The sequence below is a fragment of the Pezoporus flaviventris genome, unplaced genomic scaffold (genome assembly GCF_033815535.1).
Source record: "Pezoporus flaviventris isolate CSIRO_AGI_PZ_B2104156 unplaced genomic scaffold, CSIRO_AGI_Pfla_v1 ptg000036l, whole genome shotgun sequence".
Lineage (NCBI taxonomy): Eukaryota > Metazoa > Chordata > Aves > Psittaciformes > Psittacidae > Pezoporus > Pezoporus flaviventris.
The window spans coordinates 34,345,620-34,922,335 of record NW_026892584.1 but is presented as its reverse complement, the minus strand read 5'-3'; the positions used below and the strand labels follow the sequence as shown (position 1 = coordinate 34,922,335).

General features: G+C 41.7%; 9 protein-coding genes across 30 annotated transcripts; 4 read left to right on the top strand and 5 right to left on the bottom strand.

The window, feature by feature from the left end:
* Positions 1-20,950: 20,950 nt before the first annotated feature.
* PRIMA1 (proline rich membrane anchor 1) lies at positions 20,951-68,677 on the top strand. Of its 4 annotated transcripts, XR_009745177.1 has the most exons (6): positions 20,953-21,330; positions 21,654-21,786; positions 27,899-28,049; positions 48,688-48,817; positions 62,365-62,592; positions 64,243-68,677. XR_009745177.1 is itself a non-coding variant. In XM_061463892.1 (5 exons), exons 1-5 carry the CDS (start codon positions 21,017-21,019, stop codon positions 64,340-64,342), a joined length of 828 nt encoding a protein of 275 aa, XP_061319876.1. In that variant the 5' UTR covers positions 20,951-21,016; the 3' UTR covers positions 64,343-68,677. The 4 variants fall into 4 exon arrangements, 3 of the variants coding, with proteins under 3 accessions (XP_061319876.1, XP_061319874.1, XP_061319875.1); XM_061463892.1 differs by lacking the exon at positions 62,365-62,592 and having other exon boundaries at positions 20,951-21,330; XM_061463890.1 differs by lacking the exon at positions 64,243-68,677 and having other exon boundaries at positions 62,365-63,631.
* A 22,947-nt stretch (positions 68,678-91,624) lies between these two features.
* On the bottom strand, positions 91,625-211,450 carry UNC79 (unc-79 homolog, NALCN channel complex subunit). Of its 12 annotated transcripts, none has more exons than XM_061463853.1 (52): positions 211,366-211,450; positions 205,778-205,898; positions 193,209-193,513; positions 189,689-189,859; positions 187,659-187,751; positions 186,286-186,341; positions 185,539-185,668; positions 184,295-184,359; positions 182,441-182,529; positions 181,278-181,318; positions 179,967-179,995; positions 178,727-178,956; positions 178,225-178,396; positions 177,383-177,613; positions 175,276-175,466; positions 174,318-174,441; positions 172,943-173,083; positions 171,343-171,564; positions 170,532-170,759; positions 168,822-168,963; positions 168,329-168,408; positions 168,098-168,246; positions 166,939-167,096; positions 166,420-166,601; positions 164,471-164,672; positions 163,478-163,657; positions 162,328-162,393; positions 157,144-157,430; positions 153,305-153,487; positions 152,302-152,464; positions 149,375-149,527; positions 146,709-147,932; positions 144,798-144,905; positions 141,005-141,121; positions 138,932-139,015; positions 136,459-136,561; positions 134,680-134,820; positions 130,644-130,682; positions 129,566-129,678; positions 129,394-129,479; positions 128,214-128,387; positions 127,047-127,115; positions 126,398-126,508; positions 121,886-121,990; positions 112,176-112,253; positions 107,783-107,872; positions 103,178-103,353; positions 101,269-101,455; positions 99,750-99,947; positions 97,528-97,605; positions 93,355-93,396; positions 91,625-92,668 (listed from the first exon to the last, which is right to left on the bottom strand). In XM_061463853.1, the coding sequence occupies exons 1-52, from the start codon at positions 211,385-211,387 to the stop codon at positions 92,468-92,470; spliced, it is 8,130 nt and encodes a 2,709-aa protein (XP_061319837.1). In that variant the 5' UTR covers positions 211,388-211,450; the 3' UTR covers positions 91,625-92,467. The 12 variants fall into 12 exon arrangements, 11 of the variants coding, with proteins under 11 accessions (XP_061319837.1, XP_061319840.1, XP_061319838.1 ...); XM_061463856.1 differs by having other exon boundaries at positions 146,709-147,806; XM_061463854.1 differs by having other exon boundaries at positions 149,375-149,524.
* A 30,791-nt stretch (positions 211,451-242,241) lies between these two features.
* BTBD7 (BTB domain containing 7) lies at positions 242,242-299,121 on the top strand. Of its 5 annotated transcripts, none has more exons than XM_061463848.1 (12): positions 242,242-242,360; positions 265,331-265,516; positions 275,257-276,336; positions 284,761-284,969; positions 286,305-286,380; positions 288,462-288,622; positions 288,896-289,039; positions 289,273-289,386; positions 290,880-291,069; positions 294,928-295,106; positions 295,966-296,394; positions 298,128-299,121. In XM_061463848.1, the coding sequence occupies exons 2-12, from the start codon at positions 265,435-265,437 to the stop codon at positions 298,941-298,943; spliced, it is 3,480 nt and encodes a 1,159-aa protein (XP_061319832.1). In that variant the 5' UTR covers positions 242,242-242,360; positions 265,331-265,434; the 3' UTR covers positions 298,944-299,121. The 5 variants fall into 5 exon arrangements, with proteins under 5 accessions (XP_061319832.1, XP_061319836.1, XP_061319833.1 ...); XM_061463849.1 differs by lacking the exon at positions 242,242-242,360 and adding an exon at positions 253,436-253,458 and having other exon boundaries at positions 295,966-296,391; XM_061463847.1 differs by lacking the exon at positions 242,242-242,360 and adding an exon at positions 253,437-253,458.
* Positions 299,122-305,882: 6,761 nt separating this feature from the next.
* Positions 305,883-315,945, bottom strand: UBR7 (ubiquitin protein ligase E3 component n-recognin 7). Its single transcript, XM_061463846.1, has 11 exons — positions 315,700-315,945; positions 315,461-315,594; positions 314,674-314,734; positions 313,007-313,102; positions 311,823-311,876; positions 310,555-310,660; positions 309,185-309,369; positions 308,474-308,605; positions 307,910-308,072; positions 306,963-307,024; positions 305,883-306,161 (listed from the first exon to the last, which is right to left on the bottom strand). The coding sequence occupies exons 1-11, from the start codon at positions 315,862-315,864 to the stop codon at positions 306,069-306,071; spliced, it is 1,251 nt and encodes a 416-aa protein (XP_061319830.1). The 5' UTR covers positions 315,865-315,945; the 3' UTR covers positions 305,883-306,068.
* Positions 315,946-316,039: 94 nt separating this feature from the next.
* LOC133274787 (EKC/KEOPS complex subunit GON7-like) lies at positions 316,040-316,596 on the top strand. The gene is made up of 2 exons (XM_061464298.1): positions 316,040-316,283; positions 316,392-316,596. The coding sequence occupies exons 1-2, from the start codon at positions 316,079-316,081 to the stop codon at positions 316,520-316,522; spliced, it is 336 nt and encodes a 111-aa protein (XP_061320282.1). The 5' UTR covers positions 316,040-316,078; the 3' UTR covers positions 316,523-316,596.
* A 4,402-nt stretch (positions 316,597-320,998) lies between these two features.
* LYSET (lysosomal enzyme trafficking factor) lies at positions 320,999-324,159 on the bottom strand. The gene is made up of 2 exons (XM_061463845.1): positions 324,001-324,159; positions 320,999-321,972 (listed from the first exon to the last, which is right to left on the bottom strand). The coding sequence occupies exon 2, from the start codon at positions 321,954-321,956 to the stop codon at positions 321,561-321,563; it is 396 nt and encodes a 131-aa protein (XP_061319829.1). The 5' UTR covers positions 321,957-321,972; positions 324,001-324,159; the 3' UTR covers positions 320,999-321,560.
* Positions 324,160-342,420: 18,261 nt separating this feature from the next.
* Positions 342,421-485,122, top strand: ITPK1 (inositol-tetrakisphosphate 1-kinase). Of its 4 annotated transcripts, none has more exons than XM_061463868.1 (11): positions 342,421-342,588; positions 374,884-374,908; positions 416,091-416,216; positions 425,926-426,043; positions 470,307-470,405; positions 471,540-471,580; positions 475,751-475,916; positions 478,111-478,178; positions 478,295-478,363; positions 479,641-479,803; positions 484,630-485,122. In XM_061463868.1, exons 1-11 carry the CDS (start codon positions 342,494-342,496, stop codon positions 484,950-484,952), a joined length of 1,293 nt encoding a protein of 430 aa, XP_061319852.1. In that variant the 5' UTR covers positions 342,421-342,493; the 3' UTR covers positions 484,953-485,122. The 4 variants fall into 4 exon arrangements, with proteins under 4 accessions (XP_061319852.1, XP_061319854.1, XP_061319853.1 ...); XM_061463869.1 differs by lacking the exon at positions 342,421-342,588 and adding an exon at positions 349,064-349,188; XM_061463870.1 differs by lacking the exon at positions 478,295-478,363 and having other exon boundaries at positions 342,425-342,588.
* Positions 485,123-493,955: 8,833 nt separating this feature from the next.
* On the bottom strand, positions 493,956-505,697 carry CHGA (chromogranin A). The gene is made up of 8 exons (XM_061463883.1): positions 505,472-505,697; positions 505,030-505,076; positions 500,968-501,061; positions 500,518-500,586; positions 498,247-498,345; positions 496,176-496,673; positions 495,256-495,707; positions 493,956-494,055 (listed from the first exon to the last, which is right to left on the bottom strand). Exons 1-8 carry the CDS (start codon positions 505,680-505,682, stop codon positions 493,972-493,974), a joined length of 1,554 nt encoding a protein of 517 aa, XP_061319867.1. The 5' UTR covers positions 505,683-505,697; the 3' UTR covers positions 493,956-493,971.
* Positions 505,698-540,229: 34,532 nt separating this feature from the next.
* Positions 540,230-559,028, bottom strand: GOLGA5 (golgin A5). The gene is made up of 13 exons (XM_061463866.1): positions 558,944-559,028; positions 557,560-558,175; positions 554,797-555,018; positions 553,528-553,747; positions 552,839-552,962; positions 551,795-551,998; positions 550,482-550,652; positions 549,689-549,817; positions 547,796-547,894; positions 545,935-546,160; positions 544,584-544,689; positions 543,245-543,308; positions 540,230-541,612 (listed from the first exon to the last, which is right to left on the bottom strand). The coding sequence occupies exons 2-13, from the start codon at positions 558,122-558,124 to the stop codon at positions 541,535-541,537; spliced, it is 2,208 nt and encodes a 735-aa protein (XP_061319850.1). The 5' UTR covers positions 558,125-558,175; positions 558,944-559,028; the 3' UTR covers positions 540,230-541,534.
* Positions 559,029-576,716: the final 17,688 nt, after the last annotated feature.

Here is a 576,716-nt window from a genome sequence, read left to right as displayed (position 1 = left end):
ATCTCTGGGACCTTGTCCCAGGCAGGCCAACATGAAAAAAAGGTGGCAGAGATCTGCAGAATGTCACCAGCTTCAGCTAGTTTATCAGCACATATTGCACAAAGCAGAACTTGCCCTTGATATTCTTTTGCTGTTATCATATTAAAGGGCTAAGTTATGCCCCCTAATATCTGTAAGAGGTTTTTCAGTTATCTTTCTGATGCAAATTATATCATTTTGCATTATCCACTGATTATCTGCAGTTTGAAAAATACAGCAGATTTTGAGCAAAGACTGTATGTCAGTTGTCTCCTCTGAGAACAGCATCCAAGTAAGCAAAATTGAAACAGCTCCATGATGAATTGAAGTTTAGCTGTAGCTCAAGGATGGAATCAGTCTGGGCGATAGAAAATTTGTCAGGTATTTGATAAACTGGCATTAAAGGACTGGGTGTGCCCAGCTCAGAACCTGCCTGTATACCCAGTCATCTTAAGCACATATATCCTCTCCCCTTCCTAGATGTCTAAATTTAGTACTGAATCATTACATTTAAGGGACCATCAGGTCCATTAGATGACAGCCCAGTGTGAGATCTGCCCACAGTTCTAATTGCACAACATGGAATAAGTTGCATCTGATTGTGGCAACACGCCGACAATGCTAAGGTTAATGAATTGAAGATGTAAAACAAAGAATTCTTAATGAAGACAAATTATGAGTGATTGTTTTACAAGGCAGCATTTAGTATTAAGAATAATCATTATAAAGTAAATCCTCTGCCCACCTCTGGCTGGGCTTTTGTAGAGGTGCACAGCATTTCAAAACAAAGTTGAGAAAAAGCAAATACTCAAAAGGTCTGAAAAGCAACATCAGTCAAATGTGGTATTACTGGTTTTAAGAAGCAGTGATAGGAATGTACGGGGGCAAAGAAGGAACAATATCGTGACTCTCTGCCTTGTAAATTTTATTACCATAATGTGGATAAACCATGTTTCTCATTTTGCTTGTGTTAATCTCAACAACTGTTTCCTTTGCAAGTTCAAGCTTTTGTATTTATATATATACAGCATAGACTGGGTCTGTAGTCTACAATTATTAATTTAATAGTGGTTCTGGACCATATCTTATTATGTAGTCAGATACACTGAATTATGACAGAAGATCCCTCCAGAAATCCACTTAGGGCACTTCCTCAAAATAAAAACACTGCCAGATTGTTGAACACCCAAGACAGGAAGGAGAGGAGCCTTTTCACCCAGTCCCATCTATCTCTCTGAAAGTCTGAAATTTTGACAAACTTACACAGTCTTTAAATTATGGAAGTCAGAGAAGATGTGGCTATGCAGGGCTCTCCTTCTTCCTCCTATGCTGAACAACCTACAAGGTTATAACGGGACCTCAACATGTCTAAAACAGGCCTTGATCACACACTAAAGGGCAGAGTATGAAAGGAACCTGCCAGAGCTGGAAGAATCAATGTTGACTCTTTCTCTTTGCCAAAAAAACTACTGATTCTCTATACTTGTTCCTGTAACTTGGCTGACAGGTTCATTGGACAGCAAGAATCTCAGCTAACAGTGCTGCTTCAGCCAGTAGTTCTTAATAACCCTGCCAAGGAATGATTTATAGACAGGTGCTGAACAATGCAAGAGGATATGCAGTTTTTTAATATATCACATCTCAGGACAGTTTGCTTGCTTACCAGTTGCCTCATGTTCTTTTCCACAAAGCTGCAAGAATACAGTCTCTCTGGAGTGTTTGATGGGTAAGAGGTGATCCATGAAGCTGGAATAGGACAATATATATAAAGCTGACTGCTCTGTGCGTTCCCTCACGTAGCAGCAGCTGTACAATAACATGGGTTCTTAAAATGTGACCTTCTAGAGTGAAGAATAGACCATTCCCCCTTGAAGTTAATTAAAAATCTCTTGTTCATCTACATGGAGACTGTATGCTTACCACAGTCAAAATCTGGCCCTCAGTATGTCCTCTTTCCCTAAGGCCATCAGTTTGTTTGGCTGTTACTGCCACGCGCACACATTCTTCTTCAAAATTAATAGCCAAGTCCTTCCATGTGACCTCTCTGCTTTGACAGACATCTATACCATGACCTTCTGTTTCAGATACACCACAAAATCTGGCACAACACACTCGCAAATAAAGGCAGTACAATAAAAACGGGAACAAAGGTGACTGGTTGGATGCTTACTGCTATGGTAAAACATACATCAAAAGAAGGAATAAGCTGTGTTGAATATAGGATAGGTCTGATTTACTATACTTTCAATCCATACCTTAAATATCCTGTGGTTTTGATCATGGTCTGTAATTCTTGCCTTAATGCAGTCCCTTTTATCCCTTTTCTTTATGTACCCTATGTCATCCAGATAATATCTAGGTGGAAATACCAGCCAGCACAAAGCATCTTGCAGGCTGGCAATTTGGGCTTTACAAAGTTTTCATGGGAGTTATAAAGAAGACACTCAGCAAAAATCTGCACATGCCTGATACACGACTAATTGTAACAATCCCACAAAATGGAAATAGAGGTTTCTCAAGCTTTGCTTATTGAGGCAGGAGAGAATGAAATGAGCTTTTTTCATTATGTTTTCTTTTCTCTTTTTGTAAATCACTTTCACAATAAGTGAAAGTCATGTTTATTTTGAAAATTAAGTCTTACCTATTTGGTGAGCAACATCAGGTAGGTAATGTTTAGAGGACTTACAGCCTTTTTCTTTGGTCTTCTGCAACATATATTCAACCTGGAACAAAAGGTCAGCATCCTTGAATGCAAAACATCACAGTCTTGTAAAAAACTACCCCACTGGAGTTCCGGCAATGCACTGAATGGGGAGAGAGCTTTGAATTCAGGCTATGGAGATTTCCTGGTTAGTTTTAGTGCAAGGGTGAGGAAATCCCCTGAGACCAGATATTGAAGGAGGGGAATTCAATCACTAAGGTGTTTCAAGGCTGGATTAGGCTGAAATACATTCATAGAATATGCTGACAGGTTTTCTCTGCGCAGGAACCAATTGTAAAAGAAGGGTATTTGTTTCTGTATGTACAAATCTAATTTCTGGTTATTCTGGATATACAATACAGAAATCACCCTACTTTAATAAATAGGAACTGGTTGAAAGGAAGAAGGCAGAGAGTTGTGGTCAATGGGGCAGAATCTAGCTGGAGCTCTGTGACTAGTGCAGTCCCTCAGGGCTCGGTGCTGGGACCAGTGCTGTTTAATATTTTCATCAGTGACCTGGATGAGGGAACTGAATGTACCCTCAGCAAGTTTGCTGATGATACTAAACTGGGAGGAGTGGCTGACACACCAGAGGGCTGTGTTGCCATTCAGCGCGACCTGGACAGGTTGGAGAGTTGGGCAGAGAGGAACTTGATGAAATTCAACAAGGGCAAGTGTAGACTCTTGCATCTGGGGAAGAACAACCCCATGTACCAGTACAGGTTGGGGGCTGACCTGCTGGACAGTAGTGAAGGGGAAAGGGACCTGGGGGTCCTGGTGGATAGGAGGATGACCATGAGCCAGCAATGTGCCTTTGTGGCCAAGAAGGCCAATGGCATCCTAGGGTGCATTAGAAAGGGTGTGGTTAGTAGGTCAAGAGAGGTTCTCCTCCCCCTCTACTCTGCCTTGGTGAGGCCGCATCTGGAATATTGTGTCCAGTTCTGGGCCCCTCAGTTCAAGAAGGACAAGGAATTGCTTGAAAGAGTCCAGCGCAGAGCTACAAAGATGATTAAGGGAATGGAACATCTCTCCTATGAGGAGAGGCTGAGGGAGCTGGGACTCTTTAGCTTGGAGAAGAGGAGACTGAGGGGTGACCTCATCAATGTTTACAAATATGTAAAGGGTGAGTGTCAGGATGATGGAGCTAGGTTTTTTTCCGTGATGTCCAGTGACAGGACAAGGGGCAATGGGTATAAACTGGAGCACAGGAGGTTCCATGTGAACATCAGGAAAAATTTCTTTACTGTGAGAGTGACAGAGCACTGGAACAGGTTGCCCAGGGGGGTTGTGGAGTCTCCTACGTTGGAGATATTCAAGGCCCGCGTGGACAAGTTCCTGTGCGGTGTACTCTAAGTTACTCTGCTCTTGCAGGGGGGTTGGACTAGATGATCTTTTGAGGTCCCTTCCAACCTTTGGGATTCTGTAGTTCTGTGATTCTGTGATAGGAAAGAATCCTAAATTGTGCCTGACTCTCCCAGTACTAAGGAATTATTTCTCCCTTTTTTATACCCAGAAGCCTTAGGCCAGTATATTAAAAATAACAATACCATTCTAAAAGGTTTGACTGTCACTTTGCTGAACCATGGTTTCTGGGTAATAGGACACAGATCACATTCAACCTTAAAAGGCTTGTGGTAGAAACTATTAAATACCCCAATTAGGAATGAGATGGAGCAGTCCCCTAAGGACCTTTGCTCTCTGATGTTCTCACTGCCACTGGAAGAATAAATAAATGCAAAGCCTGTCATCCTAGCTAATAACTCCCAGAGACAGGTTACAATTACGCAATGGGAGTTAGCCCATGTTTCCATGATGTTTTGCTATTAAATCTGCCTTTCTAAAAGGCTTTTTATGACTGCAAGAAAAAAAAGAGGTGTCAGACTCAAAGCGTATGACCCAACACTCTGGGTTTTGTGACAGCCAGCACTAATCAAGCACAGAAGACATTTTTTTAAATTATTTACTATGTTCCTTTGGAGGGGAATATGAATCAGAACTGAGCAGTCTACAGGGACTACAGATGCTCCTGGAGCAGGCAATGTCCTCAACAAAGAGGAATGAGGGGAAGGATAATGATTCAGCATTGCAGTGCCCCATGGCAGCAGACCTCACATGAGGCATTTGAACCCATACTGCTTTTACTAGGATGTTCTTCATGACACAATCTTGTCCTTCTACAAATCACTGCTTTATGAACACTCAGATTAACACCTCATTGCTCATGATTAAGAAAAACAATTATTTTGCATGCCCCAAATCTCATATTTAGATAAATATGAACAAACACAGTACTCCAGAGACCTTTTTTTAAGTGAAACTAAATTTTACACATATTTAGAGAAGATTACATGTGCAGCAATTTGGCTCCAGAGGTACAGAATGTTTAAGGTAGAAATTTTGCTGATGGGATAAGGCAGGAAAGGAAATTATAGGTGGAGCCTGCAAGGCTGGGAAAGGCAACATGTTAAAAATGTTTAATGCTTTTGAGGGTTGCCTGTCTATGCACGAATCAAAGTCAACTAAGGCAGCAGCCAGCGCTGAAGTCATTAGTGTCAATTACTAGTTCAAGGAGTTTAGAAACAGCAATGGAAATTGATGATTTAGGGCTTTTATAATGCCACAACAAGAAGTAAGCTACAGTGCTGGTTAAAGCAGCCAGTACGATAGATGTACTGGGAGGCAGGTTTATGCAAGAATGGAGAAACTCTGGCTTTCTTACGAAGATTTTCTTTACCTCCATCATATGTCTTTTATTAACTTTCAAGTAAAAAAAAAATAACTAGAAGTTTCTGTACAGACAAAATTGCAGCAGAAATAAATAGTTTACAGTGTGCAAAGATTCCAATTAGCTGCCCTGTGAGGGTTGATTTACAATCTCCTTGCAACACAGGAGCAACCTAAAAAGGCCAAATCTGAGGATCTGACCCTTGCTTGAAAAAAAAAAAAAATTAAAAATAAATTAAGTTATAACACTTCTCTGGCAACTTTTCTGTTTACAACCTCAAAGTGTTTTACAAACATTTACTTAGTGCAGACCCCAGGAGAGCTTCATTACTTTTCCCCTGCTCTGTTTTACAGGTGAAAAAATGATGCAGAGGTGAAGTGTCTTTCTCAAGGTCACACACAACCTGTCTTGTAACCACCAACCTCTATGTTCCTGTTCATACCATTAGATCACACTGACAAGTTAGTGTGACAGTTCCCAGTGTGAAATGGTCTCCTGGCAATGAAATGCGTAACCCATTGGTTACAAATTTGCTTGTACACCTTGTTTACATTTGCTTACTTTTAAAATACATCTTTCAATGATACGTTTTCAGTGAACAATTCCGATAGTTCATAATTTGTAACATTAAATCATGCCAAAGTGATTTTTTTTTGAGGTAAACTCTAATGAAATGACTGTTAATTCCAAACAAGAAGTTGAGCCTGTGATTTATTGAAAGGTTTATCTCTGCCAGATTTGCAGTTACACGTATTAAAAATTGATCCAGTTATATATATACTGCTGTAGTTGAAGTTATCAAGGTTATAAATTCTGAACAGTTCCCAAGCTTGTGGTAATACCAATTTTTAGTACCGCAGTATTTAGAATAACCTTCCTTTTTGCCCTAAAATGCATTTTTCTCTGCAACTTGCACCTTTAACCTCTGATATTTTCCTCTTCACAAAACACAAAGACATCTGTTCTACTTCTGTGTTTTAGAGATCACTGAGTAGTAGTATAATTTTTTTTTGTTTTCTTCAATGATTCATTGCCTTTGAAATCACTTTAAGGGCAGTGCATAAAATACTTCTTTGTAAGTTTACTACCTCTCCCAAAAGCAGTGGAAAAGGCCAGGCCAATATGGACTGGGTTTGAGATTATTCCATTTTTACATGTCTCACTTGGTCTGAAAAAAAAAGCCTGATTCAAAGGGTGGATTTTCAGCTTGACAAGTGTTCCAAAAGATCATGTATATTTATGTATGCAGTATGTGTACCTATGCACTGAGCTCTCTGAGCGGGTGACTCTTCTTTCTACTGTGTATGTCCCCAACCCCATTGAATGAAATCCCAGATTCCAAATCCTGAATTTTGGTGGAAGGTGAGATCAGGCATCCCATCTCATCTGGCCATGGCCTTGTTGAGGAGTACTGAGCACCTCCTAGGCCACAGCTTCTTCCATCCAGAAGAAATAGCGTCATCCACTTCATTATTCTCCATGGGAGCTGATTTTTCTTTTCCTAACTGTTCATCTCAAGCCTTCAGATTTTTCTCACTCTTGCATCTATTTTTCAAACATTTTTTTTTTTTCCTATGATATATAATCAGTACTCACCTGACAGGAGAGTGTACTCAAGACTTACGAAAAAGCTGCTTTAAGACCGCATGATGATAAATTCTCCTTAATCCCAAATATATACGAAACACAGAGCAGGGCCCACAACAAGTTTTATAGAGAGTATTAGTGTCACAAGTTTAAACAGAATTAACAGGAAAAATAACATTCCATCCCTGAGGAAAAATCCAAGTAGTGCATAAGACCAAAATGAACATTCCTATGGGGAATTGATTATGAAAGAGCTTTTTAGTTCAAAATAAGGAAATAACTAGTCACTGCAGAACGATTATATTGATCAAAAGTAGTCTTCTGAAATACGAAGATCCAAAGAAGGGCCCAAGTAGAAGACAAAATGAAAGGAAAGTAAGCAAGCCCAAATTCATAAAGAGCTCCATCTTTCATTTGCAGCAAAGATTGTTTGTGGTCAGACTCCTGAGTAAGACAGATGCTACATGCAGTTGGGAACATTTGAAAACTGACTTATAGATATGATCCATAACAGTGCTAGATTTATTGGCCATGTGCTGTGAAAGCAGACCCTTTTGTTTTTCAGCAGAACTTTAGCTCACCATTTGTGAAGTATCTCCTTTGCCATTTTCACAACTTCCTACAAGATGTGATTAACCAAGATGCCAGTGCAGCTCAGTTCCTGCATGCTCACGAATCAGTGCAGTATTAATAAGATACCAGGTGAGACCAGTGAAACCTCCTGTTGAGCAATGAAAGTGAGCATGCTAAAAATATTTATAGAGAGATTTATTTGATTTCTCTACATGAAGTCCTCTATAATTTATCACATCAGCTCATACTTCTTCTGTTTTATTCTTTGTTTTACTTTAGAAATGGGCCTTTTTCTCCTGGCTTTTACTGTAAGCACATAAGAGATTTGGATCAATGATGGTTATCGGAGCCCTTCAATCCCTATGTTTAGCTATTTGTCCTATCTGACAAACCAGGAGACTTCTCCAGTTCTGCTGAGCACAGAGAGGTTGAAATTATATACATCTCAAATATATATGTATTGAGCAATAAGGTTACAGTATTCTCTTTGCAAGCACATACGGTGTCCATAAATACCTAGAGACACAAATGCACACGGTGCTGGGCAACCAGACAGTTGATTCTTCTGAGCTGCAGGAGCCTGATCTGCTTCTTTAAATCACAGTGAAACAACCCCCTCGTCTAATGGTTATTTAATTCAATCCAACAGGTCCCCTTGGAACAGGCAGGTTTTCTGTGAGAAGGAGTCAGGATAAAGGAGGTGTTTGCTTTGGTAGATGAGGATTGGGTTAGGGATCAGTTAAGTAATCTGGACATCTATAAATTGATGGGTCTGGATGGAATACACCCGCGGGTGCTGAGGGAGCTGCGGAGGTCATTGCTGAGCCACTCTCCATCATCTTTGGTAAATCGTGGGAAACAGGTGAGGTGCCTGAGGATTGGAGGATGGCAAATGTCACACCAGTCTATAAGAAGGGCAAGAAGGAGGACCCAGGTAATTATAGACCGGTCAGCCTTACCTCCATCCCTGGAAAGGTGATGGAACAACTTATTCTTGACACCATCTCTAGACATATCAAGGATGAGGGGGTCATTAAGAGCAGCCAACATGGCTTTACCAAGGGGAAGTCATGTTTGACCAACCTTATAGCCTTCTATGAGCAAGTAACTAGGTGGATGGATGATGGTAGATGTGGTTTTTCTTGATTTCAGTAAGGCATTTGATACTGTCTCCCATAGCATCCTCATAGATAAGATAAGGAAGTGTGGGCTTGATGATCAGGTAGTGAGGTGGATCAAGAACTGGTTGGAAGGAAGAAGGCAGAGAGTTGTGGTCACTGGGGCAGAATCTAGCTGGAGCTCTGTGACTAGTGCAGTCCCTCAGGGCTCGGTGCTGGGACCAGTGCTGTTTAATTATTTTCATCAGTGACCTGGATGAGGGAACTGAATGTACCCTCAGCAAGTTTGCTGATGATACTAAACCGGGAGGAGTGGCTGACACACCAGAGGGCTGTGTTGCCATTCAGCGAGACCTGGACAGGTTGGAGAGTTGGGCGGAGAGGAACTTGATGAAATTCAACAAGGGCAAGTGTAGAGTCTTGCATCTGGGGAAGAACAACCCCATGTACCAGTACAGGTTGGGGGCTGACCTGCTGGACAGTAGTGAAGGGGAAAGGGACCTGGGGGTCCTGGTGGATAGGAGGGTGACCATGAGCCAGCAATGTGCCTTTGTGGCCAAGAAGGCCAATGGCATCCTAGGGTGCATTAGAAAGGGTGTGGTTAGTAGGTCAAGAGAGGTTCTCCTCCCCCTCTACTCTGCCTTGGTGAGGCTGCATCTGGAATATTGTGTCCAGTTCTGGGCCCCTCAGTTCAAGAAGGATAGGGACCTGCTGGAGAGAGTCCAGCACAGGACTTATATAAGTAAAGATATAAATATATGGATTTATTCCATTCAGGAGAGGGCTGTCGACAGGGCTGTAAACACGTTGTATCTGTCTCCACTGAGCATACAGTAAGAGCCTAAGGGCCTGTGAAAAGAAGTAAGGGGTGAGTACTCCTGAACGAAGGAGGCAGGCACTGACTGCCCTCTGTACTGCTTACTGCTCTTTCACTGCTCAGTCTTAGTTTCACAGGACTTAACCCCAGGCAGAGATTAAATGGCAGCTTTTAAGAGTTTAGACAAACTTAGTGAGCCCATTGCGTGCAACAAGACGTTTTCTTTCACAGGTGATTTATCTCCTTTGTGTGCCTGGAGCAATAAATACCCTGCAAATGAACTTCATGTGCACTTATAAAATGAAATCCACATTAATCTCAAGTATCAGAGACAACTATAAATTGAATGAAAGTGAAACAGGGTAAAGAGGGTTTGGAAGGAATAGCTCCATCACTGGCAACGCAGCCCTGGGCAGTCATCATGGCAACGCTGGCTGAATTCAGCTGCGGAGAAGCCCCAGAGAACCGACTCTTGGGTCACCTTTGACATGGCTGAACATAAAACTTCAGGTCTCCACAACCCACATGCAAGTCCTGAAGACCACTGTGGGGAATAAGTATCTTTGCTTCAAGAAGGAGATCAGTAGGAAAGCTGAATTTTTTGTCAACAGAAGGAGAAGCAAAAATTTTGGGGTAACTATTTTTACTGGATTATGAAATGTGCTGATATGCCTATAGTTTTCCTAATTTGAATAAATGTGTTCATCAGGGCCCCTTTTCATCAAAGAATATCATATTCATGTTATCTATGAGTGCATGGCCACTACATCCTATAGATGATAAACAGATTCAGTGTTTTATATATATATATTTACAAAGCCTCTTGAACTGCCATCTAAATAAGCATCATTTGCTATCAGATTTGCAGGACACTGATATTCTGTACTCCAAATCAGTCCCGGGTGAATTCCATCCCCACATCTCACCCATTTTCTATTACAACTAATCCAATTACCTCAGACTCTTATCTTCCTACCAGTAAGCACATATGTCATCTTCCTCATGCAAGTCATCTTGTAGAAATGTGAATGACCATATTTACGTGAGAGAAGTTATGGATCAAAGTGTTTAGAGGTGCAGGGGTTTATTATGGGTAAGATGGATGAGTGTAATTTAAACAAATGAAAAGGGAGAATGAATGAGTATCTGAAAAAGGCTAAAACTCATCCCCAGTTCAGAGTCACAATAGTACAAAGAGATGTTCTTGAAAGCAGATGGCTGACACTAGAGAAAGCTTTTAGACACAAATTTTCCCCTTTCCAAAAAGAAACTGGAGAGTGCCACTACTGATGGAGTTTCACACCTGCAAGTGCCAGCAGGCTCTGACAGTGCTCACCAGAACAATAAAGCCAAATCTGCAATATCCAGTATACAACATCAGAACAGCAGAATTACATTCCTACACATCTAGGAAAAGTGTGTGGAGTTGTACTCTGGATTTCTAGTTCACTGGACAGTGCTCTACAGACATGGGCACACACAGGCTGCTGCAGGTGAGAGGTTCCTCTCTCACCACTGGGACTCTGCAGGACTGCTGCTGTCACCTGGCCAATTTATGTAGTGGAAACCAGAAACAGCAGCTAAGGAGCTGAATAGATAAACAGCATAGTGTTTCAAAGAAAAAATAAGTTGTCCTTCACAACAAAGATACTTCTAAGACAGATAACTGCTTAGCACTTTCCATTAATGCCTGCATTTTGTACCTTTCCATTGGGTATCTGTTCTGCTCCTTAACACCATAAGTGCACTGGGACATCACTGCCTATTTGTCAGCATTTGTCCAGGGCCTTATTAAGTGAAGCACCAATATTAGCTCATCCCTTGGCACTGCAGTAATAAGCACAAGGAAATAATATTCATATTAGGCAGCTACCATAGCTTTGGATACAGAGAAATCAAAATGGATGCACTTGTTCATAAACAGATAAATGTTTCCTCTGATTATGGGTTTCCTCCCTGCTCATTACAAACAACTGTCAACTATTCCTGCCTATATCAATATTACTCATCACAAAGCTAACAGAAAGGCAATCCACAGTTGCTTCTATAATTTAGGTTTAGAGTTATTACAGCAGCACATGTCAGAAGAATTAAATGAGAAGGAGGGTATGCTGAATAAAGGAAAATATTATATGCAAATTGTGATCGTTCATGACTGAGTCACAAAAAAAGAATGTATTAAAAATCTGTCATGATTTAAACTTTTAACAATACAATGCTTTGCATTTACGTAATGACTTTCATCAGAGGATCTCAAAATGATTTGGAGGCACCGAGATGAATGCAAAATAATGTCAGTCTCACAGGGGGGCTTTGGGTGCATTTCTTTTCCAATGAGCAGTTAGTGGGGCATGATGCACCTGGGATTAGAAGCAAGGGAAAACCTAAGTGTCAGCAGAGGCCTAAGAGTCAGTTAAACAAGACTGGACCTTCAAGAAGGGGGGAGTCAGCTATGTGAGAAGTACCACACATTAGTGTTACCTCCTGGGGAGGGAGCATCCCCAGCCAACACTTCTGAGACTTCATGTCTGTGTGCTTAGGAGGACACTGTGCCAACATAAGATGAAATGTGTTGTCATTAGCAAAAATTGGCTACTGTTGCCTCAGTTATCTCTTTGTAACACCTTGCACACCGGTTATCTCCCACCACTGCATCAGAGAAATGGATGGGAAGGTTCCCCTCACAACAGTGGCTCCCAGGGGTTTCCAAGACATGAGAATGCAAAAAAACAAGTTGCAAACTTAATAAAATAGAATAAAATAAAAGCACACAGACTCTTCCCCAGCTCCTGCACAGACAAGCAGGACTAACAAGCAAAAAGTGGAAAAAGTTAAAATATCAACATTCAAAACCTAGTCCATTTTGAAATTGAAACCACAGACTAAATATGGCAAAGCATTTTATTTCTCCCAGCAATAACCATGTTTGTGTTGCTAAAGCAGTTCTGTCAATGTCTAAAAAAAATCTCCTATCAATAAAATCTCAGTTCCATCTTTAGCTTTCTAAGGTGATAGTGTTGTATTTTTTGTTATTATTGGAAATATTAAAATCCTTAACCTATTCCTTTGTGTGTGTGGGCAACAAAAAGAATCACAGAATCATAGAACAGTTCAGGTTGGAAAGGACCTCAAGATCATCTAGTTCCAACCCCCCTGTCATGGTCAGGGACACCTCACACTAACCCATGTCACCCAAGGCTCTGTCCAACATGGACTTGAACACCACCAGGGATGGAGCATTCACAACTTCCTTGGGCAATCCATTCCAGTGCCTCACCACCCTTACAGTAAAGAACTTCTTCCTTATACTAAATCTAAGTTTTCCCTGTTTAAGTTTTAACCCATTACCCCTTGTCCTATCACTACAGTCCCTAATGAAGAGTCCCTCCCCAGCATCCTTATAGGCCCCCTAAAAAGCGCTAAAAAGGGCTGACAATGATGGATCTGATCCATCCTCTAGTCCCCAAACAGGTTCAACCTCTGTTGATCCTTAATGATTCACTTCTAATACCCTTTAAAATGCCCAGTGACAGAGTACCTAAAATTATATCTATTATATACGTGTGTCTTTCTTCCCTCTGACTATATCACAGCGACTACAAATAAGCAGCAAACAAATATGTTGCAAACACAATAATACCCCAAAAATGTATTCACTAGCTGAGTATTAGTAGTGCCAGTGAAAACACGATGAGCCCCATCACTCATCACAGCAAGAAATCCCTTCCCCAAAGAAAGCACAGGAATTTTGTGACATGTTCCTTTATCCTTTCTCACGTAGGCTGAGCAGGGATGGTGGAAATTTAAAGCAAGAAAGAGCACACCCCAATCAGTGTGGAATAGAGTGGGCATTGATGTTAGGAGACATGGCAAAGAAACCTTAACCACCATCTTCCTGGGACCTCCTTAGAGCTCTCTCACTGTTTGATGAGACAAAGCAAGATAAAAAGTCCTCTAAGGTGTAAGTTTTTCAAATGGAGGAACTATGGACTGCCAGGCACTATATAGAGAGCTTTCTTCTACCTAGTGCATGTATGTGCAGTATGTTAAGATAAAGAAAGAAAATGATAGATCAAGGATTTTAATGTTTCCAAAAAAGAAATTAAAAACAGAACACTATAATCTTAGAAAGCTAAATATGAGAACTGAGGTTTTATTGATAGGAGATAATATTTTTAGACACTGACAGGTAGAACTGCTTTGGCAACACAAACATGGTTGTTGCAGAGAGAAATAAAATGCTTTGCAGCATCTCACAGCCTAAATTACATTATAATGTAGATTTTTGAACTTCCATACAGCTTTCATCTATGTTCTTTAAAGTTCAAGCAAGAAATAGAGCTATAATCAGTCCTGAAAGAGCCATATGTTTGGCTGTCTCCTGTACAAGGCAGGTGACAAGGTCTGTCAGGTAGTCAGTGTGTGTACCTCTTTAATAGTCAGTCTAATCCATGATCAACCATGATCTCAACTACTGGCCTAATTTAACAAGATTTTGCCAACTGTATACTGGGCTACATCAAAAGGAGCGTGGCCAGCAGGTCCAGGGAGACAACTGTCCCTCTCTACTCTGTTCTGGTGAAACTGCACCTGCAGTCCTGTGTCCACCTCTGGAACCTCCAACATAAGAAGGATGTGGACCTGTTGGAGTGAGTCCAGAGGAGTGGAAGATACTCTGAGAACAAGCCCACCTCTCCTACAAAAACGGCTGAGAGAGCTGGGCTTGTTCAGGCTGGAGAAGAGAATGCTCTGGGGAGACCTCAGAGTACTTTTCCAGTACCTAAAGGGCACCTACAAGAAAGCTGGAGAGGGAATTTTTGCAAGAGCATGTAGTGATAGGGCAAAGGGGAATGGCTTTAAACTGACAGAGGGGAGATTTAGATTAGATGGAAGACAAAAAAATTCCACTATGAGGGTAGTAAGGCACTGGCACAGGTTGCCAGAGAAGTTGTGGTTGCTCCATCCCTAGCAGTGTTCAAGACCAGGCTGGCAGGGCTTTGGGAAACCTGATCTAGTAGAATGTGCCCCTGCCCATGGCAGGAGGGTTGGAACTAGATGATCTTTCAGGTCCCTTCCAATGCAAACCATTCTATGATTCTAAGAAGATTTTTGCAATATCTTACCAAACACAAAGATAACCTAACACCTATGGTCAGCAGGCAGATTCTAGTATATCTTTGCATACCAGAAAGCATCAGCACCAGTTTAGGTGTCTTTCTTCTCTTTCTTCAGATGGATACAGACCACACAGGATTCAAGACATTACAGCAACAGTCAACTGGATTGCTGGGCATGCCTCATGGTGACTTCAGACATAGATGATGCAAAAGACTTAAAGAACTTCAACACCCTGTAAAAGCCTAGAAACCACTGACAAACTGACAGATCTTCCTTCCCAGCTACATAGAGAACCACAGTATATTTTTTCAGGAGAGAGTACAGATAGGACAGTTTTGAATTAATACATAAAATAAGGGCCTCTGTTACATACCAAACAGACACTGACTGGGAGAACTGGGAGCTGTTACCAGTAATGCCACTAGGAATTGCCAATATTTGTCCCAGCACAATTTTTTTCAGCATCCAGACGTTGGAGAGAACCTCTGCCCATTAACCTCTGTGCTATCTGACTGCAGTGGATCTCAACAAAGAGCTTTGCTGCCAGTGATCTCTTTGCAATAGTTCACCGCTAGCAATGACTCATAACCAATCAATAGCTCTTGTTCTGAGATAGATGGGCCTATTACAATCCAACCTGCTTGCAGTCTGGCTCTTAACTCTTAACCTCAGCTGAAATAAAACATTCACCAAAATTCTGTTAGACATTGGCACAACTTCTATTTCTTTTCATGCCATTAACAAATGTCGCTCATTTGTCAGTGGCACAAATGATCACATCCATCTTACCACAATGGATGCCACATTTGTTAAACTTATTGTTACAGATAAAGTAAAATGGCTCTTTACCAAAATCCACTGTGGAGTTTATGAGTACACGAACAAAACCAAAAATAGCTTGGGAAGTGTTTCTAGCAGTATTTTCTTATAATAATTAATAACATCTTTGTGATTTACTCTCGATACCAAGGTCAGACAGAACTCATCCTGATGAAGTTTGGCAGAGCTTATTCACGTTTTTCCCCATGTCTCCTGCCCAAAGGAGTGCAGGTTTGTGTATTTGCTACAGCCTGGAGAGTCTCACAGGCACAAAGACAGGTTGGACAACCAACACCTGAGACCTGAAGACCGACATCTTTCTAGTTTCTGGTTCCTAACTTTTCAGAATGGGAATCATGTCTGTTAGAAACAGAGGTAAGAAGTAAGAGAGAGGCAGCAGAAAGAAAAAGCAATGTTCTATGAAACGGACCATCTTTCAAGCATTTTTTTATGACACACTGTCAAATATACAGACTTACAGACAATGGTGTTAGTCACCAATTCAATCATATTTTGCTGGGCATAGAAACTCTTGGACTTTCAGTTTTGGGAAAGATTCTGAAGTTTAGGATTCACTAAACTGTCAATCAAAATTAGATCAGTCAGTCCAAGCAATTAGACAAAAATATGTGCAGGTTTCTGCTTGGGGGGGGGGGGGGGGAGGGGTGTTAAAAAAAGAAGCTATAGTGATATTTTTTCTTAGAAATAGCAATTCTTCATCCTTGCCTTTCAGCTGGAGCTACTTACACTCTTGTACATTTTCTCTGCCTCGTCCTTATCATCTCTCCATTTCCATAATGGTCTGGGCAGTCATAGTTCTGGTCTTATTCTTTCTCCATCTATAGCAACCTCAAGAATAGACAAACACAACCTTATTAGTGGTATGGAATAAACAAGGTATCTTTTCAGGGCTTATTAATGTTTGATGAAGTTTTATCACCTGATCAGCCATTTTCCAGTGGAGCAACTACAGATCATAAACTATTAGGCAATTGTACTCAATTTCCACCATAAAGCAGATAAGGAATTCCTCCTAGAAATGTGTAATCAGCCCTGCTATTGGATCTGCAAGGGAGCCAAAAGGAGTTAAAGAGTAAATGTGAAGGCAGTGCTTACATACTGTCTTTTATACACTCAAATAACAAGGATTTCATCTTCTGAAAAGACAGACGAAACCTAAGCAGCAATGAATGTTGAGTGTAAAACTGATAGAGCACTTAAGTGATTCCTGCAACCTGCGGTTCTCTCAGGAGCTAAGGACGTCATTGTAATAGCCACAAGAGACTAAAAATGTAATATATGTAAGGAGAAGCAATGTGCTGTGTGAACAATTGATAAAGCTGAAAAACCCAGACATATTTGGGGCATACAAGCCCTTCCTCACATCTCTGACTTCTCTGGACACTTTAATAACTAATCCCACACATTTCATCTTTACATTGAGAAATAAAGAACAGCAAATCCATTTGCTGAAGAGAATAAATGTGAGAAACTACCAAAAATGAGCAAACAGGAGGCCCTTTTATCACTAAATGCAGCATTTCAGAGCTAGAAAACTGAAAAAGCAAGAGCAGGTTTACATGACATATTAGCCACAGCTCTTCTGGCTGTGAACACAAATATGCCATGTCCTCTTATTCAGGTGCTGGAGCACAAGCTGAAGATTATGTGACAGAACTTTTTGTGTTGGTCCTATTCTAAACTGGATCCATTGATTTTAGTTAAGGTACCAAGGGAAAAGAGACACTCTGCCTTTGTTTTCCAGATGCAGTACAATTGCCCATATTTCTCTGAGGGAAAACTTAAAGTGCACTTCTTGAAATTCGGGCACCTTTAAAACTTAAAACCCACTTCCAATATTTAACTAACTGTGAATTTAATATAATGAAAATTAAAGAATCAGTTGTTATAACAATTTATTCTAGATGTGCTCAAAGTTTGGAATCTTTTCCCACGAGATGGAATTATAGAAGAATTAAACAATCAAGTCTTCTAAAAATCAAATCTGTTACTTGTATGTGTAAATACAATTAAGGGTCCTAGTATTTTTCTACATTCTTTAAAATAATTGGGATCACCAAGAAGAACCCTCTCCCCTCCCTAGCAGCTGATGTGTTGAAGAACTGCAAATTCCTCCACTGTTTCTACTGCTGTGACCTTCATTATTTTGGGATCTCCTAAAAACTTCCCAGTAAAGTGTGGATTCCTGGGTAGAGACTTTAAATCCAAACCAAATAAATTTGTTTTCCACATGTTGAAAGCACTGCTTTAGATATAAGGAGCAATATAAGTACCTTTGATTTACGGAACAGAACTTCGTAACTCACAAAGTTATAAACCAGGTGTGTTTTTTGCAGCGTCAGGTGCTAGGGGGGTCACTCCTCCTAACTCGCATACCGAGAGCTCAACAAGCTAGATATTTATTACACACAAACATACATATTCATTAGATTTCACAAGCATAGGAGGGGATTTTTCAGAAGGGGAGGAGATTGTTACAACTAGTTCTAAGAACTCATTAATATCATTCCCCTCCCCTCTACGCCTGTGTACTGCCATCTGGTGGTCTTGGGCGGTGGTCTTCTGGATGAAGTAAGAGGTCTTCCTTGCCATGCACTTTTCACCCTTGGCACAGTTTCACCAGCTGGCAACTTCAAGTCTTATAGAGACTAGTTGAAACAGGTTCTTTTCAGACATTCATCTTCTTGAGAGAAAAGGGTCCCTGATTTTGAACAATGTGTTTCGGCTACCTATTCTATTCTGAGTTATGGTTTAACCACGACTAGCAAGAACAAGAACACACCTGTTCCCTATACTAAGTCAATCAATACATAGTTTGAAGAAAACAACCTTTTCCTTAGTCCATTACTATTCCTCGCATCATCTTCAAAAGAATAGTAACAAAAATATTTCCAGTGCAAGCCAAAGTGATGCTGTATGTTTATCAGCCCATCAATGGTATTCTAGACTCACACCCAAAAATTAATCAGAGAGAAATTGTGCTTTCAGGCTGCAGAGGGCTTTGACATCTCCACGACGAAATGTTTTCTGTTTATGCTTGGCTAGCATTTCACCAGGTCGGATACACTTCTTGTGTTCACTGACTTGCACCCAGAAATGTCATTAGCAAAAAAAGCTTAAGTGGATTCCTCCTACATCTGATTGACCACAAAGCTTGAGAAGTGGTTGCCTTTGCTTTTTCTTCTGCTGGCTCCAGCTAATAGCCTGCTCCCATGTGTCCAAAGACATAGGGACAAATTCTGCCTGAAGTCAGACTGGTGAACATCTATTGATTTTAATGAAGTTTTGACAAGTCAACCTGGAAGAGAACCTTCTGTGCCCCCTGAACACTTGAATGCATGTTGTAAACTTAATCTACACAAAATAAATAGCCTCTTAGAGACCATTATGGCTACTTAAAGGAGTAGGATTATATTTGTTTGTACAGCTAATCAGTGTTGCAGTCCCTGCTAATGTTTCCTATAGGAGTGTTAATCATGATTGTTCTGATTATAAGCAATTGTTTTAAAAAAAAGAAACAAAACCACGAAGCAAACAAGATAAATACTCTTCTCTGATATTCAAACTGAAGATGAAAGGGAAAAAGACTAATGGTCATCACTCCATTGAGTGCTAATATTCATCTTAAATTTTTGAGAGACAGCTCATATGATGCTGTTTGAACAGCCTTTTCCCTTTTTCTGAAAACAACAAAATCTTTTCAAATAGCTTATTAGTTTGAAATGTAACACTTACTTGTAAGGCACTTTTCATCTCCAGAGCAACATCATGGACCTTTGCGGATCACACCAGCAAAGGATCTGGCATTGCCCCTGATTTCTTTGATGTCCTACATGCATCTTGCAGGACAGGAACCCATTACTGCCTCCGCCACCAAATACAGTGCAGCCAAATCATTTTCACAAGGGAACTGTCAATTACCAGTGCAAAACAGAAAAGATGCTGATTACCCGGGCTAAACTCTGCTCTTGTTTGTGTCAGAGCAATATCCCTGATTACACTTGCTTCCATGGGACTGTGGGTCGAGTGTGGCTCTGTCTCCTTAGTTCCCTGGTTTCTTTTTGAACCACAGGAACAACGCTTTGAGATAGCTACTTGGACAATTGCTAATGGTAGGAAAATCCAGTTCTTCTGACATTAAGGCATTGTAAATACTGGAAGAAATCTGTGTTTTATGTTTATGGTGTACAATGCCTAAAGCCTTATCTCTCATTCTGTCAGTAACCAAGAACTATGTATACAGATAGTGCAATTTATTATGTTCTGTACTGTGACCAAGTACTGAAATACCTTCAGGAAATCACCAGAAAGCCTGAAAAGCTTTGCTGTCCCTTGTGACTCCAGCTCACTAAAACTATAATTGAATGAGCACAATATACTGAGCACTGTGTGTTACACAGTAGACTTACAAATAAGGACACCATTTTTTCAGCATCATTACAGAAAATATATTTGCTCTACAATTACTGCCTATACCCATGGTCATAATGTCTCTGCTTTTCTGTATTCTGCATTACAAAGCCACAAGAAGGGGACTTAAAAATAAATGTCAAGGCTCAGTAAGTCTACCTCAGCTCAGGTGTAACTCCATTAAATTCCACTACGCTGCTTTCATTTGTAAGACATTGTTGGGCCTGATAGTCCTGACATTTAAACCAGTGTCTGTTGGGGCTGAAATGAATGGAGATATGTTGGTGTAACAGTGATATGAAAAAGAATTTTAGCCATGTATCAGCTAAGAAGTTAATGTATTTCCATTCCTGCTTCACTGAGCAGATTCTTATGAAACTGATTATTAAAGCTGGCCCACCAAGTTCAAGAAATACAAAGAAAAACTAAAATCCATGTTCTCAAACTCATTCATGTCTGGGTATGAAATATAAAGACTGGGTCCAACATTTTATTCAAACCCATTTGATTACTGCATTCAAAACACTGAAAATAGGACCCCTGTGCCACTGATCCAACCACAGACGTTTATGGTCATTGTGATACACACCAGTACAAGCCAAACTTGCCGCAACGGCCACCATTCACACGGAGCAGGTGTTCTGTGGAAGGTGCTCTGTTGAAGCAAAACCATCTTCATCTCCGATTTTCTCCTCTTTCCGTTTTGTGGGGCCTTGATATTGGCGGATGCTTCACCCACTTTCCCCTAAGCACTGTTAAGCATTTCCACTTGCTTTGTTGTTACAAAGAAACACGAATGCCATGAAACATCTTCCTTATTACATCCCGGAGTCACCTCACAGCCTGGGGACGCAGCAGAGAAAACTCCTGCTGGTCACGGGACAAGACCTTGCGTCACTCTGGGGAAACGAAACAAATCAAACCACCACCACCACGACAACAACAAGGCCAGAAAAATACAACCTAAAAGCCACCTGGTTGCAGACTGGGATGGAGCTCCTCCAGGACGCGGGGGTGCCGGCCTATCCCTTTATCTCCCCCTGGGCCCGGGCCCCCTGCTGAGTGCGGGAGCGGCTCCTCTCTGGCCCGCCGGAGCTCTCCGGCCTGCCATGTCCGGTGCCAGCCTCGCAGGGAATGAGCGGAGGGCAGCCGCCACCGGAAGGAGCTCGGGCGGGGAGGGAGAGAGGAGGGAAGCCAAGCGCGCAAGGGACTGCACGATGGGCTTGAAAAATCACTGCACCAGCGTCGGAGGGCAAGGGGGAGATACAATCCCCGGGCTGAGCAGCCACGCCGCTCTCTCCGCCTCTGCTGCCGACTCCGGCAGCGCCCCCAGCATTGCCCGGCCCCTCTACCCCCGAGCCCGGCTCCAAACTTTTTCAACCGCCCGCTCCCCGCCGGGTCTGAGGGAAGCCAGGGCTCGGCGGTGAGCGCCGGCCGCGGAGCCCCTGCGCGGGCAGGCTGCTGGGGGAGCACCCCGGGGCGCGACACGCGGCTGGCGGGAGGCAGGCGGGGCGGGGTGGAGGCACGGCTCACAGCGGAGCCAGCCGCCACTTGCAGGGCGTTGGGTTTTCCAGACCACCCATTCCCCTCCCCACCCGCCCATCCCCCTGCTCCCACCCCCCCTCCTTCCTTCCCTCCCTCTCTCCTTCCCTCCCTCCTCTGCAGAATTAAAGTTGGGACAGTCGCGCTCCGGGGATGGGTGCGAGCCAACGCCTCTGCTGCCGTCTCGCTCTGTTCCCTCCCCAGGTCGCCCGGAGCCCGCGCCCCGCCCGCCCGCCCAGGAGGGATGCTGCTCCGGGAGCTGCTGGGGCTGCTCCGCTGCTGCTGGCCCTCCCTGCTGCTGCACTGTGCCCTCCACCCGCTCTGGGGCTCCGTACAGGTAGGGATGCCGCAGCCTGCCCGGAGCGGTGCCGGTGCCGGGCGTGGGGCAGCGGGCTGAGCGCCGGCGGCACCCCCGGAAGTGCGGGGAGCCACGGGCGGTGGTCGCCCGGGCTGCCCCCCGAGCGGGCAGAGCTGTTGCTCTTCTCGGCGTGGTCTCCCCTTCGGCCGCTGCTGCGGGACGGGGCACGCGAGGGGTGGGCGGCGGGCGCCGAGCCCCGGGAGCGCTGAACTCGATGTTGCCTCTGTGAGCAAGATGTAGTTGAGTTTCTTCGGCGTGCCGGCAGGCAGGAGCTCACAAGTGCATTTTGCTGTAGGTGGCAAGATGCGCAGAAAGAAGCAGTGCATGGAGGGAGGCTCCGACAGTCTAATTTTGGTAATGTTTTGTCGTGGGGTTTCGATGTTGGTTGCGAATTGAGAGTTCTCTGAGTAAAGGGCTGCATCAGCTTCTGCCAACTCCTGCGCTGTGATGTTGTGTGACCTTGATTGTAATGTGGGGTGACTAGCAAGATGAACTGGGGAAAATGGGTATACGGTGAGGGAGAGCACCCATTCAGTTCAGAGAATCAGAACGGCAGCAAAGCTCAACTCACATGTGTCACTTTGATATTTTAAAGTTTATTTATAATATATGCTTTCAGAGAAGTGACTGATGAGACAGCCAAGTGCTGTTCAGGAGCAGAACAATTACAGTTTCTTTCTTGGAGAAAACACAGTGGAGACTCCACGTCTTTTACTCGCTGTTCTAAACTTGGTGACTCCCAAGAGATTAAAGAGAGATGTTGTTTGGTTTGGCATCTTGTCTCTTACCATGGATTACAAAGAGGATTTGCGCTCCTTACAGACTAAAATGAACATACATACAACAAAACAACCTCGTTTAAACCAATGCCCCCATCATAAACGTCTTTGCCAGAGCTACTATTGTGCTGTCCTGCTCAGGATTCAGGTAACTAAGCTTAAGTTAAAACTGTAACTTCATTTTTAAAGGAAGGGCAGTTGTGTAAAAGGAGAGGTATTCTGCAACCTCTCTCCTGTAATCAGTCAATCAAGCAGACAAAAAAAAAGAGCATAAACATCTTTCTGCCAAACTACTCAGATGATCTAAGCCAATCTTTCAAAGATAAGTACATTTGTAATAATTTGAACTGCCAAAGTGAAATGGCAAAGCCGGGGGGCCCAGCCTTTCCTTGCAATAATTTGGAAGTTTTGTTGTGGCATTCATCAACTGTACTTGTCCTGTTGCTTGCTATTCTGTGGAAGGGCTATCAAGACATCTGCTCATACTCAAGTTTGTTTCCAACTGTCCCAAAACTACAATGTAGCTAAGGCTTCCATCAGCAGGTACCAATGAGAAGGGCAGGTGTGGGGGGCTCACCAGCATGCCGGCCCTCCTGAGACCGAAACTCCCTCAATCTTTGAATTCCTCCCTTGATTCTGTTCTCCATATGGAGTCATAATCCTTGCTCTATCTTCAGAGTCTCACAAGCTGTACTCTACTGATTTGGTAATGTCAAACCGTGTTGTGTCCCTGCTCCATTTATAGCACCCAGTGTATTTTCTCATGTCTCTTCTTGCAGTCCCTCTTCACCCATTCATCCATGCAATGACCTATGTGTGGCATAGCTTTCCCTCCCCCATCTTTGCATTCTCTCTTCAGGCCCTTTCTTGAGGCACTTAAGAGAGTTAGCCAGGTGCTAATCAGAGGGGAAATATTTATCTTATTAAAAAAAAAAAACTGAAAACAACAACAAAACCCAAACCCAGAATCTTGTCTTACTAGCATCATAGCCGGCACTGTGACAAGAAGGAAGGGATGATTCTGTCAGAGACTTTTGACATAATTAAAAAAAAGAGCAGTAAATGTCATGATAAATAACATTTTTTCTGGTTTCATAAACATGGATCTGCATTAACTCTGATGTGAATTATGCAGAGCCGTCCCGGGATTTACGCAGCAGTGTTGAGATCTCATCTCTGTAGGTTGCTTCCAAGAGACAAAGCTCTTGCCACATCAGCAGGCTTTTGGAGATCTCTGTGCCTTTTCAGTCAACTGCACTTTTCAAGCTTTCCTTCTTTTACCTGATTTAAAAAGTCACAAAAGGGCCACCCTCGGGGGACTGTTATTAATCCTCTTTTCCCATCCCACTGTGTAGAGCATGCTAGTGGACTGCTGCAGCCCTATGGGACTCTACTGAAATACTAAATAGCTCTGATGACATGCAGATTTAATCTTCCACTCTCTGCAACACAGGCCTAGGACCACCTCCTGAAGGAAATCTCTTATTAGAAAGAAAGGCATCACAAGCACAAACTTCAACAGAAAGACTGCAAAAGGAAACCACCAGTTACCACTTTGTTTTCTTTTTCCCTGGACGTTTGTGGATCACTTTCGTTTTCATGAATATTTAAAAACATTTGTCCTTTTTGCAAAGCATATTCATATTAAATGTACAAATCTATGAAGTCATCTCTTTGTATTTTCAGGGAAGGGCAAAAAAGGCATTGACTAGAAATCCAGGCGACATGTATGTCCAAACTAGCCAACTGCAGAGTGTGTTAAGAAAGCCCCATGCCAAACAAGAAACCAAATTTTAGACAGGGTGAGGAGACACATGTTTATGGCTGGAAGGTGCAGAAGTAACTAGGGAGCAAGCCCTGTGTGGTCTGTTGCCGTAGATGACCCCTTGCCAGGGCAACTTCTGTGCTACGAACAGCCAAGTGGGTGTCTGGTCAGTTGTTATCTGCAAAGTGCTCCCAAAGCCATTCTGGGGACATGGTACCATCCAGCAGAGCAAACAAGCAGTAAAGTTTGAGGCTGGACCTGAATTAGCAGACCTGATCAGAAAAAATATGAAGCTCTTTCAGCATGCCTTTTTTCTCTTGCCATCTCCTGTAAAGGCAGCTTACCTTGAATTGCAGATAGTAAGAAAGAAACATGGGTTAATTTATTTCATCATCCTCTGCCAGAGCAAGATTGTTCCCTAAAGCATAATTTCTAGTGATTTTCTCTGCTTACCTTTAGAAAACCAAGTAATAGCCTTCATTCCTTTCATAAGACTAATAGACATCAACAGTGGGATTTGTGTTTTTTTTGGTTGTTGTTGAAAAGGAGCCAGATGTCTTTTTTTTTTCTCAATTCCATCTTGCTACTGTTAATCTTCTTGCGGCAGGCCTTGACAGTTTCTCTTCTCCTCAAGGCCCTCAACCTTTATTCAAGTCTTTCCTCTTTCAGCCAACTTACAGTATCTTTGTTATTTTAAATTAACCCACTAAGACAAGCCCCTGGCAAGGTAATATCTATGTAGTATCTGTGTAAAAGGTAATACAGGTATCTTCTAACAACCAGGCATTTTACTGAATGAACAAGAGAAGGGGAAAAAAAGAGGTGATAAAGCCCATGCTTTTAGATGTCAGTTCTTTCGCAACCTTTTAAAAGTGGTGATAAAGGTTTGGACTAAGGTGCTGGGAGACAAAGCAACTTTTTTCTTTCACCCCCCACCCCCAGAAGTAGTATTTTAAAACTACAGAGGAGCAGGGAGTGGCTGGGCATGTATAGAGTTAATCTTGTCTGCAGAGTAATTGAGAAAAATATCCACTGGTTTCTGAGGCCACGCTATTACCAGCCTAAGGTAGGAGAGCCTCCAGCGATTTAAAAACAGTCAATAGTGCTAAAAAAAGACAGAGCAAGCCTTTGGTTCTGGTTGATATTAAGTTAGAGCAATAAGCCAATGTAGCTTTTCCATACCAGCACCGTCTTCAGACTTACATACACAAAGCTGATTCTGGTCTGTAAATGAAGCTGACTCCAAGTCTGCTCACTGTTGTTCCTCCCTGGCTCTATCCTCTCCCACTGCACTGGCTCCTGTAAGACTGTAGCAAGCCACAGGATTCATCAACTGGGCAATTAGGTGGGGGATGGTCACTGTAGCTAGGAATTGATAGTTGCTTCCTAATCAGATGCCAGGGCCAGTGGAAGGATGTTCCCTTGCCTCCTCTCTCAGCACCGTAAATGTGGTCATACCAGTACAATTAGGAGGTAGCCCAGGTATGCTACTGTCACCACATGGACTGGGCACTCTTCCTATAGGGCTTCTCTTGGGAGAGTCCCCAACACCCCAACCTAGCATGTGAACAGTGTTGGAACAGCTGGAGCAGTATGGAGGATATTCTGCTGTGCCTGTGATCACTTACTTTAAAAATAAATAAGCCTGTTTAGCAGACAGATTACCAGCCATGAGGGATTATGAAGCCGAGTCACTTTGATTCATTAGAGCATTCAGAGAGTTTGTGTAAATTCCTGGAGGCTGTCTGGGATGGTCCTTAGCCATCCTCTTACTGTTACCTGATGGAGAAAGGGAAAGTTGGAAAGCACTTGTACTGAATTTGTTTCTCCCTATGTTTGGTAATAGATTTTGACAAGCTGTTTAAAGAACTGAGCCTACTGACTTGTGCTGTGCTTCCAACTCAGCTGCACATAGCCTTCTCTACTCTTTCCTCCCTCTCTATAATATTTAATCAACAAAGCCCTACCTCCATTTCCCTGAGGCCACAGTAATGCGTCTTTCTGCATTTAGAAACCTCCTACGCATGTGAATATGTCCTTTGTGCGGTGATGTTGTTTTAATTAGCCATGTCTCGTTTTGCCCAGAAACGCATGAAATGACTGTGTTCAGTTTTCCTGCAGCCAAGAGGCAGCACAGCACCCTTGGTGCCCAGCGGCAGGTGGTGGGAGAGGCTGTGTTGGGATCTGGTGGCTAAGATTGAAAGGGGAGAGGAGACAAACTGTGTTCCTGGAGCTGGCAGGGGAGGGGAAGCAAAGCTTGGGCAGGAGAGAGGAGGGCAGAGAAAGTAACCCTGGGCAACCCTGGGAAAAAGCAGGGTCAGAAGAGGTCAGAAAACATGGCACAAGATATCCTCTTTGTAACAACCAACATGTTGTAGAAAAGAACTAATTAAAGAAGGTAATGTTAGGACAAAACTGCTAGGACTATAATATGCTCAAGACCAAACTGTACAAGACAATGGTTAAATGCTAGCATTACTGTCCTTAGCTTCAGATACAAGTCTGTCCCAGGTGGCCTCCTAATGCTACATTCAAAGTAATAGATAACATGCTTAGTCATCTTTTAGACTTTTTCTCCTTAAAACTGTGTACAGTATTTTCCATCTGAGTATCAGTCCATTCAAAAAGAGCTGGCTTAGAAACTGCTGAAGTTAACACCTCTCAGAAGCTCCTGTGATATTCAGCAAATATCCTTTTCATCAGGGATTTACTCCATTTGTAGTGTTAGATTAGGAATTTTACTGAATATTCCTTAAATCCCTAGTTATGTAAATAATACTGATGGCAAGAAAAATATGCTGTTAACGACTAGATCAAACTATTAAATTGTATACCAATCATGGCTAAATCATTGTCCATTGCAAAGCGATGCCTACACTTGGGTTTTGCAATGCCTCATCTTCAGTTTTATTGCTAGACAACACTGCCTGTTGAAAAGGCTACAAGTCACAGTTTGTGGCATTTTCATTTTGACCGTGTCATTGCTGTGGAGTGAACTGTGGGCTCCTCTCCTCTTGATGGGAAGTGAAACACCCTGTGAAATGCTCTCTGAACATCAAAGGAGGCTGGCAAAGCAGAAGAGAGATCTCCTCTGGCTTTCAGTTCTGCCGTAAGGAAAATGAACATAATCCTGACCCAAACTGTCATGTGATTTTTATTAGCTCTCTTTGGCTTGCAGCAATGACCCTGTGAATAATGTATGCTGCTAGATGGCTTTCCTAAGGAAAGAAGGCTTACGCAATCAATGTCTGCCGCTACCTGCCTTCTACTTACCCCATAATAACTCAGAAACCAGCTGGCCAATTTCAACCAAGTTTGAGGGAGGGAAAGTGGTCTTGAAGATAATCGTGTTAAGTAAAAAAATAAAAATAAAAAATGCGGACTGTGTAGGGAAGAGACCTCTTCGTAGTGTCTTTAGGGAGGAACGTGAGCGCAGTTCTCACACAGGTCTGAAGTGCCCCTTGGGTATTCAAGTCCAAGAAACACATTCATGGAAAATCAATTTTCACTGTTTCTGCTGCTCATGCAATGACTTGTTTCTTCACAGATCACTCAGGGTGAGCCCCAGAAGTCATGCTCCAAGCCTGGAGCAGAGAAAGTCACAGAGAGCTGCCAACAGATTTGCCAGTGCAGGTTACCACCACTGTTACCACCACCTCCTCCACCTCCACCGCCCCCAAGGTTGCTAGTGGTGCCAAGTAAGTAGCCACTGGTACAGTTGTGGTGCACTGAGGGAGGGCAAAGCAATGGGGATGTTTGGAGGGACGGAAGGAGAAAGGATGTGGGAGAGGACACAGTTAGCTCGTCTTTCATTTTCCACTTAGCAGATGAAAATGTTCTCGGTAGAGATGGAGGTTTGTTTTCTGATCAATGAATAATGCTTGGCTTTTGGAGGAAAATCAGCAAAATTCCCTTCTTTCACTGTATTGTATGTGATTCCCTAGCTTTAAATGGTTCTCTAATACCCTAGCCCAAGGAAGTACTTTGCTACAGAGATACAGCACTAATTTCCCCTTGAGGTACCTGGCCTCCTGTTTCGCCAGGTGTGCAGCTTAAATGTCTGGGTGCTCCAAAGCAAATGAATTTGTAAGCAGGAAACATTCAAACGCTCTGACTAGACGATCCTGCAGGTTTGGCTGTCTTTGAGACACTGGACCTCTACTGTTTTACTATAGCAGTGAGTCACATGCACTGATTTTACGTTGCTTGTAACTCTAACAGAAGTCAGAGGCGTGTCGGTAGTCAATGGCAAGTAAGCAGTTTTCTCACTAATGCACATACAGGCTAAGAGTCATCTATTGCTCTTCATACAAATCAGTGCTCCCAGCCTTTATCCAGCCCACCCGAGCTCCTGCTAATTTCCAGCTGTGCATTCCCATGTCCAACACACATTGTGCCTGCAGTTCCTGCTGGCTAGCTGGGCCAGTTTTCTTCCACATCAGTATTCCTGTGATCCCTGACACGCAGATCCTTTCTGGAGAGTGATAACTGTGCCAGTGGTCCCCAGAGAAACAGTCCCTCTGCAGTGCAGAGCTGGGTGCCGGGAGGTGGACTGAACCTTGCACAGACACTTTCAGGTCCCGGGTGTTTCGTATTCCAGCAAATCTCCTTAATGTCTCTGTATTTTCACAAATTGGTCTCTCCCTAAAAGGCTGCCTATTAATTCTTCACTCTGCTTAGATAAACTCCCCTGGGAACAGTGTTGCAAAATGTATCTAGCATCCTTCTCAGCGCTTCCCAAAGGGAAAATAAATCATTAGGTAGCATCATTCAGTTGTTTGTCTTTATTAGCATCATCCCCAGATGTGCAGAAGACACGAAGAAGGCTTCTGCACAGCTTTTAGGCCATTCAGAATTTGCAGTGTGTTTTCTGTCAGGAACGTGCTTCGTGTTTGTGCCATGATGCAGAAATTTAAGGCTGAGGCCAGAAAAAAATAACAGTGAAACACTTGGGAAAGGAAGTACAAAGACAGCTTGGAAAGCAGAGATAAAGGTTATTTATAGCAGGAAAAATCTCTTTCAATGTTCAGCAAAATGTCATGAAAAATAATATTGAATATTCCCTTGATCTTTGTCTCACAGTCAGAAAATGAAGTACTTTGCCAGTCTTTTTTCTTTTGCCTGGGGTACCCCGTTGCTGTGAGGGATCTGTGTGGCAGAACAACGTTGGCACAGGGACCAGCCCTGCTGCTCAGCTGTGCTGGAGGAGGGCACCACTGCAGGCTGCCTCCCTCCCTCCCTGGGCTGCCATCAGGCAGCTGCTCTGAGAGTGTGGATTTGTCCCCTGTGAAGTGGGAAGGAAATCATACCAGAGAAAAAGAATTCTGTCATGCACTGCAAAAAGAGGAAAGAGAAATCAAATGGGCCTGCCACTGGGGTAGCCTGGTGCTTACTCAGGCTGGATTGCCAGGTGCTAACCCAGTTCTAGAAATGAACTATATAAATCCAGATGACTAATATTTAAATAAGTTATTTCATTTTCAATGCAATGTAAAAAAAAAAATAGATTACACATTCCTTTCACCAGTAAGCTTTAGAGTAGCAATCATGTGCCTCATCTAGAAAGATGCTTTCATTATTATCAGTTGTCTAGGCACTGTGATTTAGCCCATATGTACAGCAATCCCCATCCTTGTGAGAATGAGCAAGCCTCATGGTTAAATATTGATGTTACAGACACCGCTTTTAAACAGCACTCAGAGGAGAGAGCAGTAAAGGGACAAGACAAGCTATTATTAAGTAGTTGATACCAGACTTGCACCTCGCACTATTTAAGTGATTGAAGTACTAGAAAGACCTCTATAAAAAGCAGTGGCCCAGGAGTTGCAATTTTTTTGCTTTTATGAGATAACAGTGTATGTGCCATGAGGCACTGCATAAAGATGCTGGCATTGCTCTTTCAGCTTTGTGAGCCACAAAAGACTGCAGCCTGCTAGGTACTGTCCTTAGAAGCTCTTTTTGCAATCAAACTGAATGTTGTTGGAGGTTTAGATCATCTGTACATCCTTCTAAAACAGCTACTCTGGTTTGGGCTTGGCGATCAAAGCCAATAGATTAAAAAATTCCTGTCTATCCAATTACTACAGACACTGACAGCTCAGTTATATGCTAAATGAAGTCATCTGGGATTCTTCAGTGTGTGTCCTGTCTGGTCTCCAGCTGCTGCTATAGAAGAGCATGAGACCCTCTTTGTGTCCTCTCTCAGTCACACGTGAATGTTTTGCAAACCCTTGTTGGATGTATGGGATGGTACTAGGTAACTATTTATGAGCAGCTGAATGACTCCCTGAAAGGATTTTATTGTGCCTGGGAACTTTCAGGAGAAATTACAGTGCATTTAGTGCGTCTTTAGACATTTTGATATTGACAGCTTGATCTGGCTACAGATCTTTAGCTCTGCTTCCTGCAGATATATAAATACAAAATCTGTCAGATGTGAACTCCAAAATTCAGGAATAATAACTGATAAATGCTGTGTGTACTTTGGAGGACAGTAAGCTAATTCTCTCCACAGAAAATGAGTAGAATCACACACAACTTAGGAGTCAGTCTAAATACATGAGTGGTGGTAGAAACGCCAACTTTCAAAACAAATGGTAAGGCATCTCAACATTACAGTCACGTATTTACAACAGGAATGTGTGGGGTGTGTTTCAGTGCACATATCCTTCATACAACAGTGTGAATATGGGAAATTAAATTAGCTTATGTGGCCCATATATTTCCAAATATCGACAACAAAATAATGGTCTGGTGAATTCAGAGACTGCCTCTGTCACCAGAACTCCAGGACCCAGGGGAGAAAGCATAGGCTGGTTTTGTCCTCCTTCAGCCATAGCTCAGGCCTCATTTTCCCATGTTTCTAACTCCTTTGCACAAACCACTGGCATTTCTGATGTCCTTCCAACCGTTGTTCTTGCCTTCACTGCATCCAATATGTAGTTGTCATGGGACTTTCCCTCATCACAGTGTATCCATGTGCATCCACCTCACTAAGCAGAGGACTCCTGGTCTGCCCCAGTGAATCCATCTGCTTTACAGTGTCTAAATGGAGGCTAGGATCTGCCACGCTGGTCCCTGTGGATTGCTAGTTCAGCCTTGCCTTTTTCTGTGAAGTGGGACACACGGAGCATTTCAGTTTTGAGTTTCCCAAGATTCTTTTGAGATGCAGCTTGTTAGCATCCTGCTGAGATACTGCTGTCTTGTTTGGTATAGATGTGTACCTTTATTGAGGGTCTTCAATGAGAGGTGCTCCAGCCTGTGGTAGAAGTAACTAGAGTGGTGGGGACTGTCAGGAGACATGGTCACTGACCCAGTTGCGGTTTCTCCACTGTGTGGCATATTGATGTTTTTGCAGTAACTCTTCTTATGCAAGCAGCAGCCTGCTCTTCAACCTGTGCCTAGAAAACTGCTCGTTGATGTAGTGAAGGGAAAACTCATGAAGGTTTGAAGGGCTAAGGCCAAATAAGCTTATATTCTGACAGCAAAGAAAGAAAGAACTTTAAATGAAATTGAGTCTGTTCCCTATATGTGGCTGTAATGACCTGAATGGAGATAAAGAACTTGGCCTTTAATTAACTGTGTCTTTCCCCTCCTCCATTTGCTTTCCTCTTTGTCTCTGGATTTCAGCCAGGACTAGAGCAAGGTAGATAAAAGTACTTGTTTAGGCAGCATTTCAAACCCAGCTTCACCGACCCATGAGATTAAGCTAGTTCAAACAATGTTGACCCTTCAAAATGTAAAGTACTGCTGTTGTCAGCCATTAAATAGTTTGTGAGCACACAGGTTTCTCCAGGGGCATTACAAAGAAGAAAGGAATTTGTTTGGAAGCAGAAGCAAGGCTTTCAAAACAGGAAAGGGTTAAAGATACATAACACTGCAGTAACTGTCAGTTTTAACCTGTGGAAGGTTTGGGGAAAAACACTTCAGAAGTGACTTCAAAATTGTACAAGGAAGAGAAAGGATGTTTAGCATGAAATCCTCGTTTGCTGGGTATCAGCATTTGCTGTCTCTGTTCTACCCATCTCCCACATTAGGTGAAGAATCTGTGGTACTGCCATCAGTTATCTGGGTGATGGAGGTGCCCAATCAAACATTGCTCTAGTCAAAATTTAGAGGAGGAAACTTAAATAAAAGTTTTAATCTAAGATCATTACAAGCTGTGCTAGTATTGCTGAGTCTGGATACATGCACCAACCTCTGGCTTGTTGGATGCTTGCACATAGATACACAGCGAAGTCTTTACAGCTCGTGACCTCAGTGCAAGTTTGCCCTGAGCTATGAGTTGAGATAAAGCACAATTGAGTCAGTTCAAAGCCAAAGTGAATGACATCACTGCAGAGGATCTTATTTCCAGGCTGTAATTGTATAATTTTGTTTTCCAAGGTGAAATCTTTATCTTTAGAGAGAGTCCATCTAATTAATTAATTATTTGGGCTGGTGAAGATTCCAAAGTAAAAATGGCCAACTGTAGGAAGGGTGCAACTTTTTGGCAGCTACATAAGCACAGACATACAGCTTAATTTCAGAAAATGGGCAGTGTCCCATCAGTGCAAGTGGGAAAGCTAAGGATATTTGGATCTTTCAGGACAGATGATCACAGTATGTGTATATATATGTAGGCAGGAATCTGAAGTATGGGAACAGTCTGGAGCTTGTTAAACTTGGAGTAGGTTTTAAAGCAACTAAAATGTGCAGATTTGGCTTGCTGACTGTTAACAACATAGCATTTCACAACAAGAACTTGTTACAGAAATAAAAACTGTCTGGCTCTGGAACATAAAAGAATAAGAAATGTTTTTTCCTTAGGCTTTTCTGAGACCTAAATCCTGGTGGTAGAACAGACAGGGTGACCTGGTGTGGGTCCAGAGAATGAGTTTAAGCCTCATGTTGAGCACTGTCTCCACATGGCCGTTCAAGCAGGAGAGCTGAGCATGTTCCTGATGCTCGCTGTGTTGCTTCTTCTACTACCTGGTAGAGATGTTGATGTGCTTTGCCTACGCAATGCCAGAAGGACTTCTGTCTTTGGCAGAAGTCTATGATTGTCCCTCAGGAGCTGATGGGAGGTTGTGATTGAAAACTGAATTGAACCACCACATGTTTTAAAAAGTGAGGTGCCAAAAAATTTGATGTGGACAGATTGGTGTAGTTGCTGCAACATGGGCTGAGCATCTTGGAGAGCTCAGACTTTCAGTTTCCTGTTGGGTGGGCCTTTTGTCTTGTGAGTGCTTTGCACCTTTCCAAACAGCCATCGCAAATGCAGTTCTAACCCTAAAGGCTCAGCTGGAAGGACCAGCTTTTACCTATTGCTCTTCTGCCAAAAAGACCAGTTCTGAATAGTTTTGAGATGTTTGAGCACACTTGAGGAGTCTTAGATTAACTTCTCCCAGTTGCTGATGCCCAAAGGAATTGTTAGCAAACAGATGGGGGTGGTTTTGTCTTACAGTATAGGGAAGATATTTTCCTACTTCATACAAACTAGCGACTTCATACTTCATACAACATAGAGACTACCAAAACTGAACAGTAGTGGGAAAAGAACTACAGTAGCACCAAATGGCAGGGGGTACATTGTCTCCTGTACCAAGACGTTTATAGTAATAAGAGCTACTGTGAGAGAATATTGTTTTACTACAAGTCTAGTCTAGACAGTGACTTTTTTTGAATGCAAGCAGAATGCTGAAACAGGGAAGCCCTTTCAGTTTTGATAACACAGCTGTCATACTGTGAATTACAGTCTTGTGTGAGAGTATTGTTTATAATTCACAAAGCAAAACCAAAATTTGATTCTTGTCTTCTCCCACATACACTTTTATTTTACTGAAGGGCTGTGACTCTAAGAACTGACAGCAGGATTTTGAGGCTTTCAAATCCAAATTGAAATCCAGCCCTGCAGCCTGGAGTCATGGATAAAGGCACATGCAGAGTCTAATCCAGGTCCCCATGGTGTTATTTTCACATCGCAGACACTACTTTCTCTGTTAGCAGAGTGAACCAAATCATTAAACATCCAAGATGGGATTTAGGCAGAACTTGCCCACCTAAATCAGAAATGCAATAACTAGATTGCCTGCCTCAAACTGCAGGTGCCTCTGATTTTATCAGACATAAAGACTTCAAAATCCTCGGGTGTTTTTTTATTTTTTATTTTGTTTTTACCTTTAGCATAGTTATTTCTGGAATAAAAGTTACAAGTCCTCACCTCCCAGTCAAAATAAGAAAGTTAGCGTGAGAAGATAGCTTACGCAGCAAACAAATATGAAGTTTGAAATAGTTTGGATTATCTGGGATGTTAAATTAAATCTGAAGAGTTGGATTAGTGACTAGAACGCCAGTAAGACTGGAAAGGTTCATACTAATACCTTAATGATAGAATTCTGCCTTCACTTGTGCACCTAATATGCCCTCAATTTAGGCTTTTGTAAACTCACTATTTTTGTAAAACTCTGGTTAGATCAGACTGTCATTCCCAGCTTCCACTGCTTTTCCAGTTCAATGTTTTTCATCACCGTAAATTCTGAGATGTTTTATCAAGTCTAATTTTTATTTAGGCAAGTGATGAATCTTTCCCCTGCTCTGGGACCTTGCAGATTTATTTTGAAATTTCCATGCAGGAATAAATCCATATTATGGAAAAATCCACTCCCTTGAAAATGCGCTCGTTCATACATTTTAAAGTATTTAAAAGTAAGAGCCTCAGGCCAGATTCTGCAGTGCAGGAATCACTGTGAGTTCTGTTAGCTACGATTAAAAGCATTGTCTAATTTTGAAAAAGGAATCATCAGATATTAAACTGCTGCTGCAGTAGAACAGTCCTTTCTGCTCCGAGATGCATGCTCCAAGAGCTGGGTTTCTTAAAATTTTTGTTGTTTTCAGCAAAAGGAATTGGCTAAGCTGAAAACATTTCCTGTGTGGATGGTGGTCCATTTGTACATCCCAACCATTTCACTGATGAATAAGAGAACAGATCTTCAAGGAAGTTACTGATGAGTCAGAGGCTGCTGATTTACAAGTAACTGTGGGGTCCCCTGCCTGTTGCAGGAGGAGTTGTGCCTCAATTGAACAAGTCAGAAGTAAACACTTTATTGGCACAAACTGTTCTAGCAGGGAGGGCCAAGCAGCTGACATTGGTGAAGCAGACCCACAGAAATGTATGTTCTGGTAATGGTTTTGTGTGTTGTCTTTGTTGTAAACATGACACAAAGGTGTTGCACTGCCTGTATAATTGCAATTTACATGTAATTTTTAAGTGAACATAGCAGATCAAAGAAGCAGCAGTCTGGATATTTGGGATGTTATCCCAAAACTAGTACATAGTGTCCATTATTATAGTACAAAGATAGGTTAATAAATGATGCCACTGCAAAAATAGTCATTAATAATTATGCAAGTTAACACTTACACTGGTAAATCATACCACATTATATAGTAGCAAGATGTGAATTCCCAATTGTTATTAAAATTAATTGTTTTATAAGTTTGAAGTGTCTTTTAAATGGAGCTGATATTTCACCAGTTCATTGATTAGAAATATTTTACACAAAAATCTGTTCCTTGACAAATGCTACTATTAAACTGGACTTTTACCAGCAGCACTGCTACTATTAAACTGGACATTTACCAGTGGATCAGATTCTGTTGGATCATTCCTGGACATCTTCCTTTCCTTTTGGAAGCAGTGCATAATCTTATTTCTATTATAATCTATAATCTGCTAATCTATTTTGTAGCCACTGTCAAAGGAAATGACTATCAGTGGAGCAAAGGGGGGATTTGGTTTAACCCTCTGCAAGCTGCAGATACTGTACCTCAGCGGAGTATCATTCGGCAGCATTGGCTGCCTACTTCTGTAGGCTTCAGAAGGGAGCGATGGTGACAGACTTGTCTGTAAAGCCTGAAGAAAGTTCAGATAGAAACCAGTAACCAATTTGCTTGCCTTTAGAACTGTAAGGTAGCCTCGTGCATTGTCTTCTAGCTTTCAGAGAGTTACACATGTACTGAGTGGTGACTGAGGACTTCACATTGGGCATTTGGCATGGTGAAACTGCTTGAGCTGTTAATATTCTATATTTTATGGACACTGCATAAAAAAATATCAGTTGACAAATGTAATTTTCTTTCTATTAGTATTAAATATACTCCTGGTTTGGAAGGCATTTGGCACTTCAGTTCCATTTTACTCTTGGAGGATCCTTAATTTTATTTCTCTTAAATTGAACCTGAATACAATTTGAAAAAGGAACTTGAGTGCACTAGGGCAGGGGAGTTACTAATTGGACTTTTCAGGGACATTTTTAAGTGATATCTGTAGCCCTTATTTCCACCAATAACTGAGCCACTGAAGTGATACAATGATACATGTACATACAATTCACGTGTACAATAATACAGTGAATATCAAACAAGAGGATTATTTTTATATAGATGCCCTACACTATCAGAAGTATCTGCTACATAGTCAACCAGCTGTTCCCTAAAACTCGGACACACAACTTGCAGTATGGTTTTCTTTGTAAAGTGAACTCTTTAAAGCCATTGAACTTACAAATCTGAAGTATACCTATTAAAGTCACACTCTTCATATAGTGCCTGAATGCCCAATAGGCATACCACTAATTTTTCAGAGATGAACACAAACCAGTGTCTTAGAAACTGCTGTTACTAACACATTAGGAAAATAATCAAAGTATTCCCAAGTCTTCCACAATCTGTGTTAGGAAATTCAGTCTGCAGTTGGCTGAAGCTAGTTTTGTAGCTGCCTTCCCTGAAGGTACTAATTTCAAGAAAGTATCAGCTCTAAGATGTGAGGCTTGTCCAATCTTTTCTATTATCTGGAAGTTCCTGAGCTCTTTAGAAAGCCGCTAAAGATCTAAGAGGTAGTATCTTAATCATTCTGGTAGCACTGAATTTTACTCACATTTCATAGCCTACGCCTTTGATGGCACCACCCATTTGATTACCATTCATCCTGAAGAAGTACAGATCTGAACCTTAATTCAATCTGTATGTAGAACATTATACCAAGAAAATCTCATCTTTCTGTGGGATTAAATCTGCCATCTTATTAATCATTTGCTGATGAGAAACTGATCATCAGTGTAGGAGCTTAGACTTCTGAAATCAATTTCAGCTGTTTGAATTTCAGCCTCTATCATCCCTCCTTTGAAGGCCTATTTGCTGCAAGAGCTGAAAGATGGACAAGCTTTCAGAAGGCTTGTTGGTGATGTGCTGTGACTCCTGCAAAGGAGACAACATGACCACCTTGTGGAAAATGGCAAAAAGAGTCCAGGGTGCTGCTTTCCCCTCTGACACTGACCTGCTGGGAGATCCAAAGAGAGTCAGCTACCCTATCAACTACTTGGAGTTATCATATCTGAAACTGAGATACTTTTTCTCTTCTGTAAACTTTGGATTTGGGATTAGTGGATGTCAAGGACTGAAGATTACTGTTATTATTAGGCTCAAATGTGAACAGTAATTGCTATAGACTTGATCAGCTATGTCCTGTCCTACCACTCATTGAAGAGGAGGCTGCACTACCACACAGCAAGAAGGATAAAGCACCTACTGTGCCAGGACCAAGAGGCAGAGCCTATGGCCATGCAGTCACTGCATGATAATGAAAGAAAGGAGGAAGCCTGAGGGGCTGGACAGGAACCCATTGTGCAAAACAGCACTATATCATGTCTTATTTCTTCTCTGTCAATGACAATACAGCTTCAGCAAAATCCTTACAAAACAGGATGTATCAGCAGATAAGGGATTTAACAGCCTGGAAGAGCAATCACTCTGTGTACTTACAGTGTCCATATAAGTGCCACTGCCACAGTACCTTAACATGCTCAACTCTACATGACTTCACAGCACCTCTTGGGGCATAGGTTTCATCCCAGGGTGCCTGAGGCTCAGTAAAGCAAGGACTAGTTTTTTAAGGGCTTTTATCATTTACAGATGTTAACTGAGCTCTCCAAACCATTTAACTACCTGCAAGCATTGTAAGCCATGGCCCTCTCCACCGTATTTTGGAGAGGACACATGCTTTCTATGTGCTTATTTACTAAGCACTTCCTTGATGTTGATATGAGGTAAGCAGTGAGTGGCAGTGAGGGAGGACGCAGGGAGGATGAGGCCAGTTTTCTATTCATGTATTTGCTCCTTGGCAGTCACTTCTTCATGAGATGCCCTCTGCAGCTGCACTGCCCCATGCAGAGGCCTGTCTCCCTGAAATATCTTGCAGCTGGTGATGAGCCCATCTTCTGCCCTGAAACAGCCTGAAAGTAAGCCATCTTGACTGGGAGAGATAACTGTCTAGAAGGCTTATTTCATATTGTGGTCGATCTGGGAGGTGATACTGGTTATGTGATTGAGAAGGAAAGCAATGTGGGAAAATGCATCTCCTGTCCCCAGTGAGTTCCAGTTTGGAAGTGACCCTTTACTTCTTTCACTGGTCCCTAGTTTGTCTGATGTCAAATGCCTCAGGCCCAACACTGTTAGTCTGCAAGCAAAGGTGGCCCTTTTGCCAAGAAACTTGAAGAAGTCTCCACGTATTTGATTCATGGCATCAAACCTCCTCCTGCCTGTGTTGAAGTTCCTCATGCCTGCCCTGAGCTGTGTGGGGCTCAGCAGGCAAGGTGCCCACCTCAGCAGATGCCAAAGCAGAAGCTTCTGATTTTTAACAGAAGGAAGCTAGGGCCTCACACAGCGGGGCAGCCAACTGGCTCTTCACAGGAGCAGCCACAGGACAAGCATACCTGGGGTATGCTGGCAGGGGATGGGCTGCAGTATTCGCAAGTACTTGCAGTCTGCAGGACTAACTGAAGCCTATTACAGGTGTTAAGTTCATCCTTAAAATGTGTTGAGAGTTCACTCACCTCTGTGTATCATACTCATTTTTAGATCCTCTCTAGGAAATCTGTGGCAGCCAAAGCAGGTTGAGGGAGGGATGTGTATAGATATCTGTATGTCTGTGTATGTGCATTGTGTTTGTGCTTGCTGAATACTGATAGAAACATGCTAATATGCTTTCAGGTTCAGAGTGTTGAAATGGCAAAAGCAGACTTAGCGTGAAGGTTCAGGATGCTCTTTCAATGCCATAATGTGATGAGGTCCCGTGGCTTGCTGGGGCAATCAGGTGATCCTCATCACTGATCTTTCCCTGCTGAAGAATAGCAACTGCTCTGTGAGCACGTCACTTGCCACCAGAGAGCCAGACTGTGTGTTTGTGCAATGAAGTGGATGGTACTATGCTGGCACATCTCTGAGCCTCTCAGTAGTGCTTCTGTTCAAAAGAACTGAGAATTGCTGTCCTCACGTCAGTGCTGTGCTGCTGTTGTTCTAGGATTGGAGGACTGAGACTTCTGTCCCTGTCCATGGGAAGGAGAAAGGCAGGCTGGGGGTGAAGATCTTTCTAGAAACACCCAACAAGCAATGGGGAGAGCTGAGGTTGGAGCCCATGTCCTGAGAGGAATTTCTCTCTTCTATTCATGGTGACATTCGGCCTAAATAGAGAGGTTAAAGTCTGTATTCTAAAACTCAGAAGATTAAACTTAAGGTTGTATATCTACATACCCAACTTGAAGCATTTGGCTTTCTGAGTGCTCAGAACCTCTGGAAATCAGGCCACCTTCTAAAACGAATTCAAGCATACTAATTTAACAGCAAATTTTCAGACCAGAGGCACCAGACACCCACTGATCTGATCCATGACTCCCTTGTTTTGGAAAGCATGCTGCAGGTACGGCAGGGTTCGCCCGAGTGATGGCTGTCACATGGCGGGAGTGCATAGGACTATCTGGGGTTGTTCCTAGGACTATCTCGGTACTGCCCAGCCTGGCTCTGATCCAGGTTGCAGAGAGCAAGGAAATCTGAGGGTGCCCACGAGGCTCTCCAGAGTGACGGTGTTGCTGCAGGGAAGAGGCTGCCTTGCAAGGCACAGGCTTCAGTTCTCATTGTCTCGGGACAGAAACTGACAGGGTGTGATTTAATTGGACTAAAACCAATTCAGTCCTTTTTGCTGAGGGAGAATCAGATGGTGAGGGAGAACCAGTGTCTCAACGGGAGACTGCTGTTTAGAAAAACGTGACAAAGTCAGATCAGCGGGCCGTGGCTGACGTGAGTGTCCATTGTAAAGATAAATGCCAGAGCCCTGTGTTAACACAGAAGCTAGCTATGATGTAATCTCCTTAAAAGCCTTTTTTCCACAAGGTCTTTAAATGATCATGCTTTAGAAAACAAACTCTCCCTCTGTGTTTGCTAACCCTACTCTCCTCCAAAAGACCTTGGCAGCTGAATCCATATTTCACTCCTATTTACAGGGTCATACCTCAGTTCTGGCAGATCCGATCAGCTTCACCAACAACCTAACTGCATTAAGGCTGGCAGATCTGGCCATCAGCTTGTCAATCTTTTGGAGCAGACTTTCCCTTCCTACCATTTTTTATAGTCTTTTGACTGCTCTCCTGTATGCATCATTTTCCTTCCATAACCATGTAGGACTCTGAAATGTCAGTTTCATCTGCAGCCTTGAAAAACTGATACAAGTTACCCACAAGCTTAGCATCAGCCCTTCCTGGGCACCTTATGGTATCCCACCTCATTTCTGTCCATAGGTCTTGACCCCACATAGCTCCTGGGCCCTGCATCAGTGTGCCAGCTTGGGACAGAGATCTGGCACCTGCCTAGGAAGTCAACAGGGGAGTTTGCTGCTGATACCCCTGTAATGTAGTTAATGACCACATCCAGTGTTTACATCTACTCCCAAGGAGGAGGCAACATGATACAGAGGGTAGGACTGGCCAGGAGTCAAAAGACATTTTGTTTCCTGGCTTTTTCACTGAGCTTTGCACCAGCTGCTTCCTTGCAGTGTGCTTCACTGATGCCTGTGCGACCAGTACTTTCATCTGCTATTATTTTTATTTTGGTCCTAATGATATATTCAGTTTCTAAGGGACTCCCAAATCTGCCAGGGAAAAGCAGCTGCATGAGACCTACAGACAGCACAGCAACATGTATAATCCACTGCAAAACCCAAACCTGAATGCATGTGGGTTCAGTTAACCTCTAATGCTAAGATCATAAGCACCACACTTAAAAATCCCCACCCAGCTCCTCTCTTTTTCACTGGCTGTATCCAGGCTCAGTTTTTTTCAGTGGCAGTTCCAGTGTAGTTTCTTGCTGTGAGCCATGCACTCCTGTATCGCCAATGACCTTCAGAAAACTCCTGCAGAGCTGCCCCTTTCCTCCACCTCCTGCAAACTCCAGTCTCCAAAACTAAGCACAAAACTGAGCATGTTTCTTGTTTCAGAAGGGAAGTATTTCTAGAAAGGGGGAGAAAACTCAGGAGATCAGAGAACCAAGAGCGTAGAATAACAGCATCTATAGTGTAAAAGCTGTGGGGGAGGGAATTTCTCCAGCATCATCCCACACGTTTTTATTATAGCAGAAGTTCCTGCTATCTAGTGATTGCAGTATCGTCCTTAAAAGTGTCGTAGGAACATATGCACAGAGCAGCTGCATGATACAAACTTGTCTGCAACATACTGCGATAAACAGAAGTATCATCTGCTGCAGGAATAGCTGATTTCCACCAGTATTATTTAACCTAGCTACTCCAGAGAGGCAGTAACAGGGCAGGCTTTATGCTGAGCACAGCACTATTGCCTGGTAGTAGTTGTTTACCCAATTAACTCATGGCACTATGGAAGTGACCCTATATTTACAAGCAACAGAAAGGACACAGATCTATAAGGAAGTAAAAACAAATGAAAGAAAATCCAACATAGGTGGTTTGTTTTTTTTTCTGAATGACAATTTGCCCCCAGATTAGGTGTTTTTTATTTTCTTTAAGCCAGTCTGTTGCACATTGTGTGCAGTTACAGCCCAGGGTGGTGGAATAGGATATTGCTGCTTTAAAAGCATTTCTTTGGTCTTTCATCACTGGGTAGCATCTTCCTCCTGTGCCTGTTCTCTGTGTAGGATCACAAGGAACAGGTCCAGCAGAGGAGCTTTCTGGGTCACTACTCTTTGGAGACTGTGAAAAACCAAATTCTTTCCATTGTGTTCGAATTTAGTGGAGATGAACGTGCCCAAGTGCACTTCAGCTGTTATTTAAGCTGTCATTCATTGCTGCTTTATATTCCTGCTGCATTGACCCAGCCCCTTGATTTAATGATGGCTGTTAATAGATCTGACTTTCTGTAGTGCCCATCATGCACCTTTTCCCCGTGCTGACTCTCTAAGTAGCAGCATCTCTATCACTTTGGGCAGAACAGCCCTGGGAAGCCACAGTGCAGTAGGAATCTCATATTTTATTGTCTTTGCTGGATTTAATTCACACAACACTGTTTTAGTGTTTGGAGTTCCCCTTTAAAGTTTGCTCCGTTTCTGCTTCTCAGGGGGAAGCAAGGGCAAAGCAGCACCAGGGCTGGGCCACATCCCAACCATTGTGCTCAGAAACTGCCAGAGCACTGGACATTTAAACATCATAAAATCATAGGGGACCATTATTGCAGCTGCCACTGGGAGAGAGGAAGTCTGCCCAAAGCCCTCTGGCCAGCAGTTAGATGGGTTTGGGTTATGACCGTGGCTTATTGTGGGGCAAAGAAGTTTTCCCATTGCAGTTGTGGCCAAATCCAGTTTATCTTCCTTTAGGATTTAACTTACAGTGTGTAAATGCAGCTGGCAGTGGAACCTGTGCCACCACCAGCTCATGTGATTGAGGCTAGATCTGCTCAGACTCCTGCTGTCTTGGATTTACCATAGCTGAAATCTGAGAATGCCTCTACCTTGCCCTCCTTGAGTCTGCTCATAGTCTTTGTTCTGCATTTGCCATGCAGTCTGGAGATGGTGCAGAGGAGGATTATGGCCTCTTGCAGGCTGTTTTCAAGGCTGTGGCCAGCCAGCTGGGGAGGGGGTTGACCCAGCTCCCAAGGCTCCTGTTGATACCAGCATAGCCTTTGGCACTTGATGTGATGTGCTCCTGCATCTCCCCTTCAGCAATTCAGGTGTGGCCTGGTGTGTTGTCTGCAGGCAAAAACTGTGAAGGGAGGCTGATGAGATGATTTTTGGACCTGCCAGAGAGACAGCCAAGTGCGTCCATTCATATTTTATAGCTCCTATATCTTCAAAATGAATCATTTCAGACACATACAGAGGTGTTCCAAATGTGAATATTTGCTCTTATGTGTTCATCTGGTGCAAGGAATCTCAAGTGCAGGGAAGAAGGAGAAGGAAAAAATTAGCTGGTAGAGTTTCTCGCATTCTCTCACCAGCACTTACTAATTAATCCTGTGGAGCCACTCAGAATGCAAGCACGTTTAAAAAGCTGTTGGCAGCAGTTTCACTTATATGGATACATGTGTACACCCCTTTGTGTACACCCTATATATGCATATGTTAAATATATATCTATCATATACATATCACTTCTACATATATATGTCTGTTTATACACATACATATGTTCAACACCTTGCTGTGTTCAAGGCCAGGTTGGACAGAGCCTTGGGTTGCATGGTTTAGTGGGAGGTGTCCCTGCCCATGGCAGGGGGGTTGGAAGTGGATGATCTTAAGGTCCTTTCCAGCCCTAATTATTCCAGATTCTATGTATGTGTATGTATATATGTATGCATACATATGGTGTTTATATATATACATATATATACACACAAACACCAGGGAGTTCCTCTGACAGCATGCAGAAACCTGATGTGGTTAGACAAGTCTCTTCATCTGTCAGTGGAAAGTGGCAGTCCTTCCTTCTGTAAGCCAGAGTCCTTCCGATCACCAGCCTGAGCATTGCCTTCTGTGGGTAGCTGTGGATGCAATGTGAACATGAACTCAGGTTTCCTCTGGCCAACACAACATCCCAGGGCCTGTGTGTTGGGGCAAGTGTGAGGCTGGGGAGAGTGGAGGAGATGCTGCATGGCATACATGTATGCATGGCTTTCTGCTCTGGGAGGGGCACCAAGGCCCGCCATCTCCTGATCAGCCTCTTGTCCCCCATCCTCACAGGAAATTTTGCCCTCAGATCCAATGAATGGATATGGTTCAAGGGGAAGTCATACTTTGCCTATTCTTGAAATGTCTTTTAGAGTAACAGCTGAAGATCTATATTTGTATCAGGGTCTACCAGTACCACAAACTCCATTAGAAAGTTCTTTTGAAGGATTTGTTTTCCCCATGCTGGCTACCTCTCACTGTTAGCTGCCTTGGGTACACAACTGTTAGCTGCCTTGAGTACACACAGCACGTTCCTACCACATAGATCATACAAACACATCTGTAGTGGTTCCTACGTGGCAGGGTACTGCAGAGGACACACTTGAGCTGACACTAACTTGCAGATCTCTCCACATCACTCTGGGTTAGATAACAAAACCTGCATCCAGAGAGCCCACAGCCTCCAGGGCTCTGGGGATTGAGCTCCTGACCTTCATCAAAATTTGGAGCAGTGCTTATGAGCATCATCGTGCAGATGCTGGGACAAGGTTCTCAGTTGGTTCTGGTCTCACAGCTGGGTGCACTTCTACTAGTTTACATCACTTGAGCTCTTGGTCCTTTTTTATTAGCTGCCTAGAGCTTCACTCTGACGTACAATTAAGTTAGTCAGCATTAAGTTAATCAGCACTCACTTTGGGGTGAATGTGCGCTGCTGGAAGGAGTGAAGGTCCCTAGCATTAAAGTAGACAAGAGACCTCAGGCTCAGCACTGAAATCAGCTTTCTCAAAAAAGATGTGGGCACGTAAGGGAGGCTCTCCTTGTTTCTCGTCTTTTACACAACACAATGCTTATAAAAGTGTCCAAGCCTTGGTCTTTGTGTGTGGGTGTAACTGTTCTTCTGTAGGGTTTCCCCTCCCAGAACCCAAGTTATTTCAGATTAATCGGGGCATTCACTGGACTCCTCTATTCCACAGGGGTCTGGACACCTTGCTGTGAAGAGACCCAAATTGCAACAGATTGAATGTTCCTCTCCATGTTTAACTGGAGTGTCCTGGAAGTCTTTCCATATACCTTGACATCTGAAATCACATCTAAACCTCTTCACATTTTCTGTACTTGTTCCTGCATCCCAGTGCCATAATGGCTATAGGAACTAGTGGATTCTCTCTGTCTTTCAAATAGAGATGCCTACGTGCAAATTATGCAAATGTATCAAAATAATAAAGCAAATAAGAGGAGACTAGAACCCTGCCTTAGCCAGCAGATCAACAGGTCTCTGTGACGTACATAGAGGTTGGTAGAAACCTGCATCTCCAGTTCTTTTTAAGTTCCAACCAAGACTGATAAAACACTTGAGGCCCTTGGAGTATGAGCCTGCCTTTAAATAAAATCCAGTCTTGCTTCCTAGCATGATAATTAAAAGTGCATGGCTGATTCAGACAGCCGTGCAATAGCAAGAGGAGTGCTGCAGGCATAGACATGGCAGGGTTTAGCCTGTTGTTGAGTATACAGTATTAAAAAAAGGCAGATGTCTTATAAAGATGATTACGCCAGCACCGTTGACCTTTCTGCAAGAACAGGAATAAAAGCAGGAGGGGAAACAATAATCAGTTTTGATTTATCTCAAAAGTGCTCTTCCTTTTTTAGGCATGAAGCTACTGCTGCTGTAGAAAGGTGAGGGAGGTCGCTGTCACTCTTCTATGTCACGTCAGTGCACACTCACCAGCTGCTTGGAGCTGAGCCTGTGAGTGGATTGACACACTCAGACCTCAACCAGAGACACCTCCCCTGGGACTGCACATGGGAGCATGGGTCACTGCCTCCCTTAGATATTTTCTGGCTCAGCCCTGTGTTTGGTTTGTGTTTTGTTTTGCTTTGCTTTGTTGGGCTGGTGGATGAGTGAAAGCTGGTGGGAAGGCATGCCCTGATGCAGACTCCCTGGCTCAGCACCGCTGCTGAGGACTACACAGAGGCACCAACTGATCCCAGAGTAGCCCCCATGATGGAGCACTTACTTTCTCCTGACAGACTTGGTGTTACTTTCTAATGGCCCAGCATTCCCATGCAGAGCAATTAGCCTACAACCCATACCACAATGGAAAGTAATAACCCTGACCAAATTAATGTTAGGAGTACTAGATTTCCAAAATCTGAGCTTTAGAAAGTACAGCCATGACTACTAAATATAACCTGAGGGAATATCCAAGGATTCCAGTTCCTGTTTCTATATTCTGTTGCAGGCAGTACAAGTATGTGTGCTTTTATAACATACACAAAGTAATTTAGTGCTTAATCCAGAAAATTAAAATGGCTTTGTGGTTGGTTTTTGGTTTGGGAAGCTCAGGACAATTTTGAGTGTGACCCACTCTGAGATTTGCTAAAAAGAAATCAGAGGTTTCTTTGTAATTTTATGTAATTTTATGAGAACCTCCTTTCTGCTCTATTATTGTGCCAGGGCATTGAGGGAAACCCTCTGTAGCTGAGCTAATCTTTCCTGGTATGCACATTTCTGGCTGGAGCCATGTGTGTACAGATACCTGCTAACATTAGAACTGGAGCTGTGTCTTTATGCTGAGCCTTCAAAACAAATCTAATCAAAGAAAGCAACCATGTAAGATTTTTGTGGTGCTGAAATAGCCTGCAGGATGCCTTTGCTCTAAAAGTACGTTTTCATTAATTTTTTTTTTATTAACTTGGATCCAGCCACCTGCTGTAGGTCTGAAATGGGTCTGTTTATTCATTGTATTTATTTAGGCCTGGTGCTTTTGGGAATAGCAGAAGGTGCTGGCCCTCTAAGAGTAAACCTAACCAACTGTCGTACTTCATACATTTTAAGGCCAGGAGAAAGAAGGCATGGTGCTCGTGCAGACCTTCCAAAGACAGAGAATTTTCTGACTTACATAATTCTTACTCTGTGTCCAATCTCTTTAGCTGAATTTAGACTTACTTATTTTAGGAAAAATGAACAGTCTACCTTAAACTATTTTTTTTTCAGTTAAATACCAGAGCTGATACACTACTATAATGGATAGTTACCCTTAATGATAATAATTACCTGTTTCTAATCTATTCACCTTTCCTGAGTCATTTACAAACTCTACTAGTACCCAACACCCTATTCTGGGGGGAGGAAGTCACTCTTAAAAAAAACACATTGTCTCAGCAATGACTTCCCATTTATAGGAGTTTGAGACATACCAGTTGTCAGACTTTAACTCAGTTTACGTGTGCTACACTGCATAGCTCTATAGTTTCATAAATCCAACATCACGGGGAATTAAGTTGAATATCATACCAAAGACTAAAGTTATCACACCAGCACCAGTACATCTATTTAGCAAACCAGTAATCTCCTCAGAAAATATCTACTTAGTTTGACAAGATGTTTTTTCCTAAACCTATGCTGCTTAGCATCAACTATTTATTACAATATTTTATTAATTGAGACATATTTTAACTTGTGCAGCTGTTTGTGATGTGTATAACTAGAAGTTCAGAATATAGGATATATTTTGCTCTATTTAATTCTCTGCTTAACTGAACATGTAGATTTAGACATTTCCATTGAATGATTCATTATGCAACTTCATTTAAGGTGACCCAAATTCTCCTAGAGTTTATGTGATTGCACACACTGCAGTAGGGGTCTCTTCTGCCTCTGCAACACACTGATACTGCTCATGGCATTGTCTGTTGCTCACCATCCTTTAGGAAATGTGTCCCCCTCAAAGCACAGGAGAAGGAATACAGCCCTGAAGGAAAATATTTTAACCAAGTGCCGCCAGTATTCCTTCCAATGCAAAATATCGTTTGTATGAGTGGTACTTACATAGACATTTCCTACATATTAGACATACAATTCAAAGACAATGTAATGAGCAAGAAGCTTGTCAACTATAGTCCTCTAAAAGCAATTAATAAATGTAATAAAATTCCTGTTCTTTTAAAATAGATTCCCCCTTCCTCGCTCCAAGGTTACAATGATCGCAGCTGCAATACTGATGGGTAGGCACTGCTGTGGCTCCCAGTAAAGCTCCCCTAATGGGGTTTGAAAGCCTGCCCTTATCAGCATAACACGCTTCTCTAAAACTAAATCCGATGCAGCAAGAGATAGCTAATGCAGAGGGAGAAGATATTTTCTATGTGTAGCAGAGCTGAGCACCAGGTTGTGGACAACACTGACACAGAGAATTTGGTCATCTGAGGGCCATGACAACTAGAACCAACCAGAGGAGTTGATTGCTTAGGAAAAAATTTGCATCTTAAAGGTGAAATATTTGCATGTCTGTATCTGTCTGTGGCCCTGACTTAGTGCTATTGCATGAGTGACTGAAGCGTATCTGATTATACACTATTCATTTGGGAGAACTCATGTATTTTTCCACACTCTTTTTACAGCTCCCAAATCTACCTTTTGTCCCACTGAAGAAACATGGTGGCCAGGCCTGGTTATTATCATTGCAGTATGCTGCGCCACGCTAGTGTTCCTCTTTGTAGTTGTCATCATTTGCTACAAAGCCATAAAAAGGTAAGACTCCAGATGCTTTTACTGCACTTAGGGCAGTGCAACCCCACAAAGCTTGATCCAAGGCTTGGCTGACACCTTGTTTTGTTTAAAGACATCCTAAAGGCAAAATGCGTCCTGTAGTCAATGTGTGTTTTCATTGTAAAGTCACTTTATGTACCATATCCTGCCTGTTTAAATGGTGAAGTTCAATGCACAGTCATGTCTATGAGGAGGAGAAAAACTAGAAATGCGATACAGCCACAATGTTCAGATTAATAATAATTTCCCCAAAGCCAAATTGCTGAAGGTTGCTGCAGAATGTCAATAGCTTTGGCTTGGCCAAGTGTAGAGGTAGAAAACACTGTCTTACCACTTCTGGAAGTATTCAGAATTTACATGTGAGGTTTTTGGCTCAGGCCCATCACAGATTGTAGTATTTCAAATTGATGCAAGTTCTTTTAACTCAAACTCTAGGGTAATTTATATTGGTTTTCATTTGGAGGCTCTACTTCCAGTTTCTTCTTGCTTCTGAATTCTCATCTAGAGAATCAAATGTAAAAGCTGTCTCTTTTAGTGTAAAAGCCAATGTAAAGCCTATGTACAGCATGTTGCTGTAGTAAGCATTTCAGCTCACTGTCGTTGTAATAGATGAGCTTGCATAGGCCTCCAGCAGTTAGAAAGTATTGTCTTCAGTTACATAGAAAAATGGGAGTGGGAATAATTTTTTCATCTAATAATATTTCGTATTTCTGGTGGAAGAAGTCAAAACTTTTAACATTTCTGTATGAATACTCCAACTGCAAGTCCAAAGTGTCAGTTTAGAGAAGAAAGTAACTTGGGAATTGTATCCTGGATGGAGGGAGTTTCTTTCCTCCTCTATTGGTTTCAGTGTGGCTCTGACAACACCCTACAGTCATGGCTTCATGGTGTCACTGTTTCATACAGTAGGTGTCTTGCACAGGAGCTGCTAGTACAGCCGGGTGACCCAGCTGCAGTAGAGAATGCAGCATGCAATCCATAACTCTCCTGAGATACTGCAGTGACAAATGAATTGCAGCTTGGACTAAAGTTTTTTTTCAACTTTGTGATTTTTGAGTGATACTAAAAAAAAAAAAAAAGGAAAAGAAATGAAAAAATGAAAATATCTTTCATGGAAAATGTTATCTGCATGAAAAAAACTGCAAGATTTTTGGTGAGCCTCAGTGGGGATATCACAGTGATGGAGCATTGCACATGCTTTGTAGTTGTCTGAAAAATTTATGCAGGATTTGGAGGATAATGTATCCAAGAGCATAAAAAAGGAAAACTTCAAATGAGAAGACAGAAGTCTGTATTTGATTTCTTGTTAAATTTACATAAGTATCTTTGCTGTTCTAGTTTAGCTAAAATGAATGCTTATTAGTTTTAAGGATTTGGAAAGCTTTCAATCTACTGACAGCACTTGTAAAAAATCATTTATGGAGGACTGCAGTTGGAGTCCAATTAGATTGGTATCACACTGCAAAGTCTCTTACTTGTAGTTCCTACATTGTACAGCCTACCATTGGCTGCTCATAAGGGATTGGTCCAGTTCCATGTGTAATTCTATTAGTTTCTATTAGTTTCAAAACCAGTTATTGCGCTTACCTTCCTACTGCCAAATTGTGAATGATTTCTGCCAAGGCTGCAAAATATACCTATGGGAGCAGAAATTCTTCAGGGCAGTTTGTGCCTAGTGAAGAATTGCTTGTCAAATCTGGTGCTGGTATATGGGAGGAATTGAAAAGAAATGTAAACAGCAAGTTTAGAGCTGCCTTGAAAAGGCTTTGGGAGTTCACATAACAGTCTTATGCTTTGTGTTGGTGAAGAATAATACTGATACTTGATGAAGATACCCATTGTTTGTCAACAGTCTGAATATCAGCATACAAATCAGCTGCTTAAACAGGCATTAGGTATACAGAAGAGTGAAAATTCCTCAGATATACTTATTGTTGACATTCACACTGCTGACAAATGCTAAGCTAAAAGCTGCTCAGACATGGGATGGACAGCTATAAAAGAAAATCTTATTAATTATATTTTTACAGGGCAACTAGAGCATTCCTTTTCATCAATGAGTCCTTCCTGAAACAGCTCTGCTAAAAGGATGCCCTGAAGTTCCTAGCAGCATTCCCCAGTAGTTCAGGGTCCTTGATCTACTGTAAAAGATATCTTTTGATAAATGCTAGGAAATAAGGTAAGATGCTTCACAAGAGAAGCATCTCTGCCTTCAACGCAGAGTATTGTTACATATTGTTGAGCTAGTGTGAGAAGTCCTTCACTCTGCTTATTTACTGGGAGGCAGTGGCGGCTAGAGAAAGAGTAAGGGGGTTAATTTGGGTGATGCTGAAGCCAAGGGTCCCTCCAGTGTATTCCCAGCCTCTGGTTCCATGCTCTGCCCTGTCCTTTTCCACACCCGTATTCCCACCAGCTGGCCTCTTCAGTCATCCTCTCAGCCCTTGTTCCTGTGCATCTCCTGGAAGTGGCACCTCTGTCATTGCAGCATCTCTGACGGATCTGTCTTCTCCCCCCACTGAAGAGATGCTGAAGACTGAAGTAACCGCAGTCACCTGGTTGTAGGGTGTAGCAAGAGTTAAACGTTTTAGTAGGAAAATACAGGCAGAGATTTATTTGCACAGAGCTTGGATCTGTTGTATTAATCCCTCACTTTCATAAGAATCAAATTTCAAGTAGAAAGAAAAAGAAAAATCCTATTGTGCTCAAGTTAAAATCTCATTTACTGGTTTCAAAGGGCAAGACCCAATCAAACTCTCTCATGTCTGCTTTTCTGTAGCTGGAAGAGAGGGAGTGACTGGCCTTGAAGTATCGTAACTCCACTGTATTTTTATTCAGTCTGTATAAAAAATGTTTCTTGTGGGTTGTTTGTTTTCTCTCGTAAAAACTAAAACTTCAGCAGATCTCTGATTTTAGGCAGATCAGTGCTTCTTTGTATAAAATGACTACCAGAGCCAAGCAAGCACACTGCTACCTCTATCTCTGCATCTCCCCTGGAAATACTGATGTTCTCCCAATAGTAAGTGGTCGTAAGAAATGCTGAATTCCATTCCAGTGGATGGACTTGACCTCTCTGATCCCTGAGGGAACTAATACCATAATGTGCCAATCATCTTTAATCCTCAGGGAACTACTAGACAGGTTAAACTATTGGGAAGATACATATGGGGTGATTCTTCAAAGGCTTTTAAAGCAGTCTCTAAATTTCCTGTGTGTGATGCTAGCATCTGCAGTGCTGGACACTGTATGACTGGCATACCAGGTACAGGTGTGCTGCTGCATAGATCAAGCACCAGAAGAGATAGGATGTGATGCTGTGTTGTGCTGCAGCATGGTTACACACATCATGATAGCATCCTCAGTCTGGCAGTGGAGAAACAGCTATTTTCTCTGGTCTTGGTGACAGAGAAGTATTTCCTTTTTTAAAAAATGTAAATTTTCTCCTAAGAAACTTTTCCATGGCACATTAGAGAAAAAAATTAAGGGTTGGCACTTAGCATAGGCAGTAATTGCAGTCTGACATCTGTAGATTTCTAGAACAGCCTTAATCACTGGCTAAGGCTGAGGTCCGCTGTAAGCAGAGGAACTTTTGTGCTCATTTCATGGTTAAGGAAAGTGATCTCACAACCAGTGATTTCAGTAATACATAGGAGGAGCAGATGAAAAACAGCTTCAAAATCTGGAATACCTCCAGGTAGTTCTCTTCCATGTCTCTCTGTGTAAAATCCTGCCATTCTTTCTCTTTCCCTGGAAGACTGTCACCAAAAAGTAAAAGCAGGATGTCCAAGGACAGTTCATAAACTAACACAGAAGAAAGCTGGATCATTTCAGTATTACATGGTTTGTGGACTTGGGCAAGTGCACCGTGAATGCCAGCAGCTTTAACAAATACTCATCTGGTATAAATCAGTGTGGACTCACAAACAGTCAGTGGAGATCAGTTTCTTTAATCAGCTCTGGGATGGCTGTTTTTTAAGGGATTTTTTTAACATCTCCAAGTACCTGAAGAATAATAATAGTAATAGTAATGAGTAAGACAGTAAGGCTGGAGGGGAGTGGGAAGTAAACACAGTAAAGAGGATTAACAAGAGTTGTTTGGTAAATAAGCAACTGACATTGGGGGTAGAGGGACCTGAAGTGTATAATCCTATTTCTGCAGTTCATGGTTTGTTAGTGTCTATGTGAAGAATAAGATAGTTACATAAAAGAGAAAAATAAATCCCTGGCTCCCTGTATAAATTAAGATACTAGAGCCATCTCTGAAACCTCTAAGGGGAAAGCAAAACTGACCCTCCTGGTCTCCATGCCAGCTGATGCTCCAGCTATGCAACATGGCAAGACGTGTTTCTGATGGTTTTCCAGCATGTGGAAAACATGTATTTAATATTTTCAGAACATCCACACAGTCTGAGATGATTCATGAGCAGCCCATTGTGCCTAAGGATGTGACTCCTTGGCTCTGATGGAATTTAGGTAGGATGTATTCCTCCGCTCTCAGATGTACCACAGGGTTTGCTGACAGTCCTCTTGCTAAGTCAGCAGAAAAACCAGGCTGTGGGAGTGAGGCTGTGGTGAGCGGACACACTCATGGTGCTCAAAAGAAAGAAGAAGGTGGTATGTGGGGGCAGATCTTTGCATCTTTAGTGCAATTTGTTGACCTCAAACTAGTTCAGCTCTGCAAAAGGGGTCGACCCCTGAGAAGTGCCATTTAAAAGGGCATACAGTCTTCATCAGGAAGACATAAGAATGTCACTGAAGGCAGTTGAAATACGAACTTCAAAATAGTGGAAAATCTAAGGAAAAGACCGCCATACTGTATACTGGTTATTTTTTCCACAACTGGAAAAAATATACTGGTAAAAATATACTGGAAAAAATATACTGGTTATTTTTATCAGCAACAGGATCAGCATCTACCACTGAGCATCACTATCCAGGTCTTCAGTCACCTCTAACCAAAGCCCAACATCCCCTTGGGTTGCTTAACCTCTATGCTTAGTCATCTCCCAGTGGTGAATCCTTGGACTACAGATGATCTACTAATGACAATTTAAATACTCTGAGCGATCTTTCTGCAAAAGATCCCATTTTTTAATCAAGAAATGAGTTCATGGAAGCACTGAATGGTTGAGGTTGGAAGGGACAACTTGAGATCCTCTAGCCCAAACCTGTACTTTAACAGTCAGCTACAGCAGGTTGCCCAGGTCAGTGTCCACCTGGGTTTTGAATATCTCCACAGATGGAGAGTCCACAACCTCTCTGAGTTCTTGTTAGTTTTATTGTGTTCTTTCAAACTATCACTATTTATTAAACTAAATGTAGCCTTGCTTGATGGAAACTGTCTGCTAGTACAAGGAAAATCAGTTGTTCTTCCAAACAGTATTGAAGTCTGGGTGTTGGTTATGCAACAGTTTCCAGGGTAGTATACATGAGACAAACCTCAATTTTAAGTAAAATAGCAGAAATATTGCTGCTGCTAACTAGCATGCTCACTTCGCAGATCAATGGCTGAGGAGTAAAGTGGATAAAACAGCCTTTCATTTGGAGAGATAGCTGAGCCAACTCACATGGGTGGTGCTGTGCAGCAGTTTGCTTTCCTGTTGCCTGTGCAGTACATGTTGGTCAGATAAGCAAGAGGATCTGCTCTTCAGTGCTGTCAGTCTGGGATTTTTATAATTAATACATGTTTGCATAACTATTATAGTGAGGGATTTCTCTCTCTCTTTTAAGTTATACCAAGATGTTTCTCATAACTGGGAATACGGGAAGCCTTCGGAAGGCTGTAGTCTTTAGCATAAAACAAGTGGTCCAAGTGTTTCACAGAGTCCTCTCCTGTGGGTCATTTTGCACTTGTTCACTCCTGATTTGTGGTATATTGACAAAGATGCCAACGGAACTCTGCAGAGCATTATGGTCTATCCTGCGATCAATTAACTTTTCACTGTGACCAGAAACAAACTTCCCACTTTTCTCTTCTGTGCTGCAGATGAGGGTACCAGATTGAATGGGCAGAAGTCTTGCAGTAGATTCAAGTATTATACAGTCACTGCCTCCATGCAACTCTAATAGCTATGGGTGGGTTTTACAGGCTCATGCCAGAATATAATGCTCAGGCTGGTCTAATTGTATTGGTTGAAATATTCCTGTTTTACTCCAGCACAAATTGAAGATACAAGTGGATACTGGAGCTTTGAAACGTACCAAAGAGTTGCCAGGTGTACCATGAGTTTATTATTACAGTTTTTCTTGAAGCCATAACTTCTGAAGAAATCTGAATAAATCTGAGATCAGGGTTCTCTTCACCAACTAGCCTAAAAACTGACTTCACACTCAAGGCTCTTACATACCCAAGGTCCTACAAGGCAAAAAAAAATAGAAAAGGTTTCTTAGAAATCCGTTGAATTCTTAACCTAATCATAGTTTTTACAAGCTGACACAAGAGCATTTGTGGCTGACCCTGCTGGTGAAAAGCCACAGCTGTGGCTGAGATGTACCCAGCACAATGTGTAGGGAAATTTAAAGAAAGTTATTGGCTTGTATCTGGGATATTTGAGCTTAGGACCGTGTTTGTTACAGCCTGCAAGAGCCCAGCAGCACCCTGGGATGCCTGGGGCAATCCTTTTTATGACTCAGAGGAAAGTGTACCCATGGTAGTAGGGTGGCGGATCCATTACTCCATTACTCTGTATCACTCAGAAATTCCCTCTATACAACGAGAATCCCATGGGAACCTGCTGGGTGCTTTTATTGCATCCTTTTGCTTTCCACAAAAGATTTGCAGTGCATCTGGAGTCAAAGCAGTAAAGCCTGATTTCTCCAGTGGCTGAACAACTGCATCTTCCAGTGGGGTTAGTGGACACAGTGGATTTGCAGGAGGTCTAAAACCCTAAAAGGTAGAACAAGAAAGCCAGGAAAGTATGGGAAAGCCCCAGAAGTTCCTATGTGCCCCACACTGCCCCAGGCAGGCTCTGCCCAATCTCATTTTGATCTTCCTCAGGGTTACAAGAAACCAAACCCGCCTGTGGAGCAGCTAAGCACCAGTCAGTCCCCTATCCATCACACGCATTCAGCCACCTTCAAGATGACTGGGACTGTTCAGCGCACCTCTCAGCCCTGTGTCCATGCCCCATTGCTCCCCAGTCTCTGTCCTTTCTTCTTTTCTGCAGAGGTTTATTTCCTGCATCACCCCCACGTTGCCCTGAATTTGACCGTGCAGAAGATACCCCTCCCCACTGGACCTTTCAGCATGCTTCTGGCCAGCAGCCCTGGGTTGGCCCTGCCCTTGGCTCTTCTAATTCATGGCTTCTACCAATTTTGACTTTGATGCCTGGCTCTAACGCAAAGTGCAGTGTGCAGAGACCCAAGGGAAAGGCAGAGCTCAGGGAACAGCAGGAGCTGCGCTCAGACATGCTTCCTTCTGTCAGCCAGAGGTAATGAGGCATCTGCCCATGGCAGTGTTATTTCCCACTGTAATCTGTGTGCATAGTTTCACACCTTTGTATAATTAGTCACAACAAGGTGTGCAAACAAGATCTCGGCATTTCCATGCCCTCAGGTGTTGATAAAGAAAGGCTCAGGGAAGCTTGTCCTCACAAGCTGGTTTCATGGGTCTCCACTGCTGTGAAGGGAGGTCAAATCATACACACCGCTGCCTTGCTGTGCTGTTTGCTGCCATGCAGCCACACTGCCTGGGGAGTGAAAGGATGCGGACAGGGTCCCTCTTTGCAGTGCTTTGATGCTCCTCTAGTGCACATAGATCACTTGCAGCCACTCTCCAGCCCATTGCAGCTGTGCTGCCACCACTTGTGAGGCTGCGTGGTCTGATTTCTGCTCCTTCTGTCCTTCCTTCTCTGCACCCCCCATACTTATTGCTGACTATTCATCATGCTTTGGGGTTGCTAAGCAGCACACAGCTCCCTGCTCAGGAGAGCCTTATGTGGAAGGCGAGACATGTAGTAGGTCCACATGGTCCTGCTCTGCCACATGCTTAGCTCACTCTGACTCTTGTGTCCCGTCTGTCAGCAGGCTCGTGGCCACTCCCTACAGTATGGCTGGGCTGGAGAATGATGCTCTGGTTTGTCTGTCTTGGAGAGTTGTTGGCAAAATGTCCATGTCAGTGCTTGTGGAGACAGGCATCATGACATCCATTCCTTAAACTAGTGCCAGGTAATGGAGTGAAGCACTAATAGGGTCTGATGTGTAGGATCTGATCCTAGCTGTGTGCAGGGAACTGTGTGAAAACAGGGTCATTCCTTATTCTGGCCTTTAAAAAGAGGCTATACAAGGAGGCAGAGAAATGGTGCCACCTTTGGTGTCTGCTTCTAGAGGCAGTAGCATGAAACCTTATGAAAGACGTTAACACACCCAAGCAGGGGGAACTGCAGGCTAACCTGGTTCTTCCCTTCAGTTGCTCTGAGCCCTGAGAAGCAAGCTGAACTGAAGTCCCTCCTCAGAAATTGTGCAGTCACAATTGTCTAAAGCCAATTGCTCCCAAAATCACTCCCCAAAAGCCAATTGGTCTCTAAAGCCAAACAGCCCTAAACTGCACAAAACCAAGTCTTTGTGTAGACATCAAGGTATTTGACGGACTTGCTGAGTGCTCTGCCTCTGCATGGATTTGCCCCATTTGCACACCTAGAGCACGGGAAATCTGTGACCACCCTATGCTGTCCACTTAAAGTGAGTTTGCATTTATCTTGTAAAGAGCAGGGTCTGGCTCTGCAGACTCTTCTTTGTGAGTGAAGTCAGAAGCTTGGAAATTAGTGGTCTTGCTGTAGTAGGTGGCAGAGACAGATTGCCTCAAATGCAAAGTGAGCTAGATTGTTGCAAAGGACAGTTCATTTTACAGGTTTTTATTTTCTTCTCAGCTCTTTACATTTGTTTGTGTTGCAGACACTTCTATTAAAGACGTTTCTATGCCAGAATATCTGCAGAAATGTTGGTTCATCTGCACAGAAGTTAATCATAACTATGTAAATAATTTTGTGAAATTCTGTTTAAATGATTCTGTGAAACAGCAGTAGCCTTGTTCTGCAGGGATCAAGTCTGTCATTCAGGTTGTTGCCTATGTTAGCGAGGGAAGAAATAGCAAGGTAGTTATCTACATTCAGCAAAAATCTGGGCACCAAGTAGCACAGATCAGCTTTGTTTGGGGGATGGAAAAGTCCATTGCCTAAAATGGCAATATCTACAGTCACTTGGCTGGTGAGAGGCATACTGTCCGAGACAGCAAGAGAGCAATGAAGAGCAGCCCTTGCTCATCTCCTCTCCCTGCCCCTTATTATTCCAACCCCACATTTTCCAGCACTATTGCTCATCCTGACCTTGAGCACAGGACATCAACAGCCAGCCAATTTATAGGGATGGTATTCCTGCGCCTTTTCCCACCTCTACTTTCCCATGCAATATTAATACATTTTTCGCAAGGACAACTTCTAATTGGGAACCCAGGTAAATAGTCTTTTACTGGCCTCACTGTAGCTGAGCAGAAGCAGGTAGGTAGTTATCATGTCTTGTTCAATGTATATGTTTAGATGTGTTGTCTATATAAAAAAAGCAAGGTATTGATCAGGATTGATACAGATGGGCCCTTGAAAGCCGTGTTTCTCCAGATTTCCTAATACATGTTTGTCAAGCACTTTGAGTAGTGATAGGTGTTGCTCAGTCTGTTTCAGAAGGACTAGAGAATTTTAAGAGAAAGGTCTCTGGGCTTCCACTGGTAGTTTTGTATTTCTGAGTGGGACATAAGCAGAGGAGTGTTTGTTGCCTTCATGCCAGCACCTGTGAGAATGTACATGTCTCACTTTTGCGTGTGTCACACGTGTGCAGAAACGAAATCTCAGACTTGCATAGTCATTCAGCTTGTGGCACAAAAGCCCAGGGATTGTGCACAGTCCAGTTTGGGGGCAGCCTTAAATTGCTGTCCAGCATTACACAGTCTCCATGACTTTGATTTAGTCAGATGCATAATGCCAGTAATACATCCAGTCTGCTCTTGTGTGGAAGATGTTCACAGAGGGGCTCCAGGAAATGGTATTTTCTTCCCACTTCTGATCTGCACAAAATGGCGGGGGGGGGGGGAAGCAGGAGAGTGTACTGCTTTCATTATCAGCAGTTACCCATTCCCAGCCACCATCCAGACCCAGTTGCCATAGAAGAGCAACGCACCCTGTGTCCAGCTCTGACCATAGGTATTTCCTTGATCGCTGAGAATCAATCCCAGGGAAACTGAGGCTGCACCTGAAAAGATTTCTCCTGTTACACTGGTTGTTTAAGTTCCCTGAAGCAGTTGATATTCCATCTTTGATATTTCAGGATGGCAGCCGAGACATCTGAGTAACATGGAGCTGGAGCAAGGCTCTTGAGTTACCCTGTCTATCCCCGGTATTGTGGGCGCTGTGGCATTTGGTCCTTTCCGTAAACATATCAGTGTCCTTCTTGAAGCTGTATAGTTTTCCCGCTCTCCTTTTCCCTCTTCCAGCAGTCTCTGTTCAAACTGTTATTCTTCTGAGAGTAAAAGAAACTTTTCTGCATCTCCAGCCTAAATTTAGCTATGGGTTCTTCCTATTTCTTCCTTTCAAATGCCCTTTCTGGAGTTCCTGAGATCAATCCCATCCCCTCTTTCTTTTCATTATACTGGGTTTTTCAAGTTTGCTTATTGTCTTCTACAAGAAATAAGGACAGAAATTTGAGCTGTCTACTATTTGTAAATTATAGATGTGCAACAGAGTTACATATAATCTCTGTTATCTGGGTGCTACACATATACTGAGAAACCCAGGCTGTTTCTGCATTGCTCACTTAGCATGAGCTGAGCTCCGTGAGCACACCTTAGCTGCCTACACTGCTCTGTGGCAGGACAGGCCTTTGAGGAGCAGGAGTGTGCCCGGCTCACCCCCAAAGGGCACTGCCAGTGCACAGGCATGGCCACCCTCCAGACATGTTTTGGCTTTGTTCAAAGCAGGGTGCCTTCATTCCATGAATGTAATGTCTTTTTTTTTTCCATTTAGAGGCTTTTTGCCAGGCTGGAAGGCTGGTAACATAAGCTTATTTTTTACATTTGGCCCATTCATTTTTTTCCTTTTGTCATAAAAACATATTGACAGTGTATTCCGTGCTGAGAACGCCCAACAGATAATGGCAGCTGTAATATCCCTTCAGTCAATAAAACCTTTTAAAGCTCATTATAGGGAATGCAAAGAATCAGTTGTAATGTGAGGGGTCACTAAAAGTACTTTTATCAATTATGAGAGTTAATAGACCAGTATCCTAATAATAAAGCTACTTCTCTTCCTTAAGGTTGTTTCTGTGTAGGGGCGTAATTCTGAAGTCAGGTTAATTGAAGACTTAATAGGAAATGTAATTGTATCACCTTAGTCTCTCAGGACAGGTCTTCCTCTGTAATATCAAAACAAATCCTCCAGCAAAGTCTGTGGAATTACTCTGACTTTGCACTGCTGACAATAAATGAAGACTAAACCCCACTTCTTAAATTTCTCAGCAACCTACTGCAGTCTGAACAGGCCAGATCCTCCCTTCAGATAGACATCATTCAAAGGGGGAAGTTAGAATGTGACTCTCTTTCCATGACACCGAAAAGTCTCTCCAGAGAAATGTCCTTCTTTAACATGGGTCCCATATGTGTGGGCCATAGCACCAGACTGTCCAGCCCAGGTTAGTCATTAGGCAAGGCTTGTTGTGGGCAGCTGCATAAAATCTTATGGCTGTGTCCCAGAAGGCAATTGTTGTTAGTGCACTGAGCTCCTCTAGCAGGGGTCCTGTTCACAAACCAGTCTTAGAAAGTAAGTTTGCTTCTCCCATCAGATGCTGTCACAGGAACTGATTCAACTCTGAAGGCTGGTGGCCGGCATGAATCAAAGAGATGTTTGATGAACGTCCCCAGTACTGAGATGCAAACAGCCTCCATTCACATTCTCTATGTTCTTATAAACATTCAGGTTATTCAGAGAGATGGTCTAGTTATGGAATAACATTACAAAATTCATTCTTCCATTCCTTCCCTGTATCTGCTAACTCAGGATGTTTTTGAAGTGTTGACTGTAGCCCACATATCATCTCTTCTGGTCTACCAGCAGTGAAGTCTAGCCAAGAACTCTAAACATAGCTCCCATAGGTACTGCTAGCATCAAAGCTTAGGGGACGAAGCTGAGTGAAAATAGACTTACAGATACTTATCCTGTTTCTTGGGCAACTTTTGTAACCCATGAAGATGCTGCTGCAGCTGGATCTCTACTGGTATGTAACTAGCTTAGATATTTCTGCTGTGTGCTGGAGGCACATCAAGACAGACCAATCCAATGAAGCTAAGCAGCGTGTTGCATGAGACCCACATTTATAGAAAATAAACATGTCCAGTGAAGACAGGCTGAGAGAGTTGGGGTTGTTCAGCCTGGAGAAGAGAAGGCTCCAGGAGACCTTATACTAGCCTTTCACTACCCAAAAGGTAGTACCCAAAGGGGTCTACAAGAAAGCTGTAGAGAGACTTTTTACAAGGACATGTAGAGATAGGCTAATGGGTAATGGCTTTAAACTGGAAGAGGGTAGATTTAGATTAGATGTAAGGAAAATATGCTTCACTATGAGGGTGATGAGGCACTGGAAGAGTTCGCCCCAAAATGTTGTGGCCGCCCCATCCCTGGAAATGTGCAAGGCCAGGTTGGATGGGGCTTTGAGCAACCTGGTTTAGTGGAAAGTATCCCTGCCTGTGGCAGTGGGGATGGAACTAGATGATCTTTAAGGTCCCTTCCAACCCAAACTGTGCTATGATTCTATGAAAATTATTAATTTTTATGTGTTAATAGCTAATGAAATATTCATGATATGGAGAAGAGCTTTGAAGTCATTGCACATACAAGCAATACATCTTCAGCTCTCTGATTTTCTGATTTGCTTCTTCCCTTCTGCCACTTTGCCCCAGGGGTCAGCAGACACACATGTGACCTAGCCCATGCCACCACTGATGCAGGGGGGGCAGGCAAGCTGCAATGATGCTCGATGGTCTTATTCTCCTCAAAGCTTCAATAAGCCTATAAGTAACAAGGCATAATAAAGTCCTGTTTAAATGAAAAGTCTGGTCATCTTTTGTTTGAATATATATAGAGATTTGAAATATAGAGAGATTTTCTGAAGTGAGTGCAAGTGAGACATGAGGTGAAACCCTCCCCTAGTACTCTTATCAGACCTTACAGACAGGTCTACACCAAATTTACACCAGTAGCCAAAGCTGGCAGGGAGAGTTTCGTGAAATATACAGAGTTTTGTTACTAGACATGATAAAGGGTCAAAACCTCTGTTTCCTCTTGGAAGTTTTCTAAAGACAGTACATATAAATTATATTTGAAAGTGCATCGTTACATTCACCTTTACACAGGACTCTGCAGAGAACCGGTACAAGCCAATATGAATTTCTTTTATATATAAGATTTATAATGTGATCAGAACCTCATTTGAAATTTAAGTTTGACATGTGAAATACGCTATTAAATGGTGGTTTAATGCTTTCTTGATTTTAGGACTCATGCAAATTAATGCATGCATGGTGGAGAGGTCATTATGGACTCTGACGCATGATTTCAAGCATGTACTAAGCTGTACAGAGTTGCATGTTCCTTTCATTAACAGATGTTTGGCATGAAGAGAGCACCAATTTGTTTGCTAAACATCAAAGCACAGTGTGTAGCAAATCATACTGTAAAGCAATGCAAAGCACTTGTTAGCAAACAAGTTTCACCTGCCACCAAGTAAGTATGTCAGATATGAATAGTTCCCTACTCATTCCTTCATTAATTTGAAACATCCCTTTTACGAGTGAGGAGCAAACCTGGAATGGAAATGCATAAATACATGGCTATAGCACTTCATCTGAAAGGGGGCTTGGCGTATTGCATATAGGAAGGTGATGCATAATCTAACTCATCAGGCAGAAAATGGGATAAAAGCTTTCCCCTTGGTGTGTAAGAAGAAAACTTACATGTTTGGATATCAACAGTCAATGAAATTTGAGGTAAAAAAGAGTTAGTGACACACAGAGCTAATGGTACAAAAAAGAGCTACTGCCCTAATGTAAAAGGGCAGTTGAAAAATCACAGCAGGCCAAAATGATTTTGCATTTTTAAATACATAAGTCAATTTTAATCACTGTGACACGTGCATACAAGTCTCCCAAGCCATGCTTCCAAAGTGTGTTAGTGCCCCTGGTGTAGTAGCACCAGCAATCTCTGCCAATGTCTGCAGATAGGTCTTACCATCTTAGGAGAGTCTACAGACTGCCTGTGTCTGTGCTGGAAGACCAGCCTGGGGAAGGGAAAGAGCAAATGGCAGGTCTTGGGGAAGAGAAGCTGAAACAAAAAAGGGGGAGGAAAGGAAAAAAGATTTTCAGGAGAAAAGAAAGTTGATCTTGGAATCAGTTCTAGAAAAAAGGAAAAAGATAAAAATGAGAGGAAGACATTTTTAACATGAAGAAAGAAGAGGAAAGCTAGACAGGGAAAGAAAATGGAACTGAAAAGAGTAAGAGAAGTATTGCCATCAGATTCTCCATGCCTCTTGTCAGAGTTGCGGCAGGGTGGATGAGTGCTTTACAATGTCACGAAAGACAGGCACAGGACCTTGTGACAGATACAGACTGGCACAGCATGTTAATGGCTGAAAAACGGTTCAACAAACCCTTAGTCTCAACAACTCTTAGTCCCCCTTCCTTTCATCTCCATTCTCTAACAGCTGGAATCGTGGCTAATATTAACAAACCTTAACTCTTACTAGCTGAAAAGACACATATGTATCACAATCCTGTAACTCTCCATAAATCTTTCATTAATACTTTGCTGAAATTAAATACCATTAACCATTTTTTATTAATTGTTGTTTTCTTAAACTGTCAAGAAGAATAGCACAGACTGACTGTTGTATTACATTTATCTATAATTTTTGCTCTCAGAAGTTCCTTAAACTCAAGGCACTAATGTCTGCAATATCTGTGTGGAAAGCATAAAGCTTTTTCCTCCTTCTATGTTTAAAGCTTCAGCTTTAAATAAAGGTCTTTTGAGAAGTCATGGAGAAACACCTACATGATGTAACATGGTCTTTCAGGAAAATTTTGCTCAGGTCTCCCTTGTCAGAGTCACGTTAAAATCACAAATAAGACAATTTTGCTCCATGATGCGCAGATGCATGTTAGTTTTCTGTACTTGCTGGCCATTCCCTGAACTGTCTCACAATTAGCGTCAGTGGTTACCAAATGATTACCAGTGGCCACCAAACAAAATTAAAAAGGTGGTTGGTACTGGGGGCTGGTAACTTGCTTTCAATCTGTATTGACAAAGAAGATGTTTATCTCTGTCCTTTCTTCTCCCCACAACCCTGCCTATACATCACCGAACCTGGGATCACCCAAGGAAACCAATGAGAAAAGAAGAGAACGGGACCAGTCAGGCCGAATATGCAATGACCTCATCTCAAAACAACAAAACAGTTGATAACAATGCAGTTGTATAATCCCCAAAACCCCACAGGAGGTGGTAAACTTTCAAAGCACACACTCGGGAGTACGCAAGGTGGGTGAAATAAGGCAAAGAATGGAGTTCTGTGGCCAAGGTCTTCATTTCAGAAATAGCGCACGCATCAGTGATTCAGAAGAGTAAAGCAGGCTGCTCTACAGGCTTGCTGCTTCTCCAAAAGGAGGATAAACTTACCCACCCAGGCTGCCTGGAGAAAAGGCCTCACAAAGGCATAAGCATTGCATGCTGCATCTCGTGAAAGCTATGTCATGATGCCTCACGCTTCTTCTTCTCTTCCCCCCACTTTTAAGTGTGAATTCAGTGTCCAAAAAAAGCTGCTGAGGTAGGATCTTTTGAAGAGAACATGGTCTGCCAGAGTGACAGCAGCTTATTATAAATGGGTCTGAGGGCCAAGGGTGTGAGGTGTCACCTACATGCTTCTCCAGCCTGTGCAGTTCTGTATGCTTATAATTCATTCTTATCATTCTTATTATTTCATTATTAAAAGAGAACAAAGGTTACTGTAAAGCCACTGAGCAACCAAAAATTGCATGAACTTGTGACTTACCCCAGGAAATTGATCCGCGGTGTGCTGACTATGCAATTTCCATGGCTGAAGACTTTGCAGGCAAAAGAAATCAAAATGTAAGATTTTAGCAGTTAGCATTGCTGTGGAAAGAGAGATGTTATTAAGTGGTGCTTTGAATGTTATTACTTCATAATCATCCTCTATTTTTGCATCACATATTTTAATCTTTAAAAAAGTTTTCCTTTGTGAAGTTCTACATGTTTCTCTGTGTTTGCATCATGCTGATTCCCCAGGGGAACACCTACAGGAAAGTTGTTTACATCTTGACATGAGCATTTGGGCAGGATTATGTTGAAAGGACTAGCAGTGCTTTCAAGTCCTCTTCATCCACTGATTAGTGTTGTTTCCTGAAAGTGTTGAGTCTCCTGAACTGACCCACTGAGGACATTGTAGTTCTGCCTTGGAGGACCACTTCTGAGGGTCTGATAAGCTGTTTGTGCCCATTTTAACTCAGTCTCTGAGTCCCCTGGGCAGAGACTGCTGTTGTGCCAAATTCAGTTTAACAGCTTAGTGTTCTACTTTCCATGATGTGGATTGCAGACTACTTAAAGAAAGCTGAATCCACCCAAATTCATTTCACATAAGATCTCAGGTTAGACTCAGTAAATAACCCTTAAGATAAAGGCAGTGAGACTAGCCAAGATGCTGGTCTTTCCACGCCTCCTGAAAACTTTCCTTTTTTTCCACCTCTGTGTCTATGTCTCCATTTACCTCTGTGCTGAAAGTAGTGATGCAGTGAAAGACAGATTTCCACCCTGGCTTCTTGTCTGGATATTAAGCTTTGATACCACTCAGTCTCCATGTCTGTGAGTAACTCCCAGGCAGGCACCCAACCAGTCTCACTGCAGGATGTGGCTGTGCCCTGGCTGCCACATCCCTCAATACTGAAACACACCGATACTTTCAGTTTTATATAAGGATGTGCCTGAACTGCAGAAACCAGACCTTGATTTTGAACGCATTCCTGTCTGTGGTTGGTCTGTTGCCGGGAGTAGGGCTTGACCTGATGGTAGAGGAAGATGATGTTCTGCAGACCTTCCCCAGTATAGCTCTAGGATGTTCAAATCAGCAGTTTCAGCTCAGGCCCATCTGTAGTTTTCTATTACCTTTTGAACAATAGGGTGTATGTAAATATAAGTATCATTTCAATGATAAAATGAAATGCTGCTATATACTGCTGTTGAGGAATATATGGAGTTATTAAGTTAGCTTTTTAGTCTGTCATCACTATGTAAAAGTTTAGCTATATAAAATTATTTTTTAAAGATTAGACTTTCTTGAGAAGTGAATGAAATTACAAAAGTGAAAGGGAATAAGTAACCCTTTGCCCAAGAGTATGATCATTCCCTGCCATACTCACGTTGTGTGCTTGCACAAGACACAGTGATATGTTCTTAGATCCCAAGTGGGATTAAAATGACAGAATTTACACTAGTAAAGTGTATCCCAAATGTTAATTGCCTAAAGCACTAAGTCCCTAAATACTATAACAAAAATATCACAAGTATATTTCAGGAATATATTTTAATCTATAACATTTATTTTGGTGTAGTTACTTACATTTGCCTTTCTGTTTTTTACTGCAGTTGTTTCTGCCTAAACATGGCATAGTTTGAGACTGGTTGCATGTTTAGCTGAGAGTATAAAGTATGAGTGCAGTTGAGTTCAGCATGATACGCTCAGGATTAGCACTTTCTCCTAAAGGTTGTTGATTTTAATTATTTCCTAATACAGCTTTAAAGGCATGTTCTGTAAGGCCAAAATCACAAAAGGGATTTGTAGGTCATTATGTCTATCAAAATGTGTCTGTTTTTGCAAGAGACAGTCTAAAGAGATGATCACGGACACTGTCTGATTTTGAGTTTTGTCAATGGCAAAATGTTCTCTCTAGAGAAAACCCTGGAGCATGACATAACACAAAAAAACCCACCCCAGGTCCCATGAGGTTTTCCTCAGGAGAACATAAACAGTAAAAACTCCACGGAGAGCAGGGAGGCAGAGCATTTCAAGGAGCAGCACATGAGGACTAGGATTTATTTTCAGCTCTGCCACTGATCAGCTGTTTACTAGCAAGTAGTTTTGCCTCCCTGTGCCTCAATTTACCCATCCGTATAATCAAGATAAGATAAAAATACCAGCTCTGTGGCAGTATTTTGAGAAATAAAGATGTAGCTTATTTGCATAGGCAGATACACACTATCCTTATATCCAACCTGCTATTAAATAAATGTATTTGGGTACATAATCACCATAATATTTCTTAAACAAACGTTGTCCAGTGTGCTTTTATAATCCATTGGCCACAGAAGAGCAGCAGTAGACAGGCTGAAAGCTGCTACTCTGCTTGTCCAGAGCTTTTGCTTTCAACACTGACACAGCTGCATGGCAAATCTTGCACAGGGTAGTGGGGTTTTTTTTGCCTTTAGATTCCTGCCCAAGTACAGTTGACTACATTGCACCAAAATGTACGGTGATCTACAGAAAGTCACTTGGAAAAGCATACTGGAAGCAAATGCAAGTCCTCAGAAAAGAGGGGCTAGAACAGCAGTGTCACTGAGGAATGATTTCTAAAGTTTGCTGGTATGGTTTCAGGTCATGTTTGACTCTCTACAGACTACTTGCAAAGGTCTTCTAAAAGAGGCTTCTGTGCTTCTTTACTGAGCTATAATTAAATGCAAAGGGAAAGGAACAGGCTTGATGGATAAGGGCTTCACTAAGCAGTGACCCTGCATGTGGGGAACTGGCAATCGAAGATGCAGCTTTACAAGTATTTTGAGTTTCTTTTTAGCCACCAGAATATCAGGGGTGGAAAGGTCCTGCATAGCTCCATTCACAGAATAGCCAGATCCCCAGCAGATGCAAAGGTGGCCAGTTTCTATGCAGAAGCTAACTGATCTGCTCTGACCACTTCCAGACAGACTCAACACACTGCTGTGTTCAGTCTGAGGGTGAGCATCAACTCAATTTCTTCTCAAGGATCACCACTAACAGACACACACAGGGAATGCACTTTAAGGGCCTAAGCTGCAAAGTGTTGAGTTTTTTCAGCCCTTAGCAACGCCGAGAAGGTAGAGCTGAAGCTCCAGCCCTGCCACCCTACCTAGCTCAGACCCGATACAGCGGTGTGCCCAGGAAAGTATCTGTACCTTGGATAGATGATGCGAAAACAGACAAGGAAAGAGGAAAGATCTATTAAGTATAAGATATAAATATATTGATATGTATCTATACAGAGACCTAATTGTCCAGTCTTGCATGCCATATGGTCACAGCATGTGAAGCGAGTGTGGGCCTCCTGCTTCAACCAGGTCATGACCATAGATGCTGCCAAACAATGGAGAATCAGGCCTATGGTAGATATGTATTTACAATACTCCCTGCACCTGTACAAACAGAAATATGTAATTCTAAACTGCAAAATATTGTGTTTAAATCAGTGCATGAATGTAAATATTCTAAGATCTGCCTTCTTAACTGTGTACCACATGTACAGATGAAAATGAATATTGTTTATAGGAAATCTGTATCAGTGGTTAAATGACTAAAGAGAAAAAAAATATCAGAATTAATGTTGTCATGTTTCTCAAACAAGCCATTAATGTATATTTAGTATTTAAGGATATTGCTCAATAAGTATGTTCCGTACCAAAAACTGTGTTGCATATACAGATTGTGCAGTACCCTATTTTAAAAAGGCACCACAATTAATTTTTATTTTAAATAAAAATGTACTTGTAAAAAGTTTCTTGTGTCCTGTTGGTTATGATGTTGAGATCAGTCTGCACATTGAAGAGAAATGTTGAAGGGAAGAATGGCTTCAGGGTCTTTTACTGCCCAAATTAATTCTGCTTCCTGAAATACTTTCTGTTCTGGTTTTGGAGAAGCTTGTAGCTCCTGCTCAAAACTGTGTCTGGCTGGGGTTTGGTTCTGTCTGGCCTAATCCTGCAGTTTTAGTCCCAGATATGTGCACTGCTGGTGCTTCATAAGTGAAGGAAGTGCACTCGTATATTCCTGCAGCTCCCCAGAGCTCAAGAAACCCCTTATTTTTATGCCAAAAGTGCTGTAAGTTTCCCTAACAACATACTCTGCTTTTAGACTGATTGATCTTTTACATTATACTCTGTACCATGCTTTATTTTGGTACAAGAGATAATGTGCACCATTTCTAACTCCCTGTGTGGACTTCACCCTCACCTTTCCACACAGTAAGAAAAGCAAATTATAGACCAGTCTTTAAGGAGATCAACACTGACTTGCAGTGATTAAACCTGGATCCTTTGGTGGTTCTTCTCCTCTTCACCACTCGCAGTTTTATGCCTTTACCAGAGAGAGGTGAAAAGCACAGTCTGTGTGAGGTCCTCTGAAGCCAAGGAGCCATCACAACATGAATCCTCCTTCCCAGCAGAACTCTTCCTTCCCCATCCATAGAAGAAGCCTAAAGTAACTCCCCAGGGTGCACCAGGTGCCTAAGTGAGGTCAGCTCAGCTGGAGAGGGAGGGTATTGTTTTAAACGGGGAGGCAGCTTGGTTTTCTTTAATTCTTGTGACCACTGAGAAAGAAAATGCCTCTGGAAGGCACTGCCCCCTGCTTTAGGCATCAAAGTTGCCAGGTCAACATCTGTACCTCCAGACAGCATTACTTTGAAGAAGACTGCTATAACTGGGAAGAGACCGCTGGGAAACCAGTCTGCAGGAAAAGGTAGGGCACAGCCCCAGTGAAATTCAGGTGAGGTTCCACAAGTCCTACTGACGGTGAAGATATCAGCCCAGAATTCAGTGCCATTTGTCTGAGATCTCATCATGCTTTTGTCATTGTCACAGGAATCAATAATGCATGTTAAAATACGACCCAAGTGCTGGTGCTCTTCAGCAGGCAATGGGAGTATTATGTGCAAACCTGATTAGTCCAGAGCACAGCAGAAGAGCTCCAAACCTAAAACCAGGGTTGTGTCTTGAGCATAGCTGAAAACACTGCTAAATAATATGAGTCACAGCATCTTGCCATGCTGAAGAGCCTGGTGTTGCTTGGTGTGCTCTTCCTCCATTGCACAATCACTGGGAACCAACATTATGATACGAAGACAGAAATTCGATTACTGATGTTTAGTATTATTTGGAGAGGGAGCAAGAGATTTGTAATGAGAGATGCAGTGTATTCTGTGTTTTTGGTAATACACAATCATTATCGAGTTAATTTCACTGATTTCATCTGGACACATGTATTGCGAAGCTCTACATCATTTTAATAGATGTCCAGTAAAATTAATTTCAAATTACAGCTTTCTCCATTTCTGAAAGATGCTCCAATTTGGGTATGCTTGCTTCATGCAGATGTAATCTTTGCCCCCAGAGCAAACAGATGGTTGAAAAAATCCGCAACTGATGTTTTAGTAGGTATTAATCTTCCCTTGCTAAAGTGTTAATAGATACTTCTTTTCTATCAAAAATATCCCTTCAGAGCTGATCTTCCATTTAACAAGGATTTTATTTAAGCCATTTCCTTAATGTTCTTTTGTAACTCTTAAACCATTTTGTAACTGTTATGTCTTAAACCACAGAAACAATTGTCTAATTGCAAACTAACAGAGAAGTTGCCCTTGAAAGTCGCCTGAATATAATTCATTTTTTGAGTATTCAGGAAAACGTACTGTGAATAATAATACCAAGATTCCTGGCAAGTTCTGAACTTGTTTTGTTTTGGTTCTCATTAAAACAAAAGTACTCACTGCCACATTTAAACACTTGTCCTCCTGCACCTGTCTTGCACCGTGGCACAGTTTGGTATATCCAGAGGGGTTAACAATTCCCTGATTTGACTGAGCATTTGAACAGTGCCTGTGCCTTGCCACTGTCCTCCCAGTCCAGCCCGTCCCAGTGTGAGCAACCATGCAGTGCTGCAAGCCCTGACAAGGGCTCTTTACCTGTGGCTAACATGGAGTATATGGGATGTCCTGGCAGCCACAGAGGGAGGCAGCAATTCCTGCATGAAGCATGCAGCCCCTGAAGGGGAATTTTCTGGGGAGAGGGAGGGATGTGGCAGCTGCTGGGCACAGGATGCAGCACGAACACCCACTTTGTGATGCTGCTCCAGTCAGTCACTGAATAAGTTCAGGGATAGCAGCAAAACGGCTGAGGATGGGGGTAAGTGGTCAAACCCCCTTTATCACATATTATGAAATTCCATAAAATATTATGCCCATGAAAGAGCCATTATTGCAGTGAGCAGAGTTTCTGACCAGCTTCCAGTGCTGCAGGGGAGGGGGCTGGATGTGCAAATGTTACACACGCAGACCAAGCTTTGCCTCCCTTAACAACTTGAAAACAAAATCCTACGGGCTTTAATTTCTACCTCACTGTATAAATGGCAAGGCTTCAAGAAGCTGATTTTATCATAACTGCTGGCTAGATACATCAAATCTTTCTGGCTTGTTGGTTTCCTTAATCTGTGAGCTGTCATGAAAAACCCCAGTTAAATAGTATTTATATATATCTGCCTGAAAGTGTTTTATATTATATATCACTGTGCCTGAAAAAGAAAGACGGTCTCTTTGTAAATAGCAGCTGGCTGTTTTGCTTCCCTATGAGTTGATATAAATTTCATGAACTTGTTTTCTTGCAGCACAAAAAGAACTTGGAGTCAGAACATGAATAAATTTCCCTTTAAGCTCAGCATTGCTTCCCCCTGCACATACAAACAGAAATGCTTTCAGTATTTAAGGTTTCATTTAACACAGCCATAGTCGGAAGCAGAAAATATAAAGAAAAGCAGCAGTATGGCAGACACATCCCAGTGAGCAAGCCTGTGAGCCAGAGACAGCCTTTCCTATTTTGATTTGTAATTTGAGGATAATTCAGTTAGACATTTCAAGCAATTTAAACCTTTGTGCATTGTCCAGCACAAAAGCATGAGCTATTCAGCAGCAAACTAGACCTGACAGCCTTAGCAGGCCAAGTAGAAATCCCGATGTTTCAAATGAAAAGCTCTCACCTAATTGATGCCTACTGAAAAATTAAAAAAAAAAAACCAAAACACAAAAAAGGGGTGCAAGGGGGGACAAAGGGGTGAGAGAAGTGCAAACACCAAAACCAGGCATAGATCGTGGCCGGGGGTTTCACACCTCATTTGCTTAACAGAATATTTTCAAGACCTATATGGCCCTTTTAGAGAGATTAAAACACAAATGCACCTGACCACCCATCTGCTCACCTTTCCACCTGAAAGGCAGGCAGTGTTTAGGAGCAAAATGGAAGCAGAATGCACTGGATGATCTGAAGGTCCTTTCCAACCCTAACCATTCTATGATTCTATGACCTGCAGCTGCTTATCGCAGCCGGATGTCTCCTGCCTGAACTCAATAGCACTGGGGCATTGGAAGGCCTCGCCTTGATGCCAAGGTCCTGGCAATGTACTCATGCAGCAGAAGGAAGTCCTGCCTGAACCTGTGGCCAGCTCAGGGATGTCAGGGAGAAGTCGGGGAGCAGGCAGACCTATCAGGGTGCTCATTTCACACAAGGCAATGCCCCTTGCCCAGCATAACATGTGGAGCTGGGTGCCTGCTGCTCTGATCTCCCCAGCTGGCCACCAACAGCCAAGCCCTTGCAGGGGTGACCATGGAGTGCATGGCTCTGTGCCCCCAACACCAGGATATTGGCTGCTTGGGTGATAGCTCAGCAATGTTAAAACACTGTGTATAATGATAAGAATGCAAGAATTTCAGGGGGAATTTCAAACAAGGATGTTTCAGAGCCTTGTTTGCTTTACACGTACTGTCCCTCTTAACCTCTGAATCCAGGAGGAGGAAAGCTATTTGTCTTTCCACAAACAAGCTGCCCTAGAAGCAGAAGGTCACGCTAACCTATCGACCGGCTGGCTGGCAGGCAACACAGCTTTGATGAACACATATTTGGGCTGCTCAAAGTCATCCTTTTGGTAACAACTTTTAGAGGCAGGTGAGAAAAGTATCATGAATCATCAAGTAAAAAGTTTTCTGGCAGGCTGCATGCCTTTGGTGTCCCTTCAATGGCTCCTCACTGAATTTCTAGAGCAGAAAACTCACCTCCAAAACTTCTCAGGAGTGTAACACCTATCCCCTCTTCATTTTAAGCATTATGTGGGACCAAGTTTGTACGGTAAAATCCCTAAAAATGCATGTAGTACACGTGGATACCAGAGTCAGTGGTAATTTTTCCTATTTGAAGATGTGGTGTCCAGTGTGCTTATAACCTATTCAAGTGGAAACAGTTTGTGCAGAAATCTTCCCTGCTGACTGTCTGCTGTAAGCTAACCTTTGCATTTGTCTAGGAGTTGCAGAAGAACAATCCTGTTGCTTCCAAGAATGATATTTGGGAAAAAGATATTAAAACACAACAGCAACTTCTGACTGTTTTATTGAGACTCTCCAGTTCCTCAGCTCTTCGGGGAAGGCATAAAATTTGACAAGCAGATCAATGCCTTTATTGCAAATTACAAGTCTCTGGAAACTCAGTTTCCCTTCTTTACAGGCAACTTGAACGGAACAGGTAAATCCTCTGAAAAGTCTGCCTGTGGTGAAATTTCTTCATCTCTCACATTGCTACTAAAATTAAGACACTGAGTTTCAGTCAATTCTTGTTCAAGAATTAATCAGTTCTATGTTTGTGAAGAAAGTCAAGTGTGGAGCTGAAAAAAAGCAACTCAACTGCTTTGTATTCAAAACCATAGTTTTGAGGGTCAATACTATTTACAAGTTCAGTTCAAAATTAGCAGTAAGTTTTGTTCAAAAAATTTGCAATAACAAAAGCTGGATGCTCTTATCTTCGTATATCTTGGTAGAAACAGACATTAGTAGAACACAAAAACCACTTAGCAAAAATAAACAGTCTCAAGAAAGGATAATCTTCCTACTCACTGTGCTAGTAGGAGTTAAGGATATTTTCAACATTGCAACAAAACAGGTGATGCTGATCAGACAGGCAGGTAGAGACCCTCAGCAAGAAAAATCCTTCAGAGGAACGACCACATCAATCTGCTCCACCCTCCTCTTTCCTGGTATCTTCCTCTTTGCAATGGGCAGTGCATAGACAAATCTACAGTTCAACAGCTATTCAAACATGCCTCCTCCATGTAAGCACAACAACATAGACACACAGATATATACATAGAACCAGTGCCTGTCTAGAAGTGAGTAACAGCTATTTGCAGTTTTCCATTATATGTGGGGCGAACTCATTCACGGCATCTTTCAAAGCAAGCTTTTCTCCCTGCCTTAGTCAACGAGGCCAAATTGGTATTATATGGTTCTCCTTTGAAAAATGACAGGAGAAAAGGAATGAGATATGTCTGGGTTTATCCTTTTTCCTAATGTTTTTAAGTACTGATGGTGCACATCTGAAATTACTGAGGCTTTACAGGGATGGAGGAATCTACCCAAATGAACAAATTACAGATCCAGCCTTCAGGGCTGAATAGCCCTAGCCTGTTTGGTGTAACATGGGACATGGCTCCTGGGGTCTGAATTCAGTGATAGTGAGAGGGCAGATGTTGCTCACAAAGACATTTCAAAAGGGAGGTTATCATTCAGTGATGCCAGACACCCATCCTAGGGGGAAACAATGCAAATGAAGGTAGCAATAATAATAATCATCATAATCATAGTAGTAACAGTCTATCCGAAATGGGACATATGCATACAGTCTTGTACAGAAAATCCCACCTCATTCTTCAAAACACGGTGGGTTAATTAATAGGAAACAAGACTTCAGAAAAATTGAAGAAAAACACCGTGTGTTTGTTCGTGTATGTCTGCATGTGTGTGTAGGCATACACGTGTATGCAGTTTAGTCCGGCTTAAGTAGAAAAAATGTTATTCTGAAAATAGCAATTCTCAGGCAGACGATACCCTTGAGGTCCCTTGCATAATCTGGTCAGGCATTCGCTGAACAGGACAACTGAAAAGCCTATGGTGCATCCTCCTCACTCCTGGTTAGCAGCAGCGCACACAGCACCAGCTTCCACAGCAGCTCTGGGGTTACAGCTGCTTGGAGTCTCAGCTTCCCTCTCTGGAGACAGAAATCCAAACTGGGACCTCACAGGGATCTAGAGAGCACATGGAAGAGAAGCCCAGGGTCCCAGCCCAGCTTTCTAGCAAGGTCTTCTCTCCATTGTTGAAGTGAACATGGAAATGCAGGTAACAACCATATTAAAACATGAAGTCCTCCTCCCCATAACCCTTTTTTTTTAATTTTATTTTTTAGGTTAAAATAATCTGCAGCAGCCATAAGAAATCTTAAAATCTGTTTTTCCTCCTGTTTTTGAGCAGTTTCTCATGTCAGGGCAAACTACTCAGGCACACAGTGGGGAAGCAAACACCCTTTGAACTGCCTCGCCTCTAGGGCGAGGGGCTGCATCGTCTGTCCAGACTGGCTGGTCACATGCCATTGACAAGAATGATCAGGGACACCTGAAAAGCCAGTTCATCCCTTCTGATGGCTGCAGTCTGTCACCGCCACCTGAATTCAGCACACATTGCACAGACGTGCCCTTTCTCCAAGGGAACCGAGCAGCTGAAAGCAACATGACACTCTATCAGCTTAGGAAAGCTTAAAAACAACCAGCAGTGAGTTTGTCTATGGGTTTTCAGGGATTTTTCTGCCTTGATTTACATTTAATCAGCACAAATTAAAAAAAATCTAAAAAAAAAAGAATCTAAAATGTAGCAGGTACCAACCCACCTTTCCCAAACATTTCAAGCTCTCAAGGCTCATTTACTCCAGGAAAATATGCCTTTATTCCAGCAATGGTGATGTTATTTGTACCATAAACAGAATATTTTAAAATAGGTGTTTCACAGTTATTTTTCAAACCCGGAAACTACTCTTCTGTTCACACAAACAACTTGTATATACAGAGTGAGATCTGCTTTGTAATTGGTCAGATTATGCATCAGCACCTGTAGAGTTTGCCTGGAAAACAATCATAATAAAAAAAACTTGCTTTGACCTGTATTTATTTTCAACTGTAGCTGTGTTGAGACAATGACCTGTAAATGATGTGTAAGAACAAGACAAATCAGCTGAGGCTGCAAACTCTTGGTGCTAGATTGGAGAAAGGGATTCTAACTGTCAAAGGCATTGCAAGAAGTACGATGCCCATCGAATCATCCTGGCTGCCAACTATTAAGAATCTGCTGATACTGCCAGATCTGAATAACTGAGGAGGGGAAGCAGATTTGTGTGGTTAATGTATTTTATGGGGTGGTGCAGTACATGTACTGATTTCAGTGTCTGGGCCCCCATGGACTTGGGTGGCGTGGGATCTGGCTGGTGGTGGGTTCATGTTCAGGCTTTTAGGACCAAAGAAGAGTGCTGTCACATTTCATGCAGAGTTCTGGGGCTTGAAGTAGATAAGAAGATATTTGTTAAAGCCAAAATAAAAAGGATTTGTCTGAAATATCCTTTTGCATAAAGGATCACATTTTAAAATGACACTGGAGATAAAAAGTTATACCGTGTTACATTCTGCACATTTGCCATGGTTTAAACCCAGTCAGACAGCTCGTTCACTCACTTCCCCCCCCCCCCCTCCCTTCTTGCCCTCCCCCTACTCCTGGAGGGACGGAGAGGAGAGTCAAAAAGGAATGCAACTCCCACGGGCTGAGATAAGAACAGTTTAGTAACTAAGGTATAACACAAATCACTACTGCTACCACCAATAATAACAATGATAAAGGAAATAACAAGGGAAGAGAATACAACATCTCACCACCAGCCGACCGATAACTTGCATGCCCCCCAGCCTGACCAAGCACCGACCGATACCTCCTCCAACCCCTCAGTCTCCCAGCCCTTCCAGGTAACTCTCCGTTACCTCCTGGGCATGACGTGCTGTGGTATGGAATACCTCTTTGGTCAGTTTGGGTCAGGTGTCCTGTCTCTGCTTCCTCCCGGCTTCCCCTCCTCCCTGGCAGAGCATGAGGTTCACAAAGTCCTTGGCCAAACCAAAACATCATTGTTATCAGCTCTGTTCCCAGCCCAAAAGTCAAAACACAGCGCTGCACTGACTACCAAGAAGGAGAAAAATGACTGCTACTGCTGAACCCAGGACAACATTTTATACCTAACATAATGTGCCAGGAAACAGACTAAGGGGATGCACAAGTGATGAGATTCTTATTCACAGAAGAAGGGAAAAAAACCCTTCAGTAATGAAGACAGAATTCACGCACATATCATATGATAGTTATAACTAAACTAACATAAATTAGACATCAAATTTGGACGCTGGAGAATAACCTGTATTCCACATTTGTTATGATGATTCAGAACAATGAACTTGACCCAAAAAATGCTACTTATGTGCTCTGTGTTAATAATTACTATTCAGAGAATTCCCTGATGGATTAATTCAACTTCCTTTCTGCAACAGCTCCAGTCTCCTTTTATTCAGCATGTTCATTTTATTCCCTTTTAATTAAATGTGATTTTCTCAGCAGATGCCTTTATTTTTCAGTTTGAATGTTTGACTCAGCAGAGCTGAGCGATGGGCATCCCATCCCGCTCTCTGACTTACCACTCAAGCTCTGCCTCGCAGCGCCATGCACCAGATGCAGCCATCCTCAGAGAAAGTCACAGCTCCAGAAGTGCACTGAAGGGAAAAGCTGTCATGTTTTGACGAGGCTCATGGTGCAGATCATGTCCTTCTCTCTGGATTGATGTCAAATGATAAACACAAGGCCAGCCTGTGCATTCTTGATACAGCTTTTAGGGAATCAATCTTACCAGTACGATAAATGAAACAGGCTACTGGGTCCTTGAAAATACAATCTGAAATTATTCTGCAAAAGGAAGGTGTTGGGTTTTTCCTGGTTCTTAATCTTCATGATTGAAAACAACAAAAAGATTTTTAGCTAAAAGAGCCACATTTTCAGGCCAAATTTAAAACTGCCCTGTCTGCTGTTACGGATGTAACTAAACCCCCATGTGTCCCACCTGCATTCATAAACCAGCTGTGGAGACCACCCAGTGGCTCAGGAAGCATCACCAGCTGCATGGAAACTGAATTTACAGAGTTAGGGACTGTGGCAGCAGCTTTCTCCCATGACCCCTGGCAGGGTGGGGGTGGGGGACCTATGTGAGCCTGTAGAGACACGCTCTTCCGTACCTCCCTCATGGCACAAGAGCCTGTGGATGATGCCAGGCTCTGATGGCGTGCAGGTATGCAGACACTCATTACCAGATACAGCACTGCAGTTCATACTAGCATTTGCTGCTTCTCATCTCATATAGAACTGCATTTTGGGGGTTGTTTTGTTTTTAAGGAAAAAATATTGCTGTATTTATCAGTTTGATAGTAGAGAAGGGTCAAAATGTGAATTTATTCAGCAAAATCAGCAAAACCTTTTAGGCTTCTACTGTCCCAGCTGGCATAAAACTAAAACTTCCTCTTATGGTTTAAAATTGGAGGGCATTGGGTTTTTATTGTAGATGAAAATGTTCTATAGAAGACTTGGGGCATTCAGTCAAAACAGGATCAGAGAAATCAGATTTAAATTAGCAGTCCACAAATGTGGAATTAAAACACCAAAGCAAAATGAAACAAACAAGCAAAAAACCAACAAAAACCAAACACACACACAAAAAATTCTGCAGACCCACTTCTACTCTAGAGAGAGCCAAATCCATTAAGCTAATTAATTAAGCAGCGGGTGTTCTGACCTCACTTTTTTCCTTCCTCTAGGATCTTTTAATCTTCATGCAAGAAGATCTCTCATTATTGCTTCTCTAAACAAAACCCAATATATAGGTATTCTTCTGCAAACAGTTTGCTGATAAAATTTCCTCCAAACAATCACAATATGAAATCTGAACAGTGTGATTTATGTAACCTATTTCATAAATTCTATTTTCTCTAGTGAACCAATGACCCAGACTTTACAAACACCTTCCTTTTTTACCCCTCCAGCAGCAATTAGTTTCACTCCAAACTCAGTTTTCTTCTAAGAATTTTATTTTTAAAAACCAACAGGACACTTTATTGTAATTCCCCATTCTGTCAGGTACTTTGCATCTGCCACAGACACAACAAACAAAACCAGATCCCCAGAAGACATCTGACAGAGCAATCCTAAAGGCAGGGCTTTCCAGTACCACTTAAGCTGCTGCCTGGCTTGAAGCTGCTGAAATTCACAAGCTGCTGAGATATCCCCCGTAAAGCAGCTGTGTTCGGGACTCACACTCCACCCATACAAGAAGCACCCAGTGCTGAAACTTAATAGGAATCACAAACTAGTTGTTTCTTCTGCCCCAGTCCAACTGGGACGTGCAGGGACAGTTTGAATTTACAGCCTGGGGTTAGTGGGAGGGGGTTTTAATCAGTGCCTTGGTCCAGTAAATATTGTGCAAAGTAGGGAGAGAGGAAAGAAATCTCTATTCAGCAATGCTGGGAAAAGCCATAGACTGGAGATAAGAGCCATATTCAAACCTCAGTATAAATGAGATTGGCAAAGCAGCTGCTTTATCAACAAGAGAAGTGGGAAATATTACATTTCCCCATGCCCCACTGTGATGGTTGTACTGAGTACAAGTAGAACTGAAATGAGTTAGGTGTAAAATGAGCTGAGTGCTTAAATATGGTTTTGACAAATGTGAACTCTGCACTGAAGAAGGCATATACCTCCAGGAATCATTTAGGCAGTAAATTTCTGCTCCTTCCCTCCCCCAGGGAAGTTTCTGAGATTGAAAGCTTAGAAATTCTTTCAGTCACGGCAGGAAAAGTGGGTGCATTCCATAGGGTCCCTTTAGCCTCAAGTTTCCCCTAGGTGAAATGCATAGCATCACCAGCAATGCTTCTGGGATGGGTAATTAAATTGTTCTAGCACAGGCTTTCACACCTTCTGGGGTTGGCACAGAGAGGATTTAGCAGGAACCAAGAGAGTGGTGGGGGGAGCAGGTCTTCCAAATCCAGAGAGCTTGTTTTCTTGTGCTTTTCTTACTCCATCATGCTCTCTTGGAAATGAATTACCAAGCTTGACTTTTAACAATTTAATTTTCTGAGTGTGTTTTGGCATTGATCAAGAACTTGCCTGTTTTGGACTTTAAGTGATTGTCTCTGAATTTGTTACTCTGTACACAAGCCTGCAAGTAAGGCACCCTTTGACATTTTTGCCAAGCTAATCAGTTCCTGCTGTTGAAGCTTAATAAATGTTATTCCTCTGCTGTGCAAGGCCTGAGGTTGTTCTGCTGAAGAAAAGAAGGGTGGAAATTAAATTTGAGGAGAAAACATTTTCTACAGGAGCAGAATTTGATATAAGGTTTAACCCTTGAATATTTCTTACTAAAACACCTTATCAAAACTGAGAAAATGAAAACATCTTCTACTTTTGTAAGTAGAAATTATCTTTTTTTTCCCTCAAAAAAAAAATTTACTTACATGTCTGGAGAAAAAAATGCATACTGGGTTGCCTTTATGGGCCAGATTCTGCCATCCCTCCTACTTGAGAACCTATTCTATTGCCAATCCGAAGTTGAATTATCATTGTTGATAATTGCAAAAGGATAGCACTGGATTTTGGTCTGGTATTTGGCATTGTTCCCTCTTTTCAGTCTTTTGGGGTGTTTGATGACTACATTTCAAACCTTTGAAGGAGTAAAGAAGTTTGGATTTTTAGCAGAAGTTTCCCCTAACAGCAAATTCTGCCCCACTACTGGGACTGCTCCTCAGAGGGAAGATGGGCAACAGCTCCCTTGCGCAGAAACAATTTAACCTACTTCTTTTACATCACAGGCAGATGTCCTACATGTACTCAGTGATACTATTTCCTCAAAGAGAGCAAATCTGTACTGTGTCATTTATGACCATTGGCATTGGGGTCCACAACTTGAGTGATGCAAAACCTTGATGGGATCAGACATTCAGAAAATTGTCATCTCTCTAGAGCAAATACAGACTGTTCCAAGAGCCTGTCATAATGTTGCTCACCTCTTCCTCCTTCTGCCTTTTTATTGCTAAGATCTTTCTTTCCCAATTTTCTCCTTTGTTTAGATTTAAGAACATCTCTTTGCTTCTTAACAGGAAGAAATATTTCTTTCCAGAAATGGCTATGGGTCACTGACAATGATGCACAATTTGGGGGTTGCTTATTAAGGATTTCACAGCCAAACTTCTGCTTTTCCATTTCTATTGCTTTAATTAATTTTCCTTTTGGCATTTGGCTGCCTATTAATGCTAACAAAATATTGTTATGAAAACAAGTCAAGTTGCCCTTCTTGAGCTATAATCAGTCTTTCTGGCATAAAGTACAGTCAGGTTTGATCTGGACTTTAGGTTCACTTCTAAGTTCCAAAACATGATGCAATTCATAAAAGTTCAATACTTTAACCTCTTTGTGCTCCATCTGATACATGACCCAATCTACTTTTTCACTTAATTTTGATATGCCTTCAAAGCCACGTATCACATCCAGAAAAAAATTACATCTGAAATGTTTGTTGAGGGTGTAATTTCTCTTGTATGAGTACTGTAATCTACTAAGAATTGTCAAATAAACTTTTATTTTGGCTTTATTTGTTTTGCTTACAGGTCTATGTGGAATTTCCTCCACTGGCCCATTGAGACCCTGTAGCTACCTCAGTTCTCCGTCTCTTGGGCCCTTTTGAATCTCATTATCTTCTATGCACAGATTTGGAGACGGAGACACCAGGGGTGGGCAAGTGCCTTTTACATTTCTCAGGAGGCTCCACAAATATAAACCTCATTTTCATAAAACTGCCCTGGGGGGGAGGTCAGTCTTACTTCCCTCACAACATGATGAAGGAACTGAGACACAAATGCTCTGTCTGAGTCTGGACCCACTCTGGAACTGAGAGGATGGAAGCCAGACCTCTCTTTTTCACATTCAGTCCCAGGGCATTCCCATGCAAGTCATTTGGTTGCTGACAATTACTCGAGTCAATGTAATCACTGTATCTCACTTACTGAATACCACAGATTAAACAAAGTTGTTTGCTATATGTATAATTATGCAGTAGATCTATACAAGCCCTAGATTTAGTTTGCCTCACAAAAGTGTAAAACAGTTGTTTCAGTGTTTCAGGGACAACTTAAACCTGTATGCTGGAATTGAATTTAGTATCAAAGTATATATATTTGAAGATATAACTCTCCATGATGGCAAAGGAGATCAGATAATTTGAAGACAAAGAAATTTAATTATGTAAATATTATTTCTTTTGTTCCAAATGTTTTGTACCTAGGCATTAATTTAGAGGCAATTTTAGCTTATTGGCTAACCCAGTAAAGAGCAATGACTTGGATTAAAACCAGCAACAATTACTCCAAGTTCTCTGCTTTCTCTTGTAGCAAGCAGCCTATCCCACCACTGGCTTTTAAGCTTTCAGACGCATCTTTTCCATCTCACCCACTGCTGACATTTCCTGAATGAACTGCGCCCGTGGACAGCAGTGTTTCAGCAAACAGTCATTCTCTGCTGCCCCTGGATATCCTACAGCTGTCTTACCCAGTGAACCTAATCAACCTGCTGGGGAGAGGTGAATTATTACCAGCGTGAAACTGATTGAAATGAGTGATTTCCACCTCTTAATCCCAGTGTGCGAAAACAAGATTTTGCACATAGAAATACCACGTTACCTCAGGCAAGTATGGAGCAATAATGACCTGAAATACCTGGTTGTTCTGTCAGTACTGGATGAATTACTGGAATATTTGATAAACCAGTTGAATGCTGATTCCAAGTTTGTTTCAGATTGTCATCCTGAGTATAGCTTTGTACACAAATGAGTCATAATAATTACAACTTATTAAATCTCTTAGGGAAGATCTAAAGGCTCTAGCCCAACCATCTGCATCTCATAGGAAGAAGTCTTAAATAAGACTTTGTGGGTCTGGCCAAGAGCCTTTTTGCCTATCTTTGTGACCACAGTTAGAGCTGAAAGAAGAGCCTACAGGGACAAAGGCATCACAGATTCCCAGGCTTGGACATGGCACCCTGGATCAGGAATGGTATGGACTAAGATAGAATAATATGGCAGTTTAAAGAGACCAGCAGCGATCACCTAGTCTAACTGCCCAACCACTTCAGAGCTGATCGCAAGTTAAAGCATATATTTGCCATGGCAAAAGCAAAAGTGCTGTGGAAGTCAAGAAAGACTGCTAAACTTCAGAACAAGTCTGATATCACCATATCCGTCAGGGAAGGAAACTGCCCAGCCCATCCAAATAATCAACTCAGATACCTGGGAGAGATAAGACTCTACCAAAAGTACCAGTTAGTCTAAAATTGTTCTGCTGGAGCAGTACCTACTGCTGACTACAAGTGCTTTGATACATACGTGCTATCAGTAAACCTTACTTCTCTTCCCACATAGGATGAACAACCTGCTGCAAATGAGTCCCCACCTCCATGCTCACTGTTGCAGACAGGCAGCCTGCAGATGTTCCCAGATGGGAGATCATGGTCGCAGAAGTGTTCTGATAGTTACAGGGTTGCTGCTGTTTACCAGATCCAAGTCCTCTGGAAGTACTATGTATGTTCAGCAGGTGCATTTGTTTTTTAAATCATAAAACCTTGCTTTTTCACCATGGGTTCGTTCTCAGAGAATACTCCTCCTTATGGTTTCTAGCCCCTGCAGATCAGATGGTAAAACTCTGCTCCTGAGAGTGTTTCCTGAACCATGAAACCAGTGGTGGACCATACCCCAATCACCCCATTTGCTCCAAGCAGTGCCTTACATCACGAGACACTGTAATGAAGTCATTGCCTACTGGAGGAGAAAAGAACTATTTAAAGTAGATCTAGCACCAGAACTGGACTGAAATGGAATTTTTCATTTTATACATATGAAAGATTAGGCTGCAACTGCGCCTCCCTGCTGCAGAATAAGCCATGAATCCAATTATGGCTCTTCAGCTTCCTTTCTGAATTCACAGTCAGCAAGAAAGCAGTCAATATTTACCTAAATGCTATAATGCTTCCTTCTCCCTTGTGCTCCTTGTCAGTTTTTCTTTAAATTGCAAGAAAATCTGTTGTTTATCTGCCCTAGAAGCATTTTCCAGCTGTCTGGGGAAGACCTTCACACATTCCGGGTGCCACTTTTAATGACTAAGGGTTTTAACCTTTGTAACTATGGTGTGACTAGAAGCAGTGCTGCAGGCTGTCATTTAAGAGTAAAAAATATCACAATAATAAAAAACACTAACAAGAGTGTTGGCTCAGCACACAGCCTGTCCCTTCCCTGGGCTATCGCAGAGCATAAGTCCTCTGAAGGTTACTTCTCTGACAATTTCAAATATTGACCTTGATGTCCTGTCCCTTACAATATTCTTTAAAATCCATCATCTGCAAACTAAATTTAAGTCAGAAAACCTAATTAGTAACAGAGACAATGAATAACAAGCTTAAGAGGAGGGAGAAGAGAACCTCTTGCAGGTGGCCAGCTCTTAGCTGAATAATTCTCTGTGCAATGGTCATGCTTCACAAATTTAATTCTCAGTAATTTCATTTGGGATGAGGAAAACAAAACAAAATGAGCAAAGTGAAATAGGATTTCATTTATATTCTAACAGGTACATTCATCCAAAGTTTACCTATAATAGCTGCAGTTACTGTACCTTTCTACCAAAGCATTTAATGGTGTGAAACAAGTGGCAATAAAAACAAACAAAAAATAAATTCCAAAACACAGGACCTACTTGGCTTTGCTATTTGCTATTTTTATACCAAAAAAAGAAGCCTCCCCACTGTCAGGCTGATTGTATTAATCTGAGATTCCTACGGTCCTTCAGACTTGATTGCTTTTCGATTCTTGCTTAGTAGAAGTGGTGATAAAGACAATGAAATCATAATTCCTATTTAGAAGGCAATGGGGAGGCCACTTCAGTTCTGTGGTGAGTGGCATATTTTGCTGCTTCAATTAAAAAGTTGCTCTGAGAAGTTTCTGCACTATTCACGCCACAAAAAGGATGGTATTTATGAGACACTTTGTGGATCACCCTTGCAATTTTTCTGAGTTATGCTGATGTTGTTGCTTAAGCATATAAAGGCACAGAAGCAGTTATCAAATTTGAAATATTCTTTTTATCTTGAAAAAATAAATCAGTTCTCCCAATGATGGAAATATATTTACCTTTATGTAGTTCTTAAAGTGCTGTCCATATCTATTAAGGCTCCTAAAAGGATGTTTTCAGCAAAAGAACACCATCTAAAACTACAAAACACCAAACCCATAAGTATCAAGCAGTAATTGATGGCATTTAGTCCAGGACTGCAAGGATTTTCAAGTGCCTGCTCCCTTTGAGATGAATGCCCAGAAATCTCTAAGGGCCAAGGTCTTTATTCCCCAAGAGCTACTGTTCTTTCCTGAAGACAGCAACAGCTGAGGGATTCATCAGCATAGCATGCAGTCCTCTGAGCTAGCCAGACTCCCTTAGGGTTCAATTTTCACTTTAAAAACTCAATACACTTCACTGCTTCTTTTAGATTTTCATATGGCAAAAGCATTGAGAAGTAATATTTGACTGAGATTAATAACAGTGGACCAAAGAGCACATATAAGATTTGGGACCACTTCAGAATGCTGTGAGAGCACAGGTAAGATACTGTTGGCTTAATGCGATCACTTTTAGGAATTTTATGTAATAATGCCAGGATACTTCATGTTGACTGGGACTACAAAATCAACTATTCCTTTTGCACTGGAATCATGACAAAGACTCCTGCTAGCTTTAGATCTAAACTCAATCCAAACTACACAGATGTATTTGAGGTGCTGCTGTTTCCCTCTATGTACCAGCAGAAATATCTTCCTCATATCAAACAGTAAAATTAGCTGCAGGGGATGTAAATGTCCCAGCATCCAAGGTTTGTTTCCCAATCTTTGAAACTATCCCTTGATAGAAAACTATGTTAAACTTGTTCTCACCAAATCTTTTCCAACAGGTTGGAGCTGCTCCAACCTACAGTTTTCACCTGCTGAGACACTGAACAGGAAAGGAATAAGCTCAGTCCCACTCAGCTCTTCCCATGGGACCCTCAAGTCCATCTCCTTAAGCAAAAAGGGAAGTAGAAGCTCAGAATCAGTCCTCCTGTCTGCAGATGGCATCTGAGAAGAGGTTAGATCTGGAGTGACTTCATTTACTCGAATTACCTAACAAGAGAGGTAATTGCCTTGTAAAAGTTATGCCCCTAGGGGTTGGAAAAATCAACACACAGCATATGCAGGCCTTCTTTGAACAAAGCAGCTGATACCTTCCAAAGGAGGACTTCAAATATGAAAGCTTGCTGTGTCCTTGCTACTGAACAAGGGCACAGCTCTCAAACAATCCTCCCAGCACCTTCAGGAGGAACACAGATCTCCATGTTCTGTCAGGTGTGTTCACTCCCCAGTACCCAGCAATGCTTCCATCTGTCTCCTCTGCCTTTTAAGGGATACTGGTGGTAACTAATGCTAGGTAAATGGGACAGCCTGGGATCCTTCCATGAGGGGTCTGACCAACTGCAGCTAGAGGTAGCAAGGATTTGATTCAAGCTGCCTAGAAGCACAGTAAAGGCTTTGCCCAAGACGTAGCTTGGTCGCGGGCCCTATAGTCAGCATAGGCACAGCTCAGATATGTGCTACCACTCTGTCCTGCTCATGGTAGGCTACCTCCAAGGCCATGCCCTTTGGCCATGCCCTTTGGCCATGATAAGCACACTGGGTGAATGCCTGTGATGCGAGGCAATGCCCTTCTAGATACGAACTGAGATCTAGCTTGAAGGGTTTCCCAGCATCTTCAGATGCTAGTTGACCTAGGAGAAGCTGACCCAGTGCTGATTATATTATCTATGTTGCTTATGTCTAACTTTTGCTTTGGAACTCTCTTGTAAAACCTCAACTGAACCCTAGTATATGTGTGCTTTTAAATATCCCCAGCAGCTATCACTTCCCTGAAAACTAACCTTGGCTGAAATTTAGGATCCAGGCTCCTCAGTAAAACACCAGCTGGGAAAGTTGGCCAGGGAAACCTCAGACTGGCACAGGTATACCTGCACATCCTAAAGCGTGGTGTGCGGCTGCTCCCGACATACCTGGAACAGGACAGGAACAGTTCCTCCTTAGGTCTTCAGGTCTCTATAGGGCATGCTCTGTACATTCATGAAGAGGTAAGGGAGACCAAATCGCCTCTTGCTTTGCTGAGCAGAGAGGGAGTAGTATGATGTCATACTTGGGCTGGTCCATCAGTGGAGGCCATAAAGGGGAGGTGGTTATTTGCTCCCCTCTCCTTTACACATCCTCACTAGCACATCCTATGAAGACCAGGATTGATGCCACAGTAAGCAGGAAAATACACTCCAGCTGGGACCAAGCAGAGCCTTGAAATGCTGCTGTGGATTTCACTTCCAAGCCACGTCATTCTGCTCCACTCTGTGACACTTGAGACAACATTATTGAATTCCCCATTCTGATACCCTCATTTGAAGCAAAGCATCTTCAGCAGCCCTAATGTTTGATCTCAGCCTCACAGCTGGGGAAAACTAACAGCTGTTTTGTGATTCAAAAGGAACAGAACAATAACCCACTGAAGCTACTTCTCCTGTATATGTGGATGGGTGAGTCAGATGAATAATTGGACAATGCAGATCAGTTAAGCCTAACTCACTTAATAGCATTAATTTGCAAATTAGTACACATTAGGTGAATCATCTGCAATTCATTTTGACAGCTATGTTAAAAAATATTAAAGTAGTTACAATGAAACAGATAAATATTGCTGCTGAAGAGGTTCTGAAGCAGGTAGTTGCTATGTTGATGTTTTTGTCTGTAAAGGTTTGAGATGCATAAGTCTGAGTTTTATAAAATCAGTAGAAAGCATATTTTCTTCCAGGCTTGTACAGCTTTTATCACCCTGACAAATCTCAATGGAGCTTAAATAATCATCAGAGACAGGCTGAAAAAGTTCTGACTGGGATCTAGGCATCGATGTTGCTGGGACTGACGTAGGGGTCTGGTGCAAGGAAAAGAAACCATTTTCAATCTGAAATCTGGTCTAAGAAAATCAGCTGGTAAAATAATCCGGCCTGCTCACACTCTTCCTAGGAAGGCTTGGAAACACATCTGGGCTATTGTTATTAAGTGGCACACAGGGCAGATGAGCATCTGATATTTGAGCCAGCTTGGTGATGAACACTGGGAGGAAAATGCCAGTATTATTATTATGATGTTATTAAAAGGCTGAAAAATTCTTTAGTCAGGTACAGTTAATAGGATCTCCTGAGATCTTACTGCAAAAGTAGTAGTAGCTGCAGCTACTGGAGCACTAACATGGTTTAGGAAGATGCTGAGCTCCGAGTTGTATGTGATGACAGCAAACTGAAGAGGCACAGTGAACACAGGAGAACAAATGTGCTACCCCCTCTTTGCCAAAGAAGAAACCCTCCATCACTGCCTTGATTGTGCAATGATGGCAAAACCTGGTGTTGAATATACGTTTCTGGAGAAAGATTGAATCACAGCAGCAGCAGTTTAGCAGTTTAATCTCACACCTCCCTGAAACCAGATAGCACCAGAAACACATACTGCTACAGTGCTCAGTTGCTTCACATTATCAGTCGTTTTTCTTTTTGAGCTATAAATACAGGGTTTGCTCCTTAACAGGTATAAATCATGCTCTCTGGAGATTTCAGTACATATCTAGCAGCTTGTACTTGCTCTGGATCTCACTAATCAACACCATGTACGCAGGATTTCCTCAGTAGTGCAAAATGGGTAACAGTTTTAATCAATTATTTATTTCTTTTAGTGATGGTCCTTTACACTCTGTTTTACTGACACTTTCCTCCATGGCAAGCATTCATAGGTTTAGAGAAGAACTTTGCTGCAATCAATTTGCCTTCACATGAAAGCCATGGAGCTGCCAGAAAAGCTAACCTGCCTAAAGAAACTATTACAGATAAAATCTTTATTCTGTGTGTAAAACTTCAGAGGTATGCTATCATACATTTTTGGAAGGATTTAAAATAGTAGAACAGCCATAACAGTTACATTGCCCATACATTGAGAAAATTGACCTAGCATTACGTCGTGTCTATCAAAGTTAGAGCCTCCCCACTCACAGTCATGGCTTGTCAGGTTTGATGGGAAGCTGGTTAAACGCCATGTCAGAGGAGGCTACCTGGAGCAGTGCACAGAAGGCTGCTTGCCAGTCAGCTGGCAGCCCTGTGGTATCTATCAGAGCCAGAAGAATACTGGGATGTAGCTAATGATGTAGACTTCCAGTGAGTGAATCACAGGTTCTGCTTTTCTATGTTAATGCTTTATAACCACGAACGAGAAACCAGCCACCCTTACCAAGTTCTGCAAGCTCTTCACAACCCCTGTTCCTTGGACACAAGCTACAATACACAAACTGCACACAGTCATAGCTGAAAGCCCCCCAGGTCCAGGCCTCAGACACCACAGAAGCTCACCAAGCTGGCCAGCCCTCACCATCACTGCTTCTATTACCTGACCCACACCATTGGCAAAATGGCTCTCATGCAATCAAGGTTTGTACCTCACAGAAATCATACAGACTGCAGCCCTGCTGAAGAGTCACAGCAAGATGGAGCAAGAAAAGCAGTGGATGAAAGTCTCCCAGAGCTGCGTGCCACTGTGGGAACAGCACAGGAACCCCTTTTGCAGAGCTCTGTTCCAGGACATGCTTAGCAAAGACTAAACAGCCTTGGGCTCTGGTAAGCTTCATCCGGCTGGAAAGGAGGCCCTGCAGGCCAGAGTTCAGAGGGATCTTTGGGCCCAGAACATTCATCAGTCCTAGAGCACATTGTTATCATAGCATGTAAAACAGCCAGAAAAATAACTGTGTGTTTTTAGGGCCTTTAATCTGCCACAGCTCTAATGAGATGTTAGAGAAATGTTATGTATAAGATAAGGCATGTATGTGGATAGTAACCAATGTGCTGCAAAAGCCTTTTGTTTGTGTGATCCTATGTGGAGCTCAGACAGTGGCTTTCTCAATAGGCAGCAGGAAAGCACTGCGAGGCTCCCAGCGCAGAGGTTACCCTCGCTTCCAGGACACCAGTTACACAATCCAACAGTACAGCACACCATAGCCACTGTGGGATTTTAACCATCTCTTCATCCCACGTGCCCTATGCTGTTGAAAATGTCATAGTTCAACGCACAGTGAATTAATTCTTTTACTAGGTCGGGCTCGGTAACAAGCACTGATTTAAGCAGCTTATTGCAACAGATGCCTAAACGTTGCTCTTAAACAGCAGCTTTCAATGATCAGACAGGGAATGGTTTCTGCTCCTGGTGACACATCTCAAGACATGCAGCATGGCTGGGTGCACGGCAGAGCAGGAAAACTGGCCTCTGCTATTTGGTAGCTTTTTCAGGGAACACCAAATGTTGTTTACTTCCTAATTTTCCTACAGAATATAAATTGTTGCTCTGGGCTATTTCAGAGAGATAATACAAGTGACTCATTTGAGTTGTATATTGACCTCAGGCACTGTGAAGATGTATCTTACAGTGCTTTTAAAAACAATTAATGCAGATTTCTGTACTTCTGCAGATGCCTGGAGTACACTCGAGACTTTCATGAGGTGTTAAACTACACATACGTGGACAAGCCCCATGTTATATGTTATTAGTAGTCAAAATATCCCTAATCATTGCTCATACAATCTTCCAGGCTGCATTCTCTACATCATTTTTGTTCTTTCTTCCCCTTAGCCAGTCAAAAGCTGGAGAAAGAAAATGTTACCCTCATTACCACCATGACGATCTCGGAAGAAGCTGTCCTTTATCAATTCATGCAGGTCTCTGCAATCTCAATTCAGCATGGCAAAAATGAGTGCGTGAAACACTGAGAAATTACAATCTGGTGGATCTCCTAATACTCTTCACATGAAGATATAAATGTTTTCCAGAAACTAAAAAACCTTGCTACTCACTTCAAGCAAATACAAGCAAAATTACTTACAATTAAATAGCTTATAATGTATCTTAGATTTTCTTTTGGGTATACTGGTCCATATTAAGCTTAGACTATTAATGCGTTAATCTGAGAAGGAAGGAAAGCAAAATCAGTTTGTCTCTACTGAAAACACAGTTTGCTTTTAAGCAGACTAGCACGCTTTACTGTCATCTGGTTGGTTGGTTAGTTTTGGGGGGTTTTGGGTGTTTCGGTTTGGTTTTAAGACATAATGGTACTTTAATGGCCTATCTGCAAACATACGCATTTTTTCTTTAGTAAATGCACTGAGGAAATACTGACCCTTCAAAACAACTAAGAATACTTTACAGATACGCCTTTTCACTTCCATGCAATCAGGGAGGAAAAACATTGATTCTGAGAGTGGTAAGAAAGACTAGGAATTTAATAGCATTCTAGTACACAACTTAAATATGGGTTTGTTATTCTTCTAAACAGTGTATTACAGGAATAAATACAGAAAATGCAACTGTAATAGCACAGATTTAAGTATTAATTTCAAGAGGTGGTAAATCATGGTCTCTCACAATTTTATGTAAAAGCCACTGACTTGAGTCTCCTTAGATTCTAATCAGCTTTGGCTGAGTCCCTTAATGATATTAAAATCCATCTGTTATTAAACATCTTGTTTAATACAACAGTTTGCAAATGCTTTGATTCATAAGTATCATTATGAAAAAGTTTAGGTTCAGTTTGCAACATAAATGCTGTAGACATCAAGAATAGGTGTGGGATATCCATTTTTAATTGCACTGTTCACAAGTATTGACAGAAGAATACAATACATTAGTCACAAAATTAGAGGCTTCTATGAAACCTACGAAGAAGAGCAGCACAGAATCCATGGAGTAAGTAAAAGCAGTATTTCAAAAAACAAATCAGACTTGGCAGTTTTGGAAAACAGTACTGAAGAAAAGACAAACAAATCAGCACAGTTTAACAACCTTATTTCTAAGTGCACTTTATAATAACTCTCCTCACAAGCTGCTGTTTTCCCAGAAGATGATGACAAAAAGCCTCATTAGAAGATCATGGTTTTATAGTGACAGGTTTTATTGCATTGCCAGCTGTGAATCTACAAAAAAAAGACCCTGCCCCCCACCAAAAAAAAACACCCTCCTATAAAGATTCCTAAAACCCGTTTTCTTTTATCATCAAAAAATAGCAACAGAGCACTTCCATATCTTTGTGAATACCCACAATTCTATTTAAAAAAAAGTTAAAGAAAAGTGATTTTTGTCTTAGCTTCAAAAATAATATAAAGAAACATCTCAAAACAAGATATCTCAATGATCAGATATGTTCAATGTGATAGACTTAAGTCCAATCCTGCAAATACATGTTCATGAATGCAGACTTAAGAACCTATTGATCCTGAGTAAAATCAAAGATTGGCAGGATCAGGCTCTTAGCTTCACGCATTATAAGCTTTTCCACAGTATGTCCTAGGCTAAAAAGTATAGATACAGTATATACTCTGTATACTGATTTATACAAATGGTCTCTTACAGCTCTATCCCTGTTATTGCTTGGCTAAAAGTGAACATTTGGAACAAATTACATGAATCATAAAGGATAAAACTGAGATGCAGCTTCTGACGACTGAATTTCTACTTGAGCCATTTTAAATTGGGTACACTGTAGCCACTTGCGGAGCACAGATGAGCTATTGTTCATTTGTCCTGACCCCTGTAACATCCTTAGGCTGTGATGGTTGACATTGCTCTGGATGGCTTGGAGCCGAAGCTGGAGTCCAGCAGATAAATGCTGTTAAAATAATGCAAAACATTCAGTTTCTTTCCTTTACTGCATGAATACAGCAGCCTGAAAGGTACCGGTTGATGGCCAGAGAAAGTTCCTCCACTGCTCCAGTGTCACATTTCTTTCTTCAACATCCTGCACTGCAGCATTGCCATGAAAGGCAAATGTACTTACAGAAACAATTCCATACTGAGACCAATCCCAATGCTTTTATTCTCATCACCAAAATCCTCTTGACTGGCAAACCACACTCATCCACCTTGCTCACTCTTACAAATAGGGCCAGCTGGCAAAGTTTTACCCAAGCAAACAGGTCCAAAATATCTATCTGCTGTAGAAGCCAAATCCACCTCCTAAGTCAAGAGTCCCAATCCTGACTTGACAGGGGACTCTCAAGCCTAATACAGCAAGAAAACCAAAGCTCAGGGAACAACCAATCTCAATGAACAGGGAGGAAAGGCCCTGCCACAGAACTAGGGTAAGAAAAAGTGTTTCAGAAAGGAAAGCAGTACTGATCTCAGGATAAGTATCTTAGCTGATGATGTTCTGTATATGCTCACATTTCAGACTTTCATCTGGATACACTAATATGATCTGTTTTCAGAGAGTCAGGAGAATCTGGATCTTATTTCCACAAATTAGAAAAACGTGTAATACTAAGAATAAAAAGATAAGTACTAGAAACAACTTACCTTTAGATTTGACTGGATCATTGGCAGCCACATTGGTATGAGCTATAAGAAGAGAGGTAGTTTATTATACAAGCGACTGTAAATATACCCCAGTTACTGTGAGACAGGAAGGGTATATCTAACACATTTAGCTGTCCAAATGGACAAAGCCTGAACCACAAACCTCGAAATGTGGTTATTTTAAAATGTTACCCCCTGATGGGGCAGATGAGTCTGAGGTAAAGAAGCCAGCTTCCCTTGTGTGTATCTTGATGAATCACCTGTAGCAATTACTGATATCTTTTTTAAAGCAATAATGAGGGTTACAACATAAAAACTTATTAAAGAAATAACTTCTTATTTTCCTTGTGAGGGTGTTTCTGTATGTGCAGGTAACAATACTGGAATAAATACAGTGAACATTTTGCATGTTAAGGTATACATCAAGAACTGAAAAAACATCCAGTAGAAGCTGCTAAAAATAGAAATAGCCCAGATACTTAAATGGTAACCAGCATTTATAAGCCACTAATCACATCAGTGCTTCACTGCAGGCCTGTAGGCCTGGGAGAACAGGTGAAAACTATCTAGAATGACAAGGTGAGGAGGTTTGTGAATCTGTCACCTATGATTGGATTGATACGTATTTCAGTCCTTCAGAGAACCTTTATTTCTGAGTAAGTACAACATGACAAGCTCAGGCCTCACAGATAAGTATTCATGTTCTCCAGTACTAATTTAACCACTGAGATTATTGTTCTAAAATGTTCCTCCAAATGGCATTAAAATTTGCAATTTGCCAATTATGCTACCAGGAGCTGCAAGTTAAACCTAATCACTATTGACAACATTAGATAAAGCGCTGTTCCCCTTGCCCAAGGAATGATAGTTATTTCAATTTCAGTGCTCTTTTGCTGGAGAAGCATATGCAGCCCTGTCAGGACTGATTACTTAGTCTACCACATGAAGAACCATATTCAAACCTCAGCATTTACAGATAGATGAATGCTAAAACAGCTGGAATGCAGCCAGATGCAGCAGATGTGCAAGTTCTTGTATATCCTTCCGTAAGCTCTCACACTAAGTGCTTAATAAGACCAGTGACCACAAGTCCTCATGTTTTTTTTTGGAGGAGGGAACAGGTAAGCATACTGAGAAGCCATGTTCCAAGCACCATTGTTATCAACAAAACATCACTGAAAATTTCATCCGGAAATAATGAAGCTCCTTTGGAGCTAGGCAGTGATGACAGGACTGACATCAGAAGTACGTTAAGCAAGGAAGGAAGCTCGGCAGAAAATTCAGGGTACCCCTCTGCACCTGAATCAATTCAGTGGACATCTTTTACAGTCAGCTGAGAGAATTAAGCACTTCTCACAGCCAGTTCATCTTGTCCCATAGCAGGTACCTAAAATAGATCAAGATGAATCATGTCCAAAAATACCTGTTTCTTTCCACTGATTATAAAGGGCACGCATGGAAACTAGGTCATATTGATATTTATGTTGCAGAGGTCTAAGGTCAGATAACAGATCATTGTCCTCCAGCACCACTTCTGTCTTCCAGGGTGTGGACACAGGGAAATGAAACCTTCTGCTGCAGGAACAAGCAAGCAAACCCTCCACTCTGACATCTGCCAGTTATAAATGAGACAAGAAATTTTTATTGAAGCATTTGAGTTTTATTACCTAATCTCCAGATAGCCTTTTCTTCACAAAGGAAGAATACATAAAGCTAGTTAGAAAGAAGAGCTGGAAGAACAGAGTGCCATCACACACTGTCAACAGTTTATATTGTCAACAGAATTATGTTGATTCCAGTGGAAGTTTTGATGGAAACCAGGTGGAGAACAGGTTGAGCACAGCGTTCTTCTGGCTTCCCAACTCTGCTGCCTGCCCAGTTCCCTAGAGATCTACCCTGCAGCTGCTGGAGCTGCCTAATCCCTTGCTTCTCTGGAAAAAACACTGTGGTTGCTGAGCTGCTTCTAGGCTTCCAAATTCCCCAGACATACATCTGATGGTCAGATGGAGAGCTGTAATCACCAAGGCGCTGGTCTCCATCATCAATGGCTGTCCCGGGATGGCTAGTTTCCCAGTTCCTTTGATATAGAAATGCCCAAGGAAAACTGAACACTTTCATTTCAGCCCTCTTAAAGCAGAATGCTTTCCCTCAGAGGAAGATACAATGAATCAAATATATATGTGGGTTTGTGTGCATCTGTGAATGCATATGCAACTTACTCCAAATTAGAAAAAAAAAACCAAAACATAACAGTTGAAATAAATTTTGTTTTCATCACCAAACTGGTAAAGATAGTCTAACACAAGATACAAAACATATCCTCTGAGAAAACAGACTATAGGAAGCAATCAAGACATGTTTCAATGCTATCAGCATGAGTTTAATATAATAGCAAAGGCAAACACAATAACAGGAGGAGGAAAACTCACAGCACCAACACAAGGAGGAGATGAAGGAGTACTCAGGCATAAAGAAAGCTCTTCTTTCAGTGAAGGACAGCTGAATTGTTTACATCTCTTGTTTTAGGACCTATTTTCCCCACAGCTGTCATACAGAAAATGGCCATCTGATATAGCTATCCCATAGTCCACTTAGCATCATGTCACATGCAGCACCTTCACATTGTGGTCCATTAAAAATATGTGTGTCCTCAGACATCCTACTTCATCAACAAATGAAGTTTTTACAACACCTGATTCCTTAGGTGGAATAAAAGGCACTACAGTAAGTACAATGTCAAATGATCAGGCTTTATCAAGGCTACTGTGCTCAGTTCCAAGAGGGAGTCATTGGGAATAATTCTGCCAAATGAATTTCTGATAGAGTATTGAGAACGTTCTGCTAAAAAAAAAATCTCTCTCACTACACTGTCAATGAAAACTAAACTTTGTTTGAAAGGCTTATATCTAAAATAAAATTTAGAAAAAAAAGTTAATGCACAAGATAAAATTGTTTCATTATGAAGCGCAGGGCAATAAGAGATTGTCTAGAACAGAACAAGCTACCCCAAAAACTGCCCAGTCAACTAAATATTCAAAGAATTGTCATCCTTGCAGACTTCTGAATCGGGAGTAAGAAAGTCCAGATCATCTTCACAGCTACTGAAGAAGATAGTCTCAAACTTGATCTTTTTTGAATCACAGAAATGCCACCCACTTCCTGGTTCTTTCTGCCTCTTTGAAGGACTTTAAACATACAGCAAGTCTTTCCCCAAACCAAGACACTTTTCAGGTCTACAGTTAGTTTTGAAAAAAAAAAATCATAACCTGGGACTAGAAATCCTACAATGCTATCATGTAAGTATATTGTTCTTGCAGGATTTCACATTAAGGCTAAGTAAAGGAGATTTTGCTACTCAGATTCTTCTCTTCCATGTCCCAGACACTGCACATGAAAGAAAGCTTAACACCTTAATTTTGAATTTCACAGGTTTATGAGCTTGATTTTGTACTAACAACTATGTTCTTTGATTTAGCATATTATTGATATATACTAACAAATATAACTCCCTGAAAGTATTCATTTGAATTGTGACAGGAATATGGCACTAAAGGCCTCTCTTTTCACAGCTTTAAAAACATTCTCTATCCTTGTCAAATTCTGGGCATTCTGGACTGGCTGAAAGAGAAGCCTGTCTTCCAGGGACAGGCATCACTTTAATATCCCTTAGTGCCCAAGTTTCTGTAGTGAATCAAGTCATTACTGACTCTAAATCTGTATTTTCACAATGAGCGTGAATACTTTCATGCTAGTTGACACCAAGACCTTCAGTTTTAGCTACTTTATTTTCAATTCCTGCTTGAGCATAAAAGACTGGAGTAAAACAACACTCAGAATTTTCCTTCATAACAGCAGCGCAAATAAAACCCAACATATTCCTGTTAGATTCACAGTGTGTTTAACTACTTGATTTGTTGATATTTTATGTGAAAACTCCCTTCAGAATAATGCAATGGGAAAACATGTAAAAAAGTCATTGATTGGTCTTTTCACTAGAGAGTTTATTTTTTGTATGCTCTACCAGGTTTTATTTCTGCAACAGCATTTGACCTCAGCTTCCTCCACTTTCTTTTTTTTCTTTTGAGTGTGAGGGGAAGCAAAGGACAATATGCCTGGAAATCACAATAGACAGGCAACATCATTAACTAAATACTTATGGTGTGGTATGCCTACCTTTACAAAGATAGTAGAGTTGCATTCCTGTAAAGCCTCCATTAAACTGATCACATGCAGGCACACCATTTCCACCATCTGGGAGGGGAGAGGGAAAATCAAGCATAAAACCAAATTAGCGTCCAGCATAATAGTGTTGCAAGCTAAGCCAACAGTGTCTAAAAAGAATCTTCCTGTATTTGCTTAGCACTTATACTGAATCACTAGATGCGCATTTCTTAGCCACTGGCATATAAAGTTAAATATTACATGAGTACAAAAGGGACATTTTTCTTTACTTATTTTCTCCTTGATGCAACACCTATCTGTTAAAAATTTCAAAGTGCTTGAGGTATCTCAATTCAGATCACACATCAAAACAAGTTGCCTTCAGCTTTGTTCTTTTCAGACATTATAAGTCCTTTGAAATGTCTGTGTAGTTCTCATCAATCAGTGTCAGAAATTGATATTTTTATTTGCTGAATCTTTGAAAATTAACATATCCACAAAACCCATCTTTTTCCCCCCATCAAAAGACAATTTATTGTTCTGAACTGGCAGCAAATCCATAATTCTTCCATTTTGTACCATGAATTATGACAGATGCAAATATCAGTTATTTGGTAGTAGACAGCATTTTATGTTTTATACTGTGTTAATTCATAGGTGCAATGAATTCTTGGCCAGCAGTGAGTATTTACAGTGTCTGTCTGAACTATGTCTAAATTCCCCTTGATAATAATAAACTTAGCTTTTATGTAGTGCATTTCATCTTCAAAGCGCTTTACAAACACCAGCTAATTAACCTGACAATGCCCATGTGAGACAGGCAAGTATTATTATCTACATTACACAGAGTAATAGCTGCGGCAGAGAGTTTAATAACTTGCACTAAAGCCACATAATGAGATACTTTCAGAAAAAAAAGACTGGAACTTTGGACTTCCAGGTCATATTCTTGTCCTAAGGCTTGACAAGAAGCCTTTGTGTCTAACTAAACTACTGGTTAGTTAGAAACATGCATATTTCCTGTTCATTCAAATGGAGCTTCCATGAACTACTGTTCCCAACAGTGGTTTGTCAATCACAGAGACATCACTAGATGTCAGAGGCTAAAATACCATTTAAATACAACTTAGGTGGTCCTTGCCTGATAAGGACAAGACACAAGGGAACAGTAACCGGTTCAAAGACTTCCAAGTACAGCATGCAATTAGAATTCAAAGGGCAAAGGTCCCTACCTGCCTGGGGTGAGAGATGTTTCACATGGGGAAAGGGGAATTACAGAAAATAAGTTCCATGTAGGTAGCAAGTCTCCATTTGAAAAAGTAAAACAAAGAATGAAAATCCCAAACCTTAACAGCACTCAGAGGATTGGGCCACATAAAGAATCTTTCTCCCTCAAACTAGTATCAGGTTCTCCAGAGTCAGAGCTACTAATTACCATCTCAGTTAAACAGTTTTGACAAGTCATGACAGAAGTGCGATGGCTTTCTGGAAACTGGGAATCACAATATGTGTTGCCTATCAGAAACAAGCTCTCAACTTGGGAATCATTTGTCAATGGAAAGCAAAGGTAGCACCTATAAGAAGGGTGCTGGAACTCCTCTGGGTTCTTATGTTACTATGCTGCTCCAACAATAGTGAGTAGTTGAGATAACGTGTAAGCATTTGTTTATTTCCAGAAAATGGTCTGGACAATTTCTGAACAGAGTAAACACTTCCCTTTCAAACCTTCCCTCTAGAAATACCTCCTTCAAGTCATTCATTACCCAAAAATCTTTCCAGAGATATAGATTATTTTTCATGAGTAACCAATGGGTTATGAATAGTCAAGTGTCAGCATTTGCATATTTTTTCACCATTACATGGTTACAAAAATATTTAAATGGATGTTCACAGAATTATCCTACACCACTTAGTTGCTCCTGTTAGGCAGAGTCAGATGAAAGAATAGGACCACTGTGAAGGGTAGGAAGATATATAAAATGAGACCTTATGCAGGGAGCCTTTAATACAACAAGCAAAGACCCTAGCTTTTGATTCTGTTTCAGGCACATTCTGGCTAGTTCCTGTTTCAGAACATGGCAAGGTTAACCACTATTAATTAGCTTTCCTTGTAATTTCTCAAAAGCATCGAAGTTACTTTATGATGTTATTCATAGTCTGATGTATTCCACTGAAACACTTCCAAGCCATCTGAGTTTAATCTATACTAAATCTGTACACAGCGCCTAACTCACCACTTTGTTATGTGCCATTAGCTGTAGGATGCTAGGTGTCACTCGGCTCCAGAACTCCAGGGCTGTAAGGATTGCTGTAAAGCTAAATTCGTTCTGATTCTGGACTGTTGGCGCTACTGCTGTCTGTTCACAATACACTGTCCAGAGCTGAGCAAATATAAATGCATGGAAGAGGGAACACATGTGCAGAACAGATGTCTGTAGAAATAGAAAATAGAGGAAAACGTTTATTTAAATAAGCGTATTGAGATACAGTGCAGAGGCTTCCATCAAAGCACTGTGCAGCCTTGCCTCTCACTTTCCCACATATTTCCTTCTCGTTAGGAATGGGTAAGTCAAATGCACTTGATAATATCTTCTCTATGTTTAAAAACTGTTTTTATATTTCCAGACTAAAAACTGCATTTGCAAACACACACCCCCAGGCAATCTTAGTGTATGGCATTAAGGTCAGCTGCTTTAAAGGGAAGGTTAGTTTTGCAAAACAGCTACTCAAGACTAGTTCTGAGATTTTATCGATGAAAAACTCCACCACAGCCTGCGGAAAGCCTGGAGGCTCTGGCATGTATGACTCCCTGTCAAAAATATCGCTGGGGCAAGTCATTCAGATCACCTGAAAGAAAGGACATTATACACAAAACATCATCTTACATATCTTCTGTTAATCTGCCACCCATTTCTACCTTGCTGGGACAGAACTGTTCACAGTCAAGGGAAGCAAGTCTTTTGTGTACTCAAGCATGGCTCTTTGCTAACAAGTATTATATATGACAGTGTCTGAGCTTCCAGGAGTGCTGGATGTTAACTAATTCATTACAAGAAAGATGTTCCTGGTCCGAGATGTTTTCTCAGTTTACAAGTGAAACAGTGATTCATGCTCTGTGGCAGTATGACTGCACCAAACATTGCAAGGGTCGCTTGGTAACTGGGAAGAGGTATTTGAAGGAAGGCCAAATAAATGAATGGGAAGCACCAGTGTCTTGGCTGGGTGGGGGGAAAGAAAGGGGGATTTTATGTACACGATAAATGAGTGATCATTCTGCTTCTGTTGCTAATAAAAACCTGGTTATTGTCAAAGAGTGCTGCTGTATCTGTGTTAAACTACTGTCACAGATGGCTTATAATGTGCAGTAACTCTTGAACCATCACTGCTTGTAATTAACTTTTGATTATAACATTATTTATAGGTTATCCAATTCTACTATACAACTAGAATAAATTCTGAGAGATTTCATCCAGAGATGTCCATTGCTAAAGCTTCAATTTGGAATTCATTTTTTTCTTCCTTATTCCTGAGATATTTTGAAATTGTTGAATCTCAAATTTAATTGTAGTTAATTTTATCAACAGTTTTCTATGCATAAAGAGGCAGCTATGCAAGAAAAAACAGAGATTTCTTTCCCTAAATCCCAGGTTTTAATGAGGTTTTACCCCTTCTTTTTCCTTACAAAGACATAAATGTTTGCAAAAATAAGGCCAATATATAACACATCTCTGCTTAAAACACAGAATCCCTTACCTTTGATTGCTCTGGAAACCCAATCAGAATGACAATAAGGTGGTCAGCAATTTGTGAACCCGCATCCAGTGGAATAGGCATGCAAGATGATGGAGAATTTGGACAGACAACATTGTGTGTCAGAGACCCCAGAAGTAACCAGGACAGCAAACGAATGTGTGATACACATTCTATGAACTCTTTGGGCCTGTCAAGAAAGAGTGGATTTTACAACGATGCTAAGGTTTCTGGTTTTCCACAAAATATGGAGAATCCTTGTGCACACTAGGCAGTCTCAGTGTGCTGGAGGCACAGATCATTGGTACAGCTTATGGGGAGACTAGAATCACACAGACCTTAGGGCACTTGACATACCACTAGCAAGTCCAACAGAACATATTTGGGGGGTCTAAAACACAGTCTCTATGCAAGCCTAAAACATTCAGATTCACTGGTTCACTACACAGTGATTTTTAAGACAAAAATCATCAGATGGGAAGTGTTTTGAAGTGGAATGCTCCTCTCTGCTTCCCTGGACAGCACATGGCTGAAGCATAAGGGCAGAGAATTCATTCCACAGGAAGCTCCAAGGCAGGCACCATACCTTACTTCCACTGTGTTCCACTTCTTCATCAGCAGAGTTAATTTCTCTTTTTCTTAACCTCTCCTTGGAGAGTCAGACTGCATCTTTTTGAGGGCAGGGGCTATGTTCTTTTGTGACACTTATGTATTCATTCACTATCTAGTATAATCTCAAATTGTAAAGCAATGCAGTTATATAATCTAAAAAGGAGTAACACTTCTCTAGTGTCATCTTGACTGTCCCCTTGCTACTACCAAGTTCAGATTGCACACTCTTTTGAATTCATAAGCAGAGGAAAAAAAAAAAGGGTTTCAGTCAATAAGTCATTACTTCCTAGGCAACTCTCACTACTGTTTTTAATTTCTAATTTGATGTCATTGTCAAGGACTCATAGAAGCAAAGAGGCATACAATTAATTTATTTTTTTTTTAATAGACTCTGACACGATGCTTTTCCTCAAGTACCTTTAGGGTCTTAAAGAAATTCACTACCTTCAACTCAGAAAACATAGTTGGTTTTTTTGCATGTAAGAAACTAAAGCACAAGGAGGTAACAATTCCGTATTTCCAAAGCCAGGTATGTTCTACATGAAAGTACGTGTAGATGTATTTTGGTCTTGATAAACTTAAAAGTCTTTTCCAACCTAGTTGATTCTATGTATCTACAGCCTAAGCAACTTAGTCCCCAGAATCCTGGTCTGGGCAGGTAGTCTGGAACAAAACCTGAACAAGAATACAGGCTTGTTGAAACACAGTCCCAATGGTCTACACTCAGAACATCTACTTTGTTGTCATTGCAAGACAAGGAAAAGTATCTCCCCCTTTTTTTTTTTTGAAGATAAAACACTGCAAATTGGGGCTTCTCATAGTGAAAAGGGACAAAAAAAACTTGTCTTGAAGAACTGGATTTCTCTCATCTAACTTCAACAAGATGAAGTTAGTAATTTTATCATCATACCAATAGGCTGACACAGTTCCCTCTCATCTGTACTCCATAATTTCAAAGGACTTTTCCCATTGTATTCTCGATAATTCCCAACATATTTTCTATAATTCTAGGACTGATCTAGCACCTGTGTGCTTTTCACTGTCTTTAACTAGATCGAGAATCAAGTTAATTTCCAGGGTAACTTCAGTCAAGCCAATGAAGTTACCATCACCGTTCCTTTAGCATCTACTTTAAGTAGTGCATTGATGGATCAAGGAGCTGCTGAACAGCTGTTACAACATTCCACAGCCACCATTCCCTACTGCAGGACGTATCTATGGAATCTGGCAATAAATGCAGAATTTTGTGATGTTTTCTAACTAATTTAGTATTCCTTTTTTGTGGAAAAACCATTCTCACCCTTGTTGCATTGCAGAAGGAGGATGGTAAAGCCAAGGCAAATATCGGATCACAGCTTTGTTGTCTCTGTGGTTTCCCCGGGTGATTTCCATAGCAGCAATCTGAGCTAAACCAACTTTCAGATGTCCACCAAATGTGTCTTCATGCAGTGGCTGTGAACAAGTCTTCATGTGGCTCTGCAAGACAAAGATCTGATTTCCTACCCAAAAAGACTATTTCACTTGAACTAAGTTCTTCCAGGTAACAAGGTGTTCTATTCCATTTCCCTTCAATTACTTTCTCAGGGTCTCTGAGTCTACAAAACTACAGAATAAAGGTCAGAAATAGATTTTTTAAAAAATTCTCCAGTCCCTACATAGTGGCAGCAGCTTTATGATGCAAATCTTTCCACAGAGGAACATATTTTCAAGAGCCCACACAAAATATGAATTGTGCAAAATGTATAGGCATTTTCCACATCAGCAAACTCAACAGCTGACAAATGTAAACTAAAGGTTTCATATCCAGACAGCTTAAGATAAAAGGATCTAACCAGATTTAGCTAGATAGCATCTGGGCAGGAAATGCCTTCCCTGTGCAATATTCCATTTACATGTACAGAAATTAGAAAATTCACCAGCAGTATGACTTTGTTGCATTATTCAGCTACAAATGCCTTTAAGCCCTGGAAATGAAAAGGTTAAACCTTTTACCAAGAAACATGCAGATATTTATGCCTGGAAAGATACTTTATTTTCCTGCTTTGTCAGTTCTAAAGAATGTGTCATTAGTGCTTCTTGTGATACTTGTATATTTCTAATCAAGCTAATTTTACATTACCTTCTTTTACTAGACTAACAGAACACATACTGAGTGTATTTGCTTGGTTAAAGGAGAGCCATATGGTTTGCACAAGAAAATCCAGGTCATCAGCTATTAAATTACAATGTGATAGAAAACAGTGGACCAATAATATCTTATAACCGGTAAGTATCTGACCCCAGAAACTTAAAACTCTGAAAAATCACCTACTTGAAGTTTCTTTTAAGAGAAAAGGTTATGTACCAGCTTGAATATCTAATTGACTTTCTCATAGAGCCAGGTAAAAAGGATAGACAGGTATGTAGGCAGATACATTATACATCTTCCAAAATTGGAGAATTTTCTAAGTAAAACCTTTCTGAGCTTTACCAATTAAAATGCTATCCCAAAGGGAAAAGAAATAATAAACTGAACAGAAACAATAAACTGGAATGTGATTATCTTGCAAATTAACATTTATACCTTTTTTATAATGCAGTTGCTAATACGCAGGGCTGAAAATACTTAACCTCTTTCAAAGAAGCTATTTTCAGACATGAAAATAAGACACTGGAAATGAAAAAACAACTTAAACTATTTCTGTTCACTGCATTTCTACAGAGAAGGCATTTCAAAATTTGAAAACCAAGGATAACTTTCACTGTTGGGATTGTAATTGGTCATATAAATCATACAGTAGTCTTTGTGTTGATTTAGTAGGCCAGATGCTGTTGATAATACACACTTGTAATAAGAAACTGTACAACTGGATAATCTTAAGACTCACTTCCTAGGACACCTCAGTTAAAAAAACCCAAGCAACATGAGTAAATATATTAAACGAACTTAAAGGATTTGAATTTAGATGTTGCAAATTTGCTTAAAGTTCAGACTATTTGTAAACTGAGAAACACTTGCAAACACTTTAAACTGTGTTAGAACCATAGAATACGTTTATCTGGTCTGATTAAACAAGAACTGCCTTTTAATTTTCCCAAGGCAGCCAAAGCTTTTTCTTTACAATGCATAAAATTAGGGTTATATTTGACTCTCTTATTACATTAATCTTACATGTTCTCAGATTCCTCAGTATTACATGGTTAAATCAAAACAGTATAACATGCTAAACCACGTGGTTCTGACTTAATTTTAAATGGCCAGACTACACATTTGGGAAGCTTCTTGTCTAATTTCAAACATAAAAGTGAAGAACTGGATAAAATTTTAGCTCATGTCCCACCTCTATCTGCGTATAAAAATTTTAAAAAATAGTCCTACTGAGCATAACGAATTACCACCCTATCAGACTTAAGCATTTTAAGAGCATTTCTAAAGATCAAACTACACTTCAAGGGAGAAGAGGCAGAATAAAAAAGTGGAAATGGCAGAGAACTCTACATAGACGCATTTTACACAGAACAGCGCATACCTGCAAGTATTTATCAATAAATTTTCCCCATTCCTGGTTTCAGATAAGTTCATGTGTTATTGTGGAACTGGCAAACCACATGTATCTCCCTCATTTATGGTTCATTTGCCTACCTATTCCAAAAGCAGTTCTGAGCTGTAAGAGAAATGGGTGAATAACTTTAAAGGATAGAGTGGGAAGGCAATCCAATTCAGCTGAAAATGATTAATTAAGTTTGTGCTTTGAAGTCAATTTCTACTCTGGTACAACAGGCTGCTTCCCTTATTAAAGTATTTTTTTAAACTCATTGGGATTCAAGGCATATGGCCAACAGGGAAAGAACAGAAGGTATATTTTGTCCAGTAAAACAAGGTCACTGTGAGTTTCAAAAGACATGAGTTTCAGTTTAGTTGGGATTCTTCTTCCTTTGTGGTATTATTAACTTTCAACAAGGTGTCCCTTCCTGGGGCTGAGGTAGGGTGGAGGGAACAGAGGAACAGTGCACAAGAGAGTGTGTGAGAAAATAGTAGGGTAAAAGTTCTTTCATTGCTTCGTAAGTGAACTCCAGTACCAAAATCCATTACAGGTTATCATTTTTTCTGTCTTGACTGCCACAGAATGCTTGCATGAACTTGTGGCATGAAACACCCCAGTGCATTTCCAGTAACTTTCAGCAGAGGACTGGTGCAGCAGCAGAGAAGCCCTTTCAAGGAAACACTATACTGACTTATCAGCAAAACAGACCAGCAACACCCTTTATTAGCAGATGTACTCTGTTACAGAAGCACAGCAGTTCTTGATGTTAGAAACAAACACAAGACCTTATTCAAAGACCTTCCCTAGAAGTTCACGTGTACCAAAGCCCAGGCATGTAAGCAATGGCAATGTGATTCACACTGGTCAGAATAGGACAGCTGTCTCTCTGTATCCAGCAACTGAGCTTTAGAGCACATAAAAGCAGCTTAGAGGCTATATGACTATGTCCAGTGACAAAATGACCTCTTCCAGTTGACAAACTTCCCCTCAAATCATCGAACTGCTGGTGCACAAGAACTAAAACTCTACTGCTAGACTGTAGAATTGTCTGCATCCTTGAAACCAAAGACTCTCCTCTGTAACAGTCCCTCTGCTGCACTCCCACACCATTCACCTGTCTTGCCAGCTTTGCAGAAGTTATGAGGCATCAAGGGCAGTCACACCACTTCCTCCGTTTTATGTACTGAAGGAAATTCACCCTTGCGCAGGGTACCAGTATCTAGCTAAAAAGACTACACTCTAACTTTGCCTGACATTGAGAAGTGACAGATGGCTGTGCTATAAGACAGGTGTCTTGCCTCTACAAAACCAAGGATTTTAACCAAAGTTTCACCTCCAGCTCTCTGCTCACTTCGTATTCAGCTTCAGACGGTACAACAGAACTATCTCATGGGTAGGTGTTATGCTACATAGAATAAATATTGCCTCTCCACAGCATTATGACTACTGGCATATTAGCTGAAACATTACGTTCTTCATTTAAGCTATTAACAGTAGATGCTACTTTGCTAGCAATTGAAACAGCAACACTTTTATTATTTCCTATTATCCAACAGCAATATCACTTAGTCTATAGTTCTTTTCTGAAACACATTAAAGAATTTCCATTTTGTAGGAAATTTAATAGATACAGACTTCCCCTATGAAACAGAAATTCCAGGTTTTGACCAGCTAGGAATGTTTTCATGAAATTCATTCCTAAATAAATTATATTATATTGACAGAATTTATTGTCCTATCTCACCTCTTACAATTTGGCATCGAAATAATGTACAGAAACCAAAAAGCAGTTCGGACCACAGAGGTAAGAACTACTCAGTTTCCCCAACATCGACAGACTATAACCTGACAATGAAAACAACAGTGTCCATAAGAAAAAGGACACCATCCCCACCAGCTTTTTTTTTTTTTTTTTTAATTATGGTGAATTACTGCATTTTGATAATTTCTGAATTTTCAATTCACTGAAGTATCTGCTTGTGTATATAAGAGGCACGCAAATTCCCCCAGAGGAGTGTAATTAGTTGTACAGGCAAAGGGGTTTATGTTTCCATGGGTTATATTCAACACGACTACTTCTTACAGTGATTTCAGTATGACATTAGCATACCCTTAACATTTCAGAAAAACCAAGCATGCATTTTTACTGTATGTTCACGACGTTTGAATCAGCCTGCATTTCAACACTGCATAAGGTACTTTTTACTGATCCCCCAGAAGTGTCTAATCTGTAACAATACTAACTTTTTTTTTTTGAAAGAAAAAAACCTGTCAGTCATTCTCAAAGACTTCCTACATTTCTCCCAGGCAGATTCATTTCAGAAAGCATATTTTTTATAAAAAGCACATATACTTTAGATTAATGTATGCACAGAACCAACCTTTAATTTGGTTAAGGTATGCATATCTGCAATGAAATCCAGCACTTCCCCAATATATTGCCTCATGCATTCCATTGCCGCTGTTCCACACTAGAACATAAAAGAAATAAGTTTAAGTAGCAGGTTTTGAATATGTTCATGTCTTTGTCTTAATTTCTTGTTCATCAGAACACAGTTTATATGTATCAAGTTCTTTATTTCACTTTTTACTTAGATTACTTCAGCTGGGAATATGTATTCTTTGATGTTTTCCTTCTCGCTGTAATATGCCCTTCTTATCTGATGATAATATAAAAAGAGCCCAGTCACTGCATCTTCTTCAGGCATCATAAAATATTCTGTGATGGCAAAATAAGTGACTGATGAAACTCTCACCAGTTGACAAGTCATCCCAGAAAACAAAATTCAGTCATAGGCATAGATGCCCTTATGTTCACATTAATTCTGATGTAAAAAGAGATTAAATGACTGGCTTCATGCATTTTATGTGTAAAGCATCAATTAACTAAACATCAATGAAATTCAAGTGTTACTTTTTTTTTTTTCCTGGGATATTTCTGAAGCAAAATCTTTCAAAATACAGCATTCTAAAAGCATTTAAGCTAGTTACAATTTTCAAAATGGAAAACAAGGACTATAAGGGATAAAGTAATTCCTTCATGAACTGCTCCAGTTTGATCAGAAAGGTGTAAGCATTGAGAACCAACCTGTGCCAGAGCAAGAACAGCCTCAATGGGAAAATAAAAAGAAATCTGGTACTTCCTGTATTCCCACAGCACTAGTTTTCATAATCTTTTTCCTAGCAGGAAATACAAATCTGGCCTTCAGCTAGTATGGTGTGCAAAGCAGTCAACAGAACAAAGCTGTCAGATTAAATAAAGGCTTCAAACAGACCAGAGAAGCTTTCAGAAGGTGACATGACTGACGCACTAGGTATCATATAAACTTCTGTTGATATATTGATGACCTGAAGATAATGCTAGATAAATTCAAGGAGAACTATAAATGCCTCATTCTGAGGGGCCAAGTAAAAGCAATGCTTAACTTCTGAGGCTAAATACTAAAATTATCTAATTAGGTATCTTTCTGAAGTCACCAAAAGCTACTCTACCTGAAGTTACAGGTTCAGGGGAAAATACTGCAGTAAAGTTTACAGGGGAAAACCACTCTTCTTTGACCTCTATTTAATTACCTGCACTTTGAAGCACAGAGACTGATTACCCTATCTGACTATACAAAAGAACCAGATTTAGTTTTGATCACAAAATTATTAAGCCATAATTGAGCTTTAGTAGCTGAAATCTGAGAAACTGCTAGCATTCTATTTTGAAGCAACTGACCTGGGCACTTCTCATTATGTATGTTAATATCAATCTACATGGTGCTGAACTATGCCACCTCCTGGCTTTTCAAATCCTATACCTGTCAGTTTCCTTGACAGAATAACAAACAGTAAAAGAAGGTCATTGGCAGCATATCCTCCATCCACTTTATGTGGGCTAAGGGACCTAAAATACTGAATAACAATTATAAAAGATACTATACTCAAACCTCTGAAAATAATGCTCAGTTGCAAAAGAATTTTCACCAACCAAGATTTCCCCCCATCTATTCTGTTTCACTCAAGCAGTAGGCAGCCTGATTCTCTTTTTCTTCCAAAATCACAGAATCACAGAATAGTTAGGGTTGGAAAGGACCTTAAGATCACCTAGTTCAAACCCCCCTGCCATGGGCAGGGGCACCTCACACTAAACCATGTCACCCAAGGCTTCGTCCAACCTCGCCTTGAACACTGCCAGGGATGGAGCATTCACAACCTCCCTGGGCAACCTATTCCAGTGCCTCACCACCCTAACAGGAAAGAATTTCCTTCTTATATCCAATCTAAACTTCCTCTGTTTATGTTTTAACCCATTACCCCTTGTCCTGTCACTACAGTCTCTAATGAAGAGTCCTTCCCCAGCATCCCTATAGGCCCCCTTCAGATACTGGAAGGCTCCACGTGGCCTTCTTTTCTCCAGGCTGAACAGCCCCAACTTCCTCAGCCTGTCTTCACACGGGAGGTGCTCCAGTCCCCTGATCATCCTCGTGGCCCTCCTCTGGACTTGTTCCAACAGTTCCATGTCCTTTTTATGTTGAGGACACCAGAACTGCACACAACACTCCAGGTGAGTTCTCATGAGAGCAGAGTAGAGGGGCAGGATCACCTCCTTCGACCTGCTGGTCATGCTCCTTTTGATGCAGCCCAGGATACGGTTGGCTTTCTGGGCTGCAAGCACACACTGCAGCCGGCTCATGTTCATTTTCTCATCAAGCAGCACCCCCAAGTCCTTCTCTGCAGGGCTCCTCTGAATCTCTTCTCTGCCCAACCTGTAGCTGTGCCTGCGATTGCTCCCACCCAGGTGTAGGACCTTGCACTTGGCGTGGTTAAACCTCATGAGGTTGGCATCAGCCCCCCTCACAAGCGTGTCAAGGTCCCTCTGGATGACATTCCTTCCCTCCAGGTATCAACCAAACCACACAGCTTGGTGTCATCGGCAAACTTGCTGAGGGTGCACTCAATCCCACTGTCCATGTCAGCCATGAAGATGTTAAACAAGACCGGTCCCAACACCAATCCCTGAGGGACACCACTCGTTACTGGTCTGCAGCTGGACATTGAGCCATTTTAGCTCCTTTTAATGATCTATTTTATATGGATCTCTCGCATAGCAGTATTTCAATCACCTGGTTATTTTTATCACAGTTGAAAATGTCACAGTTCATCTGTTTATACAGCTGGATGACTACACAATTTGTGGCTGAATCAAGCACAGTGTTCTCTCAGATCTGAGGTATCTATGAGCAAATGTAATTTCCAATGTTCTTCTAATCAAAGATACAACTACACAAAAATAGTATTAATTCCAGTTCAAAAACCAGATCTCACATAAAAGTGTTTCCAAAGAATAACAATCATTCATAACTGTACAAAAGCCGACCTACAAATATACTGCGTAATGCGGTTGCTGTAACTATGAAAACACTTCTGAAAACTGAGAAAAATTGCTAGATTCAGTTATCAGTCAGAGAAACTACAAATCTCTTTATGGAAATTGAATCAAGAGTTCCTGGACATCTGCTCGCCATAGCAAAAAAAATTCCAACAGTATAAACCCCTAAATGATTAAAGTATGACCCACCTTGGCATTCATGATTTTCCAGCAGCTAAATACAAAATAGCTTCTGGCCAAATTAGAAGCCTCTGCATTTAGCAGAATCTGCAGGGAGCTATTTTTCAAAGAAAGTATTTCTATGCCAGAATGGAAAAAAAATGCCAAAGGAAACTAGACTTAAGACGCACTAGAAAAATTATGTAAGAGGCACTAGAAAAATTATTATATTAGAAGTACCTGGAATAAGTATTGCATCCTTGAAAGTAAGCCACAGAACATTGTATTTTTCTAAGACCAAATTAAAACCCCTCCATTGTCCTGCTGCTCACTTACCGCCCATGTTTTAGTCAGCCTGAAGATTGGAGCACTCTGTAGGCCTGACACAACTGCCATAAGAGCATGCAGATTATTCAGCTCATACAGTTTCTTCGCAGTTTTAATATACATACCTTCTAACACCAAGGTTAGTCCATCTATTTAAAGCAAGTATAAATCAAAATATTCTCTCAGGAAAAAAGGTATTATTAAAATTTGCACTAAGAAAATCACACACTTCAGAAGATATATGGGAAAGATCCTATTAGGTCACTCCTAAAGCTAACAGACATACATATAGGGAAATGAGTGTTCCTCAACTCGTGAAGCAGATCCGGGCTAACCCTCATCCATCTGTTTGGGTACTCAGTCATGTGTGTCATGGAACAAGACCTCCTATTGTGTTACTTCCTAACACATTCATCAGGTGCATATTCTGTGCCTATGTAATTATGAGTACTGGTAATTTAGCTACACTCATCAGCAGGATACAGATGAATGCCTTATACATTACCAGAAAAATATCACTGAACACCCTTCTTTAACCAGATAGTCTTTTGTGAGATTGAAGGCAATAGCTTGCGGCTTTCCTCCCTCCTACCATTTTTTGAGGCTTCAGCTGGTCTGTTCCCTACATAGAACCACAGATCTCAGTTGCTATCTTGAGCACAGACACTTGGCACTCCATCTAAGTCAGTTACATGGATAAAGATTATCAGTGAAAGTAAAGGAGGCAAAATGAAGTTCAGAACTTTTCCAACATTAACAAAAAGGAAGAAGCACCTTAACCTCTGCCTGCAATACAACTTGCCAAGCAGAAAAGAAATTAAAAGGAACGAACATTAAAATGAAGCAAACAGAGCTGAATAAGATATATTGTTTAAAAAAAAGAACCAAGAGGTGGAGTTTGATTTAGTACTTACTCCAGGCATAGAAGCAATCATCTGTTTATGCAAGATTGTCGACTCAGCTAGCTTTGTTCCGGCATCTGCACAAACAAACTAAGAAGAAATTAAAGATAAGTTATTTTTGAATTATTTTTGGAAGAAACTGAAGACACTAATAAGTTATTAATTACCTTATTAAAATCAGATCTCTTCTTGCTTTTATTCATGGTAATTTGCCTTTGGAGCTCTCTTTCTTTATAAACAACCTAGTTAACTCATCATTATAAATGAACTTATTTTAATGAAAAAAAAATCTGACTTTAATGTGCTTACTTAACACATACAGGCTGTGCAGAAGCAATCTGAAGGATATTATGTAATAAATCAGACTTTCTTTATGAGCAGAAATATGTATCTTTGCTATTCCTTGCATATATCAAATGTTCTTCATAGAGTAAACCATGACAGAGGATGATGAAGGCAGCATGCCATGTCCTTCACTGTGATATTACAACATTTTCACTGAAGTTCTATACAAACAATTTCAAAGTATTGGTATTTGAAATACTTGTATTGTGTAGTATAACTTCTGCATAATACAGGTCACAATACTACAGAAATACAAGCTTTTCCTGACAGAAGGTCCGCATCATTCTTTCCTAGTAAAATATGTTTATTTGTTTTTCTTATTTTCCTTGCCTTTTTCTTCTTTCCTTATTTTCAGATCCCTTGACCTAAAATCTCTGATGTCCACATCATGCATATGTTAGACCTACTAATACTGTTACTAAATCATTATAAGTGTCAACAGTGCATCGGACATGCTGCAGATGATTTGCTTGTTCCTGAAACTTGTTGTCCTAATACTCTTATCTTTACTTGGGCAATTTCTGCCCATAGTGATGCAATGTAACTTTCTGAGAAAGAGCAGACAAGAAAGAACTGTAAAACTAAGGTCTAAGTCTTCATTAATAAATGAAAATTAATACAATGGTACCTTCACTGAGACAGATACTGACTACGCAGTTTGTTTTACAGTTGTGTAATGCATGTGTGTTAGCAGTCCTCTCACTGACTGACTAGTGCTCTTGAAAATATTTCCAAATATCCTTTAGAGATCTAAAATTTACCTTCAAACTTCCACAAGCTTTACTGTTCAATGACAGATTCAATCTCAGACTGCCTACCAAGACTTGAGAACTACTCAACCTATGCCTTGATGAAGTGTCTGCTCTTTGAGATAAATATCAGAAAGACAAACATGAGTTTAGATTAATAATCTAATTTGGTATCCTCAAATATAGGCCTGGCTCCAATTGACTCTTCTTCTGGTTAGAATTTATTTTACACCAGAATAAGCCGAATGGAAACAAAACAGGAATCTAACCCATTTCAGTTGAGAGATGGCCTGGTTCTCTTTTCTACTGCAGCTCTAATTACATGGGAAGTAGAAGAAAGCCATAGAGTTATGTGCTCTATCAATCCAGTGGACAGCTGAGTCTTAATTCAAAAACCAACCATGACTCTCTACTTCTTTAAAAAGAAGGACCCTCAATGGACTTAAGTAAATAGATGACACATTTTTCTCCTAATGCACTCTAGCTCAGAAGGAACACTTATGATACTGGGTCTACTGGACAACAGACGTTGTCTTCCTGTGTGACAGATCTCTCAGTCAAACATTTTTGTGTCAGTTACAGTTCTCTTGTACTACATCAGCTGCAAAAAAGGACTATAATTTTCTGAAGAATCTGGCCAAGTATATTCAGTATCCGCAAGCGAGTTCAGTGCACTGCTACAGACATTGTACAGCACTCGCTATGTAAGTCAACAAAAAACCCTTGCCAAAGAGAAATGTCATTTATTTCAGACAACACTTTCTTTGAAGGCAGTAATATGAAGCAGCAGCAAAGCAATTTTTACTGGTCTCCTATATGCTTTCTACATCTTTTTCACAAGGGAGTTTGGGTTAAATAACAGATATTAATTTATATGTGAAAAACAGCTGACAAACCCTATTCCATTTCTAACTAACAATTACGCCTTGTTTAGCTTATCTTTCTCATCATCGAACTGCCAGTTCCAAGTATCCTTCCTAAAGTTGCGATGCAGTCAAAAGAGAATGGGGAAACCAAACTCAAAATGAAAAATTTCCTACATTTCCAGTCTAATTCACTGTCATTCATGTTGTCTCCCTCTGCAAATACTGCAGTACATGAAGATGTCACTGGCAAGAGATTTATTCTAGCCATGCGTAAAAAACAAAAGGAAAAATACCTAAACCATACACTAAACCATGCCACACAAGGCTCTGTCCAACCTCACCTTGAACACCGCCAGGGATGGAGCATTCACAACCTCCCTGGGCAACCTATTCCAGTGCCTCACCACCCTAACAGGAAAGAATTTCCTTCTTATATCCAATCTAAACTTCCCCTGTTTAAGTTTTAACCCATTACCCCTGGTCCTGTCACTACAGTCTCTAATGAAGAGGCCCTCCCCAGCATCCCTATAAGCCCCGCTTCAGATACTGGAAGGCTGCTATGAGGTCTCCACGCAGCCTTCTCTTCCCCAGGCTGAACAGCTCCAACTTCCTCAGCCTGTCTTCATACGGGAGGTGCTCCAGTCCCCTGATCATCCTCGTGGCCCTCCTCTGGACTTGTTCCAACAGTTCCATGTCCTTTTCATGTTGAGGACACTAGAAATGCACACAATACTCCAGGTGAGTTCTTATGAGAGCAGAGTAGAGGGGCAGGATCACCTCCTTCGACCTGCTGGTCATGCTCCTTTTGATGCAGCCCAGGATACGGTTGGCTTTCTGGGCTGCAAGCACACACTGCAGCCGGCTCATGTTCATTTTCTCATTAACCAACACCCCCAAGTCCTTCTCTACAGGGCTGCTCTGAATCTCTTCTCTGCCCAACCTGTAGCTGTGCCTGGGATTGCTCCAACCCAGGTGTAGGACCTTGCACTTGTCATGGTTAAACCTCATGAGGTTGGCATCAGCCCACCTCACAAGCGTGTCAAGGTCTCTCTGGATGGCATTCCTTCCCTCCAGGGTATCAACCAAACCACACAGCTTGGCGTCATCGGCAAACCTGCTGAGGGTGCACTCAATCCCACTGTCCATGTCAGCCATGAAGATGTTAAACAAGACCGGTCCCAACACCGATCCCTGAGGGACACCACTCGTTACTGGTCTCCAGCCGGACATTGAGCCATTGACCACAAGTCTTTGCATGCAGCCATCCAGCCAGTTCTTCATCCACCGAGTGGTCCATCCATCAAATTGATGTCACTCCAATTTAGAGACATGGATGTCATGTGGGACAGTGTCGAATGCTTTGCACAAGTCCAGGTAGATGAAATCAACTGCTCTACCCCTGTCCATCAGTTCTGTAGCCCCATCATAGAAGGCCACCAAATTGGTCACGCAGGATTTCCCCTCAGTGAAGCCATGCTGTCTGTCACCAACCACCTTTTTGTTTTTCATGTGCCTTAGCATGCCTTCCAGGAGAATCTGCTCCAAGATTTTGCCAGGCACAGAGGGGAGACTGACTGGTCTGTAATTCCCCGGGTCATCCATTTTCCCCTTCTTGAAAGTGGGGGTTATATTTCCCTTTCTCCAGTCATCGGGAACTTCATCTGACTGCCACGTTTTCTCAAATATGATGGCCAGCGGCTTCGCAACTTCATTTGCCAGCTCCTTCAGGACCCGCGGATGGATCTCATCAGGACCCATGGACTTGTGTGCATTCAGGTTTTTAAGATGGTCTCGAACCAGCTCCTCTCCTACAGTGGGCGCAAGGTCTTCATTCTCACAGTCCCTGCATCTGCCTTCCAAGACTTGGGTGGTTTGGTCAGAGCCTTTGGCAGTGAAGACCGAAGCAAAGAAGTCATTGAGAACCTCAGGCTTCTCCAAATCCAGGGTAGCCAGTTCTCCCGAGAGCTTCCTGAGGGGGCCTACATTCTCCCTAGTCTGTTTTTTGTTTGCTATGTACTTGTAGAATCCCTTCCTGTTATCTTTAATACCTCTAGCTAAGTTTAATTCTAACTGAGCCTTAGCTTTCCTAACCTGGTCCCTAGCTTCCCGGAGAACATCCCTGTACTCTTCCCATGCCACCTGTCCTTGCTTCCACTTATTATAAGCCTCTTTTTTCATTTGAATTTTCCTCAGGAGCTCCTTATCCATCCAAGGAGGTCTCCTGGCCCTCCTGCTGCACTTCCTTCTGGTTGGGATGCAACACTCCTGAGCTTGCAGCAGGTGATCCTTGAATATCAACCAACAGTCTTGGGCCCCTCTGCCCTCTAGGGCTATATCACATGGAACCTTCCGAAGCAGGTTCCTGAAGAGGCCAAAGTTTCCTCTGTTGAAGTCCAGGGCAGTGAGCTTGCTGCACACTCTTCTCACTGTCCTGAGGATCTCAAATTCAACCATCTCATGATCACTGCATCCAAGGCTGCCCTGGAGAGTCATATTTCCAACGAGCCCTTCCCTGTTGGTGAGCACGAGGTCAAGCATGGCACCTCTCCTTGTCGGCTCCTCTATTACTTGCAGAAGGAAGTTGTCTTCTACACAATTGAGGAACCTCCTGGATTGCTTGTGCCGGGCCGTACGATCCTTCCAACAGATGTCAGGGTGGTTGAAGTCACCCATGAGAACAAGGGCTTGCGAGCGTGAGGCTTTTCCTATCTGTCTATAGAGTGCTTCATCCGCCGGTTCTCCTTGATCAGGCGGTCTGTAACAGATGCCCATAGGAATGTCTCCCATAGCTATATTCCCTTTAACCCTGACCCACAAACTCTCTGTGGACTGCTCACCTGTCCCCAGACAGAGTTCCATACTCTCCAGCCTATCCCTAACATAAAGGGCAACTCCCCCTCCCCACCTGCCAGACCTGTCTTTTCTAAAGAGCCTGTAACCTTCCATTCCAACACTCCAGTCATAGGAGCCATCACACCATGGTTCTGTGATGCCTATTATATCATACCCCCATAGACGTGCACACATCTCTAACTCCTCTTGTTTGTTCCCCATGCTATGGGCATTTGTATAGAGGCATCTGAGCTGAGCTCCACCTGAAGCCAGTTCATTGGCTGGAGTGGCTGGGATATCTCTACATTGCTCCAGGCATTTATTATAGGTGCTGGCAACTGACTGGGTGTGTTGGAATGGAATGATGCTCCCCTCCCCCAACACATCTAGTTTAAAGCCTCCTTGACCAGTCTGGAAAGCCTCCTACCAAAACTGCTCTTTCCCTTCTTGAGCAGCAGCTCCACCAGCCCCCACTAGACCTGGCCTACAAGCTTGGGTCCCATGTTCAAGACACCCAAATCCCTGACTATGACACCACCCTTTTAACCATTTATTAACCTGGCTAATCCTCCTAGCTTTTTTTAGGTCCTCCCCTGTACCCTGGAGAATTGATGAAAAGACCACCTGAGCACCAGAGATCCTAACCACCTCCCCCAGGGCTCTGTAGTCCTTCTTTATGTTCCCCAGGCTACTACTATCTATATCCCTAGCACCCACATGTATCACCAGGAGTGGGTAATAATCCGTGGGACTTACTAGAGCAGGCAGCCTCTCTACCACATCCCTGATCCGTGCCCCAAATAACATCTAAATGGGAATGTCTGCTAACTAGTGAATCATCTAGATACCATAATCTGTAATTACACCTCCATTCATAAACAGAGTTTTTAAAACATCACCTTATAAAATCTTATCCTAACAAATATGTTATTTTAATTCCTCCTATTCAGTAATTTATGAATCTGATCTTCACAGAAACATAAAGTGGAACCACTAGATATATCACTGCTTTACATTGGCTGAAGGTCCAGCCCAGAATAGGAGTCACCTAAACAAAACAGATGAGATACACTGAACCTTAGAGCCTGAAGGAATAAGCAAATCCTAATGAGACACTCATATAATCTGAAGTCAATGGAAATCCTGAAGATGTGTGCTGGTGAAAAATGAGTGGGAGAAAAGTACTGGGAAACAAAATGTTGGGTGAAGAAGCAGTTCCTATGGAAACCCATGGAACAGTAGCATGCATATCATGACTTTCATTTGCCAGGACAAATCAAGGAGACAGACTTTCTGTGCCCTTTATCATCCAAATCACCTATGCAATGATTGGGGTGATCTATTTAAAATTCCCATTCTTCATAAAGTGGTTAAAATTTGCTCTCATCTTAGCACTGATGTCAACAGTGACACTGATCGCAGCACATAACCTGGATGAACGTGGGTGTCAAATAAATGTGCATTCCTAGGAACTCCTTTGTTAATCAGCCCACGACTAATCTATCATTAAAGTGCTCCTACCTCCTTTGTTATCCTGAACATTTTTACTGTATCTCTGGTCTCTGTGTGCTGTCTATATAGAATCTTGTTCGCAGGCTAACATGTCCAGGGGGATGTGATTGTCTTGCAAGTCAAAACCACTTTTCTTTGGTGCTATGTTAACTCTGCTATAGCTTTATGGATTCCTGTTAAATTAACAGGCAGTGTACACACACTGTCTTTGATGCATACCTCTAAGAGTTGCTTTGCAGACCTGTAAGAGGAACTGTCACTTTTAAACTTCAAGGCAACCTGAAAAGTGAAGACTTGCTTCTGAAATGGTTCACTGTGGGTGCAGAGGCAGAACATAGTGGGGTGAACAGGATGAAGGCTTTGTATGGAAGATAGGTTCAATGGAAGGACAGGCACCACCTTTAACTTTCCAGTCTTCCTTTGCTTGCTCCATCACTAGTGTCCCCTGACATGCTGTTGCTCTGTATTGATGAGGTGTGTAAAATGCAATAGGGCAGCTATGTGCACAAGAAGTAATAACATAATTCTCTTTTCTTAAGGAGAAAAATTAATAAGAAAGAACTTGGGGACTATTTTTCAAACACAAAAATGATGCTGAAAAACTGTTGGCTGAAAGGGAGAGACAAAACAAGGCCAGGTTGGGTAGAGCTTTGAGCAGCCTGGTCTAATGGAAGGTGTCTCTGCCCATGGCAGGGGGGTTGGAACTAGATGATCTTTAAGGTCCCTTCCAACCCAAAATATTCTGCAATTCCGTGATTCAAAACCATACAATTTGATTAACATTGTAGCAGCTTTGTGTGGTAGAGGTAAACCATTCCCTTCATTCTATTCATGATACCAGAAAAAAATAAAATAATCAGATACATACATACTTGGTTTTTACTACTAGGTTTCTTATATTACAACAGTGCTTAAAATGGGCTTAGTGGTTACTATGGTATTTAAATTCAAGAGGCTGTTGAATGATTCAGACCACATACTACTGAGGGCTGCCAATTCGCACAGTCAATGGGAGATGTACTCATCATGCCTCCAGCAGGTATCCATGGCAGATGGTCTGACTACGACCCCTATTCTTTACCACTGACTGTGTAAAACCAGAAGCTGGCTGCTTTGGATAGCAGGAAATATGAATCACTTCATCAGCCTCTGAAAAGAGACATCATAAAAGGCATTCAATCCACATTAGATACTGTTGTGTAAGGTACAAATATATCCCAAAGTGAATATAGCATATGGGAACAGTGCTAGGAGGAAAACCCAGGCAATTATCGTTTCATCTTTATCCTATGAAGATAATGTAAGAAAGAGTTTTGCTTACTGTGTCTATCAGGCAATTGACTCAATGTGAAGGACAAGTGTTTACCACTTAAATCCCACTGCCAAAACTGACATGGTGTGCTTGTACTCTCAAATGAGGAATTCGGGATTGATTAGACTATGGGGTTGTCACCCTTTAGGGTAGCCATAGGACTGAGAAATACAGTGGAGCAATGCAGAAAAATTGCTTTATTCTGTAATACAGGAGTCAGTTCAAGTCAGCTAACACTGATGCACATAGTATCAAGCTGCATCACTGCACCAGTAAGATAGAAAGAGGTTGGAGGTTGGTGGTTAAGTTATTTGACGGTCTTGGATGGGACTGAAAAAAGAAGTCTGGGCTTTAAAAGGAAAAAAAAACCAAAACAGGCAAATTTCTGCTTTTTAGATTAAAATGGATTTAACAAAATAACAATTTACCGCCAGAAGAATATAACCCAAGTGTTATTCTTCCCTGTCCCCACTTCTTCCCCTAGTACTGATGGCATAATAAATATTTTCAGAGTTATCCTAACTGCTATATTTCACTTGTCAGTATTATTTCTCTGTCAAGAGGCAACCACTCACTTACTATGAGTAAAGCATGAGTACTTAAAAGAAAACGAGCCCATAGGAAGCTATATGAAGCTTTGACCCCTTAATGGGAGGGGAAAGAGTAAATGAAGCTGTGGTGCTGGGAGCATTATGAATGTTCTACATAACTAACATATTCCTTGAACTTTATGGAGCTCTTTTATGCTGGTCCCCCATCATATAAAGTTACTAAACACATATAATGGTTAGCTCATTATAAACAATGAGAGCAGACTACCTATGAACAAAATTGACGGACTTCAGTAAATTGTTTTTATGGAACAGGCTTGTGGTGCCAAACAGTGCCACTCTTGGCATTTTGGAGGCAGAAAGGTTTTTCACAGGTGTGTATCTTACTTCCTTAGATTCTCCTATGAAAAAGCTAGCTTAACGCCTACCTTCATTCCACAGAATCAAAGGAATAGAAATATTGTCTACGTATCCTTCAATGGAAAAATCCATTCTAAAAGAGAATGGCCTTCAGGGACTGAAGACAGCTTATTGCCTGCCTGAACAGACAGAAATTGAGTTTTGTCCCATGATCAACAGGCACCCATTACCACACAGACTGCTTACTTGTTCTGGGGTAATGATATGAAGACAAGGAAGCAGCTGCCTCACTGGGATAGCTGCTGCCTTATGTGAAGCTAAATGGACTTAATAATCCTTATGGGTCCCAACTCAAGATACATTCTATGATCCTCAAAACATCAGCAATCATGCACAGACAGGTCAGTATTGCCCTGGGAAATGTAGATTCCAAATTTACTTATTGTCCTGGTTTTAGCTAGGATTAAGTTAATTTTCTTCCCAGTAGCTGGTACAGAGCTGTGTTTTGGCTTTGGTCTGAGAACTAGTCTAAGAATAATGCTGACAACACACTGATGTTTTAGTTGTTGCTAAGTAGCACCCTCATCAAGGACTTTTCAGTCTCTCATTGGCTGCAGTAAGAAGGGGCACAAGAAGCCAAGAGGGAGCACAGCCAGGGTAGCTGACCTGGACGAGGCAAATGGATGTTCCATATCACAGAGCATCATACTCGGTATATAAACTGGGGGGAGTTAGCCAGAAGGACTGTGGGGAGAGGGCAGAGTTTATTCCTTCCTCCTTTTCTGTCTTTATTCCTATTATTATTATAATTATTGTTGCTGCATTCTTATATCTTACTTTTATTTCAATTATTAAATTGTTCTTAACCCATGGGTTTTTACGTTTTTTCCCAACTTTCCTCCCCATTCCACTGGGGAGTGGAGGGGAGCGAGCAAGCAACTATGTAGTACTTAGTTGCTGGCTGGGCTTAAACCAGGACAATTCTTAAATTCTAGTGTTTCCATGTCTAAATGTATGCACCTATGGTTAAAAATGTAACTGGATTTTGATTCAAAACATCCTTGCTTCCCTGACATTGCTGGTATTTCCTGCAACCATGTTGGACTTGCTCCTCAACACCCACCCCACTGCCCCTTCCCCCTGTATTTGGGCCGAGACAGGATCACTATGAGAATTACATGTGAATCTTCTGTACCTGCACCAACAGCAGCAGATTCATGTCTGGTAATGGTGACTTTAACTTGAGTGCCTGCAATAGCTCCAGTATGACACTGCGTGTCAAGTAGAATTTATCCCTTTCCTACAAGAGAAAAACACAGAATTATGAATGTCCTGAAATTCACTGACACCCAACAGTAAACTATAATGATAGTTTTTATCTAAGTTTGAGAACAAAAAAGTTACAAAAGTGTACTGGTTTCTCCTACCTTACAAAAAAGCACACATCATTCATCATTTATGTAATTCTACAGACTTGACTGAACAGACATCAATCAGGGTGATTTTCCTTTGATGTACCAGGCACTATATCCAAGATTTTAATATTTCACATGTGAAAAATAGATACATTTTTATAAAGCGGTTATAAAGCCTAGGCATGCAGCATAGCTTTCACTACGTAAAAAGCAAAAGAGGAAAGCAGTAAGGATTGACACAGGAGAACAAAACTGGCAGTAGTATTTAGCATTACTCTTTCATGAAACCTGCCAGAAATGGTTTATATTTTACTGTACTTTTTTTCTGTTGTCATTCCCCTTAAAATAAGAGTGCATGCACTAAGGCAGCTTGGCCATCTATTTTCATTTATTAGACTAGTAGCACTTTGCCACTTACACAAAAAAAATCCCTCTTGGCTACAGCTGCTACAATAGAAACATTTTAAAACAGGGGAAAAATCATTCAGTGGAGATTAGAACTTATATGGACACTTATGTGTCCACTGACCTCTTGGACCCATGTCAACTTTTAGCACCCACAGTACTTGGCAAGAAGTCACACACTGTTGAAGAACCACTTCCCTTCATTTGTTTTGACACTGGTTCCTACAAACTTGATACATCCTTGTTCTTGTATTGGAAAGGTATGAAGTTATCCCTCCCTCTCTGAGTCACTTGTGACCTTACAGACCCCTCACACTCTTATAAGTGTTTGTTTTTTTTCAGATTGAAGAGCCCTGAATTGGTTGCTCTGTATATGGAACTTATCCCACTGTTTGATCATTCTTGTTACCATTATCTGAACTTTCTCCAATTCTACTATATTCAGATTGGGAATGGGGAACCAGAATGGTGCACAATACTCAGGGTGCAAACAGAACTGGTTACTTGCTAGAATTCATCAGCAAGAGCGATCCTTACCACCATCAGACACCTTCACCGTCCTCAGACATGTACATAATGCAGTGCCATGCTCAAACATCTGACTATTACGTCCCCCAAACAATGCACAGAAGTTCTATCAGTAACCCAGTGCAGTTACCTACACATACTGGAAAAAAAGAGAGGCAAAATACTTTCAAGAGCATGCAGCTGTTTTACAGACTAACACCTGTGCTACACCAGGTACGAAGAACAGCCTTCAGGAACCCCAGCTTTCCCTGGCTCTAAGAATAATATGACCTTGAACTAACTCTTTCTCAAAGAAGTCTCCTAGTCTAAACTCTTAAGTTTGTTAAGCACATGCAGTGCAGAGATATGAAGCAAATTCAAGCAAAATGTTTGACATCTGACCTCTTCCTTCCTGCATTGTGAATCAAGAGTGATGACACTGAAGTCAATAGCCCAGAGTACCCTTCCGACTGAAGTCTACTTATTCCTATCATTCTGCTGGAGATACGTATGTATAAACACAGTTTAAACACAAATATGTATAAACATACTTTAAGAACTTCATACTCTGCCACAGAGCTGTCCATAAGTATTACACCCAGGGGAGCCATGTGTGTAAACCTGGTATCAAAGAGTCAGGAATACAACCCCTTTAGCCTCTGTTCAGCCAAATTAATCCTCTCAAACGTCTATGCATTCCTAAGAAAAAATGCCTTGCAACTTTCAAACTGTGACTTGCCAGAGGACTATGTGTAGAATATGAAACTACTCAAGTTTTTTTTCTGGCAGTATCTCAGGGCCCAAACTCAGTAATACGAATAATAAATCTAGTTCTTTAATGGAGTGGTATGCTATGCTCCAAGGACGCCAGTGTAAAGCAAAATTCTTCATTTATCTCTGTTGCTACTACAGTAATTACAAATATCAAAGATCACCCGTTTCAAAAAATACAATAGCAAAATCATGTCATGTCCAATTCAGTGATGTTCTGCATTTACTTACTAAGAATAGCAGAATGCTAGCAAACGGCTAAGTTTAGGTTCAAGCTTCTACAGCTGCAAGAGATCAGAAAGCCAAATCTTGCCCATTTAGGAACCTAAGATGCTTGAAAAGAAAACTAAAGATAAGATTACAATCCACAGAAGAGATGCCTCAACTTCCACAGGCATTGAAAAATCAAACTGCTGACCTGGAACAGAAACTCAGACAGGGAATTATCAGATTGACTTGAGTCTTCTGGCTCCAAGACAAGAGAAACTGAGATATTCCTGCCACAGGGTATTAGGAGAATGTTGGATATAAAAAAAGATTTGTAACGGCTGTACAGCACTGACCTCTACAGAGTGCATGTCAGAGTAACTTGCCTTCAAAAACATAAGAAACCTCCACATCTTAGATGAAAGTTGTTCTTTTGTTCCAGCCAGAACATTCAAAGTTGCAAAACAAGTAATTAAATTTTAATAGTTTCAATGTTCATAAATGATGTTCCTTCTGGAATTCATTTTTAGGTGGTACTTTATCATAAACAACGCTCTTACTTGGCTACAGTGATTTCCACTGTAGAGAAACAGACATCACAACTGATTTGGGTTTTTTCTAACAGCAGTCATTCATTTAATCATTCTAATGTGAAACCATGGTTAGCTTTCAGAAATAAGATAACATAGTATGGAATCCAACTAAATTAGAGCATTTTGTGGCTGTAAATTGCAGGAGACCATTCACTTATGATTCCACTTCTGGGTCACCAGGTTGCACTAAACTAAATCAAGAAAGAAATTTTACCAAGCGCTATAACCCAAGCTTCCTGCATACAATTAAGTACTCAATATATCAATAGAACATTAAACCAGGAGGCATGCAAGAAACACATGGGGATTTTTGATACCATCATTTTAATAAAATTCTCATGAAATAACCAAAACTGCAGAGTATGAGAGGAGTGAAACACTTCCTGTATTTTACAATTTGCTTTAGCAGGCATATAGGAAACAGTCTTATCAGACCACAAATGCAAGAGGAATGTCTTTGCTTCAGTTCTTCAGTTTTAAATGGGGCTTTTTTGGTTTCAATGAAAAAAAAAAAAAAAAAAGAAAAAAACCAAAACAAACACTATTGGCCTTCAAGTTAACATTTTTCTCAGTTTACCTTGCCCAAACCCTTAACCATAGATCTGAGTCAAATTACTTCCAAAAGCCAGTCTCTTCTGTATTCATGACTTTTTTCTTTCATAAACTCTTCTCTTTCAAATGAGACAAAAAAAGCTAGTTTTCTTAATGTAATTAAACAAACTGTTAGTTTCTATATAATGCTTCAAACCATCACAACTAGTAGAAGTTTTTCTTACTTTCTTGTGAGAGTGTCACTGCTTTTAGAATTTCTTCTTTATGGTTTGTCCGGTGATATTTTAAGCCTTATTAAGACTGAAGCAACACATGCTCAGTTGCACATTATCAATACAGAAATTCTTGTAGCTATTTTTGAGAGAATGATTCCTGAGGATTAATTGCTGTTTTGACAAACATATCAAAGATGGAAAACTGTGCAGTTAGTAGCTGAAGCAACGTTATTGCTTAGTACCTCAACAATGCACATAATGGAGTATATAGAGCCTTACTAAAAGATTTGATTAGTTTTTATGGATTTGGTTGTTGCTTCTCACTGATAGATGCAAAACTAAACTTGAATAATAGCTATTATTATTTGTAAAACATACAAATAGCTTTCATCCAGGAATCCTAAATACTTTTTTAAAGGTGCACACATACTGTTCTATTTTCTACACATCTTAGAGCCATGCATGCCAAAGTTAGATACTTAATACAGAATGTAATAGGATCTAAGCTGAGAAGTTTCCAACTTTGAGTCTCCCATTTTACTTAGCTATGTTTTGCCTCCCCTCACAGCTGTGCTCTCAAATGGCACTACCAGGAATATTTGAGTTAAGTTTTACTGCACAAGGTATGTGGCTAAACTTGTGGACTAGGAATGATATAACTGTAAAGACATGTTAAGTCATGCATGAATACCAGTTATCATCTCTATAAGAGAAAAAAATCTCCAAGTTATGAAATCACACCAAGATGTTTTTCTGAGCAATGTTTTAAACAGGTTCCCTTTACCTGTGTCTATACTGAGTGTGAAACTCAGTATTGTTAAAAGGCACTGAATCATGATCACTACTTGATTAGCTAAACTACAATAAAACTGTTGATATGTCTGAAACTTGATACTGATTTAATCTTCACAAAACTGTTGATATGTCTAAAACTTGATATTGATTTAATCTTCACTTACAAATATGCTACTTGAGGGAAGTAGGTATTTATCTATCCTATTTTCAGTTGTCCCTAAAGGAAGATAAAGAGTCTCACTGTTACCTTAGTGAAGGCCCGGTAGCACAGCCCACACAGTTCCACCAGGTAGGCCAGAGTGAAGACAGCATTCTGAATTACAAAGCTTAGTAATTTTGAAAAAGGCTCCAGAAGACTCTGCAATGACATGACTTAGAAAAATCAATAACTGGTTGCTCAGGAAAGAAAAAGCATTCCAACTCTGAAATGCCTGAATGGAACAGCATTATGTTTAGCTCAGAGGCTATCTTGCTGGGATTTACACTGTTTTGGTCAAATGACTGTTCTACCTAGCATTTGCCTTCATGCTTGTGTGAGAAATTAGAAGTAAAAAAGCAGAAAATACTTTCACCTCTGACAGAGTCTTATGAGATATAAGACATTCTGTAGTTTTTATGCATGAAAGCCTCGCTGACCTCAGTGGAATTGTACTGCAGAACTTCTAACGAACATCAAATCTTTAAGAAGATACACATTCACACCCACAGGAATGTTATGTGACCCGCACTTTACTGTATCCTAGATTCTAAAGCTCTAATCACTCTCCAAGGAGTATCAGACTGCACAATTTTATGCTTATATATAACATTTTCCTAGCTAGGGGATAAGAACACATCCATAGAACAACACAGGCTGGATACATCTGAGGCAACAGTTTTGTCTTCTTAGAACTTACCCTGGTGGCACTAGTGGTAGGTATCTTTACCAAGCAAATCATGATTCTTAAACTAGAATCTAAAGAACACTGTAAACATATTTAAAGGTAGGAAAGAAGGGAAAAAAAAAAAAGAAAAGAAAAAAAAAACCAGTTAGTACATTTTTAAGCACATCTCACTTTTAGTGGTAGCAACTATAAATAAGTTATCAGTGAAGCCTGAAAAAAATGATCCCTGATGATTTATCATGACTTCCTTTGACTAAACTGGTCTATTCCTGAACACAGTCATACTCCTTCATTGGTAAACTACCATGGAATGGGCCCTGAGGTGAGAAAATTGCACTAAGGGGCTATTGTAGAAAAGTTAACTTCACCCCCCTTATGACAAAAAATTCCAAGAAATCTATTTTCACTCTAATAGAAATGAATTTGCAAAAGAGACAGATTTTGGATCCCTCAGCTCATACTGAGCAACACTGCTTTGCACAGAAGAAATTACCCATCAGTTCATTTGCACAGACTAAAGTCAGAATAAGGGCATAAAAATCCCATGTTTACTGGAAAGACTCAGAAAAATTCTTACTGTGTTTACTGAAAAGACATCTGGAAATACATACACTAGGAGATAAGATCCCTCTGTATGTCCTCTGAGCACTCAGAAATCAGAGCACAAAGGTTCTAGATTTAGTTTTTGCAGCTACATTCTGATTAAAGCCAGAACTACAGCCCAGTCAGCCAAACAGGCTAGGCTCAATTCCCAGTAGTCTCAGTTCTCTCTGCCTGTCTTGACCATCATGTACTTTTAGCAACTTAATTAGGTGGTGCTGGTCTTCTTGAGACTTCTGGCTTAACAGTTAAAACCAGATGGATTTTTATTGCCGGAATGGCAATTCTCTCAAATGCAGTATTCTAATCTGACAAGCACAGGGTATGGAAATTATACAGAAAAAAGCCAACTAAGAGGTGAAAAGTACTCTTGTCAGAGTTGCTATTGTTACCCACAGAAAATATAATTAAAGTCATAGATCAAATATACAATATATCCAGTCCTTTGGAGACATCAGTTGAATCATAAGAAAATATTCACAACATCCTGCTCCAATTTCTCACCCACAGCTTTCCCACTCTTTTGGTACATCCTGACCAATGGTAGTATAGCTCATTTCAGATGTCCATACATCATACCTTAAGTGGCAAAACACAGGGGAGTTTAGTAAGGAAGGTCTGAAACTGATTACTAATTGTGGTCCAGAGGTTGCTGGGTGAATCCATTGGCAAGGCTTCCATGAAGGTAGCGATATTTTCTAAACAGCGTAGCATTGCACCCCCTGCTGGTAAATTCTTTTTGTTGTTTAAACCCTGGGAAGAAAACACTCTTTAAACAAGCGTACACATGCAGAAATGGTCCCTTAAGCAGTATTTGGAAATGCCAAGGTGAATTTGTCCAGACCAAATACTACATATCTCTTCTATAGTGCTAATGACAATATGTTGTGCAGGGATTTTGAACTGTGCATATGACAGTTAAGTCTAGTTTAGTTCCTAAAGTATTGACCAAGCAATTTTGAGCCAAAATGTTATAAGCAGGGTTCTTACTTATAACTTGCTTAGACTGGCATGGCAGTAAAAAAAGAGCAGAACTCCTAAAATATTCACCAGCTGACTGTCCATTTTCCTTTGGACAATTTTAAAAGAGATATGTTCATTAATGTTCAGTAGACCATGTATGCTTTTTTGGCTTATGTCAGGCCTGGAAAGACATAAGCAGTTTTAAAGTGATGTCAAAAATATCTGTATAGAGCAACTGCCATATTTTTGGAAGAGCAGGATACATAGAAGTGACTAGTGCTAGTGGGAGGATAAAAGTTACAGTAGAAACAAGCCAAGTGCACAGGATATAATCAGTGAAAGGCAGGAAACAAATCTTTGGTCTTCTTGGAGAAGCTGCCACCAGATACAGGGGAGAGGGAGAACTGAGATGTATGAACAGACATGTTCCTAAAAAAACACAAACCGCTGAGGGAAGGGATAGCCCACACTACCAGTGTGTGGTTTCATGTTTCATTTTCTCCAGCTCCAGGAGCTGAAGAAAATGAATTTTCTGAGAAAATGAAAACAAAACAAAAAAAATGAAACCAAAAAAAAAAAAAGAAAAAAAAAATCAAACAAACAATACCTACCATCAGTGACAGCAGAACCCAGAAGGAAAATGCTAAGGGCAGCCTAATCCTGCTTCCAGGGACAAAAATTCACATTGCTTTTGGTGATGCAAGTTTGAATTCTTACTGAATGTGGATAAGTGATTCAATATACCTGATAATGCTAATAAAACTATCACCATTAACAGAGCCAATTGCCAACATACCTCTAACAGCTGGCTCAGAGCAGCAATGGAACTCAGCTCACTGAAGTCCATAAGAGACATGGCCAAGGTCCGTAAAAAACTTCCATCTGAAATTCAGATTACATTTTTGCACTGGCTGTCCATACAGACAGAACTGAAATGGTCAGAAGTGCACTCAGGTACTGCACATTACCTTTAATATTGCTCTGGAAGAGCTGGGGGAAGATACCATTGGGAGCCAGCTGATGGAACACACAACGGAGGAACTGCTTGGCCACACCTGCAGCATTTCCAGGGATCATCATACTGAAATGAAGGGAAGGAAATGGAGGGGGAAAGAAATTGACTGCAGATGAAACACGTCTCAAAGCTGACTACAAGGAAAAAATAAAGATGATCCTATTCAATTATGGAAGCGTTCAGCTATGAGTGAGACAGTCAAAAGCAGAACTGTCCTGATCCCAACACACAGTTCAGCATGTTGATTTTATGACTTCAGCTCAACTATGTAGAGCTGCAAAAGCTATGTACGCATGCCTAAAGTATTTACATCTCAATAAATAGTTAGTTGCATTTTCTCTGATCTTCCAGACAGTTTTATTTGTGAGTCATCTGAGTTTGAAATATAAACCTGCTCTCATCCTGTGTATTTCAATGATGTAGGATAAGGTTCTTGGCTTTACCATAAAACACATGAAAACCAGGTAAACACATGCATTATATTTTTTGCCTCTTGCAGCTTCCTTCAAGAGATGATGTAATTCCTAATCACTTGTAAAATTAATGGTTTCATTTAAAAAGCTAAAGTATTATCTATTTACTCATAAACTGCAGATCTTAACAAGTTTTACAGCTTCTCAAAATGAATTTATCCTATTCAGCATCTCATTTACATAATGAGACATGACTACCAGGAGTTCTCCATGGCCAAGTATGATTCACTTGCTTGAATGCATGGAGATCATTTATCAAGACAAATACTGAACAAAGAACCAGCTAGAAAAACCTGCACTAAAATAGTGGAATCCAGAAGGCATCTTTAAATTTTGCCTGAATCTTTTTTCAAGTTCAACACATATGAATATGGGTTCCTGTTCATCATCAGAACACAAAAGATACTTGAAACAAGTGGAAAAGACAGGTTTTTTTCCTCTTACTCACAAACCTTTATAAAGTTTTAAGAAGTTAAATTTAGGCAATTTCAGTGCCAGAGAGGAGGATACTTTAGATTAATTGTTTCATTTTGGGCAAGGTATCTTTTACTACCATACCTTTCTGCTTGATTAGAAAAACTGGTACTTGATGCCAACCTGGAATAAAAAAACATAAAAAAGTGAAGCTCACATGTGAGGTTTTTTGGTATTTAATTTCTAAGTAAGCCAATAAAGTTGTTCGGGATTTTTTTTAATAATAAACAAGAACTTTAGAGAACATTCAAAATGTCATCAGAAAGGTCTTCTGAAGAGGTCTTCTAAATTCAGTCAAATCATATTTGCACAACATATACACTCTATTCAGTCTTGCAGTCTCACAGATATTTAACAGCTTTAAACACAAATCTACTTGCCTAGCTAGCAGGAAGATAATGAAGTAAAGCTATTGCCTTACATACACATCATGTATAATTACTAACCTGGAGGGATTTGGAGAAAAAAACACATTTGCTAGAAGCTGCCTACTGACTGAATTGTTTCTGATTAACACAGCAACACTTAATTACTTAGAGATTAAGCCAAAATTCTCTACTTGGCAGTCTGAAGTAAGGTTTCTAGTTCCAGATATTGGCACCTAAATAACTGGCCTAATTCCAGAAACACGAAGTACCTATGAGCTCTTACAAGGTCAGATGAGAAATACTGGTTTCTCAAAAATCAGGTCATTTATTTTAGTACCTAAATACAGACTTTAAAGCCAAATATGGGCATTCAGTGATGAAGATACTGAACACAGTCTTAAAGAAAAACCATGCATTTCAATATCCAGGACATGTAAAGGAACAGAATCAGGGCTTATATCAAAGCAACACAACTTTAATACTAAAAGTCATTAAAAGCAATCATAAAGGCATACACTGGTAGCATTTGTTACATACAAAAGACCATGCAATTCTTGCTTTCACCTGCAGCGCATCTGTATTTCAGCTGGTATCAGTTGATATGTCTAAATGGAAAGTCCATAGAGCTACACTAATTCAAATCTGCCGATGATCTGCCTTCAATGTTTATCTTTGATTCATGATCCTTTTAGGCTGGATTTAGCTGTTGCTCAATTCTCTGTCAGCCTGTCTGAAGTCAGTTTCTTCTGTAGTCACCACTGCAAAACCTGATAAGGGCCCTAAGGCAGCTCAGCTGAATGCATCCATATAAACCAAAATGCATGGTGATTTTCATTATGATGCATGACAAGCTGGGGTCACAGTGCAATAATCTCAGGGTGGATTGTGCAGGGGACTGAAAACTACATTATCCTCAGCTGTCCCAGCAAAAATTAGAAAAAAACATTAGAGTCCCTGACTCCACTGTTTTTAAGAGGAGTCCAAACTAAAATACAGCATAGACATTCTGGTATGCAAACCTAATTCTGGGTGAAAACAGGTCTGAAGCTGCCTTCAGAAAATACAAACCTTGATTCTGGAATAACTATAGCAATATATATACACTAAAGTACATGAAAATTTCTGCAGAATGCAATGAGACTAATCACTTATTTTCAAAAAATTAACTAAAGCATGCATAAAATATTTCTTCTAAAAGAAATCAAAGTCCTAAGCAATGTTTTTAATCCTTGTGAACACAATAATGCAAGTGGGGATTTTATGATAAACAAAACATTTGATTTCTAACCAGAAAAACTTCATGAGATAAGAACATTAAATACCTGGAACATCTGAAACTTGTTGAAATGTATAGCTTGTATGTATTTATCATTACTACTCTAAATATTTTGTTGCACAAAGGCCATGAACCCCCATCAGTACCTCCACCTTGCCGACCACAAAGCAGAACAGTAAATGGACAGTAGACAATAAATGGATGTGTTCAAATTTGTACATGTTAAGAACAGAAGTTAAGCTTTTCAAAGATCCTTACTAACTAAAGAATCTAAATGCCTAAATGGCTTTGAAGCTCTGAAACCTAAATCTCTTTGTAAATCAATGAAACAGGAACGAATGAGTCAAAAAACTATATTCAGGAACTAGAACATAAAGTTAAGTGCATGCCAGAGTCTTCTAAAACTGTCAAGCTGTCAGGAACTGGAATCAAGAACTTTTTCTGTTCTGAAAATAGATGCCTATCTGTACCTGCGGGTACCCAAATAACTTTTAAAAATCTTTCTATGTCTTGTTTAGGTATTCTTAAACACTCTTCATTTCCTAACCCCTTGTTTCCTCTTCTAAGCATGAAAGTAGTATTTCTTTTACTAAGAATAGAACTGCGAGTCTAATTCATTTTCACCTCTGCTGTCATATTGGTATTTAGACGTAATGATATGGCACTGCTGAATGAAAGACAATTACTTTAGTTACACAGATGAAGTTCCTGAATGCCTCTCTGTTTGTATATGCTATTTATTTTGCATACATTCAAAATAATTCCTTTGTGAGGAGCTTCTTGTTGGACTTAGAAGTAGGAAAACCACAGGACATTTACCAGGAATACCCCATGTTGCATGCCATCTGCTGCTGTAAAACAATCAGGTGTCTCACTCCAAAGACACAGTACTTCTTCCTCAAAGCACAGGAAAAGATAGCCCACTTGACCCTCATCCCTTGATAATTTATCTTCCAAATTATTTCCTCTCTGTAGCTGTAGCACTGTTGTACTTAAAAGAATCACGCAGAATGGACAGTATCTGTCTAGATTAGAAACTTTGCTTCCATCAGAGTTCATTAGCAGTGACAGCAGGGAACTGCAGCCTTGCAGCTAATGGAAGCTTGCATAATTGCAGCTAACCCTACCTGCTGTGTTTAAATGGAAGTGGGAGGTAGTGAAGAGGCAGAGCTGTGAAGAGCTGCACCCCTGCAAAAGATAGTCAAGAAATTTTACCTTCAGTCATTGAAAAGAACATGAAAAAGGAGAGCAGTATGTCATTTCTGCACTATTAGTGCTGTTCAGAAGTTTATTCGGAAATACCCAAAGCATCCATCCCACCTCATATACACAGAATCACACACATCATTAGGATTGGAAGGGACCTCTGGAGATCATCTGCCTTGCAGGCAGGAGGTTGTGCAAGTGGCCAAGGCAGTAGTGACAAGTTAATACAGTAGTAATGGTGCACTTCTATTATCCCATGCACGCTGAGGAAAGGTCACAAGAGAAAAAGAATAGACACTAAATGTTTAAGACCTTATCAGAGACTATCTTGTGCAGCACCTGGTTAGGAAGCCCTCATAAGGAGATGCAACTCTTTACTTAGTCTTAATTAGCATACAAAATATGGTTGAAAAGTCTGAAAAGCTTTGGGTATGCTAATGAATGATCATGCCCAGGAGTCAACAGTCCTCCAGGAACAACAGAACTCAGAAAAGCTGGCCACATTTCTGCATAACTTTTAAAGCAGGAACTACATAAAAGAGAAAAATTCTGTCAAAGCAGCAAAAAGGGGTAGCTGAGAGAATTCAGTCTTTACAAGAAGCACAGAGACTGTTTAAGAACACTACACTGGAAGCACAGGGCCAAGGTACCCCACTTGTAAGAAAAGACTTTAAGAGAGCAGAAGAAAGGAAAGGTGAGGGAGATTATTAGGAAAAAGGAAGACTTCTTCCAAGAAACTTAAGTCACGTCTCAAATGAAAGCTGAAAAGAGCATGAATTCTGAGAGATCCAATGTAAAAACCACAAGGCGGCAAGCCAAAAAATGGTTCAAGGAGCAACTAGAAGGAGGAATAAAAACTAAGGGTAAATTTTTCTTCAAATAAAACAGGATTAGAAAGCACACCAATTGCTGCATCAGCTGCTGTTCAGGTAATACACAGGTCACCCAAGTAATATAAGGATATTGCAGAAGACTGAATTAATTCTTTACATCACTGCTTACAGTGGGACAAGCCGGAGAGAATCCCAAGGTGGAACCTCCCTTTGGAGGGTAAAAAGGGAGGACATCAAATGAGCTGGCCAAAACTGAAGTGACAGTGGAATAAGTTACATAACAAAGTAAAAAAATGGTGAGTAACAAAGCAAGAGACATAACCGTATGTTATTCACTTAAGGGTTCTAAAATATATAACTTCATACAGTGATGTAAATCCAACTCAAGGCACAAAATTCTTTCAATCATATGGGAGAGAGGAAAGTCCTGGATTTACCTTCCTACAGACTGCATGATGTCCAGCAGCAGAGGAGCAGCCAAGTCTGGACTAAGGTGAATGAAGGTTGAGAGCACAACTATGGCCAGGCCTAGCGTTTCTTCATCATATTCTTCAAGAATAGCCCCACAGTCATGACACCTGCAAATAACAGTTTTGAAAACTGACATTAACAAATTTTAAACGAAGTATTACTGTACATACATATATGTATAATTATGTCTTTTTAAAGCACTATTATTTAGTACACTGTATTCAAAACGTGTTTAGAAAAATAATGTAACTGTGATCTTTCTATAATTAATGACAGTCCATGGCTTTCAGACATTAATAAAGCATCTCAGCAGCTGCACTGGCTGTTTCTTCACTGTCAAATGAAGCAGGGCTACATGGCAGGCCTTCTTTTGCATCTAACTGTTAGCCAGTTCCCTCACAGTATTGCACTGCTTCAGTTTGCACCATCAAAGAGAAATCTGTAGCAGTGAGGATTAGCCCTCAGCAATGTGAACACCAGCCAATTCATGTGACTTGTGGGGGGCGAGGGCTTAAGTCCCCGGTACTCTTCTGTTTAGCACCACAGACATAATGATAATCATAGATGATCTTAGAGATGGAACAATTTCACATTGTCCTTCATCTCAGTCATGAATTATGAATAACAAATTATACAATCGGGAAACAATGATCTGACTGGTTCCCACAGCAGTTACAGCTATTAAGAAAGAATTTAAAGGACCTCTCAGGGTCACAGAACCTAAGGTTTCAGAGAAGTTTCCTTTCCCAGGGCAGATTTGCTGCCGAGTCACTTGTCCTTCCTGAAATGTTCACAGACAACTGACTAAGCTCTGAAAGGACTCCATAATGTCTATTTATAAAGGGGATGTCAGATATAAGAGATGAGACAGCCTTTCACAACTTATGAAAATGGCAAACCAATGTGGGAAACTTTGTCCAGTAGGAAGGCTTTCTTAATTTGATCAACTGGTTGCTAATGACTCCAACAGATTGTGGTATTTTAACTCAATGGAATTGTACAGGCAATTTTCTTGCCTTTGTCACTGAACAGAAAGAAAATATGACAACAAAGTCACGAAAGACAAGCTCAGCTGGTCTGTGTGTTAGGTGGTGTCAGAGCTTTGGTGATCAGCCTGGTGTGTCTGTCTACTAGACTGAGTGCAGAACCACAAACAAGAACTTCTGGTTTCTCTTCACAATTTTTTACCAAATCAGCGCATGGCTCCCTGCTGACTGCTCTACTCCTCTACTAAATGAGTACACTTACTTACACTTCCTTTAGGCTTTTTAACCAATCAATTAAGGTTTGCAAACGTTTGGTGTAAGCAAGTATCAGCATTAAAAATGCTGTGTTAATTACACATCAATGGTTACCTATTTCAACAGAAATCCAAAAGAATTTTTTAAAAGGTTTTGGGTTTGTTGTTTTTTTTTTTTTTCCCTAAGGTGAAAGCAGTTTCTGATGGATCACAAGGAACCCTTGATTTAAAATACAAATAGAAAGTGCTCCCCATGCCTTCTGTGCACAGAAGTGCCTGAGTCATAATTTTGCCTGTGCAAATTCACATCGGTCCTATTGAATTACAAGCACATCTTGTGCGCAGTGTTTAGAAAATGTTTACCTTGGTGTAAAAAGAAAAAAATATCTGAAAACTTAGCACAGAGATAAATGATAGAACGGACTTCATTTCCATGAGGTATATCTATACTTTAACCTGTTTGAAGTTCAACTACTTCTTCAGAAGGAACAGAAAAAAAACTTACTTGTCAGTCATCATAATGGGCTGGTCATCAGCAAATTCTTCTGGTGCAGGTACAAACATACTGACTATACTGGGTGCTGACAGCAAGCTAGATTTTGTGGCACCTTAAGGCAATTAGGGATAAAAAAAAAAAGAAAGAAAGAAAATCACTGAAGAGAAATTCAAACTGTTTGAAAAGCAGACTTCTAAAGAAGAGCCATAATGGTTCTACTGTGCATAGGAGTAAGAAATAAAGCATATCTACAAAAGGATATAGAGCACATTCTTTGCTTCTGCTAGATCATTCCAACTACCTAGAACTATCAATTAAAAAAAGAAAAGTCCATGCAGAAAAAGGTAAGAAAGAACAAAATTTCCAGGAAGGCAGATGGAATTGTATCTATTCATTTTTTAGGGAGAGAGAATGATTCTACAGTTGCTATGAGACTGGACACCTGAGGATTTTCAGTCTTCCCCTGTACTTCTGGGGAATTAGCTTCCCACAGTTCTCACTGACACAGAGAAGCAAACAAGTTCATATGTCTCAAGACCAGGCCATCAATCAATTCGTGCCATCCTTATCAGAGGCATAGGAGAGAAATCGGGAAAGGACAGCTAGAAGTAATTCATATGGAGCTGAGAAACATTAAGAACATTGGACGGTTGATGATTAGAAATGCTTTCCACTGAATATCTTCACAAGTGTCTTTATTCGCCAAACCTGAGTTTTTCAGTTGATGGCATGCTCACTGTGATCATGCCAACAAATGGGGCTCCCTTTGCTTTTGGCATATTTGTGCACCTAATTTCTGACAGAGGCTTGTTTTAAGATGCAAAGATATGTATCATGGAAGAGGCAAACTCTTGGCTTCTCTGAGTGCCGCTTTCCGGAATTACAGCAATATAGTGTAGTCTGACAGTCTAACATCTCTTTAGTATGGTGATTGTCCTCCCTTCGTCTCTTTGTTTTCATTAAGCAGACCAACAGTAACAAAAAAGAAACAACCAAAAAAAACCAAAACAAACCAAAACCAAAAACAAAACAAGAAGAAGATAAAAAAAGAACCAAAAGAAGCAACTCTCCAGCTAGTCTAGGTGCTAAGAAAACCTCAAGAAGAATAATCAGACTCTCTCATGAGCCATCAGAAACTTGGATCAAAGCTATTGTGATGTATGAGTGATGTCATTCATCTGAGATGCCTTGTGATGATCATTTAAATATTGCTAGCAGTTTTATTCTCCAGGTCATTAAAACAGAGAGATTCAACTCTTAAAGTATCTCAGTTTTTGTTGCCACATGTAGCCGACATGATAGAGACAGCATTACTCCTGTTTCCATACAGTTCAGCTTCAATACTGAATCCAGGGAGCTCAGCTGGTAGACACTGTCACCGTGTAAGCTGTCCCCAAGGGCATCTCATTCCAACGACCCATCTATGAAAAGCTCCTTTTGGTTTTAGGAGAGCATCAAAGCCCTTTTGACGCCAATTCAACTTCAGATTAAGTAATCCTTTATCCGCTGTCTTGCTGGTTGCTTCATTTTACAGATTCTCTGTTATCATTTGTTTGATAATAATTGGCTATGCAAACAAGAGGAAGCTTCTCCACCTAAGCTAGATGGAATTTCTGATAATACCAGTTACTGCAGAAAAATCAAATCTAGTATCAGATCTCAGGCAAAAGAATCCAACATGCTCCACATATTTTATGTGGAGAGATGATGGGCTTGCTTCACAAGAATGAGACAGGTCTTGAACCACCACTTCGTACTAAGTATGAAAGGAAATATTTTTTACATACAGAGTTCAGTACTTCATAATTGTCTGCTGACATTTTGCTGGATATAAGCAGACACTCCAGGAAATCCAGGATATTCTTCAGTAATGTAGGAATCCATACAGAACGAAAATCTACAGGAGTAGATTTCTAGCCATTTCTCCTCCACACACAAATGAATAACAATCCTTCTGCAATATCTTCGGAAGTTTAACTGTCATGTTCTCTAGATACAAGACCCGCTGCAGCACACAAATGCTAAAACAGTCATAATGCAGGTTACATTGTTGGAATAAGACTTCACTACTCAAAATAAAAATGTCCTCTCTCCTGCACTGAACAGCAGGAAAAAAGCCATGATTTATGCAAAGAAGGTAGGTCACTGGCCCACTACAAGGCGGTAAGAAAGTCTGGATGTACTTTGGCCATGAGGGAAAAGAATTCATAAAAAAATGAGATTCAACCACAGTCTGTATACAGAATCTTTTCTTTCCAGGTTGACAGCCAAAACAAACAGTAGCAAAGCCAGCACTCCTTATCAGTTGCCTCTGTCTTAAATTAAATGTCTTGTCTAATAATTTTTCAACAACCTACAATCTGCAGGACAGTTGAGGGTTTTAATACAGCTGAATGGAGCATAAAATTCAGCACCGTTCAGCACCCAAAAACTTCCTGGCACTCTTAGTGGAGAGATCAGGTCAAATGGGCACTGAACTAACCTCTGAGTCTTAGTGGCGGTCCCTCCAAGTCGGGGTTTAGGCAAACAGGGACATTGCACAGCCGCTTTCCATGCTGTATCTGCTCTGTGAATAAATACAGTACTTCAGTCTCCAGAATTATGAATCCAGCATCTGTCACAAGCACCACAAGTCTTACACAGTTAAAACAAGAGAAAGACAACAGGTATTAGATAAAAAACTGAAGAGTTAAGTTTTTTTAAGTATTGAGAAGGAGGGGAGGAGGGCAAGGGAAAAAATGAAGTTAAGTCCACAAAGGAAAAAGGACATAGACAGCCTATCACCAAAGATGGCATTTTAGAAAAGTGTCATTAAACAAGAAAGAAAGTTGTAGCAGTTGAGATTCAACAAGATACAGAATATAAGCCAGAAAAAGACACTGTTTATAAATACCAGCAGACTAGAAGTCAGGTATAGTTTGTGCTGACATAAGCTAGACACAAAATGGTTTTATTTGACAGTTAGCAAGCTTGGGAAGAAATGCTTTGAAATAACAAATGAAAGAGACACATGCTGCCTACCAATGTTTAAGGAAAAAAAAAAAAGCATGCATGAACTAAGCACACATCATATTTATGGGGGATAATGGGGGATAAGACTATTTGCTAGCTGTTATACCTGAGTCTAATGACTCTTAAATTCTGGTGTGACACTGAAATGACAAATTAGTCACACTAACCATTTGCCTTAAAAAAACACTTTTTTCTGTCCAAATATTTTAACTTTGAAGCTAGTAGTTGAAAAGGAGACCTGGAGATGCAAAGTTTTCCAGAAAAGTACATTTTACTTTGTATCCCCAAGCTTGGAGGCCTTTAGCAGGAATGAATGCTGAAGGGAAAAGTCACAGATGTGAGGAAAGCTAATGGACTTGGAACAAGATTAACAAGACACAGTTCCTAAGTGGTTTTGAGTACTGACTTGTTCCTCTTGAATAGAAGCTAACTACTTCTTGCAGAATGAAAGCAGTAACATTTTCATATCTCAACCCCTGCCTGAGAAACTAAGTTCAATAAACAAACTTACCTGCTGACAGGACAAAAAAACCCTCACTGTTATTATTGACAAATTCTGACCTTTATGATTTAAGCATCTCATGCTGAGCACGTTACTCAGCAGACTGGAATAGACAGGATAATCCTAAACTATATACCATACCTTTAGCCATTCTTTCGCTATAAGATTTAGTCAGATGGAACTCAATGCTGAAGACTGAATTAAGCAAACATTCTAACAGCTGTCCAGAACTGGTGGCGACAGATTCATTGAGCATGCTAAGTTTCATATAACTTTTTAAGCATTTCTTTCCCTGGATGCATCTAGATCTGCTGCCAAATTCCTAAGAAGAATGATTCTGTATTGTCACTAACATCAAGATGGCCAATAAAATATCTAGCATTTATGATAAACCAGAATGTATTCATTGTTTAATCACGTCTGCAATAAATTTGGTCAAAAATGAAAATATTTTATAGAGGAAAAAATACAAATAAAACACTTGAGTAATGAGGAAATTATGTGCTTAATTCAGTTTTCATTGCTTTGCATTCATCTTAAAGGGAGAAAAAAAAACATGTCAATGTGCGAACAGAAACTTCAGGTGCTCAGTGTGAGCTGGCAGAAACTTTTCTAAAGAGAAACAAAACTGTCTGATATAAGGCACAAGTCCTTGGTGTACCAACACCATTATAAATATACATGCAGATAAATGACTCCATGCACAGGGATGAAACTCTATACCTAATGAAATCAACAGTGATACTTCCATTTAATTCAATGAGGCCAGGAAATAATCCAAGTGATATGCAGTACTGTAGGTGCATCCCTGTACCAGAGTGACTGCATCCCTGTACCAGAGTGACTACCTCCCAGATAAACGTAAATTATTCCAATTCATACTAGGTGACAATCTGGTACTCACTATAAAATTTTACTTTAGACTTCAGATTGATTACTCATCTGCAATGGTAAAATAGAAATACTCATTTTTTTTAATTAACTGGTACAGAAAATAATTGATTTAGGAAACAGAAATAAAGAGCAATAAATGCAGCTCACCAGTATCCCAAGTGCTGATATTGTGGGGAGCACTAGACTGGTGTTCCAGCTGCCTCTTCATTAGCTGGTTCATTGTCAGAGCTCCCAAAGAGCCTCTTTTCATTTGTCTGAATTGAGCTGCAAGTCAGAAATGCAAAAGGATTTCAGGGGCTCAGACAACACTTAAAACTACTCTTATTTCCTGATCCTATACACCAGCATGAGATAAATACTGAAAGGACAATGAAGGCTTGCTCTAAGGATCTTGCTCAAGCCAATATGCATTTTTCACACAGCTACACTGGGAGCAATTCTGGCCACACTGCTATCAGTTATAAGTGACTTGGATTCAGGATCTAATCCTCTGTATCAACTGTCAATGTCTTTTTGTCTCCGAATACCGTGAAAGCTCCTTAAAACATCTGGTATCTGTGAAGTGTAAAGTACTACCGAAAATTCCCATGCTGACAGATGACAAATGCATACTTGAATCTCACTTATGTACAATGTGTGAAGAAGGAAACTCAGTCTCCTCCCAGCAAAATATGAAGGACTTCTCTGTCGATGTTCACTGTAGAAATGCACTGTGTTCCACCAGCTCCCTTCATGGGTGACAACGAAAACAGACCTCCTAAATACCAGCCACTCAGGCACAGCACCTGCACATTCTTCCCAAGTGTGAAGCCAGCATGTCTTTGAAGATGGGTCCCTTTTGTAACTTGACTGCCATCCTTCTTACACAAAAGCTATCAAGCTGCAAGCATTCACTTTTTCTTCATCTGACTATTTACAATACTTTAAATGCATATTACCGTTTGCTTTAAGAGATATGTCTTACTGAATAATACACACACACACAAAAAAAAAAAAAGAATTGTGAATTTCAATTTTAAGTCTTTTTGGTAATGTATTTTATAAGTGCTTAAATGGAGGAAGAAAGAGATCATATACAGCTCCTGACTTTCTTACTTTTTTCTCCATTCATAACAAAATTCAAATTAAATGAGCAAAATACATTCACTTTGACAGTGGAATCTGAGCAAAAAACATGAAAAATCTCTGAAACCAAAAAACAGTATGAAGGCAGAGTTTTAATTTTAAAACTGCCTGCGCAAGGCATGTGAAACTGCTGACACGCATCTCCATGAAGGAAAGCTTCTAAAAGGTTGCCTTACGCGTGTGTTTAAGTACTTTCTTCAACAGGGCCTTAAAATGAGGGTGACAAAGCAGTGTCTTCTCCTAATGATTATTTTCACCTGCAACTACATTCAACATCTTAAAAAGAGTATTAATATAGTATCAGGTAGTTTTATTCTAAAATTTCAAACAGTACCCACCTAAACTCTGAAAATAAACCTAAAATTTCACATTATTAACTGTGATGAAGAAGTACAGACAAACTGTAAGTTTCAGAAAGCTCTCTGGGGCTGAGTGCCTTCTCCTAAACTTGCTCTACTCAGTTGCTGAGAGTTTTAAATTCAGAGAAAGCAGAGTAACACCTAACAAAACAAATACAGGCCCCGACTAATACTAAACACAATGATAACTTCAGTGGGAATATGCACACTGAAATTATTTTATTAGGTGAAGTAATTTAAGTTTTCCTTCATTATATCCTCTCAATGTACCAGAGTGAACATAAACTCTATTTTGGTCCAAGTACAAACTTCTCCAGCATTGCTACAAAGCAGCCATTGTGTAACTGAACTTCTGGAACTGAACCAGACCAAGAGACTATTCCATGTTTCACTTTCAAAAGTTGTATTGCAGCTGCCTTTCACAGCAAATTAGGAGAAAAATAGAATTTCCATCGTTCCCAGGGCAAGGATTTTAAACAGATACTTTATCACTTTATCAAGCATAGAATTTCTTGATGAAAGAGCAGCAATTAACATTAGAACTGATAAGACTGCTTGGAGTGCAGATGACTGTCAAAATATAGAAAATTATCTCTTTGAATTTTCTTAATGGCTTTTGCAATTGTAATTTAAAAAATCCATGCATATTTCACCTAATTGGGCTATTACTGAGCATGTTTGGATTTCCAGGGTTATTTACCTGGTTTCACAAGGACAGCCATGATTTTAAATATTGGTAAGTGAAGAATAAAATCTAAAAACCAAAAAACTGAGAGAACTATCAGCCTTTGAACAGTGCCGGAGCCAGGCTATTTGCTGTGGACCAGCATATGACTTTTCATGCCTATGACTGTCTAGTGGGATAGGGAGGGAAGTTTTACTTGATTGGGTGTTCTACAACAAACCTAACAATCATGAGATCAGTAACCTTCATGTAATAGCTGGTGCACTTTTCATAGGTTAGCTTGTGATCTAGTCAATCATCCCTCCACTGCTTTGGAATGCTCTACTCAAGAAAAGAAGTCCAAAGGCAGTATCTGCCTATCACAGTTAATGATGCATGCTTTCTATGGCCAGGCACTGGCTGTACAAGTAATGTTATCTACATTATCTATTTGTGTTACAGAAATGCCTTATGCTCACATTCCTGATAAATACTCACTATGCAAAGCACTTGTAAAGACACATAAGTAGAAGGTCAAAAGTATTTCAGTCTAAATGGATGAAAGACACAATGGAATCATTCATGTCCCTTTTTGCAGTTGGAAGCTGAGGCTCACAGAAAGAGGAAAGAAATATTTACAAAGGGGAAAAGAATATTTACAAAGGAATGTAGGCTCAATATCACACAGACACTATTCCCAATTTCATATACTGGAATCTACAGGGACAACCAGCACTCAGTGAAACCACAGACAGACCTTAAGTAGCAGCTTTTTAGCTGCTTTAGTAAGTGACATCTGTATCATTAGGTGGTCAACAAATGTACACTGACTACACAATGCACATGACACAAGATGCTTGTGGTAAAACTGCAGAGGAAACCTGCCACTTAGAGTACTCATCTAGCATGTCTAAAATAATAGAATCATAGAATAGTTAGGGTTGGAAAGGACCTTAAGATCATCTAGTTCCAGCCCCCCCTGCCATGGGCAGGGACACCTCACACTAAACCATGCCACACAAGGCTCTGTCCAACCTCACCTTGAACACCGCCAGGGATGGAGCATTCACAACCTCCCTGGAATAAAAGCAGGTCATCATTTCCCCTTGCTTTTCTACCAATCAGAATCCTGCCCCATTAGCTTTTGGCTGTGTTGTGTGTTACTTAACATTACCTAGAAGGACACACTAGTCCGGATTTTGTTAGTGTTCTAAGATGTCTCTACCTTCCAGTGTTATCTACATCTGCTCCGCTGAGCCATGTGCCACTATCTACTTAAACCAACCCAGTTCACTTTCCACTGAAATGAGTATGGGAGTCTCAGATGTATAGTTACCACATTTCAGCAAGCAGCTGAGTAAGTGGCATTTCAAGGCATTTTATAAAAATTGCAAGAGATTTTTTTTTTCCTAAAGTACAGCAAGAAATGTACTGAAGACCACAGTAAAAGCCCTGTGAGCTTTCTTCTGCTTCTGTGCACTGACAGTTGACAACGCTTTCTCTCAGTGGAAAATGAACATCTCACTTTAGAGAAATACTGCTTTTAGCTGATGCCTACAGTAATTCAAGAGAACCACATTTGTCAAATTTGCCATGTCACAACAGAAGATCTTGCAGCCACTAACTGCTAAAATCCTGCTGATCAACAGAGATCTAACAGATATGATATTCAACACAGCTGTACTTCCAAAAATCAACGAAACTCAGGGGAAGGCATTTACTATACATAATATGCATCTGACGCACAAATACAGCAACCTAGATTTAATGCTCAAACCAAAGGTAAACTTACTTGATATGGAGGAGTGACTACTTGTCTCCGGGACTCCTGCTTCAAGGGTTGGTGCAGATGATGACTCTCTTGGCATTTCCAGTGTTGAAAGAGTCTTGGCAGCAGGATCTGCACGTGAAAATTGTGCTTAAACTCTCAGCGTATAGAATCAATAAATATTTTCCATCCACATTCTCCCTGGATGCATTTTTCACATCTTTTTCAGACATCCATTCACCATCTGGCATTCCCAGCAGTTTTAAAAAGATTCAGTGTGTGTGTTGTAAGAATGCTTATAGATGCACACAGATCTACTGCTTCAAATCACTTTTTAAAGGAGATTTCTGCCTATGATCTCTAGAGCTCAGACCTAACAAACACACATACAGTTGATTTTGATCCCACTCAAGAGTGATTATCAGAAGCACCAAAAATAAGAGGTACCACTGATGTAAAGCTATGTTAAGTGACCACTTAGCATCTTTCAAAAGCCTTATCTCCAATGTTACCAGTATTCATTCAAAAGACTGCTAATCTAACAGATGATCCAAAAGATTCACAGAGTTTAAGATTCTATCTTTAAAAAGAAAATTAAGCTATTAAAACTACTTTTTTGAATAACAACTGACACTGTCAATATGGGAGAATAAAGCAAAGAAAGTTTCAAGTGTTGATGGCTGGTTTCAGTGTATCCTATAAAAATGAATATGTATCTGTGTTGTAGAAAGTCTCAGGCAGGAAACTGTAGCCCATCATCATGCACTTGAAGAAACACTCATTTGGATATTTAATTTAGAGATCAGTTATATCAAAAACCTTTCGAAAACATATGGAAGTATAACAAGCTGAAAAACCTTGAGTAAGACTTTGAAATTATAATCAGCCCATTGTGATGGCAGTATTAAGCCTACTAAATTGAATTATAACACATATGTTCTCAAGTAAACAAATTAATAAAGCTAAACAAAGCAAAATATAACAAGATGTATTAAACTATCAGAGTCACTAAATTCCCTAGGTAACTGAATAGCCAGTATCAACCCATAATGTAAATAAGTACTGCATAAGTCACTGTGAATGTTTTATGCTCCCCATGGATGACATACCTAGAGGTATTCAGCCAAATGACCACCATATATGCTATAATCCTAGGCTCCACATGGTGTTTCAGAACTGGAACAGCCCTTCCAAGCAGTTTCAAGGATGACAGTGTTAAGATACTGAATGAAAACTGCCCCTTTCTAATGGTTAACAAAGCATTTCAGTCTAATTATGCAATTCTTTCACTGGCAACAAAGAAGATTCCTGATGCTTTAACTTAGAACCTTTAACATATACAAGCCATGTAGATTTTGTGGATACCCAACACAAAGAAGGCTACAAAATGTTTTAGTGTATAAAAAAAAATACCTGCATCTGATCCTAAATTCAAACTGTGGTTAATTCCAATTGCTCTTATTTCTGAAGTCTACAGTCTGCTCAGTTTTACCCTTTGTGACTCAGTCTGTCTGCCACCGCCTTACACTTGCAGAAGAAACAAAAGGCCAAAAATCACTACACATAAAAGATCATCAGTGTAGCATGGACTAGACTAGCAGGATAGAAGGCATAGAAGTCTGACAATCTTTCTGACTTCCCACATAAAGAGGCCATGGAGTTTCACTCCCTAACCTGGATATCAGATCCAGCATTTTTGTTACTGAGCTCCACCTCCTTTTCAAATGGGCCCTTGCACATACTAACCTGTATGGTTAGCGCATTCATTGCAAGAAACACACACCTGAAAGCATTCAGCTAGCTCAGATCACATCAGATGTTATATATACACATCTCTCCCTATACATATATTTACACATCTCTCTTTACACTGGTCTGTTACTTAAATCTTCACACAGTAATAAGCCTTTTAAATGGGTCAGTAATTGAGCTCACCTGCCTCCTTCTGCTCTCCCAGCTTGTCAAGGATGTTGAAAGAAATGTCCAGGTATTCTCTCTGAATTGCACTCACAGCAATCTTCCTCTGTTTCCTCTGGCGAGGGACAATCTGAATCTTGAATTCTGACTCTTCTGTCTCCTCTTCTTGTTTCTGCTCCATGTTTTGTTCAGTGTCAGACTCTGCGTTGGCATCAAGTTTACCACTTTCTGTTTGGTTTTCAGAATCTTCGGGGACTTTAATAAGGACTGTCTTTACATTTGGGCTTGAAATTGCTCCACTAGATCTAATTTCCTCCATGCTGAGCTCAGAGCTATCATCAAGGGACATTTCTGGAAGGGCAAATGACTTCTGCAGCAGGTCTCTTTTCTGTTTCAGTGTTAGTGGGCTCCCACAGGACATCTCCTGAAGTTCTTCTGGCTTAACTAACTCTGATGAGTCCTTTTGATCTTTGGGAGAAATGGAAAGGATGTCCTCTATTCCTGCTGAAGCACTGTTGCTTGTATCCTTAGAACTAAAGTCTTTGGAGCAATCTTCAATGCTGAACTGGACTAGTGGTGTTGTGCTGAGGCTGAATGCAGAGACATTGATAGGAGTTGAGGGAAATGATGCAGTAGTTTTCCCAGAGACCTCATCATTCAGCTGGTTTGTTGTTTCTTCTTCTTCATCACTCTCCACTATTCTAAGGGGAGGAAGTGGTTCAAAGACTAAAGAGTCACTGTCTGAAGTGGAGAGTACTGAATGCTTTTCAGGACCCGATGCTGAGTCAGAGGACAAATCTATCAGATCTAAATCTTCCTTAGGACTACCAGATTTAACCGGAGAGTCCACTTTCACTTCGTAGGTTTCCATACAGTTTAGCCTAACTTCTGGTATGACAGGTCGTCTTGTTTCCTGGAAACTCTCCGTGCGAGGAAGATTTTCTTGTGTTTCTATATTTTCAGGTTTAGTAGAAGAATTCTGTCCAGATCGTCCATAATCACTCTGCCGGTGTATGGCGTAAGCAGCAGGGACAGGAGGTTTTTCTAAGTCACACCGGTCTATGCAGGACTTCCTGCGATGTTCATCTAATGAAAACAACAGGGAGTCTGCATTCCCTATATCAAGAGATTTTTGTTTTAGAGAGCGCAGTTTTTTTTTCTGAATGCTTTCTTCTCTCACACAGCGTAGAATACTGTCTTGTAAGGCCCCCGTCTCTCTATATTCAGCCAGCTCTATTTCACCTGATTAAAACAGAAAGAGCTAATACTACCTCAGTTGTAGACTTCTGGCATATATCTTCATCTTTATCTCACAATTCAATATGATAACTTCAGAAACACTTTACATAGAGTTTTACAATGAACAAGAACAAAAGCTACTATTTGGGTAATAGGGTTTATCTAAATTCTATCCAAATTCTACTTATCCCGGACAGATGCACCCTGAAGATAGACTGTTTAATGTTATGCATTGAAAAGAAAATGTCACAGACAAATAGTTTCTATAGACACTTGGGACAGCTGCATTAGGCATGAGAAATGAAAGGAGAAATGAACTACACAGACCACTCTGAAAAGGTTTCAAAATAATTTTGGACTAAAGCACGTAACTTTTACATCAGCGTATATCAGAGTACACCTATGTGTTATTTTCTTCAGCAAACTGGGCTATTTTAAACCATTTTAGGGTTTTGGCATTTTAGGGTGCTTCTAATTCAAGAAGCAAAAGTAGCAATAGCAGTGAGGATGTGGCAGCACAAGCCTGAGATCAGACAGATGTTCACAGAATTTTTCCCCCAGTGATCCTAGACCCCAGCAGAGTTTAGAAACTATCACACCGCAAAGTCATGCCTCCCAGTCCTAAGGAGGAGTAAAGTGCACACAGTTATACTTGCTGCCACTGCCACTGCATTGGCATTTTGCCCTGTTAACACATTCATTGAGAACATTTCAAAAGGTTATCACTGTTGTTATTATGAACGATGCATATTCACATAAACCAGAATATTCCTGGTCATTATTATTGCCATATTTCAAAATGCTCCACATGTGAATCACCATGCAAAAAAAGCAGTGAGAAAAGTTAAAGGAGACATTTGCCCTAGTCAGAACCATTGTTCCCTCACGCTCCCACCCGCCGACCTGGTGCATATACCTGAAACAAAAAAAGGTAGGTGGGTGGTGGTGGAAATCTCTTTAATTTTTTTAGGCTATTAATTTCAAAAACAAAATCCTTCCTATTTTTTGAACCACAAAAATTGACCCTTTTTACCAATGGAAAATCATAGTATTTGCAGCAGCAACAACAAATTCGCTTACCCTAGAGTCCCACCTCATCCAAAGAAAAAAATCAATTTCCGGGAAAAAATAAATTTGAGTAAAAATCTTCAGCCCAATGGTGGAAGAAAATGGCAAGAAACCCTCTTAAAAATGTTTATATTCAAAGGAGCTTAAAGTTTCAGAAAACAACTGCTTGTTTTAGATATTTTTTAATATGGAGTGCCTACTTTCCTGTAAGAGACTTCATTCAGGGAAACAAGGAGTACCAGCTCTCAAAAGCCAGACAGAGCATTTGGATTCAAATTGGGCAATTCAATAAACTCTACAAAGAAAGGTGGTAGCTTGAAACCAAGAGTGGGAAATTGTGTTTCTGCATGAGTTTATACCGACAAAACAATTCATACTTCTCTGAGCATTCATCTCAACTGGTTGATATTTCACCATTTTGCTGCCACCAATTCTTTTCAGTCTTGCAAAGAAAGTTTGAGATTCTTTATTGCAAGGTCCAGTTGGTGTATCATGAATATCAGATTCATCAAAAACACTGTCTTCCTCTGCTGGAGAAAGAAAAAACTTTATTACTCTTTAGAGAGTGCAATTCCTTGAATGAAAAGCTGTCTATGTAACAAAACCTCAGCTAGTTTCAATTAAACTTGAATTGGAAAATGAAAAATCATCTGAAGTTTGCAAGAAAATTTATATCCCAAGTATAACTTTGCCATTCTTGCTAAATCTTGAATTAAGGTCAAAAAGGAAAGAGAGAAATGAAAAATTGGTTACAATGCAACAAAAGTATACCAAAGCTTTTATCATTCTAAGCTCATCTTTTCTTCTGGTAATAATACAGATTTTTTAGATGGAAGAAATAAAACAGATTTGAACACTAACTTGAGTAAATAACTTCTATAGTGAGAAACGGTAAATTGAAGAATATTGAAATTAGTACAAGAAATGCACAGTCAGTAATAAACCAGCAAAACAGGAAGGTGAAAAAGGAAGAAACTGAACATCTTGGGAAGCTGGTAATAGTAACAGAATAAGAACTAAGAGTATGAATCATGAAAATATTGATTGAAGTAGAAATAGTAAAACTTCATGCTCTAATTTGAGCCCTTCTGGATGAAAGTGTCAGAGAGAAAGATCCAAATCTATTTATCCATCAAAAAATAACATCACTTGTATGAAAATGATATAAAAAAAATTAAAAAAGGAAAAATCCATATCTATCATGTCTAGTGATTCATCTCCAATGAAACCAGAAACATGACTGAGACAATAAAGAAAATGGAGCACTCGAGAAAAAAAAAGAAGTTTGCTTTGTTTATTCTAGTAAGCAAACATGGAGAGGAAATGCATTTGAAGTCTAGGAGGCAACTAAGCCAAAGAGTTAGAATGGCCAAAATTGAAGACTTAAACTGGATGTTAGTATCTTTGGCTTTGAACTTGCTGGAAACACTCTGGGCAAGAAGTTATGGAACTGCAACCTAAAAGCATCAGGGATAAGATACTTTACTGATACAATGAATCCAGAAAAATCAAAGTTGATAGCACAAATTTCTACAGGGACTGGGTTTAATAAATTAGAAGATCACTTTCAACGTCATGTCCTACGTGTCTAACTTCTTCCCTTTGGCAAAAAATGCTTTTTCACACAAGATTTATCAGCTCTACAACAGTCTGTGCACTTGCCATGATTGCCATAGAAGTCTGGCAGCAAAATAAGGAAGAAGTTTCCATAATGGGAAAATCCATCTTTAGCATGGGGATTTTTGTTGCTTGACAATGAAATCCTCATATGTTCATCATCTGAACACCACCTTTGATGATGACAGCAGCATGCACACTACCTGATCAGAGACTAAACAAACCTCCTTAGTAAAGGTGGGAAAGGCTTCAACTTTCCAGGTCCCTCCGGAATTACAATGACTGTTTCTTGCAAGTGGAACAAAACTTTTCTACATCTTCTTTTTTCTGTAGCACTTCAGCAAAAAAGGACAACTACCCTACAATTAAGTCAGCATCTACAGAGTAAAATTAGACCATTTATGGTCCTTTGCCTTTGAGCAGTCACAAGCACCTCGTAACAGCTTTGGAAAGCAAGTAAATATTATTCTCCCTAGTTTAAACATAGGGAAACGATGATGTGAAACACAAGGCCACCCAGGGAATCAACGTTACACATTGGATTCGAGCACCAAATCTTCTAAACCTAACTTTGCACTTACTGTGAAGAGCAGGCTGGGTATTTAGGCACCCCACTTTGTCTTAGAAACATCTCAGCATCAATCCAGAAACTGAATTCATTTCATAAATGTATCATTACTACCCTCAGCATTACTAAGTCATGAGTTAAGTCATTAACTCATCCCAAAACACAGAAATTCACATTAAGTTCAGTTATCTAAACCCTCTAAGCCCTCCTCTAGTATTACAAAACTTCCAAATGAGTGAGAATATGCAATACATCATTTATATCCATTTTAAGCCTGTTTTAATTTGCTGAAGCTGAGTAATAGGGTGTTCAAGTAAACAAAGTTTTGTGTCCTTGTTCTGCTGGACTTCTTTCAATGAGCAACAAGCAGCAAAAGAGGAAAAGGTAAACATGCATAAAAAGTGCTTCTTGCATTCTTCTTCAGAAGTTTGTTGCACACTAGGAAGACTGTTTTGAGGAAGATGTAAATAGGGAATGAGCAGCTAAAAGACAAAATAGCTGAAAGGCACTACAGATTAATATCAAAAGAACCTGTTAAACTTTGGCCATAAATACTTATCACATAATAAACTTCACAATTGTAAGGAACTACACTCCTCAACATGATGTTATTTCATACCCCAACCTTAAACTAGTTCACACCATCACAGTACCTCTGATATAGCTAGCGGCACATACAGAGTTAAGAATTGGACACAGACTGTAAAGGTAAAACCTTTCTCTTCCAGCTTTAGACATCTACATCATTGCTATTATGCCATGTTATTATAAAGTATAATCAGAATGTGGTGGCAGGCTTGTTGCATGCCTTGTCTGTGGGCATGGCTGGATAATATTGTCATAGAAGAGGCCAAGGACTATCCAGGCATGATAACAGAACTACTCGGTCTATAGTACATTCCCTTGAGATGTTGGACTGCTGTGATATACTTCACCTACAGAAATTGCGTATTTCTTTTACTATAGACAGCTATACCCAGTCAGATAAGTCACACCTTGGACTTAATTTTGAGTATTACGTTCTAAAATTCAGACCATTATTTACCAGTTTCTACAACATCTGCAAGACCTAATGAATTAAATCAATGACAATGACAAAAATGAGAGGATTAAAAGTACCTTTCTCCTTTTCACTGTATCGGCTTATGTTACTGTTGTCACTATACAAAGGACCACCAGTTGCATGGGGCTTGCAGCTGTGATATTGAGCATTGAGGGTATTGACTGTGATGTGGATTAGGTGAAGTACAATCTTGCTGATTTCACAGTCTCTGTAGGGGTACTGTTCGGTGAAAGAGAAGAACTTCAGCTTAAAAACTAACTTTTCTCCTCGGATAAACATTTAGGCAGTAGAACAGAAAAATGACAAGAATACTGTCAGCTGGATGCCCTTTTCCTTCCTTTGATCATACACTTCTAAATATATCACAAGAAGGAGAACTTTTTTCAGTTTTGTATATTTTTTACATGGAATTGTTTAAAGATATTTAAAAAAAATCCTATTACTAACATTTAATATATTGTTCTCTTGACTTTCATATGATAAAACCAACTCTTAATAATAATGCAAAAGATCTTTCATAAGAACTGTTCTCCAAATACTCTATTTTAATCAGCATATTATCATTCATTTTAGTATCTCCACTTTCTTGTGTGCCCTACAGAGCTGCTAGAAATCTGTTAAGCATAAAGGTATTCACAGCTCCATTTTAGTGCCTAAACACATTACATTTTAACACTACTCCCTAAAAAGCATCACTCAAGAGAATACAAGTGTTAAACTGACACCCCCTCTTATTTAAAGTCTTTTTTTTAAAACTAATTCCAAGTTACTTGAAATACTCTTCTTTGGAACTTTACATAGCGTTTTCCCATTTTCAAAACCATGTTTTTCTTTCTCAGGTAACTATGTAAAAGACAATGTAGATAACAGAAGCAAAGGGTCAGCAGCACAGATGAAAGTTTAACTATTTCAGATGTTGACATTAAATGCAGTAAGCCAACCAGAGAAAAGTGTCCTTTACAGTTCCTCTCACTTGCATTGCAGCTAGGTTTTCCATATTATAAATTTCAAATTGAAGTGTAAATTTTCACTATTCACAAAAAAGGTGAGGACACTCACCTTGTAGAGAATGACAAGCAGAGCCTTTAACCACATCTGCCGAATGTGAGGTTTGAGGGACCAGAGGGAGCAGCGAGGAGGCTGCTGAAAGTAATGCCTTAGCTGAGGGCAAGTGCAATATTTCAACACCTGCACCACCAAGGGAAGAAGGTGTTTTCCCAGGTTGATGTTATAGTCCATCACCTGAAAAGAATATTAACACAGGAGTTAACAAAATCCAGTGATGCTGAAAAGCAGAATAACTAATATAGTTAAGGTATTAGTTAAGTGAAAAGAAATACATGTTTTTAAGGAAGCCTCACTAACAGTTAGAAACTTTCTGCCAGCTTGCCATGTTCTCATTTTAGCTGGATAGGTAAAATGAAATTAAGTAAGATGGGTTCTGAAAGCCTTTCATCCTACACAGTCTAAATTTTAACATACATAGGCAGGTTCATAAAATAAGTTGGGATAGCCTTATATTGCAGCACAAGTTGATCATGCTTCAACAGACAAAACCATACTAGGTATATCCCATGTTTAACAGATAGGATGTGATTGAGGGAGGGAGGTGTATTTTGGTTATTTGGGGGGAAGGGGGTGTATTAACACTGCATTACCAATTTTCATTATTTTCTCATCAGGCTTGCAGCAGTAGCTGTTGGGGTTTTTAAGCCAAATGTCTGAAATCTGGTAATGAGACATGAATCCCACTCTTCATTATAGTAAAGGTAAGAGTGGGTCTGCCATGTTACACAGAAAGTCTAAGCATGCAAACCTTAAAGGATCTCAAAATAAAGGTAATGAATAATACCTTGATAAAAATAAAATGCTTCTCAATTTTTAGTGGTGGTGTTGCTGTTACTACTGCTAGTCATAAGCCTTGCCTCCACCATGACCTTTAAAAAACAACATGCTATTTGGTGCCTATCCTAGAGGCTTAAATCCTGATGGTTAGGTTCAGTGTGGCCATATATTCCCAATACCCTGACACAACCATGTTTTCAATTGAAACTATGCTGATATTTTTGATTATCTTCCCATCAGCCTTGCAACATTAGCTATTTTTATTTAAATCCGTATGTCCTGAAATCAGCAGCTAAACTAGATCATAACAAGGATCCACAAAGTCTTTGCCTCTGATGCTAACATATACTGGTTGACACCTAGGAAAGTAAAATAGCAGGCCAAACAAAATCCAGCACAGCCCTCAAGATCTAACATGTCCCTGCAGTTCTAGTGTACTTAGTGCACTTTATCAGGAGCCTTGTGCATTTAAACAGAAACGAACATCCGTTTCACCCATATCATCAATTTTCTTCAGACCTGTATTTCTTTTCAGTTTTGTTTTAATTAGAACGAGGGGATGAGCTTAACTTACAAACACAAAACTCATCTCTCAAGTTCCCTCCATGAACAAACTGACTAGAAGTTTTTCCCTGTAAAACCCTCTGGTTTGATATTCAGCTGTCTCAAACTTTTGTGTACCATGCATAGAGCTAAATAGATGAACCCCATGTCTATCCATGCAGGGTTAGCCTGTTGAAAAGATGATATATAATCACCAAATGCAGTTCTACTGTGCAGTGCCTTGTCTTCTCAGGTTGTGATACAGTTATATAGCACGGTTAGGAAAAATTCATCCATACAAGAAAGACCTGTTAAGCCCTGCCTTAACACAGCACATGCTGCAATGGAGACATGTCTTAAGCTGAGCAGACCCGTTTTTTAAGTTGGCACAGGAAGGTCTGGAATAAATGATTGTCCTGGTTGGGTTAAACTTCCTGGCTAGGGTTTAAACTACAACAAGGATGTTAACGCTGAGCAGAGCTCAGCCTGGGACGCTGAGCAGAGGCAGGCACTGGTGGCTTCCCCATTCAGACAAGCTTGTACAACACTGCCACCGTGCGGGGCAATACAACAGTAACTGCAAACACCGAAACGGCCTCTTCTGCTGCTAAGGAGAGAAAAAGACATTTTATGTTTTCAAGAATTCCAAACACTCAGATTTTACAATGCAAAATACAAAGAGGTATTTGATTTGTTTTTAATTTGAACTGGCCATTCCAATCAAGCTCGACATCAAAATCGACCAATCAGCAAGTCCAATCCCAACCTTTGTGGAGCTGATGGGGAAAAGTATTTATGACTGGAGAAGTCAGAGATCTGAAACAGATCTCTTAAGAGCTTCATACTAAGTTTTCACTCTGTAAATGCATCTTTGGATTTCAAATAGCATTTATCTTGCAGCAAAGCCAATTGCCAACACAAAGCAACCCTACAGCTACCCAGAAAAATACCCACAAATATGGGGACATCTGCTACATGGAGAAAAATCCTGGCCTAGTGAAGTTCTCAGAAGTTACTTCACATCAGGGGAGCCAGGATTCAGCTACAAAGCTTTTTAAACAGAAATGGTGAATTCAGCCATCATGAGACATTTTAAAGGCAGAATAAAGGCAGGGCTGTTACTTAGAATTGCTGTAAGTGGTACTTCTGAAAATCAGGTCTATTCTGATCACTTAAGATTGGGAATTCAAACTTGGAAAACATCAAGAAAAACATGGAAGATGCTGCCCTGTGATCTAAACCGCCACTTCCACACTTTCAATACAATAGTAACAGGCCTGAATCTCCTATACAAATGAAAGATGATTAAAAACACACAGCAATGGTGCTTTGAGACCATGGATCATGATGCATTTGCAACTACCCAGTTTGCATTAACCTTTCTGAAAGGTGAAACATGGATACCTGACTTCTCCATGACTGTGAAAGATTATTCAAGTATCTGCATTACAATTGACTTAAAAAACAAAAAACAAAAACCACCAAAACAAACCCAAACCCAACATAATCACTGAATCCAGTGTATGAACCAGACAATCTTGATGAGAATTCAGATACAGAAGAGGCCAAGATAGCTTTGAGCAATGCCTGAAGGTTATGGTGGGCATTTTAAGAGCTGGGGCAGGTGGAGTTCTGAAATAACAACATTCTCTCCCATCAAAGGTAATTCTTTATGAGAAACTGTAATAAGAAGGAAGTGTGGAAGTAATGATGATGCTTCATGGCAAATAAGACCACCCTGCAAGTGTGAAATGTTTTTCAGCCTAGCACCACCAACTGTTCTATCACTAAGAATTACCTACACCTTTAGAAGAGCCTTTTCAGGCAGGAAATTATGGCTCTCCTTACAAGATGGAGAAAGAAGGCACAAGACAAGGATGTGTTCAGTCATTTATCATAGCAATAGAGGTAGAAGTTCATCATGGCGGTATCAGTCCCTAGGAAAGGGAAATCAGAAAATCCTGGTGCCTTCTAAGGAAGAAGAGTAAGTCTCCTGCAAAGTGAAGAATGCCAAAGCATTTAAGGACTATTCATTCAGGGAAACAAGCAAGAGCACGTGGATCCCAGTTCTTCTGAAATGGGAAAGGTGGGAAGTAATGCATTTAAAGACTAGAGGAAGAGAGGGCAAAGAGGTTTGGAGCAGTCTCTAATTTTTCATATAGTGGTAATATTTGTGTGCCTCCACGCACACAAAACCATTATTTCTATTCTAGTTTAGAGTACTTGTAAAAAATTATAAATTAGCTTACTTTTATTTAACTATTTACTTTTTAACTGAAAAGGAAAAAACCTACAGAAAGCAATTGATTAGGCTACACTTAGCCTTCTAAGAGTAAACAAGGAGCCATTCTTGTTTCCACTTCTTTCATCAACTGAAGAGGTGTTAAGAAGTTTTAAATAGCATTACCACACTCAGCCATTGTTTTGATACAAAGGCAGCTCTGCTACCACCATTTTAATAACAAGCAATGAGAAACAGCTGCAAGAAGCAGTTAAGTGTCTTCACCTACTTGTGCTATTCCTGCAATAAAGGCATTAAAGCATGTTGAAACACGCATTTTTTGTGGTGCAATCATGAAGCATCCTTCCTGCTGATCATAACCAAGCAGCACGTACAGATGGCGCTTGACTGTGTTGAAAGCTTTAGCACTGCTGATGTCCGACTCAGCACTGCTCTCATCCTTTGCCATGAACTTCATTAGCACAGTAATGAGCTGGTGTACTGTTTGGTGATCAATCCCAGCATCCTCTGGCAGCAGGTCTTTTATTGTGTTATCATTTTCTGGGGAGGGCTGTCCTATTGGTACAAGAGACATTGGTTATCAGGGTACAGAATACACCAGAATCTTTCTCCAAAGTTCATTGAACAATTTCTGCCCAAATACACATGGTGGTCACAGGAGATAAACCTGCATTTCTGAAGGCATTGGTCCTGTTGCCTCAGGCTCAACAGCACAGTAACACCCCATGTACACTAAACGCCATTTCTTAGCTTTGCTATGTTTAATGGAGCTGCTTATCTTCCCATCCTAGTGCATTTCTGCCAAATTGAGTGTCATTATTCCTTCTCATCTACGCGTTAAAGGAGAATCAAATCCCACTGCCACCAAATTCTCATCTGGCTTAGTTTTCAGTCTTTCTTCAGCAAACATTAGTGGACAACAAAGGTAGGAGATAGAGAAAATTCTAACAAGTAACAATGAAAGAATGAATGAAGACTTCCCTTTTAGCATTGAATCCATATTTCTCTCAAATAACTTGGGCCAAAATGTAGGCACTATTTTTTGGACACTATGTATTATGTTAAAATTTTGATGACTTTTTCCCAGAAAAGAAACCTAAGACTTGGTTGATAAACACTGAATGGGAACAATTAGTCACTAAAATTTTGCATGAGAGTATGACCATGTGAAAGACGAAAGGCTACTTACAAAGCACAAGGAAGCCTGGGTGCTGGCTATCACTATCCAAGCAAAACAAACACACTGCACTGGGCAAGTATTTTAATCTTCATACCAGACTGGGTTTTTTTAATACAGTATTTCCAGTTACTTTTAAGACTATTTATCATTTCTAGAATTCTCTGGTAATTGCCTTTAGAGTTAGCCTCTTTCATTGCACCCTACATGTAAGGCCTTTTTTAGTGCTTAGCAGCTCCTAAAGTTCTACGTTAGGCTAAGAGTAGAAACTGAATTAATGAAAAGCAGAAGCTACTTCACTCATCAGTGTATCAGATTCTTTTTATTAAATAATTCTGAATAAATGCGTAGGTAAAGCACAGTAAGTATATTATTCCAACATGTTCTATTTGAAAACAATAGTTTGTTAGATGCTTCTGTAAAAATAAAATGCATTATATATGCATTATATGCAAACTAAATTAAAAAAAAGTCAAAAAATGGAACAGAAAATATTCTGACAGCATCAAAAGAGAGAGATGCTTGAAAATTTTTTATTACACCACACTACAACTGTTAACAATTAAATATTACTAGAATGTATTCGGATGTATTTTCTGATCTATGGTTAAAAATCTGTTTAACAGGGAATAACTGAGATAAAGCAAGCTGGTATGAAGCTGAATTACAGAACTATCTAGTTGTTTTCATTTCAAGGATAAATCCTTCCAACTATTGGACACAGTCCTTACTTTTGCAAGAACACCTGAAGTTGAAGTTTATGGGACAGACCCTACAAGCAATATCAGCTCAAAGTATAATTGCAAAATTGTTCTGGCATGTCTGTGTAAGGGTAACTAGCCAGCAACCAATATCCACTTAGTCTGTTAGTTACTTACATACCCCACGGTCTATGTAAATTCATAGTTACGTATTTATAGCAAATGTTAAAAATTATTTTAATATTATAATTTACCCATATTCTCAATGTAAGATGCTATTCTGACAAGAAACTTCTTTGCTGGTACAACTGCATCTGTCTTAGGTTCTTCACCAGCAAAACTACAGCATTTGTAATCTTTAAAAAATTATTTTTAAATATTTCAGGTTTTATTGGTGGGTGAGCAAAGGGTTTTGTTTGCATGGTTGCTTTGATGAGCACAGGAGAGAGTTGGGTTCTACGACAGGTGAAAATGAAAACTAGAGGCGGAAATTTTCAGAATCACCTCTGTTAAGAATAACTTTAAGTAATAGTAATTCTTTTAAGAATGACTGGCCTCATGTTGGTAAAAAGAGATAATGGATTTCATATTACATAGTATTTTTTATTTCCAACAGTTTTCACTGGGATTTTTTATTTACAGAAACCTTCCATCAAAATGAAATTTTTGCTGGACCAAGATTTGCAGATGCACAAAAGAAACAATGCATTCTGAAATAATAAGAATCAGAAATACTGCAAATACCATTTTCAGAAGCACATAAAAAAAAGTATATAGAAAATAAACTTAAGCTTTCTGGGCATCAGCTGAGAAATCATCCTTACACATGTTATACACGCTTAAAACTTTCCATGAAATTGTATCAAGAAGACACCATTTTCATAAAGATGACATTAAACTATCTACCTCAGCCTACTTATTTTCATCTCCATTATATGTTGTGAGATTTTCAGTAAAACAAAAAAAGACATAAGATAAAATGACTCAAAGCAGCAAGGTGATCTAAAATTCAGGTTCTTCAAATAGATTTCCATGAGTAATTAAACTGAAAAGATTAATTTAATTTACTTTACTTGCTGATCAATATAATTTAGAAGCTCAATGACAAAATACTCAATTTTGCCCATATTTCATAACACTAACACTAGTTAACAGACACTTCACAGGACTTTTCCAAGACAGCTCTGTCTTTACAGTGGCTTTGGTAGCTTTTAACCCTCAAAATGTGTGTGCAGACATATATAATTCATGCGTGTGCATGCCTACATAAAAGGTAGGTACATACGCACATTCATATCGCTGCCCAGAAAAACCTTCTCACATCACCAGACACACAGCCTGCTAGTTAATATACAGCCACCATTCCTGAATTCAATCTAGCCTTATGCCCACAGATTCATCTATTTATACATGTGTCACTTCTATCAGAGCCATTTAATTTCAAATTACTTTAAGGTACATCACAATATAACATAAAACATCAGATCACAATTTTATCAAGCATCATCCCAATTATGATCCCTGTGCCTATCAATTAAACTCTCTAAGTGACTGTCCAGGGTACTGCAGAGGATACAGGAACAAATCATGATCCTGGTGTTAAATCCATACAGAATGCACATCGGATTCAGCTTGTATTTGTACTGTGCAAGAACTATGGTTTTAGATCTAGAAAGAATGAATGAGCACCAAGACTGGCGCATTTGAGTGGTGTGTTTAAAGCAAATGTTTCTCTACAACAGATGTACAGCCTATGTCTAGGCGTCAGTTAGTTCCTTATATGCATTAGATATGCTCAGTACTGCCAATGCAAAGTGTTAAATACTATGAGTCAAACTTTAAAAAAAACAAAACTATTTTACAAAAATTAGTATTTTAGAAAGAAATAATCAAAACTGGGCAGGAAGAGAGGGACAGATATTTGTCTACTAGTTTCCAAAGCATTTGTGATTATTTTGAATCATATTATTGGACTTTATATCAGTGGCTACTAGCTACATGCCATTTTTTACATATACATTTTTAGTGGAAACTTAATTTGAAGCTTAGATTAATTACCTGAGCCTGGAAACTGAAGCCTTGAAATACCAAAATACATCTAATAAAATCACAATGGCTAGCAATTCCTACTGTGAGACTGACTCAGTCTAGTATAGGTGAGTGGTGTCATTAAATGAAGACCAATCACAAAATGACTGAGGTTGGAAGGGACCACTGGAGATCATGTAGCCCAACCTCCCTGCTCAAGCAGGGTCACCTAGAGCACATTGCTCAGGGTTGTGTCCAAACAGTTCTTGAGTATCTCCAGGGAAGGAGACTCCACAGCCTCTCTGGGCAACCTATTCCAGTGCTCAGTCACCCTCACAGTAAAGTTCTTCCTCATGTTCAAGTAGAACTTTCTGTGGTTTAGTTTATGCCCATTGCCTTTGGTTGTGTCACCACTGAGAACAGTCTGGACCCACCCCCTTGACACCCTCCCTTCAGATACCTACACCCTCTAATCAGTCCTGTGATTCCCCATACCCCCATTCATCAGTCTCCTTCTTCCCCACCCCAAGTCTTCTCCAGGCTGAACAGGCCCAGCATCCTCAGCCTTTCCTCACATAAGGGATGCTCCAGACCCTTAATCACTCCAGCCCTTCAATGGACTTGCTTCAGAAGCTCCATCATTTAGTGATATGTCTGTTCACTGAACACTTACTTCACTTGTTCCCTCTATGACCCTGTGACAGCCGACACATACGTTCTGTACGAAACTTGCTGATCTGCAGCTCTCACTGGAGTAATATGTCAGGGCTATATACTGCTTATTCAGAAGCTCTCCTGGTTCATTTCACAGCTTACTCATCATTCACACTGGCAAGGTATTTTCCTTTCTGCTGATCACCCAGTAAGTTGATCGGCTCTAATTCTTAATTGTGTCTGATGGTAATATTCTAAGTCATAGAGAAGGAATGTGAAAAAATCTGAATCTGAGATTTTTCACTTTCAAATGGTCAGTCTACACAGGATTCAGCACAAGCACTGTCAGTAGTGACAATTACTTAGAAATTACTTGGACCCTCAGCTGGCTATTCTAAAAATGCCTGACAAAAGAGTGACGTCTTCACAAAACTTCAGTAAATACAAAATAAGGGACTTAAGACATCTATAAGCATACAGAGGAGACAAGCATAATTTACAGTTCTGACAATCAAAAGCATTCTGTCTCCTGTCTCTAAAACTGAAGGTCAAAGATCAGGCTGAACAGAGGTGACCCATAGAGCCAGCCTACTGAAAAAGTTTCCTTGTTCCTGTGGGCAATGAAACACAGGAGGCTGAGGCACCACTAGCATAACTGAATGCCTCTGAATAACCTCCTCCCAGCCCTGAAGCAGTATTTAGAACTGGGGGCAGGTTTCAGTACAGATCGAGAGCAAATCTTCAAATTAGACCTTTTGGAACCACACTAAGATGTGGCTCACCATGCCTTTTAGATAACTTCTGTCTTGTGCAAGTTCCTTTCTTGAATCAACAAGAAAGCCAGCACCTGCCTTCTCCGGTTTATCAAAACACTCCCCCTTGTCAAACCTACCTGGTGTTTGCTCTGGTGTTCCTCCAAGTGCTGGAGCAGACTGCTCATGTCTGGTCAAGCTCAAAGCTTAAAAAATAAACCAAAACAAACAAACAAACAAAAAACAAACAAAAAAACCACCCAACCAAACAAACACAAACACCACAGAAACAAGAGCAACTCTGTTTAATAAGGCAGTACTGACATCTTATACTTCAGCATATATTCAGTGCTAGCATATTTATGTTCATTTATTCATACAGTGCTGTCAGGCAGCCAGTCTGACATTTGAAACAGGTCACTTGTGTGCCCTACAGATTTTGTGCACCATGCTCTATAATTCTAGTTTTCTCCATTGGTTAGTTTTGCTGGTACTAATGTTACCACACAGGACCTCCTACGCAGGATCAGAAAATGGTTAAGAAGGATTAAGAGTCCCCAGATATGGTGATGTTTGTCTTGGAGAAATTACCTTTTAACTAAACAGTTCACCAGCACCCAGGTTTGCACATTTTATCAGTTCTTATTATATGGGTAGGAGCAATGTGTGAGGTCCAATTTGAATATAAAGACTAATCTGCGTTTCTGAAACTCTCTAAATGAAGATGGGGATTTCTGCTGTTTCTGCTTGGAAACTTATCTGTTTTGCTCTCCATACAAGCCTACAGTTTTCCAGCACCTTTGTCCTCCTATACAAGCTAGCAGGAAGGATGTGTTGCATGAACATTATTTTCCTAAAAAAGGAATTTTGAAGCTATTCTAAAGCTCATTCGAGGCATTAACAGTTGTTTTTAATACACCTAACATATGCTGCATACACTGCTTAATAATTACAATTAATAAATTAGTAACAGGAATTTTTCTGTAAATACTGTATCTGTTTTAGACTAAACCACTATGTATTAGCCACAAATTAAAATCTATCCACAAACTTGTCTTGGAGCATTTTGTTCTGGCATTTTAAACAAACACAGCAAAGGCATAATGTTTGTTTATGTTCTCTGTCAAACTCACGAACTTGTCATTATCTAAATAATTCCCAAATCAGACAGAAACCTAGTGCTATCCCGACTGGATAAATACTGACATTTCTGATGTGTACCCAACAATACGATATGATCCTAAGGGAGAAGATACAGGCGTGTCACGAAAACATAAACAGATACTCAACGAATTTTGGTGGTTAAGGTTTCTGGAAGGGAAAGCGCTCTCTTTGACTCCACTGGTCCCTTCACACTGTCCCTCAGGGAACGCACACTCTTCTGACGATTACGTGCGAAACGAGCCCTCTTGATCTTCCACATTGCTGCATCACTGAGGTTGGCGACATTTGTCCGGACAGCAGTGATAGCTTTGCAAATGCAATTGACCAAGTTAGGATTCATTCCACAGCATGGTGAGGCCCTAATGTTGTTAAGTGCCAAATGCAACTGGGCCCCAGGTCCCACTCAAGTCAAGAAAGCTTCACATGGGCTCAAGGGTCCATCTGCAAGGTACTCATCTGCATGCTCTCATTCTGAAATCCATAAAATCCCAAATGGCATAGCTGTTTAAAAACTTATGCTATTATTCATTTCTTCAGAGACAGGACAAAAAGAGGTTCTTGAAACCAAAACCTGAATTTCAGCTTAAGGGAATATGAGGTGCCCTCTATTTAAAATGGCAGAAGTCTCACAAGTATGGATCACGTTCAGTGCACTCATACCCAAATGTGGGCTCTAGTTTTGCCTCACTGACCTCCTGTCCTGCCTATACCTACCACCCTGAATTTGAACAGTGCCTCCAAAATCTGTGAGTGTGATTATGCTTTTAGAGGGGTGTGATGAGCAGTATCACTGCACAGCTTAACAAGGTCACCAATACTTTCCTATATTCATGTCTATAGTGCATTCAAACCCTTTCAGTTTAATTATGTAAGTGACTAATGCTGGTGAGCCCATCCCTTTGCATCCCTTTGAAAAGACAAAGAGAAAGGTTAAAAACAAACCTGGAAAATACCTTTTGCATCTTTTAAATTTTAAATCACTCCCAAATACTCAAATGCAGGGTCATATCTTTAAATAAGAATATTTGGGAGTGACCTACATCTTTCTCAGACCCTTGCAGGCAGCTGAAATTCCAGAAGCTGATAAAAGGAAATCAGATTGATTTAGACTCTGCTTACTTGTTGGGAAAGGGAATTCTTTGTTGCAGTCCAGATGAAGCTGTGCTTCCAGAGACAAGGTCTCAAAGCGATTCACAAAGAACTCCCAGCTCAAAGCTGGAATATCTGCTTTTAGAAAATGAAGTAGCAAAAGCTTACTAAGAATCGTGGGCCTGTCTTTGACAACTGTGTCAAACTGGAAATCAAGGCAGAGGCAAAGACCCTAGATGAGAAAAAAAAAAAAAAAAGGATGTGAAAACTTAAAGCATTTTTTTAAAGCAAGGGGAGCTCAAACCTCCCTTTGTTAATTCTGTTAATTAGTACAGGATAAAGGTTTAGGATAAAGATTTAGGATTTAGCATAAAGGTTTAGGTTTAGGATAAAGGTTTAGCTCATTTTTCTTGCCAAGGCCTTTAAATCAGAACTAATGCTACTGAAAGGCCTAGAGCACAAGTGTTATGAGAAATGGCCAAGGGAACTGAGGTTGTTAGTGTGAGGAAGTGAAGGCTCAGGGGAGATCTTATCGCTTTCTACAACTGCCCGAAAGGAGGTTGTAGCGAGGTGAGGGTCGGTCTCTTCTCCCAGGTAACAACTGATAGGATGAGAGGCAATGGCTGCAAGCTACCCTAGGGGAGGTTTAGACTGGATATTAGGAAAAATTCCTTCACAGAAAGAGTTGTCAGGCATTGGAACAGGCTGCCCAGGGAAGTGGTGGAATCACTGTCCCTGGAAGTGTTCGAAAACACATGCAGACAATGCCCTCAGTGACATGGTTTAGTGGTGGACTTGGTAGTCCTGCAGTAATGGTTGGAGTTGTTGATCTTAAAGGTCTTCTCCAACCTAGTTAATCCTATTATATCAATGAAGAAGTAAGGTAATTAAGGAGATAAACGAACATCATATTTAGAATGTAAAATGTGCTAAGATTTTGAGGAACACAAAGGTATACATGCAAAGTTCTGTCCTACTGCACATTTGGTACACAATATCAAAGTATTCTCTTCACACAACCCTGCCTGAGAAAAAGTTTATATTTAGGCAACTGAATCAAACTCTTTATTACAAAATGTATGAATCACCAAGCCCAAACAGAGGAAGAAAGATTATGTGGTGAAGTGTATCAGAAGTGCTTTGCCTCAAAATGGTTCTGTATTTAATTTACACTAGAATTTTGGGTGTACTTTCAAGACCTATATTTAAGAAAACCCACACATTAAATACACAAATGCCATATACTGGTAACAGCCTCAGTTAATTCAAGTTCTTGGGAAACTATTTTGAAAAGGCACTACATGGAATAAAGCTATCAGGTATTAACAGCTTTTTACAGGCAGTAACACTGAACTTTTTAAAATATATATTCATGCTATTCTCCAGAAAACAAGAACTGGAGTTGTGTACTATCAGAATATTTTTTCTTCAGTCTTGCTTGTATGCATAGGCTCTGATCACTTTCATATCTGCTTAGTTTTAGTCATGCGAATCCTGATTGGCAGGGTCTCTGGCATGCTTAAAATTACATGCCTAAGTAAATCTTTAAAAGATAAAGACCATGTTTGAAATACATCTTCTCACTGTCAGCTCAGCAGGGCATCATAAGACTTTTTTTCTTTTTTTTTTTGATTGAAAAATGTCAACAAATTTTAACATCATAAAAAACATTTACAGCTTTCTATGATAGCAGTTCAAGCGCAACAGTAATTTTTTGCAGCCATCAAAATTTTTACAGTTGGACTCAATGATCTTAAAGGTCTTTTCCAACCTAAATAATTTTATGACGCTAAGTTGGGGCTAGGACAGTACCATTTCCCGTGGCTATTCTGCACATACGTCAATTACCAAGAACCATATGGCTTGCCTAAAGAAATGTCAACAGTAGCCATGATGCTGTACAGCTGAATGGCTTTGAACTTTAGGTGAAAACCCAGATTCCTGTTTGAATATATTTTTTCCCCACATAAAGAACTTACCTGTAAAGCTGGCCTCTTTATAGTGTCAAGTAACAGCCCAGCTCTTGTAGCTACTGCTGGGTTGACATCTTCTACAGCAGTCAGGAAACAGCAGAATGCATGAGCCAAAGAGTACTTCAGTAGGTGGTTTTTTGTCACGGAGTGAATATCCAAAAATCTGCACAACACAGCCACCTTCTCCACTGTAGCAGCCATGTCCCCAGACAAAGTAAATATGCATATTAATTTAGGCAGTGGCTTCTTTATGTCCTGATAAATATACATTGTTTCAAAATATGCACATCTGAGAAAGCACCAACAAAAAAGTTGGCAAGTGCTGTAACTTTGATTTTGACTATCCAAAACGTCTCATGTTCTCTATTTTACTGTACTGTTGTGCCATTGTTTTGTAGCAGACTATACTCCCTAAAGCAGCAAAAAGATAATAATTTATTATAGGTCTCCTCAGTTACAGGAGAGAAGGCTCTACCTCTCTAGCGAAGCAACAAAGAGCAAACAGTATACATTTCTCAGGCCTACCTGCTTCAAATCTCATCTTCCAATCTTTGCTGTTGAAATTGCTGTTTATGATTGTCCAGAAAATGTCAGCTCCATGGGGAAGTGAAAGTGCATGGAGAAGAAGGGGGACTGCCAAGGAAGAAAGCTGAGAGAACTCAGACTTCACAACTCCCCATAAGCTGGAAAGACCAAAAGAGCAAGGCTGCTTATAAAAACACCTGACATCCTTTCTTCTAAATATCTACACTGTGTTGTTGGTGGGAATGCACTTTTCATGAAAATCTGCATGAGCCATCTCAAGCATTTATGGGAATATCACCAGGTTGCAGTTTTTCTTGAAAATCCAGGTTGAAATATTCCAGATTTTACAAGAGTTGCCCTAATTCAAGGCACAACTGTCATGGAACATAATCTGTGCTGTGATTTAACAATTTCAGTACAACAAGCTTCAGTACATAAGCTACATGAACTGTCTTGGCACCATGAATCACGTGCAGCCACAAATGACTAAGATGTCGGCTGTTCACAATTTGCTGGTATTTAGCTTCAGGACAGATTCTCCAGTCTACTAAAACCCTACAGTCTCAGGAGATATTCAGTGAAATTGATACAGAGCAGATGTAAGCACTGATGAACACCATAGGCTGATATTAATTCAGTGAGTTTTCTGCAAAAGTCGCTTTCTCCAAAGAGAATCTGAAAACGAAAATTTCAATCCAATTCACTCTGATTCTAAATAAAAAACTTCTTTTACCTCCTAAAAATAAGGTTCAACACTGTTCTCTCAGCTGTAATGCTAAAGCCCTATAAATAGTGTGCCTTTCTCTACGTCACCCTTTGTTATATTTTGTAGAGTCAGGGAAGATACTTCAGTCTCAGCCAATGCTATTACTCAATATGAGAAACTCTGACTCACTGCAAAGAGTGGTGTATGACAGAGTAGCTATGATGGACAATGCAAGGTACCCTGGGTTCACAAGCAACTTCTTAATTAGCCTGTGCAATGTGCCCTTATACAGTTATTTAACCTTTACACACTTCCCTAGCACCCTTTGTTAATTTGCAAATTCTTTGATGCCAACAATGAATGTATAAACCTGCAAATTCTTTGGTGCCAACAATGAAGGTATAGCTGCAGAACCAAAAAAGCATGAAGACAACATGTGTGGTAAAAACCTACCTTGCAATCAGCATGCGATCTTGAATATATGCAAGAAATTGTGGATGGTCCTTTCTTGCTATATACAGGCATTCCCCATGAAGACACAGGATCTTCAGACAGTTCAGCATATTAAAAAGAATGTCTGGTTCTTCAAACCTTGACATTTCCTGTGTAAGTAGATGTACTATTCTCAACACAATGACACCACAACAAAAAATTCAAGCTAAACAAACAAGAAATCGACGTTACCTGTAATATTGTATATATGAGCTTCAAGGTAACTGGAAGTTGCTGATAACAAAATTTTCTTTCTGTGTCATTTTTTATCGCTGTTAAAAATGTAAGTGACATAAAATGTTGTTAAAAGTCTCTCATTTGTGGATTCAGAAGAAAAAAAAGAATGTTACAGTGATGAGAAAGAAATTAATTCTAGCCACAGTAACCCTGCAGTCAGTAAAGTTACAACAGTACACAATTTGGCATGTAATGGTTTTGTTACTTTATATGTTAAAAATGCCAAGATAGCCAACGCTTTTTTTGAGAGAGAGTCACAGTTGCATTCAACAAAAATACAGCCTTCCTATTTAATTAATATGTCGAAAGAATTAAACGCATGAGAAAAAAGTGACCATGCACTGTTGGACTTGAAAGACTGATCAGAACCTTGTATTCTATATTGAGTAGAATAAAAAATTCATTTAAAGCCTTCCTGAAACACCCAACCTCCTCACCCTCCACCTACCAGCATTTTCTGCTGTCTCTGTGTGATTTCCTGGGTTTTCTCCATGTTTTGGTGCTGATTTATCCTCCTCTTCTCCTTCAGTTCCTATAATAAACTCAGGTCTAGTATACAGAAGACTATCCTCGAGGTTATCTGTGGGCTCCTTTAAGAATATAATAAGTTAAATTTGTTTCTTGATGTTATCTAAATACATAAGGCCACATCCTGCAGTATAAGTTACATCTGGTGTAGTAATCCTAGCTCAAATGAGGTAGAAACTGTCTAGTTCCATGTACACTTGTACATTCAAACCAGATGCATATCTAAAATTCTGTATCAGCAAATGTATACTGACAAGACTATGTTTCAAACGTGGATCATTTAACAGAAACCATATTGGAGCTGAGGTGGACCCAATCACAGGGCCACGGTTTCATGAAACTCAGCATCCTTGCCTCAGAGGAGTAAACAGACAGGAGCAGAGCATGTTTCGTACATTACTGTGGAGTTACAGGCTTAGATGGAGGAACTACCTCAATCACTTTTACACTGAAAAAGGGACCAGGCTGGTGTTACTTCTGCCTGTGGCCAGAAGCTCAAGCTTGCAGGCTGGCATTGTGACCTTCATGTTATAAATCACAAGGTGGATCTTAGAAATGGTACCACACCCCAGTACCCAAAAGACAGCACCACTTGCACCTCATCTGGCACCACCAAGGCAATAAGATGAGTGGCAATGGGCATACTCAACCATGGGAAGTTTCACCTGAACATGAGGAAGAACTTCACTGTGAGGGTGACTGAGCATTGGAATAGTTGCCCAAAGAGGCTGTGGAGTCTCTTGCCCTGGAGATATTCAAGAGCCATCTGGACACAGTCCTGAGCAATGTGCTCTCCAGTGACCCAACTAGAACAGGGAGGATGGACTAGATGACCTCCAGTAGTCCCTTCCAACCTCAACCTTTCTGTGATACCTACTATTAGTACATGCATTCAAATGGAATTCTGAAACCGTTACACATCAATGACATCACTATGCCCACCAGCGAAAAGAAAATTACTAATAAATCCTGCTACTACCATGCACCAGCAAATGAGCACTCAGAATAAGGGTAACAATGCTGTCTTCTGAACCATCAGATAGCACAGTTATGTAAAACAGACATGCAGCTTAAAATAAATTCTTCACACCACAGGTAATGTTTCAATTCCTCTGCAAAGCTACAGAGGACTTCGATGATAACTACTGATTGGAAAGTACATACCTGTGTCTAATAAAGTTGGATTCTCAACCTGAAGTATATTGTTTGTCAGCAATGCTCAGCATTTTCAACCATTAAACACCAATTACGGCTTACTCATTTGACAACTGACTCACTCAAAATCATTAATCATTTCAAAATATCCACACTTAGCTTTTAAAAGAAGAGGAAAAGCACTAAGTATTACTGTTTCCCATTTTGTCTAAGACACAGAGTCATAGCAGTGTCCTTTCAAAGTGAAACAGCACTTCAGTGTTGATGGGGGAAGAGATCATGCTGAATGAATGCTGTGTCCTTTGTATCAATTCAAACTTACAAAATTTTACAATTCAACTGCATTTTGCTTTACCTTCCCAAATCCTCCACACCAAAAGATTAGCACAGCTTTGCCCCCTTGTGCACAATGTAACAAGAACAATGAAGAAGAGTTTCAGCGCACGTAATATAGGCCCTTTCCTACTCTACTTACCACAAGCCTGATTTCTTCTTTTGGAGCAAGTTGTTCCAGCAGCTCAAAACCCAGCTGGTAACAGAGAACACTGGACTGACACAGACCACATTCAACTGCTTTTTCATCTTTCTGACAGGTGTGAGAACCACCCCAGGGTGCCTGGAACACATTGTTTATGATGGATATTATATCTTTTGAAATGCTGCTCTCTAAGCCCAAAGTGACACCATCATCCTGGAGTTCCATCTGAAACAGAGTGAAAAGAATATGGATCTACTATTTATTTAAGAGCCAGAGCACTAAGTATTTTGGCCCTGCTAGTGTTAGATTACAGTACTGGAAAGAATTTGAGAAAAACTGGAACTCATAATTTTTAATTGCCACTGGTGTTGAGGCACTAGCTTGAACAGCTAAAGTAGACAAAAAATTTCAAGTACAGGATCCACGAATTTTACCAGGAGACAGTCATCCAAAATACTTGACCTTAGATTCAGAATGTACAATGTAGCTACCCAAATATTATTAATCTAATCTAAGCCTATCAACAAGCCTCTGTTTCTAGTCTGCTGTAATAAACATATCTCCAAGGATAAGTTCCTTTCACTCATATGAGCTATCTAGCATGAAGGTATCTAACCTCTCTTCATTGAACATGAGCCTGTAACTCCTATACAGGTAAAGGCAGATGACAGTTGTATTGGGATTTAAATGTCTTATACTTCATGACAATCCCTTAACAGAAAGGGACTCAATACAGGATTAAAGAAAAAAAAGTGACTACAGAACTTCAGTGCCCATCTTAATGTGGGTGCTATTCTTCTGCAAGTACCTGCTTCAAGATGAGGTCAAACATCAGAATGAAGCAATTAAGATTCATTTCATCATCTTCACAGTCAAAATCAATTGTCTTTCCACTGGGGTGTCCAAAGTTCTTGAAAGGGCTGTGAAAAGGACTATGTACTGGACTCCGAAATGGGCTCTGGAAAGGGCTTGGGAAAGGACTCAGCATGGTGTGCTGAACTCTGCGCCCAGGGTCAGAAGCAATGCTTACCTGAAGACATAAAGAATTAAAATGCCAAAAATTACTGTTACGCATTTAAGTAATCTCATTCTATGCAAAACTGCAGAAAATGCAAGAACTTTGACAGCCTATTTACTTCTGTGGCTTTTTTGCCAAATCTACATGTATCCCTTAATGCCATTAAATGATAAAACATGATAGAAGCACAGGAATCATATTCTGCGCAGTTGTACACATCCTCTTAAGCTAAGTGGCTGACATCAGTCATCTTACTCCTACTAAGGAGGAATTTTAACATCATAAATTAAACATATAATTGGTGCAGGCAGTAAAGCAGCCATGAGGTTACAATGACCCACTCCATGATCCAGGGACACAAACTTCAATAGTAGGAGGCTAATAAAGGAGGCTACCTCAAGAGAACGGTGTAACTAAGGCTATACCAAAGATTCAAGTATCTGGAAATGAACTAAACACAATGGTAACGAGATGTGCATGTCTGCATTGATTTATGTCCACACCATAGCAGGCCCCCTAAAACGCCTTGAGAACTTCTCAGTATTGCAGGGAGATACACAGATAGATGACACATGAGGTCTACTTTCAGGACAGCTATGATCTGCAAGACCAGAGAGTAAATTTGTCCATTTTTTTTCCTGCTTATTTTAGAAGTAGCCATGGGCTAGGTGTGGGAGTGCTCTCTGGAGAACTACATCATAAACCAAGCAGACCACACATAAAGAAGCATCAACTGCTTAGACAGTAGTTTCTTACATCTAATCTGACCTTTCAAGCACTCTTGTTCCTGCTGTCCTTGAACCAGTTCATCCAAGACTACTGGGAAGTTAGTCACATCAGCCCAAGTATGTGTAGTGCCTACAGATTTGTACACATTTTCTCCCAGACCATAAGCCTTTGACAGACAACTTCAGATCAGTTTTTGCATCTCTTGGATGGGAAAAAATTAGGCAAGGAAAAAGAAATAAATTCTGCTTTGTCACCTTTCCAAAACATACCTCGGCCCACCAAATAGAATACAAAAGCTCAGAGTGACCAGTTATCCATACAACTTTTTGTTTACGGTTATTAATAGAAGGTGAAGAGAATGAAAATGGTTGGAAAAGATACCAAGAACTCTCCAAACGTATCCCAAACAAACCAGTTCACTAAGGAATTGCAGTTCCTATCTGAATTATCTTTACACTAACCATGTGGTAGAGAGGTACAAATTGAAGAAGTCATGGAAATTTTCTTCCATTTTTAAAGTGTAGGGTGTTTCCAGCCAAATGCCAATGTCATATTGAAAGATGACTTTTTAATGCTTCACATGCATTCTATTAGGAATTCTGTTCTAAGCAAAACAAAAATCAAAACCAAAACCAAACCAACCAGTATAAATAATAGTTACCCTCCGAGCTGCAATGCTTCCCACCAGTTCACTAACTCTGGATTTTCTTTGATTTGCTAACTCTTTTACAGAATTAACTCCATCAGAAAACATGCTGATTAGTAACTGAAGAGGAACAACAATGTCTAGTTCAGATAACACCTGAGGAAAAACAATAAATAAAAAAGCATGAATTTCAAGTTTAATCAAAAATGGCCATCTACTTTATAAGCATCTTTATCATCTGATCCTCAATTTCATCAAATTCAATGCATTTAATTTTGGGACTCAATAAGATCAGCTACAAGTTTTGATTTCTGTTAGAATCAGGGCAAAAGAGAACTGGCAAAAAAAAGGTATTTTCAAGGTACTTCTTGGCATGGGCTTGGTGCGCCTTGAGATCAATTTTATGCACAAACACACAGGGATGTGAGGTTGTTGCACAGAAGTATTTCTGTAAACTAAAACTACCAACACTTGGGTGAGTATCTATTTACTGTATTTATTATTAGTTAAAAACGAATTCCTGTATTTGTTCTAAGAATCCAGTCAGAATCACCGGTGCTAACATAGTAACAGGATGGTTATCTGCAAATCACTGAGGGAGTGTTCATCATCTATTTTGTCACCAACACTCGGGCAAACATGAGCTCATTGATATTTGTCTTTAACTGTTAGTAGGTCAAGAAAAACCTAAAAAACTCAGACTTTACTTGAAAACTCTGCAAACCTGAAAATTGCTACAGTCATCACGTAAATTGGTCTTTGCAGAGGCTCAGCCAAAATAATCCTCAGCAGAAGTGATACTGAAGAACACTTCAGTGGTGAAGAAGGTATTATTCTGAGGTGCTATGGAAAATTTCAAACCCTTTTGAATTCACTGCCCCCAGCCGACGTGATTGTTCCTGTAGCTTTTGAATACAAACACTGGGTCAATGCCAGCTCTGTGAGCAAATACAGCACAAAAGGACCAGAGCAGCAAACCTTGGTGTGTACAGAGCTAGTCTAAATCCAGTTATTTGCATGTGGGAACAACTACAGCTGCTTCTGGAGTCTGGAATTAATTTTGGAATCTACAGACCAAACTCTGTGGAGACTAAAAACTACTGCTGGCAAAAAGTCAGACAGCTGAACGGTCCTAAAGACACAACTCACATTCAAAGGCAAAAGGAACTTCCAGGCTTCCATTACATTGCCATGATGGGCTAAGAACATAAAACTTCCTGGGATTTGTCTACCAACCATCCTTATGCTGAAGCTAAGTAAAGAGCAGAAAGGTCCCATGATGCTTGGAAAAATGGCTTCCCCACTCTTCTGAAACCGGGACACACACACCCTTTCATTTTTCCAAAATCATAAGCTGCTTCAGCATGACTTGTGAAGAAAGGACACTTACATGCAGCCAAAGCAATGCTTGCTCTTGCACAGAGGATGGATACCCTGTGAATCGACAGCTAATGAAGCCGAACATCTCCTCCATGGAGAATGGGAGAGGGCAAAGTTCAGTGTCAAACATTTTGCTGAAAAGCAGAACAGAAATACATCACTGAGTTACCATGGCATGCACTGGGGGAGATACCACACAAAACTGGCAGCAATCTCTCTACCAGAACTGATGATGCTTCTGCGATCTTACTTGCATCCTCACTCTCCACAGGAGTTGAGCTAGGCTGCTGATACCACCTGTCCTAACTGCACAAGGTCATCTCTGAATTTGGCGATGCACCTGAAGAATTTACCTCACATATTATGCTCAGTTTCATTTGATAGCAGTATCTTTTTCAACATCCAATGTAAAAATTGGAAAATTTTTCATCTCACCACTCTTCCACTATTCTGTGTTTACACTAAAACAGTTTACATCAATACTTCCAAATATAAATTTATAAGACAGTGTGAAGTTTTATTGTCAAAGGCCTACAGTAGAAATGAAATTATGACTCAGACAGCTACCAGCTTATTCTGGTGTTTTCTTTGCTCAGTGGGGGGAAGATATTAACTAAATCAATACAAATAATCACTCTTTCAGTGCCAGCTCTATTAAAACTCAAAATTTCTCATCAACAGCTGGCCAGGAGAAGAAAGATGCTTCTTCTACCATGTTGCAGAAAACCACTGAAAATATGCCTTGCTCACAGCAAAGAAGCCTGCATGTAGTTGGCTCTTGAGAATATCAGGAGCAATAAAAGGAAGCTTCCCCAAAGCTTCAGTGCTTTAGTCTAAACATGTTATAAAAAACTCAGAAGCATTCACTCATTGCTGTCTACATTTTTGTTGTCACAATCTTATCAGGCTAAAACTCTCAACAACCAACATAAGCAATGACAGAATGGTTCCTACATATGTTTACATACCTCAACACTTCCCGGAACTCTTTCAGTTGATTATCAGGCACTTCCATCCTTATAGCTTCCAACCACTCTGGCATGATACATTCCCACACCGGCTGGTTTATCACATTGTATGGAATCAAGCAAAGGATTCGATTTAGTCCTTCTTTTAATTGGGTCACAGCACTACACGATTTGTCCCAGTATCCACCAACCTGTGGGCATTTCCAGGAATCATACTGATGAATGATACTTCTAGTCCCTATAACTTGCCCAACACCATAAATTGATTCAGCATGTTGTACCCAGGAAATTAGGGGGAATTTAGAATTCAGCCATGGGGATTGTATTGGTGTCTTCCTCTCTTAACTGACCCACAATACACAAAAGCACTGTCCAAGATTTAGATGAAGTTTGCTCACTTTCAGGCCGTAATGCAGTGTAATCTCTCATTACTTACAGTTCTCAACACAGGACAGATTTCTCTGGTCAAACTTGCATCTTCAGTTATCTGCTCTGGGCAACTTGTTACAGTGCTGGGTCTTTATTTTTTATTTTATACCTTGGTTTGCACCAGCTATTCTTTTGTGCTTGCTTGTTTGGGTTTTTTTTTGAAGGAAGGTTTCAAGGGATGGAAGCCAAAAGATATATTTTTTAAGTAAATAAGTAACTGGCCTACGGAGATTAATTATTCTAACTGACCTCAGCTCATCTCTGCTGTTCCTGACTAATGGCTGTAGAGATGCCTGCTGTTTTGGCAACAACAACTGGCAATCTCAGCCAACAAACTGTTTTTTCTCCATTCATCACAGGTAATTTCATGGTTGTTTGTCTTCATGTTCTAGTGAACCCTTGCACATCTAGCAAGTTGCCAGTCTAGTCTTAAGTATTGCAGTGGGGATAATAAAACTCAAAAAAGGGGCTGGACCCAAGACAAGATAAAGATCTATAACAGTTTACAGCATGAGGTTCCATTCTTCCTTCTCCCTATAGCCTCAAAGCCCTGGTCTCTATTCTTCAGTTCTAATATTCAATGCACCCATCCACCTATCAAATTCCTTCAGTTGCCCTCCAGTCTTCCGAGAGCCAGGTGCATCTTCAGAGCAATGATGTGATGACACATACACATACTGGTCTGCACACAAACAGCAAATCCCATATATTAGGTCATGAAAGACCAATGGATTCACACTTCATACCTGATGATGTAATGTAACACATTAAGTCTTTACTGCCTTTCCTTGTCTAGTCACTTAATTTTTAAAAACAAAACTAACATGTCCTCTGGACATCTGACATAAGAGGGTCACAAAATCGAAGTCTTAGAAAAGCACATGTGGTATACTTGGCAGTGATAAATGAGGAAGAAGTCTTAAATCCCTCACAACAATAAAGTTCCTATTTTCATGATGATGTTTCATTTTCTATAGGGGAACAATCACATGCCTGACTTTACTACCCAGGTTAAGTGACGAGTTCTACTTCACAATTAATGGACAGAAAGAAGGACTCTTTCTAGAACTGACTGCAGCAATAGTCCCACCTAGGCACCCTGAATGACCTTCCAGATAAAACTTTTTCTCTCCATCAGCAATAAGGCAAACCATAGCAGACTAGTCTCTTCACTGAGACATTTAAATTAGGTATCTGAAGGTACCTACAGGTAAGTATAGGGCATCAGTATGCCCAGAGTTTCTTTCAATTAAAACTGTGTAATGTCATAAACCTTAATTCACAGATGCAGAGATAAAAGTATGCAAAGAACAGAGAAACATTAGTAACGCAGACTAGTAAAGGACAGGTTTATATCTGGGAGCAGACAAATGATACCTTTTACTAAAGAAAAGCTTGGGCGCTTCAATGGTGTACTGGAAATGTGTAGTTAGCAAAGATGTATAGCATCTTTCAAGACCTATAACATTCTTCCAACCTGTCTTCACATTACCATAAATAATTCCCAAGCTCTTAAGACAGTAAAACTAGAAAAGCTATGAAGAGGAAAAATTCCTGAACTGTACTGCTCCCTCAACCACTGAGATTCCTTTTGCCTTGACACAGCTGAGGGAGAAAGTCTTTACACTTGAGACTTTAATCGCTGTGTCAAAGGAACATTCAGATAAATTATTCTTACCCTGGCAAACTCCATTGGTTTAGGAAGGAGGCACATAACCATGACATCAAACCGGACATCACAAACAGTCTTCAACCACTTAGTAACAAACTGGGGTTTGAGCTTTTCAACCAGGCTACCAACTTCATCATCCATCATGTAAGCTGTAGAGTGAAACCACTGGAACACCATGCTAACCAGCCTTGCTAAACTCTCTGTGGGTGTATTCTCACTGGGAGTGCAAAGGCTCACCTGGAAGACAGAAATACAAATCCAGTTTCATTTCTAGAACTAAAGGTCCCAAATTGTTTCTGTACTATATTTTGCATATTCTCAAAAGATACAAGGATGCAGATTAGACAGAAGACAAATGAGCTGAGCAGTTTTAAGTAGGGTTTGGCACAGGACAATTGACAAAATACTTCCAAACCAGAAAACAGCAATAGAGGAAAAAGGCAAGCACTGAACTCTTTCTTAGTTTCAACACTGAACGTATCAACACAGAATGTTTTGACAAACTGAAACATTTTGGTTTGAACTTTAGAATTCCTTTTCATTTGAAAAGTTAATATAAAGGCTGGTAAAATATATGATACATATATACGTATATAGAGAGGCACCTGTAGGCAGAAGATGGTGGCACAGAGAAAGTCAATTAAAAAAAACCTCAGAGTGAATAATTCTGTTATACACTCTAAAAGGACTCGAGGGCAGTCAGAAACTCCACCCAAACTAGTTCTGAAATATTGAAGTCTGACAGCTTCACAGAACTCCTTGCGGGGGGTGTGGGGCAGGGAGGAGAGAAAAAATTGAGGCTTCAAAAAGAAAAGGGAAGGGAAGCAAGAGGAGCAAGAATTTCTCACCAAGAACCAGATTCCAAACTGGCTCAGGAGGCGTTGATCATGCTTGTCATCATCTTTATTATCAAAGTCTGTGTTGTCCAGGGAATGATGGGAAGAGGAGAGGCCCATCTGTCTCCTGCGGTTGAGTTCATGCTCCCTCTGCTCAGCATGAAACTCTGCTTCCTTCAGCAAGCTATAAAACAAGCCTGTGGTCAGTGAATGCAGCTTTCCTGCCCTGGATAGTTATCTGATCAAGAATAACCAGAGGTTAAGGCATCAGACGTCATCATTTTCCTGACAACAGTAATAATATAACATCAAATTCTAGGAATCGAGGCTGACTTCTTCCATGAGAACAACACTCACTCTTGCTAAAGCAGCACGAGTTCAGCATCCCTGCTCTGAATTCATCCTGGTGAAACTAGAATTAACTAGAATTAACTTGCACAAGATCTGCAGGCTACATTTACATGAAAGCCTGATCCTGCTTTACATGTTGATGCCTCACAAGCTGCCATATTACCTGATCACGGCTTCCACAGTACACACAAGCTCCTCTGCCCCACACTCCCGGGTATTGATAGGGGGTGGTGAGGTCTGATAAAGATGGGTTTCTGCAGCTGCCCCAACTTCACTGCTATGATGATTCGAATGGCATCTTTTGCAATAGCGCACTGGCCTGTTGCCATGGCGGCCACAGCAGCCCGCTGAGAAGCATGTGACAACAGCTCTTCTGACATGTGAACTACAGTTCTGGAAAACACAAAAGATTTTATCAGGACACAGGTATCAGGAACTGAAAACAGGGATGAGTCAGCACTGGGACACTGGCTCAAATGTGGGTCAATTCCAAAATCGCTATAAAGAAGCACACTGCATTCAAACTCCTGATGCTAAGTGTCACTGAACTTCCAGAAAGATGAGCTCAGCCCCAAATACTGGCCTGGATTTCGGTGTCATGACTGCTCTTCTTTTAGAGCAGACCAAACCAACATTTAAGTCATCAACTTCAGCTTTCTGGCTTGGAACAATCTTTAAAATTTAAAGTATTCTCTTACCCCCTTCTTACACCTCAGAATGCCTTCTTACATTACGTTAACAGGCAGATCCTTAGGAATGCAGTTAATGGTGCCACATCCATTTACACTACGTAAGGATCTACCTTATCATCCAAGGATGATAATCCAAGCCTCCAAAATATGCACTACCCTTATTTTTGACACGTGATAATCCAGCCCAACATAAAAGCTTTCTTTATCACATGAGATCTAGAATATGTTATTAAAACATACTAGCTGGTATGTATGGCAAGCAGATTCTTTTTGTCAGCAATCTTTTTAGACCCAAGCACCAAAGACTTTGAGTCCGTATTTTATAAAAAGCATAGTTTACAGTAGGATTTTTGTTCAATTTAGGAGCAATCCAAGACTTCAAGGAGATGAGAAAATATAAACAACACTTAGATTTTAAGTTAATCTCTTGCTCTATCCTCTTTATAACTGGAGTTACAGAATAAAAACCAAGCTGAACTGCATAATTGAATTGCATTACCAACTGCCACTTCAACAAAAGCCTACAACTTAAACAGCAGTTTTAACAAAAAGAAACCTTGCTGCTGAATTATTCCCATCCACCAACAAATGCATTCATGGATCAATTGTGAAAATCTGGAATGGCACAAAAAAGAATGCACCACATAGTAATGGAATGACACTACACACAACATCAAATCATGCCCCATTACACAAATGACTGAATCTTACCTTCTTCTGACATATAGCAGAAATTTCAGCTGTAAGAGGAAGGCATACAAAGCATCAATACAGAATGACGATCCTTCCATTTTACTATGGCAGCCATAGGATAATGGACTTGCTGCAAGGAAGTCTCTGAGGCTCAAGTTGTGCTTCCAAATATTATTGAAACCTCTGAGCTTGCTGGACTGCATGAGGTAGGACACTGTATACTTAGGCCTACTTGCTATTTCTACACTGAAATTTAAAAACAGCCTTCATGCATTAAGCATGGTGTGCTCTGCACCACAACCACCTTCTGCCTATGATTCTGCCTCACAACCAGGCACAACACTGTGGCACACTTGTAGGAGACATGGCTCGGATGTGCCTACACTTCCTGTGAAGGCTCTCAGGAGGAAAGATTAGTGAATATGGATGAACAATGTAGAAGCAGCCACTCTGCTGCCCATAACTCCACAGTAAAATGTTTGTGTGGCCCATGACTCCACAGTAAAATGTTTGCAGATTCAACCTTTAAGCAGTAGTTATTCAGTCTGTTGCCCTGGCAACACCTGATTCAATAAATGTAAGTGGCTGAAGAAGCACTTCCTTTAAGTAAATAAAACATTCTCAATATGGGTAAGATTTCAACTAAAAGGAGACAGCAAAAAAAAAAAAATCTCCACTGTTTAAGAACGTTCAGATTGCAGAACAAAGAGAAGAGTATCTTTGTTCTGTCCTTGAAAGAGTTATCTTAGAGAATATGTGACTGTCCTTGTAAACCCAGGAAACTTTGATTTGTGTGTCAACAGGCTCTGTCTGCATTCTGTAGATAATAAAATACCACACTCTCTCACTGGCCAAAGGACAACAACCGAATCAATGACTGGATCATTGAAAAATATCTTGTGTCCTTTTCTGGTATCCTTTACAGCCTTCTGCTCATAGAATACATTTTCAGAAGCTTTAAGAGTTTTTGAATCACTCAGGTTACTGGAAGAACTTGCCCCTTTCTTTGAACATCAGTGTGGACAAATACTTTTTAAAAATTTGGTCCCAAATGTGGATGCTTCAAAATTTGAAAATCTGTTCAACTGCTTTTAACATAAAGACTTGCATGCTACTTTAGATAGAAAATTATTCAGTTTTTCACGGTACTTAAGGACATAGGCAGTATTAAGTACAAACTAGTTTAAAGCACAAGTACTTTAAAGATAAAAAAAAAAATCCCTTAGAATAGAACATAGCATTTCAAGTAATACAGTATGCAGGAATATCAGTAAGCATAGGGTTGTGCAATTATGATTAGATTGTACCTACCCTTACAACACCTCTTACCTTGTGGTAGAAGAACGTCAATCAACCATTCACTGTGATCCCTACAAAAATCATATATCTAATTAGCTTTCAATTTTTTATTTATATATGCTTTTATTTCTGCACAAAGGAAATTTATCTAAACTAATGTGGTAGGACTGACATTATTTTGAAGCTGCTTTTTTACAAACATAGTTTCATAAACTGCAGACTGTTTTACACTACCTCTCTTTATTGTGCCTATCTTATTACAAAGGCCCATTTCACTGATGTTGATCCACCAAGTTCAAGGCTTTAAAAAATTACTTTTAAGGCATAAATTTATCAAACTAAAACAGCATGTGCTCATAAAGTCTGATGGCTAAGAAATGACAGTGAAGAACAACAGATGAAAATGGAAAATAAAATGTACCAGTATCATTTTCTGTGAGTCCCCTTAGAAGCTATGCTTCTACCAAATTAAATTACTTTTTTTCTGCAGCTTCAAATCAATGCTGACTTAAAAATCTAAGGTGAGATGTAATTGTTTTTTCTACAGTTGGTGTGATATAGAGGCGTCAAACTGGGGACAAAAAAATCCCACGTAGTTTCTGAACTATCTGTAATCTTGTCCATTTGAACTCATGACTGGAACTTCCCATAAGTATTAGTGTCTCTAATGTAATGCAAATCAAATTAGCATTTTTTAAATAAAAAAAGGAATGTGAGTTTAATTCATCTCAGGCTGGACAAGCCCGGACCAATTTCAATTCTTTACTCTATTGCTTCACAACACACCCTAGAGAATAATCTGAAATACAGGTAACAGAAAAGTTATGAAGTTTCTGTGAAAGAATGTTCATTGTAATATCCTGCTTTTAATGACAACTAAACGATGAGGACACAAAATGTTTCACAAGCAAAAGCTTGTATATTAATGAGGTTCCCATATCATAGTCAATGTATCCCACAGTATCCATTCCTTAACTTTAAAACTCATTGCAGCTAACTAGATGCAAATGCTGATCACGAAGGGTAAATTTCCGCAGTCCTTATTCATATTGAGTGGCAGTGTGCTCCATGTATTTCAACAGGATTATCTACATAAATTATATGCTAATCATACTGAAATAACGCCTAATTCCAAAGTTCTCAATTCTGAAGTCCAACTTACTTGATTATTTTCCAGCTCTTAATTTACCTACCCTGCAATTCTCTGGCTGCATTCTTCACAAAGATATAGGGGAGGTGGCTTATCCCCCAAAGCCACAGACAAGGATGGATCAATGCACATCTGAAACATACAAAAAAGAAAGAATTATAACATCTTGTTATTGAAGCTTGCTGAAAACATTCAACACATGCTAGGACAAACAATGCAACACAGTTTTGATGTATTAAGAACATTTAGTATTCTCAAAGATGGCACTCATGACCTGGCAGTACAGGATGTCAAATCATTTCTAACAAAGAGAGGGATGTAACAAATTGAGAGCCTAGAGGAAGAGAATAGCACATATTTCAATATCAGTATTATCACTCTGAAAGACAATTATGTTTTGTTATACATTTACATTGCATAGTCATGACAAACTTTCACTTTTTTTCTCTTTTTCCAAAGAGATAGTCACTTACAGGATCTGTTGCTTACGACAAGGTAATGTAAGTCTATATTTTTCTCTCTCAGTAACACCTCCTTCAGCAAAATCTAATTTTCAGTCACCATAGTTGTTAACTACACAGCTTAATTCCATTGACAGAATGAAGACTATGGACCTACAGTTCCCTTGGCTACGTAGGCCCAAACTTTGTCTTTCATTAGCTTTTATCCTTCCACATTAGCCAGTTACAGAAAAGTTACAGTTAGCAGCCACCAGTTTAAGTGTTTTGTACTATTTAAGGAAAAGCCAAGTAGTTTGCATAGACAATATCTTAAACACTTAAAGTATTTCTCCATTCAAGTGCAAAATCTTACTTATAGAGACAAATGCCTCTTCAAATGTTTCTCATTTTTGTAACCAAATTTACATTCATCTATCCAAGAAACAAGAGGCGGCACCTGCCAAAGTTAAGCTAAGAGATCATTGAAAAATATTCAGGTATTTCATCTGCAAAGCTTGGAACTGTAAATTTCATTGATATTTTGCTCTACTCAGTGATTAGTCTGAATCTAGTGATCACTACAGCATGAAGGAACACCTTCCAGCTCTTTTTTCCTATGAGAAGGGATCGTGGAGAATGACTGGAGTGGGCAGGAAAGTGTCCCTTGCAGGGCTTCTGAGATAGGTGTCACCATTATGCCCTATTAGTGGCTTGTAGAAAAGGCTTACTGAAGAACTGTTCAACTAACCTAATTATGTTAGCATATGAATTGATGCCAGGAGATCTGGTTTTCTCTACATATTTAACTCAAAACAAATCTAACTAATCTGTACACCTAACTGTAGTATGCTCTGGACTTGACATGTTGTTCTTGCCTCTGCCATCAAATTGCACTATGATCCCAGCCAAGCCATTTTACTGTTACCCTGTGTATAAACAGGAAAGATACCATTTACCTCCCTCAAAGAAGGGTGAAGAAGAGGTAAACCAAGATTTCCTATTTACTTTAGGACACATTCCAAGCAAAGGGTCAGTCAGAGTGGGTGCATCATTGTATGACCTTGCTCAAGATACTAAGGTGACCATGTACCCATGTAACTGACACGTTTCCTGTATATAGTAATATTTGTGCACATAATTACACACATAGGTGCTCAGGATAACATTTACGCGGATTAGCCAGAAGCTGGCTTACAATTTTTTAAAGTATTCTGCAACCATGCTCAAGTTTAATAACAAGAATTGGCTCACAATAGTTGGAGGAAACATCCCACTTTGCTTTAGGCAGCCAAAGAACATATTCATTAAGTTCTGGCCCCCTAGGTCTCAACAGGCTTTACTATTCCCTTAGCTCCTGCTCTTGGTCACCTGTACACAACCAGAGCATATGGCTGGGGTCAAAGCGCAACCTCCTATCCCCAAGATAGTGGGTTTGACCCCTGAAGAGACAGCAGTACCTTCACAGCTGGTTTGTTAATTGCATTATGGCACTCAATGTGCTGGCAATGAATAGGATTCCAGGCTGCAAAACCAAAACACAGCTGATTAATATATGGAGAATATATATTTATATTCTTTGTGTCTAGTAACATCAACTCAGAACAAAGATCCTCAGTACTAAGTACTATACAAATACAAGAGAAGATACAGCCATTCCTCAGAAAGATGCTATATGGGATGTCCCCAGGTCAAAATGCCAAGCAACTGCAGATAGTACTCATGCCATTCTGGGATAAATTAACAGAAAATTTATATATAGGAAAACCATTCCAGTCTACCCAGTGCTAGGCTAGTAACAATTCAGGTGGAATACCATGCTTAGTTTACAGGCCTGCTTGCGTGAAAGAAGTGATGCAGTCCAGTACAAGAAAAATGATTTAAAAAAAAAAAAAATCAAGAAAATGTATCAACCCTTCAAGGGAAAGCTTTAGAACAGATCAGACAAACATGTACCAGGAACATTCAGATATACTTGGGTTAGTCTTGGGGATCTTGTAAAGTCTATTCCAATCCTTCATTTTTATTATTTAAAATGACACATTCTGGTCCAGAAATTTTAAAAGAGAACAAAACATATCCCATATGACAGAGATTATTTGAAACAGGCTGAGACCGGCAAAGAGGAAAAGCAAGTTATCACAGAAGCCCAATCCCCTCAATATCACTGGGGAGTCTAGTAGACAGAGGACTCTACCACTCGCCTATTCAGCTCCAGCTGCACTGATGCCTTTGTCTCTTATTTTCACCCTATAATCAATCTTGAAAACTCATCCATTATACTGACTGCACCTGATCTTTTCTGACAGTAACACCCAGATAAGGAGCCTTAGCAACAGCAGCAGTGATAGCTGCTGACACAACAAAGGCAACCAAAGCAATAATTGAAAGGAACACAAGCCAGAACCCTTGTGAGACCAAGGCGGCAGTTTCACAGCTCATTTGGAACACTGTATTTATTTATTCTCCTGTTCTGGTTTAGCTACTATCAGGAGTAACATAACAGGTTTACTAGCCACGATCGCAGTTTTTATTTGTCATAACATCTTTTGAAATTACAGAGAAATAGATATTGTCTATACTTATGAAAGTACTAACTAAAAAAGTACCAAATACATCGTAGAACTGTAAACATGTGAAATTGACACATTTCTCATCACTTCCTTTATATTTATTTTGGCCTACACAAAACAGTTGCACTGACCTGTGTACTGCAGTCCTCTGTACTCACTGATTGCCCCAGGAGGTTTTAAATTGGGCCAATAGTGAAATAACATTTGTACTGCTGGAGGTTTAACTTGAGACGGTCCATAAGCTATAACATATAACAAATCCTAAGGAAAGACACATACAACTTGTTTATTTTGCAAGGTAACAAAACATAGCTCAATACATATTGTGTCCAAAGATATCCAAACACACAAAACATATACATTTCATACCCTACCAAACATCCTTCATATGCTCTTACAAGTAGACCAGATGACTAACTTCAACAATATGTTCACAATTGGCTTCAGTGTTGGCTACCACCCACACTGCATAGTGTACTAATACACAGCAAATGAAGCCCCTGTGTAGCCATAGAGCAAAGAGGTGTGATAGAGATAAATAACTGGATCCAGATCAGATTCAGGCTAAGACAACACTTGCAAACAATCCTTGTAAAAGTTCAGTCCCACATGAACTGAGTGGTCATTATTAATATTTCTGCTAAGTAGAGTCACAACTAAATGGTATTCAGGAAACAGCTCTGTTCTACAAAACATGGCGCTGCTTCTGTAAACTAAAAATCAGAGGGACCTTCCCCTCCATCATCTAGAAGGAGGATGGGGTAAAAAGATAATTTATAACTTCTTGGAACACAGTCAGTTCAATTTTCAAGCCATCTGGTTTTCATAACTATCCAAATACAGTTATTTCCACAAAGTATATATGATCATAAACTTACTTTCCACACTTCTTGCTTATATTTCATGAGGCATTCCAATAACTGGCAGTGATACACTGAGAGAGAAAAGACAGTATAGACTGAAATGGAAAATGAAGTTACAGAAGTGATGTAATTTGCTGATTGGCTTTGTTTTGTCCGTCCAAGACTCTATACCTCATTTAATTATTTTTTTAATTTTTAAAGGGTTCTGTGAAGAATCATTGCCTTGAGAGTCATCACAAAATATCAGAAATTAAATATTCATAACTTGTTTCTGTCAAGGAATGCAGTAAGATACTGAGCATTATCAGCACACAGCTTTTTTGCACAGCACTAGAGATCTTTTTTTCCAACACATCTAGTTTAAGAATACCTGCTAAATCATTTAAACTTTGTCCCTCTGGCACAATGTAAAAGTAAAAGCAAAACAGAATGATACATGACAATGTATCTTGTCTTGTATAACAAAGGCTTGTATACCAAATTCCTTATAGTTTTGTTGAGCCTGTAGCCAGCATTACCAGTCTTCTTTAAAAAAACAGTATCAGTTGTGAACTGGGTGGGAAATTAATCATAGTATAAGACAATCTGAATTTCTGTAGTCACAGTTAGTGGAGATTTCTCTCCAACACTGACGTTATATATCATAGAATGTTTTGGGTTGGAAGGGACCTTAAAGATCAGCTAGCTCCAATCCTCCTGCCACGGGTAGGGACACATTCCACCAGACCAGTGGAACTTTCCAACCAACTTTCCCAGCTTTGCTCAAAGCCCCGTCAAATCTGGCCTTGAACACTGGCCAGGGATGGGGCAGCCACAGCTTATCTGGACAACCTGTGTCAGCACCTTAACACCCTCACAGGGAAGAACTTTTTTCCCAATGTCTAATCTGAATCTACACTCTTTCAGTTTAAAGCTATTCCTCCTTGTCATCACTACACAAAAAGTCCCTCTCCAGCTTTCTTGTAGATCCCTTTTAGGCACTGGAAGGCTGCTCTAAGGTCCTGTGGAGCCTTTTCTTCTCCAGGCTGAACAAGCCCAGTTCTCTCAGCCTGTCTTCACAGGAGAGGTGCTCCAGCCCTCTGAGCATCTTTATGGCCTCCTCTGGACTTGCTCCAACCTATTTATCCAACCTAAACATCAACCCTATTTTCTGATAGGGTTCAAGCAAGAGTAAACCAGAATCTCCAGTCCTGGACCAAATCCTGTTTCTTCATCACAATGAGATCTCTTATCTATATAATGATGCTCTGAAATTCCAGTTTTGACTAAAATCACTTATTTTTCATTCTATGTTGCATGGTGAGGCAGATTTTTCCCACGAGCTGAACTTTTCTGATTGCATTTCATGACTCATGGTTTTAGAGAGAATGATGCACATTTACACATACCCGGGTTTGATGTGTACTGCATTGCAATCATTAGCATTGATGATGCAGACAGATTGACATGTGCTGGAACACCTTCTCTTTTTGAGGATCCCACTTAAAAGAAAGGAAGAAAAAAAAAATGTATAACAAGGAAAATAAAGCAAGAATAACATACAACTGATTCCAGCTGATGCAAGTAAAATTCCTAAGGTACCGTGTCTTTAAAATAAAAAACAAACACAATCCTAGATTGCAGGGGTGAAACCTTTTTTCTACTGGAAGAGAAAGATAACGAGGAATACAGTGTTGTTTCACAGGACATACACCTGGTGATCTTCTCAGGCCCTCTCCTCCAGAACCCACAGAGTCAAAATAAAGCCACTTGTATAGTTAAGTAGACCTAGGGCTTCAATTGTAGGAAAGGTGAGGAGGAGGCGGAAGCTAAAGTAACAAGATAAATGGAAAGCCTGCTGTTGAGGCATAAAGGGTTCTGAAGACAGACAGAACAGGGTAAGTCACCTACATCTGCTGGTTTTTAAAAGGTGACAGTGATGGAAGAAAAAGGAGTTAAATGCAATATTCTATTCTTAACCCAAAGAGAACCTAATGCACAGAGGTATGAAAATATTTCTTAGTAATTTTAATTTGCATACTGTTATTAGACCTGCCAAAGGTAACAAACAAAACATCACTGCAATGTCTTACAAGGGACTATTTACATGGGGAAACTGATGTACACAAAAGTAAAGGAATTTCTCCAAGATCACTGACTGGTAGAGCCAGAAAACACAGGTGATAAATTTCCATAAAATCTTAATCTCAGGACACTGGACCATGCTTCTTTCCATGTTCTAAGCATCCTATACATGCTTAAATGACATCAGTGTCAATCTCTGTACAAAAGTTATTCATGTTTTTCCATGAAGGTCTGGAACACAGATAAGGAGAAAACATTCTCACAGAATCATGGGATGGTTGATGTTAGAAAGAAACTCTGGAGATCGTATCCTTCCAACCCCTCTGCTCAAAGAAAGTCAACTAGAGCAGGTAGTCAGGACCATTTGTGTTCTGAGCAACTGCTACAATGGAGAATCTGCAACCTCTCTGCCAAACTCTTCCAGTGTTTCATCATCCACAGAGTAAAAGGCTTGTTGGTTAATAGTGACTTTTAATATTGATCCTAATGCTTACATCTGCTGAACATGGCTAAGTGTCTTGCTTCCACTGAAATCTTATCAAGCTTTTTTATCTTATTTTTATCTGTACACAGAAGCATTCAGAACACACCTCAGAATTCACATTGTGCAGGGATTATGAAATTACAGAACCATGTGACACCCTCAAGAGGGGAGAAGGAAAAAAAAAAGGAAAAAAAGGCAGGCACTGTCAGATTCAGTCTTAACACTTATGGATAGGGGACATTACAGGCACAGCTATTTAGTACAGAACTCAAAATAAAAATGCCAAGGAGAGAGGGAGAAAGAAGAATTAGAAATTCATCACAGCACCACTACATTGAGAAGAGTCATTATTTTACATCCAGATATAGTCCAGATCATAGAATCATAGAACGGTTTGGGTCAGAAGGGACCTTAAAATCAGCTAATTTCCAGCCCCCCTGCCACGGGGCAGGGAAAACTTTCAGTAGGCCAGGTTGCTAAAAGCCCCACCTTACCTGGCTGTGAATGCAGATGCAAAAATTATGTATGTTTCTATTACAGCTATCATTTCAGGAGCAGTTTGCCCACTGATTCTGTATTAAAAACTCCTACTGATGGCACTGAAAGTTCTATGAGTCTGAAAACAGCATATTTCTTAATTAAGCTAAACTTTAACCTTTAAGTCAAGCAAGAATTCACACAGTAACACAGCATAATAAATCAATATTATAGAATTATTTCCCACATGGAATTATTTTATATATATGCATACATACAGTAGATTGATGTCCCATTATAATTCTATGACAGATCAAACATTTACTCCTACAGTCTGATAGCAATGCACCATGTTTTCTCAGACATAACAATACTAGAATGAGTTCTACTTACATATAGCCATAGGCAGAAAAGATGTGCTGAGATACTCTATAATATCCTTGTGCAGAAATGGAGGAAAGGTAGCTAGTGTTGAAATCATTGTATAGGGTAAAGTACTCAAAATATCATCATTGAGAAAAGGAAGTAAGCACGTAGTAGTGTAAAAAATTGACTGCCCAAGATCTGTTGAATAAAATGACATAAATACAGAATCATTACAGTAGAAAAATAATTATGGCTGTGTACTTTTTAGCTTTCAAAACTATTGAAAAATTTAATTTTAATTCAAGTTTTCCTTCAAAGTAATTAGAGAAGCTAATCACTATAGACAAGAGACTTCACCCACCATTTTTAAGACCTTCCTAGAATGGAGAAAAACAGCTGTTCAGTACTGAGAGGAGTAAATGGAATATTAATACTACATCTAGTAAAATAATTGATTAAAATCAATGTTGACTTTAATCACATACTGACATACTGATTAACATACAATGGTCTGCATTTAAGCAGAGGTATTAGAGTCAGAATTTGATGTGTACTTTGGCACTGAAAGGCCTGCTTTTGCAAAAAAAAAAAAAAACATTCTAGTGTTTATCAGTTATAGACAAATACGATTTTTATCTTAATTACCCTCAGGAGAGCTGCAAAGTACCCTCCACAGAGAAACTACAGGAAGCGTCCCTCTATGTTTCAAACAGCATGTAATTAAACTATGGATCTTGTTTTCCTGGCAAGTCATGGAGGCCAAAAATTGCCAAAGCTTAAAAGGAAAGAAATATTTACCAAGAATTTACATAATTATTCTAACTAATTATACCATAACTCTTTGGAAGGAATACTTAAGAATAGTGGTGACATTTCAAGATCCAAAGGGAAGGGATAGGTTCTTGTGTATCTGAGCACTGTGGAATCTATATCCTCTTCCAAATGAGGAGTTGATCTGGGGCCAACAGCCCACTGAGAAAGGTTACAGAACTTACTGAACCCCAAGTCTGAACCCGTAGGATGATCCCAGCACATCAGAAGGCCTTTCCCTTGCATGAGAGGAATTCCTTTTGCAACTTTGTGTTGTGGTTTAACCTTAAGTATGTCACACAGGCCTTCAGCCTCATCTGTGCAACTAGTATGATTCAAAACTGGCCCTGTAGTGCTCAGAGATCTGTAGCTGTAAATATCATGAGTCACAGTAAGAATTAAAATTAGCACTCCATTCCAGTGGTTCTAGTAAGTCTAGGCAAGGCCCTGTCCAGACCCTTAATGCTAAGAAGTGCTACTCTCTTGCAATACGTATTTACCAGTTAAGCACTGAGAGCATTGCATGAAAGCTCAGGACCACCTGGCACACCATTTGTACTTACCCAAACAACACTGTTTGTTCAGATTAAAAAATATATATACTCCTTTAGTCAAATGCTAAGCTGAGGGAAAAATAAATGACAAGTTGTATTGCAAAATTCTCCATACACAGAACCATAAAAAATAGCAAGTGACTTCCCCATACCCCAGGCATGAGTCAACCAAATTATTCCTGGCAGATATTTATCTAAACTGTTCTTAGAATTCTGCAGGACTGTTCACTCCTCCTGGTAACTCATCCTGGTGCTTAACCATATTTATAATAAAAAGGCCTTTTTTTTTTTTTTCCATTGCTGCAATTTAAGCTTATAATATCTTATCCTGATCACTTGTAACCACAAATAGTTTTGGTTACTTTATTTCTCATTGCCATATTTGTATATGATAATCACGTCTCACTTTCATTTTTCTCTAAGCTAGACAAACCATGTTCTTTCCATTTTTCCTCACTGTTCACACCTTCTAGACCTCAAATCATGCTTGTTTATTTTTCCTGGACTCCTCACAAATGGTCCATGTCTTTCTCTAAGACAGTTGGACAAATATGAGAATTTTACTCCAGCTGAGGCCTTGCTTGGGCTGTTACACAAAGCACCTGTTTATATATTGCTAGAAGAATATTAATATATGTTAGTGACTTATGGTCTGCCTCTGATCTACTGTAACACTCAGATCCTTCTGCAGTATGGCTTTCAAGCTAGTATTTCCCCCATTTCATTTCTGCTTTTGATTTCTCCTGCTTAAACATAGTATTTTACATTTCTACTTTGAAGATGCTTCAAAACAGAACACTATTTGCCAAGACTGTTTTGAATCACATATCCTTCACACAAAGGATGTGATATTCGTCATCTTGATAAGCCCTGCAAATCAAAGTGCTGTCTCATTTCTATCAGCCAAGTAAAAAACATAAAGTATTTGGTAACACTAGACCCAGCACAGACACCTGTAAGATGCCCACCTGGCATACCCTTCCAGCTGACAAGAGCTGCTGGCAATTACTCCAGGCGTGTTTTCCTCCCTCAAATGGGGAAACATATGTCCCATATTGCCTATTAGGATGTTAAGTGACACAGCAACAAAAGCCTGACCAAGGACAGGAAAACCCCACCAGAAGAGCCATTGCACTGCCATAAAAAGAAATTATGTGTGCTCACTGTTACTTGCTCTTTACAAGTCTGCATTGATTGCTAATTATCATCATGTTATCTATTTAGAAAAATATTCATTTGATAATTAAATTCCCCATTTCTAGAAATTGAAGTCCACAAGTCTGTAATTTGCCAGAAGCCTTCTTGGCAAGATAATACCATTTCCTAGTGCAGTAGTCTTTGATTCAAAACATGCTGTTGCCAACTCAAAAGGAATTCAGCATTTAACAAAAAACAACTTTCCTCTTAAAGAATTTCAGTAGTGTACCAGATTGACAACCTTTCTATACTGAACAATGTAAGTAATAAATTTTCACTGATAACATAGTGAAAATTAATATTTGGCTAATGTAACACAGGGAGAATACTGGGTTCCTGAATCCCACTATACAAAGCCACAGACTAACACAAGCCAGTCACAAAAAAAACCTTGCAATTAACTAATTCAAAACATAAGGAAATACAGCTTTTCTGTAAATCAGACAGAGATAATCCTATCTTTTTACCCAATAATATTTTAAAACTGTCTCAAATCACCATTACCATTTCTTCCTCAAACAAATGTATACTATGTTCTATTTAGAGATGGACCTTCACCAAAACACTCAATCTGCATATTTATTACAGGCCAGATACACATCTGCAAGCAATTTGTGCCTATTTGAGAGAGACACCCCCAAAAAAACAGTCTGAAGATATCACAACAGATTAAAATTCAAAATCAATTTTTTTTTAGATACATCTGTATTTTTTTTTGTTACATACCGCTGTATTTTAGTTACATACCACCAACATATCACTAAAAATCAGACAACCTAAGAATTCAAAGCCAAATCCACAGTTAGCAAAAAAACATCTTTTATTTAAGAATGTCAAACCAAACATTTGGACATAACGTATCCCAGAAGATTTGAATTCCAGATCCAGGTCAGTTTAGGCCCATCTCTTCTACTGCATTTATGTATCATTCATGGATTCACAGCACTGAAGTTAAGTGTACTGGAAGGGTTCAAGGGCCTGCTTACCATGTTGACCATGTTGTAGCAAGGGAACTAGATCCAGCAGTGTCACCAGTGTCACGTAAAGTCCTTGATAGTCCAAAGATGGGTAGTCTGATAACTGAGCATCACGACTTTGCTGGCCACGTTCAGATGGAGCATCTCGCAGGACGCTGTAAAGGAGGGAGCGAGTAACAGTAGGGTTGATGGAACTGACCTGTGGTCTTAGAGATGGGGTGAGTGGGAATGGCACAGGAAAAAGACACATGGTCATGGGCACTGTCAAATTGGAGGCATCTTGATTCTCCTTCTTCCCTGTGCGGGACAAAATGCTGTTGGGGGGACAAAGAAAAAAAAGAGACAACAAAGACACAAAGAACAGCACATTACATTGAAATGACACTATAAAACAAATAATAAAAGACCAGATACATCCCACATAAGATGCAATCATTACCAAAACCAATGTGTCTACAAATCTAGCAACTATTCACTTTCATGCTTCAAGGTAAGAGAATTAAAAATTAACATCTAAGAAAATTTCATTGCATCTCATGTGTTACCTGGTTCATAAGGAGCAAAAATATAAAAATGCATGTTTCAGTGCCCTACCCATGTTTCACAGTTAAGAAAAAATCCGAGCATTTTAAGTGTTTGCTATGGAAAAATAGCTGTGTCAAAATAGGCTGGTATTTTGCTCCAAGATTGAGAGATTTATTTCCTCCTCCTTCCCCAACCCCCTAATCTTTTGAACCGGCTGACTGAAAACATGCAAAATATAGGTGTGGCACTTGCAGAAACATGTTTTAGCAAAGAATAAACATGTGTGTTTATTAAGATAGTCTTAAAAATCACATGTTTATTGCATTAAAATAATGTCTGTATGTATTTTATGATACTGTTTCATGACCACTCACTCAGTATCATTTGAGATAATGAAGTTTAAACAGGCACATGGATTTAGAAATAATATAATATTTCTAAAATGTTAACTAAACTACATTTGTAAAAGTTACAAAATAATATATAGTAGATGGTCTTTAGCATATGTTTGTGAGCTAATGATAATGGTTGTTTATGTGTGGTTTTAATTTTTCCCATGTTTAGGGAGGAAACATTTTACTTTATGAATACAAACACTCCTTGGGTAAATAGTTACCTTCGTAAAATCTAAGGGCTAAGCAAGCAAGACCAATTATGTAACTGCAGATCAGACAGTATGTTACCATACATTCCTGCTGTTACTTACGTTATTATTCAACAAAACTCACTATAAACTAAAGGAGAGATAATTTCAAAAAAATACAAAGGATTTAGTGGGAATCAAAATAGAACCTATACGACAACCAGCTTGTTTATGTTGCTTTAAGAATGTTGTAAACATGGTTGTAAACACTGTTGATTTATGTTTAAAAAAAAACCAAAACACTATTTTAAATAGAAATGAATTGCAGTGTTATATTTTAGTTATCAGGTAATTATAGGGTGAGTTCATAATCTTGTGCCTATAAAGCATAATAGACCTTCTAAATATATTAAACCACACACAGTGCTGCTCTTTTTTTGGTTTTTTGCACCTCTCAGTGGTTGTGATTTCCAAAAGCAGCTGCTGTTGGTTTAACTCTGTCCCCAAAGTCAGTTAGAACTTATAAAAGACAAGTCAGTGGCATGAAGATTTTGACAGAGTAATGAAGAGCAGAGTTATGTCAAGAGGGAGCACTTCTGGAAACCTCTGTCCTCTTTAACAGTACAGAAATCCCTGTCGCATCCTCACCTTAGCAAAGATAGCTCTTACCTCACAAGTCAATTCAACAATTTACACAAGCAAGTTAAATACTTGCTAAGGTGCTTGTAAGAACAGCTTATAAGAAGTGTCATTCATTCGCCATATAAATAAAACACTTTCACAAGAACAGTTCTAGGCCAAGTGCCTACTATCACATCACACTTGCAGTCAGAGATGACAGACATAGTCTGTTTTAAGAAACTACATACTTATTCTTTTTTCCTTTTTTATTGTGCCTTACATATTTGGTAGATTATTTTGGTTTCTGTTACCCAATGTCCAGTACAAGAAATGTGGTGACTGTCATGACAGTATTTATGGAACTGTATCAGAAAATCACCTAAGATCTAGTATGACTTTAAAAACAGATGATCAGAGTGCTGATTCTTTTTAATTTGCTTGACGTTCATTTGCTGTACTTTGCAGCTCATGGTTAGAGATATGAAGACACTAAATTGTATTCCTTCCCTGTCTAGCAACAGATTATACCAATTACCCATTCCTTCACTTCCCAACACATGACTTCAAGTGAACCTATTTCCAGAAAGGATATTACTCTATTAATTAATCCTTGATTTGGAAAGCTTAAGGCAGTGATGGAGAGCTTACTCTATAGGCTTCCCTTCCTTTTAACATGGAGCTATGGCCCATCTATGGATTAGAGGCCACACCATCTTGTATCTTGATCCAGGCATCCTTCCTTCACCAAAAAGGTGATCAGGCATTGGAAGAGGCTGCCCAGGGCAGCAGTGGAATCACTGACCCTGGAAGTGCTCAAAATGATGTAGATCAGGCTCTCAGTGACATGGTTTAGTGGTGGTCTTGGCAGTCCAGGAGTAATGGGTGGAACTGATGATCTAAAGAGGTGTTTTCCAACCTGGTTGAGTCTATGATTCCGTTCACTTCAGCAACAGCAATAAGTCTGTATTTAAATCCCAGCTACAACCACACCAAATTCAGGAGGAAAAAACCTCACAACCAACCACCAAAAACTTTCAGACCCAGGCTTTTGCTTGACCCATATGTTTTACAAGTAACAAACAGAATTCTGAGTCAATACTGAAAATCTAGGAAGTTCCCCAAGAACAAGATACAATGATTGCAGTCTGTTTCTGCTTCTGTTCAAGCCAAGTACTGAGAAATTTGAGTGTCTGCAGATCAAACCTCCATACTGAACTTGCTCCATGACAAGTGATAAAGCTACCAGGGCTTCTTTCAAAATTTGTATATCTTTGCTGCAAATCTATCACCAAATTATTGCCTTCCAGGAAAGGTTTCCCAAAAAGGAAACAAGCAAATTGCATCTCACCAAGGCAGCAAAACAAGCTTGAGCATTAATTAGCCACTGGACATTTATAACTATTCCTCATGTAAAATATTTTACTTAGAAATACATATGGAGAATTTTCTCTAAGAAGATGTGAAAGAATGAGCTGTTCTGCAAGATGTTTATTAAGTCTTAGATCATTCCTCAAATGAGGGAGAAAACACTGAAAATGAGCAGGGCATGAAACAAATTCATGCTGTAATGTAAAGAAATGCTTTTCCCAAAGAGAAAATTAACAAAGAACTAAATGGATCAATGTACTATGCATTGTGTATGGTGATTTCATGTGATGCTTGCTCACAGAAATAAGAATTTAATTTTTTTTCAACCATTCCGCATCTGTTCCCCCCACCCCTAAGCTTGTGATTTATCGAGGCTGTGTAGAGAACAAAGGAGCAAGTTAACCCTTTGTGCATTCCAACTATAGCTAGCAGAATGACACCAGATATGAATGTGATGCAAAACAGTGGGAATGTCCCACTGAAAAGAACACACTCAATGTGTCCATAACACGAAAAGGTAAAAAGTATAATGAACAGTAAAAGCTACACCTGCATAACTCAATCATCATATGAAATTTCTCTGACTAATCTCTACTCCTATGACTACCTAAGTTCACCAAAAAATGTTTGTCTTAAAAATTTCAGCTGCAAGGAGAGTACACATTGACCTGGGAAATATTTTTAAAAGTTGTTTTAAAATAGTGGCTGATCACAAGCAACTTATTCTGAAAGCCAGACCCAAAATCTCCAGAAATCAATGGGAATTTTTGCTACTGTTTGATCAGTATTCTCTTAGCAGCCCAAATTCATTGCATGTGCTCTGTCTCAAGCCAGAAAGATTATTCTCCACCATGTACTTCTACGTTAAACCTTGCACAATGGAGTCTCAGTGTAGGAGGCAGAAAGAAGACTCAGCATGCAGAATATTCAAAGAAATTCCTGAACATGCTCTTCAGAAAAGTTCTTAACCAGTCTGCTTCGTTTTAGGGTAAATCTTGCAGAGATCTGCACACAGTGGGTGGGAAGTTTCCTTCTTTCCATCTGCCACACTAAATACATGGGGTGTTTTGTTTTGCTTTTTTATCCAGCTTTTTTCTTAATATCAGCAAGTGTTTAAACTCACAGTGGTTCAACCACAGCACTCAGGCTTTGACCCACAGTTCAAATTCCCCAGTTAGGGGGATTCAGAATGTGGATTTGACCTTGCTGAGTATGAGAACTCAGTCCACTTAAACCTACATCCAAGTCCTGGCTTCTGTTTCTGGTACCCTTCTAGCTCTGAGGCTGACCAGATCCCAGATCTTGAAGGACAAAGTCTTTTGTGTATACCTGCATCTTAAATATGATTATCACTTCTGCTGAAGGAGGTTCAACATTATCAGCAAGAGGATTTTGGTTCAGTCCCATTCTGAACATGAAATAAAGAAACTGAGTTGCTCAGTTGTGCAGTTGGTACCCTGATTTCTGATCTGCTCTCACAGTCACTATAAAGCTTTTTCAGTAAGCCCAGGAACATCACTGCTCATGGATTGTGAAGAATTTGTCACATCAGATATGTCAGCTGTATGGCTTAGAAAGATGAAGACAACAGAGTGGTGTCCTGGGTTCAGTAGTAGCAGTCATGTTTTTCCTTTGTGTTAACTGGTGCAGTGCTGTGTTTTGACTTCTAGCTTGAGAACAGTGTTGGTGAAGCCGATGTTTTCGGTTGTTGCTAAGTGATGTTTACCCTGACCAAGGACTCTGTGAGGCTCATGCTCTGCCAGGGAGGAGGGGAAGCTGTGAGGAAGCAGAGACGGGGCGCCTAACCCGGGCTAGCCGGGGAGGTATTCCATACCACAGCACGTCATCACGTCATGCCCGGGGTGGGGGGGTAACTGGGAGTTACCCGGAAGGACAGGGGCTTCCGGGTGGAACTCGTTTTCTTGGCCGGTGGTATCGTATTCTCTTCCCTTGTTATTTTCCCTTATCATTGTTTTAGCTGATAGTAGCGGTGGTGATTTGTTGCTGGACTGTTCTTGTCTCAACCCGTAGGAGTTGCACTCTCTCGATCCTCCTCCCCGTTCCTCCAGGAGCGGGGAAGGGGAGAGCCCCGGTGCGGGGGGGGGGGGGGGGGGGGGGAGAGACGGACACGGACTGTTGTCAGCTCGGCACCACTCACTGGGAGTGAGTGAACAAGTTACCTGACTGGGTTTAAACCACGACAGTTCTTTTTGGCGCCCAACGTGGGGCACGAGGGGTTGAGATAAGAACAGATCTGACTGGATTGATAGTCACTCGTCACAATGCTGATTTATTGGCTCTCAAGGTTTTTCCTCTTGATCTCACAGTTTCAGTATATCATATCTTAGGTCCATCCGGTATTTGCTGTATTAGTGTTTTTCAAGTGTGGGGCTTGGGCTAAGGTTTTTATCCCATTGTACTTTATGGTAATGACTTGTAATACAATAGAATCATTGATCATGAAACTGATCTGGCTTATGTTCCCAGTGTGGTCACCACCTTTATACTTTGGGAGGTATATGATGGAGGTGCTTAGCAATTACACATCTTTTTTCTCCTTCTCAGGTGCTCAACCTGTGAAGGAGACATCCTTTTACCCTCCTAGTCGTCCCCCCAGACCATTTACATTTGAGAGTTTTGAATTTTTTGAATGGCCTTTTAATGCTGTTGAGACTTGTTTGCTGATGGTGATGGGAATCACCATGCTAACACGCATACAGAGTGTGTTTTGCCCACTACTGATTTCAAGAGTTAAGCAGAGTCAGGTTTGGGTCTTGTCTGGGGTCAAACGACGATGTAGGAGGACCGAGAGATTTTCCCTGAGGCTGGACAGCCATGAGTGGCAGGGTGTGTGGGATAGTATGGGCAAGTATCTAGGTCAGTGGGCCCCTCCAGTACTTTGGAATTTCACTACCGAACAACTGCAAAATCCAGAAGAATTAGTAAAACACTTAAATGAGGTGTGTGGTCATTCTGGCCATACCAGAGATGGACAAATCACGGCAACGTGCTGGGGCTTGGCCTATGCTTACAGGGCCTTGTTCAACACTATCCAGCACCTTCAAAAGGAAAAGAATGTCGGCGGATTTGAGGGCAAAGTGACAATCGCTACTCAAACTTTGGCTGCAATGAACTGCGCAGCTACCCCAGTGGCAAGTACAGCAGCTGCTCGAACTTCAACTGCAACAGACAGCGCGGTTACCCCAGCTCCAAGCACGGTAGCTACACCACCCCCAGCAACAAGTACAGTCGCTACTCAAGCCACAGTGATAATCACTGCAGCCAAACCAGAGGACCAATTCGTACCAATATCAGTTGCCCCTGTAGGCAAGAGAACAAGCAAAAAGGAGGCAAAAAGGGTGAAGCGAGATGAAGAACCAATGAATTCACCACCCGGCCCAGAATCTGATCAGGAGTCATCATCACATGACGAAGAAGAAGAAGAAGAGGTAACTTCTTGACCTCGGACCTCAACCGAGCTGCGGAATATGCGAAAAGATTTTACCCGTCAACCAGGGGAGCACATCATCACCTGGTTACTCCGATGCTGGGACAATGGGGCCGATGGTCACGAACTAGAAGGTACAGAAGCCAAGCAGCTGGGATCACTTGCTAGAGAAGGGGGAATTGACAAAGCAATTGCAAGAGAGAAAAAGTCCCTCAGCCTTTGGAGGAGGCTCTTGGCAGCTGTGAAAGAAAGGTTTCCATACAAGGACGATGTTACGAGTCGTTCGGCCAAGTGGACTACTATAGACAAAGGCATCCAGTCTCTGAGGGAATCGGCCATCGTAGAGATGTTCTATCACATCAAGCCGAATAACGGGGATACACCTATAGATCCAGATGAAGTTGAATGTACACGACCCATGTGGCGAAAACTTACACGGAATGCATTGTCATCATATGCCCATTCATTGGCAACAGTGACCTGGAATGACATAGTACCACTAACAGTGGATGAAATGGTTCATAAACTCCGAGAGTTCGAAGACAATCTCACTCCTTCCATCATCTCAGCTGTGAAAAAACTGTCCCAGGACCTCGACAAATTGAGGGACGATGTATCTGATTTATCCAGCTCCTCACATGTACCAACACACGTCTCAGCTATTAACAAAATTCGTCCTATTGTTCAAGAGAGGAGATACAGAAGGTATACGCCACGGGGTACCCTATGGTTTTACCTGCTGGATCACGGAGAAGACATGACAAAGTGGGATGGAAAACCTACTTCAGCTTTGGAGGAACAGGTGAGTGAACTGAAGAGGGGAGCAAGGGCCAAGACTGATCGTCCCATGAGAGCTACGGCTTCAGTCTCTGGTGAGCAGTTTCCCAGATGGAGTGGAAGAGCTGATTTTACTCCAGCTCCTGTGATAATGAAGAATAATCCCTTTCAACACGACTTAAGTGTCCAATGCTGTGACGACCATTAGAGGGGCCCTGCCTCCAGCCAGGTGGACGTAGGGGACAATCGGATTTACTGGACTCTGGATCAGATGGCCTGGCACATCAGTCCCACAGAAGTATAAGGCTCTAGTAGATACCGGTGCACAGTGTACCCTGATGCCATCAAGCTGTCAAGGGGTGGAACCCATCTATATTTCTGGAGTAACAGGAGGATCCCAAGAGTTGACTGTGCTGGAGGCTGAAATCAGCCTGACTGGGAGGGAATGGCAAAAGCACCCTATTGTGACTGGTCCAGAGGCTCCATGCATTCTCGGCATAGACTACCTCAAGAGAGGGTACTTCAAAGACCCAAAAGGGTACCGGTGGGCTTTTGGTATTGCTGCTTTGGAGACTGAGGAAATTGAGCAGCTGTCCACCTTGCCTGGTCTCTCAGAAGATCCCTCTGCTGTGGGGTTGCTGAAAGTTGAAGAACAACAAGTGCCAATTGCGACCACAACAGTGCACCGGCGGCAATATCGCACCAACCGAGATTCCCTGATTCCCATCCATCAGCTGATCCGTAGACTGGAGAGTCAGGGGGTGATCAGCAGGACCCGCTCACCCTTCAATAGCCCCATATGGCCAGTGCGAAAGTCTAATGGAGAATGGAGACTAACAGTAGACTATCGTGGCCTGAATGAAGTCACACCACCATTGAGTGCTGCCGTACCGGACATGCTAGAACTTCAGTATGAACTAGAGTCAAAGGCAGCCAAGTGGTATGCCACGATTGATATTGCCAATGCATTTTTCTCCATTCCTTTGGCAGCAGAGTGCAGGCCACAGTTTGCTTTTACTTGGAGGGGTGTCCAGTTCACTTGGAACCGACTGCCCCAGGGGTGGAAACACAGCCCTACCATTTGCCATGGACTGATCCAGACTGCACTGGAACACGGGCAAGCTCCAGAACACCTGCAATACATTGATGACATTATTGTGTGGGGCGATACAGCGGAAAAAGTCTTTGAGAAAGGGAGGAAAATAATCCAAATCCTGCTGAAAGCCGGTTTTGCCATAAAACGGAGTAAGGTCAAGGGACCTGCACAGGAGATTCAATTTTTGGGAATAAAATGGCAAGATGGACGTAGACAGATCCCCACAGATGTGATCAACAAGATAACAGCAATGTCTCCACCAACTAATAAGAAAGAAACGCAAGCTTTCTTGGGTGCAGTGGGGTTCTGGAGAATGCACATCCCAAATTACAGTTCGATTGTAAGCCCTCTCTATCATGTGACCCGGAAGAAGAATGATTTTAAATGGGGCCCTGAGCAGCAACAAGCCTTTGAGCAAATTAAACGTACTGATGGCTCTTGCCGTATTGTGGGAAAGCATCGGAGATGGAAGGCAGCTGTATGGAGTCCTGGACGACAAGTTGCAGAAACTGCTGAAGGAGAGGGTGAATCGAGTCAATTTGCCGAGGTGAAAGCCATCCAGCTGGCCCTGGACATTGCTGAACGAGAAAAGTGGCCAGTACTTTATCTCTATACTGACTCATGGATGGTGGCAAATGCCCTGTGGGGGTGGTTGAAGCAATGGAAGCAGAGCAACTGGCAACGCAGAGGTAAACCCATCTGGGCTGCTGCACTGTGGAAAGATATTGCTGCCAGGGTGCAGAACCTGGTGGTGAAGGTACGTCATGTAGATGCCCATGTACCCAAGAGTCGGGCCACTGAGGAACACCAGAACAACCAACAAGTGGATAAAGCGGCTAAGATTGAAGTGGCTCAGATGGACTTAGATTGGCAACATAAAGGTGAATTATTTTTGGCCCGGTGGGCCCATGACACTTTAGGCCATCAGGGCAGAGATGCAACATACAGATGGGCCCGTGACCGAGGGGTGGACTTAACAATGGACACTATTGCCCAGGTTATTCATGAGTGTGAAACATGTGCTGCAATTAAACAAGCCAAGCGGTTAAAGCCTCTTTGGTATGGAGGACGATGGTTGAAGTATAAATATGGGGAGGCCTGGCAGATTGACTATATCACACTGCCACCAACCCGCCAAGCAAGCGCCATGTGCTTACCATGGTGGAAGCAACCACCGGGTGGCTGGAAACATACGCTGTGCCCCATGCCACTGCCCGGGCCTTGAGAAACAGATTTTGTGGTGGCACGGCACCCCAGAGAGAAGTGAGTCAGACAATGGGACTCATTTCCGGAATAACCTTATAGATATTTGGGCCAAAGAGCATGGCATTGAGTGGGTATATCACATCCCATACCATGCACCAGCCTCTGGGAAAATCGAACGCTACAATGGGCTGTTAAAAACTACACTGAGAGCAATGGGTGGGGGAGCTTTCAAGCATTGGGATACACATTTACCAAAGGCCACCTGGTTGGTCAACACCAGAGGATCTGCCAACAGGGCCGGCCCAGCCCAGTCAGAACTTTTACATATTGTAGAGGGGGACAAAGTTCCCGTGGTGCATATGAAGAATTTGCTGGGGAAGACAGTCTGGGTTATTCCTGCTTCAGGTAAAGGCAAACCCACTCGTGGGATTGCTTTTGCTCAGGGACCTGGATATACTTGGTGGGTAATGCGGGAAGATGGGGAAGTCCGATGTATACCTCAAGGGGATTTGATTTTAGGGGAAAACAGCCAGTGAACTCAATTGTATGCTGTTGCCTGCTGTGTAATGCTTTTATAGCCCATCAACTAGATGTCTCCAGGTCACCAGCGACTGGCCCTGACTTCCCTCCAGCCATCATCCCAACAGAGAATGAACTTTGAACATCATGGACCGAATGGACTCGGCAGCATTATAGGGATTGGTCCATGCACTAAGAAAATGATCTTTTCCTCTTGGTCTGTATGTATATGGATGTATATATGTGGGAGAGCGATGGTGTATTGAAAATGTGGGATCTGAGCACGACGTGAATGGTATGGAATAAGGGGTGGATAATGTCCTGGGTTCAGCAGTAGCAGTCATGTTTTTCCTTTGTGTTAACTGGTGCAGTGCTGTGTTTTGACTTCTAGCTTGAGAACAGTGTTGGTGAAGCCGATGTTTTCGGTTGTTGCTAAGTGATGTTTACCCTGACCAAGGACTTTGTGAGGCTCATGCTCTGCCAGGGAGGAGGGGAAGCTGGGAGGAAGCAGAGATGGGTCGCCTGACTCAGGCTAGCCAGGGAGGTATTCCATACCACAGCACGTCATGCCCGGGGTGGGGGGTGACTGGGAGTTACCCGGAAGGACAGGGGCTTCCGGGTGGAACTCGTCTTCTTGGCCGGTGGTATCGTATTCTCTTCCCTTGTTATTTTCCCTTATCATTGTTTTAGCTGATAGTAGCGGTGGTGCTTTGTTGCTGGACTGTTCTTGTCTCAACCCGTAGGAGTTGCACTCTCTCGATCCTCCTCCCCGTTCCTCCGGGAGCGGGGAAGGGGAGAGCCCCGGTGCGGGGGGGGGGGGACGGGGGACGAGACGGACACGGACCTCGATTGTTGTCAGCTCAGCACCACTCACTGGGAGTGAGTGAACAAGTTACCTGACTGGGTTTAAACCACGACAGTGGTATAAAAACACTTTCTTTAAGCAGCAGACTCTAAATCCATGCTGTCAACATACTTCTGCCCAAGAAGAAAAAGATCTCATTATGGCACTTGGTAGTTACAGCTAAGGGAGAAAATGTCAAGTTCAACTTTCTTGCTTAAAGGCCCACAGCATTTAAGCAGATGGTATTTTGTTATATAGAACCTTACCTAATGCTTATGTTGTGCAAATAACGCATCAAAACAGCCTGATGTGGGAACAGAGCCACATTTTAGAGGTAACTTCAGTGACTCTTAGAACAATTTTTTCCCACTGCTGCAATATAATGAGACAAAATTTAATTTATTCATCTTAAAAAAATAAAAGCCCTACTGGTTGACGGAAACCAATTTCACAGTGCTTAAACACTTCTGCACTTGGAATTTTCAAAAGTAAACAGGAAACTACCTGTTTGCAGTGAACAGGCGTTCCATTAATAATGAGTATTTTTGTCCATGTATCTTACATTCATATAAAGAGGGTCAAGAATTTTTATATACCCCATGTGCTTTCAAATGAATGTTAGAATGAGCAATGGTTATTCTTGCAAGTTTAAATTCTTGCTTCTCAACTTGCATGCATTATAGGGTGTACAAATACATGGGTTAATTGTTGTATTTCCAAACTAGCTTCTGACAAAAGGGGCAAACTTTCCAGTATAAATCAGGAAGCAATGCACAGGAATGCATCTTTAACTGCTTTTTTCTGGATGTGAAAACCAGCCAAAACCTGCACAGACAAAAATCACCTCCTCGCTGTCAAAAGCTATTTTAAAAACAATTTGAAAGTATGACTCCACTAGGTAGCACCATGGAATGTATGTCATTCCTAATTAAGTCTCTCAATTTTTCACATCCTTTTAGCAAGACAAGAGGTAGTATTTCCTATTCAAAATATGTTCTGTAATCGTATGGTACTTAGTACTAGATACTATTATGAAATATTGGACTAAATCAAAACCCCAGGTCAGAACAATCCTGACCTGGTTTTGCCATGCAACTCCAGACCTGTATAAAAGCTTTGTGTCTCTTTGTACTGTTATGAGGGACTGAACCAGAACCCAAGCCTGACAGCCAGCTGAATTACAGCACAGTAAGAAGCTAGTTTTGCTCATCTGGCATTGCTCTAGGATCCTGAGGTACCAGGACTGTTAAGGAAATCATGAGTATAACACATCTAAAACTTTTTAAGTCACAAATTCCTTTCTTCACAAGTTCAGCACTTCCGTGCATTCAGCTAAGTCTTAGAAGGGCCAAGCAAATGTGTAATCAACCAAGTTTATTTTAGAATCAGCCACTCAGTAAGCAGCTCAACTGGGCAAATTGGGCAACAGCCATTGAAGAAATTAATTCATAGCATTCTTTTCTTAAATTATGCTCTGACTCTCTTTTGCTGAGCATTGACCTATTAAATCTTGCAACAAATTAAAAGTCAATCAATACACCCCTACAATTCTTTAGCTCTTTATTCTTCAAGAGCATTAGTTAAAACTTACCTCAATAACGTCTGAGAAAAGTATTTCAGAGTATTTGCAATGTCAGTTCCAGAGGGCACAGGGTAAATGTTGTGGAGGACCCGGTTGTGGTATTCCTGAAGGTATCGAATTTTGGAAGCAACTACATAAAAGACAAAAAACAAACACAGAAACTTTCATTTAGTCTTTTTGCTGACTGACAGAATCTCATCTGTTCCTACTACAGTTGATTTTCCTTTTTTTTTTTTTTTAATTTAAGGATTAAACTGTGAAAACCAGAAAAGTCTCCCCCTGGTCCTTCTGTTTTGACTGAATAAATTGAACACGCTAATGCAAGTGTGCCAAGGGGAAAGCATGGAAGTGAATGCCTGCATCTGTATTAGTGATAGAAATTTTAAATAAAAAATAAAAAATAAAAAAAGGTAAACAACAAAAAAATGCACTTCTTCCATCTCAAGATTCATTTACAATGAATGAGTCATTGGATCACAGAAGGTTCATGTGAGACAGATAAATATTTCTACAGCCAAAGCAGGGACATATGCTGAGACAGAGAGAGCTTATGTGATTTACTTCAGGCCATGCATTTACTTTTTGCGATTAACTAAGGTTATTAAAAGATCTGTGCTGTTTATTTTAGTTTCTTAGGAAGTCTGATCAAGCAGGTGAGGGGATTCCAAAGAGCAGTAGGAGCTCTACACCTTTACTAAAACTATTTTGTGCTGTTTTAAAAATAATAGTGGGCTTACTTTCTAATAGAGATCATTGTTCACTACAAGACAAAAGGGACTACCCACCATAGCTGCAATGCCTTAGATTGTCTACATGGCTCAACACAGTCTTACACAGAGACATCTTAGCACAGTCACCTCTTTTTTTTGCTCTACTCAGACTAATCTGTTGAGAAACAGAGTGTACTGGCTGTGGCAGAGACTGCACCAGCTCAGCAGCTGCTCATAGCATCACCCTGTTCAGACACAGCCCCAGTGAAAGCAGAGAACCTAATTATACTAAAAGTACACCAAGACTGTTTAATAGGCAGTTAAAAGGCGACATATTTCCAAATTACTCTGGTCCTTGAGCATATGGATTATGAGTCCTTCCCTACACCAAGATATATCCTTCTTCCCCTACAGGGCTCCTTCAGTGTGATAGATAAATTGTGCTTCCTAAATGAGCCATTAGTCAATACTTTGTTTTATTCTCATTGCCAAATAGCATTCATTAAAGAAGGAATATCATTAAGCCCTCTGCTGAACAGAAGGGCACTAACTTCCTGAGAGACACGGCTATGCCCCTCCTGCTGCTGTACCTCAACATCTCATGAGCATTCCGATTCATTTCTGCACCACTGACAGTTAAATGAGAAGGGGTGACATTATATGCATATCACAGAAAAAGACTGAAGGACAGACACCAAGAGTGAAGTGTCTGCTACTGCTGTTGGAGGCTCAACTCAAGACACTGAGGGCCATTTTCCCAGTATAGATAGCAGCATGTACTGAACTTTCACATCCAGGAAACAAAAGCATCTGCGAGTGCTCACTCACAAAACAAACAAGGTTTGACAATTTCAAGTCAGTAACCCATACAGTGAGGAAGATTTAAATAATCACCAAATGAAGAATAAAGTCTGCTTGAACTGCTTGACAACAAACTGTCTTCCAGCACCCAACTGCCCTCATCATGATCATCCTTTCTCCTGTTTCCAAGTGTACCTCCTGTCCCCCCCCCAGTTTCTGTCACAAGTGAAGCTTCTACAGACAAAAGTCTCCCTCACAGTATCATCCTGCTTCATGACAGAGACAAAGCACACTGTGCGACTGTATAGATAGGCTGGGATCTATGGGAAAACAGCAAGTAAAAATGCAATTAGAGAGATTGTCATAATGCATATGCAAAAGGAATAAACGATGCATAAGCAACTTGTATTTCCTCACTTTTAAGTGTTTCACTTTACAAATCTATTTTAAGGTGACCTTAATGGATAATTAAAATCAATCACTATTCCCCACCCCCCCAAACAACTGAAAATAGAAGTTTTTTCACAGGGACTCAGATCACCTCAGTATAGCTAGGAGCAGGATCAGAGCCTTTCAGGACACCACATGAGCCTGTGGTGCATAAACAGCACTGTGGCAGGAGGTTATCCCTGTCTCTGTGAGACCAGCTACAGCTAGCGTAGACACCCCCAGAACCAGTGGGGTAGTAACACTGGCTCATGATGTGTTTCACTCCACATTACGAAAGTTTATTTGAGTAGTCCAAGACCTGCTTTCCCCTCCTTATCCCACGTCTCATTCATTCTGCCCCGTTTCTCAGTTTTAGATCCTGATTTGCAGGTCAATTTACCAGATTGATAGACACTTCTTTTAATTGTCATGAAGACCCCTAAAAAAACTGATCTAGATTAGGTTAGATTAAGAAAGGATTTACTTCATAAATGTATTTTGTGCTATTTTCTCTTGCTAGGGAAAAAAAGATGTATGAACCCAGGCATATTTGCAAAGAAAACAGACCACAATGTCACAGTCCCTGACAAAGAACAACTCATAGCAAAATGCATAGTTTACTGTGGCTACCATGGGTTGCTGTCAGATATCCATAAATGAACTGGATTAACAAAATGCAAGAAATGATTTCAGAATTCAGTTCTAGATGTATTTCAGAGAACTATCTGCCTTTCTACAGGTACTTAGTTTCAAGAATGTATATACAGTATCTAGAATCTTTTTTTTTTAATAAAGAGGCAAATGTATTTATTTCTATTAATCAGCATTAACAGGCAATTGTATCAGACAAAATACCAAAATCCAAGAAAATTTATTTATAATGCCTACATATTAACATTAGCTTTAGGCTAAAGGTTTTAACCTCACCTCTCAGTTCTGTTTCCCAGAACACTTAGAATTTCAGCACAGCCTCCCAAAACCTTCTGAAGAAAAGCCCCAGAGCAAAACTTTGCCAACTTTCAAGATACATAAATGTGTGAATGATCCAATATTCTGAGCACCCAGAGGTACACTTCAAAAACACATGTCCCTCCATGGAAGTACTTAGCCATTGTCATAGGGTCATCATATTAAAAAAATAATATAGTAGAAGATGAGAAAAAAGTTATTCCAGGATACTTTGCTGGGTTATCTCTCTAGGATCTACACGAATCTAACTAAACTCACTAGCCCCTTGTAAAAATCTAGAGTTGAAACCATTAGGAGTCTTTAAAGATGGTCTTGGCTGTCCCACCATCCTGAAGAACAGAGTGGGCACTAGGCATTCCCAGGACATTACTTACCACAACTAAACATCACTTACTGCTATTTAAGGTGAAAAAGAACTAGTTTTCTTTGACTACAATAGAACACCGCAGGCACGACATGATGAGTTAAATGATGTCACCATCAATACTGCTGGTATGGGATACAAGATGCATGGGGTCACAAAAAAGGGAGGCTTCGAGACAACTTCCCAGACTGCCACAATTTTACCTGTTGTTCATACAACCTGCCAAAGAGCTGTGGGGTGGCCAAAGATTCACGTTTAGACCAGCACCTCTTCTGTCCTGATCAGTCTGTTTCCTCATTCGTAGTGTTTTGCTGCTGCTCTTGGTAAACTGAGATTCATTATGACTTGTGACTTGTCTTCTTCCCAAAACATTCTGGTTCTTGCCTGTCAGTCAATGAGGGCAGAAGCAACAACAGCAACAGCTGGGATTTGAAGGTTTGCCTGGTAGTGATGTATGCATATCAACATAATCTGTGTAGGAATCCATCACCATTTGTAAAGAATTGCAGGTAAGGCAATCTTGAAGTTATGTAGAGACAAAGACATTTGGCAATGATGTAAGAATCAGACAGGGGAACAGCCTTGGTAAACAAAATGCATTCAGTAAGTTATAACACACAGGATATGTCCATTAACCAAATACTCTACCTGGAGCATCATGAAAAGGAACATTAGGAGTTTGAAAGATCTGGAACCCAGACCCCAAATAAGTCTTAAAATAGAGAGCAGCGGGGACACAGTAGGCCAAGCTGCACTGTCTTGAACAGTACAAGGGGATGAAAAGAAAAAACAGCCAAAGATAAAATATGAAAGAGAAGCTCCAACGGAGCAGACCAAAAACATTGGGAATGGAGGAAAAGAGAAGGCAGAATAGAAAAGAAAGAAAATACCAAAAGCAGTGTTGGGACAAAAGGTGTCAGAAATTCTTCCACATGCTAGTGTCAAAGAGGCATAATTAATGTATAAATATCACAAGAAGGAAGAAATAATTACAGAACTCAGGAGGGGGGTGAGGAAGGCAGAAAGAACAGAACAGTACATATCCGAACACCACGTACTTCAGAGCTGCTGCACAGTCAGAACATTGTGTCTCTATTTATGAGGCCAGAAATGTATCCCTACAGCAATAAATTAGCATCCACATAATATTTTAATAGCAACATCATTCATCCTGTAAATAAGCAGTAAACCCTAAAGGAAAAAAAAGGAAAGTATCCTTTTCCTTAGATCAGTTCAGCACAGGCATATATAAATACAAGGATCCTTCCCAGTGACCTGGAGGAAGGAGACAGCAAGTCACAGCATGCAAGGTGTCAGATCGTATTATGTCACTGTGACAAAGATCAATCCAACCTACTGGTCACAGACTGCCTGGCTAACAACCATGACGCTGTATCGGGAGAGAAAGTGTCTGATAGAGGTGACAAGCTTGACCACCCTAGTATTTTTCTTTAAGCCTCCCACCAGGCGTCTTGCAGACACACCAGTTGTAGACAGCAGCAGCCACAGTGGGGAGCACTTGCATGGCCCAGCTGGTGACATTCCAACCACCATGTCATCTGCTTTCGCTGGGATCAGATCTAGCCATCATAGTGGTGAAACATCCGTGGCTGTGAGGCGGCCTGCTAGGCCCCGGGGAGGGCCTGTCAGCACCAGGGGCGGGCTCCTGCTGCGAGGCTCTGGGGGCTATGGCAGGCAGTGTGCCAGTGAGACAGTAACACCCTGCCTACACTCACCCAAAAGGTGAACAGCGCAGCAAGAATGACAACACACCTGACAGCACATCTCCCTTCTCCCTATCTCACAGCAAGACCGCCTGCAAGATGACAATGGATAGGTCATCTCCAGTCTCTCGCGGGACTACATCCTTTGGGACATGGCACAGCACCAGCTGAGAAGGCAGGCTGGAGGGTTGCCGCCGTGGGGTGGAGGGCCAAGCCGGCAGCCTCACCCCCCGATCCCTCATTTCTACCCTCAGGTCCCCGGAGCTGCTCCTGCACCAACACGAGGTCCGCCCTGAAGGGCCGCACGGGCAGCGGCCGGAGGGCGAGATGCTCCACGGGCGGGTGGCTCCACGGGCCGGCGCCACCAAGCCCTCAGCGGCGGCAGAGGCAGAAAGAGCCAGAACGGAGGCAGCCCACCCTACCCTTGCACTCGCTGCTCCGCTGCCGCCACATCAGGCGGGATGAGACCGGGCAGCGCTGCACCGCCGGGGTGACCGACAGCCAGTCAGCGCCATCGGCGGGAGGCAACCACGGCCGGCCGACCCCCTCTCCCCTCGGACAGGCCCCTGCCCTTGCCGCGCTCCCGGCCCCATCACTCACACTGCTCCGCCTTAGTGGACATGCTGCCGCCCCGCTCTGCCCCTCTGGCGCCGAGGAGCGCCTGCCCACGGCCGCGGTGATGATAGCGGCGGTGATGAGACAGCGGCGGTGATGATAGCGGCGGCGAGCGCGCCGACTCCTCCGCGCTGCCGCTACCGCAGGGCTGCGGGCCGGGAGCGCCAGGCGGGCGCGGCTGGGAGGGAGCGTGCTCTTAAAGGGAAAGCGCGTCTGGAGGTTGGGGCTGGCTGCTGCTGGGGATGCTCGGCGGGGGATGGGGCGGCCTGACCGCGCCGGAGCGCCGAACTCGCCGCAGCGCGGAGCAGGGAGCTGCAGGCCGGGAGATCCTGAGGAGCCTCTCAGAGCCCCGCTAGTGCCCCCGGGGCTTTGCGGGTGGTCTGGGCTGCTGAGGGGACTGTGGAGCGCAGGTCCCGGCCCGACGCCCAGCTCTGCATAGAGCCGCAAGAGGTGGAGCGCTGGGCTGGTCCGGGATGGGGGGGGATAATTGACAGGGGAATTCCGTGGGACCGTGGGTCTGTGTACTCCGTTTATTCTTTGTTTGAAATAGGAATGCATTCCATTGGGTACTCCTGCCCTCGATCCCCTGGGCTCCAGCTGTGTACCTCTGGAGAGCCTGAAATCAGGAGCCCCTGCTTGGGTTTGCCCACTTGTTTCCACAGTATCCCAAGAAGCTATTTTGGGACTGTTCTGCCTTCTCCGAGGAGGCAGGGCTGAGATCAGCCCCAACTGTGCCTCCTGTCCATCACTAAATCCCAGCTATTGTAACTGCCACAGGTACCATCAGTGTGGGACAAAGGTGGGGTGTAAAGACCCGTTGTGGTGGTGTACTGGGTTCAGCAGTAGCAGTCATGTTTCTCCTTCTTGGTAGCTGGTGTAGTGCAGTGTTTTGACTTTCAGCTCGGGAACAGAGCTGATAACGATGTTTTGGTTTGGCCAAGGACTTTGTGAGCCTCATGCTCTGCCAGGGAGGAGGGGAAGCCAGGAGGAAGCAGAGACAGGACACCTGACCCAAACTGACCAAAGAGGTATTCCATACCACAGCACGTCATGCCCAGGAGGTAACTGGGAGTTAGCCGGGAGGGCTGGCAGACTGCCGGGCTGGAGGAGGTATCGGTCGGAGCTTGGTCGGGCTTGGGGGGGCGAGTTATCGGTCAGCTGGTGCTGAGGTGTTGTATTCTCTCCCTTGTTATTTCCTTTATCATTATTATCACTGGTGGTAGCAGTAGTGATTTGTGTTATACCTTAGTTACTAAACTGTTCTTATCTCAACCCGTGGGAGTTGCATTCTTTTCGATTCTCCTCTCCGTCCCTCCGAGAGCAGGGGGAGGGCAAGAAAGGGGGGGGGAAGTGAGCAAACGAGTTACCTGACTGGGTTTAAACCACGACAGGTGGGAATACAGTAATAGCAACATAATTCATTTGCTCCAAGAGAAATGATTTCACCAGTGTGCGTCTTGTCAGCTTCCACAGTATCTGGACTTGACGTTGCCAGATCTCAGAAATGAACAGCTAGCTATGAGTTTCTTCTCTGAAAAACAGTTTTTCACATCCTCACACCTCTGAGAAATAGCAATATTTCACCAGCCAGGGCATATGAGCCAGATGTTTATAGATAAAAAGTCAGTTGCAACAGACTTTCCTCAAAACACTGGGCTACTACATAAGATGAGCAGGCCTGTGGCAGCCAGAGAACTGTGTTGCAAAGGTGGAGGAAAATAGATACATTTTATTACTCAACATGCAAGGCAAAGCCTCCAAATTACTGCTGCCCTGATCTGGGGATGATGCACGTTCTGTGCCAGGAACAAAAAAAAAAAAAAAAAAAGAGGCTGTTGCTGTTTGCTGGCATTTAGCAGGCTGGGTTTTTTCTCATAAAAGATTGCTTGGTGCATTGCCTGTGCAATGTTTTTTCAACACCACTTAATTAGGTCAAAAATTGAACTCTTTTTGCATTTTCTTGAGGCCATAGTTCTTTCCACACTCCCGGCTGCTTGTGAGCCCAAAAGAGAAAGTGGAGCCAACTTAAACCACCACCACTGGCTTGTGTGAACAAGCTGCAACAGCTATAGTGAGACTAATCCACAACTAAAGGCATGAGTTAAATGTGAAAAGAGTCACCTCCATTTTCCTGAGCAGTACTTCACGAAAGCAAATACACTGGCCCATTCCCATATGTCGTTTGGTCCTTCTTCCTGTTGAGCTTGCTGCAAGATCACGTAGGTTGCTACCTAAACATTTTTTCTCTTTCACTGATACAGAGGGTTGACCATTGTACAGGGAGGTAGTACAGGGGGGTTGTACAAGGGGGTTGTACAGGGGGTTGTACAGGGGGGTTAGAGGAATTTGTTTAAACAAAAGGACTATCTGTTGTAAATGCCTGCTAAGCAGAACAGAGACCTCCGGTCCTGTTAATAAGCAGACGCCTGAATCTACTGATAAAGGGGAGAAGCAGAGGATTTACGGCTGGGACACTGATCAAACTCTACTGATAAAGGGGAGAAGTAGAGGATTTACGGCCGGGACACTGACCAAACTCTAAGGCCACACGTAAAGACTAAAAAAAGGTGAAAAGTGCAAGAAGAGGAAGACTCATTTACTTCATCTTGAAGACCCTTACCCAGAGGAGGAAGACTCATTTACTTCATCTTGAGACCCCTGCCCATGACCAGAGGGGGCACTGCGCAGGCGCAGAGAACCTTCTGGCTCATTATAATACGAAGCGGGGATAGGACATGAATATGTATAGGCGTGTTATGCAACCTTATGAATATATATAACTTTAGAGAATAAATGTAGAGGGAAACAACACTGAGGTACGCATGACTTTGAGGAATTATCCCCGTGCATCTCAGCGCTGAATAAAAAGCATACCTACTTTACAACTTTTAACGAGTTGTGGAGTCAATCCGCGCATCATCACATTTAAACCTGTAAGAGTAAACATTTATATTTGTCCTTTTGTTAGAAACTGACACATTAGATCAGATTCTGCTGAAGGGAATGAGAAGTTTTCTATTTATTTTTATTTAATGATATGTCCAGGGAGGTCATGTGGTGCTATAAGCCCTGCTTATGCAACCCTAGCTCTCATACCATAGAATGTAAGTGCTAAAAATACAGACAAATGGCTTTCAGACTTTATTGAAATAGGCTCTTGAAGGCAGGTTTCAACTTCAGCTTCAGTTTCTGTTGATGCCTGTTGATGCAATAGATCAGTTGTCTGAACTGCTTTGTTGCTCATTACAAACCAATAGGGAACTCTCTGCACTGACAGGAACTGAGCTCCCATGGGTATCCCTTAAAATGCACCAAGTGTTCACATACCAGTGGTGAGCCTACTGAAAATACTCAGGTTGATGAAGCAGGAACACACTGAGAAAATATGAATTCCATTTCTCACGTAAAATTTCTTCTTTGGTTTAAGTGCCTGAAAATTGTAGCTATGCCTGCATTTACTGAACAAAGTCCTACACAGTTCAGCATGTAATTCAGGTATATGGAACACAGTTTATTGCTCACAAGTCCCCCACATGCCTAAAAAATGCCTAAGCCCCAAATAAATCCTGATACAAGTAATCTGTTATTTGGTCAAACAATATGATAATTTTTAATACAAGCATAGGGTCTCATGCTTTAAATTATGAACAAATGTCATAAAAGAGCAAATGCAGGAACATGGCACTCTGGGAATTACTTTCTCAAGTCTCTGTGCTGAATAGAGCCACCATTTCTCACCAAGATCCTAACAAAATGGTACAGTGCTCCACTGGAAACATTTTTTGAGCAGCTAAGATTTATGCCCATATGTTTTTTACCTCTTCATGCACTCAGTTAAGAGAACACATAAAAGCTGCAGGCATTTGAAAGCTCACTAGTCATTATGCAAGAACATTTTACCTATAAATGAATAGGGAATGGATACATACCAACTGATGAAAAATAAATAGAAGAAATGGTACTTTTCTGCATTCATGAGTGGAAATTTCACAAAATCATAGAATCACTGAGGCTGGAAGGAACTTCTAGAGCTTGTTTACTCCAACTTCTCTGCTCAAAGCAAGGTCAACTAGAGCAGATTGCTCAGGTCTATGTCTAGTCAGGTTTTGCGCATCTGCAAGGATGGAGACCCCGCAGTCTCTAAGCAAGCTGTTTCAATGTTTGGCCATCCTCACAGTAGGAAAGCTTTTTCTTATGTTTGAGTGGAATTTCCTGTATTTCAGTTTGTGCCTATTGCCTCTGGCCCTGTTGCTTAGTGCCACTGAAAAAACTCTGTCTCTGTCTTCTTACTCCCTTCTCTCAGGTGTTTATATACATTGACAAGAACACCCGCTCCAAACACCACCATCCCCCCAACCCTACCCCCAAGATTTTTCTCACTGAAGCTAAACAATCCCAGCTGTTGAGAAGAGACATGAGGATGAACATGGGTCCTCCTCTGTCAGGAGGTTATCACTGGGATAGGGATATTAAACCTGCAGTAGAGATGGGGAAATGTTTGGGATGTCTCAGATTCTTGCTTTAATCACTACAGGCCTATCTGCCATGAAACGAAGGAGGCAAGCGAGAGCAGAGTCTGCATGATGCACCAGTGGTAATCCCAGTAACAAAAGCCAAACATAATAAGTACACTGAAGCAGGAGAGGGTGAGTTCTCTGGCATATTCGGGACTTTTCAACCCTCACAGTGCTGTCTGAGTATTTACCAGGCTAACCTAAAGCAGCTGCAAGGTGCTTGGCATGGGACTGGAGCCCCTGAACAGCTCCTGTGTAGGGATCAACCTCCCTGTCAGATTCAAACAGCAGATGGAGTCCCTCAGGCTCAGACGTGTGTTTGACAGCAAAGTTAGTTAGACACCATTAAATTTAATTTGTCCTTAAATCTTTGCTCTCTGTAATCATTAATCCTCATGAATGATGTTAGCATAGATAACTGCTTGAGGAAAAAGTCTGTCTGTCATTAAACTGAACCATTAGGATCCACTCAGATAGGCTGCAGCATGTGTCCTGGTATCCTGGAGCTGCTCCTCAGAGCTCAGACACCTGAGTTAACTGACATCAGACAAAAGGCAGTGAACAGAAAAGGCACCTCTTCTTGCACACAAAAAATCATCTCTATGCACAAAAATAATGTAGCATTACCAACAGCTTGTATAGTCTTGTACAGGAAAATTGTCTCTGAGGAGGAGATAACTAGCATGCGCTTCTGTGCTGAGACTTAGAGGAAGGTATAGAGGAAGGCAGGATAGGAATTAGAATAGAGAATAGAATAGAACAGAACAACAGAAGATGCAGGCATATCAGAAGTGATTGTGATGTGATCAGAACCTTGGCTGAAGGTTCACCTGCCACATGACAACTGCATTTCAGTCATCACTGGCTTGGGAATTGAGCATTACAGAACTGTGGGTCTCATTGCTAGTACTGTGATCCCAACAGCGTAGCCAGGCTGTGACATTAATATTTGCTCTTTCTCACTGCAATTTAGAGCAATTAAGACTTCAAGGAAAAAAAATATATATATATATCATTAGGAAATATGGTGTTTATTTGGTTGCACTTACAAATCTGTAATTTTGTTCTTATCCTGACAATCACTTCAACTAACCCCATGGATGTTAGCTTGATTATTGTATTTGTCAGTATCTGTCACTGTAAAAAAAAAAAAGTCTTTGATAAATGCCCTCACTTTCTCTTCTAGATTAATGTCATTAGCCTCTCAGTGAACAAAACATTTAATTTGTCACCATAGTAGTGGATTTCTCAGAAATAAATGGTGTTCTGCATAGACAAGTAGCACAAAACTGAGGAGCATGTATTAGGACCATTATAAAATAAGAGACTGGCTTTACTAGCTCTAAGAAGCAAGGTATTTCTGACAGCTACTGTGCTGTATTTGTGAAAATTAGCATCATGCTGGATGAATTAGATCTCACCCCAGTAACTTGTATTATTTTCTTACTTTTAACCTCAGATTCCTGCAGAATTGACTATGCCACCTACCTATGGCTAAAGTAAAAGCACATTGTAGTGTCTGAAATGCTTTAGGAATTAGAATGACAAGTGTCCAAAAAATGCTTTCTTAAAACCTATCACAGCATCATGGCCCAAGGGCTAAGACATGCACATGGAAAACAAGAAACCCAGAGCTTAATTTATTTTGCTTTAGAATTTCTACACTGAAGTACAAACATTTGGAAAATGCCTCTCTTGGGCAAAAAAAACTGTGTCAGAGAGCAAAAGAAGGCAGGAGGTTTTCTGTGAAGGTTGTGAGGAGAAAGCATGCAACATTCGACACTGATAAGGCCCTCAGCATTTAACTGCATGTGTACCATGTACCATGTTGTGACCCATGCCTAGGTGCAGGCCTTGGCTCAGTAACAATTAAACTTGACTGACCTTGCTTGTGTGTTTAAAGGCTACCTTCATAGCACCCATTAAGCTAGCTAGTCTCTCCACCAAATTGGTTTGCTCCTCACAGGAGTCCAGGAGTTACGCAAGATGAACTGAAGGGTGGACTATCAGAGACTAGAGCCTTGGAGTAAAAACAAGTGAACTAAATTTACAGAACTGGAGCACCCTTAGCTTACGCAGAGTCAAGGCCTTTCCTGCCTCTCACCCCACCCCACCATCAAGGGATGAAGAGTTTGGAAAGGACAAACCTGGGACAGCTGACCCCAACTGACCCAAGGGATATTCCATACCATATGGTGTCATGCTCAGCACATAAACCTGGGGAAAGAAGAAGGAAGAGTGCGATGTTCAGAGTGATGGCATTTGTCTTCCCAAGTGACAGTTACACATGATGGAGCCCTGCTTTCCCAGAGATGGCTGAACACCTGCCTGCCCATAGGAAGTAGCGAATGAATTCCTTGTTTTGCTTTGCTTGCACATGCAGCTCTTGCTTTACCTATTAAACTGTCTTTATCTCAACCCAGGAGTTTTCTCACTTTCACTCTTCTGATTCACTTCCCATCCTGACTTGGGGAGTGAATGAGTAGCTGTGTGGGGCTTGGTTGCCAGCTGGGCTTAAACCACAATACAAGTACAGCGACTGAAATGTCATACCTTACTGATTTATTTAGTTATTACCAGGTGAGAGAAGGATGACAAAATCAGACGCGGGAGAAGCAGGCACACTGAAATGTTCAAAACCATATGTTTCAAAAGGTTTGGCAAAATAGCCTTACTGAGTTTGGTGGGTGCTCTCACGGTGTACAGGAGCAGAGTTTCAGAGTACTTGCTCAACTACACTTCAGTTACTGGCATGCATTTTTCTCTGGATACCAGCAATGTAGGCACCTATCCAAAACTCATCAAAATCTGTGGGAAACTTTCCACACACGTAACTAGGCTTCCAGATCAGGCTGTTCAATCCAGTAACAAAGCTAGTTCTTTTGCAAGAAATAAACCACTACTACTTTCTTTAAACAGTCATGATGCCTCCATTGTCATTCTGAAAACTTCAGTTGTGATCAAAACACTGAACAGAACACAGTTTATTTGAAAATCATACTTTAGAAATACAGGAGGAAAGTACACTTTCACACATTCACAGCCCTACTTTCAGAATCTGTTTTGATGCCCGACATTACAAATACGTATGATTATAAATCATATTCTGCTAATATTTCAGCATTACAACTAATAATTAAGCATCACAAAAGGTTTATTATTATGAAAATTTTTTTGCAAGACAGACATGAAATCATTAGAAGAACCTTTATAACACATGTAACATGGCATAACAAGTATCATTTATTTATTTCAGATACAGTCTAGACTTCAAAGTATTTATCATAGCATTCATTATAAATAACAACCGTGGGAAAACATCTCGAATGTCACAAATTTTTAATTAAAAATTGAAAATAAATTGAAGTATATGACAATCATAACCTGCAGAAGACATTTGTTCTGATGGAAAAGAAGACTGGGTGCAGGAACATCCCAAAAGAACACACGTAAAGTTTAATGATAAACTTCAAGATTTTGCCTGAGATTACAATAAATGAAAGGACTATGAAAATGTTTTTTCTGTTTTTTTCCATTTATTTGATTTAAAGTTTCGGTGGTACCTGTGTGAGCCAGCACAGGCAGAGTACAGGAACCACCACAGAACCATGGATGAAATGCAGAGAATAAGTTTATTTTCATTACCCCCCCAACCAGGGGATCCCTGAAGCAGCCCCCAGGCAGAGGCATACAAGCAGGGACGCAGGCACCATGGAGCTCAGTCCATGCTGCAGGATCATCAACCTGCTGTTCTCACCTTTATTTCAGGGATTCACTCACACAGACACAGTTTACCACTGTCCTTTGATCTCCCACAGCAGGGCAGGAATCTCAGGCATGTTCAGTAGGGCTCCTCTAAGTGTGTCACAGGCCAATGTTATCTAAACACAGATGTTCCACTTGTCCAACACACAAGGCCAAACAGCAATTAGTATGATATATGTGTTTTTCAACACCCCAGCTGCAAGTCAGTGGAGAATGTTTACAGTCCTCCTGCCCAATCTTCTGTTATTTTCCCACAGTACCTGATGACAGGTTCAAACTGGTCCATGCAGCCTGGTCCCACTACAGCAGATGGTGGAAGAGTAGACTTACCATTATGTTGCAACCACTACACCATTTTATATCTGGGTCCAGTTCTACAATATCTGCACAAGGTTTATGATTTAGGACCTCTCCCACAGAACTGATGGTTGTGAGCTAGGACTTTAGTTAGCCATATGAGAATATGAGTTTTGTTTTGTGTTGTTCTGTTGTTTTTTTCATATGGAAGCAATGTGACTTACATAAAACCTGAATTCATTGCTCAATCATTTTATTTTAAACTGGCCTGCACGTCACTGTGTTCTCCTTTTCAAGAGAGTCCAAGTTAGGAGTATTACAGTTTATTGCAGCCTTCAGATCTTAATTTTGAAGGGATGTTTTCTGTTTCTTTCTATAGCTTGGAAGGTGGCACATGAACCATCCAGCCGGACCAAGGACTGCCAGTGAAAATGCTGAGAATTCAATTACTGTCTCCTAAATTAAAGGAAATATTGTTAAATAAAGCTAAACCAACTGGAATTCTCCCAGGATAAGCAGTCCATTGCCAACCAAATTATGTGATATTATTGAATGTCTGCAGCTATAAACCCAGAGACGTGACAGATTCTAAAGGAAAAATAATCCACAGAAGATTATTTTGCATGTTTGGACTAGAAGCACTAGTAACACATGGCAGGTGGAAAATAATTATCTTAGTCCACACCATGCACAAACATGCTTATACAAGACACATTTAAAAGCATAAATACACATTAAAAAGATGGCAAATTTCTTATTTTCCTACTGATTCTGTACATTTTATGCCTATTTCTTGAGCTTTTTGTGAATAAAGTCTTTATAGAAACAGTATTATTTACTTAATAGTTGCAGTAATGCAGCTTACCACTAATCATATAGAAGAGCTTTGGGTATCTACTAACTGGGACTTGATATAATAGGGGAGTCTTCTATAATCACATATTAGAGTACTTTTGCTGGGGACTATAATTAAAGCTCATGAAAGGGCACCCACAGAAATGGGATTTTGTGACCCCTGTCTCTGTAGGATGCTGTGACAGCATTCCCCTCCTCTCAGGAACAAATTTGCTATTTAGGAGGTAGGAGGAGAGGAACTTCCACAAGTAGAGGGGAGCTCCTTGTGCAAACTGGCTTCCAGCCGGGATGAATGAAACCTATATTGTCTATGCAGAAGAAAACAGCAAGAGGAAGCCAAGAGATAGGTGAGGAAAGGAGAAGTGAGGGTACAAAGACAGAACTCACCACCAGTCCCACTTTTTCCTCAGGTGGGAAGCTGTGGATGCAGCATCTGATCCAGCTGGTAGACCTGAAGCGAAACAGTCGGGATCTGTGGTGCATTATAGGGCCCATCATTAGAGGAAAGCATGGCTGGGGTATCCTGACCAGCCAGTAACTGCTGCTGCCAGGGGCTTTCCAGTCCTTTGCTATTTCCTATTGCTCAAAATCTGTAGGATGGTGAATTCTTTCCAGTGAAGGCAAGGAATCCTTCTGCCTGACAGCCAAGTCCCTTCTCTTTTAAGTTGGGTGCAAGAAACACCAACACAAACCAAAATATGCTGTGTAGCTGCTGTCCTTGGGTCAGCACCAGCAGGAGTGTGTGGTGTGTGTATGTGCCTGCTCTGTGGAAAAGGAGCACCTTGGGACAATGCAGCCACCTCCCACAGGCTCACTAACTTATGCTACCAAGCCCAGCAGATGGGAGGAGTCTGTCTCTGATGATGATGCTGAGAGGCAAAATGTCTGTCCTCCCATCTCCTAAAGGCTTAACCATCTTTTTCCCCTATATTCATATGCATATGCCTCTCTACACAAGTTAATTGCACCCCAGTTACACACTCTCTGATATTCCCATAGCCCACACTTGCAGTTAACTTATCACCTTCATCCAAAAAAGATCTGACCCAACCGGTACCTCAAATAAAATACTTCCCTGACCCCACTGCAGAGAATATTTCCTTCCTCCACACCCTACCCAAACCATCACTAATCCAGGTGTACAAAGAAGCTGTGAAGCAGCCTGCTGGAACAGCAGCCATCCACAGCAGGGAAATGTCAAGCCGCCTGCCTGGGTCCAGCATCAAAGCAGAATGTGTGACAGGACAACAGGCAAAGGCAGAAAAATGTTCAGCCTTACTGGTAAGAGATTATTTAAGAACAGAAGTGGATGGGCAGGCAGAGAGAGCTCTGCATGCAGAGTGCACACATCCCTCTCTGGGGATCTGGAGAGTTACAGTGCCGTGGCACTGAGACCAAATTTAGGAGCTATTAGACCAGGACCAGCACCATACTAATTAAGAAACTCAACTTGCAAACTGGGGCTGGTTCATAGCTAGTCAGCTTTTACCAATAGCAATCAGACATCCAACAGTCTACACACATCTGTATAAAATGTGTTACTTCTGCACTCAGAGGTTAAGAGGCAAGGAAGTAAATAATCCTCCCCTCAGGTACAGACTCTGCCATTTCCAATATGAACATTTTTGATAGATTGTTTGTTACATGCAGACATGAAAATTTTCACTCAGCTGCAGTAAACATGCAGCTGATTGGATTCTCTACTCATTTCTAAATACATTTTATTAATTTAATCTGTTTCCTCCTGCGTTTAATTACCAAAGCCTGAAGCAAACAACTATAGCATCCTTCTCTAGGCTCCTCGAGAGTACATCCACACAGCTCACTTCCAAGACAGCCTGCAATGTGGTGGTGGTGATGAGAGCCTCAGCTTGAGGTTTTTTGACAATGTGGAGAATATATTAGCACTGTGTGAAGAGCAAAAAATTAGCAGTCTACACAAATGAACAGTAGTGGGTTAGTGATTAAACAGTCACGTCTGGCATGTAATTTACCAGTACTGTGGTTTTGTTCTCTCAGTAAATTTACTAAGGAGGAAGAGACAGGTTTTCCTCCTGTAAATCCTCCAACAATAAATATCCTGCCTGTCTCTAACAAATACTGAATCTGTCCAGAAATAAGCATGTCTGAGAGGTGTAAAGTAACTAAAGAGCAAAAGACTGATTTGCATTTATCAGCCATGGCAATAGCAGCTAAGCACACAGTAGATAACCCTAAGCAACCAAACTTCCTGAAAGAAATCCTTTAACACCAAGAGATTGTACTAGATACATGTTATTTTAAAACAACAGTTTTCAAGTACTAATACTTCTTTTCAGGTATTTAGCTTTTGGGTTTCATACTTTCTACATTGACTTTATTCTTCTCTACAACTGTGAGGACTGGAAACTTAATAATGTTATACTGATATTCTCCTTCCATTTTCCAGCTATCTCCTGCAGAGATCTCACTAGCATTAACTCCTGAATGAAATCCATCAAATTAAATAAAACACTCTCCTCCAATAGCAACAGTGGGTCTAATTTATCTTACCATGCTTGGCAATTACTTTCCTGCTTTCTGTTTATTCACTAGAAAATGAAATGTAACCTTATTTTTCTAGCAAACCTTCCAGCTACTCAGCTGTAAAGTCCAAACCACTCTTCCCCATTTTTACCATAGCCCTATGGTCACAAGAGTGCTGCACCCTGCCGTTTACAACCAGACAATGTATTTTCACATAGCAGTTAATAATATTTGTCAAAGTCCCCCCCCAATAAGGCTCAACACTGCCCCTTTTGCTCCTCACTCAGTCCCATTTAGTGTCCAGCCTGCTCCAGCCTCATCTATGCTTGCATTGCCAGCACTCCAGACACTACTTATAAACCATTTGTGAACACTAGGATTTTTCTCACATTAAATTTAGATTTGAAAAGCCTTCTGCTGTTCCTAGGTTTGTTACTGGTCCCTTCAGGGTGGCAGGAGGACTTCAAAGCTCTCCTGACACAGTTTATCCAGCAACTTTCTTCTCTGCTACCTGAAAATTACATTCTGTATTTTTCCCAACATACCTGATCCTGCAGGATAGTTCCTTGCTCCTTCTTTCTTTCAGAGCACTGTTTTTAAGAGTAATTTGCTCTTTAGACTGCTACCACTGGAATAATTTTGAGTTGCTAAGGACTCTTCTTGTATGTTCATCAGCTAGTACCATTTCCTCACAGCTTAGCTGAGAGGGCAGATACTTTAGCTACTGCTACAGTGGTACAGGTTATATCTCCACCAGTGCCAGAGCAAAGCACTTTCAATTAATGTACACAGAGACAGCACTGAACATCTGAAGTTGTAGTACATTTCCTCCCTCATCTTCTCCTGGGGGAAGATTGTAGTAACAGTGGAAGGCTGTTTCAAAAGTTTTATTTCAGCATGAGGCCACTCGTTAGTTTTATTTAGAAAGTTGAAGCAAGTGTGCAGGAATTTAATGCTGGGCCGTATCTTCCAGGGTAATTGGTTTCAGAATATCACCTGAGGAAACCTGCTGCACAGAGAATTGTTAAACCTTCCTGGGCACAGACATTGTAATACTTATTTTAGAGAGATTGGAACATACAGAAGTATGACAACGATTGAAATTTCCCTGAAAATTATCATTCATCAATACTAATCTACAGATCGTAATTTTATTCAGTCCTGATAAAAATTCTGCAATGACACCATTGGAGAAAGAATTTTTGACTACTCTTTTTTTATCACCCTTGATACTGTCTTTGAAAGACTATTTCTGATTGTCTTTGCTTTTTCACAGAGGAGAACATTTCAGTTGGCATGAACTACTTTCTGAGCTATCACCGTCATAAAAGATTAAAGATGCATCAAGATACAGAGCAATTCAAAACAGAAGCCTTGCAGCAATGTAAATTTAGGACAGTTGTACCGGTGATGGTAGTAGAACTATCTGCTTTTAAAACAAAGTAACCACCATTACCTTGTGGTTTTGGAAGACTGTTGTTTTTTTTCTATTACTGAGAAAATTAGAGCAGGATGTTGTCACTTTCTCACCATAGCTTTTATATTTGGAAGAAAATCAACTCTGTTTCTAATGCTTGGACACATTAAAAAAAATGCTTTCAATAACATTAAATGCACTTGATATTTATAAATGCGCCTGATATCAACAATATTCTGTTTTTCCATAAATTTCAGATCAATAATAAGTATAGTAGAATATAGAGGATTTGGTGGATTATCCTCTCAGCTGCTTCTTCAGATACAGAACAACACACTTTCCAATCTGCAAATAGAAACTATTCTAATGTCTGTTTCTAGGATAGACACAATCTAGATCCATTTTAATGTAAATTCATGACCTTTCCATGCTGAACCTTACTGTAATGATTGTTTAAGCTGCACAGACTTTTAGCAGCACTTTTGGGAAGAAAGGTTGGAGTATGTTTTCTGCAAGCAGCAAAGAGGCTAGGCCAAACTGTCTCCCAGCATAACCCTACATACTGGGTAACCTGCCTCTTTTCGAGACATGACCTGGGATTTTTGTCTTTCCAGTGCAAACACTGCCACCTGGGGGACTGCTGAGCCTCGCCTCGCTCCGATCTTAAAAGCGGGAAAGCTCCTTAGCTGCAATGAACTTGTTCCTGATTTACAAGATCTTATCAGAGAAAAGAACCAAACGCTGGAATCAGATGTTGCATGTTTATAATCCAGAATACATGTTGCTCAAGACCAATGCAAAGCAGGCTTAATGACACTGAAGTCTTCATTGCACTTTGAATAAATAAACCATTTACAAGCTAATTATTGGTATCATTTTGCCTTAAGCATTTACTCAGTATTTGATATTCTACAGGTTGTTTCTGTGCATAAGAAAATTTCAAAGCAAATACTTCTTTAACATAATCCTTCTTTTAAGAAAAGGAGCTGAATAATCCTTGTGTCCGTGAACACAGACACAGCAGATTTCTTTTTCATAATTCTGCAGCTGGTTTTACTCTGAAAAAAGAAAAACCAAAAAAAACCCTTAGTGTCCTTTCTCTCAACTCCAGCCTCCAGTGAATTCATCCCTCATATTTTATTAAGGTATCTAAGTTAGAAGCATAGGTTCCTTCTATTGTTGTTTTTTTATGTATTCAATTGTATAGATCTTCCTGTCTTATCAATGTACACTGAAGATCCGAACTGAAGATCCGAATCTACCATGCAGATGCCTTTCTTCCTCTACTGATTTTAAGAGTGACTGTGTTTCTAACAAGAACACCTTGGTTAAATACTGGTGTTTGATGGGATGAATTGATGCCTGACTGCTGCCAGGCTCAGAAAACCAACCAGGCTTTCACAATTGGAACGGGCCCTCTGCATGGACCTAGCAATGTCCCTACTAACATGTGAAAACCCGTATTTCAAATTATTTAAGAATTTACCAGAAAGAAAGTATGGTTTGTTGTATTACTGCAAGTACTGCTTCAACATTTCATAAGCTTGCTCCACATAGTGCGAATACCCAAGGAGGAAATACGTTCTTGATTTTGTCAGTGCGTTACCTTAAGAACAGTAGATATAATATCACTTACATAAGAAAGTTATGGATCTAATTGTGAAGACTTTTAACTACTGAAGAAGAATACAAACAAAGAGGAGGGAAGAGAGGAGAGCAGTAAGGAAGGTTGTTAGGGATCTTGAGATCAGAGCCTGCTGTTTCAGTTCCTATTCTCAAATCCATTTAATTTAGAAATAACATTAATGGCAAATGGAGAATTCATTCTCAATCAGAGTCTCTCAGGGACCATGGTTAAGAGGTTCCTCTTGGGCACTCAGATACTGCAGGAACTAGGAAGCTGCTTTTGCAATGATTCAGGGCCCGGCGGCCAATTTGTGTAAGAGTTTAGGATGAGTCCACACCCAATTGTCAGAAACTCACTCTCCATCCCAAATTGTATTTATGACATATGAAGGCTGAAGAGCAGCCAGGCTCAGCTCTCTCACTGTGATACTATACAAGGGGAGAAAGAAGTGAATTATTTAGCTTATTGTCATATGGGGGAAAAACAAACAAACAAACAAAAAAAAATCAAACCAAGCAAACCCCCCCAACTTCTTATTTACTCCTTAACAGAGCACTGAAGAGAAGAGATAAGGGAGAGAACTTCCTAGATAGACAAGTTAAGGGTAATAAATGTTCTCATGCTTTGATCAAGACCACAGCACTTCAAAAAGGGTGACAAGCTCCTAGGTTTTGAATGACTGCTCTAACAAAGAAAACTCAAAAAATGGAATTTACTAACAGAGGTTTGATTCTCTTCTCATACCAATGACACCAGAGGACCCAAAGAAGGTTTCATATGCTGTTGCATAAACCTTATTTAGGATGAGCACCAGATGACTTTTTGTCATTTACTTCAAAGTCAGTTTCATCAATAACTGCAAATATAAATGAGCTGAAAAAAAATCACATCATTATGAATGCATTGATCTATGTTGGAACCAAGCATATTCAAAAGCACAAATTTTATTAAGCAACAGTCTCTTCTGTTGCTATTTTAATACATACAAAGTTGTTAATAAAATTTCTTCTGGCGTTTTATCACATCTTCATTTATTTTAAAACTGTAAGGTAATTTATTTTTTTTTGCATGCTGTTTTGCTTTGCATGTGATTTAAATATCTGTCAGCTTTTGATCTTCCAGACCCATTTCACACAGTAGATGGCACTAAATCATTGCGCAGCACAAAGCAGACTCATAGTTGCCTACATCTGATTAGGTATACAGTCACTTTGCTCTGGGTTTGTTCTCCTGAAGGATAAGATTTTTATCCACCTATGTAAGCAGATGAAAAACAACTTAAAACCTTTTTTGCAACCTGGGACAAAAGATGTTCTCTGCTATGCTTTTGACTGATGTATACTGTATACAGCATTTTTATTCTGTAAGTTCAAACAATGCAGCCAAGTGGTGCAAGAGCTGGAATACAGAGATTGTTTGATATGACTCTAGGCTAGGATTCCTCCAGCTGTCCAGGCACAGCTAAATACCAGCAAAGACCCAGTTAAAAGTCCGAGCCTCTGAATGGTACAGTGCTATAAGACTTCTCTTGGATGTGGTGAGGACCTCCAGGCAGTCTAACTAACCAAAGATTGAATATGGCTTCCTGAGCAGTGCTGGGGCAATAGCAGAGAACACTGCTTTCTGATTCTGGCCACAGCTGTTCAGTACAAAGCAACTGCTTTTGAGAAAGGCCGAGCATTTTGCAAGTTCTTTTAACAGATATTTCTGTAAATGGCAAGGACCCAAACCGGCTGCTGCCTTTATTTACAATCACAAAAATAAACAATATATTGCTAACACTGGTAGAAGCAATGAAATGCTGAATTACTCTGAAAATTATTCCACTTTCATAAAGGGCCTTTATTTTAATTTGAGGATTCATTCTACATCCACCATTCAGTGATAATTTTCCTATCAATTTTAGTGGGATAGCATCAGTTTTTTGCCTTTTTACCTGAGACACCAAAATTTCAATACTTTAACAATATTGGACTTTTCCCTCCTGTTTAAATGAAGATGAGACTCCTTAGTTTTTCTACAGGGAGCAATAAGAGAGCTAAGTACTATTTATATTTTCCCTTGGAATCTGACGAATAAGCAAATGATAGTCTAGAGACCCAGCTGTTTGAGCTAGCACTGTACAACTGAAGACAGCAGCACTGGGACAACCCAGAAAGAGGGAAGAGGTGGCCCATGGTATGATTGTTAAACACATTGTATTTTGGACAAGACATAAAACTGATCCAAATGGCTGGTAATCGTTACCTAGAGGCATTCTTGCAAAAGCAAGCAAGTCATATTACCCTGATTCAGCCAATCTGGATAAATGCACTGTGCCTACTTTTAAAATCACTGCACTTACTGCTTCTTTTTTCATCACATCACAAGAACGCATAAACTTTCAGCTTTTTCTTGAGTTGTGGGTGTGCATCAAAAAGTAATTGCCACGGGCAGTTCTGAAGGATGATGTAACCCTGGGAACCATTCCAGAGCCAGGTCATTCATTTCAGTGAATGATCCCTGACATCTTTGTCTTGCAATGCTCACTTTATGTCCAAAGTTTGCTCAGAGAGAATTACAGACAGAAAGTGAATTCTGCCTATAGAAGCCTAAAGACATGTCTCTGGTATGCAGCAAAGAAAGCCCAATACCTTGCGAAATACCTGTACTACTCTTGGAGTCAGGTTAATATCCCCAAGCACTGATGTGTAGATGTTAACAGCTCAGCTGCACTAGCTCCATTGCTCTGAGGAAAGACTTCTGCCCTCAGTGCCTAATCCTGGATTGGTCTCTCCAGAGCAGAGGTTTAATTCAGAAGGTTACGGACTGCCAGTACATGTTATGCCACAAGACTATATGCTATCCATATATCTACATACAAACAACTGCATAGCTACACTGTAGTCTAAATGGGCCACATAAAACAGCTCTTTAGAAAGTGAAGTACAGAGAGAAAATTATCAGGATCTCACATAAATTTGTTCCTGTTGTCCAACATCATAAAATTAATTGGTGGAGTCATTGTCCCAACAAAGCCTCAGAGGCCTCTTTTTACCCTGAGACACCACCTTCACAAGCAGCTTCTGCTTTGACATCCCCAGACAGCTGCAATGATCTACAGAAGCAAAGCTGGCCTTACCAAAGTAATGCCTTCTGGCACATAAGGCTCCTTTAGTTTTAAAGGGCAGAGATTGCGCCAAAAATAAATGTACATGTGGTGGGAAAAGCAAGGAATAACAAGACAAATGCCATATGCAGCACAGCAAGAGGTAGCAGCATAAAACTACATGCAAGATTTACAGCAAAAGTTAATTTTAACGAGGGATTTGAAAAAAGCTTTTTGCACAGATCTCCTCCCATGTACATGGGATAGCCTGAGGCGGAGGATGAAAGTGCTTGGGGGAAAACGAAGATCAGTGTACAATGAATATTAACTTCTGAGGCAAAAAGGAAGGCAGAGTCAAAAGCTTGAAACATAAATAAAACCAGACTTTTAACAAATTATGCATTTAAACCAGTGATATTCTATCCATTTCAGTTTACTGCATTCAGGGTTGACTTTATCTGTTCAGATCTGCACCTATAATCTGCATCCAAAGATCCTTGTCATTAGTCAACATAGAACTACACCTGACACAGCTTCAACCTACTTCTAAAAGGGGCTTCCAAGGCAATCCTCTCATTTAGGTAATTGTTGTAAATCCTTCTGTTAGCTTGAACATTTTGCACGGGATATATGCATACTGCATATTCTATCTATATGGCAGACCAGTGCAGCAAACTCTAATAATTTGTGATGACCTGGAGATACAGTCACTCATCCACAGCAATTATCCTGGGAAAATAATACGACTCCACTAGCAGAGTATAAAAGTTCATACATGACCTCCTCAGATCTTACCTTAGTATTTAAAAATATCACCAGACACTCACCAGAACCTGAGTGTCAATATATTTGTGATTTTCCATCCACTTTTCTTCCTTTTTCTCTCCTTTGGCTGACACTCAATGTCATCTCGGATCTCACAGGAGGAGTCATAGGTTTTCATTAACTGTTACTTAATAACCAAAATCTGCCAATAACGTTTCATTTATCCCTGAAATGCTATGTGGCTCAGTGTGGAACTGCAGATCTCCCTGGCATGATCAGCACCACTACTATCAGGAAGCAAAACATAGATCTGACCCAGCTGTGGTACAGCCCATGCTGGTCTCTCATGCATCTCACAGAGAAAAAAACCTCAGTCAATGTTTCCTCCTTTCCAGGACTTGAAATATCATGCATAGTCTGAAAGGACTATGTCTCAGGACAGTAGTTTCTAATTAACTTACTTTGCTTCTCAAACCCTTTGTTAAGGTCAACATGCAGAGAAGGAAAGCTGTCCAGCTGGAGTAGTCCAGAAGCATCAGCAGCTGGGGAGAATAAGCTGCTCTTACAGGAAGTCAAATGCTTTTGAAGTCAAAGAGCCAGGGTCCAGGCAGCAAGCAAGGATTTGGCACTGAGGGTGAGGAAGAAAAGACATATTCCCAAAAAGACCTAAGGCACACAATGTCCATGGAGGAAACAGAAAGTGTTTTCTGAACTCTCCTGAACTGGTCAGACCCATGCAATACTCTGTTCTGCTGTTCCAAGAAAAGTGTATTCAAACTCCTGGAAAGAGATGAGGAAGTCCTGTCAGTTCAGTGATTATTTCCTCATGCTCTTCATCCATGGGAGTGCCAAGGATCCTGCTAGGAGAGAGCCTGAAGGGATCAGAAGTAACTGCAAGGTGCAAAGAGGAAGGGTAAGGCTCCAGGGGATTCAGCTTGTACTCTTTATATGCTTCTTCCAGTTATAAATTAAAGGCAGGAAAGTGAGATACATCTTAGAAATGATCGTTTGGCTGCGTAAATGGTAGTAGCAGCAGGACCTGGGTTCTCTGAAATACTGTTCTACAAATTACTGGGTAGATGTTCAGTCCACCTTGCCAAGAAGGGGAAGGCAGTACCTTTGCTTTGTGTTCATAAAGATCATGATGTCATGAAGGACCATGAATCAATTCCATGAACAACTCAGTATTTGGATATTAATGCAAGAAACACAGGAAATAAGAAATGCTAGAAATCTTAAATATAATAACCCAGTTACAGCTGAATTTGCACAACCAAGAGTGGGATAATCCATGTTACCATAATGTTAACATATAGATAATGATAAAGAGGGATATCCACAAAGGTGGTGACACAGGGACACTAAACAGGGCAGATCACACAGACAAGGCGTTTTGAGAGCAGCGAGCAGAATCACCCAAAGCTCCAAATTTTGAAATAATGAAGACTACCATCTGCACATATAGTAGTCAAAAAAAGGATATAGAACATATTGTCCAGCAAACTTTTGGAAGTCGGTGGTGGTGTATTCGCTCACAATACAGGTAGAAGGGAGCTCATTCCCATTTGATTGCAAGCAGTAGGGAGGAGTTTATTGAGAATGTAGAGCAGAAAGGTAGCTTAGGCTATGAAATACTAGTATTCCCTGTTTTCATGAAGGATGTGAGGAAGAACAGTAAGACAATATAATGAATTCTGCTTTCTATGAAATTCAGTAAACTCACAGATCCTAAGGAAAATAAGCCCATGGGAAAAAGGAGTCTCAGAAAATTGGTATTTCCTTAGAAAAATATGAATGGCACAGCTATAAGCTAACCCTTAGTGAAGAACCAGAGTTCTTCACGTAACAAGTAGCCAGCTTGACTCAGTCACACACAATTCAGTAGAAACAAGGATAAATTTAGACAAATAACAAAGGACAGAATATTCTGCAGGATAACCAATAGCACAAAACACAAGGAGCTAAAAAAATGGCTTACTCAACCATTTCACAATGTGAGAGATGCACTAAATGACAAAATATGGGTCAGCATTACACTGTGGGAAAAAAACGTTCTTGTATTTGGAAATACATACAAAAGCATCATCTGTGAAGTATTTGAAGGAGTCCCCTACAGCACATGCTACTGGTAAAACCTGTGCTGCAATCTGGCTTCCAGTTTGGGACCTGTACTTCAAGAAAGATGTGAACTAATCACAAAGCCAACAAAGAAGTGTGAGAAAAAATTATCAAGAACTACAAAACACATCTACAGGGAAACACTGAAGAAATTGGAATTGTTTAGTCTAAAAATTTTAGAGAAGTGACTGCCTTCCAGACTTGTCCTATAAAAGTATTGGCAGAGACTAAGAGAATACTCTGTTCCCTGGGTCTGCTGTTAACAGAACAAAAAGTAGTGAGCCTATATTGCAATAAAGGAGATTTAGATTTGACACTAGGAAAATTTTGTTGATTATAAGAAATCCTTTACAGTGCTTAACAACCTTTAGGGAGATTAGGAGACCTCTATCATGTTACTGCTTCTTTCCAAGCTGCTCTCCTGATCACTTGCTACTCTGCCTGCTGCTCTCACTTTGCACTCCAAAACCTTCCAGCATCTGAAGGTGGTGTTAGCATTGATCTTTCACTGACAATGATCGATTGTTTCAATTTGTTTCTAACCTCAACTTTTTCAGAAACCAGACTCACTCAGACATGTCCAGACACTATTCAGCTTGATAACAGCTTCATCACCCAGGTTTCTTTATTAAGGCAGTAGAACAAGTATCAGTAATAACTTTGCAAGGTTTGTCCACCATTGATCAATCTCAGGATTGCCAGTTCAGCAACTTGAATGCAAAGAACAGGCTTTATATGCATGTCATCAGTTCTTGTATCATGTATTCTCCCACTGATCATCTACTATCATCTTTCTAGCATGAACTTCCTAACCAGTAAATTAGTTTATCCATACATTAAGCACATAGAATAATTCATGTCAGTGCTACAAATTCAGCTGATGCTATGTAACTTCAAAAGCTGCATCTAATCAATAACTATTTTTAACATCAGTAACTGCACTTTACAACATCCAGATCCAACTGGGTCTTAGCAGGGTCTAAACAGATAACATGGGATGGACCTGTTCTGGGTATAAATCAGGGATGTACATTAAAAATATGTTGTCCACATGTTGACCTTTGCCCAGCATGCTGCAGAACTTGGAAGGTGCAGATGGCATGAGGCAAGAAATTCGAGGAAGAGAAACGACTGTCTCATAGCTAAGTGCTCTCCTGGGACTTCGACCTTGTCTCTGACAAAGAATTACAGTGTAATAATCAGCTACCACTTAAACTTTAAATAAATTGTGGTTAGCTGTTTGTTCTTCATGTTCTGACTGTTTGACTTGAAATCTTGATGCCAATTTTACAAAAGGGCAGGTTCACAGCTGCAACAGAGCAGAATGGGAAACACACACTGAACACAGCAAGTGCTACAGTACTGGGGAGCACCCAGAGAGCCCCTGTGCTTTAACTGAGTCCCACAACAAGCATTACTTCACCTGAATAATTCTGTGCCTCACATTGTCATCTACAGGGTGGACATTAACAACTGCTTTTTGAGAATTCATTAGTGTTTGTGAAGCATTCAAATGCCACAGGGCACTAGGAAGCTAATAACTCTGCATTTAAAGTGAAGATTGAAGTGTGCAGCAAAGTAGGCATAGTGCCATACTGAACTGTGAGGAGAAATCAATATATTGAGTAACTGCTCATTCAGCGACCATCTTATATTCTGCACATTTCTCACAGAATTGGATCCTGTAGGGGGAAAAAAAGGATCATTTGAGAAAGTAATAAGTGGGAGAAAAAGACCAGCAGTGAAGGTATCTGCAGCCAAGGCAAGTATTGGTGGTAGTTTGGTTTTGGCATCTTTCTCTACACTGACAAATTAGAAAGAGCATTTACCAAGGAAAGCAGCCATATGGTGGGTGATTATACTCTCACCAAAAGCATCAGTAACACAGTACCATCAGTAACAACAAACGAACTGTACACATAACAAAACCCTTTAAGGACCCAGCTAAAGGTTAATCATTTGGTTTACATTTGGTTTACAATGAGGTAATATCCCTTTCAGGATCTGCTTGGTGATCAGAGTGAGAGATTTTCTCTGTGCATGGCCAGAAGACACCTTCATAAAGGTCACACAGGCAAAACAACTAATTCTGTGTACTTCAATTTGAGATCTTAATTGTGTCTCCCAATGTAAGTTTGTCTAAATGTAATGGCCATCAGCTGCCCAGCTTTGTCAGCCCATGGACTTCACAGGCCATTAGTTTCATAAGGTTTAACCTCCTGGCATAGAACACCACCAACCTTGTCTCCATTTCTTGAGTGATGGGCTGTCCCACAAACAGATGTCTGTCCCCAGACCTCCCACCTTAACATGAGAGTCTGATGTCACTTCTTTTCCTCATGCTTCTTCGAAGGCCCCTAATGCCCATGTTTTTCCGCCACCTGCCCCAGGCAGGGCCTGTTTAACACCACCTCCTTCAAGGTAATACTTTGTTTCTGCGGGGTGCAACTATTTCACCTCACCAAACTTGCCAGGTTTCCTGGAAGCGCGTGGTGGCTGTGTGTCACTTGGCTTTTCTCTGCCTGCTGATGGGGAATTTGCTTCATCACAGAACAGGAAGAGATCCCATGGCAGCTAGTGACATAGCAGTCCCCATTCCAGCTGCCCCAGGGCAGCCTCCTTCTCTCCTGCTAGCAGCAAACAAATACCCCTACCCTCACCAACCTTCCTGTGCTCTCCTGCCAGAAAACAGGGGTTTCCTCACCTCTGTGTAAAGGTCTGGTGACTCAAGAAATGAGCAAAATCATGGTATAAAGAGCATTACCAGCATTGCTGTGCTTCCACGCCACTTATTTCACAAAGGGAAACCCATTTCTTGCTCTGCCATCACTGATTATAGAAATACAAGTGTTGTCTTGTATTCACACAATTATGAAGTTGCTTTCATAGCAACTTCAGTCTATCCTTTTAGGGGCTGATGTATTTTGTCGGATGACGTATAACAGGTATTGTGTATATGAGTAAGCCAAAACCCCTTCTTCTACAAAATTTTAAGGGAGGTTTATGTAGTGAGAAAGGCTCAGATAGAAAGATAACACACAAAGAATAAAATTAAAGAACCAGTAATAGTCCAAATCTTTGTATTTGCAGACTCTCATCATTATCATTGTTAAAAATGAAGCCTGTTTAGCATAATAAGCATCCATAATCATACAATATTTAGGGTTGGAAAGAACCATAAGATCATATAGTTTCAACTCCCAGTAGAGACAAGGAGGAACAAAAGCACAAAATGTAATCAGTTCTAAGTAACCTGAAGTTTGATGGCTTTGTAATGGAAAATAACAGAGGTGCTTGAAGGTAGTTGACATAGTTTTAGGTCCTTACCACCTTAGTACAAAAAGTGTAAGAAAAACAATAGAAAAACAGGACCTGGCAATGGGGAATATCTGGGACTAGCAGATGTCCAGGCTGGGAGCAGTTAAACTAACTGGCAAACCAAAGGACAGGATGATTGCTATGTCTGTAATGTTAATTAAGCTGGTGCTTCAAAGGCTGCAAGAAGTTATGAAGATTGTTGGAAGAAGTAAACAACCCTCAGAGACCGCCACCACATTTCTGTATACATGCCGGAAACTTTCTGGAAAATGATGTAATTCATGCATAGTCTCACGAATATGTATGTATGCCCAGTGACTATATAAGGACGGCTTGTGTAGCAATACAGTGATACACATTAGGAGGAGCTATCACCTGTGTCTCCCAGCACCGCAATAAAGAACACCTGCTTGTCAACTTGAAAACTTTGTTGGCGAGTTTGCTCCTGGAGTTTTCTCCGAATCACATGTTGAAATAATATGGATTAGTTACCAATAAAGAGGTAATTGTCCTGGGTTCAGCAGTAGCAGTCATTTTTCTCCTTAGTAGCTGGTGCCATGCTGTGTTTTTGACTTTCAGCCTGGGAACAGCGCTGATAACATTGATGTTTTTAGTTACTGCTCAGTGATGTTTAGTTTAGACAAGACACCTGACCCAAATTAATCAAAGAGATATTCCATACCACAGCACATCATGCCCACTATATAAACTGGGGGTGGTTACCTGGAAGGGCTAGATCACTGCTCAGTCGGGCTGGGTATCAGTCGATGGGTGGTGAGCAGTTGTATTCTCCTCCCTTGTCATTCCCCTTATCATTATTACTGGTGGTAACAGTAGTGGTTTGTGTTATACCTTAGTTACTGGGCTGTTCTTACCTCTACCCGTGGGAGTTACATTCTTTCAATTCTCCTCCCCATCTCTCCAGGAGCGGAAGGAAGAAGGTGGGGGGAGTGAGCGAACGGCTGCGTGGTACTGAATTACCAGCTGTGCTTAAACCATGACAGTCCTTTTTGGTGCCCAACGTGGGGCATGAAGGTTTGAGACAACGACAGATCTGACCGAGTGTGTCTAATCGTATTTGTGATAAGCATTTATTGTTTTGGATTAAAAGTCACTCGTTACAATGCTGATTTATGGCTCTCAAAGTTATTGCTCTTGATCTCACAGTTTCAGCGTGTCGTACTTTACTTACAGCTGGTATTTGCTGTGTTAGCGTTTATCGGCTGGGGGCCTTGGACTAAGGTTCTTGTTTCATTGTGCTTTATGGTAATGACTTGTAATACAATAGAATCATTGATCATGAAACTGATCTGGCTTGCATTTCCAGTGTGGTCACCACCTCTATACCTTTGAAAGTATATAATAGAAGTGTTTAACAATTATACATCTTTTTTTCCCTCCTTGGGTAGTCAACCCCTGAGGGAGACATTCTGTTATGCTCCCAGCCTCCCCGCCAGACCATTTACAGCATCATTTGAGAGTTCTGAAGGTTTTGAATGGCCTTTGGATACCCTTGAGACCTGCCTGCTGATTGTGATGAGCATCACGATGTTGGCACACATACAGAGTGTGTTTTACCCATGACCATTTCATCTGATCTCAAGAGTTAAGCAGAGTCTGGTCTGGGACTTGTTTGGGGTTAAACGACCACATAAGAGGACCAGGAGATTTTCCCTGAGGCTGGACAGCCATGAATGGCAGGGTGTATGGGATAGTATGGGCAAGTATCTAGGCCAGTGGCCTGGAACTTCACCACTGAACAAGTGCAAAATCCAGAAAAATTAGTAAAACACTTAAATGAGGTGTGTTGTCATGGTCATACCAGAGAGGGACAAATCATGGCCACGTGCTGGGGCTTGGCCTATGCTTACAGGGCCTTGTTCAAGACTTTCCAGAACCTTCAAAAGGAAAAAAATGTCCCTGGATCAGACAGTGCAGCTACTCCAGCTCCAAGCACAGCAGCTACACCAGCCCAGTAAAAGAACTGTTGAGGGTTAAGCCCAGCTGGTAATTCAGTACCATGAAGCCGTTCACTCACTCCCCCCCCTTTCTTCCCCCACTCCCGGAGGGATGGGGAGGAGAATCGAAAGAATGTAACTCCCACATGTTGAGATAAGAACAGCCCAGTAACTAAGGTATGACACAAACCACTGCAGCTACCACCAATAATAATAATGATAAGGGAAATAACAAGGGAAGAGAATACAACCACTCACCACCCGCCAATTGATACCCAGCCCAACCGAGCAGTGCTCTAAACCTTCCAGGTAACTGCCCCCAGTTCTACATGCTGGCCATGACATGCTGTGGTATGGAATACCTCTTTGGTCAGTTTGGGTCAGGTGTCCTGTTTCTGCTTCCTCCCAGGTTCCCCTCCTCCCTGGCAGAGCATGAGACTCAGAAAGTCCTTGGTCAGACTAAACATTACTGAGCAGTAACTAAAACCATCAGTGTTATCAGCGCTGTTCCCAGGCTGAAAGTCAAAAACACAGCACTGCACCAGCTACTAAGAAGGAGAAAAAATGAATGCTACTGCTGAACCCAGGACAATAATAAAGCATTCTAAGCTTTTCTTTAGCCATGATTTACTGCCCTGCGTGCCATAAAATTGAACTGAAATATACGTACTAAAAAACAGTTGGGGTAAATTGGACTTTAAGGATTTGATCTGTAATGCTACAAAGTCACGCTTCAGATGGTCATAAATAAAGGTGCTGCTTACATTCAAAACAGAATCCCATTCTCTAACCAATACAGCTTTCATTATTTCTGTAGCAGGCAGTCAGGGGTGCAAGCACTTTCTGCATCATGTGGCGTGACCCTATCACTGTAAATGATGCACATCCAGTTTTCTCACTGGTTTGCAAAAGGCTTTCTGCATCTTGCATAATCACACCCTCCAGTTAATCTGTAAATTCTCTAGAGCATGTACTGTAATCTGAGTTTGGCACACCATCCAGCACAGCAGGACAGTTTTGATTAGGGCCTCCACACAACACATCAACACAGAAACATCATTAATAATAATAAACAGTTCACATTTGGAATGAAAAGCAAATGAAGCATCCAAAAGTCTAAGGAATGAATCGTGGACAAAAAATGAATCAAGGGAAGTGAACTGTTGGGGCTTTTCTTCCAAGTGTATTTTCTTTTCAATATACCCTGAGAAATACCCAGAGGGCACTTCAAAGCTTGAGCTTCCTAGTGCAAATAAGGGTAAATGAACAATAACAGACATTTGGGTTGTTTTTATTTTTAGTAAGTGGTGGCACATAATTCATTTTTTCTACTAACACTCTTGAATTTGGAGATAAAATGCAATGTGCATGTACAGTGATTACCATCAATAAGTCCCTGCAAAAACATGAATAAAGCATTACGTCATTCCATACGAGCAGAGGCACTGATAACTGTTGTGTGGCTCAGTATTTCATTCTGCACTTTGTTCTAAAGAGGAGATGATATTTTACAATATTTAAGGCATATGCAAGATTTTGCTCATTAGGACATCAAAAGATTATTTTAAATAGACCAAACCAAATGTATCTCAATCCTGCTAAAAATGGAAGAACAATTTATTTCTGAGAGCATGGTGTGAAGATTATAATTAGGTGATCAGGGAAGTGATGTGTATGCACATGCTCCGGGGGTGTTTGTCAGATGGCGTGAATCTCCTATCCTCTCATCTCAGAAAGCACATTCACCTGCATGTAAATGCAATTAGCTTCCATTTCCCACTCCTCCACAGCAAGGTCTGTAACTCAATGTTTTATAACCCGTCTTCTGCACTGTGTGGCAGGAGGAGCTGGTCAGCTTACTTTTGGTGGACTTCCCAGCTGTCTAGCCCATGAGACCACGCAGTCGTTGAAGATAATGACATTGTGCTGCAGTCAAGGGAGGTGACCTCTATGCTTTAAAAAGTCTAAAGCAAAAGCACATGGTAGCCTTCCTCATTTCCAACTGGCCAGATATCTCCCAGAGTTATTTGTCTGAGTCATAAGAAACAAGGTTTATTTTAGCTACTAAAAGGGCGATTATTGAAAAGCAAGATCTTGGCACTACGATCTCATCAACCATTTTGACTACAGTCTGGTTTATATTAGAATATAAAAATCACCAACAAAGCAAACATTCAGCCTGCAAGACTTCTTTGCTTTCCCTTTTCATTTTCACTACCTGTAAGACATGAGGCAGGCTTGCTGGAGGGAGGAATGGATTTTTTCAACTACCTACAGAACTTTGGCAACAAATATGTAACTAGCTCCCGTCACCTGAAAACCAAGCAGGCATACTATTTCCCCTCAGTCTAAAAGTTTTGTAACATGAATCTTATTTAACTTTAACTGGTTCTTATTTCTATGCTGGTCTCAGCAAGCCACTGCTAAAATTGTAACAATGGTATTATAAATCACGAATGACATACAGAGGCAGGGGTTGTCTCACACTGTTGATATTTAAGCCCCTCGGCTGCAACCATTTCTCCTAATAGATATATTTAAATTAACAATTCAATGCACATTACAACTACTGCAGTTTAGTTTCCTATAGTTTTGTATCTGTTGGTTGCTTACCTTTGATGGCCAAGACAAATGAAGCCTTTTCTGTAGTTACAACATCTAAAAGGACCCAAAGGAGAAACAGATCAATGAGTCAAAAAAAAAAGAATTAACACAGAAATCCCAGACCTAAACCCATATATGTATAAGCAGGCAATATGATCATATATATCACATTTATACAGAAAACCAGGGTAAAATAAAACTAAGCTGAACACTGTATATTCTGTCATATTCCACAATCTTGGTTCCTAATAGCAGGGAATGGAAACTGGGCACAAGAAAAGAGACAGAAACAGGAGATGGGGAGGCTCTAGTGGGCAGCAGCTCAAAGAGGCTAAGCTCTGCCTGCCAGTTTTATTAGCTGTCCTGACGGCAGCAACAACAGCTTGCAAAGACGTATTATTTACAGAGCATAGCCTCCCTTGAATAGATACAAGCATAACCCCGACAGTGCAAACTTCATCTATTAAATTGCAATTACAAAAATTCCCTCATCTCACTGTGGGTGTGGAAGTCAAAGGTTGTGGTTCTCTCAGATTCTATAATAATGGAGAGTATACAAATAACTAAACTGGTTAAAACCCCCAAGGTGTACAAAATACTGTCCATCAGCTCAACTCACAGTGTTTCTCTTCCATTCATAGGCTGAAACCAGTACGAAAACAGTCTACAGCACAGGCAAATATACTGAAAGCTGTTTTTTCCTAGCTTCTTGGTAAGCTGCTCAGCATTATGGGATGTTATGCCAAGTAGTACTTAGGGAAGTCTGCTGCATTCAGGCAAGTTAATTAGAAAGATGCTTGGAGCACAGTGCAGTGCCAAGTGGGAGGAAGGCTTCCCTCCAGAAATGGACTGTCAGCAAGTCAGGAGGGGATATAATCAGTTGTAGCTCACCTTTACCAACCAAGATCACAGATGTGGCTTTCAGCTGAGTATTTTCTGCCATGTGAATTCATTAGACTTTTGGCCTGTGCATGAAACCCTTTTCTCAGACCTTCTCACACGTAGACACATGGTGCTTAGTTCTGTCACACAGCACAAGTAGGTTTATATAAGTAGTTTTATTTTTCTAATGAAATGTTGACATGCATTTTTAGCCACTTTCTCCGATTTAGAAAACAGCAAGCTTATAGACTGAATGGCTGTTATATTCTGATCCTAACTGTATCCACAGGCACCTTTCTTTGGAGAAAATATAGCAGGAATGGTACCAGCAATGGTGGGAAAAGCTACAAGCATTTTTACTGCTGGCACCTCTGTCCATCTAGATGTATGAAACAGTAATTTCTGATACTGAGAGAGGTTGTTGGACATGGGGAAGGCAGTGGAGTTTATTTCCAGGTGAACAGTATATATTCCCAGCATGAACACTTAATGCTGGACCCTGACTGTCTGTTAACAAGCTCACAGCAGTTTGGAAAAGCAAGCAGCTGAATAAATGCTTAACGTAAGCAGCTTAGGGAAGTCTCAGAGACAAAGAACCCGTGCTGACAAACAGCTTGCCTTGCAGACACCTCAGTACCTGGGTGTAACAAGCTTGTGAGACACATCACACAAAGCAACCAGAATACACGCGTGTGGCACGGGGGCCGGCGGCAGGGTACACCTGGTCCGGCCTCAGCTCTCCCTGAGGCCAGGCCTGCGGGTGGGCGCCTCGCCAAGCTCGCCTAGGCCATCGGCACTGGCCCACCATCCATCTTGCAGGTTGCAGGGCGAGCCCCCCCACGACACGGGATGACTGGAAACCGTGAATGCTCCCAGAGTAACGCCTGCTGGTGGCTTGGCCGAGCCTCCTCAGCCCTCGGCGTGTGCTCCGTTGCGGCACGGGTGCCCTCGCACGCCTTAGCCGCGACAAGCGAGGGCACCTATCTCCTTCAGAGCCACCTCCCTCCGCTAACCGAGGCCCTGCGCATCCCCACATGGGGGGTAGCGCCCCTCAGGCGCAGCCCGCCCCCGCCCCGCCCCGCCCCGCCCCCACACACCACGTGTCCCGGCAGCAGCAGCAGTCCTGCGCAAGCGCGGTGCCCGCTACTCCTGCCAGACCGAGGTTGGGGCTCGCGATCAAAATGGCGGCGGCCGAAGAGGGACTAAGATTGGAAAGGAGCGAGTGGTGCTGAGCCGGCGGTATGGCGGCGGCGAGTGGCTGCCGGAGGTGAGGCGCTGCGGGGAGCTGCGCGGTCAGCGTGGGCTGGTAGGGCGGGCCGGGCTCCTTGTCATGATGGCAGAGAGGAGCGGGCGAGACCGTCAGTGGCGGGGTGCCCTGGGCAGGGGCTGGGTGCGCGCCCGCCGGGCTGGCAGTGCTCCGTGCCGGCTGCGGCTGACTCCTCCTGCCCCAGCCCCATAGCTCGTACCCGGTAGCTGAGTCGCTGCAGCAGGACTAAGGTGCAGGCCCCCACCGCCCCGCAAGGCCTCCCGCCGAGGGGAGCGGCCCTTCCCCTCCTGCTGCTCCCGGGGGCTCGGGCCCGGCTTTCAAGGTTCTCGCGGGCCTTGAGCACTGACAGTGGTTTTCGCCTCGGCCGCTTCTAGCTGTCGGGTCCTGCCTGGACGCACCTTCCACTGTGGCCTCGGCGCCGCTCCCCGCGGAGCCCTCGGGGTTTTGTTGGGGTCGCCTCACGCAGGATCTGGTGCAGGATTTGTGTTGCCAGTGCTGCGGTGCTCCTCCCATATTCGGCTGTGCGAGAGCGGCCGCGGTCGCTCACCGTGGGCTGTGGGGTCCCGCTTGTGTGCCCGGCCGTTCAGCCCGTCCCTCGGAGGTGCTGCGGCTTTGCGATTGCTGCCTCCCTGGAATGTGTGAGGTTGCGTCCTGCTCATCTTCGTACAGGTGTTACTGTGGTGTTCCTGGAGGAAAACTTGGAGAGCTTTGTAAGTGATGAGTATGTTTGTGCCTCTATAATATTCCTGCTGCCGGTGGGATGGTGCTTTGCTCTTGGTTCGTGTTTCTACTTGCTCTGCCCTGCCATCCCATTTAAGGCCGTTGGATGAAAGATGATACACATTTCAAGTGCTAACATAAAATATGATAGTAAGGTAATAAAACACCTGTTGATACAATGATACTTTATTTGTGTGAGAATTTAGCTTAGGGAATATAGCTTTGCTTGAGACTTTGCTCCAAACCAGTGTAATGTAACACGCAAATTTAAAGTGTTTGGCAGATATACTGTCGGCATGTGGTCACCTCAGGTTTTACCACATACTGCATGCTCTGTTTTCATTTAGAAATGGAGAAAATAAAATCAGAAACTCGGATAAAAAATTTTTATTTTCATATCTTTTTTGAGGCATTTGAAGCTTGATGAGTTAAAGCTTTACCCTTTTTGTCTTAAGGATATTGGGGAAAAAGGAGCAGTATTCTAATAGTCTCCTTTATCATTTCAAATATATATATCGTGGACAGCTTTCATCCTAGTTCTGTATTAACATGCTGCTTTAAATGGGGAGGTGAAGGGAGAGTAATTCCTTTTCAGATCCAGTGAGGTTAGATTCTTCTTTATTTAAACCTTTTTCTGAAGAAATCAACAGAAATATTTCTTCTTCCTTTCTCCCTTCCTCACTTTGTTGACTAACAGTCTGCTGCCACCAGAACAGAATTAATTCTATAGAGATTATTTTTTGAGCAAGTGTCTTTTAGTAATGAACAGATGCTGTGGACCATGTTTGAAAGGCAAGGTCTGAGTACTTAATTTGCAGAACATCTGAATGAAGGTAATGTATTGGTAAGTCATGGCTTGTGATGTTTTCTTCCTTGGTGGAATAATTTAATTCTAGTCCTAGTTGATGGACCAAAGCATAATTTTGCCATTAAAGAACTTGCTACTTTGCTGTATCAAATAATGTGTAAACATTACTATCTGTTCATGCTTACATGTAAACGTGCAATGACTGTCTTGGGGACTAAAGCTTGTATCTTTAGTTACAACATGAAGCTGCAGTTCGCTTTCTTTTTTATTCAGATTTAGCTGGCTGACATAGTTAGACTGCATACAAGTAATCTTGCAAACAGAGTTCAGTATTTTGTGTAGAATGTACAGCCAGTGTTTGTTTTTGTTCATTGGAGATGGAAAAAAAAGCTATTGAATCCTTTGTATTCTGGCGCAGCTGTGCTAAGCATTGTTTTAGTTGCTTTCAAACTCTAGCCAGTATATAAATGGGTTTGACATTCTAATCTAATTTTGTATGTTTAAACATACAAGGAACACAGACACAAGTCATCTTGGATCGCTTTCTGTGGCATTGTTGTAATTGCTGGCTTTTTAACAATCTTTGCCACTTACTTTAGTACCTGAATTTTCTTTGTGTGTCCAGATTCTCTTGCTGAGTCATAGAGTAGTGGTGTAATGCTTATAGCTGGCATTGAGTGATTTGCAAAGAGTCATACATGAAATAATAGAATTATATTTATAAGCTCCATTGGAAGACTTGCATGGGCTTGTCGTGGTGACTTAATTTTTTTTTTTCCCTTTGTTTGCAGGCTTTTCTGAGAAGCTCAGAACTTTGTGTTGTGAATGTCACATATTGTTAAATTATAGTAGAATATGTTGTCTTTGTAGCCAGCTCTTTGAATTTAATTCAGTGGGGCTGTCAGAGCTTGATGAATAGACTAACAAAATATCAGGTCTTCATTTTGAAAGTGGCCTTTCAAGTTGCTGCGCATATGATGTCAGGTTTACAGCTCTCACTGATGACAGTTGACCTAGAGGCTTATAGGGTGTGAATGCTAGGCTTGGACAATGTGTCCTGCTTTGCAGGCTGCGTTAGTGTTATGGTGTCTTGTGGTCCTGCCTGTGTCCATAGGAGGCGGTGTAACATTAGGCCTGCCCCTCATGCTACCTGATGGTAGTTTGGTGTTGATATAGTAGACCACATGCAAGAAAAGGGGAGTGTATTTTGATGTCTGGCTGTGCAGTGACAACCAAGATAATCGTGGCTGGCTGCCTTCCAAAGAGGAAAAAGTAAGAGGAAACAAAACATCCTATGGACATCTGTTATGGACTGCAAGTAGTTCCCATTAATCAAACAAAAGATCTATAAATAAAATGTGAGATTGCTTTTAAGAAGAAATAACTATATTCTTAATAATACTGATGAGAATCTGACCATTCTTGTAGCACATCTTGATATAAACACCTGAATTTCAGACTCTACATTTTCTTTTGTTGTTTTCTGAACATATTTACATGAATTTTGATTCCTGTTACTGGATCAATGGCTTGTACCATTTCTTTTTCACACAAGTCTGGAAACCTGGTGCACAAACTATTGTGCATGCAGTGAAGACTGGGAATCCTAGTTCAGATGTGAGTGTTAGGTGATGAGTCATGTAGTTATTGATCTGTTTTGTTACCCAGGTTCTTTTAAAGATATATTGACAAGCCATATTCTTCTGTCTTTGGACAGAAGCTATTATGGATTTTTAGAATGGTCTTTGTTATGTTGGCTTACCAGTATGCCTGAGCTATAACAAGAAGGGAATGCAGATGAAAATTTGATGCTAGTCTTGCATTTTGTGCCTATCCAGTCTGTTTTGCATGTCTCCCAAAAGTATGCCTGTTATAATGATGCCTTCTATATAATGAGTGGATGCTAGGAGATCTCAAATCCTTGTGTGATTTATGTAGAAACAATGAAAATTGTGTGTTAGGGAGAGTAGAAATGAGCAAGAGGAAAAATGAATAGGAAGGAGTTGAATGTCAATGATGGCATATGCAACATGTACCATACCTCACTGTCTGAAGTTCTGTGAAGTTTTAGCATTTTGCTTTCATCTTAGTCTCTTGACTGTGGTGTTTTGATTTCCAGTGTTCAAGCAAAGAGATCAGATCATGTCAGAGGTTCATCTAAAACTGGAGGGGATCTGAAGTATCTAATTTCTTTGTCCTTGGCACTATGGCAAATCACTTCTTTCCTTTATAAGGGTGCCCATGAGGTTCTTCGTATATGCTTAGTGTCAAAATTGGCTTAAATAATTGTATTCCGTAGCTGCTCTTTCCTTCACGGTCCCCTCAGCTGTGTTGGTAGAGCCATTTACATGGCTTCAGTCTGAAGTATTGCAGAAAATTGTCTGAAAAGTAAACAACTACAACACAAAATAACTTCATATCAGGTCCCTGATCTTGGTTGTCACACTGCTGTGGAAAGTTTGTTTGCTGGCACAGTGTAGAAGCAGGGTCAGATCGGTAAAGGGGATCTGGGGGTTGGGACTGTGTTGCCTGAAGTGTATTAGATTGAAATACATCTGCAACTATATACTTAGTTAAATTTAAATCCAATTTAATTGCTCCATTGGGTATGTTGTGCAAGGTTACACCTAACATTACCGAATGTATACTTTAACAACTGGTGGGCTTCAGTGTGTGTTCAGCCTTTTGGGAATTTTCAGTCATCAGTGGGTTTAAAACATTTCTCTAGGTGAAAAATATCAATTACCAGAGTAATACAGCATGCAAAATAAATTTAACAGCAGTCCATACTGGTTAAGAACGAGCAACATTCAGTAAGGTGTGGGGGTACAACACGTGAGGGTAGCACCTTCCTAGGTCAGTTTCTAAGTTTCAAAAGTGTCTTCCAGAGATCTTGCTTTATTTTTCAAAATTGAAATTCTGTTGCTAGCTGTTAGCTGTGTAAATGTCTGATCATTCTGTAAATACTATTGGATCTTTGTTCTCAAATCTTGTCTGAATTCAATGGTTATGTATGTTCTGTATGACACTGAAACTCCATTTTATGTTCAATTCTTCCTGTATTAGAAAGATTAGATTTTTTTTTCTGTCCCTCTGGTGTTCTTACTTGTCATATCCTGTTTCCTGTTCACCATAGTAAACTGTAAAGAGTAGAATGTAATTTTTTAAATCTCTCTTAAAGAATATCTTTCTATTGCTATTGTTACTGCTATTCCCATCTTCTTAAAGAGCCTTTTTATTTCTAATCTGTCCTTTTTATTTCTAATCTGTCCTCTTTGATACAGGATTATGTCAGTATGCTAACTTGCAGCTTTTAAGAAGAATCTTTTCTGGCATTCTTAACAACTTCAAATCTTCAGTGTTATCTAGTGGGAAGTGCTTTAAAGGTAGACTAAGCTAGTTAATGGTATGCAAGATTCCTCTAATTTGGAAGCTGTGTCCAAGATCTGTTAACTCTGTTTCAGGACAACTATTAAGCTGTTGCTGTTTGACACTTCTGCTGATGGTAACAATGGCTAAACTCAAACCAGTTGGTTGAAACAGCAGTGTAATAAACTACTGTTGCTTGGTTTTTTAGTTATGCATGTTATTTTGTCACCTAGTACTTGCAGAAGCTCTGTGTGATAATTAGAGGTGCAAAATGCATCTGGGTGTTTGCATGTGTGTTTTAGACTGTAGTTCAGGTCAGAGAACACTGTTCTTTCTTACAGTCCAGAATTGAGATTTAAATCAAGGTGTGGAATACAAAAAGCAAGAATACCAAGGTCTTGTGAAGGCATCAAAATTCAGTAAAATTATGCCTATTTATATGCAAATTAAAGTTTTCTTTTTTTTTTTTTTTTTAGTGACCAAGTAGGTAACATTGCATTAGTGAGAAATTGGACTGCTGCTTTGCTTATCATTGTCTGCTACCCCAAATCTCTGTACTTACAATGAAGTCTGTAAACCACTTCTGTGATGGGCAGCTTATTCTCATTGCTTTAAAAATAATCAGTGTGAGTGGCGAAAGTTCCTTTTCATGTTCTTTCTCCTCACCCCAATATTTGAAATGCTGCTTGAGAGCTGACTGAAAAACTCTGAAATAAAAAATCCAGTCAGAATGCAATGAGGCATTATTTTCTGGACCTGTGCTCCCTTACTCTTCAAGCTCTTTTGATCTGCTTTAGCTTTGTTCTCATGATGATGCTTGATGTAAAGGTGTGTGTGTGGGGGGAATGGTTCCTTGACCATTAGAACTGAGGAATGAGGGTTGCTGTGGATTTGGTGATCTTTGACTTCATCTAGGAAGATGCAAGTCCTGTTTGAAGCTTTTCTGTTGCTGTGGTTGTGATGGTGCTCATACATGAAAGTTCTGTAGTGTTTAAGATGAGGTTGTGCTTAAGTACTTTGTGTAAGTGGAGGCATTTAGAGGTTTTCTTTCATATACTTGGATGTCTATTTCTTAAAATACATGAAGGTTAACAACCTCTGAAGCTGCTTGTGGTATTTGACTGAGTGACCAGAAGAGTTCGTCTTGGAGAAGGAAGGAATGTATGCATAAACACAGTGGAATTTTGTATTACCTATTAAAAAAAAAACAACCCACAGACTAATCAAACATGGGAGTATATTAAAGACTGATGTCCTCTGCTGTGGCTCATCCTGTAATGGGCATCTGGATTTTAAATGTCTTAAGAGGTGAAATGAAATACTAGAATGTGGTCAGAGAAGATAACATTAAAGGAATCCATGAACTTATGATCCTATTAAAGTCATTCTAGTAGTGACTATAGCTCACTGTAATGCAGTGGAATTGCTTATACTGACATTTTTAAATTGAGGATACCTTTGACAGTCTGTAGTGAGGTACTTCAAGGAAGTTTTTGAAGTAGGTTGTTTATTGTACTTCAGACACTAGCATGGTGGAAGAATGCTGAGTTAAAATACACATTTGAGGCAGGAAATTTTGTATTATGCAGTGTAGTGATGGCCTCAGTACTGAATGAGGAAGAATCTAAGATGTGTCAATACTCTTCAGCTCCTGAGAGACAACAGTTGTTACTGGTGAGCTGGATGTAAGCACTGTAATTCTTACAAAGCAGTGTCTGTAACAGCATGAGGAGTTGCCAGTGTCATTGTGAGTCCCCCCTTTCTCCCAATGTACTAAATTATCTCCATCTCCTCTGCAGTTTATCTTCATGGCTGATATGGGGATTTAGCTTATCTAAATTTTGGATAAGAATGTGTTTACTGCCTTAGATTCTCAAATCCTAACTCAGCTGATTTTTTTTTTTTTTTTTGTATAGCCAAAGATAGTATTTAAGAGAAACATTTTCTGTCTTTTTTAAAATTGTATTATTTGGGTCAGAATGTATCTCCCGCTTCTTAATTGGCCCTTAAAATCTCTGTAAGATTTAATCCTTTATTAAACACTTCTGGAAATGTGCATTTGGACTTGAAATACCAAAATATCCTTCTAGCATAGTAAGGTGTCATAGTGTTAAGATTATTCCCTCTCTGATAGTGCTTTGTAGTTCTAGACACAAGCCTGAAGACTTAATAACCCCTGGTAAACTGATTTTTATATATTTCTGCACTGAATCAAAGCTGCTTGTCTGTAGCTGCATTTAACCAAGATCTTTGGTGCTGTAATCTGGACACTTACTATCTGAAGACTCAGAAGTACAGTCCTAAAGCAAACTTTCCAAAAGATCTGCCCTTGCTACTTAGGGCTTTTCCATTTTAAGGAAAATCATCTGAGTTTCTCTGCAGAGAATATCTAAAGTAATTTTGTTACTGAATAGTTTCTTAGTTAATTATTGGCTTAAAATTTGCTAGTTTGGATTAACAGATTTGTACTAATCTGGGTATTTCCCCACCACCATTTTAGGGATATGCACACATTTCTCTTTCCCTTCTCCACTTATTCTGCTTTTAGCTACCAACTTAACTATTCTGGAGCATTAAATTAGAAAACATCTCATTTCGTGACTGTGTTTTACCTGCATCAAGGCTGAATTGTGTTAAGGACTAGTGATTTTCAGTAATGAGAGTGCTTATTTAAACATTTAGTGAACCAGTTTTATCCTTGGTTTAAATTTGGAAGGAAATGGAACTTGCCATTTTTTATTTTTTTCCCACATGTACAAGATCAATGTGTTTCCTTGAAGTTAAAATGAGCCTTTTGCGTTTATTAATCTGAAAATTAATCCAGTTAAAACTGTTCCTGTTATTTGAATATGAATGTGCAAGTAGAGAACACAGAATTGAATGGAAATTATCATCTGGGTGGAAAGGGAATTGAGATTGCCTTTTTGGTGGCAGTGTCAACTTTTTTTACCCCATTAGAATTGTGTGCAAGTCTACGGGGGTATGATGTAATAGGCATCACAGAAACATGGTGGGATGGCTCCTGTGACTGGAGTGTTGGAATGGAAGGTTATAGGCTCTTTAGAAAAGACAGGCCTGGCAGGCGGGGAGGGGGAGTTGCCCTTTATGTTAGGAATAGGCTGGAGAGTATGGAACTCTGTCTGGGGACGGGTGAGCAGTCAACAGAGAGTTTGTGGGTCAGGGTTAAAGGGAGAACAGCTATAAGGGACATTATTGTGGGGATCTATTACAGACTGCCTGACCAAGAGAAATCTGTGGATGAGAAGCACTCTACAGAGAGATAGGAACAGCCTCCCACTCACAGGCCCTTGTTCTCATGGGAGACTTCAACCACCCTGATACATGTTGCAGGGTCAGTATGACCCGGCACAAGCAATCCAGGGCGTTTCTCGATTGTGTGGAAGACAGCTTCCTTGTGCAAGTAATAGAGGAGCGGCCCAGGAGAGGTGCCATGCTTGACCTTGTGCTCACCAACAGGGGAGAGCTGTTTGGAAATGTGACGCTTCAGGGCAGCCTTGGATGCAGCAACCATGAGTTGGTCAAATTCGAGATCCTCAGGACAGTGAGAAGAGCATGCAGCAAGCTCACTGCCCTGGACTTCAAGAGAGCAGACTTTGGCCTCTTCAGGAACCTGCTTCAGAAGGTTCCATGGGATACAGCCCTAGAGGGCAGGGGGGCCCAAGACTGTTGGATGATACTCAAGGATCACCTACTACAAGCTCAGGAGTGTTGCATCCCAACTAGAAGGAAGTGCAGCAGGAGGGCCAGGAGACCTCCTTGGATGGATAAGGATCTGCTGAGGAAAGTTCAAAGGAAAACAGAGACTTATAAAAGGTGGAAGAAAGACCAGGCAGCCTGGGAAGAATATGGGGATGTTGTTTGGGAAGCTAGGGACCCGGTTAGGAAAGCTAAGGCCCAGTTAGAATTAAACTGGGCTAGGGATGTTAATGATAACAGGAAGGGATTCTATAGGTACATAGCAAATAAAAAACAGACTAGGGACAACATGGGCCCTCTCCGGAAGCTATCAGAAGAACTGGCTACCCTTAATTTGGAGAAGGCTGAAGTACTTAACGACTTCTTTGCCTTGGCCTTCACTGGCAAATGCTCTGACCAAACCACCCAAGTCTTGGAAGGTAGAGACAGGGACTGTGAGAATGAAGACCTTGTGCCCACTGTAGGAGAGGAACTGGTTCGAGACCATCTTAAAAACCTGAATGCACACAAGTCCATGGGTCCTGATGAGATCCATCCGCGGGTCCTGAAGGAGCTGGCAAATGAAGTTGCTAAGCCACTGTCCATCATATTTGAAAAATTGTAGCAGTCAGGTGAAGTTCCCGATGACTGGAAAAAGGGAAAAATAACCCCCATTTTCAAGAAGGGGAAAATGGATGACCCAGGAAATTACAGACCAGTCAGTCTCCCCTCTGTGCCTGGCAAAATCTTGGAGCAGATTCTCCTGGAAGGCATGCTAAGGCATATGAAAAACAACAAGGTGGTTTGTGACGGCCAGCATGGCTTCACTAAGGGAAAATCCTGCCTGACCAATTTGGTGGCCTTCTATGATGGGGCTATGGAACTGATGGACAGGGGTAGAGCAGTTGATGTCATCTACCTGGACTTGTGCAAAGCATTCGACACTGTCCCACACGACATCCTTGTCTCTAAATTGGAGAGACGTCAATTTGATAGGTGGACCACTTGGTGGATAAAGAGCTGCCTGGATGGCCGTATGGAAAGAGTTGTGGTCAGTGGTTCAGTGTCTGTCTGGAGACCATTGATGAGTGGTGTCCCTCAGGGATTGGTGTTGGGACGAGTCTTGTTTAACATCTTCGTTGCTGACATGCACAGTGGGATTGAGTGCGCACTCAGCAAGTTTGCTGATGACACCAAGCTGTGTGGTTCGGTTGATACCCTGGAGGGAAGGAATGCTATCCAGAGGGACCTTGACACACTTGTGAGGTGGGCTGATGCCAACCTTACGAAGTTTAACCATGCCAAATGCAAGGTCCTACACCTGGGTCAGAGGAATCCCAGGCACAGCTACAGGCTGGGCAGAGAAGAGATTCAGAGCAGCCCTGTGGAGAAGGACTTGGGGGTGCTGCTTGATGAGAAAACAAACGTGAGCTGGCAGTGTGCGCTTCCAGCCCAGAAAGCCAACTGTATCCTGGGCCGCATCAAAAGGAGCGTGACCAGCAGGTTGAATGAGGTGATCCTGCCCCTCTACTCTACTCTACTCTTTTGAGACCTCATTTGGAGTATTGTGTGCAGTTCTGGTGTCCTCAACATAAAAAGGACATGAAACTGTTGGAACAAGTCCAGAGGAGGGTCACGAGGATGATCATGGGACTGGAGCACCTCCTGTATGAAGACGGGCTGAGGAAGTTGGGGCTGTTCAGCCTGGGGAAGAGAAGGCTGCGTGGAGACCTCATAGTATCTGAAGGGGGCCTGCAAGGGTGCCAGGGATGGACTCTTCGCTAGAGGCTGTAGTGATAGGACAAGGGGTAATGGGTTAGAACTTCAACAGAGGAAGTTTAGATTGGATGTAAGGAAGAAGTTCTTTACTGTAAGGATGGTGAGGCAGTGGAATGGGTTGCCCATGGAAGTTGTGAATGCTTCATCTCTTGGCGGTGTTCAAAGTGAGGTTGGACAGAGCCTTGAGTGACATGGTTTAGTGTGAGGTGTCCCTGCCCATGGCAGGGGGGTTGGTACTGGATGATCTTGAGGTCCTTTCTAACCCTAACTATTCTACGATTCTATGATTTATTGGTGAACGTCTTAAATAATGGAAGAATAAAAGAAAGTTTAAGTATAGCACACACTGACAAAGGCTTCCCTTTTTTCATTTCACCCTTGCTTTGAAGAGTGGTGATATCAAGGACAGTGGGAGACGAGAGAAAGACAACCAAAACTTGGTCTAAAATGAGATAAAGATCAGTGGGTTTGTTTTAATGGAGTATCTTATCTGATTAGTACAATCCAAGGGATGTTTGCTTTCCTTGTAATACTTCTTTGGAAAATTGTGTTTGGTTGGATTAATTTATGTTCTGGGGCAGCTGAAAAGCTTCATTATCTTGTGGAAGGAGAGGAAGAGTTAAGGGATTTAATCAGTCTTCTCAAAGAGCAGATTGCTTTAGCAAATAGTTAAATAAAAAAACACCTCACAAGCTCTCATAACTGTCCAGTCTCTGTGTACATGAGGTATATGTAGGTATTCTGAATTAAATACGTAAATGATTGGTACCTCTAGTTTTTAGGAACAACATGTCATGTTGACATGTGTGATGCTGCTTTGACTGTTCTGTAAAACTTGCGTGTTCATGTAACAGGATGAAAAATAAATGCTTTAGAAATATGGAGAGAGCTTGTTGCAGGGAATCTGGAAGACATAACTTCCTTTGCTTGCCAAGGGGAGAATGTAAACAAAGCTTCAACTTAATTGTACCCTAACTACTAGAGCGGTTTTCTGACTAAGCCTTTCCTTCCTTAACTGATTGCTGTTATCATTGAGAAATTATATTTTCTGTTTCATTTGAAATGGATTTCCATATCTTTATTGAGGACATGTCTCAAAGTTTGTGAGTATTTAGTTCTTGCTGCACTTACATAGAATCTAAATGTAGATATTACTGAAAGTAACTACTGAAGCTAAAGCTACTTGTGTAGCTAGTTTTGGGGCTTCTGATGGTTTCTGAAAGTATCAGAAGTTTGCTTGTGAGAACGTTGTGATATTAGTATATTTTTCTGCTGTATGTGCTCTTGTGCAGCCACTAAAATATCCATCTTTAAAATGGCTAAAATATTTGAACTGTATAACATAAAAAGATTTCTTGGCATCAGGTGTTATATAAATGCTACCTGTGGAAGTCAGTGTGGCTCTTAAAATTTTCTGAAGTTAATAGATACAGAGGATAGTATAGAAGAACTCATCCAAAGGAGAAATCTTTTAAACGTGCAAGCTTTCAAATAACTGTTAAAGTCTTGGTATATACAGAGATAGCTGATTTATGCAAAGAGGTGTAAGATCACCGTGTTTGTTAAAAGCCTCTGAATAAACGGAAAACAGCCTGTAGATTTGACCAGGAATTTCACACTTGCAGTTCATAACCATTTTACAAGCTCTTGAATGGGTCAGTTGTATAAATACCGTACAGTTTGATTTTTGTACTGCTGCCTGCTTCAGTGAGCAGAGTAGACCTGTGAGTGACCCTGAATGTTGGGAAACAAAGGGAAGAGGTGTAGAGTGTCAGTGCTGAAACTGGAGCTGCAGAAATGGAGACTGCAAAGGAGGACTCTACCTGAGTGTCGAAGGCCAGGTGAGAGTAACTTGTTGAGGCTGGGTCTGAGCTCATAGGGAATGACAAAGGTGACTACAAGGGTGTAGTTTTTTCGAGTTGTGAGGCAGTTTTAATAGTGATAGTCTGGTCTCTTCAGATTAACAGCTGTGGGTTCCTGTTCCAGGTGTAGATGGCTATCAAATCCACCTGCAGAAATTCCCTTTTTCCTGTTTCCTGTCATCAGCCCTCTGAAATGACTTGTTCTGTGATCACGTAATCTCTGTATGTAGTGTGAGGGGAAACGGGAAAATCCCATGGCTGGAGCAGAGTGAGGGGAGTGTGCAGCTCCCTGTTAGTTTGACTTCAGTGGTAGTGCCAGATTACCCTGATGTACCTGTGAAGAGCTGACAGGCAGGGAGTCCTGCATGGACAGCTAGCTTCTTGCCATTGGTGGAGGAATCTGCTAAATTGAGGGGAATATATTAAAATGTGCATTGGCTTGGCCTTGTATTTTTCCCCAGATGACTAATACCTAGATGCGTATATTCTGTCATTTCAATTTAAAATTATTCCAAGCCTTCAAAAATGCAACACCCCCCCATGGAGCTCTTTACTAGTAGTTGCTGCTGTCTGAAGGGCTGTTAACCAAGGCCTGGTTGAAGAGAGAAATGAACTGGACAAATGCAGAACAAAGATAAAACAGGCCAAAAAAAGGAACAGTAGTTTGGCTAGCTAGCAAGGGTGAGCATGACCATGGTCAATCCTAGTGATAGCTACTGCTGTATAGATTACCTGTTTCTGCTAGGACTGCCCCTGCTTTGTAGTCCCTGACAGGACTTAAATGTGGCTTCCCACATGTGTGCTAGAATGGAAGGGGACAGCTCTTCTGTAGAAATGAGTGCGTGGGACTGGGAATGTTTATTTCTTGAGGGCTGTGCCAGTTGAATATTGGTCAAACTGCATGTTGTGTTTGTGGGGAGCAAGCAGCCTTTTCTTGCTGTTCTTTACTCTTCTGGCAGCATTCCTTGGGAGTTGATTGCAGCCAGAAGATGGTGATAGAGGTGATCAAGTATATTGATCTGTGGACAGAGTTCAACCATTTGGGATGTCTGATCATTACACAGGTCCAAGATTTTGTGTCTGCTTCAACACTGGGATCCTGGAGCAATTGTTGAGAAAACCCCAGGTATTATCATCACCAGAGACTACTACTGCTCCTCTTAAGGTTATGGAAGTTAAGGGAACTAAAACTGTGTGATCAAAAGGATGCTTTTTGAAGGTGAATTGGAAAAAGCAAGTGGCGAGAGAGGACAGGTGCTGCTTACTTAGTGTGGATACAGAGCATAGTGCCTGGGATTGCTTTAGTAGCAACTTCAGTATACTCTCAGAGGAAACATGTTCTGAGAGGAAGTGTGGTGAATGTAACTGTGCAGTGAATTTAGAAGCACTCTTGTATGCAGGAAGCTCCCAGATCCTCATTCAGAGCAGACGGCTTTCTGTGAAATAATTGAGCCTGGAGGAAAGGGAAAATGCAGTACAAGGAGACTGTAGGATATATCCCACTGAGGTAGTACTTGATGTGAGAAGGCGACAGCATTAAACTCCAGAGATGCATCTTCCATATGGTTGAGGTTTCAGCCAAGACTTCCCTATCTTAGTAGACTTGCTAATTGAAAACAGCATCTTGTGTTGTGTTTGGGTCACAGCTTGAGAAAGAGGAGGAATTCCCTTTCTTAATGAAATGGGGATCTTTGGGGGGCACTCTCAAAGAAAAAGGGATAAAATCCTGTGAATTGTGAAAACTGCGTGGGAAGGAGCAAGCCTGTTGACAGAGGAGTGCTTGAATAGGAAGCCCATGAAATACACTGTGTAAAGGTGGGACAGCTTAATGTGGAGAATTCTTCCTTTTGCTGAGCTCCTGCTTTTTCTGTGGAGGAAGAAAGAAGCAGATGGCTGAGGAGACTGCTGTAATAAAGGACAGGCAGTATCTGGAGACAGGTGAACTGGTTGTTGATCCCAGTATCTGAAGCTGAATTTAGCTGAAATTTGGCTGAGTTAAATTGCTGCCTGACGACACAATTAAGTGTTGACCAAAACTTCAGTAGAGAGAAAAAAGCAGGCTACTTTTTCTTAAAATCTGATCCTTCATGGAGGTGCTATTCTTGCAATTTGTCTTAACCAAATATAGTGTCCCCGTATGTATTATACCATAGAGGATTTTCTTTGCCTTTCTTTAAAAACAAAAACACATCTTGTTTGCTCAGAAGTAGCCTTTTGAAAAGCATTTAGACTCCTCTAAATGTATCACAATATGTCAGAATATTTTGCAATTACTTTAGATTGGCTAAAATGAATTATCCTCATTTTCCCTGAAAATGGGCATGTTCATGCCTAATTTACTCTGTTCAATGATATTGATAAAGATTTGGTGATAGGATTTCTCTCACTTTTCTTACAAAGCATATTTAATAACATTTTATGTCTGTCTCTGTCTGATAATGTTCCTGTCAAGTAAACTTCCGAAAAATGGAAAGTCATTGAAGAATGCATACTGTCATTTCACTTCAGGAGAGTTGTAGAGGGCAGTAAATGGGCTCTTGCTGATTTTGCTGAAAGTGTTTTGAATTCCACTTCAGGAACATTAGTAAGTCTTTCGTGTGAGTATTGTCAATCAGAATAGACTTCTGGTATGTTAGTGGGTGCTTGCAACCAGCTGGAAAGATCAGTGATGTACAGAGATGGTGTTTCATTAGCCAGTATATGAAAACATGGAAGTTGCTTGGGAGGAACTTTTTATTCTTTGCAGGATTATACTCAGCGTGTGCTGTGTGCTTGGTTTTTTTAGGTGCTGGAACTTCTTCTATTTAAGGGAATATAAATATGTTGATATCTTGTGATTTGAACTGTTGCTCTCTCCTGACAATGTTACTTAATTGCTTCTAGGATCAGTACGTTTACATCATACTCTAAATTACTTTGGTAATGATAAAAAAAATCAAAAAACCTATTCTGAACACTATTTGCAAAGACAGCATTGAAAAGAGAGTTTTTTCGTTTATCTTTTTTCTGTACTTTTTCAACTGCCAGAATGCTTCTCAACGTTTTCAGTTTCTGAAGTGTACATATCTTCAAGACTGCATGCCTTTATACTTTTATTTTAATGTAGTTTTTTTAACTTCCACTCTGATTCCTCAGAGGACATGTTGAAAATTGATAGTTGTTTCACTGTTTGTTTGGGGCGGGGGGAGTTGTGTGTGTATGGATTTTATTTTTTTTTGTCTTCTTTCCACTTCCTCTCCCTAAAACTCAATCCTAAGTTTCTTAACCAATCTATAAATAAAAAGCCAGGACTACCGTGGGGTTTTTGCTCCCTCTATTTTAAAAGAACTTCTGGATAGAGAAGTGTACTACTTCACGAAAAAGCAAGTGTTTTAAAATTCATGCTTAACTTGTAAGAAAGGTTCTTTGTGATAGCTGGAACACATGATTCTCAGCAAAACACTAAGTAATGCAGTCACTTTTGTTATCTAGTTATGTCTGCTTTTTCTTGCCCTATTTGCTCATAACTGCTGATGTGGCTTAAGTTTTGATGTTCTGCCATTAGATTGATTTTTGTTTCCAATTCAGTAAGTCATGAAATAATACAGATTCATTAACCCAATTCCTGAAGGACATTGTTTGTTACTCATTTCTGTACAGTACTAATCCAAATCAGAACCTTCCAGCTGTATCAGCTATATGTTGCTGTTGTATCATCCAGATAATTTTGAATAATGATAAAGGTTGGTTGCTTGGCTGGATAATAAAAAAATGATGGGGCTACAGAACTGATGGATGGGGTAGAGCAGTTGACGTCATCTACCTGGACTTGTGCAAAGCGTTTGATGCTGTCCCAAACGACATCTTTGTCTCTGAATTGGAGAGACATCAGTTTGATAGGTGGACCACTCGGTGGATAAAGAGCTGCCTGGATGGCCGCATGCAAAGAGTTGTGGTCAAAGACTCAATGTCCGGCTGGAGACCAGTGACGAGTGGTGTCCCTCAGGGATCGGTGTTGGGACCGGTCTTGTTCAGCATCTTTGTCGGTGAGATGCACAGTGGGATTGAGTGTGCCCTCAGCAAGTTTGCCGATGACGCCAAGCTGTGTGGTTCGGTTGATACCCTGGAGGGAAGGAATGCTATCCAGAGGGACCTTGACACACTTGTGAGGTGGGCTGATGCCAACCTTACGAAGTTTAACCATGCCAAATGCAAGGTCCTACACCTGGGTCAGAGGAATCCCAGGCACAGCTACAGGTTGGGCAGAGAAGAGATTCAGAGCAGCCCTGTGGAGAAGGACTTGGGGGTGCTGCTTGATGAGAAAATGAACATGAGCTGGCAGTGTGCGCTTCCAGCCCAGAAAGCCAACTGTATCCTGGGCCGCATCAAAAGGAGCGTGACCAGCAGGTTGAATGAGGTGATCCTGCCCCTCTACTCTGCTCTTTTGAGACCTCATTTGGAGTATTGTGTGCAGTTCTGGTGTTCTCAACATAAAAAGGACATGGAACTGTTGGAACAAGTCCAGAGAAGGGTCACGAGGATGATCATGGGACTGGAGCACCTCCTGTATGAAGACAGGCTGAGGAAGTTGGGGCTGTTCAGCCTGGAGAAGAGAAGGCTGTGTGGAGACCTCATAGCAGCCTTCCAGTGTCTGAAAGGGGGCCTATAGGGATGCTGGGGATGAATTCTTCATTAGAGACTGTAGTGATAGGACAAGGGGTAATGGGTTAGAACTTCAACAGAGGAAGTTTAGATTGGATGTAAGGAAGAAGTTCTTTACTCTAAGGGTGGTGAGCCAGTAGAAGGGGTTGCACAAGGGAGTTGGGAATGCTCCATCCCTGGCAGTGTTCAAGGCGAGTTTGGACAGAGCCTTGGATGCCATGGTTTAGTGTGAGGTATCCCTGCCCATGGCAGTGATGGCTGGAACTGGATGATCTTAAGGTCCTTTCCAACCCTAACTATTCTATGATTCTATAAAGGTCAAAATAGGCTCTATGTGGATTTGTGTGTGTGTCAGGCTTTAGAATTAGCTGGTCCTTCAAAATTTCAGTCATTTCCTTTGAACAGAGAATTGCTTGCCAATTACACAGTTTCTGCAAAGTGTGCTGTCATGTATGCATTCAGTCCTTTAGTATGTATGCTCTTGCGATTGGAAACTTCTAGCTTTGGCAAAGTGTGTATGCTAGTACTTCTCTTTAATACCTCATCTGTGGAATTAGTTAAGGGTCAGGGCATGTAATGATCAGTTCTTGTCAGCTGTTCTTCCTTGGAGAACCCCCCCTCCCCCCCCCAGGTAGGACAGTAAGAAAATTAAGTAAATAGTAAGTGCAGATCGGAACAAACACTTGGAACTCCAACCACAAGCAGCTTTCTCTTCATATGTCAGTGTTTGTTCCTTTCGACTGTTGCTGGCTGCTAATCCCTGTAGTGATACTACATGTAACAACCAGCATGCCTAGGGCTGGCTTTGGAGATGCCCCAGAGGACAGGATCTATAGAACTGTTTTGCATAATGTTCATTTGTGTCTGAATTTCTTTGTGGTGGCCCTGGTATCTGTACTGGTCACCGGACTACTGCTCTGCTGGAGGGAGGTTCAGGTTGTGAAGGCAAGCTGGTGGCATGTACCTTGGGGCCAGTGGCAAGGGTCCATTCTCACAAGTTCTTTTTTAGTTCTCTTTTAGTTTCTGTTTGGTTTTAGTTTAGTTTATTTTCTAATTGAAATTTCTATGGAAATAAGTTTGTCCTTCCTAAATTTAGTTGAAGTATTTCCTTACTGGGGTTATAACTTTAAAAGGTGATTGTTTCATTTTTTTAACAAACCTTCCCTCTCCCCTCCACCCCCCTGCCGGTGTATCAGTTACTCTGGATGTTATCATCTCATCTTGCATTACAGTTCCACCTTCATGTTACTTGAAAGGAACTGTTGGGGCAAAGTAGCATTTCTGGTCTAGATAAAAATCTAAGCAAATACAAGTAAGGTACACTTGTGATACTTGTGTTGTCATTTAATCAATGTAGATTTTAAATGTGTTAAATAAAATGAAAAACCTGCGAAGTCATGTTTGTGTGAGTCTGTGCATATACTTGCTATGATTTCCTACTTTCATCTTAGTAGCGTACTGTTTCATAACCCTGTGGTAACAACTCCAGAAGAAATACAAAATGTCTTTAAATTTTAGAGGGGGCAAAGTCAAATGTTTTAGGTCATAAAATGTGCTGTAAGACTCCCCACCTTGCCCTTTATATTAGTTGGACCCAGTGGAACTACAGAAAATTTTATGAAACCTTTGTATTGAGTGATGACTATAAATAGTTACTGTTGTCCAAAGTCCATCCTGTACACAGCCTTTTTATTAAATAAAAATTCCCAACCCAGGAATTCCTGGCTTTCAGCCCAGGCACCTCAGATGCAAGTTGTCTTAGGTTTAGTGTGACAAGTATTCAGAAGACTGAGAAACTTACTTCAGGTACTGAAACTTCTAACTAGATTTGTGTTTATTTAAAATTTCATTCTGCTCTGAGTATCAGTATTACCTGAAAGTAACTTCTGTGCTTTTTGTAGCATTTGGGATGGTAATTTTGGCTTCTAAAGCTTCCTGGTTTTGTATAACTTTTCATATACTATTTCTGCAGTGCAGGCTTTTTTTTTAAACAAGCTTTGGCATAGTTTAACTTTTTTCCTATGTACATGTGTACATACATAGCACATACCTGTGTGTAGGTCACTGCTTTTAATGAGATCCTGTTTCAGTAGGTCAGCAGATGTTGCATTTAGTTTGCTTTTGACGATGCTTATGTGGGTGCATTATCAACTTATACCAGAAAGGCAAGAAAAGGTTCACCTCATGGTATGGTGAGAGTTTTAAAACTAACAAAAAAAAATTGTGACTATTATGAGGCGAAAATTAGATCAAGAAACTTCTTCAGATAGGCTGAGATAGGGAAATTTTTGGTATGCAGGATAACTTCTGAAAGGAAGATAAAATCTCCCCTTTTGCAGCTAAAGATTGGGTTGTTTGTGGCTCGAAATTATTTATGTTCTTCTACAGCTGACTTTCACCCATGCAGAGAGCACCCTTTGGCATTTTATGCAGTAACTGAGCTGTATTTACATATGTACTAGGCTCAGTAGGTTATGTGCAAATACTGACTTCTGTGGAGGTAGGTTAGGCTTAGTGTAGAGGCTGAAGTGGACCCTAGCAAAACAAAAGAAACCATCCAAAACTAGGCACCTACATCTATGAGTGGTTCAAGTACACCTTGCTGTCAAAAGGTGCGGTCCTGGCTCTAGCAGCTTGTTCTCATATTCCTCTTTCTTGCACCTGTGCTGGCACAAGTGTTCCTGCACTGCCGTAACAAACCAATTGGGTAACTGACTCTGTGTAAAATTTTTGTCTTGTCTGGTTTTAACATGGATATGAGAGTGAAGAGGGGAAGGCAGAGCTTCCTCCAGGACACAGTTTATCATTTAAAATGTTTGGGAAATGCAGTATGGGTTATACAGTGTTACCTTATAAACTTCAGTGATGTAATAAAAAATACAGAAGTTGTTCTTTCAGTTGATACATGAGGTTAACAACAGTAGTGGGTCTAAAACTGTGATCATTTTGTGATCAGTTCTGAGCTGTGGGGCACAATACACTTTATGACCTACTGTGTGTTTGAATTCAAGATGCAGAATACTCAAGGTCAGCCAGCATACACGTGAGGAAGCAGTGCATGGTTAAATTTGAAAGGAGGCACAGGAAGCTTTCGCATCTGTAAAATGAGTGACCATGGTGCATATTTTGTTTGAATTCCTCCTTCACTGAAGCCTGGCGTATTTAGTTTTACTTATATAAATGTATATATAATATGCATATATAATTTATATTTAAGAATATCTTTATGTGTACAATTTTAATGTGTTTTTACACTGTCATATATTATTTAAGCTACATAAATTAAGGGAGTGAATTCATTCTGCACGATACTCACTTGGGCTTAATGTGTAACAGTTCATGTGGTAAGCCTCTGAATAAAATTATATATCAGAAATCATAGGAACTTTTTATAGGGTTTTTTTTTTCAGTTAATTTAAATAATGTTGTTTTGTAAATTCAGGCATTGAATTCTAATGTTATTGAACAGTTGCATATATTCCTTTTTCACATTCCTTCAATCTTCTAGGTCGTGTTTATTGCCAAGTTGAAGGAGGTGGGAGGTGTTAACTTTAAACCTGAGACTTGGTTATGTATAGTGCTTGCTAGCCCCCCCCCCCCCCAAAAAAAAACGGAATAAAACAAACAAAAGAACCCCTCATATCCTCCCCAGAACATACCACCCCCCCCGCCCCCACAAACCAAAAAACAACCACTCTTCAAAACACAACCAGCCAAACAAAAACCAAACACAAAAACCAACAACTTCCTCCCTTCCTCTTTTTGCATAGCTCCTGGGCTGTTTCCTGTTTCTGCTAATAGTTCTCAGTTGTTCCTGATCTCTAATAGACAAGTTATCATGCTGCAGCCGAATGCAGAAGAGGAAAGTGAAATAGCAATGGAGTTATTCCAGGCCTTTTGTCCAAATGAACCAAATCCAATTTTAGCTGCGAAAGGGGAAGTTGTTGGGATACCTACTCTAGGATGCTGGCCTTTATGAGGGAGTTGGCCTTGAAACTGAAAGGTGACTCTTACCTCCACAGAGCTTGTACTGGAAATAGCTAATTCCATCTGGAAATGAACAGCACATTTAAGCAACATATTCTGTGGGTACACAATTTATTTGGAGTCTCACTGTTTTAACAAAATTATTTTTACCTTGAATCTGTGGAGCTCTTCATATATGAAGAGGTCTGCATCCATATGGATTTGGTTATCTTGAATTAGCTAGCTTATTTCTGCACAAGGGAGAAAATGATAACATGCACCGATCCAACAGTTTGTGTTTGCTGAGAACATGTACTGGTGTTTGCTGGTGTGATGTTGCCCATTGTGTGTATGCACTTATTGTAACTTCATCCTGAGTCGGCTTGCTATTCATATAGGAAGGTGCTTTAATTTTCTGTTTCCTGAAGTATTGTAAGCTCAATCTGCACAGGGAAGAGTTTGACAAAGCATCGGGTTCTGTGCATTTGAGGAGGCATTGCCAACTAGCTAGGGAGGGCAGGTGTGGGAGCTCCCCCTTGCTGCAGGTGCAAGCCTGTAGGTTGGCTTGCGTAACACCAGGAAATCTGCTATAGTGCTACTGTTGTGTCTCCTGCCTCAGCAGCATTCAGATAATGATCAGCAAGCTGCAGCTCTGCAGGGCAGTCCTGGGCTATATGCTCTCTAGAGCTGATTCTGCCTGCGCATAATGTCTAGTGTGAGGTAGTATGGTTTCTTTTTGACAGCATATGATGTTGCAGACCACAAATGCTGAGAGGCCTGATTTTAGGAGCCTTATTCAGAGGCATCAGATGAGGAAATCATGCACTCAGTCGTGCTTCCACAATGCTCCAGTCCCATGTCTCTCATCTTTTCACATGCCCACATCTATAAGCCAGGTTTCCAAAACTTTCTCTACTCTTCCTCCTCATGTGCCCAGTGCTTGAACCCTGGATCACTTGTTTGGCCTCCACCGCTGTGCCTGTAGCAATTTGCAGCCGCCTTCTTCCTGGCCTGTCTCCTGCTTTCTGCTCCCCAGGATCTGCTTTGCATACTGTGTCTGTGACTTAGAGGCCAGGTGTGCCTCTCCACTTAGAGTCATATCTCACCACCCCAGCATCACAGTAACTCCTTCTGAACTTTTCATGCCAGAAATAGCAGGGAAAAAAGATTGGAACAGTGTGACAGCTTCCTTCAGACACACACATTCTTGCATGGCACGCACTTGTCCGATTTAACCTTTCCTGAGAAAGGAGATAGAGTTGGGAGCATATAGCAAATACAGGTATACCGGTAGAACCTAGTTATATATTCACAGTATTGAGTAGAGTCTTAAGTATTTCTTGGTGTAGACATTACCTTAGTATAACTCTGATGTCTGTGTGTTTTGAATGTGTGTTCAGTTGATAGCAGGCAGTTCTTTCACTGTGTTAACTTTGCAGTATTCATAATTTAGCATTGCTAATATAAAACAAATTAGAATGTGCTTCTTGTATGTTTAACAGTTCTTCTTCATATTTCTACAGGATTTACTTCCTAGGACATTTTCGAATGCCTAATGAAACCGTAGATGAATGCTTAAGTGCCCTATTTTTACTGTTATAAGCCTACTTGTAGGTACTAGTCTAAACTTGAAAAGTAACACTGAATGAGAGCCATGTAAATGATATGAAATCAAAATGCAGCTGAAAGCAGTAATGATGGTATAGCTTCTAGTGGGCTTAGTTTATTGTGCTTTCTCAGCCAGTATAATTCAATCTGTGGGTTTTATAACAGTACGTAAACATATCAGCATCTATAAAAAAAATCTTTCTTGGTATAGTTAAGGGATCATATCTAATCTAGACCAACTCCTACTTGAAGATTCCTTAGCTAAAATTTTGATAGCCTTCCTGTTTCTTGTTGCAGCTTTTCTTGTTGAATTGTGAATGGTTTGAAAAATTATGAATTATATATTTGAGGGAAAAAAAGTGTTTATCTGTTTAATCCTTCAAGGAAAAATCTGTATTGGAAATGTTTGTGCTTTTAACTTACGAAAATACTATGTTCTGGGGACTTGAGTTTATCTAAATCACGTAATACCTACTAAAAACATAAATGTGAATAGACTTATTAGTGTGTTTGTTTTTCAGAAATAGAGGAACAGAATGCTGGACCTGGGATTGAAGATTTATAAAGGATTATGGGATTATACATTGAAGAGCCAGCAGGCGGAATGCCTGAGTGACTGAAGAAAATGGGTGCTAATGCATCTAACTACCCTCACTCGTGTTCCCCAAGGGTAGGGGGAAGTTCACAGGCACAACAGACATTCATAGGTAACTTTTCAGTTATCTTGTCACTTACATAAATGACTTGATTGTGTACACACTTGATTTGATTTGCTAGCAGTTATGCTCTGCAGAGCTTTTATTTTCTAGGTCACCAGTTTGAATCCATTCAAGCTCAATCGTGCATGAAATTCAGTACTGTCCATCTGTTTTGCCTATGTATGCAATAAGTTGATTGCCACTTGCTAGTAAACAGGTGCCAGGTTATTTAAATAAAGTAGATCTTTTTAATAACTAACCCATGCATGCTAGTTTTCCCAGATCAAGAGCAGTAGCTATCTGTTAATACTGTCTGCTATTTTCTACTCTACCTCAAATTTTCTGTGAAACTGTTGGAGCATAGAAAACGCTTGATCATCAGTATTCATCATAGTATTGGCATTGTGTCTCATATGAGTGAATTACTTCCTTATTGCTAGAAGGATCTCTGGCAATGAACCTGTTACAGTAACAGTCTTGAAGACACCTTTTTCTGATGCCCTTTTCCTGTTCCTGTAAATGGGGAATGGAGGTACTTATTGTCCTAACAGTATTATTTATAAGTAAGGATCTTGCTTAACTGGAAATGAGTCCAAGTGCCCTTAAAGTATTTTCTTACCCCAGTTGTAACTGGGGCAGATATTGCCTTTATGTGCTTTTTAGTCTAGTGCAAAAAAAATCAGTGTAGATCTAAGTACTGTCACGCTATAAATAATACAGAGTTATGTGATGAATCTAAAAGAAGGCAGTTTTTGAGAAGATAAATCTTGCTTAAAGAAACCTCCAACCCTGACAGCCTGAAGAATGATCTTAGCAGTGAATAGCATAAATACTTCATAAACACTTTTATGCCTTGGCTTGCAACTGAAAAAGTAATTTATTGATATTCAGTGTTACTTCTTTTCTTAATCACCACTGAAAGCACAGTGGTGTCCTTGGCACAGAAGAAAAATTACTTACTTTGTGACTTTTCTCTTGTCTCAGCTTTTCTGACACTTCTAACTTTTGGAGGTCTGAGTAAGACAGCCCGCAAACTGTTACATGTAAAGACCTGTGCTCTGGGCTGAAAATTCTGTGCGTGCTGTCATAGCATATCAAGGAAGAACTTTAATGCTAACATCTTTGATATCCAGGCTGTGAAGTCCCCCTTAAGGCTTTGTGTATTTTCAGTGTATATTATAATTAACAGCAGTAAAAGGTTTGCCCCAGTTCATATACACACACATATATATACACACTTTGTAAAAAATGACAGCCACAGCATTTGTATTACATGTCTTCATGTTTTATCTGCCTCTGTATTGAATGAAGTTAAACCCTTAGACCTGAAAACAGGCAGATCTGCATGCTGAAACACTGAGTAGGATTGATAGAGGGGGAAGTTCCAAAGCTTCACTGAATTCCCACCAAAACTTTCTCTTTGGTATGTGGAAGGTTTTGTTGATGCTCTTCATCATTAAGTTCAAAATAAAAAGCCATTATCTAGTATGTCATTATACATTTACTGATCATAGAACACTTGTTGTGGTTTAAGCCCAGCTGGTAACTCAGAACCATGCAACCGCTCACTTGCCCCCTTTTTACCCCTGCTCCTGGAGGGATGGGGAGGAGAATCGAAAGAATGTAACTTCCACGTGTTGAGATAAGAACAGCCCAGTAACTAAGGTATAACACAAACCACTACTGCTACCACCAATAATAATAATGATAAGGGAAATAACAAGGGAAGAGAATACAACTGCTCACCACCTGCTGACCAGATACCCAGCCGAACCGAGCAGTGATCTCGCCCTTCTGGGTTACTGCCCCCAGTTTATATACTGGGCATGATGTGCTGTGGTATGGAATACTACCCCTTTGGCTAGTTTGTGTCAGGTGTCCTGTTTCTGCTTCCTCCCAGCTTCCCCTCCTTGCTGGCAGAGCATGAGACTCAAAAAGTCCTTGGTCAGAATAAACATTACTTAGCAACAACTAAAACCGTTGGTGTTATCAGCGTTGTTCCCAGGCTGAAAGTCCAAACCACAGCACTGCACAAGCTATTAGGTAGGAGAAAAATGACTGCTACTGCTGAACCCAGGACAGGACCTTAAAGGTCATCTTGTTCCAAACCCCTCCCATGGGCAGGGATGCCTCACCTTAGACTATGTCACCAAGGCTCTGTCCAGCCTGTCCTTGAACACTGCCAGGGGTGGGGCAGCCATAGCTTCTGTGGGAAACCTGTTCTAGTGTCTTCCACCCTCAGAGTGAAGGATCAATTCCTAATGTCTGATCTCATCTGCCCTCATTCAGTTTAAAGCTATTTCCCCTTGTCCTACATTCTCTTGTAAAAATTCCCTCTCCAAATTTCTTCTAGGCCGCCTTTAGGTATTGGAAGGCTGCTCTAAGGTCTCCCCAGAGTCTGCTCTTCTCCAGGCTGAATAAGCCCAGTTCTTTCAGCCCATCTTAATAGCAGAGGTGCTCCAGCCTTATGAGCATCTTCTCTGGCATCCTTTGGACTCATTCTGAAAGGTCCATGTCACTTTTATGTTGGAGCCTCCAGAGCTGAATGCAGTACTGGAGGTGCAGTCTCTAGAGAGCAGAGCAGAGGGGGAGAATTGCCTCCTTTGACCTGCTGGTCTTGTTCCTTTTGGTGCAGTCCAACGTATGGTTGGCTTTCTGAGCTGCAGGTGCATGCTGCCAGGTCATGTTGAGCCTGTCGTCAGCCAACACCCCCAAGTCCTCTTAATCCATTCTCCATGTTATATCACAGAATCATAGAATAGTTAGGGTTGGAAAGCACCTTAAGATCAACTTTTACAGATTTTTCTTTTTTTATTTTTTAACTGTAGAAGGCATTAAGATCTATTTACTACCCCAAAGTAGAATGGAAATGTGGGGACTAGAGTTATAACAGCTACATAGTATGTATTGGTTGCCTTATTCCTGGAAACTTGCTCCAGGATTTGTTTTAGACATGCTGCTTTACCATGCTGCTATGCTGTAAATGTAGGCTGAATATTAAATGCTGAGAACCGATTTGGCAAAGTACAGTAGCTTCGTAGGCCGAGCTGCTGTTGTTAATTGACTCATGCTGAATTTGCTTGCAGTTTATGAAGAGAAGATAAATCTGTAAAAATAATGCAGTGTTCTTAATGTAAAAAAAAACCAAAAAACAAAAAACAAAACCACTTCTGTTTTAGCAGAGGCTTCAGTAGTCATCTCCTTGCTGTTTTGTCTACAGCATTCAGGAGGAGGATTTCACACCATTTTCTAGGGTGGTACATCTGTTCAGGATGTTTATTAAATAGAGCTCTGTAATTAGATTTTAAAATGTGTAGGCATGCAGAGAACTAGACAGATCCCATTATACATTGTCAAGTGCCCAAGTAGTTTCTCTTGGCAGTCATATGTTTCTTGTAAATATTTATGTGTTCAGAGCTAGATATGGTCTAGGGGCATGGAGTAGCTGTTGCTTTTTAACAGCATTTAATAGATCAGTGCCTTTTAGTGTAGAAATGGGGAATAAATTTAATTTTCCTACTTCTAATGCTACTGCCTTGTGAAGGAATTACAGGCAGGTCAAAAAGAGGCTCTTCCAAATTCTTTCTTTGAGGGGCAGGGAGCCACTATCTGTTTTGAACCCAGAGAGGCTATGCTGATGCCTCTCTACTTCTGCCTCTAGCAAAAAGCAGTGGTGGCACTTCTGTAGCGGTGTTTTATCTACTTGTAAGGGTTATTAGCAATGTGTGCAGTATTTCTGAAGTTAAAGCTTGTAAGCAGCACAGGGTACACAAAGGTTTGAATGGTGTTTTAGTATCTTGCGGCAATTCACATGCAAGTAATACCTCACAGCAGCCTTCAGGGAAGAAAGAAAATGAGACTTGTGGTGTCCTAGTTTTTCTTTAGTGGAATCTAAGAGAATATGCTGCATACTCAAAATTACCATTAGAGTCTGAAATACTTCATGAAATGAGCTGGCATGCTCTCTTGGAGTAGAATCTATCATTATAGCTTGACCAAAGCATAGTTATGCTTTTATTGTGAAATGTAATCAATACTTTCAAATGGAGCAGAAATTCTAGGCTTGTCTCTATCAGCAGGAGACTGAATCTGTTTTCCTATTATAATACCTAGTATATCATGTGGAAGGAATTTTTATGGTGGATTTTGCAGCATACCCCTTTATTGAAATTGCCTTGAGTTACTGCTGTTCTCTTCATTTAAAATGATTTTTTTTTTATGTCTTGAAATTACAGTATGATTGATAACATGTTGCCTGATCAAGCAAAATTTGATGTAGCATGACTAAAATAGTTAGAGGTCTTTCTTCAAAGAATGTGAAGTTACTTCCCAAAGTTCCCACTAACAGATGAATCATAAAACGATTGTGTTGCAAGGTTGGGGGAGGGGTGGGGTGGGGTTAATTAGCTTGGCAGAAAAGCCAGTGTATAAAGTTACTTAGAATTATTGAGGCTTAAATAATAAAACAATTTACAGAAATCTTCAATAGCTACAGTTGCTGTGTTCTCAAATACAACTTTGACTTGCTCCTGTGTCTTTTGAAGTTCAAGAAATACTCACCTGAAATAAGGTAACTAAAAGCACTGTATTATAACAGACTGACCTGTAACATTGCTCTCAAAACAGCATCCCATCAAATCTACCTGAAACAAATGGAATTGAGCAGTGATAGATCGAGTTACAAAAGGCCCCTGAAGCTCTTGTAGTTGGATGTGTCTTGAACTTAGAAGATCTGAAAAGGCAACAAATAATGAAGCTACACAAGTATAATGATGGAAGCAAGTTAACTATTCCCAACAGAAAGTGGACAAATACTACTTCAGATGAAGCTGCCATTGTTATCAATCTATATACCATCTGCAAAAGTTTTCCTCTGGCTTCTCTTTTGTCTGGAAGTAGTAGCGAGGTTCGTGTACTTGTTTTTCCTTTTTCTGTCATGTCTGAGGTTTTTTGCCATCTGGCTTAGAGAGAAAATTCCCACTTAGAGAAGAAATAGTCCCACTGACTATTACCCGCTTCTAGTGATCCATGTGGGTGCTAGTGATATAGATAGCAGTAACCTTGGAGAACATAAAGAAGGGCTACAGAGCCCTGGGAGAGGTGGTTAGGGGCTCGAGCTCAGATTGTCTTTTTGTCAGTTCTGCAGGATATAGGGAAGAGCCCTAAAAAGGCTAGGAGGATTAGCTAGGTTAATAAATGGTTAGAACAGTGGTACCATAGTCAGGGGTTTGGGTGTCTTGAACACAGGACCCAGGTTTGTAGGCCAGGTCTAGTGGGGGCTGGTGCAGCTGGTCTCTGGTGCGGCTTTGCTAGGAGGCTTGCCAGACTGGTCAAGGGTGCTTAAACTAGATGTGTTGGGGGAGGGGGGGCATCATTCCATTCCAACACACCCAGTCAGTTGCCAGCACCTATAATAAATGCTTGGAGCAATGTAGAGATATCCCAGCCACTCCAGCCAATGAGCTGGCTTCATTTGGAGCTCGGCTCAGATGCCTCTATACAAATGCCATTAGCATGGGGACCAAACAAAAGGAATTAGAGGTGTGTGCACGTCTATGGGGGTATGATATAATAGGCATCGCAGAACCATGGTGGGATGGCTCCTATGACTGGAGTGTTGGAATGGAAGGTTACAGGCTCTTTAGAAAAGACAGGCCCAGCAGGCAGGGAGGGGGAGTTGCCCTTTATGTTAGGGATAGGCTGGAGAGTATGGAACTCTGTCTGGGGACAGGTGATCAGTCCACAGAGAGTGTGGGTCAGGGTTAACCTGTCAGCCTGTAACCTTCCATTCCAACACTCCAGTCATAGGAGCCATCCCACCATGGTTCTGTGATGCCTACTATATCATACCCCCATAGACGTGCACACACCTCTAATTCCTTTTGTTTGGTCCCCATGCTAATGGCATTTGTATAGAGGCATCTGAGCTGAGCTCCAAATGAAGCCAGCTCATTGGCTGGAGTGGCTGGGATATCTCTACATTGCTCCAAGCATTTATTATAGGTGCTGGCAACTGACTGGGTGTGTTGGAATGGAATGATGCTCCCCTCCCCCAACACATCTAGTCTAAAGCCTCCTTGACCAGTCTGGAAAGCCTCCTACCAAAACTGCTCTTTCCCTTCTTTATCAGAGCAGCTCCACCAGCCCCCACTAGACCTGGCCTACAAACTTGGGTCCCATGTTCAAGACACCCAAACCCCTGACTATGACACCACCCTTTTAACCATTTATTAACCTGGCTAATCCTCCTAGCTTTTTTTAGGTCCTCCCCTGTACCCTGGAGAATTGATGAAAAGACCACCTGAGCACCAGAGCTCCTAACTACCTCTCCCAGGCCTCTGTAGTCCTTCTTTATGTTCCCCAGGCTGCTACTATCTATATCCCTAGCACCCACATGTATCACCAGGAGTGGGTAATAGTCCGTGGGACTTACTAGAGCAGGCAGCCTCTCTGCCACATCCCTGATCCAGGCCCCCGGTTGGCAACACACCTCCCTTGAGGTGGGGTCTGGCCGTCAGACAAGTGCTTCTGTCCCTTTTAGTGTAGAGTCCCCCACTTACTATGACCCACCGCTTTTTTCTAGCAGCACCAGTAGAGATCTTTACCAGGGCATCAGCCGGCTGTTTCTGGCTTGAGTACGTTTCCTCATTAGCCCCCTGCAGGACAGCAAAGCTGTTCTGCGTGGAGACATGGGATTTAGGGGGAGGCCCCTCGCTTTTGGTTGTCCTTTTCATTCTTTTTTTTGTTGTTTTTTTTTTTTTTTTGTCACTAATTCCCAGCTTCCCAGCTTAATGGCCTCCTTCTTTCCTTCATGAGCTAGAGGTGAAGCTCGAGGCCCCTGCACAGTTTGGGCGCATTCCTGCTTCCTTTCAGCTTCCCTGACATCTCGCACTCTATTAACAGCATCCCGCAGCTCAGCCACCTGCTGCAGGAGGACCTCCACCAGGGAGCACCGAGTGCAGCCCTGCCCATTGTGCATCCTCCTCTCACCAGACCAGTGCAGGCACTCTCTACACCCAGAGCTCTGCACTGCAGCCTCCCCTCTCATCGGCTCTGTCTGGGTGCCTACGCTGGCCACCGCCGGGGCAGCCAGAGCAGAGCTGTCGGACCGGGCCCTGGTCATACAACGAGTGCTTACCATCCTGCTCGCCTGCCCGCGCAAACTGCTGCACAAACTGCCTCGACCCGCTCTGTTTGCCTGCTCTGTTCGCCACGCTCCTGGTCGCTCGTGCTCCCTGGGGCAGGTTTTTAACTGGTCAGGGCTGGTGCCCCTGCTTCGGGCTCTGCCCCCTGTGAGTCTGCTGCTCGTGTCAGCTCAGCTGCCGGAGGTTCCAGTCAGTCTCACCTCTGTGCCTGGCAAAATCTTGGAGCAGATTCTCCTGGGGCATGCTAAGGCACATGAAAAACAACAAGGTGGTTGGTGACAGCCAGCATGGCTTCACTGAGGGGAAATCCTGCATGACCAATTTGTTGGCTTTCTACGATGCGGCTATGGAACTGATGGACGGGGTAGAGCAGTTGACGTCATCTACCTGGACTTGTGCAAAGCGTTCGACACTATCCCACATGACATCCTTGTCTCTAAATTGGAGAGACATCAATTTGATAGGTGGACCACTTGGTGGATAAAGAGCTGCCTGGATGGCTGCATGCAAAGAGTTGTGGTCAATGGCTGAATATCCGGGTGGAGGCCATTGACGAGTGGCGTCCCTCAGGGATCGGTGTTGGGACCGGTCTTGCTCAACATCTTGGTGACATGGATAGTGGGATTGAGTGCACCCTCAGCAAGTTTGCTGGTGACACCAAGCTGTGTGGTTCAGTTGATACCCTGGAGGGAAGGAATGCCATCCAGAGGGACCTTGACACGCTTGTGAGGTGGACTGATGCCAACCTTATGAAGTTTAACCATAACAAGTGCAAGGTCCTACACCTGGGTTGGAGCAATCCCAGGCAGAGCTACAGGCTGAGCAGAGAAGAGATTCAGAGCAGCCCTGTGGAGAAGGACTTGAGGGTGTTGGTTGATGAGAAAATGAACACGAGCCGGCAGTGTGCACTCACAGCCCAGAAAGCCAACTGTATCCTGGGCCGCATCAAAAGGAGCGTGACCAGCAGGTTGAATGAGGTGATCCTGCCCCTCTACTCTGCTCTTGTGAGACCTCACCTGGAGTATTGTGTGCAGTTCTGGTGTCCTCAACATAAAAAGGACATGGAACTGTTGGAACAAGTCCAGAGGAGGGTCACGAGGATGATCATGGGACTGGAGCACCTCCCGTACGAAGACAGGCTGAGGAAGTTGGGGCTGTTCAGCCTGGAGAAGGGAAGGCTGTGTGGAGACCTCATAGCAGCCTTCCAGTATCTGAGGGGGGGCTATAGGGATGCTGGGGAGGGACTCTTCATTAGAGACTGTAGTGACAGGACAAGTGTAACAGGTTCAAACTTAAACAGGGAAAGTTTAGACTGGATATAAGGAACATGTTCTTCACTGTAAGGGTGGTGAGGCAGTGGAATGGGTTGCCCAAGGAAGTTGTGAATGCTCCATCCCTGGCGATGTTCAGGGCGAGGTTGGACAGAGCCTTGGATGCCATGGTTTAGTGTGAGGTGTCCCTGCCCATGGCAGGGGGTTTGGAACTGGATGATCTTAAGGTCCTTTCCAATCCTAACTATTCTATGATTCTAAATAAAGTTAGAGAAATAACCATTTAATGTGAGAGTTGTGCTTCTGTTGAAACTACTTTTTTTTACAAAAATGTTACTTCAGCTTTCCATTACCTCTAAAAATTCAGTTTCTAACTCCTCTTTTTGTTAATAATTTGTTATCAGTGCTATAGTATAGTGTCTAGGTTCAAACTGGCAATCAGCAGAGGTTCATTTGGCAGAACAGGGCGGGTCTGTGACGCAGGTATTTGACGAGGAATCTGCTTTTCATTTTATGACACATTTGGCTCATAACTTCCCTATAAATGATTTTTGGGAGGTAAAATAATTGCGTACTTTGATTGTATAATGCTCTGTTCAAAGAATGTCTTTAACAATACAACCGAACTTCCATTCTCCACATTCTTTTGAATGAGGTTTAGACACAAAATTGGTATCTATAGTTCTGTGGAAAGGAGCCCATTTTATGTGTTTGACTTATGGAATTACCTGATTATCATATGATAGAATTTTAACTTTCTTATTAAATTTGTGTTAAAAATGTATTTATTGTCCTCATTTTCCCTGAATGTTTTCATACTGTGTTTTTGGTTTTTGTTTGGTTTTTTTATTGTGATTTATCCTAACTGTCACCAGGAATGTTTTTATTGTTGAAATAACTCTTAATGCTAGAAGAACAGAATTTGAAAAAGCACTTTGAAGGAGGAGATGCTACTATTTAACTGAGATCATTCAAGTTTTTAAAAAGGCTGTTTTTCTCTTCCTATAGGTAGCGAGCGCAGTGACATTTGTAACATTCTAACCACGGTGTTCTCTTCCTGCTTGGATAAGCCTACCATGTGCTACAAAGTTACATCAGCTGCTTGGTTCTTAAAATTGAGTGCATTAAAAAAAAAAAAAAGCTTATAGATGAAGAAAAAAATAATAATTAATGGGTAGAAAGGGTTTCAGTCAGGTTTCCAACTTGCTGAATTATTTCATCTCAGAAGGAAAAACTGTGTAACTCTCAGAGACATTGATGGACTGGTTATGTCTTATGGTCCCTCCTTTAAATGTAAAGAATAAATGTGTTCAATTTTCCTTTTTGCCTTCAGGGACATCATCCTACTCTCATCAAGGTTATGGCTGTGAATCAAAGCTCTATAGCCTTGACCATGGCCATGAGAAACCTCAAGACAAGAAAAAGAAAACCTCTGGCCTTGCCACCCTCAAGAAGAAATTCATTAAGCGTCGGAAGTCTAGCCGGTCTGCTGACCATGCTAAGCAGATGCGCGAGCTCCTCTCAGGCTGGGATGTCAGAGATGTTAATGCATTAGTAGAAGAATATGAGGGGACGTCAGCCTTAAAGGAACTTTATCTACAAGCTAATTTGGCAAGACCAGAAGCCAGAACGCTACAAAAAGACATGGCTGAACTTTATCAGTACAAATATTGCACTGATGTAGACTTAATATTTCAAGAAACTTGTTTTCCTGTGCATCGTGCGATACTGGCAGCAAGATGTCCATTTTTTAAAACGCTGCTTTCTTCCTCACCAGAGTATGGGGCAGAAATAATAATGGATATTAACACAGCTGGCATAGATATGCCCATGTTTTCTGCTTTGTTACACTACCTTTATACAGGCGAGTTTGGAATGGAGGATTCAAGATTCCAAAACGTTGATATCCTTATGCAGCTTAGTGAAGAATTTGGAACACCAAATTCATTAGATGTTGACATGCGTGCACTCTTTGATTACATGTGCTACTACGATGTGGTTCTTAGCTTTTCATCCAATTCTGACATGGTTGAAACTTTTGGTGGAAGTCACAACTGTCTAGATGAAGAGCTCAGAGCTCACAAAGCTGTTATTTCATCACGATCTCCGTTTTTTCGTCACCTGCTGCAGAGGAGGATACGAACTGGTGAAGAAATCACAGACCGAACTCTACGAACTCCGACTAGAATTATATTGGATGAATCTATCATACCAAAAAAATATGCTAAGGTGATTTTGAACTGTATGTATACAGATGTGGTGGACCTCTCAGTTTTGCACTCCAGTCCTTCAGTGGGCAGTTTAAGTGAAGTTCAAGCTCTTGTAGCAGGAAAATTAAACATGACTAGGGCTGAAGAAGCTATGGAACTTTATCACATAGCACTGTTCTTGGAGTTTAACATGCTTGCACAAGGTACGTCATACTGTCCTTGCTATAAAATATATGACCTTACAGAACAATTTCTTAGCTATTTTGCAGTGTAAGTATGTCTATTGAGTATTGCTGTCAAGGGCTGACAATTCCTAGAAAGGCTTATTTTTCATTTGTAGAGAATTGTGTTATAGATAATCCATCTGTGTTTTCTAGGGACAGAAGAAATGCCATGTGAGAACTTTTAATTGTATTGCACAGTATTATTAAAGCATGCTACTTAAGTCAGATATTTATAGCTGGTATTGATATTTCTTTTTTTATGTACTTTATAATCCATTTTTTTGGGTATAAATGATGGGAGGATACAAGACATCCTTGTTGAGAGGAAGAAATATTTAGACTTATTATGAAGTGCCCCTATGTGATGTAAACTTGAATGATTATTTCTGTTGTTTATGTTAAAGAGGGTACACCAAACTTGCAGTCTTGTGTTTAGAAAGTAAATTTAAACAGCTTAATTACACTAGTCCTGTGTTTTTAGTATCTTCTACTTGATTTACAGAATTGAAGGCAGGGGTAGTTGGTATTTTAAGACTTAAAGCTTAGAAATTTTCACTTCTGTCCGTTATTCTTGAGGGTCACTCAAATCTTGATAACATACTTTCTGTACATGGAGTCTGGCCAGAGTTATTACAGCCTCAGGTGAGGTGGTGCAACTCTGACTAGGGAACTAAAAATACCTCTTGTGGTGGCAGGAGCTTTATTTGCTGTTTCATCTGTTGGGGTTTCAACTATTTAGTGGCCATATTCTACATAATGGGATATGACACTTGCTTCAGGCCTTGCTAGTGGGGGATAAGAATTTTGCTTTTGAGCCGAATGGCTTGCCAACACCTCAGCAGCACGCTTGGGTGGCTGGAACCGGTGAGTCCAACAGTGTGGGCTCAGTCTTAGTGGCCCTGTAGTTGAACCGGAGATGTAGCATTTTGGGGGTGGTCACTGGGAGGAGGTAGGGGCATGCAGTGGCCTTCAGAAGTCTGGTCTTCTTTCCCTGTGTCTGACCACAGAAGTGGTGAGCTGTGGGGAGCCTGTTTATACGTAGGGGAGAAATGCAGTGAAATCAGGCCAAGATTGAAATTTATTGTATTATCCAATAAAGCAAATGGAAATTTGGTACCCCTTTAGATAATGAAATTCTAGACTTTAACTGGAACTAATGATGATTTTACAAATCACTGCTGCATTCCCTAGCTACAGGAGAAAGCAGTAAACAATCTGTAGAAAATCTGTATGCCAGTGAAGTGAGTATCTAATAATCTAAAACTCAATTTGCTGAGTTCATGTTAGGTCATTGGTACTCTGCTGGCAATGAAGGATTGTTCTGGTATAATCTTATAATGAAAATTAAAAGAAGTCTTATTTGATCAGGGAAAAGTACATCTCATAATCGCAGAATACAAGTTTGGAAAGGACCTTAGGAATCATATGGTCCACCGTTTCTAAGCAGAGCATGACATAGACTAGATGGTCCAGCATCCTGTCAGGTCTAATCTAAGAAGTGTCCAACGTTGGGGAATCCACCGCTTCCCTGGGGAGATTATTCCAATGGATGATTTTTTTCATTATGAGAAATTTTCCTCTTGTGTCCAATCAGAATCTCCCCATCAGTAACTTTTGCTCATCACCCCTTGTCTTTTCCGTGTGACTGCTTCTGAAAGGGGAGGCTATTTTGTTGCAGCCACCCTTTAAATACTGGAACATGGTAAGAAGGTCTTCCCTGAGCCTTCTTGTCTCTAGGCTGAATAAACCCAGCTTTCTCAGCCTTCTCTCATGTGGCAGGCTTCCCAGTCCTGTGATCATATCTGTGACTGGAAGCTGTCCCTCAAACACCTGACTTCTAGATGTTATGCAGAGCAATGCTAGAAAAGAGAGTATTGTGTTGGTGTAGGAGATCACTGAGCAGGCAGTTCTCATGAAATCTTATCCTTGTCCTCTGACAGCACTTTTCTACTCTATTGTGCTGCAGGTGTGCAGCTTTGCCTAAGCTATGACTTTTGCAGCAGCTAATGTCTTGTGTTTCTTCTCTTGATTTCCATACCCCCAGGCTGCTCAAGTTTTTGATTCACTTCACTCATCCTAGCCAATTGTGAACTTGCTAAAGCTTGTCTCCCTGGTTTCCTGGAAAATATTTTTGTGTCATTATATGTAAGCCTAGATACGCTTTCCAAGTTGTTTTGTTCAGTTTTGGCTGGGTATTTGTAACTGAGTGTCAAGTGAAGTTGATGTATTTTAAAGCTTCTGATCAACTGTTTGTATTTTGAACAGATTTTTAGTATGATTTGTCTTCAGGGACTTTTCTAAGTATCCAGATGTTGTAATTTTTCTTAAATTTCAGCAGATGATTCAGCTTTGACTTTTTTCCATGGAAATCTTCCTGTTTATAACACAGTGATACTCCTTTTCTGACGTATTTTAATAGATAGTTTCCCCATGTTGAAGTCACTGTCCAAGCAAAGCAAGACTATTTAGAATTTGCTCTTCCTTCAGCTTGTTTCAGCTGATAGTTGTCACTTTTCTTCCAAGATAAAATTAATTGGATATTTGAATGAACTAATTTGAATAAATGAACTAATCAGCAAGCTTATCTCATCTGTACAGCTGGTAGTAGTGAAAGCCATTTGTACCTGTGAAGTGAAGCTCTTCACTGCTTTTACAGAGGCTGTGAGGATTAGAGCCCTCCCCAGGAGGTTCAGGCGCATCTTAGTGGAATATTTCTTTGCCCTGCCTTCTTGTTTCTGCACTCTGCTCCTGCTTTTATGTCTTCATACTAACTTGCTTCCCTCTGTCAGCTGTACTGTGATTGTTTTAACACATTGACTCACCAAGATCAGGTTTAAAAATCACTTAGCCCTTCCTCTTCTGTAGCAGTTGTTAAACCAGATCAGTTTCTGGCCCTGTTTGTCATGTGCTGTTAAAGTAATCCCTCCTTCGAGTCTTGGCGGTGGATGTGGCACTATTGGAGAGAATTTTGACTTCAGGTATCTTAATTTTATTAGATAGCTATTATAAGTATGTGAATCCTCTTCAGCATCTTGGCTCTGTCGTTTACTGTTATGAGTAGTCTCCCTGTGTTTTTCTGTTTCTCCCAGTGTGGTTTTTTTCTGTTACAGGTTTTTGGATACTAGGACTGAAATAGTTTTGCTTGGGAATCTTTTCTGCCGGATGAGAAGTTTTCTAAAGTAAAATTGACAACAAAAAAACCTTAATTTCAAACTTCCTGATTTCCTTTTATTTTTAGATGTTGACTTGACTTGTGACAAGACTAAGAACTAAAACTTTATTTTGAAGCCGTATTCAGTAGTGCTGCCTTTGATCTAGAGGTAGATAGCGCCTGACATCAAAAGTACCCTTGATCTCAGCAGGACTGAAATACTGAAATGCCAGAAAGCCCACAGTAGCAGTATTAAATACACACAAATTTATTGTGGGACAATTAGAGCAAATATGTCAGTCATTTATCAGTGTAGTAGGGGAAGGCTCAAAGGAATTAGTCTGGCACTTACAACTTTAAAGTAAATTGGGTATGATTAAGTAAATATTAACATAAATCTGACCTATTATCTCCTTACAATGATTCACTTGTACCCAATCCTGATATTATTGCTTAGGGTTTATATGGTGAAGTTTATGACTAGAGAAACTAGGAAGTGGAAAGGATCTTCCTTAGAGCAATTGCATTCCAAGGCTATATACAAGGACAAAGAATTTGACCAAGTTGTACAACTGGGCATATAAAATCAGTTTGTAATATCACAGTTTGCAGAGAAACAGATCTGGTCACCATTTCCAGATTTTTCCTTCAGTCACCTGTGTTCTAGGAACTTAAATCTGAACAAGTTTAATGTACAGATTAAATCTGAACAGTGATGGCTGGCCTGTTCCCTCCAAATATCAGTTCTTCTTCCCTCAGCCCTTCATTGTTCCCATGTTAAGTTCTTCCCTCTGGTTTATTATGGTTAAGTTGGCAGCTTTTTGTTTCTGACCCACGACTGTTTTCTGTTTAAGCTGGATCAGCTTACTGCCTGCTGCTGAAAGTGCTGCTTCAGGAATGCTGTTATCAGCTGATGGCTGCAAGAAGCCAAAGATGTAGGAGCGGATTTCAGGCTTCCTAAACTTATGCATTTTGCACGTGGCAGGAGCAGAAAAGTAAATTAATTTTTGTTGTTTTGTTGCATCTTCATGTAGCCAAAACTTATGTGCTTCAGAGTTCTAAAATGTGGTCAATAATGCACAAATTTGCAAAATTACAGGCTTGACATACTTAACTACTGATGTAATCTCCTTTCAAAGATGTTCTTGTATATATACAATTTGGTGAGGGTATGGAAAAGAAAAGCATTAAGGCTTCAAAAAGCTAAAATGCTTAAAAAAAAACCTGCAAAAACTCTGTAGCAGGGTTCCTTTAAGACACAGAATATGGTGCTGCCAGGAGGCAATAATGTTAAACTGGGAAAGTCAGCCTGCATGCAAAAGATGGATGTTGAATTTCAAGACCCCTTGTTCACAATACAGTTACAGGAAAGTAGAGGTTGTTGCAGTTGCAGCTTAAATGATAACCAGTTAAAAAGATATGCTTAACTACATGAGTCTTCTGACTAGCTCTTGCTAGTTTTGTGACTTTTGCCTATTGCTGTGGAGAACCTGAATTCCTTTTGCCATGTCTCAAGTTGTATTTCAGTTGAACCTTATAGGTTGTTCGGCTGTCAAAAGCGGTACTTCTGCCCTGCCTCCTACATTAGTCCACTTGTTCCTGTTCTCTGTGCTGGCACCAGGGTTTGTGCTATTTGGAAGATAACATTGCTGGAAGCAGGATTGACAGAAATTAGTTCAGCACCAATGTGACAGAAGAGCAGGAGATGTGGAGTGCAAGAATATGACAATCTGGTTTAATACTGCTGTTAATCAAGGGGGTTAACTTCCATGCATGCTCCCATAGCCAGTGAGTGTGGGCTTCCTTCTAAAGTACAGGACACATTGCAACTTTGGGTCGGTAAGATGTGGGAAAGAGGCTAAACAAATGTCTTCGTTTTTTACTTCCTCTTTCAGTCAGAAGTTTGGTTAGAGCAGCAAGGGTGCTCATGCATGGGTGAGATGGGTGTTAACTGCCTCCAACAGTTAACTTTTGCTAACTGTTGGAGGCACTTAATTTGTCTTTAGTGGGTCTGTCAGCTGTCTTGATAAGATCCCAAGCTACTCACTAGCATACTAAATATGAGCCCAAGTTATTTCTGTTTAGAAGGGCTTTTGAGAGAGAACTGGGGAAGCAGAAAGGACTTGCTTGTTTGTAGACAGGACAGATCTATTGGTATCCCACAGTAGGAGAACATGGAACAGCCTAATGTCCAAAATGCAATAGTCATCTTTAATGTCTTTAGACTGAGTTGAATATGTGAAGGATACTAACTAGTGGTCACAGAAGCTTGTGGTGGAGCACTTTGGGACACTACAAATGGATCTTGGAAAGGCTGCTATTCCCTGAATATTCTAAAATAGTACTCAGAAGAGAAAAATGAGCCATATCACTGTGAAGAACAATATTGTGGCTATTGGATGACTGTTTGTTGGGGGGCGGGATGCCAAGTGGGTGATTGTTAAAGGAAAAAAAAAATCTGCCAAAGAGAAAAAGAAACTAGATTTCTCTGACAGCTGGACTTGGCTTGCCCCAGTTTATTTAGACGTTCAGAAAACACTTTAATTACTACCTCATGCTTACATTGAAAGAAATACTTTTAACAATTGTGCAGTTCTGACCCATTGTCTAAATTACTTGGGAAAAGGATTGTTTAGTTGCTAGGCATCTTGAATGAGCTTTTCACCTGATGACAGCATATTTTTTTGGTAGTTGTGCAGTAACTGGACTTGATAGAAGAATTGGGAGCTGATGCTCTGTTCCTGTACATCAGTTTGCTTACATCTTTGGAACTGTATTTCTCACAGAAATGTAGTTTTCTGTCTTCGCAGGGGATAAATACTGTTTCAAGAGTAAATGTCAGATGAAATACCAGGAATGGCATTCACTTTGAGATAAATCTCTTTGCTCTCACAGTTTGAGCTTCCTTGTGACTGATTTCAGTGAGTGGTTTTACGTACTGCCTTTGAAATAGAGCAGTCCTTATGTGTGATCTTCAGTCTTCCGGGGATGTAATCGTCTGCTGAAGTCAGCTTGCATGCAAGCAGTAAAAGCGCATGCAAAAAAAACTTGTGTTAGGATTTAGCAGGGGAAGACTTAATGCAACACAACATGTGATCCTAAAGAATTGTTTCAAACAACTCTGCTTCTTATTCATGGATGCAGGCTCCTCTTCTAAGCGTACTGGTTAGAAGTCATGGTTAGCTTTCATTTGCCATGCCAGGCTTGCTGCTAACTTAACTTTTTCCCTTTTTGAGTCCCAAAAGGAAGATAAGGGGTGATTGCACAACAAAGCTAAATACAGTGTCAGCCATTAACTGTGTAAGGAAAACTGTAAGTAAAAATTGATCTTGAAGTGGAAGGGTTTAGATTTTACTTATTCGTATTTCTGACATATGCTGAGGTATTTTCTTTTTAAAGGTAGGTTTATTTGGGGGTTTATTTCAGAGCAGTTCTCTTCCTCTGTACCTCTGCTCTTGTCTGTACCAGTGGTAATGAGGGTGATGTTCCAGGTGCCTCTAACCAATCTTTGCTTCAGTCCTTGCTTTAGACTAGTCCTCACTGTGCAGGTTAGAGGTCAATAGCTATAGTAAGGCATCTGTTCTTCCTTATAGTAGTAATAATATGAAGTAACCTAATGGTAATAGGTAGCTTTGAGAAGTGCCATATCACTTCAGTAATGGTAAAGAACAAAGTAGTTAGTGCACTGAAGCACGACCCAATGCTTACCCCTTTGTCAAAAGCAAAGGGAGGGTCTAACTTGGGATTAATAGTATAATATTGCTGCATTTTTTGGAAATGTGTTTGCTTTTGCTAGCCCTTCTTTCAGTGGCTATGTTGACATATGGTCTTCCTTTTCTCAGGTGAGTCAGGCTACTAACTGCTGCTGGTGTCTGACATGTATGCAACCATGCAGTTCAGAAATCTGTAGCATCAGGAGAGCATGTTTGATCTTTGTCTTGACGACCGTTAAAATTACTGTGCTAACTGCTTTCTTCCTCAGTTCAGTCCAAGAGCTCAGTAATGAGATACAGTTCTCTAAACAACTGTCAAAGCTTAGTTTTTAAATATTCTTGAAACTGAGAGGAAAATAATGATGTATAAGAAGTAAAATAACTGCAGTGCAAGCATACTGCTCTGAGCATGCCACTCTGAACTGTCCAGGGACCTCTCATGGGCATAAGCACAGCTGTAATTTTGTGGCTGTAGTGGACTGAGACTGGAATGTATAATTCTAGAATAGGACTTCTTTCTTATAAATTGCTGTCTTTATAATGCAAATAGAAGTAGTGTTCTGTGTATATGTAACCCAGATGTACAAATGAAATCAGCAGAGTGCTATTGGAGAGTTCAAGCTACCAGCATTGCGGTACTGACTGTCTTTACTCAGTACCCTCAATTACCCATGTTCTCAGCCCTCCCACAGTATGTCTCCCCTCATTTCTTCCAAATCTGTTCCATCTGACTTCAAGAGACTTAAATATCCCCTCTCTTCTTCGGAAAGCATGTGTTTTGGAAAGAGTAAATCCTAATGCAGCAGTGGGTACAAAGGAGCTGTAGCAGACTGGCCACCAGTCAGAATATGTTCCTCTTGGATGCTTCACTTTCTGCTTCCCTGTCAGAGGAAGGGCTCCCTGTCCTGGCACTTTCTGTGCTTTGCTTGATATGGAGGCCAAGGTGGTGGCCTAGGGCAACCAACTGCTGCTTCCTGCTTCTCAGGGAGTCAGAAAATGTTTTTTTCCCCTCATCCTGTGCTGAGTAGCTGAGTACCAACAGTGTGTCACAGCTTTTGTTTCTGCTCCTCTGAATGCTCTGTCCCAGGAGGGTCCATGTGCAAAACGATACAGATGAAAATCCCACCTCTGTTACAGTTTATGGGCTTTGGTGAATATGCTGCAAACAGCAGTGACTCAAATTCAAATCTGCAACTTTAAAATGTATAAAACAGTAAGATAATATGTATTAAACAAAGGAAGTTCTAGTAGGGCTGAACTAGCTTTCCAGTTCATCCAAGCACACCAGCAGACATGATGTTTCATGTGCCTTTAAGAGGTAAATGACTGTATAGTTGGAGTCCTAAACCATAATAAAATTATTATACTTTTAGTCAGAATATAACTCTGTTTGCAACCTTGCTCTGTGGAGCACTTCTGTTTTTACTCTCACTGGGAGTCTTGTAAGCCTTTCTATTGCCGATTTAGCCATTTGTATTATTCCTTTGGGATCAAAGTGCTTCTGTATCAACACCATTGATTTTTCCTTCTGTTCCCTAGGCTGTGAAGATATTATTGCAGAGAGCATCTCACTAGACACCTTAATTGCCATTCTGAAGTGGAGCTCTCAGCCGTACGGTTCCAAGTGGGTACATCGCCAAGCGCTACATTTCCTCTGTGAGGAGTTTACCCAGGTCATGACTTCAGATGTCTTCTATGAACTAAGCAAGGACCACCTGCTCACAGCTATCCAGTCTGACTATTTACAGGTAACCTGCAGAGCAGAATAAAGGTGGTCCTGCTTGAAGCAGGTTATATTATACCATTACTAGAAGCACTTGGGAGTAGCTCATTTTAAATAGTAGGCAAGAGTGGGTTTGCCTTCACACTAAGCATTGCTTTTGTCATATGTAGAAAATGAAATTGAAGTAGTGATGAAGGAGAGTTTTGTTCTTGTGGTACAAAACTGGTACATACCACTGGTTGTGGTATGTGCTGTTGCTTAGAAGCCTAATAATAGCTTAGAAATGGCTGCAAATTATTTTAAAGCATTTCTGAACCTAACATTTGCTTTGCATGTTGAAGTGTTTTACAGAATTGTGGTGGTAATTTTGGTTTAACAACATCCATCCTAGTTGGAAGCAGTGGGAGCTAATAAACTAATAATCATTCAAAAGACTTTATTTATTTTTGGGGGGAGACATAAAAATACGTTTCCTGATGAATATTGTAGAATTTCTTTCCTTTTGTTATAACTTTCCTTCTGTGGTTGTGTGGTTTTAGGGAGAGGAAGGTTTCTCTTCAGGGGAGATCTTTATAATGATGACCAATCTTTTACAGCTTAAAGATGACTGGATTTTTTTTTTTTAATTGTATCTGTCCCAGTCTTGCCTTTTTTTTTTTTTAATTATTTACGTTTCAAATGTTAGAGCTTACTGAAAGTGTTGGGGTGTTTTAAGTTAAACACTTCAGGAATTACAGGAACAGTACTGGAAACAGTACTGTTGATCTTCCATAAGCATGTGTACTATGATTAAATTTCCTACCCATGAGCATGTGTACTATGATTCAATTTCCTACCCTAGTCATTAAGAAATTACATAGATAAATCTAAATTTTTTGGTACATGATTTTTTCCTCTAAAACTGTTGAGTGGGTAACACGTGTATAGGTGTGTACAAAGCAAGGTTGTTTTCTCTGTATTACTGAAAGTCTTTCTCTTCACCTAGCTATAATTTATTTGGCTTGATTATTTTTGTTGCTTCCCAGGCTGTACAGACACTGAACTTGTAATATTACACAAGAGATCCAAACACCAGTTTTAGAACTGCCCCTTTTAATTAACTTAAATTGTTGAAGTTTAATACCTGTAAGTTTTCATGCTAGACAACTTTTTTTTTTACTTCTGTAGAAACCTCCTCATCCCCCATTCCTAGGGATTCAGTGACATGAATCTAGAAATCATGGTGGTGTTATGCCAGTAGTGTTACCTTAAAATATGTGAAGGAAGTGGTATAGCAGATCGTAAAGTACAAATACTTTTTGTGTGTGCATGTGACATTAAACTAAGCATGCATAGATTGCTGACTTTCTCTTTCTACTAGGCAAGTGAACAAGATATTCTTAAATATCTGATTAAATGGGGAGAGCACCAGTTGATGAAGAGAATAGCAGATCGAGGTAAGGATCCTTTAAACCACAGTACTAAACTACATAAACCAAAATATATGGAAGTTCTTTTAGTGGGTAATCTGTAACTTAAGGACATTTCCTTCATGTACTTGGTTCATAATACAGTCCAAACTAAACAAATGTACTTATTTTTTTAAAAGCTTTTGTTCTCTAAATAATGAGAAGGCAGGCATTCTGAGGGAGCTGGGATTGTTTACCTTCAAGAAGAAAAGGACTGGGGGCATCTCTGCAAAGTCTACAAATATCTAATGACAGAAAGCAAAGAAAATAGAACCACACTCTTCTCTTGTTAGCCAGGACAGGATGAGAGGCAGTGAGGCATTGACTGAAGTACAGGAAATTCTGTTTAAGCACAAGAAACTGAAGATGGTCAGACACCCGAACAGGCTTCCCAGAGTAGTTATGGGATCTCCATCCTTGGAGGTGTTCAAAAATCCAACTGGATGCAGTCATGGCCAACTTCTTCTACCCGGTATGGGGACAGGGTGGTGACTGTGGCCAGACCAGACTTCTAGAGGTCCTTTCAAGCTCAGACTTTTAAGTCTGGTTGGTTTCTGTTATCTCAGAATTATTTTTCTTGTCATTAATTCATCAACTAAAAAAAAACCCTACCTGCAGTATCTTTTACTTTTCTGTGCTCCTGCAGGCTTCTCACAGTAGTCTTACTCTTTGTTTACTGTGTCACCCTTTCACTTCAGTTTTAGTACATTTCTCCCACAGAAATCTGTGATCGTGAGAAACAAGTCAGTAAGTGGCATCACTGTTTTTCCTGAAGTAGACATAAATGTATTTTTGTTCCCTCAGATGCGTATTATCGCTGCAGTGGTAACTTCAAGGGCAGTCTCACATGTTGGATGTGGGAAGTAGGTTAAATATGTATTTCCCAAAATATATATTCCCAAATTACAAATGCAAGTAGTTTGTAGTTCATCCTCACCCCAGAGTCTCAATCAGATACTGTTAACTGCTTGCAATACAACTTGTCATGGATGACATGTTAAAATGTGTGCTTTTAGTGACCTAAGTATTAACCTTTAAAAAAAGGTTTTCCAAGTGTTTGTCTTCAGGCATATTGAGATGGAGCCAGTTAAACAGTAATGGACCTGGGCCTGAGGAGAAGCTGCTCATTTGGAGTAATTGCGCTTCTTCTTGGCCTGTGCTGTTCAGTAAGCAGCTCATTTCTCTTTTTTGGGGTCATCAGATAACATGATAAGCAAAGGCAGAAATAAGAACTACATCAAGTTCTGTCAGATTGGGGCCAAATACAGTCTAGTAATTTGATGTAAATTCCTCTGCAACAGTCCTGATTTTGCAGCTCTGAATACGTGGCGGTGTCAGTCAAATACCAGAAAGCATTAGAAATTGTAATGGGCTGTGGCCAACACCTGAGCTGTGTGTACTGAAGGGAGGATGGGTATGTTTGACAGGTTTCCTCAAAGAGTGAAGCTAGTTGAATTCAGGTTGGGCACAATACCTAAAATAGAGATGAAGGTACTTAGCTGGGGAGGGAGAATGACCTGAATGTGTCGTCAGCTGTCATCTTCCAAGAGAAAGATACCCCTTCTTGTTACAAATAGGTGTCCTGTGACAGTGAGAGCAATTTGAATGGGCTTGCCACAGTTATTGCTAAGGTGGGTTACACAAGGAGGCTAGAATAATTTATCCCAGTGGACACTTCAGGCCTTAATTTGTAGAAAATAAGTCTCTGAAAACTGCCGGGGAAAGGGAGAGGAGCTGCAGGAGAGGGTCCCTTGGGGGAAGTGCACATGTTTTCATAGCATAGCTCTTGGTAGAGCTTTAGAAACATTTACCTCAAAACACTAGTTTTGTTTTTTCTTCCTGGTTTACACTTTGAAACTGACAGCTGTGCAAATGACCCATGCTTCTGTAAGCTGAACCTATCTCTGGGTACTTCATAACAGATTTTAAGACATGAAATAGTTTTGTAGAACATCTCTGATAAGCACTGTTGATTTAAAATTAGAATTAACTTCTTGTAAGCCACATAACTCCTGCCATCCTATCTAAACTTTTGATGCAAACGTAGCATGTCTTGTTCCTTCCCACAGAACCGAATTTACTCAGTGGTACTGCTCACAGTGTGAACAAAAGAGGTGTGAAGAGGCGAGATCTTGACATTGAGGAGCTGAGAGAGATCCTGTCTCCGCTTTTACCTTTTGTCCGCATTGAGCACATCTTACCCATGAATAGTGAAGTACTGAGTGATGCAGTAAGTCAGTAGTCTCATACAAATACTGTCTCTGGGTTCTTTGTAGTTCAGATTCTACAATGTTCAGGGGTTCTTTCAGGGATTAGCTCATAAAATGTTATCTCTGAGTAATACATGTATAACTCTTCTGGTTAAATTTTCTGTTCTTTAAATCTGTCAGAAGGCTGAAGAAAATTAAAGTGTAAGAAGTCAGCGTAAGAAATGCATTTCTTGCAAGTTTTAACCCTTTTATATTAAAAAAAAAACCATAAAACTCTTTCTTGATTCTTAAAGATGAAGAGAGGCCTGATTAGTACTCCTCCTTCAGACATGCTACCAACATCAGAAGGTGGAAAATCAAATGCCTGGCTGCGGCAAAAAAATGCTGGAATATATGTGCGGCCAAGACTGTTCTCACCATATGTGGAGGAGGCGAAGGTAATAATCATTAAGAGCACTTGACTATTGTTAAATCAGAGTTGTTGGGGTTCTGTAAGCAGGGAAGGATTTTGGTATGTTTTGTCTCTCTTTGCATGTACTGCCATAAAATACTAACGTTTTCAATTTAACAAGACTTACAAGATTGATCATCAGGCTCAAGTCTCTAGAACTGGTCAGAAAAAATTTCAACAAAAGTTTTTTTTGTCAAAAATGAAATGTTTGTGAGACAGATCTTGATGAAATTCCACCGGAAACAAAGCAGCGTTCTGAGGGAAACCTCCCTGGTTTCCAGCCAGTTTGCCGGCCCAGCTCCTCGGCAGCCCTCCTGGCAGGCGGATGGCAAGGTGAGAGCCTGAGAGTCCCAGTTTGCAGCTAGTCAGCAGCCTTGGTGCCAAGTCTTTCAGGCTCCCCAGCTCCCACCAGAGCTGGGTGGAGAACTTGTATTCCACTTGGCAGAGGACTGATGTTTCATCATCTTGTTTGAATCAGAACACATCCAAAATTCTTTAGATCCTCCACAAAATGGAATAAGTATCTTGTGTCCAATTTGACTGAAGTCCTTTTTGTCCTGCTCAGGCAGTAGTTTCCCTATTTAATATCTTGCATGAGGACTGTCAAACTGAAGATCTCATAGCATCACTGATGGTGACGTTTGATGACAGGGTGCAGATGCCTCTGTGTGGGGCAGAAACATGCTGTATTCTGTTTGACATTGAATGGGAGCCTTGTAAGTCACTCATACCACCACTTTGGGCAGCTCTGACTTAAGTCAAGTGCATGTAACTGCCGAGCAGGAGGATTAGGTGGAGCTGTGCACATCCACATCGCCTACAGACTCTGACCATTACTCTGGTGAATACAGAGCTTTTGGCCTGTGCCCAAGAAAGAAAATGTTTATAAGGGCTTGAGTTGTTGTCAATATCGTTTTTGAGGGGAGGGGAGAAGAGAAATCAAACTACTTTGCATTTTGGACAGAGAGGTTACTGGGCACCAGGTGGCAGTAAAGCAGCAGAGGAAGACTAGCCAGTTCAAACTTGATCTTCATATTTTGGATTGTTAAAACTAATAAAAATGTGTTAAAGGACATGTGATAAAAGGTTTGACTCTTTCAGCTTTCAGGTATATGGTATGGGAGTGCTTTAGTAGTTATTTTCAAGTAAAAAGTGCATTCTAAATTCCCCTCCCCCCCATCAGGAATCCTGTTTGTTTCTATTAGTTTTGTGTTTATGCTTGTTTTAATTTTTTTAAAAGCATCATTAGCTGTTTAACTTTAGAGGGAGAACTCTTATTACCTGGTAGCCATATTCCTAGTCATAGTTTCATTACTGTGAAATGCAGGAATTGCAGATAAGTGATTTCTGATTTGTTTTCTTCCTCTGTTAGCCTCCCATATTTTGTAATAAATCCGTTTAACATTAAATGAGACTATCAAAAGGGTATGGTAAATACCTTTCTGTTCTTTAAGATGTCTCAGGGAAACACATCTCATTCTCAGACTCATGCCTCTACTCAGTGGCACAGAGGGTTGAGACCCGTAGGCAGTAATTGAGAGAATCCAGAGGGTCTGGCCTCAAGAAGGTTACCTCTAATCAGACAGGTTCAAAATAACCTTCCCAAGCTTCATTCACCTGCCTGCTCTTAGTTCTGGAAATCAACTCTGATCATGACTGGAAAATGGAATAGAAATACTTTGGAGAAGCCAAATACTGTTTGGGACCTGGAAAAGTTACAGCTTAGCCATTGCTAGACTTGTGGCGTCGCAACTGCGTTTGCAGCAGGTCCTGGTGGGTCCATGTGGGCTGCGCCTTCATGAGGGCTCTGATGGCTGTCGTTGCAGTCGGTTCTGGATGAGATGATGGTGGAACAAACAGATCTTGTTCGTTTGCGGATGGTCCGAATGTCCAATGTGCCCGACACCCTTTACATGGTGAACAACGCAGTGCCGCAGTGCTGTCATATGATTACCCACCAGCAAGTTAGCACTAACCAGTCCAGTCCTCCTTCAGTGATAGCTAACGAGATCCCAGGTAAGGCTGCTAGATCACTTGCAATGCTGATTGCTGTGAGTGGATGGGTCTTGGGACCAGGGAGAGTGAATGTGAATTATTGAATGTTATGATCTCCTCAGAGAGTATTACTGTACCACTGGGGCTGTTTCCCACCCAGTAATAATGCCTTTTGCTTTGGTCTGCTTTGAAGTCATGAACTGTTTTCGGATGGCATAATAAGTGGTTAGAAAACAAGCTACTGGAGGGGGTAGTATCTTAACCTGCTCCATCTGAGCAATCTGAAAAACCTTGCACTGGTTAAACTTTGTGTAGAACACTTGATGGAGCCTGGCACTCTGTTCTCAGGGTGTTTCTCAGTTTTCTACAATTGGTCATCCAAAATGGGTAGGATCCAAAAGGCTGGAAAATGGTAAAAAGACTGATTTTTCTTTTTTTTAATAAAAAACAGGGGAGCATAACTTGTAGGGCAGTCACCTTAACTCAGTTTGGCAGAAAAATACTGGAAGTAGGCACTCAAAACAGATTTTTTCTTTTTGAGTTTACCAAATACATTTTAGCTTTGAAGTCAAACTAGCTTCGTTCCCTGTGCAACAAGAGTTTTTATAGCTGGAAGTAAACACAGCCTCTCTTGACTTCAGAATACTTGGTGTGACATTCCCCATAGACAAGCCAGGGAAATAAAGTCATAAAACTACTGTAATATATTTTATCATTTGTGCATTTGGTCTTTTGGTGGCAGACTGGAATAATGTACTGGGTGGGATTCCCAAAGCATCTAGCTCTTCTCCTCTTTCCCCCATTCCATTAATACTCAGTGTGCATAGAGAATACACTGGCAAAACTTGCAGCTGATGGCAAGTTGAGAGGGTCAGTGGATGTTTGGGAGGGAAGTCAACATTATACAGTTCCTTAAAGAACAACTGTTACACTAAAATACAAAACCGAGTGTGCCACAAGGCATGTGAAGTAATTTGGTCTTGGATGGAGTATTGTTTAGCCCTTTAAATGGCCACTCTGGATCAGATTAAGGTATTGTTCTTGTATCCTTATTCCAGCAGTTGCCAGAAGTGAGTGCATAAGGAAAGTGTAGCAGAAAAAGCATACAAAATAATTCTCTGTAAAATTCTGTGTGCTCTTCAACCACTTGCAGCTCAGAAATGTCCTGTGATGGGCGGTGTTTCTGTAGTTACAGTTTTAAATGCGTTTTTAATCCATGAGTTTATACGGCCTTTTGTTAAACTTGCAGAAACCACTTTTAGATCAAAGCATCACATTTCAGTAGATACTATGATTCTATGATACAGATCAGTTTGTGGGTCTGTAGAAAAGCAATAAAGATGATTTGGCACCAAGATGAGTCATTGTCCTCCCTCCACCTTGCCCCAGTCCTCATTTTATATCTCTGTATAGCTCTTTGTATATCTATTATGTTTCCCTTCAGTCAACTGCATGAAAAGTGTTTTTACAGATGCTAGAGCCAGGGTAAAAATAATAGGTTTAAATTGGTGCAAAAGAATGTAATTTGAGGTATTAAGGAGATTTGAAACCCTGTTAAATACTGCAGTGAGTTTTCTATGAAGGTTCATAGAAATGTTTTGATCTACTTGTGAATTGTGATTTGGGAGGGACTTCATAAAGCCTGAATCGAGCTTCTGGAAACTTCTGTATTTGATAAAAGTACCAATTGTTTAGAAACTTAGAGCTGTAGCATCTCAACAGTATGTTACAGTGCTCAGACTTTCTCCCCTCTACAGAAAAGCATGAATATACTCACCATTAATTGAGTGTGAAGTGTTTCATCCTAGGATGTGACTTTGATAACACTTCGTGTGATCTTAGCTTCCAAAGAAGTTGAGAAAGGCAAGAGGTTCTCAAAGGTCTCCCATGTTTTGCAGAAGTTCTTGTTTTGAAAAAATCTGGTTTTGTTCGCAAATACGAGGCATCTTGACCAATCCAAAACTTGCCTACAGCTGGATTCTGAACAACTTAACATGTAGGAATTACTGCCACCCCTTGGGTTTGAGCATGGGTGTGAGCTCTGAGCCTGGCCGGTACTTGTAGTGCAGGTATTGTGTCTTGGTAGCTGCCTCTTTGCTTAATTCTGTGATTAAGCAAAAGATTTGCTAGTGTCTTCTGCAAGAAGCATAGATGGAGCCAGATAATCTGAGGAGATTCAGGCATGTGCCAGACCTGTAACTTGCACAAGAATCTATCCCAAAACATAGATGGGGCACAGGAACTGCTGGAGGGAGAGCTAGGGAACACCATCTCCTTGCCCCTTAGGCTGGGCTCTTAGGGCAGGGGGGGTCTTTGCATCTTGGGTATTCTCCATCTGTCACATCTTCCTGGTACCCACTGCCCAGGGACTGTATTGGCATAAATGCTGATGGCAGCATACCTTAGTGCTGCTCTTGCAAAACTACTGTAACGAGAGTTCAGTGTCTGCTAAATTCTCCTCTGCTCTGAGGCTGTGTTCTGCAGGGAACTGGGTTTCTTCAGGTATGTTCCAGTTCCATTTGGAATTAGAAATCCTGCAACTGACTTGGCAGAATCGTATTTTCCATATATATCATCTCTCTTCTGTGTGTTTCAAGTGAATAATAGTAAAAACAATCGGAAACTAACTTGTGTTTGAGAAGACAGCACTTTTTAATTAAAAGCTTGGCTGATTTTTATGCCTGCTATTTTGGAGAACTGCTTTAAACTTCTCTGAAATCATCTTTTCTCAATGTTAGCAAAATGCTGATTGTAGCTAAACATCTGACTGTTCTAAAAAATGCTGGTGTAGCAATGGAAGTGTGTGGAGGGTGGTGTGCAGCACTGACTTCCAAGCCTTGAAAACTGCATAGAATTGATTTCTGCCCACCCCTTGCCCCGATACAGGAACTCAGTTGGGAGGGCAGGGGGGATATTTTGCAGTACTTACAGTTATCTTTCATGTACCAATGTAAACTTTGTGAAATTGGGAGCAGGAGTAGTTGCATGGTGTTGGGGTTTTTTCTTCTCTATATTGCAGATGCCTTTTCACACTGATGTTACTGTTTGATCCATTTGATTTTTATGAGTTTTCATTATGGACATCTGGCCATGGTAATATATAACGCTTGTAAAGCTGATAGAGGATCAAATACCAGCACTGCTGTTTTCAGAGGTCTGGATTCATCTTCTATTACGATATACACATTTGCCTGAGGACAGAAAGACCACAGAGAAGTATCATTCATCATCAACCAGCAGCAAGGAGTGGCATGAGAAAGTTTTGTAGCAGGATAAATACCCCAAATTATACATAATTTCCTTTTGGAAAGGTTTTTTAAGATTATTTCAGTATGGCTGCATTAAACAGCATAATTTTAACAGGTTTATGTTGGCTTACAGTTTGTATAACTTTTTTCGAATGCTCTATCTGTAGTTGCATACTGGTATTATGGTCTCATGATTACAGAATTCCATGAGAAGTATGAAGTGTATGCCAAAAAAAAATTAGTGAGTTCTTGGCCTGTAGAATTCATGAGGGAACATTCAGTTGTTATTTCAGATATCCTGCCCCCATCTCAAACCATGACATTCCTCCATCGTGAGGGGTTTGCACAGAAGGCTGTATTTGTGGCTCATTCTAGCAGAAGCTGGGAAAATGGTTTATATCTTTACCATTTGTGTGATATGTGTGTTATCCTGTGTGGCTTAGTGATGCTCCAGGGAAAATGTGTCAGTCAAACTGTTCTTGACAGAATGCTGCTTAAGAAACAAACAGGGCTAAGTCAACATGGTAGGTTTTTCCTTCAGAATTAAATCTGACCCTTGCCATCAAACTTCCTGTGTCTCAGTTCAAAAAATAACCTCTCTTACCCCATTCTGTTCTCTGTCCTCCTGCAGTTCCCAGTCTTCTTACTGTGAAGGAGATGATCAGACGGCTACAGGAGCTGCGCCACACAGAGCAGGTGCAGCGGGCATATGCTCTGAACTGCGGCGAAGGCGCCACAGTCAGCTACGAGATTCAGATCCGTGTGCTGCGGGAGTTTGGGCTCTCTGATGCTGCTGCTGAGCTTCTGCAGGTATGAGCATGGCTGTGTAAGACCATGCAGAATTATAGCATCACCCAGGTTGGAAAAGATCTTTAAGATTATCAAGTCCAACCTTTACCTCAGGACTGCCAAGTCCACCACTAAACCATGTCACCTCTACACGTTTTTTGAACACTTCCAACGACAGTGATTCCACCACTTCCCTGGGCAGCCAGTTCCAAACCACAAATGCTCTGATCCTGTTTTGCTTAGGAATTGACTTGAATGTGTAATCTGTAATAAAAGAGCTATTTTGTGTGTGCACATGCAGGTGCGGGAATGCCTTGAAATGCCTGCATAACTGTAGAACTGTCCAGGTGCAAATTACAGCGAGACCATTGCATTTGATGTGTGTGATTTTATAAATGTGTAAGTGCAACATACACATTTGCAAGAGCTGTTGCCATTCAGAGTGCTGTTACTGTCACAGACTTTGGGGACAAAAATCTGCTGAGGAGGCAGATATCTAGATAACTGTAACTAGAAGTCTAGGTTATGATTTACTCTTGAAGAGAAAAAGTCTTAACTAATACAGTAGATCTGCATAGTACGTGTCAGGACTGGGAGATTGAAATCCCACTTCTGTTTGTATGCTGCTGTTAAAGCAAATGCATTTGTTGGTCATCTTATTCACAAGGTGAATCTGATGCTGCTTGTCTTGTTTTTTAAGAACAAATAATACCTATATTCTATGATAGCTGTAACCACCTCAAGTGCTGGTGAGGTTTTGGGTGGCATAACTAGCCTGCTCCAGTACTAGCAGGTTCCTAGTTCTAATGCATGTTAGTTTAAGAGATTTTTTAGGTGAATTCCTACCTTTTGTTACATGCTGGGTTGTTTTCCATTGCAGAATCCTCACAAATTCTTTCCTGATGAGCGATTTGGGGACGAAAGCCCGCTCCTGACGATGAGACAGTCTGGACGGTGCCGGGTTAACAGCACTCCTACTGCAGAAACCATGTTTACAGAATTGGACTCTTTTGTGGCCTTCCATCCACCATTGCCCCCTCCTCCACCTCCATACCACCCACCAGCAACTCCTATTCATAACCAGTTCAAAGTGGGCTGGAAACAAAGGGTGCCAAGTCAACATCCCTCCCGTTCCTTTTCCTACCCGTGTAACCACTCACTGTTCCACTCCCGAGCTGCCCCCAAGGCTGTGCCACCCGTCTACTTGCCCAGCGTGAAAGCTGCGCCTCCGGATTGCACAAACAGTACAGGTCTGGGGAGGCAGACAGTGGCTGCAGCCGCGGCAGTGATGGCAGCTGAGAAGCAAGTAGTAAGTATTATGACTTCTCCCTATCTCTGGCCAGTCAAAGCAGTATACAGAGAGGAGCTGGAGAGGATTCTTATGATAAGGTAACTAGGCTTTGTGAAATAAAAGAGCATCTTCATTGGTTAGGAAAAGAATTTTCTACCCAACTGGTTGCCAGCATTCTGTATCCCAAAGCATGCCCTGATCCCTGGGAGAGTGAATGTTCCAGGGGCAGGAGCATTTTGGAGGGCCAAGTGAGATGTGTGGATAATCTGAAATAGTATGGGTTGCTTTATGTTTAAACCAAGTGTAAGTCTGCTTCAGTAGTGCACTGGGTGCTCTGGTTCACAAGTGGAAATAGTGATGAAGCTTTGTCTGTTCAAGGTGGGTAGTCTTGAAGCAAACAGATGTGTGGAAAGGGAACCTGTGGAGGATGTGAAGGCCTTGGCTGAGAAAGGTTTTAAAATGCATAGGCAAGCAGAAGCTGATAATTGCAAATACAAAGGGCTTTGTTACAGCATTTAAAGACAGTCATCATAGCTGCTGCGATGTAATGAAAATGAGCTACAACATACTGGACAAAGACGTAGCTTTGGGAAGTACCTGAAAGCTAAATAAAGCATTGTTAAATTTATTTCTGCAGTGAAAACACAGTTTCAGTGCATAGTTGTGTCAATTGTGTTCTTCTTAGGTGCAGATTTGAGCTGGAGTAATTAATGAGAACAGTGATCTTCTAATTAATTTTTTTTTCTCTTTAGCAATTGTCCTAAACATATTGCACACCTTTTATATTTTAGGATAAAAATATTTAACTTCAAATGAGAATTGTTTGATGTTGTTTGTTCAAGGGTGGGGTTTGTAGTGTGTGTGTCTCTTGATACTGATTTCACTAAGGAAACCTGTGTAGCGATCTCTTTCACGATGGAAATGTTTCTGATAGAACGTTTCTATAAAAATGCAAAGAGAAGCATAGTCTTAACATGGGTGATACTTTGTTTTGTGTTCTGAGGTACTGGTAATCAATGATTCCTAAACTTACTGTCATCAGAAATGATAAATGCAAGTGGGAACTTTAACTCTTCTGTTAAGTTAACTGGGAAGACTGCAGTATGCTTGTCTTGCTGCAGGGCTGCTTCCAGGTGTAGGTGAGCAGAATGCCCTGCCACAGCTTCCAGGGGCTGTGTGGATCTAGTCAGCACTGAACTGATGCCCTGAGCAGCCCCATGCCCCGAGGCTGTCATACACACACACACACACACACACACACACACACACACACACACACACATATGTACCTGCAGTTAACTTATCTTAAAATAGGAAATGCAGGCAGGAGGGTTGCATCTATACTGATGACGTGTTTCATGGCTTTCCTGCACTAGAACTCTACTGTAACAAACCATGTGTGAAGTTCTACACAGAGTACCTTGTTTAGGTTGATAATGGCAAGTGGGTTAAAGCAGGGTTTACCTCTTGAGAGTTTGACGGTATGATGTCGTTTCCTGCATATTTGCCACACAAACTGCTATTGTGGCGCAACAGCTTCAGGAAGGAAAGAAGGTGCCTTAAGCTAGCAGGAAGGTGAAGGCTAGAGGATACATCTGTTCTTTAAACAGTGCAGGAAGCTTGCTGGCTGAGGTTGGGCTAGGCAAAGGTAGATTAGGAAAATGCCATTCTGAATTGCGGAAACAGTCCTAAATACAGTTTATGTTTAGCTTTTGCTATTTTTCCATGAACCAATTTCTTCTCTTTTCCAGTGTACTCAGCCCTTGCTAAATGAACTGATGCCAGATATTGCAATGGGTGTGTCAGCAATGTCTCTAAAAGACAGAAGATTACCAGAGCTCACAGTTGACACGGAGATAAGCCAGACGGTTACAGAGGTGGGGCCCGGTCCACCCCAGCACATTTCATGTATTCAGAACAGACACATGCCCACCGCTCGGAAGAAACATGCAATAGAGCAAAAAATAGATGCCCGAGAAAATCAGCAGGAATATCCTGACTTCTATGACTTCTCTAATGCTGCATGCAGACCATCTACTCCAGCACCCAACAGGCACAGTCCTTCGCCTTCACAAGGCATATATTTTGGCCCAGATTTGTACAGCCACAATAAGGCATCACCAAGTGGCTTAAAATCAGCCTACCTACCCTCCCAGATATCTCCTAAAAAGCAAGAGGATTCTCGGAGGGAATACGTGGTCTCCCAGGATGGGCATCAGCATAGACAAAAGAATGAGCCAATACACCTCGATGTCTTAGAGCAGCCTCCCCAGCGACTGGACTTGGCGTTGGCTACCCAGGAAAGTGCTGGTAACGGCCCAGTTCACATCAGGGGAAGAACAAAGATGGAAACCGACCTAACCTATGGGCTAACCTCCAGCAGACCTCCGCTCTCCACATATGCCTCCGAAGGGCAAGAAGAGAGACACAGCAGGAGACTGGCAGACGATGAGCCATTGGAACATGGAGCACAGAGGAACACAGATCTGGAGAGGGAAGATGCAGTAAGCCGAGGAAGGAGGTCTCCAAGCAAACCAGACTTCCTGTATAAAAAGTCTGCCCTGTGAAAGCAACCTCCATTATTTCTCTGTGCCTAAGAGTTGTAAACATCCCATTCTTTGCAACTTCTGGCCTGACTTCTGTCAGACAAGTTCATTCACGCCAGCAGATAAATTCAGCTTCACTCACTTCTTTTGTACATACCGTTGATTTATTAGAGACGGCATGTTATCTGTTTGGGTTTAATGCTGCTTCTGGTTTCATTTTGTGGGAATCTCTTTTTTTTTGAGCAAATTTAAGCCTTTTAGGGAAGAAAAAAAAAAGAGCTGGTACCTTTTTTGTACAACCTGGTAGCCTTTTGCACCTGTACATCTATTTTAGTGTATTGGTTTTGTACTAATATGTTAAACTTTATTGTCACATTTAAAGGACTGTATTTTCATACTTTTACATTTTCCTTCTCACCTGCCAATTCCCAATGTGCATTGGGTTGCACATGATAAAATGTATTTTCTTATGAGATAGTAACAACGTGTTTATTTTTTAATTATAGGAATTCCAAAGAACAGCACATCAGAATACTCCGTTTTCAGTTAGAATCCTTCATTTGTTTGTTCTTCTTGATTTTTACCACTATGGCAAGAGCCTAGTCTAAGGTTTTATTTGAAAAGTTCTGAGTCTTACCCTTATTCCCCTTACCCTCATACAGCAAGCCCATTTCAAGAGTTACTTTTGGGTTTTTAAGAGTCTAGGGATTATTTAGGAGTCCAAATTCCAGTGAAATTAACTGGGTTCTGACAGCCTGATTCCATTTGATTTCTGGTTCAGTTGTGACCATGGGGAACTCCATGATCACCCAGAAGCACTTATTAGACCTGAATTGTTCATTTGCCCATGCAGAAATGAATCCAGAAGTACTGTAAAAAGCGATAGTAATAACTTGTTCTTCCAGCTACTCATACATGGGGGTAAGTGAAGACCGGAGCGGAGGATTCATGCTAACTCGAGTGTCAGGAAGATGAGGCACAGCGCCTTTGCTGTTGCCTAAGCAGTGACCCTCCAAGTGAGAGGGTTCCCTTTCCCACAGAGGTACCAAGGTAGCTGCTTGTTGCCTTGCTTCCTCCTGCCTGTGATTAACAAAGGGCTTCACTCTTAGCGATGTGGTTCAGTGTTCTTACCTGATCTGAAGTGTTGCTGACTTCTTAATTATAGCTGTTCTGTGAACAAAATCAAAGTGAAGAGCAAGTGCTGTAGCATAATGAAACATGCAAAGCTTTAGCGCTCTTAAATTACACTCCCATTTCCTGACTTTGATTTTTTGAAGCACAGAAATGAGGTTCATCTCTTAACATGGTATGAAGAGGGAATGAGAGTGATCTGGGCTGGCTCCCTGCCATAGGTTGGGGTTGAGCAATGCTCTGGGTGTAACGGTTGTAATTAAGTGCATCCTTGATACTTACTGTGCAGTTTTACCACAGGTTCATTGCATGTAGGATAGGGATCTGGTGCCACTGCAGTGTAGCGATTAGTGGTAATGGCCTGTTAGGGTTTTCTTTTAAATGCAGTTTCTATAATGAAAATCTTCCCTGTAGTAGAAAACTTTAACCTAGGTTTGACCTACAGACTACTTCAAGGTTAGGTTGTTTCCTGCAGTTAAACAGAAGTCTCATTGCAGCTGTGGTTTTGGTTGTAGTTGATGGTGGATTCTTAACCTAACCCGTTTTGTTCAAGTGCAGGGCCTGGTAACAACATCACAGTGTTATTGAAATAGATTGGATACTGCATTTTCACACTAGCAAATAGCTTCTAGAAAAATTAGAATAGGGGTTTGACCCAATAGATCCTAATGTCTCTGGTGATGCACCTGCAGGCCTTCTCTGAGAGCTTTGCAGAGGTGTCTTTTGAGATGAGCCACAGAGGTGTGCGTGGTTTGAGGAGGACATAGCTGAACTACACAGGTGCTGTGTCTGGCGGGTGAGGGGAGATGAGCTTTTTCTGTTCTGGTTGGGTTGGATTTTTCCCCCTTTCTCAGCCTTTTCAATCTGTTTGGTTTGCCCAAAGTCAGGATGCCTGGTGGTCCTGGCCTCATTGCCAGCATGTGGTATATCCATGGGACTGCAGTGTGGTTAATTGCAGGAGGCGTCTGTGGGGGGACACTGCTGCTGCAGGTGAGGGGATGAGGTTCGCTGGGTTTCTTCTGCAGATTTGAGCCCAGTGCTGTCCAGCTGCATAGCTCTGACTGGCGCTTGGGTCTCATCCTTGCCAGCACTAGAAGCATTAACTTCCATCACACACAAACCCTGTAGTCGCCGCAGTTGTGCCAGATGTATGTTGGTATCTTAATTACTAAAATGTCATAGCTGTCCTCAGCAAACTTCCTATTCCGAGTAGTTTATTTTTACCTAAACTGGTAGGTGTACTTGGAGAAAACTATTGTAGCTGCTGTAGTTGGATGTGGCACTGTGTATCTGGGCAGAGGTGGGGCTGAAATCTACAGAGGTAACTTCTCAGCTTGAAATCTGTGGGGATGTGGCTGATGAAGACTGAGTTTTGAGGTTGTGGCTTGAGAGAAATCATGAAATGCTTTGGCTTTGGAATGAGCTGGTAAGAATTGCCTCTGGGGGGGACATGTCTGCATTTTAGAATACCAGTGGCTTCTGATGTGTCAGAAGCTGATAGTATTAAAAGGAGAATAAGGTGCTTAAAAGTAGTTGTGAAATAAAAGACAAGTCCTTCTGAGGCCACAGTCAGGCCATGTAGACAATCTGTGTTTTCACTTGTGTATTTTGAGTTTGGGAAGAAGATGGCAGCTGATTCAAAGTGGAAAAGAAGGATTTGTGCAATTACTGGAAGTGTATTCTTGTATTCCAGCATAGGATTCCCTGCTTAGTTTGACATGCAGAGGGAGGGGAGGGAGCCCATCTTCATTCTTCATGGAAGCATTATTTAGAAGCTAGTGTTTGTACTGCATCTCGCTTGCAGAACACATGTACCTGTACTACCTGCTGTTACTTGTTCTCTGTGTACTGAAACTTTGGTGCAGAAGCTCCTTGTTTACATGAAGCACTTTCTGGTTAGGCTGGAAGTTAACATCTTTTCCTCCTGTAAATTTGATGGAATAACAGATTACTGACTAATTTGGCTTGAGGATAGAGGTATGAACATTTAATTTTTCTTGCATGAGGAAGACTCGTGCTTCTTGTTCTATTAAAGAGCAAGCTCAGACTTTCATTTAGTGAGCAACACGCAAAAACTTCTTATTCCCCTTTCCCTTACCCCCTCCTCATTTCCTTAATTCGTGAAACAGATTCTTCCTTTTAAATGTTTTGTTGTTCCATGGAGTTACTGTAGCTGTGTATTAATAACTGCTATGTTGACTGGCAGTTTCTTCTTGTATTTTTCCTGTTCTTAGGAGTTTCATCTCTGAAAGTTAAGGCTGTGGCCACCTGTACCTGTAAGCCTTGGGTTTTGGTCCTGGAATGTCCCAAATGTTTGTCTTGGGGGTTTCTTTGGTTTGGGTCTGGGGGAGGAGGGCTGGGGTTTGGGTGTTTTTTATTTGGAAAGAATACTCGTGCTGTTTGAGGCACCATTCTTCCTTCTAACATTTACTTGTTTCTAGTAGAGGGGGTGCTGAGCTCTGCAGAGTGCAGGGAGCAGCAGCAGAGGAAATTGTAAAGCTGTGTTGGGTCTCTGTAGTTGCCTGTACTGCCAGAAGGCAGCCCAGCCTTCAGCAGCGTTCCGGTTTTGTTTCTTGTCCTTGTGTTGTTACTGGTATAAAGTCAAGTGCCTTCAATGCTAAAGGCTCAGAAAACTTTCTTAAACTGACTTCATGTCCTATGCAAGTGTTTTTTCTACAACCTGCATAACCAGTACTTTGTAAAACTTGTTTACGCTTCAATTGTACATAGTGTTTTTTAAAAAATATAGTATTTTTATTTAGGTACCTCCAAACTTGAATTCGAGTCTTGTGTGATGCATTGTAAAACAATACATTTCTCTTTTGAGTACCATTACAGTTGTAAAAAGGTTTTCACTGGTTCTATTTTTCTACTGTTGCTGAGAAGCATGCAACACTGACTTTATCCTACATATAGTCGGCGTTTCAAATAAATGGCTTGTATAGAACGTGCCTGTGCGACTTCTTCCTGTGGTCTGTTAGCACCGGCTGCCTCCGGGCTGGCTGCCGGGCTGACCCGAATGTGCCGTGCTGTGACTGATGCTGAAGCAAGAGGAGTGGTTCAGTACAGATGAGCTGTAGGTGTTCTCCAGCAGGCAGGGACCTTAAAACTGGCAAGGTCTGTTGTTCTTTCTGGGGCAGAAACTGCACAACAGTGCTCTGAGCATCAAGGATCTATGCTACACACCACTTCAAGCAGCTTATTAAGCTGGTTAGTGACATAGTTCAGTGTGTCTTGGCTAGAGCTTTGTTGGCTGAGACTGTTTGCTATTAAAGACAAAGGGTTCCATGCAGTCAGGGCTGTGGGGCTTAGCCCTTGATCCAGGAAGTGTTTATTTTCTCAGCAGAGCAGCCAGACACTCATTAGGTACCTGGTGTTCTCCCCTTGAGCAGCACTTGCCCTGCATCGGCTGAACACTCATTACACCATTAACAGAAACAAGTGCTTTGCTACTTCGGGAACATGGTAAGTTCAGAAGTGTGTCGTCCAGCCACAGAAAGCCTTGACTGGTCTCACTGTGATGTACAACAGTAAAACACCTGCCTTCTGTCCTGATGGGAAGTGGGGTGGGGAGAGAGACTACTTGTATGGTCTTACATGGTAATTACTGACACCTCTGTTCCCACATCCAGGAAGGTAACATTTAGGAGCAACTTCTAAAGTGGTCAAATGTAACATTAATTGTTACAGACTCCCTATTCATTTTCCAGGAGTGTTCTTTTGGGCCTGCTACCTGTACAGAAGAGGGGTCACCTCTTCACCATGGGGCAGAGGGCGCAGGGCGGGAGGGAGCTGTTGTGAAGAAAGCACAGTGGTGTTAAGGAAGCTGGGTAATGCAAGGTGTGAGGAAGTAGGTGCACTTTAGGCACACCCAGCTCAGTGACTGTAGCTGCCCACCACGGGTGCTGCCCTGGGTGTGCCACTGCAGCCACTCTAACTCCACTTTGTGCAAATTACATGCTTGGGTTAAAAACCTTCCTGCCACTGAACTCCCCCCTCTGTGCACCATTCCTATGGCTGCTCAAGTACAGTGTGTGCTGAGACTGGGCCTCCCTCTCCTGCTGACGTGCACCCTGGTAGCTGCTGTGACTTGGTATATGCTGGGGGAGGACAGCACTGCTTGGAGAGCTGAGGGCCTCACATGGCCTGCAAGACAGCACTTGCCTCAAAGCATTTTCTTCCCCCAACCCTTTAATCAAGGACATGCTGAGAACCAGCCATACAGAGGAAAACTCATCCTGTTCTGCTTTTAATCTTACTCAAAGCTTTACCTCGTGTCACACCTGCCTGAACCAGTCCAGGCAAAGGTCTAGGAACACTGGGCTTGACTCTGCCCCTGAGGTGCATCTTGGCCACACAGCTAACAGCTCGTTGCTGCGCTGCCCTGGGCTTGGGTGGGAACAACACTACAGCGGCTCTTCAGCAAAACAAGACAGTAGAGATCAAACAGTTATTTAATTTTGAGATACTGTAGTTAAATATGAAGTTATAATTCCCTAAGAGCTGCTACAAAAAAAAAGCACATACAATACCCAGAGTTAAACTGAAAAGCAATTAGTCATTTTGCATGAAACAAACCCATGAACTGCAGCCCTAGGCTAGAACTAACTTTTGTAAATAAAGTGGTCAGAAACAATTAGTAGGGGAAATGATAGATAAAGGTCTGGCTTTTCCTCTCAAAAGTCATTAACATGGAAGCAGAATAGTACCCCATGGTAAGGAAATCCTCCAACTACATAAAGCAGTTAAAAAGTGGAGCTTTCTTAATGTATGGTTTGGGGTTTGTGGGTAAAGGAAACTAAAAACTACATTAGGCTCCAAACTTATGAAAAGTCACTATTTAATTGTAGCTAAGTAGATTCTTAAAAGTCAGTGAAACATCTGTTCCAGGAGTATCACAGTGATTATAAAAAGATCACACAATTTATACTGTAGCAAAATGTCAGGATCCTGCAGTGTCTTTACGGCCATTTATGAGGTGGCATAATTGGCAATAGGCGAGTTTTTAAAATGAAAGCACATTTTAAGTCCTAAAACAACCCCCTCCCAATGTGTAATTTGGTACCTCTTCCTAGAGATTGTTTACAGTCTATTGTGTCAATAACGTTCATGTGCCAATCCTTTTTCCATGGAAAACATCACTGTACAATATTAGAAACAAATTTTCTGTATTTTGTTGCATCAAGCCTAACCTGTGATTTCTCATCTTTCACCTGCCTTGGGAGCACCTCTGCAGCAGAGAGCAAGCCTGCAGCAGCACAGTGGTGGGTAGGTCCCCTTCCCCATCCCTGGCAGTGTTCAGTGCCAGGTTGGACGGGGCTTTGAGCACCCTGGTTTAGTGGAAGGTGTTGCTGCCTGTGGCAGGGGGTTAGAACTAAATGACCTTTAAGGTCCCTTCCAACCCAAACCATTCTATGTGACCCCTGTGTTAGAATGCAATTTCACCCCACAGCTGTAATAGGGTGTAACAGGGTTCCCTTCTCTGCTCTTCAGGAAACTGCACAGTGAACAGACACTTCCTTTGCGCAGGGACACTTGGATAGAATTACTACATCTGGAGAGATGATACAGAGCCATTTAAAGCATGTTAGAAAAGCACTCCAGTCTTGCAAAGCACAGTGAAAGCGTCCACCCTGCACTGCACAGGAGGGCAGGCAGACCCCACAAGGGTTTAGTACTATGCACAGCAATAGGCACTAACAGTAAAACAAGTGAAAGGCAGAAGGGAATAAACAGTGGGATGTTGTTCCTGGAACAAGCCACCCACCCTGGAAGGACACAGTCAGCTTTCACAGGAATGCAAAGTCCATCAGGACTCTGAAATCCCTATAAATGCAATAATGTACCTGTTAGGATCACGCTTTAGTTGCTACAAATAAAGGAAGTATGAGACAAAATGAAGACATTTCCTGGACAGTAGGATTTTGATGAGAAGTCAAATATTGGAGATGTCGCTGCTGCTTGCCAATTAATATTGTTTGCTCAGTTGTCCTTTCAGACCCAAACCCTCTCAGTCTAACTACAGTAGTACTGCATCCTGTTAGTCCGTTGTCTTTTCCGTGACTGAAACTCTTCAAAGAAGTGCTGAATGTCTTCTCTTTTAACCACCTACAGGAAGCAGCATGAAACCCAAGTTGTGCTACACGGATTTAATTAAATGATCCATTTCCCTCCCTACTCCCACATGCACAAAAGCCGGTATCCCAAACCCCTCTGTTACAGCTCGCAAAGCAGCTTTCCTGCTCTACCCAAAGAAGGCTAGTAATGTCCAAATTCCACGGTAAGGGAATACAGAGAAACAAGCTCCCCAAAGGCAGAGCAAGCACATGGAGCAAAGCTCCTGATGGTACTTTTTAATGGCTTTGACCACTTGCTTTTATTGCCAGAAAAATTAACACAAAGCAAGCTTTTTAGGAGCTCACTTTCAGACTCAGAACAATGTAACTAAAAATGGCAATTCAGCAAATAAGCCAACAAAATGCATGTGCTGGTTAGTAACAGCATGCAAACTCCTCCAGGAAAACAACTGAGAAGGCTGTTTGCCAGTATTTAGTCAGTCCTTAGTCTTCTAAGGGTTTAAATTCAACCTAGGAAAAAACATAAAGGTTAAGAGCTTTTTTCCTGAATGCTTTTCGTAGAGCAACGCAAGTTTCATTTAAATTAAGAAGTGCTCTCGGTACTTCTTAGACAGATTTCTGTGAGGTCCCTGTTACAATGTCTTTAAGGAAATGCAACTTGTAAATTCGCATGGAATCAGGGATTTCTTGTTTCTATTGCAGTGCCAGCAATTTTTTCCTGTGTTTCAACAAACAGGAAAAAATTCTTATAGTAGCCTAGTATCCAGCACACACCCCACAACAGTACTACAGCACAGGTTCTGGCAAACAAATTCTGCAAGCTGTGTCTTACCGTTCCCTCATTGGCGAATCTCCTGAGATAGTCTGTCAGTTCTGTCTTCAAATCATTGTATTCTGGATGGAGGAGCGAAGGCAAGGGAAATTAAAAACAAGAAGATGCCCAGCTTTAGTTTAACACTGGCTCAAAAAGACCTTGTTCTACTTATTCTTGTCATTTATTACATTTACTTGAGACAACTCAAGTTTGACCTGGATTATAAACAATAAGAAAGGCAAGTCCAGACAAATATAAGAAGCCTAATGATTTATCAGGCCAGCCCATGCATTCCGAGTTCCTGTTCAGGTTGATCTTCAGAGAAACGTGCACAAGTTCACTGAGTGAATCAGTCCAATCAATCAAGACTGCCCCTGCTCCCAGCTTCCCACAGCGAAAGCACATACGGGTTGTGGTGAGATGTCCTCGCCTGTAACTCAGAACTGAACAGCTACCCTTGCCAGAGTGCAAACTCCTCACTCAGAAGAGAGAAACTGCTCTAGTTATAAAGGACCTCAGCACTGCCTTGTCAATATACTCTGGGCAGAGCTGCCAGGGAGCATACTGCGCCCCAGTGGCACACTGCCTGGCACTCCCCCAGACAACAGGAGATTGCCAAACAAGAGAACAGGGTAAATTAAATAAGCCAGAGAGCAGAAATGTGAATTAATGTTTAAATATTCATGTTACAAGAAATTACTATTGACACAATATCAAAAAATGTTAAATAGGGGAAAAGTTCTCATACCAACTAGATCCTCAATGTAAGTTAAAGTTGTAACAACAGGCCAGAGAGAACAAATGTCTCTAGAGGAATCCTGACTGAAGTGCCATCTGTCATACAGTCTTCTACACGTTGCTTCAAAATCAGCTTGACACTACACTGCAAGACCCAATACTAATCCTTAGGGGAACCTGTTCAGTTAAAGTTTCAAGGCAGATTCTAAAAATGAAGTTGTATTTACCACAGATGAGTTCTACTTGCTGAACTCTGTTCATGCTGTTAAGGGTGTCCATTAAAGGATCTCTCCTCTCTGTTTCTTGGTCACTGGTACCTTTATTTTCGTAAGCCAAGACAGTGTCACATTCATCTGTCAGGAACTGCACTTCAAGCTCTGAATACATTTTCTGGAGAATAAAGTAAAATTTACTTATATGTTACAAAAAATCTGAGATGGAGACGCTCTCCCTAATCCTTTTTGTGTTTAGTATCACAAATAATAACAATAAAAATATTGTAAATTTTGTATCCAGCATTTCAGGCATCTCTCCATCACAATTTCCAAAGCAATACTGGATTTAAGCAGCAAATAACATAGAAACAGTTAGAAGCTCATTCATGCTGTATTAATTCTGACAGATTCAGTGTGTTTCTTTACGTGGGATGGAGGGGAGGGTAGGTATCTATATGCAGAGTAAGAATACTTACACAGATTTTTTCTACAAGCTTCTCTTGTAGATAAAGATCCTCTTGGAGGTCCTCTCTGCCTCCCCCCTGCCAGTGACCATAATGAAGAGAGGATACATACCGAGCAGTCTTCACAGGTGCACAGTTTGCTTCTCCAGTTCAGTGGCCAAAAGGTGGCACTGTCTTTTTTTAAAAATGGCTTGCTCTGGAGTTCCTTCAACTTGCAGACTGGCTCCTCGCTCTTAGTAACCACCTGAATTAAAATGGGTGTTTAGTGCTCTGTACCATCACTTCCAATACACTCCATTCTTTCCAACATGTGGTTTTCCTTATGCAAGATTCTTCTTTTGTCTCAGACATTTATTTTTCTAAATAACTTACATTACCATTCCATCCACATCAGGATTCTGATGTGGTTTTAGCAGTTTCCACTAGAAATTTCTGCAAAAATTTACTGCAATAGCCATACATGTTTAAAAAAAATCAGAACCGGACTATCATGCAAATGCAGCTACAAAGCATAATATCCCTGTATTAGAACAAACTCAGCAAGTGCCCCAGTGTAAAGGCCAGGTGACTGACAGGAAGGGATGGATCTGTCCTATTGGCAAACAGACACTATGCCCCTGTCAGCCATTTCTACAATGGTGTTCCACAGCCTACACTGTGCTCCACAGAGACCACACATTTAAAGTATCAGTGACTGGAGAGGAACATGGAGACAGATTGAAAGCTTTTAGCTGTTCACTGAACCTATACAGAAGGAAGTGGGCTTTGCCTCAGCTACCATCAGCATGAAAATGAACAGGACAGAAAAAAAGGTACATTTTACCTCTGGACAGGCAGACCCAAAGCTAGTGGAAGGCTCGTTAAACTGTTCTGTTTGCTTTTCTTCTTTCATTTCCTGGTGTTTCACTCCACTTTCTTTTTTTATTTCTTTTTTCTGCTCTTCACTTTCCTTAACCTTCAGGAAAAGCCCTTCACCTTCAAGGGAGTTCACTTTGGTCAAAGTCGGAACTGGAAGATACGTACCCATGTAAGTGAGAATACTGTGCCAGACAACATACTGGCTATCACAGACATACTTTCTGCTTTACACTGCAGTGTCAAAGAGCGCCTAGATCAGCTCATGCACTGCAGGGTCCTGGACGTACTCTACAGCTGCCCAAAGACACGGTGACCTAGGCAGACAAAGAAACCGCTCCCTCTTTCACCAGTTATCTTCACCTCTTGGACTCCTATTCTAAAACACTCCGCTTCACAAAATCTGTATTGTAGGAGAGGGACAATTTGAGATAGTTCTGTACTAAGATGCTTGTCTGCCTTGATGCCCCTTGATAGCTATTGCCGATTCAGTAGCTGTCACATATATTTTGCTGACTTTGTGTCAGAGTCCTTCATTTCCTCCAGACACACGCCTCAAAAACTTCATGACAGATTAACTACACCAATTCCTTCCTTATTTAAAACAAGTTTTTCTTTTGGGGGAATTCAAATGTGTGCCCTGTGATATAGCTGGTTAGAAACAGAAAAACTAAAAAAACCAAAATCCCCATTCTGTACTATATTTACATTAGAGGGAACAGAACTCCAGGTAGGCCATCTTGGAATCCTTAAAATTGACATCGAAATTTCTGGCACATAAGAGATCAGTTATCAGCTAATATAAGCAACGTTTAGCAGACCCTGTGAAAACAGCTCTTTGCACAGAAATCAAGTCATCTACCCTTCTGATCCTGCAGAGACCACATAGCAGACAGAGGCCTGCAGGGAACGTGTCCTGAGCACAGCCCCAGCTCTACCCAGCTTAAGGTTTTACACATTCATTCCAGGTCACTTGTCAGTCATTCTTTGCTGCTCAGAGCCTCTTATGCTCAGCTGTTTGTCTCACTGCTCCCCTTAGGATGACTCTTCAATTCTCTGATCCAGTTTAGAAATTAAGTTCACTAAAACAAGTACTAAATCTTCAGCTATCTATGTGCTAGCACATCTTTGATTAGATAAATGAGTGAGCACCACAGAACTAAGATTTAAGAACGAGAAATACAGAACAGTCTGTGGAGTCCTGCATGTTCCACTGCTGAAGGTGACCAATATATCGAGTAGAATTTCTCCAACCACTTAAACAGTATTAAGTTATTAATCACATACAACAAATACATGCTAACCAAATATTGGCTCGGATATCTCAATTTTCTTTACCTGCTAACTGTGACGCATAAACCCAGAGGAAATGGCAGTGATTCATGCAGGCTTGGCATACCATTTCATGGAAGTCTCCACTTTCAGGGGGAACCACACCAAGATGCTGTCAAAATGAAACAAGGATGTAGCAGTGAAACATTTGCTGCAAATTAACACTCAATTCTAGACTTAGAGGAAGTACAACATCAACTGCTGTCACAGTTTCAACACAGTCATACACTCCTGCTAACTCTACAATTACCAGTATAATTTAAAGACTGAAAAGAGCTGATAAAAATTCCAAGGAAAACCTGAAATAATTATGTCTTTGTCTACACTCTTTTATGCCTTCTACACATTCAGAAATCTCAGTCTTATCTCATTTCTAAACAATATTCTTCTACACTGTCCTAAAAACAGGATAGGTGAAGATACCTCTTGCATACTGGCACATGTGAACTCTTAAATAACTTTTTATGATTGCTTCCTTATGTGCAAGAGATTTTAAGTCTTCATATTGGTCACGTAATGCCCTTGGGAAGAATTAGGTCCCAAAGCTCTCCATAAATTGGTGAGAAATATTTAGGCAATTAAAAGTGTTTAGTGACTTTCTTTTGAAAAGCATTCTTCAAGGCTCACAGTGAACAGCATAACATTCATCATACACACATTTACACAAAAGAATCCTACAGTTTAACTACAGAACCCATAATTGAAGCCAATCATCTTTTCTTTAATTCTTTGATCCTGCAACTTCAAACACAGAACTTCACTCGCGCCCTTCAAGGCATAAGGCTGAATCCTTAATGCTCACACATTAAGTAGGGCATTCACTGAAGTGCTGAGCTGCTTTTAAAAGATTTCTCCAAAGTTTGTAATCATGAACCAACAGCACAGTTTTTCCTTGCTACTTAAAGGAATTACAATTTAAAAAGCATTCTTTTGCATGAATAACTGTTTGGGTATTTGATAATAATGTGCCTCAGTAAGAATCTTTTGCTCACCAATTGCACTGATTAGAATTTTCTAGTTAAAGAGACAGTTACAAAGTTGTTACTCTATTCTGCAGCAGTAACCTTCAAAGAGGTAGAACTAGAGAGGACAGCAGCACAAGATTAAACTTTCAATATTCCTTTGCATAAGATGAAAAGAAATACCCCAGAACTCCTGTAATAATCTTTTGAGAACTAAAGCAAACCTTTTAAAATAAGAATAACCATACAAACTTAAATGACACTAACTTATTTCTATGCAACTGGCAATTCTGATACTTATAGTTTCCTTACCCTTCCATGGAACCAGTCTTCACAGACTATGCACTGGATCATCTCATCTGGAATCTAGATGAACGGTCATATTATTAGCATTAACAGCAACTTCTAGAGTCTTTCACAGGCCCCAAATGAGAGTATTATGCAAAGCCTGCTCAAGTGAATTGCACTTCCCTCTTCACCTATCCACAGGGAGCTGCCATTAATAAGTAGTTAACTGCTTCATTAGTCAGTTTGCTTCCCTGAACTTCAACAGCATATGTAATTTGTTGTTTATCAAGACTGTGGAAATTCCCATTTATTATTACAAAACTTGTTTTCCTTTTAGAACACAACATTCTCACAAAAGAGCTGATAAAATTTAATACACTGTTGGCATCTTTCTTCCAGTAAAGAGAAATGCATTAACAGGCAGGTTAGCAAAAGAAAGATACTGATACCCATCATGTTATCAGGTTTACAGAGGAACACCAGAGTCCTAACTTAACTAGCCACAACACAGTACAACACAAACTGCTCGGTCAGGAAACAATTATTAATGATTTCTTTAGAAATGTTTAGTTATCATCTCTGAACTTCAGAGAGGTGAGTTTGTAAAATACTTTTTGTATTTACAGGACTTGCTCCTTCCTTATTCTTTAAAACACCTGATTTCTATGACTGCACACAAAAGTGTGCGTGTGCAAACCAAGTGGTATATTTTAATACTTCAGATGGACAAAAAGTATTGTGACTACCATAAAGGAAAGCTAAAGCCAGTGCTACAGGACAGACTCTCCCTATCACAGCAGCCTTGTCAGAGCACTGTTGCAGACACAAGGAAGCAGATTATGGTTTCTCCTAACATGTGTAATGTGTTTACTGGTCTCCTGCCACATTTCTTAAGATGATGAGAACCCTCCCCCTAAGGGAACTCCATATAGAGGAGTCTCTACTTTATAGAGAGGAAAGCAGAGAGAACTGCAGCATTTTCTCCAAATGATGGTTTGTCCTCTTCATCTGTCCTTAAGGCATAAACATATTTTACCATTAAAAAAAACCTCATAATTACTGTATATATGACAACCAAGAGTAATACGGAACATAAGATTTCTTGAAATGGGTTCTTTGCTGTAAAGCAGCTCAGAGACAACCCTTTGAACAATACTTTGCATAAATACCATCTATATATGATTACTATCGGCTTTTGTATTTCTTACCTCATCTTCAGGATCAGGATAAGGTCTTTTACATGTACAGTATAATCCATAGAAATTGTCATTATACTTATTTCCTGCATTCACCTTGCCCTTTTCCTAGAAGGAAAAAAAAATCTCAGTAAACAATGCAGTGAAAAACAAGACTGAAAATATACATAATCTAGAAATAAAACCCCAAACAAACATTCCTGTTGCACTTTAATTCCTAAAAGCAATAATTATACTCATCAGCTTGAAGATCCAAAAAGAAAGGTACTATCCAGACACCCTATGCTATACAGTGAGCAGCAGACAGGGCATGCAGGGAATACTGAAGTTCAAAAGGAAAACCAGTCTCTTCACCTTTATAATAAATGGCAACTATGGTGTTTGTTAAACTACTGCTACTCCAGAACGATGTAAGAGTTCTGATCACCAGCTATGCCTACCTGCTGCATTATAGCAACAACTGTAGATTTATTGTTCACCTTCCCCTCCATTTTTTTTTAACATCCAGATTGTGATCCAAACCTGACTCTGCTTAATCTTACCACTGAGCTTCCACTAAATTTGTGTCATACAAACCTCATTCTACAGGACAGAATTATCTAAATTACAAAACATGCTGAATGAAACTCAATTACAGGTAATTCCATTAAAAAAACAAACAAATGAACAAACAACCCCCCCAGCTAATACAGCTGCAGCCAGAGGGCTTCAGAACCACATGCAGTTGCAGCCTGAAGCCACCACTAGCCCCTCCAGAAGAGCTGTGACCATTTATGACGTCACTACAAACCACTTTCTACCACTATTGTGACAAAGACAGGACAGGGGATATGAGCACTTGGCACCCGTAAAGTCAGACAGGTAAATAGGTGGATGCTGAAGGTCACTTAACCAGTACAATTGATTTTGCACTGAACTGAAGGAGGAGGACCAACCACATGATCCATTTCACTGACTTGAATTAGAAACAGTAACATCTTAAAATCGTCACAGGTGTCTCTGTAGGGATCACTGGACTATAGCCCTGTGCTGACTAGCTCTGGATCCATCCCAGTTCTGCCAGAACAAAATGGGCATACACAAAACCACTGGCCTGTTTGAACTGTTACTATCCAGGGAGCAAGACAAGTTGTTGCTGTTTTTCAGAGTATTATCAACTACTTGACAAGTCCAAAATGCTCAATGAAATGAAAGCACAGAAGGATTAATGCAGTAAAAAACCATCCCATCAGTGGGCTCTGGTGACAACCAACCAAAAAAGATTACAGCATTAATGCCACCATAAATAAGGGGAGTGAACCGTACCTTTGGCAACAGAAGAAGCTTGAATTTCTTTAATGCAACAGCAGAATTACACCTAAAAGCTTTCCCTGAAGCCAGCTTAAAGCCAATGAGATGTATTAGTGCAGGCACCACAACACGTTTCTGGTATTACACTAACCATAGATGCAAAACTGCTGCATTCATGGATGACAATTATCAAATGTTTTCTTTTCTCTCTCCTCACATTTCCCTTTGATCTCTCAACAGGTTTATCTTATGCTGTAATACTCCCACCTTGTTTAACTGGCTGGGAAAAACAGAGGCACTGTGTGTGTCAGTAGTGGCTGAGGCAAGTCACCAGAGTCCCAATACCATCATTTCAATTCTGCATGTACAAAACCCCTATCTGCACTTACTGGCAGTAACTTGCACTGCAGATTTTTGAACTTGCTGTTTCCACAGTCACAGCGGAAGTTCCTGGAAAGAAAAGCACAGTGTTTCAGGTGGGTTTATTAACAGAAAACACATCAGGTTTTGCATTCATAAAGATTCCCAGAAGTTTATTAGAAGACATAAAAACATTCTTGCCGTGCTTAAACAACAGCATCAGTCGGAAGTGGCCTTACCCTCTCACAAGGTGTTCTCAACAGATCTCTCAGCTAAGACCATCACTGACAGCAGCACTAGGCTGGGCGGCCACAACGGTACAGAGCTAACCCTGGATGCTACAACTGCCCCACTTAAAATCACAGTCACGAGTGCTGGTGGAACAGGAGCCTAAACTGCTTCATTTCCAAAAACTGGATCCATGACGGTGATTAAGCTCTTGTCTCCTACCCAGACACCCTAAGCTCTCACTTAAACAGGGCTGGTGTGCCAAGAGAAGGGGAAGGTGGGTACCTCGGTGACCTGACCTCAGTTGCCAGTGCAGCTTTGCTGGGAGTGGTGCGCTTTGTGCGAGTTGCCCTCTCTCACCGAAGCGTACCAGAGAGCGGAGGTGACCCTGGTGAGATCCCCCAGCCAGCTCAGCTCACCCCGGGTCCAGAGGGGCAGGACACCGGCGGCGGTGGGCGCACACCGCCTCGTCTTCCTAGCCCTGAGGAGCCGGTTCGGTAGGAGGCTGCCCAGGGCCGCGCGGGTGAGGGGGCTCGAGCCGCAGCGCGCTTCCCGCCGCCCGTCCAGTCCCGCAGCGCCCCGCGGTACCTCTTGGTGTAGAGCTCGAAGAGGCGGTGGGTGCCGTGGCACTCGTAGCTGCAGGCCAGACAGATCCCCGCCGGCTCCCCGCCGGGCGGCGTGCAGGTGCTGCAGGCGTACAACGCCTGCCTCTTCACCGCTCCCTATGGGATGACACCGACGCGAGATACAGAGGCCACCGGGGGGTCCCTGTCCCAGACCCCGGGCGGCCCCGCCCCCGGCCCCGCCCCGCGCGACCCCGCCCCCACCTGAGAGTAGCTGCAGCGCTCGTGGTCGCTGCCCCCCAGCACGGCCCGCGCCTCCTTCTCGAGCTCCTCGTTCTCGGCCAGCACCTCCGCCAGGGAGACCACGGGCTCCTCCGCGCCGCCGCAGCCGCTCCCCGGCTCCGCGCCCTCCGGCGCCGCCGCTTCCATCGCCGGGACGCGAGGCCGAGGGCGAGATGAGGCGGGAAACAGGCGGCCGAGGCACCAGGGGGCGCCACAGCGGAAGCGGAACCGCGGGCCTCACGTGACCGTGGCTGCGCGTGATCAGAGAGAGCGGTGAGCAGCGGTCGCGCTGCCGCGCGCACGTGATCAGTGGGCGGGGCGGGGCCGGCCGCGCGGGCTGCCCGCGCTTCCGGGCGGTGCGATGGAGCTGGTGGCGGAACTGAGGGGCTGCGACGGCGAGACGCGGTCGGTGCGAGTACCGCTGCCTCACCTGACGGAGCGGGGCGAGGCCGGGCAGCTGCGCGGGCTGCGGCAGAGCCTGGCCGAGCTGCGGGAGCGGGTGGTGGAGCTGTTGGCGCCCTTGGTGCAGGCCGAGAGAGAGGCGGCGGGTGGCGGCGGGCCGCGCGGTGAGTGGCGGTGGGGAGGGGACGGAAGCGCGGCCTGGAGGCTCCGCTGCCCTTGGGTCGCCGCCTGCGCCGCGCGCCGCTCATCCGCTCCTGGTTGAACCCCGTCAGGTGACGCCGAGGATGATGACGACGATGAGCAGGAGGAAGATGAGGATGATGAAGGCGAAAATAGTATCGGCACGAAAGCAAACGCCGACGACCCACCTCGAAAGCGGACGAGGGTTCAGCAGCCGTGGTGACGGCACTGGGTACTTGGGTCAGGCCTCTCTAGGAGACATTCTAGCTGCACCGGGTGTGAGGGTGTCCGGGCAGGGCCCGGCGAAGCCTGCGGCACTTCTGTTCGGAAAGCGAAATGTCGGTCCCGACGTTGTTTGCACACAGAGGCCGTAAGAAAAAGATGCACCTTGGTGTCAGCAGCGTGATGCTTGCAGGGAGCCAGTGTTACATTGAGAAGAATTTTTGGTAGACCAGTTGACAAATACAAAACTGTTCTCACAAGTCTTCTGACTGCTACGTTTTTAACAACATTTTCTAAGTCATTGTATTTATTCATGCAACTTAAATTCTTATATAGTAAAATCAGGAGTGAGTTATTTTGTCAGACATGATCTTAAAATGGTACAGCAGAACTTTTAATTTGTATGGAAAGAAAGCAGTAGAAGACCACTATAGTATTCAGAATTAAAGAACACCTGTAAGACCGTGTCCATTCCTGAGCAGCCCTACAGTGGAAGATTATTTTTATCACCAAAAAAGTTTATTCTAGTCACCCATCAATGAAGTATTTTCCTGGTAAAGGTCATATATAAAATGGATTGAAAGAGTTGGGAATCTTGGTCTCAAAAAATCTTCAGTTTTTGTGACAGCTAGGCAAGTCAGTGTGACTTTGAAAGTTTCTAACATTCCACAATTCAAACCCAGCTGTCTGTCCTAAGCCTATTTTCTCAAAATATTGGGGTTTATTTTTCTTTTTATGCAGCAGTTATGTTTATGTATTTTCTTTCATCATTTATCCAAGCTGATTTTTAGGCTCGGTTCCTAAGTCAAATAAACTGAACAACAGTTCAATGTTCTGCCCATGCAGAACTCTCATAATTATCTATGCTGTTTGCTGTAGTTTATTTTAGAGAGGGAGAAAGTATCAATATTCAAGTAACACCTATGAGTACATTATGTATAACTGCTCTTGCCTGTGTAAATCAGCATCTCCCAATCCCTCTGCTAAGGTAACTCATGATGATAATGCAGCATGTGGAATATCACAGAATCATTAGGCTCATGGAGTAGCTCCTGCTCATCGATGCAAGTCTCCTTGATTTTTTCATCATGCGAGTACACTGGAATTGGGCCTGGAGGAAGTGGTGCTTAAATACTGATGAGATCTCTTTGACTCCCTTCTCTTCTAGGCCCATAGCATTCTACTGACTAGGTCTTGAAGAGCCTGTTAGCTCTCCAGAAATTTATGGTTGTAGTCCTGCTTGCCATTTTGCTTCCCCCACACAGGATCCTGAGTTCCACTATCTCATGATCACTACAGCCAAGGCTGCCCCAACCTTTACACATTCAGCCCATCCTTCCTGGTTTGTAAGCACAAGGTCTAGCAACACACCCTTCCTTGTTGGCTCCTCCACCACTTAAACAAAATGTTATCTTCAGTGATCTGTAGGAATTTCCTTGTCTCTGTGCACTAGGCTGTGTTATCCCTCCAACAAATATCTGGGGGGTTGAAGCCCCCCCTATAACACATGCTTCTTGCAAGGGGAAAGTTGTCAATGCTTCACATATGTTACTTTAATTCCCAGTTTGTTCAGTGCATGCTTCTGTGAACAGGCATAAAACATTCTAAATAGACACTCCGTAGAGCTTACTGGAGCCCAAGAAACTTCTCTAGCAGAAATATACTGACTGGTTTAATAGTATGAAAAGCTTTCTTCATGTTTATATGTTCTCCTGGCAGTTTGTTTATATATTATAGAAACTGAGCAAGTCTTATGGATGGAGGACAAAGTATCGGAATAAATAATGACTTTTTATGAACACAAAATTGCCTGGGTTTCTTTGGAAGGGGCAGGGGTGTGCTGGAACTGAAGCATAGCAAACATACGCTTTACATCTTTACATATTCTTAAGTTCACACACCCATTATTCTGTCGGTAGATATGACAAAGGCATAAATTAGGAGAAAAGACCAACTCTGAGGACTGTGGAGGTTTAGTTGCTGAGGACCTGGGATGAGAGAAAATTACATAAATTAATCCTCATCACTTGTCAGGCTGCAAAATCTTAAAGTGATAAAATGCTTAAAGTGTTTTAGGGTAGATAATTTATCAAAGGAAGTAACATTGAAGGAAGTGGCTTATCAAAATGGAAAGGCAACACAGTACAAAAAAAAAAAAGCCCGATAAATGTATCAAAAGAGCTCCTTCATGCATCCTGTACTTAAAGTGCAGACATCTTCTATGAGCTCTGTTCTGAAGCTTTGGAAACTGCTTGTAGAGCTACATCTGGGAACAGTGTCTCATCCCCCTCCCAGCCACACTCCTGAACACTTCAACAGTAGTGTGAACTGTGGGAGGCTACAAAGCAACATGTAACATTAAGCATGAATTTGCAGTCTTTATATAGAAACTTTGTGTAAAAAGTCCACTGGCACATCAGGGACTGAAAACCTCTGGTCTAAAGCAACAAACCCTAACTAATCAAGCTTAAAGTTATTTCACTACTTCTTTTAAAAGAAAACTACAGTGGAAAAACATTCAATAATTAGATCTTAGTCTTTCCTTTACTTTGTGGGCGAGACTCCACCTGCTCATATTCTGCTGGTGCCAAAAATGCTGGAAGCACCATCAGAGCTAGCTTTCCTCTTCTATTTTCCAGTATTCCTATGCACCAGGTTGACAGGTTATACTAAGTCTCTCCATTACTGCTTTACACCTCAAACTCAAATCCTTACAGACACAGCATTTGCTTGAATTAGACTGTCTTTCTGTAATTAGTTGTAAAGCTCATGCTCGTCAGCAGCTTTAATCCAAAAACAGCCTTCTAGTGGGAAAGTCTACAAACACAAGCCTCCATTCTGTAAGCCACCCCTGCAGCCAGCACATGCTCCACATCCAGCCAGCTTGGCTCATCACATGAGGCACACTGATGAATTTACTAAAGGCCATGTGCTTGCACAACAGAAACTTACGCACTTCTTCCTATCATCTTCTATTTCTGATGCTTCCTCTTACATTGTTCTTAAGACAACTGCTGAGTTTAAAACTTACAGCATCGAGTTAAAAACATAGTCCAGCCAGTGGTACCTCCTTGTCACACAAAGGTAGAAAAAAGACAAAAGGATTCAGTTTCATCCAGCCACCCCCACGCTAAAGACAAGTAATTAGGGCACAGAGCATAAAAAGGCAATGAAAAAAGATCAACTGAACATACACACTGAGGGAAGAACAGAAGAGTAAGCTACAGCAGCTGACTGCCAGCACTGCTATCTTGCAACAAACATAAACAACAACAAAAAATAAAGCCACTGGTATCTATGGGCATTAACAGACTTCTGTTTATAAACATTGAAAAGTTTTTATTTTATAGATAAATAGGATGTTGATTTTTAAAGTTAGGAAACAACACAACTTAAAAGCTCTGACTCCCAAAGATACTGCAAGTCAGAGTTTATTCTTACTTCATCATATTAAGATGGCAGCTTCCTCCTTTTCATATTGCACTTAGAACTTAAAACCTTCTTGTAAAGGCTACATTGTTTTCAGGTCCTAGCACCAATGCTGGGGTTTGAAACCAGTGTCTCAAAATACCTCCAAATGCAAACAAAGTTTAAGGTGGTGTAACTGCCATGCTTAAACACAGCAACACTGAAAACAGTGTTCTCTTTCCAAAGTAAGAGAAGGCTGGTATTATCCTCCAGGGTTCCCTTAGTCAGAAATGGATTAGCACTTGTCATGATTAGGTACAGACAATCACACAGAATTGAAATTATAGTTGAGGAGTTTAGTTCATAATCGTTCTGCGCCTACTGCTTTTGAAGAGCATGTTTTCACTGTTTTCACATTTGGAAGCTTACTTCTATCACGGCTGGCTCAAAACTTTAGTTATTCTAAGAAGCAGCAAATAAGGACAGGAAGAACAGGTTCAAGACTGTTTAAAATACACAATCCAGTAGTTAGAATCAAATGCTATGCCGAAATAGCACTGAAAAATAGAGTTTAAAACTATGGTAAGAAATCTCAGTGAAACTTCAGTATGACTGAAGCAATCTGCATTCACTGCAAGAATGAGAAGGTCTCATTTCTTCAAATTTCTGAAAGAAATATAATTGCCTGTCCTACAACCTGTTTGTAGCATCCTCACAAACTAAAACCAGCTAACCTTCCCAAATTCAGAGTTTTTCCTAGTACATCAGTGCTCCCAGAACAGTTTTCCACCATGTCTGGAGTGGAATTAGTATGGCAGTAAATTCCAATCACTTGCAATTTTATCAAAGGAGATTTCTATAGATAGGAGAAAGAAATACAAATGAAGCTTTGTGCAGACTATAGCAAGTATCAGCATAAGCTGCTTTTGACATCATAGGAAAAGAGATTAAAGCACCAAGCTTCAGGCCTATGCCAATACTCACTGCCTACCTACTAAAACATGGCACTGTTGTGGTGACTGAAAAAAGTCTGCTACCACAGGAAAAACAAAAAAAGCACCTTTTTCCCTTCAAAGGTTTGCACAAACTTTATTCTTTGCTTCCTGTATTTATAGCTAAACTTATTAAAAAAAAATCATTAAAAACCAGCACTGATGTAGGTATTACTTAAAAAAAAAAAAAATCAAAGAATTGTGATTGCGTTAAGTGCAGCTTTTATAATCATATTCTGATTTTGTTTCTTTTACATTTACCACAAAAGAAGTATCTTTTCATTGATTTTACTCCAAGGGAAAAATGACTTTTTTTGCTAAGAGGAGTAAAGTCATAGACCAGAAACTTATTTCCCCACAGGATGTTTCAGATGGAGTGCTGCAATTTTGCATCATTAAGGCAAAACGAGGAATACTTCCATCAAGTGTCACATAGGGTGTCCCACTCTGGCCATCCCAATAGACCCATATTTAAAAACCTTTAAAGTTAATTTTTTTAAATAGAAAACAGTCACTCTCTTCATTGCTTAACAGTACGAAAGAAAAGGATCTTTCCAGCCTTCACTCAGAACTTCAGTCTTGCGATTAGATCAGGCATATACAATTGCTTCAAAACAGCTACAGAAACTAGAAATTGAGCTAAGTGTCAATCAGTTGTAATCTACTGATTTGATTAGAGGCCTTCACAAATGTTTGATGGCGATTGCAAATAACAGCCAAGCAGATAGGAATGATGCAATACCCAACAGTTTTGGGGTCAGCTCTTGTACAGGAATAGAGGAACAGGAACATCTGTAAATATGGTATTAAAAATATTATAGTCCACAGCCAAAAAGGCAAGGATAGCAGTCGTACTTTTAAGGAGTGCATCCATGTGGTTCCTTCCTGTGGTTCCTTAGGGTGTTGCTGAATGTGCTCCAGTGCTAGTTTGTTGTAAGTCTCATTGATTTCAAAGACGTAATAAAAAGCTGCAGCACTTGCTAACAAGTACAACCCCACACCAATCCATCCCATCCTCTGGCGGAAGTTCATCATTCTCCATGCTCTGCACCTGGAACAAAAGGTGACAAACATTCAGTATAGGTTGGAGAAAGAGGGGATGCAGATGAGGCTTGGTTTTCATAAGTTAACATTTTACAACTTTTCATTATGTATTAATGAAACAGCACACGCATCCATTTCTGAAGACCCGAGTTCCTTCTACGTCAGAGAAAGTCATAGTGCTATGTGAGCAACAGACTAATAGTAATTACATATAATGCTCCATCTACGGCTCTGGCCACCTTAGGGCCTGCCAGCTACAAATACACCAGGCTAAAGTCAAGCACTGAGTGAAAAAAACAGAAGCCATGAATTGGGTAAGTTACTTACCCCATCTGACCTCAGTGCTTCTAGCTGCAGAGTGGTAATAATAAGACTTTCTATAAATACAGAAAGTTTGTAAAGTTCTTTGACATCTGCTAGACAAACATGCTGCTAGCCAGCCAGCAACAGGAGCATCACTGCTTGTTTGCAGTGTAGCAACATCCAGTTTTATTAAGCTCTAGCAGAGTGCCCACCTATGAACCACATAAAAGGATATTTTCAATTTGAATGTGTACTAAAGGTCTGTATTTGTACTCATCTGCACATATAAAGATACTGTAAGCATATTACTTGCACCTAACTGTACTTCTGCTCTGTGTGATCAGTTGCAGTAAGTATTCTGGAAGAAAGACGCTGAACACCTGTACTTGTAACTGACACCATGCAGAACAAACCAGACATGAGTCAAGAAGAAGCATAAATTATCAAAGCACCAGGGACACTACTGGGCTCTGTTTTAGCTGCTTTAAGATCTCTGGCTGGCTGTATGGGTCTAAGTGACTTGAAACAATCTTCAAAGCAGTTACAAACACATTAACTGAAGTGCCTCCACTCATATCAAGAAGTCATCACCACTTTCCCTAAAAATAGCCTTGGGCAGGGCAGGGCGAACAATTGCTTCACTGCAGCTGATGAGAGTTCTCCTAAGAAACATGCATTCAGACTGCTGGGGTTTTATTATTTTTTACAAGAGTTAAAATCAATTTATGCAGTACTATTTTAAGAAAATATATTAGGCTTTAAAAATACTAGGCAGAAATACTGATTCAATAATGTATTATGCATACAGAATAACAATTATGAATAGAAGTATGAAAGAGTTTACCATAATTAATTAAATAAAAATCACTGCACTTTTCTAAACCCCCTTTCCTAAGGCTAGACTGATCCATTTGGTTAGCAATCTTGAAAAGGCCTCCTGGTTTTCCACATCTGAAGGATATCCTCAACACTGACCTGGCAGAATCTGATTGGGGTAGCTCTGGAGCAGCTGTTCTGGGCCTCACACTGCTGTGTCTATAGTGGCCAAGAGAATCAAACATACAGTGACACTAAATAAACAAAATACATTACTGGCATCTGGGGCAGGTGTTACTTAGCTTTTCCTTCTATATAACAGAATACTCCTGTTTTATATCCTGAGTTAATATTTTAGTAGGACAACCGAAAAATTTGTGTAAGAAGCTGTTAACCCACTGGGTAAAAACTTTAGAGTCCATGTTTATCCAACGGCTAAATCACTGCCTGTTCTTTCCAGTAGCTGTGCATTTCGGAGACGGCTAACACGCAGCTGCCTTCAGAGAAAATAAGTCTTCAAAAGGAATGTAAGCATTGAAAGCACACTGTTAAAACTGCAGTAGATTTAACAAGGCAAACATTAGCTGTTTTTTTGTCCTGCCCTTGCTAGGAGCCAGAAGAGGAGCCTTAGCTCTACGTTACAGCGAAACAGTCAGAGACAACACTTAAAGAGTTTTCTTATTTATCGTTTCGAGACCCTGTTTTCACTCGCAGCTCCCAGAGACACCCGCAGTGGTTAGCGCAGCCGTCCGCCCACATTCCGCATCTGCTCCCGGGCTCTTCTCCCTCAACAGGCGGCGCAAACCGGCAGCTGGCAACGCCCGCGGCTCTCAGCGCGCCGCCAGCGCTGGACCAGCGCCCCGTCGAGCTGCGCTCCGCCGCAGCGGCTCCTTCCCCGACACCAGCAGCCCCCTACCTTCCTCCAGCGGAGAAGAAGGGAGCGGGAGGGCGGCGGCAGGCGGCCCGCTCCCCTCAGCCCGTGCCGCCACACCGGGAGACGGAGGGCCCAGACGGCCCACCGCACCACTGCCGTCCCACTGCCATCGCCGCCCGGCCACCGCGCCGGAAGAGTCGCCCTTCCGGCATGGGGAGAAACACTTCCGGTGCGCGCCCGTCTGCATCCGAGCCGGGGAGGGGCGGGGCAGGCTGGCCAGCAGCCATCTTGGCTGATGTCCGCGCCCGTCTGTGGCGTGTTGGCTTCGCCCAAAATGGTGGCCAGCAGTGGCTGAACGGTGCTATGTTGCTGTTCGCCTTCGTTAATGACCCTTCAGTTATTGTCGTCGTGGCTGTCTGTCCAGAGCTGTTGTCGTTTCAGCGTTAGTGCTGTTTCATGTGGTGGTGGGGGAGAGACTGGGGTCAGGCAGCTCAGCCACGGTGCAGAACACCAGCCTCCAGTGTGCTGTGGTGGACAAGGCCATGCCACAGTGACTTGGTGTATCACTCACCCTTTGCCACTTTGCCCGTTCGAGAGTGTTTTGATTGTGTGACAGTCGATGAGAGGAGAAACTCAAAACAGTTGTTCTAAGTTGGCTGCATTAGCCAGGTATGATGCATTGAGGAAAATACCAATGGAAACTTAACAGTCTCCCAACAGCTGACGTATATGTACCTAAAACCGGGTGTGTGTTTACACATAAGTGCACCTTACTGGCTTATTGAAGTAAATTATTTTCAAATAATGGTACTGGGAAAAGGCTTCAAGGAAGCCAAGAGATTGTCTAAATTGACAAAAACAACCTGGTTTTGTCACGTGCAGTTCAGTGACATGCACCACAGTGATGTTTGGTAAATTTGCTTGTGAAGAGGGTGTTAAACATTTCTCTAACATGTACCTCCTGTTCTAGTTAAAAGAATTTAGTAACTGTAGAGCAATGTATGTAAAATTAAACATTTTACGAAACTTGTATCTCAGGGTCATGAGAAAACTACTGTGACGCAAGAGTTAACCAGTGTACAGGGGGGTTAGGATTAAGCCGCTTGCTTAACAATGTTATTGGTTGCGCATACTCAACAAACATTTATCATGCTCATTATGCTGTGCTAGACCAGGATGGGAGGACAAGGCTACTGGTAAGAGGAAAAAACAGTACCTGGCTTCTGCTTTCTGGGCCCTGAAACCGGCTAAAACCAGCTTTCTGGTTTGGACAATGACCAAGTCACCAGGGAGCATGCACAACTATTAAAGGTAAAAAGATTAAGCTGAAGAAGACTCATTTACTTCATCTTGAAACCGTCACCCATGACCACCAGGGGTTGCTATGCAAGCGCAGAGGACCTTTTAGCTCATTATAATACAAAGCAGGGATAGGCCATGAATATGTATAGGCATGTTATGTAACCTAATGAATATGTATAATTTTAGAGAATAAATGAGGGGAGAGACAAAGTTGGTGTGTGCAGGCCTTTGGAGGAGCTATCCTCCATGTGCCTCAGCTGAGTAAAGCATACCTACTTTACAACTGTTTCCTCATACTGCTGCTGGGAGCTGCTGTAACATCTTTCTGAACTGCTCCACGAATTGAATCAAATACAAGTGAAATGAATGTCAAATCCATTTGGTTTGTCAAAACATGTTTTACTCTCCATTACTGTAGGGAATGACTGACTCGTTGGCAGCCAGGCCTGAATTCTGTCCTCTAAAGGTACAGAGAAGCAGTGGCAGCCACAGTTTACACATACACCTGTACTGAAAAGAAGGCTGACCATTTAAAGAGATACCAAATAAGAAATGAAAGATGCTATAGAAATGACATTTGGGGGGGTGGGGTAAGTATATACACATCATTGTGTATCGCATATATACACATCTCCCATTTTTCTTGGGTGATGTAGTTAGTGCTCTTAAGGCACTATAGAAAAGCTGCTGCAAAATTAGATTGATGATGGCTTATCCTACTATGTTTGGTGTTTCAATGAAAAATGTAGGAAACTAGTGTTTTGGGTTATGTTCAGGACAGATAATGACTTACATGCACAGTGCTGCGTCATGGGGAAAAAAAACAAAACCCAACTCAAAACTGTTGAGAGCTCACATTCGGAAATAAGTTCCCTGGCACAGAGGAACTTCTCTTTAAGCGATACTGCTTTATTTTGTTTGTTTGGGGTTGGTTTGGTTTCACGCTCGTTCGACTAGAGGCTCAAAGAATTGTATCTCCTTTGCCACTGTGAGGACACTAGATGGTGCTCAACACCACAGGCAAAGCGAACCTTTCACAGGCCCGATTCCCAGTCCAGTTTTGCTCTTAAGTGAGGATTTCATCATCTTTTATGGAGTTTACATAAACTGTTAGTACAGTTCTGATGAAGGATGTAGGTGTGAATAACTACTTACAGCTAATTTCTTAAGGTCCGTTCCAACCCTAATTATTTATGATTCTATGAATTATCCCTGGTACACTGCTTCATTCTTCTCTTCTTACAGGTGATGAGATGCAGATGATCTAAAAGTGAATATAGCTCCTGTATAGTTGGCAAACCTTCTACTCAAGTATGGTTTTATTGCATTTTCTTATACTGGGGTTAGAGATAATGATGGGAAATGGAATAGCTACTGTAAAAAGTCTATTTAATTTAGAATACCAACCTTTGTGTCAAAGAGAAGGGTTTCAGTCAGAATTAATATGTGGCTGTGTGAATAGTAGATGCACATACTAAATGTAAAGCTCACAGTTAAGATTCTGAAGAAAAAGGAGTGAAAAGTGGGGCTTCTTCCTACTTAACAAGTCTGTTCCCTGGAGAGCTGTAAAGGGATGATAGTTCAGGGTTTAACCTGCTTGGTTTGTGAGCCTTTTCTTCTGTGTTAACCATAGGCCTGAAATGACGGTTATGAAGAGAAAGAGAGAAAATATTTGTGGAGTTACTATAGCAAACGCAAACTGCCTTTGAAAGCTAAGGCATAAGACCAGAAAGGTTGATGTGTAATATTTTTGGGCTAGATCTCAGTTTGCATAAATTCAGTGTTATGTTTAACCTTTGGCACAGAATAAGAAGGGACACTGCAGATATCCCAGTTGAGGGATCCTGATAAAGTGCATAGGACAAATGGGGTCTGATAATTGGAAACAGAAGGCTAGTTGTAATCTCTGCATCAAGCAAAGTTCTCATAACTTAGTATTAAAGGAGGGTCTTCTCTAGGCTTAGATTTTGGCCAGAATAGAAAGCAAAGGTAGAAAACCTGAGATAAGTACCCTCCCCACCCCACCCCCCCCCCCCCCCCCCAATTAGTTTGGCTTACAAATGGAAGACAGGAGCCAAAGGACAAAATGCACCATGCATTCTTTAGGTAGATAAAGATTTAACGTAGTCATAGGTAGGTTCTCGGTATTGATAAGTAACCCAGAATCTAATTACAGAAACATTTCTCTCAAGATGGGATCAGCCTTCCACTTTGTAGGACACTGATTTTTGATTCATCAAGAACAACACATTCCTGGAATTTTTCCTTCTTAATTCTACCTCTAAGACAAACTCTTGGCTGGAGATCTGGGATCCCTACACAGTCCATATGTGTTGGGATTCCAAGGAGAAAACTGCCATAAAGGAGGAGAAGGGGCATAAGCTCATGTGCTGGTCCTATAAGGTTCATACCTAACCTTAAGCCAAGAGGTTAGACTAGTTTCAGGGCAGGGCTAAGCTGCTGAGGAGTAAGGGATGAAGCACAGAGCTCGTTGAAAATGCTCACATGCTGGCTTATGGAGGGAGAGGACAACTGACAGAAAGGAAGACTTTCTTCAGACCCTAGTAGGCTCCAATCTTTTCCTTCTACTCAAAAGGTAGAGCACAGAAGAGCAAACTGAAGTACCACTGCTTTAATGGGAAGAAAAGAACACATGAAAACCCAAGCCTAACATGACATCTGCCCTTAGCTCCAGATGGGCAAACTCCCCTGTGCGTTACAAGAAGAGTTAGTACTGTGTTTATAAAGAAATACAGAAGGGCAGAGTTCTGCGAATCGTAAGTAACACACCTGAAAAACTGTGGAGGCATATTGGGAAAAGGGAATGCCTTTAGGTGTTTTTTTCTTAGAATATTGTTTATAGTGCTCATGTGAATTTTTATCAGTGAGTGAATGAATACCCAGTGTTTTTGCAGCTTGTAGTGATTTTGTTTATTAGATGTAGTTGCAGTGAGTTTAGCAGTATCCTGTTGTGGTTGCTTTGATCGGTTTATTATATTATCCTTTGTTGTGAGTCAGAAACATTAGTTTACCTCAGCTTCAATTTCATATACTTTATTTCATGCTTTATGAATCCTTACTTTGTGTTTTATATGTTTTGTTTCTTCTCAAAGTAAGGCAATACTCTTCTGATTTTTTTATTTTTTTTTTTTTATTTCTTCTAATTTTGCATTGAAATAGTTGAGTGAGCTGTGTATCATCCATGGTGATCTTTTCTTCCTTCGACTTGCTTCTTATACATTGAAATGTTGGGACCTTAAATTACCTTGATCTTTAATACTTTGTTCCTGAAATTCTACTTTAGCCATTGTTTCTTAGCAGCAGCCACATCTGAGTGAAGCTTCAGGCAGTCTTATTACCCAGGTTTTCTGAGTACTTTGATACTTTGTTCTTAGTTCTAGAAATATTTACCATCTTTCCAACAAGCTTTTTGATATTTACAAATGGAATAGCTAGCTAAGTCTCCCAAACATCCACAGTAGACATCTGCCAAAGCTAGAATTACACACTATTATCCTTTGTCAGAGTGCTTCTAAAGAACTGGGTGTTTAATGAAGAAGGGATTTTAGACTGAACTTTTAGATTTCATTACAGTGGTACTCCTTGTTCATTTGCTACCACTGAATATAAGCTTCATGTCTACATTGTCTGCAGTCAAAATAATTCTGGGAGGAAAGAAATAAAATCCTCGGGTTTATCTTCTGTTTTCAGTCAATTACAAAGTGGCTTCAAAGTTTAGCAAGAACTGGGAAAAGATACTAAAAAAATACCAGCAGAGGTGATCGGTGACTGAATAATACTCTCCTTGGCATTTATTTAAAGAGAAGACAAATACAATTTATGCAAAAACAATGCAGTATTGATCTCACAGGTCTGGCAATGTGACCCAGGATTGACTGATCTAGAAGGAAAGAGAACTATCCTGCAGAATTTTGGTCAAAGCAGTTTTCAGTTATAAACCGCATTTCAGCTAAAGTGTTATTCATTAGAGTTTATGGATTTAAACTACATCTCCACAAATAGTATATAACAAAAAATCACTTCCAAAGCTGCCATTTAACTTCTGAGAAACCTGCTTTTCCATGATTTCAGCTAAAGGCTACTCTTACTGCCAGAAGGGAACAGTTAGTGAATTCCATGCTGAGTTCACTGCTGCCGACACATTTGTTCATGTAAACAAGTTAACTGAAAAATCACCCATGTTAAAAAGATTCATATTTGTTCTGCAGGCCAAAAATGCTGTCTTTGCTCAGCTGGCCTGAAAGGGTTGCTTTTCAAAAACCATCAACAGAAAAATACATTGAAAAAAAACCTCACTGACGGTCACTTGCTAGAGTTAATTTCTATTAATCTATCTTTCCTACTGTGGTGCCTTTGTGAAACAAGTCAGTATTACCGTAGAATGACTTTAAAGAGATTTAGTTATAGTCTCTTCTGAGATGCCCAGTTCCCAGGCTGTGCCTGTCTTGTTTAGACTGTGAACTGTGTGCAGCAGGGAATATCTATATTTAGACTTTCCTGAAGCATAACTTTCTTTTACTAAGCAAACACAGAAAGAACACACTTCAGATTCGGCCTTTTCCCACATTCAAAAGGATCCCAGCTTTTCTGCACAGATCGTGATGGAAGTTTGGGGTTGGTAGAATATTGTCTGAGATTTGCTGACTCTAAGCTTTCATTAAAAAAAAACAAAAAACAAAAAAACAGTGCTTGTGTATGTGTGTGTCTTGACTTCTTTTAGGAACCTCTTCTCTGTGTCCTGTTAGAGAGTAGGAATTAGCACACAGTTACTAACTTCTAAAATGTACTGCAAGAGGCATACATGTAAGACATCCATCCAACCAATGTGAGGTTCTTAGTCACAGAAATGTTCCTGTACGTTCTAACTTGTACTTTCCTACAGAAACTCCCACATTGCTGCAGAAGCATCAATAATTTCCTTTACTATTATGTAAATTCATTCTGTTCTTAAAACCTTTATTGTTTCTCATTCCATAGAATACTTCAATCACCTTATATTTAGCCACTTCAGAATATTTTATTGCTTGAACATTTTGCACACCAGTTTGTCTTATCATCTTACGTGGTTTTATTTTCAGAACTGTTCTACATACTCTTTGTTTATTCTTAGACCCCATAATTTGGCTTTTGCATGGAAATAATGGAAATGATTGTGTTGGGCACTTGAGAGTGACTGGGGCCTCAAAATGTCACAGTCAGGCTTACTTATTGATGGTATTTATTTAGTCTAACCAAAACTGGTAGGTTATGCACTTCTAGTAATAAACTCCATGGTTTTAGTTGCCTGTTGAGCTGCATGTCTGATACAGCAGGTATCCCTTACAGTTCTCTTGGTTTATGGTTTATGGGCACTTTAGTAATCCTTCATAATTCCTACAGAAAGAAAATCTAAGCCTGGATGAATAACAGATTTGTCTGAGGCAATGGAAAATCATTGTCAGAGGTAGCCTGAATGACAGAAGTACCTGATGGTTAATCCTAGTGTCGGACCTGAAGAGCACCTCGTTACTCACTCAAGTGCACTCTCAGAGCTGTCTGCTCAACTGGAAAGCCAGCATCTGGGGAGGGGGGGCCTTTCATATAAAGTCCATCAACAGGAAGTAAATTATCCTCTTCTGTATGGAGGGCTGCTGTTGCTACAAGCTTTAGTGGAAGATAAAATCCGGTTCATTGTGGTTGTGAAGCTTTTGAGTACTCACCTAGACCTTTAACTGAATTTGACTTTTTCTGAAGCCCAAGCTGGAGGTCTGTACCAGAAATCATCATAGAGACCCAGAATGACTCAGGCATGTGAATGGAAATGTTAACAGCACTTGATGGTTACTCTCAAATTGAGAATTTAATTAAGTTATTGCAGAGTACTTGCATTTCTTTGAACAAAAGCACATTAAGCAGCATTTGCAAATCTTTAAACCAAAAGGTATTACATGTTAGTTCCTTACTGTGCAGTTCATAAGCTTCTGCTCTTATGACACCTGTATGAAGTGAAATTTCAGGCAGTAATGCCTACATCATTCTCTATCATAAAGCACCAGGTGAATATTTAAATATCTCTATCATAGCACATTTACTACCCCATTTGTTGGCATTCTTACACACAGTATGTCTGCTTTTCCACACAAATGTATGTTCTCTTTGCCTTTCACCAACAGAATGTAAATATACACATGGTAATATTATGATCATGGCAATACTTAGAAGGTAAAGAAATATGCTGGTGTGAGACTATAACAAGTTTAAGTGCACCCAAACCAACACCTTCTCCACATAAAAAGTATCTAGCCTCAATTAGCATCTCGTTGAATGTGTCTCATTTCACTAAACAGTGTAATTCTCAGGTTGTTGCACATCTGTGGAGTGATTAGTGCTCTGGCAAAACAGCCTCCTGAGCAGTGGAAAATCTTTACCTTGATATGTTTGATAAACACCATAGAGGTGGAGGATGAAAGTAAAATCAGGCAGGCTGATACTTGTCTGGAGTGGCTTCACACAGTGAAAATGCTTAGAGTCTTGGTCAGTAGCATTGGGCTGGTGGGTGAGAACAGCCACACTGACCTGGGGAGATCAGAAAGGACAGAAGAACATAAGGTGTAAATGCCATTTGTCTGGAAATCTGCACAAATGTGACCCCCAAAGCACCAGTAGCCAGCAACATAAGAGTTTTGTCACTGTAGGGAAGTCTCTGAGTCCTGAAAGATCTCCTTTCCCTAGCTGTGTGGAGAACATAAGAGTGATGGTACACCAGTGTCATTTGGGACTATTGTCGTTGGTGGCAAGTGAAGATTATATTATTTTACTCCATTTTGCCAGTTAGAGGGGAGGGTGCAGCCAGAAGTAGGCATAGACTGCAAATCTACAACTGGTGAGCGGTGGACATAGTCTACCTGGATTTCTCCAGGGCACTCAATACGATTTTCCACAGCCTCCTCCTAAACTGGTGTGTTGCAGTCTAGACAAGTGGTCTGTGCCATGGGTAGGAAACTGCCTGACAGGCCATACCCAGAGGGTGGCGGTAAATAGCCCATTTTTCAAACTGGCAACCTGTCACTAGTGGGGTCCCCCAGGGATGAATTTTGGGTCCAACACTGTTTAATATCTTCAGAAACAATCTGGAAGATGGGATCAAGTGTATCCTGACCAAGTTTGCTGATGATTCCAATCTGAGTGGGGAATTGGGCACTTTTGGAGAGAGAACCACCCTGCAAGGTGACCTGGATAGGCTGGATGAGTGGGCTAACAAGAATATTATGAAGTTCAACGAGGAGAAATGTAAGGTCTTGCACCTGGGTAAACACAATCCAAGAGTGCAGAAAAGGCTGGGAAAAGAACCTGGGGGCCCTGGTGGACAACAAGGTCAATATGAGTGAACAGTGTGCTGCCATGCTGAAGAAAGCCAATAGGATGCTGGGCTACATGAGTAAGGGCATCATCATCAGAGATAAAGAAGTCGTCATTCTACTCACTGCTTGTCAGGTCACACCTGGAGTACTGTGTTCAGTTTTGGTCTCCACTATACAAAAAAGATGTGGACAGGCTGGAGAGGGTCCAGAGAAGGGCCACAGAGGTGGTCAGAGGACTTAGAAGCCTGTCATACGAGGAAAGGCTAAGAGAGCTGGGCTTGTTCAGCCTTGAAAAAAGAAGGTTCAGGGGAGACCTTATCACAGTGTTCCTGTATTTAAAGGGTGGCTGCAAAGAAGATGGAAACTCCCTTTTTATGAGGAGTCACATGGAAAAGTTGAGGGGTGATGGGCACAAGTTACTGATGGGGAGACACCAGTTGGACACAAGAAGAAAATTTTTCACAATGAGAACAATCAGCCATTGGAATAATCTCCCAGGGAAGTGGTGGATTGCCCAACATCGGATACTTTTAGGATCCAGATGGACAGGGTGCTGGGACATCTTGTCTAAGTTGTGATTTTGCTATGAAAGGCTGGACCATATGACCCTTAAGGTCCATCCAAACTTGTATTCTGTGATTCAGTGATTCTGTGAACAAAGATTTATTCAGCTTTGAATTCTCTTAAAATTGAGTAGGTGAAATCCTTTGACAGGACCCACATTCTCATTCTCCCTCATCCTGATCCAGGCCTCATCATCTTCAGAAGAGGTCCTACAATTTGTGTTCAGTCCCTCTGGCAGCTTCTTGCTTTATTGCAGAGTAGCCAAAATTTCACCTGAAACCACTATCAATTTTACCAAGACATCTGGGCTAACTTCTCTGGTTTATGAAACCACTTCCTGGAGAGAACTGTAGTCCAAGTAGCTGTAAAATGACTCCAGCAAATGCCTGAGATTTAAAAAATGATGGAGGTTTGATAACAAGGATGGAGGAAGATTTACTGTGCGTTAGAAATGCTGCTATGCTTTGCACTTTGTATGTGAAAATAAGAGAGAGCATCTTAGTGAAGACTCGTTCCAGTCAGGAAAGCCTTTCAAGTTATTTTGGCTTTTTTGACAGATAAGTTGCCTGTCTGTAGTAAAATTTTCTGTTCACCAGGGATCCAGGGTTGCAGAGCAGGATTGTGGGGCAGGAATCTACATTACCCAATGAACAACAATAATTTAAATAAACCCCATGATGTAAAAGGCATATGCATTTATGAATTTATATTATTAGGATTACTGTGCTGTTAGGGAGGATTGTCACACTGAATTTCTTTTCAAGAGTGCAGCTTCAAGTAATACAAACCCATTATTGATCTGACAATATCAAAAGACAGTACAAGGCAGGCATTAGCTAGCACATTAAATGTGAACACAAAGCAGCTGTGTTCTTTGGGGAGCTTGTCTGCCTCGGCACTATGTCTGGTACCCTTTGCCACAAAGCCTCTTCTTTGCCTAGTGGTTGAAATACTTTTATGACAGCTCCTTGGCATGTCCTGAGGCCTCCTCTGTCTAAATGCTGGCATGAGTTCTTTCATCTATTCTAGAGTGTTTCTCTCCCTCTGTTTTCTCCTGTCAGGCCTCCATGTTGAACAAGAATCCTGCTCCATAGGCTTGGTACAAATGGTGCAGAAATAACCACTACACAGAGTGCTGAGGGTTAAAGAAGGGCATTCTTTTAACCTGCTTCCCATCTGATTTGTTTAGGTTGTTTTCCCAAATAGATAAATAAAAGAGGGAGTATGTATGTATCTGGATTTATTGTACAATTTGAGAATATTACATAGAAGGATAGACCTCTTTAAGACATTGAACTCCTATGTGTGTTGTGACAGTTGGAAGTCAGCTGATGGAATAGTGTCCTGATGGACAGAGGAAGTGCAATGTAAACTCACCACTTACTAAACAGTGACAATCTTCATAGGCATGGGTTATCACAGACTTCTATCCATGCAAAAAGCTTTCTTCTGAGATCACGCCAGAAAACTGAGGCATGAGGCAAGCAGGCTTCATCAGTTCAGACACTAGAAGTCCTTTTTTTTAACTTTTTCCCCCCTCTGAAAGAAGGGAAAATCCAAAAGAGCAGCATAGGAATTGCATGTTCAACTCTAAAGGCTGCTCTTGTATGAGCAGTATATTAACATGATGCACAGAAGCAGGCTCTTCAGAGATGCACAGAAACACAAGCAGTATGTGCAGTGATCCTGTCTAGGGAAGCATCCCTTGAGCTGTTACAAAAATGGTTGGGAAGCACTTCCTGTCCAGGCAGCTCCATAATGACACTATGGCATTATAACATGTTCCACATTCTGATGTTCTCATTACCTAGGTTTTACTTACAGACTGCCAGGCACTGAGTATGTGAGATAATAGTTTAATAGCACAGTGGTGCAACAAACAAGTGTTAATGGAATTTATCATCCATGCAACTGCAGGTGTCTTCCAGGGTCTAGGCAATTTAAAATGTCTGAAAGTTTGTGATCTTAAATGAGCTATATATCTCACTTAACTAGGATGATCGTCTAGTAATTGCTTGGAGCTGTAACCAAATTGGGGGCTCAGCTTTTGGTTTTTTTTGCATGCTACAGCTGATTATCTCTTGTTTTCTGTAACTTTGCCTCCTGAATTTCCAGTTCTGCTCTATATGACCTTCTTCTTTCTTAGAAGTGCTGTGTGTAATAGGAGGTAGAAACGGGATGTTACAGGACAGAGAATGTTTGCAGTGCGGAGGAGATGTTTGTGCATTGTTTCATCTCTGGATATGAGGTTGGTATTTTAACAAGAAGAAAAAAAGCCTCTTGGTCATTGAGTACTGATAATGTTTCAAAATGCATTCTGAGTGGGAAAAAGACAAGAGTGAGAGTGACTGGTGGAGCAAGAGAGGTCCAGTTCCTGCTTCTAGTGCAATAGGAAGTAGGAGTCAAGTCAATGCACCACTGATTCCTAAGTATGAGAGCTTTGTAAGCACAAAAGGAACAGGACCTAACTCCTAGCAGGGCTTTCCCAAACTGTGCCTCTAGATTATTTCTCAGTAGCATCTTCAGTTAACTACAGGATAGCTGTGCCATGAAGTAAAGAACTCTTGGCTGTCCAGAGGAAGCTCTTTTCCATTAGGATTAGGGTTGTTTGAAAAAACATTTCTAAACCTTGCTGATGAAGCATGAATTCACGCAGTATGTGAATTGCGGGCAAAAGTGCAGTCTGTCCTACAACATGCTCACGTGCTGGAAATACTATCAAATGGATTGGTTTGTTTTGTGTGTTTTTTTTGTTTGTTTGTTTGTTTCTTTAATATGCTATAGTTAGTTGGCTTTGGATTAGTGCTGGTGTGGGCTTTGGAAATCCTTTTCTATGTCTCTGCTTTTTGCACTTACAACTACATACTGTAGTAGCTTCTGAAAAGATTAAAATTGCTGCCCTTCCCAGAGAGCGAAAAAGCCAACGTCTCCCTGATGTGACCATGCAGAATCAGAAAGCACAGTGGCCAGTGAACTTCTACTGAACTCTAAGGAAGCATTAAACAAAACAGGAAAAGGGTCCTCAATCTTTAGAGGCATAAGCATGAGAAGAAAGTGCAAGTGATGGTGTGGCACTGTAAGTCACATCGGACCTTTATCTTTCCTGTTTTCTCAGTTTCAGCAGTTTAAAGGGTTCAACTGTAGCCACAAACAACTTGTGGAAGTGGAGGACCACTGGAATGAGCATGTGTGCTTTAGGTTATCTGGAATAATGTGTTTTTAACGCAAGAGGCAAAGACACATGTAAGCCAGCAAAATATGCGATAATAGCGGTAGTAGTATTGTGACCAGTGGATGTATAAAGTGTCCAGGTCATTTTATACATAACAGTTATACATCCATGTCAGTCTAATTTACATTCATCATGTTAAAGCTAGTTATATAATTAAAAAAACATTCTAGCTGTACAACATATATATGATATGATAAAATATATATAATATATTTTTTTTAAAGATGGCTGATTTTGCTGGAAGCATGCTCCCAGAATTGTCATAGGTTCTTAAAACTGAGTACCACCCCGCCCCACCCCACCCCACACCTATAACCTGAGTAACTCTGTTAGCATCAAACTGTAGGTAGAGCAAACCTCAGTCCAGCCTAATCCTCATCCAAATCTCCAATCCAAACATACTGTCCGGTCACCCAAGTTCTTCAGAGAACAGTTTTTCAGGACTTGTTTGCGTGAATAGTTTGAATCATTTTAACTATGCTGAAGCAACCAGGTAAGTGAATCTCTCCACGTGTCTGTAATGAAAAAGTTTGCATGAGCATTATTTCTGTGTAGCTTATTCCCATAGTACAAGGCCAGAGAGCTACAGCGATGTAGAGCAGCACAGTCTGTACCCACACTTGGGATCTGACTAACAATTCAGTTTGAAAAATCTACTCCTGCTGAGATTATTGTATTGGCACAGAACTCCATCTTTTGCATCTTGGCCATGTTTTTTGTGATTTTAAATTCTTTGTTCACTGATGATATGCTTTCCTTGTCTTATAAACTCATACAGAGCCTGTACCCAAAGTGCTGCAAGCCAAGCAAGCAGACTTGGCAGCCAAACCATTTCTTACTTTCCTGCAGCATGTACATTCATCAGAGCTCAGAATAGCCAAACTTTGGAGCCATACATAGGGTACAACCTACCTTCTCCTAATGGTGGTTTCCTTCAAGTTTAAAAAAACCACCATAGTTACCCTGTTTTTATGATTGGAACTTTCTGTGCTACTGGTATAATAGGTAGCAATCTAAGCAGCTCTCCACTGGGGCTAGTGAGAGTTAGCTCAGGAATCCCTGAACAGCACTGCATTGGCCCACACAGAGCTGGTCATCTGCCAGGCATAGAATCATAGAATCATAGAATCCCTTCTAGCTGAATTCCTTCTTCTGCTCTACATGGTCTCAAATACTGATGAGTCTCAGGCAGTCCTCACTAATCCTTATTTTCTTTCTAAAATCAAAATACTGCAGTATAAACTGTGTAGGTTGCTAGGTAAGGGAGCAGTCACACAGGTGAACACCATGGTTTCACCATCCTCTGTGGCTGCTCTAAAATGGGATTGCCACCGAAAAAGGCAGCTTGGTGCTTTCTTTACCTGGCCTTCTTCCAGCCTCTGCCTTGTGCCACTATAAACAGGTAGGAAGAAGGATGCTGATCCAGGCTGGGGAATTGGCTTGGATTAAGACTAAATACTGTTGTCAGTTTTATGAGTTTGTTTTAGTCCAGCTCAGTTTCTAGCTCCCTGATCCTGTTGATGCACAGCCATGTGAGCACTTGACCTGTTGTAAAAGAGGGGATGGCAGAAGGTGAGAACAAGTGGCAGTTTTTGGAGAGACTGCATCAGTAAACAGCAGTGTCTGATTTAGTTGACTGTAAAATAACACTTGGATTTCCAGCTGGTGAGGCCAATCCTCCTGTGCAGTCTCTATGGGCAACGGGTCATTAAAAGAAGTTAAGTTGGGTTGATTCAGCCACTAGAGGGGCCTCCCTCCCATGAGCCTTTGCACAAACCCTTTAGTGGCTGGCTGAAGTTTGTCCCTTGGCCTTTGTGATTTTGAATGCAAAAATCAAAACTGAGATTTCATCCCCAAGGCCTAACTTTCACTACTTTATCATTTAAAAGCTGCTGGTCCAGAGTACATTTGGAGAAGTTCCCAGACAATAGCTGAGATTATAATGTGTTTTGCCAGTACTTACATTAAAAAAAAAATAAACTGGAAAAGCTCAGCTTCAGTCACATGCATCCTCTATTGAACCACTGTGAAAATAAGTCATATCTGGGCTTTTTATGAATCTCACAGTAATAAATAAGATGTAGATATAGCAGAGACCCGAGGAAATGGTAGCCCACCATGGTACTCATGCATTTCTCTTCAGGTGCCTCACTGGTGATGACAGATGCTTGTGCAGCACCAGGGCTCTTTGTTGAGTCCCTCAAAGCCAAGAAGAAGCTGCAGTGCAGCACATGCAAGGGTTTTTCATGCTCCCTCCTGCCTACAGCCTCATTCCAGCAGTGTTGTGTTAGCACATGATCCAACTTGGCAGTTTGACTGCAGAAAGGAAAGACCTGTCCTGATGTGGAAGACTCGGCCTTCTGCTGCCTATCTGCAGCATAGTAACATCTGTTCTGTAAGAATAAAAACTAAAGCTAAATTGTAAAAACCTTAAACTACATGCAGTGAAAAATATTCACCTATCCAACCATTGCATAAGCTCCTGTCATGGCTTCTGCCAGGTGCTAAGAAAACTGCTTTTAATCATTCATTGAGAAAATATACTTCGGTAACTAATGAAGTTAGTTAGGAGATGCCTCATCTTATCCTAAAATGAACTCCCATGGAATTTCACTAGCTTGGTGCCACACTGAAAGTGTCCAGCCTCCTCAGAGCCCCAGTATTTGTTGAAGGGGTTAGAAGACAAGGTGTGAGAGGTTCCAGCTAAACAAGTGAAACCTGCTTTGACCTGTAGCTGAAGCTCAGATGAAGATAGTTCTGCTTGCCGGAGGGCTCAAGATCTTAATCAACCCTCACCCCTTTAATTAGCATGAAACAGCTCAGTAGTTGCAGCTTACAGCATTGGGCCACAGAAAGCTACAGGAATAGTCAGCCTGCTCCTGATCAGGAATTGGGTAAACGTTACCCTGGGGCTTCATGTGGTCACAGGTTTGGCATTGCCTGAACTGGCTTTGCAATGTAAACAGAGGATTGTAATTTATGTAGAAATATTGTGCAGTAAAATGCAGTACAGTGGCGCACAAGATGAAATACAGTCCCCACACCTGAACTTGTTCAAGGGTTAAAAAATAAGAAAACAACAAAAACCCAGTCTAAAATGAAGGTACTTACCAGCATTCTCCATCCTAAGATTGAATGTGGTCTCTGATAGGCATCATTCATGTTTGCCTATATTTGAACAAAGCAAATTCCTCCTTTGTAGCTCCTATGCTTCATTTCTGCAGGAGCCAAGAATGCTCAACACCTCTGAAAACCTGCTGTCCCCTATCTGGAGAACAGTTCATAAATCAGTCTGTCTCTGCAGACTGTATTTTAGATTGGTCTGAAACTGTGACAGTTCTTAAAGAAAAATAATTTAGAAAAATAATGTAGGAAGATGGCTTCAATCATGTCGTGTTTCAATACATCCATGCTCTGTTCTGATACAAATACAAATGTTGAGCTTAACATACTGATGCAAATTTTAATAAAGTCTAAAATAAGTCCATAAGTTCAGTAGCTGAAATAAAGCATCAATGCTGGCAAAATGAAACACTTCAAACACGAAAACCAAATCAGTTTGTTGCAGATTCTTTCTTAATTTTGATAATGTTTGATAAAGTTTTCTATTTGGACATTTTTGAGTTACAAATTTTCCTGAAGTTACCCTGCTTCCCTGAAGGGTTTAAACATCAGGGACATGTGCAGCAGGAATCACGCTATCAAAATACATTTACCAATTCTAATGACATTAATTAATGAACTATGCAATATGTAGGAACATGATTAAGATAAAAAGTGGTCTGAAAAATAAAGGTTGTAACATAACCTATAACATTTTGCCATATCAATGGCAAATGATTTAATAGTAATTTAATAAACATGTATAGTTCTCAAAGCAACCACTAATGGAGAAAAAGTACAATTATATAAATTTTCAAAAAACACTGGTGAGAGCTGTTTGCAGGTGATTCCACTCTTGCATGCTTCTAACACTCTTGGTTTGGGATGACTTCACTGTTTACGTAAGTAATGACTGGAATGTAAAATGGTCTCTGCCTGCTCCCCAGGTCAGTGACCCCTTTCGTGTTTAAGGTTTTCCTGGATTTCCCCCTGCATTCCTTTGAATGGATCCTTCTACCACTTTTCTGATAACTATGGTAAAGTTATTAAACCACATTTGTTGTGGCACTGTGAGTCAGCAGAACTTGCTGAGCAGTTTCAGCTGTATGGGGTTCTGAGCCTGATGTACAGAAAGCATCGTTGTAGGAGCATCATCTGAATCTTGGTTCAGGGTTGTCTTCCACAGAGAAAGACAATGATTATAAAAGCTACGCTTGACATTCCCAAAGAGACAGAGAAAAACCTTCCAGCTGGATGATACTAATTTCAGATGAAAGGGAGGAAAAAAGATGGGGAGATTATACTTGTGCTGTGAGATACCACATTCTTCCTCTGAAGCACAGAACAGCTGCCTCTGTGTTTAGGAATGCACAACAGAAAAATCAGAATGCCAGCTCATGGGGGCATTGCCTGCCTTCTCCTGCCTCATAAAATAAAAGAAAAAGCTAAAGAAATAAATAGCTGTTACTGAAACTTCTGGTAAATCTTTACAGATACTTGCCAGATACTGGAAGAAGGAAGATACTGGTTTGCAGTGAAACCCTGTATTTACTGGAACCTTTTTTTTTTTTTTTTTTTTTTTTTTGCGAAACATGTACACCTGTATACTGAATAACTGGTTTTATTTACCGGTTAGGAAATCTAAGTAGCTGTATAAACTGTTCTTCCTTTGGAAAACCAAGTCACGGCGGGGTCAAGTACCGGCATCCCTCCAGCTCCCGGCCGGGCCCGGCAGTGCGGCGACCCGGCGCTGTGACGCGGCGCGGGGAGCCCTTTCAGGAGGGATTTGCCCAGGGGAAGCACGGCCGGGCGCAGGCCCGCTGCCTTTCCCGCGGACCCCCGGGGTTGCCCGGGAGTTGTCCCCACTCTGTCGCCTGGAACTGCTTTTTGGGCAAGGCGGCGCGGCACGACTCCCCTTGCCAGGGCACGGTACAGCTCAGCTCCCCTCGGCCGGCAGACCCTGGGCACTCCGCCCGGCAGTAGCTCCGGGAGAGGGGGGCAGGATACCCGCGGGACGATACCCACGGCAGCAGCCTGCGGTCAGCAGAGCCGCTGGAGAAAGCGGCGAGAGCGACGAAGGCGGCGCAAACCGCAGCCCGAGACCCAGCCCGGGCCAGGCGAGGTGCTGGGCGGTGGGGCAGGGGCCGCGCTGGCACGAATCTGCCGGACGGGCTAGCCCAAAACCAGGGCACTGTCTCTTTAACGCGCAGCGCTGCCCCAGGCGCCCCCTGCTGGCCGTCGGACGGCAGGCGGGCACCGTGCCCGCCGGGCTGGCGGCGGGCGAGTTCCCTCGGTACCAGCGGGGCCGCGGCGCGGCGGGTGTGCCCTGCCGGCGCTCGCCCACCCCCTCGCCCGCCTCTCTGCTGTGGGTGGGATCGGGAGAGGAGGGGACGAGCCAGGGGAGGAGGAAGTGGAGGCGGCTGCGAGTAGCGGGCAAATGGGGAGCTGAGAGGCTGCAGCAGCAGAACCGCGGTCGCGCAGCAGTAGCAGCCGCGGCGGCGGGCAGGCACGGAGGCGAGTTCGGCGGCAGGGTCCGTCCGGGCGCGGGCGGACGCGGCCCTGGAGAAGGGTGGCGGGGTACCGCGGCGGGTGCCCCTCGGCGGGCAGCGGCGGCATGTCTGGTCGGCTGGCTGCTCAGGGGCTAGTAGCTCAGTGGGCCGGCAGGGGTAGCGGCTTCCATGCCAGCACAGGCACCTTCTCTGCCTGCCTCCGTGAGGTGCCTGCCAGTGCGGGGCAAGGCCTGCCAGGGGCTGCACATCGGTTGCTGCCGGCGGCGGAGGCTGCGCCTCGCTCGGTTCAGCGGCGCAGAGCGGGCGGGCGGGGGGTAGCGCCTGCGTCCTCCGCGGGAACCGACTGATTTTCCTTTCTCAACGCCGTTGCTTCGCAGGCGCCGAGTGAGAGCGGTAACCAGGCTGCCTCCGCCACGCTGGGCTGATTCCTCGAGGGGCTGCCGCTGTCTCTCCGGGCCGGCACCATGCAGACCTTTCTGAAGGGGAAGCGGGTGGGTTACTGGCTGAGTGAGAAGAAGATCAGGAAGCTGAATTTCCAGGCCTTCGCCGAGCTGTGCCGGTAAGGAGGCGGCCTTCGCCACGCCGCGGGGAGCGCCAGGGCGGCCGTGAGGCAGTTGGGGCGGGCGGCGGCCTCGGGGCGCGGCAGCCTCGGGATGGGACCGGGGCCGCGTTGTTCCGGGCTCGGCCGTGGCCTGCGCCGGCTCTCGGGCGTTTTGTGCTCGGTGCGCGATTGCCTTCAGCAGTCTGTGTCCGCCGGGACCTGGGGGGAACAGGACGGGTCGGTGCCCGCGGGGCCGCGGCTGAGGTCTCCTCCTTCCTGCTCACCTGGGCGCTGCTGCACGCTCCCAGGAAACTCGCTCTGGGGCGGTGCGCAGCGTCCCTGTGTGTCTCTGTGTGTGAGGGCCCGGCACAGCCTTGGTTTACTGCCTGGGAGCATTTCTGTTCACCGCTTCCCAAAAGGTCTCTAGTACTCCCGGTGAAATAGTCTCATTTGCAGTCTCTGAGGAGCTTGCTAAGATTTGGAGCTGAAGCAGAGTTATTAGGAAGAGTCTGGGAGTAGCTTACCTTCATGTCCTGCAAAAAACACATGAAAATAGGGTAATGCAAATCCCTGAGTGAGCTTGTATTCACCCGAGATGTAAATTACATGTCTGAAGGTGGTGTACCTGCGCCTATTTTCTGCAGTCCCGGAGGTAAAGGTTAATTCGATAAGCTGTAATTAGACTTTATCTGAATAGCTTAGAGGATAATATATGCATTATATTACAGAGTTTTATTATGTAATTGAAAGTGTAAACTCCATGTGGGTCCAAGGTCTTGTGACACATGCATTACAGCTTCTTATACCGAATAAAAGCTTTTTCTTGTTAATTTCATTCTAATAGTAAGTTTGTAACAAGTATAGGGAATCAATTTTGATGATTGAAAATATTCTAAATAAACCATATTCTGGTTTGTGTGGAATGTGTTCAGACTTTGCAGAATATATTTTACGTGACTTGAGTACGCTTCATTAGTGCATATCATGCTAAAACCACCAATCCCTGTCAAATTTCTGTTGGCAGCACTTGCTCCTTTCTATAGAGATGAAGGAGGCAGAAGAAACAGAAAACTATTTTGAGAGAGTGACTGAAGCTTTTACATCAGCTTGTGTTCTTGGCATTCTGTATCCTCTCTGTCAAACTTCAGAAAAACTTAACAGAATTTTTTAAAGTATGGAAAAGGACACAGGTTATGGTTTAATGTCTTCATAAATTTCATGTGTTTCTTCAAACATAATATTTCTGGATGAATAATGCTAAGCTTTGACTTTGCCTAAGATTTTTGGTTATTTTTTGTAATGCTTTGTGCCCAAAAGCTAAGGGGAATCTCAGAAAATACGTAAAAAGCTATTTGTAGTAGTTTGTCTTTCATTTTTGGTATTATGTGCTTTACATTTTTATGTTTAGGAATCTCCAAAATGACTTTCTGCCCTCTGCTGTCCTTGTTTCTCTTTTTGACTAGGTTCTTTGCTTTGTTTTGCTCTACTTCAGAAATTCCTTACACTTGTGTTGCATAGCATGGGTATACAATTTCTTTGGGTGCTCTACAAATTTAGTAATAGTTTTTAGGTCTGCAGCACTGTGAAAACTGACCCAAAGTGTCTCTCTTGCTACAGTTTTCTAATTTATTGATGAAAATCAGGCTGTCTCATTTGGTACAGGCTAATCTCTCTTTGAATAGTGTTTACATCATTGGACAGACAGGTCTGTTCAGTCATGCTTTGATATTTTTAAAAGCATTTAATATTAACCTTTCTGTAGAAGTGAAGTGTTTGGTTTAAAGCTCAGTGCAGTTGCTGGAGCAGGTTGTACTGGTATCTTGGATGCTCTCTTTCTTTCCTTCCCAGTAACGTCCACTGACACTGGTGGGAAGCTGCATTTAATTGGGCATAGATTTCAAGTATTGTATGCATAATATCTACTTGATTACATGTGTGTTTGTAAACTTTTGTTGCTGTAAAAAAAGCAGTGCTGAGCTCAACATACATCTTACCAGAAATGTTGTGTATGGTAGGAAATAAGGCAAGCGTAGTCATTCGTGTACAGTGATTCATGCATTAGAGTGGACTGTGTGTCTGTCTCTCCATTCTGTGTACTTTATGGTGATTGTTACTTGGAATGTATTTGCTTGTTGCCTAGGGATATACTTTCTGGATGACTACAAAGTTCAGTTTTGTTTGTGCGGGTTTGCAATGAAGCAGTTATATAATCGAGGAAAGTTAGAGAAGCCTCTTAATGAATTCCTGAAGCTGGGTTTAATTTGGGAGTGTTGTTAGGATGAGAAGAATCTTCATTTCTCTGCAGTCTGCCAGCACAGCCACTTCTAGTGCAAAGCACTGGTGTCCTAAAGGGATCTGGTACAAACGTTTCAAAATCTGTTTGAACCATCCTCTGAGAGGTAGTCGAAGTGCTGAGCTGCTTTCTTAACAGTGGTTTCAGGCTTCCACTCCAGCAGTGCACCTAAGCTGAAATGTTGTTACCTTGTCCTAGTTGAAATGAGGTATGAGTGTGAGTGGACCTACAGTTAAGGTGTTGCTTTGGAGAACAGGCAGGCCTGCCTTCAGGTTTCTACTCCGCAAAGACTATGCAGGAGCTTTAAATACTTTTCTTGTGTTTGTATCCGTCTTTAAAGTGCAGCTTAGTCTGCTGGCTTTCAGTAGGTTTCCCTGTTAAATGTTGGCATCTGAATTCTTCCAGGTTTGTTACTGGAGAATTTACAGACATCTGCCTTATTTTCTTAAAATTTTCACGTGGTATGTAAATTTCTTGTAACGTGTGACAGGGTAGCAGTCCTGCCTGGACATGGTGTCTTGGGGCTTTTGCCTAAGCTTTATATCCACAAGGTAATCTTCCTTGTATCATAGGTCTTTGAGCTCACCTGCGCTTCTGTTCCTCACTCTGGCACACTAGATACGTCTTACCTGAGCTGTATTCTTTATAGACATAACAGCCTTGGTGGTGCCTTCCTTGTGTAGCCCAAGGAGATGAAAGCAATGCCCGTGGTGGTATTTACCTCCACATTTATAGTCCAGACCAGTGGTTTCCTAATAGTTGTGTTACAGCTCACTGCAGCCCTTAATGCTTCTACATCTCTTTTGGGCTTCTGAGTGGGTGGTGTGCAGAGAGACGGTGTGTTTTTACAGGCCTGTTGCAGAGGATCAGTGGTCCCTGGATAGCACCTTGAGAACTGTCAGTCTGGAGGACAGAGCACTTGGACTGACAGGTGGGAAGCCCAGTTTTGAGCCTGCAGCTGATGTCTCCCAAAGGAAATAATCTGAAAATGGGCCAGGCTCACTCTGGTCAGCTGGCTGAACCTGCCACTGTGTATAGAGGGGAACGTGAGCTCCTTCCCTGGTGCTGGGATAGCCATCCTATATGCTCTTTCTGTAGCACCATGGCAGGAGTGTCTCTACAGGAGGAGGTGTGTTCTCAGTTCTGGTCTCTGCTTCCCACAGGGTTTTTTGATTCTGTCCAGCACCTCCTTTCTACGTAAGCTGTTGGCGGAGTAAGGCTTTTATGTTCCTTTCTGTGCATCGTTGCAGTTTCAGTGGGGACAAGAGAGTCTCTGTCTCAGCCTTGCTGCTATCAGATCATTCCTGTTTGAGTTGTGGTGTGGGATTGAGCTCTTCTGTGTGGAACAGGGAATTCAGTGCAGACTTCCCATCTCCTCAGTGAACTTACTAGTTAGAAGGCAATTTAAGAAGCTACTACTACCAAGTTGTCCCATGCTTCTGAATGAAGCTGCTAGGGTGCCATGCTTTGTGTTGAACTCGCTGTTGTCTATATGCTAGCCTATATGGTGTGGCTGCAGTTCCCTGAGTAGAGCCCCTTATGGGGCTGCAGTGTGCAAATGTCTGGTTTGTGCATCTCAGGTAGGCTTTCCTATCAGCCTTTATGTTCAGCTTCACCAAGGTGATGTCACAGTCTCAGAGCTTTGCGTAGCTGGCTACTGGCAAAATACGGAGCATCTATGGCCTGCTAAAAAATAAGACAAGTTTTTTAGGGACTCCTGACAATTTCAGAGCCTGTAATATAAGCATTTAGTTCTCTCATTGCCATGTGTCTCTCCCAGTGCTTAAAGAAGTTCCTCCTTCTTCTGGCTGCTTGATCTTGTCCTTTATCTCAAGCTGGGTTTAGTTGTTCTGCAGTTGGCAAAGACTTTCAATCCAGTCAGTTCCCTGCTCATTACATTGACCTTGGCATGGCTGTCACCATTCAGGTGCACTAGCACTAATAAAAGCTGAAGAAGATAGAGGTGCCCCACTCCGTTACACAGATGACAGAGCTGTGGTGTGAATTTCAGGTGGTGGTAAAGACTCTTGGATACCCGTATTATCCTTTTGTAAAATACTCATAGATGTTCTGCCAGGTTTCTCTGCACGTTGTGAATAAAAAGATGACTGTTTGTATTATAGGAGGAGTGGTGGTGGAAGAACAGAAAAATGCATGTATTTGTTCAGAAGATGAGTTGCGTGTGTTGTTGGCACCAGTTCAGATTAGTGAGGTGCAGCCATTTACAAATGGCCATTTGCTCTATAAAAGCCTCTTGCTCCTCGGTAGTTGCTCTGAATGTCAGCTGTTAATATAGTCTCTTCTGGGAGCCATGGAGACGCAAGGCAGTAAGTTTATGGTAACGTGAATAAGTTACAGTGATATGAGGTGAAATACGTATGCTTCATCCAAGAGGAGATAATTTAGTCACCCCATTATGAATGTTAAGCTACTTCTTGGTTATTTTGGGCAAAAGCATTCACATGTGAAACTTGTAAGATTGCATGGTAATGTGGCAGCTTTTCTGTGTAGCTGTATGCATGAGTCAGAATTTCTTCTTTATACATGTAGAAAATGAATAGCAGAGGAGTTGAAGAGTTGCCTGAAGATGTAACCCATGTCAAATCGACAGACAGAAGAACTGTGCCTGTACATCCTCATGTCCAGATTATTTATGGTCAGATTTTATTGTGTTGTGTTTTTTTTTTTTTTTTGTGTGGGGTTTTTTTTTTTTTTTTTTTTCATTAAAAGCAGGGTGAACATGTGGAGGAAAAAGTTCTCGGGAAATTATGGAAAATCAAACTCTGCCCACAAAAGAAAATGGAAGTGAAGTGATTGAGAATACGTTCTAATAAAGCCCAGTTGTCTGGGAATTCTTCAACTTCTTTCCATTTCATTTCTCTGATAGGTAGTTAAGCATTCTTCTAAAACATATGAGAAGCTACTTAGTTAATCTACCATAAAATAAACGGTGTCATTAGTGCTGTAGATATGTATGGCTCTCTTTCTCTTCTAAATGTTGTGTTCTTTTATGTGCCATGGCCTGTGCATGAGAACCTAGCCATGATTTTTAAGTCAGATTTAAGAATAATGCTGGTCTCAGGGTATTAAATTGAGCTGCTGCTTTATATCGCAGGCTGTGAAGTGTACTGCATATTTTTTCCAGGAAGAACTCAGGGAATTTTCTTTGACACCAATTCCCCACAAAAACCCTCCCTAAATACTACTTTTGTTAAATGCCTGGCTTGTGTCAGTTAGCTTTTACAGCCTTAAAAGCCATAAAAATAAAATGTACATGTGTTGATCAATAGCTCCCATTGTTGCTTGTGTTAGTCTGAAATACTATATCATGAGAAGTAACCAGGGCCCGGATGGGTGGGTAAGTTTCTTTGACATGAGCTCTAACAAAGACTTACAATTAACCTAATGGTAGAAATTGTACTAAGCCATGAAAAGGTGCTGAAGGTAGTAAGAAAAAGTAAGTGTATTTCTTGGAGCAAAAGTTCACTGTATTTCTGGGTTCCTGCTCCTTTTTCTAATAGTCTGTAGAGAAGATTTTACGTCCCAGAACTGGATATATGTGTGTTCTTAATCTTTGAGAGCCGTTATTGGTAGGCATCCTTCTCGCAAAGTGCTTACTGCATTATGGTTGCAGAGCCATTTCATGGGGAATACATGGCACAACAACTCCTCAACAGAAGGAACTGTAACAGTCACCCTTTCACAGTGACTCTGTTTTGTGATCTAGCAGTCATTTACCTCAAGTTCGGGAAGTTTGAATGCTTATGTCATCCCTTTACCACAACCTGCTAGAACTGATATGCAGCAAGGAACAAAAATAAGCTTGGTCAGGTGGCAGCTCTTCAGAGAAAGATCTGCATTCTTTTGAAGATCACAAGGTGAATACAAATCGGCAGTGTTGCCAGAAAAAAAAAAAAGAGCATATGTCATCTTGGGGAACATAAGGTGGAACAGAGCCTGCAAGGCACATGAAGTAATGCCTCCATTCTGCACAGCGCTGATAAGGCTGCTGCTGCAGTAACCTTACCTACTGCCTTTGGGGTTTGGTTACTTTGGTTTGGAGCATGTAATTTCAAGGAAAAAAACAGATCATCTGATAAGTGCCCAAAAGACAGCAGTGAGAAGGATCATGGTTTTTGAAAATACAGTGCATTATACTGTTATTAAACATAAAGCTGGAGATGGATCTTTGGACACCTTCGGAAGCTGTTGTAGGAAAAATCCACAAGCAGACAAACACACACATGCATGTTTATTCCCCAGTTCCATTGCAGGGAGGACAAAAGGTGGTGGGCTTCAGTTGTGCCAAGAAGAAGGGATGATGGGTAAGTGGAAAAGATACTGTGGTTGTCTAGGAGGCACTGGAATTCATTGCTTGAGACTTTCAAGACTGCCTTGGACAAACATGCTGAGAATGACATGGGCCTGTGGTCCTGTTTCAAGGCAAAGATGTTGACTTCTGAGGACGTTTCTGTGTCTGGTTTGTAACAGCACAGAAGGTGCCTGAGAAATAGTTCTTGGTGTACATTAAGTAGTTTGAAGTCCCTTTACTAATTCAGGAGTTGTGACTTGGGAACTCCAGGCACACAGTCTAAATGAGTGCAGCTTTTTTGAATAAATAGGCTTAACCTGAGAGCCATGTCAGAAAGTGGTTGCTCTGCCTTAATATACTGCACTGCACCTGGGAAGCATTGATTGACAGTGTATCTCCTGATATTGGATAGAAAATGTACTATTCATCTCAATAGTTGACACATTTTAGTGAGGTGATGTTCTTGAGCACGTTCCAAGGGACCAAGGAAGCAGAGCATGTGAAACACTAAAATAAGCATGATAGCAAATAAAATAAGCACCTGTGCTACACAAATCTGTGCCATAGTGCTGTGCAACAAACCCTCTTCTGTCTGGCTATCTTCTCATTTTTTTAGTTCAGTGTTCAGTCCTCAAAACAATGGTTTGTTTTGTACTGATGGAATTTAACTCTCCTCAGAAGGAGTTATGCCCTTTATATGGTCAAGGAGGAAATTGCTGATACTTCCATACTGCCAAAATGCCACGCAAGTACTAGTTAGTATTCTCTTTCCCCACAGAGAGAAATCCTATTTGGAAGACAAGCATGTACTTTAAGAGTGGCTTTCAGAATGACTGAGTTTCATTGAGGAGGATATGCTTTAATTCAAGTGGAAAAAAACCTTAGTTGCAGTTCTCTTTCCTCCCAGGTGCAATGCTCTGGGCTAGTTTGACTGGGGTGAAATGGCCACTCTCATAAATTCTGTCAAATAATTCCTGTGATTTGGGAACCAAAGCAGAAGTCTGTTCTTTCCCACAATCAGGCTACTACCTGTGTGGGCAGGAGGGTGTGCGCTCACTGAGGTGGCTTGGAGGGCTCCCAGGAGTCTAATCTGTAGAGTGGAGAAAGTTGAGTTTCTGGATCTAATGACCCTTTTGGGAAGGTAATTGGCAGAGCCAGGCCTGGAACTTGGAAGCAGGTTCAGTTCACATTGAGCTGTTAAATCTTTTCAGATGCCAGTTAATGAAGACTTATGAAGTGTCTTGTGTTGTCTTGTCACATACTGCTGAGTCATGATTGCTTGCTTGGAGGAATTGGGATTTGGTGCTTCCCCCTGAAAATGATGAGCTTATTTTTGCTCTTCATCACATGCCTCACAGGCTTTTCTTCTTTCTTGTCAACAAGCCATCTTGGTCATTTCCCTCTGTAACACATTGGTTCTCCTTGTTCCTTGGATGAAACATGTCTGTAGCAAAAACACTTGAATGAGATGTGTCTGTAGCAAAATACAGAATGCTAAATCTTGAGCTGTGAAGGTGGGATGCTCTTGGCCATCATTCTGAAGCCCTATGTTTGTCCAGCCAGGCCACACCACAAAGGTGTTTGCATGTTGAGGGACTCTCCCCTTGAAGAGTGCTAACAGGCTGAAAATAGGCACTTTAAGAGACCTGGTTTAAGTTGTATGTTTGGGCTATAAGCAACATAGTTGTCCTTTTTATGAAATTGTGTGTTTTAAAGTGCTGGTGATGTTTTTTTACTTTCTGTCATTTTCCCCATCGTGTTGGGTATGGATAAGTACATGTTTAGTGTAACTTGTTTTCTTGCAGCAGAAGGAAATGGTTTGGAGGATTCTTTAGAAACAAGGCCTTCAGCACTGCATGTTGTAATGCTTAGTAATGACTCTCACCACAGAACCTAGATAAAGTTATCTGCGTGTTGGGGCAGCTGGTTAATAGCTGATAGAACAAGTGATGTCTGGAGTGATTAATGGTGCTGGAAGGAAATGATAACATAAAGGTCCACTTGTGACATGCCACACCCGCCCCATGCTACAGCCACAGTGCTATAGTCGTTTTCTCCAAGCCACTCTGAAATGACTTCTGTGGTTAAAATAATTGGTGTAATGACTAAGCTTATTCCTTATCTTGTCAGCCTGGTTTCACTATAATGACAGAGAACGTCATCATTTGTGTAGGTGGGCTACAAAACACTGCCTGTTTCAGCAATATGCTAGGGCTTAGTGAGTCCAGCAGTGACCACTTTAACCTGATTGGGTGCGTTATTTCTTAAATATGTGTGTTTCAATGAGAATCTTGGTTATTTCCTTTTAACTAAAAAACAAACCGCAGAGATGAATGTAAATACTGATAACTGTTGCTCTTTAGTTCCATCTGCATGTCATACAGCTGCCTGTAGATGCTGCTTTATTTAGGAACATGCTGTTCCTTTGTGTTACAAAAACTCAGTTCAGATTTTACATGCTGAGGATCCAGCCCTCTTTGCGTGCTGTCACTGAGACTGATACTGGTGCTGCCAGCATGGGCTCTCCTCACTGCCATTTGAAGGGTGAGAGGGTAGCGGGGGGAATGGGGAGGTTACTCCTGCACAAGTCCATCTGTATGTTTTGTTTGGTACCTGAGGCCCTAACTGCTTGCAGGTGTTTTAGCTGACATGCCAGCTGAATAGTGTGAGGTCAGCCAAGCAGACCTGAACCTGGCCAGTCAGGACCTGAATGATGTTTGTAACAGATGCTTAGGGAAGGGGTGAGGCACAGAGCAAATATGTTCCCCTTCCCCATGGCAGACACTGGTTTAGTGTTGAGCGGCAGCAGTTGTGTCCATAGTGCCATATTTAATAGCCACAGATGGATCTACTCCACATAAACCTTTTAATATGTTTTTGAAGGAGGTTATTGTCCCATGTTGGTTGTTCTCTAGTTTTGTTGTAAAACATGAGCACATACAAAGTTGCTGTGTTGTGGGTAGTGGTTGGTTGGTTTTGTTTTGTTGGGTTTTTTTTGGTTTTGTTTTTGTTTTCTTATTTTTAAGTGTACATATAAATGTTCATTTTAATAGAACACCCTGGATCTTGACCAATTTAAAAAGAAATACATAATTTCAGTCAAGATGTGGTAAGAAGTTCAAAAGTCAAATCTTCCCCAAAACAGATTTTCCTGCTAAAAATAAGAAAGGTTGCAAAAGAGGGAGGAGGGGCAACTAAAAGCTGGGTACATCTTAGGAGTCATCTTCTAACTTCATCTGGTGCATGCTAATCTGTAACTGACAACCAAGAGCAGAGCATTTTGTGGAACCTGAAAACCCCTTGTAATTGAACAGAGCATCGGATCTGCATTTGCTGCCTCAGCAGGTTAACTGGTAACATAGCAGAGGAGCAGTCTCCAAAACTAAAGTACAATATTAGTACTGCAGTAGTAACAGAGGCACTCTCTCTGTACCATTTATGTACATTTTCAAATAAAATCTGCCCCAGTCTTTTGTCTGATATTGAAAACAGTGAATTTCTCTGGTCTTTCTGTTGGTTTTTAGTTAACATTGCCTTTGTGTAGTTTCAGGTATGGCTTTAGGAGTTGCTCCAGCTCAGTGTTCTTTCACACTGTTGTCTAAAATAGATTTTCTTTGCCAGTCAGTCTTTTAGCAGAGACTTACATATGTTTAGACCAGCCTCATGGTTTCAGAGTTACTGTGCTGTCTGGTACAGGTGCATGCCGATAATGCATTGGCTCTGACGTTTCCATCGTGTGTGGCTTTACCGTTAGTGTCCTGTGAGATAGTCTGGGTAAACCACATTATCAGAGACTCTTTACAAGGCTCCCTGGCATGATAAAGCTGTGTGCAAAGCTCACCATTCAGATATGCTTGCTAGTTGGAGGGGTTGGAAGAAGAGGATAGAAGGAGCTTGTTCTGAGGTTGCCTGTGGTGCTGCTCTTGTTTTGCCAACGAAGAGGGAGCTTAATTCACTGGAGCTGTCAATCTGGGAGTTTTCAAGCGCTGAAAGAAAACTCCAGTAAAAGTGTGTATAAGTGTATGTGAAGGAGGAAAAGGAAAAAGAAACTAAGCAAATCTACTGTTTTAATGAAAGGCTGATGGTGAGAAAAAAGTAGTACTTGTAGTTGCTGACCTGCACGCTAAATTTGGCAGCAAACAGGAAAGTGTGAAAGGGGAGAAGTACTGTTGCCAGCATGTTAGTTTGGAGCACCATGTGCTGTGCAAAGAGTAAGTGATGATGAAATTGAGCAGCATCCTTTGTCACTCAGTAGAAGTTTTCTTTTTCAAAGCTACCACCTTTTAAAGCTGGTTTAATCGATGAAGAGACAATGGTTTGTGCTACACCTTTAGCTGTTCCTGACTGCATGGACTGCAAGTGGGAGGTGGGGCTATAGGAGGAAAAGAGATCTATTTGCAGGTGGACAAGTGCTGGATGGGTTATAGTTTGATTTTGGGGCTAGACATTTTGGTGCAACCTTTCCTTCTGTATCAAGGAATAGATCAAAGTCCAGGAACTCTATGCAGGCTGGAGTGAATTTTGAAGAGACCTTTTTGACCTTTTCCCTGGCCTTTATAGAACCAAAACTTTAGCATGCTTTGAGGAATAGAAAGTACATGCTTGCTGCTGGTAGAGGGTTGAAGCTCCATTTCCTTTCTCTTTCTGATGCTATTTTAGGCCCTCAGTTCTCAGCATCTGGGAGAATTTGTGCTTTGAATTTTGCTTTACTCACAAATCAGTAGAGTGAAAAATCTTTGGTCAGAGACACCCCCAAGTTTAAACTGCTTTTGTTTGAGGCTAACTTTGTTTCAAGAACTCTCTAGCTAGTTCCCCTTCTGATACCTTTGTTTGTGCAATGTGATTGTAGTTTTACTCTTTATGTGTGCCATAGGACATTGATCTTCATCACTTTTGTTGCTTACTGGTGATGGATTGCCTATTTGCATGTAGCATTGCAGCTCAAGGTAGAGCTATTTTGTGGATCAGAACTTGCCTTCTTTGCAGTAAGAACAGTGGGTCTTACCATTATCTGGTCTAAATATAACGTAAAGCCTCTCTTGGCTATCTTTTCCTTAAGGTATATAACAGGTTATCGCTGGTTCTGGTTATTGTATTTAAACCAGATGGATCTTTAGCATATACAAGCTCATGTCTCCCTGAGAAGACTCTGGAGAGTAGAGAAGACTACTTGGTTGAGTCTGACATTTTTGGAGCCCAGAATGGTACTAGAAGGAGCCAGAAATGATGGAATGAGAAAGGCATAGGGTCATTGGGGAGTTTTGTTCTTTTTCTCCAAGTAAGATAAACTCAGGTGTATAGTACAGAATTATGGTTGCAGCCAACTATCACTTCCATGTGTGCGGTGCCAGGCACCAGCTTTTCTAGTAAAAGTTTGTTCTCATTTTATGCTACTGTGTTAAGCAGTTTCCTGATCAGTGTAGTGCTGTATCTTGGCTTATAATAGGTATTGTTTAGGTGGGGATTGGCACAGTATTTTTGTGCTATGATTTGATCTCTCATTTGTCTTGAATAACCTATTATAATGTAATGCTTAAGTCCATTCATTTTTGTCAGGTTTTCCTCTAGCGTTGTTGCAGCGGTAATGAAACAGTGTTGTTCTGATTACAAGAGATCACTGAAGAAAAACACTATCTTAGAATGTTTCTTTGGCTAAGAGAGAGAACATCCATACTAGAGGCAGAGTAGGACCTTCATTCTGGTGTGCCGTGGCTCTTCGTTATGTCATCAGATAATTTTCCTGATTTTTCCTTATTCCTAGTTTCTCCTGTTTGCCACTGTGAAACAGGTCTGTAGAACCAGGCAGGAGAACTTTCTTCAAACAGGAAAATGTTTTTCTGAAGCCACAGAACATGGGTAGCTAACATGTATATGTAAAGTTACTTTTCTTTTTGTGTGTCAGTTTTGGTACCAGTGGACTGTGGAAAGGTGTGTTTCTTCCTTGCCCCCTACCCCAAATTACTACAAGTGCAATTAGGGGACCTTAAGTAAAATGCTTGGTTTGTAGCTTGGTCAGAAAATTTGGAAACAAAAGAATTTATTCAAAGACGTCTTTACCACAAATTTCTTCTGGGACCAAGCTGTTCCCTGATGTTTAAGATCAAGATCTCTAAATCTGTAGACAAATTAGATGGAGGTCAAGTTCTTTGTGCTTATTCCTAAAACTATAATCCTTGCATATGAATTAGGCTGAGATGCTCAGAAGCTCCTACTTGTTAAGGTGCTGAGTTTTCTTGACCTTGGTGAGAGCTGAGCTCATTTGCAGAACTTGGTCTTATCTAACTCCCTCTGAAGCTGGTGGAAGTCTCTGCAGTTGGATTCCTTGGGAACTGGATATACCTGGTGTTCAGATTTTCTTTGTTGTTAATGAAAACCCGAGGGTGGGATGGAAATTGAATTTGTTCACAGTTGCACAAGTTTGGTGGCAAACCTGGGATGAACACACAGACTTCTCTTGCTGGTTTGTTCTTGCTTTTTTGCACCATAGCTACTGAAAGCAGACATTTAGATGTAATGGCTTGATAACAATGATTGATGGCCAAGAATCAAAAGTGTGGTAGGTAGTAATTAAAACATGTAACCAATGATGCCATTGAAAGTACTCTGGATGCCTTCTTGGCCCAGGGAAGTATCCGGTAGTGTAATTTGAAATGTTTTTGTAGGACTAAGTATAGTATTTGAGTTTCCTGTTACTTGTTAGTGTTGCTGCTGCCTTTTTGTTATATTGACTGATACGTGGGTGTGAAAGCTCCCTGTAAGAATAGATTTTTTTAGCATGCTTGCTGCTGGTGCTAGTGAAACCTGAAACACAAGATACGTGTTTCAGGAAAATGCATAGGGTACATGTAAAATCTCCCTATTTCATCTCTCATTAAATCAAAGTAGATTGTCACTTGTTTGTCCATGCAGAATGGAGTAGCCTTGCAGTGCTGCTAATATTACAGTAAAGGAAAGCTTGTGCTGCAAAATGTTTTTGGTTAAATATTTTTTGGTCTTTAAAACAGTAATGTGTGTGTGTGTGTTTTCAGTAGCTACTTTGGCTTTAAGGGGATAATTATTAGAGCCTTCTATAAGAATAGAGATGAAGGTTCTCCTTCAGTGAATCTTTTATATCCTTTTGATGAAACAAAAGCAATTAAAGAGATAAATCTTGTCCCCTCCCCATTCTCTATATGTCTTTGAATGTGAAAATTCTTTCCCTATTTTTTTCTCTCCGTGCAACACTTAAGGAAATTAAATTGTTTATCCAGAAATGTCTGATGTCAGTGTTGGATGCCTACAGTAGACCAGGAACTAGGAGGCATTCCTGCAAAGCCAATTCCAAAAAACTTGAGAGGTGGCTCTTTCCTGCTGTACTGTAAATGTATAGTTTGACTACAAGGGGGTTTTGAAGCACACTGCCCAGACAGCTTTGACATGTGAGTAAAGTCTTAGGTGTATGCAGATGAGCTGCAAAGAATTGCCAAGTTTAAATCTTGATGTCTTTTGTGTATTTACTGGGGGTGGGGCTTGTACAGGGAGTTTCCAAATCAAGGTATACTAGGCAATCCAAGAGAGAAAATAGAGAAGTCTCTTGAATCAGGCACAGGCCTGGCAGCCAAAATAGGGTTGGCTCTTGGCTCTGTAATAGGCTTTATTGTAACTTAAGCATCAGTGAATTTCCCAATATAATACTTTATTTACCTGTCAAATGCAGGTAGAGATAATGCAAACCTGTCAGAATGCTGTCATGTGGTTGAACTGACTGCTAATGGCTCATAGATCATTTGATCTCAAAGGACAGGCAAAGTGTTTATTACTTTATCTTGCTATTTGTGAGCAGCTCTTAATTTGTATCTATCGATTCTAAGGCATGGTTCAAAATTAAAAACTCAAGCTGTTCCTTATTGGTGATTTCTGTAAAAGAAGTGTCATTGAACCTAATTATTGAGGATCCCAATATGTTTTAACAATTTCACCTCTTACCTGCTGTTCTCTCTCAGATCTAATTACCTAGTAAATGTTTTTAGTTGATCATATACAGAGTGAATGCTCAGCTTTTGCCAAGCTAAGACTTCATCTTCTTGCATTGGCTTTCCTAACTTGGTCATTTTAATTTGTGGTGAAAATGAAACTAAAGTTTGTAAAGCAAAGGGGAGAGAATGGCAGGCTTCATCCACAGCTTCTGCTGTGCATATTCTAGCATGTTCATCAGTGGAGGTGTTGGTACTCGACTGCAATAAGCATGCTATGTCTACTTACACTACTAGAAAGGTGCAAATGCGGTGATGTTTGGCTTGGTGCCATTATATTACAGCGCAAGAACTGTATGGCTGTAGATGGACAGAGACATTGGATAATGCATCTGGAGCAATCCTTAGCGCCAAGGCAGTGAAAGAAATGGAAATAAACTTGATCCTTGATATTATGTTCTTGATATTTGATAATACGTTCTCTCTGTAGTTCTCTCCCTTGTGTATGGGCAGAAGAAGTTAATGGCAAGTTTAACATGCAGGTTATCTTGAGAAGTATCTGCAAACAAGACTTCTTGGGCACCTTGTGGATCGTGATGCTAGAATTCGGGGGGGGGGGTGGGGGGGAGTACGTGTTCAAATTAGTCTTAAAAGAAAATACATCCTGCCAATTTTTTTACTTTTATCTGGAAAATAATTAGAGAAAATAGGGATGATTTAGTGTGCCATTGAGATGTAAGAGAGTAGTCCAAATAAGATAATGACCATTTATGGCCTCTTAAGAGTGCAACTTTTACAGAGTTTTGATTGTCTTTTTATAGATCACAACTTTATTCTTCTGGAGGGCTGGGGTGATTTTGAAGAGTAATGTTTTTTTTTTCTAAATTGGAATAGCTTCAGCTCCTAAGGTGATGCCTGTGTATTTTGCAGCTTAGTGTGGCACCTTGGACTGTGTGCTGACCCAGCATGAAACCCTGCAAGGCCAGGTAGGCAGATAATACCCACCCAGTGCCAGAGTGAAGTCAGTGAGGCTGAGCTATTGCATGCAAGGGGGTTACGTAAAGCTGGGTGTGGAGCATCCACCTCCTTTATGAAACAGGGAGTGCAAGGATCTGATGTGAAAACATGCTGCCTGGGAAGAAGACTTATGGGGATAAGAAATCTTGCTTTTGCACATTGATGTGCTAGTGGGATGTAAAAGCAGACATGTGGGCAAGGATTTTCTTTTGCCTTCACAAACAAGAATTCTTGGAAATACTCTGAGCAAATGTTATTTTTATTTACTAAGGTAAATGTGTGCATTTCTCTGTGTTTAAAATTCTGATAGTATTACATGGTTCAGTCATGTTCATTATTACTTGATAACTCTTAAGTGACAGCAGATGGGATGCGCAAAACCCATTTCCCACAGCAGATGAACTGTATCTAGGATCTATGTAAGGCATATGGAATTTTCAGAGTCATCTGCAACTGTTGTGTAACGTGGATTTTTTTTTTTTCCCCCATGTATAATGATTCTTCAAGTCTTGTACATATTTCAGAATTACAACAGTTTAAATGCTGTAACCTTTCTACAAGTCCCTTTTATGGTGATTGTCTCTCCAATTTACCTGTTAAGTAATTTTGGCAGTATCTTTGAGCTGATCCTGGGTATGGCACCCTACAGCCATAGTAAAAGCCCTAAAGAGAGAACATGGGGAATTACCTGAAATGGCAAAGGAATCATCAACTTCTCTGCCTTGTGTTGTGGAGTCTCCTATAGGCTTGAAATCCCTGTGTGTGGTATAGCATCATCTCTACAGTTCTTATCTTGGATGTCTATAAACAAAAGAAGTGAGCAAGACAAAATGAGTATGCTTATCCAAGGGAGATTTGTTCTGTGATCATGTTTAATCAAACATGTAATCAACATTTAATCAAATGTTTAATAAACTACTTGCATTTTTCCTTCTAATTAGTAGCTGCCAATTATTGGGATTGAAGAGTGAGTTTCAGGGCGGAGCCAGACAAGTATAATGCAAAAGAAAACAACTTGCTGCCTTCATGTCTGCCTTTCCAGCTCCTACTCAAAAGCTGGTTCAGCTGTTTATACATCCGCATCATTAGCAATGATAAGGACAATGGTAATTTGGTAGATTAGAATAGAAATTTAGCTTTTTATTTTTCCCTTTAAGAGGGATTTAGGTTATCTTATAAACTCATTAGCGTGTTGTAATCACACCACTGTTATAGTGGGGGGAGGCAGAGTATCTAGATGAGTCCATGAAGGTAAACAAATGTACAAGATGCAGCTGAACTGTTGGCCTTAGGGTTGGTTTTGTGTTTTTTTTTTTTTTGTTTGTTTTTGTTTTTGGTTTTTTTCTTTTTCTGAGAGGGAGAACAAGGGTATGAGTAACAGAGCTCCAGTGTGATCGTATGATTGGCTTATAAAGGCAGCTTCTAGAAAATCTGAGGAGGCCCAAGAAATTGTCTAGTTCTTCCAGTTATGCAGTGTAGCAGACCTCTCAGCAGATCTGAATCTGGGCTCCAATGGAGTCTGGTTAGGAAATATAATAGCAGTTTGGGGTTGTATATCAGCTCCTGCATGCCCTGGCCAAATTTGGAAAAGCTGTGGTCTTAGAACACATGTGCTCAATCATGGATGGAAGCGATGGGTGTAACAGCTGCTGTTTAGGATAAGTTACGACAAAAACGGGGCAGGATTAATTAGAGCGCCCTGTGTGTGTACCCCAGTGTTCCTGTGCAGGAGAGGTTAGTAGCAAGATGTACTGTGAAGGTGAGGGGTGTGGGAGACAGCAAGGCACCGTGCTGTGTGTGTTGTCCCAAGGCAGGCCTCTGAGGGTGACCTTTTGCGCAGAGGGGTGTATGCAGAAGGGCTGAATCTGATCAGTAAAAACTGTTTGGTTCAGAGAAGTGGGATGTTCTAAACTTCCTGTGAGCAAACAGGACTTATGCTGAAGAACTTCTGTCTTTGTCATTGACTGGACCTTACGGGGGGATGTGCATTTTGTATTACAGTTTGGGTAAAAAGTCAGTAGATATGTTGTAGATATGTTTTATGAATGATAAAAGTTTGGGTTTTTTTTTCCTCTTACTGTGCTGTAAACAATGCACTGAAGCAAACAAGAAAATGGGTGTTCTGGCAGACATGTACATATGCTAGTGGTTAAAGCAAGAAGCCAGTGGACTGGAAAAAAATAAGTAGGATTTTCATCTTTCTTGTAAGGTACATGTAGATGTGCTTCTTTGAAGTGGACTGAGCCACCAGGACAGGGAATTTTCACCAGCTAGGGTGGAGATTTCTGAAAGATACTTTTTGCCCTATTTTCAAACAGTACAGTCATTACTTGTTGCAAGCCAAGCTTTCATTTTATTGCAAGCCTTTCTAATGAGGCTTCCAAATAAAGTAGAATCATTTTTCTTTGATCTATGTTGATGTAAACTCAAGCAGAAGAGCCAGTTGCAGGGGAAGAAAATTCCCATTATTGGTATTGGCATCTGAATCTGGTCAAATGGAGAAACACGTTCAAGTTCACGTTTCTTTAATTTGTACCATGTATTCTCTTCTTTTTCTTCTCACATAGGGTGCTAGGCTGCAGACTGGCACTTTTAAGATTCCAAGTGCTTTTTGTTTTCTATTAGTGTGGCCCATGTTGTGTTTGGAGAAAGCTACATAGCGAAATAAAGGTGAGACCTAGTTTCAGGTGGTACTGGAACTGCTTTTAGCTAGCTTTGTACTTGGGGCTTAACCCACCAGTCTTCTTTAAAATAACAGCTGCATTCATAAGTGTCCCAGGCTAAAAGCTGAAACTTGAAATGCATCTCAAAAGGAGCAAGCAAAACAGAGGAACTGACTGGATGAGTTATATGAACCTAAACTGATGCAGAGTTTGAGGAGAAAAGATTTCTATGAATGTCTCTTTCTTATTTCATGCTAAACCTTCCCATTAATGTCCTTTTAACCTGATGAAACACTGGATTGGTATCTGTGACAGTGTGTATAGCTGGCCACAGTAACCTTTGGGTATAGGCTCTTGTTGTCAGTTATGCCAATGAATCACTCTGGTTCCATAAACAGAGGAAAATTTCTTCCTTGCATATGCAAACAGTGGTCACTTGGTGAGTGTAGGAGACAAGGAATCGCAAGTGCTCTCAAAGCTAATGAAACTTGAGGAAGATTTGTTGTTTGACTTGGACAGTGTCCCTTATGGAGGAGGGGAAAGAAAGTGTCAGTCAGGTTTCTTCACTGAGCAAACATGTCAACATTCTTGCATTAACTTTCTCGTTTGTATAATGAAGTTTTGCATGAAGGAAAAAGCCCCAGACACCATATATCTTACTTGAAGCCTAGCTGGAGATGAATAAACTCATTTTTGCATGTGGAGTTTCTGAATTTAAATATGTCTCTAATTTCTGCCAAAGAAATGCCCAGTCTTTTAGAGATCCAAGAAATGAAAAAAAATGGTGCATTGCACATTTCTCACATATGTCTCAGTGGGTGTCTGGCCTCTATAAAAGCTCACCAAAGGTTTATTCAAAGCTGTTTCCCAAAGTCTTGGAAAGTTGCAGTGGATGTATGGCATTTGGTTTCAGGGTTAGTGCATTAAAAGCTGTTTCTAGACGAGAGCTGGTTTGGCAGATGTGCGCCTCTCTCTGTACCCCTTGGTTTTGGCAGAGTGGAGGTGTGCGTTTGTTCTACCTCATGATGTGCAAGAGACCTGCAGAACTTGCAGTGCCAGCCCGGGCCCAGCAGAGCCTGGTTGCACTGTCCATGCTGGACTAACAGTCTTTGTGCAGCATGCTTATGTTGAAGATGATAGCAGCTGAAGCTTCTTTAAATGACAAGGCAAGCCACTAGGGTGCTTTTGTTTGGGTAGAAGGCAGGATTCTAGGTAAGATTTAGGAAAGTAAATAGAGCACCTGCAGCATGCTGGAAAGAAGTGATGGGGAGCAGGCGGAGGAGGGGTGTGGAAGGGGCAGCTTCTAGCCTTTGTGCAAGTCTGTTCCAACTACCTTTAAAAAAGGTACTTAATTTGCTCAAGAAACAATTCTGATCTGCAATTAGTGTGTGAGAACCTAGCACAAACGGAAGGCTTTTCAGGTTGGCTTGCCATACCTATGCCCTTTGTAGAGAGGCATTTGTAGGGAGGCATAGCCTCCCAGATATTCCTAATTAATTCATTCTTGGAATTCCAAGTATTATGACAGAATTTTTTCTTCTAGGCCTCTACACTGTTACAACAAATGCCACAAAGTGGTCTTAACGTGCTGAACATCAGTTTGGTAGGAGACCCAAGAGTTCTCTGCAAACCTTCCAGAGGCTTGAAGAAGACACACTGTTTTTTGAATCATTTTTGCTATCAGAGTTGATTTGATAGAACCTCCCTCAGTGTTGTAGTAGTTCTCCAGGTTGGTAGTCTGGGATGCTTTACAAATGCACAGTGTAGAGGGATTGTGGTCTAGTTAAGACAGACTGTAAATAATGGTTCTGGTAAACGATTGCTTCTAATATGATTTCTTTTGCTGTATGCTCTTGTCAGGCAGCTGTGTGCCAGCTCTGGTGAGATTGTTCAAAGTGACTATGGCAGATACCTGAAGCTAAGAGAAGTCTTGAGGAGCTTAGATTCTTAGAGGGCAATTGCCAGGCACTTCCAGAAAGGCTGCTTACTGCACGCTAATACAGGTTGGGCACTCAAAATTCTTACGTGAACTTGAGAGACCAAACCAGTTCACCTTTTGTCATTTTTTCTCTTCTGTTCTTTTGCTTTCCTATTCCAAAGAAAAGACTGTTGCTGTCAACAGTTACACACGTTGTAGGTTAGCTTACCAGATGTGTTCAGCTTCTTCAATCTGAATTCTCCCTGTCCATATAGACCAGGGAGGTATTGGGAAGGCTTATATGTAGGGCATGACATAAATATATTTAATCTGAAGATCCCTCTCTCTTTCTACGTAGGTAGATGCAGTGAGGTATATAGATAGGTGCATATAGGATGTAAGCCATCAGTCCAAATCTCTGTGTTGTTTCTTTAACCTTGATTGGTAGCTGATAACAGTATGTCACTTGCATTAATACTGGTAAACTAGTATTAGTGATTTGGACAGCTTATCTGCAATAATAGGGAAGAATCATTTGATGCCTAAATCTGATTGATAGTGCTTAAGTCTAAAACTATTAGTGAAATAACTTTCTGTGTATAATAATATACGCATATGATAATATACGTTGTGATTGTATGTTGTTCAGACGAAGGGAAAAATGTATGCAGTCCCTATGCAAACCTCATCTTGCTTTATAAAAGCCCCAGAAACTTTGAATATGTTTGATTAACCAAAATATGGAACATAGCTGGTTTACTAAGGGGAAATTGGTACTTGTTACAATTCTGAGAGAAAGCTCTTAGAATATATATGTATGCAAAATATGTGTGCAGGTATTACTAGCCTTTGGTTTAAAGCTAAAATACATTGAATAATAAGTAACTATGTTGGGTCATAATGAACACTTAGGCAGGAACCTGAAGGAAGCCCTAGAATAAACCAAGGCTTGCTTGCATCTGGCTTAGATCCTTTATTTCTGAGAGCTGCTCTCCTAGATGGATATCTGTAAGAGCAAACTGATTCTGTTGTCCTTCTCATACAGTGGGGTGGACCAGTTGTTTTCTCCACTTCCCTTGACAGTCTTGCCTATGCTGGAACAAAAAGATCTGTTCTCTTCTTATCCTGTTCTGCCCTTCTCATCCTGTTTTCCAGTCAGAATGGGCCTATGGTTCGGTCCAGTTTTTCCTGTATGAGAAGATATCAGTGAGATTGTTTTAAACAAACCAGTTCAGGGATTTTGAAAATGAAAAAGTCTGTCAGCAAAACCCAGTAGCTGACTACATCCTTAGGTGAGCACTAAAGTCCTACCCTAAGTTGTGCTGGTACAATAAAATAACTCTTAGTACCTGAGCTGAGGAGTTTAAAGCTAGATGAGCCTCCAGTTTCTAGATAGATTTTTTATAGGTAGGTAGGCAGAAGCAGCATAGATACATATGTACATTGATTTGACTCTGCATTGCTTCGGCACTCGTTAATTCTTAGCTCCGGCTGCAAAAGATGTGGTCTTTGAAAGGAGGCAGACAGGCAGGAAGCTTGATTATCTTGTCTGATGCAGTTCAGGGATTTACTGGTAAACCTCTGTTCAAGAGTAGATACAGCTCAGAAGCAATGCAGAGGCAAATGTAATTGTAGCTAGAGTTAAGAGTACTCTGCCTACACTGTGCTGCAACAGACTTTAGATGTGATGGCATCTCACTGTAGAGAATAGGCATTTGACCAGTAGTGTTAACTAGTTTGGTTTGAGAGCTGTCAAAGCATAAAATTAGAAAGACCTGTGCAAAGGTAGAAGGACTTTAGTGTGTTGCTGGACAAAGCTTCCTGAAAGACACCAAAATGCAGCTGGCATGCAGTATAAGCTTAAAGCTGTATTAGTCTGTCATTGCATGAGTTACATGCCGCTAGTTCTCCCTGCCATGACAAAATGGTGAAGCTTTGTAGGGGAGAAACTTTCAGCCTGAACTGAACCTGCAGCCTTGCACTTTCACCTTGCAGCACTTCTGTAGTTGAGTGTGCTCTTATTTGCAAGTCCTTTTCGGAGCTTTGGCATAAGAAATCTATTAGCTGTAGCCACAGGAGCTTCAGGATATTTCCTGATAGTAAATATCTCCAGTTAACTGCCAGTCGTGTTGTTCACTGTTTCTTTGCAGTTACTGCTCTTTGTTTCATGTGACTATTTGTGACTGACCGTTCTAATTTGTTGCTTACTTTCTTAAAGTGACATTAATCTGGCAGCTAGTTCTAATGCCGTTTTGCACAATTGCTTACCATTACACTGTGCTTTTGGGGCACACAGGGTGTTATCTTTTTTGAAGTGAAAAAGGTTATGACTTAAGGCATGTGGAAAACTGAAAAATACTTATTGGATTCACCACTGGCACAGGCAAGAATGGATTTCCCATTAGCTTTCAGACTGGAGCAGTTCTAGCAGCGTTACCCAGAAATGACACTGGTGAAATCTTCATGCACTGAGTCTGTGTGAGTTGTTCTTTCAGCTTTGGTATAGGCGGCTCTTCATGGCAAGTCTCAGTTTTTGTCTTATGTTCCAGTTTGGTACTGGAGGAGTTGATGAGATGTTAATAGCTGCATTCCTACTTTGGTGTAAGAGATGTTGAGAAGTGGGATGTTTTTTCCTGCAATTTGGTAATATCTGGAAAGTCAGAAGTAAGCAAAATAACAGTCTGCAAACTAATGTACTTCTTGGTGAACAGGGGATTGTCTACACATTCCAGGAACCTCCTGCATTGCTTATGCCCTGCTCTGTTGTCCCTCCAACAGATACTGGGATGGTTGAAATCCCCCATGAGGACCAACGCCTGTGAATGTGTAGCTGCTCCTATCTGTCTATAGAGGGCCTCATCTGCTTGGTTTTCCTGGTTGGACAGCCTGTAGCAGACCCCACTATAATGTCCTCTGTCCCTGACCTCCCTTTAATCCTGACCCATAAGCTCATGGTTGGTTCCTCATCCATTGCCAGGCACAGCTCCATTCACTCCAGCTGGTCAGTGACACAGAGGGTGACAACCTCTCCTTGTCTCCCCTTTCTGTCCTTCCTGAAGAGCCTGTATCCTTCCAACAGTCCAGACACAGGAAGCATCCCATCATATTTTACATTCCTGGAATCCTCTAATAATCTCTGCAATGAGAATTTATTTATGTATCTATCTATATATGCATATAAAGATAAATACTGTATCTGTCCCCAGAAGAGATACTGACTCTGCTGCCTCTTCCCAGGTCTCTTTCAGTCTTCACTGGTGCTTCATGACCTTAGAAGGACTTTTGAAAGGGATGGGTTGTTAGTTTTCTTTTTGCAGAGGGCCGTATTAACACTGTGGTGGCTGGGGTCATGGGGAGACAAAGGGAGCTGGGAGCAGAGAGAACATACATATTTTTTTGCTGTGCTTAAGGAGGCAAGCAGTTTATTGAAGCCAAAGGATGACAGTGGAACAATTTAGCCTGCAAATTTGAAGCACTCTGACCTTTGGGAAATTAGTGTCTTGTAATGGAAGATACATTGCCAAACCAGCTTGGTTTAAAGATGGTTTTTAATAAGGTTATAAAGAGCTCACATGCCATGGCTGCCTGCCATAGCTGGAAACTGGATCTTGTAATGTCTGGTGGTGTCAGCCTATGGCTGAAGGCTAAACCCTGCTCAATTGCTTATAATTGTCATCAGGTACTATATATGCCTCTGAATGTCTGGTAGGCAATAATTCATTGCCTTTAATAATTTTTCTCTGCAGCTCTTAGTCATTCCCTCTTCCCACTGATGTCCCTTCAGTTTTGTTTTTTTTTCTTAAAAGGCTGTGGTTAAAGGTTTTGTGTCACCACTGGGAAAGCAGCAAGTATGGGCTCCCAGAACCTGGGATCACTATTTCCAAGAAAAGAGTCTGTCAGAGCTCAGCAGCACTGATCCATTTTAAATGGCTACTTTAAAAAGAAAACAGAGCCTTTTTGAGCTTGTATTTACTGTACTTTATGGCTTTTATAGATTTTATTTCCATAATACCTGTTTTATAAAGCTAAAATCAGTAGCTTGCAATGTTTCATTAAGCCATTACTGAAACTTTGTCTTAATATTGAGTGACTAAAGGCAGTTTATTTCCTCTAGTTACTGCTTACAGTGTCTAGTTTCTTTCTTTCATGGCTTTTTTCTCCTTGCTCCTTGGAACCTCTGAAGTCGTGGTGTTGGATACTTCACATTGTTGTTACTCTTGCAGGATAAGGGGTTAGTGGGTTTCTAGCTGGATTTTTGCTGTGAGATGCCGGTGAATGTTTGTGTTGTAGTAGTAATTTGTGGCATGTGGAAGCATTGGGATGCTGCAGTGAATACCAGAGTGATGCTGCTGCTGCCCTACCAAGATTTTCTCTTATTTTCTAGTCCTGCCTCTTTGTTCTGATACAGCATTCTTAGAAGCACTTTCATAGCTGTAAATAGGATGATATAATGCTTTGAAGATGTGGAGAAGGTCAGATGGGTTTACCGAATGTCACGTGTGAATGGGGTAGTGGTGTGAAAATCACTTATGGTGGTGTGGTGTCTGGTAATGAGTATGGCTATTGCTTCAACCATTCTGTTTATAAAAACAAGGAAGAAATGCACAAATGTGGCCACCCTCAGATTTTCTTTTCTACTTAAAAGGTCCTCTGTGACAACCCAAAGTCTCATTTTTTTCAGCCCATCTAGAGAGCACTTAGTTCTAAGTGAGACCTTTTCTGCCCCATGTTATATTATCTGTTCTTACTGGATTATGAAGGTGCACTTTTTTGCCTTCTCCTTTGGATCTGTGATGCTTTGTATCTCAGAAAATTGAGGACTCCCTCCCCCAAATACCAACTTTAGATTCATTTAAGCCATAAATCTTTCCAAAATTGTAGTTACTGAAGGGGAAAAGCTTGCTGAAAGGTAAGACTTGTGGGATATATATTGGTAAAATTAACTGATCAATTGCCTGCTTGATATTCTGTGTGCAAAAAAACAAATCACAAAAAATCCTCATGTTACAGCGGAGTCTTCGCACATTTCATAGAATCATAGAATAGTTAGGGTTGGAAAGGACCTGAAGATCATCTAGTTCCAACCCCGCTGGCATGGGCAGGGACACCTCACACTAAACCATCTCACCCAAGGCTTTGTCCAGCCTCGCCTTGAAAACCACGAGGGATGGAGCATTCACAGCTTCCTTGGGTAACCCATTCCAGTGCCTCACCACCCTTACAGTAAAGAACTTCTTCCTTATATCCAGCCTAAACTTCCTCTGTTAAAGTTTTAACCCATTACCCCTTGTCCTATCACTACAGTCCCTAATGAAGAGTCCCTCCCCAGCATCCCTATAGGCCCCCTTCAGATACTTGGAAGGCTGCTATGAGGTATCCACGCAGCCTTCTCTTCTCCAGGCTGAACAGCCCCAACTTCCTCAGCCTGTCTTCATATGGGAGGTGCTCCAGTCCCCTGATCATCCTCGTGGCCCTCCTCTGGACTTGTTCCAACAGTTCCATGTCCTTTTTATGTTGAGGACACCAGAACTGCACGCAATACTCCAGGTGAGGTCTCACGAGAGCAGAGTAGAGGGGCAAGGTCACCTCCTTTGACCTGCTGGTCACGCTCCTTTTGATGCAGCCCAGGATACGGTTGGCTTGCTGGGCTGCGAGTGCACACTGAAGCCAGTTCATGTTCATTTTCTCTTCAACCGACACCCCCAAGTCCTTCTCTGCAGGGCTGCTCTGAATCTCTTCTCTGCCCAACCTGTAGCTGTGCCTGGGATTGCTCCAACCCAGGTGTAGGACCTTGCACTTGTCATGGTTAAACTTCATGAGGTTGGCATCAGCCCACCTCACAAGCATGTCAAGGTTCCTCTGGATAGCATTCCTTCCCTCCAGGGTATCAACCGAACCACACAGCTTGGTGTCATCGGCAAACTTGCTGAGCGTGAACTCAATCCCACTGTCCATGTCACCAAGATGTTGAACAAGACTGGTCCCAACACCGATCCCTGAGGGACACCACTCGTTACTGGTCTCCAGCCGGACATTGAGCCATTGACCACAACTCTGTGTGCGGCCATCCAGCCAGTTCTTTATCCACCAAGTGGTCCACCTATCAAATTGATGTCTCTCCAATTTAGAGACAAGGATGTCATGTGGGACAGTGTCGAACGCTTTGCACAAGTCCAGGTAGATGATGTCAACTGCTCTACCCTTGGCCATCGGTTCCATAGCTCCATCATAGAGGGCCACTAGATTGTGGATTTCCCCTCAGTGAAGCCATGCTGGCTGTCACCAAGCACCTTGTTGTTTTTCATGTGCCTTAGCATGCCATCCAGGAGAATCTGCTCCAAGATTTTGGCAGGCAGAGGCGAGATTGACTGGTCTGTAGTTCCCCGGGTCATCCATTTTCCCCTCCTTGAAAATGAGGGTTATATTTCCTTTTTTCCAGTTGTTGGGAACTTTACCTGACTGCCACAGTTTTTCAAATATGATGGCCAGTGGCTCAGCAACTTCATTTGCCAGCTCCTTCAGGACTCGTGGATGGATTTAATCCTTCCAGATGCCCTCGGTTAACTTCCATGTGTACTGATGGCTGTGGCTGGGAGCCGGGGCCCCCAGACACCGAGCACTCCTGTGCTGGGGTTGCTTCTTAATTTCTTCCCTCATAGACAATAAGGTGGAGTCCATCAGTGGTGAATATGAGTAAAAGCAAGGATCCTCACTCATATTTAATAACAGAAATGAAGGGTATTCTGCTGATGGAAAAACTAAGGCAAATGAGCTTATCTTGCCTTCGTGCTAGGAGGAGGAACAACAGGCTGCCTGCAAGTCTGCAGATGGCCAGTACTGGCTGGTTCTCATGCCTTGCTTTGGTATTGCTTGCCTGGTGCCTTTCTCGGTGTCTGGTGATTTCAGTGTGGTGCAGAGTCTTAGCAGCTGCAGGTTTTTGCTCTGATTCATTAATATTTATACAACTCCCTTTACCAACGTATTGCTTTTCTGGGAAAACGTTTTTATATTTTATATCAGAGCAACACATTGTTATTATTTGCCACTTTTTTTACGTGGGAAATTTTGAAGGTGAAACAACCTCCTATCTGAGAAAATGAACTTCACTGTGTGTACTAATAACTTTGTAGGCTATTAAAACAGGTACAAAGATTGCTTTTTAGTTTTGGAATTGTAAATTGGGCTTGGTATTTTTCAATCTGTCACTCAAACCAGACAGCAAAAATGTTAATTTAACCATGGCTATGATATATGACCTGATAGTTGTTTTCTCTTTTAACTGCCATTCACTATAATGTCTTAGATGCTGTGGGGAATTAATCCAGGCTATTTACTTTAGATGATAAAAACCAACCCAACAAACCCGACCCCAAAAGCCAATTAGTCTACATAGTTTGAGGCAGTGGAAAAACATCAATTTCAAAACACTGATTAATGTATTTTTGACAATTTGGTATTGAATTCTTCTCTAAATCCATACATCAGTCTAACTTAAACATGAAGTCAGCTTGCATGTAATTATTTTAATTGCTGCTGTATATGGTGAGGCTTGTATTATCCAGTAGAGTTGTTCACTGGTTTCAGGTATAGAACTAGTAAGTCACAACAGGTTTCTGGGTTTTAATTGGTATTGCAGGCTAATGCAGTAGTTACTTAAATGCTTCCGGTTTTCTTTTAAATGTTGCAGTGTGTGATTCAGCAGAGCTGTATGCTGAAGGAAGGGAACACGCAAAGCACGCGTCAGTAATTTGTGCTGCACCTGTATGGGTTTCCATAGCTTTAGGCATACTAAGCTAGTTGAAGAGATTGAAACTAGTTAGGTGTTTAGTTTTATCACATTCAGACACTATTTCCCCTTTTCTCCCAGAGGTTTTCTAACATTTGCTGATATTCTTTTGGTTTTCCTGCCCTGGGCTGATGATTGGAGTACCAGATCCCTGTCTAGATGATCTTTGGAATGAAATGTATTTTAAAAATAGGGACCTCTGTGAATATAGTTTAAAAGTGACCATTTTTCAAACATCTGTTCAATGAAAGTGGACAGATGCAGTCTCTTTGACCCAGTTGTGTTGCTCCTTTGGAGGGAGAAGGGAAAAACAGCTCATAATGATGTTTCTTTTCCTTTCAGAAACAGAGACTTCCTGTGGGTTTTGTACAGTCTTTTGCCAATATCAGGAGGCAGGCAGGACAGCTGGCAATGGGAGCCCTTCTTCTGATACGCTGTGGCTCAGTTTCAAGCTACATGGGAAGAAAAGTCATGGGCAACACCATGAAAGATACAAGAGTAGTGGTCAGTGCTCCAGGTGAAATAGCCCTCCCTCTCCCCACCCCTCCCCAGGGAGACAGCACCTTTTACTTAGGCATGAGTAACTCAGGAAGCATTCCGTCTCTCCTGGACATACTTTTTTATCCCTCACTTAATTGTTCTTAGCTGGCTTGTCTTCAGAATGTGCAGTTTGTTGCTTGTGTCTGAGCTACAGTCCTGTACCCATGCAAGCATCTGTGTTTTGCATTGGTGAGAGGACTTTGTTGTCTTGTGTATGTTAAGTGTCTCTGTGGTGCATGTATCAGCGTAGCTATCAGAAACCCTGTCCTCTGCTAAAGAAATAGCCCAAAAGGATGTACACCAAGGTTGTAGGATGTATTAAGCACCATAGGAATAAGCAGTGGCTGGTCCATGGCTCTGTGAGATTCTCAGAGCAGTTAATTCAACAAATACCTCGTCTCTATTGAATGTTCTGCACAGACAGCCCCTTGCTGGGGAATTGCTTGTGGCCCACAGCATGCTTCATTCTCTGTTTGCTTATTTTTTGAGGGCCCTATACTTTTTTTGTGTGTAGGATCAGCTTTCTTTCCCTGCCTGTCCCTAAACCCTTCCATGTGTGACGTGAGGCAGTTAGTGTGGTTAGATGGTGTTGCATGCTTGGTTGCATAAGGGATGTCTTGTTGCCCTGAGCCTGCAGCTGTGACCTGCCTGGCTGAAAAGCCTGGAGTAAACTGGCTTGGGAAATCTTTGAGACAGAGAGTTAGCTAATGCTAGAAGTGAGGTGTGTGGTTGCTTGCCATCCAGCTTGTTTGGATACCTTTTGCTTTTAAAATATGTTGCTTTTTTTTTTTTTTTTTAAATGCTTTTTTTTTGGCAGAGTTTTTTTCCCAAATCAGCTAACCCTCAAAATACATATGCTTCTATGCTTTCTCATCCCCTGAGCTTAAGTATAAAAAGATCTCATGCTTCAGGTAACCAAAGGGGAGCACCCCCCTTTCTGTTCTGAAAAAGGGGAAGACCCACTGCAACAAGCCAACCTTAGTAATTGCTTCCTCCTTCCCGTGAAGTGTGTGTTATATCCTACCAGCAGCAGGCACCCCTTCTCTTCCTGTTTGTGTGCTGCTGTGGCTTCTTCCTTGTCCTGTGGCACTGCAACTGGTTTCCGTAAGTTTCAGTAAATTTGCAAAGTTCATTTTGGGGAAATTATAGAAGACCTTTGGACTGACTCTTTCTCAACCAGCTTGCCAGAATTTTTCTTCTTCAAAGTAGAACGAAACTTATTTAGTGTGTATGCAGGCACAGCAAGAAATGCAGCTTTTGCCATCAGCTTATATTCTTCCAGTGGCTCTGGAGCAGTCATGTCTGAATCCTGGTGTATTTCAATGGCAGTTTTGAGTTTTTCAGTTTACTCCAGGGCAAACACAGCAAAAATGTAGCTGGTTTGGTTATTTTAAGTTTTAGCTCACAGTACTTGGAATGCTTCTGAGCAGGCTGATGCCCTAATCTACAAAAAAATAAGCTTTCCTCACCTAATACTTATTTGTCTTGCATAGCTGTATCAAAATCATGGTTTTGAAATTTTGGCTATTAACTCTTTCTCTATGAGATTCATAGTTTCTTCTCAAAACACAGTTGGAATGCCTCTTGCTGGCCTCAGCTGAATCAATGCTTGCCACACTGTAATGGCAGTATATTAATCACCCACCACTTTACAGGCTACTGTTATCTCCAAGAGGGTTTTGAAATTCTCTGCAAGAGGTGCTTGGTTTCATTAGCTTTTTAATTTTCTTGCTAAACAACGACAAGCTCTCTGTTGTGGCTGTGTGTTGCATGCTGCTTCTAGGCCAGAGAAACTCCAGGGTGGTGAAGTGGAAGAAGGGAGCAATTTGTGTCATAGATGCTGATTGATTGCGGGTCCCTTTGGGCATCTTTGTAATGGGCTCTCAAAAGAAAGACTTGCTGTATTGGGTGGAAAACTGGAGGAGCCATTGTGTATTCAGCAGTGAGCAGCAGTTGCAACTATGGACAACACCACAGGCACTCTTAGATAGAAAAGCATTGAGGGCAGTTAGGCAGTCCTGATCCATGACCTTGCCCCAAAAGGGTCTTTGATTTTCATATATGGGTTTAGTGGGGACAAAGAAGAGAGATTCCTGTCTTGTGCTTGCTGAGGCTTTTGATTTTTATGTTAAATTTCCTGTGTCCTCAAAGTGAGGAGAAGGTTCTAACATATTTAAATAGCCTGCATATACCGGGAGGGTGGCACAGAGCAGAGATAGCCGGGCTTTGTGCCAGGGATTCTGTCCTCCTCTCAAGACTAGAGCAGAAATAGTTTGTTTTGCTTGATAACTTGTCAAGTTCAGTGACTGGGCGTTGTCTGGCTGCATGTACCTGAATCTCAGTTCTCATACCAGTAGACACCCATCTCTACAGATCTACCTAAATCAGCTCTAGCAATTGCAATTCTCAGCATTTTGGTCTGTAATTAGTAGGCCTCTCCAGTCTCTTATTCCTATTGTTTCAGGATCACTAGAACTGTTCCTTGTTGGCCACAGCAGTATTCAGAGGCTTGGGCTTTTCTGACAAATCCCAAGTATTTGAACAGAGCTCTAGCAGGAGCCAGCCTGATTACAAGTCTTTGAAGTCCAAGGTTGTGTCTAAACCATTGGGCATTGCACATTCTGGTGTCCCCACATCTACACTGCCCACCATCTGGAACAGGATATCACTCTACGCTGTGTCTGTCTCCCTGGTCACATACCTGTGTGTGTGTCCATTTCTGCCCAAAGCAAACCCTGGTACTGGGGGCTGATGCACATAGAGTCCTGTCCTAGCCAGTAGGTTGATGCTTGCTCAGGCTGGGACAATGGAACATACTACCTTTATGAGGTTGAAGCTGTTTGTGTTTGCTTGCATGGCTGCTTCTGTAATTTATTAGCTTTTTTTTGGGGCACAGCTACATGCTGTAAGGGTTGTTGCCTCTGCTGAGGCCAGCATAGTTAGGTCTATCTTACACAGTGCAGTACCAATCGCCAGCTGAAGTTTTAAATAAAGTAGTTCTGAGGCACTGCTTCCAGAATGGATCATCTGTCTTGAGCAGTGGATCTGTGGGGGTATATCTGCAGGTATATCATGGAGTTGCAGCAGGATGACACATCTGGGCAGGGTGCTCCAGCTGCAGGGCAGTCTGTCTGTTCTGGGTCTGGCCTTTGTCCCTTTCCCTGCTTAGTTTGCAGAGCTTGTTCCTGGAGCCAGCCTGGATATCTTTGTGCTTGTGATGAAGATAAGTCATGGGACAGCTTGGAAGTTCCTTGGGAAGGGTTTCAAACAGAGAACAACTGATCCAAGTCACTCTGTGTGTGTAGCTCTGGGAAGTGTTCTGCATATCAAGATGTCAGGGGTAGAACAAGACTGTAAATAAGATGATAAATGGCTTTAAGGTGCTGTGTTCGTTCTCTCTGATGTTTATACGTGTATCTTTGCATCAAAATCAAATAATCTATCAAGCATGCGGAATGTGCTGTGATGCAATTCACACACTCTGAGGTCAGATGAGAAATGAAGAGCAGAGTAGAAGTGACTAAAATTGAGATGCTCCCTCCATAACATCACCTCCTGCTAACTCTGCTCACGTGGCAGGTGTATCAGTCCCAGTGGTGCAGCTGCTTAGTATGCATTTTGGGTCACTTCTGAGGCTGTGATTCAGAAGCTGCCGAAGTGCTTCCTAGGCAGGGAATGGAATTGAACAGGTGCTTTCCTGAATTTGAATCAGGTTCATTAGTGCAAATTTTATTGTTTGCATTCTAGTATGAAGCGACCCTTTTCCATTAGTGTTTTACATTTTCCCTACGTTTCCAGTATTAACCATCCCTTTCTTTTTCTTCTTTTCCAGGAAAAGAGGAGTAGAAGTAGTACAGGTGAGTAAAAAAATGTATTTTATCCCCTCCCCCACTCCTCCCATTTTCTTGTAAAGAATGTTTACTAATTAAAAATGCAGTCAATTAGATGTCAGCATGACCAGGGCTTAATTATTTTTTCTTTCTTTTCCATTGAGTTCACTGTTTCGGATACTGTTTTTGGGAAAAGACGATCCCCCTTTTGTGAAGCGTCTGTTGAGCCCATCTAGTTTCAGCAAGTGCCCTGGTTAAAGTGGTTAAAGTTAGGCTTTTCTTGTGTCTGTTGTTTAATAAGATCTGATAGTTGATTAGGTGATGTTACTTAGTGTTTACTGCATGCATGGACAGTCAGGCTTAACAGAAACAGGAGCTGGCCTTTGAATAAAACTAAGGCAGAAGGAGTGTTCTTGTAACACAGTGAGAAAGGAAATGATACTAAAGTGCCTTTGAGTTGTAGCCTATCTGCAGATAAGTTCAGGTGTTGGCTACATTTGTTCCTTCCCAGGTCTGAATGGTCGTATTTCAGGCAAGATGTTAATTAAAGGATGATGGCAACTTTGAAAAGGATTACAAGGACAGCTGTAACAGAGCACTCTAGCCCTAAAAGATCAAAGGGGAATCATGCTCTTTCCTTCTGGCTTATTCTGTGTACTTAGAAAAGCTGTGTGTCATAGGTTTCACTCTTGTTTATGCTTATCTAGTGATTGTTTCAACTCTAAAGCAGTCAGTGTATTCTTCACACTTGTTTTCTCATGTCTCAGTAGCAGAGATGAAACTGCCTCAATAGAGAGGACAGAGGAGAGAGGAGGAAAATGGGGTGTTACCCACTAATAGTTGAGGCTGCCCATAAGTCTGTGTGAAAGGTGCTTCTCAACACCAGCAGGGAGCAGGGGAAAAGCACTTAAAAAATTAAATGGAAAAATCAGGTCGTGTTATTTTAAAGAATCCACAATCAGAAGACTTTAAAAAAAATCCCATCACTAGTTAAACTGGATAATATGTCTTTCAGGTATTTGTGGTTGTCTCAGAGCTGCATGGTATTACAAGGAAAAAGGGCATGTCCTTTCCTGGCTGCATTTAGCCTTTCACCACTACAACATCATCTTCCTTACTTGTACCTCCTATTGCTCAGACCTGTGCAGCAGCTTCTTTCATGAATTGTGATTGCATCTCCATATTAATAAATACAAACCAGCATTTGTGAAGGACAGCTTCAGAAGCAGCACAGGAAGAAAGCTAGTCTGTATTTGTGTCGCTGTTTAGGGGACACTATTGTTTTAATAGTACCCTAGTGTATTACAGTCCAATGTTTGCATTTATTATGTGCATCATGCCTGCAGGCTTAAGCAGCAAGGTGCTTGTATGAGATGAATTCAATGATGCACTGATCAGCTGAGCAGAGGGCAAATTCCATTTTACCTTGCAGATTAAAATTTCTGTCCTTCTATGGGTTACCTGTTAGTCTTCGGATGTTTGTGTAGCTTAATGGCTAGTCATCAGATGGACAGAAACTGATTGGAAGAGATTTCTTTATTGGAGGAGCATTTTGGGAAACATTTGAACAGAATTAGATAGGACTTGGTGTAAAAGTAGTTCCTGGTCTCAAATTTTACAGCATAGTTGAGATGTTAGACTACCTATACTGGGAATTTGTGCCCCAGAGGCACACCTCAGAAGCACTGATGCCTGCTGCAGGATGGCTGGCTGTGTGTGATCATCCCTCACCTATCATTTGCTTCATGTGTCCTGATGCATGTTGTACTAGTAACTATTAGGGGATGTGTCAGAAATGGGCCCTTTCTTCATCCAGCATTACTAAAAAGCTTTGCTTGAGTCACCTCACATGATCCATCCCACTAGCCCTTCTCCTATATGGAGGATGTCTTGGTGTCGATCTGCTGGATGAAGTTTATTTGACAGGGAATATTATTTTCCTGTGTTAAGCAGCAGCATTTCTTTGATTTGTTTCTCCTCCTCCTCCTTTAAAGAAATCATCCTGTTCAAGAGAAACCAGCTCTTACAGCTGGCAATAGACAAGTAACTCAAACCACAAAAATACACAGGCTGTTAATCTGTTTTCTTCTTTCCATAAATGTAAAGTTTTTCTGAATGTAATTGTGCTTTCAGTAGCGAGTCAAAAGCTAAAGTTCAGTTACTGGCTTCCAGATAACAAAGCAAGATGGACTGGCATGTGCCGATTTCTGTGAACAGACTCCAGATTATTCTTTTCCAAAGATGTTTCATAGGAGCAGGAAAGGATTTCCTCCTACTAGAAGGAAGTCTTCAAATAAGCACTTGTGTGACTTCTGTTTCCTTCCTGCAGGGAGGAATTATTTCTCTTTACCTAGACTGATTAAATCCTCTTATTTTGCTTTCTTAAGGCTAATTGTGCTGTACAGATTATCAGTGTGCTGCTGCTAGACAGCAATTAGTATTCTGTGACTTGTGTTCAAGTTCTGTGTTTTGCCTTGTCTCAGGCTTTCTTTCTGTTCCAGCAGCAAAAGTGGTTCCAGCTTTCTATTTTTCTTGAGTGGGGCAACATACACATTCTCCAAAGAGAAATAATGGAAGAATAGGACCGGCAGTGGGATGCTAAGCAGGCATGCTCCTTTATCCAACAGTAAGACATTATTCAAACGTCACATTGAAAACAAAGAACCTCTCAACTTGTGTGGTCATAAATAATTAGTTTTGATTGCTTTGGTTTTTTTTTTTTGTACAAATAGTGATTGAATTCTAACATAATGAGAATTCACTGTGAACTCAATGCACAGGAGCTGAAATGTGTGATATTATATAGTACAATTGCATAACATCCATCAAGCTATCTGGCTTAAAAGACAGTACAGTAGGTGAACTAAATAAAAAGCTTTCAAGGTTATGAACTTTCCAAAGGCAGTATGAGTCTGCACACAAACATTCGGGAGCATGAATGGATTAGATCATTTCTGTTTTTCCAGTGGGCAGCGTCAGAACTCTTGAGTAGCAGCATCTTTAAGATGTGGCAGTGTTTTGGATCTAGATTTGCTTTCTGCAGCTTAAATCCAAGTCAGTGGGGCAGCTAGAAAACAGTCTTACATTGCAAGGAAAAAAAAACCCAAATGTCTTCCTGGCTTTTAAATACAGGTTCTTAACAGAATAGTGTGCTACATCTCTTACCTTGTGGCAGTTCATTTGCTTCATTTTTTTTAAGTAGGCAACACCCCAGTGTCAGGGTGCTTTTTGTTTGTGCCCCATGAGGTAAGGAAGCACTCTTGTTCCAGTTTTGCAAGAGGGCAGACTGAGGGATGAGCCCTGGCTCCTGTAGGGAACCTGCAGCAGTACCAGCCCCAGCACTGTCGGGAGCTGTGCTGGCAAACCTGGGTGGCAGGAGCACAAGCTGCAGCTGTCTCAGAAGGGGTCAGGACTTCCCTGTGCTATTGTGTGGGACACAAAAGAAAGGGAAGAACAATTGAAGGTGTTCAGCAGACCTGGTGTTGCTGGTTTTCTTCCAGCAAAAAGATAGCACCAGTTCAGCTGCATTTAATCTTAAGGCTGCATTTAATATATTCTTGTATTCTTAAATCCTTAAAGTATTCTGCTCTTGCCATTCCTGTGGCAGTTACATACCTCCCCTTTCTTGCCAGCTCTTCCCACCCCTCACAGCTACCTGTTCAGCTGGAGCAACTTCATCTGGTGGCCAGAGGAGGACTGGAGATTCTCTGAACAGGTGACAAACATGACCAAAGCCCATCTGCCATGGTCTGTGGACGGTTACTGGGTAGATGGAGGCTGAGGCAGAGCAGCTCTTGCACTGGCATTGGGGTGACTTGCCAGTAAATGCTTAAGATGAAGTATTCCTTAATAATTTCTTTCATCACTGTTTCAAGGGAAAGGCTGCCTCTGAAGTTATGCAGTATAGTCGTCTGATGAGGCATTTGCTATTAAAAAAAAACCTATTTCCTATCATGGAATTTAGCAAAGAGGGGCTTTGGGTAGTTTCTAAAAGGTAAAGCTGTTTCTGATCTTTCCTATTAACAGCTTGGTTTTGTTCAGTTTTACCTGTCCATTCCCCAGATCAGTGTAGGGCCAAATTTAGAAGTGAAAATTTTCAATTTTTCTTTACCCAGTAACATTTCTTATGACTTTGTATGCTGGCAAGGGAAAGGGAGAACATCTCCATCTACCTTGTTTTTCAGGAAAAATTAATTTGGCTTAGTTTGAAGAATGTAAGATTGAAAATATGTGCAGTGAAGTGGAAATCACCACAAGTACCTCTGATGGGGACATGCATTTATTTTTGTTTCACAAGCTATGCAAATCCAGAATAATTAACTGCAGCCCTTTGGCTTCTGACAGAGTGCCAGTTTGGTCTTTGTGTGACATAGTTTGGAGCCTACGTATTTCTCGTGACTTCAAAGCCATTTCCAGCACCTCCACACCCAAGCTTTCCTAGAGCTCTTTCTCCCATTTTTTTCTAGCTTTAAAATTCCCCATTTTTGGTGGGTATTTTTGGTTTGAATTAACACTAATGCTCTTTTATATTAGAAAGATGTTCTAGTCAGTTGGCTATAAAAGTGGGATTAGTCATCGTATTTCAAGCTGCACATTTTTTAATAGCAGTGGGATATGAAGGACAACATGTTTTCCGATGTGAAACAGCTGATTGTAGTAGTTACAATGGTGTCAGCTGCTGTTCTGTTTTTCCTTCCCCCCCCCCCGCCCCCCCGCCCCAGTTCTCTGGGTATTGAGATAGTGAAATATTTTACTTCGGAGTAGAAAACTGTCCTTTCAGCTGTGGGGTTTAGTGAAGCCTGTGAAGGAGAATCAAGGGTCCCCTCCTCCCTTTTTTAATTCTTCAATCAAAGTAAAATACTGGTGACAGCAGTTTCCAGTAATCATTGCCAGGGAAATGTTGTTTTCTTGAAATGTGGAGAGGTTTATTTTCACATGAAGTATTAATGGAATAAGCTTGGGACAGCAGTGTTCTAGCCGAGAAATGGAGCTTATAAAATATATATCTGGTAGCATATACAGAAAGATGTGACTGGAAAGCCTCCAAAGCAAGCATGGTTGTTGATATGTTGGAGAGTTGGCTCTTTAGTACAAGGAGAAGAAAGTTTATTTTTACATGCATGCCAGGTCATCAGCAAAGTGCATGATTTTCTAAGAATGGCAGTCTGCTTTGACTTCAGTGCATTTTTGGAAATGATGCTACAGCAGCACTCCAACCCTCCCCAGCCTGGATTGTGTTGGTACTTAGCGCATTCTTGAAGGTGAGGGGCTGATGGTTAAAATCTTTCAAAGATCCTAGTACTTTTTAGTGTCAGTGCTGCATAGACTTGCTAAGGACACAAAGTGGGGTCTTCCCAAAAAGTGTAATAATCTCAGCTTTAAACCCAGAAATAGCAGGACCATGGAAGAGGTAATCCTAGTCAGTGTCCTGTCTCTTGCTCTTCTCAGTAGGGAGGATTCCTCTATGTGAGACCTTCTTGTTGCTTAAGAGGCAGCATTACCCAGCAGGAATAAAGCACAGTTCCAGTGCGGGGAGAGATGGTTTTGGCATGCTTCTATACACTGCATCAGCAGACTGGTCAGTTGGGTACAGTGTGGCCCTTTCTGGTCCAGTGGGGAAGAATAATACACACACATCTGTTGGGACAGGGAAGGAAGAGAAGACTACAGAACATTTCCACCATGTGGATTAAGCAGATTAAATAAATAAACACTATTCTTAAAAATTAGAGTAAGCCAAACAAATCAAAATGCATTTAGATTTGATCAGTTTTCACTCTTGGTGCATGAATGAGAGAACCATGAGGAAATTTTTGTGGCTCAGAGAGTGTCTCTTACTGACTGATTTGACTGCTTTCTTTTGACACTGAATCCCAGCGGCCTAGGAGAGGTGTAGGCTCCACAGTCACTTGCAAGAGTCAGCTGGGTGAGTGAAAATATTACTAAGATTTAGAAATCTGTAAATAATGTGTAATGAATGGCTGTCAGGCTTGAGCTTGTACTGCTTTGGCCCATGGAGCCAGCTCTGCCCAGCCCCTTTGTCTTCTTCTGACTCCTTGGTATGTAGTGATGAGGCAGTGATTCCTAACAGTGCTAAAGGCTGGGAGCTGGGATGTCCTGGGTGGAAATCCAGTTCCTGTGGGACCTCTGCCAAAGATTTTGGTGACTGTAATGGGGCTGAGATGGCAGCGGGGAGTTGCCTTCTTTGTCAGTTAGTCAAGGTTCTTTGGGCAACTTTCTTACAAAATTCTGCCTCTGTTTCCTAATGAAGGTAATATTCCATCTGGTGGAATGCCATTTAAGTTGCTTTGAGATACCTGAATGGAGGAGATGTAGAGTAAGATGAGTGTGTGAAGGAAAACAGGACTATTAATGGGAGCTGGTAATTTCTGAAGATTGCTGTTGTACAATATTGTTTTAGTCATCAGTGTGCAAGTGTTGTCCCAGATAGTTCCGTGAACTGCAAAGATTCATAAATCCCTCCTCAAGAAACAGTATGGATAAAAATAAGACCCCAACAGAAATGTTGGGGATTAAAACTGTATTTGCCTCCTTTTGGCTAGGAATATTTTGCAACATAGAGTCCCAGTCTTTACACAAAATTGCAATTAGACATTGATTTCATTAATGATGATTGTTGCAGTGGTGCCTATGGAACAACAAAGACTAGGCTTTAGTTTTGGGCTGCATGAAACAATAGATTATTTGTCTCAATGAATGCAGGTGTTTTGACATGGTATCAAAGCAGGGCAAATGGAGTGTGTTTGGAGACATGTGTCTCAGGAAATGCTTTATTTTTAAACCAACCTGTCTCACTTACGGTTTGCTGAAACAGCAAAGTCTGTGTTGAAGTACAGATATGCATGTAGTTCTTTTGACCTTTCCTGAGGTTTTTTTCTTGAAGTAGGAAGGATGGAGAGTTACTGTAATGCCATGCCCCATGTGGCTGTACATCTGACCCTAGTACTGAAGTGTCCTTTCCCAGATGAATTGCCTCATCCTTTTGGGAGGTGAAATCATGCAATTCTCTGCTTAGGCAGAGCTGCAAGCTCATTCTTGTGGCAGCAGTTGTAGCCTTGTCTTCAGTCCTGGAGTTTTGTTCCACAGGGACAGTGGTGTTCCTTTGGGAGCAATGACGCTGATGTCCATCATAGTTCAGACTTGCTTGCTTCAAACCAAACCTTTATAGAGATGATATCATCAGAACAGTAAAAGAAACCATTTATATGCTTGTCTTCCTCAGTGAGGGTGCTGGTAGGTCTGAACTTCAGGAGGACTCTGCAGACGATCGGTGGAGTCTGGGGAAGTCTTTTTAGTATGTGTTGCTGACTTCCTTTCTCCAGCTTCTGCAAAAGTTACTTAATTCCTTTGATCTGAGCTGTGACTTGAGATAATTGTATCTGGAGATCATTGTATGCTTGTTTGCTTTTCTGGCAGTTCACGATTAAAGGAGATAAATGTATTCATGTCACGAGATTGAATGGGGTTCCAATAAAACCTGGTGGTTAAAGACATTAGGTACTAGAGTTTATTAAGTTTTCCTGTATTTGATCTTTAGCATTAAGTTAGAAAAAGTCTTAGCACATGTACTTTGTCTGCCAGGCACATTCAAACACAGCAAAACCTGGAAATATTTTCCTGAACCTGATTACCTTCACAAAATTATAGCAGAAGAAAGCAGAGTGGCTTCAACTTAATGGGGGCAGCTGAACATCATTTCCTCCCTTCTTCCCCCCCCCCCCTTTTTTTTTTTCTTCAAGGGACACTGTTTTAAAAATGATGGCTTTTGCTAGAAAGAATATTACTCACTTTAACTCTGCATTTCTGGTGAAAGCAATACATCTGTTTTTTCTCTGGCAACGGTGTGGACGTCTTTGCTGTATGTCTAAAGGTAGGCAGGTCAGGTAGAACAGGTTTCTGCACGTGCTGTAGGTGTTTTCTATGCCTTTGGTTGTTACTTTGCAGTATCTCTCATACTAACTTAGCATATAGATGGAAAACACCCGTGGCCTTTTTGACTTCATTTTTAATTGCCATCTTTAGTTTTTGAGAACATTTACTGCTTAATGTAATTTTGCACTGGTATCAAAAGCAGTGCAATTAATAGCTTAGGGTGGGAATTGTTGAATGTAGGATTTCAGTCCAAGGAAGAAAGGAGAGAGACAGGAGACACTTAGGTGGTTACAAGCATAGTTTCTGCTAAGGGAGGTAAAAGTGGCTTATGTAAAATGTGTGTTGCTTTAACATAAGGTCAAGTTTATGGAAAATTTGAGACCTGTGGTATGTTAATTTTATTTATTTTTTTTCATCCCTCTTCACATGACTTGTCAAAAATCAGACTGTTACTGCAGCCTCCTAGATGAGATTAGTGTGGTTCTTTACTGGCTGTACCAGGAGCAAGGGTGGGCCAACCGCAGTTAATAAACGGATTGAAATAGTAATTGGTATGATCTGCCCTAAGCAGTCCCTTAGCAAGTGGTGGAAATAGTTTCTCTTTTGGCAAACTTCTTTCGAAGAGAAGAAGATTGAGAGCTGGAGTTAGCTTTCTTCCCGTAGACAGGGGCAGAGCCTGAGGACAGCCCTCCTCTGGCAGGTTCATGTGAATGCATCTGTGTTGCTCAGATTCATACTGGGGATAATACTCTTAGCACACTGTCTTTTTAAATATACTATGTCAGTAATGAATCTATATAAATTCCAGAGCCAGAGGAACCACAGAAGCTGCTGAGCTTTTTCCATGTCAAGCTGTGAGGCAGTTTCAGTCATGGTAGTCACAGCCTGTGCTCTGCTGCTTCCCCTCCTTCTCACCCATCCGTACAGTGCTGTGGTTTTGTTCCTAGGAGGCTCCAAATGTAGATGCACTCTCTGTGACGCAACTGCACAGTAAAAACAAAGCAAACCTAAGGCTACCTTCAGTATACAGCACAGGTTTGTCACTGAAATGGTGTTGCCATAGTGCATTTTACTTCAATTGTACTTATGTTTAGGTTATTTTTGTAAAGGATTTGAAAGAATTGGTTCTTGCTTATGTTATAGATGAGTAAAAGCATGTCAAGAGAACTTGTCCTTTGTAGTTTTGCTTGAAGTTTGCTTGTTGACCTGTAAGACCCTAAGGCAGTGCTGTCAACCATCATTAAGATATCTGACAGTCATGATGAAAAAGCCTAAATCAAACTGTGGGTGGTGCTCCTTTGTCTTTGAAAAATAGGATGACAGAGGCTGTGAGTAGGAGATCAGAAACTACACCTATAATACAAACCATAGACCACTTCTGTCATACCTATGCAGTGGACTGACCTTATAGTATTCTTTGTGTGTTATTTTAGGATCCAGGGTGTCTTACTTGAGTTCACTAATAATTTTTTCAATCTGAGGTTCTTCAGTGAATTACAGTTGGGTCATTTAATTTCACATCTGACGTGCTTCCCTGAATAAAAGGGGTTTTGTGTCTACAGTTGCTATACATGTTAACTTACACATAGATTGTGTCCTCATGTGAGTGTTATCTGTATGTCCAGTAGTTAGTGAAAACCTTTTTTCATTATAAAAAAATTATATTCCTCCTGGTATGTTGCCAGAGTGCAAACAAGTTATTTACAGTGTTCTGACAGAATCATCTGACAATGGGATGGAAAAGATGCCATTGGGTCTGAGCTAATACTATAAAGAGACTGAAATGTAAGGGAAACAACTGTTGCGGAGGAATTTTGGCTGACTTTGCAAACTGAAGAAAGCTTTTTAGCTTTGTTTTTGTAGTAAATTGTTGATTGGACCCAAGAACTTCCTTTACTCAAAGGTCTAAGTGCATCTGAAATTGTTTTCTTGTACAAGAAGCTTTGTTGCACAACTCTACTGCTCTGTAACCTCAGCAGCATAGTTACTGTTAAAATTGTTTCTTGGCTTACTGATGGCAAAGATTAAAGGAATAGCTAACTGCAGTCTATAGAGAATTTATGTTGATTGCGGAGAGATCATTTGTACATTATGTTAGCTTGGAAAATGTTCTTTCCTGTGACCTAGATGAGCTTATCTTGTAATACACTTTCCTTTACGATAACATCCTTAAGTGGTTTTAAAGGGGGAAACAGAACTTTTTAAGTACAAAGCAGTTTTAAATGGAATCAAAGCAGGTTACATGTTCATGAGCCTTCTGCAATGACTTGCATAACATTCAAGGCCTTAATGGCTGGTTATCAGTGAACTAAGTGACTAAAAAGCAGGTATAGATAGCATTTGCTCCCTGCTGATGTCAGATCCTCCCACCAGTCCCTGCTTCTTTTCCCCCTCTGAGCCAATAAAGGCAGGTTAGAGTTGCTGGTGAGTTTCTAATAGTGATGCTCCTGCATTGACCAGAGGATCTGTTTCCTGCCAGTAAAGTGCACCACCCTTACTGTGTTCAGTCCCTGCTGGATGAGGAAACAGTCATCTGTCTTGCCTAACAGATGTGTTGAATGTTCAAATTCTCTGCTTTCTTTTGTTAAATGCTGTGATTGCTTGTCTTAGATGTTACTGCCTGCTGGGTCTCGTCTGAGCCTCTTCAGCTGGCTTCTGTGAGTAATCGATGCATCACTATTTTTCTTTTCTTCTTTTTTTTTTTTTTTTCCCTCCCCCTATTCTTCCTGAAATCTGGACCTTTTCAGCTGAGCCTGTAGAAGCAGATGTGCACAAAAGCTGCACTGGCCCTGTGAGCACTGAGTGCTGCCTAGATAAGATAGTTCTGTGCCAGAGCTGGTGTTTGGTTTGCATGCAGTTGTTAGGGACAGTGTGGTCAGTGTATCCTGTATGGTCCAGGTCTTGCAGTGGCTTTGAAGGGTCAGTCGGTGTAATGTCTTTTTACTAATATAGGAGAATCAGCATTTTGTACAGCAACTCAGAGGCTTTATCTTTGCCACTGTATTAGCACAGAGTAGGTCCCACTTCAGTATGGCGCAAGGAAGGGAAGAGGATAGCAGCACTCCCTAATGGTCAGTGGGTAGTTAGTTTGCTCAGTGGAAAGTTAGGTAGCAAATGGAAATGCATTTTCCCAGCCATCTTTATAATTTCTGCATTGTTGAGTTCTTTTTTTTAAATGGTCAAGTGCTGACTTAGACACTGAGGTTTAAATGATGCTTTCAGCAGGTCTGCATTGTCACACTCCTGGCTTTGGTTACCAAGTCCCTACCCTGCCAACCACTCTACGCTCTTAGTGCAGGGAGAGCATCTCCAAACAGTAATGGAGGACGGGAGCGCCTGACTCGGTAGCTGCCCCAGCAAAACCCCAGGCAACCGGCTGGAAGCACTGTAGTTGCAGCGTTACAGTGGGAGAGCAGTTGGAGGGACTGAGCTCAAATCAAAGACACTTCTAAGAAAGCCGGTGTGACCAGCCCACTGTCCTTGAGCACCTGGGAATTGAAAGTTGTTCTCATGCAGCTGCTAAGCCATGGTCATGTCCCAGGAGTTGTAGTCTGAGTAAGCTGAGGTCATTGTGAGGCATCCTGTGCTTTCTTATCAGCCAGAAGGGGGTCTGCTGTGTGTTTTTCCAGCTCTCAGCTCTGTAACTTTTGTTGTGCCCTTCTCAAATCAACAAATCTGTCTCCTTTTACCTAGTTTTTAGGATCATTTTCTGTAGCTTTTGTCCAAGACAATCCTGGAGTTGGTACAGCTCAACTCTCCATACAGCATAAGTGATTTTATGCTGTTGTCTTTGCTTTGTGTAAGGAATTGCAATGTAAATGCTGTATAATCATGCATGAAAAATAATCTGTTCATGGAAATGCTGTCTTGAAAGTTATCTTTGTTACTGTCCAGATAGGTCTGTCTGTAGCCAAGTCTTGATGTAGTAATACCATCAAGTTAATGTTTAAAAGAAGAGCTAACAGTTTACTTCAGTAGATAGGAGTACCAAGCATAGTTGCTGATGATTGGGAATTTTAATTTCTCATAACTTTTCTTAAGATTGATGTGCTACAACTGTATTTATTGAATCTATCAGGATTGTTTATGATTTATCTCAAGATCTTTGTATGTTTGCAGAGGATCACTTAGCAACAGCCTATTGCACAGTGAGGCTGCCTACAACATTCTCATGCTAGTATGATGAACCATAAACCAGTGAGGAAACACCCAGAAACAGCAATTAAATAGAAATTTAAAGCAAAAGAAAGCAACTCATTTCCATGTTTCTGTGTGTGACTTAACTTCTTAGCTTTTCAGTCTTTGCTTACATGGTTGTCATCCTGATAGAATGATGCTCTCTGCTTCTGTAGATGTTCATGGGATGTTTACAGCTGTTTTAATGGAGCATCTCTTGAGTATTTAAAATAGAAGGAACTATTTGATATTAAAGCAACTCACACTTTAATCTGTTAAATCTTCTTAATTAGTGCCTCATCAAGTAATAGCTAAGGAGGAAAAGTTCCCTTGAGGGGTCTGGCGTCTGGACTGGTATTCCAACTCTACAGCTCTGTGCTAATGCTGTAAGACTGCTGTTTCTAATAATCAAATTTTCTTTTCTTGAGAGTGGTGGGATTTTTAATCTTGTTTAGGTTGCTCTGGGTTTTTTAAGATCAAGAGGGATTGTAAGTTGAAGTCTGAATGTCTGCATATTTCAGGGCATTTATTTTTGTATACTGATTCTAATAACTTGCTTGACTTAAATGACTTAGCTTGCACTTGTGGAGGTGAAAGCCAAATGCAGGCAGAAAACATTTTATCTTTTAAATGTTGTTCTCAGGATCTGAGGTATGGACAGTAAAAGAATGGGAAATGCCCCAAATCTGCATGTGTTAGGCAACAGTAACTTGACAGGAACAAAGCTGATGCTATGTTTATGGATCTTACTGATTTGAGAGGAACTTAGTAGGTGGGAGAAACGTTGAGTGTTGAAAGGTAATGCTTTAACATTTTTTTTTCTGATTCTGGGATGTGGGCTGAAGAAATTCTACCATTTCTTGAGCTTTTCAAGAAGAAACCAAACTGCAGTATTTGGATTTAGCTATACTGTTACCTGAGTTTTCAAAGAGTTTGGGTGTGAATCTGAGTTTAATGAAACCGTGAGTTCAGTCTGTTGCTGGTATTCCTGCAGTCACTTCAAATTCTCAGTCCCGTGACCTTGGAATCTGGGCAGTGTTCAAGATCAGGTTGGACGAAGCCTTGGGTGATACGGTTTAGTGTGAGGTGCCCCTGCCCATGGCAGGGGGTTTGGAACCTTATGATCTTAAGGTCCTTTCCAACCCTAACTATTCTATGATTCTATAAGACAAATAAGGGAGCTTTATAATTTTTCTCAGAAAATATCCCATGTGAAATACAGTTCTGTAGTAAGCAGAGTATAAACATACAGTGCCGAACATGAGCAATGCTATTTTGTACTAAAATGGGAGACTGACTTGGTGAAGGACCTCAAGTCTTTCCTCAATTTCTAACCTACCCTGCCATACAACAAACCTGTAAGTTGGAACAGTTCAACAAGAGAACAGTCTTAAATTATCTCTCTCTGTTTGCAAAATCAAAACTGTCTGTAATGTATTTTAACACCAAGGGGCAGAGATTTTTTGGTGTAGCATGCTTCACTGACATGAAGGTTGTCATGCTGCACACTTTGTAACACTACAGATGCTGACAATCATACTTAACTGAGTTGTCAAGGTCATGGGTGTCGTGGTTTAAACCCAGTCAGGTAACTTGTTCACTCACTCCCAGTGAGTGGTGCCGAGCTGACAACAATCGAGGTCCGTGTCCGTCTCCCCCCTTCCCCGCTCCCGGAGGAACGGGGAGGAGGATCGAGAGAGTGCAACTCCTACGGGTTGAGACAAGAACAGTCCAGCAACAAATCACCACCGCTACTATCAGCTAAAACAATGATAAGGGAAAATAACAAGGGAAGAGAATACGATACCACCGGCCAAGAAAACGAGTTCCACCCGGAAGCCCCTGTCCTTCCGGGTAACTCCCAGTTACCCCCCACCCCGGGCATGACGTGCTGTGGTATGGAATACCTCCCTGGCTAGCCCGGGTCAGGCACCCCGTCTCTGCTTCCTCACAGCTTCCCCTCCTCCCTGGCAGAGCATGAGCCTCACAGAGTCCTTGGTCAGGGTAAACATCACTTAGCAACAACCGAAAACATCGGCTTCACCAACACTGTTCTCAAGCTAGAAGTCAAAACACAGCACTGCACCAGTTAACACAAAGGAAAAACATGACTGCTACTGCTGAACCCAGGACAATGGGTTATCTGAGATGAACAAGCTATAAAGAGGCAGGGCAAGGTTATGCCTTTACACGTATAGTCTGTTTTGAGCAGGGTTATCGCACTGTTTGTTTAACCTGATGGGGTGGGTCAAACCAAACCTGTCTTAATTGTCTTGTTCTGTGCATGGCATAGAGAGATTATCCTAGGTGGTGCTGTCTTTTCTGCAGATGCTGGCAGCAGTTAGAGGTTTGAAAAACATACATTTGATGGGAATGAGAAACCGTTAGTTGTGGCTAGAGATTTCAGTCAGGTGCCCTCATTGCACTTGCTTGCATTTAAAAGCACATACAATGTTTCCTGTTATTTGAGTCTTGTTTGGGAATCATATGGCAGACTTTTCTGTCTGATTTCTGTGCAAAGCAATGGATACCAAGCTAATATCTTTTGCCTCTTGTGTTTGTCATTTCACTTATTTCAAAAGCTGTGCACTTGACCAAGAATAAATGTGTTAAACTCCATACAAGTTAATTCTAAAACTGAAGACCATTAAAATAGTATTTGTGTATGTGTTTCATTAAGGCCAACACTAAAAACATTATCTAATGCTTTCTGTGTGTTGTAGTTTTCAGATAAGATGATCAAAACAGAGTAATGGCATGTCTTCCAAAAGTTCAAGTCACTTAATCTCCATTCCAAAAGCATGTATTTATGTCAAAGATACATATAACTTGCTGGTCATTGGTTTGTATTTTGTCTCTTACTTTATAGTTCTACTGGTTCATTTGTTTAAGCTCTACATACGGGACTTCCTTTCGAGCTGAGTGTTTCTGCTGTTAGCCTAAGCAGGTTAAGCCTAAAGGACAGAGCTTTTGTACAGCAAGTTTCAAACTTAAACCCACTCTTCACACTGGCTCTGTGCCGTTTGTTCCCCTTCACAAATGTCTGGGCTGTGGTGTTCAGAACAGGCTGTGCTGCAGATCATATGTTTGGGGTCTGTCCTGTACTTGAAGTTGGCCAAAGGCGAGCCAGCTCTTCATTTTGAGGTTGCAAAATTATGCTAGTGTGGCAGAGGACTGGCTTTGTTTCTCCATGGGACTTTCTAGCCTCCCAAGTGTCATGCCACATCAGTGAGGCCAGGCAGCATCCCGGCAAAGCTAGGTTAGGTCTGCACTGCCTGTGCAAAGGGGAGGCAGATCATGCATGTCTCTGCCTATATGTGATCACAGACCTGCCCTGCATGGGGTTAACCCATGCGAGTATAGCATGTGGGTGACTTATGTATAGGGAGCACTGATGATGGGACAGTCCCCTGTAAACTGCTGGGCTCCCTTCTGCTTTTTGCAGCTGTGTACCAGCTTATGCTGCTTGTCACACCTTGTTTCCTGCAGAGTCAGGCAGCAGAGAGCTTTGCAGCTCCTGTGTTGCCTGCAGCACATCCTGGGTTGTAAGCAGTGGTGCTGCTAGCTGAAGGTGGAACCTGAATATTTGAACATGTGCAGTAGTGTCCCCTAACCAGCCTCACTTAGAGTCCTGCCTGCTGGCCTGCTCCTGAATGCTGAACTGCAGCATGAGACAGGCTCTAATGTTCTGAAAATAAAAATGCAGCAGAACTAATGCTTCCAGCACTAAATTTTCATGTGTTTCTCCAGATTTTGGAAGCTGATTTTTATTATTGTGGCATAGAAAGTGTAGTTGGAAGATTAAATTTGCAAGCATTGCAATGGAAATTAAGTGCTCTAGTTGAGGGGAAGTAATCATTAAAAGATACTACTAGGTATCAGATTAGCTTCACAGTTCACACTGTTTAAAATAGTGATTTTATTATTTTTAGGAGTATAAATATTTGATAGGTTGTCAGTTACAATGGTCATGGTGAGGGGAAGTTCTGGGGCTTGGGTGGTAGGACAAGTCAGATGACCATATTGGTCCTTGTATGTGAAACCTGAGGGTAAGTTGTTAAGTAATGAGCCTGCTTTTCAGAGGTGCTGAGCAGCTGCTATTAATATTTGTGGAAAATGCCAGCTGCCGTAGTTTCCTCTGGGAGCAAAGATGAATGCAGCAGCCCTCTCTGCAGAGGCTTTTGTGTGTGTGAGTCCCGTTCTGTCTGTTGTTTCCCCCCACCCCCTAAAGGCATAGCTGAAAAAGTTTTCTGAATGAATTCCATTTTCTGATGCCAGCAGGTTTTCTGACCATCTTTACTGTTGCACTGTTGTGTTTGGGTTGTTCTGAGAACTCTTTTATTACTTAATGATGTAAATGTGCATGGGTGACTTCTAGTTATGGGCACAGGAAGGCAGAACCTCTCAGGTCCCTGTGCTGTAGCCAGTCTGTTTTGGTGTCCTTCCCTCAGTGAACGTTTATAGAAATGGCAGTTTTGGGGTTTTTTTGGTCACTTTGGAGAGACTTCTCTTTTTCTAACTTCAAAGTAAAATATACAAAATTCCACATGCCAACAGCCTGTGTGTCATCAGGAGAATTCCAGTCTCCACGAGATTATCATAATTATACAAAATAGCACAATTCTGGTATTTGTGTTTCTTGTGGCTCTATTAAAAAAAAATTTACATTTGTAAATATACTACATACTGGCAATGCAGTAGAAGCAAGCTAAACCTACAGGCTTTTAACATTTTATTTCCTAGTAGCTTCACAGAATAAGAAATTTCTGTTAATGTTTTAGCAATTACACTTTTCCTTTGCAGTTAACGAGATACCATGATATGCAAAAAGAACATGCATACTTCATATGTGTGGTAGTTATGTGGGGGGTAGGAGTCAAGTAAGACAAATTTAATCCAAATTTCAGGATGAAACTTTTTTTCCCCTTTTTTTAACTAAAGGGTTTTCCCCACAAGATGAGATACTTTTGGTATTCTGTGGAGGACTTTGGTTCTGTGGGAACTGGTCAAATTTAGTAGGCATAAATATAGAGGCCAAGCAAGTAGTGTGGTGAATTGCAGAACCTCTGCCCCTGTAAAGAAAGAAAGAAAAAAAAAAAAAAAGCAGCAGCATATTGCTGCATTTTTAATATGGTTTTTTGAAGGGGTGAGGGGGTGAGAAACTGCTTTTTCTAATAGCACAGGAAGACTTCTCGCCTTGGCATCTGTTTGCAAGCAGGGTTTCAGCATGATGTTTGGCAAGTCTATACCAGGGTGTAAGAAAATTAATAGGAAGGACCTGAAGGCTGTTCTCATTCCATGGTTGAGTTTAACATCTCAACCTATCTGTGGCTGATACGGGGTTTTGCTTAGTTTTGTTTTGCCAGAGGGGACTGGGCCAGTTGTGTAAACAAGACTAGCTTTACAGTGCCAAGATGCATGCAGGTTAAAAACCTTTTCTGCAGTCTGGCATGTCTTGTGGTTGGAGGTGGTGCCTCTGGGCAGGAGCTGTGGGACCGCTTCTGTGGTGTAGCTGGGAAGGTGGGGTGCAGGATTAGCCATTACAGGTGGCAGTAGTGGCATTTTTCCATGTGGACTGCTCAATCTGTTGAAGGGACATAGTTATACATAGTTATGTTGTTATTCCAGACCAAAGTAGATACCACTGTGTCTTCCTTTGCTCATTTTTGTAGAAAGAATCAGGCTAACAAGAGTGTGAATGTGCCACAGCTTTGTCTCCCATTGCATTTTCAAATACCATATAGACAGAGCAGTCCCAGACATGTTTTTGAGGATACTTCTGATTTTCTTCAAAAGTCTGGGCAACTTTCTGGTTCTGAAATAGCAGACTAATGTCATGAGTTTGGTATGTCTGACATAAAGACTGGGAAAGTAAAGTTTTATTACAAGAAAACAAAGGTCATCCCTCCTACAGGCACAGGATGAAAAGGAGAAACTTCATATTCCCTGGTAAAAATAATTCCCTTGCTGTTGGTTCCTAAAGTGAAATCCAACCAAATTGGAGAGCCCAGAATAAGTCCAATAAGTTGTTACTTTGCCGCTGTGGTGTTTGTGTAGTAAGTTGTTAGCTTACATCTAACTGTTTCGTGTCAATCTGAGATAAAAACAATAAAATGCAATTTTTTGGGGTGGGCTGCAAATTAATTGCTGCTACGTCTTAGTTATTTCTTACCATTCTTGCTGGGAACTTCTCTATAGAAGGAGAGAGCTTGAAAGACACCCATTTTTCATAAACTATTTTTAATACTTAAAAGTTACTTGAAGCATTTGAGACATTTATTTTTGGCAGAGAAGAAAACAGCTGAATTCTCCATATATATTCTTAGTCTCTGCTGCAGGGTGAATCTCCATTTTTTTTTTTTTCTTGTTGACATGCTCTGTCTGCATTTCCGTATCTTGAAGAGTAAGAATTGAGAAGCTTTGACAGCAGGAGGAGGTAAAATGTGCTGTAACCTCTTATTCTACCCTTCTTGCCTATTGATCCCAAACATACTGCTGTAATCATGGTTCAAGTTAACCAGGTAGACATTAGGTCAAGCATTTGACAAGTTGCCTTTTGTAAGATTTAGTTCCTTAGCCTGCAAGCTCCAGTTTTAGAGTGGAAGTGTCTCTTCCAGTGACTTGTATCCTGCTGGATCAGAAGTGAATGACTGATGGGGGAAGTGTATGGCTGGGAAAGCTAGTCCCTCTGCACAGTGCGGAAAGGCAGGAGGTTTCTGGAGGGGTCAGGCTGGCTGGCTCCTCTGAGGATTTTATTGTTCCCTGGGGAGACAGCTGGCTAAAGGAAGCAAAAACAAAATCGTAGCCACACATGTTTTAAGCCAGTTTGTGGTGGGTGTTCCAAGCATTAAAATACCTGTTTTCATTCCCACATTGGAGACTTTGAATAATTTTTCTGGGCCTTAATTTGGCCCATTAGCAGTATTGGTCTGAATCTCATCAGGGACTTAAGAGCCTTTAAGTGATTGAAGAGGTTTTAAGAGCCTCTGAGAGGCAGTGAACAGTTTTCCCAACAGAATTATTTACATAGTTCGAATTTGACCTTCTGTTGCTTGGCACACACCTTTGTACAATGAGAATTTGTTTTCCCTAGTCAGTTTACCAGATCACCACTTGTTGACCAGTTGCTTTGATAAAGACAGAGATTTCCTGCATCATGGGCACTGGTATGTTAGTGACAATGGGACAAAGAGGTGACTAGAATGGGTACAAAAACAGGAGGGAGGCTACAAAAAGAGGAGGATCTAGTAGGGAGGAAAGCTATGGATGTGTGGAGCTAATGGTCACCTGGGGTTTTTTTGTTTAAAAATCCTTGTTGTAGAATTGCTCTCCTTCATTTTGCAGGTGCAGCCTGTACCATTGGTGCTCTGTGCAGTGTGGCCTGGCAAGTGCTGGGCAACAGAGAGAGGAGCCACTTTCTTCTCTCCTTGCCCCTGCCTTCAAGCACCACTCGTTACCTTTAGGTAGCCAGTGACAAAGCCCACCACTGTGGTGGTGACATAACTGGATTGCGATGCCCCAGCTTCACTAGTGCTGCTCTTCCTGAAGGAGAGCCCCTGGTTTTCCATCATACCAGCATTGATGGTTCCAGCTGGTTTTCTCCTTTACTTCCCTTGAGTTCTGTTGGGTTTCTGGCCCCAGCTCTTGTGAGATTTCATGCCAAGTCAGTATGTTTTAAGAATGTGCTCTTGCAATTGTAGCTACCTGGGGGTCTTCTCACATGCTGCACCCTACTGTGGGTGCTACAGGCCGTGGTTAACTTTTCCTCTGGGGTAGCTCTGCCTTTCTGTTTTCTTGCTATGCCAGTAACTGTGGCAAGTGTAAATAAGGTGAATGCAAAATAAGTGTTAGTAACTTCTTGAAAATCTCTGGATAATCCTCTCCTATTTTCTTGTATATTATAGGATCAGCTATATTGAAAAAAAAAAATTGCAGCATCTTACATGTGTGCATATGTTTTACTGGTTTTAATCACAGAAACAATTTCTGCTGCGTATTAGCTTGATAAATATAATGATACGTAAGCATGTGTCAGCTTTTCTTCCATTTTGCTTATGTCTACAGGCAATAAAATCTTTAAAATTGAAATTGCCACTGTTAGCAGGAAAGCCAAAGTTGAGCCTGCCCATGGCATAGTGCTCATTGCCAGTGCAGCCTGCACATGAATTGCCTAGTGCCTGTGCTTTCTGGGGTCACCCTGGGTTGTAAAGGCAGGAAAGAGAATAAATAGATTTCAGTGGGAAAGGATGATGAGCCATGAAGTCTTATTGTCAGTTACTCATGGCAGTAATAAATATGACAGGGCATCCTTTGCATGAACCACCTTCATCTCTTACAGCATCTTTGTCAGATGTAGATGCCCACAGTGTTGGTACATCTGACTCAGGAGGTGCTGTGGAAGTATGTGACCTGTAATCTTTGCTGCCTAGCTACTGGTGAGCCAAGGGTCCTTCTGAAAACTTATCAGACAGTAAATAAAATCAGTTATGCTTGCACAGGGCGTTTCCTAACTGCACTGGTAGCCTGTTCAGTGTCAAAGTGCACATTCTGTAGAGATTATGAACTTGCTAGATATTAAAAACAGTCACTTCTTTAAGTTTTTCTGTGAAGAGAGAAGTTTTTGTCCATTCAGGAAATGAACCTGTTTTTAAGAAGTCCTAGTTGTTGGTAGTTGATACAAAGAATTGCCTGGAACCACAGAGCATATTACAGCACATAGCAGTTACCAAAATACATTTACATTGGTATGTCTCTTTGTAAGCATTATAGGTCACAGCTAGTAAACCAGTGGTTACTCAGCCCTGTATTGCTGCAGGACAGTTAATGGCTGCACTCTAACTACGATAAGTCTCTTTGTATAATTAATGTATTCAGATGTCCCACTGTCTATTGCATAGTGAATGCCACAGAGCTGAGCTGTGTAAGGGCTTGTTAAACCTCAGAGCAGACTTACTAGGAAAGCTCCAGTTAAAGCTTGAAAGACACGTCTGTAGTAAGCAATATATTAATATCCCAGAACACTAACCCTGCAAGCCTGCCTCAGTTAAAGACATAGCAAATGTCTGCCATCTTTACAGGGTGGATTAAGTCAGTAATTTTCAAATGCAGTAGGTAATTTTTCTTGGTTTTAGTTTCACATCTTGCAGACTGGCATGACCCAGAGCTGACAACAGGCAGTGCAGAGATTGAAGTGGTCACAGAACTGCTGCTGCCTTACAGGAAGGGACAGACCCAATTCCCTGCATGGTGGTGATGTCATGCTTTGCTGGGAGCAAAGCTGCTGCAGCAAAGCAAGGACCCAGTTATAAACAGACCTGCATAAAGCTTTTCTGGTTGGTTAAATTGGGGAGGGGGCCTCTGTAGATACGGAAATACCTACGCTCTGTTTCCCTGAAGTGCAGGATTGTTTCCTATGTTTTGTCTATTGTTTGGAGTAAATTTTTCTTTGAAAAGGTCCAACCAGCTGGGCTTTCACCAGTTCCTGTGGGAGATCACTCTGTGGTCTAACACATTTGTCTGCCAGGAAGGCTTTCTCCAAATCAGCCCATTCATTTCCTTCTTTTCCTCCCATCAGTCCTAGTTAACACATTTTGTATGCTGCTCATCTGAAGCATTATCTCTCTTCTAGCATAGAACCTTTCCGATGCTTATACTATTTTACTCTATGGCCCGTTCTCCTTTGCTGAAAGTAGGGTTGCTCCACAGCTACCTACTTTTAGTACTGTTGATGAGCTGTAAATCCACAGACTTTATCTTATGGTAACTTATTTGTTTTGTTGTAAATTAAGAGTTTCAAACTAACAGCCTGGGAAATTTAGGTGCCTAAATAAATTTAGGTATCTAACTAAATTTAGCTGTGACCTGGGAACCTGAATCTTTATGTTGCCTTGGATATCTTAGCTGTGTTTAGCATTCTTGTTGGAAATCGAGCCCTTTTCCCTGTTTTTTGTTGCTGGTCACCACGTTCCTTCCAGTGTTTTAGTACTTTTTTTTTCCTGGCAGCCTTGAAAAGTGCAGAAAAGAAATTGTTTCCATTCCATGTCAGTACCAAGGATATCATATATTGACCTAATGGTGTTTTAGAAAGGGCTATAATTTACTTTATGTAAAGCTCAATGCCATACAGTAGAAGTTTGTTCTCCTTTTTCTCCCTTCCTTCCCAAGTTTGCACTTGAGAAGACATTCCTGGTTTAGCTCTGACACCTCTCAGGAGAAAAACTTCCTGTATTGCTGGTCTGATCCTTTTTGCATGTTTCATCGTATTACCACAAGGGTCTATTTCTGAGACACCTACACTTCTGTTGTCATTTAGTATATTCCATACTGAAGCAGCCACATGGGGAGTGAACTCGGGTAGGAAATGCAAGGACGTGTGTTATGTTACAGAAAACATAGCATTGTGAAGGATTTTTTCATTTTGACTCCAATCTTATACCTGTCCCCAAAAGGTCGATTTTCTGTGGGGTAGTTTTACAGGTAGTATTACAACATTAATGTTAAAGCAGGCATTACTATAGAATAAATAAATACCAGCCACTTGCTGGCTTTCTGCTTGCTTTCTTCTGTTATGAAATGCCTGAGATGTCTTCTGCCACTCAGAAGTTCACTTTGCAGTATGTATGATCATCCTGCAAGCTTTGGGGAGTGTTTCAAAGGGTTCCCATTCACTCTTAAGAAAATGCTCTATACTCCCTTTTTGGGGGATCTGCTCAGCAGGGTTTCCTTGCAGGATTTCAGGCTGATTCAGATTCCTTTTGCATGTTGATTCATTTTCACTCTCAAGTGAATTTGGCAAAACTATGTTGGCAGTTTTTTGCATCCTTAATTTTCCTGCTTCTCCTAAAGAACACTTAGTCCTTTCTGAAAAGGTTCTCAAAGGGCATTCATCTAACTTGTCATCTTTTATTCTTATGTATTGCACTGCTCCTGGGAGTAATCCTCCAGCTGTAGCATGGCGCTATTTTATCCTCCCCCCCCCCAAAGTGGCATCCCCAGCTGCTGCTTGCCTCTGGCAAAAAAGACAAATGGTTATTGTGTTCTGGAGCCACGCCAGGTCTTCTCTGTCTCCTTGGTCAGTATTGTTGTGTTTTATTTAGGATCTAGCAGTGTTTCAATAACACTGCCTTATTTTGAGCCTTTCCATTTCTCCCCTCCCCCTGTTGAGTTTTTGTTTAGACTCCAGGACTTACTAAAGAGAGAAGCCCACCCCAATGAGCTCTTTAGTAACCTGAGAATAATACACATTGGGCTATTTTTCCTTCCATATGTTTGAGGTTTTATAATAATTGTGAGGACAATGTCTAGTCTTACATACAAATTTCTGAGATTATTTTTATCTTTACTTAAGCTGCCTGGTGCAGAAGGGAAATTTTACTGGTTTTGTGTAAATTGTTGCACTCAAATTTCAGTTAGGAGAATATGATGAAGCAGCTCGGCCAGGCTTTTATATACAGCTTTTAATAGTTGTTTCAGGGCAAACACATCCTCATCAAAATCAAACTGCTTCCCTGTTTTTCTGTCCACCTGTAACCCATGTCTGCAACACTCATTTCCTTCAATCATGAAACAAGGCTTCAGCCATGGCCCCTCTCTTACTGCTCTGCACAGCAGTGCACTTTACAGGACTCTTGTGGAAGGCTGTTACCCCACACACGTGCTTGTGTAACTCCTGTACGTGAAGAGCCCATGTACTGGAGTAGTGACATGAACTGTGTGGGCAGAGTTTGCACAAGTGACTGTCAGTTAATGTGAGCATGCTCCCATCTTCACTTTAGCCAGGCCACATTTAGCAGTCATAGTCATAAGTAATGAGGTAGCCTAGATGAGGGTGATTAGCAGATAGTTACCCATTTTCTAAGGAAATTGGGAATGTGGAAAATGGCTGTCTTCTTAGCCATTAAGTAGGGAAATTGTTTCAATGCCAGTGTTGGGAAGGGCATATTCAGTCAGTGTATTTTAAATATTTCTTGAAGGATGTGAAAAGCTTTGAGCAGCTGAATTAACTGGAGGAGGAAAATGGAATAGGCGAAAAAATTGAATGTCAAAACTCAAGATCTATCAATAGTGAAATGACTTTCCTTCTTTTAAATTGCACAACTGAAAATGTCTCAATGCCATAAATATGCTAAATATAGTTAAAAGTTTTCTGTCTCCATGTCTTTCCATCTTGGTAGGATGTCTGCTTAAGGCTGTGCAGAGATGGGAAGGGGACTTTCAAAAAGAGCATTAACAGAGCATTAACGTTTACCCAAACAGCAGAAATACCTGGCCTGTGCCAGCCAAATGCCTTAGAATGTAAAATGGGCTAATGATAAAAATGCATGGTGGAGGAAGGGCTTAAATTACCTTCTGGATGGTGAACTTCTAGATGTAAGAATACAGCAGGCACTGCAGCTTGAAGGAATCCAGTCTACTGAGCCGAGGTAGTGCTGGTAATAATGAGACAGAAACCAAGCCTTCTCAAGTTGACTATGATGCCTTGAAGCATAGTTTGTTTTACTTCAAATATTGCAACCTGACCGTTTCTGATCTTAGTACTTTTTCTTGGAAATGCTGCTGTGTTGAATAAAAAACCCTTGAAGGCTGGTGACAAAGGGCATTCTCAGGGCCAAGCTGTCCCCACAGTGGGTCCTGCTGTAGGTCAGTAGGAAGCTGGTATGGAGAACACCTCTGTTATTTTTCAGTCTGTGTGTTTTTCTGAGGACTTGGCTTAGAGTTCAGCACTTCAGGACATGCATGTGAATCCTGCAGCGCTTCCTGTTTGCTAGCAGTTGTATTTTCACTGCAGTGTAGGTCTTGTACATGTTAGACACTGTATGGCTGCAGTTGTGTTCAAGGCACCAGAAAGGTTTACCTCTGGTTTTGTGTTTAGGTCTCTGCCTTTCCCCATACTGCCTCCCCAACACCCTGCCTTTTCCTTCTGTGTGAATAGGAAGAAATAGGGTGAAATAATGGGAAGTTGCTGTTTATTAGCACAGTTACAGAAAAAAATCCTTTATTAATGCAACATATGGCTGAAGTTTCCTGATACAAGCAGCTTTCTGATTCATGGTTCTCTTGACATCCCCTGTTCTGCTCGGATATGTCGATTATTTCCTCCCACTAGCAGATGTAGACAGGAACAATTGGAGCTGCGATAACATTATCTTTAATAGGGGTTGTCTGGGTCACACACCTTGGTCTTTCCTGTCTGTAAACAGCAGTGAGGGATGGCTCTGCGGGTTGCCAGCAAGGAGTCACGGCCATGTGAACTGGCTGAAGGGGGAGATGCCAGTTCAGCAGTAATCCTCAGCTACCAGTGAGGGATGAAGGGAAGGGGACCTGTAGAGAGTTGTGAAACAGCAGGGAGGGAAAAGTTGAAATGCTCTTTTTTAATCCCTCCAGTAAGGTGAGAATCAGGGATTGGACAGCTCTGGATGGAGTGCCTCGCGAAAGGAGGCCAGGCTCACACTGCAACACAGCCTTTGGAAACTGCTTTACCAGCTCCTGCTGGGAAGCAGTTAACTTTTTTATACTGCTGTGATATGCAGGGTAAACTCCATTGGCAGGAACTCCTTTTGCCAGTTGTCTGAGGTTTTTAAGTCAGCTTTTCAGTGCTAGTGAATTGAGCAGTGCAGTGCGTCAGGGGGTGCAAAGAGGGCGAATTCTGCCCCTTTTTTCAGCACAGCCCGTTAAAATCCTCATTAAACAGAAGTTTTCCATGAAGCTTTATGAAGCTGATTCTTACGTGATTGTTGCCATAAATTGAGATCAGAAGTTTGTTCACATCTGCTGCTTTCAGTAATGAAAACATTTTTTAATTTGGGAATGGAGATTTGTCCTGAAAGTTTCAAATGTGCTTGCGCCCAAATGGTTTCAAGATACTTTGTGTAGACTGATAGTGAAGACCAGTCAGTCAGTAATAGAGCATGTAAAAGGGGTTTTGTCATCAAACAGGTCACTTTTTTCAATTGTATGTGAAAACTTCTGGGTGTGAATTTTGTCTCATCATGTCAGCAATGATATGTGGTTTCAGTTTTTCCCACTCGGATGTCTAGCTCAGAGGTGACTGCTTATGGTTAGGGGCTTGGCTCCAGAGTGTGGGACAAGCAAGGAAAAGAGTGTTCAAAGGGCTTGTGTTGGAGAGTACTTCTAATTATGGATTGACACCAGTTAACTGCACTGTACTAGTTTCAAGCCCTCTTTCCTCCCCAGAATGTAGGCCTTTAAATACTACAGTGGTAAAAAGTGACTGTTGGGAAATCTTGGGAGGCTGAACATAAGTTTTCAGCTTCAGAAGATGGCTCGGAGTGGCAACATGTGGTGATTTCTTTGTGCCATATCCTAAGCAAAAGTTAACTAGCTCAGAAGGGGAGGAAGGAAATGCATGTGTACATCCTCTCCAGCAAGGGCTTTTGGGAAGGTAGGAATATGTGTATGTAAAAAAGAAAAAAATAATAGTTTGTGTATACTTGTTTCATGAACACCTTTCTTACTGACCAAGGCTCTGACTTCAGCTGAGATGCCTCTCAGGTGCTCTCTGTGAATGTTACTCTCTTCTTAGTGTGTCTTCACTGACCATCTAAAAGCTGTGTAGCTGCGTTAATTTAGGTGCAGTGTCACACCAATACTCCTGTTTCTCTCTATGTGTGGTCAAGCTGGTAGATGAAGTCAAATGGCCCTTTGGAGAAAATGCAGGAGAGTTTTGGGGGTTTGGCTGTTTTAGAAGTGACCCTATGTCCCTCAGTAAAGCAGGAACTGGAAAAGGGGCTGTGAAGTCTAATAGTGACAGAGCCTTGTAAATGTGTATGGCAAGCTTCTGTGAGGTTGAAGCAGCAGGATCGAAGAAAATACCAAAGGCTCTGGTGGGATTTTTGAAGTGAGTAGTGGAAGCTGGCTTTGTAGATGGATGAGACGTGTGAGAGAATAAGCTTCAGAATTCTGAAGGTGAACGGGGGAGAGCTTCACTCTGACTGAAAAGGAGGGCAGCATGGTGAGGTATACAAAGAATCTGAAAGGTCTGGATTGCAAGAGGGGGAGATCTTGGACAGAATTGATCATGTTTTCTAAACAGCAGGCCTGGCAGCTTGATCATGGTAGTGTTCAGAGAGACTGATGCAAAGAGGGGAGCTCAGAGAGCTAACTGGGACAGGAGCAAGAGCAGAGGTTGAGGAAAGAGCCAGAGGCAGAAAAGCAGAAACTAGGATTATGATCTTGATGTTAAATTACAATGAAAAGCATAGCCAAGGGGAGAAAGAGCAATGTGTCAAAAGAGAGGCTGCTGGGGATGTCTGGTAGAGCAGGGACCTGGGAGCTGCCTCAGCTCTTCATTTCAGTTGGCTGGATGGGTGTTGCCTGGGTGAAAGCAATGCAGAAGAGATGCTGAGGTGAAATTGGGAAGGAGTTTGGAGCTACCCCTGTGCAAAAGAGTTCATAAGAAAGTGAGAGCAAGTGCAGCATCATCTGTGCTGATGGATGAGAAACAGCAGAGGGAGGTAGCAAGTTGTTAGGGCACCTTAACAGACAACTGAGTGACAGTCAAGACAAATGCCTTGATATCAGAGTTCAGGGATAGAGTGCATGCAAACATGCTTTGAAAACTAGGTTATCACATGGGACCTTCTAGCTTATGTGGTTTTCTCTATCATGAGGTTATAAGCTACACAAACAGGTTTTTCACACGCCAGCTGTGTTTTTCTTTTAACTATTTTCTCCAATTCCCATCTTTTGCCTGTTAAAATTAGTATGAATGTATGAATGCTACCGATGGAATTTGGTGTCTCTGGAAGGCAGACTCAGTTGTTCTGAGGACGTTTTACCTATTGCTATATCACTTGAGATTCCTGTAAACTGAGTTGAGTGAGGAAAAACAACTGGAATTTTAGCTGTTCTTTTTCTAGCGCTTTTAATTACTGCTACATTCACCATTTTCCCTGGATAGGAGGTCATTTTTCTGTTCACTTGAGTCTTTTGAGCAGTGAAAGGGAAAATTAATAGTGGGGGTGGGTAATGTAATTTGAAAGCCCCAATAGTCAGATGGTAGGCCTGGGAGACAGCACCTGAAAACTATTGTTAACCATTAGTTCTGACCTAATTTTGTGTGATTGATACTCCTTTAAGCCAGTGCAGCCATCTTAGCGAGACAAGGTATCTGCAGGATCCTTGCGAAAGTCCAGTGAGGCCTGGGTGCCTTGCCAAGGGAGGAGCTACAGCTTCCCTCTCCATCTGGTGAGGAAGGCTTGTCAGTCGAGGTGGGTGAGGAAAGAACCCAGAATTAGGGAGTGTGACAGACATGATTTACATCTTGATGACAAAGTGCTGCTTTGCCTGCTTCTTCCTAAGTGATGTTTCTGATGGTCTTTTTTTTTTTTAATCTTGCCTGTGTGCTGCTCACTTAGCGCTCTCTTCATGGTGGAAGTGAAATGTGAGTTCAGATAATTTGAAACCTGAGATTTTTCTGTTTAATCTACATTGCTGCTCCTAGTTTTTGTTCCCAGAAGAGTATTTAGGGAAATGCATGTTCCTGGGTAGCAGATTCTTGTTTGTACTGCACCCATTTAGAGCATCAAGTAAAGTAGTACTCAAGTGCAGCAGCAGTGTTTATGGTTATGGTAAGTTTTTTCTTGCTAGAAACTGGATAACAGTCTAAGAATCTGCATTAGCCTAAGTGCTCCTATTTGTAGTTCTTAAGGACCCATGACCATGGGATGTAAGTGTGGAAGGGATTTTCTAGGCTCTTAAGCCTATAACTTTGAAAGTTTGGTTGAATTCCTAAGCATTTATTTTCATTTCAGGTTTATATTTCTAGGTACAGATACCCTAAACTGGGTGCAGCTGTTCCACGGGGGTGGACTCGGTAGTCCCTTCTGTACTAGCTTTACATCTACAAACCTCACCCAGAATACCATGATCTTGGTGAAACCAAGATTATCTTTGTCACATTCACAGTTCAGCTACTATACTAGCATCCTTCTCTGAGCATAGGGTAGATTTTTTTGCATCGTGAGTTGTGAAAAGCTACATGTAGCCTTTCATTTTGTATTTAGTCTTATTTCTGATTCTCTCTTCCGCATGATACTTCTGTCTGAATGGTCATGTCAGTTAGACTTCTGTGTAATTGTTAAGGTCTACCAGTAACCTACGTACTGTGCTAAGACCACTAATGAAGATATTAAATAAAATGTTCACAAGGCTAGTACCTGAGGAATGCCCTCTCTGGTTCACCACTGCTGCTACTGGCATGCAAGCCATTGTTATCTTCTCTTTCATTTAGCTCTCCATTCACCTTCCTGTTCTGCTGGTCTTTGTCTTTCTCCAGTTTACCTGACTGCATGCTTTACTGAAGTCTGAGAAGATAGTTTTACTCTATTTTCTGGTCATACAGCCAGTTAGATGGGCTTGGCCCATCTTCTGTACATTCATCTCGTGTTGTACTACATTTTCTTAATTTACCTCTAGAGATCTGATTATTTTTCAGTATCTTCAAATGTGCTGAAATGCTTGACTGGTGCTAGGTCAGATGAACAGTCAGTAGCTGACATTTTTTCCTCCTCCTGCTCTTTCCCTAATATAGTTGCACTTTTTTGATCCTTGGGAAGCACTCCATAATGGATTCAGTTATTCAGAACCCTTGTATCACCATACTGTGATTTCCTATGCCGTGTTTGTGCTAATTGGATTTTATTTTCTAGGTGAGAGTGGTTTAGTTCTAGTTTTAGTTTTTTAGGTATCCAGTTATGGGAGAGAGGCAGCTTCCTCTCACCTCAGCCATTAAACGCTTCAGAATCACCTGGCATCTGTGCCACTCCGCTAGGCTCCCTCTGATCAGGTGGATCTCAGGTACAGTTCCTCATACCCTAGAATGTGACTGTAAAACAGGCTATGTGAATTTAAAACATCAAAGTATTTATTCATTTCTCTCTGATTGCAAAGAGAGGCCTGAAATGACAATGTATTTATCAACTCCTTAAAATGAGATTAAGTGAATCTCATTGCATGAGTTCTGGCTTTGACTGCTGGTACCCACTGATATATCTGTACCCATCTTTGTTTACCAACTTGCCTTGCTTCTGTGGTCAGCATCTTTATTCTTGGTGAAAACTGAAGCCAAATGTGTGTGTAAAGTTTGGGGCCTTTCTCATCTTATCTTTAATATAAAACCTTTAGTTGCTGCTCAGAGATCTTAATTATTCTTATTTTTTATGTATTCCCAAAATACATTTCACTATTTGGCATGACTTCAAGAAATGCCAAGCATCCATTATGATCAAATCCTTGAGCTTTTCACAGCTCAGCAGTCTTTACTAATTACTTCCTTTATCAGTTTGTCATCCTGAGATCATGAAAAAAATGCTTAAGCTGTGCACCATTTTATCCTGTAATATAAGATAACCCAGTTTGATGTAACATTCTTTGTATTACTAAATTATGTGTTAGTTTTCCTGCTTTGGAATAGCTGGGCTGTAACTTCAGTCCTAGTGTTTGTTCTCCTGAGTTTAAGAAGCTACTCTCCCCTAATAGTACTGTTCCTCTTGTTTCATTCTCATTAATATCTGACTATGTCCAAATAAAACTGTGGGGTTGTCAGACCTCTTCAGCACAGCAAGAGCAAGAGTTTTTATCGCTCTTGTTTAAAGAGAATTTTACCTAAAATGTTCTTTTGCCAGTCCTGAATGTCTGTACAACAAAGTCTGTATGTGTTGGACAAGTGCAGTGTTAGAATCCAGCTCACCTGGGTGAAAAAAGATGTCTGAAGCATGGACCACTTGCAAGGATTTTGTCAGACGTAGGAAGTAAAAAGCAAAGATACTTGAGAAACAAACTGTTGGCCGTTAACTGTTGGGATCAGCTTCTCTAAGCCATAGTGTTTGCTGAAGCAATGATTAGGACCTGTTGCACTCCTTCATATTAGAACTTTGCCTGTTTCTCCTGGCTTCACTTTCTGTCCTCTGTCTAATATGGAGATGGTTGTGATCTCCACCCATGCCCCTCTTTCTAAGTTTGCAAAATTATGAGCTAAAGGTTTTACCTTTGCAGCTATGTTCCTTTCAGACCCTTACAAATGCCTTTAAGTTAATCCTTGGATTAAACAGTTTCATCATTTTGCCTCAATGGGAGCAGTTGTTTCAAGTTGAAGTAATGCTTTGTAAATGAAAAGCAACTTCATTCACCCCTAAATAATACTTGCTGGGACAAGATGGAAGGGATCGCCACAATCTTTTCCATCTTTTCATGGTCTCTCTTCTGATTTCTGCTCATGCAGCATAGCGATATGATACAAGTCATCCTAAGCATGGCCTCCTCTTTGTTTAAAAGCAATGTTACTCATTTATATTCCTTCCCCTTCCACTCCCCTGGCTGACTAAATCTTGCAGTGTTTTGACAGCTTTTGTGTTTCTTCCCTGTCACGTTCCAGTGTACTTCTCCCTCCTCCTCTATTCTCCACAGTTACACAAATATTACCTGCTCCCCAACGTCCAGGAGCAACACTGTAAGGATATGTTTGGATGAAGGAGAATCTTTTGTTAAGCGAAATGTGTTTCAATTTTGTTTTGTTTTTCAGAAAGGATCCTAATTAGTTTAGGCGGGGGGGCAAATAAAGAGCATGAAAAATTCCTACCCTAACAGCTATTGCTCTCTCCACATGTATTTAGACTCCCTAGTGCATAATAAAGACCACAAATTCAGCAAAGTTATGAGCAGACTGCATTAGATGTACTTCAGATGCTACCTGTGTTTGCTTACAACTCAGCATCATCCAGAGTCTCTTGAGAAAGGGAAATGCACCTAGAAACACGACTCTCCAAGGGCTGGTAGCTAAGAGAAATGAAGGGGTGCCAGGAGCCTGGCTGTGCCTCTCTGCTCACTAGCTGGAAGCTTTGTTGAAGTGAGAATTATAGGAGAGACACTGGTAATCTCTTGGGATGTGCAGCTGCACACACAGGAGCACTGACTGCTCTTGGTGTTTGACAGGTGCTGCGGAAGAATTATCCTTAAGCTGAGCCTGAGCTGTGTGGTGTAAGTCCAGAGCTGAGCTTCCTCAACCTTTAGGATGCAGGGTGGTAGCCAGGCTTTCTGGGGGATGTTACTCATATATCATCTTTTCTACTTATCTAATCCCACGGCCAAAGGGAAGGAGGTTGTGCAGCGCATGTTTACATACCTCCAAGAGAGACTTTCAGAAGAACATGTTTCTCTCATCTTAACTTCTGCTGTACCCAGTAGTTACTTTTTTTTTTTTTTTAGTATTTGTAGTATTGTCAGATCTTGATATTTGGAATGTTTATATGATGTTATAATTAAGCACTGAAAGCTTCCAAGAAGTTAAGTGCACCCTTCTCGCCTCCCTCCCTTTGCTGACCTGGGTTGTACTGGCTATAGTGCTGCAGTATTTCTGTATTCTGGATTAGCTGGAGTGTTCTCCATAGACGGCTTTTCCATTCCACTCCTCCTTTAATGTCTGCCCTCCTACAGGATTGATTGAGCTGTCAGTTCAGTGACTGGGCTAGAGCTGACCCAGTTCACTCAAAGAAACAAAAAATATTCCTTGTAAAGTCTTAGGCTTTCTGGATCTGATTTGCCCATTCCAAAGCTTTAAGAAGTGAGCCAGAAATTTTCTGAACCACTTGGCAATTTCTCCATACATTCCACTACTGGGATTCCCTATATAGCCTTTTAATTTGGTGTACAGGCACACTGTCTTTTTGACAGTTACAGAAAGTAAAGTACAGCAGTCTCAGCAGCAGGTTACACCAACTGCTCATTCTCCTCTGTTCTTGTTTTTCTGTAACTTGCTTTCCTTCTTTGGAGTGCTAATCCTCCCATGTCACATTTTCTGTTCAACTTTTCTCCTCTGCTAATCTCAGGATTTGTTTTGCTGCCCTTCCTAATCCATAGGAGCCTCAATGACCTCAGGAGACTCCCTTGGCAAGAGGCTTTTTTGGATTTGAGTAACATCGATTATTCCTCTTGCAGTGCTGAAAATCAGCAATTGCCTTTCAGACTATCCCCAAACAAGACTGAACTGCTTAACCACTTGCATACCAAAACCTGCTTGCTGCAGTCCAGCCCTAATGAGACACGAGCTCTCACTTTAGCATTGTGCTCAGAAACAGCCGTTCCTGTGCCATCACAAGTTCTGGAAAGAACTTTCTGCAGCTGTCAAAGTGTTGTACAGGAGATAAGGAGATAAACCGAAATGAGTTATAGTTCAATTTCTAGAAATAATGTTTTGTATTGTATTTGTAAGTCAAAACCAATACAGTAATGAAGCTTCAGTCCTGGGTAAAAAAAACTTCTACTGAAAACAAAATAATTTCTCTGAAGAGCTTCAGCCATAGCCCAAAGATGGTTTTTCTTGTTTCACTTTTAAAAAAGTGAAGAGGCAAAATTTGGTGCTAATATGAGGGTGATGCTCAATGGAGTCTGATATATCATGGTCAGAGGTGAGAGGAGAGGGGGCCAGTAAGAGAGGTTTGGGTAACTGAGATGCTGTAACTTACTCCAGTGTTGTTCTGCACACTGAGTAGGAGTAGCGATTCACTGTCTGTCACTGTTACTGCACAGGCGACAGTGATACTGGCTTGCTGTGTGCTTCTGTGGGAGGGTGCAGGGGAGACTGTGGGGAGGTGATGCTCCTGAGGGATTCACATAATCCTGGGGTGTTGCGTTGACTGTAGGAGAAGCTTTGAATGTACAAAATCTAGTTTATGTAGCAGTTGGGGAAGTGATCCATAAATGGTGTCTGTGTATGTTAGTACATGTAGTGCAAGCTATGAGATTCCTTTTCCATCATTTTATCTTGAATACAGCTAAAAGTGAGAACTTCCCAGACATTTCAGAGACCATACCTTGCTTCCAGGAGAGCAGCAGCATGTGACTCCTGAAAATGTGCATAGTGTTCACACATACTCTGGCAACTTGTGCCAAGCAGAATGCAAAATAATATGCTCTGGCATGAGTGCAAGAAAACGCAAAGAAACCATCTGTTAACCTGAGATCTTCTCCTCTGGTGTTCAAGTTCCAGTATCTGAGAAAATGGGAACTCAACAGGGCTTCATATCTTATGTTTTGCTGCTCCTCACCTTTAGGCATGTCTTTTCCTTGGGATGTTGCTGGCATCCAAAATTGTGAACGTGTCCCAGTGCGGGACTCACTTTCCTCCTCCTTTGAACTAAGCTGCACAGAGCAGCAAAAGATAACCTGTAGAGTTAGCGTCCTACAGCAGTAGAAAGGTAAGTTTATCTGTCAGTCTTTAATTTCCCCAATTCTGAGAAGTGAAAACATAGGGTATCTTCAAGCTGCATTTCCTTCCTGCCTGGGAAAGAGTTCCCATCTGACATGGTAGCTGCTGCTGATGCTGTAATGCCCTCTCCTCTTGTGTGAGGGGAGAGCCGGAGACCTGAGGGTGGGAAGTCTCCATAATGCAGCAGATTTCCTTTCTCAGATTGCTGCTGCCATTGCTGCAACAGGACGTGCAAGTTAATTTGGCACCGTGGGAGGATGGCTGGGGAAGGGGGGATGTGGAGAGAGAAAATAGTCTCTTGGTGAATTCTTTGCTGTTTCTTCAAAGTCTTTGATGGTTAGGTCCATGTTGCCCTTTGCAGCAGAACAGAGCTGTTGTTTCTGTGAGGGGTTTATGTTCTCCCTCAGTATCCTTTGGCCTCATTAGCAGCAGCAGCAGCAGCAAGCGCTACTTGCATTAGCTATGTATGACAACAGCCCAGATCACTTTCTTCCTTGGCCAGAGAGATGAGGAGAAACTCTCTTAAATATGTAAGTATCTATTTAGTTTGAGTCTGTGAATGTTTTAGGAGAGCTTATGTATCAGTGAAAATACAAATTAAGATAATGTCTTTCCTCGTGAGGAAATGTAGGCAGATACATACTTTGTCACCTTCCATGGGCTTTGGCAGGGAGTTGACTGTCAGTTTTGTGCTTGCATAGACCTGATAGCAAGTGTTGTGGGTCCTCATGGAGGGACAAAACTGGACTGCTCCTCCAGGATTTAATTTGGGAAAGGAAGACGTGCTGGTCTTGCTTGGTTCAGTGGACTTCCCTTTGGCTTGTCAGAACAAGAAGACTTTTGTGCCATTCTGTTGCTGTTGCTCTGCACAAGTAAGTCTTATGGATGGGTGGACATGCACAAATGTTTTCCTGATCTCTTTCAGAAAATTTCCCAACTTCCTTTCAGATACAAGCACCTTCTCTCCTGTAATTAGGCTATCCTGTGTGTATTTGTTTGTACAATAAGGTAAAACAGTGGACTTGGCAGTATTGATTTCTGCTGCTCCCCTTCCCTCTTCAGGGTGCTTGAGATATTTTTAGAGGCTTTCATCTCTGGACTTTTTAGAGAGAGAAGAATATCCACCAGCATGAGCTGATAGGGTTTGGCTTCTTGAAGACTTGGCTTTTCAACCTAGAGCTCATGACTTCTTTTCATTATGATTTGCTCAGCATTAATGTGCAGTGAAGGGAAACCCTTGGGCAAGAAGGAGAAGTTTTAAAAGGCTTTGTTTTACAAGCCTGTTGATATAAATGCATGCAGTGAAGATACAGGATAGAAAATAGCCCTGGGAGAGGAAGATGATGACTAAAAACCTGAAGGTTTATATTCAGTGGAGTTTAAGAAGCTGTACTAAGTGTGAAATAAACCCCACAGTGCAGCCTTAACTGAGTATCTGAATAACAGGATACAATAGATTTGTGTATAAATTTCATATACAGCCTCAGTAGTCAGGGAGCAGAGAGGTCAGGTCAGGCTGGTGCTGTATGTCCAGTTCACAGGGAGGAAAATGGTTAAATTACCACCAAGGGACTGGATATGCATTGGAGCATTGACAGGTCTCTACTAGAAAATTAAATGGGTTTTCCAAAGAACTCAGTGCAGGTCCTGATGAGTGGAGTTTGTTAGCCACTTGGAGACTGGGAGCAAAATGCTTAAAAATAGAAAAGTGAGGATAAATAGAAATGGAGAGATGTGTTGTAAATTCCTCAGTGATACAGCAGCGGACAGATCTCTCTTCAGAGAATGGAGCAGGTTGCTATTAAGACTTCATTTCATCTGAGTGATAATACAAATACTCTTTCTGAAAAAGAGCTTTCTAAAAAACAAGAACACAAATCCTGCTCAGCCAGATTCTGAAATACAGTTATAGCATGGACTAGAAACACTGAATTAAAAAACAAACAAACAAAACAAACCTATTTTTAATCATTTAGATAAATGGTATTTCTCTTTGCTAAATCCAACATTTGCAGTTGTTTGAGGTTTTTTTCCTGAGTGAACAAATCCAGATTTTTTTTCACTTGGACACAGTTTTATTTTTAAACATGGCTTCCAGAAACGCATGTGTGGGATTGCAGTTGGGACCAGAGGAGAGCCATGGCACTCTGCCAGGCACTCACCCTGTCCCTGCGATACAGATGGATTGCTAGTGTTCGGGAGAAAAACAACCCCAAAACTTTAAACAAATTATACTTAATGGAAATAAACTTTTTTTGCCCTCCTGTGTAATGATTTGGATAATGCTGTGGCTGTGTGTTTCTGGAGGACAGAGGGAGGGGAAGGGGAGAGGACAGCAGAGATGGAGCTCTGTATGCCTGTAACTTGCTCTCCAGTGGATGCTCTGAGAAGCTTAATAGTGGGGACTGTGACGTTTCTAAGCCTGGAGTGTTTTTTAAGTCCCAGACAGTCTTTCTATTAGGTGAGCAGGCTATCTATAGCGGCTATGATAAAAGCATTTATCTAGTGGTTGTTTTCTTCCATATATGGGTTTGTAAGATGTGGAAAGGCATATAGAATCATAGAATCATTTATATTGGGAAAGACCTTTAAGATCATTGAGTCCAAATGTAAATTAACAGTGTCTTTAAGCACCACATCTACACATCATCTAAATAACTCCAGGGATGGTGACTCAGCCACTTCCCTGGGCAGCCTGTTCCAGTGCTTGGTAATCCCTGCAGTGAAGAAATTTTTCCCAATATCCAATCTAAATTTCCCCTGGCACAGCTTGAGGCCGTTACCTCCTGCCCTATCACTTGTTACTTTGGAGGAGAGATGAACACCCACCTTGCTACAACCTCCTCTCAGGTAGTTGTAGAGGTGCCCCCTGAGCCTTTTCTTCTCCAGGCTGAACAACCCCAGTTCTCTCAGCTGCTCCTCATAAGGCCTGTGCTCCAGACTCTTCACCAGCTTTGTTACTGTTCTTTAGATATGCCTCAGCACTTCCGTGTCCCTCTTGTAGTGAGGGACCAAAAACTGAACAGAGTTTTTGAGGTGCAGCCTTACCAGTGCCAAGTACAAGGGGGACACCACTTGTAACCAGCAGCAAACTAGCTTTAACTCCGTTAACTACAACTCTTCACACCTGGCCATCCAGCCAATTTTTTACCCAGCAAAGAGCACATCTGTCCGAGCCATGTGTTTGCCATATATCTGACATTTTCTGCGTACAGCCTTGTTACTGTCTTCCGTGTCGTTTACCTGAGTTTTGCTGGAGTTTGGTGGTAAGTGACAATGCCATGAAACCAATGCCTGATTGGACTTTTTTACTAAAAAAAAAAAAGGGGGGGGGGGGGGAGGGAGCAAGCAGAATAGGCTATAGCCTGCCTCACAGAAGAGCCATAGCCATATCTCTCTTCTTTCAAGCTGGTGCTGATAAGTTTTTTCTCTCACTTCTGTTGCTATGGTGTTAGTTCTGTGCAAAAACAAACCTTTGGGTGATCATGTCAACTGCAGAGATCATTTGGAGAGAGATGCTGAAAGAGAAGGGAAGTAGGAGGGCTCAAATTCCAGCTGATGACAAACAATGAATCAGTGTTTGTCTCAGCAGAGGGCTCTCAGAAATTTTGCACTCTGCTTTCACTGACTTTTGCTTGGATCTGATACTTCACTTGAAAAGGCTTCTTTTTCCCCCTCAAATCTTTTTATTTCTTCCTTTTCTTCTCCTTTTAGTTTTTTTTTTTTCCTTAGTATTTAAAATGGAGATGGATCTCTTCCAAATTCCACACAGCTCAGGAATATTTGCTTTCCACAGCGTGGCCCAGAACACAGAGAGCTTATTCTTGCAAATGGTTTGATCCTCCAATCCACAGAATACTGGATCAGATTTTGAAGGTCTGGGTGGTTGAAATGTACTTGCTGTCCTTTTTGAAGTGGTCATTAAACTTCCTACTGGAGTAGCTGCCTTAGTGTGCTGTCATTTCTAGTACTGCTTTCCTGGTGAAGGGGAAGCAGAACACTGTTACAGAGGGGCAAAGAAAGTGCGTTTAGTTTCATTCTCAAAATATGCCTGTTGCTTTTAGCTGGCACGACTGTTGTGAAGTTACCTTGCCCAGATGTCTTATGCTTCTGGAAAACATTGTGGTGAAAATGCCTGGATATGCCTTGAAGGCTTATTTCTATTCTTGGGTCAAGGCTGAAAAGAAGGACTGTTTTCTTGTTTTCTGAATGTTTCTGTGCAGATTGAGCTGTAAGTGCAGAAAGAATGTAAAAGGGTAGCCAATCTCAAATGCTTATTTGCTTCTTGCTGTTTTTCAAACTGGAAGTCCTGAAAATTGATTAATTCACATTTTTGTACCTTGGCAACTGGGAACTTTCTGACCTAGTTAAATGGACCCTTTGTTTTGTTGTTTCCTTCCAGATGTGATAGGCAGATGAAGAAACCTCAGGAAAAGCAGTGTGGTCATCTGAGATTTCTTTTAAGGATATTAACTGATATTTCTGGAACTTGGTTGTAGAAGTAGATCATCTCCTTCCATATCCTTAGCCAAGCTGCAATTCACTTCACTTTGCCTTAATTTTGCAGACACTTACACTTGCCTTTAGCCTTTGTGCTGCACTAGTAATGGAAGTAAATCCAAATGCCAGGACAGCCAGACCTTCTGTGCCTGTCTCCCCCAGGCACAGCTGACCAATCACCATGCATCCACATGACGTCTGTTGTCTTTGTCTTTATCATTGCGTAATCTTTGCATCTAGAGAGTCTGCTGCATACCTATGGACAGTGCATCTCATAGTCTCCTCAGAAGACATGCACAATATGTTTTCCAGTTGTATTAGAATCTACATAAGTACTTCAAAGATAGTGCTAAAGCCTCAATCTGTAACTTGTTAGTAGGAGCATCTAGTAATGAGTAAGCAGAGGTGGTCTCTGTTGGGAAGAATTGGCGGTCTTTCAGTTTGCTTTTGTGCCATAGGAAGCTTCAGTTACTCTGCTCAAGTAAGCCTAGCCCAGGTAGGAGTGCCTACAAAGAAGAGCAGTTCAGCTACATGGATCAGTTATATTAGCAACTACCAAATTATTACAAGGCTGCTAGATCTCTGCTGTTTTAGTTTTATTGGTGCTTGAGTTCCAGCCATCCTGTCTTATCATTACCTTCCTTAAGGCACTCCTTAATTCAAAGCAGGTCCATTTCTGCAGGATGGGAAATATTATTAGAACAAAACTGTACAAATGTTCAAAACTGGTAAGTAGCTTCATGGGATCTTTAATCATAGAATAGTTAGGGTTGGAAAGGACCTTAAGATCATCTGGTTCCAACCCCCCTGCCATGAGTAGGGACACCTCACACTAAACCGTGTCACCCAAGGCTCTGTCCAACCTGGACTTGAACACCGCCAGGGATGGAGCATTTACAGCTTCTCCGGGCAAGCCATTCCAGTGCCTCACCACCCTTACAGTAAAGAACTTCTTCCTTATATCCAGTCTAAACTTCCCCTGTTTAATCCTTTTTTGGTGCAAACCCATCACAGAGGAAAAGCACGACCGGTTCTCCAGCTAAACTGCAGGTTTGCTTGTGAGTTATGAAGTGCCCAGTTTGCCTTTTCGGAGTGAAACACCCCCTGGATGGTTTAAATACAATTGTTAAAGGGTCTATGAAACAGGGGTTTTATGCAGGGAAGGGTTTTGTACCATGCTGGTAGATGTTAAAGGTCACTTTCTGGTAATATTTACACAGACTAAACGAAGCAATTATAATAAACCAGTCTGCTGCTATTGCCTCTCACAGGAGCCTGTCCCAGCAGTGGAAATGATTTATTCAGTGGGAAAGACTCATAGAATAGTTAGGGTTGGAAAGGACCTTAAGATCATCTAGTTAAAGGTCATCTAGTTAAGATCATCTAATTTTAGTAAGGATTTTAGGGGTTTGTAATGCATCATCTTGATCAGAGGAAATTCAACATTAAATTCAGACTAAGTTGCTTAGGGCTTTGTCCAGTCCAGTCTTGAAAACCTTAAAGGATGGAGATCCTACAGCTTCTGTGGGACTCTGTGCAACAAACCAGACAGTTCTTGTGGTGGATTTTTTTTTCCCCTCGTTTAGTTGCAGTCTTCACAGTTTTGACTTATGTCCTGATAAATCTAAGCCCCCACAATGACATTGACCAGTTCTCTTAGTACCCTTGCATGAATCCCATCAGGTCCAGTAGCCTTCTTTGCATCAAGATTTTCTCAAGAGATCCCTAACTCAGTCTATTTCCAGTACAGGTAGTTCCTCTGCTCACAGAACCCTGTCTGAGTTACTGGGGACTCAGCACACTGCTATCACTTCTTTGTCTTTCCATGCTGTTGAGAGCAGAGTTTCTGCACACCTCACCCCAGTCTTTGTCCCCTATCCAGCTAAGTGCCAAGGTCTGCTAGTGGGAGTGCGCTCCTCCTTACCAGCTATATATCTGTTACTGCAGCAGATGAATTTGCGGAGATCCTGAGTCATTTGCTTTTGTGTTACCTGGGTGCTGTTTTGTGCAATCCCAAAGGGCAAAGGGCACAGTAGGTGTTCTTTTTATTAGTGGTGATCATCTTTGTTGGCACATTCCTTCTGCATGTGTGTTTAAGTACTGAGAAAGAGAGCTGAAGAGGGAAATGGCAGCTCAGGGTGGTAAAGCACAGGAAGGTGTTTGGATGAAGTGTGCTTGCCGATGACTTAACTCCTTTTTCATGGAATTAGACCTACATTGCTGAGAAATAAATGTCTGAGTAAAGTTTTCTGACATTCAGTGAAATATAAATTCTCATGAATTTGGGTAACATACCAAAGTAAAGGCAGTGTGTAAAGTAAATGCCTTCTGTGTGGCAACACCACCTTGGATGGTGGTAGGAATAAGAACCTCAGATTTTCCATATATTAATGCAAGTTTTCTCTCTGGTTTCTTCAGCTTGACCTCACCAAACCCATTGAAGATCAGGGCCCTTTGGATGTGATCATACACAAACTGACAGATGTCATCCTTGAAGCAGACCAGAATGACAGCCAGTCACTGGAGCTGGTTCAAAGGTTCCAGGTAAGTGGTTCTTTAATAGTCTTTATGCATTTCAAGCAGGAGGATGATCTTGGTGCAGCAAATTCAGTATTTCCTATGCAGTTGATAGGGTTTGATGAAAAGAGCTCTCTGGCATACTGCTGCCCTACTACTGATGGCTCAGCAAAAATAAGTTTTTTTCAGTCTAAATGGACTTGCACCTTTCGGTAGGTTTTGCATTGTATTGGTAAGGTTAGTAAGAACTGGTTTCCCACCAAATGTTGTCCTGATTTCATTCCGAGAGAATGAGTGCTGTTCACAAAAAGGAACAGGTATTGGCAGAGTCCTTTACATGCATCCCTCTACAACAGAAGCCACTAAATTAATTTGGCCCCATTCTGTCTGGCTTTCCCAATTTCTGGAATGCTAATTTCTGTAATAGAAAGGTTACTGTGAGTGATTGTCCTCTAGTACTGAGAGTCCTGTTAAATTTTTCTTTCCTCAAGTTTACACTGAAGGTCAGAAATATGCAGGGCATAGTGGTACAGAGAACTGTTTTCCCAAAGAATTCCTGCCAGTATACTATGTGAATGCTGATGAAAATGATAAAGGAGCACCTTCATCATTTTAAAAGGTGGCCTCTGAACGAAACCAGTAAGAAACCTTCTCTTAAGATCTGGGGCAAACAAATCTTACTGTTCTTTGTGTTTCCTGACCCAGTTCTTCTCTCCCATACTGCCAAGTTCATCTCTGTTAATATCACCTCTACTGTCTCCTATGCCTGATTTTTTTGTTGGCAGCTTGGGCTTAATCTCATACAGCATGTACGGTAAATGGGTGAGTTACTGGGTCATTGCTTTGGACTGGGGTATGCTTCTTTGTGACACACTGACTAATGTGGACAGATGAGAACATTCGTTGATGCAGGACATCATGGTGTGTGCTGGCAGAGGTATTCGATACAGCGTGTCAGATCCTTCCTGTAGGATTTGCATAGTGATAAATTCATCTAAGTATCTCCACAGCACAGGAGCATGCTGCTTTCTAAGAATAACACAGAACAAAAGGGGAAACAAGTTGAGCTGGAACAGATCTGGGTTGCAGCAGGGTGAAACAGAAATTACTGTCATCCAGAGACGAGATAATAGGGTTGGAATTCAGTCATCTGTCACTATTGCTGCTGTTTTGTTGCTATAGAGTGCTTACGTCTGTGCTTCAGCTTAATACCACCCTTTCCTAAATTGGTCTCTTTCTTAATAATGGTCATAATTTTCCTGTGAATATTGGTACTTGAGCAAAAATAATGCTGTGGTTCTGGTGAAGGTAATTTGCAGGAGGCTGATGGGAAACCGAACCTTTGTTTATTTTGATAATATTAGAAATTTGGATTGTGTCAAGTGTTGTAGAAAGCAAAGGTTGTTCGCACACCTGGGGCATATGCTGCATGTAAATCAGCACCCTTTAATTGTTGGTGTGTCTGTTAATAAGCGAATGTGTCAGTAGAATACCTCTCTCTACAGTAACACATGCTCCATATATATTTTTCCAGAGCTGACTTAGTAGAGATTAAATGGAAGTGAGGATAAGTCTCTGAGCAAGTCAGATGGAAAAGAAATAGTTCTCTGTTTCCTGACTTGATTGGTAAATACAGTTCAACTAATAGTATCAACTGTTTAAGACAGGAATAAATGGAGTGAAAAGCACCTTGTGGGTACAGAACATTGTCTTATACCAGTGTCTTCTGTACAAAGGATGGTGGCGAATTCTGCTCATGCTTTGAGGGCTTCTCTACATTTTCATTTCATGTCCCTGTTGATGGTGGTTTTAGCCTTTTTGAATGCTTTCCTTAATTCCAGTTTAGCATTGCTCTGTTTTCAATGGCGAACTTCAGCCTAACATACTCTAGAAGGGCTGTTGCAGGGTTATGCTAAAAAACTTGCTTAATCGGTATTGTGAAATGTTTGCACCCAGCTGTCTGGGGACTTCATTTTTAGGAATATTATATTTAAGCACTTGGTGTTCGTTCTTCTCTCCCTGTCATTAGTTCTTGTTTGTATAGTAAGCAGTGTATTATCTAATACATGTTTTGTTTTTTTTTTTTTGATGATGCCATCTTCCTGCAAAGTAGTGCAAGGTAATGTCTAAAGAATTAGAAGGTGGTCCTGAAATGTGGGTTCACTCACATGCTTTTCCACAGTTCATTAGTGTGATCTAGACCATCCCATTGGCATTCCTAGGCTTTGTTTTGCAAGCTGTAAATTAAAGGAAATTATATTAACTCCCTTTTGAGATTAATATGAGAAGCCCTTGAGGTCAGCTCAGAATGGCTGTCATAAGGAATTAAGGTTGTTTTGTTTCTGTTGGGAGCTCTGGTATGACTTTTCAGTAGCTATGACAACACATGATGTACAGACTGAACTGTACCCTTGTGAGTAGGCTTCTGAATGATATACTCTTCCCCATACACCGAGGCCTTGGGCCTCTGGTTCTGAGTTGTGCTACATCACTGGCATGCAGGAAACTTTCGTTGTAGTAAAACACGTACCCAGGAACCAGTGAAGGAGAGGAGAGAGTCTGCCAGTGTTGAATTACATACCAGAGTGTGCCTAAAGGGTATTCTTGTGTAATTTTGTATACAGGGCAGAAACTGACAGGAAACTTCTGTCTGTCTCCATCTGCCCTGTATTATTTTTAAGATATTGAAAACTGATTAGAAATGAAGATAAATATGTTCCATAGAAAAAAAAAATAATTGTAATAAGTGATTTGTATGAAGTGTGTGAGGTAGGATAGGTGTTTTGGTTTTGTTAAACTAAAACCAATAAGCAACTTAAAAAACATGAAGTGACCACCTGGCAAGAGAGCTAGTTATGTGTGTGTGATGTTGCCTAAGCACTGGGGTATTTCTGCACCTGCTCAAGTGTGTTTCTCTTATTTTCATTAGATAGACTGACAAGGTTCTGATCACCTTAACCAAATAGGGCAGTTTTTCCTGCTGCCGACTGTAAGTGTAACAGCAAGATGATACTTGTTGGCTCCATAAAGCAGTCTTCCAGGATGTAGAAAGCAAGGGATTCTTGACCACAGGAGGAGAAATGGTCTGCTGAGCTTAATTTATGACCTTTGTAAGAATAACTTTTTTCCAGTGCTGTATTGTAGAGGCCTTGACCCATCTCATCTGCAGGAGCTGAGGAGGAAACACATTTACATGATTCTGTGTGCCTGCTTTCTGGAGTCTGTGGTGAACCCCTGTACAGTCTGGTGGAAAGGGCTGATAGACTATGAGGCCTCTTAGCATCCTGTTTTTGACTTGCTGTTTAATGACTGTTCTTAATTGCCTTGTAAAAAGTAATCATAACAATTGTCATAGTCCTTGGTAGCTCCTTCTTGACCAGAAGAACATGGAGAGAAATCTGGTGCAAAGAAGCATAGTCTCCAGGTGTCCTTTCACTTGCTTGTGCTCCAGTTCTAGTGTTCTTGGTAAGAAAGAGAGCTAAACTACCCCAGTTCCTGCTTTATGGAAAAAGAAAATGTTTTGGCTGAGAAACCTTTGTTATGCTTTGATTAGAGCAAAATACTCTCTGAGCAGCTGCTTGTCATAGCTGTGCAGGGGCTTGAGTAGCTTCATTCGTTGCAGCTTTGTGCTAGTCTGTTCCACTCAAAATGATGTTTCTAATGATGGAAAATCAATAGGGTTATTAATTTGTCTTTCAGAGCTTTTTCTGAATGATTTTTCTTTGCATTAGCCTTCTTAAAAAGATACATCAGAAGCAGGTTTTATGCCTAGGCATCTGCTGTCAGGTTGATCAAAGTTTTAAGTGTTTCCTCCCACCCCTGCCCTCAGACTGTTGGCTCTCCCACTCTGAAGATGTCCAGGAAGGGCTCTTTTATTCTTGATTTAAAAGCTTCCTTAGATGGGTTTGGGACTGGGAGGAAGGAGAGTTAGGGAGATACTTTGGAAGGGAAGGAGTTAGAGTCTTGATCTTGCTTGGAAGGGGAGAAGTGTGTTATTCTTGCTGCACTGATTGCTTTCTTCAGAATTCTCAGCCGCGGGGATATGATTTGAGTACTTACTCCTGGAGATTATGTCAGTGGATTTTTAATGCCCCTCTAACCCCCCCAAATTCCTAACCCATGGATTTCACATTTCTTTTCATGTGCTCTGCTGAGAAAAGGCAACTGAAAAATCAAAGGAAATTATAAAATTTTAGTAATTTTTTTTCTCATTGGGCAGACAAGATGAGACAGTTGAAATGGTCTTTTTGCACCTGAATTCAAAGGCCAATACCCGTAGTTTTCCCATTTGAAAAATTCCTTATAAGCAGGCAAAATTAACTAAAAATTTTTCATTTGAGTGCTAAGTGGTAGATAGCTTCTTATGGGTAGGTATTTGCAACCTGAAGAAGTGTTGGACTTTTGAAGGTGAGCCAGAGAAGCTAAGTACTCAGAAAGTTGCTTTGAGATGTGCAGTGAATAGAAATGTAATAGGAAAGACCTTTCCTCAGTTCCCCTTGCTGCCTCCTTCATCCATCCCAGCCACTGCAGGAATCTCTTTTAGATTCAGAGACAGACAGACAGTTTTGAGGTAAGTGTTCAAGGTCCAACTTGCCTACACCTTTACCTTTGGTGTCTGTGAAAAGAGGCTATCACAGCCTAAGACAAGAAAAAGGAACTTGTAAGTCTGAATCTGATGCAAACTCTTTAGACAAGCTGGTGTCTGTCTTTACATCTGTTTCCCCACTGGAAAGTGTTGATCTGTTGTTACAAGCAGTCATCTTCATGTTCCTGTACACAGGAAAACACAAATCCAAATGCTGTTACTGTGTCATTTGCTAACTTTTTTTTTTCCTTTTATATGTAACTTTTGTTTAATGTTAAGCAAAAGATCATCAAACTTTTATTACCTAGCAATAAAATCAAGTCAGTGAGTCTCTCTTATTATCTAATGACCTAATATTTGCAGAAGATATTGTATCAACTTTCTGTTAAAATATGAATAGATATATCTTAAAATAGCTACCTTTTTGGGTAAAATGATAGGCAACTCTATTCTCATCTATACATAGGCTTGTCAAGAGAAGTTTGTTGTGAGTTGTGGCTATTTTGGTTTGACTTTGGGTTTTTTTGTTTTTTTGTTTTTTGGGGGTTTTTTTTGTTTTTTGTTTTGGGTTTGTGCTTTGGTTTTGTGGGTTTTTTTTTGTGTGTGGTGGTGGTTTTGTTTGTTCGTTTTGGTTTTTTTTTGTTGTTCTTGTTTTTGTTGTTGTTGTTTTTGTCTTTTATTATCTGGGTTATATCCAGAGGTATTTAATAGGGAACATAAAATACTTGATCTCTCTTTGATTTCAGGTTTCATTGCTGGTATTCTGCCAATAACAGGGCTGGTACAGAGCATGACTGAATGCCAAGCCTGGAATACAAACAAAGGAGGATCTGCTAAAAGTCCTTGTTCCTTCTTGTTTGCTTTTATTATGTCAAAGATTAGGAAGCGGAAAACATTGATGTTGTCTAGGTCAAGCTGAACTGCAACCCAAGGACAGAGCCTTTTTAAAATATTGTTGGGAAGCCTAAATATCTTGAGATTGTTGCCTGGGTTGCTGGAGTCTGCTGTTGGATACAAGTCTTAGGTAAATCTACCAAAGGAGGGTGCAGAGTTGTTTTGTTGGAATGAACAGAGAAGATCTGAATATTCAAAGTTGAAAGGTGCTGTACTGAAAGATCCAGTGTTTCCCTTTACCTTCTGCAACTGCTCCAATTTCATGATCATTTCTACAGTAACTCATCTGCTATCAAAGTTCTTGGACACAAACCCATGATGTTTATCCAGATCTGGGTTTCTGGTAGTGGAGCAATTCTGTGCCATGGTGTCCTGGGTTCAGCAGCAGCAGTCATGTTTCTCCTTCTTGGTAGCTGGTGCAGTGCAGTGTTTTGATTTTCGGCCTGGGAACAGAACTGATAGCGATGTTTTGGTTTGGCCAAGGACTTTGTGAGCCTCATGCTCTGCCAGGGAAGAGGGGAAGCCGGGAGGAAACAGAGACAGGACACCTGACCCAAACTGACCAAAGAGGTATTCCATACCACAGCACGTCATGCCCAGGATGTAACTGGGAGTTAGCCGGAAGGGCTGAGGGACGGCAGGGTTGGAGGAGGTATCGGTCGGTGCTTGGTCGGGCTTGGGGGGCGAGTTATCGGTCAGCTGGTGCTGAGGTGTTGTATTCTCTTCCCTTGTTATTTCCTTTATCATTATTATCATTGGTGGTAGCAGTAGTGGTTTGTGTTATACCTTAGTTACTAAACTGTTCTTATCTCAACCCGTGGGAGTTGCATTCTTTTCGATTCTCCTCTCCGTCCCTCCGGGAGTAGGGGGAGGGAAGAAGGGGGGGAAGTGAGCGAACGAATTACCTGACTGGGTTTAAACCATGACACATGGGAAGAGTGCTGCTACTCAGGCTATGTCAAGAGGTTTCCAATCTGTTAAGTAATCTTCACAGTTGTATATTCAGTGATGGCTTAGTGTGCTTTGTGATGGAAATCCAAGCAATACAGTATACTGAGGAAAGCAGAGTTGTGAAGATTGGAGTGCTGTTTTGATGTTTCTGTTCCCTGAACAACTTCAGCAGTTACCCACCAGTGTTCAAATAGAGATGACCTGTGCAAATACATTGACCTTGTTCTTCATTGACAGATGCCTTTGCTTCAAAGGGGAGACCATTTCTGGATTCATTTTAAATGGGAAGATCTGTAGCCTGTCCCCAGAGTAGCTCTAGGAGACATGTACTTCAGGTCCTAGTCCCTTCCTTTACCCAGGTGATGCAGATCTTCACTGCCCTGCTGACATCTCTGAATTTTACCATTCCTGTGCCCTCTACCTGCCCAAGTACCTAGGCCTGTATATGGAGGAGAGATGGAGACTAGTACTTGACAGAGGTTTGATGCTGAGAAACTTCCTTGTTTTATAAAGAAATCTAATGTTCCCTGTGTGTGTGGAGGTCTGTCACCTTACACTCAGTGCAGTTCTTCTCGACATTATAGTAGTCTGTTAAAGTCCTCCAGACTCTAAATGGCTTTTGGAAAACATCCTTCATCTCCTCCTTCATTTACAGAGTTTTTTGGAAGCTCCTCAAGGCAATAAGATGAGAAATAGGTCACTGGAAAGTCAGCTAAGATGCTCCCTTCTGTTGCCATGTTGCCTAGTGTACAGTGGCCTTGGGATCATGCCTTCATTCCTGTTAAACTGTGTTATGCTGTGTCAAACTTACTGCTTGGATGATCTTTTAATGCAGCTTAGAGCTATTATCATTATAAATAAAGCACAGTGAAGTTCCTTATAGAAAGTGTGAAAAAGCAAGGCTCTCTCTGGAAATCCTTAGAGTAACATAAGCCAAAATAACAAATGGAATGCCCCTAACCCAGGGAGGTGAGATTAGTCCTCAATGCTGATGTGAGCATCAGAAAGATTTGGGCAGGTGCACAAGGAGGAAGAGACAACCATTCCCTCCTTGGAGGGGAGTAAAGGGGGGTGAAGGCCACAGGCAGGACAAATGTACATGTGAGGGGAAGGATTAGTATGAGCTGGGCCAGGATGGAAGTATGAGGAGCTTGAATTCAAGGTGGAACCAGAGACTGGTCAAGACAAAGGAGTAATCAGCACAGTGTGAAAGGAAGAGCTAGTACGTGCATCAGAAACACTGCAGGATGCTTGCTGTCAGACCTCTGCTGAGGTCATGTTTTAGAGCTGTGGCTTGCTCAGCCTGGTTACTGTGTATACTTACCGGCTGCTCAACTTTTCAATGTGCTCAGGAAGATGCGTACAGTGATAGCTCTCTGTCTTTTAAGCTGAGGCTTAGAGGTGCTAACATGGTGTCTTGTTATGTTTTTCATATGTTGAAATGCTCAAGTACAGTTTTGTGATCACCGAGTTTAAACTAATGGCCTCATCACTGGATCATCCTAGCTCCACAAGGTCTTTTAGCTGCTGTGTGTAAGGGCACATATGCATAGGTGTTTAAGATGCATTAGGTAACAAGTTACTTCATGTCTTAAAAAATCCCCAGCTGTTCCATATTTGAAAACTGACTGCTCTGCTTGAGACTCTTAAGTCCTGGGGCAGGAGACTCATAAAAACATTTATATGTATGTTCTGGGTATGAATGACGTGAAATGAGACCAGCTTCTGCTCCAGTGAGTTGAAGCAGCTTTTCATGCAGGTTACACTGCAAGGGTGAGACAACCTCTGGATTTGACAGTCTTGACTGGTTGTGCAAAAGGCTCTGTCCCTTACTTTTCACAGGTAGTAGCAAGGTTGAGCATATCTTTGAGGAATTCACTGTTTGTGTTCTGCAGGGATTATTAAATACGTCAGATGTGTCTTGCCACTGAAAGGCGCCTCATGTCCTGTGAAGGAAAGCTACTTGTTTGCTGTGGGTGATGCAGTGGGTTCGTTAAACCCCAATGCTGGATCCTCTTAGCCTCAAAAGAATAATCTCCTTTAGAAAGCCGTCAGTTCAGGCTACATAATCAGCAGAAAGCAACAGTTTGCCAGGCTAGGAGGAGTGGAGGGAGAAACCCCGCTTCTTCAGTCAGTGTCTGGCACAGAATCTCTTGCTGGGAATAGATGATGCTGTTCCTTTCTCTCTAGCTTAGTGTCTAGCAAAGTGCATCTCCTGAGGCCACCTCACAGTATGGCCAAGTATCTTGTAGAGTATGTTTTGTTTTCTGAAGTAATCAACTGAAGGGCAGTAAGACTTCATGGAAGTCCATTACTTGTAGGAGCATTTGCTATGCATCTGCATGAATGGATTTAAATAAATGAGTGTAAATGTAAAGATGCTTTCTGAAGTTTGGTACAACAGATGTTAAATTTGGAAATGTTTGTCTGATTTTTGGATAGGGTATGATGGATTCTTCTTCGTCCCATTGACTTTGTGATTCCACATTGGGGCAATGATGAAGGAACTAAGCTTTTGTTCCGAGAAGGAAGTTTTGTTCGGTTTGCAAGGGCAATACCTGGCAGCTGTGTCTGTGTTGATGGCCACAACACAACGGTGCAGTCATGTCACATTGAATTCCCAAGATGAAGATTCATTGACAGCATTAACTTTACTTTGTTCTTGTAGTTGAGATAGGAGAGTATGATCTTAGAGAAGCAGCAAGATAGATGCTTTCAAAGCTCAATGAATACACAGTGAAGCAGCAATCTCTTCAGCTCTGCCAAAAAAATTTCCAGCCTTTATAGTTCAGCTCATAACACTGTCTTCAGCTCATATAAAGGACAGCAGTAATAACAATATTAAAGCACCCAGATGTAGTTCTGAGCTTAGTTCAGATAGTTGTGGTGTTCAGGTGTAGTAATTGTAATTTGATGCAAGGCTGACCTCAGTATAGCAGTGTGTCATCTTTCTTCTCCTAATTGCTTTTCTTAGCCCTGCTCAGAGCTGTTACTGTGGCACTTTGCTACTGGCTCCCTTCTGAGTTGACGTGACTGCAGAACAGGTTTCGCTGCTCATAGCAAGTCCACAGGAGAAATTTGACATCCTAAAACAGTTACCTGTCATGCTTGTGTTTGTTTCAAATATCAGTGTCCAGACTACCTAATGATTTCGTGTGTTGCTCATGTCTGTTTGCCTCCCTTTAAAGAGAAACCTTGAAGATTTTAACTTGGCCTCTTCTTTTCCCCACCTCATTATTTTTCTACACTCTTCAGCCAACCTAATGACTTTTTTTTTCTCTATTTTTTTTTTTTTTTTTCCCCCAGGAGTATATTGATGCTCATCCAGAAACCATTATCCTGGACCCTCTTCCAGCTATTCGCACACTTCTGGACCGATCCAAGTCTTACGAGCTAATTCGACAAATAGAGGCATACATGCAAGGTAGGCAGATACCTGCTCTCCCTGAAGGTTTTTGTTTTGACTAGAGAAGGAAGTAGCTGGCTTCTGGAGGCTGGAGGTGATGTCTGAAGTAGTGGGTTTTGGGATCCTTGCATTCTGTCTCTCCATGTGAGCACAAGCACTGAAGCATTACTGTGTCACAGGATTGCTCTCTGGAACCTCATGTTCTCTTTCCATGTACACAAAGGAGGTTTGCATCTGGTTAAAAATACGATGTGGATTTAATGGGGAGCATATTTTGTGCAGTGAGCATTCCCAGAAATCTTCTGGAAACAGTGTCTTTTTGTGCATGCTGGTAAATTGAGATGACTGTAGAAACTCAGCAGCTTGCCATAAGAATCCTGAGGCCTGAACTTGGGGGAGATTTATGGAAGAAGAAAAACTGGTTTTGGAAAGGATTGAAAGAATTTAAATTGCAAATAGAGCTATGATCTTTTAGAAGCACTGAAAGCCTATTGCACATGTTAATTACTAGGAGTAACAAATGCATTTCTGTTGTTGGCTAGTTACCTGACATAGACTGTTGTCTTTACTTGGCAGTATTCTCATGTTTAGAAGATGTGCCTTTTCAACCTGAATTATTCTGATACCTTATTATTATTTTAACCATTGGAACTGTTGGGTTTTTAGCCTTTCATTTTAACCCTTTCTATTGCTGTAACTATCTTATTCTTGAAGAATTTATTGGCTTTTGAGTTTAAATCTAGACTAGCTCGTGAAGTAACTGTTTCATATACATGACTGTACTTGGGGAAATCCCATTGCTGAACTGTGTACTAGTTGGGTGTTACTGGAATTGCCATTGTGACTGCATTACCACTATCCTGATTGGCAGATAAGAAGCTTATCAATTTGTATTTTTATAATTGTGAATTTATAGACATGCTGTTTGCATCTGACCTGCCTGGCCCCATCAGCAGTGTCTTTATGTAAAAATAAGACTAATAATTCACAGCACTCTCCCTTGTCTTTTGAAATCTCTTTAGGAGAGAATGCTTAGTTAGTTTAAAAGGATTTTGGTATGGAGTGGTTATTGCTAGTTGTGAATGGGAGAGAGGTGCTGAGGGAAACCTGTGCTCTGAGAAAGTAGTTAGGATTTTGTTCTAGCAGTGGAGATACTCAGTAGGGTGGGTTGTGGAATTTTTTTTTGGGGGGGGGGGTGTGATTTGTTTTTGGGGGGTTGTTTGTTTATTTTTCCTAAATTGCTATCAGTATTGTTACTGTTTACAATTACTATTATTTATTACAGTATGTTTTGGAGAGCATTCCATCTATGTGAGTAGTCTGTCTTGTGCATATTTATTTTGACCTCCTCTGGTCAAACTGATGTGAAAAAGGAATAAATGCTTAAGGAGGAAAAAGAAAAAAGTAGGCTTGTATTCAGTTGAAACTGACACTTTAAAGAGAAGCTATTAATGAAGTAGAGGAATGGGGTAAGGAAAAGCTTCAGCTGTTCTCACTGGCTGATGCAGTGTTAGGTGACCATATTTCCCCTGTCCCTGTGTCATCATCGTCCTCTACACCCTCTTTTCATCTCATCTTATTTCTGTCTCTTCATCAGAAATATCATGATGGACACCTTGAACCAACTTTGTATTCTGCAGGGGAAATCTCAGGAGAGCTGAGTAATTGTCTGTCTTCTCATTCTGGCCTAAGTAGATCAGCCTCTCTATTCCTGCATATAATGATCTGCAGTGAGAATAAAGTTGCATCCCTCTAGACAGTGTCATGGGTTTTTTCCTTTCTCCTTGTTTTCACCTGCTAAATTGTGTTTTCTACTTGCAGCTGTCATGTCATACCCCAAGGCCATGAGCACTTAGGAAACTCAAACAAGAAGTAATACATCTGTGAATAGCATGAGGTCATAGGAGCCACATCTTTTTTTGTTCTAGAATTTCAAAATGGATGTCAATGCCAAGAAAATAGTGCTAGTGCTAGTCTTTAGCTGTAACTGGAGAGCCAAGTTTATCAAAGAAGGATACAGTATTGATGTTATGGGTTAAGTTCAGTGTAAGGGAGTATCTCTTCCAAAGGAATGCCAGAAACTCTGGAGAGTTGTGAATGTGTGTAAGGAGAAATCTTCTGCTGTTGAAAGTCTTTCAAAAGAAAATTCAGTGTTTGTTTATAGACCAGTTTTGGATTCAGGGTGATCGTCACATCTATTTGAATTATGTTTTAAAGTAACTATAAATGAAGTATAGTCTTTACCTATGAGCTTCAGTTTATGCTTCTTTTTGTCCTTGTAGACCTTAGAAGAACTGTATAACTAAAGACTTGCATCAGTTGAGTTAAAGGGAGGATGACCACATACTCTGCCGACTCTAGTCTGCACGCTGCTTCTTCCCTCTGTGTTGCCTGCACCTTTGAAAATGGCAGCTGTTGCTAAGGTGACAGTGTTCTGCAGCAATAGGGACCCATGTTCTATAAACAGCTTGATTTTAAATGTAATTATCCTTCAGATGTCCAAGTTAATGCCTTGCCTGCCCTTTTGACAGTGAATTCTCCATGCTTCCTGAAAAAGAGAAATCTGTATTTAATGTGTTTAAAACTGGGCATCTAGACATTGCTAGGCTTTCTGAAAGTCCTGTAGCTCCCTCTTCATGGATTCAGGTGTATGAGTGATGAGTACTTTGATCCAGCTTCCTGAGAATGGGTTGGAAAAGCACTTTGTGGCACAGTCCTTGTCTCTGCCACCGCAGAGTTTCTGCAGCCACTAAAGGAATGGAGGTGGAGGAGAACTGAGTACTAGGCAAGAACTGTACATGTAGTCCGAAGGAAAGCAAGAGAACTTTCCGTGTCCTAAACTGACACTGTAATCACTCAGTCCTTGTGGAAATAAAAAGTTCACAGATTTGCAGAATCCTTGATGTTGGAAGAGACCTCTTGAGATCATATAGTCCAACTCGCTGCTCAAAGAAGTATATTACAGAGCAGGTTCCCCAAGTTTATCCATTTCGGTTTTGTGTCTCTCTGCAGGTGGAGACTGGAGGACCTCTCTGGGTGACCTGCTCCAGGATTCACCTTGAACCTGGTGTGCTAGCATGCAGCTGTAGCAGTTGCTAGGTGACTTTGCAGACATTATTTTCTTCAGTATACATAGTGATATCTCCCTTGGAAGGAAGTAGGAGGGGGGGAAAAGTCTGTAAGATATATTTTAGCATTGATTTTAATGAATTCTTTTTTTTAAGCAATGGTCTTTTTCCTGTTCTCTGTTGAGTGCAAGCTCTAAAAGAGGTAGTGCTTCTGAAACCTTCACTCCTGAGTCTTTTTTACTAAGGTTTGAGAAAATAAAGGTTGCATTTCCAGTGTGTGTCCTACATAGCTGGCAGGTCTATGTTGAAGTAAGTCACTGAATAGATTTTTTGCGTAGCTGTTGAGTTGTCTTAGCAGCTGTATTGCTTTGTTTACTTATCTGTAAAGAAATGCTTCTGATATAGTGCTCTAGATGAGGTCCTGTAATGTTTGGTGAAAGATTAAGAGCATTATTTAACAGAAATTTTGTTTTAGCAGGGTATTGTATGGCTGGAGCTGTGTCTGTTTTAAGCTTTAACCTCATGATAAACAACTAAATTCTCTGATCTTGTGTTGAAAAGCTGGGATCCTGCAGCCTTGGAATTCAAGATCTGACTTTTTAGCTTATGCCTAGGGTGATAACAGATAATCACTGTGACTAGGCACTAGCTAACCTTTTTGCATTACATATTTAGTTTTAAAGATTAAAAGCTTTTAAAATTCCCCACGTATCTTACAAGTAAGAATCTAAACTGGAAGATTTCAAACGAAAAATAATGTAAACATGCTACTCGCTCAGTGGTCTACCTAGTCAGTGTTCCCATTGGCTACTCGGCTTCCTTTGCTGTCTCAAGTGACTTGGAGGTTTCTTCAGTAATATTTGACCTTCAGATATTGCAGACCCTGGAGTTCATTTCTTTAACCACTTCCACCTGGCTTTTATCATGATTTTAAAATCTTCTGATCTTAGATTCTTAAATTTAACTCCAAATCTAAAATTCATACAAAAACTAGTCTTTGTAGGATTCTGCTAGATGAGAGAACTCCTGATGGGCCAAACTGACTTCTGAATTTGTCTCTTCTAACATCTTTTTTGAAGTATGGGATCTATTCCCTTGGGACACTAAACTAAAGCTCTTTAACTGTGATATTCTAATCCCAGCATGTAATAATTTGTTTGATTATTTACTATTATATGAGATGCAGTTGCTGCTGTGTGCACCCCTTTCTGATTTGGGGGTATATTGCAGAACAGATTATGGCATCCTTTTTCCCTACACTTATTACTAGATTCTGTCTGTCTGACTTAGAAATAACTCCTTGAACAGCTGCAAGTATCTTTTGTGACTAGGAGCAAGGCTCAGCATGATGTAATGGGTAAGGCACTTGATAAGGGGCTCAGGGTTTTCTGCTTGGTGCAGGTTCTGACTTGCTGCATGACCTTGGGCACAGCATCTCATCCTTGTGTATCTCTCTTCTAGTGACACTTGACCTGTCTTTTCCTTTAGATGCCACAGGGCAGAAACCTCTTTTCCAGACATACATACTCTGATATAGAGAGTCTCTGATGCCAAGCAGTCTGTGTGGGTATCCTTTTAACAGAAATTGTAGATCTGTTCTCGATTAGAAAACTGGGTATTTCCCGTTCAATGCCAAAGTAGGTAGTTAGGTTTTATTTTTTTTTTGTAAGTTACGGAGCATGTACATTGCTGGAGTGGTACATACTCAGAACTTCTCAAAATCAGGCCACCAAGTTAAAAGTGCCTGAAAATAGCTGTATATACATAGCTCTAGGCATTCCCCTTTTGAAACTGTGCCCTCTACTCTCTGTGGCCTACTTTTCATACCAGTTTTGGTCAGAGGGGAGGTAGAAGAATAGTCACACAGGTCAACTTCAGGCACCTCTGTCTGTATTTGAAGCTGCTATTAAAATGAAATGAAAAATCTGGTTTTAATTTGAAGGCTCTAAATCACCCACCTGAGGCTGACTTGTTTCTGTAGGGACATCTAAGTTAGAGAGCTGATGTTAGCTACTGCCAATAACCGCACCAGTTTTTCAATGCAGAAGTCTCCCTTGTTGATTGTATGCTTGCTTTCCACCAAGAACAGATGTCTCATTACCTCTATCCAAGTGTGGTGCATGTTCACTCACTGCATTTTAATTTTGGTCTGAAAACTTGTGTGCATGCATGAAGAGGAGTAACGAATGGAATTAATATTCACTGTAACTGGAAGGAGCTTGTCCAAACGCATCAGCACACAGCAGTACTGCACGTGGCAGTGCTGTGCGCCCCAGCTGTCAGCACTTGGTAGCTCTCAGCCCTGCTCTGTCAAACTGGAATGACTCTGGGACTTTTGACCCAGGGAGGTGTCACCTGATGCCTTTCTCATAAAGGCACGTTCACCCATCTAGGAGGGGGTTGACAAAGGGACACAGACATGTTGGTGTTACAATAGACAAGCTCTGGCTTTGAAATCTAAAGAAGGCAGCTGCTTCCAAAGGACTAATCCTATCCTGAGAGAAATAGCAGGCAAAGAACATGGAAAGCCCTATAGGGGAGCTGAAATCTCCTCTCTTGTACCATTGTTTGTTCTTGTTAAGGTAGTTTACGGAAGGATTTTCTAAGGTAAGAATGCTGAAAGTCAGGCATTTATAAACAGAAAACATGAACAGACTCTCCCTTTCCTTCTTGCCCCTCCTTTCCTAGGTTTTCATTATTTTGAGCTGTCAGTTTTATCCTGGTGTAGGTAGTAGGGACCAGAAAGCTGGAGGCCGCTGTGGAAATGATAGGCACAGTCCCTGTTCTTTTAATAAGGAATGGCAGTCTGCTCTCAGGCTGTTTCTGGCCTGCTAAGACACATCAGTGTGGGATTGTTCAAGCTGACTCTGCTGTCCAAAAGACACAATGCCCAGAGAATAATACAGAAAACATTTTTATCCTTTTGTCTCACGATGTGCCAGCCAGAACTTCTTGAACCAGCAAACAATCTTCATCTTTGATCCTAGTAGTCTTGATGGTCCCTGAGCTTTCAAAATAAGCAAGAGCTTCTATTAATTTTGTGTGTGGGGCTTTGGTAGATCTGAAGAATGACCAAATCTGCTTTAATGGGGTAAAGATACAAGCCATGACTGCACTCCATTGTCATGAGGCATTCTTAAAGCATCAGTTTGGGTATAAGAACAGAACATGGATTAAGTTTTGATGGTAATTGTCTCTCTGGATTTAGAAAAGGAGGAGCAGGGATTCTTCTTGTCATGAGGAAGTCTTCACTGAATAAACCAGATGTTTTAAATTCCAGCACAGTTGTGTTTCAAGTTATTCTGATCTTCCTGAGCAGAAATTTTCTTGGCTGGCATCCAACAACAGAAGATACTTTTCTCAAGTATCTGAGTGCTAGAAAAATTAAGGATGGAGCAATGAAAGATAAATTGCTCACAATATCAGTGTGAAACTTAACTGGGAATACTTTTTGCAGTAAGTGGCTGATGCTTCTACTCATACTTGTTGTATGAGTAGAAGATCAGAGTTTGAGAAATAAGTCTTGAAAAACAGAATCTTTCATCTGAATTAGAAACCAGGACTCAGATAGTAGAACATGATTCTGTATGTCACTTTTGCTGCTGAAGAAGCAGTTTATTTTAAGATGTTACATTGCAGGGGGGTTGGACTAGATAAACTTAGAATAGTTTGGGTTGGAAAGGACCTTCAATGTTTGTATGTGTTACAGTAGTCTAGTATGGACAAGAAAAGTAGCACCCCTCACATTTCCTCAGATAAGTATCTAGCCGACATGTGAGACACCTGGTTAGATTCTAATCTATCCTCATGAAGAGCCCAGCAATACCTTAAGGCTTTCTGAGTATTGCATGGGGTCAGTTAATAACAGTACCTGAGAGATCCATGAAGAGGCTGCTTTCCTTTGCCAAGGCCACTAACATCCACTCTAAAAGGACTCAGCTTCTGTTTCACTAATCTACTGGCTTTGTGTAACTGCTACAACATCTGAGTGTATCAGCAAATAAAATAATGAAAGTTTGAGTACCTTTGTGTTCCTTGATGTCAGTAATTGGTTCTATCTCATGAATTTTCCAAATGGCTTTCGAAAGCTAGAGCAGGAGAGGCTGTGGGTGTAAAGGTTGATGAGAGGGACTTGAGATGATCCAAGATTCTTTTTGTCCTGGTTAGTTTATGATTGAGTGGATCCAAACCTCAATGGTCATTTGCTTCATAGACTTTCTAGGTAAGGTCATTTATTTGTTACTGTCATTTGGTACACTACACCACTAACATCTTGCTCTTCTTCATGTTTGGGGTATCCTTCTTTTGGTAGTGGTTAGTAAAGACTGCATATGGGGTGGAAACAGATCCAAATGCATCTCTAGGCTGGTATGGCTGTATGAAGACAGCTCTTCTGGAGTGTCAGTAATCATGGTTCAGGTCACTATACTACATTTCTATAAAGGAAACAAAACTGGTTCTGCAGAATACAGCCTAGCTCATTGAAAACTGAAAGATGCTACACTGAAAAGAAGGATAGGGTTACAGACATACATTGCATCCTTTCATACTCTGTTTTGTGGGTAAGCTATATGCGGACCATGTTTTAGAACTTGTGGCATTTGTAGGGAAACATGCAACTTGTTTAGTTCTGCACTGAGAGTGAACCACTGCTTGTTAAATGGGGTTAAAATAGTCTGAATAGTAGAAATTGGGTGTCCCTAAATGGCACAGCGTGGCCATGTTGCTCTGGTTGCCTTCAGGACTTCTGGCCTATTATAGTTCTTTGAAGCTGTCAGCTACAGATTGAATAGCTGGACACAAGTCAGCACATTGAAATAACTTTCAAAAATAAATTAAAAATCACTCTTCGGAGGGTGGATTTTAAGTAAACTTAAGCGTCAGAAAGTGTGAGACAGAGATGAAAGACAGATAAATAAACTGCTTTCAATGTGGCAAGTCAAGCTCCCATACTAGAGGCATTCCAGGACATTTATTAATAATTCTGGAAAAGGCAGATGTACACAGGATGGCAGACTTTTCAGATAAGTCCAGTGTGTTTAGTTTTTTTCTAGGCAGTGGGAGACAGCAATATCAGATGGGTCTACCAAAAGTTGGTGAAGAAGTCAGAATGATGATAGATACAGTTTATTGCAGTCCCTTGGGCCCATAAAGAAATAATATGGACGGCTCATGCATTGTTAACTCTACATTGACTAACTGCTCAGGAAAGACCTTGGCGTCACAGTGGGTAGCTCACTGGAAACTTCTGCCCCCTCTGCCTCAGTAGTCAAATGAGAACATGCCAACAGAACCAAACAAAAAGATTAGGGAGGCCAAAAATAGCATTGAAGATACTCAGCATACAGTTATGGAAATAAAGCACTTTCTTTCCCTGAAGACTGTTTTCAGTTCTGCTTTCCTGAATTTAAAAACATGCATTAGAAATGAAAGGAATCCTGGAGAAAAGGGACATGGTTGGTGCCAAGAGACAGCCACACAAGGCGGGAGAGAGAGGTCAACCCAGGGCTAGCAGAGGTGGAACAAAACCTGAGTAAACAAAATACGAATAAATGGAAAAATGTTCTCTTTTTCTCTTTCTCACCCTGTCAGAGAACAGTTCCACTGATTATGTGTGCATTTGCCATAAGCTGTAAACTAAGATTACAGCTGGACTGAAAAAGGTAGAAAACATGCACAGGTAGGTTTAAAGGCTTTACAAACTATTATGGTTAGGAGTATATGGTACTGACTGCTGGGTGTTAGAAAGAGACTCCATTTATTAACTCTGAACTCGGTAACTTGGACTATGTATGTGGGCAATAAATACTCTCTTTCCTCTTTTTTGAAATCCACTGCCCAGTTTCAGAAATGGGGCTGACATGGCATCAGCTGAATTGTGGTCTCATTTGGTTTGATAATTCCTGTGTTCATTTCTTGTCTCCCAGGAAGCAGGAATGGCTAAAGCTGTAGTGATGGTTTAAAGAATTTTCTAGTTCTACATAACATTTGAACATGGCACAAGTAGCACCATTTTGGCACTTTTAACATTTTTTGAATAAAGTTTTAGGATTTTATATGAATTATTATGAAAAATGGGAACTTCAGTTATACATTAAAGCTGTTACTCTTCCAGAAGTAAGGCTGGATGATGTGGTTATGACTCCTTTTCTCTTCAGTGCTCTCTTCTGCTATATTAAAGCCCACACAAGACCCTGTGGGCAAGGGGGTGTGCATGAGGGGACTGAGCCGTGGCATCACAGAGCAGGCACTCATAATACAGGGCAGGGACTTAATGGTCCTGAACACCCTTGAAGAAGTTTTTCTATTAGGATCAAGGAGGTCATCCTCTGGGTCACACTGGTGTGTTGTCTAGGGCAAGGTGTTTCTTAGCACACTGGGACTTGTCAACTTTTAAAACCTTTTGTTTCATTTCCTCCCTTGCTGCCTGGCAAAATCATGAGGAAAACTGACCAGTTGCAAAATTTTATCTCCCATGTAAATAGGAAAATGATTGAACAATGAGTGTTTCACAGGTCTCACCCACCTGCCTGCCCTAACAAGCCTGCTCCATGATCAGAATAGCTGCAGCATTACCCATGTGCTGCAGTTCAGCTGCCAGCTGCTTTAGTGTCTGCTGGGCCAAGGAGAGAAGGGAGCACTGGGCTGTTACTGAGCATGTTGACTTCAGATACAGCATTGGAATTCCTGCACAAGGGGAGTGTTCATAGTCCAGGTCCTTCTTAATGAGCTTGTGGATGCCATGGGGGTGCTTACTCTGTCTCTGATTGAGTGCCAGACAGCAGTGAAATATTTGCTGCAGAGATGCTAAGTGTCAGTCTTGCAGATCTCTATGCACCATGGGTCTATGGACAAAGAGTATATACATATTCTGAATGAGGTCCTTCTTTTGACCAAGGGATGCTGAACATACCAGGAAGGCAAGGGAAGATGTTAATGTTCAAGAAGAGCTTTGTGCTTTCTGCTTTGTATTTTATTAATTTTGGAAGGTCCAGTGCAGTCTTGGTTGTGTGTGGGGAAAATCAAACTCCATTGAAACAATTTCTTCACTTAAAACTGAGAGCTTATTCTATCGCACCAGCTTACTTAGTTGCTGGTGTATTGACAAGATGCCCACCTAGGTAAGTAGTAGGGAGACTGAATATGAGCCCCAACCTGTGATAAGTTCTGGTTCATATATAATACAATTAATCTACCTACAGCGTTGTGGGCAAGGCATAGAATCAGCTGGGTTGGAAAAGACCTTTAAGATCATCAAGTCCAACCATTACCCCAGGACTGCCAAGTCTACCACTAAACTATGTCACTGAGGGCATCTACATGGTTTTTGAACACTTCCAGGGATGGTGACTCCACCACTTCCCTTGGAAGCCTGTTCCAATGCCTGATCAACCTCTCTGTAGAGAAATTTTTACCGATATCCAGTTTAAAGCTTCCCTGACACAGCTTGAGGCTTGTTACCTCTTGCCCTGTTGCTTGTTACTCTTAGATGACTAAGAAGACTTAATATCTTAAGATGGTTAAGAAGACTGAATGTCTTCGATCAACATCCATTCTTTTGGGATGGAAAGACAAACTCTGGGATTCTTTATACAAGAATATGCAAACATTCAACGAATATTACCTCAATTAACCTTCCACATTTAAATCTAAAGGCAAAGAGCTAGAAAGATGAGTGAATAAATATGGAGCAAGAATCAGTTATGATGTGCTTATTGTCTTTCATTGATTGCACTGTTTACATAATCAAGCTGACACAAACCTTTTATGTATTTCCTGAGGAAACATTTCATTTGTATAATTTACTATGGAGCACAGTCTGCACTTAATTGACATGAAACTTACTCCTTTTACTTTGCTTGCTTTCCACAACCCGTAAAAGCACTGTATCAGCTACCAGCAAGGCTGTATCTGTTGTTGCACCCAAAAACCTAGACATGAGCTCAAGATCCACCAGTCTCAGGCATACATGGATTCCTCTCTGATATTTTTTTCCATCTACATGACTCTGACATTTTAGGATCTGTATTGCTAGTGCAGTTGCATTTAAGCCGAATTTGAGGGGATACTTACATTTTTCTGTTAGTTCAGTTTGACTTGCATTACCTGATGTTTCCGAAAAAATGTAGCACATAGAGCCTCAGGGCCAGGAACCAGGTGGTTTTGATCTCTCTTGTCAAGATTCAGGGCTTTGATGACACCCTTGCTTACTCTCTTGATCTGTGAAATGTAAGCTGAACTTTCCTGCTTCACCAGGGGAAACTTTTCAGGGTTAGTCAGCAGTTGGGAAGCCTGTGAGTATGCTGTTTGAACACCCTGAGGAGGGGGTAAGTATGATAAGATTTTTGGTCACAAGGCTACTGTAGTACTGGGACAAACTAACAATAGTTTCAAACCTCATGTACTGGAGATTTTAGGAGCAGGTTAGATAGACAAGCATCTGCCACTGTTGGTGTTAGGAGCATTTATTCTTGCAGGAATGCAGTGGGACAGGGGTAGGTAACCTGGTAACCTTTTCAGACCAATATTTTCTGATGTTGATTGTCCTTCAGAATAAAAAAAAGACAGCTTCTGACAACTTGAGCCAGGGAGCTTAATGAAGTCAGGCTGAAGTGTTAATAGATATCTGTCCTATGTGAGGCCAACACAGAGGGAGTCCTGTAGGATATATGCTTACATGTGCTGGCATAAGAGGTAAGCAGTCTGAGTAGTCTTGGTCTCCCACTGAGCGAAGTCTCCATGGGTCAGCACAGCCAGACCTGAACATGTTTGGCTGTGCTCCCAGCATGTTTTAGCTGGACACAGTCCTATTACTCTGGCTGGCTGACTTTGGGCTGAAGCTGACCTCCTTCTGATTTTTTGGGTGCCGAGAGAGGAGCTGTGGGCTGGTTGCACCTGTTCATGTGTATGTCCTGCTGCAGGAACAAGTGGTGGAGAAATCTATGGAATGAGTTTGTCACTTGCTTCATGAGGGTGAGGCAGTCAAGCAATGCATTCCTGAATCAGCAGACTCCTCTTGCCTTGCGGCGTCAGGCAAGTGCACATTACATCTAAAGCTATAAATTGTATAATTTGCATAAGATATTAGGCAGAGAAGCACAATGGGACAGAAGCTAATTGCTGATTTGAGAATCCTCATAAGCATTTGCTAGGAGATAAACTGCAGTTACTTCAGTATTGGGCAATTAGTGTTGGTTTTCTGGAAGGAGAAAAGTGTATCACACCAACTAATTTCTTGTACTGTGTAATTTGCTGATGCTATTTGCTCTTGGGGACAGTGTTTTAGTTCCTACTTAAGAAAATATATATATATTAAAAAAAAAAAACCCCTGCTAGTTTTGGCAGGAAGGCAGATGCAGTTGCAAGGGAAAGTGGGGGCCAAGAAAGCTAGCCAGTTCAAATGCACTTCCGTTGTATTTTGCTGCAGGGAAAGGAATTCTACCATATGAATTCTTTGGCATTCCATAGATCTGTTCTAGGTCATCATGCAGGTATGCATATTGCTGATGAGATTTTGTTTGTTTGACTTTTGCTGCCTTTGCCACCCAGAGTCTGGTATGAGTTTTGGGGGGTAAAACCTATGTTGACATATTATTGCAGCTATCATGAGTTTTGTCACGGAGCCTTCTAATCAGCTATTAGGCTGCCAGTTATTTAAACTGTTAGATCTCAAAATGTGTTTACCTGGATAACGGAAGTGCTTAGAGGAGTGCAGAGCTCTGCGTTTGCTAGGTTTTGTAGTCATTCTGAGTGTTGTGTCTTCCAACACCGCCCCACAATGTTTGTATGCCATCCCATTTTAAGAGCTGTTTATGAAATACAGGCAATTCTGTGAGTGCATTGCTTCCTCTCAAGATCCTGGGCTGTGGGAAAGTAAATATCCTAGACACCAGAGCTCATTGTAATTGCTTTTGTTTTCTAGTATTTTGCAAGAAAACTTAGAAGGGGTCAGAAAATACCCATTTTATTTTCACTGAAGAAGTTTGCGTTTGTAATGAACCTAAAAGTAGAAGTGGAGAGAGTCAGCATTTTTGAGATTTCATAATTTGGAGAAGAAGGGAGAGGACAGTATCTCCTAGTTTCCTCCCCTTTCTCTCCCACTCTTACTCCACAGCCTTCTCGCCCAGGAGTCTCTGGGAGAAAGATGACTTGCTCTTTTGGACACATACATGAGATGAGAATAAAGGAGCTTTGTTTATGTTTCACTCAAAAGCGTCTTGCTTCACAACTGTAGTGAAAGTGCAAGCCCTATGGCTTGCCCATTTGTTTTGAACTTTAGTGCTAAGTACTTATTATAGCTGTAAACCAGTTATGTGAAAAAGTAAAACACAAACTGTCCTTGCAGTGGTGGGGGGGCGGAGTTACAGGGGAGTCCCATCTAGGAACATCTGGGAGCTCATCTGCATTAGGTGTGTTGCTTTTCATTCCTTCCAGTGAGTGACAGCTCTAATGTGAATGCTCTTGCACAACTTCCAGCATGGGAGGAGGGATGAACTACACCAGAAGAAAGCACCTTTATAGTCGGTATAACTCTATCCGTGCAGGTGTTGGGGCAGGGTTACCGTTCCAGGTTGTAATTGCACCTCTGGCAGGAACTGTTCCATGGATGCAGCTCTTTGCAAGTGTGCGCCTGTCCTGAGCTAGTATCATGCAATGTTTTGCCTCTTCCCTCTTGCCTTCCTCCTCAGACTGATTATTCTAAAAGACACTATTGTGAATTAGGACAAATCCTCTGTGAAACAGGCTGAAGATGATGTAACCAATGCCATCATTTCAGTGGTTAGAGCTTTTAAATTGTTTATGTAATGAATAGCTGAAACAATAGTGGTTTCTGTGCCAAATATAGGCATACTGCCTCTCTGGAGGCAGGTATGGGTGGAGGACCTTATATGGTTGATTTGTTAAGGTTTGTCTGCCTGGAACTTGCTTCATGCACCAGATGCAGCAGTAATAACCACCTAAGCTATTACTGAGATGAAAGATGGGGAGTAGCTGAAACATCTTCAAGTGGTACATATGTGCCTGTGAGGCTGCTACCCTCCAGCAGAACACAGAAAAGAAAGAGCAGGACAGGCAAACTCGTTATGCACACCAAACCCTCCTTTTTTGTTCTTCTTACAAGGAAATTGGACTTTCTGTATTAGTTCAGTTGCAGTGAAGAAATTTTTCTTAATATCTAATCTAAACCTCCCTTGGTGCTACTTGAGGCCATTTCCTCTTGTCCTACCACTTGTTACTTAGGATTAGAGACCAACACCCACCTCACTACTAATTCCTTTCAGGTAGTTGTAGATAATGATAAGGTCTTCCCTGGACCTCTTTTTCTCCAGGCTAAACAACCCCAGTTCCCTTAGCTGCTCCAGACCCTTCACCAGCTTCATTGTCCTTCTCTGGACCCACTCCAGCACCTCAATGTCTTTCTTGTAGTGAAGAGCCCAGAACTGAACACAGTATCTGAGGTGCAGGTTCACCAGTGCTGAGTACAGAGGGATGATCCCTGCCCTGGCCCTGCTGGCCACAGTGTTTCTCACACAGGCCAGGATGCTGTTGGCCTTCTTGGCTGCCTTGGGAACAAGCTGCTCATGTTCAGCTGGTCCTTTTCCACTGAGCAGCTTTCCAGCAACTCTTCTCCCAGCCTGTAGCGTTGCATGGGGTTGTTGTGACTCAAGTGCCCATTGATCCAGCCTATCCTGATCCCTCTGTAAAGCCTTCCCATCCTGAAGCAGATCAGCATTCCCACCCAACTTGGTGCTGTCTGCAGACTGACTGAGGGTGCACTCAATCCCCTTATCCAGATCATTGATAAAGATATTAAAGAAAGCTGGCCCCAACACTGAGCACAGGGGAACACCCTTTGTGACCAGCCACCAATTGGATTTAACTCCATTTACCACCATACTTTGTGCCTGGCCATCCAGCCAGTTGTTTACCCAGTGAACAGTACACCTCTCCAAGCCATGAGCAGCCAGTTTCTCCAAGAGAATGTTGTGCGAAATGGTGTCAAAGGCTTTACTGAAGTCTAGGTAGACAACTTATACAGCTTTTCCCTCATCCACTAAGCGGGTCACCTTGTCATAGGAGGAGATCAGGTTAGTCAAGCAGGATCTGCCTTTCATAAACCCATGCTGACTGGGCCTGATCATCTGCTTGTCCTTTACGTGCCATGTGGTGGCATTCAAGATGATCTGCTCCATAACCTTTACAGCACCAAGGTCAGACTGACAGGTCTGTACAATCACGAACCTTCCTTCCAGCCCATCTTGTAGATGGGCATTACATTTGGTAACCTCCAGTGAGCTGAGATCTCCCCAGTTAGCCAGGGCTGCTAATAAATGATGGAAAGTGGCTTGAGGAGCACTTTTGCCAGCTCCCTCAGACCCTTGTGTGGATCCCGTCGGGCCCATAGACCTTTGTGTGTCTTAAGTGGTATAGCAGGTTGCTGACCATTCCCTCTTGGATTACGGGGGCTTCATTCTCCCTGTCTTCCAGCTGGCAGGTGGGTCAAGAGCCTGAATACTTGAACAGTTGAGAATCCATTCTAATGTCAAGTACAAAAACCAAATAGTCATGTTTACCCACTAAAAGTACCACCATTTTCTTTTAACAACACAGATTTCTGTCTGCACTGGCCATTTCACATTTTCTGAATGTTGGCATAAACAAAACCAGCTCATATTGAGACTGAGGTGGGATTCAAAGCATAATAGGCATTTACTGGATGAGAATCACACCTAGATATGTACACACTTCTCTGAAGCAGGCAGTATTTGTCTTCTCTATTCATATCTCTGATTTACCACAACAATTTTATCTTTAGGAAAAAAGAACAGTCATAATTCTCTATCACAACTACATTATTTTCTTCTGTTTTAGGAATAGAAAAGAATCCTTAAACAATATTTATCTCCCAAATAGAAACATACCAAATTTTAGGTATATTTTTAACCGTATAAGTTAGCACATTGCATTAGATCATTAGTGTTTGTTTAGTTGCAGTGAATGTAAAAGCCTGCCTGGAACTGAAGAGTGAAACAAATGCATTTCATACTGAATTAAATGTGTCTTGTCATATGCAGCTGGTTTTGATCCATTTTCCTTTTGTGCGCTCATGCAGTCTTTGTTTTTCATGTTATTTCATCCAAGAGAATTTATTTTAATTACTTTCCATACTTAGTTAGCCTTTATAGGAAAATTAATTCTTCTTTTCTTAAAAGTAGACCCACATGCACTGATTGTTTGTTCAGGCTTATAGGGAAGTTTGTTTTCTTTTAAACCCAAATGTAAGCAGGCTTCCATTTCTCCTCTTTTTTGACTTAAAAAAATCCTGATTTTTTTCAAAACATTTTCTGGTTTGGTGGTGTGTTTTTTTTTTTTTTCCCTGCTGTATACACCATGTACTGCAACTTCTAAAGACTAAGCTGTTGATGTGTAGTTTTAGTGGCTGTAGGGCACATAGTATTAATCTAGGACCTTCACTACCATTATCTCCATTAGAGCAAGGGTATTGTGTTAACCAGTGAGGTATAGAGACAGAGATGTAAAGCTGCTAAAGACAAACCTGTAGAAGAATTCCTGTGTTGTTGCTTGAAAGGCTTCATCCTATTCCAAGCTTTTCTAATGGTGCCTGGGTAGGTATTAATCTCTCCATCCCCTTGTTTCTTCATTTCACAACTTCATCAGTCCTATTTGTTTGGTTTGAAACTTCTCCAGGGGAGATGCTACCTTCTACCATGTGTTTTGGACAGTGCTCAAAATATCCACCTTCCAATGCCACTGTAATACAAATGGGCCAACAGTGTTAGGGGAAAATAGTTAGGCTTCCATGGTGTCCACATAGCTTTTAATTGTAACAAAGCATACAGAGGAAATGCTTTGAAACAGCATTTAGTGAAAGATGAATTCTGAGCTATGACCTGGTTTCTTTGAACATTCAATTTCATTATTATTTTGAAGCCTGCAGTATCTGATGCTAAAAATGCACTGTGCTGAGCTTCCCATGTCTAGGTAGTTATATAAATCTTGCCATAAATAATACTTGTTCACTCGATCATTATAGAAATATCTTGACATGTAGTTCATAAGGGATTTGCTCAGAGCAAGCCAAAATTGAGTAGAAAAGTACAGATTAGAATGAGAGTTACTGGACCTATTTAGATCCTGATTTTACGACATCATTTCAGTCATCTCACAGCTTAGTTTGTCATTTCTCCAATATCTAGACAAATCTAAAGAGGGCTAAAAATCCTTAATTCTTCAGTCAACAATGAAATGCAAAGGGTTGGTACTGTGCCTTTACAGTTGCATGCCTTAGAAATGTTTAGGTTAAATATTGTAACAGTCTGTAATTGTACTATGAGCATAAGCATAGAGTTGAATTCTTCAGCCCTTTACAGTTTGGATTTCACAGCCATTTTGTAGAAATGCTTAAGACTAAAACTGATGCACCAAGTAGTATGAAAGAACTGGTTGTTGTGTAGTTATTGGGAGAAGGTGTATTTTCTAGCTGGGAGGAAAAAAATCATAGAAGAACTGTTAGTATGTGAAGCAGAGTTCTTCAGGCTGGTAAGACCTGTGCCGTAGTCAGTCTCCTGAATCCAGGTATCTTAAACAAACAAACAAAAAAAACAACCCCAAAGAACCCACAGTTCTCGCTCCACACTGAAATATTCTGCTCACAGAGAAGTCCAAGTGCATTTGAGCTTTAAAAAACACCAGACAACAAAACAGATCTGTGTAGAAGGGGGGGGGGGGGGGGGGGGTATGTGGACAGTGTAAAGTTATGAAAAATAACTTCCAGGGTAGCTGTCACATGTAACTTGTAGGTATTAGTATAGCAAAACAGATGCAAAAATTAGCATAGGTGCAAGCTTGTGCTAGGCAAATTCATCCATCAGTGAGATGGGAGTGAGTGGTGGAGCTGAGCTCTGAAAGAGCATAATAAGCAGCAAGTATCTGCCAGAAAGTCTTACTGGGATCTCAGGACTGATTTAATTAGAAAGAGGATGTTTTGGCATAATTCTCAGAAATGAATTACTTGTACAAATCCCAGTTTTGCCTTAGGTGGTTCTGTCAAATGATGAACGTCATCGTTGCCCAGCCTACCAGACCCTCAGCCTGATTGATCATCTTCATGTCTCCGAGTTTATTCCTGCACGCTCTGCTTCAAGTTGAAAAATAAGATTGTAAAATCACTGTAGCGGGAACTGCTGTGAATTTTGTTTCTGCAGAGACAAAACTGCAGCTTGTTAGACCTATTACAGTCAGAGACATCTGTAGAACCTAATTCAGACCTTATAATAAACCTCCAGAGTGAAGAAAATTACAGGGCACAGAACAGCAAGGCAGGAAGCTCAGAAAGCTCTGGAGAAGTGAGGCCTATCTCCCACAAAAGATGGTGGGATTTTTGGTACCCAGCTCCTTCTGTCCCCAGAAAGGGCAGCCTGCCTGCTCCCTGGGGCCCCTGCATTATGCTAGGGCACCGGCGTGAGAAGGAACGTGTATTGATTTTAAGAAGCAGAAGGATTGCAGAGTTCATTTTAGAGGTATATTCTTTTCTTTGCAGGTCCAAGATCTCATTTCTGTGCTACCCATGAGGTGAGAATTGTGGTGCGTAGCTCTGCTTTGAGTTAACATCTGGTGTGGGTGAAGTAGGGGTAGTTTGCTTGGTTTTTTTTACAAAAGGTGAATGGAATTACTCATGCCATCCTGGTTTACCTCCAGCACTTCTCATCCAGCTGATTTGATTCTAACCAACATTTGTGGGTCAGATCTGCGAGTTCGTTGCCTTCTGATGTGGAATGATGTTGCGGAAAAATTTCAGTGTTCTGACCTTTTGTTGTTCTTCTGTCTTTTCTCTCCCTTCCCTTTATTCATTGTGGCTACATCATCTGTGAATGTAAGATGGAGCAGGGATCCTTTCTGAGAGGATACTCATGTGTTTCCCTTAAAAAGGATGCAGGGAACATGAGTGAGAGAAGGCAGATTTAGAGGAATAGGAAATTGAGACTGTGTAATGGGCTTACATTAATAATAATAATAATGAGAATGAATTGCTAGTCGTCACATTGGTTTTTGAAAGGGATATTGCAAAAGAAGTCAGTAATTAACATTTAAACAGGGGTTGGTTTGGGGTTTTTTATGAAGCTATTTAAAACCTAATTATTCAACATATTATTTGATAGAACATAATACTTGTTACTACAGGTGAGAGAACAGATATTCAAATGTCAGAATTTTCCTGTCAGGGCATGACTGTAGCAGTTAGACTTTTAGGAGGACAGACAGGGAGAAAAATTAAAAAAAAACCCAAACACACAAACAAAACCATCATGTTTTCTCTGTCCATACCAAATAAAATGCTAAAAGAGGATTTTAAACAGCAAATTAAGCAGTTTTGATTGCTCATCCTCAGTTCCAGGTGTTACCAGTGCTGGAAACAGCTCTTCTTACACTGCAGCTCACTTCTCACCCTAATCAGAAGAAAAACTCGATTAGAGAACATCTGCTCTAGTTCAGTGGATGCAAGCATCAAACAAGGTTATTTGTAAGAGAACCTGAGGCCACCTAATTCTAGGTTGAACAGATGTACAAAACTAAAGCGCTCTCCAGTGGAATTCATGCTTATTCTGTGGAAAAAGAACAGACAAAATGTTCCAGTATGTGAATGCAGATGCCCTACCTACCTGTTAAATCTGGGTGTAGAGCTTGACAGGCACTGTTTTTCTTCCAAGTGTCTGCAGGTGTGTGCACATTTCTCCCTTCCCATTTTATTAACTCTTAGTTGTGCCAGGGCCCCCACTGGGGAGGATTTCTGACTTGCTCTGCATTTGCCAGTTTAAAGTACTAGAAGTTCATTCCACAATGAGCTTGAACTGCTGGCAATAGCACTTTTCCCACCAAGCTTGAGAAGGAGAAGCGCAGTTTACGTTCTCTTTATGAAAGCTTTCTCTATGAAGACAGGTATACTGGTGACAGCAGAATTGCTTTTCTAGGCACTTGAGAGTGCTGGCCACTTGAGCCAGGTCCACACTACACACTGTGGCCACACACGTGAGGTTTTCAACCGAACACTCCCTGTGCCCCATCCCAATGTGCTCCATTGCTGCAGTCGCCTGTCTGCATAGGATATAGCGCAAGGCTGTGCAGTACCAGGGCACCATATAGCTTTTTCAGTCACTCTTGTCAATAAGGAAATACGTTTCTACAAGGATTGGGAGGATTGTAGTACAAACCTTGATGGACTGACAATGTTTAATACAATTTTGGGGTTAGTTTTAAACTTAGTTGCATCTTAACATGAAATAGCTGGAGCAAAAGTGAAGTCCCAGATCTAGCCCATGCTTGAATTAAAGTACCTTCAAACCTAACCACTCATTTTCATGTTCAGGTCGTCTGGGTTAAGGCTATAATCTGAGTTAATTACACAGTAGGTGTGTGTCCTTCCATGCCAGCAGTAGATCTGTACCTACTTGTAGCGGTGTGTTATACACTGGGTCTGAATGCCTTGTCTTTTTATTTCCAGTGATTCAGACAGTGATGCTTGTCTCACCATTGCAGAATACTTCTGGCAAGCACGAACAGCGAGGGAGAGATACTATTCAGCCTTCAGATACCAATGTTGCCAAAAGTCTTGGTCTTTATCATTTCAGTAGTGTGATTTAGCTTTCTCCTTTATACTAGTTGTCATTAGGTTTAGATAAATGTCATGGCTTTTGGAAACAGTCCAGAAGAGAGACTCTTCTTTATAGTTTGAAACAAAATATATCTTTAGGGCTGGGCAACATATCCAGAGTTGAGATAGCGTGGTAATTAAAATTAATGATAATTTAATGAAATTATCCTGTAGGAAGATGTGTTTGCACAAAATGAAGTATTGCATATGCTAAAGTCTGAGCTTGGTGTAGGGAGGAAGAGTCTGTGGGCTGGCGATATGTCAGCAAATGTAGTTCAAATAAACCAGACTGTATATTTGTTTTTTAATTAAGCTTAATGTATGTGTCTGTGAAGAGTTGTAGCTAAACTTTGGGAGACTGTTGGCCAGAGAGCTACTCTTCCTAAACCAGAATTTGTTGTTTTTCTATTGTATTTACTATTTGAGATATCTCTGGCTGATGGCTGGATAAGGTAATATTGGGGCAGGTCTGCCATTTGTCACAAGACTTCCTGAAGTGTCTTTTCCTCGTGCTGACCTTTATGGTACAGGACAACAGTGCCCTTACGAAAGGGTTTTCCATAATGGGAAAATGCCTATCAACCAAATTCTCACTATCATCCTGCAAATGACTCTCCTGAGAACCAACATCTCTGATGTAATTACTGATTCAGGTGATATTACTGAGATGGAGACATCTATCTGCTTTGATTTTCAGTCTTATAACATCCTGAAATACTCTACTTGGCTGTAGCAGGCAAAGCATAGAGCAGCAGTGGTCCTCTGCGTTCACTGTGCAGAGCGTGCTGTGTGTCACATTGCAGAGGGCAGGTTATTTCTGTGTCATGGTTACATCTAGCCACAAGCGTTGCGTGATGCAGGAGAAACATACTTTTCTTCAGGCTTTTTTGCAGTAATGTGGTAGCTCTCATTGCTGGGCATGTGTTAGCTCAGAAGCGTAGCAGCCTCTGAATTTACAGCTCCTTTTCAAGGTAAAAGGAAGAAGATGGGCTGTGGAAGGGAGTTACGCAGATCTGGTTCCTTTCATGCTGTAGTGGACTGGGATGCCTGAGCACAGCCCTTCTGGGAAGAGGGAGAGTGAGAGCCTTGTATATGAAGTCTCTCTAAGATTCAGAGCTAGCATCTGAGCATCTTTCTGAACTCCTCAAGCTGAGCCCCAGATCAGACACAGCTACTGCTACAAAGCAAATAAAAAAAAATCCATCTGACAAAATATGATTCATGATTTAAAATTAACCTAAAGTTAAAGCTTATTTCCAGCTGTATGTTATTGCCTGTGTTTTTAACTGGACTTGATGAGCAGAACATTAGAACAATCAAAAGCAAAACAAGTGAGCAAGAATCATAGAATAGTTAGGGTTGGAAAGGACCTTAAGATCATCTAGTTCCAGCCCCCCTGCCATGGGCAGGGGCACCTCACACTAAACCATATCACCCAAGGCCTCGTCCAGCCTGGTCTTGAACACTGCCAGGGATGGAGCATTCACAACCTCCCTGGGCAACCTATTCCAGTGCCTCACCACCCTAACAGGAAAGAATTTCCTCCTTATATCCAATCTAAACTTCCCCTGTTTAAGTTTTAACCCATTACCCCTTGTCCTGTCACTACAGTCCCTAATGAAGAGTCCCTCTCCAGCATCCCTATAGGCCCCCTTCAGATACTGGAAGGCTGCTATGAGGTCTCCACGCAGCCTTCTCTTCTCCAGGCTGAACAACCTCAACTTCCTGACTATCTCCCTGCAAAGACCAAGGATTAAAGGAAATGGGGAACCTAAAGGAAAAATAAAATATGGAGAAACAAAGTGAAAATTGGGGAACAGTTTCCACAGGAGAGTGCAAAAACGCACCCAGTCACTACAAATACACATCTGAGTTTCCATACTTTGAAAACATCACAGGGCTTCACAAACCTGGAAAGCAAAGGATATCTCTCATCCTGGGGAACAAAAACACTTTCCTGATCCCGGCTAGATTAATGGTTTTGGTCTCTTAGAGAGACCACTTTTCTCTAGTGGACTAGGATAAGCCTAGGATATAAGGAGAACTGGAAGCCCACTAGCTAGTTCACATGGTGTATTTAAGTCCTGTCCCCCCTCATCCCTCCTATTGGTCTTACTGTAGTCAGATGGGTATTGAAATAAAAAGTCAGTTGACATATTTCTAGGCTTCTTTGATGAGTATCTGGAATGAAATGCATGGGAAATTATTTTAAGGATGTTGGTGGTGCCTGCAGGTTGTACCTGCTGTCTGAGGTGGGATGCTGCCTGTGAAGACCCCGCCTTGTGTTGAGAAATGGCTTTTGAACCTCTCCTCAGCTGTGTCCTCCTGAAGAAGCAGTCTGAAATTTGGCTGACTGCAGTTTAACCCTGGATTTTGTCAGCTTTATGTAGGCAGAACACAGTGACTAGGCTCATGCTGCAGAATATAAGCGCTTTTGCAATGCGATGCAAAGGTTAAAAATTAAATTATAATCATTAGTTGTTTTTAGAGGGAAGCTGAAGGAAAATGGGCTGAGCGAGGGTGATCATGACCTGTAATAGGTGACAAACCTTTAAAAAGGTTTAAAAAAATACATTATTAAATGTGGGCTCTGAGCCTTCTCTGGGATTTCCTACTCAGTAGGATAAACAGAAAGGGGAGAAAACAGGGTGGTAACTTCATTCATACCTAGCCCTCAGACTCTTGCAAGTGAAGATACGATAATTGCCCAGTTGGCAATGATGTGTTGGTAATGCTTTGTCACTGTGCTACAGGAACATCTATCCTGCTATTTGCCTTTTATACAGAAAATGAACTTCATCTTGTCTGATATAGACGTGCAAAGTATTTATAGGGGAAGAGCTATAAAGGTGCACCAATATTATGCAAAATAACACAAGAGTATTGGCTAGCTGACAGGGATGTATTTATAGAATATTCTCTTACTCAGGAAGACTTAAGAAACTGACATTGAGGACAGGTTTTCATTTTAATAACAGACCAATAACCATTGCCAAAATGAACATAATTACTCTTTCATGGTATACAGAGAAGAGGTCATCCAGCAGATTTAAAAGCAAATTCAAATCTAGCCTCATGTGGGAAGAATATGAACTGAATAAAGCACATAGTATTGAAGAGTTACAGTTTCAAAAGGTGCTGAGGTATATATGTACTCTGGCTTAGGCATGTCTTCTGCTTTGTCTTAGCCAGCAGAAGCTGTGGCAGTGCCCTTCTCCTCAGGATCTCACTTTGTTTGCCTTGTGTGGCCATGAGGTTGCATCCATCTAGGAAGCAGCCTACCTCTACTTTCCTTTGCAGTAGGAGAGCTTTAGTCCTCCAGCAAGCTCTTCCAGCAGGGTGTTTGCATTGGTTTCCTCCTGGTTGTTCCAGTGGCATATTTGCGTGTTAATTGCTCTGCTGTCATGGGTAGATTATGGTTGGAGTAAGCGTGAATGTCCTGTCCTGTGCTCTCCTGAACAGTGAGTGAGCGCTTGCCTCCTTTCCTAGCCTCACACCGGAAGAATGCAAGTGAATGACAAGGGCTTGTTGGGAAGGAAGGGGCCTTTCTGGTTTTGTATTTTCCCTATTGATCAGTCTTGGAGCTAAAACTTACCTTCTTTGAGTCTGCTGCAGTGGAAAACCTTTGTCCATGAGGCCCAAACAGGGCCAAGAGAAGGAAATGAAAGAGTTTAGTTTTGCATTTAGTCGGTGTTTCCCCAGAACTCCAGAAATGACTGTGTTAAGTGCTCTGAATCAAGATCATGTGAAGGAGCTGCAGGGTATGAGTCCTCTTAAACTTTGTCTCCTCTGCGTTCATAACTGCCTGTTCCTATCTGAAAGCCTAAGCTGTTGATGTTGGAGGAATGAAGTGCACAGGATGCCTTCCCCCTCTGTGTGTTGGTATGAATGTGGCCTGCAGAATCAAGTAGCAACGACAGATTTTTGTGTAAGTGAGATAGGTGTATTGCTTTGTGCTCTTTGCTGCTATCATGTTCTCTTGGTTGTGGCTTCTTGGCACTTTTGAAAAGCTGTGGGAGCCTAACCACCATCAGGATCACAGCTATATCCTTGGTAGCATTACCCAAGGTGTAATCATCTTTTCTTCACAAGAAACTTGGCAAGTTCTCTGCTTCCCCTTTTAGTAAAATCCAAATCGCCCGACGGTTTCCTGCCTTTGTACTCTGCTATACACTGCGCAGACTATTCCTAAGGAACCTAAAGAGACTATTATTAAACACTTGATGGGGAAGCTTGAAATGTCGATGTTACATGCCTGAAGACTGGAAAATACTGGCACTTGCTGTGATTCTCTAGTTCTGAACACGGCTAATTTTTTTCCCCACTTCCTCAGTTCAGCAGTACAGTCAATTCTTCTTCCTGTGGAGATGTTACAAGGAGTGCTCAGGGCATTTCCTCCTCCTGTTCTGCTGAAACTAGGGGTTTCCCAAAGACAAGTGTGATGTCAGACAGAGCCTGGCATATTCTTCCTCTTCTCAGGTCCTGTGTTGCCTCTGACTGGTATATTTCTGGAAACAAAATATCACCTACTCTTGGAGTGAGAATCCCCCTCTCTAACTGGCAGCACATTGTGTTTTGGCACAGGATGAATGAATGAGTTTCTGGAGTTGCCTCTACAAGTCTCGTATATTAACTACAGCATTTGACTGCTGGATTTGGTGCATAAATGTGACTAATAGACTTACTGGAACAAAACAAACGTTGGTACTGCTTAGGTTGGTGTCCTGGTACGGTGCTAACACATCCTTATTTGGCATACACAGCATTCCTTCCCAAGTGTTTTCCCCTTCTTGCTGAGTTGAATTCAGCAGCATGAAGAAGCAGCAGCATCCTCCTCCACATTACAACTCAAAGAGAAGCTGCTGAGGTCAGGTTTTGAGGACTATTTCCCATGAGACAGAAGGTGCATCACTCCTGGTTTTGCACTTTTCTCTGGTAACATTAAGAAGTTACCCAGAAAATCTGTACATACTCTGCTTTGCTTAACATGTGGTGCTCTGGCTTCTGCTAATAAGTGGCGCCAGTGCTGCCCTTGGAGAAGAGGAAGGAAAGTTAAAGTGTTCTTGTCAGGGCAAATCCATGGTCTCAAAACTCCTGTGTTTGCATAATCTCATCTTCTGTAAATATATGTTAAAGTCAGAAAGAGCAGCATCCCTGCCCCAGAGAACTGGTGTTTGTACAGCACGTGTCCTGCTTGTTTCTGAAGTGCTTTAAGTGCTGACGTGCAGATCCTTGTGTTCAAGAGGCTCTACAGAGCTGAGTGTGTTTGGATACCTGTGTGGTGCTGGTGGCACAGTTACATGAAATCATCCATGGGCACAAAGGCCATAAAAGCAATCTCTAGTAATCATAATACAATGCAAGAACAGAAAGCTAAAACCAAGTAAATAGGCAAGGGTTTGAGCTTCCAGACACATGAGGAAATCTCATATAAAGCCTGAGCTATGTGTCTGTGTTATGTATCTTTGCAAATCCTACCATTATTTAGCACCATATTCTGCCTTCTTAGAATAAATTATAATGCTCATACTCTATATGATGGTCACAGTTTTATAAACTTTTCCACTGCACTTTTTTATTTCAATATATGTTCCTTTATGTGTATTTAAATGCCTCAACATGTATTGTTCATCTGTTGCGTTATGAGTAGCTGGTGACTCAGGACAGATGGAGGAACTGGTTAAGTTCTTTGTCCAGAGGGGGTCAGGCACAAAAGATGAGGTTTTCCACCCGTGTTTGCAGCCTGTCTCTTGGAGAATCCTTCTATGGTTTTGTCTTGTTTTCACTGTAAGTAAAATGGAGTGGTGACAAGCGCTGCCTTTGTAAAAGGGAAAGATCTCCAAATAAGGAGTGCTGCTATGGGAGCTTGGGAAAACGGGGGGGTACATCCTGAGCCAGATCCTGCTGCTGAAACTCATTGTTGCATTGGTCAGTTCACTGAATGTTTGTTTCAGCTTCCTGGGCAGTAAAATGAAACCCCCATTGGATAGCCCAGGGATGCTGAGAGAATCTTTGAGGCGTGTGAAAATTTGTGTATTAGAAAACATGTGTGTAAATGAAATGTACATCAGTGACAGAAGCTTGGATTTTCTGTGGGCATTCTTTAGTCTGCATATTAGCTAGTTGGAAAGTTTAATCTTAGGATTTACTCTGTGCTTGTTTTTTTAATCATCGCAAATACAAGCTAATTTTTTTCGTCTACTAGGAAGCAGATTAGTAAAGTTTTGACTGAAAGATGTAACTGCATGGCTCAGAAATCTACTAATTGCACTTTCTACTAATTTAGCTTTCCCAGACCTGTGGATACATTCCTTGTTTTGGAAATGCTTTGTTTCTGAATGTCTTCTGTTACCCTGACTTTGCTACAGAATTTTCAGTCTGTCAAAAGTACCCAGATTCCCAAAGCCTGGAAAAAGTTCATTAACTAGGTCAGGCGGAAAGGCAATGACATGTCTACTAAATTGAAGATATTATACAAACCATGATGGGTCATGCTGAGAGGTGTCTAGCTGTTGAGCTTAGCAATGTTTCTCTCCTTGAAAATTAGCCAAGAATTTAGCTCTTTCCGTAACTTTCTAATCCACCCAGAGTTCAGATCCTACAACTGGTATGGTATGAACCCAGCATTCTTCTGCTGGGTAGTCTTTAATGCTGCTTTGATTACAACATAACTAAGGATACAGTTTAGCCTGTGATTTTACTTATCCTGTTATTAACTTCTAAATTTTTTTGTGCAGGATATATCATATATAGAGCATAGGGTTTGACATACATTTGCAGCATTGTCACCCATAAAAAATGGGTTGGTAGATAGTCAGCAGGTGCAAATGAAGTACTCCAAGTCTTTTCAGCTGTTTACTTCTTAAAGAACAGCATTTCCTGAAGACACGGGATGTTCTTTTTCTTTTGGGAAAGGATCTGGTGAAAACTGGGAATTGACACTGAACAGAAGAGGAACTTTTGTCTGCACTGCTCGGATACTCTGAGCTTCAAAGAATGATCTGAGCTTCAAAGAATGATGTTGTTTTCAGAATGGATGTGTCTGTGTGGCTCAAGGCATCTTCCAGAAGGTCCATCTGTCAGTCACTGTCATGCGTCCTGTTACTGGCTGTTGTGAAAGGGGAAACCTTTGTAATTTCATTGCAACCTCATAAGGGGTGAATGATATAGTCTGGCTTTCTAGAAGTCTGCATCTCCTGTATTTCTTGGCATAGGTACAGTATGTTTGGGGAATTGTGGACAGTTGATCAGGAGTTCAAAGGGCTTCCTACACAGCTCCTGCATCCACTCAGTGCTCATTGTCTTAATAATCCAGTCTGCAGCTATGCTGTAGCTCAGTTTTCTTCAATTCACTCATGGTATTTGAGGGTTCTTCCTCTAGCGGTATTACTTGGCTTTTTCATATATACTTCATTAAGAAGAGTAGTAAATGTAAGACATGCCTTTGCAACTTTAAAGTTGTTAGATGGGTTAGCAAGGAGAGACGCAAAAAGGATCCACCCAAGCAAGGAAGAATGTTATTGTATCAGCTTGAGTTGTGGCAGAGGGGGCTTAAGGAAGGATTCCATGGTTTTGGGAATGTTACAGAAGGAGTTTATCCTTGAGAAAGCTTTTGACAAGACTGAAGTGTAGGTGGGAAGGGGAAGGTCAGGAATGCTGACAGGGTGAGTCATCAGATAGAAGAACAAGGGGGACTCTGAGTGGACAAAAAGGGCAACCAGCAGTGTGTGAGAAGACCTGGAAGCAGTCCTCTAACCCAAGGACCTCCAGGATGAGAAGACCTAGACAGTGCATGTTTTGCTGCATTCTTAAAAGGAAGGGGATAAAGAAGAGATGAATGAAAAGGCGGCCGTTATATGTAGAAAGCATTGCAATTTTTAGAATGTTTTAAGTTTTAGGGAAAGCACTTCCCATACATCTTATATCCTGAGTAGTTTTTTTCTAGGTATCACAGAGATAACTGTTATATCATGTCTTAAATGGATAAACCAATGGAGAAGGAGGGGAAAAAGTATATCTCAGTACATCTGGTCCTTATATCAGCAGATGGAAACCACTTGCAGAGACCTATAACTCCTCCTGCCCAGTGCATTACAAAGAGATACACAGAAAAAAAATTTCCTTCACTGTGTAAGTCTGTGCTAATCAGTTAAGCAGGAGGTGTAATCCAGGGTTAGTACACTGTCGCAAGGACAAGATTTAGTAAGCAGCAGCAATCCTGTGCTGAGGAGCCCAAGACAAAACCAAGAGACACCCCTACTGTCAGGGAAGCCAGGGTAATTCTTGCACTCCCTTTTAAAGTAAAATTATACTAGTAAGTTTATTTGGGAGCTAATCTTTGCCAAAGTGGAGAATATGATTCAGGAGACAGTTTGTCCTGGCCGGTGTTGCTGAATATAAACTGAGGAAATCAGGCAGCAGCTCTGTCCTTCTGGGCTTTCCTCAGGGCATTTTTCTGCATGTGGACATCACCTTCGCCTTGCTGTCATGTTTCTTTGACAGGAGATGGTATCAGGTTCATGAATTAGGAGTCAGTGTAGCAACTGAAGCCAGAATGATATGCATTTCTTTGTGTATTCATACTATATAGGTTAGCATTGCTCTCTGCAGAACAGGAATGCACATTTCAGGAAAACAGAAGATTACTTTGCAGCAACAGTTCTTGTGAAGGTGAATTGTCTGGCAGCAAAGGGCAGTTCATTGCACCTGACGCTATCTAGCTGAAAGCTGCATGTGTATTCAGTGCTAGGAGTCTACGTTTCTCTGCAGTCAGTGGTCAGAGGTAAGGTATGTCTAGAATATAGAAGTGATTAATCTGAAATTATTGTATTGCATAAGGTAGATCACCATCCAGATGTGCCTGTTCCCACTAACTAAGCAGGTACAAAGGGAACTTGCATAGAGAAGTTTGCTGGAGTTAGGTCAGATGAATTCCCCCTTCTGTCGTAGTTATCCATTGGCACACGGCTTTTGGGAGCTCAGAGCCACGCTCAGGAGGCTGCCGTCACAGGTTGCCTGGCTGCTGGTGCTGCCATGTGTGCTACTGGCAGGTCAGTGAGGGACTCTGCTCTGGTGGAGGTCCTTCCTCCTGCTGCTTTTTTATTGCCATCTGCCTCCTGCCCAAGTATTATTGGAGGAGATCAAATGCTGGACTTGCTGCTTTGAAGCATTGAGGTTTTCAGGGAATAAGAGACTTTGGCTACTGCTAGCGCCTCAACGTGTTCAGCATCAAGCCAGAGACTCAGGCATCAATTGCCTCAAAGATAGGACCAAAGACCTAGCCTCACAGCGCAAGAGAAAATAGAAACAGGAACCGCTTTGTACTGTATGCTGCTAGAGGGCTGGCATCTTAGCAGATGACATCCACAGAAATACAAAGTCTGGGCACATGCTCCTTCCAATTCAGTGGCCCGTACCTTTTCTTCATGGTGCTGCCCAGAATCCTGGTGCACAGGATTTCCTCCTTGCAGCCTGTCAACAGTTCGGAAATAGTGTCAGCTCTATAAAACAGCACAGCTTTGGGATAGGGGGTAAGGACGGCTGGTTCTTGCCTCCCAGTAGGTGTTGCACAGTGTTTTGATCATCTGGGATCTGGTGTGGGAATGCTGTTCCCTGCAATATCTACCCAGAGTGTTTTGCAGAGTTGTTTAGGAAAAGAAATGTACAGGGCTGTCTGAAAACTTTGTAACGGTTGAAACTAATCCAATGTAAACAAAGTGGTATGTGTGCATTCCTTTGTTATAGTTATACCAACAGAATTATAACAGAAAAGCATACACCGACAAAGCTTTCCCGTGTAGCTGTTTGAAATACACCTGGCTTTTTTGTCTCAGAAGTTATTTCTTCTCCTTGACTTGGGGTGAGCCCGATCAACCCCACCTCGGAGAAATCATCAAATCGCACCAGTCCCTGTAGTGGGCAGCAATAGCATTTAAGCCATCACAGACAAAGGCAGAGCAGAATCCTGGAAGGCCAGAACCAGTGTTTCACAGTTTACGTTTTCCTAAGTGTTTCAGGATTGCCTACAAGTCCTGTTCATTTAGTGTTGTTTCTTCCACACCACAAAGTGCAAGCTCTGAACCATGAGTGTGGAAGGTAAAAGCCCTCCATATGTTGAAGAAGTTTGCTAATCTGTGCAAAGACATTGTTAGGGCAGGGCATTACCTTCTTGTTTCCCATGTTATATGTAAACTTGGGACCGACTGTCATTTGCATATGTTGTTAAGCTGATATTCAAGTCTCTGCTTTGGTTTCTCTGTTCTTGTTTAAACATCTATTTGTTTCAGACTAAACAGTTCTTTCCACTGTTATTGAAATACTACATTCTTCTGTTTCATCCATGACACAGTTAGAAATGCATTGCCATTGTATAGCTGTGCTCTGGGAAGCTGCTTTACATAATGAAGCTCAAATGAAATCAGTGTTTACCAAGTCTCTGGAAAATCCTTTTGACCTCACATCACAGAGGTGGACTCACAAGATACCTGGCTGGAGGTGCTCTGCCACAGTGCTTGCTGTCAGCCCTGCATCAGCGGTATGCCTCTCCTATTACTCGGTGTTACCTCAAGGTCTTGCTGTGTTTTATAGATCTGCATATAATCACTTCCACTTTGCTTTGTGTTCACATGCATGTGAGCTGGTAATAAAAGCAGGTAGCATGGTCTTTCAGCTCCTGCTCCTTCCCAGCTTGAGCTGGGGCACAGCTGCTGCAAGAGTCTTGCTGTACTACAGAGTCTTGATCTTCAAGTGTGTGTCCCTGAGATTTCTCTTTACCTAGGAAAGAGTTTTGTTACTATTTCACACTCCATGTGGACTTCTGCTTTGCCTCTGACTCAGCATGTATAGATTGGAAGTGGTATTTACTGAAAGCATGGGGCATGCATTGTGTAGTCTCTCCCAGGATTTAGCTTCCAAAAGCTCATTAAACTGATCTGGTTAAGGGCCATCAACCCTCTTAGATTAGGGCTATAAAGAGCTTCAGTGGACTCAACTCTTCTGGGTACTCTGATGTCTGCAGATGAACTCTGTCGTAGATGAGAAAAAACTACCTGTGACGTGTCTTCACCATGCCCCCTACCATGAATATACTCACTGCTGGTTTTCTTCTTTGTTAGACAGTGTGCTCTGTATAAGAAACATAGAGACTGATTCTTAACCGAAAGAAAGTAATGAACTTATGTAAGTAGAGTTACATGCATACATGCATATAAAATCAGTAGGGAGTTCAGCATTGGACCATCAAGGCTCACCTTAGATTCCTGAATATGGTTAGCATCTTGATGCACAGAGCACACTGGTGCTTTCTCTGCTGTGAATTTATCCTGTGCATCAGTTGGTTATACGAGAAACCTTGGTGCTATGTTAATTGTTCAAGCACATGACAGCCCTGGTGCTGCCTGGCCATTTTCAAACAGAGTGTGTTTATGCAGGGAAGTGCACACAACTATCCATTGGTCTCATCCACCATCTAGGCTGGGGGATGTAAACCAGTATCTCAGCAGATCCTGTCCTGGAGATGTTTAGTTTGCAAATGGGAATTTAGCTTAGAAATTGTTTTGTGCAAGTCTAAGGAGTTTCTTCTCAGTATTTCAGGGAGGAAGCATGAAATCAGCTGCCTTAGGACCATTAGAAACCTTTTGTATTTCACAGGAAGGAGTCACATTTGGATACTGGTTCTTGGCTTTGAGGCTCATTTATCATTCTGTGTACTATGGTAGTCCATGTTGGTAAGAGTACTAAAATCAAAAACTTCTGTTGCTTGAGAATAGAAATGCTGTCGTTCCTCTATTTAACATATATGGGTAAGCATATGAAACAGTGGTAAAAATTACTGTTTAGAGATAGTTGAGTTGGCTTTAATTGGGGTTCATGTATTCAAACTGACACTTGCATTTTAATTTAAAGCATACAAGCAGAGCAGATTCTGCATTGTCTCTCTTCTGCAAATGCTTTTGGGATGTCACAGATACCAGTACTTTCAATGCCAGGGTTCTGAGTAGAACATTACTGAGGTAAAAATGCAGATAAAGTCATCTTTGAGCTTGCCAGACAATCCCTTTAATTTTTTTCCTTGATGAGGAAAATTGCTTTCATTCATCCTGTAACATTGGAAACATTGCTGACTGTAAAATGATTCTCCAAGTTTTGATACAGCTTCAGTTTCAGCAAAAGCTGTTCTAGCAGGTTTTCTCCACCTTTTGTCATTACTTATCAGAGTTTCGCCTAACATTCTTCTTTGTGCAGGCTCTGAAAAGCAACAGGAGGTTCTCCTGGGAAATGCTCCATTTGGTTCCTTTTTGTGTGGTCAGGTGTGCCAGAGTGCCTCCTTAAGAGCCTTTGCATGGGGTACTACTGAGAAGCATGAAAAACAGTGGAGGGGGGTGAATTAAAGTTGGTAGATAGTCCAGTCTCTTGGGTAATCCTGTCAAACTACAGGAAACAAGCTTTAGTGTTTGTGTACCGTAAGTATATAAACATTGACAAAATGCTGTATTTTTCAAACACCTAAAGACGTGTTTTAGTAATTGGAGTTGTGCTTGGATTTTTTAAATTCGACTGTAAAGCTTCCTGTCCTTGCATTTTCAAGTTGGTGGGTAGCTGCACTTACCTACTGAAAACCAAGGCTATTTGATGGTGAACACACATCTCCCAGACTGTATCCTGTCTCCTGAGTGAGATAATCTTTCATCTCTAAATCTGTTACATTGCCAGGAGCTTGCTTTATCAGGTTGTGTCAGTGAATGTGTTTCACTACAGGTCCATCTTAACTGAAGGTATGTCAGTAGCTGTACTCTTCTACTGCCAGGTACTCCTGAGGCTTCATCACCACAAGTAAGCTGAATGCTTGTTAGCAAAACCTGCCTCTTTCAGCCTGAGCACCCAAAAGAGGAGGTGAATTCCTTTCTTTCGAATCCGAGTGGAGTATTCTGCTGGGGAAAGTGGGTGTAAGATGAAAGTCTGGATCTAGAAGGTAGGGGAGGATCCTGTACAGTTGATAGCTTTGTGAAATGGTTGTCTCTGAAGAAGAGTTCAGCTGGGACGGGGGGGGAACTCAATCAGTTTGGTTTTGCTTGGACTTTCGCCTTTATTTCTTCTGTATTTTTTATAATTTCTCTTCAATCTAAGCTGAATTCATCGTGTTCAAGACCCATAATTAGCATTCCTAAATTGCATGGAAATAAATAGCAAGTTATTGGGAATTTTTTTCTTTTTTTTTTTTTGGTCAGTTTGTGAGATTTCCTCACTCACTGTCCAGATGCTTCAAAATCACTACTTTATTAGAAACGAAGGCTGTTGCTCTGCAGATGTTTCATTTAACATAGTTATTCAGTGCACAATTCCTTGTATGTCAAGCTGGGGTAAGGTTAAAATCGTGCCCTCAAAGCTGAGTCTGCTCTGCCCTCTTGTGTCTTTGGAATGTGCTGCCAAATGTTCCCCAAATAGAGCTGCTTCATTATGAGAACTGAAATTTTCCCCCACAGACATAAGAGTAAGATGCAAACACATGGATATTCAGATATGGGTTGATTTTTCAGTGATAGGTACAGATTGACATATGTTTGAAATCTGTTCTGCCCAGTGTTCCTCATGTACTATGGGGAAGGACAAACAACTTGAGAACATTTTTAATAGAGCCCAGAAGTGCTGAAATAAACCCTCTTGATCGTGCTATAAAGTTGTGGGGTTTGTGAATATGTGGTGTTTAAAAAGCTTCAACTGAAAAATTGCCTACTTGAGGAAGATGTTCATTCCAGGTGATCAAGACTGGACTGCTCTGAAGTTGTGGGTTGGCCTAGCTTGGCTGACTGCTTGATGTACCAGCTTTTGACCTTAGCAGAAGTGACAGTCCAGAGCTGTGAAAAGTTTACAGTGGTTAAAGGGATTCTGAAGGGCAAAAAACCCAAGTCATGTAGTGGTTTGAATTAAGATACCTTCAAGATAAGGTCCAGCTGTATGCTAAAAAAAGAACCTGCCAGCTTCTCTGTGTGGTTGGTCGATTTTTTGGTTAAAAATGGACTTAGGAGGCAGGGGTGAGCTGGAAGTTCAGATTTCCTCCCCTTATTAAGAGAAAAAAGACGTTGCCCTGGCTGTGCATCCTCTCTATCCCCCCAGGAGCAGAGTGCAGCAGTGCAAGCTGGTGGAAAGTACATTGAAGCAGTTTACTGAAAATACATTTATTTTTAAAGAGGCTTAAGCATTTTCAAATCACAGAGCCAACTATTCTATTAGAGAGTAGCTTTTCTTAACAAAGTAGGAAGTTTAGAGTTTGATACCATCTGCTGTAAATCTTTCAGATAGTTTAAGGCTTAACATTTGCTCTGAGTGTTGGGTGATGACTGACCTGAGCCAGTCCTGATTTTGACATGGATGTTTTTCTCCTTAAGGGTGTTTCACAGCAGAGAACAGCACTTCTGAAAAGCAGTTTTGCCCTTTCTCTGCATAGAGTATTGTGTGGTATGGAGGTTGGATGAAGTTCTGAAGTTTGGCATGTTTGCCTTCTTTATTTTCATTAAATTACTCTCCCTTTTCTTCAGAAATAATCCTGGCAGCCTTTCAAGCCAGAGAGCAACTCAGGCACAAGCTGTGCTCCCTTTATAATTGGTAAGCAGAATTAGGGGATCGTATACTCATGTGCTTTGAGCCAAGTCTGTTGGACACCTGGCCTCCTTTAGTGCTCCTTTGACAAATGGCATCCTCCCTCCACCTGTTTCAGAAGTTCACTGTACCACGTTCTTTTACCTTTTCCTTCTCCTCAGCATGCCCCTCATTTGGTGCTCCTGTTAGCTTCTGTGTGTAAACAGAGAAGATGCTGCTAAGGAGACAGAACTGAGCCTGGTCAGAAGATAGGATATTCTTTAGTAAACACCTTTAGTTTTTTTTTTTCCAGTAACACTCTCAGGGTTTTAGTTGCCGATGCGTAGATTGAAGTTTCGAACTGGTAGTTTTTTCAGCTGTTGTAATGATCCCAAAGTATCAAGGTCTTTTTCCTGGAACTCCTTAATCCAATTCCATAAAGCCCTCTCTCACCAAGGACAGGCAAAGCCTTCTGCCCACTTTGCAAATGGGAACTCGGGATGCATTTGGTGATGGGGTCATGGTCTCATTGCAAGAGACTTATGGTGCTGGGAGCAGCCTGTTTGCTCTGCTTGCTAATCCCTAGATTAGGTAGTGAAGGACGATGAATTACAAGGAAGGAAGACATTTTGAGGCTGTAAATCTGAAGTTTAGTAGGCAGTGACCTCCTCATGTTTGTGGGGGTTTTTCCCTAGCCAGAGGTTTTGTGCTATCCTTTTAGATGACCAGGACTCTCTTTTTAAACTCCTTTTTTAAAAACAAGGAAATGCACTTCTTTGATCTATGAATGCAGCGTATTGGATCTGCAATTTGATATTTGCTGCCTTACCTCTCCAAATTAATAAGGACCAAAGTAATCTGAATAGAAAACTATTTTACGGTTCTTCTGTTCTTATGGCCTTTTTTTTCCCCCACAGTGATCTACAGCTGTCCTCTGTATCAGTACTTCTCAAACTTCTATAGTGCAAGAGCCATCTACGCTCTTCAAAAACCACCCAGGGACTATATTGTAGAGCCCTGTCATAGTGGATTCCATTTACAAACATGTAAGGTTTGGTTCAGCTTGGAACAGTCATGTATTACTCTGATTTTTCTCTATTTGCCTACCTGCTGAATGGGAGTGTGTGTTCAGTGTTAGGTTTCGCATATCTTCTTCCTTTTGGGGGTTTGGGTATCCTATAACTGTTTGGCAGTTTGTCTGCAGGCCACCGGTGGTGCAGGAGCAGAGGAGCACTGCTCATATTTTACCAAAGCAAGTCCCAATCATAAAGATTTCCATGCATTCTCACTGCCAAAAATATTTTTTCCCCAGCCAGTGTTTAGTCTGCGTCTTCCCCATCTGCACATAGAATTATAGAATGGTTAGGGCTGGAGAGGACCTTAAGATCATCTAGTTCCAACTCCCCTACCATGGGCAGGAACACCTCACCTATGTTGCTCAAGGCTCTGTCCAGCCTGGCCTTGGACACTGCCAGGGTTGAAGCATTCACAACTTCTTTGGGCAACCTGCTGCAGTGCCTCACCACCCTCACAGTGTAGACCTTCTTCCCTATATCTAACCTGAACTTCCCCTGTTTAAGTTTTAACCCATTACCCCTTGTCCTATAGCTACAGTCCCTGATGAAGAGTCCCTCTCCAGCATCCTTATAGGCCCCCTTCAGATACTGGAAGGCTGCTACATCCCATTACTCCTGTCACTATTGCTGAACTTCATCTGGAATAATCCCCTCCTTGGCATCAACACCCAGGTTTGAGTACTCTCTCACCTCTCTTGTGTTGGTTAGCTGTGTTATTCTGTAAGCTGGCCTTCATTAGTCATGTTTTCCATCTTCATAATAATGTTGTTGCTCTATAAGAATGGAGCAGTCCTTTGACAAAGCTCACCCAGAGTAGGATGTGCCAGAGGTCCCATTGCAAATACTCCCCTGCTTTAGCAATGAATACGATCCCAGCTGGGATCTCCATTCAAAGTTGATGGAGGGATAAAGTGTAGGTAACAGTGGAAGAACAGAAATAACAGCTGAAAAAAAGACAGTATAAAGAAGAAATGGGGATGGGTGTGAGGAAAAAAATGCAGAAAGTAAAAATGAGGGGAGGGGTATGTCCCTATGAGGTCAGTTAATCTTGAAGAAAAGGGAGGAAAATATAGAAAGCATACACTGCCAAGGTTTACAATAAAAATGAGGACAAGGATGGAGGAGGAACATAGTGACAGCATATTGACTTTGAAATTTAATTATGATCTGTTGTTTCTAACAACAAAAAATGCTACGGATACTTCTGGTACTTGCCTGAAGTGAGAGCTGAACCCTCTCCTGATCTGAAGAGTTGTTGCTGTTCAGTGGGCAGTTCTGGACCTGGCATGGTATTGTGTAGTTCCATGCTGATGTAAAACAGTATTGAGATTGACACTCAGCCATTGAATTAGGTCTGTCCTGGACATCAGTGCAGAGGATGTATGCTGAGACTTCTGTCACTCTGAGAACAGGAGCTTGGTGATGAGAGGAAGCTTTGGCATGTGTCATCACATGGAGGAGGGGGTCATCACTGGCAGCTGAAGGACTTTTTTTTTAACCTACAGCTACCTTCAGAATTGCAGTATGTAAAACTAAGAGCAGCGGCGTTCTAGCTGTACGCCACAGTGAAATCTTGTGTTGAGCCAGGGGTTATTTATCCTTGGGTCTGGCTGGGAATTAGTGGTCTTGTTCAGAGGCTTCAGTAGGCGGGAACTGCTGTCTTGGTGGAGAAAGTGCCAGTGCTGTGCAAAGTCAGCGGGAGCACTTTGAGATGCTAAGAGTCTTCTCTGCTAATTTTTGTTGATCCAGGTGGCTTTTTCTAAGTGTAAAGTCAAACAAATTACTATTTGCCCCTTCCTTCATCTCCCCATGCAAGTGTCATGTAATCAGCAGGAATGCTGAATCCTCCCTGTCATGGCAGAGAAACGGAGGAAAGTGAGAAGGAACCATACATCCCTCTGCATCTGCACCCTGAAGGCAAAATTATTTGTGAGCCTTAAGCATATGGGTGGTAGAGCTGCCAAGCCAAAGTTGTTCCCAAGTATCTGTAAACTAAATCTGATTCCTTAAATTCATCCAAGTAAGGAACTTTCACTCTGGCAAAGGCTTGTAAATATTAACAGTACCTGTCACTTTTGGATGCCACTTTCTGTTTTCATAGAAGTGAACTGAAAGCTTTGAAGTCTGGGATGTTTTAGAATCATAGAATCATAGAATCGTTAGGGTTGGAAAGGACCTTAAGATCATCTAGTTCCAACCCCCCTGCCGTGGGCAGGGACACCTTACGCTAAATCGTATCACCCAAGGCCTCGTCCAACCTGGCCTTGAACACTGCCAGGGATGGAGCATTCACAGCCTCCCTGGGCAACCTATTCCAGTGCCTCACCACCCTAACAGGAAAGAATTTCCTTCTTATATCCAACCTAAATTTCCCCTGTTTAAGTTTTAACCCATTACCCCTTGTCCTGTCACTACAGTCCCTAATGAAGAGTCCCTCTCCAGCATCCCTATAGGCCCCCTTCAGATACTGGAAGGCTGCTATGAGGTCTCCACGCAGCCTTCTCTTCTCCAGGCTGAACAGCTCCAACTTCCTCAGCCTGTCTTCATATGGGAGGTGCTCCAGTCCCCTGATCATCCTTGTGGCCCTTCTCTGGACTGGTTCCAACAGTTCCATGTCCTTTTTATGCTGAGGACACCAGAACTGCACACGATACTCCAGGTGAGGTCTCACAAGAGCAGAGTAGAGGGGCAGGATCACCTCCTTCAACCTGCTGGTCACGCTCCTTTTGATGCAGCCCAGGATACGGTTGGCTTTCTGGGCTGCAAGTGCACACTGCCGGCTCATGTTCATTTTCTCATCAAGCAGCACCCCCAAGTCCTTCTCCACAGGGCTGCTCTGAATCTCTTCTCTGCCCAACCTGTAGCCGTGCCCGGGATTGCTCCGACCCAGGTGTAGGACCTTGCACTTGTCATGGTTAAACCTCATGAGGTTGGCATCAGCCCACCTCACAAGTGTGTCAAGGTCCCTCTGGATGACATTCCTTCCCTCCAGGGTATCAACCGAACCACACAGCTTGGTGTCATCGGCAAACTTGCTGAGGGTGCACTCAATCCCACTGTCCATGTCAGCGACGAAGATGTTAAACAAGACTGGTCCCAACACCGATCCCTGAGGGACACCACTCGTTACTGGTCTCCAGCCGGACATTGAGCCATTGACCACAACTCTTTGTGTGTGGCCATCCAGCCAGTTCTTTATCCACCGAGTGGTCCATCCATCAAATTGATGTCTCTCCAATTTAGAGACAAGGATGTTGTGTGGGACAATGTCAAACACTTTGCACAAGTCCAGGTAGATGACATCAACTGCTCTACCCCTGTCCATCAGTTCTGTAACCCCATCATAGAAGGCCACCAAATTTGTCAGGCAGGATTTCCCCTCAGTGAAGCCATGCTGGCTGTCACAAACCACCTTGTTGTTTTTCATGTGCCTTAGCATGCCTTCCAGGAGAATCTGCTCCAAGATTTTGCCAGGCACAGAGGTGAGACTGACTGGTCTGTAATTCCCCGGGTCATCCATTTTCCCATTCTTGAAAATGGGGGTTATATTTCCCTTTTTCCAGTCATCGGGAACTTCACCTGACTGCCACGATTTCTCAAATATGATGGCCAGCGGCTTCGCAACTTCATTTGCCAGCTCCTTCAGGACCCGCGGATGGATCTCATCAGGTCCCATGGACTTGTGCACATTCAGATTATTAAGATGGTCTCAAACCAGCTCCTCCCCTACAGTGGGTGCAAGGTCTTCATTCTCACAGTCCCTGTGTCTGCCTTCCAAGACTTGGGTGGTTTGGTCAGAGCATTTGGCAGTGAAGACCGAAGCAAAGAAGTCATTGAGAACCTCAGCCTTCTCCAAATCCTGTGTAGCCAGTTCTCCTGAGAGCTTCCTGAGGGGGCCTACATTCTCCCTAGTCTGTTTTTTATTTCCTATGTACTTGTAGAATCCCTTCCTGTTATCTTTAATACCTCTAGCTAAGTTTAATTCTAACTGGGCCTTAGCTTTCCTAACCTGGTCCCTAGCTTCCCGGACAACATCCCTGTACTCTTCCCATGCCACCTGTCCTTGCTTCCACTTATTATAAGCCTCTTTTTTCAATTGAATTTTCCTCAGGAGCTCCTTATCCATCCAAGGAGGTCTCCTGGCCCTCCTGCTGCACTTCCTTCTGGTTGGGATGCAACACTCCTGAGCTTGCAGCAGGTGATCCTTGAATATCAACCAACAGTCTTGGGCCCCTCTGCCCTCTAGGGCTGTATCCCATGGAACCTTACTAAGCAGATTCCTGAAGAGGCCAAAGTCTGCTCTCTTGAAGTCCAGGGCAGTGAGCTTGCTGCACGCTCTTCTCACTGTCCTGAGGATCTCGAATTCGAGCATCTCATGATCGCTGCATCCAAGGCTGCCCTGGAACATCACATTTCCAATGAGCCCTTCCCTGTTGGTGAGCACAAGGTCAAGCATGGCACCTCTCCTTGCCAGCTCTTCTGTTACTTGCAGAAGGAAGTTGTCTTCTACACAATTGAGGAACCTCCTGGATTGCTTGTGCCGGGCCGTACCGTCCTTCTAACAGATGTCAGGGTGGTTGAAGTCACCCATGAGAACAAGGGCCTGCGAGCGTGAGGCTTTTCCTATCTGTCTATAGAGTGCTTCATCCGCCGGTTCTCCTTGATCAGGCGGTCTGTAACAGATCCCCACAGTAATGTCTCCCATCACTGTTTTCCCTTTAACCCTGACCCACAAACTCTCTGTGGACTGCTCACCTGTCCCCAGACAGAGTTCCATACTCTCCAGCCTATCCCTAACATAAAGGGCAACTCCCCCTCCCCACCTGCCAGACCTGTCTTTTCTAAAGAGCTTGTAACCTTCCATTCCAACACTCCAGTCATAGGAGCCATCACACCATGGTTCTGTGATGCCTATTATATCATACCCCCATAGACGTGCACACATCTCTAATTCCTTTTGTTTGTTCCCCATGCTATGGGCATTTGTATAGAGGCATCTGAGCTGAGCTCCACCTGAATCCGGTTCATTGGCTGGAGCAGCTGGGATATCTCTACATTGCTCCAGGCATTTATTATAGGTGCTGGCAACTGGCTGGGTGTGTTGGAATGGAATGATGCCCCCCTCCCCCAACACATCTTGACCAGTCTGGAAAGCCTCCTACCAAAACTGCTCTTTCCCTTTAGCAGCAGCTCCACCAGCCCCCACTAGACCTGGCCTACAAACTTGGGTCCCATGTTCAAGACACCCAAATCCCTGACTATGACACCACCCTTTTAACCATTTATTAACCTGGCTAATCCTCCTAGCTTTCTTTAGGTCCTCCCCTGTACCCTGGAGAATTGATGAAAAGACCACCTGAGCTCCAGAGCCCCTAACCACCTCCCCCAGGGCTCTGTAGTCCTCCTTTATGTTCCCCAGGCTACTACTATCTATGTCCCTAGCACCCACATGTATCACCAGGAGTGGGTAATAATCCGTGGGACTTACTAGAGCAGGCAGCCTCTCTGCCACATCCCTGATCCGTGCCCCCGGGAGGCAACACACCTCCCTTGAGGCGGGGTCTGGCCGGCAGACGAGTGCTTCTGCCCCTTTCAGTGTAGAGTCCCCTACTACTACGACCCGCCGCTTTTTCCTAGCAGCACCAGTAGAGATCTTCTTTACCAGGGCATCAGCCGGCTGTTTCTGTCTCGAGTGCGCTTCCTCATTAGCCCCCTGCAGGACAGCAAAGCTGTTCTGCGTGGAGACAGGGGATTTAGGGGGAAGCCCCTCGCTTTTGGTTGTCCTTTTCCTTCTTTTTTTTGTTGTTTTTTTTTTTTTTGTCACTAATTCCCAGGTTCCCAGGTTAACGGCCTCCTTCTTCATGAGCTAGAGGTGAAGCTCGAGGCCCCTGCACAGTTTGGGCCGGGAGCAAGCACTCCTGCTTACTCTCAGCTTCCCTGACATCTCGCAGCCTATTAACAGCATCCCGCAGCTCAGCCACCTGCTGCAGGAGGACCTCCACCAGGGAGCACCGAGTGCAGCCCTGCCCATTGTGCATCCTCCTCTCACCAGACCAGTGCAGGCACTCGCTACACCCCGAGCTCTGTACTGCAGCCTCCCCTCTCATCGGCTCTGTCTGGGTGCCTACGCTGGCCACTGCCGGGGCAGCCAGAGCAGAGCTGTCGGACCGGACCCTGGTCATACGACGAGCTCCCTGGGGCAGGTTTTTATCCACTCATGGCTGGTGCCGCTGCTTCAGGCTCCATCCCCTGTGAGTCAGCTGCTCGCTTCAGCTGAGCTGCCGGCTCCCGGGCAGGTCCTGTCGAGGACTTGAGGCTCCCTCGGTGGCTCTTGCCGCTCTGAGTTGAGGCTCCTGGATGCTGACCTCCCCCCACTCTGGTGTTGAAGGCATCCTCTCTCGAGCTAATCACCTCAGCAATTCAGCTACTCACCTCAGCAATTTTGTTTAGCTTTGTAGAGGTTGACCTCAAAGCATCTATCTTTTCTGTTCCTTTTAGGATGTATGAAAACAGTCTTCTCACATAAAACTTCTTGTAGCAACAGTATTGCCAGTGGCTGGAGTTCTGAGATAACTCACAGAGTTTTGAAGCATGTATTGAGATATGTATACCAAAATAGAGTTTTGCCTCTCTCGTATTTTCAGTGATTTAGTTTTCGAAGAGGAAACATGCATAAACATACACTTAGAATGAAGTGAAAAATACTAATCTAAACAATGCTCATAAAGTGGTTTCTGGATGCATGGTGCTCTCAATACATAGTTAGTTTTGCTGGAGTTTTAGTTTGCATGTACTTTTCAGTTTCTGCACCATCTCAATAGCATAGCCTCCACCCGTTTGGGTTCTCTGTTCACTGGCATAGATGTGGGTGGCTGGTAATAACAGTCACATTCTCCTTATTTTCAAGACAAGTTGCTGATTGACATAAACCTGTGATTTAGTTTGCGGGTACAGTCGTGCCAATCATTTGTGCTGGTCTCTTGTTGCTTCTTGCAGGAAGGTGTTGTGCTGTTTCTCTTGAAATAAGTCTTAGAAATGAGTTTTGGCAGGCCAGTTCTGAACTGCGGTTCAGTACTGCGCAGCTTACTTGAGTTACAATTCATTTGTATCTCTAAAGTTAACCCAGCCACAGCTGAAACTCCATGGAGGCAGTACTTTTAAGACTGCTCATTGAGCTGGATTGTTGCTCTTAACTGGGGGATGTTCTTGCTTTGACTTAGTCAGTGTGGGAACACCTTTCATCTGAAAGTCTTTGGGCCTGCTGACCTGTCCCAGAGCTGTGGCTGAAGCTAAGGTTCTCTTTGCACTTGAAATTGCAACCCAGCCCTCTTGAGAGATGTAGATTTATGCTCAAGTACTTTGATTCCTACAGTGCTTCCTCCCTCTTCTGCTGCATTCCTAGGGGAATCAAAGTTCTCCTACAGTGAACAGGATGTGAATTCTAGAGCAGTTCAACCTACTGAGTCACTAAGAGGGATGGGGTCTGGGTCCCTCAACCCCATGTGAACAAGCACGATGTTCACATCACAGAAACGGTCTGGAGCAGACCAGAAAGCATAATGTTAAGAGCTATAACCCCAATGGCTTTTCACCTCACTGGCTAAGTCTTTTACAGCTACATATTCCTAAACGGCTGATGGTTTTTGCTGCCTAACTGAAAATATGGGCTTTATATTTCCATTTAGATTATCTGAAAGTTGGGCCTTTCATCTTCTGAAATGTTTCCAGAAACCCAAGTTCAGGCCTGGCTGATAATCTTTCAGGTGCTTTAATATCAACTATTAAAGTAAAGCTGACTATCAAGAAGCAGTTAGTATGGAGAGAACTGGTAATGATGCAGCTGAGAAGCTAAACCCCTCATCACCACTGAGTCTTCCTTTTTTGTCTTGCAGATGAGAGGATTTGTTCACCACCCTTTATGGAGCTGACAAGTGCCTGTGGAGAAGATACCTTGCAGCTTATAGAGAAGAATGGACTGGCATTCCCATTCAGTATGTACACAGACTCTTCCTTGTCGCTTTTAGTAGGTTCTGAATATTGCACATACACCCCTCAAGGCATAGCCAACACTGTAGGAGTGTGAGTTTCATTGCCAACATGTCAGGGACGTTAAAACCTTGCTGAAACAAACACTCTGAAGAGGTCTGCTTGGAATATGGAACAAAACCCCTCCCTATCAGCTTTTACTTTGCCTTTTATTGATGTTCCTTTCTTTAAACATGTCACTACTGTAAACATGTGTTCCTGGGAAATGCTAATAGTTCTAACAAAGTTAGCCTCTTGCCCTGAATTTGTGCAAGAATTTTATCTTGCCAGCTGCATTCCTTTTTTTTTTTTTTTTTTGAGAAAATCACTGCCTTACTGACTTAACTGCTTTTTTCACCCACCCCTCCTTTTTCCTGGTCAAGGGTACAAATGTAAGAAGGTAGAGGAAAGAGTGTAAAAACTTAATCTACATAGCAGGCTCCAAGGGCCCACAGCCTCAAACAGCTGCTATGAACTGTTTGTGCTTTGTATCAAGTTTTATTATGGGGCTTTAATTCATACCTTTATTTGATTCCTTACAGTATAAAGTGAGCAGAATCAGTTGGTGTTTGTTCCCTTGATGCCCCCCCTCTATGGCTGCCTGGAAAAACTATGTTGTATCTTGGTTTGGTTCAATCCATTCTGTTTCCTGCTCTTCCCCCAAAAGAGGGAGGTAGGAAAATAAGTTTTTTGCTGTGTCCCAGTTCCTTTGTTTTCAGGACAGTGGTAGGTGTAAAGTAGCTCCAGCCTCAGGCAAAATTACATACTTCTGAAGATGCCCTCTGAGTATCAGGATGACAATACAAGTAGTGATACTAATTTCTTAGGTGATCCTTTGCACCTCTCTCCAGTCCCAGTAATTACCTGTGCTTGCCCGTTGGTTACAGGGAGGAGCTGGGAGAATAGGGTTTGGAGCAAGCTTTGCAGTGACTGGGGACACTGTTCAAGCAGAGACATTCACTGGTATCTCATAAAGTCAATACTTTGATCTGGTGAACTCCAGTGTTTGCACATGTGGGTAGGAACAGATTTATTAAGGGCTTTGTGTGTCCTGTTTCAGTGGTGCATTGTGTTTTTTTTCTCTTTTTTTATTTACCCAGTTTGTAAAACCAGAGTGGCCCATGGAACCAACTCTCATGAGGTGAGTTAAAAAAATTCTGCAGTGTTATCACCTGCTTTCAGTCCCCCAGGCTTGGTGATTGCTTTCTGATCCTGTGGTAGGCAGAATGAGGGCTATGCCCAAATGACTTCCCTTACCCCACCTCTCCCTCATGTTTAATTACACCATGGAAGTTCTTTTTAGCGGTTTCTAGCTTCTGTGATCTAGTTCCTTCTTATCTAGCAGTTTGTAGTCTCCAGTCAGCTCTGTCTGCAAAGAATCTTCTTCAGCCTCTCCTTTGGTGGGAGGTCACACTAAGTGATGTTTCCACTCCACCATGTGTTTCCTCCGACATGTATGTGGTACAGGTGAGAAGTGGGTTTGTGCTGCAGATGAAGCATCTGGGTCCTCTTATTGAGGGGAAGGTAATAGAAAACACAGACAGTTTCCAAACATGTTGAGTTGTAATAGCACAGTTGGCACAGTGGGGAGAACACGGCTGGTAGAACTATCTGCCTTCACTCCTTCCCGTAAGGCAATTGCAGTTAAAATGGTTGTGTATTCCTGGAAGGAGCGCATTCCCAATGAGCCTAGCTTCCTCTAAATTTAGGTGAGTTGGGTCCTGTTTTAATTCTTTTCCGTTTGTGCTTCCTGCCTTCCTGCTTACCACAGCTCAGTTTTGAGAATCCAGCCCTTGCTGTTGGCCCTCCTAATGCCTGGCTTCCTTTGTTAACGCGTGGTTGTTGGTCCAGGTTTTCCATCTGCTTCTGAAACGTGCAGTACGTTGCTGCAGTGTCTTTCAGGGCTGAAGGCCATGAAGTAAAATGTAAATCTTAGATGAGCAGAATGGCTGTGTCTGAAATCTCGAGTAACCAGCACTTCCTTTTAAAAATGCAGTGAGATTTTTCATGCAGGCCTTAGCTTGGATCATTTCACAAGCTGACAGACAGTCCTGTTAGTTTGCTGAAGCTGCTGCTATAAATTTTTGCTACCATTCCCAAGAATGCTTGGGGACTGAATTGTTAATGAATGTAAGACTTCAGCTTCCCTGATGATTTTTGTCAAAAGTTTCACTGCAACCTGAAATGCATGAATCTTTCAGTGCTTGTCCAGTCAGGCTTAGAGTTCATGTCCCTGGTGAATCTTTCTTTGCTCTCCTTTCATACAGTGCAGACCTACCTCAGCTTCCTGCCAGGATTCCATTTTCTGAGCAAAAATTAGACTACAGTACAGCTGTAGGCTGCACTTTATCACAGGAACTTAGGACTGGAGCCTAGGAGGACCCCTGGAAAAAATCCTGAAGTCTTGCATGGTACTTTACATAGTTAGTAGTAGTAGTCACTTTTGGAGTTACTGAGTTTTCAAGAGTAGTCCAAAAGTGTGTTTATCATCAGAGAGGAACTGTAATGGTAATTGCTATTTTATGGTAAATAATGGCAAGGGAAGTGTAGAATAAATACTCTGCTTACAGTATAGTCTGTCTAAAAGATGGAGCATAGGCCTAGAACCCTATGCTGCCTAGAAGAATTTGTTGCCTGTTTTATTACTGACTCCTCTGGCTTTTGGTGTATCACTTCATCTTCTGTAGAGATATTCCCACTGCAGAGCTGACACTGGAACTAGAGCACAGCCTGACTAGAAGCCTGTTTTTTTTCCTAAGATGACTATTCAGAAAATTCAAGTACTGGCTAACAGGGACAGCTGAAGGTGCAGGCTGGAGTTTGGGTTTGGTGCCAGCCAGAGCTGGCAGACTGCACAATTTGCAGTGAAAACACAAGTTAGTTAAGCCAAGGTGCTGTTAGTGAGTTGTCTTGTGATGTCCCACAGTTCTATATGGCCTCTACACTAGAAGTCACATTGGCCAGCTCAGGACTTGAATCCCAGTGTATCAGCACTATTTGTTAGAGTTGAACAGAGATGATGCCTGAAGGTTGTCCTTCCTGACTGCCATCAGAACATAACTGACATTTGGTAAAGCTGCCACGAGATATCACTGAGACCCATAACCTGAAGAAATGTGTCCAGGATGACATATTTCTAAGTCTTAAGCAGACAGGAATGAAAAGGCAGAGAATCACTGTGGGTTTTGAGACTGAGTTCCTTAAGGATATTGTCAGTAAAAATTGTTGGTGCCAAATGTTTTGTTTTGCCTTCAAAAGAGCTCTGCATTTGTAATGAGGAATACTATTTGGATATTATATTGTTCCCATGTTACTGCCAGACACAGCAGGTCTGTGCTAGATGACAAAGAGCAAGTGCACCCTGCAAGCAAATTCTTGGAGCTGTATTCATGCATGCGAAAATCCGTGAGACATCACAGTGAACCAGCATAACACAACACTATGGGAGTTGTGTGGGTTGTGTGCTAGTCCACGGGGCCATTGGCACAGAGCTTTGCAGAAGAGAGTTTTCACATGGGTTCCAGTAGCCTAGGTCAGTTCTGTGACAAGAAGATAAACTCTCTGGGTTTCCATACTTACAAAATAGGATAAATAGGATAAATACAAAACTAATATTTGAAGAGAACACTGTAGGAACAGCACAGGTTTTGGCAGTGTGATGTTGTAGATACTATAATGCCAACAGTCTACACAGAAGGAAGAAGACAGCAGTGTTTCTTGCCACAACTGAGAGACAAATGAGGTACAGTGTTGCTGTGAATCATCTTGATAGATGGTTCTGCTGGTTAGAGTAGGTTTCTTGCACAGGTTCTTACCACTCACAAGTTTACACTGCACTGTCAGATAGATAGCATCTGCTATAATAGAGACAGAGTAAGAATATCAGCTGCAAGTACATATTGAATGCATGCATTGACTTGAACTCAGAAAATGTTAGTCTACTGAGTCATTACACATGCATGCAGACAATGTGATCTCATGTGGTCTACCAGACGAGGAGGAGCAAGAACAAAAATGTGGTCAGACTTTTAACTTTGAATATGTACAACCTCCCCTCTCAAAATGAGACCAAGACTATCTACCCTTCATGGGCACAGCTGCTGTGCTTGTTGAAGAGCCCACTGTCCCTGAGGTCTCATCAGCTTTTTCTTGATGTGATGTGCACACCCTGGGCTGGACTTTGCTCCAGAATGAAAGGAGCCAAACTCCCAAGCAGAGGGGAGCTCACTGCTGTCTCCTGAGTGAAATCTCATCAGGGTTTTCCTTCCACCCTGAATACAGGCACTGGCTCTCACTGACATGAAGGACCATGATGATGCGTTACTCTGTACCTGCAGGGCTCAACCCTTTCTAGGGAAAGAAATGCCAAAGAAACAAGAGCTTTGGCAAATATCTGGGCTTCTGAGTTTCATCATGATACTCTGCGCATCTCTTAAAGTAATTTCGTTGCCTGTGCCAGAATGGTGCTTGCTGCTGGTTCTGCACTGGAGCCATGGCAGCATCCATACTCCAACAACAAACCTGCAAAATGGAGCACTGTGGTTATGGTAATTATATATATGCCTTTAAGCATGGTAATGGAGGAATTGATGGAAAGAACAGTGTAAGAACATATGCTGGAGATATGCTGGTTAGTCAAAGTACTTCTGTGCACCTACCAGCATTGCTTCTATGCTGTTTGAGGCAGCTATTCATCATTCAGGCCCTATAAATGCCTTCCTTTTTGGCATATTTGTTCCAGTGCCTTCAAGAGGACTAACCATTTGGAGTAATGGGGTGAAACCAAACCAGGAATGTTGTTAGACCAGCATTTGTTTCCAGCAAGAAATACTAGAGTCTGAAAAATGTTCTCTGAAGATGTGGGTGAAACCGTGGTGCTTAGGCCATCGCAACTGGACTGAACCAGACCCCAGGAAATAGAGCTGTGGGGAAGATCTTGTAGTTAGTACACAGAGCTGTTCCTTCTGTTGTTCTCATGATGCACTCTTGTATTCAATTCAAACTTTGTTGTTTGTGTTGATCAGATGTTTCACCCTTTTGTTGCACCTGCAGTTGCAGTAGCTTCCCAACTAGAAGTAGCAAATGAAATTGCAAAGAGCTGAGAAGAAAATGTTTATTGAAAATGAAAGCTTATGGAGAGTTGTGTATCAGTGAAATGAAATGCAATGAAATAGGACTAGCTGCTGAGAAGGAATTGATGCATGGTCAGTATATATGCACCTGTAGATGTTCCCCCTCAGTGCTGGTCATATAGTGAGTAAGCATGAAATTATTGAAAAACTTGTGCACAACTGCATATGCTTGTTTCCAGATGGCAATCATCTTCAACCAGGAGGGCCTGAAAGCTGTTCACCCCCCTTGTGTCATTCAGAGCTTCATCAATCACAATGCCGTGCTGTATAAAGTCTTCGTGGTTGGGGAATCCTACACAGTGGTGAAAAGACCATCTTTAAAGAACTTCTCTGCAGGAATCTCAGGTATGCTGTACCCATTTAAAAGGAGATGTCAGTTCTTGGAGCCTTGGCAGCAAACAGCTCAAAAGTATCTTTGAAAAGGCTGCTGACATGAAGGCAGCTGGTCCTTGCATACCATGTTTCCTCTTCTGTATTATTTCAATAGGAAGGGAGGGAGAGAACTCATCTGCTCTGGAATACATAGGAATGACATTCGTATAGTAAATATTTATGCAATGGTAACCTGAGTCTTACCTGTTAGAAATAGTAGTTTATGTCATGTGGAAAGGGGGAGAAGGAGAGAAATTGTTGTTTTACAGTAAGTTTATGTGTCATTTGTTCCAGAGTTTGTTTATAAATGTGCTTTGAAGAGAATTTCCTGGATTCCATCATTTCAGAACTTCCTCTCCCTATTTTTACCTTGATTATGCATGTGTGTTTAAATTAAAGATCACTTGTGCTCTACCCTGAATGAGCCTCTCGATACGTGTGAGGCCCACTATTGTAAACCATATCATTTGGTTTGTAGATACCAGCTGTGCTAGGAAGGATGAATGGACTTGTCAGTGAGGACAGTGATCCTCCTAAATGTCACTAGAAAGCAACACTTGAAGGGTTTTCATTAAAGATCGCTTAAATTTCCTTTATGGGAAAAAGCTCCCTTCCGGAGAACTGCATTCTGTGGTCCAGCAGAAGCGAGAAGGAATTAGTAGTGCATGAATGGGAGCATGATCTGCTTGCAACTAGACAAATGCAGGAGATAGGAATGGGAGAGGAGAAGGTATTGAACTAAAGGAGATAAATGAACAAATGCCAGTTTCTTGTCACTTTTATTAGTTTTCTGCTGATACTAGTATGTCCACATGTGTTCACCATTGCGATCTGCACACAGATATGTGTTTTGTTAGTATATGTACAGTAGGATCCTGGTAAGTCTTTGTCTGTAGGCATGTGTACCTGTGTTTATGTTTAGGTCTGCTCTATGTCCTGACCAAATGAAGTAGGCCAGAATCTGTGTAAACTATTGTGACAGTTGGTCTGTACTTTTTCTGGAAGGGAACATTTTAAGGCATCTTTCTAAAAATTCCTTGTCTAATGTCTCATCTGTTAATGTAAGACTTGAAAGTTGTCTAGAAGCCCACATAAAAATGAGGGTTTTGGGCAGATTAGGGTAAGTGTCTGACTTTTTTTATCCTCATCAGGAGAATTTAAGGGGGCTGTGCTACAGGCATCTGACAAGGCAGATCTGACAATTAAGCAGATTTGGCAGGTGTGAGATACTTCAAGAGCTGACAGTACGGGGCCTTTCTAAATGGGAGGAAAGGCAAGAATGTTATATGCTGCTGTCAGACTGCAGAGTAGATTTGGGTTTGCTTTTCACAGCTTCCCCATCTTTATCAAATGTGGACCTACAGCTGCTCTTAAGTATCCACTCAGAGAGACCAGCATGGCAGAAGTACTGTATTGCTGCTGACACCTGGGTGCTGAGACTTTAACTCGGGCATTCCCATGTGGGTTGTCTGTACAATGCCATCAGTCTGCTGTGGTGACAATTCCAAGGGGAGACCTGCGGTGGATTTCTCCCCAGCAGTAAAACCTCCAGCACAGAGCAAGTGGGTTGGGAGGTGCTGGTATGTTTCTCCCAGTATGTTCGTGGCTTCTGTCACCTCAGGATACATCCTGCATTCCTGTGGTGCCTCCAAAAGGAAGGCAGGTCCTGACCGTGAAATTTACTGCTTTCCTCCATGGTGGCCGTGCCCTCTGCAGGTTCACAGGGATCTCAGTGTACCCTACGCGTTATCAATCTACTGCCTGCAGTGAATGCAGCTTCTCCTTTCTATCACACTTTCCCACTGGAACTGTCACTTTGAGTATAACGAATTAGTAGAAATGAACTTAATTATCTTACTTAACTTAGTGAATTTGCTCAGGTGAAGGAAAGGAAACCGGTTCCTGCTTAACCCCGTGCAGTTCTGTTTATCTGTGGTCCAAGGTCCAAAACCCGTGGGTGACCACTGCCTGCGCAGGCAGCTAAGTGCCAGCAGGCAGCTAAGTGCCAGCAGGCAGGAGGGGCCCTGCGGGTGGGGTGGGTGATGGGCACTGCACAGTAGGGGTCAAAACTGGATTCCCGAGTCTGCAGTGACACCTACTGTTCCTTACACTAATCCTGTGGAAAGTAAAATTTGGTGTATTATTTACAACCTGCTTTTAATTCCAGACAGAGAATCAATATTTTTCAACAGCCACAATGTTTCAAAACCGGAATCCTCATCTGTCTTAACAGCAGTAAGTACACTTGATCTTTTTTCCTCTAGAGTGGCTCTAAAACTTACCTAGTCTTCTTATCGAAGCATTAGCAGCTAGTGACTCTCCTTCACAAGTTGTCTGCTTCTGTGTTACAGGCTGAGGTTTGTTTGGTACCACGAGCCAGCATGACTGTGTCCCCCTCTGGTTTTCCTTACCGAGCTCCGGTGAGGAAGCACTGATGCAGGAGGGCTGTGCTGCTTGCCAGACCTAAACTCCCTAAAGCTAATCTAGGCAAGGGGAATGAGGAAGTTTTGAATGCAAACACCTGGTCTTTTCCTGTCCAAAGAGCTTAATAAGCATGAATCATCCTTCCAGGACTCAGTTCTGTGAGGAAAGACAAATGGTGAAAATTCAAGCAGAGAAATTACATTGGGCAGGGACACAAAGCGCCATTAGCTGTCTGTGGTGGGAGCATGGCCAAGCTGTGACCACAGGACCATTTCTGGGTGTCTTCCGAGTCCATCAGTGCCAGCACGCTGCACAGTTTCACAGTTGCATTGCCAGTCTTTTCAATAGGCTTTGCACGTATGAATCCTAACAAGTTCTTGGGCACTCAACTGCTGAGAAAGTCACTTTACAGAACTGGGTCCTTTCCGGATCTGAATCTCTAGATTCTTTTCTGTTTCACAAGCTCTACTGGGGCATAGTTCCATAGTTGGCAATGATTAAATTTTGTATACAACACCGATAGGCATGCAAAATATTAAAACTGTAATTGTGCTAGTCATAAATCCCTTTATGGCTAAATTTACTTTGAAACTTAGAGTATATGCTCTGTGATTTACCTGCCATCTCTCTCATACACATACATGCTTCTGTATACCTAATAGTGTACTTTGGCTGCTTAACATGTTTAAAAAGTGAAGAAAGGTACATCTATCAGGCAGAATTAACCTGAGTTACTCATTGTAATAAATCTTTATGGAATATTTTATACATGAAACCCATATAAAAGATATGCTCTTTGAATTAGCCTTTGCCCTGAAGATATCAGCTGAGTTGAATTGTATGTCTCAGATTAAACTAATAGCAGGAGTCTGTTTTATCAGCACTTTAACATAGGTCTTATTCTACATTGAAATAACGGAATGATACGCAGAATATTTGCAGCACGGGGTTAAACACACCAGATGTATTTGGTTTTTAAGGTGTAGATCTAGTACTTAAAATATTTTGAGTCTTCATTTATTCCTACACTGCTCTATCGCTCAAGAACTGCACCAGAATGAAGAGGAAGAACTAGGTACTTTAGAGGAAGTGAACTTCCAATGTAGGAAGGATTCTGAGTTATGAAAGCAGTTTCTCTTTGGTGTCTTTCTGGTCACTGGTTCTCTGCAATTAGATTTGTTGGATATGCACCTGGAAACCTCTGAAAATCAATCTTTCAAAAAAAGCCTGTTTCAGAGTCCCTCAGTAATGTGCCTTTTCCCACTCACTATAGCTGGATAAAATCGAAGGAGTATTTGAGCGGCCAAATGATGACGTCATCCGGGAAATCTCGAAGGCTCTGCGACAAGCTCTGGGCGTTTCCCTCTTTGGAATTGATATCATCATTAACAATCAGACTGGGCAGCATGCCGTCATTGATATAAATGCATTCCCAGGTGAGAAAGGCTTATCCACTCATGCTCTGTGGAAACTGTGCCATGTGTACTTAGCATGGAGTTTTGGTGCTGGTGTCTCACATTGTTGCTCCCCAGGTGGGGGACAGGAAAGCAGCAGCCAAATTGGTCTCAGGTAAGATGCTGTTTGATTTGAGAAGGGTAGAGTCCTAATCTAGAAATGGAATGTGCTACTGAAATATCATCTTTTAAGAGATATGGTCAAATTTTAGTGGCCAGCTGTAACATGGCTGTCATGCCCTTCCTTGCAAAGGGATGGTCAGGAACTGGAGCGTGAGACTGTGTGCTGGCGCCTGTCCTTTCTGGACCTGTCCCTCATTCTATAGAGAAAAGAAGAAATTCTGTTTTAGGAGAGCCTTTTACGATTTCTTTTTTTCCAGACTCTGTGCCATTAAAAGTGTTGTGGGGGTGGAAGTAGCAAACTGTTCCCATGAAAATCTCTTCCTGTGCAAATTGAGTCCCCACAAAAAGACGTTTATGCACAAAGCAATAGCACCAGAAATGTGATGATAATGATAAAACTGCAGGTGCAGAGAAGTTGCTGTAAAAAGTTGAATATTCTCACAGGTTCTCAAAAGTGCATCCTGGAGTAAAACAATAAAATGGAGCATTTGAAAACAGGTAAATTTGTCCTCCCTTTTTTTAGTGCAACATATGTCTTGGAAACAGCTAAACAAGTTCCTTGACCACTGGAATTGTTAAAAGGAGTTGTAAGTGTGTATAAGGGGAGACAGTAATGCTCTGTCACTTGTGCTAAATATTCGTAGCCTAACATGGTAAAAGAATACATCATCTCATTTGATGCTGTTTTGTATGGGGTTTTTCAATTTGAGAATCTCCTCTCATTACCTGAATAGTGATTCTTGTCACCAGAGATGTATATAGGCCACTGCGTAGTTTATTTAACCTGTCATTGAAGACCTTGAGTTTTCAATATGGCTGTAGTATTTTTACATCTAGAGATCTTGCCCTGAGCTCCAGTTATCTAAATCTTTCAGTTCAGTTCTTCATCCCCACTGCTGCCCCTTAGTACCTTGGCTGTCTTATCTCCACAGTGACTGGCTTCCTTTTAAAACTCTGATTCTGCTATTCGCGGGTCACTTTGCAGCTTGGTTCTACCGTACGGTGTTGATGCAATCTGCATACCTATGAAAACAGTCTTCTGGCAAAGACAGTGAAACAACCTAAATTGGATGTCAGATGGTACCATGTCAGCTTTATGAATAGGTTTATATTTCAGACACTGGGTCTTGGAAGTCAGAGATACAGGACATTCTTTTGAAATCCTGCATCCTGCTTTTTGATTTGGTGTTTGGAGGGTTTGATTTTGGTTTTGGGGTTAGGTGGTTTGGTTTTGTTTGTTTGCTTGTCTTGGTTTTGTTTGTTAGGGTTTTTTTCGAGTATTGTTTTGGATTTGGTACTTTGCACAGACTGCTGAAATTCCCCTTTTCTTGAAATGCTGAAATGGGGAACAATTAGTGGCAAACTAACTAGTTAAACAGGAGTAATGTCTTCATGATGTGGCAAAAGTTTGCTGAACTGCCTTCAGCTTCATGCTCTGTTGTACCCTAAGGCAATAGTTTTTGACACTCAGCCCAAATCCTGTGTTTTAATCTGTGCAGTAGTTTGTCTTTGAAGAGGCATTAAATTAATAGAGTGTGTTAGTCCTTGCAGGAGGCTTGAGAGCATGGGGAAGCTTCTTATGCACAGGTCTACATTGTACTTGTTTGCAGATGCATTGCTAGGTGGACATCCTTCCTATCCATGCTCAGCCAGAAGATTCTGGAGACTGTTTTCAGCATAGCAAAATTCAGGCCTCTTACAGGCAGGCATTTCCAAAATAGTTTCAGTGGGCAGTGCTAGGATAGTACCTGCTGGAGCACGATTCATGCAACTTGTGCTTTGAGGCATGCAGAACTTATATCCTCCCACTGATGCCTTGTGTGACATGAATCCAGAGTTCATTGCCAGTAGTTTCTGAAGGTGTAATTTAATCTCCCCTTCTTGATTTCGTTATCGCCACAGCACAGTGATGGCCCACAGTTGCCTTTTTTGAGAGGCCTGCAGCAGCACCCAGTTAACAGAGTAAGGTAACATACACAGACTTTGCAGCCTTCCCCAGCATCCTGTGGCTTGGGAGCTGAGATACCATGGTTCTCTTCCTCCCTTCTTTGTATTTGTTTTTTACAAGTGTGTTAAGTTTCTTCTGAGTGACCAGGCAGAATTACTTGGCCCTTTACACTCAGTGTGCAGAGGGCTTGCACAGAGGAAGCCTGCCTGATACATACAGCTTCCTTGCACCGTAACATCTGCTGATTTCAGAACTAAATAACTGGCCATCTTATTCCCATTAAATATTTAAAGTAACTTATTTTTAAGTTTACCAGGTGCCCTCAAACAAGGCTGGTTTGTTTTCAGTGAGTAGACACGAAACACTCCAGGGTACTAGGGATCTCCTCGCTGAATATTAAAGCTGTTACTATGGAGATGGCTTATTCCCCGGGGTGTTTGAAGCACTCTGAGTAGATTTGAAGCCTAATCCCTTGGATTTTACATAAGCAAAAAAGCATAACAAGCACCTCTGTCAAAGAGGTGGAGACCTTGTTCTGGCTCCCTTGACTGGCTGTAAGAGTCCTAGTTGCCCCCTGCAGACCAATGGATTATCGTGTGGGGAAGTGGGAAAGTTGATGTTTTGAAATGGCCAATTGTTTGTTGAACCTGTTTAAGGGCCTTTTGAGAAAGGAAAACTGGGAGCAGTTGTCTCACATTGCTGGTGTTTTGTGTGACCTGTTAAGCGTCTAGAACTGTGACCAAGTGCATTAAAATCCAAAGCAATGTAGCAGCCTAAATAAGAGTTAATTGCTTAATGTAATGGTTATAAATGCACCATAAAATCACCACATTTATCTTAAGGTGAAATTATCCTCTTCCTTAATTTTTTCAGGAATTTGGGTTTTTATAGCCTAAGAAAGTTGGTCTTTACAAGAGAATGGAGATTAAAATTGTAGTATTTATGGATCTGAGGGACTCTTCTGCCCTGCGATCACTCACTAAAAGTGTTCTAAAATGTGCATGTACTTTATGGTCTCTGGTTATGCTCATGTACTGCTGTGTGAATGTGTGCTATTCACATGGGACTTCTAAACTGTTATTTATTGCTTCAGTCTCCTATGTTAATGCCAGGTCACCTTCAGAATACTTTTGTAGACATTTTCAAACAATCAGCTTATCCCATTAAATACACTGAATGTCATATGTCACCTTGTCGTGGTTTAAGCCTAGCCGTAATTCAGTACCACGTAGCAGTTCGCTCACTGCCCCCCCCCCCCTTTCCTCCCCCCATTCCCGGAGGGATGGGGAGGAGAATCGAAAGAGTGTAACTCCCACGGGTTGAGATAAGAGCAGTTCAGTAACTAAGGTATAACACAAACCACTGCTGCTACCACCAATAATAATAATGATAAGGGAAATAACAAGGGAAGAGAATACAACCACTCACCACCCGCCAACTGATACCCAGCCCAACCAAGCAGTGCTCTAAACCTTCCAGGTAACTGCCCCCAGTTCTACATGCTGGCCATGACATGCTGTGGTATGGAATACCTCTTTGGTCAGTTTGGGTCAGGTATCCTGTTTCTGCTTCCTCCCGGCTTCCCCTCCTCCCTGGCAGAGCATGACACTCACAAAGTCCTTGGTCAGACTAAACATCTGAGCAGTAACTAAAAAACATTGGTGTTATCAGCGCTGTTCCCAGGCCAAAACTCAAAAACACAGCACTGCACCAGCTACGAAGAAGGAGAAAAAATGACTGCTACTGCTGAACCCAGGACACACCTCTACATACTCAATCAAATTTATAACAATTTTAGGTAATGCAGTATCCATTTCAAGACATTGTGCCAATACATTGCATGTCTGTTTCAGTTATAAAATGAATGCAATGATAAAGCTGTGGCTGTATCAGAGTGTTTAAAATAGAGCCAGAAGCTCTGTATGTCTACTGCCACCCTTTGTGTCACTAAAAAATGTCACATCTCCTAGTATTTGAGCAACTTTTTAACCAGGAAACTTGTTGTTAAATTCTGCATTGCAGATTGTTTGGAGTCACTTAACAGAACACGTGGAAAGGTGGTTTCAGTACTGAAATACAAGATTGATGTTTCAATCCAATACTATATCACTGATACATGCTTGCTGTCCCTTGAGCACTTTTTCAGACGTTGCTCATAGCAGGAACATGTTTTAGGTGCCAAGTTAGGTTAGATTAGACATGCATCACATGCTTGCGCCGTGGGAAGGTCCCTTTTCTGCAGTGTATAAAGCCAGCCACGCTGGAGTCTGAGGTTTCCTAACTGAGGGCATTACTGGGGAAATTCTAGAGAGAGTTCAGACCCTCAAGGAGACTCTGAATTAGAGCTACTTTCCATTGTAAACCTGGAATCAGAATAAAAAAGATCAATGTTACACCACAAAGTTTGTAATTCAGGGAAAAACCTGGACTTGGCAACAAGTGATAGAATATACCTAAGATTATGTGTACACATACATACTTGGGAGGAAAAAGAAACGGAAAATCTGAAAGGTGACGGGTTTTTTTGATTGAACAAAAGTGTTTTTGTAGCAAAGGTCTCTGTTCCTCTTTAACCTGCTCAGGCAGTCACTCAAAATGATGTTGTGGAAAAGAAGCCTTGTCCTTGGAGGACAAGGACAGCCCAGGAAATAAAGTGGTAGAAAAAGCCTTCCAAGGAACTTGGCAAAATGACTTAATTGCTTTTTTTTTTTCTCTCCTTCATTTTTCCTCTTTTCAGGTTATGAGGGCGTTTCTGAATTTTTCACAGATCTCCTGAACCACATAGCTGCTGTCCTGCAGGGTCAGGCACCTGAGGTGACACAGCTAAACCGTAGCAAGCTCCTGGCAGAGCAGACCAGCGGGATCATGGACGAGCGGATATGCTGCACTAGCACAGGCTGTCTCAGCGTCATGGGAAAAGACTCCTCCTGGATTGTGGAAAGTGAGACCAACAGCTCAGTAAAACTGCAACACCAGAGACTAGGCTGCAACTCGGCAGTGTCCCCCAGCTTCCAGCAGCACTGTGTCGCTACGTTGGCAACAAAAGCTTCTTCTCAATAACTTGCTGATGCCATGGACTGAAAAAAAGCCACAGGGATACAAATTGTGGTCCCACAACCAGATCAGGCTGTAACAGTACATGTGAAATTGAAAACAAAATAAAGCCAACAAACCACAACACAAAACACAATGTAGAAAAACAAAATGAAAATCCCTTCCATTTGATTTAACCTAATGGGCTGATGAAATGGACTGAAAGGGGGAGGGCAAGAAGTGATTCAGATCCATTTCATCAGATTCCAATTGCAAGTCTATAGTGAGTTTACACACACGTGGGTTTTAACACTAGTCCTTTCATTGTGGGAGGGTTGCTCTTTCATTTCTATTGCTCTTTTTAATCACTGGTGACCAGCATTTTAAAATCGGACCTCATGATTTCACAAAGATAATAATGTTGAATGCAGTGTCTGAATGCAACAAAGGAGAGATTTTTGCCTAAAATATTCCCTGTTCCTTTTTCCAGGTAGTCCATTGCAAAAGAAAACTAAGACAACTTCAGTGTCACTAAACCAAATCTCTGGAAACATTGACCAGTCAAGATATCGACAGGTAGCTTGCTGTAAAGCTGTGGCACTTTGGGTGGGACAGAGCAGGGTGCAGAACGGAGGTGATCACTCCGGTTGCAGCTTGCAGTTTTTCCCCCAGGCCTCCTTGCTTCAATCAAAAGCAGCTCCTAACCATGTTTGCCAATAGCGGCACATGTTCGATCCGGACAGGACGCTGATAGTTAGGTTGAGTGATTCAGTAAATTAAATGTAATCCTTTTAATTAAATTATCTGCTAGTGGTGAAGTCCTAGAAGAGTTAATAGAAGCAGCTCATCTCTTAGATTGATTCTCCATCCGTTGCACTTCTGAGGACACTGGGACAGCTCTGTGAAAAGGCTGCAGAGCCACGCATTTCGTTGGAGCAGTGCACCTGATCTGCAGATCCTAAGGGGTATCACAGTTGCTGCCTTCCACAGATCCATACTGCTGTGCATTTTCTTTTCTTTTGCAAATTAAATAAGCAGAATTGTGTACCTTTGTATGAGGTTGAAGTGCACAACAGCTCTAGCTTAGAGACCACATTATTTTGTTGCAAGCTGCCAGATGAGGCTGTGTGGTAATTTACAATAGCAGTTCATATTATTTGTAAACTACACCACAGCCTATTTGTATCTCTTGAGATATGCAGTAAACTTACAGTGTTCACCCTCTATTGCATCTTCTAGCATGGCAGCATCTTCTGTCAAGAATTCCTGCAACTTTTGCCAATTCTGAACACTAAACTGGAAGTATGTATGCCTGTCAGCACTGAGAACAGAGACACTATTTTGGTAGACAGTGGCCTTCCCCATATAAGCCCTTCAGGGCTTATATAAGCCTTTTAGGGCTTATAACATATTTTATGTGTTTAAGAGGGGTAGCGTTAAGAAAATTTCTTTAGTTAAGCTTCTAGATTGCAGATACAGGAATTTCTGCCTTTCTGTAGCAGGTATTTGTAAAGCATCCATCACTGCAGCATTTAATACCTGTTTGGTTAGTATCATGTGTTAGATATCTACTCAAAAGGAAAGGATCTAGAGCTTAAAGCCCAGGTAGACCATGGAGAGAAGATGAAACTGTGTAAAAGATGTTGCTACCCTACCAGTTTGTATCAGTCCTTGAGGGGAAAAAGTTTTGAGGAGTGTTGTGTAGCAGTTCTTTTGTGTAAACAGTGTTTCTGTCATTGGAGAGATTTGGTTTATTCCCAAAATGCCATTTTTAGGAACTTATTGTAGCCAGGATTGGATTTGCAAGGCTGATATACACAAGAAAAGTTATTCCACCTTTAGAGGGGTTACTAACTTTAAGATGTTTCTGTAGAGACTGGAAGGACCTTATGAGTGTGATATCTGCCAAATTCCAGGATGCATGTAAATGCAGCCGACTTCCTCAGCTGTTGCAGATGAGTTCTGAGCTGGGTGCACTTCACAATCCTTATATGCTTTGAAGCTGCTGGATCCCACATTGTCTGCAGCTTGCAGATCTTGAGTGGTTGTGGTGTGAGTCAGATGTACATAGGTAAGGGTTTATAAAGGTATTCCTGACAGACCAAACTTTTCGTAAAGCCATGACCGAAATAAATTTGACATCTACAGTTTGGGGGTTGTTTTTGTTTATTTAAAATAAAGAAATGTTTTTATGTTACACGTGTAACAAAAGATACCCTCAGGAAGGAACTTGCCAGTGCATATTTTTGTATGGTACTTTCTTGTAGCCAGCTGGTGGAGTGTTTGTAGATTTGCCTTTTTCTCCCTTTATAACAATGGCTTGGCTTGGGTTTTTTGTTTTGTTTATTTTTTGTTTGTTTGTTTGGGTTTTGGTTGGGGGTTTTTGTGTTGTTTTTTTTTTTTCCGTGGTTGGTGTTTGTTTTTAATTGGGTGGTGGGGAAGAAGCAATGATGTGAGAACTGGGTTAGTAACGCAAGATCTTTCAAACCAAGTATGTTTACATGATTCTGAGTGTTGGATCCAATGGAAAAGTCTGTATGCTGTTTCCTAGTTAGAACATCAAATAAGAATTTTATTTTCCTGGCTGCCTTCTGAATTTTGGTTGGCCTATTTTGCACTGCTTTATTTCTCCAGAATAAACTACTGAAATATAATTGTGCATTTTAAACTTGTTTACAAGTGATTGTTAGAAGTTTATTTTGTAATTCTCTGAAGGGTGGAGAAATACTATATTTAACTATGACTCCAGACCTCGGCAGTAACTAGAGAACAAGTTTAGGTCATTGGTGTGATCAGTGATATTTTTCCCATAGTCTGTAATTTATTTTTTATTTATCAAATGTATTGGTATCACTTTAATTTACCAGGTGCAGATATGCAGGTGCCTATTATGATACGGCATTACAATAAGAGTTTTCACATAAATTACCATGCAATTGCTGTACTAGTATATTTCCTTGCAGAAATTATTGTTATGGCTCATTATGGCTAGAATGTTGCTAAATCACAGGGGCAAATTGGGAGACCAACTTTTAAAAGCCAAACCTGTAAATTACCAAGTGTCCAGACATGCAATTACATTATTGCAAAACATTCAAACATGCATGTATTATTAAGCCTGTGCTAAAGTGCTTTTCCGAATTGCTGCCTCCTTTGGTAAGTTCAGGATAGTTTTGATTTAAGATAAGTTTCACAGTAAGTTAGTTAATATTCTGTAGTCTTTTTTTTGTAAAAGTAGAGGAGTTTAGTCGTATTAGACCATACCAGAATGCCCTTGCTCTTAAAATTGCGGACAATCTGAGGGAGATTTTCCATAATGTCTGTTTGAATTCTTTTAGTTTGGGTTAGAAAAGGTTCTGCTGTGTTGATGGGAGCAATTTTATTAAAATTACATGGTCACCATTTACCCTCTTAGGGGTCTATTTCTGTTCTGCTTCACTGTTAGAAATCCACAAGAACATCATTACCTTGATTGGAATTTCTCCATTTTTTCTGTCAGTGTGATAGAGGAGATGGACTCCTGTTTGCACTGTAATTATATAATCAGCTTCAGCAGGGGAAGATTATTTCCCCATTGAAGAAAATTTGAGTGGTATCATTACTGCCTGCAATGGCAAAGCCATCACCATCCTCCTCCTCATCTAGTGACTTTGCTGCATTATGCTTGGGTTTGTAATGATTGCACCAGAACATCCTGGTCAGTACGTGAAAACCAACTGCAGAAATGCAGCCCAGCTAGGAGCATTGGTGCTGACCCTTGTGTTTTGTGTAGTGCAGACCAACCACTGGGTCAATGCTGATTTGCGTTTGGTTAACCATGTGTCAGGCTATTCAACCTTCAAGCTGTAGGAGCCGAGTGACTGAGCTGGTCAGTAGATAGGATGCACTATTTTTATTAATACTATTCAGACAGTCGGAATGATAAAGCTTTAAAAGATCTCCATCCTTAAGGTGTGAGTGTTTGTGCAGAGGAGGTCTGCAGCAGGTTGCTCAGCTGGAAAACTACCAGTTTAATTTGCTTTCATTACAGATGGGTACAAATGAAAAACCTGACCCTGAGGCTTCACAAGGTAAGAAGGATTGCTCAGGGTAAAGCCTCGGGTTTTCCAGATTAACTGTGGGCTGTATCCAGACAGGGAACAAGCAGGTGCAGTACTGGATAGATAACAGAGGCAGGATACAGTCCAAAGGCAACAGAATAAATGGGGCCAGAGGTGTTTGGATTGGCCACCTAAAAAGAGTGAAAAAAGCTAAAAAATGCATCCAGGCTTCTCAGTTCTTGGACTAACACTGGTTTCCCAAAGTCTTTGCATGGCAGCAGTGACAAGTGAGTCAGGCTTTTTCACACTAGCTTGCAGCCTTGCCTTCCACAGCTGTGCAGAAGATCTTGAATTTTGGTTTTTTAGTGAATAGAGTCTATTTTGAGTTTGTAGCATTTTCCCCATATGCACACTTGCAGGAGTTCACTTGCATTAGCCTGCTAATTTTCTTTTCCTCTCTCCATTTTAGTAAGAGATGTATTGATTTCTGTATTGAGTATACAATTACTTTATTGTGTTGCAACTGTGTGTTTTGTAATTAGGAGAATGTGAAAGTGCTTTGTGTAGATTAAAAAATTTCCTTTAATATAATCTCCTCTCACTTTCGTAGACAAATGGACACGCCGTTGCAGATCACATTGCTGATTTTGTTTGTAATATTGCTTTAATATCTATTTGAGAGGAATGTAACCTCCAGAAAAGTACTTTCTACATCTTCACTACCTTTCCTTTCCCTGTTCACTCTGTGTGGATCCAGGCCATCAACACTTGAGCTTTTGACCTGATGTATTTCAGATCCAACATGGATTCTGTCATGTTTACATGGCCACAAAAATTATTAAAGATGGTTGAAGTTTGAGAGGATCCAGGTATAAATGGAGATGTTAGAGTGATTCCTGAGCAACATGAGCACAATAGCATCTGTACAAACAAAGGGGATCGTTCTTGAGGTGTGTGTGTGCAGGTGGCTCTTGGGATCTGGTCCGCCTCTGATTCTGGGGCAGTTTTCTTGTGGAAATAGAAAATCCACTGTAAGAAAACGTCCTGTGTCTGTGATGCAGAAGGAAGGTGAGGAGAGGCAGAGCTTGGGAGTAAAATCCTGATACCAGTGGTCCAGAATTTAACTCATTTTTAACAGCAATCTGGGGAGATATTTTCTTTCTCTCCCTTTCTTACCCTGAATCCACTGGGGCTGATGCTTGCCAATGCCTGTGGGCCACAGGAGCTCCTTTGCAGGTGACCTTGCCCAGCATGCCATGAGTTTGCAGAGAGTGCCCACCATGTTGGAAAGCTTTTGTTGATGGCCTGGAAATCTCCTGAAACTCCAGAAATAGCTGAAACAGCAAATGGAGTTCATGAAAATCAGCTCTTCCTCTTCCATCCTTTTTAAGGAAACCCACATTTTATTTCCTCCTTTGTTCTTTACACAGTAGTTTTTAGATATAAATTATTTTAACATTTTTTGGTGTGAAAAGACATATATACATATATAAAGTTATTAAAAGATTGAGTATATGTTGAATATAAAATAGTGACTTCTTTGTTTCAGATGTTAGCAGCCCCTAAAAGTAAGTTGTTTATCCTCTTGTAAAGTCAGTGCTGTAAAAAAAAATTAAAAATAAAAGATGTATTAGATGTATCTTTTATTATTTATTTCTCATTCAGTATTTGATACAGCTTGTGTATACCCTTGTGAGAATCACATGCTAAAATGCAGTCATTCTTAAAATGGAGTAACAATTCCTTGGGATCCCAATTTTGAGAAAACTGGCCCTCTGGATGTCCGTAGTGTTGGATATTCTCCTTCACTCTCCAGCATTGCTCCCCACCTAAGCATGCCTGAATCTTGGGGACCATTCTGTGTGTGTGCTAGGTTTTACAAGTTCATCTGCCTGTGTTCAGATCCAGCTGTACAGTGTTAACAAGTGTGTCTTGTGATTCGCTTCAGCCCAGTTCACTATGATTTCTGAAACATGATTCCCATTTTGTACTTAAATTTGTATAGAATTATATAAACCCTTAAAAGATCATGGCTTACTATACAAAAATACTTGCTATTTGGCGGCTTCGGTTGCATGACTGATCAGATCTGACAGTGGCGACGGTGCTTTCATCTAACAGCATTGATTTCAATGGTAATATATTAATTTTCATTTGCAAGCACCTGTTTTGGACAATGTTTTGGTTTCAACAGTAAAGCAATATGCGGTAGGTTTTGTGGCATTATCTCTGTAATTGTTTTGAAGACAAAATTGTCCCTTGCCAACACATAATGAAAATAAATGCCTTATAACAACTTCTACTTTGCTTTCTCTTTATGAGTGGATAGGGTAGTGAGGTGAGGAGCTCACTGGGGGATGTTCATTTTCATGAGAATTTGGTTTTCACATCTTTCCCCGGTGCAGTTGTTTGCAGTTACTTTGGACCTCCTTGTACCAGCAAGATAAGATTTGCTTTCTAACACTAGTGGGAAGTGTTTGTCTTACTATGTAACACAGCTAAACACCACTGGGATTTAGGCTACTGCTATACTTAAGCATTTATTTCCAGTGTAGGCTTCTGAGTTGATACTTCCTTTATCATCCTGGATAGGGAATTCTTGATTAATCAGTTAATTCTTAATTAAAAAACATAGCAGGGGTTTTAATCAGGACTCTATGTGGGCTGCAGCAGGAAAGAGATATCTTACCCAGCGGCATTAAATTTTGCTAAGCAACAAGCATTCAGCAAGGACACTCATGTAAACACCACCTGGGGATTAGTGCTTGGTGTCAGCCCCAAGGCTAAGCCCTGCAGTAGTGAGCTGGGAGACACCATCAAGCGGAGATACAGCCCACTGGAGTCTAGCACTTCCCAGCTGGTGGGGAATCCTCCCAGGCCCTGTGCTCAGGCCTTGAACCTCCATCTTTCCCTTTGAAGAAAGTCCTTGGGTACCAAATGTTTGTGATTGCTTGAATATTCAGTTAAAAAACTGTTTATAATAGCTCCATCAAGTAACATTATTTTTGCTCTTGATTTTGCAGCAAGTTCTGTCTGCTGCAACTATCCTTTGTGGAAAAAACTGTCATAACTCCTTTGGAGGTGGCTGTGTTGTTTGGTTTCTTGGGTTTGGGATTGGTGTTTTGCTTTGGTTTTTTTTCAGTTTGGCAGGGTTAGGGCTGAGGGGCTGAGGGTTTCTGGGAATTTATTTTGACATGTAGACCTGAGTTTGCAAGGGTTTGTATGGGTGATGCTATTGGCAGAGGCTCTACCACAAAAAAAAAGAGGATAAACTAAACACAGTATTCAAATTAAAATTTAAATTAAAATCACTATGTAAAATGTGACTTTTACAGCTGTATTAACTCCCTAATAATTGACATTTTAGTGTCATTTCTGTGGAACAGTGTTGGTTTCATTCTGTTCCTACATGCATTTTTCTGAGGTGAGAGTGCGATCTCAGGAGGGGGTTGGGAGACTTGCACCTCAACGCCAGTGCACTCCTCGCAGCCAGGCTCTCACCCTTTGCCTTATCCTGGCTTGTCCCACTCCAGCTTTTTGAGCCTTGCTGCCTCCTCTTGCTGCATGGCTGGCCAGGGATGGGGCAAGAGGCACTGCCCATGTAGCTGCTCCTTCAGCCCTCCTTGGGGACAAGGAGGACAGCTCTGGACACCCAGTGCCTCCTGCGCTGTGGGGACCCCACATGCCCACCTCCAGAGCAATTAACTCTGCAGGCCAACAGCGCTAATGTTTTTGGCAAACTAAAGGAACATGCCAAGATCAAAGCCTGTCAGCCATTCCTGGAGCATCTCAGCTGTTCTGTGGGTTGCGGATGATGAGATAGAACTGAGCTTCATACTGGGGGTGGGTGGGTGGGATGCAGCCCTGGCAGAGAATGCCTTTTCTTCTTCTGCTGATACACATAATGTCTTATGATCAGAGACTTCTGGGGCAAGCTTCTCCAGCGCCGGCAGCACCCATCCTGCAGCTGGTGTGTGGCCTGCAGCCCTAAGGATGGGGAAGGTTCACTGCCCACCAGCAAGGTGTCAGGTCACCACGGCTCCTGTGAGGAGTGGCATCCCCTCAGGACTGGCCTTCATGCCTGGGGAACACAGACCAGCAGTTTTCCTTATGAGTAGCCTATTTGTTACTTGTGGGTTTTTTTTAACCCACTCATGCATTGTCCAGATAGTTTGACTTGGTCAAGCATTGCCCAGTGTTTAAACTGCTCAAATGCGTTCTCTCTCGTCAACCCCATGTTCTTCAGTGGACTATGGCCATGATCCATGTCTCACTGAAGTGCCTGGGACACCCAGCACCATGTCTGGGCTGTATGGCGCTGCCAGACCTTGGGCAGGCAGGGAGAGCCCTTCAGTGCCCACGACCTCAGGGAGGTGTCCTCAATGCTGGGCCTCAGGGGGCAGTGGTGGTGGAGGCTGGGGAAGGAGGGAAATGCCATTACAATGTGTCCATGCTGCGGGAAAGGCGCCATTCCCCCTCTTCTCCCCCAGGACCATACAAGCCCTGCAGCATGCTGACGACTGAGACTAAAGCTGCCAGAACAAGGGAAGGAACCCACAGCAGTTTTATTTTTCCTTAGATAAATTTTTTATATAGAATATATTACAGTCAGATTTCTCAGCTTTTAATCAAAAGATAACAAGTTATTGCAAGTTTTTTTACCCAGTGAAACTACCAGTGGAAGGAAAACTCTCTAGAAAGCTGTCTTGTCTTATAAAACAGAGGGAAAAACCCCACTCTGACAGAAAATACGTATGTAGGTTGCTCTTCGCACCCACCAGCGCCTGGCTGGGCTGGTGAGCATGAGTGGACAGGGGAGCATGAGGTGAAGAAGCAGCGATGGGCACAACACCATGGTGAGGGAGGCAGGCCTGGGCACTAGCGAGGTCGGTTTCCTGGGCACGATGCTTCTGCTCCGCTTGCTTGCTCTTGCATCAGGAAGTGGAGATGCGGTGGGTGGGAGGGCAGTACCAGCGGCCTCTGCCTGCGCGGGCAGGGCCGGGCCCTCAGCCTCGCCGCAGCTCGTGCAGCTTGTGGGCAACACGCTCCAGCTCAGCCTCAATGGCGGCCAGGCTCTCCAGCTCCTGGTCCTGCAAGGAAAGCCCCGCACACACATCAGCATCCACAGGTGGGCAGCCCTCTCCCCCAGAACTATGGAAAGCTTTGTGCAGGGCTACCTGCCAGTGCTGGTATGAGCACAGCAATGTCTTGCCCCATCTCCCCATCCGCTCCTCTGGACAGGTACTTGTGTGCAACACTGATTAGTCCTGTCCTGGTGTTAAATGGCTGCAACTGGTGATGGAGACAAGATGTAGTTATTGTCCCTCTCAAGCCCCTCTGCTGAGCAGGGCAGCCCCCAACAGGTTTCCTTCTCCAGAGTCTGAGGCTGAAGGGAGATGGCTGGCTGGGAGCCAGGGCTGAGGCAGCTCCTACCAAACAGCACCGAGTGTCTGCGCTGAGGCTGTCATGTCAAATTGAGACCTGTGGCAAGTGCAGCATGTACCCTGCTCGTGGAGGGGATGGTAGTGTCCCCTCTCCCCATACTGCACTGAGTGTCCACATGGAAAATGCTTTTCTATTTGAGAAAATAGTGACTGTGGAAGCCATTGGTTAAAAGGTTCAAGCTGCCCATCGCTTGGTGCCTTTTCTGCAGTGGCTCTTGTGTCTTTATGCCATCACCTGGAGCTATTTTATTTGGCACAGGTACTCAGATTCTAACTGCATGGATTTGCCTGAACTCTGGTCATGCACAACTGGCCCTGTCTCACTGCCAGCCCCAGCCCTGCCTGTCCCTCACCCCTGTCATCAACTGCGGCTTGCAGTAGGCTCTGCAGGAGCTGAGGTGACGGCCCCAGCTATCTCACCACAGATGCACCCCTGGTTTACCTCTGTAGGAGGTCTGACACTACTAACTCCATTCCCGGGCCAGGGAAAGTATTCCCTTTGACTTGGTGGAGCTCTGGGACACAAAACCCACCCCAAGCTCCAGATATAGCTCTGGCGGCCATGCTCAGCACAGGCTAGTGCAAAAGTCACATTTTTAAGACTTTCTTGGGCAGGGCATGGTTTTCCATTAGTCACTAAAGCAACAATAAAAACCAAAAGCACAGTGTGGCGCAAATCTCAACAATCCCTAGGGCTGAATGGCTAAAAGGCAACCAATCCTCTCCTTAATGTTACAGAGAACCAATGCCAGCTGCATAACACCAGGGTACCATCCACACCTCTAAGCATAATTTGGATTCCCCAGTAATAACCGGCAGGAATTTATTGAGGCTACGTACACCAACCTCTGTTCTCCTGTTAGCGCTGCCTTCTTCATCCTTCTTCTCTTCGGGCATGGGAACAAGTGGGAAGCCTCCTTCACTGCTATCCTCTTTAGAGTGGTGCTTCCATGACCTTCTCACATGTTCCTCTGGACTATTGAAGTCATACTTGTGGGATCTAAATGCCATTTTCATGGACCTGTCTGGGTCTTCCCCACTATCATTTTCCTCCATGCGCTTCTTTGATGTCAGCTGCTTGGCCAGCTCATCCATTTTGTTCCACCTCTTGGAGTCTTCCCACTCCTCTTCCATCTCCTCACTTTTGGTGTCCCTGGGCTGGAAGGTATCCTCCTCACCCTGCATCCCCTCATCCTCCAGGTGATGCCTTCCTCCTCTCAGTACCCGGGGCTGCTCTTCCTCTTCCTCCTCCTCCTCAGAGCTCCGCTCATCTTTGCCAAATCCCAGAGCATCGTTATCTGAAAGAGCATTAAGCACATCACAGATCACAAGTGTTAACCTGGTTACCTCCACCTTTGAACCAAGCCTGTAGGGGCGATGCAAGATGGGTTTCCTGACTAAGGCCTGTTTTCCCAGCATTCCGAAAATACCCACTCTCATGTCACCGTGTCAGTAACAGGGCTGGGAGGCAGCAGACAAAAACCATGTAGGAAGTTCAAGAAAAAGGAATCAGTTGTCCTGAGATGCTGTGGAAGCTGAGCAGCAAGCAGCAAGGCAGCTGCTGGGCCTGCGTCACCTGCTGTGCATGGGCCCATGTGGTCAGGCACTTGTGTGGGGGTCTGGGTGGCTGTTGACAGGGGTATTTCTGTAAACCCAATATGCACCTGCCTGAACTTTTAGGCTTTAAAGCCTCTTATCTGTCTGTCTCAGTGCCCTCAGCTCACCCCAGGTAGCACACGACCAGTGCAGTCGTCTGGTATACATACTGTCGTCTCCCTGCATCTCCTCGTCCTCCTCAGCCAAATCAAGTGACCTCTCTGCTTCGGTAGGGTCCTCCTCTGTAGCATCATCTCCTCTGTCATCCTCCCGCTCCCCGTGCTCCCCTGCTGCCTCCCTGCTCTGTTCCTGGTCCTTCCTGGATGGCTGCTCTTCCTCATCCTCAAGCTCCAGGCTGTCCCTGGGGTCCCTGGGCTGCTCCTCTTCATCCTCCTGCTGCTGCTGCTCATCCTCACTGAAGTCTTTACTGGTGTGGTTGTCCAAAGCTTCATCTCGCTGAGCATCCTCTGTGTCCCTGATCTCGTTGCTCTCTGCTTGCTCCTGATACTCCTTCTCACCAGGGTTCGCATCCTGTGGCCTGGGCTCCCTCTCCTCCAGGCTGTTCTTCCCCTTCTCTCGTGAATCTTCATTTTGCTGGTGTTTCTGTGCTGCCAGCTCAGTCAGGGACCCTGTGGGCTGCTCCTCTTTAGGGTGCTCCCCTGCTGCATCTGCAAAGGGAGGAGCAAGAAGCAACACCTCTCCTGAGAGCTCATTTTGTAACCAGTGAAGCCTGTGCATTTCTTAAGGAGCCTCAGCCCCGCTCAGCAATCTGCTTAACCAGCCCATGGATCCTTTCTTAAGTCACTTTAACATATGCTAGCATTCAAGCAAGCTGGTGCTCTCACCGATGCCTCCTCTCCTGGAGAGAGTTGCAAGGCTGAAGTTAAACATATGCTGAAGTGCTTTGCTGCAGCACGGTCCTCATCACCATCTCTCGAGATGCCAGCAACAAACTTGCCCCTCATGAAACGAGATAGCACTTGAAATTAAATGATTTAGGAGTGCAATATGGCACTTGCACAGCTCTCCCTGCTCAGAGTGCTGCACTAATATCACATCCTTATTCTTCCTACCAGGTTGAAGAGACAGCAAGCCCTGATTGCAGGTTAGCTGGAGGAAGGGTGGCCACGCAACAGGAGCTTAATGGGGGCTGGGTATATGCTCTTGCTCATGTCAGAGTCTGGCCTTTTATCATGATTAGCCATAAAAATCACTTTGCACAAGAAAAGATGGGGGGCTAAAGAACAGTGGGAAAAGCCAGATGGGCATGGAAAGGTGCGCACATCCCCAGGCAGGGCTGAGGAGTGTTCTGGGGTGAGGGCATGAAGAGAGCCAGTCATACAGGGCTGCTGACCACCACTGACACTGCACTGGTGTCACCAGGATCCCTTGTGGGCCTGGCTGGCCCAACATGCCATGCTTCATCCTCATGCAGTCTCCACACTGCTGGAGCAAGAGGTTCAGGTCTGCCCTTTCAGGAGGGAGACCCAGTGCCACCCATGCTCCCCAATGACTTTTAGCTCTGCTGAATGCAGCAGCAGCCCCCAAGGTTATCACTCCTCATAGTTTCGGGCTGATGTCGCAGCATTGTTGTGCTGCCGTGGCTCAGCCACACAGCCCAGAGTCCACTCGAGACCCTCTGTGGGGGTGCTACTGCTGGACAAGGAGTCATCTCACACACATGGGCATCATCTCTTCCTGATGTGGAAAAGGGAAGAGGCCAAACCCTCCTTTCTGCTACACTGCCATCTCTAACCCAGCCATAGAATCATAGTGACAAGTGGAAATCCCAGCTGGATGTGGTCTTTCTAAGATGCAGGTGTTTTGTGAGGGAGTGCTCGTCTTCAGTTCAATTTCCCTTTCAGAGACCCATAACCTAATATCTTGGATGCCTGGAAACAGGGGCAGCAAGAGCAGACCCTGATTACTCTTGCCTATATCATGAGCCTTTCAGTATGGGATTTCCATGGCTGTGACTCATTTTAAGCATTAGGAGTGACTGCTGGTGGGAACGATCAGTATCAGTTTGGTAACTTGACCATTACCAGTTATTATAGTTCAGAAATTACATGTTGTTTCAGCTGGCAAGTAAGAACAAAGCAAACACTGGGTTGCTTGTGTGTGTCAGTGGCAGCATCAAAGAAGATACCTAAATGAGAAGCAGATGGACATATCAAGGCTGTTAGAACACCCTTGTTTACAGCCTGACCTGGATTTCCTGGGGGGTAGGCTGACACTGACCTCTCTGCTTGTTCTTGTTGTTCTGACTTTCAAGGACTTCAGAAAGTTCATCTTCAAAGCCACTGTTTTTCTTCTGCTGCTGAGTTCTCTCATTGGCACCTGTGTCAAGTAACAAAAGTAGGGAAGTAACAAAAAGTAGGGAAAGGCAACAGCTCCTCCTGTGTTTCAGAAAGTAGAGGCAGGAAAATAGTTCTGTGCCCTTTACAATTATATGTATATTTCCTGTAATAGACAGATTTGCCAAAGGGGAGGTGTGAGAAGTGAGACTGGAAGATACATGAATTAACTGCAGTAACAAAGCCACCATCAAAAACATCATGGAAAGAAAAAGGTCTCTAAACAAACAGAGAAGCAAGGTTGCTAGAAAACTAATATTGATGGAGGGCTAGGGAATAAGAGATGCTGAACTGCAGCAGAAGCCAAAAAAAAGACTTAACCACTGGAGTATTGAAGGGTAAATATTGCCTCCTGACAAAAGCTGCCCACATACTTCTGTTGAGGTGAGCACCGAAAGCCTCTGTGCCCTGCAGCCTGGTTGTGGAGGCCTCTCTCCCCAGGACACTGGGAGGAAGAAGCAGCATTCATTCCACTCTGGGGACAGCCTGGACCTCCAAGGCCCCAAACCTTAGCTGCTGGGATTATGGAGCCAGCTCAATGAAAGCAACACCCTCGAGAAAGGCGTCTGAAGGCAGCAGGAGCTAGAGGTCAGAGTGCAGCTGCCTGGCAACCAGCAAGCACTCCCCAGGAAGCCCTATCCCAATGGGATGCGCAAGCCAAGAAAGCCCTGTCTAACCCAGCTCATGTCCTGCTTCTACACCTTAATGCAAAGGCAAGAGCCAACACTGCCAGCCCAGTCCTCTCTAGCCCTATACTGGCCAGAGCTGGCTGGTGTGGGCTCTCCAGCCTGAGCAGGACCAGATGCAGCCAGGACAGAAGAGATCAAATAAACATGTTTGCTTTTCCCTTGGGCTACATGACTCTCCCACCCCCAGTCACTGTGATCTGTAGAATAGAGCTTACATCACACTGGGACAAAATAAAGTGAAGGGCTCAAGCCAAGGTAAGAGTGGAGCAAGTTGCACCTCTGTAAAACATGTCCCTTCATGTGGGCTCCATGCTATACAGCACAGCATGACTGATAGCTGAGCACTCCCGCACACAACCCTGGTGTGCCTGGGCAGCAGCATCCCAGTACATGGAAGAGCCTCAGGTTTCTTTATTCTGGATGATCAGATCACCCATGAAGCCTGTCTGAGGTTGCTGCGTGGCTGGCACTTCCACCAGTGGCATTTGGGTAGTGACCAAACTATGGCTTTGGGAGCTGCATGAGGCTCTCTCCCAGTCTTGATTTCTTGAATTTTTCCCCTCCCTTCCCCCTGTTGCCTCTGGCTTCCCTGCTCTGAAAGCAGTCTGGTGGCAACGTCTTCAGCCATCCCTGGCAGCCATGCCACACAGGAGCAGGGCACAGGGATGCCCTGGCAAAGAAGGGCTGCCAGCTGGCTTACCCCAGAGCAGAGGAGGAGGGAAGGCCAGGAGCTCCTCTCCCTCCAGCCTGAGGAGAGCCCTGTGTGGCCTCAACCACATCACCTGGGTGGAGGAACCTGCACTCGTTTTGAACTAGCCTTGCCTGGGACCTGCCCATCAGCTCTGGGGACTTTGGCACCTGAGAATAGGCATTTTCCCCTTGCACACCCTTTTGCACAGCTCTGTGCTGCTGCTGCTCCCACACTGACCTGCTGTGAGCAGCCTGCATTTCTCCAAAGAAACGTGCATTCAAGCTAAGGAGGCCAGCAGAAAAAACCCCACTAGCTCAAGGATGTTCTCACTGGGGTCTTTCAGGTGCAAGTCCCACTCAGTGTTCAGTGAGGCTTCCCTTCTGCCACACCTTGGTTTAGTGCTAGACTCTAGCTGCACAGACAGTGAAGGTTTTCTTGCCTTTCATTCTTGTTCAGGAGCTGGTGGTTATTTGTTGAATTAGATTGCAGTATTTCCCTTTAGGGTTCTCTCACTCCAAAATTCCTGTACTGTGCATCACCACCAATTTACACTGACTGTCGTTTAAATCATCAAAAGCATATTGGAGTTACAATAAGCAAAATTCTTGCTTCCACTCACCCAGTCTCTACTGGAAGTCCTGGACCTGTATCTACTAAGACATATTACTATCATGTCAAATTAATCTTGAATATGAAAAAACCTAAACAACAAAACTGCACAAGGGATTACAATAGATGAAGCCCCTCTTCTCAAATAACTATAGTGACACTGTACCTTGAGCAGCAATTTCCTGAAGTTCCTTCAATAAATTTTGGTGGCGAAGTATAGAAATGATTCGTTCATCTGCAATAGGGAGACTTGGTACAGAAGGTGGTCAAAGGCAACCTCCCACCACCCCCAAGAAATGAAAAAGAACCCAAAATACCAATTCCCTCTTTGTTTGCTGTTTTCTCTCCCATAGTATAATTTGCTGCCACATCTCTTAACCATGTGGTTAAGATGACAGGAAGGTCCCATGAAAACCAGGCAGCTTCATGTCAGCCAGCACCCCCCAGCCACAATGCCAGCGTGGTGCATGGCCTGGGCTGAGCAGTAGCTCTGTCACCACTTCTGGAGCCTGGTGCAGCCCAGTGGCATGACCATGAGGAAGGTGAGTATGGGGGACCCCTGGTCAGGTGCCAGATTGGCTCTCACTGATACCCAGCATTAAATCTGAGCCTGTACCTCCTCTGAGTGTTTCTAGGCATTCCTCGCTGATTGGCAGGGGGTTTGGCTTTGACAAAGTATCAGAGATGACTTCTACAATACACTTCATCACCTAGAAAGAGATGAAAATACAAATTAAAGAACTGCTCTTTTGTATTTTTTTTTCCCTAAATCTATTTCTTAACAGCCTAAAATGAGGCAGATGATGGTACAGGCTTTGCTTTTCTGGTTGAGTCAGAACTGAATGTTCAGTTCCTCTTCTACCTAACCCAGGAACAGAAGGTACCTCCTGAAACTGAGAAGTGAGCAAATGACACATGGCAATGTGCAGAGCTTCTTCAACATGACACACACTTCAGCTGGAGATCTCATGGCTCCAGCCCATCCCAGAGGCTGAGCACATCAGGAAATTAAAGGAGATCTGGATATATACATAGAAAGCTCAAAATGATCCTGTTCCAAGTCAGTATATCTCATAAAAGGTCTCAGTGGGAGGTTGTAGAGAGCAACAAGTGGTCATAGCTTTACAGCAGGTGACCTTGAAATCTTGCAAGCTATACAAGCTCTGAGAAGGGCACCATAATTAGACTGCAGCCAGGCACAGAGGGCAAAGTGAAACAAAAGGTACTTTCAAACAGGGATGAGAAATACTTCTCTCAAGCCCTAGAGAAGGACAAGACACTCTGGAGAAGTGTTTGACCTTGTGCTTGAGTGTTCAAGACATCTGTTATAGACTGGAAGAGCTGTACATGGAGCTGGGTTACCTGAAAATAAGGAAGTTCCTGCTCTTCCCTTTGAAGCATTTGCAACTGTCTGAGGCAGCTTCCCAGACAGAATGAGCTCTGGGTCTGCCCTTTCCAGCAGCCCAGGTGTAAAATGAGAAGCATTATTTATCTAGTTTGTTACCTATACTGGGATTGCAGGCCTAGCTCTTCATCCATGCAACTACAGCACTGCCGATCCCACAGGGATCGCCCAATGCTGTATGTGTGGTGGGAGAATAAAGCCACAAGCACAAAGGCAAGATGGCACCTCTGGCAGGGGTGAAGGCATCCTTGCCACACACTGAGACACACACCAGGAGCCCTGCTGTGTGTTTATGGTAGACCCAAATGGTCACACAGGAGGGAAAGCGGAATTCACTACAGTCCAGTACCAGTTAGCAGCACAGGAATCAGGCTGCTTAGTTTAAAAGGGATGATTATTTCTAAAGCAGCCTGGAAAGTATGCAGATCTCACAAGTGCCTGTGGAAAAAGAAAGGATAAGTTGAAAAAAAAGAATATAAGTAAGCCTTGGGGGCAAAAACCCCATTCACTGAAGCTCTTTCTCCTGTTGGTTTCTGCAGGCAGCCCTAAGAGCCTTCATCTCCCTCACAATGTGCCATTCTCAGGAGAGCAGTGCAGTGTGGCAGCACTGAAATTAAACACCACTCAGCAAATCCCAGTCATCTACAATGTTTCTCATTGAAGCAATTGGCTATATTCATTGACCAGCTGGAATGGGAAAATTTTCACCCAGTGAAAGGAGAGAATTCTACTTTTGCAGGTAATGCTGAGCTCTTTTAACTTGAGAGTTTGAAGGTATTGCCTGCTTGAATAAAAATGTTGCAGCAAAGATCTAAAAGGAAAGCAGGGAAATTTCCCTGGTATCATTCTGCTTTACCACAAGCAATCCATTAAGATTGATTTTAGATGACTTTGAGTCACTTCACTCTACTATTAAATAGAAGAAACCCCAGATTCTGATACTTCGCTTCCCACATTTCCCAGCCTATGAAGCCAGTTATTGCTGGATGCAGCTTAGAAACTTTCTCAGCATGAGAAATAAGAGTCTGGTCCAATGAAATGTTCTATACAAGCTTTTTGAAGACTGCTGAGCCGATTTAAGGTCTTTGTCTGAACACAAAGAAACACATCAGTCACCAGAGAAATATGGCCAACTCTGAGGGCGAATTTTGCAGCATAATGAAAGGAAGAGTGCAGTCATTACACAATACTCCTGGACGTTTTATAAGAACAGAGTGAGGCTTCACAAGGTCATGAAATACCAGCCTGCATCAGCACATGGAGGAGATCCTTTCCAAATGAATGTAATTAATCCAGTGCAGGAACTCAGACTGGAATTTTGCCATAGCTATCCTCTAACCATGAGCATGTAACTAGATCCTTAAGAGCTGTCATGCTGTCCCTACACAGAAATCTCCAAAGGATCGTGTCCTTACAAAGATAGACTTCGATACATTTGAGCTCAGCTATGCTCAGGACCTTCTGAAATGTATGCTTGAAATTGGGAAATAGTGTCCTTTGAGCAAAAGAGTGGGCAAACACCAGAGATATTGTAAATGTTTTGGTCATGTTCAGCTCTCCATGGAAAGCCCTTTGTGTAAGGTAAGTAGGATGAGCTGCCCAGGAAAGGCCTGCATATGCTGACTAGCCACTACACTAGCCACTGCATTTGTGGGTGCACTGACCCACCCACAAATGCTGGTGGCACAGAGCATGTGGCACATAAGCTGGTGGTACAGGTGTGTAGGAAAAACTGCAGTGCTCACTTCTGTACCCATGTGATGATATCCCTGCCCTGATTTGTCACAGGAGACCAGGGCTTCCTTCACTGAAATGCTGTGTCTCAGGGAATAGTGAAGGCAGAAAAGCCCAATGGCTCCTTGTAGTTGCAGCAAATTCAAAAGAAAGGTGTGGTCTGATTTTGCTCTCAGCTAGAGACTGTGTCAGTGTAGTACCCAGGGAGAGGACAAGCTCAGGAAAGAATCCGTCCTTGGTGGAAGCATTTCCATGGAGCTGCACCAGTTTCCACAAAATGCCATGTTTTACATCCTGGAAATAGATTTCACAGGGAAAATTGTGAAATTCATGGATTGTCCCACCAGATGGCCGAAGAGCCACTTTGGCATGGCCAGTTGAAGGGGCAAGTGCCTGCCCCGAGTCCCCTTTCTCAGTCAGTAGCACACAGCCTGAAGCAGGAACCCAGTGGCTCACAGGTCGTGGCTCAGCCGCAGCTATGGCTAAGCAGGCTAAAACTCTTAACAAAGCTCTCCAGCCCCAGGCACATCTGACAGGAGATAGAGGGGCACTGCTCATGGCACTTGCCCTGAAGGTAATGAGCAGAGACACTGTACAATGGCGGCTGTGCCTGAGACTGACATGATTGTTCCCTCCCCTACTGCTGCTGGGGGAAAAATATGATGTGGCTAGAAGTTCTCATGAAACAAAGCAGCTGAAGGAGTAAGGCGGAAATAGCTGGCATTTCCTTTCTGGACATTAATTTATACTAAATTAGAAGTTGTAGAATTCTTAATTTGAGCAACTAAAATAGATCAGCCATCTGAAAGGCTATAGGTATAATATGGGGGAGGGAGGGGGACAGAAGAGTGAGGGTGTATTTGTCACATCTCAACACAGGCAAACACACCTATGTAAGCATCTAGGTGCCATTGGGAGCACACACACTTGTGAACTGCAGCTGTGGAAGACAGAGAGGTATGACACAGATGTATGTATGGAAGCCTATGAAAGAAGGCTGGAGAGGTCAGCCAAGTCCCACACTGCTCATGGCTGCCCAGAGAGGCTAAGCAGTAACTGAGGATGGATTAGCAATCTGAGAATAGTCAGTTGCCTATTCTTCAGGAACATGTATGTTTAAGGAACACACACAAACTCAGATGTATACATTCTCTGAAACATACACAGTTCCAGCAATGCCCATTCTTGAATCACATCTCCCCCCACTCTCCCCTGAGTCACCTCCTGTTAGGAGCTTTGAAAAGCTGAAAGTAGGAGCACTAGGGAGGGTTATACCCAACCTTCATCCCCAGCCTCTCATTTCTCAGTTTGTTGATCCTTTTGGTACATCCTGAGGGACTTTTTTCCTGCCCAGGTGCCCAGAAGTGGATGCACAAAGGGTAAATACTAATAAGAAAGGAGTGGGGATGGATCCTGCTGTGGGGATCTCATGCAAATCCCTTTCACTTCCTACAGGATCAGCAGAAACCCCAAACCAACCAGATTAAGCATTATATCCTTTATCTTAACTCATCCTTTCCATTACAGGCCCATCCTTACCTTAGTGTCGCCTTTATTCATGTCGTTTGTCACAGGAAGGGAGATGACTGTAAGGTGAGGGGAGGGAAAAAAGAGCTTGTTATTCACCCCTGGGAGACAAGCAGAGAAGTAGCATCCTGCTAAAAAATGGGAGTGGAGAAGAGATGAATCTCTCTCTGGTATAAGTAGTCCCTGGGTGCAGCAGCTGGATGTCTGCATTATACAGCCTTCCCTGGGGAGAGGGAAGGGGAAGGGGAAGGAAGGAAGAAGTTACTGTTCGCGGTCCCGGGCAGTGACCTTGCAGGGGCCGCTGTCCGCGGTGCTTAAGGGGGGGGAGGATAATCCCTGTCCACGGTGCTGAAGGGGCCGCGGCGGCAACAGAGGAGGGCGGGGGCACGGCTGTACACGGGGCTGAGGGTCCCGGGAGTACTGGAGATACGGACCCCAGCCAGGTCCCACTTACCCGGCACGGCCAGGAGCAGGACGGCGAGCAGTCCTGGGAGGCTCATGATGCCGGCGGGATAGATGGAAGGAGAAAAGGTCAGAGGGTGATAGTGTCCCTGGCGTGGGGGCTTCTGGGCGAGGTGCCGGGGGGATACCAGCGCCGTGCGTGCGTGTCTGCGCCAGTGCCCTGGCTGAAAATCCCAGATGGGGCACTGCAGCAACGGGCTCATTTATATATCTCAGCCCCTCGGAAATGGCGTCAGGAGGAAGCCACCTCCTCCTCTCTCCCCCCTCCCCTCGCAGACAGCCTTCCCGTCAGCCTCCACCACTCGCAGGGTGTTGGAGGAGGGACCAATCACCAGGATCGCCCCCGACTCCCTTGGCTGCCTGGGCAAAGGGTTCCAGCAACGAGGTGTCAGGCTCCAGGTGCTCCATCTTCTCACACTCAGCAGGTGCGGGAATGTTGTAAGGTATGTTTCCAGGATATAATTTTTTTTCCAGTACCTTACCCAACACTGCAATCTACAAGCACCTCTGCATATGTGCTCTCTCTGTATGTACCAGTAGTCAATAATAAGGGTCACCTCAGGTATCCCAGCCAGCATAGCCACCTGTAGGAGGATTAGCCCTCTAAAGCTGCCCCTGTCTTTCATTGACCACAGAAGTCTAGAACAGATGTTTAAGTTTTTAGATGCTTGTTAGATGCCTCCATGGAGGATAGAAGTGCCTGTAAGACTGGTCAAGAGGAAGAGAACTGGTCACCATGAAAGTCCCAGGATTTTTCAGTAGTAAGGTATAATTTGGGATAAATAGCAAAGTCTGGTGGATCTGTTGCTCAGCTGTTGTGTCTCTGCCAACAAATTTTAAGAGGTTGCTACACTTTGTTCAGTGGTTCAAAATGAACTGTAGCATCACCCTACACCTGCACTGCTAAGCACTCCAAGGCTGAAGTAACCAATATTACCTAGTCACTATTTTCCATTAACAAGGGAGAGAGAGAACATAACGAATTGTACCATTCTCTTAGTCACAAGCATTTCTATGCTCTTGATAAAATGGCTGTTTATTCTTTGGATGGAGCATCTGTCAGGTCAGCCATTAGAGTTCTATTTTGAAAGTGACTCCAGTGTTTCTTTAGGACAATGCTTCTTTAGGAATAACACCTCTGCTATTGTGTGCTATCCCTCAAGCAATTTCTGAGGCCACAAAAGCCAGGGACTTATACTAGAAAACCAAATTCAGAAAAATGCACCCTACCTCTGCTCACTGGAGGGTCCTGCAGACAAGGAGCTGGAGAAAACACATTCATTCTAAGGTGATGAGTTCTTTCCTCTCTGGTATAAGCAGTATGTCAGGATATACTCCCTGACATCAGGGAGTACAGACTGCACTATGGGTTTCCGCCTTCTTTTTCCATATGCACATGGAAATGTGCTCCCAAATGTGCTTCCAAATGTCCTCTAATATCTATCTGATTTAAATGCATGCGTTGAAAGGCACATTTGGGTTGTAAAAGCCCACTCATGCAAAATTAAAGCTCCTTGTCTGCTGCATTTTTTATTTAATAGCAGAGGAAAGCTGGAAATAAATTGATCCTCTGAACAGTGCTTTGTGGATGACATTGATTAATTGTTAAGTGTTTATAAGACTATGTAATGAACATCCATGACAGTCTTGTTGGATGGGGAACCTGCATCCTCCAGGAACAGTTGACATCGTTTCTTTCTGGTTGTTCTGTTGGGGCTGTGTGTGTGTGTATGTGTGTGTGTGTGTTGTTGAATTATTTATTGGGGGAGGAGGGAAGGAGGTTATATATAATGGTCTTTTGCTTCTTCAGGATACACAGGGCATTTTAGTCTCTGAATCTGAAATATTGAACATTATTAAGCTCGTTAATTCCTATGTATTCCTAAGAGAGAAATAGATTGATCTGCTTCTCAGGCTCTGTTTACCTAGTCAATATTTACTTATTCTTACATATAAATGTTGATCTTATTATGGCTACAAATTATCTCAGTTCTAAAACAGTTTCTTACATGAAGCCCTTTTCTTCCCTGGGGCCTCTTTCTGAGAAATGTAACAACATACATAGTGCCCATGACTATATTTTTTTCTCTCGGTCTCAGGCTGTGGTCTTGCATCCGTTAGGTTCATTGCAAAGGAGAAATAAAATGTTTTCCAGGGATGGCATGCATTCTCTCACTGTAGTGGCATACGATGAATAATGACTTTTTTAATATTTATTGCCCAGGAAAATTGATATGAAACAGTTAGTGCAGCCACAATTAGTACTTCTGCTACTGGATTTGTCTCCTTAGGCACAGCTATATTAGGAACTGTCAAATTAAAGCATGTCAGGGCAAGCAAAAGTGACCAAATAAAAAAGTGGAAGGTATTGCGCCATTCAGAGAAAGGTGATGCCAGAAGCAGACTTCAAGGGAAAAGCAGGTTTGTGGGTCTCTGAAGTAGTTCGTGTTTTAGTATATGGAGAACAGGAGTCAATATTTAGAGGGCGCCAAAGTGATGAAGGTGGACATTTCTGACCAGTTCCAGTCTTACAGGTAAGCTGTTTATGTCTGTAGAGAGCAATTCTGTTTTTTCTTATAGCTGCCAAATTTCTAGTGCAGAAAGTGTGGTGAGAATGTGAAGATCTGTGTACCATTGCGTGCCTGTGGTCACCAACATAACATTAGCAGATGGACAAACAGATGAATTATTGTGATGGGAAAAGGATATTTGCCTTGATAAACTGAAAAGTGATTTGAGAAGATGGTAATGTCTGGATGGATGAAAGTAGACAACCAGACTGTTGCATTATCCATGCTCTGAGCTGAGCAAACAAGAGGGCCAGCCTGAAAGCCATATTGATAACCTGAACTTATTTCTATGCATAAAGTCATTTGCTCAAGAGATCATGCAGCTTAACTGCTATTCTCAATCAACATGTAATCTTTTTTTTTTAATATCAGAATTCAGAAAATAAAACCAAAGGATCTGGGCTATGGCTCTGAGCTCCTCTGAGAGCTTTGTTCTCCGAAATCTTGGCTGAAATTCAGTTAAAAATTCACCCTTCTCCTGTGCTTGGATGCACTGGCTCTTCCTTTCAGACTGCTGGGATTTTACAGATCAGGGAACTGGGAACAGAAGGAGGAAAAGTTGCACTTTTATGAAGATATCAGATGCTTGAAGCCAAGACATAGCTATTAACCACACCAAAAAGACCACTATGAAGAAACAGGTAACAATTACCTTGTTGCATGTGAAACAAATTGATAACTGTTTGACTGGAAAAAATGAATGTAAGCTCACTGAAAAATTAGTAGTGAAGTCTATTAAAACCCTCACATCACACCTTTTCTTCTTTCCCACATGTTAGCCAATCACACACGGCTCTCAGTTCTGTCATATAAGCCTTGCTTGTCTAGACGCCTGCAAATAGGAAAAAGCTTCAAAGCTCAGATTGCTGTTGTGAATATCCATCTATGCTGTTAAAAGGTACTTCTCTCTTCTTTTTCAGGTCAGAGGCAAAATAATGTTGAATTGCTTTGATTTTTTTAGTCTAGACTGTGTCAGTACTGACCTGAAATTAATTGATTTTCCTGCTCAAAGGTTTACTTATACCCTATTAAAAAGCCAACATTGTGCCCAATCTTGTCAGGAACTACTGCTCTGCCTGTCCACTTTCCTCCTTGCCTGGCACGCACAGCTCTCACTGGGGCAGATGGAGTATGTTCTCTGTTGGGAGAAGAGAATTTTCTGTAGTGATCACAGAATACCATCTGGGCACCCTTGTGGATAGCCTGGATCTCGATATAATTTTTCAAAACATTATTCAAACACCCACCTGGAAAACATCATACGCCTCCAATGCCTTGATCAGCTTACCTGGCACTTACAGAAAACACTCACTGATCCTGTGAGCCCCACTGAATCAGTAAGAAAAGATGTGGAGATGGAGGTTCTCCCCAGCCAGAGTGATCTCAAACAGCCTCCTCAGGGAATGACTGATTGTTCCCATGGCTATGGTTTTATTTGACTTGTGACAACAAACACTGTGTCATACTAATGTACACATTTAGTAAGACAAAACCATTCATTTAGGGACTGTAGTGATAGGACAAGGGGCAACGGATTAAAACTTAAACAGAGGAAATTTAGGTTGCATATAAGGAGGAAGTTTTTACTGTAAGGCACTGGAATGGGTTGCCCAAGGAAGTTGTGAATGCTCCATCCCTGGCGGTGTTCAAGGCCAGGTTGGACAGAGCCTTGGGTGGCGTGGTTTAGTGGGAGATGTCCCTGCCCATGGCAGGGGGGTTGGAACTAGGTGATCTTAAAGCCCTTTCCAACCCTAACTCTTTTATGATTCTATGATTCTGTGATTCTGCGAGTTCTAGAATGTCTAAGACAGGTTCATAAGAATATCACTGATATTGTTTATTTACCTCCAAAGTTAGAGACAGATAAGTCCTATTTATTACCTTGCAGGCACTAACAGAGTTCGTAAGAGCTAAGAAAAAAATCAGCTACAAGAAAGACTCAGGTCTATGGACCAGAAATTTTTTTCTGGGGTCTGTAAGCTCACCTGACTATCTGCACACTGCCAGCAGCTCATAGCTAACACATGGACCCTCTATCAGCATCAGCACCAGCATCATCCCAGATTTTGTACCTTAAATGACTGCCTGGTGTAGTGTAGTTTGTAAAAAATAATCTTATCCTTTATCTTCTGCCTTTAAACCTGCCCAAAACTGGACATCAGCTCTGATGTTTACGTGCTTCACAAAGTTTAATGCTAACTAGAAGTAACTACTTTGCTTGATCCTCTGAACAGTCTCTTCTTAAACTTCATACCTTCTCAGCTTGAGGACTTCTAATGGTGTTAAATACCTGTCATGGTTTAAGGACAGTATCACAGCTCACTTAAACACTGCAAAAATACTTTTTCTGTTGTTTTTCAACTGCCTCTTATCTTAATGATAAAAGCTGGAAAAAACAAGAGTTCTTCACTCTTCTCAAGGCCAGTGAGGCTTTTGTGGATATTTAAATTTCTCCCTTACTCATCTCCTTTCCAAGAGAAACAGTCCAAATCATCTGGTTCTCACGAGGATCCTTTAAACCTGGCTACTAGCCAGTGAGTCCCACAACCTAATTACCTATAAGATACAATTACATACAGCTTAGTGCAGAGATCCAGCTGTATCCTGCTGTTAATAGGACTTTTTTAGTCTTCACTCAGTGTCTCAGAAACTTTCTAGCATTACCTGAAATATCTGTTTTTCATTTTAGCAACGACCATACACATGTCTTAGGAGTCAGTATCCTTCAAGATCTATTTATTCCCTCAAATAAGACATTGTAGAGAGGATAGAGAGGTTGTCTGGAGGTCTTAGACATGATCCAGTAATAAGTCAGTAGTAGAGAGTAATCTCAGCCTGTATTAGGCAATCTGACTCAGCCTGAATCAGGCAAGGAAAAAAACTCCAACTGGGGCTCCGCTGGTCTCAGTCAGCATCTTGGTTCCTTCCCTATACCCATTCATCCTGGCTTGGGTCAGGCTATTCTCCACACAGCCTGAGCTATGGACAGCCTTTGCAGTGCAGATGACTCTTACCTCAGATGTTCTGTTGATAAGGCAGGTTTTGAACACCAAATTGCATATTAATGCCAGTTAATGAATGTTCTCTTTACAGGCAAAGCAAACCCTTTTCTTCTTTACTAAGTAGAGAACAGGAGGAGGTAGCCTTTCAGGTATTAAATTGCCTGAGCAAAAAGTAGCCTGAGGAACAGACACAGAATCTTAAATTACTGTTACTGGGCTTTTCCTTACCCCACAGGAGCTCACTTTTCTTTCCTGACCAATGCTTTTTCTTCCCAGGAGAGCTGGGGTTGAAGCCCCTGCTCCTGGGGAGCAGCAATACCATCCCCAGAGCGAGGAACAGAAGCATGAGGCACCTTCAAATGCAGCAGAGGCTCTGCTGAGCACACTTCAGACAAAATCATCCTGAAAGCTTCCTCTACGTTGCAGGATGAGCCCAAAGAAAAGCTGGGAGATGCTGAAGCAGCTCTCTGGCTCCTGGTTTGCTCTGTGTGGAGGGAAAGGTTTGGGCTTCTATCGCTGACCTTGCAGAGATCTCCTGCCCGTTTGTAGTCAGCTGAGTTCAGACTCAGCCTCTGTTAGTAACTGCTTATGGGAATGCTTCGGGACTTCCGACTTTGCTGGGGATTAAAAAAGAAGGAAGAAAAGCCTGGCTGTGCTTCTTTCTCTGTTTTTTAACTTTGTTTGGGTTTTTTTTTTTCCTGAAACAATGTCTGCTGGTCTCAACAGCTTTTTGTTTTATGGAGGCAGATGGATAACCACAAACAGTGAAATCTTTTTACATGCTTTGTGCCATGTAAGAGGCAATTGCTGTCATGTGTAACCCCAGCAGAGCAGAAATGGAAAGGTTTCCCCCAGGCAGAGAACATAAATGGGTACGATAGTCACTTCATATTTAACGTTGCAGTGAGTACATGACTTTCTGTACTGAGGGGAACGTTGCAGCTGTTTTGCCTGACACAGATTCATGTAGTGAGAAATTGGAAGTGTACAGAGCAAATCTGTTATTTGCATTTCCAAACGAATTGTTCATTAAGAGCCTGAGCCCAAACATACTCAGGTAAATAGAAAGACTGACCCTTTTCAGTGAGTTTTGGTTTGAGTCCTAGACCTGGCTTCCTTCCCTGAGTTTGGGATGCATTTTCCAGAGACAAGGATAACATTTAAGGGTACTCAGGCAAGCAGTAAAGGTAATAGTGAGTATATCAACTACAAGGGGGAAAAACTGCTGTTCAGAGATGGTCTTAAAAATAAAAAAAAACAACCCAACAACAACATACACAGCTAACAGCAGACTCAATACTTTCTTCCCTCTGAATATCAGTTTAGACCCACCAAAGGCTGATCAGGTTTGGTTTTCTCAGCTGCAGATTTTTGTAGACCTGTGCTAATATAAAAATTTGGAGAGTGAAAGGCTCTAGAAATTTTCCTGATTGTGCAGACAAATCCTGAGCAGAAGCAGGCTCCCAATTACTAAAGCTGCACCTCGTGGTGTCTTGGAAGGGTCAGTTCTTCTGGGTCACTTGGAGGCAAAATGTTTGCATGTCAGCCACTGCTTACTAAGTCTGATAATTCCTCATTTGTGACCAGACTACTTGACCTAACTTCTGGCAATGGTTGCAAAACATCTAATTAGATCTTTACTCCAGGTTTCCTGTACTTCTCTATGGAAGGATGCGCGCCCTAGACAGCCTGCCTATGAGTCCTGGGAGAGTGTCCTGTCTGTTCTTCCTTTGGAAGGCTCTTGGGAAAGGCAGCTTCAGGACTTGATCTTCATGCAGTCATGTCGATGGGAGTTTAAATTTGAATAGTACAGGAGCAAACTCCTTGTGGGTATAGATACTGGAAACATCATTATGTGTATTTGAATGCCAGAATCACTGTTTCCAAAACCCCAGAGCAACACTTCATAGGTGGATCAAACTGGGAGACCTACTTTTAATGTGCAAAGAATTGTCAGGCATCAGAGATCACTAAATCATAGAACCATTTAGTTTGGAAAAGACCCTTAAGGTCATTGAATCTAACCATTAAACTAACAGTGCAATGTCCACCACTAAACCATGTCCTTACATGTCACATCGACACACCTTTTAAATACCTCCAGGGATGGTGACTCAGCCACTTCCCTGTGCAACCTGTTCCAATGTTTGACAACACTTTCAGTGAAGCAATTTTTCTTAATATCCAATATAAACCTCCCCTGATGCTACTTGAAGCCATTTCCTCTTGTCCTACTACTGTTACTTGGGAGAAGAGACCAACACCCACCTCATTACAACCTCTTTTCAGGTAGTTGTAGAGAGTGATAAGGTGTCCCCTGAGCCTCCTTCTCTCCAGGCTGAACAACCTCAGTTTTCTCAGCTGTTCCTCTTAGTACTTGTGCTCCAGATCTTTCACCAGCTTTGTTGCTCTCTTTGGACACACTCTAGCACCTCAATGTCTTTCTTCCAGTACCCACCACTGCTGAGTACAGGGGGCTGATCCCTTCCCTAGTCCTGCTAGCCACACTATTGCTGTTACAGGCCAGGATGCTGTTGGCCTTGTTGGCCACCTGGGAACAAGCTAGCTCATCTTCAGCCAGCTCTTGACCAACACTCCCAGGTCCTTTTCTGGCAGGCAGCTTTCCAGCCACTCTTCCCCAGTCCTGTAGTGTTGTATGGGGTTGTTGTGACCTAAGAGCAGGAATGACTCTCCCATTGCTTAAACTGGCTTCACATCACTTCTGTCCTCAGCATCTTCAGTGAAGCCTTAACTTCTGCCTTGTGCCAGGACAAAGAGAGCCATGTATTGGGTGCACTTCTCAGTTGCTGCAAGAGCAAATTGAGTTCAGTACTTCTGGCCTTCCTTGCAAAGTTATGTGAGCTCCTTGGCTTTCAGGAACCACTTACTCCCATTCAACTTGCTTTACTTGGTGTCAAGTTATAGAGATGTTCCCTGTGGTCTTGGAAGTCAAATAACACAAGGCAAAGAGCCAGATAAGCAACACAGCTCATCTAAAGTGGTATTTCATGAAGGAATGAAATTGTTTCTGGTCTGAAGCAGGTTTCTGTGTGAGTAGGGTTCATACATGGCACAGGTGAGTCAAAGACCTGCAGAACCACTATGTATAAACCAGTTCTGATCAAAGAGCTAATTTGCTTCAGGCTGGTTGCAAGCACTACTACAGGGGTGGTTACCACTGCTCCCTCAGCCACACCAGCTGTTGAGTAAGACATTTGTTGCTTGCCTGGGTCACTCACAGATTGCCCTCAGGCTTGGGATCACCTGTGCAGAAACTCTCTGGAGGAGCATCGCCTCAGAGGGCCATGTCTCCACACAGCTGCCTCTGTGGGCTCTAGCACAAGGGATTATTTGTACCAGTTTTCAAAATCTTTCTTGCTGACAAATGCCACTAGTGAAGGATTATGCTCTTCCCACATCTCCCTTTACTTCTGAGGTAGGGCTCTCCTGCCATCAGCTTTGTTTTTGCATGGAAGGAGGTGATCTCTGAGCAGTTTTAATGAGGAAAGGGTATTTCCTGCCTCTCACTGTTTTCTTTGTGCAATATAGGTCCTGCTGTTATAACTTAGGCCAAATCTACATTTCATGACAGCTATAGCTTTCTCCAGCTCTTGCAGGATTGAAAGGAGGAAGCAAGTGTGAAGGACCTGAGTGTCCTTCCCCAGCCCCTGCACTGTCACAGATATACCATTACTCACTTTCACTCCAGTCCATACATAAGTGGCATCTGCATCAAGCTCAAGTTGTCCTGCAAAACCTTAACAGGAACCTCCTCCTCCTTGAAAGTAACTGTAGCCAATTGGCATTCCTGCCTGAGAACTCTTCCATGATTTTGGAAGTTTATTTTGGCTTAACACTGCTGTTGATGTACACGTTGACCAGTTTCACTTTCCTCTGCTACTAGACTTTGGAATGGTGCTCGTTTTCTACTTCAGGAGATTCGGCTTGACAAAACCATATGCCTCTTTGGCTTTGAAGCTATGAAATATCCAACAGGTGATGCTACAGACTTAAAATCAATATTTTAGAAGTCAGAGCAATAGGAACAAAACTATATTTAAATGCAGATCTCACTGCTTTGAATTTCTTGTGAAATGTGGAGAAACAGATGCAAGCCTGACAATGATAAATATGCCCCAAATAATTTCTGTAGAAACTCTCAGTGGCTGAGAGACAAAATCAGCTCCCTCCTTGAAAAGTGACTGCAGTCCATTTTACAGGGGGGGTTGATCAATACAAATGGTCAATGTCTACTTTGACTATATTTTAAACAAATACAAGCAAAAGAGAAATGGGATAATTTTGTCAAACTTTTTAGTATATAAGAACACATATTTCAGTCCCTTTGAACTGAAAACAACTTTGGTTCATCAAAATATTTTTCAGAAACATTTTTCCATAATTTGATCAGCTTTATTTATAACTGTGCTGAAAACCATCTCTACCAGCATCAACTGGTATGTTTATAGCTATTTGGATCACAGGCTACTCATGTTTTCAACATGCTTATTGCATCTATTGATGATTTGTTAACCCTTTATAAACAGCAGGAACACACTGTACAATAGCCGCAAAGAGGAATGAGGTATTCAGCCCTCATCTTTCCACCTCTGTTCACAAACCCCTGGGTATCCAGTTTCATTTCATTTTATTTTATTTTAAAATTTTACATCTGAATGCTTCAAACCATCAACCTGCCGGCCCTTATTCCTTGAGTCAAGCAAAGAAATTAATGTTTCATATTCTGAGAGCAGCTTCATTAATTAGAAGAGGTTGATAATCAGAAGAGCCCATTGGAAATCCACACTGTAACAGAGGAACCTAATGCAGAACTCCATCCCGCTCTGCTCTGAAGATGCTATCAGGAAAAGCAGCAGCCCTGGTTGCCCTTGCACAAGGCCTCCAGCACAGCACAATTAGAGCAGCTGCTTGTATTCTGTGGTTAAAGAAAGCTCCCAGGGGACAGCATGTTGCTGTTAGATTGGAAGAGCACTCAATTGGCTAATGAAGCTGTTACCCTCTATTTACCAGAGATGAGAAAAGGAAATCTTTATGTATCACTCCTATGTAACAAAAAAAAAAAAAAATTAGAGAAGTCAGACCCTCAGAGGTAAAATAGAACAACCACAAAATGATGAAATGGTGTTAGTGAGTAAAAGTGAGCAGGAATTTTGGTTCAGCTATGCCAGCTGCTCTGTTTACCCAACCAAGAGGCTGGCACCTACCCTGTGCCTCACTTTGCCCCATCCACCAAGTGAAGATGCTTCCCCCTTTTTGAGGGGTATTGATATTTTATTTTCATATTAGTAGTATCCCCTGACCACCAGAAATTACCTTGGAGTATGTTTGTTAGTATTGACAAGATCATTAGGTGAATATCAAGAAGCTTGATGTGCTAATTAACCTCCTTTATCATTAAACTGTAACCTTCACATCCACTCCTGATTTCAATAGGATTCACATGGACTTTGGAATGAGCCAGAAGCAGGCCCTTTGCTGCTGGAACAATGGCAAAGTTTTGAAACCCTTAGATACATATTAGGTTCTTCTTCAAGAAAATAGAGTTCCTCTATATTACCAGGGTGACCTTGTATGGTGTTTCTATTCCTATTAACATCCCAGGATGACACTGCCATTTTTCTTGTATGGATTAGTTTGAAGCTTTTCTTTGGATCATTACAGCTGAATGATGAGTTTGTGCTCATGGGAAAGTTCATTTTGCAGTCACTGAATGCTTGCAGCCAATGGTCCCTGCTACAGTGATAAATGGATGTTTAAAATAAAGAACTTCCCAAGACAGGCATTCATCCAGCAACAAAGCCTCCATTTTACTTTCGGAGACTAAGTTTTGTGAAGTATTTTTAACCCCCCGCGGTATCAATCACACTGCAGCTCATACCTCCAATATACAAAAATATATTTTTTGAACAAGAAATGAGAGGACACAGTGTTGCTTGAGACATCTGTTGAAGAAGGCGATGGGATGGACTGGCTGATGGTTATCTCAGGTCTGTGGGAGGTTGCGTGATATGCAGGGATCATGCTGGCCAAGGACCATGTCATCCACACATGCTGAGATGTTGGGCAACAGCATCCAAACCTCTTTGTTTCTTTCAATAAGGTCCATTACTTGTTTTCTTTTCTCCCCTCCAGAGTTTCCTACCTGAAATTTATTTGCTTCCTCCTTGCTATCCACACACTTTCCTTTAAAACCCCTGACCTCATTCTTTGATTTTAATTCCAGAGGGCTGAATTGCATCCTGCACTTACCCTGAACACTATGTTCCCACATCATCCTCACCAACACCAGGTAAGTTTCATCTGCTTTAATGTGCAACTTGGGCTTTTCAGATTTACATGTAGCTTTTCTGCTACAGGTATCCACTTTAACCAACAGAAGGGTGGGTGCAGAGACATCGTATGTCTCATCCAGCCTTTGTAGGAGGTCTGCAGTGTAAACAGGGACCCGGATCAGGATTTTTATGCTCCAGATTTATCATCTTCTCCAGGAGGCTCCCCTGGATTCTACTGCCAGTCTGCCATCCCTTCTGCTGGATACCCACATGCGTTTCTGTTGTGCTTTGGTTAAAAAGAGGATGTTTCAATAGCAGTTTCAGCACAGATCTCTGTTTTCTGCTTAGAATCTCATCTCCCTCTGTTTCCCTGCTAGGCTGCACCAAGGCCAGATTTCTTACCATGAACGCAGAGTACAACTTCTTAGTGCGAGCCCTTAACTTCATGAGGATTTCACATTGGAAATTTTGCTCACTACATCCCAGATGTTCCCTCTCTACATCACCGTTCATGAGACCTAACTCATTTTATGGAATTAGGTCTGCATTTGCCTCTAGTTATGTTGCTTGAGCTGCAGATGGGGAAGATACTTAGAAATCAGTCTGTTAACCTAATTCCCTTTGTGGCCTTTGAAATAGCTGCTAGCAATACCTGAGCTGTGCAGTCTCTCCAGACAAATATTCTCTGTTCCTAGTGATAGTCCAGAGAAAGACCTACTCAACTCATCTCCCCATTGTCAGAAAATCGCCTTCTATTTGCTACTGAATCATACAGCTTGTTTTCCCTCTCCAGCAGTCACACAAACTTTGCTGGCGTTCAACTGCCACCAACCAGACCAGGTGGCAGCAGCACTAAGCAGCAAGTAGGTGTGAAGTAGTTAAGCAACTCATTAGCTCAGACCAGTACTAAACTGGCAGTGAGTCAGGTAATGGACATGCTTAAATTGAGGAAACATGATAAAAGCCTGGGGACCTGGTTTCTATGCTCAATTTTGCTATTTCCTTCCTACGTGACCACTGCAGCACATTTAACTGCTCTGTGCCTCAGTTCACTCCTTAGACAAAATTCTAGTTATATGTCATGTCTTTGGAGAGGGCTCTGGGACTTAGGAAAGAAAAACTCAAGAAAGCATTCTTCATTTTCTATAATTTTAATATTTTAAATGAAGAAAAGGTGAACACATAAACAGTTTTAGTGTCATTTTGGTACACCAAAATTCTGGTTTCAGTGAGAGCTCACTTCAGTCCTGCAGGCTTGGCTCAAGCTAAAAGCTCCTCTTTTGAACTGAGAGAAGCTTTTCCTGCTTGCAATCAGCAGAACCCAGATCGCATGGAGGAGAAAGAAGAGGAACACCTGAACTTTTAACTAGCTGTACTTTACCTCTTGCTGCTTCTTGTGCAGCCTAATTAGTCTAACTATGGGCTCTGCATTCCAGCAAGCGGCTTCATCACATTTCCACAGGACCCGTGAAGCAGAAACCCTGCGCACACCTGGGAGGGCTCCTCAACTACAGTGAGTAAGCACAGAGCCCCTAAGGTGGAGGGAGCTTTGCCAGAGGAATGCAGGTGAGGATTCACATTTCTGGATTTTGAGGCCTGAGGACAGAGTTGGCTGGGGGGCATGCACAGGGGACTTTGATACAGATCATCTTTGACACCGCAGTCAGCCATCTGTTCTAAGTTTATTAAAAGTGATGTACTCTGCTGGGAGGATCAGGAAGCATCTGCTAGTGCATTTACATTCAAATCCTCACAGCAATCCTATCCACCTTCCTTTTTTAATTAGTCAAACACATTTTTTGGTGAAACCATACAGGTAAACACTTCCTCTGTAAATGCAAGCACATATTAAGCTAATGCCATTAAATAGCTAATACAAAGAAAAACAATTTAGTGGAAGTAGCAGCATCTATCTCGGGATTTAAGAAAGCTGTTCTGACAGAGATCATTCCTGTTTAAAGGGATCACCATCTAAACCTGGGTTATGTGGCAGCACAGTTTTGCTACTGCAGAACTGCTTATCAGCTGCCTGGGGGAAAAGTGAACCTTGAAGTCATGAGCTGAAGCACATGCACTTTGGGGGCCTGTCTGTAAGGGCTGAATGCTGCTGCAGGGCTCAAGTGCTGGCCCAGAGAGTTTGGAGGCAGATGCTGCAAAGCAAGTGTAAATTCTATTTGACTGTGGAGAGAGCAACGGGATGCACAGATTTGCATTAACACAGCTGCTTTGAAAAGGTGAAGAGCTGGAGATGCTTCTCTGAAGGGCACGGAGGAAAAAAGTGCTGCCAAGGCTTCTAGTCTCTCTAACTCTGCTTGGCATTGGGTGCCCATTGGGTGCAGGGATGACCATCCTAAGGTAAGAGAAGCCTAAAAACACTTTTTTTTTTTTTTTTTTTTTTTTTAGGGGGTAATGCTCCAAGTACTGTCCTGGTGGGAAAGGGGCACTGCACTACAACTACCTTGCTGGATCTTGTTTTTAAACACGAAATTGCGATTCTTGCTCAGTCCTTTCCACACATAGGTACCTTTCTTGAGGAGATGATGTAGGATCTTAGGCCCAAGCTGCTATAGGGTCCTCCTTGTCCTGAGTCAGGTACCCAAGCTGACTCATGGATGAATCTCAACAAAGATTCATGTCTCCCTCTTAGACAGGTACCAACCTCATATATTTCACCAGGAGTCAACCATTATCTTCTGTGTTTCATTCTGGGGCCAGTGTATAACATAAAGCACCAAAATATGCACCTTGCCTAAATCACATCTACATATAATTATGAACCTACAGACAGGGAGATGAGGTGCATTAGAAGGGAAAAACCTTCAGACTGTTCCAGCTTTTCCTGAATCACTTGTGTTAATAAAATAATGTGATTTCTATCACATGGCATTAACATCACACCTACTGAGACGAGATCTGAGGAAGTCATAGGGAAAGGGTTAATGGCACCACAGTCTACAGAGGAAAAGAAAAAGGAGGTTGTGTTCTGGAGAGGTAACGATTCAGCAAAGCCTGAAACATCCACTGCTATTTTCTGCTTCAAACTTCCGAGAAAGGTTGATTATAACCAGATGTTGAACACAATTGAAACATATACAAGAGTATTGGAGCCATGGAATGGAATAAGGAAAGAAAAGCTCAAAGAACATTTAGATTAGTGAGATGTGCTCCGGCTTGAAGAACCAGGAAAAAAAAAATCACCTGCAAGGCCTTAAGGACCTATCCAAAGCCATTTCCAAGCTATTAGCAATTGCTTTTAAGTAGCTGGGGAATAAGAGAGGAATAACAGGGGAACATGTAGTACCAACCTTGCAGGGAAAGCCAAGGAATTTAAATCAATCTGCCTAGCTTTGATTCTTGGAAAGATTGCCGGAACCAATATGAAACCCTCAATTAATAATCAGCTACAGGTGGGTCAGTTTATACAAAGCACACTGCAGGGATTTGCCAAGAGTAAACTGTGTCAATTCATTTTATTCTTTCCTCTTCAGTCTAGTGGTTAAGGGAAACAGATTTAATTCTAAGAAAAGTTTGGACACTTTCCTACAGAACATGCTCAGGTGATCAGCAGGGAAACCTGGTCTGGAGAGACCATGTATTTACTGTGAGAACAGAGTCCAGCTACTTGATAAACTGGAAGAGTAAAAGGTGTACCAAAGCACTGCAAGAGCCAGGGGATGTGTGCTCAGCCCATGCCTGACCAGCGAGTGAAAGAATGGATGATGACAAATGGAGTGAAGTTACAACATGTCTGAATAAAGCCAAGCTGTGGAGCTTGCAAGATCTTTGGAAGGCAGGCTTATAATTCAAAATCATCTTGATGGCTAAGAAAAGTGCTCTGAAATCTTCAAGACAAAACTGAGCGAGAGGAAGAGCAAATTACTGCAAGCAGAAAAGGGAAATTAGTGCACCATTGCATGGAGATCCACAAAGAAGGTTCAAGGGGAATAGTAACAACAAACTGGGTATGAAGGGATGTTGTGCAGCTCTTGCAAACAAACAAACAAACAAACAGATAAATAAAAGGGTTTAAACTACCTGTGAAAACACTTGAGCCAGAAATTAGAAGAATATCTGTATCAGAGGATGAAATTCTGAAAACAGCTTTCTAATAGACGTGAACAGATCAGCAAATCGTTACTGGGTTCAAGACAGGAATGAGAAATTCTGATAAGGACTTACTAGAGGAGGTTGCAGGAGCACAGGCCCAAGCTGGGCTAACCCAGGAGATTCCTTGCTAATGTCCTTCATTTGCTTCTCTATAACACATAGCAGGGTTACTGGTGCTCTTGTAGGGCTTTGGCTGGAGCTGCTGTCTTCTGCCTTGGGAACCCCACGTTGTGAAAGACAGAGGACATGGGAAAGACCCAGGACAGAGCAACATGAATGAGAAGTTTGGAAAATGCAGGAGTGTGGGAAAAGGCTGGGTTGATTTACAATGAAGAAAGCTGGGGAGCAGGCTCGGTAAATGGGGTTAAATGGGGTAGCAAACTTACAGCTGCACAGGATAGCCGCAGAGCAGGCAACTGTCAACAGTTCTCCATATCCTAAGTTGGAATATCCCACCTGAGGCCAGCAAGAGAGAAATTAGGAGAAAGCTGTAGAATTCAACTTTCAAACTACAAGGATATCAAAACATTCAGACAAGCTCCTTTGAGTGTAAGGTTCTTCTGGAAGCATAATAACTGGCACTGAAATGAAAGGGAAAAATGTGATGGGTGCAAGGAAGAGGGCACAGCAGGTGTGTCCACGGTCAGAGTGCTCTGCCACTGCCCCTGATGAATCCCACACACAGTTTAAAGCTTGCAGGGAGGATGAGGTATCCAGGATTTTAAAGCAAATGACTGTAAAAAGGAAACAACTGTTTTACTGTTCACAAGACTGAAACCACAGTGGGTGTTAACATCAGACTTCAGAGTGTAATGATCTCTGCCTACTCTCCTAATAAATAATTTTCTACAATTAGCCTGCCCTGTGAGATGGCTGTGACTTGTTGGATCCTTCAGCTGGGGTTGATGAAAGTTCTCCCAGCTTAATGACAGCCCATAACCTTGCTGCTCCCTCAACCAGTTGTTCATCACAGGGGACTTCAGAGGGACCTCGGAGCTGCTGGATGGAGAAGAAGGTGGCAGATGAGCTTCAGTGGAGATAAAGAAGCTAATGCAGGTAGGGGAAAAATAACCTAAACTGTGACGAGCACCTGAAAAAAATCAGTGGGATGGAGCATCTGAGGAGAGGCAGGAGGAGAAACACAAAGGTTGGGACACTTCAATTTAGAGAAAGGAAGGCTGTGAGTGGGATGCGGAGTGATGTGAATGGGATTCTCAAAATCATGAAGGTGGAGGATAAAGTGAATGCAGAGCTGATATTCCCCAAGTCCTTCAGTACTAGAAGTTGCTCAGGCACAACCCGAGGACCAGGGCTGAACCCCACAAAAGGAAAATCACATCCCTCATGACTCACTCTGTCACGCAGGATGGAGGCTGGAGGCTTGGCCCCAGGAGCACTTTGCTCAAGTGGTAGGACATTTCTCAGGGACTTCTTATGATGAAACTCTGTCTTTTTAAGGAACTGCTACATTTTTAGTCTCTAGTCACAGCAGCCTGGGGAAAGTCCAGCTGAAGCAGCCGTAAGTGCCCCCTTCACAGGTCCTCTGCCTATCATGACGGGAATCAACAAGTGGAGAATCCTCAGAAAAAGATCTTCAGAGAGACAGAAAGATCCAAACATCTGCATGGAGGGAGTGAAGTCTCCTCCAAGCAAAGGATTTATCTCTGTAGTGCTTTTGCTTAATACAGCTGTTGGTTAATTTATCTTTTGCTGAATTTATAAAGAAACCCAAAAGCTAAATCCATCTGGTTAAAAATCAATCCATCCTTTCCTCCTTACTCCAGAAGATAAATGACTTCAAGCATATTGCTGGATAAACTCAGATACATAATGCTGACTAAAGGAAAACTATGTTTATTTAATAAGGGAAGAAGAAGTTGGCTATAAGAAATGAATTACAGAAGAGATAAGGACTCTTCATAATAAATGCAGGACCAGAGCAGAGACTGTGGATTTTTTGATGCTGTGATCTATCTTATCAAGGAAATAGTGGTTTAGACATGCCAACACGGATGCATGAGCTGGCAGCTGCTGTAGGAGCACTCAGACAGCTCACATCAGCACTGACAAAGACTCTGAAGTCAGTACCATGTGGTGGAGCTGGTAGAGGGGACTAGAAAAACCCATATTTTGTTACCTACACTGCTCACAGAACAATCTGTTCACTCAAAAAGTACTACAGGGAGCAAGTGCCTTCTGGAGACACTCCAAAGAAGGTGCATGACAGTCATTAGCACATCTCTTGCTGTCTGGTCTGAGCCTGACAGGACCCATTGCTCTTTAGTGACACCGTTTGTCACTAATTCCATTTCCAGACCTGTAATTGTTAAATATCACTTCATGCACATATTTATTTGTCCCACAGTTACTACTGGGCCAACAACCATTAGCTACCCAAATGCTGATTGCCCAATTTCTGGACTGCAGCCTGGCAAATCCATCAACAATATTTGTATTAAAGTATGTAAGTTAAAAAATACTCAACCTCAATAATAGAAAAAACAAGTTATGGCTCCCTGGGAGCTCACAGTGTGCTCTGACTTAGGCGGCTGCAACTCTTGTGTTTGCTAAGACAAGGGCTGGGATTGCAAACATGCTGCCTCTGACATGGGAGAAGGGCTCCTCCATAGGAGCAGGTGTTCTGTGGCAAAAGCCAGGCCTGCCTGAAGCTGGGCATCTGGGGAATGCATTTAGGGAATCAACTGCACTTTACATTTTCTAGACGCTTCAGCCAATGTTGCTGTTTGTAACACTAGGAGAGGATTTGGGAAATAGCTATTTGTGTTTAAAGAAGGCCTTCAGAACTGTACCAAAAGCCTTTGTTCATATAAAGTCATCCAAACAACAGTAGAAATTGCTTCTGAAACTTGTATCCCAATCACTCCCTTCATTGCACAGTTTAAGCATAACAAGCTTTGAGGCTCCATGGCTCAGGTGCAGAATTGTTACAACCTCATGGATTAAATATAACTACACCAGTAAATTCAGCCTAGTAGCCTCGCTGTTGTTTTGTTTCCAGTAAGATAATCAGGGCAGGGGCTTTTCAGTAAACACCCACTTTCATTATTTTTTCACTACATATACAGTAAATATCAACTAACAAAAAGGACTGTCTAGTTTAATCTTTTGCTTTATGAGTATCTATGAAATTAACTGGTGGAGTGCAAAGAATACATAGGAACTTTATTTTCAAAAGCAAAGTCAGTTGATTTAATCTGCCTTTTATGGTTTCCACAGACTCTATCAGGGCATATTTACCCAACGAGCCTTTCAAATTCAACAGTTACTGTGCACTTACAGTCAAGCAAACACAAAATGATTTTGAGAAACTAGGGCAAAAATCACTTTGATGGGTAACCAGTTTGATGCACTTATACCAACCCATGACTGATCAAATACCATCTATCACAACAAAGACTGTTACAACAGTGGGTTTGCAGTGTATTGCAGTGAAGCTTTTCCACAGGTGACAAGCGAGCAGAGAGGAAGGTCTGCTGATGTTTTAAACAAGCTGGTGCCTGGAAACACGTCTGCCTCCTGGCTCACATGCAGGGGTAGGTGGCATGGTTGGAGGTGTGCCAGCACCAAAACCATGCTCTGGGAGACAAACTGTGTCTCTCCACATGCCCAACAGAGGAAGGGTTAAAAATAGGGCTACCTACAATTAAATTTGTCTGACCCTAAGAAGTTTGGATACCCAGAGCTGCCCTGAGCTCCTGCGATAGATTGCGTTGACCTCTACACTCTTCCGCAAGATGCACTGAATGTGAGGATATAGCCAGGGCTATTGCCATTGCACCACATCTCCCTTCACTGTGGTGCGACCGCTCTGCAGAGGACACACTTTGCTCTTCAGCAGATGTTCTGTAACTATATCTGGCTACAGCCTTCGCTGAACCATGCTGGGCATTGCAGGTGATACACCAGCAACAATAAGGTATAACACATTTCAAAAAGCATATCCTAATTAATTTTTTAATCCTCCTTTTCCCTAGCACCAGTCTCATTAGACCTGTGTGTGTGAACTATTTGTTTAGCCAGGTATTGTACTGCTAATCATGAAGCCTGGCTTGTTGCCTGGATGCTTCACCCAAGCCACAATGTCACAATTACAAATGAAGAACTAGAAACCAACTCATTTCCTAATCTTCAAGATTACCTGTCTCACTGTGCTGATCCCTGTGCTGCAGGTAACTGTATTTCTTGAGCAACACAAAATAAGCTTGTGCTACACATGATGTATACATGAGAAATTGAGGTTATATTTTAAATTTATTACTCTGAAATTGCCCTTTATGATTTCTCTGAAGTTTGAAATGTCTTTTTGTCTCCTGGGCACTTTCTGAAATGAACAGGTTCTTGCACTTCATTGCAAGTAGTACAACTTGTACAACAGTACTTAGGCCTTCGCACTTTTACACAACTGGGCAATTTGCACGAGCTCCCCCTGTAATTAGGAGTTTATACCTCAGTCCTTATCTTCTGGCTGAGGAAGCAGAAGGAGGTTTGCATCCCTACTGGGCCCCCACTGACCCCATTTCTACCTCCAGAACCACCAGCCTGTAGCCAGTCTATTTGCTATGTGTGAGTGGCATTTTAAAAACAGCAGGCTAAACAACGGGAACTTCAGACTACTGGGCTGCACCCATGCTGTCTTCTCTTAGAGACACCTTTGTGGGACAAACCCCATATCATCCCATCTGTGCTGCCCCAGGCACAGCATATTCAGTTGCCAAATTAAAGATTGCACTGGGCGGTCCTTTATGCACCTTCTCTTTTGTTACTAGTTTCAATGTATCTGGATATACGTTTTTCAGCAAGATGTTTTCCCCTAGTTATGTTGGCCAGTTTCAACAGGTGGAATGACTGGAATACAACAAAGGACAATTCACCATTTAAATAGCCTGTAGACATAGTACTTGGTCATTCAGAGGCTGATACAGGCCTGATCTCAACTAAGAGAAGACTACACTTGAGCTCATGTTTTTACATAAAGTCCATGCTCTTCCTGCCATTGCCCTTCACAGATGTGTGAAACCTTGTTGAAGCCATTAGACCTGTAACAGACTTACTGTTTACTGCCTTTCAGCCATTTCTCCATAATTAAGTTCTGTGGACAGTGAAGGACCTTCATCTACCCTCTGGGTATTTTCCATGAATATATGCACTTGAGTGCTCAAATGAGATAAGATCGCTGCCAGGGCTGCTCTTTAGAAAGAGTTAGCTAAGGGATAATATAGCCAGAAAAGGCCAGCAATCTTCAAATCAGAACATTTTGCTCTAGAAAGCAGCTCTTTTGGCCCAGTGCTGAGGGCAGATTTCCTGGAGTAACATCTGTTGGAGCCAGAGGTAGAGGAGCTTTCTGGCACAAATAAAAGGAAGCCACTCTGTGGATGGTGATGGGCAGAGGCCAGTCTCTGGGATGTGGGAAGATAAATTTTTAAGTAGTGTTGTCTGCTTGACTCCTTGGTGCTGTGGAAGAGCAGACAAAACCTTGTTCACCCATGCTGACAATATGGGTCAGATGTGTATAAAAGACACCCAGGCTTTCTCTGGGCTGCCCAGTGCATCCAGATTCTTGTAGGGCTTGGGAGGCAAGGTGTCCCCAGGTATGCTCCATGACAGGGGAGCTGGTATGTAGAAGCACAACTTGGCTCCTGCTCCTTGCAGCAAGAGGCAAGGGGTGAAGGTGGTCAGAGGGATCAGACTCTGCACCCCTCGCTCTTTTCAGCTGTGCTCTTTATGTTGGCAGGGGCTGGGTGTCCATTCAAGCAGGACCAAGCTCATCTTAGGAAAGGTCAGTCAAACTCACATGCTAAGAAAAGCAGTACAAGTAATTTGGTGACTTTAAAATAAAACTGCACAGAAGAATAAAGAAGAGGCCATAACAGCCATTTCCCAGCAGCTGATGAGGCAATTCTCAAAATGTTAGATAAACTTTATCTCAGGGAAGCCGGTGATAATTTGCACACATAAAATGGATGTTTATGGACGGAGGTTCTAAGCTTCTCCATGTAACCAACAATGAATAATAACATCTCTTCAACACTTGTCCTGACTCAGCTACTAATTTACTGTCTGAGGCTGGACGAGTAACTTAATTTCCCTTTATTTGTACCTCTATCTAGGACCCACAGAGCCTATGAATATATTGATCTGTTGATACACAGGCATCTATCCTACACATGTCCATATAATACAGTTTAATATTTGAAATTTCAATGTGATAGGATTCAATTCTTCATGATGAATAAAACACAGGGCTGTATCAGTGCTCAGTGTCCTTGCAGAACAGAGGTGTCTTAATGCTTAATTCATGTTTGCGCAATCAACTGAAAGCAGAGGCTGAAGGATGCTGAAGGCTGAAGACTTTGTTGAAGGTTTTATGCGAAGGGGCTTTGTGGTGGATATGTCCCCACAGTTCAGCTGCTGGAGGATGCCCAGCACCCTTCTGCATGGCTCCCCTCCTGGGAGGAAGGGAAAGGGCTTTACATCTGAGTCCCCATGTGCTACCAGCAGCAGCTAAGATTTTGGGGAAGGCAGAAGGTGGATAACCCACTCACACTGTGGTCCCCTGATGCACTGTAAAGGGTCTTCTTGCTGCAGGCACAAAAATGCTGAGCTAACACCACCAATGGTAATCAAAACCTGACTTCGACAAGGCAAAACCCTCTCCTGATGAAACTTGGTTGCATGCTGGATTAGCCATGGCCCTGGAGAAGTCTTCAGAAGTAAATAGCAAATGGAAGTGTGCTTAATTAAAGCTGACAGTCATAATGGCACTGCCTGTAATAGTATCAGGAGATTATCAGTTACAGGATAGTGCTACAGGCTGGGTGATGTCCCTTTCAAAGTGTGACCCTTATGCCAGCTCTGTCAGGCCAGATCTTAATTTCTGCTCTTTAATACTGAATATTTACTTTGATAAGGAAGTGAAAACAGATTTTCCCCTCGTTTCCATCTCCAGCTACTCTCTGTACCATGCAAACAGCAATTATTGAGGAGTCCAAGCTAGGGTTTATCTAGATTACCTTTAATATAATAAGTAAATGAACTAAGGAAACAGCTTAGGAGGGAGGAGGAGGCACGTGTCTTCCTCTCTTCTGACTAACTGGTTGAGTATTTTTTCGTTGACTTATGTAATCTATATCCAGGTTAGAGCAATGGAGCGTGGGTTAGCATATCACTTTTGTGATACGAAATCATGAGGGAAAACATCCCCGGGACACATGCTGGGAGGCTGCTTGGGCACAGCACACAGCATGGCCTGGAGCACCCTGCTGGCATAGCATCCCCAAGGGGAGCCCTGCCTGCAGCTGCCTCCTGGGGCTGCCTGCTGCAGTAGCTCTGTGACAGCTGACCACAGCTCTTCTCCAAGCCAGTTGCAGTTCTAACAAGTGCATTAAGAAAAGGATAGTTTGTGACACCGGGAAGAAATTCAAATCAGCCAGCTGGTGTGGGGTAGTGAGGGGTTTCATTGAGAGGCTACAGGACATCAGATTATCAATTACATCACTGCCAACTTCTGCTGTTTCAGATGTACTGCCCACATTTAATGTCCTTTGCAGCCTGGAAGACCATGCTGGAGGCATGTAATTCATGCCTTTACAGTCTCTCCACTTCAGTCACAAAACTTCTGTAACACAGCCTTGTTTTCAAACTGTTCAGTGGACTCACTTGCAAGCAGATCTTCCTTCCCATCACACAGACTGCACAGTAAACTGATGCTTTGGATACCTGCTCAAAGAGGCTTGCCTGAATGCAAGTCCCCTCCCTACTCCTCACTGTGCAGCAGAACATAACACACTGAGGACAAGCACAAGCTTAGAAAAGGAAAGAAAGCCCAACACTTCAAGAAAAAGTCTTTAAAACAACGCTTCAAGCCCTCGGCTGTTGCACACTGTATTTTCACCCTAAAGTCAGCACTTACTCACATGGCTGCCCTCGGTCTCACTCCATATCTTGCATCCAAACAATCAGTGATGTGTGTCAAACACCATTCTTCTGGCTTGGTAGAAAAGTCAAACACAGTGACTGCATTTTACAGCAGCTGAGAGCAGCTCTCCTTCATTTATTTTGTTTCTACTACTTTTTCTCAAAAAACACCAGGATCTTAATTACAGCAACATTTCCCAGTGGAATGACAACTGAGTAGGGTAATGAGGTGCATGAATTAACAGTGACATCGACTCATGCCTCCAGTCAATATCTTGATATCTCATCCACTAAAGTAAGTACATTTTAACATTACTCCCAGAAGAATCTGATATATGGGTGCACTGCAGCCAAAAGATCCAGCCAGATGGCTTCAAACCATGTCCAAGAACATGGGAATTCAAGTGATACAGAGGAGATTCAAGAGATTCTCAAAAAAGAGGTTCATAACTTTCAAGCTGAGCTTCGCACTTCCTTGGAAATGCAATGTAATTCCTGCAAAAGCAGAAGTTCTGTGTGGGTTGTTTTTTTGTTCTCATTATATTCAGAGCTCCCAAATCAAATTACTAATGACAAGGTGGGGAAAAGCATCAGAACAAGCTTCTTCCTGGCACAGCAGGTAGATGCATATGGAGGTGAAATCTTACATACAAGAAAGGGGGTGTCCTGGGTTCAGCAGTAGCAGTCATTTTTCTCCTTCTTGGTAGCTGGTGCAGTGCTGTGTTTTGACTTTCAGCTCGGGAGCAGAGCTGATAACAAGGATGTTTTGGTTTGGCCAAGGACTTTGTGAGCCTCATGCTCTGCCAGGGAGGAGGGGAAGCCGGGAGGAAACAGACGGGACACCTGACCCAAACTGACCAAAGAGGTATTCCATACTACAGCACGTCATGCCCAGGATGTAACTGGGAGTGAGCCAGAAGGGCTGGGAGGCTGCAGGGTTGGAGGAGGTATGGGTTGGTGCTTGGTCGGGCTGGGGGGGCGAGTTATCAGTCGGCTGGTGGTGAGGTGTTGTATTCTCTTCCCTTGTTATTTCCTTTATCATTATTATTATTTGTGGTAGCAGTAGTGGTTTGTGTTATACCTTAGTTACTAAACTGTTCTTATCTCAGCCCGTGGGAGTTTCATTCTTTTCAGTTCTCCTCTCCGTCCCTCCGGGAGTAGGGGGAGGGAAAGAAGGGTGGGGGAGTGAATGAGCAAGTTACCTGACTGGGTTTAAACCACAACAAGGGGCAAAATATGATTATACTGGTAGAGGTATTAGCTGGTTGTATGAATATGTTGACCATAATATTCTAAGATTGTCTGAAAAGTTGTAGCAGGTCTATAGTATTCAAAAGGCCCTCAAAGCTCACATCCCCCTTTTACATTCTTATCCAGATATGAGCAATGAAGCTACTTCTGTTAAAACATTCAGAAAGACAATTAGAGTTTCATCAGCTTTTTTCCTACAAGAGCTCCAGCAGCTAAGAAGCGAAAAGTCATTTAACATTGTTTAAAAAACTCAAGGAAGGTCTAAGTCACAGTCACAACTGCTCACATCCAGCTCTCTGACCTTCTAGGGGCTGCTGGCACATTAGATGGAGTGCGGTTTCCAAGGCCTGAGCTCTTGTACAACAGCAGGCACATCAAGGTCCACATTTTTATTCATCTCTGCAGCTGTGTTGATGTGGTGAGGTGACTTTGCTGGGTGAGCATGGGCCCTGATGCATTGCATACCTAGAATGCTGGTTAATGTGGGGAATTTGAGTGTTTCAGATGAGCTTCCAATCACTCAGGTCTCTTCAAAGCCATGCTAGGGTCACTGCTCTCTGCCCTGAACGTGGCCAAGCTACTATCAGTAAGTCACTAACAAGCTCATGCTTATGGCAGTGAGTTTTCTTCTTTACTTTAGCATTCCAGGTCTTACTTCTTAAGGTCAAAAGTGAATCCTCAGCCATATAAAGCAATGCATTAGTTTTACAGTCCCCCGAGAGTACAGCCTAATGGCTGTACCCTTCACCCACACCCTCCTACCTCCTCCACTCCCCCAGTGTGCGAGAGCTTCCCAAGGTCAGACAGAAGCAAGTACTGAATGGGATATGTGTGGTGGGGACAGGATGACATGGTAATACCTGACACCAAGGCATGGCAAACTGGGAAGGGAGAGAGCTTTTTTCACTTCCCAGCAGTGATGTGCTGCACCCTTTCATGCTAGGAGGCCACAAGACAGCTAGTTCAACCATCCATGCTGAAAGTGGGCAGCTTGCTCCTGCTGGATGATGAATGATGCAGCCATGTGGGAGTCTGCCAAAAGGCTCCACGGCTGCCTCTACCTTGTAGGCAGAGTGGGAGGAAGCAGTCTGGCAGGGAGCAGTGAGTGGCAGGCAGCCCAGGGCTCTTCAGCTTTGCACATCTACACGACCTGTTCCAGCTGCAGCTGGGTAGACTGTCCCCTTGGTCTGGCTTGCAAAGGGACGATGGTGCAAACACAGGAAGGCACAATGAGGGGACAGCCCCCTGCTCTGAGCCTGGGGGACGTTTTGTTGGCTTTGGGGTGGAGGAAAAAGAGCACTTCCAGCCTGATCAGATGCCCACGACTGTTCCAGAGCTCATGCTCTGGAAAAAAGAGGCAAACTGCTGGTCTGAGGCCACAGCTATGAGCTGCCATGTGGACAGGTCACTGTGGTACCTAAGCCATTACATCCACAGTTCACCACCGACTGCTCCACTTTTTTTGCCAAGCCATTAGGTTAGATGTCACCATAACAAGACAGAAATTTCTCCAGGTTGGGCTTAAGTGCTTCAGCTTTCCCCAGCTTCAGTCCAGACACAGAAGAGAGAAGCAGCTCACTGAGTGAAGCTGCCCACACCATTAGTTTCAAAACATTCCCAGACCAGAAAGCATCCATGTTATGTGGGCTTTAAATCCAAGCTTTGGCAGATTTGTGCAAGAGAGTACCCACCCACATCAGCCCTCCCTCATGTCCCCACAAAACCAGAAGGTGTCTGAGAAACGTGAACCACTTCCTGCATGGTGTGGGTGCTTGACATCACTGCAGCTCCATCCTGGGCAGGGCCACTTCACCACCTGCTCTGGGGGCTTGTGTGGGCACCTCCAAATACAACCTGCCAGTGTTTTCAGCACCATGAACTTCATCCAACGGTGATTTGCCTCTGCCAGCTTCTTCACTCACCAACTTGTGGAAGCACCATCACATGGCCAGGAAAGGCTGCAGTGTCTCTCTGAGCCACAGCTCTGGTCCTGGTTTCACAGATTTGTAGGAGCAAGATGCTTTCTCCACACCCATGGCTTGATACATGTAACACTCACATTCAGACTTCCAGTTCCCTGTTGATCAGCACTGTTGACACTGCTCCACAGCCTTGTGTGGATGGAAACACCCCTTTCCCTCACACTATTTGCTTCCCCAAGTAACCAAAGTGTTACCCTCTCTATTTTGCCCTCATTACAAGGGTCTGAACCCAGATCATTGTACACACCAAGGTGCCAAAACCAGTGCTGTGGGTGCTCAGAGCACCACAGAAGATAGGGGTGCTCCCTGCTGCTGAACAGAGGGAGAGTTTGGCTCCCTGCTTTCCAATGTTCTCAGGGCTGCCAGCTGAGCCAGGAGGGGAGAACATGAGTCATCCAGACAGTAGGAAAATGTAGGAGGCAGATTTTGCAGCAAATCATGGCTAGAGGATTAAGACGTGGTGACATGTATGTGAGTGCTGCTCAGTCAGAGTCACTGCTGGAGCTCAGCACCAACAGGAACCCATGCAAACCTCCTCTCATAGATGTGCCCTCTCTCTTTACCTGCTGCTGCAATCAATGGCCATAAGATTAGCTTTCAAAGATGGCAAATTGTTGGTATTGACTGAATAACTCCTTTCCATTTCATTAATTTAGACGAAAATATGAGCATCTAGCTGCTTTTTTCACCACTGGTGTCACTGTAGTAGCAGTGGATACCCCATCTGCAGAGCTGTCACAGATACACATGGGGCTGGTGACTGCTCAAGACCCTGGAGGGCTTCAGCACACCCTGTTCTGCCCCACAACCAGGCAGCTGCCTGTTTGGGAGGACTTTGCACAGTGCTAGGGTCTATGCTAGCATCCTGTTGTATAAGAGGAGCTTTATTAAGTCAACTCAGAGGTCTGTGTAGCTTATCATCCTGCCCCAGATACCAGCCAGGAGGGGCAGACACCACGGCCAGGCAGGAGCATGCCCTCTGAGTGCACCACCCATGGGTCCCTGGGCCACACTGCGTGGGGCAGCACAAGCTCTCTGCCCCAGCCAGCAGCCCAAAACAAATGCTTGGGGAAATACCTAAGACTGGATAACCACATTGTGATGCCGCCTCCAGTGATCAGCAGTGCAGAGGTTTCCTTGCACCAGAGACAACATTTTTCAGTATAAGAGCCTGGGGTTGGTTTTTCTTCCAAGAATAAGTTGTTTAATGAAATTCTGAAGCTATGTAAGCTTTCATTATCCCTAACACCCTAAGGAAAGGAGTTCCACAGTTTACCTCTGCACTGTGCAAAGAATATCCCTGTGTTAACTCTGAGCCTCCTGTGGCCAAGATCTTTGTACTTTTTCGTAAGAGCATAAGGGGAAGGCAGGTACCTGGAGCTGAGGTGCTGATTTGGAGAGGCAGGTTTTATGCTAAGCAGTATGATGGTTGGGGCTAAAGGATTCAAGGTTCAGGATTAGATGGGACTTCTAAACAGGTCTTGGAGCAATATACAGCTTATTATGTGGGTCCCCCAAACTGACTTGGGCAAGCCATGCCTATTCTGGACAAGCCATTTGCCAGCATTAAATGGAGCACTTTAAAATTAACTCGAAACCAAAATAGTAACAGTCAGCAATAACATGTGCTTGACAGTTCTTCAGAAGGATATTAGGAGCTTTTCTGGAAAGTAGTACTCGAGAATACCAACTGCCACTGTCTCACCCTTCAAAAAGAGCACAAGAGAAAGTCTGATCTCTTTGGAAGTGTATAATAATCTCATAGTAGTCAAATATTCAGGGAAAAATATGTTTTACCAGGCAATTCAGCATCAAGGTGCCTATTACAAGCATAGAAAGTCATGTCCCTCTTCTGCCTCATTTGTATCGTTAAATCTCATGTTCTGCAATACAGAATACAGTTCAGTTTTGATATAAGGGACATGATTCAAATTAGGACAGGTGGGAGATGTATTTCAGCATCATAAGAGAATAAAGTTGAAATAAAGTCTGTTGAACAGATTTAAGGGACATGCCCTTAAATACCTACAGTGTGCTGAGGCAAAGGTGAGAGACAGGTGATTCTATTAGGGAGGGATGAACTCAACCCTCCCAGGTACAGAGCATGTGGTTGGACTTTGGTCTCCAGATCATTCTTCCTCTTCAAAACTTAACTACTCAGGCCTACTTGCTTCTTCAACACTGCTGACCTGCCTCTTCTCCAAGCAGAGGAACATGCCATACTAGTATTGCAACCACACTTCCTTGTGTAGACTGGACTGATACACACCACTGAATCTTAGAAACAATCAGAATCATAGAACATTTGGGGTTGGAAGGGACCCTTGAGGTCATCTAGTTCAGACATCTTGCAATGAGCAGGGATATCATCTCTGAGCCCCACCAGGCTGCTCAGAGCCCTGACCAGCCAATCTGGAATGTTTCCAGAGACAGGGCATCTACTACCTCTCTGGGCAAAAAAAATTCTTTCTTATATGTAGTCTCAATCTATCCTCTCTTGGTTTAAAACCAATGCCCCTTGTCCTATCACAACAGGACCTACTAAAAGGTTTGTCCCCATCTTTCTCATAAGCCCCCTTTAAGTACTGAAAGGGAAACAAATCAACAAAGGGTAGCAGTTGGTAATGCAAGCACCTAAATTTGATGTTTCCTGACACATTAATAAAAAGGCTCAGTGCATGGGAAAGGGGAAATAGATGGTGTTTGTTCCTGCAGAGGAAAAACGGAGAGCACCTGGGAGTCCACAGAATTTTCCAAGCCTCTTTGCTTATTTAAGAGCTTTATTTTTTATTCTAATAAAAGCAAGTTTACAGAGACAGGAAGACAATAAAAGGCAGTGTCATTTCCTAGCTTGATAGTGCTGGTTAAAGGTGACAAGCTAAATAAAATCATCCTCATCCTTATAATTTTTCTCATTTGATTGCTTACAGGTAAACCAGTTTAATAAAGACTCTGAGATACAAATACCACATGGCCATACTGACAGGAGTGAGGGAAAGGAGAACACAATAATCATGTTAGCTCTATCCCTCAGATTAATCACGTAGATAAAATACCCATTTACCTCATTCTAGACAGAAAAATATCATTTACTAACCAACAATTTAGGCAGGCATGCTGCTGTTAAAAGCCAGACCCAGCTGATCCTAACTGGTGGAAAAGATGAGACTTACAGCCCTGTGAAGGATGGATTCCTCCTCCTCTCTGCAATAGCAGCCCACCATGGTGAGGCTTGCTCCCAGTCATCCTTCAGCTCCAGATGGCACCAGCTTCAGGGAACACTGGATCCATTTTAGCCCCCGCTTAAACATGTTTCCCTAGGACTCAGCACACCTGTATGCAAGAGAGTCCCACACCAGGGATGTTTTATCACCTTGGATTTACTGTAACCCACAAAACTTTAGCTGCAGCAGAGATCACATTTGGAGGCTGCAGCCCTGGCCCCTGCTGCCTCAGCTGCCCCTCAGGACACCTCATCCTAAACACAAAACTGGGTCTTCTCAGAATTCTGTTAGGTTAAACCAAACAAGATCTGTCTTTATTCTCTGAGAAACTGCAGTTTCCAGGCCACAAGAAATCAGTGCAATAATATTACACTAGATTGGTGGGGAGAAATGGACATACCAACCCTAACCTCAGCTTGGGTGAAATTACATGATGTCCTGGGTTCAGCAGTAGCAGTCATTTTTCTCCTCCTTGGTAGCTGGTGCAGTGCAGTGTTTTGACTTTCAGCTCGGGAACAGAGCTGATAACAAGGATGTTTTGGTTTGGCCAAGGACTTTGTGAGCCTCATGCTCTGCCAGGGAGGAGGGGAAGCCAGGAGGAAGCAGAGACAGGACACCTGACCCAAACTGACCAAAGAGGTATCCCATACCACAGCACGTCATGCCCAGGATGTAACTGGGAGTTAGCCGGAAGGGCTGGGAGACTGCAGGGTTGGAGGAGGTATGGGTCGGAGCTTGGTCAGGCTTGGGCGGCGAGTTATCGGTCGGCTGGTGCTGAGGTGTTGTATTCTGTTCCCTTGTTATTTCCTTTATCATTATTATCGTTGGTGGTAGCAGTAGTGATCTGTGTTATACCTTAGTTACTAAACTGTTCTTATCTCAACCCGTGGGAGTTGCATTCTTTTCGATTCTCCTCTCCATCCCTCTGGGAGTAGGGGGAGGGAAAGAAGGGGGGGGGGGTGAGTGAACGAGTTACCTGACTGGGTTTAAACCACGACACTCAGTTTTATTCATAAAAGTTGCCTTACAGTTTCATGTCCAAATGCCTAGCAATACATTCATGGCAAATCTTACAACCAGACTGCAGTTGATCAACAAGGAAAGAGGGAAGCAAAGAAATCCATTCTGTGGTAAGGCAACATCTGTCTCATTGATACTGATGAGAAATCAGTAAATTAATTAGCTTGCAAGTCTGATTTCCCCCGTTAATGTTATCTGAAATTAAGCAATAAAGTCACTTCCTTTGTACAGAATCTTGGTATACATATGGCTGACCTAGCACAGCAAATAAAGCAGAGAGATCAGATATCAGCAAACCAAGGTGGCAAAGAAGAGTTTGTTGTAGCACAAGGGCTTGTGAGTATTCACATAAAGCTCTCTTTCATAGAAACCCAAGCCTGGTACTGAGTACATCTACCCAATTAAACATACCAAGATGACCAGCGTCTGAAAGAAATAGGCCTTTTCTAGGCTGCAAAATGCCAGGCAATAAATGCCTTGCTCTCACATCCCTCTGCAGCCTCCTATGCCTGAGCAGCTCTCACCCTTACCTACAGTCTGCCCACTGCTCCTGCCAAGCCTGCTGCTGGCCATCTCAGAGGGGACATCTCTCTCCCTCTTTCAGAAAGGTGGCACAATGCACACTGTCCTTCTGACCACAGCATGGAAACTGAGCACAAGTGGGCAGGGGGGAAATAAATATAAACAAACAACCAGATGTTCCCTACCAAACTTCTCCATTTTTCATCTTTTTAACTCCTTCAAGGTGTACACTTGGCACCTGGAGCAGTTTCAGTCCTAGAAGGAAGAAAATTGTAAAGGACTTTTCTTCAGTCACACAGTAGCATATTGTGCTCTCAAGACAGTGAGATAGAGCAGCTAGGGACACAGATTCCTATTTTCTGTCAGTTATTATGACCATTTATTTCTGGTGTTAGGCTACAGAGCACAGAATGATGGGCTCAGCATTTATGAAATATTTTTAAAACCCCTAAATTGCTATGCTGGTCTCTGAAATTAGGGTACTTTAACTGCACAGTAGTATGATAGTCCCTCAAGAACACCCTTGGCACTTGGAATACCCTCCTGCCACTTAAGATGAAGGCTAACAGAAGCTTTTTTTTTTTCTCTCCAAAGCCATTTGTTCAGTAAGGCAACTTCCTGACACCATTAGGAGCTGCTTGGCAAAAAGGTGTCCGTATGTCATCTTTGACCCACAGCTGTGGCCCACTTGGCAAATCTATAGAGATGACATTGGAGGCCAGCATCACTAATTGGAAGCAGGGAGTGTATCTTACCCTTCAACTAAATACTGGACATTTGTATTCAGATAGACTCCATCACATGGTTGTGTGTGCTCCTGCATTGCATCATGTGCAGCTTATTAAAATAAATTATGGGGGCAAAAATTCAGTGTGTTTAAACAAAAGCTTTAAGGAGCAATTATTTGTATTTCTTGTATAGCTCTGTGTCGTGGTTTAAACCCAGTCAGTAATTCGTTCGCTCACTTCCCCCCCTTTCTTGCCCTCCCCCTGCTCCCGGAGGGACAGAGAGGAGAATCGAAAAGAATGCAACTCCCACGGGTTGAGATACGAACAGTTTAGTAACTAAGGTATAACACAAACCACTACTGCTACCACCAATGATAATAATGATAAAGGAAATAACAAGGGAAGAGAATACAACACCTCAGCACCAGCCGACCGATAACTCGACCCCCTCAGCCCGACCAAGCACCGACCGATACCTCCTCCAACCCTGCAGTCTCCCCAGCCCTTCCGGCTAACTCCCAGTTACCTCCTGGGCATGACGTGCTGTGGTATGGAATACCTCTTTGGTCAGTTTGGGTCAGGTGTCCTGTCTCTGCTTCCTCCCGGCTTCCCCTCCTCCCTGGCAGAGCATGAGGCTCACAAAGTCCTTGGCCAAACCAAAACATCCTTGTTATCAGCTCTGTTCCCGAGCTGAAAGTCAAAACACTGCACTACACCAGCTACCAAGGAGGAGAAAAATGACTGCTACTGCTGAACCCAGGACACTCTGAAACAATTTAACACCATAATAAAGGTTTTTCCTACCTGTTCTACACTTTAAAGGTGTTTACATAAACTGTAGCATATCCTTCAGTGGCATTTATCTCCTCATCCCACATTACTCTCCACACTGAACATCCCTTTGTCTGGCAAGCAATTTAGACTATAAGGTGCCTACTTTCAGGTTTTTTACTAGGTGAAAACATACTGATTCACAATTTGGTTGTTAATGTCACACCTTTTAAAAATCAGAGTATAATTAGGTATGCAAACAGCCCTGCCCTCCTTTAACAAGTATTTTTAAAATTAAAAAAGAAGAAAAATTGACAGCAATGTTGGGAACTGAAGCTGTAACAAGGAAAGTACATTATACAAGGAATAAAAACAGAAACAGCAATACACACAGAGAGGTCAAGAACAAAATCTGCACTAAAGGCGTAATTCTCAACTGTAAGACATCACAGGGATCAGCACTACCTAAGCCCAGTGGAATACAAGAGCCTGGTTCAAAGGCACGTGTCAGCAGGAATCTTTCAGTGCTTAGCCCTGTAAACTATCTATCTAACATAAACCTGTAAGAACTGAAGAAAAGTTCTGAATCCCCCTGCAGCCTCCTCTGCTTGAGCAGCTCACACCTTTGCTTGTGGCCTGCCCACCGCTCCCTCTGAGCCTGCTGCCAGCTATCTCACCCCCTTCCAGAAAGGTGGCAAAATACACACTGTCCTTCTGACCACAGCATGGAAACCAAGCACAAAGGAGCAGGGGGGAAATAAATACAAATAAATAATCACATTCTAGAAGCACTGTAGTGGCTTTACTAAGTTACATAAAAGATACCTGCACATGCCAAAAGGTGATCTCTCAAAAAAACCCCGAACAAACAAAACAACAGCAGAAAAAACCCAACAAAAGAACACCCCCCAAAAAAAAGGAAAAAAAAAAAAGCAAACAAAAAAGGGAAAAACACAGAGAAAGGAAGCAAAAATAGATGTGCAATTAGTGTGATGTCAGCAAAGCTCTTAAGGGGCTTATACTGCTAAGAATGCTTTCCCCAAATTACCACAATATACTGGAATATCCAAAGATTCAGGGGTTTGGAGGTTTTAAATTAAAAACAAAATGTCACCCCTACACCCCAAAAGAAACCCATCCCCCAAAACCAACCAACCAACTGAAAAAAACACAACAACCCACAAACCAAAGCATGTAAATACAGAGAAAAGATTGTTTGAAGGACTTTAACCCAATCTTCTACAGCAATCGGCTCTCTCCAGGGTTCAAATATGGCTTTAATATCAGAACTTGAAGGAGGCAACAGGCAGAATTCAGTAACTGGGACAGAGCACAGGGACACAGCTTACAGCAAATGCTCTTTTATTACTGTGTTCATCAAAACATTTCAGTTTTCTCTGCAAGATCTGAATCAGAGCAGCAATACAGTCATTCAGCTACTGTAACATTTCCATAGGACTTAGCACGACAGACTTCATGCACAGGACCTAATGCTTAGTGTGCTCAAGACACATGAAAACTGAGCCATATTCTTAAGTGCAGGAGTGACAGACTGCTTGTACTCATCTTTTCGTTACTCAGCTTTGAGCACCACACAGGAAAACAAGACATTTCCTAGGGAAAGAAAGTGACCTTGCATTATTGTGTACTGATAATTCGAAATTACAGAATGCCACAGTCTAGCGACAGAACTATTACAGTAGGTTTGGCATTATGGGTTTTACAATAAATATTTGATCAGGTTTTTTTTTACTATAGTTGGTGTTTAGACATGAGAAATTTTTGATATTTTGATAATTTTGTATAGAAAGTTTTAATTAAGTACCCAAAGCTTTAGAAAATAAGTATTTCAATGAATACAAGATCTGATTCAGACATGTAATAATGAGAGGTATAAGAAAATGCAGTTAAAAATATAAAGTTCAAGTGCAAAAAGAAACACCCTTATTTTTGAAGAGTTTAAACCCTTCTCAAAACCATCTCTCTCTTCCTGTAATAAAGCTAAAACACCAGCCTATAAATATGCAGCCCCACTATTCAGCTGGTAGGGAAGATACATCTATTGCACTAGAAGTACAAAGCTAAGAAGAATGCATATTTTGTTTTTAAACTTATGTACAAAAAGATATTGCACCAATCCATTGTCCTTTTTTCAGTTTAATACGTTAAGGAAAAGCCTACTATTTACAAAGGTAAAAATAGAAGTGCAAAAGCAGACTGAAAGAAACCAGAAAGAATAAGTTTATTTAAATTGCTAAGTACAGTTCATTAGCTGACCATAGCCCACATCCAGTATGATCTAAAATAATTTGTACCATGTATACCTGCAATGTCAGAAATCCTTGCATTTCCCCACAGGTGCAAGTCTTATCTTCTACTCTAATCACTAGAAGATCTACAAAAAATTTAAAGGCTAACCACAGTTTAACTTAATAGCTTTATTTCTCCAGGAAAGTGATGTTCCTTTAGGTAAATTGAAAAAGCCATGTAATATTATACACATATTTGAAAAGTAGTGATAAATCAGGCATGATGGTTTTCATTCTTCCTAAACACCATGAGGAAAAGTTTGCTGATATTTCAGGACTGATTAGTCTAAAGACGCTCCCATTCCAAATCACATTAGCACAGCATATGGCCCTGTCTCAGTCTATCTGCCACTGGGACTGTCATATGTTTCTGGGGTGTAGGTAAGCAGAACAATCATGACCCAGAGATGAAGCAATGCCTGGGAAAGGAAAAGAAAGAGAACTTGTCAGCACTGTCAATCATCATTCACAGCAGCATTATGTATGAGAGCTCTCAATGAGAGCTAATAAAACCTAGTTTTGTAGAAATATTTTGATTGTGTTTTTCCTATTATTCAGATACTCCTAAAAAAAGAATTCTTACTTGTGCAATGAAATGCTGAGTCAGATTCTGAAGAAGGCATCTGCAGAAAACTAAAGACTTTATACAAATAGCAGAAATAAAGCAGCTTGGTTTCCTACACATTTATATCCTCTGGCTTCTCTTTTCCTCCATGGCCCAGTAACTGCAGCTGTTCTCTCTGATACCCAGTCCCCAGCCAGAACATTATGTGATCTGCCTCAGGTGACTGGTAAGGCACTGCTCCTGTGCCAACTGGTTACTACCAGTCTATGTAAAACAGCTGAATTCTGCTTCCCTTCTGCTTATCACAGGGATCAATTTGAAGCATTTTTATGAAGTCTGTGGGAATGTTAATTCTCATTCAAATTTGGCTAAAACTATCCAATTAGAAGTTGCTGGGGTTGCAACAATGGAGGTAACTGACAGAATACATAAGCCACGTTTCCTTCAATAAAATAAAATTAAACATTCAAGTTACAAAAGTCCTAGCCAAGGTTTGAGCTGAACAATTGTAACTGCCACAGACTGTCCAACATACAGCTCCTATGAACAATCGCTGCATTCCAGTTCAGACTGCAGCTTAAGCAGTGAGTTTTCAATGTTTCGGTACAAAGCATTTTATTCCTATATTGGTAAGTCTAAGTGATCAATAGGAAAAAAAGAGAGAAGTCAGGAATCAAAGAGCCCTGCTCCTTCCAGTACTTAATAGCTGGAAAAAGCAATTGCAAGCAGAAACTGTAGTTTTCTTTATTTATGCTTGTCTGCCTGCTTTATATCCTGAAATAGGTACAGCTGTCCTTGGAAGCTCTGTTCAGAGGAATCTTTATGCCTTCTTCAAGCAACGTGGATTTTTTGTCAAAGACTCAACTAGCGGAGTATTTTCCAGCAGGGTATACTGCCCACCTGCCTGACCACAAGTCACTTTAACTAACAGACATCTGCCCTCCAGTGGAAAAGAGAAGAATTTCACTTTTATCACTTGCCGGCCTGACAATTCGCCGGGTACAGATGAGTAACTTTCCACTATTTAAGTTTAGCAAGAAAAACCTTTCTTGCTACTTTTACAGCTAGAGACGTATCATTATTAGACCCTGAACAAAAAGAAAAGTGCCAAACATTAAAAAAGCTGTAACAGGTACTTTTCCTAATGCAGTGCACACAATTGTGGTGGGTTAACTTTGGCAACAGGTTACTAATTTTGTATTTCAGTACTAAAAAACTGTTTTGACAGTCTTTCAAATGGTAGTTACATACACATCTTTGAGACTGCTATGCTAAGAATTCCTGGGAAAACCTGAAAGCTGACAAGCAACATGACTCCAAAATGCTGTTACATAAGCCCTATTTAGTCTGCTCTACAAAAATATACACCCAGTTGTTAATTATATAGCCTTCTGAACACGAAACACCTTGCTATTTAAGACATATTAAATGAACTGGCTGTAGAAAATTTGCATTAAGCTTCTTTCTTTCAAGAAAGCTTACTCACCATGTAAATGATTACAAAGGCTCTTGCTATGGGATACCGCCTTAGAAAGATTCCCAGCCGAATGCTACACAAAAGAACACAAAATCCAGAAGTTAACAATGAACAGTAAATTACTGTTCCTCTCATTCCAATCATGACAAACTCATGAAGATCAGCTGCTGATTTACACATGGCTTTCTTTCTGACTTGAATTTTACTTCATGTATTCAAGACCTTAACTGGAGTGAAAGCTCAAATTCAGACCAGAAAACTTGTTCTCATCTCTTTTCTGTTACACGCTAAGCTCAGTTCCTGAAAAAGAGCTAAGATTCAAGAGCTGTACAGGCATTTTAAAATTCAAATATGCTACATTTTCGCCAAATTTTGTTACTTGAAGAGCTGCCACTTCAAAAAGGCTTAAGCAAATAAAACCTGAAATTCATTTGAAAAACCTGATATATCACTAGTGTTCTTAGATGAGAAGGACATGGGGTTTCAAAGTGTGCTGCTATAGTGCTACCAAGTATACTGTATTAGATGTGTGCACTGCTGCTCATTAACATCACTTAAAAAAAAACCCACGTACTTAATTGAGTATAATACTGCCAAATAAAGTTTAGTATTAAAACGTCACATAATAAGTCACAACCATGGAAATCCTAATACTCTTCACAATGAAATTAAAGTACCATGGAAGCACTAAGGACTTTCCATTAAGGTATCTTGCTTTCAAAGGATTATAAAGTATTACCTAACTTGCTTTTCAATTAGTATTCAAGTTTTGGAGCAGACCTTTGTTGTGAATACTGACAATTAACCTAACTACTGAGAAAAAGGATTAAGCCAAGACTTTAGCTGGATCCAGAATGACCTTTGTTTACTAATTCCTCAAACAGATTATCTTTCAAGGTAAACAGCTGCATAGGATCAGAACCCAGAAACTTGTCTTCATCAGGATGCCTAAATGGGAATAAAATATCCGTGATACTCCCCCACTAATACAGTCTTACGGTATTTATCACAGACATGATCAAAGCCTGAAAGTGAGAGAAGTGGAAGATGGCAATGAAAAAGGTTAGGGGTTTTTGTACTTTTGAAAAAGTTTGGTAATTTTCTTGTATCAAAACCTGCAAGAGTGTTGCCTAAATAATTTACTATAATTCACAAAAGCCTGAGGATATTAATATTATAGGAAAACAAAAGTGAACTGGCTAAATATTAAACAATTTATACAGTACTTTAGCTTCATTATTTTTCACTTCTACCTTCATAAAAGCAAGTGAAAAATGAAAGTGGGCCACTTGAAAACTGCAAAAGAATTCCAGTAATTACAAAATGTATTCCCTTTGGACACTCTTACCTAAACTGATCTATAGTACTGGCAGCTTTGCGAACTCTCCCATACATTCCTGCCATGTTAGCATCCACGTCACTGAACAGGACAGGAACATTACGCATACGAGCACCTATTTGAAGGGAAAAAACAACCAAAACAAAATCTCATTAGTCTAAAACCAGCTAAGTTGTTGTTTAAGTAAACAAATCAATAGTGTGTAACAAAGATACATAAAAGTAACACAAATAGTGATTGATCTCTTAGTGCCATTTTTCTGGGGGTAGAGGAGTATGTTTTGAGAGCAGAATTCTTGATAAGCTTACAGTTAAGTCAAACGTTTCTTCAATTTAGTATATTTTAAAAATTTATCGCAGCTCACTAAATGGACTTCTTGATATTCAATTCTAGCATGCAATAATAATTCTATTATCAGCTATATAAAATTATGAGTTTGGTAAGGTCACAGTTTCTCCATTTGCTTTTATTTCTCATACAGTAGAAGTTCGATAGCACTTCTAATACTAACTTGTATATTCCAAAAATTTGTATTTATTTACATTTTTATTATGTATCGACTTTGTTAATAAGGAAACAAGATTCTCAGATAACACTGCCTGTGCGCAAGTAAACTTAAGCTTATTGAAACCCAAAGCAAATATATTTCCAATCTCCTCCCATTTTTAAAAGCCTTTCATAAGTAGGGAAACAAAAGTCTGGATTGTCATTTCACACCTCCTAGTAATGGTCCATCGCTTTAAAAGTTACTTACGTATATGCAAAATTACAAACTTTTGACTTTGGAAAGTAACACCTTAAAACCATGGATCAACTGCTGAGGTTCTCCTAGAGATACAGGGTGTGTTCACTACACAGTACAGATAAACCAACCTCAGTATAACCACTGTATTTTAAGCTGCTTTTCAATAAAAACAACAACCAGGAAGGAAACTGATTTCAACCAGAATTCTAATTAACTCTCAAAAGGAAGTATCCCATTCTTGCTCACCTCCCAAACCCTGCTGTAAGGCAAGCCTTACCATCCTGCTTCTGACAGTTTAAACCCCGAGATTTATTTGCACCTGTGTTAGGATTTGTAAATGTTTGTTCCAACCATGTCACAGTATTAAGAATTAAAGATAAAACTGACCTCATTAAATTTACTTGAAGTCACCAGCACAGCTGATGACCCAGCTTTTACTTTATTTTTATACTACTGGCTGCTGTTGACAAGGTCTCTGGCATAAACTGCATATTTTCAGCTTTTTTTTTTTTTTTCTTCCTTATAAGCTTAGACTTTCAGGAAAAGGCATTTGGAAATATAAAAGCCTGAACTGCAAAAAGGACAGAGTTTTAAGTATTCTATTTCCTTATTTACCTTCAGCACCATCAATGCCTGACATATTAATGGAAGGTCCGTTATTACTAGTGCCTTGAATAGCCTTCAGCTGTTGCTCAAGTCGTTCCAGTTGATAGACAAGTGAGTTTTTCTCTGTACTCAGGCTCTCTAACATGGTCTGCTTCTGAATTAGTGTTTCTGTCAGCTGATGAAGCCGATTTTCTAATTCGGTCTGACTACTACTACTTAGAGCCTTGTTTGTCAGCTAAAAACACAAAGCAAAGGAAAAAAAAAAAAATCAGAGTAAGTTCAATTGTGACCAACTGACTATTACAGAATTAAAAATCTGAGCCCTTCAGGAACCAAGTTACCCCACTGCAGGATTTTTATGGGATAATACTATCAAAATGATCACCAATAAGTACAAAAAAGAAACTTAATTTTGACAGTTGCTAAAACAAGATTTTACATGACACAAGAAACTAAGTAAAAATGTATTCCTATGTTTTCCACCTCTGATCATATAAACATTTTTGTGTAATCACAAGTTTGATCACAAAAATCAATGCTACGCCTGACAGTTGAATTTAAACGGCAAGAATTACAATAGCAAGATAATCCAGTCTGGCTATCATATTTGCAACTTCACAAAACAAGTGAGTATATGAAATGCTTTCAAGTGAGGAAGGAAACACTCAGTACAAATAGGGAGAATCTGATGCCATTCTACAGGAAACCTTGAATAAAAATGGTGAAAATGCAGCTTACATTGCAAAAGAATCGAGGAACACTGAGGCAGAAAACATGACTGTACTAGCAAATAGAAACAGCAAGGACAGCAAATGAAGATATGAATCACGTCACTCATCTGCAGAAAATATTTAAGTCAAATGGGAATCTCCAGATTAGCCATACATGCAATAGCTCGCCTATTCACTACAGCCTTGGACTTCAGCCACTTGTAGCATTGTATACCACAAACATGTAGCTTCAGCAATGAAAAAACAATCATCAGGAAGGAGAGGAAGCGAGATATCAAAATCACAAGTTAGATGCATGCACCATGGCAGGTGCAGACAGTCTTGAAACCAGCATTACCAGAGAAACCATCCGCCAAAGGGCTCAAGAAATTTGTATCACAATTTCCAAATCTTCTGACACTGTAATTACACAGCTGATCATCATACATGACTAACGCTTACTCTATATATAGGCTACTTTTCTCGTGCTACAATAATTTGCACAAAATGAGACCTATGCCTTCATGCTGCCCAAGAAGACTGTGGGGGCTGACAAGTATGAGAAGGTTCCAAAAGGGATTAGACTGATTCAAGGAAAATAGGTCCATAAACATACTTGGTGGGATTCAGTTGGGACTTAAATGCCAACATCCCTAATTCAGCTGCTGATGTTGAGAGAGTACAAGGGAGTGAAAAAAGCGGCCAGGCTCACATGCCACCCCATTGTCACTGTGCAAGATACAACAGTGGGCCAGACAGATCACTGAGTCTGTAGGATATTCTTTCATGTTCTTATGTCCAGTTAAAAGGATCTTAGCAGAAGTCATGATAACCTAATCAAATGCCAATGACTGTTTTGAGTTTTCAAAATGAAGAATGTTGATCCAGCACCATCCCATCAGGTCTAGTTGAGAAAGGCTGGTATTTTTTGCCCTCCCCAAAGACAAAAACACATGTGATTATAGATAGGCTATTTGCTACTTCGTGTTTCCCCCTTCTTGTTCTCTCTCCACTCAATACCTTACTCTCTACTGAAAACAAGTACCCTAACTCATTTGTAAAGCCTTCATGTTTCTTTTGTAAAGCTAAATTAAATTACAGTTCTCATCTGTTTTCATAATTGAAGGTGCTAAAAGTTATTTTCTATACAAAAATAGTACCTGATTTCTGAGCTTCTGAATTTCTTCCTCTCTGTCTTTTATTCTGCTTTGCAAAGTGTTCTTTGTTCGATACAATTCTTCTTCAGTATAATGGAGTTCCTATAAAATTTATCACAATTACAAATAAAATACACACATGTTTTGAGAGACATTCTCTTTTCTAGAGTGTCACAGTAAGAAGGCAATATGCTGCATTCAAATATAAACTGAAATTTAATCTTAGTTAAGTGTCTGGATAAATATTAATCCAGACTAGTCACACAATTTCATCAGGACCATGATTTCTCTTCCTTATACTGTTTATTACATTGCTATCTTGAAACTATGTCAACAAAACTTAAACAATTAGGAAATGCTTGGGGGGGGGCGGGGGGGGGAGAAAACTGTTCCTAAATAAGCCCATCAGTCCAAGATACCAGGTTTTAAAAATGTTTTTAGAAGTGGCATATCTATCTATAATTCTGTATGACACAGATATTCCCTTAAATATTTACCTTTAAAATATTTATTCTTAAAGTTTAGGGTAAATCAACATAGCCAATATGAAGGGGGCAGGAATATTAGCAAGGGACAAATTACCAAACAGTAAATCTAACTCCTGAGTTTTCTTACTCCCATATTTTGGCAGCTATTTTAACTCAAAGACCTGCCATGCTTATCTTTTAAATTAAGACAGTCTTCAAATCTCTGTATCACTTCAGTTGTCAGTTACTACAGAAAACAGATAAACCTACTCTCCCTTCAAACCATGAGATGCACAAAAAAATTACACCTCTGCCTATTTTCTATCTTCAGTCTCAAACCTTATGGCAATAGTTAAAGAAATTCCAAGACAGAACAAACCATAATGGTCTCAACTATCAGTGCACACAATTACTTTAAAAGCACATGTAAATGTATGGCAGCAAAAGGAATACTTCTGTTTCTGTAATAATTGATAATGTTTTTTTTTTTTAATTCACCTCATTTTTTCTATAGTAGTATTAGATTAAAATCTACCCCTCAGAAGGGCAGGAGTAACAAAATACAATCTACCATCTGTCTTGATATAATAAACATCAGCTATGCATCAAGAGCAGACCTCAACTCCTGCCTTTTAATTAGTTCAAGCTGCTACCATCTCATTAAAATGTAATTTCTGGAAGGACAGATAATCCTGTAAGATAAATTGTTCCGAGCAGATACAGTGTACTCTCCTGCTCTCCTGATTATTAATTCTTTTTACATGAGCTTTTTCTTACAGAGGGAACATTTTAATGCTGAAAAGCATTTGTCCTATTCATACTGAGTAAGTTTGTTCACATGAAATACGGGCTTGCCTTCCCTCCCACCCCCCTTTTTTAAACAAAACTGCTCAAATTAAGGAGTTTGCTTTAAAAGATAACACCATCTGACAGAATTCACTAATACAATTTTATCAGCAATTTGTCTTTTAGAGAAGTTTTGAAGTAACAACATTTAGGTTAATAACTGAGTAATAAGTGGATTAAAAGAAAATCTTTGAATTGGTACTAGAACAACATTCTTTTACAAGCTACATCTTATGTAGTAACTGAGCACAGGAAGTTTCAGAGTAACTATTTTTAGTATTTGAGCTTCTTGGTATAAATAAGTTACCAATGTTTCTATATCCCTGTTGTTTGATTGTTCCCTAGTGTTCATTCTTTAACACATCAGTGAGATCTCCATTTTTCAGAAGCATCCAGAAGACCCTGTCCATTGCTTAGTGTGGGTTGTGCTTGTTTGGCCATTAAGCTTTTGGGGATTTCTTTGGAATACTAGACAAAAAAATTAGCTCAAATACTGCACAAACCACTCTTGTTAATCCAAATGCTTTACTGATGACACCACAAGGCCTAGAAAAATATCAATCAGCTTTCAAGAATTCCTTACCTGTTTCTGCCGTTCAAGTTCAGCTTCTGCCTCTTGCTTGGCCAATTTATGTGCTGTTATTTGCTCTTGTAGGTCCTGAAGCTGCTCTCTCACTGACTCAGCCTCACTTACCTGCTGAGTCTCCATATCCTGAAATGAACAGGAATGTTACCACTTCACTAATGTTTAAACAATACTGCAATGTGCCACACGGAACAGCAAAAAAAAAAGGTTGCATCTACGATATTGCTTCAAAGGAAAATGAACATGAGAGTGCACTAAATAAATGATGTTTGGTCATTTTATGTACAATACCTTTTTACTAATATAGTAACAAAATAAATGCATTTTGCAAACATGAAAAGTCTCCACTTTTTCCTTTCTACTGTCTACAAAGTAAAACTGTGTAAAGTAGGCTTGCATGCAACTGCTGGGTTGAGCCAATTATGCCAGTAGATGACTCGGATTACAACTGCTTCAAGGATTAGTAGCCCTTGCAGAAAAGCATATTGGTGATCTCTACAGAAATCACCATGCTTGTTTAGAAAGAAATCCTTCCCTCGGAAGAAGCAAGCAGTAGTGAAGGAAGGAAGAAGTGATATCTATAGTATTCCTCCCACCATGAGCTGAAGTGGTGAGAGAGAACATGGAAAGAAATTGGCAATCAATAAGCATTTGTCTCACCTTAGTATTAAAAGAAGCCAACTTTTGCTCATGTCAAATAAAGAGTAGAAGCAACAGCCCTAAAGCATACCAAAAAAACCCAGCTTTTTGTGCATCGTTAACTACAAATGCAAGTGTACATAACAGCTACCTGCAGCTCTGTTCTCATCTGTTGTATTTGTCCCATTAGTTTTTGTATTTCTTCTCTCTGAGTATCTCGTTCATGTCTCAGTTCTTCTAGTTCCACTGTGCCTGCAGTATTGCTATCCAGGCCTTCAATACCAGAGCCTTCTTTTAAGCTGTTTATCAACTTTTCTTTAGACTGAAATAATAAATCAATGTATTATTTATAGCAGTATTTAACAAGTGCTCAACATGTCAAAACGACTGCTCTAAAATTCTAACGTAGAAATATAGTAAAAGAGCTTTTTTTTAACCTGTTATTTTAGCCAAGATAATAATGACCCTACGCAGCTCAAAATGAAAATACTTCCCTAGTGATAATTTTTCTAACTTCCTGTATGCCATAACACTGGATTTACTGAAAGTCTATGCCATCTGAGGACGAGTACAGCTTTTCTCCTTAGAAGTGCCTGGAATGGATAACAATTTTAGCTTTCCACCTACCATAAGAGAGAAGACAGACACTAATGGACACTAATAAACACTAAAGACAAAACTGACCCCCTTTCAGCCCATCCATTTTCCTGCCAACAAAGCCAAATAAGAACAAAATACAGTCATAACTCTACTAGGAAAGAGGATAAACCATTTTATTCAGAATCAACCTAATGTCAGCTTGACATTGATTTCTGATCTCATGCTTTTCACATTTATCAAGATGACTTAAAACCTGCCCTTGGATATCAGACTAAATTAATTATTCTAAACATAGAGCTTTATTTTCAACATTCTGCTAACTTTTCTAAGCAAGACTCAAACTGACCACATTTGGACTTGGTATCCTTGACAACTTAAGTATTACAGAAGTCTGCACAAAATACCTGATTTTGCCATTGTTTATAAAATGTTCATCACATGCAACCTTTCAGAATATAAAAAAGTATTTTCTTTGGTTTACACATATGTATCCATTATATGCTACGCTTCAGCCTCAATCAGAACAGAGCAATATTCTTGACTCAAGAATATTGGGTGTGGAACAGATTGCAGGTTACATCTATCTGTGTGCCTAAGACTGGACTCTTGAATGATGTAACACAGCAAGAGCAATGGTTCACTTGGACTTTTAAGTTCATGACCTGAACTTCCATTTCAGTTACTTAATTCCACCTGTAAACTGAAATTTACAAAATGCAGACTGACATTATTACAGATATGTCCCAAAATGTATTACAAGTCACAATAAAAAAAAAACAAAAACAAACCACAGATTATTTGAAGCGTACCACCTTAAAAAAGTTGTGTACATATCAAACTGGATTTCTTTACAGACATGCTTACTTGGAGTATGCGAGTAGCTTTCTGTTTATAGTCTGTCATTTCCTGTTTCGCAGACTCTAGGTGGTTTTTAGTTACTTTGACTTGCTGCTGAAGCTCATCAGCTCGCCTCTTTTCATCTAAATACTTCCTTTCTGCTACAGTGATCCCTTCTGCCAAGTTTTGACGTTCTACTTCCATTTTACTTAGACGAGCCGCAAACTCATTCTATTAGCAATAAAGAAACAATACTTTGTGTTTAAACACAGTCTGAACTTTAACCTAGAAAGGAAAAAAGAAAGATTAAAAGCAGCTGACAACACAGACAAAAACAGATGACAACACCTTATATTTACCATCTCAAATTTAAAGATGCATTAGTGGTATACGGAAGGAAATCCTGCTTGCTTAAGCAAGTTCTAAATAATATCAGTAAAAATATGCATTTCTTTCCCTCACCACATATAGTGAGGGGATAACAATCATCTCTGGCAAACAAAAAGCAAGCTTTCCCCTCAAAAAATATTACCAAATGTAATCTGTACATTGATTTACTTTAAAAAAAAAAAAACAACAAAAAGACACTGATAAAGATTTTCAAAGATGCTGTTATACCTAACAAAGGCCAAACTAAGTGTGGAAAGCAGTCTCTAGCAATTATGTACTCACATCTTTGCCACAGAAGTTACTGTCCCATTTAATATGCTCAAGATTACATATTAAAATTGTCTAACAGTTTGTTGTGTAACAACATAGCATGGAAAATTAAACTGACTACTGACTTAGCTTTAAAAAAAGTTTTAACACTAAAGTTAGCATCAAAAAAAACCAAAACCCAGTAAATATTATCAGCATTAATCCTCACAAACTTGTAATCGAAAGCTTTCAAGAAAACCCATGTAAGAAGTAAACTAGAATCACAAGGATGCTTAGTACAGCAGGCAGCACATCCTTCCAAGCACTTAGTACCCTGAACAAGAACTGAAGGGGAAGAAAAAGCTGTTAGAACCTCACATATCTGATCTCAAATATAGAGCCTGAAACTCTTCTTTACTCTTCATGTCTAACCTGCATTTGTTTGTAACTTTCCTGCTCTCGCTTGAGAGCGGAGTCTGCATCACGCAGCCTCTCTTGAAGAGTTTGAAGGGCTTGATTTTGCAAACTGCTCCCTTCACTGTGGTCTTGTATTATCCTGGAAAAGCAATATACACATTAATAGCGAAAATAAATAAAAAGATTATTGTAACTTTCAGGAAGAAATACAATTACCTGATTCTCAGGCCAGTTTTGAGAATTTACACAGTAAATTATTGAATGTGGCTGACTATAGGTGCGCAAGTTTGAGTTAATGACTCAGGTCTGCTCCCTGACCTACATTCTAGAGTATCCAACTGCCAATTCATATCCCAGCACTGAGGGAAGTCAGAAAAGTGTTCATATTTGTGGATAAGCAAACATATTTTTCAAGACAAAAACTTTTTTCTAGAGACCTTCAACTTCAGGCCTCTGACACAAACATACTTGTATAAAATGGCTTTCAATAACTGGGTGACAACTGCCCCTATTTAATACTCATTTGCCCTGTTCCCACTGCTAGCTATGATACAGCAGGTTCAGAGTAAACTTTAATCCGCATATTTCAAATCTGGATACAATCCCTTTCCCCATTTGTTTATTTATTTTTGTTCTTAAAGAGACTAAATTATCTGCCTTGATCTTTCAAACTTACTATTACAAAGTACAAAACAATGAAGTACCGTGATTTTTCACTCTGCAATGCTTCCAAAGCCTCCGTTCGAGTGCTTAACAACTGATCAGCTTCTTGCAACCGTACTTTCAGCACAGCCAGCTGTGAATCCTTAGCACCAACAGCTTCTGTCAGATCATCAACTCGAGCTTGAAGTTCTCTAACCATCCTGTCACTCTTTGAATGGTCAACATTCCACTTCTCGACCCTTTCCCGGGATTTGTTCAGTTCTACAAAATAAGGAGTTTCTCTGAAGTTTATAAAAGTAGCTATCGCAAGGTCAGGATGCACACATGACACTTTCTAAAGAAAGAAATTAAATACAACGTAATTGAACACTGGAACTTCATGAGCTACCAAGAAGCAACAAATACAAGACTGTCAGAGCATAATCCCTGATATTTTGCAGGTGATCTCAAACCGGGCATTTCACTCTGTCACACTGCGGATGACAAATTTTACCTGTCCCACCCCTTGCAATGGCTTACTATCAAATACCCCTGTGCAAGCAAGCTTTAGGAAACTTCTATATAAAGCATCTCATTCAACTAAATGGGACAATAAGCTCAACCTAAAACCAGTGGAAAAAACACACCAGTGTTGAAATAATGCTTAAATACCTAGAGAGGCTTCTGGTTTTAACCAGACATCACATACTAAGCTTCAGTGGAAATTGAAATTCTCTGGCTCATACAGTTAATTTGAAAAAACATGCGGTCCCTTGAGTTGTATGCCTAACAGCAGAAACTTGCTCACAGTTTTATCATTACGTGTTTCATTTATATTCATATTTTTCATATATGTCATTTCATCTGGCTTTTGAAAAGCTAGTGAAGTCATACAAAATTACTAGATTTTATTTTTTTACTATCAGTTTCTAGGCACCAGAGATTATGGCCTACAGCCCAAAAAGAGTCAGATTCTGAATTATTTAAAGGAATTTACTCATTTAAAACTATTTTGCAATGGCTGTTAAAATGTAGGAAAAATATTTTAACACTGACAACATCTGCTAACACTGTTTTAAGGTTTAAGGGTTGGAACTAAATAGATCACATCATTTTAACCAACATTTGTGTTGTCTTTGTGGTTGAACAAGCTTTTTCGTCCCGCCCAGCTCATTACTCTGAAATCAAGTATCATTTTGCTTGGTCACATATGCAAATTTAACTAGAAAGATTTTATTATAAATACAAAACGCTAACAGAGAAAAAGCATTGTTTATTAGTTCACTAGCATTTTAGTAACAAGTTACAGTTGAGTTTTCAAACCACAGTACCTTCTTGTGTTTCTTTAGACCTCTGAATTAACGAAGCCATTTCTTGATTTAAAGACTGAACTTCATTCCGCAGCAGCTGATTCTCCAGGCGAAGATTGGATAGCTCATGCGATTTCAAATCATCATTAGCTGAAAGGCTAGGATTAGTTACTGCACTTAGTGATGAATCCTTCATGCCGTCCCCTTGTGCTCCCAGTCCGGAATCTGAACTGTCTGGGGTTTCTGGACAGAAAGATGCAAATTAGAACTAATATATGTATTTGTAAGTTGTCTTGACACAAATACCAATTCCATGTTCTGCATTAGTAGTTAAATGGATAATAATAGCTTATATAAAAATGGAATATGGAGCTGCTTCTCCCAAGCATTATTCTAGAGTATACATGTATCATGTAGCATTTTTGTTAATCCTGCAAGACAAGAGATGGAATTTATGAAAATTCTTTGTTCTTATTACCATAATGTCAAATTCAGGATTTCAAAACATTAACACTTTGTTATGACTATGCTGCCCAGAGCTGTCTTCAGAACCTAACAGAGTAACAGAAAAGATTAACATACACAGCAAATAACTAGGGGAATATTTAATACAGGTTCATTCCGGTTTTCCCTTAAGATTTTAAGGATTTACATTTTGTTTTAAGAAATCTTTTCAGATGACTATACTAAGCCATTTTTATAGCAAAGCTAAATGTGTTATCTTTATGTAAAAATGCATTTCAAGAATAATTCCAGTCAAATCATCTTACTGATAATTCTGTATTAATAAACCTCTCAAAACACTTTCAAAACCACTTTTATTAAGAGAAATAAAGTTGCAGTGATTTGAAGCAGAAGCATGAACTATTCTTTCTCTAATAAAAAATATAAAGCAGATATAGTCTGTCAAACTCTTAAAAGCCTTCTGCCAATACAAATTGCAATTTAGAAACAAAAATACAGATTTTTATTCCTTAAAAAAAAATAAATCTTAGAACCTCAGAACGGTAAGGGGACTCCTGGTAGTATTCTGAGCAACAGTCTCTTGCAATGAAGGAAGAACCAACAGCCCTTCCCCATCATGCACAAGCACCACACAGCATCATGGATTAATGCTGTGAAATGAGCACAACCACTGTAACAGTATTGATTCCAGCATGCAGATAGTTGGAAGCTTTGCAGCAGTGTTAAGATAGAACAACACAGCGCAATAAGCAAACAAGCAGGCAATCCAAAAATATGTACTTGTGAATTTAGTACATCCCAGTTGAGCAACTGTTGAAAATCCCAGGGGACAGACTGCAACTAATTCCAAGCAAGGCTGCAGTTTAGCTGTCACAACATTATTTACGTCACCTTGTGATCACCAACCAACCCGCTCCACTTTCCTTGTTACCACTGCAACAGCCTCTGTCACTCAGAGCCCAGGGAGCTGGGACAAACTATTACTTCTCAGCAACACACCAACAAGTAGCACCAGTGACAGTATTTCTTCCACAGTTTCTCAAACCCCTTTCCTATTTAAACAATTCTAAGAAGTGTCATTTCTTTCCTCTTGATTCATGTGCAGTTTCCAAATCATCAATTTATCTGCATTCCTTTGTCTAAAAATGTCAATAATTAACTGAGCTAATGAACCAAGAAATTAGCCATTTATAGCACATATTACCCATTCTAATGTACAAACTTCAATGTTAACTGGTTCTGTTTATATCTAATGTATCATAAGCTACTTCAACAGATGCTATGCAAAACATACACAAAACATGTTTTGCTGAGTATACATATGGTCAATCAGCAAGGCCACAGAGCCAGGCCTAACATATCTGAATTACTACTAGTAGTAGCAAGCCTTACTGAAAAGTTAACAGACCCAGAAATATAAAAATTTTCACATCTTTGGAAATTTCCCCTTTTCATGCCTAAAGCTTTTCAGCATACTTAATATATTAAGTAAAAAACCTGGCATTTACAATGCTTTATACACTCGAATTACTGAATAATATTCTAACTACATTATTAAGAGATAAATATAAACTTTTGCTTCGATTGTACAGAACAAGCAAGAATAAAGTAGCACAGCAAAGACCAAGTACCAATTGGCCAGTCTAATAGAGAACACAATTCTCCTCTGCATTGACTTGAGAATACCCCAAATTTTGACCACTTGACCTGGTGGCTTTCAGGTGTCTGAGTTTAGACTGCAATAGTGAACTACTTCCAGCAAACCCAAAGGCTTTACCTACTTAGCTCTCTCATGCCTGTAGCTCTAAGAACAGCCCATCCACATCCAACTTCCCACTCCGCAGGACAAGCAAGTCTGACATCTTCTCCCTCTCCTATGGTGGGACAAAGAAAACCTCACATCACCTCACACAGTGCACTGGGCGACAGCCAACACCATCTACCAGCCAGTGAAAGTCACTCTCTTACATGGCAACAACAGGTAAAGGCCCCTGAGTGATCCAACAAATGCAGCAGAGCCTGCACTTCTAAGTGGGGATGTATGGGGGCTGATGCAAGGTTAAGCCATCACTCAGGAAGGTCAAGGTGAGCAGGAGCAATCAGATCAAGAACATAAAAGATCTGGGCATTAATTACACTTGTCAAATCAGCACGGTATCTAAGATTATCCCAGGGATGAAAAAATGTTACAGACCCTACTGCAGTCCACACATCTGGCATACTGCTACCAATAAATGTTTCATGAAGTGACATATTACCTAGCTTTACCCTGGACATACTTGGGTATAACTATATCTAGGTTCAATATTATTTAACTACCATTGCCTTGGCTCCTAATGGAATTATCTTCAGTAGTTTTTGCACTCTGTGTAATGGTAGACACAGAACTAACGATCGAAGTCCGAGAGTGATTTTGAAGAACAGGTGCCTTGCTCTTGTCTTTTTTAGAATCCATCCTTCCATTAGGCTCTTTCTCTGAACTGTTAAGAAAATCAAATAGCAACTCATCATCCGGTTCTGACTTTTTTCTTCTCACAAAATGTGAGGCAGCTCGGGGTGTGGAAACACTTTCTACCGGAGATGCAACTTCCGAAGATGTCCTGCGTGCTGGTTTAACATTTGCTGTTCTGCCTAGTATTGTGGCCTTTTGATGCTTAATGTTATCAGCTGCTGATGAGATGAAGGATGCTTTGGGCGGTATCTGATATTTCAGTTCTCCAGTATGCTGGTGCAATTCAGAGTATTCATTGGAAGTGTCCAAATTCTTATTATCATAAATGGCACTGTTTGCTGTGTCTTTTTTGCTAAGAGCTGATGCAGCTCCTTGATCGACTCTGTTGAGTAGGTCTTCTGCCTTTCCAGCAAGATCAACAAGCCAAGACATGATGGATGTCTGTTGACAAACTCTCTAAAATTAAAATTTCATGACCATATGCTGCAAAAAACATAGAATGATTACAAATCAGACTGGCTATTGATAATGCAAGATATGTGGGTTACCTAAGCAATTCCTGCGTTTATCTATTACAGCTGTAATTATCTTCACACTTTTCTCCTACTCCTTTGGTATTCACTGTTTTGGTAATCTGACAGAAATAAACCAAACCAACTCCTGAGGTAAACAGACAAAACCAAGGCTTAGCTATCAGCATCCCCATACCTGTTTCTGGCCACAGAGCACCCAGCCTACAAGCTAATCCACAACAACAACGAAGTCTACGTGCAAATGACAAAATTAGACTTGATTGGAGGAAAAGAGGCCAGATGCTTATTACAACGACAGATAACAACAAAGCCTTCAGTGTTTGGCCTGCAGACTCATAATCCGGGGCAGATGGAGGAACTTCCCCCCCGTAAACTTTGCATCCTGCCGTCACTTCTGTGACACCAACAGGGGGGACAACTGCCTGCCTACACTTGCACCAGGGGCCTACAGACAACACAGAGGGCGTGTGCCTTCACCCCAGCTCCTGGGAAGAGCTCCTTCACCCCAGGGCAGGCTTGTGGAGGGTCCCTTGGCCGAGCACACCCACAGCGGGAAGGGGGAAGAGCCGAAGCAGGCGAGGCCGAGCGGCAGGGCGATGTTTAGGGTAGCCGCTGCCCCACCTCTCTACCCACCCTTAACAAGGCTGCCCGGACCGGCCCAGCCCCCCACTCGACGGCCCTCAGGAGCGGCGGAGGCCTCAGCACAGCCCAGCCTCACCTCCTCCCAGCGGGAACCCCCCGGCGCGAGGGATACTGTGAAGGGGCACCGGGCAACGACGGTCACTACGACGCCCCGGCCCGGTGGCAGCGCACCCCCATCTTCCGGTAGACGTGGCCGCCTTCCGGGACGCGGCGCGCAGGCGGAACAGGCGCCGGGGGGAGGGGCGTGAGGCAGCACGGCGCGTCAAGCCCCGCCCGGCGGAAGGGGCGGGGCTGAGGTGTGACTCGCCGGCGGCGCTGCACCTCCCTGCCCCGCGCTGCACTTCCCTGCCCCGCGGCGTTCCCGAGAGAAGCCATCGCCGGTGCTCAGGTTTCCTGCACGTCTGCCTTGTGATGGCAGGAGGCGCTCCAGCCCTGCGGAGACAGGGGTTCGCTAACGGCCGAGCGTGAACCTGCCTTTCCTGGCAGGGTCTTTAAGGATGGTAGTTCATAAATGGCTGGGCCTGACAGAAGTTGTTTCACCTTCTCTGACCAGACAAGGTGCCCCTGGCCTGCTTCAGGCCCGGGAAGGCCTTCTCCTTGTCTCTGCACCCCAGGTTGGGATGTCAGAGCATCCCACAGGCATGCTGGAGAAAAAACACCTTGACATTGATGCACTGATGTTGCCAATAAATAATAGGAATTTTGACCAGAAGAAAGTACATGGGGTATTCATGTTCTGTTCTCCATAACTTGAGGAAGATGTGAAGGGAATGACCTGATCCTCAAGGGCAACTGTAAGATACCATGGAACCTGCCTCCAGGAATACCCCACCCCCTGTCCACACATAACAAACACAAATAACAAAAGGGGTCCTTTTACCACTCTGGATCCACAAATCTTTTGTCAGTCTTTAATATCCAGGCTCACCTTTATCCTGTTGCAACGATCCTTCCCATACGCTTGTCCTGTATGATAACACTAATATCACCTTTTTTTCCGCTGACAATACTTGAAAGGTGCTGTGCAAGCAAAGGTGACTTACTTGGTAATAAGAAAATGTACTGAGGTGTCTTAACTTTTCTTTTTTCCAATTAAGTTCACATAAGGTATCTTGACTAGTCCTAGAAGACACATTAGTTGAGGTTAGCACAAGGGCTTCCCACATCTTCAGGGACTCCTTTATAAGAGCATATCCTGGGAGTAGTAAAGATACAACCTAAGCTTTAAAAACCCTTTTTTTTTTTCAGTTTTCTGTTTCCCTTCCAAAAAAAAAAAAAAAAAGTCAGGATTTTCTGAGGTAATTTCCTGATAACCCAAGTAACACATTTCCTTTTTCAAAGTCCCATGATTTAGGGGTTTGCATGACAAAAACAGGGCACTTGTGCACACTGAAACCAAGAGACCTGGCATAGAGAACATGCTCAGCACTCTTTCTGGATAGATTTGTACTACTGGGCAAGTTTCTCCCCCCCTCCCTGGCAAAGGTTGCAAGAGAGAGTTTCAGTAATACGGCTCATGTAACATGCAAAAGAATAACAATGGACCTTCTTCATTCACAGCTGCTCCAGTCCTAAAAAGTAAATGTATAAATTCCCTTGACAAAATGAAACTCACATTTACTTACTCTTGCCAAGTATGACTACTCTGAATTAGAGACATTATTTTCCATCATTTTCAGTCACTGTTTCAAATCAAACCCTTTTGGCTGATGTTGGATTTATACGCGAGAGCTCAAGGTCCCTCTCACATTCTTGTCCCTATATGTTTTACTGTTTAAACTTTTTCTCGGAGATGTCTGAATGAAGACACTTGGTGAGTATTTAGAGGGACTCCAATACTGTGAATATGTCCATACTTTCAGCTGTAGCATCCTTCCTTCTCATCATATGTTACTTAAGTTTCCCAAACCTGCAGTATCTGAACTCCTTCAAACTTTATGGTAGTTATCTCTTTTCTGTAAATGTTTACTCTTAGTAAGAATAGCTTAAAAGTGTATGTAATACTAAGTTAAGTTTTGTTATTCTTTCTCCCACACTTCCCCTTTGTTTCCTCTAACAATTTTCTATACAATATATTGCAACTAACCACTATACTTTATCAATGTTGAACTTCTACTCATGCCTGAAGTACCAGGAAGAATGAGAATGAAATCACTCAACAACTCCTGCCACTTCAGATCCTCCTCTGTTGATGACCTGTTCTCTTCCTGAGTTTCTGATTACAATTCTGAGTGCATGGTTGGTGGCTTATATCCATATTTCTCCAGAGCTCTAGTAGATGTCATCTTCTCAGTTCATACCTTACAAGTATTCTCTGGTTAAATTCACAGGTGTGCTAAATGTCGTTATGAGGTACCCTCCTCTGGTTTACAGTTTCCTTACGTCTTATGATGGTAATCCTCTTCCTATGGGGAACCCACAATGTTTGGGAAGATCATGGACAGCTGCTGTGTAGGACAATGGCTCGAAAATGTTTGTCTACAGATATGAATTATCAATTATCATTGGGCTTCATTAAGGCTTAAACCCAAGGAGGAGAAATCAGCTCTCTGCCTATTCAGAACATACTCATGGTGCTAGCAGTGGCTTGAGTTAATAGAAAATCCACCCTACCTCATGACAGATTAAGCAACACATTGGAAATAATAAACCAAAAGAACCTTTGACTCCTATATCATGTGGCTCAGTTGCACATAATCATCATTTCAATTAATGTAAATACATCACCTTCTCAGACACTAAGATAAGGAATTCAGGACCCTACAGAAGGCCAAAAAAATGTAGGGTATCTTCATGTAATATTTAGAACCCTAACAACGAATACCACCAGTCTGGGATGGGAAGCTTATCTAGACCACGCAAGTTAATCATAACATCCTAGAGCTAAAGGCATTTGTGGTGTGTGGCAGGAAAAAAAGCACAGAAAGTTAAATGGTTTAGACCCTGAATAATATAGAGGAATCTAGAGTAGTGATATATCTTTACTTGGTGCCTTTTTAAGGTCTGTATTTTTATTCCTGTAATTGATGCTTTCAGGTTGCAAGGATTTGCAGGTGGCAGGGAAGAAAGAGGAAGGAAAGAGAACTTGCTGCCTGTTTCACTGACCTATTTATAATGTCCCTTTATGTCTGCTGTATTGACAGCTGCTTCCAAGCATCCTGTGACTGCAGGGCTGAGTGGTGATACTAATTTTGTCACAAGGAGCATACAGCTTCATTAACTACCACTGAAAACTTTACAAGTGCCTTTTCTTTTTACAGGTGCCCTGCTCTGAGTCTAGGCCCCAATGTGACGTGCTACATAGGCTGCTGCATTGTTTGAAAGGTTCTGGTTGCACTTCTCTGTCTGCAGCATGAAAAGTAAGAGATTTGTATCTGGCTGTAGATGAAAAATTAGACTGTCTGTACACAGCCTTTAGATCCCTATTCATATTCAAAGGAGAAGTAATTTTTACCAATAATTTGCACATATAAGTTTTTCCTATTACAGCTCTCATAGGAGATTTAAATAATAAAACTAGAAAGTATATGCCACAATAGCTATATCACAGCAAGATTAAATCATTTCCTCAAACTTCATAGCTTTAGTTTTGGTTTTGTTAATGGAAAAAGAGGCAGTACTTGCAGCTGACAGCATTATTTCTCCTTTTTTTTTTTAATCACTCTTTTCTACTTTGAGCAGTTTCCTAGGTTTTTCATTGTTCATGAATGGAAATTGTTAGCAAAGGCAAAGCAGATACATAGTCACACGACTTGTACTTAGCAAGTGGATGATTCTGTTTTCTAAGTACACTGAAATAGAGCTTTGGCAGTTATTTTCTATGCAAAAATGTGCTGGGAAAAAAAAACCCACAAAATTTGCAAAATATAGCAGCAAAAAATAAAGGTTAGTTTTGTCATCTGAATTCAGGCTTCTTTTGCATATATGTCATGATATATTATTACAAAACAACGTATCTGGTCTAAAGCCTTTGCTTCATGCAGTATCTTGAAAATATACCAAATACCAAGGATTGGAAAATAATGTCATGGTCACAGGATGACTTGTCATTTAAACTTTAATTCTCAACATTCAGTATGTGACCTCATGCCAATCATCACTCAAATGCATCACTGAATAAAATGGTATGAATGTGGCAGGGGGTTGGAGCTAGATGATCTTTAAGATCCCTTCCAACACAAACCATTCTGTGATTCTAACTTGTTCCATAGGTTTGTATGGCTGTTGTCTATGACTTTATGTGACCAAGTATAGGCAGAGAAATAGGTTCCTGTGGAAAAACCTAAGGTGAAAAGTTACAGCTCTATGCTACCTGCACATGTCCCCTTAAGTACTCCATGGTAAAGGAAGGTACATGACCTCTTCCTTTGGCTACCTTCCTTGATCTCACCTACACTCCCAAGTAAGCCTACATTCATGCAAGACGTCACATAGAATTAAAGTATCATAGAATAGTTACAGTTGGAAAGGACCTTGAGATCATCTAGTTCCAACCCCCATGCCATGGGCAGGGACACCTCACACTAAACCATGTGCCCACAATACACAGTTCACACCCCCACAGCCTCTGAGGCAGGTGGTGTTATCTTGCAGTTCCAGATGTGGAATTGAGGTACAGTGAGGAGGAATTAAAGAGGAAGTCCTCTTCCGTGCTTGAACAGAGCAAAGCAGGTCTTGCCAAAATGCATAAACATTTCTGATGACTCATGGTCAATGCTAATGAACTTTTCAGAGAATTTTAATCACCAGCTTTCAACATACTTCTGGGTTTTGAAGGTATATAACTTGCTCAGATTTGACTGACCTCTCATAAATACAGCAAAAAGCCATGACCACAGTTTGAACATAGTAATTCCTCTCGGTTATAGTACTGCAGCTGTGCCAGTCAAAGCACAGGTTCCTCTCTGAAAGCGGCTAACTGCAGGTGGTGAAGGAAGGTATGAGAACAGGACAAGAGATACTTCTCAGCTGTGTTCTCCCTGGGAATTTGACTCAGGGACTTCCAGAACCAGAGATGGTGTCTTTGCATTTAAAAGACCTTCAAAGATTTGTTCTTCTTATTTAATAATTAATATAATTTTTCAAAGCATACAGGTACAAGAGCATCTCACCTAGCAATTTTGTAAAGAGGCACAATTCTGTTGCCTTTTGTCCAAACATGCACCTTTTGCTTTCCTTCATATGGCTGACTGATTTATAAACTGAAAACCATTAGAAGGCAAACCTTCCATAAACACCTAGCATGGAAAACATTAGTGCAAACAGACAGGAGCTTGGGGGGGGACTTTCAAAAGAGCTCCATTTTAATATGAAATTACGGAAATTCTTAATTCTAGCTAATACAGCTAATTCTGGCTGTAATTAAGGGTATATGGGTATACACAAGGTGCAGGGGAGCAATGCAAGGGGCCCAGGCTAGAACATACAGCCAACTCACAGCTGGGACATTTGAAGTTAGATCATGCTCATTTACACCCTGAAAGATTGCTCTGTCTCTACTGCTGCATCCTTACTTTTGCATCAAAATGATATACACAAAGTTAGGCTGTGCTTGTATTCCTTTTCCCACAGTATAAATCAACTGTTACACACACATACACACACATTTCTTTCAATCTTTCTCATTGCTTTTCTTTCATTACTCCTATTTCTTTCTTTCCCTGTAATGAATCACATTGAAACTTTTCTTGCAGTGTCCTAACTATGTTATTTCCTTCCTCCATAGGCAAGTGACAGAGTTAGCATCTTGTTCTCCTAACAAGAAACAAAGCCAGCCCTCCTAGACGCTGCCAGAATTACCAAAGTTAGGAGATGAAAAGTGCTGAGTGACATTTAAAAAATAGCAACTTTGAGAATACAAAGTCTGGAGAGTAAAATGACGTTTAGGAAGTATGTCAGTCAGATATGAGGATTCCACAACTGCCTGAGATGAAGAAAAAAGACAACAGAAGTGAAGTTCAGAGAATTCCATTCTGAGCATACATACTTTATAATTGGCAATTGTTTTCACAGTTTTCAGTGGATATCTTATAGGTATGAAAAGGCTGATGAACGAGATTTGCAATAAATAACACCACTGAGGCTACTGCTGGGCATTACCTTGTTCCACAATTTTTCAAATACGTTCCCTATTGTGTGGTCACGCAGCTTATTTGGAAACCACTGTCTGCTAGCACATGTCTGTAGCTTTTTAACCTTTAGACTCCTACCCCTTTCCCCTCCTCCCTGCTTGTTTTCTCTAGTACACATTGTCCTTCCTTTGAATTTCCTGATCATATGGATATTTGAGGCTATCGCCTCATACCTGCTTTATTCAACACCAAACCCTTTTTTTCCCATACAACTCACTTAACACTTGGCTACAAAGGTAGAAAGATTTCATCTGCAGAAAAGATGCACAAGGGGATAGGAACTGATTTTGTGATTTTTGTAGGACAATAATTGAACCCTAAACTTAGTGCATTTAGCTTTTCTGAGGAGCCTTTTCTTACCTCTCCATGCAAGCGTATGTTCAAGAAAGAACTTCTCGTTTTGAAACTGACGCTGTTCTGCAACTGTATGTAGTGACCAGACTGTCTTGCACTTAAACTTCTGGCATACTTACTCAGACTTTCTCAGACCCAAATACAAAACTTATGTGCAGACAGATCCTACCTAGATCAGGATGTCTCTAAGCTCAGTCTTCTTCAACATATGTCTGTATGTGTCCCTATTCCCCCATTTTCGATGGCAGATCATGGTAGAAGTATATGCCCCAAATTCTTTGCACCAAATTTCTACTTCCACCATAAAGAAAATCATCAGATGAATTTCAGTCTCATCTTTAATATTCCATTAAGTGTCAGTGATGCATGTGCTCCTTTGGCAGTTATGCAGAAGTCAGTGACTTAATTCTCCTAGCATCCTTTAATACTCTTGCTTTTTTTTAATTTTAACAGAAACGGACATAAAGTCTCATAGAATAAAACTCAGTTCCTGATGAGCTCCATGTAGCTAGGGCATGTAGTTACAGGACAAGGGGCAATGGATTTAAACTGAAAGAGGGTAGATTTAGATAAGGTATTCTTCACTATGAGGATGGTGAGGCATTGGCACACATTGCCCAAAGAAGCTGTGGATGCCCCATCCCTGGAAGTGTTCAAGGCAACGCTGGATGGGGCTTTGAGCAACCAGGTCTAGTGGAACGTGTCCCTGCCCATGGCAGTGGGGTTGAAACTAGATGACCTTTAAGGTCCCTTCCAACTCAAACCATTCTGTGATTCTATAATACATCTTTGAATCTCCCTGCTTCCCAGACTTGCTTAATCTCAGTTTATTTCCATGATGATATGCCTCCCATTAACTCTCTTTCAGAAATAAGGTCACTTCACATAAGTCTCTTCTTTATTTTCCTCCCAAAATAAAGATGAACATTGTTTTTTCCTCTAATCAGTTAATAGCTAAAATCATCTCATTCTTAATCTCTTAGTTTTGCTACAATCAGAACGAAATCTTCCCTCTTTTCAAACATATGGGATAACCATGTCTGATGTTTGCCTTTACAAGGCAGCTAGTCATGCATCATTGCTAGTCTGACATATCTAATCTCATTGCCAGTGAAGATGTTGAAAGACCATACTCAGCCCACTGTTTTGTTTAACATAAATTGCTCCCACTCTTTACCTTACATACTAGGTTGGAGGGTTTTTTTCAGGTTTTTGTTGTTGTTGTTGTTAATTTCATTTTTGTTTTGCTAACAGTTCTCAAGCCAGTGCAATTACAAAGAATTAACATCCGTAAGAATGTTTAAAATAGGTCAAAGAAGCTTAAAATTATATGAGTATCTGCAATCTAGGACTGATGCTAAGCAATCATTTACCTTTGGATTAAGAATCCAGCAGGTAATAGAAGTTGCTGATCTTGTAGATCTTGTAGAAGCAATTCATTGCCATGCTGGGTCTGGAGACAGGTGACCATGCTGCCTGGGTACAGATTGGCTCAGGAAAATTCTTTTAAGCCCTAAGGAGGAGATGGAAGAGAAGAAATTGCTTTTTATATCACTCAGCTACTCAAGCATGATGGTGGTACACCATGCAGTTGAGTGGCTGAATAAGCATATGTAGTAAAAGTATATTAGAATCATAGAATAGAATGGTTAGGGTTGGAAAGACCTTAGGATCATCTAGCTCCTACCCCCCTGCCATGGGCAGGACACCTTCCACTAGACTTGGTTGAATCACCTGTGGATCAAACATTACTAATGTGGTCTTGGTCCCCTGCATTCTTAAACATTGTTACTGAATTAAATAATTGAAAAATCCTCTTTTAATGAATAAAATCCTTTTATCTGTTTTATTTTCTAGATTCACCCACATAAGACATATTTATGGATTTGTTCTGTCTTTTCCTTTGAAAATGTTCAATAATGATTGGTGACAATTTTTGCAAAAAGTAGACAGTAATTCTTAAAAAAAATACCCTACTGAATTTAAAAAGTCTCATGGGAGTGTTGTGGTTCATTAGCTGGGTTTTAATCTAATACTCACCTGATTCACATTCACTCACTATACCAGTGTATAACCTCTGCATCTTGCTCCCTGTTACATGCCCTAAGTGTGCTTGATTCACGATTCCAGTCCATTTTCTCCCAGCTAAAAATGTTCTTGACTGGTTAAAAACACATCTTGGTCTGTTCAGATGCTGTTGAAGTATATGTGAGTCCAGAATGGCTTTCTGTACATTTTTATAAATACCTTTCCTGGCAGTTTAAAAGCAAAACTTTTCAGTCCAAATTTTGTCAGCTGTAAGGACAGTGGCATGGTAGCATAAATACCTGTGTTAAACCATCTCAAGTTCTGCCAGAAATCTGGAAAATCTTTTCTGGGGAAACCTGTGCTTTACCAGAACTACTATTACCATCATGCCAGCACTTCAAGCCAGCACAGTGTCAGCAATGTTGGAGAGTGAGAATCCTCTCTGAGTGCTCTGAGCAAAACAGAATCAGAGCTAAACTACCCAACCCTACCATAGGGCAGACTTGTGGTTTGTAGGACTTCCTGTCCTGGGTTGGTAAAATCGCTCTTATTAAGAAAGGACCCGCCTTATCTGCAGTTTTTAAGTTTCACATTTGTTTGGGTTTTGTTCTCATTCGGTCAACAGTTTCCGAGTTTGCTAGTGTCTAAGTTCTCCTTTGTAGCGGGCAGCTTTCGTGGGTTGGTGGAACTACCTTTCAGAGTGTCAAAGCTTCATTATGAGAACACAGTTGATGGCTACTTTTGCTTTTTAGTGCTGTCAGAGCAAGGAGCAAGACATTTTATAAATCCATCATGATTTTTCTTACTTAGGTAAGCACCTTACTTAGGTGCTATTTTAAAAAAGATTTTTTTTTAATAATTTTTAAAATAATTTTATGTATTTTATATAATTAAATTTATAATTTATTATAAAATGTGTGCTTATGTGATAGAGAAAACATTATTTCTTTCATTTCTTCTCCTCCATGATAGCAGCAGTCACAAGGATCATGCTGGATTCCTGCTGCAGGAGATGTAACCGTTTCTGTCTGAGGTTCCCCACGACTCTATCTCAATCTTCCTGCTTACTTCAGCCCAGATACCCAGCAACACCATTTATGTCTTTTCCTTTGACAGACTTCCCAGATGATTCAGGAAGGCTTGCTAACTTTTTAACACCACCGAAGAAATAATCAGATTCAGCTGTAAAAGTCTGAGTATTACTTGGGTGTCTTTAGTACCAGTCAGATATATTTTGACTGAGATGTAGGATTCCTGCAGTGGTTTTCCCATCTATTATTTTTCACAGTAAGGAACATCCTGCTGATGCTTAATTAATGTAGAATTTATAGACATGTTATTTGGCAATGATATTTTTAGCCTTTTTAGAGGTGACAGCTGACACAAGGTGTACTTATCTCACACAGGCCAGCTATGACAAACAATATGAAAATCACCTTTGGACTTGCATGACAAGTCAAGTGATGCTTTTAACTGATATCAGGTAAGTTAGGGAGGGAGGACAATACTCAAAATATAACCATAACCCATGTGGCTATTAAGCTCAGATTAAATAGAGGGGAAAAGGTGGTTTAGATGCGTGGATTGACTACACAACTCGTTGAAGTTGTAAAGTAGGTATGCTTTTTATTCAGCGCTGAGATGCACGGGGATAATTCCTCAGAGTCATGCGTGCCTCAGTGTTGTTTCCCTCTACATTTATTCTCTAAAGTTATATATATTCATAAGGTTGCACAACACGCCTATACATATTCATGTCCTATCCCCACTTCGTATTATAATGAGCCAGAAAGGTCCTCTGAGCCTGCGCAGTGCCCCCTCTGGTCATGGGCAGGGGTCTCAAGATGAAGTAAATGAGTCTTCCTCCTCTGGGTAGGGGTCTTCAAGATGAAGTAAATGAGTCTTCCTCTTCTTGCACTTTTCACCTTTTTAGTCTTCACGTATGGCCTTAGAGTTTGGTCAGTGTCCCAGCCATAAATCATCTGCTTCTCCCCCTTATCAGTAGATTCAGGCATCTGCTTTCCTTATCAGTAGGACCAGATGTCTCTGTTCTGCTTAGCAGGCATTTACAACAGACAATACTTTTGTTTAAGCAAGCAAATTCCTCTAACCCCCCTGTACGATTCCCTTGTACAACCCCCCTGTACATTGGTCAACCCTCTGCATCAGTTAAGGGCTTATTTTTTCACAATGGATAACTGGCATGATGGTCTTTGTCAGTTCAAAAAGGTCATCTCTGAACCAACCTGAATTTTAACAGCTTTGCTGTGTCAGGACACACGCCAGGTTACTGGGGATTCCAACTTCTAGTAAAGTACTTATGACTAACCCATAATGGCCTTTCAGATTTATGATCATAAGCAAAGCTGAGGCAGTGCAAATCATGCAAATGGCAAAGTCAAGAGCAGAACTATGCCTTTTCGCAGGCGCCCTGAAGCAGTCATTTGACAACAAAATGGAAACTCATTTGTTAACCGAAGGTCTGCATGCAAGGGGAAAGCCAGTGTGCTCTCTTCTGTGTGGTCTATTAGACAAAGAGCATGTGCCTCTACTTTTCAAAAAGGATCTTTGCTTCTCTTGCTCTCGTTAAAATGGAGAGAACTTTACAGCTGTGTTTCTTAGGCTTTTCCGGGGCACTCAGCCAAGGCCCTGCACCATCTCTCCCTACCGACAGATGCAGATGTCCGTGCAGCAGCGGGGTACGGCACACGCCATGGGCACGGGCTGGCCCAGTCCGCAGTGCGAAGCCAGGACTCTGCTGAAACACACAAGGACGACGCGAGGGCATCACTTTTCTTCCGTCATCTCATGACATCTTTGTCACATTCCTCCGACTCCCCATTCTGGGCCTCCTGCCCCGCCCTGCCCCCAGGCCCCCCAGCCAAGCACAACCCGGGACCCCCCAGCACCCCGGCCCCGCGAGACACGCTCCCCCGTCGCACCCGAGCACTTGCGACTCGCCGAGCAGCCGAAGGACTATAACTCCCACGGTGCCTTGTGCGCGACGCCCGCAGTCCTTAGAGCGTGGGGCAGCGCAGGGAGTGCTGGGGCATGTAGTGCGGCCGGGCTCGCACCTGGCCCCGCCTCCATCCGGCCGTGATTGGCCGTGGCTAGGCTCCGCCCGTCGCGGCCCGTGGTCGCCGGGTTCAGCACGGGACTAACCGCAACTACAGCGGCCGCGGCTGTCGTAGCTCCTCAGGCGGCGCGGTAAGGGCTGGCTGGTGGCGGGGCCGCACCGGGCGGCGGGGGGCTGCGTTGCCCGGGAGGGTTGTGTCACAGGCGGCTGCTGGCTCGCGGTGGGGAGGAGGCAGGGGTCCGCCTGACTGCGGATAGCCGTGAGGGGTGCCGGCCCTCTCTGCTCCCCGACAGCAGAGCTGCCCGGGGTAGGTGCGAGGGGCCCCGTCGGCTCAAGGGGAGCAGCGGTTTCCCTCACCGGCTCTGAGAACTGCCGAGCCCCCGCCGCTTCTCCCGGCGCCCCGTCTTTCCCTGCTGGCGGGGACTGTTCGGGCCCGCCCGTCATCAGAGCTGGGGCTGACCCTTGGCGCTGCTTCGGTTGATCTGCAAAGCCGACCCCCGGACGGGGTAGAAGGGTTCCGCTTTTCCGCTCATGCCCTGAGGCCATTGCTGCAGAGCGCCGGGCTGCATCGCCGCACTGCCCTCAGCAAAAGGGGTTTGGGGACGATTGTCCCCCTGTCAAGGGCCCGCGTGTGAGCTCGGCCCCCTTCTGTAAGGGCTCCCGTTGGAGAGGAGTCAAAGCTGCTCCATCGGGTATGGCACAGGAGAGAGGAGGGATGTCTATCCCGGTAACACACCTTTTTATGGGGGAAAAGGATGGAGTGAGAAGGGTTTCTGCAAGGGGCTGATGATGCCGGAAAGGTGCTTCACTGTGGCTAGTTATTTATAGGTGGTAGACAACCTTGGCACGACATGAAGGTCTGCGCAGAGCAGAACTAGCAGCACTAGTTCCTAATTAGGATGGGACAGCACTGTGCTGGGAGTCTGTATTTAGGAGTTAAATGCTGCAGTGAAGTTCTGAAATGCTGAGATAAGACATAGTAAAAGGCATGTGGAGTTCAGGAACCTCAGGCTTTCTGTGTAATCACTTCTCCAGAATTTCATTCCATCCACACTCCAAACATTTTCGTGGTCGTTGAGCACAAATGCTTAACGTGGTCTGACTTACTCTGCTACCCTCAACCTCCTCCTTTTTTGTCCCCCGCCCCGAGTCACGCAATGTAACATTGAAGTTATTCATGCAGTGTTGCAGGAGCTGTTTCAATACCGTCAGACTGCGTTTGCAGAGGCATTGTGTATTTGTAGACGGGTATAAAAGTAAGTAGCAGAAGCAGTTATACTGAATACTTAACATCTGCCAGATTTGAATCTGAACTTTTTGAATGGGGGGGGGACTCCCCTAAAGCGTGTGTATTAGATTGTCACCATCCTAGGAAGCATAAGGAGTGATTTGATTTGATTTTTTTTTTTTCTCCTGGTAAATGGTGCCATCTCTCTGCTGCTGAGAATGACAAATCTGCAAACAGTACAATTAAGTTTATTTAAAATGACTTTTAAGTACCTTTAATTAACGTTTGAAAGCCTTCTGAGTTAACATAATTGCAAATTCCTGCCTCTGCAGTGAAAGTAACATACGTACATCTTCAGTTACTATACTGAACTATTTTACTACAAGTTCTAATCAAATTAAGCTGATTCGTAAAATGGTTACTGCTATGCTTTGTAAAGAATTGTTTTGCTACAGAGACCATAATCTCCTTCAAAATCTACCTTACTGGAGTTTACTGTGATAAAGACTTTTTCTTTCTAGCATACTGGTGCTAAAGAAAATCAGACTAATTCTGCAAGGGCTTAATCATGGGTATAGATGCTTCAGTTTGCCTAATGGCTGGCAAAACACATAGGAAAAACATTGCTGACAGGGAACTGCGGACATTAGTTTCCTGTGAGGAGGGCTGTCATGAGTCACGTATTTTGTGGAAATTGGCATCTAAATATTACAGTGGCAGGCAATATGTAAGTGCTGGGCGGGAAAAGGAATTGTGACTTGATTCTGAAAACTAAAAGGATTGTGGTCATAAGAAGAGCAGCTGAAAAGAAATAGTTCCAGGAAAAACTGGAAGGATCAGCTGATTAGCTTAAGGTTGTTGTTTTCCAAGATTACTGTTGCTTCACTTATTTCATGTGAAGGGAAAATGCATGTGTGATTTCTGTTTGTATAGCTCTTACAGCATGCGCTTGAGGTATTTGAAGTTTAAACCTCTGGAGTGTCAACATTGCTCTAAATACTACTGGAAAATGCTTTGATCAACTCAAACCTCTTTCTTTAGGGTGGCATCCTGTTGTTTTAAGGTTTTTGAACTTAGCGGATTGTTTTGCCAAAGGCAAGTTGGGAACTCGAGGAACAAGCTGTTGACCAGAATTGTTCTACGAGCAGCTGGCCATGTCCAGGTGCAATCTTTCTTAAGCATCCTTCTCTTATCAAGTCAGAGGTATGTGCTAGCCATGTAAAGGGAAGTGGTCCAGGTGCTTCTGTCAGGAAAAAACAGGTTTTAACAGGTGAGTGAAATGTTCTGGTAAGAGCCACCTAGTTCTGGCCATATTTCTTCCAGGGAGTTTGGAAATTGCGCAGCAACCTGCCTGTGTGTGTGCATGCTGCGGTTCTGCCTGTGTAGGTCTGATGCTGAACCCAGTATGTCTGCAAGATGTGCCTTTTTCCTGACATGGTTTCCAAACCAAAGTTACATAACTCTTTTACCAGAAAGACTAGGCAGAGTTGATCAGATCCTCTCGTATTTTTTTGGAAGTAGCCAAAACTCTAAGACGACCTTGTGGTGGATTTTCAGTTCTTCCATTAGTCTCGCATTTAGGATTGCAAGTGACAGATCTTTGATTCCTTGATTTCAGAAAAAGGCTTTTTATGTACCTGTGGTTTCTGGTCAGCTGAGCTGGTTTCTTTTCTAATATGAGCTGAAGGCATAGCATGTGACAGGAACTTTATTTTCACCGTTGTAGGTAAAGAACTCATTTAGTACAACCCAGAACAGTCTTTTAAATTACCTGCCTGAGTACTTGCGCACTCAAAGACTTTCTTTAAAACAAGCAGAAGTATAGGTTAGTGTTTTTTGGGGGTGGTTTTTTTTTTTTTTTTTCAGTAGTTGGAAACAAGGAGTAAAAGGGCTGTTTCTGCCGTACGTGTTTAATGGTTAAACCTATTTTAAATGCTTCTCAGAGAACCTTGGGGAGCTGAGCATTTATTAATCATGGTTTATTACTTATTAGTGCACTGTGGTATGTCTAGGGTTTTTTCCCCTTTTTTTCTGGCGTTAATTTGATTTAATTGTAGTATAGGAAAAGACATATAAGTAGTATTGTATGTCATTACTTAGTATAAAAGAGGAGGGTTTTTCTTTCTATTCTAAATAATGCATGACAGAAGATATGTGGTTTTCTAATACAATACAGAGAATAAGTGTTTCTTGGTCCTTGTTTTGTGTTTTGTGTTTTTTTTACTTGGTTTGTTGTTGTTGGTTTTCTTTTGGTTGGTTGGTTGTTTTTTTTCTCCCCTGAGCCTTCTGCATCATTCACAACTATGGCTTAGCAGAGGTGAGAAACCTGAGGATCTGGATATCCACATGCCACATGGGAGACTGTTGAATCCCTCATGGAGGGACTGCCTGAGGAGCTTCGTAGCTTTAGTCTTTGTTCCTTGATCCGGCGCTGGGTTTTTCTGTCATGGGCCTGTTTGCTGGAAGAGCACAGGTCTGGTATCTGGTACACCTGCATCCTGCACAGCATGGCCCCTTGCAGGCTGGTGTCCCGAGAGCTATAAATCTGTGCTAGTATAGTCTAGAGTGTGAACTCATCAGGAAAGACAGTCCTTTCAAACTGTTTCCATATTGAGACTTGGCACTCCATGGCGTGTTTTTTCCTGAAGCTACTTCAGTCTCTGTTGTGTGGGGTACCAGTAACTGACAGCTGGTGGCGGTGACAGATCCCATGTGATGGATGCCTGTCTGCTGGGAACTGCCTTGAAATTAGTCATCATGTTATATAGCCCACTGAACAGCTGGCAGAAGTCCAGCTTCTGTTGATATGTCCTGGATTTGATTTAATGATCGACATCTTTAAGAGCTAAGCATCATGTGAAAGGCTTTCCTGCACTTCAGCAATCATCTGAACCATTTATTTTGTCTTTGTACTTGTCTTGTAAATATGCATGATGATTTTAGTTAGAGAAATGAAAAGTTAGGATTTTGTGACTGTGGAAAAGGTTTCTTCTCATGAAACAGATACTGAGCTCTGAGGGATCTGTTTGCATGAAATTCAGTTCCACGTTCCAGTAAGTCAAACTCAGTTAAGGATTCTAAGCAGATCATCTAAAATACTTTTTTTTTTTAGGTGTTTTTTTGTTGTTTTTTTTTTTCTTCTTGTCTAATATTTCAGGAGTTAAGCTATACCTGAAACTGACCATTGGGAATGAATAGGTTTGTTGGCTCATGGTATTTTGGCACTTTACAAACATTTTAATAACTTGATCTAAATCTTAGCAGTGTTATAGGCAACAGGGTAAGCAGCTTTTGCGGATGTTGTAAACTCAGTATATCTTCAGCATAGCTGTTAGCATATTATTTGTCTAAATCATCTGAAGAAGTGACAAGATAGACAAAGCAGAGTTCCCATACAAAGCCACTTGCCACTGTTTGGCAACAATGACAAGAATTTGCAATTCCAGCTCAACATGGGAGGTTATAACTGTCTATCAAACTGCAGAAAAAAATCACTTATTCCTCCATATCTGCTTAACTGCTGAAGTAGCTAATAATTCAACAAACCCTAAATTGTTAAATTGTGTACTGTTCTTGGTCCCAAATCTCATGCTTGCAGGCAGTGACCGGAGTGGCTCATTCTTGAAAGATAAGTTTATAGATTCACATGAATTTTTAGAAGAAGCGGTGTCAATAGCACTAAACATTTGGTTCTGTCTTTTCCATTCAGTTCTGGAGCTTTTCTCTATGGTAACAGCTGTTCCTATAGAAGCTGATATGCTAACATGAATTCCTTTATGATAGCTCCATTAAAAATAAAATAAAAAAGAACCCCAAACCACCTTCCAAATCTATATATAAAACATACTTTTCATACTGCTGCTTTGCAAGACTTAACATTGGTGACCAACAGATCCAGTCTTGGAAGGACTCATACTAGATGTTACATTAGCAGTATTCATTGCACGCATCAGTTTTGGAGGTGAGCTGCCTACTGCTGTTTCAGCCTCATTTGAGTGGCTGCAGATGGATGCTTTTGACTGTGGGGAAGTGAGGCTGGTTTAGATACTGTTTAGTTATTTGGTTTAGTGGTAGCTTTGACATTGTGTCTTGTGACTATGTTGTATGGGTTGGGAGTTTCCAGGTTTTACCCCAGAGAAAACCATGCTAAAGTAGGCTATTCTGCCTCACGGTACAACACCTCTTCCATATCAACCTCCAGAATCTCTTTTTTTGTGAGTAAGCCAGAGTAAAATTCCATCTCTTAGAGCATGAGGAAATACGTAATCTTTGTGCCTGTGCTAAGAGCAGATGCAGACCTGAGACTGTGACCAATATACATAACCTTACTCCCCCCTCAAAAAGAACAAAAAGTCTTGGATTAGATGTGGCCAGATTGTTTGCTTTTAGAGCAAACATTTTAACAGACAGTGAAGGTGCTCAGGAAGTTCACTAGTGGGGACACCACTTCTAATCCTCTCAAGATAGCAGAAAGAGCCGTTTCTGCCTGTGCTCAGACCTATTTTAGCTCTTCTAGACCTCTTCTCTAGCTCTGCTTCTCTGAATTTGACGTCCACAGGCTCAGAGCTGATTCTCTTACTGTGCACCTTGTGCAAACACTTAACCATTGTGCAAATGAGATGAAAATGCTACTCTTTCATGTGGTACCAGTTCACATTTGCTCTCCACTAGTGTAACAGATTGCATAAATAGCATGAGGCTCTTGGAGTCTGTGCTCCCCCACCCCAGGCCACAGCAGTGAGGGCTGTATCTTGTGCAGAACAGCAGCACTCTTCACCCTCTCCGACTTTGTAGGCACAGAGAGCTTTTGTAACACTCTGACCTTCCAAGTCCCAAGCAACTCTCCATGTCTAAGGATCCTTGTGCCTCCATCACCCAGGATTTGACTCAATAATAACGGGCAAATTGCCAGTGACTGGAAAACAACAAACTGCATAAGCAGACACCAAGACAATTATATGAATCTGAAAAGAAGTTTGTGTGAAATACTTGATAGGCTTACTCTGTATTTGAGGCTAATTCATTGCCAGCT

Bases quoted from the DNA above. Each gene is read 5' to 3' on its own strand.
- PRIMA1 (XM_061463892.1), top strand. From the start codon at position 21,017: ATGTCCGGTGCCAGCCTCGCAGGGAATGAGCGGAGGGCAGCCGCCACC. The intron at 21,331-21,653 runs GTGAGCGCCGGC...TTCCCTCCCCAG, and splicing joins AGGGAAGCCAGGGCTCGGCG to GTCGCCCGGAGCCCGCGCCC. The intron at 21,787-27,898 runs GTAGGGATGCCG...GTTTCTTCACAG, and splicing joins CGCTCTGGGGCTCCGTACAG to ATCACTCAGGGTGAGCCCCA.
- UNC79 (XM_061463853.1), bottom strand. From the start codon at position 211,387: ATGTCCACTAAGGCGGAGCAGT. The intron at 168,964-170,531 runs GTAAGTAGAGTA...ATATTCTTAAAG, and splicing joins AAGAAGAAATCAGGCTTGTG to GAGCCCACAGATAACCTCGA. The intron at 127,116-128,213 runs GTATGATGTATG...ATATGTTTACAG, and splicing joins CCTGTGTTTTGCCACTTAAG to TGTTCTTTAGATTCTAGTTT.
- BTBD7 (XM_061463848.1), top strand. From the start codon at position 265,435: ATGGGTGCTAATGCATCTAACTACCCTCACTCGTGTTCCCCAAGGGTA. The intron at 276,337-284,760 runs GTACGTCATACT...TCTGTTCCCTAG, and splicing joins GTTTAACATGCTTGCACAAG to GCTGTGAAGATATTATTGCA. The intron at 289,387-290,879 runs GTGAGAGCCTGA...CTGTCGTTGCAG, and splicing joins CCTGGCAGGCGGATGGCAAG to TCGGTTCTGGATGAGATGAT.
- UBR7 (XM_061463846.1), bottom strand. From the start codon at position 315,864: ATGGAAGCGGCGGCGCCGGAGGGCGCGGAGCCGGGGAGCGGCTGCGGC. The intron at 315,595-315,699 runs GTGGGGGCGGGG...GTCATCCCATAG, and splicing joins AGCGCTGCAGCTACTCTCAG to GGAGCGGTGAAGAGGCAGGC. The intron at 310,661-311,822 runs GTAAGGAAACTA...TCATTTTGACAG, and splicing joins AAGACTGGTTCCATGGAAGG to CATCTTGGTGTGGTTCCCCC.
- LOC133274787 (XM_061464298.1), top strand. From the start codon at position 316,079: ATGGAGCTGGTGGCGGAACTGAGGGGCTGCGACGGCGAGACGCGGTCG. The intron at 316,284-316,391 runs GTGAGTGGCGGT...GAACCCCGTCAG, and splicing joins GGGTGGCGGCGGGCCGCGCG to GTGACGCCGAGGATGATGAC.
- LYSET (XM_061463845.1), bottom strand. From the start codon at position 321,956: ATGATGAACTTCCGCCAGAGGATGGGATGGATTGGTGTGGGGTTGTAC.
- ITPK1 (XM_061463868.1), top strand. From the start codon at position 342,494: ATGCAGACCTTTCTGAAGGGGAAGCGGGTGGGTTACTGGCTGAGTGAG. The intron at 342,589-374,883 runs GTAAGGAGGCGG...CTTCTTTTCCAG, and splicing joins GCCTTCGCCGAGCTGTGCCG to GAAAAGAGGAGTAGAAGTAG. The intron at 475,917-478,110 runs GTATGCTGTACC...TTTTAATTCCAG, and splicing joins CTTCTCTGCAGGAATCTCAG to ACAGAGAATCAATATTTTTC.
- CHGA (XM_061463883.1), bottom strand. From the start codon at position 505,682: ATGAGCCCGTTGCTGCAGTGCCCCATCTGGGATTTTCAGCCAGGGCAC. The intron at 496,674-498,246 runs GTCAGTGTCAGC...CTCCCTTTGCAG, and splicing joins CAACAAGAACAAGCAGAGAG to ATGCAGCAGGGGAGCACCCT. The intron at 495,708-496,175 runs GTATGTATACCA...ATGCTCTTTCAG, and splicing joins GGAGATGCAGGGAGACGACA to ATAACGATGCTCTGGGATTT.
- GOLGA5 (XM_061463866.1), bottom strand. From the start codon at position 558,124: ATGTCTTGGCTTGTTGATCTTGCTGGAAAGGCAGAAGACCTACTCAAC. The intron at 555,019-557,559 runs GTAGTTAAATAA...CTTTCTGTCCAG, and splicing joins CATTAGGAGCCAAGGCAATG to AAACCCCAGACAGTTCAGAT. The intron at 543,309-544,583 runs GTAAGAGTGTCC...TCTTTTGTGTAG, and splicing joins AGTACTATAGATCAGTTTAG to CATTCGGCTGGGAATCTTTC.